The sequence below is a fragment of the Melanerpes formicivorus genome, unplaced genomic scaffold (genome assembly GCF_026170545.1).
Source record: "Melanerpes formicivorus ecotype bairdi unplaced genomic scaffold, bMelFor1.0.p_v2 SCAF_21, whole genome shotgun sequence".
NCBI classification, from domain to species: Eukaryota; Metazoa; Chordata; class Aves; order Piciformes; family Picidae; genus Melanerpes; species Melanerpes formicivorus.
This window is the reverse complement of record NW_027142373.1, coordinates 7,133,328-7,666,663: the sequence shown is the minus strand read 5'-3', so window position 1 is coordinate 7,666,663 and position 533,336 is coordinate 7,133,328. Positions and strand designations below refer to the sequence as shown.

The 533,336-nt window shown below is 56.2% G+C and overlaps 37 protein-coding genes across 70 annotated transcripts; 19 read left to right on the top strand and 18 right to left on the bottom strand.

Moving 5' to 3' along the window:
• Window positions 1-6,167: 6,167 nt before the first annotated feature.
• On the top strand, window positions 6,168-14,241 carry NOTUM (notum, palmitoleoyl-protein carboxylesterase). The gene is made up of 11 exons (XM_068151355.1): window positions 6,168-6,489; window positions 6,888-6,940; window positions 7,086-7,181; window positions 8,223-8,283; window positions 9,181-9,239; window positions 10,615-10,717; window positions 11,512-11,703; window positions 12,048-12,148; window positions 12,247-12,394; window positions 12,994-13,041; window positions 13,152-14,241. The coding sequence occupies exons 1-11, from the start codon at window positions 6,185-6,187 to the stop codon at window positions 13,456-13,458; spliced, it is 1,473 nt and encodes a 490-aa protein (XP_068007456.1). The 5' UTR covers window positions 6,168-6,184; the 3' UTR covers window positions 13,459-14,241.
• A 4,911-nt stretch (window positions 14,242-19,152) lies between these two features.
• On the top strand, window positions 19,153-22,807 carry MYADML2 (myeloid associated differentiation marker like 2). The gene is made up of 2 exons (XM_068151354.1): window positions 19,153-19,229; window positions 20,041-22,807. The coding sequence occupies exon 2, from the start codon at window positions 20,459-20,461 to the stop codon at window positions 21,365-21,367; it is 909 nt and encodes a 302-aa protein (XP_068007455.1). The 5' UTR covers window positions 19,153-19,229; window positions 20,041-20,458; the 3' UTR covers window positions 21,368-22,807.
• Window positions 22,808-25,797: 2,990 nt separating this feature from the next.
• PYCR1 (pyrroline-5-carboxylate reductase 1) lies at window positions 25,798-30,819 on the top strand. Its single transcript, XM_068151343.1, has 7 exons — window positions 25,798-25,930; window positions 26,021-26,091; window positions 26,188-26,367; window positions 26,994-27,215; window positions 27,669-27,761; window positions 28,141-28,304; window positions 28,400-30,819. The coding sequence occupies exons 1-7, from the start codon at window positions 25,864-25,866 to the stop codon at window positions 28,545-28,547; spliced, it is 945 nt and encodes a 314-aa protein (XP_068007444.1). The 5' UTR covers window positions 25,798-25,863; the 3' UTR covers window positions 28,548-30,819.
• A 932-nt stretch (window positions 30,820-31,751) lies between these two features.
• Window positions 31,752-40,674, top strand: MAFG (MAF bZIP transcription factor G). 9 transcript variants are annotated; one of them, XM_068151348.1, is made up of 4 exons: window positions 33,359-33,867; window positions 34,348-34,504; window positions 36,116-36,177; window positions 36,271-40,674. In XM_068151348.1, the coding sequence occupies exons 3-4, from the start codon at window positions 36,142-36,144 to the stop codon at window positions 36,721-36,723; spliced, it is 489 nt and encodes a 162-aa protein (XP_068007449.1). In that variant the 5' UTR covers window positions 33,359-33,867; window positions 34,348-34,504; window positions 36,116-36,141; the 3' UTR covers window positions 36,724-40,674. The 9 variants fall into 9 exon arrangements, with proteins under 9 accessions (XP_068007445.1, XP_068007451.1, XP_068007453.1 ...); XM_068151345.1 differs by having other exon boundaries at window positions 33,359-34,267; XM_068151344.1 differs by lacking the exons at window positions 33,359-33,867; window positions 34,348-34,504 and adding an exon at window positions 31,752-31,855.
• Window positions 40,675-40,839: 165 nt separating this feature from the next.
• Window positions 40,840-44,791, top strand: SIRT7 (sirtuin 7). Its single transcript, XM_068151741.1, has 9 exons — window positions 40,840-40,935; window positions 41,015-41,278; window positions 41,735-41,839; window positions 42,734-42,804; window positions 42,901-42,973; window positions 43,414-43,512; window positions 43,975-44,211; window positions 44,455-44,535; window positions 44,681-44,791. Exons 1-9 carry the CDS (start codon window positions 40,840-40,842, stop codon window positions 44,789-44,791), a joined length of 1,137 nt encoding a protein of 378 aa, XP_068007842.1.
• Window positions 44,792-44,917: 126 nt separating this feature from the next.
• On the top strand, window positions 44,918-56,565 carry PCYT2 (phosphate cytidylyltransferase 2, ethanolamine). Of its 3 annotated transcripts, XM_068151340.1 has the most exons (14): window positions 44,918-45,285; window positions 45,923-46,011; window positions 46,797-46,958; window positions 48,750-48,816; window positions 49,273-49,357; window positions 50,413-50,457; window positions 51,788-51,926; window positions 52,578-52,660; window positions 52,847-52,924; window positions 53,488-53,553; window positions 53,798-53,863; window positions 54,348-54,436; window positions 55,291-55,400; window positions 56,437-56,565. In XM_068151340.1, exons 1-13 carry the CDS (start codon window positions 45,002-45,004, stop codon window positions 55,379-55,381), a joined length of 1,344 nt encoding a protein of 447 aa, XP_068007441.1. In that variant the 5' UTR covers window positions 44,918-45,001; the 3' UTR covers window positions 55,382-55,400; window positions 56,437-56,565. The 3 variants fall into 3 exon arrangements, with proteins under 3 accessions (XP_068007441.1, XP_068007440.1, XP_068007443.1); XM_068151339.1 differs by having other exon boundaries at window positions 55,291-56,565; XM_068151342.1 differs by lacking the exon at window positions 50,413-50,457 and having other exon boundaries at window positions 55,291-56,565.
• Window positions 56,566-60,972: 4,407 nt separating this feature from the next.
• Window positions 60,973-61,554, bottom strand: NPB (neuropeptide B). The gene is made up of 2 exons (XM_068151709.1): window positions 61,324-61,554; window positions 60,973-61,147 (listed from the first exon to the last, which is right to left on the bottom strand). Exons 1-2 carry the CDS (start codon window positions 61,552-61,554, stop codon window positions 61,019-61,021), a joined length of 360 nt encoding a protein of 119 aa, XP_068007810.1. The 3' UTR covers window positions 60,973-61,018.
• Window positions 61,555-61,935: 381 nt separating this feature from the next.
• ANAPC11 (anaphase promoting complex subunit 11) lies at window positions 61,936-62,300 on the bottom strand. The gene is made up of 2 exons (XM_068151708.1): window positions 62,176-62,300; window positions 61,936-62,084 (listed from the first exon to the last, which is right to left on the bottom strand). The coding sequence occupies exons 1-2, from the start codon at window positions 62,282-62,284 to the stop codon at window positions 61,939-61,941; spliced, it is 255 nt and encodes an 84-aa protein (XP_068007809.1). The 5' UTR covers window positions 62,285-62,300; the 3' UTR covers window positions 61,936-61,938.
• A 90-nt stretch (window positions 62,301-62,390) lies between these two features.
• Window positions 62,391-67,133, top strand: ALYREF (Aly/REF export factor). The gene is made up of 6 exons (XM_068151338.1): window positions 62,391-62,667; window positions 62,937-63,068; window positions 65,174-65,321; window positions 65,422-65,485; window positions 65,622-65,799; window positions 66,855-67,133. The coding sequence occupies exons 1-6, from the start codon at window positions 62,437-62,439 to the stop codon at window positions 66,867-66,869; spliced, it is 768 nt and encodes a 255-aa protein (XP_068007439.1). The 5' UTR covers window positions 62,391-62,436; the 3' UTR covers window positions 66,870-67,133.
• Window positions 67,134-67,358: 225 nt separating this feature from the next.
• Window positions 67,359-75,574, top strand: ARHGDIA (Rho GDP dissociation inhibitor alpha). Its single transcript, XM_068151337.1, has 6 exons — window positions 67,359-67,447; window positions 71,964-72,173; window positions 72,526-72,609; window positions 73,163-73,239; window positions 73,413-73,476; window positions 73,903-75,574. The coding sequence occupies exons 2-6, from the start codon at window positions 71,984-71,986 to the stop codon at window positions 74,100-74,102; spliced, it is 615 nt and encodes a 204-aa protein (XP_068007438.1). The 5' UTR covers window positions 67,359-67,447; window positions 71,964-71,983; the 3' UTR covers window positions 74,103-75,574.
• Window positions 75,575-79,189: 3,615 nt separating this feature from the next.
• P4HB (prolyl 4-hydroxylase subunit beta) lies at window positions 79,190-88,323 on the top strand. The gene is made up of 11 exons (XM_068151335.1): window positions 79,190-79,390; window positions 79,757-79,963; window positions 80,714-80,847; window positions 81,056-81,193; window positions 83,991-84,095; window positions 84,363-84,488; window positions 84,873-85,073; window positions 85,704-85,824; window positions 86,046-86,227; window positions 86,663-86,749; window positions 87,290-88,323. The coding sequence occupies exons 1-11, from the start codon at window positions 79,237-79,239 to the stop codon at window positions 87,374-87,376; spliced, it is 1,542 nt and encodes a 513-aa protein (XP_068007436.1). The 5' UTR covers window positions 79,190-79,236; the 3' UTR covers window positions 87,377-88,323.
• Window positions 88,324-90,917: 2,594 nt separating this feature from the next.
• Window positions 90,918-93,130, top strand: PPP1R27 (protein phosphatase 1 regulatory subunit 27). Its single transcript, XM_068151705.1, has 3 exons — window positions 90,918-91,452; window positions 92,520-92,670; window positions 92,844-93,130. The coding sequence occupies exons 1-3, from the start codon at window positions 91,266-91,268 to the stop codon at window positions 92,965-92,967; spliced, it is 462 nt and encodes a 153-aa protein (XP_068007806.1). The 5' UTR covers window positions 90,918-91,265; the 3' UTR covers window positions 92,968-93,130.
• A 130-nt stretch (window positions 93,131-93,260) lies between these two features.
• On the top strand, window positions 93,261-95,449 carry MCRIP1 (MAPK regulated corepressor interacting protein 1). The gene is made up of 5 exons (XM_068151334.1): window positions 93,261-93,341; window positions 93,428-93,482; window positions 93,552-93,670; window positions 93,768-93,866; window positions 93,976-95,449. The coding sequence occupies exons 2-5, from the start codon at window positions 93,475-93,477 to the stop codon at window positions 94,038-94,040; spliced, it is 291 nt and encodes a 96-aa protein (XP_068007435.1). The 5' UTR covers window positions 93,261-93,341; window positions 93,428-93,474; the 3' UTR covers window positions 94,041-95,449.
• Window positions 95,450-100,272: 4,823 nt separating this feature from the next.
• GCGR (glucagon receptor) lies at window positions 100,273-110,709 on the bottom strand. The gene is made up of 15 exons (XM_068151333.1): window positions 110,634-110,709; window positions 104,540-104,742; window positions 103,945-104,109; window positions 103,602-103,698; window positions 103,393-103,500; window positions 103,111-103,232; window positions 102,914-103,020; window positions 102,622-102,775; window positions 102,397-102,556; window positions 102,253-102,313; window positions 101,932-102,001; window positions 101,676-101,764; window positions 101,448-101,586; window positions 101,282-101,323; window positions 100,273-101,194 (listed from the first exon to the last, which is right to left on the bottom strand). The coding sequence occupies exons 3-15, from the start codon at window positions 103,996-103,998 to the stop codon at window positions 100,898-100,900; spliced, it is 1,500 nt and encodes a 499-aa protein (XP_068007434.1). The 5' UTR covers window positions 103,999-104,109; window positions 104,540-104,742; window positions 110,634-110,709; the 3' UTR covers window positions 100,273-100,897.
• Window positions 110,710-112,793: 2,084 nt separating this feature from the next.
• SLC25A10 (solute carrier family 25 member 10) lies at window positions 112,794-120,145 on the bottom strand. The gene is made up of 11 exons (XM_068151328.1): window positions 120,025-120,145; window positions 116,719-116,838; window positions 116,457-116,571; window positions 116,323-116,371; window positions 115,892-115,933; window positions 115,523-115,566; window positions 114,983-115,053; window positions 114,787-114,879; window positions 114,451-114,528; window positions 114,315-114,371; window positions 112,794-113,872 (listed from the first exon to the last, which is right to left on the bottom strand). Exons 1-11 carry the CDS (start codon window positions 120,112-120,114, stop codon window positions 113,771-113,773), a joined length of 861 nt encoding a protein of 286 aa, XP_068007429.1. The 5' UTR covers window positions 120,115-120,145; the 3' UTR covers window positions 112,794-113,770.
• A 365-nt stretch (window positions 120,146-120,510) lies between these two features.
• On the bottom strand, window positions 120,511-124,243 carry MRPL12 (mitochondrial ribosomal protein L12). Its single transcript, XM_068151332.1, has 4 exons — window positions 123,961-124,243; window positions 123,746-123,823; window positions 123,486-123,617; window positions 120,511-120,872 (listed from the first exon to the last, which is right to left on the bottom strand). Exons 1-4 carry the CDS (start codon window positions 124,213-124,215, stop codon window positions 120,756-120,758), a joined length of 582 nt encoding a protein of 193 aa, XP_068007433.1. The 5' UTR covers window positions 124,216-124,243; the 3' UTR covers window positions 120,511-120,755.
• Window positions 124,244-124,495: 252 nt separating this feature from the next.
• On the bottom strand, window positions 124,496-135,001 carry HGS (hepatocyte growth factor-regulated tyrosine kinase substrate). Its single transcript, XM_068151327.1, is given in 22 exon segments — window positions 124,496-125,125; window positions 125,202-125,297; window positions 125,477-125,593; window positions 125,881-126,014; window positions 126,094-126,271; window positions 126,350-126,490; window positions 126,597-126,769; window positions 126,966-127,071; window positions 127,073-127,180; window positions 127,331-127,474; window positions 127,556-127,594; window positions 127,965-128,060; window positions 128,411-128,509; window positions 128,589-128,667; window positions 128,904-129,028; window positions 129,226-129,294; window positions 130,316-130,368; window positions 131,283-131,406; window positions 133,319-133,411; window positions 133,902-133,977; window positions 134,370-134,454; window positions 134,895-135,001. Coding segments are annotated over 22 exon segments (2,280 nt in total). The 5' UTR covers window positions 134,932-135,001; the 3' UTR covers window positions 124,496-125,017.
• A 37-nt stretch (window positions 135,002-135,038) lies between these two features.
• On the top strand, window positions 135,039-136,306 carry ARL16 (ADP ribosylation factor like GTPase 16). The gene is given in 5 exon segments (XM_068151331.1): window positions 135,039-135,233; window positions 135,236-135,297; window positions 135,404-135,517; window positions 135,645-135,760; window positions 135,981-136,306. Coding segments are annotated over 5 exon segments (651 nt in total). The 5' UTR covers window positions 135,039-135,046; the 3' UTR covers window positions 136,153-136,306.
• Window positions 136,307-137,061: 755 nt separating this feature from the next.
• On the bottom strand, window positions 137,062-145,263 carry TMC6 (transmembrane channel like 6). 4 transcript variants are annotated; one of them, XM_068151323.1, is made up of 21 exons: window positions 144,502-145,263; window positions 144,119-144,278; window positions 143,789-143,907; window positions 143,333-143,455; window positions 143,082-143,240; window positions 142,890-142,995; window positions 142,699-142,795; window positions 142,353-142,607; window positions 141,893-142,083; window positions 141,677-141,821; window positions 141,247-141,402; window positions 140,877-141,052; window positions 140,632-140,713; window positions 140,212-140,309; window positions 139,956-140,051; window positions 139,655-139,730; window positions 139,240-139,373; window positions 138,704-138,880; window positions 138,456-138,534; window positions 138,214-138,292; window positions 137,062-137,784 (listed from the first exon to the last, which is right to left on the bottom strand). In XM_068151323.1, the coding sequence occupies exons 2-20, from the start codon at window positions 144,172-144,174 to the stop codon at window positions 138,221-138,223; spliced, it is 2,397 nt and encodes a 798-aa protein (XP_068007424.1). In that variant the 5' UTR covers window positions 144,175-144,278; window positions 144,502-145,263; the 3' UTR covers window positions 137,062-137,784; window positions 138,214-138,220. The 4 variants fall into 4 exon arrangements, with proteins under 4 accessions (XP_068007424.1, XP_068007427.1, XP_068007425.1 ...); XM_068151326.1 differs by having other exon boundaries at window positions 144,636-145,263; XM_068151324.1 differs by having other exon boundaries at window positions 144,933-145,263.
• Window positions 145,264-145,360: 97 nt separating this feature from the next.
• On the top strand, window positions 145,361-147,942 carry SYNGR2 (synaptogyrin 2). The gene is made up of 4 exons (XM_068151329.1): window positions 145,361-145,520; window positions 145,885-146,122; window positions 146,540-146,679; window positions 146,784-147,942. Exons 1-4 carry the CDS (start codon window positions 145,413-145,415, stop codon window positions 146,979-146,981), a joined length of 684 nt encoding a protein of 227 aa, XP_068007430.1. The 5' UTR covers window positions 145,361-145,412; the 3' UTR covers window positions 146,982-147,942.
• TK1 (thymidine kinase 1) lies at window positions 147,915-151,457 on the bottom strand. The gene is made up of 7 exons (XM_068151330.1): window positions 151,341-151,457; window positions 150,830-150,861; window positions 150,642-150,755; window positions 150,465-150,558; window positions 150,108-150,197; window positions 149,902-150,021; window positions 147,915-149,790 (listed from the first exon to the last, which is right to left on the bottom strand). Exons 1-7 carry the CDS (start codon window positions 151,404-151,406, stop codon window positions 149,635-149,637), a joined length of 672 nt encoding a protein of 223 aa, XP_068007431.1. The 5' UTR covers window positions 151,407-151,457; the 3' UTR covers window positions 147,915-149,634.
• A 334-nt stretch (window positions 151,458-151,791) lies between these two features.
• Window positions 151,792-154,828, top strand: AFMID (arylformamidase). Of its 4 annotated transcripts, XM_068151318.1 has the most exons (11): window positions 151,792-151,933; window positions 152,048-152,138; window positions 152,222-152,326; window positions 152,395-152,443; window positions 152,610-152,695; window positions 152,769-152,841; window positions 153,194-153,291; window positions 153,503-153,581; window positions 153,787-153,922; window positions 154,159-154,263; window positions 154,461-154,828. In XM_068151318.1, exons 1-11 carry the CDS (start codon window positions 151,904-151,906, stop codon window positions 154,488-154,490), a joined length of 882 nt encoding a protein of 293 aa, XP_068007419.1. In that variant the 5' UTR covers window positions 151,792-151,903; the 3' UTR covers window positions 154,491-154,828. The 4 variants fall into 4 exon arrangements, with proteins under 4 accessions (XP_068007419.1, XP_068007420.1, XP_068007421.1 ...); XM_068151319.1 differs by lacking the exons at window positions 154,159-154,263; window positions 154,461-154,828 and adding an exon at window positions 154,053-154,150; XM_068151320.1 differs by lacking the exons at window positions 154,159-154,263; window positions 154,461-154,828 and adding an exon at window positions 154,056-154,147.
• A 457-nt stretch (window positions 154,829-155,285) lies between these two features.
• LOC137447614 (uncharacterized) lies at window positions 155,286-158,863 on the bottom strand. The gene is made up of 7 exons (XM_068151317.1): window positions 158,620-158,863; window positions 158,267-158,350; window positions 157,604-157,692; window positions 157,163-157,348; window positions 156,866-157,003; window positions 156,492-156,684; window positions 155,286-156,125 (listed from the first exon to the last, which is right to left on the bottom strand). Exons 1-7 carry the CDS (start codon window positions 158,858-158,860, stop codon window positions 155,791-155,793), a joined length of 1,266 nt encoding a protein of 421 aa, XP_068007418.1. The 5' UTR covers window positions 158,861-158,863; the 3' UTR covers window positions 155,286-155,790.
• Window positions 158,864-174,791: 15,928 nt separating this feature from the next.
• On the bottom strand, window positions 174,792-177,284 carry SOCS3 (suppressor of cytokine signaling 3). The gene is made up of 2 exons (XM_068151315.1): window positions 177,187-177,284; window positions 174,792-176,724 (listed from the first exon to the last, which is right to left on the bottom strand). Exon 2 carries the CDS (start codon window positions 176,656-176,658, stop codon window positions 176,035-176,037), a length of 624 nt encoding a protein of 207 aa, XP_068007416.1. The 5' UTR covers window positions 176,659-176,724; window positions 177,187-177,284; the 3' UTR covers window positions 174,792-176,034.
• A 1,731-nt stretch (window positions 177,285-179,015) lies between these two features.
• On the top strand, window positions 179,016-200,045 carry PGS1 (phosphatidylglycerophosphate synthase 1). The gene is made up of 10 exons (XM_068151314.1): window positions 179,016-179,376; window positions 184,650-184,839; window positions 185,887-185,964; window positions 187,069-187,168; window positions 187,754-187,943; window positions 188,258-188,436; window positions 189,323-189,856; window positions 193,802-193,950; window positions 196,234-196,376; window positions 198,460-200,045. The coding sequence occupies exons 1-9, from the start codon at window positions 179,243-179,245 to the stop codon at window positions 196,351-196,353; spliced, it is 1,674 nt and encodes a 557-aa protein (XP_068007415.1). The 5' UTR covers window positions 179,016-179,242; the 3' UTR covers window positions 196,354-196,376; window positions 198,460-200,045.
• Window positions 198,267-236,970, bottom strand: DNAH17 (dynein axonemal heavy chain 17). The gene is made up of 80 exons (XM_068151313.1): window positions 236,625-236,970; window positions 235,737-235,915; window positions 235,293-235,485; window positions 235,106-235,205; window positions 234,931-235,016; window positions 234,650-234,775; window positions 234,230-234,385; window positions 234,066-234,149; window positions 233,480-233,668; window positions 233,153-233,269; window positions 232,722-232,975; window positions 232,422-232,617; window positions 232,155-232,301; window positions 231,716-231,824; window positions 231,407-231,510; window positions 231,167-231,307; window positions 230,654-230,797; window positions 230,243-230,425; window positions 229,913-230,161; window positions 229,627-229,796; window positions 229,145-229,367; window positions 228,949-229,065; window positions 228,741-228,827; window positions 228,260-228,412; window positions 227,473-227,721; window positions 226,813-226,935; window positions 226,239-226,586; window positions 226,067-226,158; window positions 225,764-225,890; window positions 225,394-225,546; window positions 224,657-224,782; window positions 224,429-224,536; window positions 224,174-224,305; window positions 223,586-223,746; window positions 223,326-223,482; window positions 222,827-222,931; window positions 221,927-222,084; window positions 221,213-221,351; window positions 220,530-220,757; window positions 220,239-220,376; window positions 219,868-220,000; window positions 219,496-219,623; window positions 219,231-219,379; window positions 218,843-219,125; window positions 218,556-218,729; window positions 217,650-217,857; window positions 217,386-217,551; window positions 216,737-216,839; window positions 216,467-216,614; window positions 216,024-216,115; window positions 215,682-215,843; window positions 215,377-215,541; window positions 215,034-215,225; window positions 214,311-214,577; window positions 213,634-213,795; window positions 212,870-213,103; window positions 212,025-212,189; window positions 211,817-211,912; window positions 211,507-211,724; window positions 211,066-211,273; window positions 210,692-210,807; window positions 210,189-210,381; window positions 209,837-210,072; window positions 209,489-209,611; window positions 208,566-208,770; window positions 208,044-208,208; window positions 207,771-207,911; window positions 207,483-207,653; window positions 207,179-207,301; window positions 206,374-206,567; window positions 206,119-206,267; window positions 205,848-205,975; window positions 204,799-205,026; window positions 204,042-204,233; window positions 203,215-203,394; window positions 201,922-202,104; window positions 200,484-200,666; window positions 200,122-200,265; window positions 199,366-199,591; window positions 198,267-198,641 (listed from the first exon to the last, which is right to left on the bottom strand). Exons 1-80 carry the CDS (start codon window positions 236,967-236,969, stop codon window positions 198,394-198,396), a joined length of 13,377 nt encoding a protein of 4,458 aa, XP_068007414.1. The 5' UTR covers window position 236,970; the 3' UTR covers window positions 198,267-198,393.
• A 1,444-nt stretch (window positions 236,971-238,414) lies between these two features.
• Window positions 238,415-256,520, bottom strand: CYTH1 (cytohesin 1). Of its 4 annotated transcripts, none has more exons than XM_068151310.1 (13): window positions 256,450-256,520; window positions 246,951-247,033; window positions 245,882-245,946; window positions 245,082-245,148; window positions 244,771-244,889; window positions 244,347-244,427; window positions 244,124-244,236; window positions 243,904-244,052; window positions 243,707-243,818; window positions 240,861-240,937; window positions 240,559-240,630; window positions 240,039-240,193; window positions 238,415-239,779 (listed from the first exon to the last, which is right to left on the bottom strand). In XM_068151310.1, the coding sequence occupies exons 1-13, from the start codon at window positions 256,475-256,477 to the stop codon at window positions 239,701-239,703; spliced, it is 1,200 nt and encodes a 399-aa protein (XP_068007411.1). In that variant the 5' UTR covers window positions 256,478-256,520; the 3' UTR covers window positions 238,415-239,700. The 4 variants fall into 4 exon arrangements, with proteins under 4 accessions (XP_068007411.1, XP_068007410.1, XP_068007412.1 ...); XM_068151309.1 differs by lacking the exon at window positions 256,450-256,520 and adding an exon at window positions 251,724-251,920; XM_068151311.1 differs by lacking the exon at window positions 256,450-256,520 and adding an exon at window positions 249,673-249,849.
• A 133-nt stretch (window positions 256,521-256,653) lies between these two features.
• USP36 (ubiquitin specific peptidase 36) lies at window positions 256,654-268,069 on the bottom strand. Of its 2 annotated transcripts, none has more exons than XM_068151306.1 (20): window positions 267,990-268,069; window positions 267,314-267,578; window positions 267,013-267,234; window positions 266,171-266,281; window positions 265,791-265,893; window positions 265,112-265,179; window positions 264,643-264,713; window positions 264,198-264,280; window positions 263,025-263,136; window positions 262,488-262,628; window positions 262,080-262,180; window positions 261,637-261,769; window positions 260,757-261,425; window positions 260,003-260,115; window positions 258,951-259,445; window positions 258,543-258,709; window positions 258,005-258,160; window positions 257,623-257,738; window positions 257,396-257,525; window positions 256,654-257,322 (listed from the first exon to the last, which is right to left on the bottom strand). In XM_068151306.1, exons 1-19 carry the CDS (start codon window positions 267,990-267,992, stop codon window positions 257,397-257,399), a joined length of 3,258 nt encoding a protein of 1,085 aa, XP_068007407.1. In that variant the 5' UTR covers window positions 267,993-268,069; the 3' UTR covers window positions 256,654-257,322; window position 257,396. The 2 variants fall into 2 exon arrangements, with proteins under 2 accessions (XP_068007407.1, XP_068007409.1); XM_068151308.1 differs by lacking the exon at window positions 267,990-268,069 and adding an exon at window positions 267,847-267,884.
• A 1,267-nt stretch (window positions 268,070-269,336) lies between these two features.
• On the bottom strand, window positions 269,337-279,848 carry TIMP2 (TIMP metallopeptidase inhibitor 2). Its single transcript, XM_068151305.1, is given in 6 exon segments — window positions 269,337-270,961; window positions 270,963-271,124; window positions 271,507-271,631; window positions 271,900-272,008; window positions 272,092-272,192; window positions 279,518-279,848. Coding segments are annotated over 6 exon segments (663 nt in total). The 5' UTR covers window positions 279,645-279,848; the 3' UTR covers window positions 269,337-270,922.
• Window positions 279,849-283,142: 3,294 nt separating this feature from the next.
• CANT1 (calcium activated nucleotidase 1) lies at window positions 283,143-287,212 on the bottom strand. Of its 3 annotated transcripts, none has more exons than XM_068151292.1 (4): window positions 287,124-287,212; window positions 284,818-285,457; window positions 284,355-284,558; window positions 283,143-283,886 (listed from the first exon to the last, which is right to left on the bottom strand). In XM_068151292.1, exons 2-4 carry the CDS (start codon window positions 285,434-285,436, stop codon window positions 283,516-283,518), a joined length of 1,194 nt encoding a protein of 397 aa, XP_068007393.1. In that variant the 5' UTR covers window positions 285,437-285,457; window positions 287,124-287,212; the 3' UTR covers window positions 283,143-283,515. The 3 variants fall into 3 exon arrangements, with proteins under 3 accessions (XP_068007393.1, XP_068007392.1, XP_068007394.1); XM_068151291.1 differs by lacking the exon at window positions 287,124-287,212 and adding an exon at window positions 286,998-287,094; XM_068151293.1 differs by lacking the exons at window positions 284,355-284,558; window positions 287,124-287,212 and adding an exon at window positions 286,998-287,104.
• A 749-nt stretch (window positions 287,213-287,961) lies between these two features.
• C1QTNF1 (C1q and TNF related 1) lies at window positions 287,962-293,126 on the top strand. Of its 2 annotated transcripts, XM_068151303.1 has the most exons (4): window positions 287,962-288,132; window positions 290,943-291,099; window positions 291,220-291,362; window positions 291,717-293,126. In XM_068151303.1, exons 2-4 carry the CDS (start codon window positions 290,957-290,959, stop codon window positions 292,265-292,267), a joined length of 837 nt encoding a protein of 278 aa, XP_068007404.1. In that variant the 5' UTR covers window positions 287,962-288,132; window positions 290,943-290,956; the 3' UTR covers window positions 292,268-293,126. The 2 variants fall into 2 exon arrangements, with proteins under 2 accessions (XP_068007404.1, XP_068007405.1); XM_068151304.1 differs by lacking the exon at window positions 287,962-288,132 and having other exon boundaries at window positions 291,038-291,099; window positions 291,186-291,362.
• Window positions 293,127-294,447: 1,321 nt separating this feature from the next.
• Window positions 294,448-299,762, top strand: ENGASE (endo-beta-N-acetylglucosaminidase). 2 transcript variants are annotated; one of them, XM_068151290.1, is made up of 14 exons: window positions 294,448-294,625; window positions 294,796-294,872; window positions 295,013-295,214; window positions 295,498-295,646; window positions 295,763-295,920; window positions 296,010-296,158; window positions 296,327-296,492; window positions 296,836-296,939; window positions 297,142-297,250; window positions 297,357-297,529; window positions 297,718-297,872; window positions 297,975-298,077; window positions 298,172-298,286; window positions 298,415-299,762. In XM_068151290.1, exons 1-14 carry the CDS (start codon window positions 294,522-294,524, stop codon window positions 298,805-298,807), a joined length of 2,157 nt encoding a protein of 718 aa, XP_068007391.1. In that variant the 5' UTR covers window positions 294,448-294,521; the 3' UTR covers window positions 298,808-299,762. The 2 variants fall into 2 exon arrangements, with proteins under 2 accessions (XP_068007391.1, XP_068007390.1); XM_068151289.1 differs by having other exon boundaries at window positions 297,972-298,077.
• On the bottom strand, window positions 299,707-491,558 carry RBFOX3 (RNA binding fox-1 homolog 3). Of its 8 annotated transcripts, none has more exons than XM_068151296.1 (15): window positions 491,365-491,558; window positions 401,467-401,582; window positions 337,465-337,509; window positions 325,088-325,412; window positions 308,571-308,822; window positions 307,602-307,739; window positions 307,074-307,127; window positions 306,456-306,548; window positions 305,248-305,308; window positions 304,940-304,993; window positions 304,531-304,663; window positions 303,925-303,964; window positions 303,253-303,314; window positions 302,867-302,945; window positions 299,707-301,876 (listed from the first exon to the last, which is right to left on the bottom strand). In XM_068151296.1, the coding sequence occupies exons 4-15, from the start codon at window positions 325,187-325,189 to the stop codon at window positions 301,832-301,834; spliced, it is 1,113 nt and encodes a 370-aa protein (XP_068007397.1). In that variant the 5' UTR covers window positions 325,190-325,412; window positions 337,465-337,509; window positions 401,467-401,582; window positions 491,365-491,558; the 3' UTR covers window positions 299,707-301,831. The 8 variants fall into 8 exon arrangements, with proteins under 8 accessions (XP_068007397.1, XP_068007399.1, XP_068007395.1 ...); XM_068151298.1 differs by lacking the exon at window positions 491,365-491,558 and adding an exon at window positions 447,576-447,680 and having other exon boundaries at window positions 325,088-325,562; XM_068151294.1 differs by lacking the exon at window positions 491,365-491,558 and adding an exon at window positions 447,576-447,680.
• ENPP7 (ectonucleotide pyrophosphatase/phosphodiesterase 7) lies at window positions 477,249-484,667 on the top strand. Of its 2 annotated transcripts, none has more exons than XM_068151704.1 (5): window positions 477,249-477,495; window positions 480,370-480,515; window positions 481,408-482,028; window positions 482,589-482,802; window positions 483,658-484,667. In XM_068151704.1, exons 1-5 carry the CDS (start codon window positions 477,249-477,251, stop codon window positions 483,744-483,746), a joined length of 1,317 nt encoding a protein of 438 aa, XP_068007805.1. In that variant the 3' UTR covers window positions 483,747-484,667. The 2 variants fall into 2 exon arrangements, with proteins under 2 accessions (XP_068007805.1, XP_068007804.1); XM_068151703.1 differs by having other exon boundaries at window positions 483,538-484,667.
• Window positions 491,559-492,569: 1,011 nt separating the features above from the next.
• Window positions 492,570-497,795, top strand: CBX2 (chromobox 2). The gene is made up of 5 exons (XM_068151702.1): window positions 492,570-492,675; window positions 492,775-492,818; window positions 493,465-493,530; window positions 495,551-495,620; window positions 496,101-497,795. Exons 1-5 carry the CDS (start codon window positions 492,604-492,606, stop codon window positions 497,454-497,456), a joined length of 1,608 nt encoding a protein of 535 aa, XP_068007803.1. The 5' UTR covers window positions 492,570-492,603; the 3' UTR covers window positions 497,457-497,795.
• A 5,374-nt stretch (window positions 497,796-503,169) lies between these two features.
• On the bottom strand, window positions 503,170-507,763 carry CBX8 (chromobox 8). 2 transcript variants are annotated; one of them, XM_068151287.1, is made up of 5 exons: window positions 507,642-507,763; window positions 507,185-507,228; window positions 506,914-506,979; window positions 506,749-506,839; window positions 503,170-506,576 (listed from the first exon to the last, which is right to left on the bottom strand). In XM_068151287.1, the coding sequence occupies exons 1-5, from the start codon at window positions 507,708-507,710 to the stop codon at window positions 505,737-505,739; spliced, it is 1,110 nt and encodes a 369-aa protein (XP_068007388.1). In that variant the 5' UTR covers window positions 507,711-507,763; the 3' UTR covers window positions 503,170-505,736. The 2 variants fall into 2 exon arrangements, with proteins under 2 accessions (XP_068007388.1, XP_068007389.1); XM_068151288.1 differs by having other exon boundaries at window positions 506,749-506,815.
• A 19,403-nt stretch (window positions 507,764-527,166) lies between these two features.
• CBX4 (chromobox 4) lies at window positions 527,167-531,576 on the bottom strand. The gene is made up of 5 exons (XM_068151286.1): window positions 531,379-531,576; window positions 531,234-531,277; window positions 530,376-530,441; window positions 529,494-529,560; window positions 527,167-529,004 (listed from the first exon to the last, which is right to left on the bottom strand). Exons 1-5 carry the CDS (start codon window positions 531,445-531,447, stop codon window positions 527,670-527,672), a joined length of 1,581 nt encoding a protein of 526 aa, XP_068007387.1. The 5' UTR covers window positions 531,448-531,576; the 3' UTR covers window positions 527,167-527,669.
• Window positions 531,577-533,336: the final 1,760 nt, after the last annotated feature.

Below are 533,336 nucleotides of genomic sequence, written 5' to 3'. Positions count from 1 at the left end.
GGAAATAAACCCCGAAACACAGCGGTTCTGCGACCCTGCCGAGTCCCGCGGCCAGCCGCGCTGCGCCCCGAGTCCCAAGAGTCTGCTGGGGGCCAGCCCAGACGCTAGATTCAGGGCAAGAAACCTCTCGCGGATTTAAGCTCTTGCTTCGTTAACAAGCAGTAATGACGGTGGCAAAAAAAATCCACAAACATCTACGTGCACAAGAAAGGAACTATTTGGGAAAATATAAAAGGTGTTGCAACAGCCAGTTTCCCAGAGTAGCATCTTACTACGCTCCCACTGTCAGATGAGCGTCTAGACTCTGTCACAATCGGAACACTGGCAGTAAGACAAACTACAGCATCCCACTACTTTCAAAAGCCATTTCTGGTCAGAAAAGAAAAGGGGAAAATGCTGATTGGACATCTCATGATTAGTGTTGTGAACTCAGCCATTCAGATAAGATGACTGCAGTTAGGGATCCAAAGATTATCTTATGTTTTACAAAAGAAAACTTCTCAGAGGCTTTATTTCATTTATGAGCTCCCCCTTCAATCTCAGCACTGCCTTTTCTGCATCGAAGGCGCTCTCAAAGACTCATCTGCAGTCTGAATTTTTTGCTATCATAAACAAACAACAACAGCAAAAAACCTTTTAGTTTGGGTAACCACTGGAATTTATTTAGCCTAAGTTGTTACCACATGCCAAATACTTTCTCTACTTCTATATTTATCATATATGTTAAGTCCCCACTGCCACCCTCAGTGCCCACAAAAATGTCTGCTTTGCTTGGCTTATAAAGGGAAAAGATCCTTTTAAGGAAAGACACTTTTTTAAAAGATAACACTTGCTCATTTTTACCATATTAGCAGTGTGAGAGAAGGGAGAAAAAGAAAGGATGAGAATTGAAATTACGGTGAGATAGCCCCTTGCTTATGCATGTTGATTCCTAAGTCCACCCAGAACCATAACTGCTCATGAAAATGTAGTGAAAGTAATAGAGGAGATCTTGGCATAAAAAGAATGCTTTAAAATTTGCCCCATTCTGTTAGGAAGTATCATTGTCATATCAGTTGTACAGCTACAGCATTCAGGATGTTAGCATCCCAGTCCATATCTAATTCCTAAACACATTACAATGGTTTAAGTCAATGCGTTTTACTTTCAGAGCCAGGATATCAGTTCTCAGGTTGTATTATGATGAACTTTGTTCATACTCTGGAATTCAGCACTGTAAATCACCATACTCTCAAGGTTGCTCTTTTCTAGAAGAGAGGCCCACATCTTAGAAAAGCTAAACTGGCTTTCCCCAAGATAATCACCACAGTGCCTCTGATGGGAACAGCAGCAGAGCAGATTATGTTTTCCCCAATACCAGCTTCCAGTTTTCATCAATCTGCATCTTCTGGACTTCCCAAGTCAGAGGTTGTATCTTTACATCTAATCATACCTGATTGTTCTTACACTAATTTGCCCAGCCATGTTTTGAGCTCACCTGAGCTTTTGTCATCCACAGGATCACAGGGCAATAGGACAGATATATTTAATTTTCTGTGGTTTAGAACTTCTTCCTTGGTGTTCCCCATCTCTTATTAAGAAACAATCACTAATAATTCTCTTTTACCATCTCCAACATTCACAAGTCTGGAGACATCTTTTTTTAAGTTTCTCTACCATTTTCATTGTCTTTTGCTGTAAAATACATTAAGAGACATGAGGACTTAAGTGCAAGATTGTCCTGAAAGTTTTCATGTTTGCCTATAAAGGGTGCAAAAAATACCTGTGGAGTGTTGAGTTCTTTTTGGTCTGTACAACAGGGTAGAGATCCAGAGCCCTGTGAGTATCTGACATATCTGATATCCTGTCTTTCCACTATTAATACCTTCACAGAAGGTATGATGAAGAAAAAGAAACAATTAAAATAGCTATGTCAACACCAGTGAATATTCAGCTGCTGAGGTGGAGCAGCCACTCAATTTTCGAAGATACACTTTGGGTTTCATGGAGACCAAAATATTGATCTTTCTGGACAGGGAGGGGTAGCTCCTATTTGATGTCTGAAGCAGGCAGCTGTTTCCTATTTTGCATTTGGAAGTGACACATCCTGTAAAGAAATGTTGCTCCTGTTAAAAAGACACCGATGTAATTTGAGCTGACCATTTCCAAGTTGCAGGATTAGAGAGATGAATCTAGTTTTTAATGGCATGTCATAATCAGAAAGTTGCAGGGAGGTTAAGGGTCACATTTCATATCCAGAGCCACTTCTAATCTCAGATATTTATCTGAAATTAGAAGCATCAGGAGAGAAAGAAGCAGGAGGTAACTATAGCCTGGAGTTCATTAAAATGCTACAAAGAAGGAGGAACTCATTAGCTGAAAACACAATTTGGCATTTGTGCCACTTATCAGGATCATGAGGTGCCACTATCAGAATCTACCAGGTGAGTCTCAACAGAGCAATGCCCACCATGCTAAAAACTTTGCAGAAATTGCATTCCATTAGTGATTACAGTGCACAAACTGTGGAATGACCTTTCCCTAAAATCCCCTTTTATGCAGCTAGTGCTTTGCATTAGACACATTTCCCTGGCATTATGCATGTTTGCACTGTCACACACCCACACAGAGCAAGGCACAAATTTGTTTCTCATGAAGCATGGAACCCTCCCTTTTTTATTTTTCTCCTTTCTTTCAAATGGATTAGAAATTAACTGTGGACATCTAGAAATGTGTTGTAACCAGTTCCAACACATGATGCAGAAGAAGAGTTACTTATCACAGTAACTGTTTCTGAGAAGTGTTCCTCCTGTCTGTACCAACAGGACGTGCTACTGGTAATGCAGAGTCCTGGGATGTTATGTTTGTGTAAATGAGCTCTCTTCCCCTACCACAGTTCTTTATCCCCACCCACTAGTGACATTAGAAGAGATAGTGGTAGCATGACTATGTAAAAGAGGGATTTTATCTGTCAGTGAGTGGTCTTCTATGGGTGGTCTTCTTGCACCACACACACACTTTTGATTGACACAAACCCCAAGATGCAAGCCAGGGAACTTCATTAGAGCCAAGGCTGTAGAGCTGCTTACATGAGGTATAAGAGCTGGCTGCAAAGGGGAAACACAACTGTGGCACAAGTCCTTGCACAGGACTTTAGGTGTAATCTCTAGGTTTCTGACAAACATCAAAAGGACAAGTCCTGAAGCTGCCTTGGTCCTGGCAGAGTACGAGGGAACCCCAGAACTGCTGTGGTATAGTGCAGTCCACTGTATTTCAACACAGAGAACTATATTAGGACATACTGGAACATATGCAGGGTATTTAACTTTGAAAGGTATTAAATAAAAGAAGCATCTCCTTTTACATTATTCACAATAATTGCAAATTTATTGCTGGCCTCCTGCCAATAAATATGCCAAATAAATAGTCTTCAGTGCCTAGAGCTATCACAGCTTCTCTGAGCTTCCCCCTGCACTGAGCTCAAGCTATTCAATGTAGGGTTGCTAAAAGATTAAAACTTTGTGAACCTTTTGAACTGAAGGACAGTATTATACAATTCTCTGAAATCTGTGTGCACTTTGATGTTCTCTCAAGCATCTCAAAGGGTTAAACTGTAACAGGTTTAAACGTCTAGATGAAAGCAGCCTGTCATACCATAAGCTCACACAGCCTTACACCTTTCTAGCAGCCTTTCTGCTCCTTCCTGACAGAGGGAATAGGAATATTTTACTGGGTTTTGGAAGGATGACAAGTAAGAGTGCCCACCAAGAAACCCTCCTGAGTTACCTGATGCAGAAGTAAGAAAGCTGAAGGGGGATCAGTAAAGCCCAGACAGAAAAAAATTAAATGCCTTTCTTCACCTCTCAGGACAAAGGCCCAAAGATCTACAACCTGCTTTGCCCTAGGGTTCTTCACTGCTATATCACATCCAGTCTCCCCTTAATACACCAGCTGGTACATGTTACGGAGTCCAGTAACTGCTGACCTGCCTGAAGAGAAGTAGCATGGAAAACAGGAGAAAGCACAGGCCTATCAGTGAGATGAATGACAGCCTTTTCTCTGAAGAAGTAGAATGGAGTTTAGCAATCTTATCTGTCCTGCTTTCTTGCTGTAGCTAGTGGAACACGAGGTCTTAGAGTTGTTTATTCCAACTGTCCCACTGATCCTGGAGCACTTCAGACTTTCTCTTCAGACTTCATCTCTTAAGACTTTGTACAACCTACCCAGTTTCCAGCTGCTCCTCTGCTATAACTAGTCCTAGTGATCAATTGCTCAGACCTCTCCTGGCCAGTCAGAAAGAGATGTTAAGGGCAGCGTAAAAAAAAAAAAGATATACAGAATTATGCTGGGACCAAAAATGTACCAGGGCTGAATATAGTGTGTGTGTGTCTGTGTGTAGCAGTATGTTCAATTTCTTGACTTTTCCTGCCTGAAAGATACTGTGGGTACTATCAGAACTCACACAAAAGTAAACATTTGGAGGTAAAAGTCTAACTGAGGACAGAAGTAAGACCAAAAGTATATAGGAGTGGCTGAACAAGCAAACAAACAAACAAGACCCAAACAACACAGCAAGCAAACTGAAAACCCATGCAACATAGATAGGTAATTCAGAGTTGAGGAGACACTCATAAAGGCCAAACACGCTAAAATATAGCTGCAGCAGCTGGACAGCCTTTGGAGAGCCTCTTGCTCCCCCAAAACCCCTCCACAGATTACACTGTTCTCACTTTTTTTGATCCCAGGTAGATTACCGTTGCATGTACAGTTTCCCTGCTCCTCTCTGGAGAGCTGTCGAGGGGTGTGAGCTGTCTGTTTTGGAATCTAAATAAAGACAGAATTATTCAAAGAGCAGCATTTTGACTGTATTTCCTCGACTTTTAATACTGAGGTCTGCGACAAGGGCAGCCTTCTTGCGACAGTCTTGACTCTCACAGAGAGGACAGACGCTCATCTAACAGGGACCTAACGTTTCTTCTCCGGGCTTCTTGGGAGTCACTGGAAGTGTCCTCCCCCCAGCGAACAACTACGGAGAGCTGGCGGGGGTAAACGCACTGAGCCACCGGGAGTGAACCTCCTAAACCGCCAAGCGCAGCGTGCACAGTCCCCCCGCGGTGCGGAGGCTCCATCTGCCCCGTCCGCTACAGAGAACCGCTCCCGCCGAGCCGGGGCTGTGTAAGGGCAAGGGGCTACTGCACTTGCAAGGACGGAGCTAGGGTCCAGCCGTCCCTTAATGCACGGCAGCAACACAGCAACATCCCCGGACCGGGAGAGATTTGCTGCCCTCCCCGGTCACTCGCGGGCGCCTAGGCGGACCGGACACCGATGTCTTCGTGACAAATGACTCTGTCTCGGCTTCCCGCCGCTCCTTGAGAGCCAGAGCCACACTGGAGAACAGTACCACGGGACAATGCCCATAGCCACCACCGGACCGGCGCGGGGGGCCCGGCAGCAAAGGAGGCCGGGGGCTGCCCGGGGAAGAGGAGGCGACAATCCCGCGGGTGGGGCGGGCTGCACCGCCCACACGGAGCCGGGGCGGAGCCGCCGTCGGGGCCGCGGGGCGGGGGAGGGGATGTGATGGTGGGGGGGAAAATTGGGGGGGGCGGCACGGGCCGAGGGGCGCCGCCGTGGGGGCTGCCACGTGCGGGTTTTCACGGCCCGACCCCTGCCACCGGCCCCGGTCCCGCAGAGAGGCCACCCCGAGTCCCCACCGCCGCCGCCCCTGCGGGCGAGCCTGGCGGGCGCCGCCAGCCGCGGCCCCGGCGCCGGCAGGGGCGGCGATGGCGGCGCCGGCGGCGGGGGGCGCGGGGCGCGCCCCGACGGAGCGTCCCGCCGTGCCGGTGCGGCGAGGCGCAGACCCCCCGCTCCCTCCGCCTCGCTCCGAGGGGGCGGAGGGCAGGGCAGGGCGGGGGCTGGCCGGCTGCTGCCCCACGCGGCGCCCGGGCTGGCGGCGCCCCCGGAGCGCTCCCCGCGCACTCCGTGCCCCTCTGTCATGCTCGCCGGCTGGGAGCGGGCGGCGGGCTCCTGCGCCGGCAGCCGCGCCGCCGAGCCCGCGCCGCCGGCGCTGTCCTCGCCGCCCTCGCCGCCCGCTGCCGACCCCCGTCCTCGCGGGCGGCGCGGCGGGGCGCGGCGGAGCGCGGGCGGTGCTGCCCGCCGCCTGGGGCTGGCTGCCGCCACGGCGAGCGGCGGGTGGCGGCGGGCGGCGATGGGCACGGCAGCCGTGCACCTCCTGCTGCTGCTGGGACTGCTGCACGCCGGGCCCGGCGGCGAGGGCAGGAAAGGCTGGCGGCGGCGGGGCCCGGCGGCCCGCGATCGCGGAGAGGCGGCGGCGGCGGAGAGCTTCCCGCTGGACTTCACCGCCGTGGAGGGCAACATGGACAGCTTCATGGCGCAGGTCAAGAGCCTGGCGCAGTCTCTGTACCCCTGCTCGGCCCAGGCGCTGCCGCACGACCTGCGACTGCACCTCCTGCACAACGCCTCGGTCACCTGCAACGACGGCAGCCCGGCCGGGTGAGTCCCCGCGCCGCGTCCCGTCCGTTACGGCGCCCCTAGGCTGGCCTGTGCCGCTCGCTGCCGGGTCTCCACGGCCCCGAGCTCTCGGCTGCGGCTCCTGCTCGTCGCGCGCGCCCCCCGAGCCCCGGTTCGGGTTCGCCGCGCGCGCCCCCGGTGTTGGCCCCCCGAGGGCTGTGGCGCCACCTCGCGGCGGCGGCGGGCGACGCGGCGGCGACAGGTGCAGCGAGCGCCTCCCGGGCGGCAGCGGCGCGAGGCGTGTGGCTTGGCGGCCGCTACCCTGCTGCCGCCACCACCCCCGCGCTCGGCCCCGTCGCTCCTGCTCGAGCAGCATCAAAGCGCTGCGGCTATGCCCGGCTCCTGCTCAGGCTGCGCCGCTTCTCTCTGTTTGTCCGCAGCTACTACCTCAAGGAGTCCAAGGGCAGCCGGCGGTGGCTGCTGTTCCTGGAAGGTGAGCGCCGGTCCCTGCATCCCCGCACCAGGCGGAGACGGGAGCGGAGAAGCAGCTATAGGCTGCCCCAGCGGGCTGCTCCCGAGGGGCTGCCCGCCGCGGGCCGGCGCCGTGCGGGGCGGCTGACCCTCTCTCCCCTCACCAGGAGGGTGGTACTGCTTCAACAGGGAGAACTGCGACACCCGGTACGACACCATGCGGAGGCTCATGAGCTCCCGGGAGTGGCCCGCGACTCGTGTGGGTGAGTGTCCCCCACCAGACCCGGTGCGACTGCCCCGGGGAGCGGGACCTGGACGGTGCAGCTGCCTGCAGTATCAGTGTCCTTGCAGGCACATGCTCACTGCCGGGTGCCCATTCCCACCCCGGTGGCATCGCAGCCACCCAGGGGCCAGGGGACACCTGAGCACACACCTGTGTTTCCACTATGAACCGGTTCAGGACACACAGATGCAAGCCTGTGTTTGGATATATGCTGGTTACTGGTGGGCAGTTCTGGTTATTTTAAATGCACACAGGTATTCACACCTGCTGTGGTCTGCAGAGCTGTGCTTCAGTGTTTTGGTTGATAAAGAGACTCTGTGTTTCTCCTACTCCTGTAAGAAGAGCTGTCCTGAGGCCTCTCTCCCTGTCAGGTGCATGTTCTCACACTCTGCTGGTTGCATGTGCCTGTAGGACTGGCCCTGGGCATAGGGAGAAACCAGATCTGAGCTTTCACCTGGAGCTGCATGGTTCCACCTTCTCCCTGTGTGCAAGGGATGATTCCCTATGTGGAAGTAGATGTTTGCTGCATATGTAAAGTGTTTGTAGCTCATGTATCAGGTGAGATTAGCACCTTGGATACCCACACTTGGGACCACCAGGCTCCTTGGTCAGCACAGAAGTGTTGAGCATATTCTCTTCACTCTTGCTGCCTACACTCCAGCTTTCTCAGCACCCAAACCTCTGTCATTCACACAGCCTTTATAATCCTGGTACAGAGGAATTCACCAGTTAGGATTTGGGGTTTGGGGAAGTGCTTAATTTTAAATGTGTGTCACAGGTTCTTCTCAGTACTAGAAGAGGTTTCTGAGCAGGCTTCATCTCTAGCATGAATCAAATCTGGAAAGTTACATCTGCCTAAAGGCAAATTTAGAAATGTTCCCTCTACTTCCCTTACCAATGTTTTCCCCTCGTGGATGTTTGTTTTCTGTGTGGTCAGAGATCCTGCTTGAGGCTCATACGGTTTCTCTGAAGTCACAGGCTGTTCTCTGTACATTTCTTGTTTCTTTGTGCCCATCTGCAGGAACTGGGATCCTGTCATCACAGCCAGAAGAAAATCCCCACTGGTGGAACGCAAACATGGTGTAAGGAGGGACAACGGAGGGAAATTAATTTACATTTCAACAGCATCTCCTGCCTTTTAGGCTGGCAGAAATGCTTCAGAGACAGATGAGGCGAACACTTGCAAGAGGAAATTGTCTGTTTCCACATTTGTTCTAGTTCAGTTCTGAGAAGTAGCTCTGGCAAGGTCTGGAGAAAGTCTGAGGTCTGATCTCCTTGGCCTCGTGGGGTGATCTGATGAATTAAAACTGAGGATAGCTTAGAGAGCCCTCTCAAAGAGCTGAAGTGGCAAATCCTGCTGTGAGTGGTACACTGATAGTGTGTTAGGCATTGTCAGTTTGAGGGGCGGAACGAGGAGCAGCTCTTCTGGTTCAGAGAAGAGAAATGAGAAAGTCACCAGTTTGTATATGCATCTGTATGGGAGGGGAAAGCAGAAGAGCAGGATGTTAATGTGCATTCTGCAAGCCAGAACCAAAACTGGGAAGATAACTTAATTCCTACAAAAACCTCCAGTGGTTGAGGTCAGCATTTACACTGCCTTGCTGAGGTCCTCTCATTTTTCATGTGAAAAACAAGCACAGAGATTTTCCTGGGGCAGGCCATCCACCACATCAGTGGGACAGCTAAGAGCAAAATTCTTGGCCTATCGTTGTGTCCACTGAGTTCCATGCTTCAATTAGATTGATTAAAAGACAAATCATTTATTGGTTTACCTCAGTAAAACTGTCAGTGTTCAGGAGAAAATTCCAGGCAGTTGTAATTGTCACTTGGTGTGCAATAAGGTAAGTTGTCTAACTTGACAAGAAACTCTTCCCTCTTCCCCTCCCCAAGGTTTAATCTTCTTCCAGTTACTTGACCCTGTTCTCACCCCTCCTTGCATGTCAAAGGAACGTCAGTACTCACACAACTCTCTCTTACAGATTCATCCCTTATTGCTCAAGTGATGTTTGGAGTGGTGCCTCTTCCAAGTCTGAGAAAAGTGAGTGTTGCTGATGGGCTGTTGCTGCCCCAGACATCACACATGAAAGGATATGGCCAGACTTCTGTGAAATTACGTGAATAAAGAACAGGCTTTTTCTTGCTGAACGGCAGGAAAGAATATCGAGCTACGTCCAGATAAAACATCCTGATCTCTTTAGCTCAGGCTGTTTTGACATAGTTCAGAGCCCCTGCTTGCAGAGATGTTACACTGATGCAGTATGCAAGGATTAGATATAAAAAAATTTCCTTTTAGATGATTCTTCAGGTTCCAGCACACAGCAAATTAAATGCTGGAGCTGAGGAACCATGGTCTGTTGTATGTGACTTTGGCTTTGCTGATCTCGGGGGCAAGTGCGGTGAATTTAGTTCAAACTTCTGTCAGGAGGATATTTGGCCTTTGAAAGGAGCTGCCTGTAGGTTTCTTATGGGAATAAAGAATAATTTGTTTTATTATAGGCATTGCCATCAGCTGTCATTTGGTAATGACAGAGTTTAGGGAGTCTGCTTAAAGGAATCCTCTTCCAGATTAAGCTGGAGTTCATGCAGATGGAACTGTTCCACCTCTTGTGCTCCTCTGGGTTTACCAGCTTACACAGGATTGGTGCCTGGGGGCTTAGTTCTGCTCTTGTTTGTTCATTAAGAGTTTCTTTGGCCAGAGTGGTAATACTGTTGATACTTCCTGCTGGGGACAAAGGAATTTGGCCTGAGATGCTCCACAATGTGGCACTGCAAAGGCAGAAGGTTAATGCTTTGCTTTGAGTTGATCTACAAGTTCTGGCCTTAAACATTAGCACTGAGAAACTGACCACTCATGGTTAGCACAGATAAACCTTTTGTCACAGCGAGGGGCTGTTTACTTCCTCACAGCTTCACACAGTTGTTCCTGTGAAGCAGTTACACCTCAGCACAGGGCTGCCTTTCAGTGGTGCTGGGGAAGCAGTGGTCTGAGTGGGTAAAACCTTGCTTATCTAAACTGGCTTTATGAATTGGGAAGAAAAGGTATGCAGTAAGTTGGAACTGAGATTCCAGGTGGTAGGAAGGTGTACTCATTCCTCATGTATGGACAAAGGGTCCCATCACCTTCCTTCCCATTTTCCATGTTTGAAGTTTGCTAGTTCCCAAGCAGTGTTGTAGGAAGATGTGTTTACATTGCTGTGTATTCTGTTGACAATCTAAGTCGCTTTCAGGGAAGCAAGTTTTGTATGGTGACAGGGGTGTACCTCTTCTTAGATCTACTTGATACAGGTGGAGAAAACATGCTCAGTTTTAGGTTCATAATGCCTTTGTAAGGTTCCTAAGTATTTGTTGAGAGGAAGCAAAAGTCTTAGCCTGGACAGGAAACAGTTTTGTTGACACTGAGCTCTCTCTTCCAGATGAATATGCCTTCATGGGAGCACTGATCATTCAGGAGGTCATAAAGGAGCTGGTAGGAAAAGGTCTTGGCACTGCAAAAGTGTTGCTGCTAGCAGGGAGCAGGTAGGTATCTACATGATTTCCTGTGGTGGAGACAGGAGACTTCCATAGTAGAAAGCTGTTAGGGAAGAGGTCTCAGCAGGTCCTGAAAAATTTCTTCTAGGGATGCAGTAACACACAGAAACCCTGTATCTTCTCGCTGTTCCCCTTTAAGTGGTGCAACAGGGGATGATACAATATCATTTCCTTGGCTTTTGGTCCAGGTACACTTAGGAGAAAATAACAAGAAGGTAAAAGCTTTGTATGAGGGAGGGAAGAGAGGCAATGTGTTCTTTCTTCCCTGCATCAAGAGTGCTTGCTGCTGTTGGCCCACACCAGTGTGCCTCCTGTGAAGAGACTCAGGACATCTGATGTAAAATGCCAGAGTTGCCCTGACGCAGGTGCTCTGAATCATGCTGTGTTGCGTAAAGCCTTGGACACTCAGTGTGTGTTACACTGGGGTGTAACAGAGAAGTTGCAAAGACTGAATTTGCTGACTTCAGATTCTTCCAGTTTTGGGGCAGCCAAACCCCTTGCAAGTGATATAAAGCAGATGTATCTCCCAAAAAGAAAGAATCAGAGCACGATTTGGTTTCTGGCATATCAGGTTCTTACAGGTTGTTACTCGGCTCTGTTTTTATTTGAGTGTTTGGCAAAGGGAGGGAATAAGGTAGTGACTGCCAGGTTAGCAGTGGATTGTCCTGTGCATAGGTGAAGTTGTTCATAGGGTGTCACTGCTGTGAGAGGATCTGTGCGCTAGCTAACCATGGAGTAGCTGTGTGCGTTTCATGACTGCAGCGTTAATGTTGCTGTTGCAGTGCTGGAGGGACTGGAGTGCTCCTAAACGTGGATCGAGTGGCAGAGCAGCTGGAGGAGATGGGTTATCAAGGCATCCAGGTTCGAGGCTTGGCTGACTCCGGATGGTTCTTGGATAATAAACAGTATCGCAGAACTGACTGTATTGATACCATAACCTGTGCTCCAACAGAAGCCATCAGAAGAGGAATAAGGTACAATCAGATGCTCTAAAGTACACTTCTGTAAGAAGTTGGAGTGTGGAGAAAATCTCCTCCTCTATCTTCATTTAGATATTTAAAGAGTATTTATCATCTACATCAGTGGGGTTTTAAAAATTACTTTATTGGAAAAGAGAATAATTTGAAATACAGACATGCAAAAGAATGTGTGCAACTGGAAATGCTCTAAAATGTGTTGATGGGACTCTGTAGCCAAGAATGAATTCTGGTGACAATAAGCTGGAACTGTAATTAGAAGAGAAATGGACTGGGATGTGGAAAGGCCATTGTTACAACTTGAGTTGTGCCTTTCCTTCTCTAATTACTCTGTCTTCTAGGTATTGGAATGGTATTGTTCCTGAACGCTGTAAGCTGCAGTTTAAAGAGGGAGAGGAATGGAATTGCTTTTTTGGATATAAGATTTATCCTACTCTTCGATGTAAGTATCAGGAGAGATACAGAATGGGTTCTAGGGTTTCCTCTGTATCCACACCTAACTTAGAGCAAGCCCTTTTTCATTTTCTTTTGTCTTTCCAGGTCCAGTGTTTGTTGTCCAGTGGCTCTTTGATGAGGCCCAGCTTACTGTAGACAATGTACACCTCACTGGCCAGCCTGTTCAGGAAGGGCAGTGGCTCTACATCCAGAATCTGGGTAGGGAGCTGAGAAACACCTTGAAGGATGTGACGTAAGTGTTTCCCTGAGGGAAAACCTCACTTGTGTATTGCTAAGAGACATTCTTGTCCAGCATCCTAGCAGAATTTTCAGATCTCTGCAGGAATGAGTGTTGTGAATTTGGTAACTATCAGTTTGCATCGAGAATCTTTCCTTTCTCATTTCTGGATAAGTGCAAAGTGATCTCTAGCTTCACAGTTATCATCTACCCTTTGTTATCAATAGGAATGTGTTGTGTTTTTTTTCCTTTCCTACCTCCAAGGTGAGGTCTGTGACTCCCTTCCATTGCACAGCCATTGAGCTCAGAGGGATGTTTTGAAAAGTACTGGTCATAAACCACCTAGACGAGGAACCATTAGTGTGCCTTACCTGCTTCATATAAGAGCAGGTACTCAGGTGTCTGGTTGCAAATGCACACTGCTAGGCAGCATGGAGCCTCTTCTGAATGCATTCCACTCCACCGGGGTTTCATATCACGATAGTCATTGCTGGCTTTAAAACTCTTGCCAAGGGCATCAAAAATTCTGCCCTTTACCTAGTCCAGAGGGTTCTGTTTTTCAGGAGTTGTTTTGTCCTTCCAAGATCTAATTTGTCTTTCTTTTTCTCCTTTAGTGCTAGCTTTGCTCCTGCCTGTTTGTCTCATGAGATCATCACACGCAAGTGAGTACTTTTGCAGATTCTATGAAAGGTCAACAGGGAAGTGGTAGGGGAATTACCCACTGCTGATGGCCTGCCCCTCATGATGCAATCTGTATGGTTTGTCTTTTCAGTCACTGGACAGACATCCAGGTGAAGGGGACGTCACTACCCCGTGCCCTGCACTGCTGGGATCGGAGCCTACACGAGAGCAACAAAAACGGGAAGGCCCCTCTGAAAGGCTGCCCAATTCATCTGATTGACAGCTGTCCATGGCCTCACTGCAACCCCTCGTGCCCCACTATCAGGGACCAGTTCACAGGGCAGGAGATGAATGTCATCCAGTTCCTCATGCACATGGGTTTTGATGTTCAGAAGATGGCACAGCAACAGGGCCTGGAGCCCAGTAAACTTTTAGGGATGCTCAGCAGTGGTAACTAGGAAGGGGTCTTCAGAGGGGCGGAAAGATTAGATCAGGAGGAGACTAAGCCCTTCTTCCACACTTTCTAATCTTCTTCCTTACGCTCATGCAGGCAGACGCACGCTCACACCCATGCATGCTCAAACCTGTACACGCCCACGTGCTCCCACACTCTTGCACACTTAGGATGTGTCACCAAACAAACAAACAAACAAACAAAAGACCATTTCTTGCTTACACTATTTGACTGGAACTCGTTACCTCCAAACTCCAGGGCTCAGTTTTGGCCATTCACATCCTCTTCCTGTGTTACAAAGGCAATCTGATACAGGGAGTAGCAAAGCCATAAATAGCATCAATGAGAACCTTCCCCAGATCTAGGACTTCTTCTCTTGCCATGAGTTTTACATCATAGACTTGATTCAAGTGGTGGGAAAAAAAAACCAAACAGAACAAAACGAGGCAAGCACTGGATTTCTGTTGTCCAACTAGAAGTGAAGGAATGATTACATGACTTCCTGGAGGTCAGCATCTCATGATGAGTCACAATGTACAAACCCAGGACACGTGCTAGGGATGGACTCTCTTGTACTCAATTTACTTTTCGTATTATTTTATTAAATGACTTTTTTATTACTTTTTTTTTTTTTTAATTTTTAACTAAGCAAGAAATATAAATGATATTGTTTTGTAACATATTTTCTTTTTTTTAAATAAGGAAGAAACCTCTTGCTACTTTGGCAATGTGGACATATTTATTTTAATATGTAAAATGCTATTTATAAGGGCTGACTGGAGAACCATACCGATGTCTTTGTAAAGTTGTATATGCTGCTCATTCAGATGGGTTATCCTTATGATCACTTGTGCCTGGGAGAGGGCTGAGGGTGGTGTTGACGTTTTTGTATTAATTAGACTTCTGTCTTCCCCTTGCAACGTGCTTTGTCGTCGTTTCTCTGATGAGGAGGTTGTCCTGTGAGGTCTTAAGTACAGAGACTTTCACCCAGCAGCTGATGTTTGCATACTTGCACAGCATTTTCAGCATGACTGATTTGCCAGGTGGTCCAGGGCATTGCATTGTAAGATGCAAGGAGATCTGGTTTTGCAGCAAAGCCTCTATTCTAGTGAGAGAAATGTTTGATCAGACCATCTGTCCTGCCTTAAAATGGGGAGCATTTGGAACATAAAAGCAGAGAACGAGACAAGCACCAACATATTTCTATTCTTCTAGTCATTTGCAAACACACCCACCTCAGAACATAGAGAATCCCCTTTGATGGTAATGGGAGGAGAAGGAGGGAGGGATGAGGAATGTGTGACTGAAACTGGAACTAGGGAGAGGCTGTTCCTTAGAGGGGAAAGCAGAGAGGCAGCCCCAGAAAAGCTTTAATCTGTAGTGTACTGCAGCTGGTGTGGACAGCCTTGCACAAACAGCATCGTTCACGTCCGTTCCACACAAGTTGTCAATACCAACGTTGCACTTGCTTGCACTTGTGTAACAAGTTAGACTAAGTGTAGGCCACAGAAAATTGGGGCCTCATTTTAGAAAAATTCTATGCACATTCAAGATAGGTCTTGCCAGCTTGAAGTGGTAGTGCTGTTTGTAAGATCCATTGTCTTGAGTGAGTAAACACAAAAGTGAACAAAATTGCAGCCATTTGGTTATCTTTCATGGGCTTCATCAAACAGTTGGGCAGTAGCACGCAGGAGGTTAGCTGTCCTGCTGTGCAAGATGGGTTTTATAGATGTTTGAAAAGTATCTAAAGAAAAGGGAATGTTTAAAAAGTATCTAAAGGAAAAAAAAAGTGAACTGCAGAAAACCTCTCAGTGGAGTTTTTCTGTATCGGTCTAGGGATTACTGATACCCTTTATGTGTTACAGACTTGGGTATTGAAGTGTACTGGTTACATTTTTTTGTTGCCATTAAATTGAGAGGCTTCTCTCAGTGCAGACAGCATTTGGAAAAGCATTCAGGAAGATGGAATTCCTTTGAGGGCTGGAGTCACATCCAAAGTGCTGATACTTGGAAGAGTAGCCAGAACTTCTGCTTCATCAGTTGGAAGCACCAAGAGAAGTTGCTGTGTGTATCAGTTGTTTGCAGGAAGACTATACACAAGATGTTGCTCTTGTAGATAGGACAAGTGCCATAGGCTGTATCCAGACATGGATTTCCACTAGGAAACAGCAAAGTAGAAATACCACTGTTGAAGTTTGGAATACTTTTTTTTCCCTGAAAACATTAATTGAAAGGTTAATTTCTAAGAGGCAAAGAACGATCAGATGGGATGTTTTCCTTGCAAGTACAGGAAAAATCCCTGGGAGTCAGGGATCACTCTTTTGGCTTAGTGTGCCTCTGCGACAAGGAGAAGTCTCGGAAATATTTTTAAAGGGGAACTTGGCTAATTTATTACAAAAATTATACAATGTGGTTTCAAGTCATAGCTGGAAACTGGCATCTCTAGGATGTCATTTCCAGCTCTATGCTTCCTGTACTTGTGCAATAAATGTAATTTTCCTAAGCCTTTGTCAAGCTGGCACTTCTAAGTCCATCTCCAGTGACATCTGCTCTCTGGGAGCCAGTGGCAAAAAGGGGCAAGGCTGGAAGAATTTGGTACCATGTGTTTGTACTCTCGGATCTTATGACTGGATGAGATGCTTTCCCTCTGAGAGGGAAAAATTGTCTCCAAAAGCATCACATGATTGAGTCAGAATTAAAATGCAACCAAGAAGTCAATGATAGCAAAGTATATGGATTTACACTGCATAACTTACAGGTCCAGACGTGGGCATCAGGCACATAAGGTGGACCTGTGCCTCTCTGCACTACAGGAATCACAGCTAATGAGCAGGGCCTGAGAGACTACCTTACCCAGATCACTTGTTAGCCCTCATGGAGGAGCACTGCAGATCTGGTGAAGTAATTCACACCAAACCCAGTTACGGCAACAATGAAGACCACGGATGATGCTGTTCTGCCGGTCTTGCCAACTGGAGCTCCATGCTGGAATGAGGGCAGCTGCGAAGAGGAAGTGCCACACTGAAGAGAGGACAGGAACAGAAAGGCTGCTCTGGGGAAAGGTGCCCCTTTCCTTGGGCAAACAACGTGGAGACAGCATCAGTATTATGAGAACACTGCAAGAGGATGGTAGCAGTAGTGGGATAGCATTGCTGCTGCTTCCTCCTCAGTTCTACAGCATCTGTTGCAGCTATGGAGCTGCTGATCAAGCTTTTGCCCCACACTAGCCCTTTCTACTCTGTCCTGGCAGCACACTGCCTATGTGGAAACCAGGCTAAAAATCTGGGTGGTTTGGTAGCCATGGTCTCTTCTGTACTGATTAATGTCTTGCTCTGTAAGAAGCTGTGACTTGTCATTTAGGAGCTACTGGTCAGATGTGTGGGTATGTGGGCTCCTCAACATTCCTTGTAATTGCAGAGCTGCTGTGGCATTCACCAGCAAATGTCTGTGGCTCTGGGTCTCCCTTCAGAACAAACCTTCAACTGTTTAGGCAGAGCCTGCTCAGCAGAACAGGGTCTCAGAGGAGCAGTGCAACAAGCTGAGCTGATGGGGTGCAAGAAGTGGTGGGGTTTTAGTTCTTTAGTCTTTAGTTCTTTAGTGCTTACACATTTTTAAAGTGAAAATGAAATTTAAGTGCTTTAGCAGTGCATTTGTATGATGCTGGGAAATGAGACAGCTGGCAGCACCCAGAGGCCCTGGGGACCCACAGAAGCCAGAGACCTGCACATTCCAACCCAACACCCCAGCAGAAGGCAGTGTCCATCTGGTGTCCTGCTCCTGGCAGCTGTTCATTCTGGGGACCATGGCCCTCAGCTGACACTGCCTCCCAAGACACCATTTCTGATGGGAACCAGAAGCCTGGCAACCAGCACCAGCTCTGCTCTGAGCCCAGACATCATTGATGCATCACAGTGTGCAGGGCAGCTGTAGGGAATTGTGATGATCAGCCTGTGGCACCAAGGCCTTGATATGTCCTCATGCTCTCTGCCTGTGAGTGCAGACAGGAGGTGATGCAGAAGTGACAGCATAAGCAATCACGCTGCCATGGGCTAAGCGTTGAATCTACTTTTCCCCACTGACCCCACGAGCCAGTGTGGTACAGTCATAGCCAAATGCTGCAATGGGGAAGTATTGGAGGTAGTGGAAGATCTAGAGAGGCTCCTGCTAGAGCTTAAGAAGATTATGAGAGTGGTTTCAGCTGTGTTTAGGTGCAACAGAGCATCACTGATGGAGCTGAGGCTGCACAGGGTCAGCAAAGCAGTGTCTCCAGGCAGGATGGGGGAGAATCCAACAGCAGCGATAGCTTCGCCTTGTAACACAGCCCTTCTGCTCTACAGGATCTGGCACAATGTGGGCAGTGATACAACACCACTAAAGTCTGGGAAACTGCTGGAGGTGAAGGATTAACATCACAGACAAGTAGGGCAAGACCTCAGGGTGAGAGCAGTTCACCTGGAGATCCTTGGCTCTCTTGCTGCATTTCCTGGTTATTGTGATGTTAATTGTTCAGCTTCCACTCCAAAGGAATGCAGGTTTTCTGCATTTAGCACCAGGGGTCTTTTCAAGGAAAATCGGAGGGATTTTCCTACAAGAGGCACCGGGGTAACAAGAGGGTGGCACAGCTGAAGGTAGGCATGTTTTATCTTAACCTCCTCAAAATTTGTCTGTTCTCAAGCAAATAATTTCACAAAACTATCCATGGCCTACAAAATGCTGACTGTGAGCTGCTGAAGTGCTGCAGCCACTGCTTTTCACTATAAGCAATCCTGCTATAACCTGTCTGTCTCCATTTGTCTCTTGCCTTAAGCCACAGCTGGAGCACAACTGACTTGAGACAGCAATATTAGCTTAAACAGTTCCTGTCCAGCCCTCTGGTCCTGGCTGCTCCGTCTGTCGATGCCACTGCTGTGTGGATACACCCATGCACATCTGCAGTCTAAATCAGACCAGTGATGACTCCAGGTTAAAAATAATCCCTGCCCGGTGCAAGCTTTCTGAGTTAAATCCTGACCCAGCTCACAGAGCAGTTGTGTAGGGAAAATGGGTAGGGGGGAGGGGTAGGAACAAGCAGCCAAAAACTGGATGTGTTGCATTTCCTCCAAAGCCCATTTTATCCCAGCAGAGACTCACTTGAAGGAGTGTTTCCTGGCAGTGTGAGCTGCTGCAGTCACACATCTCAGGTGGTGGTCCTGCTTGCCAGCATTATTGGTGCCAGCAGATCTCGCAGGCAGCAAATGGCTGAGAATGGGGGTTCTTCCAGGGGGGTTGGTGGGCTTCCAGCTGACTGAGCTCCCTGAACCAGCCCATTTGAGTCCCCAGTCACAGCACAAGGAAGGGTTGTGGGAAAGGAAGCAGCAGTGTCCTTCACCTGGACAAACCCAGGCTGCCCCAGAACTTCAGGCTGAGATCACAACTTCGGGCAGATATTCACCTTTCTCAGCTCCTTACAGTATCTAGCCCTGTGCATTGTAGTTCCTTGGTGAGTGTCACATTCTTATGTGAGCATACAAATAAGAAACAATTATACTGGGCAATTGTTACTGATACCAAGCACGGGGGCTGACTATAATTCCCAGTTAGGAAGTTACAGACTTTATCAGCACAGCTGATGACTACCTTGAACCATTCAGAAGGGTTTTAAGGCTCTGAGCTGGGCTGGCCCTTGGTCATGCTCACTCTGTGCACCTGTGGAGCTCCTGGGATGGTTCTGCTTTCATACTGGGACCAGCAGAGCAAGAGCTGGTCTGTGGGTGAAGTCAGCAATACTGCCATGAGGTAAGTGAAGACTTTTTCTACTACATTGTGTTTTTAATTTTTCCCATTATGAAACTACATCAGAAAATGCCTTTGGAGTTTTTAGAGTTGATTTAAGAGACTTTCGGGTGGAGACCAAGTCTGGGGAAATGTATCAAAACCAGTTACCTGAGAAAGCTTTGATCCAACAAGAGGGAGGGTTTGATGCTGTAGATTGAAATCTGTGTTCCAAAGCAGAACTAAGAGTATCAAAGTAATTTTTTTTTCCACAATTGTGTTTGGTTTTGGCATTCAGAGATACAGAGATACAAGAATAACTGGTTCACATATAAGTAAAACAGAGACAGGGAAGAGTTTAAGCAGACAGTGAGGACTGGTGCTCAAAATCCCCACAGCAACATGCTCTCAGTAACACTCAAAAGCACAGCAGGGCCTTTCACAGCAGGTAAATATATTACTGCTCCAGATTAAATGGAGCAAAATGAGTCAGCTTTTATCATAGCCTCTGGCCTAAATCCTTTTACAGGGCTTGTGATGCCTTTGGGTTTGTGCCCCTGCCCAGGGGCCTTAGGTCCGCAGGTCTGAGCTCTCGTTTCTGCAGTGTGGCTGGATCACAGCCTGCTTCCACCGACAGCCCCCACAGCGTGGGGTGGCTGCTGCAGAAATGCAGTGCTCGGTGACCCTACAATGCTTCTAGAGAGACAGCAGAGAGACAATCAAGAGCCTCTGATGGGGCTCGCAGCCTCAGTGTTAAATAACACCGGCTCACGGCAGTTGAGGGGGGCAGGACTCATTCCAGAACTATTAATATAGCCCCTATTTATACCCCTAGGTTCCTGCACACAGCGCAGAGAGAGCTACAGCTGCAGAGCTAAATTGGAGTAAATGTCAGCCTCCGGGGAGAAGGCGATCCCTGCAGCCATCATGCGGGGAAGGAGACGGTGAAAGGACACACAGGGCAGGTTTCGGACCTGAGGAAGCACAGCGAGCTGATCACGGCACCCTGAGATCGCAGCCAGTGGGCAGAGCCAGGCAGCAGCCTCCCTGCAGCCAGCAAGTCTGCACCGAAAGACTGCAGAAACGCAAAGTCAGCGTCACACACAGCACCTACGGATACTGGCACGGACCAGGTGGGGATTCGAGCTGCTGCTCTACTGATCCAGGACCAGGTGTGACTCAGTACAAAGGAGCAAAAGCCTGCAAGAACATTGTGGAGGGGCTTTAAGTGAGTTGTCTGCTGGACTGGAAAGATGATGGAGAGCACAGGAGGGCCGTATCTGAACACTGCTGCTGTGACGTCCCCTGTGGGAATAGCTCGTTTGCTGCAGATAACGTTTGGCTGCACCACGTTCAGCCTGGTAGCCCACAAGGGAGGGTTCAGTGCAGCATATGGCACTTTCTGCATGTTTGTCTGGACCTTCTGTTTCGCTATCACTGTCTTCATCATCACCTGCGAGTTCACGCATCTGCACAGCTGCCTGAGCATTTCCTGGGGAAACTTCACAGCTGCGTTTGCCATGCTCGCCACACTCATGTCTGTCACGGCTGCGGTGATCTACCCTCTCTACTTCGTCCAGCTCGACTGCTACCCCATCAGCTGTGAGGTGAGAGACTTCCGCATTGCAGCCAGCATCTTCGCCGGCCTCCTGTTCATCGCCTACGCCGCTGAGGTCTTCTTAACCAGGGCCAAACCAGGGCAAGTCACCAGTTACATGGCCACCGTCTCTGGGCTCTTGAAAATCGTGCAGGCCTTTGTGGCCTGCATCATCTTTGGAGCACTGGTGAACGACAGCCAGTACAGCAAGTACGTGGCCACGCAGTGGTGCGTGGCTGTCTACAGCTTTTGCTTTGTGGCCACAGTGGTGGTAGTGGCCTTCAGCGTCACAGGTAAGACTGCCCTGCCATGGTTCCCCTTCGAGCGCTCGGTGGTCATCTACACCTTTGGGGCCGTGCTGCTGTATGTGAGTGCGGCGGTCATCTGGCCGGTGTTCTGCTTTGACAGCAAGTATGGGTCCCCGAGGCGCCCTGGCCCCTGTGCCAAGGGCAAGTGCCCCTGGGACAGCCAGCTGGTGATTGCCATCTTCACCTATGTGAACCTGCTGCTCTACATTGTGGACCTGGCCTACTCCCAGCGCATCCGCTTTGTCTCACACATCTGAAACGTGGCACCACTGCTGCAAAGCTGTCCCGGCGCCGGCAGCAACGGCAGCCGGGATGCAGCAGGAGAGAGGATGCGAGGAAGGGAGGTGCTCATCAGGCATGTGCGCAAGAACCATCAACCAAACCTCGAGGTCAAGGCTGACTGGAGTAGCAAATTAAGGACTTCTAGCAGGTGGGCTGCAGCTAATGCTGGGCAAAGCTCACCTCCCCCATTGTTCCACATCTGCCTCAGCTGCCTGGTGCCAGAGCAAAGACACGATGCAGCCCAAAGTATGCAGAATGGCCTTTCATCTCCAGGCATCAGAAATGCTGGCTGCTGCAAGAGTGGGTCTGCTGGCTACCGGATCACCGAGCCAAATATTAGGAAAGACACCAAGGATTTTGAAATTGTTACCAAAGTTTAACTGTAATCAAGTGACTACCCAGGAAGTGGGAAAGTTAAAAGTTGCATCCAGGAACACCAGTGCTGGAGATGAAAAACAATCCTTCAGAGTTTGGGTTAGTTTGGGCTAGTCTGGGCTGTGTGGTGAGACAAGAAATGCTTGCAAGTGTGGGAAATTCCAGTCAGAATGTTTCTGAGAAGAACATCATAGCTGCAATAGTATTTTGAAGATTACCAGCCCTTTCCCTCCCTCTCCTTCACTGTTTAGCACAGAAAAAGAATACCCTCAAGCAGGCGCCTTGGGGGGCAGCATGGGATATTCCTATTTAGCAAACACCAAGTCATATAGAAATGAAAATCTGTGAAATTTGATCTCTCCTGCCAAGAAATACGGTGTAGAACAAGGATAAACTGCAAAATCACTGGGTGTACCTTGACATCCTCGCTCAAACATGGTCAGGAGGTACCTTGGCACATGCTTTGTGTCAGCCCATGTACCATCGGAGTTTTTTTACTGATGTCAGGATTTATTTTAATTTTTTTTTTTTTTTTTCTGGAAGCTTAAAGATCAGTCCTGGGAGGAGGGGGGATGGTGATGCAGAATTGAATTGATCTCTCAATGCTGCATAAAAGACCAAACGAGGGCGGGGGGCACAGACAGGATGGGACATGACAAAACTTGCCTACCACGGTAACAGAGTGGGAGCGCTGCCTCAGCCCGGATCAGGCACTGGGATTCCCGAGCACTTTGCGTCACCAACAAGCTGCATTTCTCCGACCCATCCCTGACAAAACACCCACTTTGAAGTCCCACACTGCATAGCTCAGATTTCAAGCTTAATGGGAAGAAATGTTCTTAATTTCTGATCCAGTGAGAAACCAAAGCAGCCTGAATATGTGTGCAGAAGCATGCAGGCTAGATAGATTTGATTACAATCTGAAGTAGCTGACTGTCAGAAGCAAAATTTATTTATTAAGCAAATTAAAATAAAGCTGAATGGCAGACTGACTACATCTCCAGAGATTTGTGTGCCTTCATCTTGCTCTCCACACAGCTTTTATTTCACCAGATATAGCCCTTCTGCTTTCTGCCAGAAAACATAGCTCAATTTATTTTGACATGTGAGGCCAGAACACAGCCCCAAAAGAAGTATATACAGAAGGCAGCCGAGACCTCAGACTGACATTCCTTGTAGAAGAGTCACTCAGGAAAAAGGAAGGAAACTTTCTGTTCATTGGTGCTTTGTATGGGGGTTGAAAATCAAAGGAAAAATAGTTGGGACAAATTGTGATGTATAATTCTGCTACTGAGTAAGCACTTTAGCAGGGGGAATTATTAGCCTATAAAACAGGTCAAGAATCAGCGTCCAGCATAAAGGGAATGTGCTGAGCAGCCTTCCAAGAGGTTCTTCTCTTTCACCAGTCCCCATTAAGGACAGGAAGTCTGGAAGATAATGGTCCAACAAGAGGCTGGCAACTTGTTCTAGAGCAAGACCAAAGACTATCTGCTATAGATATCAGCCAGGGTGCTTGAGAGCTTTATTTCTTACCACTCAGACAAATGAAGAGGCTGTTCAAATAAGAAATGCTAACTTGGGAAATCCATTTGAGTTGGAGGAGGTAGGGTGCAAAGAGCCCCTGCACACAAACAGAACCCTGAACATTTTTAATGTATTATTTTAAAACTGGTCAGCCTGGACTGCTCACACTTAAAAATTACTATAGAGCACCAAAAACCAAGAAGGTGATTGTGAGCCACAATGGCTTCTGCTACAAAACTGAGACCTGCAAAACCAGGAACATTTCTTTATGCAGGTACCTTCCTGTCAACCCTGGAGGGGCTCCACAGGGCCTGATAGAGGCCAGGGAGAGGGATGTTGGGGCAGGTGCTTGCAGGCAGGGGTTGCTTGTCTCCAGAAATGATGCTGGGAGTCTTTTGAGCAGTATAGTCTGTTGGAAAGCCCCCCTCAGCTGGTTAACACTTTTCTCAGCCATGCTTTTTGCTGGGAAGACTTTGCACCAAGCAGGAGCAACAAGCAGGAACATTCTAAAATCTGCTAATGACACAAGTTGATGTGACTTATACAGTGCCAGGGACGTAAAGAAAGGCCCAAGAGAGAAACAGGTAACTGGGAAACAATGGGGGGGGGGGGGTAACGTTCAGTGACTCCACAATAAGGAGGAAATAGAATTTAACAGGGAAATCATGATACCACTGACTGGACGAGTGGAAAGACAAGTCATTGCCAAGAACAGTGTGTTCAGATTTAGCTTTCTCATCTGCCAGCCAAAGACAGAGCAAAAAATGTTAGCATGGTCAAAATGGCAAAAAAAAAAAAAGATTGTGTGGACAACAATCAACTCTTTTAGGAGGAAAAAAAAATCAAAACCTCATGCCTCAGTGGTTAAACACTCACTAACCATTGGAAACTATGAGATTACCCAATCTAGGACAGAGAACATCCAATATCTGCTTAATATGCTTTTAACGACCAACTTTGTCAGGATTCAGTTAATTAAAAACCTATTTCTTTCCAGAGCTCCTCTTTCCCAATTAACAAATCACAATCAAATAGATTGCTGTAGAACAGGCTTCCTAAGGCACCAATCATGCCCAGCTTTAATGCACGTGCTGATTTAGAGTGATGGATTTGTGTTTGCAGCCAAACTAGACAGCTCCTAGAGAACTCCAAACTGAAATGTATATAGATTTACAAAGAAAAAAACTCTATATATTTTATATTATATATATAAACACACACACACATATAAAATCGTTATAGTGTATAATACCAATTTAATGGGCTTGGGTTGGGTTTCCCTTTTCCCTCCTCTTACTGAAAGCTGGGATTCAGCATCCTCAAAAGACAAGGTTTAGAACATTCACCCACAGAAGATATACTAAGATTTATTTGTGTCGATAAAGGAGAAAGGAAAAAGCCGGCAGGGGGTGGGGGGAGACAGAAACCCATGTGCTAAGTTTACATTTAGGGGGGGAAAAAAAGCACTGCCTGGTGCCTGGTTTTTATAGTGACATATTTCAAGGCGTCTGGAGCTCCCTACAGCCCATTGCTGAAGCCATGCGATGGGGCATCAGTGCTGGCGCCACCAGCGGGACCAACCTCCATCACCGCAGGACATTCAGCCCCAGGGCAGCGGCGCTGCCTGCTGGTCCGGCTGTCCGTGAGTTAGGCTGACAGCCTGTCACACCGTTACTGGGTTACTAAGTTTCCACCCCGATCGGAGAGTAGGAAGATCCCTTCGCTGAGGCCAGGATGAGATGCGCCCGCGCCGGGATCAGCGCCCGCTCCAGCATCCTCCATCGGAGCCAGGACCTGCACGGGCAAGGCTGCGGGGTCCTTCTCGGGGAGACGGAACCCGCTCCCCGGCGCCGCCCGGGCCCCTGCCTGCGGTCCGGCAAGAGCAGGCAGGCTGCCGGGAATAGCGGGGAAGCAGGGAGCGCGCGCAGGGAGGACCGAGAACTTCTTCCCGCAGCTGCCGCTCCCGAGGCGTTCCGGTATGGGCCGCTCTCGGCCCCGCGGAGTCCGGCAAGGGCAGGAGCATCCCAGGAATGTCCCGGGACAGCAGCTGGGAACGGCCCCGGCCCGCTCAGACCTGCGGGAACGGTCGCCCCGGGGCTGTGTCGGTGCTCACGCCAGATCGAAGGAGGGGACACTGCTAGCGGGGTACCCCCGAGGGTGCCTGCTCGGCCGCTTTCGTCCAAGGTCCCGCAGTCCTCACGGCGACGGCGACGGCGACAGCCACCCCGCGGGGCACGCGGCGGAGCCCGAAGTTTCCAGAAGGGCGCGCGCCGCCGAGACTCTGCTTGCGGTGGTAGGACAGCGCCGCCTGGCGGCGCGACGCGACAGCTGACTCCCAGCGGCCTCCGTAGCCGGTGAATGATGCAACACCCAACACCGGTTGCTCCAATAGCTGGTTCCTGAGTGGCGGAGGCTTGGTGTGGCCCCGCCCTACAGCTCGCCGATTTGCTGCTCGCCAACACCCCGCCCTGCTGCCACGCGTCACCGCCTCCCTGCGCCGCGCGCGGCCACGTGGACGGTGGCGCGGGTGCAGGTGTGCTCTGGGGGGTACCGAACCGAACCGAGCCGAGCCATGAGCGTGGGATTCATCGGCGCCGGGCAGCTCGCCTTTGCCCTGGCTAGGGGCTTCACGGCGGCAGGTGGGCACGGGGCACAGTGCGTGGGGGTAAGCTAATGATTCCGAGCCGGACCGAGCTGACCGGCCGGCTGATGCACGCTGCCGTTTGCAGGGATCCTGGCCGCGCACAAGATCACGGCGAGCTCCCCGGACACCGACCTGCCCACCGTGAGTGGCCTGCGGGTGAGTGAATGATCGAAGGCAAGCGGAGGGGCGCAGCGTTGTCCCTATCGGACTGCCCCAGGTGACAGCGGTCCCGTTTTTCCCCACCCGGTGCAGAAAATGGGCGTGAACTTCACGGTGAGCAACAAGGACACGGTGAAGAGCAGCGATGTCCTCTTCCTGGCCGTGAAGCCCCCCATCATCCCCTTCATTCTGGAGGAGGTGGGCCCCGACATCGAGCCGCGCCACATCGTGGTGTCCTGCGCAGCCGGCGTTACCATCAGCTCCATCGAGAAGGTGAGATGGCCAGGGGCCAGGCGCTGGGGTGGGGCCCGGAGCCTCGCTGGGTCCTCCTCCCAGAGCGGCCCCTCGGTATCTGAGGCTATTCTGACACAGGACAGGGCCGTCCTGGAGCTGGCCTGGGGCTGGTACTGTTCCTCTGGTCCCTCAGGACTTGATGCGAGATATCACATCCCCGGGACTAAATTCCTGCCGTGGCCTAATGGTTGCTTTGGGTCACCTTAACTGTCCTCATTGTCAAAAGCCGTAAGTCCATATGCCAGCCCTGTTCTCTCAACAGAGGTGGGTGATTGCCCCAGAATTTCTGCAGTCTTTGTGCTAAGTGTTTTGGAGACTCGTGAGGCCATGCGTGAATTAGCCCTAAGGGTCTTGTTCTTAACAGCAGCTCTGCCTGTTTGCTGGTACTGCTAAAGACCTGACATTTAAATTTTGGGTCCTTTGTCTCGGAGCAGGGAGTCTGGAACAGAGTCTCTCTTTTCTCTCTGTTCACATTGTCCTTCCCACCCCGGGAATCCTTTCCTAGACAGCCTATTTGATATGTTAAATATGCACTAAAATTCATTTTGGTATCTTCCTTCTTTCTTTCTTTGTTTCTTCTATCTCAAATAATTTTCTGCCCTAAGAAACTGTCTACCTTCTGCCCCACACCAAAAGTGATCAGGTGCATGACCAACACCCCTGTGATTGTCCGGGAAGGTGCCACTGTCTATGCCACTGGGACTCACGCGGATGTGGAGGATGGGAAGCTATTGGAACAACTGATGGCCAGTGTAGGCTTCTGCACTGAGGTGGAAGAGGACCTGATAGATGCTGTAACGGGGCTCAGTGGCAGTGGCCCTGCGTATGTATGTGCTGCTTCCTCAACTTGTGGCACTCCTGGGGAGAGCAGTAGGCTTTGCATGTGGTGACAGTCTGTGCAACTTCAGTTTGTCGTTTATTGTTTTCCTCATGGCTCACATGTGATACTACCTGTAATCCAGGTATCCAGTTTATAACCAGTTTGGGTCAACAACTTAAGTTTGTTGCCAGTGGATAAGTCTGAAGTCCATAGCCATGTCCACATGTTCATGTTGCAGAACATGGGTTTATAGTTTATATGACCCAGAAGCTGCATTTCTCCCATTTCCTCCACTTCTGAGCTGGAACTAGTGGGAGGGAAGGCTGTCATGGCACCCATGCAGTGAAAGGGGAGGCTCTTGAAAGGTCCATAAGAGATAGGGGTCATGGTGTGATCCTGGAGCCCTGGATTCTCTCCTCGGAGAGAATTTCAGTCATCATCTCCTTTTGTTTGGTCTCAGGCATTCACTGCACTGGATGCTCTGGCAGATGGGGGAGTGAAAATGGGACTTCCCCGACGGCTGGCAGTTCGACTTGGAGCACAGGCTTTGCTGGTCAGTATTTCCTCCTCCAGAACAAGTTTGAATCTGTTCCTTCTGCACATCACAGTTTGAAATGATCTCAATCCTCTTACTGAATCTACTTCAAAGAACGTTCGGTTTGACTGCACACAGGTTCCTGGTGAGGGGATATAGGAAGTGTCTGCAGCAATCTGCTGGTGCTGATGGTGGTGTGGGAGATGGGGCCTGGGAAGACACGATTTCTCTGCAGGCTTTTTCAGATCTGGAAATGTTTTGGCAGCTTGCCAATTGCTCTGGGGTAGGACTCCACTGTGAGTCTCAAGTGCTGCTTTGTGCAGTGGAGTACAGGGTTGTTTGACAGTTGGTTCCTCAGTCAGAATTCTGGCAGCCCATTTACTCTTCCTTGCTACAGGGTGCTGCCAAAATGCTGTTAGAGTCTGAGCAGCATCCTGGTCAGCTGAAGGACAATGTCTGCTCACCTGGAGGAGCCACCATCCATGCCTTGCACTTCCTGGAGAGTGGTGGTTTTCGCTCACTCCTAATCAATGCTGTGGAGGCTTCCTGCATCCGGACAAGGTGGGCACCTAGAAAGTCCTAAAGAACCTGCAAAACTTGTCTTCTCACTCCTTGCCTATTCTGCTATGTCTTTCTGTTCCACCACCCCATTGCAGGGAGCTGCAGCATGTGGCAGACCAAGAGAAGATCTCCCCAGCAGCCATCAAGAAGACTTTGTTGGATAAAGTGAAGATGGAGTCTCCTTCTCTGTCCAGCAAAGTCAGCCTGTTCACCAATAAGAGCCCAAGCAGCAAGAAGAACTGATCAGACTGCTGTAGTCTGCTTCTGGTGAACACCAGCCTCTTCTGTGCCCTTTCCCTTCTGTTTAAGGAAAAACACTCACTCTGAATGTTGGTGTTCCCCATGCCTGGCTCCTAGCTTGCAGCAGCTATGGGACAGTGCAGTGCTGTAGAAAAGGGTCTTTAACCTGTAGAAGGCTTGGTGCAAACTGTCCCTGGCATTGCTGTTCTCTCTTGGGCAGGACTGATGCCACCATCAGAGCTTGCTCAAGGGCACTGTTTGTACAGAAGCCTTGGTTACTTCTAGGACTCAGGCAGTGTTTGTGATGTCCAATGCAGAAATGGTTTCTAATAGGATTTTACAAAGAGTTTTCAGAATGCCTTTTAGCTTCAAAGGTTGAAACCAGACTTAGATCTCTCTTGCCTCATCTTGCATCTGCTGTCAGAGCTTGGGTCTTGTCATTGCTGGCTAGAGCAGGTACTGCAGCACAAATGCAGTGCTGCACATTCCATGAGAGACTGGGCCTAAAGCCTCTCAGAAGGGACCAAAGTGCCTCTGCCCCATCTCTCATCTGCCTGGACTGGGAGACACATGGTGTGAATCTCTGGACCACATTCCATTTCTCTTTGGTGGCTGCCTCTCTGCTTTGTCTGGTTTGGGGAACCCTGGACTGGTCTTGCTGTCCCATTTTTTGCTGCTAGCCTGGCTTACGTGGTTGGACCAAGTGGGGATGTAGTGACTGTTCTCTGTTTAAGTTCCACCTCCTCTTCATGCCCTCCATGAGCAGAATCTGCTTCCACACCCCTCTTCCCTGGGCCCATTGGGGAAAGGACAAATGAGGGTTGAAGGTACTAATGCTTTGATTACAGCCCACCTAGAAGGATGGTTAATCTTTCCTTTCTGACCTTCCTTCTAACGCCAGAACAGCAGCAAAGAGAAGACTCTGCTGCTTTCTGTGATTTCTTTATAGGCAATGTTCCTGCGTGGCTTCCTTGCCTCTCTGCTTTCCTCCCAGAGCCCAGGTAAGGCATGTCCCAAGCCAGAGAGCTGCACAAAGAATGCAGCCTGTCCCTGCTACTTTTATGGGGCTGTAGTGGGAGCAACTGGCTGGAGGAGATGGAACAGATTTGGGTGGATAACTCACACTATTCTACCTTGGGGTATACAGGGAGAATGCTGGTAAAAAAAGGATCTGTAGGTTGGGCTTACAGCCTCCTGAGGAATCCTGGACATGCAGGTGATGCAGGAAGAGTATTTTGCTATTAATGCAGAGGCTGACAAAGGTGCTAGTAATGTTAAAGCATTTTGAGTGTTGGGCTTTCAGCTGGTAGCAGGGTATGACCCTATAAGTATAGTAGAATGTTACTCCTTAGGAGTGTGCTTCACTCTCTAAAATAAACTGCTGCACTGACAGAGTTGTGGCTAATCCCAGCTGTTTGGACTGGATAATGTCTTGCCTCTGGCAGGGGTTATTGGTCCTTGGTACCTGTGGTAAATGTGCTTGAAGTGTGCTGCAAACCTGTCTGTGAGGCTGGTTTGTCTGGGTGTGGGACTGGGAAGCATATTGGCCTGTTTCTCCTTGTCACTCATGGCCTCTGAGCAACAGCATAAAAGTTAGTCTGGGACCCTGTGCTATCAGTTTTCAGAAACTCAAAGAGAAAGGCCAGGAGAAAAGCCACCTGGCTGAAATCTGACATGAGGGAGTGTTAATCCATCTCTGTATCCTGACCCTTTAGGCTTTCTAGTGGTTCTGCCGCTGCATACAAACTTCCATGGGAGATGAACAGGTGCAGTGTGTTCCTCAGTTTCCCCACGCAGAAGCTATGAATAGTCCATGCAGAAAGGCCAGTCTGGAATTCAGGTGGCTTAAGTACTGACTGATGCAAGGGAATGTTGTGGTTTATCACCCATTTGGCTGAGTCTAATCCCCTCTGCAGAGAATTTGTGAACTGCCCCAGCATACCCCCAGAGAAGCAGAGCTATAGGTGAACTTCCTAGAGCTTCCTATATTCTGTAATTGAGCTGACTGCCACAGTAGATGAAAACCCAGCTTATTGAGGCCTACCAAAGAACCCTGATGGACTCAAGCTCATGTCCTCTGTGTGCACAGCAAAGCTGCTGCTCGATGCCCAGGGTACACTTCTTCCTTAGGAGAGTGCTTTCTGCATGATGCTGCTCCAGCTCCTGTGTACCTAGTTTCATTGCTGCACCTTCTGCTTCTCCTCAGCCCTGTTCTGCTTGCAGCACAGCAGTAAATGCATTAAAATTACAGAAAAGAATCATGGTTGGAAAAGACCTTTAAGATCAACACCACCATGCTTGCTAAACCATGTCCTGCACCATGTCTATAATGATTTTTTTAACACCTCCAGGGATGGTAACACCACCACTTTCCCTGAGCACTGTGTTTCAGCCTGGAGGCACCAGTATTCCTGTCCTGGACCCACTGTTACAGCAGAACAAGTGGAAACACCTGGAGTAAGCCAAGCATGATCTGGCAGAGGCATTTCACAAGCAAAGAGCCAGTCCCAGCCCTAGCGCGTCTCAGCCAGGGCTTGGTTCAGCAGTGTCACCCGTGCCTAGGAGGGCTGCTGCTGACCCCATCTTTAAGTCAGCATTTTCGGTGGAGATCTCATTGCTCCTCCGTGCAGTCTCAGCAGTTCTAAATTGTGGATGCAGCAAAGAGCGGCAGCTGGGAGGGAGCCTGGGGCCTCCTGGGCGAGAGGTGCCTGGAGCTGGCAGCGGGAGCAACCGTGCTCTGCTTGCGCTAGAACCACGTTAAAACGTGGGACAGGGGAGCCCCTCCGCGGGGAGCAGCCGCCTTACTCCCCTTCCTTGTTGGCCACTGCTAACACGCGTGCAAGCTTGAAACCCCGCTGCCCCAACAGCCGCTGGGTCAGCGGTGTCGCGAGACATCCTTCTGACCCACTACCGATCCACCGGACGGCGGGCGAGCCCGTGGCGGCGACAGGGCTCGCCCCGGGCTGGGACCTGCCCAGTGCTGGTGAGGGTAGGCGGTACCGGCCGCGGCCAGGGAGCCCCCAGTGGTCTCGGGTGACGTTTGTGTTCGCGGACGGGCAAAGTCTCACGCCTGCGGCGCGCCGATGCTTGCTGGGGGCGCGCCCGGCGCCGGCACCGCCCCCGCCCGGCGAGCGCGGCCCCCTTAAGGCCCGGGGCGGTTGCGCCGGGCGCTTCATGAATGGAGCCACGTGACCCAAACATCACGTGACGCGTCCGTGAGCGGCGGCGGCGGCGGCGGCGGCTCGCGGCGTCCCGGTCCCTCCCAGCGCGGCCTCCCCCGCCCGGCCCGGCACCGGCGGCTCCGTGAGGGGGTGAGTGGCGACGTCGACGGCGCCGCTTTCTACAGCGGGCGCGGCTCCGGTGGCGGGCGCGGCCCTAGCACCGGGCGGGGCGGAGCGGCGGGCCGGTCCCCGGGGGCGGGCCGGGGCGGGGCGGGCTCGGCGGGCCCGGGATGGCGGTCGGGGCTGCCGCCTCGGCTCGGCGGGTCTTGCGTGGGGCCGCGACCGCTGACTCACGGCGGGAGCTCCGGGGCCGAGACCGCCCCGGCGCCGCCCGTCGCGCCTCCCGCCCCTGTTCCCCGCCCCGCCCGGTCTCCCGCCCCACGGCTGAGCAACAGGTGCGCGGGGCCGCCGGCCCGGGGCCTGGCCCCGCCCGCCGCCTCCCGGCGCTGTCGGCAGGCACCGCAGGCGCGTCCCGCTCCTCCCTCCCGCCGCTACCGCCAGCTTTGGTCTTTCTGCAGACTGAATGCCCCTGGGTCTGGCCTGCCCGTCCCGCCCCCTCTGCGCTCCCGAAGCCCGCCGCGCCCTGGCCCGCCGCCGGGCCCCGGGCACCAGTCCCCAGTCCCTCGAGGGGCGGAGTCGCTGGCACGGGCCGGTGTGAAGGCCCCGCCGGGCGGCCGTCTCCGGGAGACTTCCTCAGCCACCAGCCGCCTTGCCCGGCTCACGCCGCGGGCCTTTTTCTTGACGTGTGGTTCCTCCTGGTGAGAGGAGGACGAGTTGGTCTGGTAGGGTTAGGAGCCGTGAAGGGACCTCGCAGAGGCTTGGCAGCAGATGGGACGACCACTCTTCCCCACCGCTCGGTGTGGCTCGTGGTGACTGGGAGAGAGCTGGTGGCCGAGGGGACACGACTGTGCGCCTGTGGCCCCTGTTTTGGAGGAACCCTGTCAGAGCCCCCGGTGGTGGGTGGGTGCAAGGGGCAGGCAGGGTCTGGGGGTCTGCTCAGTGCTGAGCTGATTCCCTTGGCAGTGGGCACTGAAGCATCTGCAGTGGGACTGTGGGGCACCAACGCTGAGCGTCTGGGGGGTTGTTTGTGTGCACGCAGGGGTCTTGCTGCCCAAAGATTGGGGGTCTCCCAGAGCCTGCTCTTCTCTTTATCTGAGATTGGTGGAGTCACACTGGGTGGGTGGGAGATCCCTTGGAGGAAGAATTGCTGTCCAAGTGCCCTGGGTTGGACCAAGCTCTCCAGGACTCCCGAAGGGAGGGAGGGACACTGCCCTGACCTCATAGGTAATTGGGGCAGTCATCTGCGTTGTTTGGGCTCCTGGGGGAGGCTGTGTGAGCTAATTCACAACGAAGTGAATAAACAGAGTGTGGAATCCACACTGGGAGGGAGAGTTCTGTGGTGCGCCAAACCGCTGCCAGCAAACCACGTTCATCCGCCTGCCCGGTGCTGTGGAGCACGTTGGGGTGCGCAACCCTTTCCTCTGCCTCCCGGTCCCTACAGATGGGCCTCCCTCCTGCCCTCCCGGCTCGGTGCCAGCCTGCGCTGGAACGGGTGACGTCACCGTGTTTACACGGGGCTCGTGGCACGGTCCTGCCATCAGGAATGTGGAGAATGGGGCCCGCGTTGAATCATGCGCGGTGCTGTCAGCTCCCTTGTGCCGCCTTTGAGCTGGAGAGAATTGGCTGCGCTTGTGCTGAGTTCAGGCCTTTTGAGCTCTGGGGAAATGTGTTGAGGCTGCATTTTCTTCATTGCAGTCATCGCATTTGGCACTTTTCAGTGTGATCTTTCTTCAGGAAGCTATCAAAAGCTGAGCAATAAGCAGTCTAGAGAGTTAGGGCCAAGTCTGGTTTCTGTCGTGGTGCCAGTTCCCTGGGTGTCCTCTCTGTGTGCTGACAAGTAGCCCTGTCTCTGATCCTTCATCACCTGGTCTCTGAATTGTTTGTCTCATTTTACTGACTGAGTATTGCTGCATCTGATTTTGATCTCCTTGGGCAGAGGGATGAGGAGAGGTGGGGTCACCAGGTGCTTTTGGGGATGGTCCTGTTACAGCTTTGATGACTGTTGTGGGAGGCTGCTGCCTGAGGAGGTTGGATTCCTCTGGGTAAAAATCCTTGGCTCTTATAAGTTCAAAGAAAGTTAAATTGCTGCTACTGTGGACTAGGACGAGCCTCTTCTCTGGTCTGCTGACAGCTCACTCATCCCATCTCTGCTTTAGCAGAAGTCCTGGTGCAAAGGCTGGAATGACTCACTGCCCCTGCAGGGCTGGGACTGCAGGAACAGCCCTGCTGATTGCCCATCCTGCCCCCAGGAAATTTCTCCCAGTACCCTGCCTGGCCCAGCACATTTGTTGCCTTGCTTGTTTTATTTCAGCCATCCTTTAGTGAAGAGAGCTTGAGTGCTTGCTGGGCAGCTGGAAATTCTTTAGTGCTACAAGGCAAACAAATTTCTGAGGTCCCGTTGACTATACCTCCCCGTGGCACCAGGGGACAGTGCAGAGTGAGGTACTGTGGGGTGACATCATTGGTCTCCCCAGATATTCCCTTTCTTCTCCCCATTTCCCAGCTGCTGTGTTGTTTGCCAGGTGGGAGAAGAGGAAGGAAATACCACAGTATGGGAAGAAGTGAAGAACTGATTTTATGAAGCAGTTGCTTGTGTGCTGTCTGTTCTGTGTTAGGCTGCTTCATTGCAGCTACCCTCTTTGGATGGCAAAGTGACCCTCTCTACGCCAGCGCTGTCAGGTTTGTAGAGATGTCTCCTTGGAAGGAGCATTGTTCTCTGGGTATAAATAGCCTGGCTCCTGGCAGGCTGCGGGCTTTGGGAACGTCTCTGCCGGTGTCCTGGGGAACGCTGACCCTGTTCACCTCTGATAGGTGGTAGATGCATTGCGGGGAGCCTGCGCCACAGCTGCTTGGAGAGCATAAATTCGTATTTGCTGACTTGTGCATCTGGTTCTTGGCTGTAACTGTACATCAGAGCCTCTTGCATTTAGCAAAGCAGCAGCAAACAAAATTGCTGTTGACAGGTACTGAAGAGACAAAAGGTACAGAGGTGGTCATAGGCTGTGCTTATGCAGGAGCACTTGCCTAGTGTAAGGAGCTGTGCTGTTCCTAGCTGTTTGAGGCGCAGCTATGTCTGTCAAGCGGTATCTGAGTGGATTAATTCTCTGAGCAGTGTGGTAGCACTCTGAACTTAAAGCCTCGGGGGAGGAGGTATGCAGGGACAGAAGCAGAAGCTTGGATACGAGTTACTGTAAAACCAGGCCTGGGTATTGTGCTTACCAGTTCTGAAGTCCTGTTGTCCGTGGCACTGAAGGAGCCCCTGGTTTTGTCTGCTCCAAGTAATTGTTTTCATATGAGTGTACCTTGGCTCTGAAGATAAGGGAGGGGAAAGATGGCTGTGTGCTCTGGCATTGCCAGGGACCCATAGGGACTTATTCACAGTAAGAACCTACAGCTGGGATCAGCTTTCTGTGACCAGGAGAGGTGGAGGCTGCTGAGACATCATCCCAAATTTGTGTTGGAATTCCTGGTGTGCCAAAATACTTCCTTGTACTGCAGTATCAAATTGTCCTTCTGTTCCTTGAGAAAGGTTGGGTGCTGAACTTTGGCTTGAACCTGGATGGGCTGACTTTCCTGGGAAGCAGAAAAAGTTTGGAGAGTCATGCATGCAGCAGTGGTGTTCTGTCCTGCAGGATGCCCAGCAAGACCTGTTGCAGAGGCAGAGGCTTCCCTGCACTCCTTGCCCAGGGTTGTGTGTTGTTGTTGGGGACCTAGAATTTGATAGAATGCTTGTCCTGGGGAGTTTTTGGGCTGTGCTTGGGCACCTGTTGTAAGGGTGTGTTGGAGTGACTGGCTGCCTTGCTCTGCTTGGGAGCAACAAGGATGAGTACAGGAGCAAGAGGTGCAGAGCGCTGTCCTGCTGAGTCAGCATGACTGGCCTGGAGCAGCCATGCTCTGGACCCAGCCTGCTGCCTGCCAGGCTATTTTTAAAAATGTGTCTTCTGTGTATTCAGACTCCTCCTAGTTTTCTAATTTCCCTCACTCCAAGCAGAAAAAGAAACAAAACCAAAACAAAAAAAAAAAAAAAAAAAAAAAACCAAAACCCAACAACATAGCCAAAACCCTCTCAGTGTCACAAAGTCTCTGTAGGAGAGCATGTGTGGAGGGGCAGCGTTTTCTGCCTGGGGACAGCTTTTGAGTCCAGCTCAGTCATAGGTGCACACTGAGTATCATCTGGGGAAGGGGCAGTGAGATGTGCTCCAGCACAGGGTATTGCTGCTGGACCCTGCCACAGGAATGTCACAGGCTCTGCTGCATTCTGAGGCTAATCTGACTTTTCTTCCCTTCCAGAACCTGATTGACAAGGCTGTCGTGTTATGACGACCCCCAACAAAGGAAACAAGGCCTTGAAGGTAAAGCAGCAGGTGGAGGAAAGGGGCACAGGTGGTGAGTGAGTGCAGGCATTCACTGCAGGTTTCACAAGTGTGTGTTGCCTTCTCTTCCAGGTGAAGCGGGAGCCAGGTGAGAATGGGACCAGCTTGACAGATGAGGAGCTGGTGACCATGTCTGTGCGGGAGCTGAACCAGCATCTACGAGGCCTGTCAAAGGAAGAGATCATCCAGCTGAAGCAGCGCCGGCGCACGCTGAAGAACCGGGGCTACGCGGCCAGCTGCAGAGTCAAGCGCGTTACCCAGAAGGAGGAACTGGAGAAGCAGAAGGCAGAGCTGCAGCAAGAAGTGGAGAAGCTGGCCTCTGAGAACGCCAGCATGAAAATGGAACTCGATGCTCTCCGCTCCAAATACGAGGCTCTTCAGAACTTCGCCAGAACCGTGGCCCGGAGCCCTGTGACCCCTGCACGGGGGCCTCTCACCTCCAGTATGGGGCCCCTGGTCCCTGGCAAGGTTGCTACTACTAGTGTCATCACAATAGTGAAATCCAAAACGGACGCCCGGTCTTAGTGAAGCGAGTGTTGCCTGAGCTTGTCTGTGCAGGGCAATTAGATACAAAACCAGCCTGGAATCCCCAAAGCACAAACCCTCCCCACATGGGTCTGGGTTCCATCTACTTGGCCCAGGACTGGCCTGCTGATCACTCCAGTTTTGTTTTGTTGTGTCCAGATTGGTATGAGCAGTGGTGATGCATCCCTTGTCCTGTGCAGACAGAGCCTCCCACCCATTAGTCTGTAGCCCTCGGTTGCCCTTGGGACAGACTGCAAGATCTTGGTTTTCTAGCCAAAGAAAGTCTGTGCAGTGTGGCAGGGTGTCAGAAGGGCTTGGGGAAGGTCTGGAGGGAGGCTTTCTTCCTTGGGGGCCGGGAACCCTAGTCTTCGGTCACTCCCAAAGGCTTTATTTCATTGCTCTTCCAGGTGGTGCATCTCGGTGCCTGACTGCCAGGCACCCGAACCTGCTGCTTTTGTCTCCTTTGGTACCTGTAGTTGCAGTTGGGGTGTTCTGTGTCATAGGTTTTTATTCCTTTCTAGGTGTGCCTCAGTGCCCTAACAGTGGGTTTCCCCTCAGACGTCCGTTGCGTTAGCTGTGTACACTAGCAGTGGTGGAAGGGAAGATGCTGTCGTGTCTAGCTGCTTCTGCCCCAGCACCAGGGGAGGAGCTGTGACAGGGCCCTCAATGGGGGCCCAGCACCCTGGGGGAGGGAGGGAGGAAGGGAGGGAGGGCAGGTACCGTGTTGACTACAGGCCGGTTTTGTGCCTAATGCGTTGCACTGAACAGCACCAAAACCGCTAGTTGTTCCCGTGCTTTGAGGGTATCAAGTGTCTCTAGTGTGACGGTTTACACGACCAGTTTATGTGGTTAAATAGCCCTTTATTTAAAGAGAGAGAAAAACATCCTTTTAAGAGTTATTAAATTATCTAAGTTTAAAATGAAAATCAGACAGAAGAGAGAGAGAGCGTATTTATAGTCAGCTTTTTTTTTCTTTTTCTTTTTTTTTTCTTATCTGAGAGGGTGAGAATATTTGACCATGGGAATGGGGAAATATTCTCAGAGACTTTGCTAGTTTAAAAAAAAAAAAGGAAAAAAAAAAAAGAGGGGAAAAAAAAAAGTTAATAAAGAAATAATTTTAAAGTTTCTCACGAACCTCCCGCAAGCTGTTTGTGGCTCTGAGGTTAGTTTTTATAAAGAGTTATCAGACTTTATTTATAAAACTTAGGAAAAAAAGGACAAAAAAAAAAACCAAAACAAAAAAAAAAGGACAAAAAAAAAAAAAAAGAGGCAAGTCCTGTTTGATATCTTTTTGCAATTGTACCAAAAGTGACTTAATTCTCCACCTTGCTGGCTTCCGTTGTGTCCCCCTGGTGTTGCGCTCTCTGAGCTCTCGCGTGGCGCTGTGGTGTGGTGGTGCCGGTGGCTGCCTTTGCCGTGTGCTTGTCGTTTCATCCTGCTGGCGTTTCCCCGAAGCTTGACTGAGAGATTGAGTTGGAATCTCTCTGAATTCTCCAGAAGGATCCTGGCACAGGGGCAAAGGCACTGCAGCTCTGGAAGGTGAAAATGAATGGCTGGTGCAAGCAAGCAGTGGTGCCTGTGCAGAACCTGCTTCCCAGCAGAGGTCTGCTGCAGGAGCACAGGCAGCTTGGGCCTCTTGCTGACAGTTACCTGAATGGGGCAAATGTTGTGCTTTGCCTTCTCCAGCAAAGCAGCTGGTGGAGAAGTAATGCAAGAGAGAACTGTCCAAGTTTTGGAGAATACTGGTGTGATTTAACTCCAGGTCCCATAGTTGGAACTTGTTGCTCTTGAGGCTTTTCTAACAAGAGGGTTGAGTCTGCCTGACTGCTGGACCAGTGCTAGTCCCGAGTGTCTGCACATTGCTGAAAGTTCATCTGTGGCATGGTACTGTCTTTCCTGGTACAGCTTCTGTCTGTGGGTGTTGGAAGAGTGCTTAGACTTACAGTTGTGTGACACAGCTGAGAAGCTATTTGTGTCCAGGCTCCATTTCCACACATACTTTGATTCCCCCTCTCCCCTTCCCAAAGATCTGAGCTGATTGCTGAGTTGCAGGCTGTGGGGATGAAGTCCATGTGATCTCCCAGCAGCTGAAAGTCTCCTGAACAGAGTGGACAGACCAGGATGGCACAGGTGAACCTGCACCTTGCAGAGAAGTGCAGTTTGTCGTACTGGGTGGATTTTGGTGTTTTATTTCTCATGTAGCTGAACAGATACTGCTGTCCTCTGGGCTGAGAAGCAGGGAAACCTGATGAATGCTGTGTCATGGCAGGAGAGTGGATAGTTGGGGATTTCATGGTGGATGGGGAGGTCAGGTTTGCTCTGATTGCTTGGGAGTTTAGGGAGGTGCTGTCTGGGATGCTTTTCCCAGTTAACTTCTGAATGAAGAGCACTTTCAAATGTTTTCTTCAGGCTTCCCCCTCCTAGCCCTGGGCTTTCTCCTCTTTGAGATGAAATGTCTGACATACCACTTCCCAGCCACTTACCAGATGGGCTGTGCACTGAGCAGCACTCGGCACACAGCCCTGGGATCTAACCCATGTCTTCCAGCTGGTGATGGGGTGCCTGGAAGAGGCAAGATGTTTCAAAACATGGAGACCTCCAGTTGGGCTGGAGTGTCAGTCCCAACCCTGTACCTCCTGGTGCCAACCTGAAGTCAGAACTGTCTAGAGTGCATTCTAAACACAGATGGAGGCCTGGCCTCCAGTGGGCAGCCAAGGCTTTATGGGGCTGGTTTAGAACTGAGCCCCAGGGGCTGGAGCAGGAGATGGCAGGCAATCCTGCAGCTGTGGTGAACTTGTTTCTGTTGTAGTCGACAGCAAGGGACGTCCAGGTCTCTTCCTGCCTGCTGGGTGGCAGCCATGCTGTAGCTGATAGGAGACCGTGCTGCTTTAGAGTGAGACCATGAGTCAGGAGAATAGAGCATGCGGCAGTACTGACTTCACCAGATGTTAATGCCATTTCTCCTCCCCTCTGCTGTGCTTGCAAGCTTGTGGCCCCACCTGCTGCGAACGGCTGAGGGTGTTGTTTGATGAGGACACATCATGTAGGGCAAACAGGTGCAAAGCCATGGCTGAAGGGCGTAAACAAGCTCTGCAGGTTCTGGGCTGGCTGTCAGATGGGACGTGGTCCCCTCGTGAGTGCTGCTTCCCTGTGCTAGGGCGTTGGTTTTGGTTTTGTTCTCAGTGAGGTGTTGGACCCTGAGTGATGTCTTTCTGCAGTGTCCAAGGAGTCTCCCGTCCTGCTCCTGGGACCCAGTTCCCTGCCAGCTGGCCTCCTGTGCCCGTGCGAGGCGACCCCTGCCCTGAGCCGTCACGCTGACCTCTCTCGTATATAGCGTTCTGGAGTGTGACAGTTCTTGTTCCTGAGGTGCTCGTCCGTTTGGTTTCCTGCTGTGAAGGGTGTCGTGTTTCGGTTTGTTTTTTTTTCTCCTTTTCCCGGTGCCGTCACTGCGGTGGCTGGGGACGAGGGGGCTGTGTCACGACCTGTCCCCAAGGCAAACCCATGGAGTGTCCCCCTGCACCGCTGCCGGGGATTTGTGTATCTTGTGGTGAATTGTGTACAGTTCCTCCCGCCTTGCGCAGCCTCGGCGGGCATTGCGCTCGGGCCGGGGCTGGGGAGGGCCAGGTTGCCATGGGGAGTTCGGCGGCTGGATACTTCTCCAGTCCCCGGCCGGCCCTCTGCTGAAGGCTTCCCTACCCGCCCGGGCTGCTGGTGGCTGTCCTGGGGGAGGTTTCCCCCTGGGCTCAGCCTGTGGCCTGACCAGGCAGCCCGAGGCTCCAGCGAGGGCGCTGCAGGGTCGGGGCGCCGGGGCTGGGCAGGGCGGGCGGCGGTATTTATTGCTAAGTTATTGCCCGGGCGGGCCGGGTGTGCGTTATTTATTGCTGTACAGAGTGTCCGTCCGCGGCCGCGGCCGCCGCTGTTTTGTACGTGACAATAAACCGCTTTCAAACAGCCGCCGCCTGGCGCTTCCTTGGGGCGCGGTGCACCGGGGCGCGGGGGGACGCTGTCGCGGGCGGGTCGGCGCCGCCGGAAGTGGCTCCTGGCCGCTCTCGCCGGTTAACGGAAGCGGCTCTGGGGTGGGGCGGCCGGCAGCGGAAGCGCGGCGCTTCCGGGGTGATGGCGGCCGGCGGCAGCCTCAGCCGCTCGGAGCGGAAAGCGGCGGCGCGGGCCGAGATCCTTCTGCAGGAGGAGCAGCGGGACCGGCGGAGGCAGGTACGGCGCGGCCCGGCCCGGCCCTCTCGCTGCTGCGGGCTGCCGAGGGCTGCCATGACCACCCGTGTGCACCGGGCAGGTGTCCCGCATCTGGAGGAAGCCGCCGGCGGAGCGGAGCCCCGAGGAGTGCCAGGTGCTGAGCGAGAGCGAGGACATCGTCCGGGAGCTGGAGAGGCGCCGCAAGCGGCGGGAGCGGCTGCGCCGGCGGCAAGAGGAGGTGGGCGGCGGGGGAGCGGCAGGCTCAGTCGTCGCCCGCGGGCTGGCGGCGCCTCCCCGGAGCCGCTGCTCGGTTGTTGTGGGGAGCAGGCCGCGGCCGGGAAGAGGAGCTCTGCGCTCCGGCGGGGTGAGGTTGCCACGCTGGCTACTGCAGGATAGCTCTGGAGCTGACGCAGGTCTCGGTGAAAAGCTGCCGTGCTGCCTTACGGGGAACACCTCCGCCCCCGATGTTGTGGGCTCCCGCGTCCACCCTCGGTTTGGCTCCACATCAGCCTTAATCTAGGGGCTGCCAGATTCGTGTCTTTTCCGAATGTATGTGGGTTTATGCACGTGTCCTCTGTGGGCACGTCTTGGGAGGGTGGATCTGCACATGTTGCTAACCAGGAAGCATTTCCCCTTGATCCTCCCTGGACAACACCCATGTTCTCTTATTTGAAAGCCACTTTTAATAACGTTTGCATTGCTTTCTTGGTTAGACCCAGCCTGTGCTAAAACTTCCAGGCAAATTCTCAGTCCTTCTAATTTAGTGATGTACTCAGATGTATCTCAGAAACATGTGAACTTGCTCAGGTGTGTTTTCTAGGTATGTGATGAACCAGAAGAGTTAAAGAGAAAGGTCACTGAGCTGGCCACTGCTGTCCAGAATGCCAAGCACCTTGTCATCTATACAGGAGCTGGGATCAGTACGGTAGGAGTCTTTGGGGGTGAGTGGCTGGAGCTTTGGGAGCTCCTTCAGGAATGCTGCAATGCCATTAGGACTTTTTTGTGGTTTCCAAATGACTCTGGTGCGTGCTAAATCTGGGGTGCTATGCTGCAAACTGTGACTGAGACATTTGCTAGCTTCCACCGTGGGCTTTGCACCTGCTGCCCAGTTGATTCTGAGGTTGCATTGCCTCTGTCATCCTCTGAAGATAGTGCTTCTCAAATGAGAGGATCGCTAGTTTTACTTCATTCAAGTCTCTCCAACTACTTTTGGTGTCAAACCAAGTTAGCTACTTCATTTTGGCTGCAGCAGTGGACAGGACCTAGGAATAGCTGGTGATTATTAGAACCTACATATGGCAGTTTAAGAAGCAGTTGGCTTTGGGGGCCTCTGGGAGTGGAAATCTGGTTTTGCTTCTAATAACATGTTGTGTGTCACCTTTTCTACCGTCTCTGCTGATGCACAGCATGATTATGGGCAGAGGCTGTGAGTGCTGATGTGAGAAGTATTTTTCCTAAAGGTATCAGGAATCAGTATGGTGAAAATAGGAAAGGTTCCAAAATTGAGCTGTGCATAGGGAAATGGTGAAGTACTAAGGGTCAAAAAAAAAAAGTTGTGGAGGGATTCCATAATAGTAGAATGAAGAAAATAAATGCCAGAGGTGAAAATGAGCTGTAAGGTAGGAAAAGTGGTACTGAGGAAAACATACGAAAACACGTTCCTGCTATTAGGCAATTGCTGTGCTGGAAAACCTGGAATGGATGAAAAGGCACCTGTGAATAAGGTGTATCTGGTTGTTCTGGGTGATGTGTTTGTGGACAAGAGGTTTGAATCTTCCAGTCAGGCCTCGGGTTTTTTTTTTCTCTCATGGTAACGCAGGCAGCTTCAATCCCCGACTACAGAGGCCCTAATGGCATATGGACGTTGCTGCAGAAGGGCAGGAGCATCAGGTAAGGAGACACACTCTGAGCTGTGCAACAGAAAGCTGGTGCTAGCAGAGATTAAGGCCAATTCCAACTTACTTTTTTTTTGTGACTTCTTGTCAGGGCTACAGATCTGAGTGAGGCAGAGCCCACACTCACCCACATGAGCATCGCCTGCCTGCACAAGCACAACCTGGTAAGGTATTTTTCTGCACCTCACTTGTGTTCCTTCATCTAAGTAAGATAAATAAAGCCCAACACAAGGAAAGAATCTTTCTGGCTTCCTAAATACTGGTGGCTACACATCCATGTGGGAAGAAGCCTCCTGTGCTCTTGCAGAACCGAGTCTCCCTTAGGCTAGCTCCAGATGAGCTCTGGCAATTTTTCTGTGGTGCCTTTTAACACCATGTATTTGCCTTCCAGTGAGGCTGGTCTGGGGAACTGGCTACAAAGTCAGCCAGACCTGTACAGCTGTTTAGCAGAAGTCTTTTCATTTAGCTTCTAGAAAGGTTTGTTCTCCACACTTTTCTTCTGCTGGTTCTGCTTTGATGTGTGGGGCTGTTGGAGACATAGGCATTGCCTGCATTTGAGCATCCCTTTCAGAGCCTGTTAGCTCAGTGTTTTATTATCTTCAAGGTGCAGCATGTGGTGTCTCAAAACTGTGATGGGCTGCACCTGCGGAGTGGGTTACCCCGAGCAGCAATATCTGAGCTTCATGGAAACATGTACATAGAGGTGAGTGCCCAGAACAGGACAGCATTACTCTGTGGTGGCCTCACAAGAGGATAAGGTAATCGTCCACTGCTAGCTCAAGAAGAATTAGTACAAAGGTTAGCCTCTACTTAGATTCTATCTTTAGGCCATTAGGTTTGGGGTGAACTAGTTACCAGGCACTAAACTAAAATGTTCTGTACAGCTCTGTAGCTTTTTCTCTCTACTTGGTAGAGCCTTCTGTTTCTGAGTACTCTTGCTCAGACCTGCTCTGAATTCCCTCTTACTGCATAGCCAGCAAGGTCCTGTAATTCTGTTTGCTACTCCAGGTCTTCCAAATGAGCATCTGATCCCTGATGATCCCTTCTACTGCTTCCAGTTTATTGTCCCCAAAAAGTGCGTTTCTTCTGAGCAGTGCTTGGCTCTTGGCTGTTCTTAGACTAGATGCTAACGATGTAACAGGCTTTTTGCTTTTGTCCTGACCAGGTCTGCACTTCCTGCACACCAAACAGAGAGTATGTGCGAGTATTCGACGTGACGGAGCGCACAGCCCTGCACCGGCATCACACGGGCAGGATGTGCCACAAGTGTGGGGCACAATTGAGAGATACAATCGTCCACTTTGGGGAGAAGGGGACATTGAGACAGCCCCTGAACTGGGAAGCAGCAACAGAAGCTGCAAGCAAAGCAGATGTGATTCTTTGTCTGGGTTCCAGCTTAAAGGTAACTTTAGAGACTCGGTGAAGATTGTTAGCTGCATTCCCTCTTGGTGATACACCTTGGTGCTGAGCAGTCTCCTCCCAAACAGACAACTGTAAACTCTGGTGTCAGGATTCGCCCACCATCTGTGATAGTCTCTCTTCCTCCCTCTTTCCCCTCCTGGTAATACATTCCTTTTCCTCTCGCTGATACAGTTTGCAGTTCCACGTGCCTTTGGCTGTGCTGATAACCTCTATTTTGTGGCAGGTTTTGAAAAAATACCCTCGCCTCTGGTGCATGAGCAAGCCACCCACACGCCGTCCAAAGCTCTATATTGTGAACCTGCAGGTGAGCGCCTTTTAAAAGCAAGGGATTTGGCTAGTTTGGGCCAAACAACACGGGTCTGTGGTGCATCCATCCACTCTGCAGCATGCAGGGCTCCTCCCCACCCTCGGGAGCTGCCTGCAGCCGTGGGTCTGGTGTTCTCCTGCAGTGGACCCCAAAGGATGACCTGGCAGCCCTGAAGCTGCACGGCCGGTGCGACGATGTCATGCAGCTTCTGATGGCAGAGCTGGGACTGGAGATCCCGCGCTACGACCGGTGAGTGGCCCGGGAAGCCCTGCCTGCCCGGCAGCTGACAGCGCTGGGGCCGCCGGTATCCCCCGCCAATGCTCACGCTGTCTCCGTAGGGCCCGGGACCCCATCTTCACGCTGTCCGAGCCGCTGCGCCCCGAGGAGGAAGGCACGCACTCGCGAAAGCCGGTGGCCCCGCCGCCGGGTGCCGAGCCGCCGCCAGAGGAGCAGCCGTCGCGGGATGATCCGCCACCCGCCCGGGCCGGCGGCTGGCTGGGCCGCGGCTGCGCCAAGGGCACACGGCGCAGGAAGAGCCACTGAGGCGGGCGGGGCCGCGCCCCAAGATGGCGGCGGGGGCGGGCAGGGGGCGGGGCGAGGGCGCCCCCGCCGGTGCTGGCGGGCGGCCGGTGCTGCCGGTGACAGCGCGGCCATGCTGCGCAACGGGGCGGTAGCGGGCGCCGGTGGCGGCCCCGTAGCGGGCGCCGGTGCTGTGCACCGGCCCGTACGCGTCTGGTGCGACGGATGGTGAGTGGGGCGGGCGGCGGGGGCGGCGCGGTGTGTCGTCCGGAGAAATAAAACCGTGTTGGCCGCGACGGTGCCTCCGGCTCTTCTCTGACCGGGGTGGCGATGGGCCCCGGGGCGGGGCCTTCCCCGTCGAGCTGCTGCGGAGCCCTGGTGCAAGCCGCCGCAGGATATGACCGCCACGGAACCGGCGGCTCCCACGGGTTTCGCTACCCCACGGGCCTCGGAGAGCCGGAGGGCTGGGCCGGGCTGCCGGCGGGGCCGTGCCGAGTGCCTGGCGTTGCAGCCGATACCTGCCGCCTGGCCCCGGAGGGCTGGGGACGCTGTTTTCCAGCCAGCTCCCCGGCCAGTTTCCTGCTCCGCGACAGGGACCCCGTAATCCGGCCGGTCCTCCACTGGCACCCAGCTCCCCGGGCGCGGCAGGTTTTATTGCACCGTGAGGGAGCGCTGCCGCCTGCCCCTGGTGAGCGGGCTGTAACCGCATCAGTCCTGCATCGTAACAGCAGAGAGACTTTAAACTCTGCAGCCCGAGGGGAAGGACTCCCGCTGACGCTGCGAAGGTGGAAGGTCACCTCCTGCAGCTTCCCAGCAAAACTCATCCTAGCGTCCCCAGTCTGAACCGGGGCTGTTCTCTTTCTAGTTATGACATGGTGCACTATGGGCACTCGAACCAGCTGCGCCAAGCTCGGGCCATGGGAGATTATCTGATTGTTGGAGTCCACACAGATGGTAAGAGGTTTTTGCAGCTTTTCACCTCGAGCTGCCTCTAGAATCACCCAGCAGCATTAACCACAAGAGTGGAGATATCCTGATGAAAAGCAGTTCTTCCTACATCTCCTCAAGGAGCAGCAGCCTTCAGAAGTGTCTTCCCTGAGTAAGGGAGTGGAGTTGCCCCTGTTAGACTTTCTAGAGTGAGGGTTAGGTAGTATAGAGCTTGTAGGCTTTGTTTGAGGGGTGATCTGGATTCTCTGCTGTAAAGATGGTTGAACCAGTTTAAAATCAGTCAGATTTTGCTGGTGCAAACTGCAGAACTAATATTCCACAGCAAATTAACTGTGTTGAGTTACCTTCCAGATGGGCTTGCAGTGAACTAAGTGCTAGGAATTAGTTCTCACCTGTGCAGATGCATTTTTAATTAGTTTAGGGACGCTTATTTTCTAGCATAAACCAAGCACAGCGTGAAGATGTTGCTTGAAAGGGGAGTTCCCCCTCGAGGGCTGCTGGGAGACCCAGGTAGCCCCACCAGGAGGAGGTGTCTTGGGTACAGGGAGGCACTGAGACCTTTCACCTTCAGAGTGAATTTCAGGGCCCTTGTTACACATTAAGGAAATGCATATGAATTAAAACCTTTTCTGATCTAGCTGTGGCTTCTTTCTCTACCACAAGAGATTTCAGACTGAGTTTAGGCACCCAGGGAAGTTCATCTGCCCATGAAACGAGTGAGGCTCCTGTAGGTGAGACGCTTCATAGCTGCAGTACCTGCTTCTAACTGGGTTTTTCTGTTTCTCGCCCAGAGGAGATTGCCAAGCACAAGGGCCCCCCTGTCTTTACACAGGAGGAGAGGTACAAAATGGTGCAAGCCATCAAATGGGTGGATGAGATTGCTCCAGGAGCTCCCTATGTCACCACACTGGAAACCCTGGACAAATATAACTGTGACTTCTGTGTGCATGGTGGTGAGTGGAATTCTGAGGCGATAGTTATGTTAACGCAGGCCCTCTGGGGCTTTTGTGCTCTTGCTTTCCCTTGCTGCATGTGGAGGAATGATCAGGCTAGTGCCGGCCCCCAGGATACCTCGTGTACAGAGATCTGCTTTTACCAGCACCTGAGTGGGCAGAAGGGCTACTCCTGCTCTGGTGTTCTGGAGAAGTACACCTGTGTGTAGGCACCCTGTGAGTGGCGAGGTCTCTTGGAGATTCCTTGGCTTTAAGCATCCCTTTCACATACAGAGGTGAAGCATGTTGCCTGACACTTATTCTGGGGTTGCCCTTAGCATCAGCAGAAATCTGTGCATAGGGAGAAAGTAATTTGCAAAACTTAAATGTGAAAAACGCTGTTTAAAAGGTAAGTGTGAAGAAATGCAATCCTGTTTATATCTGCTTACCCTGGGATGAGATCAGATCTGAAAAGCTTCTCTCTCTTTATCCGGCTGATAAGCTGTTGAAGGGCTTAACTGACCGTGTGGTCAGAGACCTACTTCTTACTGAGCACTTTTCTGTTTACAGTCACTGAAGAGAACCAGTGTTCATGCATTTGTATTCTGTCCCTTCCTGGGACTGTTCATCCCACCTCAGTCCCTCCTCCCTGGTATTTTGCTAGTTTAATCAGGAGTGGTCTTTGCACTCATTTCATCTATCCTTCCTCATCTGACCTCAGCCACCTGCTGCTGATAAGCCAAGTGTGTCATTAAATGTCAGTCAGTCATAAATGTTGTCCAAGATACACTTTTTCACTTGGACAGAGTGACTATCAAATTGCTTGCTAGCTTAATTGCCTTTCCTGAATGTGATTGGGGTACACAACCTCTAACTAGACTCGGTGAGAGATCATGGCCACAGGGAAGCACCTGTGGCCTTTGCTCCAGTTTCCCTGTGTTTATCCCTCCTGCACTTCTACCCGAGTACCACCCTCGCACCCTGCAGTTTTGCCATGCTCTGTTTATGCAAAAGATTAGTTTTGAAATAACTTGAGCTTAACTAAGAAGGTGACAGGCAGCAAAGCTGCTGTTTCTGCCTCTTCTGGCATGTCGAGATGTTCTGTCCCTGTGCCCTGAGGTGAGGGTGTGGAGTTGGAGAACTCCTCTGCTGCCCTGAGCTGCCACCTAAGGTGTGAGAGCACTCCTGAGCTGCCAGTGCTGCAGGGCAGGCTGCTTGCTCTGCCAGATGAGAACCAGATGAGGTTTTCCTTGTGAAGATTTTTCACTATCACTAAAAGTAGGTGAGAGGTGGTTTTGTAGGGTGAGTTGGGAACCATGCCAAGGCTGAACTGAAATTAACTCTGTGGAAGTGCCATCACTGAGCATAGAACTGGCTCTCAGAGGACTGTTTGAAACAGGTATAACATGAACCAACAGCTAAAACCAGTCCTGGAGAAGTTAAGGTGTTTTTCAGTACTGAGGCTGATGAAAGCTGTTCATTGTTATTCAGACAGTTCACTTGTGCCTGCTGCCGGAGTCATTATGAGGGCAAACAGCTCAGATTTTTCTGGGCTACCTAAGAAGCAGTGAGCTGGATGGCTAATGGTGTTTAGCATCCCAGAATATGCTTGTCTCCACAGGTAGGATTGTCTTGCAAGCCCCTAGCGTTTCCATGGGATGCAGGATGTATTGTCATGTGTGCGAAGGGATTTGGTTTGCAAGAGCTGTAGTCTGGAGCACCTGCTGGATCTTGTCAGCTGCTATTGCTCTGAAACAGCTTTAGTGCAAGAAGGCCTGGGGCACAGTTCTGAGGCTTTTTTTGTCTCTGCAGATGACATCACCTTAACAGTAGATGGCAAGGATACCTACGAGGAAGTGAAGACAGCAGGGAGATACAGGTAAGCCCTTGCTGCTTACCTTCTTTTGGGCGTAGTTTCCGGGTGTTTGTGCCCTGAAAGGAAGTCAGATGAAGCAGAGCTATCTTCAGGTCACGCTTTCATTCTGCTGTAGCATGTGTCAGAGCTCCCACCATTTTGGCTTCTGGGAAGCTGACTGGCCAAGCCTTCTTGTTCCTGTCAGGTGCTAGTTATGGTCTTTAAGCCTCACTGGGAGTTACCTCTGTTGGGAAGTCTCTGCAAGGTAAGTTTTCCTCATAAGAGCAGTTGCTGTGGTGTGAAGATGCAGAGGCTCAGCAGATGAATGCTGTACTTGATATTGGGAGTAGGTAGAAGGAAGGCTTCTTGAGATGGCCCCTGCTTTGTATTTCCCAGGTGTCACAGATGTTCTGTGGTAACTGTGGGAAGAGGTATGTGCTCCCGTGGCTTCTGCTTTATCCTTTGCTTGTCTCCCTGCAGGGAATGCAAACGCACCCAAGGTGTGTCCACTACCGACCTCGTCGGCCGCATGCTGCTCATGACTAAGGCTCACCACAGCAACATAGTGAGTCAGAAGGCTTTGGGTGGGAGTTTGGAATCCAGGGCTTTGCCAGCTCTTTCCTTTTGCTGTCCCAAACAGCAGTTAGAGCTCCTAGGTCTGGCTCCTAGGTGCACGAAGAACTGGCAAGCTGATTATGGGCAGTGGCAGCCAAACAACCTGCTTATGTTTGCTTAAGCCTGTCTGAGATCACACCATGATCTCAGCCCATGCTGCTTTGGAAAGATGTGAGGGATAAAAGCTTCAATCCCTCATGATTGGTGTGAGCTTCAGGAACATCATGGGAACGTTCTAGCTGGCCTGTGGCCTCCCTGAGGGTGAAACTACACAGTGCAATCGCATTGGTCTAGCAGCCCAGTGGTGCCAGACTTGGAAAGTCCTCTTCCTTCCCACTGAGCTGTATGCTTCTGTCTTCTGCTGTATCTAATCTTACCAAATCTCTCTTGATTTTCCTCAGCTTCCTAACCTAATCAAAGGAGAATAAAGGAAGTAGTTTTATGTTTGTTAATGAGTTGAGTGACTTAGTAAGCAAGCAGTCCAGTGAATGGAATCACCTAGATACCAGCAGGGACAAGACAAGGGACCCACAAGGAATTCGAGAGATGGTAAAGGGAAATCTTTAAGTGTGCTGAGCCATTAGACTGGCTTAGCTGTAATCTACAAATTCACATCAAGATCTAGCACAGGGCTGCTAGCTGTCTGCAGAGATCTGAGCTCATCTCTAGAGGAGTGTCTTTGAAGGGAGGAGGAATGCTGTCCTCTAAGGGGCTTGCATAGTAGAGGAAGGACATCAGTGTGCGATACTATCAGATCTGTAGATTGGGCAAGAACCACTGTCACTGTGGTGCCAGCTGGGATCAGATAAGGACATGTTTCATCTGACTCATTCTGGGGCATGACTCTGAATTTAGATACCAACTAGTTTGTCAGCATTCAGTGCCAGAGATCAATGGTGGGCAGGCTGAGCCAGCTTTCCAGCACTTCTGCCACACACAAGCATGTTCTTGGCTGGACAGAGCTATGTGAGTGCTTAAACATTTTGACTCTTTATCTCCCTTCAGGATGAGGACCTAGACTATCGGAAGCACACTGACAACTTTGGGAAGGTAATGTGAGTTCTGGTCATGGACATCTGGTTGTTGTCATGTCTGAGCAGGATTCCAAATGTGCTTTCTGGCCTATGTTGCAGGGCTGTTTTTATCCTCACCTTCAGTTGTAATCTGAGTAAATGTCTGCTGCCCCGTAAAGCAGCTGCTTTAGCCAGTGAGAGAGGCAGGTGTGGCCGCAGGGAGTGAACTCTCCTTAGCAGCGCTGTGGAGCTGCTGCACCTGTTGAGCCTTGGCTGGTTTTCTGGCTTGATCGTAGATTCTTTGTCACTGCTTCCTTTGGCACCCCAGTGCTACAGTTGCATCCTAGGGACAGCCTCTGTGCAAGCTTGTTTCAGTGCTCGTGGTTTTCAAGGTGTTGCATTTGGTCTGGGAAGCATTTGGCACAGGCACGTAGCTGGCATGCGGTGCTGCAGAGCTGGAGCTCGCATGCCTGGTCTCAAGTAGCAGAGCGGCTTCCTGGAGCTCTCCTTCCATGCCCAGCACACATCCTGGGCTGCCTCTAAAGAGCTTTCCCTGCCTTTTTTATTCCCCTGGTTGTTGGATTGTCCCTGATGAACAAGCACCTGGACCTACAGCTTGAGTTAAGTCTTTTTTCACTCACAAAAGGGTTTGCTGACCAGGTTGAATCATCCTCTTTGTCCCCCACCACGTTGGTTTTTTGTGACCAGGATTTGGGCGGGGTGAGGGGGGAAGTCTGTTGCTCCAGCATGGCTGTTTCTTGGTGCTTGAATCTGGGGAAAACATCTGGGCACCAGGTACCCTGCATGACCCCTGCATGCTGCCCTTCGTATGGCCTGGTTAGGTCTGGCTGAGTTGTGTTTGTTCAAGTCTTGCAGAGCAGCTTTAAGGGCACAGAGCTGGTGGCTCAGTGACTGTTTCCAGAGCTGCCACGTGGCGGGGATAAAGTTCTATCTTTGCCATCCCAGTGCTGGCACCTGGCCTTGGCTGGAGCTGTAGGTGCTTCTTTCCCAGCCTGGCATGGGTGGCTGGGTGGGAAGAGTGTAGGTTGTTTGGGTGTCAACTCCCTTTGCACTCCTCATCTCTCCTGGAAATCAAAGACTGCCCTGTTACTTTTCCTTCTTTCTGAGCTTTCTTCTCAGCATCTTTTAGCTGGCTCTTGAGGGGACAATTTAGACTGTGTTTGACAGAGCAAAAAGGGCTTTTGTGAGATTGTGTAAATATTTGGTGCCAGGCATGTTGAAAGTCCAGGCTGCTCTGAGCTGTGATACTTGCTAGTGAATTAAGGCTCACAGCTGCCCTCTGTGTGTGTCCAAACCCTCTCCCAGAGCCTGAAGAGGAAATGTCTGTGGTGTGTGTTTTTCCCCAGGGGCCGAAAGGTCACAGTCCCTGGACTGGCGTCTCGCAGTTCCTACAGACATCTCAGAAGATCATCCAGTTTGCATCAGGGAAGGAGCCGCAGCCAGGAGACACTATCATCTACGTGGCTGGAGCCTTCGACCTCTTCCGTATCCTTGACTCTGTTTGGTCAAGAAAGTTGTGCTGGTCTCTGAGGTTTTCAGTTTTGAGGCACCAGACTAAGATACTTGCCTCTTCTGTTTGTGTTGGCTGCTTGGTTTTGGTTGTTTTTTCCCTTTCCTTCGTGTGTGTGTGTGAGGGAAGAGTCAGGAGTTCTTCATGGCTGCTGCTTAGTCACAGGCCACTGAGAAAGGAGCTGTAGCTCTTCTCTGGAGAGATTTGTAGCTGCTGGAGGATTTCAGGGAGGCGGTTGGTACTCTCCATGCTCTGGTGATCACACTCTAGCCCCTCTGGAGGACTTGAGGCTGTCATAGACTGACTGCGCAGGGCACCTGGAGCAGACATTTCATCCCTAGCATGGCCTTTGAGACATGGTGCCAGAACACTCAGAACAGGTAGAAATTCTGGACAGAAGCAAAGCTGAGGCCATGTAGGGTGGAGCTGAAAAGATGCCTGGCTTTTTCCCAGAACCTGTGGAACCTGGGCAGGAAGGAGGCATCTGTTCTTGGAACATAGGCAACGAGTAATGCAAAAATAAAATCCTTTGGATTCCTGTCTCCTGCTGTGTTATTTTAGTGCATGTTTCTGTCCTCCTTTCCCTGGTTTCCATGTTAGCTTCAGTTCCTTAAACAGGTCTACAGATATTGGGCATGTGGATTTCCTGGAGAAGGTTCACCAGCTGGCAGAGAAACCCTACATCATTGCTGGGCTGCACTTCGATCAGGTCTGTAGTAGAGCACTGTCCAGAGACAGCATCTCTGCCCCTGTTTCTTCTGAAACAAGCAGGCTGAGCTCTGGAAGGCAGGGGTGGGATGTATTGGCCCATCCAGGAGTTTCTTACTGGGAGGCAGTGAGGGGTTAAGGGGGTTGCTCTGTCCCACTTCCAACTGTGCCTGTTGCTTTTTTGTAGGAAGTAAATCGCTACAAAGGGAAGAACTATCCCATCATGAACATCCATGAGAGAACACTCAGTGTCTTGGCCTGCAGGGTAAGTGCCTGTTGGCTAGGTGCCTCTGTGCTGTTCCAGGAACTGCCTGGAGCTGAGTGGTGTCCACCTGTAGACAACAATCTTCCACAAGTTCTTTGGTGTGCACCAAGAAAACAAAGATAAGACTGATTGCTTTAGGCTGCCCAGCACTGTTACAGCAGGTGGGACAAGGCAAGGTGCCCTGCAGGGTGCTGTGCTGCTCTATGCAATGACAGCCCTGTTCCTGTAGAAAGCTCCCTGCTGTAGCAGGGGAGACAATTCCTGGGAAAGAAATGGGGGGAGGCCCAGAAATGTATGCCCTAAGCAATTAACTTTTGATTTGATATGGATGTACCACTAGGAAGCAGGTTCTCTAGGGCAACAAAAAGCTGCTGTGTGACAAGCAGTGGCTGCTAGACCCACTCTCCTGTTCCCCTGGTCTTGCTCCTAACTCTATAACCAGATGATCTGCTTAAGTCTGTTTAGGAAGAAGGCTTGTCTCTGGGGTTGATTATTTTTGGTTGGTTGGGTTTTTTTTAGTGTCTTGTTTAATGTTTGGACTGTTTACCTGATTTCTTTTCTAGTATGTCTCAGAAGTGGTGATTGGAGCCCCCTATGCTGTCACTGCTGATCTACTGGATCACTTCAGGGTAGGAGTCATTGTATGTAGGTGGACATGAAGGTGTGATGTGCTTAGGGAGCTAAAGTTGTGTAGGGAAACACAAGGGTATGGAAGAGATAGTCCTGCTCAGAAGCATCACAGGGAGCTCCAGGTGCACTGCCAAGCCTGGTACAGGCCTTGCTGACCAGCAGGCTATGCTGCAGCAAGTGTAGTGGTAGGGAAAGTCCCTGTCACCTTTTGGAGCTTGCCAGTGACTTTGTGTCCTTCTCCAGGTAACACTTGTGTGTCATGGGATGACTGAGGTGGTGCCAGACAAGGATGGTTCTGATCCATACGAGGTAAGCTGTCAGCTGCTGCTGTCCATGCTGCTTTGTCAGTGTTTGACAGATACTTTATGGCTTTGTTCATGTTCCTGAGCTGGGAAGTTGTGCTGCAGAGGATGCTACCCAAGCAGGTCCTTGGCAGGTGATGCTGTTTGTCATCCACCCCTGAGGGTAGCTGCTTGGAGCAAAGCCTGCAAATTGTTCACAGCAGCTCCCAATTTTTTTTAGTCACTGTTTTGTTTTGCCTTTTTCCTGATGCTTTTATGGCAGACTGAGAAATCCTGTAATCTTTGCTCTATGCCAGTCCTTGCTCAGTTCTCAGATTAGTGAAGCTTTGCTTCCAGCAGTTATTTATTCTGCTCCCCAGGACATCATTTTGTGTTGTGCCTGGCTGGGTGCCCATAGGACCCGCCATGACTTCTGCTCAGCTTTCACTGCTGAGCTGTAAACCCAGAGGTGCTGTGTGTTTTTCACAGCTGAGTGCTGTGTTTGTTCACAGGAACCAAAGAGACGTGGCATTTTCCAGCTGGTGGACAGTGGCAGCAACCTCACCACAGACTTAATTGTGCAGAGAATCATCAAAAACAGGTTGGCTTTCTTCACCTCCTGGTTGTGTTGTGTATTGTGCCATCCACCTTGTCTGAGGACTAATTAGTGGCATCAAACAGGAAGAGAAGGGTTTGTCTAAACCCACAGAGTCAGTGAACTGGGCCTTCATCTTCTGTAGCTTGGGCAGGCTGCTTACATGTGGATGTAGTGGGCTGTACAGGAAGAGGAACAGCTCGACTTGACTATGTCAGAATGTGCTTCACAGCACATTCTGTCATTTTTCCCTCTTCCCCTATTAAAGATAACATTTCCTTGCTGGATTCTTGGGGAATGAGGCATGTTGCTCTTAACAGGGCTTTGCTCTTTTAGGCACAAGCTCTTCACCCTCAGTGACCTTGGCTCAGGTCAGCGTTGAATTTGAGTTTTTGGTATTCCAGCACTAAATGCTCTATCCCAGGACAGATCAAGCATGGAATAGCAGCATGTTCCACACAGGGAGAAACAGAATCCATTTTTGCAGTTAGAAAAGACCTTTAAGAACAAGTCCAACTATTCTCTAACTCTGCCTGGTCTGATGCTAAACCATGTCCCTCAGTACCACACCTCTGCACCTTTTAAACACATCTGGGGATGGGGATTCAACCATATCCCTGGAGAAAATAAACAGTGTTTAACCATTGTGGGATCCTAGGACTGCAGAGCAGTGGTAACAGTTATGGGAAGCTCTGTGTGGTAGGTCTTGAAGAGGGATCTGGGGGAACTGGTGAGGTTTCTTAAGTACTCTCAGAACAAAGCAGCATTAGGAGAAGGCGATGTTCCCCTGCTCTGGGTGATTTTAGCCTCTTAGAGAGATGGATGGATGAGAATCTTGTGGCATTTTGTGATTACTGCAGGCTGGAGTTTGAAGCTAGGAACCAGAAGAAGGAAGCAAAAGAGCTGGCAGTGTTGGAAGCCATGAAGAGACTGGAGGAGGAGAAGCAGTAGGCCAGCAGAGAGGCAATGTGTGAGTCACAGAGCACCACAGCCTCACCCTCTTGAGGAGCAGGAGAGCTCTTTGAGAGGGGACCCCTGACCAGGGACATTGCTGCTGGCATGCAGGATGTGCTGTCCTATCCTCTTCTGTCCTAGCTCCTCCTGCACTAATTATGCAGACATAACGAGTCAGGATCCTGCTGCCTAGTTTTTCCTCCATTAATCAGCCCCCATCCCCTTTCCCAGGAGGAGGTTTTATGGGAAAAACACCCTGGTTTTAATTATAACTAATATTTTAACATGTTGATGTGCTTTTACCTTCTGCCATTTCTGGCTTTTAGTAGGAGGGAAATGGAGCAGCCACTCAGGCCCCCTGTACCCCTCCAGATGTGGCTGTCCTGAGCATTCCAGGCAGCCCTTTGGGCAGTGGTGGAGGTGGCTGGACAGACTGGTGAGAGAGGCTTCTCTGGGAGAAGGACACAGCACCCACAGTTCCTCCTGTGAGCTTGTGTCTGGGGATGCTGAGCCATAGGTGTGCAGCTGCCAGAGGTGCTGACAGGCCCTGGGGTTTGCTGTGCTACAACTCTCAGCTGCTGCCTCTGCACAAACACCAGACCCAAAGCTACCCTGGGTGTAGCTGGGTAAAAGCTGCCTCTGCTGTGTCTGGGTCAGAGAATCGTCTGCTGCCCCGGCAGCAGTGTGGCAGCTGCTGAGGGAGTGTGCAGCTGGTGGCACAGGGACCCTCAGTTCTGCAGTGTCCCTGCAGGGCTGAGGCATTTCCTGATGTGAGGTGAGGGAACCCTGGGGGCTTCTGCCAAAGGCTTGCCCTGCTGTGAGGCAGCAGAACCCAGTGCTGCATGTGGAGCGTGCTCAGAGCCCTCCTTGCTGCTGCTGCCAGAGTTCACCTTGTGCCTGACAGGTTCCCTAAGGGAGAGACCTTTCAGCTGACATTTCATGGCTGGTTTTGAGGGCTGGCATGCAGCACACATGCCCCTGCAGGGAGGTACATGGCCTGAGGAGAACGGGTGCTGGGCTGAGCCCCCCCCTTTCTGCCTCTTACATTCCAGGGTGCTGTGGTGGGTGTCCTGGGCTGCTCCCTGCACTGTGCTGGATGTCTTTCCACAACAGTTCTGTTGTTCTCTGTTGTAAACTTTTGTTGCTGATCATTAATAAAATGATGAAGAATTGTGTTTTGCTTTCTTTGTGGCTTGAGTCTAGTAGCAGAAAGGGGCCAAGCCTGCAGCTGGATAGTCTTTTACAGCAGCTTTTCCGTGAAGCTCTGATAGGAGCTGGGGAATGGCTGCAGTGTCTCAAGAAGGATCTTGTTGCCTTTGGGCAGCCTGGCCTGTGCTCTGGGGTATGTTGGGTTTGTTCTGGCACAGAGGTTGGGGATCACTCTGCCTGGAAGCCATCTGTTGTACTGAGGGAGAAGGTTTGTGTTGAATTTACTAGAAATTTGAACCAGACCACGTGAGAGAGGTCTTCCCTGTGTTCTGGGGGGGTTATGTTTCCTGGGTTCTCAAACTGCAGAAAAATCTGTGCTGAAAAGGTGTCTCAGCAGTTTGTCACATAACCAGGGTGGGCATGGAGGGAAGAGGTGACCTGGATTCTTCTGCTGTGTTTTGGTGTATCATGGTGCCAAAGCAGCAACTGTGAGCAGTCACAGTGGGGCTGTCCCGGAGGGGCTGTGGTGGGGCCAGCTCAGCCATGGGGCTCTGGGTCTCATAGCTTTCCCAGAACCTGTGTTTGCATTTTGGTAGTGAATGTCCCATCTGTGGTGAGCTGAGCCATGAGCCTGTGTGAGAACTCTTCCTGCTGAGCACGGGGAGGGACTGGAGAACTGTGAGCCTCCTATTCTCTCCTGGGGTGGCTGGAGTCCCTCAGGTGCCCCAGCAGCCCTGTGTGCTGAGCATGGGGACTGCTGGGGGCATGTGCCCTCATCCTGGGTTTCTCCGGGCTGTCCCCGGCATCCCCCAAGGCTACTGCTGAGACCTGGCATTCCCACTGGGGAGGGCAAAGGCATCTGGCTGGTCCTCACTGCTCTGCAAAAGGGCTCTTCAGCAGCAAGGCTGAGCTCTGCAGGGAATTCTGGAGCTGAGGAAGAGGAAAGGGCAACCCTGGGGGCTGTAGGAGTGATCTCATACTTCTGCTGCCCTTTGTTGTGAGAAGATGCTTCCTGTATAGGAAGGTAGCACCTGTCTTGCCTCAGTGTCAGGCTGATGGCTATGATGAAAAGCCACAGTGAGCCTTGTCTGGCTGGAGACAGTCTCCAGAGTCTGGAGAATGGACAGGTCCCTCCTGGGGAGCCCAGGCACCCTGTGCTGCTGCTGCTCGTGTTGCGGTGCAGAGCCCAGGGGTTTTCCCTTCTTGACCTCCTCTACAACTACCTGCAAGGTGGTTGTAGCCAGGAGGGGGGTGGTCTCTCCTCCCAGGCAACCAGCACCAGAACAAGAGGACACAATCTCAAGCTGTGCCAGGGGAAGTTTAGGCTCGAGGTGAGGAGGAAGTTCTTCACCAAGAGAGTCATTAGTCATGGAATGTGCTGCCCAGGGAGGTGGTGGAGTCACCGTCCCTGGAGGTGTTCAAGAGGGGATTGGATGTGGCACTTGGTGCCATGGTCTAGTCATGAGGTCTGTGGTGACAGGTTGGACTTGATGATCTTTGAGGTCTCTTCCAACCTTAGTGATACTGTGATACCAGAGGCAACAGCTGCTGCTGCTGTGACACAGGTTGGGGTTTGCCCCCAGCTGAAATGGCCATTCTGCGAGCTGTGCCAGCCAGCACGGGCGGCAGGCTCTGCCCCGGTTCTGCTACAGCCTAGTGAAAAACAGGCACAGGAGCCACACGTGCTGTGCCCCCATCGTGCCAGGGCAGAGCTGAAGCTCTGCTCTAGTCTGCGTTGCAGCCCCCAAGCGCCCTGTGCCCCCTCCTGCTGAGTCCCTGCTGCTTTGGCTCGTAGCAGAAATGCTGCCTGGAGCTGGCAGAGTCGCTCCTCGCCCCCAAAGCAGCCGTGACTGCGAGCTGTCAGCCCCTTCCCGGGAGCTGCCGGCTGTTGAGCGCACAAATAAGCCTCTGCGGCGCGCAGCCCCCTCCCACGGAGCCTGCAGCAGAGTTTGTCATTAAAAACAAACAACTCAGCCGGGGTGACACATCTACCCGCGCCTGAGCATTTGCATGCAAACGAGCTGCCGCGGGGACCCAGGCAGGTACTGCTGTTATTAGAAAATGACAGAGGCACTTCAGCTCCGCGCTCGCCCTGCGCGGCGGCTGCCTGCCCGCGGAAACTTCTTTGTGTGCAAACGTCAGCTCGGCTCACACAACCGGAGCTGCTTGTTCCCTGGGGCCTCTCAGAGTCGTTTCTGAAGTTTAACGCTGGAAACTTTTGCACCTGATGTTCCTTTCTCCAAGTGCCTCTGGGCCTCTCTTCTACGCTGTTGTTTACTGACACCCTGCGAGTCCTGGGGGCAAAAATGAGCACGACATTAAAATAGGGAGAGAAAAAAAATGACATGAATGTCAGGTTTGTGACTTGCTTTGTTTTCTGTGATATGTTTGTCTTTTTCATTATTGTTATTTTAAATTTATTTTAAGTTTTTCTTTGAAGCACAGAAGATCAGGGCTCTGTTTCCTGCACCCATCCCAAGGAGCCCTACCTGTGCAGTGCCAACTTCAGTGAGTGCCTGATCCTTCTCTATTGGGAATTGACTCACTGGAATGATTGTAGCAGGTGCCTTAACTTTTGTAAGAGCAGCTGTAACCCTGTTGAGGGGAGCTGGCAACTTTGACCTAGAATCTGCAGTTCGGGGCTGGGGTTGGGACTCAATTCCTGGGCCCCATTCACCCTTCATGGAAGGAGTGATGGGGTGAACAGACCCCAATGCCCCAGCAGGTCACCATAGGCTGCTGCTGCCCTGGGCAAAGTCCCAGCTAAGCTCCTCACAGCACGTTGGTCCCTCAGTGCAGGGAAGGCTGGGCATCTATAGCTGCTTCCTACACAAGGCAGCTCTGGGCAGGAGCTCAGCACCAGGACCACAGCTGGTGCTGAACCAGTGTGTTACAGAATACAGAATTAACCAGGTTGGAAAAGACCTTTTGAGATGGAGTCCAACCTATCACCCAACACCATCTAATCAACTAAACCATGGCACTAAGTGCCTCATCCAGTCTCCTCTTTAGCATTTCCAGTGATGGTGACTCCACCACCTCCCTGGGCAGCACATTCCACTGGCCAATCACTCTTTCTGGGAAGAACTTCCTCCTAACATCCAGCCTAAACTTCCCCTGGCACAGCTTGTCCTCTTGTTCTGTCACAGGTTGTCTGGGAGAAGAGACCAACCCCCGCCTGGCTACAACCTCCCTTCAGGTAGTTGTACTGCTGTGGATGGCAGAAGGGCTGCACCCAGGACACCTGTGTGGCAGCAGCATGGCTGTCCTGAGCTGCTTGAGCACTTCCCGTGTCTGCAGGATTTCAGAGATGGGGCCAAACACAGCAGCAGGTGCTGGCACCCTGCTGCCCATCTAGGTTCCTGAGAAGACCCTGGCACCAGTGACTGAGCCATGCTGGTGCCCTGGGGCAGGTGCAGACCTTGCTGAGACTTGCATGGTGTAGTGTCTTGCAAAGCTGGGACTATGCTGCAGCTAGGAGTGGGTGGCAGGGCAAAGGAGGCTTCTCTCATGCAGAGCCCACTGCTGTGGCCATGCACCCCTTGCTGGGTGAGGCAGGCTCCTGGGAACCCTCATGGGGTCAGGGACTTCAGCCAAGCTGGGTGCTGTCCTCCCAGTCTTGCCTCTGGGGAGGAGGTGACCCTCTCAGCTGTCCAGCACTGCAGGGAGCAGCTGATGGAGGGGGGCTGCCACCACACTACTCTTGTCCCTGGGCCACAGTCTGCTGGCAGAACATGATCTTGGTGTTTCAGTGCCAGGTGGAGGTGCCCAGGTCTCCTGCAGCACAGAGGGTCAGCAAACTGGGAAAGGGAGCACCCTGCCTGTGTCATTCACCCCCAGGCAAAACCCCACTGGCTCCAGCTACTCCCCACCGATCAGCCCAGGTCCCCTGCAGCCCCCATGGGGCAACAGTGTGATAGTTGTGACCAGGGAGTGATTTTTTTTCTACTGTTTGAGCTGCTTTGGTTCCCAGGGGAAAAGGCCACTCAGAGAGGCCATGGGGCTAGCCAGTGCTCTCATGGCTCCTGGAGGCATGGTGGAAGACAGAGGGTGAATCAAACCACGCATCAGGTGCTGGATGCTTGGCTGGATGATCAAGCCCTTGCTGTGACACCCATGACAAAGCCAGGAATGGGGCTGTTCATATTCCCAGGGCTCTCACACAGCCCTGGTCCTGCTGTCATCTATGTGTTCCTAGACATATTGTCACTGTTCCCTCACCCAGGGCATCTCCCAAGACCAAGCTCCTAATATCCTGCCTCTTGACCAGGACAAAGCCTGGCTTTATCCAGCCTGACCTGGGGCAGCCCCCAGCCCCAGATGAGGCCCTGCAGCTCTCAGGGAGATGGGGTGGGGGCTCAGAAACCCCAGCCCCTTAGACCCAGCAGGTTCTCTCTACCCCACAGCATCACTCTCCCCTGCAAAGACAGACAACGGAGTCAGCCTAAGCATGTTTATTGTCACCAGAGAGAGGCTGGTGCTGGTTCAGGTATCTGCACACTCCAGGGGGTCCAGAGACACAGTTATGTCTGCCTTGCACCGTAGACTGCCAGGGGCTCCAGGCAGCGACCAGCAGCTCCACGGCTCAGGGGCCACATCCGTCACACACAGCACCTGAAGAGGAGACAGTCAGCAGGGACCGAAGTCCCCAGGTACCGAGACACCGAAGTGAAAAGCACAGTGCCCTCATTGTGCCGCAGTGCCTAGCAGGCAAAAGACCCTGGTGCTCAGGCATGCTACCCATGCCTGTGAGCCCAGTGCCCACTCTGCCCCGAGCTCCTGGTACTCACCGCAGACTGGAGCCAAGCTGGCGGGCGGGCAGAGCCGGGCAGCACACCAGGACCGGGCTCCTCGACGTTGGATCGGCGAGCAGGGGACGGGCGGCGGAGACCAGAGAGCAGTCCTGAGGCTCTGCCGACCGAGTAGTACCGGGGCCCAGCTGCTGGCCGGTACCAGGGCTCGGCAGGGTGGCAGAGACAGAGCAGTGCCAGTCCTAGTCCCAGCCACTGGGCAGCGCGCATCGTGCCGGCGAGACGCAACGCTGCTGGGCCACCGCTGCCTTTATATTCAGGCGAAGGGGGCCCGCCTCCGCGGCCCGCCTTCCGGGGGCGGCAGAGCCGCAGGGGAGTTACTCGCTGGCAGCTTCGCAGCCATCCCCGTTACCATAGGGCTGCGTAAGTCTCGGTGCACGTCCGACACCGGTCCTCCCGCACCCGCCGAAGCCGCTCTCCACTGCACCCCTCTCCGTCGAGCGCCGATCCCAAAAGCAGGATACTGAACACGGGAGTGGAAAGGAGCAAGTAGTGGTCGCACCTTTATTGAAGGCGGCCCGGCCGGGAGCGCGGCCTGGGGCAACAGGAAACGGTCCCGGTCCCGCCCCCCGGTGCCCCGGCAGATCCCGGCGGTCACTCCTTGAACTTCCACTCCTGGCGGCACATGGGGCAGTGCTGCTGGACTTGCTGCGAGTTCAGCCACTTGAGGATGCAGTGCATGTGGAAGCAGTGCGAGCACTGCCCCCATACCAGCGGACAGTCGTCGCCGGGCACCTTGCCTGTAGAATGGGCAGTCGGTCAGCCCCGGACCGGCCTGGGGGAGGCCGCAGCCCTAGGGCCTCTATCCCGCCCACCCGTCCCCTCACTTACAATCGGGGCAGCAGCCGTTGAAAGCCATCCGGCAGATCCCGCAGTTCTCGTCGTTGGCCACCCACAGCCAGGAGGCGACGCCGTGCCAGCTCCGCACCCGCACCCGCATCTCCCGCCCCGCCGGAAGTCCCGCCCCGCCCCATAAGGCCCCGCGCACAAGGGCGCGCGGCCGCCGCGCCTTCGCCGCTGTCCCTGCCTCTTCCGCTTCCGGCGTCGGCACAGCGCGGCCGGAAGTGCAGGCCCCGGAGCGGAGCCGCCATCATGGCCGACAAGATGGACATGTCCCTGGACGATATCATTAAGCTCAACCGGAGCCAGCGGGGTGCCGGCCGAGGCGGCGGCCGGGGCGGCCGGGGCCGGGGCGGCGCCATCCGCGGCGGCGGGCCCGGCCGGGGCGGCGTGGGAGCCGGGCGAGCGGGCGGCGGCCCCTTGCGGAACAGGCCAGTGATGGCCCGGGGCGGCGGCAGGAACCGGCCCGCGCCCTATAGCCGGGTATGGAGCACGGCGGGAGTGGGCGAGGAACGCGCCCGCTCACGGGGCTCGACGGTGCCGTGGGGAGCTGGGCCCGGGTCGGGCCTTTGATACAGCGGGGCGAGCGGCGGTGGGATAGAGCTGTGCGGCCGTGAGGAGGCGGCGGGGCGGAGGGCGGGCCCGGCGGGCGGCCCTTTGTCCGCTTCTGGTGGGGCGGGAAGCGTGGCCGGCGGCAGGCTGTGGCCGGCGATGCCACGGCACCGCTTAACGAGGTCCCGGTCTTGTTGCAGCCGAAGCAGCTCCCCGAGAAGTGGCAACATGACCTTTTCGACAGTGGCTTCGGAGCTGGCGCCGGCGTGGAGACCGGCGGGAAACTGCTTGTCTCGAACCTGGACTTCGGTGTTTCGGATGCGGACATTCAGGTAGAGGCTTGGGAGCAGCCCCATCGGTTGCGCGGGTCATGTTCGCGGGGGGTTTCATTCATCGCATCGGGATCGGGTGCGTCAGACGCCCGCGGCAGCTCCTTTTACACTCCCACGCCTGTGAACTAGCTCTGCTGGGTCGGGGTTTGTGCCACAAGTGCCTGTCCTGCAATGGTTTTGGGGATTCCAAGAGGCTGCAGTTAGGAAAAGCCACTGTCTGCTGGAGGATGGTAGCTGATCCCATTGTTGAGTGAGTGCTACAGTACCTGTGGGAAGATGCTGCTCCTGGGCTGGGTTTAGTTATGGCTGGAGGATTTAATGTAAGCCATGTAAACTCTCAAGGTCTGTGTAACCACAGAAATTCCATATCTGTGCTGCATGTCTATCTGGGTGCTCTGCTTTTGTGGGATCTGCTTCACAACTGTTGAAGGCCTGTTTTGAGCATTGGGGTGTAACTAGGAGGACATATCTGTGAGGGGGCACAGACTCTTCTGCACTACAGCACCCGTGGTACCTGGTGTGTTCAAACCTGGGGCACAGCCCTTGTTTCAGACGTGCTGTGGGTAAGAACTGCAGGGTTCTCTCGGTGGGACATGCGCTGCAGTCTGCCTGTCGGTTGGTAGCCTTGGGGTGTGCTGCTCCCACTGGGCTGTGAGGTTACAACCACAGCAAGGTGAGAGTTGTACAGAAAGAAGGGTTGGTGAAGACCAGGCAGGTCCCCACCCGGGGCTCTGGGGCTCACTATGCTGCAAAGGCTTCCTGTGTCCTTGCTAGGGAAGAACAAACAACTCATTTTCTGCCTCCTTCATTGGTTAATTCATTCCTGTTGCTTCATGTGCTGATCAGGCTGTGCCTGGTGAATTGGTTTTTTTAGGTCACCTAGTTACTGGCTAGTGCACTTAAACCCAGCTCTTTTTCTCATGCAAGTTCAGATTTGGGTTAAATGAGTTTCTTGCTTCTTGTGTAGACAGGCACTGATAGGAGTCTCTGAAGTCACCTCAATTTACCCAGCTTCTGCTCTTTCTGTGGCAGCTGAAATTTTCTCTTTCTGCCACTGGTTTGGGCAATCTTCCACCTATGGCTTATTTGGGAGGAAAGCTGAATCAGTGGCTTTACACCTATTTGTCACTACCCAGCCTGTAATTTAGTGCTGCCTCAGATGTGGTGATGGATCTTTGTTTATATGCTCATTGCATCGTTAACAGGGTACAGCTTCTGCTCTCTGCTGCCAGAGCAGCTGCTCTGGAGAGGGGCCTGAGCACCTCCTCACTTCTGTCCAGGGAGCTTCTTGAGTTCTGTGAAACATTCATCTCCAGTGAGAGAGTGCTGGGAGGAGCTGACTTGCAGCCCTGCCTGGAGTGCTGCATGCCTGGGAGGTGGAAGAACACATGTGGTGCTCTGAAAAACACTTGGGCAGTGACTCGGAGGGACAGCTGCAGGGTGTCTGGGATTTGCAACAGATGCTATGGGAGGTGGCCTGTTCCTCAGACACCCAGCAGCTCTGGTGTCAGTGAAGCTTTTGAGATGCAGGGTAAGCATAAACTTGTGGAGGCGAGCCGCTGCAATTGGCTTCCTAAATGAAACAAAAGGAGTGGCTCCATTGCTGCCTCTTTATTTCCAGCCTTTGTGCCAGGAGGAAGGATGAGGAGAGGGCTTTCCTCATTGCAAGGTTTGGGGTCTGTTCCTGATGGACTGTTTTTAAATTGCACTGGTCTGATAAAGATTTAAAGAGGAAAAGAAGTCCAGTGATCAGCCTGTGGGTCCCTGCATTTGTCAGGGGGAGGATCATTCCTCCTCTGGAACACCCCTTTGAGCCTCCAGAAAAAGATGTGAGGTTTGCCCTGAGTCTGCTTCATGGGCTGCAAACATGCACGCTGTGCTCACTGAAGATGAAGTCTTGCCTCTTTTTGTGTCACCTGTGGCAACTTTCTTAAATCCTTCTGAGGAGCTCGCGCTCCCTCTTTGATCAGTGCTTTTTCTGAGTTACCCATGATGGTTTGGAAAGCAGCTGGAGCTGCTGAGAGTGGTTGCATGGGGCAAGCTGCTGGCTGTGTAGTGTCTGCAAGGCTGATGGACACCTGTGCTCTTCTCCCTCTCGTTCTCAGGAGCTCTTTGCGGAGTTTGGGACCTTGAAGAAGGCAGCTGTGCACTACGACAGGTCCGGCCGCAGCCTAGGGACAGCGGACGTGCACTTCGAGAGGAAGGCAGACGCCCTGAAGGCCATGAAGCAGTACAATGGGGTCCCCTTGGACGGTGAGTTGGTGCCACTGTCTCCACAGCGCGTTCCTGTGGCTGGAGCAGCCCACGTGCCACGTCCCGCCGCACGCCGGCTCATGGGCTGCTCTTCCCCCAGGGCGCCCCATGAACATCCAGCTGGTCACGTCACAGATTGACACACAGAGGAGACCAGCACAGAGGTGAGATGCTGTGTGGGAGTCCCTGAGCCTGGGGAGTGCAGGGTGGGGATGCGCCCAGCCCCTCCTGTTGTGGGAAGCGTGGATCTGTCTGGGTTAACCAGAGTGCACTAGAGCAGTTGCTTTTTGACAATCCCAGTGTAAACAGAGGGGGCATGACCAGAAGCCGTGGCGGTTCAGGATTCGGCGGAGGAGGAGGCAACAGGCGAGGCACTCGTGGTGGGAACAGAGGGAGAGGCAGAGGAGCTGGGAGAACTTCCAAACAGCAGCTCTCTGCAGAAGAACTAGATGCACAGCTGGATGCTTACAATGCCAGGGTAAGTGCTGCCCGGATGGTGGTCACAGCTTCCCCATGACATTTCCTGGGAAATTCCTGCTGCCTCTTAGCTGCCTGTTAGAGGGAGTGTTTGCCAGGTAGCTGGACTAAAGCAGTGTCCTGAAACTGGGCAATTCCCTGCTCCAGCAGTGGGCTTTCATGCTCCAGAACACTGTCAACTGCTGACACCAAAAGCCAAGAAATGGCCTTGTTTCCTGCACCTCACTAGGGCTGGTGTAGGGCCAGTGCTGCCAGGGCTGGAGCAGCTGTGGGGAACAGTGGCTGTGTCACAAGCCCCACACAGATACTGGGCTGGTGAAATAGAGGGAAGAATTCATATGAGAACTATCTGGGGTGCTGCTGGAGGAGGGGTCAATGGTGGATACAGATCCCGAAGAGGGGTGCTAATTTTGGATACAAGTCCATAAAGCATGGAGCCACACACATTGGTAGCTGCCCTCAAAGCCAGCTCATGTCTCAGCTGCAGCCATGTGAAAACATTGATAGGGAGCTGAGGTCACACATGTACATGGTGACAGCAGAGTCAGTGTTGTAGGAATAGGGTAAATGTGAGGCAGGAGTGTGGGAGGAGTAGAATGAGCAGTATTACAGAAAAAATTAGTATGAGTCTGTCTGGTGTTTTGAACATTCTCTGGCTGTGAGGATTTGTAGATTGTTTTACTTCGCACAGACTTGACTGGGGGACGGTGAGCACAGTGAGGCACCTCCCAGTTATGCCCCAGAGTGCTGAGAGAGTCAGCTGTGTCCTGCCACCATTGACACTCCCAGGCCAGTGCCTGTATTTGCCTTGAACTTGCATGGTCCTGGCCAGCAGCACAGGGGAGTAGCGGCGGTTCACCCGGGGCAGGCAGCCTGTGGAGGGCAAAGGGAGGGCCTGGATGATGTGGTGGTGCCATGCTGTGCTGGGGGTTGCCAGAGGGGTGTGGTGGGGTACCATGAGGTGTGGAGGCACCATGGGGTGTTGTATGGAGGTGCCATGGAGTATTTCAGGAGCGTTGCAGGGTCTGTGATGACAACTCCTCTCCTCTCTTCCAGATGGACACCAGCTAAATCGGCGAGCAGCGGGCGCAGAGAAGGACTCCAATCTGGCTCCACGCTCCTGGGGGGGGCTCCGGCGGTGGCCACTCATACCGTGGATGGGAATTGTTTTACTTTTCGTTCTGGGATAGGTTTTAAACTCCTGTAAAGGTTTTTTTTAATTCTGAGCAGACCCGTTTTGTACCGAGTTATTTTTGGGATAAATTTTACTGGTTGCCTGTTGGGCCGAGGTGGCTTTTTCACCTTTGCCGTAATAAAATAGAACCGTGTCTAGAAGTGTTGACGTCTGCGCCGCCCCGAGTGCCGCCCCCGGCCGCGCCACACCCGGCCCGCTCCCCGCGCGCCTTCCCGCGCCCCGCCCCTCCTCGGGGTGCTCTGCCTCTCCGCCGCCACTCTCTGGTCGGGCCCGCCAGCGCGCGCAGCCTCTCAGCCAATCAGCGTTCTAGGCCGCGGCCGGAAGTGAGGTGCGAGGCCGGGCCCTGTATAACGGGAAGTGACGGGCGTGTCCCGGAAGTGCGGGGGTGCGCGGGCGGCTGGGCGGATCCCGGCGGCGTTGTCACCGCAGCGCAGAGGGAGAGCGAACAGGGCCGGTAGGGCGGGGCGGGGGAGCGGCGGGGATCGGGACGCGGCGACGGGCGGCTCCTGGGGGCAGTGGGGTCGGGAGCGGGGGAGGCCGTCCCGCTGGGGCCTCGCGGGGCCGGCCATGCCGCGCCCCGCTGGCCATGGGCCGCGGGAAGGGCTGGGGCGCGGTCGCGGTGCGGGAGTGGGGAGCCGAGTGCCCTTGCACGACCTTCTAATCGCTGGGGACAGCCGCTGTCGCTGGTGAGGGCCGTTCTGGAGAGGGACTTCCGAAACACGAGGCCCATGTCAGGGTGAAACGCAGACGGGTCGGGTCGGCTCCTGCTCCACGAGGAGCTGGGGCTGTCCTGAGCCCTCCCCTCGGGCTTCTCCCGTTGCCCGGGTTGCGGGAGGTGGTGGAAGGACCGGCGGTCGCGTTTCGGTCTCCGGGGTGTGTGGAGATGCGAGCGCTCTCACTTGTCTCAGATTTTCCATAAATGGTTTCTGGTTACGAAATGAGGAACTTGGAAGCAGCTTCCTCAGGGTCAATGTTCTTTCATGTTAGGGTCATGAAGGAGCCCGATTTGTCGCCCGTGGAGCTTTTGGCAGGGGTTGTGTTAAAGCAGCCGGGGCAGCGTGCATAGAGACCACAGCGTGGCTGCTGCAGGAGGTCTCGGCTCGTTTCCTTCTTTCACCACCTTGCGGAAGGATGGCAATGGCTTCCGTGGCTCCCTAGGCTTTTTGCAACAAGTCTGAAAGTCGGAACTTCCTTTTCTTAAGACAAGAAGAGTTCCCAGTCACTCTAAAAGGCTGAGTTGGTAGCTTGAGGGTTTCAGGTCTGGTCCAGAGAGCAGTGGTGCTGCTTGTCCAAGAGTTTTTCCAATGCAGGTGTTCTTGTCCACTACAGGGACAAGTGGCAATGCAGGCAGACAAGCGATGTCTGTGTCTGCAGCGCTGTGGTCACCACACAGACAGTGTCAGAGCTGGGCTGCAGCCTGTTAGCCATGTAGCTTGCTTGAGTTGTGGACGTAGGACTGTGGGAGGCTTATAACTGCTGAAGCTGTGAAGGTGTGGATTGTCTGCCCATGCTTTTGGGGCTGCTCGTGACAGTTAATGCCTTGCAGGTAAACTGCAGTCCAGGGTTATGTCATGAGAAAAAAAGATAAAAAATAACAACCCCCCCCCCCCTCCATCTTCAAAATGCCAAGTCTCTGAAAGCATCCAGCTGCTCTGAGTCCTTCATCCCGGAGCTGTGAGCCAGTAGCAGGGATCTGGCAAGATGATGAGCATCTGTGATGCCCTTACAAAGTGATGAGTGCAGTGGCATTGTCTGGAGGTCCCCTTCCCTGTGGATTTCTGGTAGCGTCCAAGGGCAGCACTCAGCCTCAGGAGATGGCAGCTAGTCACCAATACCCCCTGTTCCCTGCCGTTGCCCTGGACCTGTCCCAGCCTGGCTCATTTCCGAGCGGCAGCGCAGCTTGGGCCGGCTTTCGCAGCTCTGGCTCCCTGTCCTTGCAGCACACAAGCGCTGGGAGCTGCATGTGAAGTGGATCTGTGAACTGCCCTGTCTGGAAAGCAGCCCTGCAGGAGCGGTTATTAACGGGATCGCATTCCAGCCGAGTTTGCTGAGCTGCTGCACCACGGGGGAAGGAGGAAGGGTGGGGACTGCTGGAATTGGCACTGCTGCCTCTCCACGGCTGCGCTGTGGCCTGATGGACGTCTGAAGCTGATTAGCTCATCCAAAGAGACTCTGACTAATCCTGGTCTCACTTGTGCTGTGGCATCCTCGTCCCGGGGCACGAAGCAGTGGCTGTGTAGCCCTGTTCTCCTGCAAACAAGTGGGGTTGTGTACTGGGCAGTTTTTCTGTCCGGCAGAAGGTGGGGCTCTTGCATTCACTGCTGCTCACTCCTTGTCCTGCGTGAAAAATGCTGAGAATCCAGGAGAAACTGCTGACTGAGGAGGCACTGAAGGCAGTGAATTCCCAGGTGGGGAGCGGTTCAGCCTCTGTCCTCTGCAGCCCTTCAGGCTTCTGTGACCTGCAGGAATCTGGGAAGAACCCAAGGCTGTTCCCCAGACATCTCTTCACCACAAGGAGCCCATCTCCTGTAACAGGGCTTTCAGGCCAAGCACGGGCTGGAGCCCCCTTCCCTGCAGCCATGGCAATGTTCCAGCAGGTCTGTGCCATCCCACAGAGCAGCTGGGCCAAGCACCGCGGAGGCTGCGACTCACTGAGCCTCAAGAGCCAGGAAGCTGCTGTGCAGGGTTGCTGAGCAGGGCACCTGGGCACCTCCTGAGCTCCATTCAGAAGGAGCTGAAGAGGAACCTCCTCTAAATGCCTCGGAGCAATGCCTGGGGTCTGAGGCATGGAGCTCCTGTGAGGCCCAGCAGCAGGTCAGCAGTGTAGCAGGACATTTGGTTATGGTGCTGAGCCCCTTGCCAGTGTCACAGCTCCCCTCTCCTTTCTGCCAGTGTGGTGTCAGCAAGGCACAGGTGGGACACATGAGCATGGCTCTCTCCTCTCTCTCCTCTCTTGGCTCTTCAGGTCCAGTCATGTCCCTTGGCTTCCCTGTGTCTGACAGTGTCATGGATGCTCTTTCACATACCTTGGAAAGCTTTGCTTTGCTAATCCTGAGCTGTGATAAAGGCTTTGTTGCAGGAGCCTGATGAGCAAGACTGAGGCCTCATAAGAGTTTTGATGCTATGAGGAGTCTCCTTCCCCTCTGGCTGTGTGTTTGGAGGAGCAGCTGAGGCACCATGGCCTGTAGTGATGGAGTGCAGTGTTTGGTGCCGGGGGGGGGTGTGGCTGTCACAGGGTGAATTGACCCTCACGTTGCCAGCTGAGGCCAGGAGCCTGCTCTCTCTTCTCACTGCTGTGCAGGCTTCAGCATAGCCTGATCAGAGGTGTTGTTCTGTCTGCAACCCCTGGAGGCCTGTTTTGAGAGGTGAGGTGGTGTTTCTCCAGGGTTTCTGCAGAGATCTGAACCCCAGCCTGGCTTGAAACACTGGTGGAACAGTGCTTGGTATTGGTCTGAAGAGCTGTTCTCAGGCTCTGCTGGGTTTCCATCAGTTAAGAGACCTGATGAGGATCAGCGTGCCTCTTGATTAATCCGTGTAGTGGTGAACTGTTTCTTTAGCTCTGTGCCACAGGATTGAGGCCAGAGGCACAGGAACATTACTAAAGAGCTGAGGATTTGGGGTTTCAGTTGTGTCTCTTTATTTTTCTGTGCCCCCTACGCATGGTTGTTGCTAAATATCTGTTTGTGGGAGGGGTTACCCTAAGGGAGAGGTGAAAACTGAGTGCTGGTGATGTGTGGGAGGAAAGAGTCTCTCTCTGCTAGGTCTGGAGGTTGGTTGAAACCAAACTTATGCATTTCTTAACCAGTCAGGGTAGGACATCTGATCCTGGACATCAGCTGCTGTTCCAGCTGCTGGGGATTGTCAGTGTTTAACACTGGGGCTGTTCCTGTGCACAGTGATCAGCCAGGCCAGACCCCTCTGTTAGGTCTATGCTGTGCTCAGTACTGCTCTGCAGACCTTTTACTGTGTCCACAGAGCTGACTTTGGTGAGCGGTGAGTCTTTGAGAGGTGGCTGGTGGCTTCTGTGGCCTGTCATTCATAGGTGCTCTTCAGAGCTGCCTCTGCTTGGTCTGCAAATTGGAAGATGGTAGCAGACTAATTGACATGGGTGCCATGGGAAGGGCTCCAGCACTGTGGGGGATATGCATGTGGATAGTGAGGAACTGTCTGCCATGTGGATGTCTGTTTATTGCAGTCACACTGTCAAAAAGGGCTCACAGGGAGTTTGGGAGTCAGCAGAAGGTAGTGACTTCCCTTCTTTAAAGCTCTCCCTTCAATTCCATCCCTTCCACCCTACACTGGTTGTGCAGATGGCTGTTTTCTAGTTGGTCTTGCCCAGCTGAGCCAAACTCTGCACGTTTACCGTCGGTGGCCCTGCCCGTGTGTGACACAGACCTTTCAAAAGGGCCAAGCGTGAGGTCAGCCGAGCTGGGTGTCCTGTTCCACTCCTCCCAGGCAGCCAGCACAGAGCAATGGATCTGATTGAGTTACAGATATGAGCTCCAGATTGCTGCAGAGCTTCCTGGCACTTGTGCCAGGGTGGAACAGTGCAGAGCAGGGTGGGGTAGAGGCCTATTCTTAGCTGGAATTGTTGTGTTGTGGAGAGCAGAACTGAACTGGCTCAGGTTTGTTATGACTGAAACCACACCTGACTGGTCTTGTGGGGGAGAGCATTTTCTCCCCAGCTGGAGGTATTTACTTACCTGTTCCAGCTTACCAGGAAAGGGCCAAGGCTGAATTTTTCTTCCCTCTTGCGTGGGCCTCAGTGAGCTGCAAATGATACCTGGCCTAGGGGAGGGGTCTGTGGGGCCTTGGCAGGGTTGTGTCCCTGAGGGTCCTTGGGGACAACCCCTGAAATCATGGCAGAGCAGTTCTGGGGGAGCCTGGCTGGTGCTGCTGGGCTGTGCTGGTGGGAAGGAGCTGCACAGGGGGGCAGGTGGCTGCAGTTTCATTTCTCCTTCCCACTGCAGTGTAAGTCGTGTGCGTGAAGATGGCAGAGCAGGAGCCGACAGCAGAGCAGCTGGCCCAGATCGCAGCTGAAAATGAGGAGGACGAACACTCTGTCAACTACAAGCCACCTGCCCAGAAGAGCATCCAGGAGATCCAGGAGCTGGACAAGGATGATGAGAGCCTGCGCAAGTACAAGGAAGCACTGCTGGGTGCTGTCACCGTGACTGCAGGTGAGCCCCAGGACGTGGCTCAGGGCAGAGCTCTGCTGGTCACCTCCTGCATCACGTCTGCTCTTGCCATTCCTCTCCCAGCTCTGTGTTTTGGCAGGAGCAGGAAGGCATGTGTCTGTGCTCTGTGTGCCAATCTCTGGCCCCAGCAATGAGGCCCAAGGATGGAGGGTTGGCATGCTGTGCTTTGGAGGGGGTGCTCTTGGGCAGTCCCTGAGCTAGGCCTGATGTGCTGTGGAGGTGATACAGCCACTGGTTTTCCTGCTCCTCTTTCAAGAAGTGCCCTGGAAGGCAACAGAGTTGTGTTGGCTGGCGTTAGGATGGGTATTTAACAGCCTTTCTACATGTCTTGTAGATCCCAATGCTCCGAACGTGGTTGTGACCAAACTGACTTTGGTCTGCACTACTGCTCCTGGCCCTCTGGAGCTGGACCTGACAGGTGAGTTAGGACAGAAATCCAGCCCTTCTCCCAGGTGCAGTGGCCCCCAGGCGCATGGCTGGCTTGTGGGCCAGGCATCCTATGTCAGAAATGCCCCTGGATGGGATGCAGAGTCGGGCACTGGGGTTCTGGAGTGCTCTGGGCGGTGTCCTAAGCACAGCAAAAGGCCTCTCTGCTCCTGCTCAGTGTCAGCCCTCCCTCATGTGAGTTGCTGGGCAGGGAAGCAACTGTCCCCCAACCTTTGCAGCCATGCTCAGGGCGGCCTTGAGGTGGTGGTGGCCTTGGTGCAAATGTCCACAAAAGATCATTCTTGCATTACCTGCACTTCTGCTCTGCAGTGCCCTTCACAGGGCATCGCTTGTCCTCCTTGGGCAGCCTGGGCAGCGCAGCAAGAGGGTCCTGTTGTGCAGAAACAGAAGGGTGATCTGCGTGCTGCCAGGCAGTCAGGGTAGTCCCCTGGCCCTGCAGGCACTCCTGATCACCTCTTGCATCTTAAATTGGCCCCAGAGCACAATACAGAGGGATTCTGAGCGACCCTCTGCCTTCTTTGCAGGTGACCTGGAGAGCTATAAGAAGCAAGCATTTGTGCTGAAGGAGGGTGTGGAATACCGGATAAAAATCTCCTTTAGGGTAAGAGTTCAGATCTGAAACTGAAGGAGGAGTCAAGAGGGGACTGCTGCAATCCCAGCACTGGCAATGTCCAAGCCCTGGGAAGTGCTGTGATGGAGGAACTTGCTTCCCATGGAAGGGGTGGGTGATGTGTCCAGGAGTGTCTGCTGCAGTGCTGCCTTGTCTCTCTGCAGGTTAACAGGGAGATTGTGTCAGGGTTGAAGTACATCCAGCACACGTTCCGGAAAGGTGTGAAAAGTAAGTGCTGACTGGGGTGGGTGCTGCTTTGTGTGAGGGAGTCCTGCTCCCTCCACTGGTGATGGGCACTCCCCCACTGGAGCCTCCACTGCTCATACTGGGAGGAGAGTGAATGTCTTCAGTCACTTCTGTGCTGCTGAGCCTGTGGTGATGTGTGAAGGCTTCCGGGTCTGTTGCTGTGGCCACCTGTGCTCCTGCCTGTACCAGCACCTCTGGGCTTGGTGCCTGACAGTGAGCAGATCACTGCTGACAGTGATGATAGCATGTGGGAAGCTGTTCCCAGAGTGAGCAGAGCTCACACATCATGTGATGTTCCTGTTCTCACAGCTCCCCTGTGGCTTGTTGTAGCAGTAACAGACTTTTAGTTTGCTTTAGCCTTGCCCCAAACCCAGGGGAGGCTCCATGTGCCTCTTTCTCTCCTTCTAGTTGACAAGACTGAATACATGGTTGGGAGCTACGGCCCCCGAGCAGAGGAGTATGAGTTTCTGACCCCCATGGAAGAAGCCCCTAAGGGCATGCTGGCCCGGGGCAGCTACAACATCAAATCCAAGTTCACAGATGATGATAAGACTGACCACCTGTCCTGGGAGTGGAACCTGACCATCAAGAAGGATTGGAAGGACTAGCCCTTCCCAAGGCCAAACCCCAGAGAGCGTGAATCAGACAGTGGCTACCGTAGAAATTCCCCCCTGTACCAAAGTGCTGACATTGGAACCCTCTTACCTTTCACCCCCCATTATAATTTGACCAGAGAGCTCAGTTTTGTACCGTGCCCCCTCCCCAGAGCATCACTGAGTGCATTGACCAAACCGTGCTGTCTGCATCTGGTCTCCAGCTGCCCGTCCCGGGGCTGGGCATCCCAGCACAGAGCTGGGAGTGCTCAGTCCCTTGCCAAGCCCTTTGCTGCTTCTCACCTTCCTCTGTTCAGGTGGGTGCTGAAGGGGAGGGACTCCCATGTTCTGTGTAGGATTTGTGCTTGGCTTTCCTGTGCACAGCTCAGGGTAGCTACTGCCTCAAGTAGCCGAAGAACTTCAATGCCAGGCAGCTCTTGAATCCGTTTGTTGGTTAAAATCATGTCCAGCCTGTCCCTTCCACCCGTCAGTGTCCCGGGAACACTGGCAGCGTCATTTGTGGATGTTCCCTGTAACCATGATGCCTTAATGTGTAACATGTATCCTCTAGGGAGGGGGCCCTGCCCCTGTTACACTTTTTAAATGCCCCCACCCACCCTCCCCCCAGTCCGTTGGCATGGCACTCCTCTTGGTCACGCCCCTCGTGGGTTATTAGGAAAGATTCACAACTTCCCGCTTTGCTGCTGGTCCGTTCTTCACCCGAGACAGGGCATCTCTAGAGGGGAGGGTGGTGACATCCTGGGTGACGCCTGGCTGCCCCCTCACATTGTCTGGAGAGCTGGCAGGTGCCCTGGCCCTGCTGGCATAGACCTCCGACCTCTGGCAGCCTCTGCACCTCCAAGGAAGGGGGGAAGCTACAGGGTGGGTGGGTGCGGGAGTCACCAGAGCTGCCATCACCTCACACTTCTCACTGCAGCCAAGGTCGCTGCAAAGCACTGAAATTCCAGGCCAGCACCTGCCCTCGTGGCGGTTTTGGGCTGAGGATGGACTAGGCTGTTTCTGCAGCTGCTCTCCTGATACGATCAACACAGAGCTCGCCATGGACAAGTACTCCGAAGCGGTTAATGCCTTATGTATCTGTTCTGCCTTTACAATCTGTGCCTGGCCTGTCAGTATTTATTGCCTTGACACTCGGCTCCCGCTGTGCCCGCGGCAGAACCCCCGCGGCGGCCCGGGCACGGCGCTCGGGGCGAAGGAGCCCCGAGGGCTGGGCAGGCACGGTCCGGCTCCGCAGCCCTCATTTGGATCCTGCCACGTTGAGGTTGTATTAGAACTGGGACCAAGTACATGTGGCTTTCTCGTAGCTACGTCTCTGCCTCTAACTCTTCCCCTGCCCTGCCCCTAGAGTGGTTTTTGTTAATTTGATTTGGTGCATATTGTCTGTAAATCCTAGAACCGGGTTAACAGGATTGGAATCATCGTCTGCTTCTCCTTTTATGACAGTTAAATAAAATCTTTGAACTGACTGTCCACGGCCATTCTCATTCTGTTCTGAAGCTTCTGGCTCTGGGACTTTGGCAGGAGGTGGCAGAACCTCTGTTCAACGGGGGACTGCTGCAGACACCGGGGCTGGGAGAAGGCTTGAGTCCCTGGGCTGGCTGAGTGGTGAAGCAGGAAGCTGGGACAGACCTTGCCAGAGCGGTGAGGCCCCTGCTGCAGGGTTTGACCTCAGGATGTGTCCCTCACTGTTCACTCTGCGTGGCCAGCACTGAAGGGTGAGAAGGGTGTGGGGGAGTAGAGATGAAGGGTCTGTGAGGTGGTAAAGTTGGGGAGGTAGTCTTCTGTAGGTAGCACATTGGGTTCTGGGCCTTGGTTTGCCTGTCGTTTGTCCCCTTCAGCTGCCGGCACCAAGTGAAATTACTGTGTGGTCAGAGGAATGAGGGAGGTAAAGAAGGAGTGTGATAAGAGCCTGTGGTAAGAGGATGTTTGCAGAGCATGTGGCATGTTTGTGTTAAGGATAAGAAAAGTGTATCAAGAAAAGCTCTTTACAGGCTCCACAGCACTGGAGAAGCTGCAGAGGAGATGGCTTAGCCCTGCTCCCAGTCTAAAGGATTTGTGACAATGATGAAAAACTCTGAGGACAGGAGGGAATCTGCTGAGCTCACAGCACAGGCCCTTTTCCCTGGTCCTTGGAAAGCTGATGCCCATCCCAGGTGCTGCAGCTGAAGGAAATGACGTGGCTTGGAATCTGTGAGGAAGTACAAGGGCCAAAACAGAGCAGCCTCGGCCAGGCCTGAGCTGCCTGCCTGTGACGGTGGGGAGCAGATGCCAGCAGTTTCCCAGTGCTGCTCCATGCTGTGAGCTGCACCTACTGTGTGCCCCTGTGGCCTCCCCATGAGAGCAGGAGCTCAGGGCAGGCGTCACCTCCCTCGTGTCAGTTAGAGTGAGCCCAGATGTGCTTGATAAAGTGAACAAAGGGCCTCCTTGTGCCGGCCCCCAGCAGCCGCTGTGGGCAGCTGGTGTCAGGGTGAGATCCTGCCTGATGCAATCCCCAGCTCTTTGGCAATTCTTGCCAAACTCGGGACGTTGGTGTTTCTGTTGGTCCATTTGCCCAACGGTGGACCTGCTGTAACTCTGGGGGCTGGGGCTCCAGTGGTGACTCACTGCCCATGTTTTCTCCAGAGCGTGGCCCCTACTGCAAGGTGCCAGGCTGAGTGCTCCTGCCTGGCAGCCAAGTCCATGAGCAGCATGAGAGATGCAACTCTGGCCAGGGGCTGGGCAGGATATGGTGGCTGGTGGGCTAGATGATTCTCACCACTTGTGGCTTCCAAGCAAAAGCCTCAGCTTCTTCCAGGAGATTCACCCAACAACCCTTGGGTTGGAGCCACCTGGGCTGCTTTTATGGTCCAGCAGCTGGTTGTGTGGCAGCAACTCCAAACTGCAGCTCCACAGGCATGGCTGCTCTCATCTGTGTCTGCCAAGAGGCAGCTGGGGAGAAATGAGGGCAAGGGAAGAACTTCTGACTGTTTTCCAGTGCCAGAGAGACCCATCTGTGGCCTGGGTCTGCTGTGCCCACAGTGGGTAGGCACAGAAGTGACACACTGCTGCACCTGGCAGTCCCAGCAGGAAGCAAGACAGCAGAGATGTGCTGCTGCTATGGTGTGCTGCTTTCCTCTGGGAGACACTGCAGGGTGGTGATGTTTAAAGAAAAGAGCACTGTGCTCTGTTTGTGAGGTGCTGGAAGGCAGGGTCAAGGATGTTGCCAGCACCAAAATGAAGACAGTTGTGCCACCTGCAAGACATCAGAAAGTGTTGCTGGCCTTGACAGACCTGCCAAGCACACGTACTGGGGGACCAGCATTGCAGCTGGGCTCGCTGCCTCTGCTGATCTGGTAACACAACTCACTGCACTGAGCTCCACAGACCTGCTGACAGTGGGATGTGCCACATCCTCTTGGCTGCTGGCAACGCCTGCCTCTGCCAGTGCATCCAGCAAGGGTTCAGTGGCAGGAACAACCCCCTTTCAGCAGAGCACTTCACTGCAGAGTCCCTCTGGCAGTGCAAGGAGTCAGGCTGCTCAGGGCAGTGGCTCCCAAGAGCTTCCTTGCTCATGGACCCAGATAGGCTTCAAAGTGGCCAGGTGTTAGCACTGGACCTCATGCTGGCAGCAGCTAATTCCCCACCCTGGCAGCTCAACGTGTCTGTGCCTGCACAGCCCCAGGAAACAGCCAGTGCACAGTCACTGCTTTCCTCAGTTCAGCTCTGCCATATGAAACCACATTGGACTCTGTGCCTGAAAAAGGCATCCAGTTCTGCACCCAGCCAAAGCTCCTGACCAGACAACTGCTTGTCCCAGCACTTGGGACAACCAGGTGATCTGCCAAGAATTGCTGGGCACCTTGTTCTGAATGATGCTTGCCTGGGGCACAAGGCCTAGCCCCTGCCAGGGGAAGTGAAAGGAGAGCAAAGAGCTGCAAAGAACATTGCAGGCAGGCACTGGCCTGGCAAATCATTAGGGTGTGGCCAGGGCCCCAGTCCCTGCTCAAGCGCTTATCAGTCAGGCATCTAACGAGGGCCCACAGCTGCTGGCAGTACCAACACAGAAGTCTTTGCCTGGGGGCTCTCCTTCCCCAGCTGAGCTCCAAAAGCAACCAGGATGTGATGGCTGGTTCTTGTGGTGTGTCATTAGATGCCTACATTGCCTACATGTTTTTTTCCCCTGCTGCACTGTCAAGGCTCATTTCTTGCCGCCGCTGCACGGAACATGTGCTGAACTAGAGCTTGCCACAAATAGCTTCTGCTCAGTACTGTAGGATCGGCGAGGTGCTCCCTGTGCCCAGCCTCCAACACACTGCACAGCTGCTTTCTCTATGAGGGAAGGCATGGCGTGAGGCTGAGAGCCACCAAGAGCCTCCAATGGGACCTCGACACTGCACTGGACCCCTCTGTCCCCACGGCCTATTTTCAGTTGTGACAGGGCTGCAGCCTCACACAAAGAGGCTTCTCTGAGCGGCAGCAGTGCGAGGCTTTACGCCAGACAACAGCCCGTGCAGGGGGAGCTCAGGGCAATGGGGCAGGGCGGCTGCGGTAACACCGAGTAGCCACGGGGTAGGCTGAGCCTGGCCCCAGCATCAGCCCTGAGCTCTACCCGCTACCCATTGGGCCGGGTCCGCCTCTCCCAGGCTTCGACCCAGCATCGAGCGCCGTAACGTGTCACCCTTCCCCGCGCGGCCGCCGGAAGCGGCTCATTCGCTTCCGGGGTGAGTCAAAAGGCGGCGGCCGCGGCCCAGTCAGAATCCACCACGCTCTCCTGGCCGCGCGCACGCGCAATGCCCGCCCGCTGGGACCGCCCGAGTGCCACGTTCGAGGGCAGGTGGCCGGGTGAGACAGCAGTCCTGACCAATCGCAGGAGACGCAGAGGAGAAAGGGGCCAATGGCGGCTCGCGGGAGGTGAGAGAGGTCTGCGGCCAACCCGCGGCGGAGGGCGAGGGGCGTGCCCAGGCTACTGACCAATAGAAGCTTGGCAGCGGTCCGTGTGGAGGGGCCGAGCCAATGGTGGACGGTGGCTGTGTGACGTGTCGCGGCCAATGGGGTGCGGCAGCGGCCGGGGAGGGCGGGTTTATAAGTGGAGGCGGTGTCGCGGTCGCACGCCCGGCCTGGCTAGTCCCGACCTGCCGCCATCAGCGCCATGGTGGGGCTCCGCTCTATTACCGCGCTGCTCTGCCTGCTCCTGCCGCCTTCTATGTTTGCTGCCCTAGAAGAGGAGGATGGCGTCCTGGTGCTGCGGGCCGCCTCCTTCGAGCAGGCCCTGGCTGACCACCGATACCTGCTTGTGGAGTTCTGTAAGTCCGACGGGGATGGGGCGGGGGGGAGGGGGGAGGGAGGATGCGGGACCGGGACCAGGAGGACCCGGCAATGCGTGCTTTGGGGAGTGAGAGCGGCGCTGGGAGGACGGAAGAGCATGGGGCGGGAGGTGCTGAGGGACTGGATATTCCTGGCCTGGGGGCGGGGGCCGTGCGGGGCCTTGTGGACTACCGGAGTGCTCCGTTGGGCTGGGAGGGGCGTCCAGACTCGGGGTGCGGCGTCTGTGCTGCTCTTGTCCCTGCAGACTGTCAGTTCTTGGGCTCTGCGAGCGCAGGAGGGTGGTGGGGCTGGGAAGGAGAGAGCGCGGGGGGGGGTTCGGCCGGTGTTGACTCCCTGTCCCGCAGATGCCCCGTGGTGCGGGCACTGCAAAGCGCTGGCGCCGGAGTACGCGAAGGCGGCGGCGAAGCTGAAGGCAGAGGGCTCAGAGATCCGGCTGGCCAAGGTGGACGCCACAGAGGAGTCGGAGCTGGCGCAGCAGTTCGGTGTGCGCGGCTACCCTACCATCAAGTTCTTCAAGAACGGTGATAAGGCCGCTCCTAAGGAGTACACAGGTGAGCCGGGTGGCTGGCCCTGTGCCTGGCCCTGGGTGCAGAGGGCAACGACGTGGCTGCGGGTCTGTACACCTGGCCCCATGCTCCCGTGTGTGCTGACACGGCTGGACAAGGTTCATAGTGACAGTGATCTGGGGAGTGGCCTCGGGGTGGTGAGGAGCGTGTCTGCCTTCAGCAGACTTTTCTCACCTAAAGCTGGGGAAAGCCCTAATATGAGTTAAAGTAGTTGGAATTATTTCTCTTTGGAAAAGATCAGTCCAAGCTTGGCTTGACTTCACTCAAATAGTGTAGCACCCTGAACTGAAAAAAATGCCTGAGTGGTTGGGTGAAGAGTCAAACACAAGAGGGAGGTGCAAGGAAGACCAAGACAAGTTGAGTTCAGCTGAACCAGGCCATGTTATGCTGGATGCTGAGGCCAATGTCCAGAAAGCTGAGTGTGAAAGGAAAAGCGTGACACATTGCTTGAGCAATACTGGCATTTTGAAGTACTGTATCACTGGTCAAAGTTTAAGGATGTGCTTGGGTTAAGTGCAAGCAGAGTGGACTCCTGGAAGCCCCTTGTACCTTGACTTCACAATTAGGGATTAGCTTAATGACACCAGGAGTGAAAGGGAAAGAGTTGTGTAAATAGTATCTCAATCCTTCCTGACCTCTTGGCCAGCTGCTGAGCACCTTGCCTGTAGATGTAGGGGGGTTGTGTCCTTGCACTTGAAAGGAGGAAGAAGTCAATTGATGTTCTTTCTTGTGTAGCTGGCAGAGAAGCTGATGATATTGTCAACTGGCTGAAGAAGCGCACTGGCCCAGCTGCAGCTACGCTGGCAGATGCTGCAGCAGCAGAGACGTTAGTGGATTCCAGTGAAGTGGTTGTGATTGGTTTCTTTAAGGTAGAGTTTGTGCTTCCACTTGAGAAGCTCTTGTCTATGTCTGGGGCTCTCCCTGCTTTCTGTCACATCTGGGGAAGGTTCTCCCTGAGTTGTGAAACACTTTTTGTCCTGCCTTACTTGATCTTCCAGTTCTTTAGCCGGTAAGCCCTGGGATATTTATACTGCAGTTTGATATGTCCTGTGTGAGACACCTTTCTTTACTCTCCAGGATCTGACATCAGAGGCTGCAAAGGAGTTCCTGTTGGCAGCAGAAGCTGTGGATGACATTCCCTTTGGGATTTCCTCTAATGCTGATGTCTTCACAAAGTACCAGCTTAGCAAGGATGGTGTGGTCCTCTTCAAGAAGGTACTGGTTGGTGCAGAGTGTGAGCACCATGCCCAAATCTTCTGCTTTTTCTCTAATTAGATTCAAATAAGGGCAAAACAAAACAATGAAGGATTCTGCACTGTTTGTCTGTTCCCAAGCCTCTGAGCCTGGGAGAACCAAAGCAGAGCCTGTAGCCCCTTTGTGGGCTGGGGAGCTCCAGGCTGGAGGTGGAGGGGCCTGCAGTTGGCAGCTTTGTTGGTCTCCTGGCCTGACACTGTCCTTCTGGAGCTGCTTGGCTTTGAGTCCAAGCTGCTGCTTCCTTCACTTCCCTGGTTGCTCAGGTGTCTGACTGCAGTGCAGTAATGATCAGTACAGTCTTTAAAATATTGAGGGTTTTAACTAGTGAGGGCTTCTGTCCCTTGCCCTGAGCTTCAAAGGCCTCAAACAGAAGGATAATCAAGTTCTGCTGGCTTGTCATGGTGCTCTCTAATTGTGGCTTAAAGTTGCCTTTAAGCATACTCAGTTTGGCCTCAGTCAGTTGTCGCTGTGTCCAAGAGCTGTTTTGCTTCATACCCAGAGCGTTCCACAGCTCAGTGATTTCAGCAAAGTTCCTGAGGGGATTTGTGGTTCCAGCTGCTGAGGCTGGGGCACTTGGGTTATGTGCAGAGGGGTGCCAGCCATCACAGAGTCAGAAATAAACTTACTGATCCCTTTTACTGTTAAAATCCAGGTCACTGGAATCAAATTCTAGGCCTGAGAATACAAGCAGAGGTTTCTTAGACTTGATACTACACATACAGGTGCAGTGAGCCAGGACAAAGCTGCTTGGGGTTCAGACTTACTAAACCTGTAATCTAATCAGTCATTAGTCTGACCTAAGACAGGTTGAAGAGTTGAATGAATTATTTCAGTCTGTCTTTCTTTTAGCTAAAACAAGCTTGTTTTATTCCACTGCACCTCTGAAATTGCAGTTACAGAGCTAGGAGCTTGTAGGCTAAAATTCTCAGTGAGGAAATCCTCGGAATATGACTGAGGATGCAAGTAAATGAGCTGGTTAATGAGTTGAAAATGCCATGGTTTTGCAAGTAGAGAAGCTGGGATGGGAGAAGTATTGGGATGGTAGTATTTTTGTTTTCACTGACTGATTCCCTGTCTCCCTCATCACACACATAGCATTCTGCAATCTGTGCTCTATTCATGACTAATGCTCAGCTGAAGTTGCTGTTTGCAGCACTTTTTTCAACTTCTGTTCCTGTCCTTTGGCAAATGCTGAAGTGCAAACAGAAATGCTTCTCTAGAAGCCACCATCTCTTTGAGACACTGGGAGCACCAGCACTGGACCCTGAGCAGGGCCTGGGTTACAGCCAGGGCTTTTGTCACCAACTCAAGTTTTTTAGTTTGTTTGTTTTTATCTTGAGTGCTCTACAGGATGGACTCATGTTGATTTGATGTACTGTCCTCTAACCATCAAGTCTGTGCACTGTTCAGTTTCCTCTGCTTCTCCAGAACTGGGCTTTGAACAGTAAAGGAATTTGGAAGCTGTTTGCCATAAGTGTAGTCTGCTGGGGTATCTCTGGAATGAAAAGCATTTCTGTACCAGGCAACTTCTCTGTCAGGTGTTGGGAGTTGGAAGAACCTTGTTCCAAAAGGCTTCTCGCAAGCCCCCAGGGTGCTGCAGAAGTGCTTTGCTCTGTGTGGAAGAGAGGGAAGATACCTTCCAGCTGGCCAATGTTGCCTTCTTATTCCCCTTCTGGTGTGGTTCCATAATAGTGCCACAAGAGCTTGCAAACGCCCATCCCAAACCAAGGTGAAAGTGAGCACCAGCAGTAAGCAAATTCCAGAGCATGAGAGTCAGATTTTTTGTTAACTGACAGTTATGTTTTGGGGCTTTAGCTCAGCTTCCTGTAATTAGTTTGATTTAAACTGTGAGGGTTTGTTGGCTCATTCTCATCTTACTGTATGAGCTGTCCAGAGTTGCAGAGATCCTCAAACTGTTCTGTGGGTGCTAAGGCAACATTCAATGCTCTTTAAAGTGTTTACAACATTAATTTCTAGTGTTAAGTGTTTTGCTGAGCTGTTAGCTGAGACTGGTATGCTTCCTCTAACAGTAGGTTATCTGAGTCCACCCTTTTGCTTCTGCCAGTAACTTAAGTGGTGCCTTGCCATGGGCCTGTGGTGTTGTCCTGCACATCCTCTCTTTAACCTTCATGGTCTTCTACAGCTGTTCCCTTTTCAGGCTGTCAGGCAAGGTTCCAAGAATCCTGGTAAAGGGATACAGGTGAAGTCCCAATATAAAAATGGATCTGGCACCTCTAGTGCAACGTGCTTGTAAAACATGTGCTGTTGTCCTTGACAATAGAGACTGCAAGAGCCCCACAGCAGAGTAGAACACCACTTAATTGCGGTGCATGGTGGGCTGTGCTGTCAGACTGATTAATGTGTCTGCTCTGACCTGGCTCATTCCTGTGGAGCACAAAACTGCCCATGCTCTGGTAGCTTCTCCTGCTCTGCCTAGCACCAAGCTGCAAGGCAGCTGCTGAAGCTCCTCCTTGGTGACCTGTTTCACACATCATTTCATGATTGTGCAGAGCAGTGCTGAGATCTAAGCTGTCTGTCTTGTTACTGCTTGACTTCTGCTGCTTGAAGGCTGTGCTTGCCAGGAAGAGGAACAGCTGGATCCAGGTTTGATGTGAACATGTGGTGACCTACTTGAGAGACAGAAGTCCTAGTACAGCTGGGATTCCACTGGGGCCATGGCTGGTGTAAATCCATTCTTATGTCTTGGAAGTTGTGTGGGATCTGGAAGTGTTCTAACAATGGCTTTGTTTTTGTGCAGTTTGATGAAGGTCGTAATAACTTTGAAGGGGATATCAAAAAAGATGATTTACTGAACTTCATCAAGGCTAATTCACTGCCTCTGGTCATAGAGTTCACTGAGCAGGTGGGTATCCCTTTAGATACCAGGTAAGGCCTCTGTGTACTTGCTGTATGAATATAACAAAGCTGAAACTGTAGGCTGTGGCTGTGTTTATTTTGGAACTGACACTAGTTTGTTAGGAAGATGTGTGAGGAACTCAAGGGAAGGGAGGCACAAGCTTCCTGTTCAGAGTCATCCTGGAATACTGGAGGCTTTGTGGTCCAGCCAAAATAGCAGAGCCAAGTTGGTCTTGACACTGATTTAATTCTTAATGTGTTTTCTGCTTTTCAGACTGCTCCTAAAATCTTTGGAGGAGAGATCAAGACTCACATTCTGCTGTTCCTACCAAAAAGTGTGTCTGGCTATCAGGAGAAACTGGACAACTTCAAGAGTGCAGCTGGAAACTTCAAAGGGAAGGTGAGAGGGATTTCTTGGATTGAGTTGTGCCCACCTCATGCAAAGAAGTGCAGCACTGTCTGTATCCACTGAGCAGCTGTGGAGGAGTTGCAGCTAGTGCTGTCTGTACTGGTCTCTGCTTGCACAGCTGCTGAAGGAGTAGCAGTTAACTCCTGACTTTCCTCCTTGTGCATGCAGATGTGACTCTGAAGACAATCAGTGCCAGGTCTGTGCATGTGCTGCTTGTACTGCTGCAGCTCTAGTGCTTGTGCCCTGACAAGATGCCTTCTTAATGGGCTCAGAGGGAAGAGCAGCCAGTTCAGCTGCTTCTTGTGCAGGGGTGTGTAAAATATCAAGGTACTTGTCCTCACCATATTGTCCTTGAATTTTTTTTTTCCTCCAAAGATCCTGTTCATCTTCATAGACAGTGACCATACTGACAACCAGAGGATTCTGGAGTTCTTTGGCCTCAAGAAGGAGGAATGTCCAGCTGTACGTCTGATCACACTGGAGGAAGAAATGACCAAATACAAACCTGAATCAGATGACCTCACAGCAGACAAGATCAAAGAGTTCTGTAACAAGTTCCTGGAGGGCAAGATCAAGGTAATTAAGATCAATGGTGCCAGTGGTAACCTGTTGGCTGAGCAAGCATAGAAATCCTCCATGTAAGGAGCTGTGTGAGTCATCAGGAGAAAATGCCTCAACCAACATACAGGATATCTAGTGGGCTTTATGCTGAGGAATGAAAGGCAAAGATACTGGAGTGTGAAGACTGTAGGGAAGGAAGCTATGTGCTGGCATTCAAGTAAAGTATGAGCCTGATCTTTCTGCTGCTTATGGTAACTGTGCTGTTTATCCAGCAGATGGTGGAAGGTGTGAACTTGGGTGGCACAGCTTAAAGAGCTTTCAGCTCTGATCTGCTGGGGGTAGCCATATGAAGCTTGGCTGAACTCAGTCCTGTGGTAATGGCACTGTCAGCAGTACTAGTTCCTTCCTGCAGAGCTCAGTTGCTGTACTCTGAACAAGAGCACCTGGTATTCCTGCTTGCTTGGGGTGGGAAAGACTTTCTATAAGGAGATGAGGAAGTGACTGATTCATCTGATTGCTCACACCTCTGAGCCATTTCAGGCACTGAGATGATGTAAACTTGGGCTTTCCAGGATACGTGATGGCATGTACACTCCTAGCAGCTGTGTGGCAAACTGTTTATCTGAATTTCACTTCTTATTCCAGCCCCACCTGATGAGTCAAGATCTTCCTGAAGACTGGGACAGGCAGCCTGTCAAAGTTCTAGTTGGGAAGAACTTTGAAGAAGTTGCTTTTGATGAGAATAAGAATGTCTTTGTAGAGTTCTGTAAGTGTCTTTCAACAGCTGATTCCAAGTAACTACCATGAGGCAAGTGCCAAAACACTGTGTGACTGGGATTAGTCAGGGAGAAAGCATCTTGCAGAATCTAAGCTACAAAGGGAGTGCCTGGGTTGAAAAGATGTGTGAACTGTCTGCTATGGGGGCAGAGGGGGAGCAGTGGTAACTCATTAGGCTGTTGGTACTAATGATATTTTTGTAATTAACAGATGCCCCCTGGTGTGGTCACTGTAAGCAGCTGGCTCCTATCTGGGACAAGCTGGGAGAGACCTACAGGGACCATGAGAACATTGTCATTGCCAAGATGGATTCGACAGCCAACGAAGTGGAGGCAGTGAAAATCCACAGCTTCCCCACGCTCAAGTTCTTCCCTGCAGGCTCTGGCAGAAATGTAAGAAGGCAGCTGACCTTTAATAGATCATCACTTAACAAGGGAGCTCTAGCAGTGCTGGAGTTTGTTCTGGACGAGGCCTTTGGGAGGGTTGCCCATTCTGTAGGGATGGAATACATTGAGTCTACAGGACATCGAGACCCTCTGGGGGGCTGGGCTGTAGGAAGGAGTTTGGTGGGGGTGGGAAGTGGGTTTGGGGAAAAGAGGGAGCATAGCAGAGGACAGTGTGCTCATCTGCAGGCTATTCTTTCCTCGCAGTGATCTCTGAAGTCTAGTGGCTGAGCTGTTTTCCTTCGTCTCGTATGGGTGAAGGTGAATTTTTAAATTCCCTTTTGCTTGGCATGTGAACTGTTGCTCAGAAAGAGAATTCTCCTCCTCAGGGGTGTGGTTCTGTAGGTCCCCATAACCATTCTCTTTGTTTTTTTTCCTGTGTAGGTAATTGATTATAATGGGGAGAGGACACTAGAAGGCTTCAAAAAGTTCTTGGAGAGTGGTGGTCAGGATGGTGCAGCAGCTGATGATGTGAGTACCATCAGAGTGTGGGGCATGGGTTGGGTCTAGTGCTGAGTCTGAAGTCCTAAATGGGTTTGTGACAGGAGAGAGAATACTGCTGATCAAAAGTACCCACAAAATAGGACCTGGTTGGCTACTGGCCTGTGATGGATTTCTTTTGAGTGTGAAGTAAATGTTCTTTGGAGGCTTAAACACAAATGTATAGAAACTGCTTATACTATAACCTCTAAATTATCACAAGCTGTCTCTGGTGGTTGTGCAAAGTGAATACTTAGAGGGCTTGTTCCTCACTGAGAATGCTGCTCTGCCCACAGCCTGGGCAATATGATGATAGTGTACAAAGCTGGAAGCTCCTCACCTGCTGGGTGCTGCAGGTACCCAGCTGTTGGGGTTCTTAATCCATAATGTCTCAAATCCAGAGCTTCTGGTAGAAGTCTCTGGGTGTTCTGTTAATGTGGCAGCAGTGACCAGGTCAGAGATGTTGTTCTGTGCTTGCATTTGGATCTGCCTAGCGTGCCAGAAACCTGTAGCTGTCTGTAACCTCTACAGGATCTGGAGGATGTGGAGACAGATGAAGAAACAGACCTTGAGGAAGGTGATGATGATGATCAGAAACTCCAAAAAGATGAATTGTAAAGAGAAGACTGATCTACAGCACCCAAAAAATCAAGACACTAAATTGGCTGCTGTTAGGCAGCCCAGCGAGGCAGAAACCCATTAAGATTTAAAGCAGAAGGTGAATGACTGAAAATCCAGGGATTGGCTTCTAGAGTAACACTTTACCCTCACTTGTCCATACACTCTTTTTTTTCTTTTCACTTTTGAGAAGGGATCTGTCACTAGGTAGCCAGCCCAGCCAGCTGGGCTCTTTTTTTATTGTGATGTACTTTTTTTGTACACAGCTTTTGTTTGAAGTATTCTGTCCTTCTGGGTAGAAGCAGATTGTGAAGTGGTAGTACAAGTTTAATGGCCCAATATTCTGGAGCCTTGCCACTAACATCTTCCAAGAAAGCTTTTATTTCTTTTCAAACTGAAGCCTGTAGTTGATTTCTGCACTCAGCAGGGTCCTTAATGGCCTCAGCTGTTCTTCCCTGGAATCAGCCTTCAGTGTCTGTAGGGAACAGGTAGAAGGCTGCTGACATCATCCTGGTGAAAGGTGTAACTAAGGTGCTTCTCTTCACACTGGCCAGATGTTTTCTTTCCCCTCTGCTCTAAAACACTTGGAGATGACTACTCCAAACATCTGGAAGGGTGGAATACTGTATGCACTGGCTGTGGCAGGCTCTGAGGGTGGAGGTGGTCTAAAGACCTAGCTGTGTTGCCATCCTTTCGATCAAATGCAAGACTTTTGCAATCCCTTTCCATGCATCATTTTGAGTGGGTTGACCAAGGCAGGTGGGTGGTGTGGGAGGGCCTGATAAAATAGAACAAACAAGGACATTTGCAATTACTGGGTTTGGGGAGGAACTTGAACAGGGGAGTGCCTCAAAGGCCTGAGCTGCATCAGGCTGGTTCTTAGCATTCCGCTGAAGTAACATTGGAAGCGAATTTGTTGGCCAAATAAAGTTGAGATTTTAATACTACTCTGTCTGTCTTCATCAGAATATACAGGAAATACAACTGAGCCTGCCCTGAGAGAGGATCATAATTCTAGGGTGGTTCTCAAGGGCCTCTGCCAGAATCACTTGTCAGCTCTCTCAAGCTTTAGCAGTTGCTTTTCTCAAACATGCTCTCTTCTGAACAATAGTGGTTCTGCAGCTGGCTTCTGGTGCTCTACCTGAAGAAATTTGTGCTGTGACCTAAACAAATGATGGGCAGAATGACCACTCATGTCCAGATTCAGTCAGCTTGGGCAGACAGTAGCTCTGTTAGCAGTGAAGGGGACATATTCTTGGGCTCTAAAGCCAAGTACTCTGCTTGCCAGCTGGCCAGAGGCAAGTGGAAAACCTTGGTGCCCTCAAGCAGTTCAACAAGGAATTTGCCTCCAAGGAAAGATGGAGCTGCCTGTAGCTTGGCTAGTCAAGCACATGTGATCCAGTGAGCAACACTGCTATTTTCAAGCCAGACATTGCTGGAAATACTTTTGTTGGGAAATTTGCTATAAATGTCACACAGGAGGGCATAGCAAAGCTAGAGGGCAGCTCAGGACGTTCCTGGTGTGGTAGAATGATGTGCAACACTCCCACCTGCCTTCAGCTCTAGCCTCCTGCGGCTCCTCTGGGAGCAGAACTCTGGCTGAGTCCTGTGTGTGCACAAACCTTTGCAGCAGGGCTGGGGCTGAACCAGGGATTGCTCACTGTGGGGTCAGAAAATGGTGTTTGGTAACAGAACAGGCATAACCCATGGATATGTGGAAAAGGACCTTTGAGGGTGCTTTCCTCTGGGTCTTGTTCTTGTCATAGCCTGGCTGTCACAGCTGTAACCCACAGAGCTGGCAGTACTAGCATGTTGGGGTTGGTTAGTGGTAGTTGCCCTGTGTTTTGGTGGGGAGGAAGAGAGCACTCTGAGTAACAAGTTCTATCGGAAGGTGCTGGTTAGGACTAGGCTGAAAAAGGTCTATTTTGGGGAGCCAGAGTCTAAACAAGGCTGAGCTCTTTGGTGGTTCTGTTTATGGGCTGAGACCTGCCTTGCCCAGCTCAGGGAAGGGGGCTTGCTTGTACATCAGAGGACTCCTCTACCAGCTAGAGTCATGTCATGTACACAGCTAATTGCTTTTCCAAGAAAGCAGGCTCAAAGTGTTCAGTCTTCACAGCAGACAACTTGGCCTCCCTCTCAAGCCACGTTCTGCCTGATGTAACCATCTGCAAGGTGCTTGGAAAATAGATCAATGTGTTTGCCAGAAGATAAACAAGTGCAGGCAGCTCTCAGGTGTGGCTGGCTGCGTCCTCACTGCTGGAGGTGTTCAGGAGCAGGGTCTGTTGCACAAGGGGCAGACTGAAGTCTCTGAGTCCTAGTGTGGGACAAGGATGTCTCCTGACACATGTGCCTGGAGGGTCCTTGCTAGTATGAATCAGTACAAGTGGAGAAGAGGAGGCTCAGGGGAGACCTTATTGCTGTCTACAACTACCTGAAGGGTGGTTGTAGCCAGGAGGGGGTTGGTCTCTTCTCCCAAGCAACCAGAACAAGAGGACACAGTCTCAAGCTGTGCCAGGGGAAATTTAGGCTCAAGGTGAGGAGAAAGTTCTTCACTGAGAGAGTCATTAGCCATTGGAATGTGCTGCCCAGGGAGGTGGTGGAGTCCCCATCCCTGGAGGGGTTCAAGAGGGGATTGGACGTGGCACTTGGTGCCATGGTTTAGTCATGAGGTCGGTGGTGACAGGTTGGACTTGATGATCTTTGAGGTATCTTCCAACCTTTGTGATTCTGTGAAGTGGCCAAGCTTTGATGGGAAAAAGCATGGAGGAGCAGATATTGTGTGAACCTTTGATGGATCTGACAGACTCCTCCGTGGTAGATGATGTTTTGGGCCCTTGAAACGCAAGTAATGAGTGCAGGGGCTGCCTGCTGGTAGTGCTATTCTTCAGCTCCTCATCGGCAGTGGTTTTGTAGAAGCTTGTCTTGGTTCCAGGTTTGAAGTAGGACACTGAACACCAGACACTGCCATAGGCTTCTGGTTCTGCACCTACACTGGGAGCACCAGCAGCATCTCTGTCCTCACAAAGGCACTGATGACATCCCACACATGGTGGTATTCTCCACACTTAACTTTGCACTGTCACACAGGCATGCTGGGAAGCACAGCTCATGCTGCTTTCTGGTTGTCTGATGCAACCAGAGGAGAGTGACTTAACTCTGAATGTATTTGGCACCAGAGCTCTGAGATGTCTGCATTGCATTGTGCTGGCAGGTACAGGGGGCAGCTGGTTCCCCTCCTTTGGTGATGCTTTATCTTTCCTGGGGACATGCCTAAGTGGGCTTGGTGCTGGGAAGTTCTGTTTCCAGGCCCTTGTGCTCCTCTGAGGGGCTGTCTCCCAACAACAGCAAGAGTAGGTTTGACCCCTTGGATGGAGACATCAACAGGTGGATGGTAAAATGAGACATCAACTTCTGTCCAGAAGTGGGAGGCTATGAGCCCAGGCGGCTCAGTTACAAAGTGTCATCAAAGTGTCATGGCAAATATTGAGCCACACATCCCCAAAATAGCCTGTGGGAGCCTATATAATGCAGGGCTGCCTGAGAGCCCTCAGTCTTGGGCCCAGGGCCTACAGGTGAGCTGCTTGTACCCAGCACCACCTCCTGCATGCAGCATAGGAGCACAGCCAAAGCCCTGCAGCTGAGGCCGACACTCACCCACCGGGGGACGTGCACACGGACGTTTGGACCCACCAGGAACACGGAGGGGCTGCAGGGCTGCAGGTGCTCTCACACTTCTGCAGCAAAGAGAAGCCTGCTGGGCAGAAGAGGAGAAAACAGCACTGCAAAGCCAACGAGCAGTAGGGCCAAACACTGAGCAACTCCAGCTGCTTCTGCAGCCCCACAGGCCTCTGGTCTTCCTCCTCTGCAGTGTCTGAAGGCTGTGATCAGCATGAGGGACTGTTGCCCATCCTCAGTGTCCCAGTACAGTCGGTATGTCCCCAGCCTGAGAGCCTCACGCACTGTGCACTTCCCCAATGACATCGTCTTTCAGGACCACATCAAGCAAGGAGACCTGGAGCAGGTGGGCAAATTCATACGTGCCAGGAAAGTGACACTGGACACCATCTACCCTTCTGGTGAGTGCTGCTGGGGCTGGCAGAACTGAAATCTGCACAATGGGACAGCTCAGCTGGACTGTGAGGGAGATGAGAATGAGCTGTGAGGCCAAAGCTTGGACATAGGTCACCTTTAGCAGAATCATAGGTTGGAATCAAGTCATTCTTCTCCGTGGGAGGAGTAGTGGCCCGAATTTCATCAAGCAGGGTCTCAAAGGGCCATATGGCAGGGCATCAACATCTCCCTTCAACAGCATGGCCAGCATATGCTGAAGGAAAGGGGTGGGTCCTTCAAAGAATGATGGTACACCTGCAGTGTGGCAGGATCTAGAGAAGCAGCAGCAAGGGCAAGCTGGGATGTAAAGCTCCTGATGGGACAGTGGAGCTCCTGCCTCCCACCACGGTTTGAGGGAAAAGCTGAAAGAAGCATTTTGTTCCTGTCTCTTTCCATTTCCCACAAAAGAGAATGTGATGTGTGTTCTCTTTCACACATCTGGAGTTGTGGACTTGCAGTACTTCTGTTTATGAGGAAGGCATGGTCTTAATGTTTGCACCCAGCCTCACTAGCAACTGTTTATGGAATGCCTTGATCTGTACTGGCTGGGACAGTACAGTGCAGAGCTCAGATTTGTCTTTTTCTTGCATTTGGCTTCAGCTTCTCCCGTCACACGACCACAGAAAGGTCTCAAATGGCCCCAGGCTTCCTCTTCTCCATGCTGGTTGCTTCATTACTTTTTCCATAAGGTGTTTTTGAAACTCATACAGAGTAGGACCCCAGAGAACCTTCTCATGTTCCCTAGCTGGACTCAGAGCAGGCCCCTTGGCTGGGAGCTCTACAAGAGGGCAGCTCCTCCCCCTTTAAACTGTCCTGCCTGGCCTAGTGGGCAAATGGGTGCTATGCCATGTTAGATAGCTGTAGATGTGCCGTAGAAGGGGAACAGAAACTTGTGGCAGCTCCTCTTGCTTCCTCAGTCTGTGGGGAAAGAAACAATCCTGAGTGTTTGCTGCCCTCTGCTATATCCTGCATTTATAAGCTCAGCATGAACACTGCTCCCTCAGTCCAGGTCTAATCAATCCTTTCCTTCCAGGAATGGCAGCTCTCCACGAAGCTGTGCTGACTGGAAACCTGGACTGTGTCAAGCTGCTGGTTAGATACGGTGCTGACATCCACCAGAAAGATGAGGAAGGATGGACGCCCCTGCACATGGCCTGCAGTGACGGCTATGCTGACATAGCCAGGTGAGGAGCACCTCGCCTGGGCTGGGACCGGGTGTCTCCAGTCCTATGATGATGCCCGGTACCTGCGATGCATGTGCGGCTGCCCCAGCCGTACAGCTCCCCATGGTTTTCCTTCGGGGCCATGGCAGAGGGGAGGGTGCCTGCCGCCCTCCTCAGCTCCTTCTCTCCTGCAGGTACCTCATCTCCCTCGGGGCCAGCCTAGAGGCCACCACTGACGACGGGGAGACGCCTTCAGACCTCATCGACCCCGAATACAAGGACCTGGTGGAGCTCTTCGAGGCCACCACGATGGGCTGAGACAGGGCGTGAAGAGGAGCAGGCCTCCGGGGGCCGGGGCGGCAGGGCTGCGTCGGCCCGAGGAGCGGGCCTGGGCTGGGCCTGGGCCGGCGGCCGGGCGGGGCTCGCTCGGTACCGCGTCTCGGAAACACTTTGTACTTTTCCAATAAAGCATCTTTGACATCGCCGCCACCTGCAGCCCTCGCGCCGGGACCCGCGGCCAGGGGCGGGGCGGGGCGGGGGAGAGGCTGGCCCCGCGTGACGTCACACGGGAAAGGGCGGGGCCGTTGCTGGGCGGGGTTGAGCCTGTTGGAGGGGGGCGGAGGGGTTGCGCCTGCGCGCTGCGGCGCTTCCGTCGCGGCCCGAGGGCGAACGGAGGCGGGAGCCGGGCCCAGGTGAGGGGCGCGCGTTGCCATGGCGACGGGCGGGGGCCGGCCCGCGGCCTAGCCCGGCCTGGCCGCCCTCTCCTTTCTCCCCGCAGCCGCGCCGAGCCGAGCCGCGCCGAGCCACCGCCGCACCGACAACGCCATGGCCAGGTGAGCCCCGCCCGGCCCCAGGCCCAGCCGCGGCCACGGGCCCGGCTCAGCCCCGCGCTTTGCTTTCAGCTCCCCCGTGTCCCGCGTGGTCTACAACGGGAAGCGGAGCGGCGGCCCACGCTCCCCCGGCGCCGGCAGCGAGATCTTCACGCCGGCCCACGAGGAGAACGTGCGCTTCATCTACGAGGGTAAGCGGGGGTGGAGGCCGCGGGGCTCGGGGACCCCGGCTGCGGCGGGGCCCGCGCCCAGGTTGAGGCGAGCGGTCCCTGATGCCCGTCCCCGCAGCCTGGCAGTGCGTGGAGCGCGACTTGCGCAGCCAGATGGGCTCCGAGCGCGGCCTGGTGGAGGAGTATGTGGAGAAGATGCCGAACCCTAGCCTCAAAGGTGAGGGGTGGGGAGGAAACCTCCCTCGGCTCCTGCCGGAGGGGACGGCCAGCCGCGGGGAGCTGTGGTGCGGCCTCTGCCGCCAAAGTGTCTCCTGTCTTCCCTGCAGCGTTTAAACCTGTTGACCTGGGTGATCTGAAGAGGAGGAACACACAGGATGCAAAGAAGTCTTAAGGCGAGTCCTCCCTGTGGATCGGCAGCTCTCCTAAGGTCCTCAAGCAGATTTAATTTGAGATTTTGTGTTGATTTCCTCCTCTGGTCTGTACTCCCAAAAGCCCGCGGGAGAGCCAGTCAGCTTTGGGGCTGGCTCTGAAGCTACCTGGAATCAAAAGATGCTCAGGGGCTTGCTGAGGATGCCCAGAGCCTGTTGCAAAGGATTCCAGTCCCCCACTCATAGCTTTCTCTGGCCTCAGGCTGCCCTTCCCCACTTCATCCTGGGCTCCTACATCTCCTGTTCTTCTTCCATCTCTGCCTCTGGCACGCTGAGCTCATGGGCTCCTTGGGTTCTGCTGCGTGGCCGGGCAGAGCCAAGTGGCTCTGTTGTTGGTAAGGGCAGTGCTAGTTCTCTGCTCCTTTCTGTGCACCAGGGTACATAGCTGCTGGGTCAGGCTAGGGGAAGGAGGGAGACTTGGATCTGTCTTTGTGCCTGGGAACAGATGAGCAGCCCCAGTTCAACACTCCTTGTGCAGCTGACTTCTGGGCAGGGCACACTCCAGCTGTTCCTTGCTCCCTTGTGGGAGTGTTTAATTTGTACCTGGGCTGCTGGTGCTTGGGACCCATCGGTGCTGCCAGAGCTCCTGGCTCTGTATTTGAGGCTGGATTTTCATTGTGCTTAGGTTAGGCCAGGTCCCTGTGGTGCTTGAAGTGGAGCTGCTCCGCTCCCAGTAGAGGGAGAGGGACGGGGTGTCAGCTTTGGCTGCAGCCCCAAGCACCTGAGAGGTGCTTGGATGGGGGTGCTGGGCTGTGTTCAGCCCCTCCTGGCTCAGTGCTCTCGCAGCTTCAGGAGAGGTGGCAGCAGCGGGCTTGGGGAGTCAGCTGGTGCTGACTGTGTGGAAAGAAGCTTGTTGGCATCCTCGCTGGAGCAGCGCTGTGCTCTTTTATACTAACACCGCTTTCCAGGCGCGTGCCCTCGGAAGAGACCTGGCCTCTGCAGCTGGCACAAATGCCACCGCGGGGGCAGGCCACAGCCAGTATAACTTGCCCTGGTAGGAGGCAGTCTGGGCACCCTCCCTTCTGGCAAGGCTCAGATGGTTTCTGCATCATCACCGCTGAGCGAGGGAGAGCAGCAGTGCCATCCTGACCTGTCTGAGCAGACCAGCCATGCCCACCGTGCCTCTGTGCCCGCAGCAACCTGTGGGGAGCAGCCCCCTGCCCGCCTATGCTCTGAGCTGGCAGGGAGGGGGCTGCCAGGGCCTGCCCAGCACCAGTGGCTTCAGGAGGGGGCTGGGGGAGAGCTAGGTCTGCCATTACCTTTCCTTTGTTGAGTCATTGAGCTGTACTGTTCCCTTTCCTTTTTTTTTTGGTTTTTTTTTCTGTTGTCTGTCACTTGAGGAGTGTTGTAAATAAAAGCTGGTGTCCTTTTGGGTCTGCCTCAGTGTGATGCTGCCCTTAGCACCTGCTCCTGGCATGGGGCAAGGCCCATCCCTTAGTTCTTGGCCACCCAGGTTGTGTCTGGTGCTGGAGCAGCATGTGGGCTCTACCCAGCCCCTCCAGTGGTGCTGGTGGTGTGCTTGGTGCAGTGCTGTGAAGGCCTGGGAGAAGGTGGTCTTGGTCCTGGCCAGCTGTTGCCTGCCCAATCCTTCCTTGGTTGCCTGCTGTTCTGCCCGTGCACCCGCAGCCTGTCTGGGGCAGAGCCCTGGTTCTTCCTTACTTTAGAGTCCCAAAACATTCCTATTTTATCTTTAAATCCTGTCTTTTCTATTTTGGACTTCAGCACAGACAGTGAAGACCAGGGCTGTCTGTGCCTTGTCAAGCCTGACCTAGCCCTAAGGAGAGGTAATGCAGAGAGGGAAGCTGCCTCTTATTTATTTATTTTTCTTTCCAGAAGGGATCTTGCCCTTGTTTTGGGCTCTTAGTTGCCCTGCAAGGTGTGCAGCTGGGCACTACGTGCTGGTAGCACAATGCCCTTGGGTGCTGGCAGCCCTCCTACGCACCAGCATCCCTGGAGCTGTCGCTGGACCAAAGATTTAAATGTTGAGACTATTAATACACTCATATCCTCTTCCCTTCCCTGCTTTAATGGCATTAAACTATACTTAGCATTGCTAGAATTTCTCCTCAAGTGCATCTCTACCCTTAGCCATGACCCTGTTTATCTCCCATCACCAAAACATTCCTGGGGTGCTTGCATGCTGGGGCGTGCTGCCCGATTCCAGCACAGCAAGACGCAGCCTCAGCCTCCTGTTGTTGCTGACTGCTGGAGCTGCCTCAGGCTGCTCTCTTACCCTGGCACTGCCAGGCACTGGGGGCAGCAGGGGCAAGGTGACAGTGCTTTCTACCATGGCCCCTTTCCCTTGATGTGTCTTTCAGGACAGGCCCTGTGGGTTGCCTTCTGTCTGGAAAGCGTGGCAGGTGAGTGAAGCTGCCCTGCCGGAAGTCTTGATTGCATCCAGGGCCATGTGTCTGTGTCCCATGGGCATGGGAAGAGGCTCTGCTGGGCCAGTGGTGCTTCCCAGCCAGCCCCAGGGGAGCCTCCACACCTTGGGCTGTGTGGTGCTAGGGGAGCAAGATGGGGCTGTGGGCACAGGCAAGAGCTGCACCAACATGCCAGGAGCTGGCCCCATGCTGCTCGCACAGCTGGCCTGCAGCTGCCCCAACGCAGCTCCTTTGTGGGTCATGCTTGAACAGGGCAGCCAGCTGGCTCACTGGTCTGACAGCTGGGCTGCCGTGGAGCCCAGCACTGTTCCCCACAGCTGGGCACACACCACAGTCCTCATCTGGGGCTGTCCGAGGGGCTGCAGCAATGTCCCCAGGCCCAAGGGCATGCACGGGGGGGTCCTGCAGCTGTCCCTTTCTTAAAGGCACAGCCTAAACCTGTCACACCAGCCCTGCTGGCCTTGGTTTTGTCTTGACTCGGGCACTGTAAAGCCAGAGGCAAAGCAACCCCTCAAACTCTAATGAAATGTACAAAAACCATTCCATAAACAGACAGTTTTTATAAAGACTAATAAGAAAGCAGGGGGCGAGGGCGGGGAGGCAGCGCAGGAGAAGTGAGGCGGGCAGGTGGCGGGGGGGTGCCCCTGCAAGAGCCCGAGGCCGCAGGCTGTTTACCTCTCGAAATCGAACTCGGCAAAGGTTTCTTTTCGCTGTGACTCGGATGCGGTGTTCATCATTAGATTAAACAGTGGGAGGAGGAGAGGTATGTGTTGTATCATTGAATTAAGCAGTAGGAAGAGGGGACGGCAGTGGGCAGAATCTACTTAGAAGACCAATTTGCGGTGCTCAATTCTCTTGATAAAGTGGGAATATCAGTGCGAGGCGCTGCTGCGGCCCCGGGCTGTGGGGCTCTGCTGCGGCCCCGGGCTGTGGGGCTGTGCTGCAGCCCAGCCTCGCCTCTGACTCCCCTGCTAAAGAAGACGTTTGTTATGCTGAGGATGGTCGAACACTGGTACAGGTAGCTCAGGGAGGTGGTAGAAGCTGCATCCCTGGAACCATTCCAGGTCAGGTTGTTTGGGGCTCTGAGCAACCTGATCTGGTTGAAGATGTCCCTGCTCGCTGCAAGTGGGTTGGGCTAGGTGACCTTTAAAGGTCCCTTCAGCTGAAAGCAGTCTGTGATTCTGTGATTCTCTGCTCGCTGTGTGTGGGCTGGAGGGCTGGTGGCAGCACCTTTGTTTCACCAGGCACTGGGAACGGATGGCTCCCACTCAGACAGCAGAGGTCTGTCCCCATGTGTCTACCTGTGAGTGTGTCTGTGTGTGGACATGCATGTGTTGTGCAGGCTGTGCTGCCTGAGCTGTACCCCAGGGATGTGGGGGTACAGGCTGTACTGCCAAGGCATGCACTGCAGGGTGCACACAGGGGAGATACTTGCTGCAGGTGGTTCCAGGCTGCAGCAGGGAGGGGTCCTCCAGTCACAAGCTTCGCTGCAGCCCCATCACTGTGCCCCAGGCAAGGCACACAGGCAGCTTGCTCCAAGCCATCTACATCTTGCCTGCCTTGTTCCGTAGCCTGGTGCAGGGTGGGTGCCAGAAGCCAGCAGCAGATGGGCAGCAGGCTCTCCCCATCCAGCAACTCCACGGTGATGGGAAAGGATGCTGATGGCGGTCCCATGGGAGCTGGCTCCTTGGGCCAGGGCTGGCCTCACTCCCAGGAGATGCAGGCGCCCTGCTCCTACCCTGGCATCCTGGGAGCAGTGCCATCCCTTGAGAAGGGGCTGTGTCCAGCAGTCCTGGGGGTCATGTGTGCTGAGGAGCCACTGGCTGTGGCATGTAGCTTTATGGGAGCAGAGGATGACCAGGGCACAGGGGCTGCAGGCACAGTGCTATGGCACAGGTAGTTCCCCAGCTTTGGGGTGCAGCCAGATTGGCAGTGGGTGCTACAGGGACATGCTATAGTGTGGGCACGTACTGGGCACGAGGCTCCTGGCCACCAGTTGACACTGTTCCTTCTTGGGGTTGTGCCTGCTGACCCATGGCCAGTCTCTGCCATATGTCCCAAGGCTCTGCAGCGGGGACAGGGCAGGGGATGGGGATCTGCCCCTCCCAACATGGACCCAGTGGGATGCTGGACTCAGACACACTGTGGGCAGGGTGGCAGGACACAAGAGGCTGTGAAAGAAACAGGGACTGTGGGGACATGGGTCAGAGCCAGGGGATAACCCATAACCCCAGGGGGTACAGGCACTTGCCTGAGGGACACCCCATGGGCTGGGGCTGCCCTGATGGTCCCTAAAGGGTCATCATCACGGTGGGGCAGACACAGGACTCCAGCACTGCACATCACCCTTCCTGGGCAGGGGTTGAGGGGTGTCCCTGTGTGCTTAGTGCTGTGGGTCCAGCCTGGCCGTGACAGGGCATCATGTGTCCCGGGGACAGTGGGATGTTGCCATGGCAACGCTGGAGCAACACGCGCGGGGCCCGGCGCCGAGCGATGACCATATTTACCTTCCCAGAAACCGCTTGGTTGGTGCTCCAGCAATTTGCTTCAATTAGGTTCATTACCGCCTCAGGAGGCCGCGGTGACGGCAGCGCCCGTGGGGACAGCGCCTCTGGGGGGGCTGCCCCGGCCAGCTTCAGCACCAAGGCCTCGCCCAGGGTCTGCCTCCGTCCCCCTCCCCATTCCCTTCCCCATCCCCATCTCTGTGCCCGGGCAGAGCCTGACTCGGGAGCTCCTCTCCCCTTGCCCACTCAGCCCCACAGCACTGCTTCCCCTCGGGTTGTGCATCCCCACACTACGGCCACACTGCCCTATGGCAGCGCAGCCCCCAGACCCCTCCAGCCCATGTCAGCACTGCACCGGCCCCTGGGCACAGGATCCCAGTGCTGCGGGGGCCGGCAGCAATTTATCAAGTAAACAGGAAAATTACTGCGTGCTTGGCCTGGCGCTGCCGCCTGGAGCCAAGCGCCGCGTTGCTGGGGCCGGCGCTGTGGATGTGCCCTCCCCGTGCCATGGTCAGCCCTGCCGACTCCCTCGCAGTGGTCCGCGACCCGCCACCACCCCCCCCCGGCAGACAGCGCGGCTCCCGCCGTCCCTTCTGCTGGACGGCGTGGGCGGGCAGGGCCGTGGCCATGGTGGTGTGGATGATGCTAGGATCGGGTGGGATTTTGGGGGTTGGGGGAGGGCGGCTGCCCGGCTGGCGCTGCTGTTTACTGCACAGAGTTGCCGATGGCTGCTGGGGCACGGCTCCAAGCACTCACCCAACTCGTCACATCCCCTCTGTCAGACTGTGCGTGGGGTCTGAACAGCCGGGAACTGTCATCTGCTTAAGGCCAGGAGGGCTGGGTGACAGGCAGTGCCCCAGAGCCAAGGCATATGGGCAACCGGGGGTCATGGCAAGGGTGATTGTCCCTCCTGCCACCATCCGTGGGGCAGGGTGCCCCGACTGGGGGTGTGCCTGCCTAATCCCCACACACCAGGCAATTGTGGTGCCCAAAGCTGCAGCATCCGGGCTTAGCGCTCATGTGCACGGCACAAGCCTCTTAGGATGCCGGCTGCTGTGCTCCCTCTCTGCCATGACAGCCAGCCCGGCTGGCCAGCACAGGGGCACCCACAGCCCTACACCCTGAGGGCTGCTCACCATGATCGGTGCTGCTGGCAGTCACTGCCTGGCCTGTGGCCTGAGCCAGCTCCCAGGAGAGCGGGGGTGCCGGCAGGCAGAGCCAAATGATTTAATTAAGGGCTCCTGGCAGCGAAAGGACAGAGCCGATTAGCGGCCAGAGAAGAACGTGTGCTGGCGGGAGCTAGAGCCCCGGCTGGCAGCACTGCTGCAGCTACGGTCTCATGTCTGCCTCACTCACCTGTGTCAGGCCATGGGGCAGGCAGTAGGGCTGTGGGGTGGGCAGAGGGGCAGGAAGCTGGGGTGTGGGGCAGGCAATGGGCAGGCTGCAGGGATACCTTCTGGTGCAGCTCCCCATCAGTGGCTGTGGTCGTCACCTGGAGATGCTCAGAGATATGTCGTGGGGCTACAGTGTCCCCAGTGCCCGCATCCTGGACAGAGAGGCGCACGCAGAGCTGGCCCTGCAGCCCGGCATGGGCCCACACCTATTTACAGTTACAACAGATAAATTACAGCACTGCGCGAAGGGTCTTGAAGGCGCACAAGGGCAGCACCACAGAATGAACCCCCCATACACACACAGATCCCCCCTGCCCCACAGGTCCCCTCCATACAGAGGTCCAAGTCCCACTCGCCATGCCTCAGCCCTGGCTGGCCCAGCTGTGGCTGTTGTCCTGTGCATGTCTGGCACAGCATGGCAGGCATGGTCCCACAGAGTTCAGAGTAGGATGAATCTCTGGATGGAGGCAGCAGCTGCCCCAGCCAGCTCGGCCTGCAGCAGTGCGGCCAGCACAGGCCTCCTGCTCTGGCCATGAGCTCAGAAGTGGCTCTCAGCTGTGGTCTCAGGGAACTCGTAGCAGTGGTGCTGGTCCCCCAGGGTGAGGTGGTCAGCGGTGCTGTGGCCGGTCCTCTCGAGGTAGTGGGTGCCAGGGTGTGCAGTGGTTGGGCTGCGCCCCAGCCCATTGGCACAGCCACTCACCAGCTGGTGCTTCTCACAGGTGCTGCCAGCACCATTACGGGCGCTGGGTGCGTGGCTGTAGGTGTGCTTGTACTCTTCCGCCAAGTCCTTCCCTAGCTTCCAGCGCTGCCATCTCTTCAGCAGCTCTGCCTGCACCTGTGGGCAGTCGTCATCATTGTGGCCCCGCATTGTTGGTTGCCCAAGTCCCACCCAGCTCCCCAATTCCCGCACTGTCCCACTCACCTCCTTGTTGACGAAGCAGTAGAGAATGGCTACCAGCATCCCCTGAGTGGAGGTAGGAGAGATGTCAAGAGGTACATGGCCAGATCCCTAACCCCAACCCTGATCTGGGCCAACCCAGGACTGAGGGTCTTCACAGAGGGTCAGTTCTGCATGGAGCTGGGCTCACCTGAAAAGAGCTCAGGAAAAGGTCAAAGAAGAGCTTGACATAGCGCAGGGTACCCTGGGCATGTTCATCAGTGATGAAGGCAAAGACTACCTCGTGGATGCCCAGCAGCGGGATCAGTGTCAGTGTGGACTTGGCCAGCCTGCGTGGAGGGTCATGGATAGGACACACACCCACACCCCAGTACTTGCTCTGTGGGCATATGGGGCCAAGGCTGTGCTCACCACCCACCTGAACTTGTAGTCGGTGTAGCGCATCTGATGAGCCCGAAGCTTGGAGATGAGGATCTGGATGATACGGATGAAGATGAAGAAGTTGATCTGCAAAGGAGTGCAATGAGCCATGAGGGGCAGGGGCACACAGGGCTAGGCAGTGCAGGCAGGGTAGCTTGGTCCCAGCCCAGGGCAGTCACTCTCATTGCAGGCTTGGGGCCTCACAGATGCTGGATAAGGAGCTGTAGAGGGCAGAGCCACAGCCCCAGACTCACCAGGATGGCCAGGAACACTGGGAAGCGAAGGATCCACCAGAAGCCCATGTTGTTGTTGGTGGTCCAGCACCTGCACAGGGGAGGGATGGGAGATGTGGGGCAGCTGCTCAGCTGGGTGACTGCTGGAGCCTGGCATGGCATCATCAGCCCCAGCTGAGAGCGCACCATGGCCCAGCACTGTCCTCATTGCGTGGAGTGATTGCATGGGGCCTCTTCGGGGCCATCACATCATCCCCACCCTTCTCTCAGCATGCCCCCCACACACTTGCCCATGTCTTGCACATCCATGGGTGCTGACTCACAGTAGGGGCTGGTACTCACTGGATGTTTTCATAGAGGAATTTTACAACGACCCAGGGGATGAGGAAGAGCACGGGAGCTCCTGGAGGGGAGGCAGGTGGGGGGGCAGGTGAGGCACAGTTGGGAATGGGGTCAGGGATGGGGACCCACCCCACCTGCACTCACCCCAGCCGATGCACAGGTACAGGGTGAAGTAGCTCCTCTCAGAGAAGACAGCCACCACCAGGAGGTTGTGCAGGTAGATGCCCTCCACCAGCAGCCAGCAGTAGTTAGCCACAATGCCATACTGCATGAAGACTGTGGCCGCCCGGCAGCCCGCGGCTGCCTGTGGGCAGGGGTCAGGGCTGCTGTGGCACCCATGCCCCCAAGCCCCACCAGCCCACTACTCACCTCATCGCTCAGCCAGATGTGCACATTGTAGTCGTCAATCTTGTCACTGTAGTGGGTCTTGAGCAGGGCGTCGATGACCAGCACAGAGACGCCCTTCAGGATGAAGGAGGCGAAGAGGTTCATGTGGATGTAGTTCCTCATGCAGTGCAGCTTGCTGCAGAGGAAGGGAGCTGCTGTCAGTGGAAACTCCCAGACCCCTCTTATGGCCCCTGCCTGCTCCCGTCTTCTGCCTCGGATCCCCCAGCATGGCCCCCACCTGCCCCCCACTGGGCAATCATTCTCACAGCCCTACCTGAAGCCCAGCAGCAGAGCCAGGGCGAGGAGCAGGGCACAGAGTGACATGGAGTAGCCCACGGTGTACATCACCTTGAAGCTGCCATAGGTCCTGGCAAATTTTTCCTAGAAAATGAGGGAGCAAGTGAGGGCAGGGTAGGGCAGAACAGTCAGGGTAGGGACCACCACACCAGCTGCCCCCTCAGCTCTACCCACCTGTGCCTCCAGGTCCTCAGCGTCAAGTTTGCACTGTGTGGCGTCACGCAGGGACTGTCCCTGGGGGCCTGTCACCCATTGCCCATCTGGCCCACAGGTTTTGAAGACAAATCTGTGCTTCACTGTAATGGGAGGAGGGCAATGGATGGAGTGGACCAAGCCCCAGCTCCACACAGTGTGGGCACTGTGTGCCAGCCCTGACATGACCATCTGGAGCAACACATGTACACACTCATGTGCACACACAAGACATGCGCAACCATGCCCCCCTCTTGCCATTACCTTTCTGGTACCAGGGCAGGTACCAGGGGCAGGGGACGCTGGTGGTGCTATTGGGCAGTGTGTCAGGCCAGCAGGAGAACTTGTCAAAGGTGCGGTTACAGACCAGCTCTGAGGAGGGATGGGACATGGCAGCATTTGTGGCATCTCCTGTGCAGGAAGCCAGGTGCCAGGCCCCATGATGGTCCCTCTACCCCTTATCCCTGTCTCACCTGTGGGCATGGGCAGGCGGCTCATGTTGCGGTTGCACTCCTCACTGTATGCCTTCCAGCTCTCGTAGAGGGAATCCGTGATCTGGGCAGAGGAACCCTGGAGCCACCAGGGAGGGTCACCATGGGTGAGTGCAGGCCAACATGCCATGCACCATGCCATGCAGTACATGTTCTGTGCCAGGCCATATGGGCAGCAGAACAGACAGGAAAGGGCAGCAGCCGCTGCACAGTGTGCCAAGGCAAGGGGCTGCTGCCGGGAGGTGTGGCTCGGTGGCAGCTTAGGGGCAAGCAAGGGGCAGGGTGTGGGGGCAGAGCACCTCTGCGCAGCATGTCCCATCCTTACCTGGCAGCAGAGCAGCAGCAGCAGCAAGATGCTGAAGAGACGCAGCTGGGACATCCCTGCACCGGGCCACGAGCCGCATGGGGAGCACTGTGGGGTGCCTGGCTTCTTAGCAGCCCTCGGCAGCTCCTCTGCTCTGGCGGGAAGGGCCCTGGCGCGTGGGTGACCCTGTGCACGAGATGCCAGGTCACGGGGATGCAGGCACTGGGACCCGTCCCGGGGAAAAGCTGGAGACTCGCAGCTGAGGGGCAGGCGGGCTGGGCAGGAGAGGCTGCCCTGCTGCAGAGCCAGCCGTGGTCATGGTGCCATGCTCCTGTGCCCGTCCTCACCCGACCCTGCCTGGCTCGAGCATTCAGTCTGTTGTTTGTGTGTTTGCCAGTGTGCTGCTGTGTACCTGCTGGTTCTCCCCAGGACTCATCCCACTGTAGTCATCCCACCCCTCTGCCAGCCAAGCCAATCCCCAGCCCCTGTGTGGCCAGAGCACCCCTCTGTAGGGTACCATTGCAATTCCTCGAGGTGATACTGCCTCTGGACCTCCCCATACTCAGACCCCATACTTGTGCTGGTGCCTGGCTATATGTTAGTGCAGAGCCCATACCCTGGTGGTAGCTGGGACTCCTCACACCTGAGTGTCTTCTCAGGGTTGGGGCTGGTACCCAAGCTGCCTCCCCTCCTTATTGACTCCCCACCGTTTGTGGCAGCACCAGTTTTGGATCTGCTTCCAGCAACAGAGGTGGCCAAGCCCCTGGGATGTCTCTCTCCACAGTGTCCCTCGAGGCACCCCATGCCTGGGGCAGGAACCTGATGGCAGAACCAGCCAGGCAGGGATGAGGATGGGGATGGGGAATGGGGGATGGGGAATGGGGGATAGTGAATGGGGATGGCTGGTGGCCCTGGTCTGGTTAACCATTAACCTGCAGGGATTCCCGGCTTGCAGGGCTGCCATGGCCTGGCCGTGCTGCTGTGGCTCCATCACCCCCAGTTCAGGAGCGACGCAGTGCTTTGTCCTGCACAGCACCCGGGAGTTCCCTGCACAAAGCCCGGCTCACGAGGCGCGGTAATTCCCTCCATCCCCCTAAGCGGGTTATGGAGCTCCTGAGCAGGATTTCAGCTCTTCCCACAAGAGGCCATTCTGACAGCAGCCCCATGGCATGGCATTGCTGTGTTGGGTGAGGGCAGCCAGGCTGGGAGGGATTGCCCCCAAGGATCACCCCCAAGCCAGCCTCCCATGCGGGCACGGGCTGGAGCATCGCACTCTCTGACCAGCCAGCACTCCCAGGGCTTGCCGTTCTGCCCAGGCCTATTTTTATCCCTGGGAAAGTCGTTTTTCCTCCATACAGACCCACTCACCATGTCGCAAGCAGCTGCCTGAGGAGCTCATTAATCAGTGCGTGGGGCTCCAGATGCAGCTCAAGGAGCTGGACCTGCCGGCGCGCCTTATTTAGACACTCCCAGGACAGAAGGAGCTGCTTCCTGGGACAGTCCTCACTGGGTGGGCTCTGGGAACAGGGATCTTTGGTGGGCACCCATCTGCCCACGTCAGTATTCCAGTCCTTGCCCCACACCATCTCCAAGCCAGCAATCCTGTCCTCTTACCCCCATCAGACCAACTTCTATTCTATCTCTGCCAGCCACGCACAGGCATCTCTGTCCTTGTCCCCTTGCCAACCCCACACCAGCATCCTTCTTCCCCTTGCCACCCTCATACCAACATCCCTGTCCTCATTCCCCTGCCAGCCCCATGTCAACATCCCCACCTGCCCCATCCTGCTGCTGCCCATGTCCCAGCCCTGTGGGAACCTCCCCATGCCCAGCCCCTGCCTGAGCATCCCTGTCCCGGGAGGAAATGCTCCTCCTGGGCACGATCAGCAAACTGGCTGCCAGCCCCTCTCCAGCCAGGGACGCAGCTTTGGGGCAGAGGTGTCTCTATTTTTAGCTGCCTGCAATGGGATTTAGCAGCGGGGAGGCCTCTGCCCTAGACTCCCCCCGGGCTGTCAGCCGCTCCCCAGCCCTGATCCTGCTGCAGGGCCAAGCTGGGCAGACTGCACTGGGTGAGGGGTCCTGGCGCAGGGGCCAGTCACGTTCCTCGCCTCCAGCACGGGGCTCCCCCTCGCAGTGGGGCCCTGTCCAGGCCCTTTACCCCAGCTGTCCGTGGTGCCACACAGCAGCAGCACCATACAAGCCCTCCATGCCTCAGAGTGCAAGAGACCCCTGGCAACTCAGCCACCCCAGGCTGCCCTCAGCCCCAGGCTATTTCTGGCAGACACGTGGATGTGCAGGAGTAGCTGTGGACCACACATCCCTGGCTTAGTGCAAACAGGCAGTGGCAGGGAAGGAGCAGTGGTCCAGCACAGCTGTGATGGTGGGCTCTGGGGTGTCTCTGACCACTGGCAGTGCTGAGCACCTCCCCAGCAGCTGGCACTGCCCAGAATCAGTATCTTGGAGTAGTAGTTGCTAATGGCTGGATGTGCCACAGCCACTGGTACAAAGAGGCCCTCCCAGCCATGCCCACTGCTACCAGAGGCAGTGTTACAGGAGGGACCTGACTCCATGTCACCACATCCCCTCACAATGCTGTGCCAAACAAACTCCAGGTGCCTCCTAGCTGGGCCCAGGCTTTGGGGACACCTCCCCACCTCCTGAATTGTGGGCACCAGGTGGAGGGTGCCCAGCACGAGAGCAGGTGTGTCTGCTGGGGCCACAGGGGGTGCACAAGGGACTTTTGCCCCACGCTGGTATTGGGCAATGAGGCATGTTCCTGTGTCACGGCTCTGCGGCTGCTGACCCCTGCAGAGGCTGGGCTGTCACAGCCATGAAGGGGAAACCTTGTATCCATGGTGGGACAGGAGGAAAGAGGAGCACCAGGATGCTGCACTCACACAGGGAAGGGGGTCAGTGCTGACAGCCCCACCGCTGGGAGGCTGGAGGTGTCAGACACAGGCACCGTCAGCCACCCTTGGGGTGGGGGCCGGTGGGGTGGTAGCTGGCACCAGAGTTTGTGCACTAAGCCCTTCCTGAGCAAGCAGTGCCAAACCTGTCAGTGGCAGGGACAAAGCAAGGACTCCCTCTCCCCCCTCATCGTGGCCCATGATCTGCTTTCAGGAAGGGGACCAGGGCACACAGCCTGGGCAGAGGGCATGCTCAGCATCAGGGCACACTGCTGCTACCACTGCAGCATTGCTCCAAGACACAGAGAATGGGCAGGAAAAGGCTTGTGTTAGGATTTTGCCCCTTACCCGTGGGTGTGCAGCCCCTGCACTGCCCTGCAGCAGATCTGTGCTGATGTGGATTCCCATGACCAACTGAGCATCCAGCCCTGCCCGAGGGCAAGATACTCTCCTCCTCCCACCTAGATTGGCTTCCCTGGGGATATTGCTACCCTGACTCTGGTGCCATCACACGTGCAAGGGAATGAGCTCCACATCTGGGATCACTGTGTCCAATTGCCACATGGATCAGCAGCTCCGTGAAGCCTCCACAGGGACACTCATGGGCATCTGCAACGTGACCCAGGGACGCCCTGGCACATCCAGTCCCACATAAGCACTGAGACACTGACACAGCCCTGCCCACAGCCCAGTCCCTCTCTGGGGCTCTCATACCCCCAGCTGGGGTGGGAGCATGGTCTCCCGACAGTGCAGGTCTGTGCCCAGCACAGCCCCATGCTCGGGAGGTGAGGGGCAGGGGGAGGGGTGGGGGTGGGGGGCTGCATACCCTCTGGACACAGGAATTAGCCCCCAGCGTGTTAATGCAGCATTTTCCACGGCTGGCTTGGCTTTGAGCTCAGAGCTACAAGCCAGCACGGCAGGGGCTTCAGCACTTGGCAGGGGAGGGAACGGTGCTGGGCCAGAGCTGATGCGATGCCAGTGCGAGCCTGGCCCTGCCGATACTGCTCCACTTCTCACCAGAACAAGAGGCTGGGGGAAACGGCCACAGTGGGGAGACCCAGGAGGTCTGGCCCACACCACATGCCATCCCTGCTTGTGTCCCTGCCCAGAGCTCAGGGATGCCTTCTTGCTCCCCACTACTGCTTCAATCCTCCCACGGGAAGTGAGTATCAGGAACTTTGTCAGCGGAGGAGCAGCTGAACTGCCTGGAGCAGCTCTCATGCTGTAAGTCCACAGCTCTTTTGCACAGAGCTACCTGATGGTGGAAACGCCGGGCAGCAGCACACAGAGAAAGCCGACGTCACCAGGCACCGATGAGGCCGGATTCTGTGTCACTTTGGACCAAGAAAACCTAAACCAACCCTGACAGCATTTTCGTCAACAGCAGCAGAGGATGCAAACAAACAGTACTCACCTCTGTGCCATCAGGACAAATGCTCTGCATCACCTCCATGCCTGCTGCCGAAAGGGGTGGGTAAGGGCATCCACTACAGCTACCCCAGTACCAAGGAGGGAGTGTGTGGTTGGCAAGCATGGCTGGGCAGCTGGACAGTGGTCAGATAACCTCGCTGCTTGGCAGGCTCTGCCAAGGGGATGCTGAGCCATGCAGCACCTCAGTCCTTGCTCGGGGAAACAAGTTTTTCTTGTTCATCTCTTCATTGCACAAAACCCCTGTCACACACAGGAGGATGGCATGAGAGATGCACCGTGACACGTGTGGTTAGCGTGTCACAGGGGAAGCACAGGGCTGGGAAAAGCCGAGGAAAAGGTCAGTGCAGGCAGGAGTGTGCACAAGCACACCCGCACCGGGAGCTCAGCACCTGCCCCCCCGAGCAGGCATGAACGCTGTGGTCAGCACGGAGCTGGGGACAACCTCCAGCACCTCACCGAGGACTGAGCTCAAGCCCTGATCTGCTGAGGGGCAGACGTGCAAGTAGCATTGTACACAGCAGCCTACCCCGGCATGGGTCCTAGAAGGGACCCTCCTTGTCTCAGGGAAAGTGGAGCACATGAGCATGGCCAAGCCACCAGCTGTGCCAGAGGCAGAGGTGCTGCAGTGTGAAACTCGTGCTTGGCTGTCCACTGATGCCTGTTTCTTGAAGCCAAGTTGCCCAGACACGCCCTGGGCTGAGACAGAAAGACAGGGACAAGGGCTCTGGCCGTGGGGGAGGCAGAACAGGACAGGATGCAATGGAGAAGCACAGAGGGGACAGCAAAGTGGCCACTTCGTCTTCCTGGCATTTGGCGTGATGAGACCCTGCCACTGCCCCTGCCTCTGCCTCTGCCCCTGCCTCTGCCTCTGCCTCTGCCCCTGCCTCTGCCTCTGCCTCTGCCTCTGCCCCTGCCTCTGCCTCTGCTGCTGCCTTGGCCTCTGCCTCTCTCTGCCTCTGCCTCTGCCTCTGCCTCTGCCTCTGCCTCTGCTGCTGCCTCCGCCTCTGCCTCTCTCTGCCTCTGCCGCTGCCTCTGCTTCTGCCTCTGCCACTGCCTCTGCCTCTGCCTCTGCCTCTGCCACTGCCACTGCCTCTGCCTCTGCCTCTGCCTCTGCCTCTGCCTCTGCCACTGCCTCTGCCTGGCACAGCGAGGGGCACGGCGCTCTGCTCAGCAGCTGGTCTCAGCCCTGTGCTGCTGCTCAGGGCTTGTGGTCACATTTTTTCATTAACTATTTTTAATCCACATTTTGCCTCTTCTCCATTAAACCTTTTCTCTTTTCCCCTCTCCAGGCAACAGAACATACTAAAAAAAACCATAAAATCTGCACCACAGTGTGCAGAAAGGAGCAGGGATTGGTGGGAAGGACAGGGGCTGCCAGCTGGGGCGACACTAACATGCCGAGAAGGGGTCCTGCAGGCCCTGTATTTTCCTAGTGATGCACAGATAAAGCTGAGGAACATTCAGGGGCACCCACTGGATTTGGCAGGGGTCAGGACACACACAGCACAAGCTGTCAAGTGCTGTGCAGGGCACCGTGGCTGCGTTAGGTGTGCAGGGTGAGGTGCTGGGCAAACGCAGGTCGATAGCGCTGGCTGGGCAGCAGCAGATGCCCCTTCCCCTGGCTCAAGGGGAGCTGGCCTGACACTGGCGTGTCCAGCTCTCCCTGGCCACCCCGGAGCAGCAGCCGGGCTGGGAAGGCATAACAAGGCAGAGGTGATCTCACAGCTGCTTTGGAGATGCGCTTCCAGCCAGGAGGGTGGCAAGGTCACCTACCCACCATGTCCTGGTTAAACAAAGCCGTTTACCAACACCGTGTTGACACAGCAGAGCTTGGGACAGAGTCACAAAGGGCACTTGCAATGGGCCCCTGCAGCACCTGGAGAGCTTGGGGTGTCTGGGGGTGGTGGGAAAGTGTCCCCTGCTTCAGACCTTCAGCAAGAAAGCCACAGCACCGTGTGCCCACCCAGTGGGCACTACTTCAGAGAAGGGATTCTGCAGGAGATGCTCCCGGCACAACAGAGTTCGGCTGGTATCACACGCCCGGAGCTCACAGCAGCACCTAAGGGTGCCGAGCTGCCCAAGGACAGAGCCCCTTCCCGAGGTGACAGGGGCAGCGACTTAGGCGGGGAACAGGCACAGCCCGGACACGAATTGCCTAGCCCAGGACCACCCGACTCCACCGGGGCCAGCACCAGGACGGCTCTGGAAGCTGCTGCTCCGTATTCCCGGGGCTCAAGTTGCGGCCCCGGGGATGTGCAGTCGTGACACGAAATATGTATCCCCTCGACGGGGCATGCTGCATCCCACCGAACAGGGAGCCCCGAGGTCGCGGGGGTGGGCGCTTCCCTCCCTCCTCCCCGCCTTCCCCCGTACCTGTCGGGGCTGGGCTTGCGGCGGCTCCAGGGCGCATCTCGGTGCTGGCAGTAACCGGGACTGGCACCGGCACTCTCGGCCGGTCCGGAGCAAACTTTTGCTGGAGCCGCGGCGGCGACGGCTGTGGAGGCTCGGGGGGAGGGACCGGCGCGGGGGGAGGGACTGCAGGGGAAGAGCAGCGTCCCGCCGCCCCGCTCCTCCCGCCAGCACGGGGGTGTGTGTGTGCGCAGCCCGATGCCCCCTGCTCCGCCCGCTGCTGCCACCCTTGGGACCACGGCTGTGGCTACGGCACGGCACGGTCCCGAATCACCTACGACCGCGCCCGAGAGCTGCGGAGTCACTGGCTCTTGTCTCCGTCGCCTGTCCTCGCCGCCGGCCCCTTCGCCCCGCCCCGCCCCGCTGCCGGGCACCGGCTGGGCTCGCCGGCCGGGACGGGGCGGCCGGAGCTGCGGGGGCAGCTGGACCGTAAGAGGCCCCCGAGGGACAGGGTCAGGGATACCCGCGGCTCCGGGATACCCGCGGTTCCGGGACCCGGTGCAGCCCCGCGCTTGAAGCAGCGGGCAGGCGGCGGGTCCTTGGGGCTCTGCTGTGGTCCCTGCGGGTTTCCCGTCGCTGTCACAAGCCCCCTCCCCCTTCCAAGTCCTTCTCCGCGGTCTACAGGGTTGGGCCCCCTCGGGAGGACCCGGACAAACCTCGGCCGTGCAGCCGAGAGCCGCCTCGACCCCGCGGCTCCGGCCGCCGCCGGCAGGGACGGGTCCGTGTCCGCCTGCGCTGTCCCGCTACAGCGCAGCCGGGTAAACAGCCCCGCGCAGCAGCGAACGTTCGGGGATCCCACACCGAACCCGCAGGGCTGCCGCTGGAGCGTGGCCTGGGCAGAGGTGCCAGCAGCTGCCTGGCGCCAACAGCTACCCCTGCCCCGGCCCTTGGGCACAAACGGGTCTAACTCGGTCTGTGGCGTCCGTGCAGCAGGGACAGCTCGGGGACAGCTGTCCTCCAACTCGGAGCCCACCAGCCGTTACCCCCCGGGGCCAGGATCCGGCTCGGCTCAGCTGCCAGCTGTCTGGAAGCCTCCACCGGGCACTCCCTGGGGCTTGCAGGTGCCAGTGCTGAGGGGGGTCAGCCCAGGGCCAGCCCACACTCTGCTCTGGATCAGGAGGGGCCTGGGGGTCAGCCCCAGGCCTGCCCAGGGCGGGCAAAGGGGTGACAGGTGGAAACCTCTCCAGGCAGCAGGGCCTGAGGGTTGGGCAGGGAGGGCTGGGCAGAAGCCGAGTGAGACCAGGAGGGAGCCCGGCAGCTACAGTGAGCGCACAACCCGCCGGCAGTGGTTGTTGACAGTCCCGAGGCCTCCCCGATGCTCAGAGATAAGAAGCTCCATCACCAAGCAGCTGCCGGACGCGTTGTGCTCCAGGCTGTGTCTGGCACATGCTGTCCTGCCTGCGTGGCTGTGGCGTGGCTGCCACCACAGGGTATGTGGGAAGAAGGGATGTGAGCATCAGGAGTACAGGGCTGGCACAGCCAAGGGGACCATGGCTGAGCTGGAGCATCCCTGCCACTGGCCCCCACAGGACCAAACAACTTAATTTCATGAGGGTGACGACAGCCAGGGCAAGGCTCTGCAGCTCCATCATTCTCCTGCTCTGTGTTGGCCTTTTCATGGGTGCAGAGCAGCCCCCATCAGCTCTGGCAGTGGTGCTGGGGTGGCAATCCCAGCCCCTCATGAGAAGAGGGTTCATCTCACCTGCCCACAGCCCTCTCACAGGGCCAGGCAGAGGAACAAAGCAGTGATGCCAGCCAGCATCATTAGACTTCGTTATGGTGATGAGCTTTCACTTCCCTGCTGTCCCAGGCTGGCTCTGTTCCGCCGGCTGGAGCCCAATTAGTGCCACTTCCTGGAGGCAGCTCCAGCAACAAGGCTGAGGCAGGCGGGAGCCCTCGACACAGCTCTGCTGAGACTGGGCACAGCTGGGAGATCCCAGCGTTGTGGGGGTACACACACACATGGGGCTGAGCTAGGGGCACAGGCTGGAGTGAAGAGCCCCCTGCTCAGTGTGGGGAGAAGCCTTGAACCCCTCCCTGCACTCCTGGAGAGCTCAGTGCCCAGGCCCAGCTGCAGGAGGGGACACAGAACTCCCCTGGCTCCCCCATAAGCAGCACACAGGGTCCTGTGCTTGTTTCACCCTTTAATAAAGTCACAAATATTCCAGTTCTTTGATCCCTCAGGGCCCCCATGCACAGGGGTGCACAGGCCAGAGGGACTGGTGCCCACAGCACCCACATGCAGCTCCCTGCAGGGTGAGGAGGAACATGGGGCACTGAGTGCTACAGAGGGCTGGGGAGAGGCATGAGGCCACAGGGCTGCATGGACATCCCCACCCCAGGCTGGGTCAGTGAGTGATGGATCCTTGAGCAGGTACTGCCTGGCCCTGGCTGAAGCCAGGGGACAGCTGGGCAGCTGCTAACCTTGCCCCAGGCAAGGGCAGGGGAATGAAGCAGCTGGCCCTCACCCCTAGGCTCTGTTCACCATCTTCATTGGTATGAGGCAGAATCCCTGAAGAGCCCAGCAACCGGTGGGTGCTGGCGAGTTTTGGCCAAGCAGAGTCAGAGCGTGGCTGGGAATGCTGCTGGGTTTGGGGTGGCCAGGCTGTGCTGGGGGCAGCAAGAGACTGCAGTGAGTCAGAGGCACTAGTGGAGGACAGGGCCCTGCTGCTGGCAGCAGAGGCTGGACGCACACCAGCCCCACTGAGCTCATTGACCATTGGCCTCCCCAGTCCTGTGACCAGGCTGGACTCTCTGTTCCCCCAGGACAGTGCAGTCTGGAGGCACATAAGGGACAGGGCTGAGAGGGGTAAGGACAGAACTTGTGGCCTGTGAGAAGAGCAAAATAAACCAAAACCCAAACCAACAGTGCAGAGGGGAGAAGAGGCCAAAGAACATCCCAGAGATAAAGGAGATGCTGAGAACTGGGATGAGAGAGTGGAGTCTGGACTGGCTGGCCACAGGCACTGGCAAGGCACAGGAGTGGGGATGAGGGGCAGGGGAGTGGCACCGGCCCCACACAGTGGAGAGGGATTCTGGGATCTCAGTGGTGACCTGCAGGCTCACACCCCTGGGGCAAGGCAGAATCCCATCTCTCCTGTTCAGGTGGCCACTTTGATCCCAAAATATTTGCGTAGTTGTTCCAGGAAGAGAAAGGTGAGCACGGTCTGAGGAACGAGACGGATGGCAGCAGGAACAAAGCCCTGCAAGGAGACAGCAAGAACAGGGAGAGTCAGTGTGAGCTTGTCCGAGGGTGGCCAGCAGCCCACCCCATGGAGCAGCACCGTGTGGGCATGTGGCAGAGCTCTGGGGAGCTGGGGCCTTGGTGGCAGCAGAGCCTGCCATGGCAGTGAGGGAGGCACCACAGCCATAGGTGTGAATGCAGATTTCAGCACCGTGCGTCAGCCCCTCTGGCCCAAACGTATCAGTGCTGGCACCACTGCTATGTAGGCAAAGTCTCAGCCAGAGCCTGTTCAGATCCCACAGACCTGGCCTGGGATGGTGGCCTGGCAGGTGGAGGCTGCCACAGGCAGCAGAGACAGGAAGGCTCCTGCCCCAGAACTGTTCTAGGTCTTAATGACTGCTCCCAGCCCAGACTCCCCAACTGAACCCCACCAGCCCACCCCAGCATCCCCAGCCAGGCACCTTGTAGAAGGCGAGAGGACCAAGCTTGGCAGTTTCCATGGCACAGTGGGCAATACCCTGAAGCAAGAGGGAGAGAGGTGAGGAGGAGCCAGGAAGTGGAAGGCATCAGGCCAAGGGGACAGCACAGGCTACTCACCCGGTACTCGCCCTGGGAGTTCATGAGCCGGGTCTTGAGCACATCAAGGGGCTGGCACAGGAAAGTGGCACATCCGCCCTGGGGACAGTCAGCAGGGGTCAGCACAGGGCAGGGGCTCATGGAAGAAATCCAGGTAGGTGCCAGTGATCAAGTGATCACAATGGTCACTGCAGAGAGCCAGAACTCAGATTGGGACCACCCCCTCCCAAGAGGCCTACAGGAGCCTCTTTGTCTGGTCCTGCTCTGTCAACATCCCGAGAAGCAGCTCTGGCAGCCCCAGCCCACCTGCGGGGAACCCAGCTCCAGTGCTACCTCCCCACACCCAGCCCTGCTCACAGCAATGAAGCTGGCCAGGAAGTGAGTGAAGATGTTGTCTGACAGCACTCCGGTCGCAAGAACCAGCTGCTTGGCCTGGTCATAACAGGAGAGCTGTGGAGACACAGCATGTTAGTGATGCATTCCCCCTTCTCACCATGCCAGGAACTACCCTTGTACCTTCCCTGGCACCTATTACCCAGCAGAGTTATCCTACCTGCCCAACAGTGACCAGGGCCCCCCGGCTGGATGCTGCACTAGCTCCCGAGAAGAGTTTCTTCAATCCCTCTGTGGACAGACAGGTTAGGATCAGCACATGTCCTGAGACATTCCTCACACTCCCTTCCCATGGGAGCCTCCTTCCCTGCCCTGTGTCCCAGCCTCCTCACACAAGTGTGCTTAAAGCACAACTGCAGAGAAGGACAATCCTTCAGAGCAGTTCTGCCTCATCCCTGCTGCCCTTCATTCCCCTTCCCACCCACTCCACCCTCTCATGATTTTCCACACCAGCTCCTGGCAGGTCCCTCTTCCCCACTGGAGTACAGGCAGGCTGCCAAGCCCTGCCCCAGACAGACACTGCAGAGGTGCTGGGCTTTGCCAGACTCTTGGCTCCCCTGCCTCATGGGCCCCACTGCCACCCTCTGTCCCTTCTCCCTGCTCCCAGATGGAGTGCTCTGGGACGCTCCTGCCACGGTTTCCCAGTGCCAGCAAGGACACCCCAGACACGCTCACCCTATCCCGGCTGGCACAGCCTCACCTTCCCGGAGGACACGGTACATGCCATCCAGGGCATGGGAATAGCTGGAGGGAGCGAGAGGGGAAGGTGTCAGGGCCAGAGGCTCCCCAGCACCCGGGCAGCCCAGCACGGGCAGCTGCAACTCCCAGGTCCACGGTCACGGCCCCGGTCCTGCTGCCCACGGGGAACGCTGCCGTGACACCGGTTCGGTGCTGCCCCCCCGCGGCCACAACAGACGGCCGCATCCGGTAATCCCGGCTCCCCCGGCTCGCCTTCCCACTGCCTCGGTGCCCACGGGAGCTCAGGCTGCCCCTCGACCCCCCCGCCCAGCTGCCCCAGCCCCTGAGAAGCCCCAGCCCCGGCAACTGCAACTCCTGGACCCCCACTCACTTGCGCCGTAGGGCAGGTGGCTGCTTCATGTCATTCTGCATCCTGGAAGGCAAGAGGAGCACGGTGTAAGTGGAGGCTGATGCCCACTGTCCCCCCCAAGCTGGGGCTCTTGGAGCAGGCTTGCCCCTGGCCAGGGTAGTGGGCAGAGGCCCAGGAGACAGGCTGGGCCTTTACAAAGGGACAAGCAAGCTGTCTTCAACCCCACATCCCACTGAAGACCACGCTGGAGCCCAGGGCTGTTACACCGGATGGCAGAACAACCCTCAGCCTTTGGGGTACAGGCCACCTCTGCCTTGGGACTTGGCCACCAACTACAGAGCAGCCTCGTCATGCTGTGAGGAGCACAGGGAACACCACACCATCCCAACTGCTGCCCCATACTAGTCATGAGCCTCCCTCACCAGCAGCACCAGGGGGTGGGCAGGACTGACCTGACGTTCACCATGTCTGCTGGGGTCCCCACGAACCCACCGGTGAAGCCTGCAGCCAAAGAAGGAAGGGCTGGGGTCAGGGGGCTCCTCCAACCTGGGGGAGACCGGGGGGAGAGACCCTCTTCCTTGCTCACCTCCCACTGCACCCAGCAGCACTTTCTGATAGAAGGGGGGAGGGCCCTGCGTGCCATGGCCCAGGCGGTCCCTCGCAGTCTCATAGATGCCAAAGCGAGTCAAGGAGTAGGTCATCTGGGGATGGAGAATGAGCTGCTGTGTCCTGCTGGCTGCCTGCAGCCTGTCCAGTGCAGCTGCCACTTGTGGTGGGCAGTGCCACACCACAGGGGCTCTCTGCTGGCCTCAGGAGACCAAGGGCTGTGGGGACATGGCAGCACTCACCTGCCGGCACAGTGAGGCACTGAGGCCGTTGTAGAGAGCCAGGAAGCCGTCGGTGCGAATCACGTGCATGGCCATCCCCATCATCCTCATCTTCACCTCCTGCTGCGTCTGCAGGTGGACCTGAGGCAGAGTCCGGCAATGTCAGCTCACAGCCCAGTGTCAGGGGGCTGGGGAGCTCAGGGGTGGCTGCTCCAACTGCTCACTGGTGTAACTGGGTAGCACTTGTGCGGGAGCTTCCTTGCCAACAACAACAGCTCCAGGCTCCCTGTGCTCAAGCAGCACTGGGAAACCAGCCCAGGCCAGTACCAGGGTGGTGAAGGCCAGCAGGAGAAGGGGCAGTGCTGAGGTTTCTGCCTGCGGTCCCTCCAGGCGCCTGCTTGGCTTAGTGCCCTCAGCAGTAGCCCTAAGATGAAGCAGTAGCACCTGCTTCTGCAGAGAAAGGCCACAGGCCATGTCAGGGCAGGGAGAATCCAAAAGCACATGAGTGAGTGACCAGTGTGGGTTTGTTCAGTCATCACAACCAGGCTGGAGGATCTATAACCTCCTGCTGTTCCACATCTCCCCACAGGCACTGCCAGGCCTCCAGAATACCCCCTCCACCCTAGCCACAGGAATCAGACAAGCCAGCAGCACAGCTCATCAGCTCTGACCTGCTCCCAGGCACAGGCATGGGGGATGGGTGCTCCCCTTCCTACTTGCAGCAGCCCAATGTTTCCTGCCACCACCAGAGGAAGTGTCAGGGGCCTGCAGGGACTGGCCAGGGTGGAGGAGCCATATCAGCCAGTGCTGGAGCATGTTCTGAGTGCACCCACCCAGCCCCACACTGTGCAGACCACAGGCAGGTCAAAGGCCCAGGAGGTAAAATTGAAGAGAGCAAAGTGCTGCTGGCAGGGAATTAGGGAGTCAGACCCGGCTCCTGTTACAGAAGCCCCAGCACGGCTGGGGCGTGGGATACGCCGCAGGACGCTGGGAACATTGCAGGGAGGCAGGGACAGGGCTGCCTTTCACCCCAGCAGGGGGGGTCTGAGCAGGGACCAGAGCTCATAGCATGCTGGGAAGCTGGGTGAGGGTTGTAGGACAGCCTGGGGCAGAGGGACTGGACAGGCAGGTAGGGCAGAGCCACGCCTGGCAGCACTCAGCTGCCTGCCACGGAGAAGGAAGGCAGGCAGGGGAGAAGGTGGCCAGTGCTGTGGTCACCACCACAGGGCAGGCAGCCTGTGTGTGGCTTGTGCTGGCTCAGGGGCTCTAGAGCAGCCTCTGTCTGGGGCCAAGGTCCAGAGGTACAGCAAAGTACACTTTGACCCCTGCCAGAGCCTGTGGCCCCTTGTGCCTGGCACCAGTCACCGCTGCAGGAGAGCTCCGGGCCAAAGGCAGGCCCTGCATTCAATACTGGGGCATCAATCCTCTTGCAAATCCAGCTGGCTGGCCCAGGCTGTTTACTGCCACAGGGCTACACATTTTCAGGGACAGTGCATGGGGACACAGCCCAAAAGTCACACCCGTCATGCTGGCTCAGAGACAGACCTTGAGGCATGTGCCAGCCTAATTCCCCTTCTGAGCACCTTGCCAGGGCATCCTACATGAACCTCCACAGGCTTCCAACCACCTATGCTGGACAGATGAGTCCAGCCAGGCACAGCATCTGGCCCTACGAGCTCTGGCTTTACTCCTGGGCCTGTGCCTGGCACACCTTCTCCTGTCCCCATGTGTGGGCTGGGAAGGGGCTGCCCGTCCTGAACCTCACCCACGGACACAGCCCCAGGCACGACAGGCTCTGGTCTGAGCTTGCTCTCCTGCCCCCCCCTCCACTGGCTGCCTCCACTGGCTGCCAAGCCTGTCACTGCTTGGCTGGCGCACAAGGCTCCGGGCAGCGCTGGCATTTGCCCTGTCCGTGGGTGCTGGCAGCGCAGGGCTGCGCGCGGCGCTCTTTGTGTGGAAGCAGGGATGCCAGGCTGTCTGTGGCGCCTAGGTGACATCTTGGCCTGAGGACACGGAGCCCAGTGGGCCTGCGTCCAACACAGTGGGCACTGGAGCCACAGCCCTGCCTCACGCAGGAGCCTGGGCAGGGCGTCCTGCACAGCTTCCACGGCTAGCACGCTGAGCTCCCCAGAGTCCTCAGCCCGAGCTGTGTCTCCTCAGCCCCACGCGGGTTCCCTCACATGCCTGCACCTGCTCTTAGGCCTCTCCTAGGCCAGGCCCAGTGTCCCTTTAACCCTGCCCCTGTGACCCACCCCTGCTCCTGTCCCCTCGCTGCCATGACCCCCGGGCCCCACAGCTGCTTGTGTCCTCCCCGTGGCCAGGGCTATGTCCCTGCTCGCTCAGTCCCCTCACAGCCGCGAACCAGCTCCTCAGAACTGGCTCCCCCAGGCATCTGTTTCCCCCTGTCCTCTGCAGCCGTTCCCCAGCCCCACAGCGCCAGCCCCGCAGAGCCAGCCCCGCAGAGCCAGCCCCGCAGAGCCAGCCCCACAGCCGTCCCCCGGAGCACCAGAGTCGGCCCCTTTAGAACTGGCCTCTCACAGCCGTCCCCACACCGAGTCCTTCGAACCCGGCCCCAGAGTCGCTCCTAGCCCTTCACAGGCGCCCCTGTATCCTTACAGATGCTCCCCGGACCCTCAGGACCTCTGCCCAGCTTCCCACAGCCGGCAACCCCCCAGAGGCGTTCCCCATCCTCAGTCCCGTCCCTGTAGCTGCTGCCGTCGCCCCGCAGCCTGCCTGTCCCCACAGCAGCTGTTTGCTCGCTCTGCCGCAGCCGTAACCGGCTCACAACCGTCGCCCCCTTCCCGCAGCACCGTTCCCCCAGACCCTCAGTCCTTGCTCTACAGCCTCTCCTGTCCCCTCAGGGACGTTCCTGTCCTCTCAGTCTCTCACCAACCCCTCACGGTCTGCCCCCCCGCCCCAGCAGCCGTTCCCCCCGGCAAACCGCAGCCGTTCCTCGGTCCCTCAAAACCATCGCCCCCCTCACACCCCCCCCCCCCCAGTGCCGTTCCCCTATAGCCGCTCACAGCCCCCCACGTCCCCTAAAACCCGGCCCTTTAAAGCCATTCCCTCACAACCACTTCCCCATCCTTCAGAACCATGCCCACAGCCTCTCCCAGCCGCTCAGAACCATTCCCTAGCCCCCCGGATCGCGCCCCACGACCCCCCAGGCCCATCTCGATGTCCTCCTGTCCGATTCCCACCCCCCCCACCCGCCCTCCCTGCCCGTCCCTCCCAGCCGGTCCCTCCCTGCCATCCCCCTACTTCTCCTTCCTCTTAGCCCTTCCCCACCCTCCTTCTTCCCTATTCCCTCCTTTCCTCTCCCCTCACCTTCAGCAGGTCCAACGGGTGGGTGCAGCAGGCGGCCCCGCTAGACGCGAGGCCGCCGAAGTACCAGCGCGACACACGCCGCTCCGCCATCGGTGCCGCTCTGCGTTAAGCCACACCCCTCCTCCCGGTCACTAACACGCCCCCTGCATCAGACCACTCCCCTTCTTCACGGTACCGGGAGGTGTGGCGGGATCCGGGGGCAACCGCTAGCCTGGGGTCGCCGCGGCGACCTCAGGCTTCAGATGTACAATTCCCACCCACGGAGCCAGCTCCACGGACTGAAGAAAGCAGCACTTCAGTAATTGTTGACCACTAATTAATGGTGACTAGTTAACAGGGAGGTCAAACCATCCCACCCACAGCCTGTGCCACAGCCACGCTGGCATCTTGAACCGAAAAACAGCTGGAGGGGGCGACTGCTGAGTGCCGCAGGGCTATGCAGTGCTAGTACCAGAAGACTTAAGGGTTTTTTTGAGAGATGAACCGTTGTACAGGTTTTTTAGGATGTTTATGAAGGTAGAGTTCGTGATGATGGTGGGGCCAGACGGCAGCCCCGCCAAAACATACAGCATTCTTGCATCGGATGGCTTCGAGCGAGCCTTCCCACCGCACGACAAAGAGGATGTTTCGCTCTCAGAAACACCCAGACCCAGGCTCTGGTGCTGGTGGGGAAGGTTGCCATCACACCAGTCCCTCTGTGGTGCAAATGCGTGCTGCAGAACCGTGGCCACCTACTCCAGAACCACAGTCCCTCCGGCTGCTTCCAGTGCTGCTTTGATCTTCTCTGCTTCCTCCTTGGAGGCGTTCGCCTTGATCTCCTGCGGAAGGGACTCCACCAGTTTCTTGGCCTGCAGGAGGGACAAAGTACAAGGTTCACAACTGGCATTTCTCTAACCAGAGTAACAGGTTTCCTCCCACAAAGAGATCCAGGGAACTCAAAAAACATTCCAAAACCCACTACTTTTACTGGAACATCCTGATGGAAGACATCTAAGCCTGACAGGAACTGACAGCGCATCCACCCTAGCCCTAGAAGAACCCTTTCCAGCAAGAAATTGCCCTTTAAATTTCTCCCACCATGTGGAGGGTGCTTTGAGGTATCGCCCTGCTCTGGGACGTGCAGCCACCATGCAGTGGCATGCCCCAGCGGTGACGAGCCTGCAATGGGTCTGCTGTCTGCAGTGTCAATGTTTTGGTTTACATATTTCTGCAGCAGGGAGCAGAGGCTGCCATGGGGCTTGTGCACAGCTGCTCAGGAACCCACTGCGCCGGGTCAGAGAGCTCCAGCACAGGCTGTGCTTAGCAGCACAATCCTGGTATTTCCAGGACTTCTTATGCACAACTCTTGGTACCACAACACCAGGGTATTGAAGGCAAGTGGAAAAACTGCCTATTCACAGGGATTCCTGCAGCACTGGGTACAAAGAGGAAAGGCACCTGGGAGGGTGAGCCCCAGCTACAGCCAGATGTTCCCACTTCTAGACCAAACAGCAGCAGCAAAGAATTTCTGCTCCTTAGAAACAGTGCCCAGGAAGGTTTCTGCAGTGAAGAGCCACAGCCAGCTCCCTGCCATGCAGCACTGCAGGTGTTTTGGCATCCAACAGACTGACCAGTGCCGACAGGAAGGTCTGATCACTTTGATGCATGTTGGGCACAGCGATGATGCACCCCATGGTGGCAGAAAGTGTTTTTTTTCATGAGGGGCATGCAAGTGTAGGCATGCAGGCAGGACAGACACAGCTTCACCCACCAGAGCCCCAGACAGGATCCTGCTCTGGCTGGCTGGGAGGAAGACAGGCAGCACAATCACAGTTATTCATTTAAGACTCCTGCTCACTAATGCCTAACGTCTGCTCAAAGTCTGCTCTGAAGCAGCCCCAGCTAAAGGAAGCAGCTGCTCAGAGCTCCCAGCAGGAGGGAGAGCCAGGTCTGAGCCAAACTGGGCCGGCACAGCAATGCATGTCCGCTCCAGGGAGAGCACACGAGGACACTGTCCCAGGACACGAGGTCGGTGTCTGCTGGGCTGGCTCAGAACACATCAGAGGCACAAACATCTCGAGTCCAGCTCATGCTGTGTTATCAGGCACTTATTTCTGTAGGACTGTCCTGTTTGGGTCACATCGAGCACCCAGCATCCGAAGATTTCACCAGCAGCAACACTTTGTTCCAAATCACACCCAGCTCCACAGGACAGGAACCCACTCCCTGCGAACCTCATCAAAACCACCTTGATTAGGTGGCCATAAAATTTGTAACAGCAACTGCTCAGCTGTGCTCTGACTACAGCTGCTGCAGCCAGAGCCAACCCCACAGCAGCAGCTTGTTGTGTGTGTGTTTTAACAGAAACACCAGGTTGGGTAAGTCACACTTGACCAAGTTTCCCTGCGATAACCTGCCTGCCAGCCCTGCCACTGCACTGCACTGTAACCAGCAGCTTGTCAGGCAGGTTCCACGTGCTAGGCCAGGCTGATTTAGCATGAGCTCTCCAGACAGCTTCCAATCATCTGCTGAGCAGGTCCGTTACAGGATTTGGGACCGCTAATAGATAACTGCCAAACTAAACAATTAACTGATATTAATTATCCCTGTGGGCTGATGGAACTCATGTCTGTGCCACCAGTTTCTCTGTTATTGAACTGTTTGCTTTGTCATACATTGATACAAAGGGGTCAGAGACTTTCTGCACATCCTTCTGAAATCCTGGGCTACAAGTAAGAGCAGATTTCACAACGCCCAACATCTCTTCCTTGCAAACAGATGAGCAGAAAGTGCTGCCTTCTCCCCAAGACATAAAAAGTGTCACCCAGTGAAGAACTGAAGCACATTAAATGCTTCTGCAGCAGCTGCTGTATCACGCATTCTGTGTTCTGAGCCTACACCACGGTTCAGGGCCATGAGCTCAGATGCTGCACAAGACTGTGAAAAGCACATCTCCTCCAAGGAAAAAGGAGGAGGCATCATCTAGGAAAAGAAGAGCTTTGAAAAGCACTATGAGCATGGATTACAAGATGTAAGAATTTGAAAAAATTAATCTAAATTCAGAAATATGTTGGCCCTGAAAAACGAAAGGGAAGGCAAGGTGAAGGACAGCTGTGACAAGGAAACCCCCTGAGGTCTGCAGCCAAGCTTGCAGCAGCTCTACCATTTGGAGAAAGTGAAGCTGGCTCCAAGGACATTGGGGGTCTTTCCCCTGATCCTCCTTCTGCATCCCACTGCTTTAGCAGAGCTGGAGGGCACAGCCTTCTCTAAAAATTGCCTAACGGATGCAACGACTTCTGCCCTACACCTCGTCCACCTCTTTGTACTGAGGCATGTGCACAGGCAGGCTGTTCTAAACGCAGAAATCCCAGTTCCCCTTGGAGCAGAGAACCAAGGCTGCTGCTTGCACCCTACTTCAAGGTCTGTCCAGGCCCGGGGATGGCACAATAGGTAGCTGGAACCTGGCGCAGCCCCTTCCTCACCTGCACCAGGTTCACTCCCGGCACAAAGTTCTTCACCTCCTTGATCAACTTCACTTTGTCAGCAGGTTTCAGATCTGTCAGCCGGACGGTGAAATGTGTTTTCTCTTTCTTGAGTGGGAGATCCTCCTCGTCCTGGAAGCAGCCATAGCTCAGTAAAGACACCCGGCCCAGCTCAACGAGCCTCCACCACCCCACGAATGGGGACCCGCCGGGCCGACACGGAATCCCGGGGCCCCAGCTCCCGCCCGACACCCTGGTACCTGCGGAGCCGGCTGGGAGGGCATCAGAGAGGCAGCCGCCGCCGGCATCACCCCTACGTCCGGGATCTTCAGAGTCTCCTGCGGGAAGAGTAGCGGCACCAGCGGCCGGTGAGGCGGCGCACGCGGGTCGGGATAAATCGGACTAGGCCAGGCAGGGTCGAGCCGAGCCGGGCCAGTCCGAGATGAGATGAGTCAGGCCGGGCCGCGCCACCCACCTTGAGAAGCGCGTTGAGGTCGGCCACTTCGAGCAGCGTCAGCCCCGCGATGTCCTGCACCAGCTGCCGCACCTTGGGCGAGTACTCCTTGGCGGCCGTGTCCAGCGGGGCCCCGGCCAGCGCCTCCGAGCGCCGCGGCCGGCCCGTGCCCAGCGCCCGCATACCGGCGGCGGGGGACCCGGCCGCGGCCCAGCGCCAGGCGGGCGGCGAGCGGCGGAGCAGGCGCGGCGGCAACGCGCGGGCGGCGGGCAGCATGGCGGCCGCAGAGGACACGGCGGCGCTCTGCCCCGCGCTCTATGGTCCCGGCGGCCACCGCGGCTATAGGCCGCTCTAGGCCGCGGCTCTTCCTCTCGATGGTGGAACTGGGTAGCAGCGACGCTCTAGCCTCCGGGTCCGCCAGGACTCGCTCGCCCCTGGCGGCCCTGCCGGTGCCCGCCCCGAGCCGGTGCCGCCGCACCACAGCACATCGCACCACAGCACATCGCACCACAGCACATCGCACCACAGCACATCGCACCACAGCACATCACACCACTGCTCGTTCCGAACACTTTATTATCACCGTTGGCGCTCGGTGTCCCCCGTGAGGAGAGAGTGGCCGCGCCGCGGAGACGGGGGATAAGCCGAACCCGGCAAGGGGCACCGGGACTAAGGAGAGGAGGACGCTGGAGGGGAACGGGGCTGGGAAGAGTGGGACAAGGAGAAGCTGGCACCGCACAGCACGGTGCCCGCGGCGTGAACGGGACGAGGGCTGCGGGCGCTGTGCCCTCGAGACTGTGACAGACCGAGCCGAAGGACCATGGGCCGAGCGCCCGGCTCAGGCCCGGCCCATCGGGCCGCAGGGTCCCGGGGCAGGGCGACAAGAGCTAAGGCAGGAAGGCAGCCCCGGTGGAGGGTCGGGGGCTGCGTGCCTGCTGTCGAGTCCCCAGGGCCAGTGGTGGGAGCCCGAGGGACCACAGCTCCTCGGCCGAGGGGAAGGAGGAGCAGCTGAAGTGCAGAAGTGATTCCAATGACAAGTAGTGTTACACGGGACCCCTGCACCCTGTGGTGGGGGAAATCAGTCAAAAGAGATGAGCTGGGCCTCACTGCTGCCCTGGGGCTGCTGCACCGGGGCAGGTGCCGGTGGGGGCTGCTGCTGCTGGGGGGCCGCTCCAGCTGGTGCCATCTGGAAGACAGGAGGTGGCTTTGTCACCCAACTCATCCCTCTGGGACCCCAACCCTACCAGGGCTGCAGCACTCACCTGCTGGTAGAGAGGCTGCTGGCCAGGCAAATAGGTCTGCTGGGCTGGCAGGCTGCTCATCGTGGCTTCCTGGCCTGGCAGGGCTGACATGAGGCCCTGGGAGAGGCAAAAGGGTGGCTGTCAGAGGGGCTGGGGGATGCACAGCCCATGCAGGGCAGAGGTGAAGGCCCACAGCTTCTGCCAGGCCTCTCCCTTTCCTGCCACCAGTTCCCCAGGCTAGAGCCAACCTGCGGCTTTTACCCCGCCATGCCCGAGAAGGGGCAGGGTGTGCTCACCTGCATGCCATAGGGCTGGTAGCCCATGGAAACTGACTGGCCACCCATGTAGCCCATGGCGCCCGACTGGGGGGCCTGGGAGATGGCTGGGATGCTCTGTGACTGCGAACCTGCGCTCTGGGGAGGAGATAACAGTAAGAGAGGGTGTAGACAGTGATAGCTCATCTTAAACTAATGCCCCAGGACCAGCACCACTCTCTCAGCTCTACTGGAACTAGGTTGTCTTCCCTCTGTGCCATTAGGAGCCCAGGACTGGCTCCAACCACAGCCCACTTCCACAGCCAAAGCAGCAGCAGATCCAACCAGCCCTTTCTGCCTCCTGCTCAGAGATCCTGATGCTGAGATGAGGCAAGGTACCGCAGCCCTCACCCTAGCTGTCCACAAGCCGCTCTGCCCTCACTTGCCTGGTAGCCCTGTGTTGGGGTGGGCTGGTAGGATGAGTACGCTGGAGTGGTGGTGGGCACTGCCTGCCCCTGCTGAGCTGCCTGCCCGCTGCCTGCACCCGGCTGGTACATGTAGGCATTCACCATGCTGGGATCTGTGGTGGAGAGGGCAGAGGTTGAGGCAAGCAGCTTGCTTTCAGCTTCCACCTGCAAGGCATCAGCTCACTGACGTACCTGTCCCTGTGACGGGCATGGCAGTGTACGGCCCTGTGCCCCCTTGTGCTGCCTGGTTCATGTACACGCTGTGCATGGGAGAACCCTCCACGGAACTGGCTGGGCTGAAGGTGCCAGGGAAACTCGTGGGCCCGGAGGGCTGGTAGATCACCCCGCTGGCTGCAGGCATGGCCTGGAGCTGTTGAGGGAAGAACAGCAAGCTTTAGGCCATGTCTTCAGGGACCTGGTGAGAGTGTCTTTGGCCCAGCAGCCATACTTGGGCATAGGGCAGTGAGAAGGCTGGCATCTGGGCTCTCATCTGTATGGTCTGCTTCTGCTGCTCTAGGCGCATCTGCCTCTCTTTCTCCTGCTCCTGCAGTCGCTGGATGGCCAACTGCCGCTGCATCTCCAGGTACTCCTGCAGGAACAGGGCTGTGATGTCTGGAAGCTGGGACCCCAGCATCCCCTGTTGCCAGGGCAGGCTGGCTGGCTGACACAGCCCTGGCAATTCTTCCATGCCTCACCTGCTTCTTCTGCCTCATGATCTCCAGCTTCTGGGCCAGCTGGATCTGGCGCTGGCGCTCGGCCTCCTCTGCCGCACGGCGCAGCTTCTCGCGGTGCTCCTCTCGTAGTGCATTCAGAGCCCCACGTGCGTCCCGGATCTGGGCCAGTTTGTCCTGCAGCCCTTCATAATACACTGGGGAAGGGAGAGACAGCCTCAGGGACCCCCTTGAGTGCTCAGACCACCCCTGCCAAAACCAGCAGACCACCACCTTGGCTTCTCTGCAGAGAGGCTCTGCCACCAGAGCCCCGGTGCTGGGGGAAGCCCTGGCAGGTGCCCGCTTCTCCCCAGACCGCCTGCCCATGCCTGCAGCTGGGCAGTGCCCACATACGCCTCCGCTCATCCAGCTGGTTGAGCAGCTCCAGCAGCTGGGGGTGCATGTTGTTGATGGACTGGAAGAGGGACAACACAGCGGAGTCATTGGTGATGCTGCGGCCCCCGCATGTGGTTGCTCTTCATGCGGTTGACAAACGTGGTGACTGCGTTCTGCAGCGCCTTCAGGAACTGCTCGTGGTTCTCCTCGGACTCGCCGTTCTGGTACTGCTGCTGGAAGGAGAGGGCAGCCCATCAGCCCCTGCTCTCCCATGTGGAGAGCCTGCAGCCAGCCTGCAGAGCTGCGTGGCGAGGCTGAAGAGAGGACTTGGGCACTCCTGACCCCTCAGAAGCTGCCAGACACAGGTCCAGGCTCCCTCCTACCTCAACCACGCTGAGTGGAGCAGGGTGGGCTTCCCCGGGCTGAGCAGCTGGCTCTGTGAGGGACAGAGGTGCTGACGGTGTGGGGCTCTTGCGAGCTTCCTCCTGCTTCTTCTCCCAGTAGTTGCGGTTCAGGTACCGAGCCAGCTGAAGAAAGAGAACGAAGATGAGCACCACAGCCCCATGGCAGAGTAAGTCTGGGCTGTGGACTAAGACCTGAATCCTTACCTCTGGGTCGATGTCCTCAGCCAAGGGAGCAGAGGAATTCTGGAAAGAGACAGACAGGAAAATCCACTTCAGAGACACCAGAGGCTCACAGCTCCCACTCTAATGTCCTGCTTGGGCTTGGCCATGCACAACCACCAGTGCTCAGCACTAGCAGGAGACTGAGCAGAGGCAGCCACATCCTTAAGCCAGATACATACTGCAGCTGCAGGAAGCAGCAGAGGTACCTAAATGCTGGGTGAGCACAGACCTTTGTGCTGAAAACACAGTGGTGCTGTGAGAGTGAGGAACTGAATGGGGCAAATCTTTTCCCTTGGCACGGGGATTAAATCTGATGCCAGCAGGGCAGACTCAGGCTAGGGCAGCAGCCTCTGCCTGGCCACCTCATGTGCAAGGGCTGCTGTGAACGTACCACGGGTGGGGAGTAGAGTGTGCTGACTGGGGGAGCCGAGGACGTGACAGGGGTGGGTTCAGCCTTCGGGTACATGGAGTAGGAGGTTTTCTGCCTCTGCAAAACACAAAATCAGACAACTCCAGGACTGTCCAGACTCCTTCAAATCACCCAGGCAGAAACAGTTTGGGTACATTGGGTGGGTGAGGCTCCCTCTGATGGTCAGGCAGGGCCAGCAGACTCAGCCTCACACTTTGAGCAATTCCCAGCATGGCTAGAGCTCACAGCTTGGGCACAGCTGGTTCTGAGGTTCAGAACTGCAACACGGCAGTGGATGGATCTGCTTTTGCCCTCTCACTCCATAGGTCCTGCAACTTGCTAATTCCAGGACAAGCCCAGCTAGGAGATGCCCAGCACATCTGGGCTGTATGGCAACGACAACCCCAGAGGCCAAGCAGGGCACAAACCATCCTCTCCTTCTCTTCAGCCTCTGACTGAGACAAGGCAATAGCGAGCTGAAGCTCTTCCTCCTCTTGCAGAGCTGTCTCATCACGCTTTGGAGGCAGCTACAAGTGGAAAGATGAGAAAGAGGTCAGTAAAGGAATCAACAAGCAGGTCAGGATCACCAAAGGGGAAGCTGCTCACCTGGGACTGCTGAGACAGAGGGCTGGTCAGGTACTCAGGGGGCAGTTCAGAAGTGGCAGCAGCTTTACCCTCAGCTTTCCTGTAGTCAGAAAGAGATGACAGTGCAGGCTGAATGCTCTTTCCTCTGCCCTGGAGCCCTAGGTCTTCATAACACCACTGCTATAAACCCCATTCCCAGGAGGGAAGGGAGCCCAGCCCAGCCTGCACAGCCAGGGAAGCCCTTGCTCTGCTCTGCAGGAAGGTGGCTCCACACCAGGCTTCCCCACTCACAGTCCCAGTGGCTGCAGGCAAAGAAACACCACCGAGGGTACTGACTTGTTCAGATGCTCGTAACATGGCTCGCAGACTCTCACTTCTTTCTCAATCCCAAACTTGGGGATGGTGGAATACTTGGAGGAGCATTTGCCACAGAAGATCTGCCCACAGGCCCTGCAGTGATGCTGCAGAGGATAGGAGACATCAGTGCAGGACCAAGACACCCCTAGACTGTTAGACATCAGACACTCCTGGCACTTCCCTGCTGGTGGCCAGAGAATGTGGAGCAGTCCTGGCACTTCCACACAGGTTCAGAGAGTGCTGCCAGCCTGAGGGGGCTGAGCAGGACCAGTGGACCCAGAGGGGCTGGAGCAGCACTCACCTTCCGTGTGACAACCCCGAACTGCACTCGGCACCGGTGACACTCCTCAGCATCCACCCAGTCTGGAGCCTGGTGTGGTGAAAGAAAATTGCATCAGGAGGGGAGGGAGGCCTCACAAAGGGTCTCCACTGAGCCTTTTGAGCTCCCACAGCTGACCACAGCACTCTCATGAATGGGAGAGGCTGGAAGCATTTGCAGCTCAAAGGAAATATTAATCCCCACAGGTTTTCTCCTCTCATGGAGACTGTGATGCTTTCCCAGGCAGCCAGAGACTTTCTAGGAACGTGTCTGCACAGCAATCACAGCCCTGCTGCTGTGTTCAGACTGCTGTGCTGCTGGAAGGCCACCAGGTAGAGAATCATAGAGTCAAAGACTGGTTTGAGTTGGAAAGGGCCTTTAAAGGTCATCTAGCCCAAGACCCTGCAGTGAGCAGGGATATCTTCAACTAGATCAGGTTGCTCAGAGCCCCATTCAACCTGATCTGGAATGTTTCCAGGAATGGGGCAACTACAACCTCTCTGGGCATTTTGTGCCATGGTTTCATCACCTTCATTGTAAAAAAAATTTCTTCCTTGTATCTGGTCCAAATCTTCCTCTTTAAATTTAAAATCACCCCCACACACCTTGTTTTGTTGCAATGGGCCCTGCTAAAAAGCCTGCCCCCATCTTTCCTATAGGCCCCTTTTAAGTACTGAAAATTTTCAACCAGCTCTCCTTGCAGCCTTCTCTTCTCCAGGCTGAAGCACCCAAACTTTCCCAGCCTCTCCTCACAGAAGAGTTGTTCCCTTTCTCTGACAATTTTCGTGGCCTTCTCTAGACCTGCTCCAATTGGTCCATGTCTTTCTTGTGCTGTAAGATAAAGACTATCTCCTGTCCTGGTCAGTTCTCCACTCAGTCTGGTAGGTTTAGGCTAAATTGCTTTACACCACCCCAGAGCTGCCTGTGTGACAGTGGGGAGCAGCACATACCCAGCAAGGTCTCCAATCTGCATGAAATGGAGGAAAACAAGAACTGAAAGTTTATCAGGAAAGGCAGAGGAGAGAAAGATCTGTCCTAAGGCATCAGCTCTCTCCCTGCCAGCAGCACTCACCCTTTCTGCAGCAAACATGGCATCGCTCTCCTTGAACTCTGGGAACACATGACCTGTAGAAGTGACAGTATCCTGCTGTGAAAGGGCTCCTCTGGCATGGGGAGGCCATGGTGCTTCAGCCTCACCCCACAGGTCCCAGCCATAGGTACCGGATTCAGCTCTGCATGTTGTTCCTGGCCACTGTCTTCCTCTGTCACAATCAACAGTGATCTCACTGCCACAAGGAGGCTGGGGGTGAAGCCCACACAGCACTGGGCTCTTGGCCAGGCTCTTGAGTGCACAGGACAATTCCACATTGGTTTCCCTTACACTCCAGTAAGGGACAGTGGGGCCCTTTGGAGGAGGCTCATTTCCCAACACTTGAACTAAGCACAGAGGGTAGAAAGCCTCTGCATGGGCTGATAGGGCTTTAGATCTCACCCCTTGGGTGGCAGGAGTGGGGCAACACTGGCCTGGCACAGGACCAGGACCTCCAGGATATGCTGCAGCTGGTGGAGGTTCTGGTGCACAAAAAGGTACACAGCAGCACATCCCTTCCCTCCCCAGAACACTGCTATCCCAGGGCCACACTGACACAGAAAGCAGGAGCATGGACCTATCTGGAAGTGCTTATGAAAGCCTGGGAGGGAGGAACCACCCCAGTGTAAATCCATCCTCAAGAGGACACTGGGATTTGCTGCCAGTTTCCTGGAGAACATTTGCATCTCCTGCTTTTTAGTCTCACTGCCAGCCCATGGCTGGGCCTCCATGCCCAGAGTGAGGCAGCTCTGGACCCTGGGACAAGAGGTGAAGTCTCTGCAATGGGACTCACTCCAAGGTCCACTGGGTACTGGGCACCAATACTGCTAGTCCAGACTTTGCAAATGCTAGGCAGGATCCTGACACTAATTCCTTCTTGGGCAAGGCCACTTCCAAAGCAGAGCTGCTTGGCCAAGTGTCCACCCACCTTCACCCAGAGAGTCCTCACCTTCAACCTTCATTATCTGGTACGTGTCCTGCACCACCTTGTACTTGGGCTCATTGCGGAAGGCGTGAGCCCAGGCCTGGATGAGGTACAGGATCTTGCTGCGGACACTGCTCTCCACTTGCCTCTGCAAAGACAGGGAGGAGAAAACCAAAAAGGTGAGAAAAATGAAACCCAGAGGGTGCTGTGAATCCCCCAGAAGAGAAGCCAGGAATATTATTGAGGGAAATAGAGACTTTATAGAGTATTTCTGGGAAGAGCTGTCGGGAAGCTTCGATAAGGACAATCCGCACCAAGGACTACATGCTGCCTCAGCTTCCCCACTTCCCCCTCCAGCACAAACAACAACAGGTCCTTCAGAGCAGCAAGGACCAACTGGAAGAGGGGTGTGGTTACAATGCTCTGAAGAAAACACACACAGAGACTCACACAGATGCCCCTGGGCAGCACAAGCACTTGCCCCACATCTCTGTTCATCTTCTTACAAGAGCTGCTCATCTCATACTCACAGGACCTACAGCTCCTGAGCTGGGCAGAACAGCTCAGCCCACCTCACCTGAACCCAAGCACAAGTTCACAGGCAGAGGGATGTCTGCAGGGTGCTGGTGCCAGGCTGTCAGAACCCCGAACACTGAGACTCCTGCCCAAACTGGAACACCCAAAGCCACCTCAGGGTGTGACATGGTCAGGACGGCTGGGAAGTTTGCCCTCTGAAGGCAGAGGTGCTTGTTCTGCAGCTCAAGGAGTTGGAGGAAACTTGGCAAGCCTGTTCCTATCCTGGCCAGCCTCCAGAGCAGCCCTGTCATCAGCTGACCAAGTCATCCTGCACTCACATGACCAGCTGCCCCAGGTCCCCTGGGAAGCAAAGGAGCATTGTTAAGCCCTGGTTTCAGCTGAGAGCTCAGCCCACACAGCATGACTTACTGACAATTGCTGGAGCTCTGAAGTTCTACAAGATTTGGCAAAATCCTGCATTCCACACGTGCCACAGCCTTGAACCTGCTCAGAACTAAGACCATTTTACCAGCACTGGGCATCCATGAGCAGCAAAGTAGCAAGTGTAGGAGGAAAAGGGGTCTGCAGCAGTTATGAAAATATGGAAGCAGATCAGGACTGGAGAGAATCAGAGGATCTCCTGATCTGATCTCCTCAGCACTGGAGTGGCTGCACTACTACACTTGGCTGTCAAGCTACAGCAGCGTTCCTGTCTCAGCAGGAGATCCTGCACTGAGACTGGGTCAGCCCTAGCAAGAAGGTGACACAAGGGAGATGCCCTGTTGCGGTGTGTGAGGTGATGGGACTCACACAGCTCATTCCCCAAGCATCTGGGTCATCTGGAGGCTGTAAAGGAGGAACAGCACTACTTCAGCAAGCTCTTGTCTGGGCATCACTGTTCTGGAGCTGGGAGTTGGAGACAGGAGGTCCTATTTCCACTTTCCTCATGGAAGTCTCCAGACCAAGGACACACAGAGCTCCTGCAGGCATCATGTTATGTCAAACTGGCAAGCTTGACTACAGTTTGGTCTGCACCCTGCAAAGGCCTCCAACAGTCCCACAGGCCAACAAAACAGCCATGATGAAGAGGAAGCTTCTAACAGTTCTTGCATTGCAGCATTACCTTCCTGCATGTCTCACACTGTACCAGGGGAGGGGAGGGAATTCTACTCACTGCTGCTTGAGTCCTGACTGCACCTTCCCGAGCATGACCTCTGTTCTGCTTTGCTGTCTTAAGCCAAGCCAACCATTGCCTTCAGGACTATTTACTACGAAACACCCCAGACCTTTGCAGCATCATCTGACCTCACTTCATGGTACAGCCAAACATTCCCTTTCATTCAGGGCACCTTCTGTCCCCAGCAGGTGCTCCTCAGCTCCCTGCACATCACCCCTTACAGTTTGCTCTTTCCTGAAGCACGTTTCCAAACGGTTCCCCTTCCGTTCCTTATACAAATGAGAGAGGGGACACACAGAGACTTTCTCCTTCTGCCGCTTCTCTTACAAGCTCATCCAAAACCAGCACTAAAATAAGGTACCTTTACCTTGAGTATTTCCTTCAGTTCCTCCATAGTCTGCTTATTGGCCACCTCATCATGAACTGTCTGGCCACAGTTTTTCACCACTGACTCCATGACCTGCAGGGGCAAAGGACAGTATTAACCCACCAGTTTTGTGCCTCTGTGCCCCACCATGAGTCCCAGCACAAGTTACAGGTTTCTGCCACAGCACACCACGATGGGGGCATCATTTCAGCAATAAGTAGCTGAATCAGAGTAGCGTCAGGCAGAGAAATTCACACCACCACGCTGGAAAGTAAGCCACACTTTGGCTGCGTGGTGGCCTTTGCAGCTCTTGTGTGTAGAGACAGAACCCATGGACAGTGTCTTATGTTCCAGCTTTGCCTGTTCCTAACTCCATGATGGAGCTAAAGAACAAAACCCACAGCCTGCTATCAGTCATGAAACCTCTGAGCTGGAGCCAGGAGTGGGCCAACTCTGAGCTACAACTCCAGTGCTCCCCATGCAGGGAATGCTGAGCAGACTGGGCAGCCCAGAAGGAAAAGTCAGGACGTTCCCTGACCCATGGGCTGGGCCCTGCAGTACTCATGGTTTGGGCTGACATTACCTCCAGTGCATAGAGTGCCACATGGGGATTCTTGTCATTGACTTTCTTCTTGATAGCACTGACAGCATATTTTGCTCTGGGTAAGGAAAAAAGAGAAGGTGTCCTCAGGTCAACAAGAATCTGACAAGGAGATTCCACCTGCTGCTGCTAACCCACTAACCCCACCCTAACAAAATAAAGTACAGTCAGCTCTGACCTACATGACTGCCCTAAAACAAACTGGGAAGAGAAGGAATAAACACATTTAAGTCTGAGTTTCTCTGAGGATGTCAGGGCAAAGATAACCTGCAGCTCCAGAGATCAGGAAAGTACCTCAACACACACCAGGGTGAAGGGAATAACTGAAAGGCTTTTCCAAAAGGGAGTAATGGGACATGTGTTATCGCAGGCTGACAGGTCTGGGACCGTCAGGCTTTGCCTGCAAGAAGAACTGTGCTGACAGCACATCCACCAGTCAACAGCACTTACTGGGTATCTCCCTGACGGATCATGTCGCAGATCTGCAGGATGGATTCCCAGTCTGTCTCCAGAAGGAGCTGGCTCGTAGCCTTATCTGCAAGGAACAAACCCATAAGGCTGCTTTAAGCAGTTCTACCGATCTCGCCGCTGCTCCGTGATCGCTGGTTCATGTGCAAGAAATTTCTCCCGGAGCCGGCTCTACCCCGGACCCGAGCACACGGCATAAAGCCCCAGTTTTTCTCGGAACGCGCCAGCTCTTCCCCTTCAGAGGCCCCGCGGAGCTTGGTAACCCCAGACCTGCCGGACCAGCTCCTGAAGGCCCGGACCCAGACCCGCCCCGGGCCACACCGAGTGCCGATCCGGGCTCGGTCGGCGCCGTGCCCGGCGGCAGCAGCCCCACCGTCCCCACCAGCCCCGCGGCCGGCCCGCCTGCCAAGGCCGAGCGCCGCAGATGTCGGCCCGGCCGGGAGGCACATCACCCGCCCCGGCCCGGCTCCGGCCCCCGCCCCACCCCGCAGAGGCCGCGGCCGATACCGAGGAGCCGCTCGAAGGTGCCGCCGCCGCGCCCCATGGTGTCCCCCAGCCGCCGGCCTGGCTCTGCCCCGCCGCCCCCTCCACGGCCGCTTCCGCTTCCGGCTTCCTGCTTCCGGCAGGGGCTGGGCAGCTTCCGGCGGCGGCGGGGCGGGATGGCGGCGGCGGGGCGGCCCGGGCCCACGTGCCTGCTGCTGGGAGCCGCGGGTGGTGGCAAGACCCTGCTGGCCAGGCGGCTGCGTCATATCCGGCGGGGTCGGGGGGTCCCGGGGTGGGCCCGGCGGGGCGGGGGGCCCGGGCGGGTCGTGTCCCCATCCCAGCATCGTCGTGTCCTTAACGCGCCGCACAGCTGAGCGCCGAGGCGGGGCCTGCCGAGCTGGGCGAGACCCCGGCCACGCTGCCCACGGTAGGCAGCGTTCGGTGGGGGCCGTGAGCCCTTCGGCAGCTTCAATGCGGCCGAGGGTCTCCGGTAAGCGGGCACGGCCGCACCCAGCTGGTGGCTGTCTCGACAGGTGGGCACCAATCTGACCGACCTGCGGCTGCCGCGCAAGGTGACGGTGCGGGAGCTGGGCGGCTGCATGGGCCCCATCTGGCCCAGCTACTACGATGAATGCAGCGCTCTGATGGTGAGCGGCCACGGCAACGGAGCCGTGCACAGGGGACCACCATCCGGTGCGGTGGCAGCTAAGCAGGACACCGCCGCCTTCCACCTCGGGCACACCTGCGCTGCCACCGCTTTCCCTCCTCCCGCAGTTCGTGATCGACGCAGCCAACCCCACCCAGGTCTCCTCATCCTGTGTCCAGCTGCTGTCCGTGCTCTCAGCAGTGCCGCTCGCCTCTGTGCCAGTGCTGGTCCTCTTCAACAAGATGTGAGGAGGGTGGTCAGCACCGAGGGTAGGGGCATGGGGGGACACCTTGAAGGCCTGTGGCAGCTCCCTCAAGAGCTGTCATGTCCCTTCCATCGGGTGATGTGAGAGGAAGCCCAGCGTGCTACATTTTGCTGTGCTCCCCAGACGTTGTGGGCAGGGGTTTGGCTGGGCAGGAGAGCCACCTTGGTGGGCTAATGCAACCCCCTCCTCCTGACTGCAGTGACCTGCCCTGCTACATGTCTCTGGCAGAGATGAAGTCGCTGTTCCGCATGCAGGACGTCATCTCCTGTGCCACACAGCCCATCACGCTGCTGGAGACCAGCGCCCGCACCGGCACCGGCCTGGCCGACGTCCTGCAGTGGCTGCAGGCTGTCCTCGGAGACCAGCGCTGACCCTGGCCCAGCTCCTGTCACCAAAGAAGGCAGCTGGCAAGCAGCTGCCCTGAGCAGGGCCCAGGACATCAACATGGCTGGTGGAGGGTAGGAGCCCTGTGGGACTTTACAGTAAAATTTCCACCATGCTGCCCAGGCTGGTGGCTGACCTGTGCTTGGATGGAATCCCTGGACTTTGGGGAAGGGATAAGCAAGAGCCTGAAAGACCAGACTTGTGCTGGTACCTCTGCTGACAGAGAAGGGTGGTCACGGGAGGTCAAGGGCATTTGGTGCTGCTAGCAGCTTGAGCCCTGGGAGCCAGCCAGGGCACAATGGGGAGGCCTAGAGGAACATGGACTTTGAGGGGGTGCTGTGAGCCACGTCAGGCTAAACTGTAGAGATGCCTCAGCTGTGGATAGCTCAGGAACAGCAGCAAATGCCAGGCTGTCACTGCTCTCCAGCACTCACCTGGGCTTGGAGAATGGCTGGATGTGTGGAGAACGCAGCCCCTGCCTGCACAGATAACCCAGCCCATGCCCACAGTGACAGGCCCCAGCTGGATGGGCAGCTTCCTGCCCCAGCAGTGCCAGGGCCAAGTCACATGGGTATTTGTGACTGTCTGGGCCTGGCACACACCATTACACAACCCTCACTGGGTCTGTCAGTGCCATGCTGCAGGGGGGCCAGCTGTGCAGGGCTGGAGGCTGCTGTGTGCTGTGGTGAAAGGGGGCTCCCTTGGCTGGGAACTGTGCACCACAATAGAAAGTGGCTCCTGGGGCTATATGCAATGAGGTAGAAGTGGTCCTCACTCCTGCAGTGTGGGCTGAGCTGGGCTCTTACCCAGGGCAGCCTGGTGGGCAGACAGGCTGTGGCAAGGAGCCCGAGCACACCCTGCACACCCTTAAGTGACGCTGACACACCAAACCTGCTTGCCAGCTTGCAGCCCAACCAGTCTGGACATAGCAACACTTTAATGGGCTGGGTGAGCCTGCAGCCAGAGCCAGGGAGCTCCTCTGCCTAGCACCTGGCATCACAGTGGTTTTTCCAGGCCCATCTTGCTGGTAGGTGCAGTGTGTTGCAGGGTGCCTGGCCTGGGGGCATCTGCTTGCCGCCTTTGTGGGGATGGTGTCAGCCACCTGCCTTTCTGGTGAGCCAGATGTGGGACTGGAGATGGGTCAGTGCCTGGTAGCTCCTGGCTCTGGCCTCACTGCTCCTGGGCAATGCAGAGGAAGCTGCAGGTTGTCTCTCCTTCAGTGTCCTTCTGGAAATAGCCAAAGCTGGTTGTCTGTGCAGGCTGGAACACATACAGGACGGGGAGAGCTGTCCTCTGCTAACAGTAACTACCCTTGGGCAGGGACTCTGACACTGAGCAGCCTGGAACAGAGCTGTGTCCTGGGACAGTCGTGGTCCTGCTGTGTCTCCAGGGGCTCTGGCACTAGGAGCACCCATGTTCCTGTGGCACAGCATCCCCATGGAGCTACCATGTGATGGGTGCCAAATAAGTCCTTCATCACTGCATGCTGGAGGCTGCTGCAAGTCCCATGGTCCTGGTGCTTCCCTCACCACATCATGATGGCTTAGAAAGAGATGGATCCAGTCCCTGGCCGCAAGTACAGTCCTGTCCTGTCCCACTCCTTCCTGGGGGTTCTGTCACTAAAAGGAGAGAGAGACACAGTACCTGAGACCTTGTGTGTCTGCTGGTGGGGCCAGACAGCACTGCCCCACCCTGAAAGCAAAGAGTATCTCTGAATGTCCCTGTTCCCTTCCTGACCCTTCCCTGTCCCTGCGCTGGTTCTGCTGGCAGTGATGCCGACCCCAGGCTACAGCAGCACCAGAGATCCAGTGGCCCTGGGTACTGGGGCAGTCCAGCCACTCCCTGGCATGCTCAGCCCTACATCCCCAGCTGCAAGGTGTGCCAGCAGAGTGAGGGGAAATGAAAGGCTGCCCATCACTTCATGGTCCCTAGCAGTACTTTGCCACAACTGGGCTGACCCTGCTCTGGCACAGAGCAGAGCAATTTCCACGTGTCCAGCCAAGCTCCCAACATGCTGGGATTTCCCTTTCCCCTTCATGAGGCCTCACCTGGAACTCAGGCACGTCTCTCTCTCTGCTCATAAACGGAGTGAAGCGTCTGAATGAGAAATCTTTTATCTTCCCCCTCCTGCAACAGCAAGAACATCGCAGTGAGCAGCCATGGAATGTGCTCTTCCATGGCCAAGGTGGCAGCAGTGCCAGGGTTAGAGCCTGAATCTGACAATCCCAGGGCTGAACCAGGGTGTGGAGCAGCTGGGACCAGCCAGGGGCTGGGGGCAGAGCTCACACACATTGTCAATCTGCTCCTTCAGCAGGTGGATGATCTTCCTCTGGCCTCTCACCACTTGGATGTTGAAGTAGATTGCAGCTCTGCAATGACAGAAGGGGAGGATGGCAGCCAGGGTGGGAAGCTGGGGGATGCTACACTCCAGGCACTGGGGTGCAGAGCTCTGGAATGATGCCTCAGCTCCCAGCTGTGACAGTGAGACCCTTGAAACATGGGTTCAGGGTTCAGCCTCGGGCTTGAATCTGCACTCACAGCAGGACCCCAGACACGAAGAACAGGGGGAAGGTGTTCTCCACCAGGTGCTGGTGGACCCAGGTGAACCAGGTGATGTTTGGGTTAGACTTCTCCAGCACTTGCACCCAGGTCTTTCCTGACTCATACATGGTTTCCATCCCCTGGAAGGGACCACAGGTCTCTGATGGCCGCACCCTGAGCAGAGAGAGCAATGTCAGAGCAATGTGCAGCACAGCCAGCTGCTATACCTAGCCCAGGGCACTTGGATGTCGAGCCCTCCAGGGACTAAGCCTGGCCTGTTCCAGCCATTCCCAGGTGATGAGGACATCCTTATTCCCTTGTTCAGCATCAGGAACAGCTGGGAGAAGTGGGTACAGGTCAGCTGCTGCTGTGCAGTGACAAGCCTCTGGGCTGACCAGCACCTCCCCGCCTAGGGCAGCGTCACGCAGCCCTGTGCTGGGTACAATGCTCCATGTGCCACCATGGCTGGGGAAGCATGACCTGCCCATATCCCTCTATTTCACCAGGCAGCTGGTGGTTCAGCAAGTACTCACGACCAGATGGTGTAGGAGATGAAGATGGCTGCACCCAGGAAGAACGGGAAGCACAGCAGGGTGATGAAGACGGTGCTCATGTGAGATGCTTGCCAGGGCTTTCTTGGGGACTGGCAGTTCTGCATCAGGCTAGTCTGCAGACAGGGAGCAGAGTCCCACATGCTGCCATCTCTGGGGAATCAGCCCAGGAGTGCAAGCAGGATGAACTGCCCCCTTCCCACCATCACATCCCACCCACCCTCTGAGAGCTGAGTGAGCCTGGGGTCACCCAGTCCTCAGCAACACTTCTCTCCCAGGAGGATACAGCTGCTAAGGCAGAGGCAGCCTGTGGCTGGGTGCAGTGTCACTACCACTTCAGGGCTGCCTGTTACAGGGACACCTGGAGAGCTGAGGAAGGTGGGGGGGGAGCTCACACCTTTTTGATGTAGAATAGCAGCAGCAGCTTCAGCATCTGCATGGCTGGCAGGAGTGGTGCAAAGACAATGCCCAGCCTGGGAGAGAGGGAGGAAGATGAGCTTGTCCTGAACCTGGGCCCCATGAGCCAACACAGGCAGAGCCAGGGGCAGCACAGGGCACTGACACCAGCTATCGTCAGGCTTTCATGAAGCAAAGAGCAGCTACACTGTGCAGGGTTTACTGTGCAGCCTGTTTGGGCTGGGCAATAGCTGAACTTCTGCCATCAATGAATGAGCCATGTCAGGCAGGGGCTGGCTCACCAGGTCAGAGTCTGCCCATAAATCAGCTCCAGCACATTTCGGGCGATGTCAAACTCAGGCTTCTGCTTCCTTTTCAGCTTCTTCTCCAAGATCAGCCTGGGAAGGAGAGGAGCTTTGCTCCCACACTGCTGCTGCTGGGGGTTATGCTTGGCACCCAGAGTCTGAGTGCACCAGGGCAGTGCTGCCTGAGCAGCAGAGAACTGGGGCTGTGCCAGGGATGCCATACTGGTAGGGGACCCCTCTTGGGGCATGTTACCTCCAGACCAGCTCTCCAAAGAGTGTGTCCAGCAGGGTGAATATGAAGTCCATCACCACAAAGCGATACAGCTCCTGCCCCACACAAGTCTCCCAGCACTGGAGAGACAAGCAGAGGTGGCATTAAGCAGGAAACAAGGCCTCTCCTCCTCTGCTTTTCTGTAGCCCCCATGGAGTGTGAGGGGCTGTGGGACCTTTTCCTCCCCTGCACCCCTTTCCCAGCCACCCCAAGTTTGGGGTTCCCCTGTCTAGCTGTGACTCCTCTCTCCCTGGTAAAGGAACAGACAATGCCTGCAGTGCTGCCTGGTAAAGCCCTGTCCCTGCTGCCTGCCCATTCGAGGACAGGAGCCTTGTCTTTGTCCCATACTCTCTGGACAAGGGACAGTCTGCATGGCACAGCTTCCACAGTGGCAGCACCAACCTCCTCTGTTGAGCAGACAACTCTCCGCCTGAGCCACTGGTAGCAGAGCAGGCCAAGGACCACCATCTTCAGAATGAGGTTCCTGGGGAGCAGAAGCAGTTCTGGGAGCCCCCCAGCCCTGGGGATGGAGGGGCTGAGCCCCACAGAGAGATTGTCCAGCCCCAAAGCCTCCTCCCACCTCACAAGTGAGGGTGCAGGAGTATCCTGCAGGACACTCCTTTCACCCCAGCCCCAGCCAGCCCAACCTGCAGATTGCCACGTAGACTCGTGCCACAGGGGAGTCCTGCTTCTCCCACAGTGCCAGCAAGTTGTAGATGTGGGGCATCACAGCGTTGAGGAGAGACACCACAAAGGGCAGGACCAGCAGGATGGCTTCCTGCTGCCACTTGCCACCATCCTGCGCTCGGTGGTCCTGCTGAACCTGGTGAGCAGGTACCAGGGTGAATGTACAGCTGCCAGCAGCCTGGTGCCATCAGGGAGGGTAACAAATGCCTGTGCCAGGAGGGGAGCTGCAATGGGGCTGCTTCTGTCCCCAGGGCTGCTCTGGCTTCCTGCCCCAGTACCACAGCCCCCTGCACCAGAGCAGGAGATCCTGTGGTGAGGGGCAGCACTCACCATGTGCATGTGCTCTGACAAGTAGTGCACAGCTACCACACAGCCCAGCACTGTGCCCAGTGAGAGGGTCCAGGCCAGGAGAAGCACAGTGCAGTGCCCCAGCTGCCGGCAGAGGCTCCGGGATCGGGAGCGTGACCTCTGCTCTGCCAGCAGCTCCTGCAAGAGAGCAGTGCCAGTGGTGCTGAACATGCTCTGGGACCAGGTTTGGAGCCAGGGCTTGTCCTGCTGCACTGAGGTGGGACCCAGAGGGATGGTGGAGAATGCACTGGTGGAAGGTAGGGGTTGGGATGTATTTACAGCTGCAGGGCTCCCTGGTGCAGCAAGGAGGAGAGAGGTGCTGAGCCGTGGGGTCTAGAGGTGCTCCTATGAACACCTTCACCTGCTGTTCAGTGCAGGGTGTGTCAGGGTCAACTCCAGCCCAGCTCCTCACCTTCAGCTGGGTGCAGATGTTCTCACACTGCAGCTTCACAGAGCGCCTCTGGATCACCTTGAAGTCCCAGGCACAGAAGACTTTGACAGCCAGGTCCCCTGCGGAGCTGCCCACACGGTAGCTCTCAAAAAACGAGCAGTGCATGCTGCAGCAAGGAGAAGGCTGTCAGGACATCAGGGCTGAGTGAAGGGGGCAAGGCTGTCAGTGCTGACCCACCTGTACACCAGCAGGATGCAGGTGAGGAGGAAGGAGACACCGACACTGAACACGTAGGCCAGCGGCATGTTGTATGGGAGCGAGGGGGCCGTGAGGGGACTGGTGCTGCCATTGGGGCTGGAGCCACAGGGCTCATTGAGGGTGGCATTCCTGTAGTAGCCATAGTACAGCAGCGAGTGAGTGAAGTAGCCCTGTGGGAAAGCACATAACAAGGTTCACAGTGATCTTACCGGTGCCCAACTCCCTGGCCAGCCTGGCACACCTGTGCCAGCTCACATGGACAGAGCTGTGGGCTGGGGCAACACATGGTATCCCTTTCCACACCCACAGCCTGGCAGTCCTAGAGGCCCAGGTGCACAAGGACAGGGTCTGGGATATGGCCTTGGCAGAGATGCAGGGATGAAGGGCTGGTCCCCAGGCTTGGAGCAACCACTGGCCCTGGGGTGCTGGCAGTGCTTACCGCTCCTGTGAGCAGCTCGAGGCCTGTGAAGGGCTGGGGACTGGCGGAGGCAGGCGGATACGCAGCCTGCATGGCCACCACAAAGACCGTGAGGATGAGGAATGAGATGATGTTGAACATAAGGAGATTCTTGAGGAAGAGGAAGTAGGAGAGGACACTGGAGCCGAAGCGGCCTCCTATCTGCTTCAGAGTGTAGTGCCAAGGCTGTGCAGCGGCGAGCAGGGAGAGGATCCTGTACCAGAGGCCCCGGCAGCCCTACGGAGAGGGAGCCCGTGGGGAGCACTGGAGCCAAAGCTTGCACTAGTGCTCCCAGCAGCTCCTGTGCCAACCTGCGCCCCAGACTTACGAGGACAGGGAAGTGCTTGAACCCTCTGGAGGCTGAGAAGGAGGCACGGCGCTGGACATACAGCCTTTTGAGATTCCACTGCACACTCAGCTCCTGCCTGTCCAGCAGAGATGGGTGGCAGAGGGTAGGACAAGCCTTGGGATGGCTCCAGCTGTGAGAGCCCTGCCTGGGGGTGGCAGGACAGGACCTACCGGAGGGTACACTTCTCTGCCAGGCTGAGGGGAACCGTGAGTAGCATGTGGCTGCGCTGGCTGGGGGAGAGGCTCAGCAGCTCCTTTGCCAGTAGGGTCCGCTTGTCTGGGGACACAAGGGGCTCAGTGGGACGCTGCCAGCCAGGACAGGGCATGCCTGTCCCAAAGCAGTACTTTCTGGGAGACTCTCACCTTCCAACTTGGCCGTAGCAGGGTCAGTCTCCAGGTCATGCTGCCGCAGGCTGGGCCGTGCTGTGTGTCTGAGCTGCTGCAGGGGGGGGCGGCTGCTCCGGCAACGCAGCCGCACGGTGCGGGTGTAGTACTGGGAGATGATGGCCCCACGGCTACGTCCTGTGAGTAAGAGGTGGCCACAGGAGAGCAAGGCAGCTGAGCAAGCTCTTCCCAAGGGCCTGGGGAAGGGCCAGAGGATGTGCGACACCTACCAATTGTGCGACTGGGCATGCTAGCCAGGATCTGCAGGCAGGTGGAGGGGTAGCTGGGGTGCTGCCTGCCCTGCCTGGGCTCCAGCCAGGTCACAGCACAGGCATCTGGGACAGCCACACGCTCTGGGAGATGGGCAGCAAGATGCAAACTGGTGAGAGCCGCAGTACCCATGGCTCCTATCCCTGTGGCCCTGCTGCTCTGCTCTGGCACAGAAACCAAATGCCTGCCCTGCTGGGTGCTTCCCCTGGAGCAACCCCTTCTCTGGGGACCCTCTGGGTGTCCTGATGGGCAAGTGTGTCCTGCTGTCTGCACCAGCAAAGGTGTCAGCAGGCTCCTGTAAGTGCTTTGGCCACAATCTTGGCACAAGCTCTGGCTAGCCCAGGCAAAGTAAAGGATGGTAGATAGCCCTAGGCACACATGCTGTCCCTTGTCCCACCCCAGTCGCAGCTCTTTACCTCCGTTCCTTGCCTGCATCTCCAGCTCCAAACTCGCCTCTACCAAGCTGCTCTGCTCCTGGATGAGCTGGTGGAAGGAAGTGTGCAGAGCTCCTTCACTGTCTGGGCTTGGCTCCTGGCTGTAGAAACATAGATCCGCTCACCTAGGGCTGTGCTGTGCACTGGGGCCTGCAGGATGGAGCCCTGGCAAAGCCTAACCACGCCTGTTGGAACGGACACCTAGTGCCTGCTGAGCATAAGGGCTGCCATCCCCTGGGAGTGCTGGCTGGGGGTTGGGGGATGCCAGAGGCCAAGCATGCAAGGGCTTAGGCTGGGCAGGGCCACACTCACCCATCGTTGTTGGTGTCCTCAGGGACGCGGAGGCTGACGGATGGCAGCTGGGACATCCTGGATAAGAACCACGCTCTCACCAGTACGCCGCCTCAGCCGACCCCGCCACGCGCACCCACCGGCACTCAGCTCCCACAGGGTGCTGCCTGCCCTCGGGATCCTGCAGGCGGGAGCACGAGAATTCACGGAATTAAACCTGTGTCTAAACTGGAAGCTAGTATCAGGGCCAGCACGGCTTCCAGCAGGCAGGGAGCAGCGCCGGGGCAGGAAGGAAGGGCGGGCGGGCGGATGCGGGAGGTGGCTGCGCTGGTGGAGCCCGCCCCGGGGCCGGGAGCCGCCGGGGCCGGGCTCGGGACACAGACTGTCCGCCCCGCGGCACTGACCCCGACTGTCGGCTCGGGAACGACAGGACCTGCAGCCCCGCGGCCGACACCTCTGCGCTCCCCCGCCAGCGCCCTCTCGAGGCCGGAGAGCGGCTCTGCCGGGGCCGCACCACCCGCGCCCAGCTCCCACCGACCGTCGGCGCTCCCCGCCTTCATCTTTCTCCCGTCCTTCTTCCTCCTCCACTGCCCCTGGGCCCCCCAATCCTCTTGGGGCAGATTTGATGAAGCTTCCCTGGGGGTGGGACTCCCGGTCCGCCCCGGTAACAGGAACCGACGTAGACGCGTCCCGAGGCTCCCGTCGCCTCCGCCCCCGCCGCGGCCGGGGATGGGTGCGAAGCCTGCCCCATTCACAGGCGGGGACAACCGACTCGCCGAGCCACATCCCTGTGCCAATCCTGCAGAGTACCCCTTTCCCCTCCGAACACGCTCACCGGGGCCGGTCGGGCTCCGGGGCTGACCCGCAGCACGAAATACGTCGGAGGGCGCCGGACGTTCGTCGTGGGGCTAGCGTACGGCCGGCTGGCGCTCCCCTGCCCTACGGCACTGCCCCAGACACTGCCCTGGGGCGGCGCCGGCAGGGACAGGAGCTGCTGTCGGCCTTCCCACTGCGCGGAACCGAGTGGCTGCGGGTCTCGTGGACACCGGAGAGACGCGGAGCAGGCCCAACGCTGCGCAGAGCAGCCAGACGAGGGAGATCTGCTCCCGCCTGCCCGAGCACAGCACTACCCGCTCCGCTCCGCTCCACTCCACTCTACCCTACCCTACCCCACCCCGTCGGGTCCCACCGGTCCCGCCCCGCCCCGCCCCGCTCAGCTCCGTCTCGTTCCGCCTCGCTCCGCTGTCCCTCTCCGGCCCTCCCCGGGGCGGTGCCGCGCAGAAGCAGCAGGGCGCAAGGCGGCCGGTCCGGCGCGATGGAGGGTGTCGCTGGCGGCGCGTATGGGGCGGCCAAGGCCGGCGGTAGCTTCGACCTGGGCCGCTTCGTGCAGCAGCCGCAGGTCCTGACACGGATTGCCAGCGCGGTGAGTCGGGCGGGACGGGGCGGAAGGGGACGGCACATCACGGAACGGGGCCCGCGCCTGGGCCGCACCACAACAGCCCCGCCAGGCCTTGTGGCTGGCCGGCCCCGCACCTCGGAACTTGCACGGCTTGGTCCAGCCATTCCCTCCCTCACAACCCAGCCTTCTTTTCTTTCCTGTCCGCTTCAGGCCCCCATGGCCTGGCCCGACCATTCCGTGTCCTGCCCCGGCGCAGCCGCGGCGCTGGACGCTGAGCCGAGCCCTGCCTGTACTGGTGTCTCCAGCCTGGCAGGGCACGGGCAGTGCTGGAAGGTCCCCAACGCCCCAGTACTGCCCCGGTACCAGACTCTTCCTCTCATCTCTGCAGATCTTCGCCCTGATCGTGTTCTGTTGCGTGATCGGGGAGGGCTACACCAACGTGCCCACCTCCTCCCAGCTCTTCTGCATCTTCAACCGCAACGAGGATGCTTGTCGCTACGGCATTGGCATCGGCGTCCTTGCCTTCCTCGCCTGCATCTTCTTCTTTATGGTGGACATCTACTTCCCCCAGATCAGCAACACCACCGACCGCAAGTACCTGGTCCTGGCAGACCTCGGCTTCTCAGGTACCAGCAGCCGTGGGGCAGGGCTGTGCCTTCCGTGTCTGCCACAATGGCTGCCCTTGTCCCGTGACGTGGCTGCCGGTGCCTGGCGAAGGGAGTCGCTCCCGCCTGGCATGCTGCCCGTGGGCCACGAGCTGCCTGCTCAAAGCACTCCAAGGAACCACGGGGAGCAGCACGTGGGCAGCTGGACTGGGCTGAGTGGCTGCACTAGGCTGGGCAGCTGGGCTTGGTGGCTGCACTGGGCTGAGCAGCTGGGCTGGGCTGAGTGACTTCACTGAGTGGCTGCACTGGGCTGGGCAGCTGGGCTGGTTTCTGCACCTCTCTGGTGGCAGCAGCAGCCTAATGGCAGCAGAGTCTGGCCTGAGGACCTGCCTGGAAGCAGCAAGATGCAGCCTCAGCCCTTCACACCACCTTCCACAGGTCTCTGGACATTCCTGTGGTTCGTTGGCTTTTGTTTCTTGACCAACCAGTGGTCCTCGACGCCGGCTGAGGATGTGCACATTGGGGCTGACTCAGCTCGAGCTGCCATCACCTTTAGCTTCTTCTCCATCTTCTCCTGGGTGAGTAAAGCTGCAGTGGAGCCTGGCCTGGCCCTGCCCTGCTTGGGAGGGAACATGAAGGGGCTCCCAGGGCTCTGCACCCCTGACACCTTTTGTCTTTCTAGGGCCTCCTGCTTGCCTTTGCTTACAAGAGATACAAAATGGGGGTGGAGGACTTTGTTCAAAGCTACATTGACCCCACCCCAGAGGTTTCAACCCCGTACTCCAGCTACCCCAACATCAGCCATGACAGCTACCAGCAGCCACCCTTCACCCAGACAGCAGAAGGCCCAGAGGGTTACCAGCCCCCACCGGTGTACTGAGCCCTGGTGGGGACTGCTGTACCAGTGCAATTCTCTTCTGCGTGGTGGGAGGGGAGGGACCTGTGACTTGAATGGGGCATGTGGGGTGGGAGGGTGACAGCTGCTTTGTGTGATGACCACTGGGCCTTGGTGCTGGGGTGCAGGGTGGGCATGGTCCAAGTGATGGAGCTGAGCTCTCCACCTCCAGAATCCAGAGCTTGTTGCACAGAGGATGATTCACCACATGTTGGGTGATTTGTAACTACTGATCTCAGCCCTGCAGCTCCAGGGAGGGGGTGTGTGGAGTGGCCCCAGCCAAGTTGCTGCTCTGGATGTTGTGCCTTGGGGGAAGCAGTGGGGTGTGGTTTGTCCCCCCAGCTTTGCCCTTGTCACTGCTGCCCTGGCTTGTCCTGGCACTGGTGCCTTTCAAGCCCTGCTGGCTGCAACTCTTCAAGTGCCGGCCTGGCTGCTGCAGCACAGCCAGGTGTCCAACTCCTGCCTTCCGCCAGCTTCCCATGCCTTCCCCCGTGGCTGCTGCTGGGTGAGCTTGATGCCAAAGCCCTCTCTTCTGACTGCAATATCCCCTGCTGTGCCTTCCACAGTCTGTGATAGAGCTGCTGGTGCTCAGATGATGTGGTTTGGGACCTGTGGGAGCAGTGAGCACTGGGATCTCAGCAGGGCTGTGTCTGAGGAAACTCCTGGAGGGCTTTCCTGTTGACAGTACTTGGCACCCCTTGATGGCTTCCCACCAGGCACTGCATATGCAGTGGTGAGGCTGCCATCCCAGGGCCCTGCTCACAGCCTGTGCTTTGGCTGCCCCCAGGGTGCCCAGGCAGGCTGGTCAGCTCAGGTTGTTTTCTGCTGTTGCAAAGCTGTTCCCAGCAGTAGTGTGCGGTGTGTGAGCTGTCGCTGCTGGGGCTGGCCTTCAAATAGCTCTTTGTTTGTCACTGTAGAGATGGAATAAACTTTTTCACCTCGCCAACATGTGCCTTTCTTCTCTTGGGAAACCAAACTGGATTTCTCCCCTCTCCCTGAGGGTTGCAGCAAGGGATTCCAGGCCAGGAAGCAGCAGAGCAGCCCCAGCCAACTGTGCTGCAAATAGCAGACTCATGCTGTATCTATTTTTAGGCAAGCCCTCCTCCTGCTCCGTATAAGTTTGTTGATAGAAAGTTTCGGCAGAGAGCTCCAACACCAACCCCTGCTACCAGCCAGCCAGCACAAGCCACTGCTGTGAGGAAGCAGCCTGTGCTGTTCAGTGCAGGGAGCCTTTTCAGAGCAGAAGATATAAAACACACAGAATTTTATTATTGACCTAAAGCAGGAGCAGTGCTGCTGTTCCTGTCCCTAAGGGAAAAGCCCAACCCTGGCAGTAAAGCACTTGTGTGTACTACAACTGTTGTCACTCCCAGCAACGTCATGGGAGTAGAGATTTCAGGCAGCTGTTGTGACCTTGTAGGGAGGTGCATGCTCTGAGCTAGGTCTAGGCAAACAGTAAGCACTGCATTTGCACCTCGATACTTGACCTCGCCAGAACCAAGAGCTACTGCTCTGAGCTTGTGAGCACTGCCTTACAGTGAAAAGCATTTTTGCAATGAGCAAATTAAAAACCCAACAACTTCCCAGAAGCCAAGTCAAGCAAAGGGGGAAGAGGATCCTTCAGTCAACTTGCAATAGAGGAAGAGTCAACCTTGAGAATTTTTGGAAGGCTAGGGCATGAGCAAGACACAAAGTTGAGAACCACTCACTCAAAGCAGAGACCCTTTTCCAGGTAGCTGGATCTTCACAGAAACAGTAGCCCAAACTTTTACATATTAAGTTTTGAGCCTCCAAACCTTTCCCACATAACTCAGGCACTGAAGTGGTAGCACCAAGCTTGGACTTGGGCAAAATCCTTCTAATTTTGGAGAAGAGGGTCTTCCCAAAGTGAAGTTTAGTTCTCCCAAAGAGACTCTGCCTTAATACACAGACTGCTACTGGACTGCTGCTGCTGGCCCTCATTAGAGTTCAAAAGCTAGGAGGAGCCTATGGTTGGGCTGTCAACTGAAGCCTCCCTTTCCCCCCTCTGTTTCAACAAGACCAGACCCAAGTGAATGTAATAGCAAGAGGATAGGCCAGGGACAGCCAAGAGCCAAGCTGCCTCTATGGGTGTCAGTTAAAAGTTGTGCCACAGCTCTGACAAGGGACAAGTTATCTCCTCTACGTTAAAAAGAGGAAGTTGGTTTAAAATACTCTACGCTGTCTTAAGAAACTTCCAATTTAGCAACAGCTCACAAGAGGGATAGAAACAGTAGCTGAACCAGTCATTAGTGCTGCTCTGAACCAGAAGCAAAAGACCAGAGCAGGCCAAAACTGTGGTGAGAGATGAAAGCCTGGCAGCCTGGCTTGCTGTGACAGTTCTCAGGACTTGAATGCCAGCATCAGCAACTACACCTGTCTCTTTCCTGCGATCTGAGAAAGAAAGTCACTTTTAGTCAGGGTCCAGCTCTCCCACAGTACCAGATCCAGTTGATCCTTCTTTTTCCTTTGTGCTCGGTGCAGAGGAACAGTGGCTTCGCTTGGCAGGTAGTGCTAAAACAACAGTTTTGCTAAGAGCAGAGGAAGCCAGATATGTCATCTGGAAATCACAACATTCAGCTTCCTTCCTCTCCATTTTCCCCACGTGGGAGCCCAGCAGTCAAGATAAGATCTTCCGGGAGGCAGTCAAGTCCATCTGCTTCACCCCCAGGGGCACATTTTCCTTGTTTTCCAACCCAGGCTGCTGAGACCTCTTGTGGAAGTAGCAGGCTCGGCACACAGAGTGGTACTTGTCTGCTCCTCCAATCACTTCAACCTGCAAGGAAATTGGGAGGGTCACTCTGCAGAGCTCAGTTTCCCTGGGGAGATCCCTCTAGGAGCGGCAAGGTGGAGCTACTGAAGCACTTTCTATTCCAATGCAACTTACCTCCCTCTCTGCTCCCAGCCTCTTTGTGTAGGAGGCTTCTCGGTAGCACTCCATGCACACAGCATTCAGCTTCACCACACTCTCAGCCAGTGGCACCAGATTCAGGATGTTTCCAAAAGCCTGTGCCAAGACAGCAGGGACAGGGCTGTCAGATGGGTTTTGTGAAGATCCCAAAGCAGCTGCTGCACTAAAAATAAGGATTTTACCTTTCTCTGGAAAGTCCCATCAAGAGCAGCAACAATGACAGTTTTCCCAGTATTGGCCATCATCTCACAGAACTCCACAATGTCTGGGAACTAGAGAAGGTACAGAAACAGTGTCAGGAGGAAGAAGGGGTAGCACTTTTCTCAGTATCCAGCAGCACAGGGCACAAAGAAAACCAGAGCAATGTCACCTATCTATGAAATGGACTCCAGCCTCAAGGAAGGGCTTGATGATACAAGCCTAATCCAGCAGGATCACAATCCCTTGGGTAATTTCTTCCCAGCCCCTCCTGCAGAGGATTTGGTCCTTTGTCTGCATCTTGCAGAGCTCCCCTGATCCCACCCTGGCCATGCACTTACAAACTGGCCCTCATCGATGCCAATGACAGCAGAGCCCAGCGCCTCCTGGTACACATCCTTGAGGAGACAAGCAGGCAGGGCCTCCATGGTGTTCCTGTAGGGAAAAGAGGAGAGGATGAGCCTGGCTGCCCAGCTGCCAGGACTGCTGGGCTGGCTCCTCCTGCCCTGGCGACTCACCTGTCATGTGTGCAGACCCCAGCAGTACCGTATCGTATGTCCTTGGCATACTTCACCAGCAAGCACTGGTACTGAGCGAGCTGGAAGCGCCGCACCCGCCGCATGAGCTCCGTGCTGCAAGAGAAGGATGTCAGCTAGCCCCAGGCATCTTGCCACTCTCGACCCCCCTACTCTGGCCCCGGACCTACCTCTTCCCGGAGAACATGGGGCCGAAGATCACCTGGGGGAGAACCACAGAGTCAACGAGCAGAGCACGGCTTCTAGAGGCACAGCACCGGCAGCTCCCTGGGCGCTGGCCTGGCCACCACCCTGCCCGGTAGTGGCCCAGCTCTAGTGGAACACTGAAAGCCCCGTAACAGTGCCAGGAGCCGGTGTGGCCCCCAGACCCTGCATCCTGGCCATGCCACCGTGCCTCACCCAGATACCGGCTCAGCCGCTCCATCCCCGCTGCTCCTCGCCTGCCTTGATATATCCCAGCCTCTCCTTCCTCATTGCATCTCCGGCCCAGCCCCTCCGAACCCCGATACCGTCCCAGAACTTCCTTTTCGCTGTCTCCCTAGGTACCCGTCCGGGCGCTTCACCCCCACGTCCCCTTATGACACCTACCCAACCCCTTCCATCCCTACTGCCACCCTGACCCCCGTACCAGCCCGCCACCTACAACCCCACTACCACCTCCGGTATCCGCCGTTCCAGTACCTGTATCTGCCCACGGGGGCGGCTGGGAGAGCCGGGATGGACACCGGGCACCGTCAGACAGTTCATGGTTCACGAACGGATGGATGAATGGATGGGCGGGCGGGCGGACTGACTGCCCGCGCTCGCCTCGCTCCGCCACGCCGACCAATCCAGGGAGGCCTCACACTCACGTGCCGCCACGCCAGCCAGTCGGAGGATGGTTGGCACCCCCGCTCTGCCTCACCGGCCAATGGAGGCACAGGCGCCAAAATTCTTATTGCTCTCCGCCCGCTCGCGCCGCTTTCCCGGCGTGCACCCGGTCAGCGCGCCCGATGTCCCGGCTTGGCCCCGCTCCGCTGGCAGCCAATGGCAGGGGGACGACCCCGCCCCGCCGATTCTGTCCCCGCCCCTGAGGGAGCAGTCCCGCCCCCGGCTAGTGTCCCGGCCCCACCTCTCGGGCTGCCAATGGGAACAGGACGGCCCCGCCCCGCTACCTCTGGCCGCGCCCCCGGGCGGGCAGGGGTCGCGGGGCTGGGAGGCGGCTTGGTACTGGGTTTGGGATCCGGACCGGCACCAGCCGCAGCATGGGGGGGTGGCAGGACATGACCGCAGAGGTAATGCCCGCGGGGCAGGCAGTTGTTATCCGGGCCGGGGGGCAGGAGATCTCTCCTGGTGCCCTCCTCTCCTGCGGAGCTGCCCCGCGCCGCATCGCCTTGCCTTCCCCGCAGGTGCTGGAGGATCAATACTCCCCCAGCCGCTGGTCCTCCCGCCTGGACAGGGACACCATCATCCAAGCCCACATCACGACGATGGCGGCAGGTGAGGGGTTGGTGGTCCCGAGGCGAGAGGCACCGGGAGCGGGGCTGCATCTCGATGTTCTGTCCGTGTCCATCCTCCTGCAGCAACTCAGCGGGCCCGGGCCAGCGTGCAGACCGCACTGCATGTCCCCTACGGCGACGGAGACAGGGAGAAGCTGGACATCTACCTTCCCCCGGACCCTTCTGAAAGTAGGTGACAAGCGGGCAAGGGCGATCGGGGGGCCATGCCCCCTGATCACTCAGCCTGTTCCACGCAGCATTCCCGGTCCTGGTCTACATCCATGGCGGATACTGGCAGTGCCTGAGGTGAGGCAGACTGTGGTCAGTGCGTTTCCCTGGAATGGGACCCCCCAGCCTGCTCTTACCATCCCCACCTCTGGACACCCCAACTTGTTCTGGGCACCCTGGGTTTGCCCTGACTGGCCCCAGGAGATCTTGACCCTGCAGCCCAGACGGCTTCTGTTTCCTCCAGTAAAGAGGAGTCAGGATTCGCAGCCCTCCCACTGGTGTCGCAGGGTGTGGGAGTGGTAGCAGTGGGCTATGACATAGCCCCCAAAGGTAAGTGCTGCCGAGTGGAGGCCATGGTTGCCTGCACCAGCCTAGCACCCTCCTGACTTTGCCCTCTGCCCAGGCCACATGGATGCTATGGTGCTGCAGGTTCGACGCAGCATCGCCTTCCTGGTGGAGCAGTACTCCCGGATCAGGTGGGCTCTGCACCACTTACAGGTCACCCCACCCCACCATACCATCATGGCCACTGCCAGGCCTTCATGGCAGACTGTGCCCCTGTCACTCTCTGGGTGGTTTGGTGCCCAGAGGTGGCTCTGGCAGCAACAGGAAGGGGTAGATGAGCCCTGCACTGTGGCAAGGGCTTTGCTGGTGAGTGCTGGTCAGTGCTGCCATGTCACTGCATGAGGCATCAGCGCACTGAGAAATGTGCCCAAGCTGCTGCATGTGGGTTGTGGTACTTGTGGTTGTGCCACCTCCTCCATGCAGAGCAGGGTGTCCTCAGGCTCTGGGTGCTCCTGGCACTGGCTCATGGCTCCCTCTCTCCAGAGGTGTTTACCTATGTGGACATTCAGCAGGAGCCCACTTGGCAGCCATGGTGTTGTCCACAGACTGGACAGAATATGGAGTGGTGCCAGATATCAAAGGTAATGTTGATGTGTCCAGAAGTGGTGTGTGTCTCTGGAATGAGGGAAATAAGTTGCCCCAACCAACTGCAGCCCACAGGCACTGGGGGTGCGGCGCTCTGGGCTCCTGCACAAGCTGCCTCCAGAGCTGTCCTCACAAGGCCTGGGGATGTTGGTGCAAGGAGGGTTCCAAGCCACAGGGCCCTTCACATGCCTGTACCTCTGCCTGTAGGAGCTGTGCTGGTGAGTGGTGTGTATGACCTGGAGCCTATCCTGCATACCTACGTGAACGATGAGCTGAACATGAGCAGGTGAGGCCACACGCTGCAGGGATGACAACTGGGGAAAGGCACAGGCAGGCTGTGAATGTCAGTGCCCACTCTGCCCCTGCCTGCACCGCAGGGCACCATCTGTCCCTGTGCCCTCTGCTTGGCTGGTGCACATCACTGAGGATGTGAGCAGACACCGTCTCTGAACAAGAGGCTGTGTCATCTTCCACTGTGGTATCTGCTGCAGGGAGGTTGCCCAGAGGAACAGCCCCATGCAGTGCATTGCTCCAGCAGCATCTGTGGCTGTGGCCTGTGAGGTACTGGTGGCTGTGGCCCAGCAAGACTCCCCAGAGTTCCGCAGACAGTCGCAGGAGTATGGCCAGGTGAGCTCTGGGCAGCACCTGTCCAGCTCCACAGGAATGCTGCTGCAGAGGGCCTGCTCACACCTGATCAGCTGTGATGAAGAGCTTATGTGCCATATCAGAGCAGTATTTCTGGCGCTGTTGTCTTCAGCAGCAGCTCAGGAGAGGACAATAATCCTTGTCACGCTGTCATTCCTGCCACCCTGTCTGGGACAGATTGGTGTTGGGGTCCCTTCTGCCAGCACTGCTCTCCACAGGCCCTGCGTGCAGCTGGCTGGTCTGTCTCCATACTGGATCTGGCTGGTGTAGATCACTTTGACATCATTGAGAGGCTATCAGAGGAGAGCTATATCCTCACACAGGTAGAGGAAGAGCTCCCATCCTCCCTTTGCTCTGAGCACAGCAGAGACTGGCAAGCAGCCTAGAAAGGCTGTGCTGAGGCTTCCCCTGCACACCAGGATGGGTGCAGGGCTGAAGCAGTGGGACTGGTTGTCTTCTCTAGGGGTGGAGGAGTGGGGCCAGGCAATCCTGGCTCACAGGGCTTGTGTCCTGCTGCCAGGTGATTCTGAACATGATTTCAAGAGCTTGATGGCACATCAGGAACAAACTAAGGAGTGAACCACAACTGCATGATAGCAGCAAGCAGCCTGTGTGGACCCTGCCCTGGATGCTGCAAGGGTCAGTCTCCAGACACCCTCTGTGCTTCCTCCCCATGCTCCATCCAGCCTGCAGCCAGGTGGGGAGTTCAGACCAGCAGAACACCAGTTACCACCAATTCTCACCTGGGCTGGCATCCTTTTGCTGGGTGTTTCTTGCCCATCTGGAGTGCACAGGGCTGGCAGGCCTGCCAGGCTCTCTCTGGGTGACAAATTTGATGCCTTGGCTTCCTTTTAAAGTGCCTATTGCCAATACAAAATGAAATGGGAATTACTGCTGCCTGGGTGTCAATGGAGTTGGGGTTGTGCTAATCTGGTGAGCACACACCACACATGGCTGCTGCAAAATCCCCTCTCCCAGTATGGAACTCCTGTTCGTGGCTGGGCTTTTCCAAAGAAACAGACCAGAGCCTGGCCTGGCTCTTGGCACAGGCAAAGCTCGGGCCTTCCAGACCCAGAATGTGATAGGCTCAGCAGACAGGGGACACTAGAAGGAGAGCCTGGCTACTGAGAGGCTGTGGGATGAGTGGGATAGAGGAGCAAACAGGGGAGCTGTCTGGGCCAGGCTGGACTTGGGCCCCAGGAACAGTCCCTACCATATATGAACTTAAGAGATAGATCCATATCCTCAGGAGCACTTGTGCCTTAATGAGGACCTCTGGGCTGTTACATTGTTCCTGGTGGAATCAGGAGCACATTTTGGAGAAAACACCCAGCACAGGCACAGCACTGCCAGAATGTGTTTATTTGGTGTCCTGACATGACCATCTCTTGGGATCTGTCTCCCTGCTGCAGCATCCTTGCACATGTGTGGTGCACATGGGCCAGACACAGTGTGTGGCCTTTGGGGAGAGGGGTGTCTGGCTCTGCTTTTGGATGCTGTCTGCAGACACAAGTTAGAGAAGCAGAGCTTCTGTGGAGGACTAGAGGGTGTTCTGAGGATGTGTTTGTTGGGTGAATAGTGAGGCAAGGATGCCACATCTGAGGGGTCTGGGATGTGTGGAGATGTGGACTCTCCTCTGTCCCTCTGGGCATGCCTGCAAAGGTGCTCCTGCTGCAGGCGTGGGATGTGATCTCCTTGGGGCTGGGCTTACACTGGTTTTGCAGGGCTGACAGTTGGAAACATGCCTGGTTGCCCTTTGCTGCTGGCTGCCATGACAGGACTGGGACAGCTGCCTTAGACTGCAGCAGCACGTGGAGGCATCTGCCTCAGGGCTGGGGTTGGGAGGATGCTCAGGCTCCCCCTCCTCTTGGAGAGGGGTGCAGGCCCATGGCCAGCTTCTCCTGGCACTTCCTGGCAACAAATTCCAGCTTGTTCCTTGCAAGCTCTGTGTCGTGGGCCGAGATGTCACGGTGCCAGACAGCACGCAGAGTGTGCACTGACCAGGGGAACATCAGGACACTGACAGCCTGGCTGGTCTCAGCCAACTCCTCCTCACTCACTGCCTGCAGGTGCTGGCAGAACTCTGCAGGGGACGGCCAACCCCCTGTGATGCTGACCATCACGATGTTTGTCTCCACTGCTGCGAGGCTGACTGACAAGAGGGGCAAGTTCAGCTCCTGGATGCCTGGGGGGAAACAGGAGCTGTAGGTTGAGAGAAGGCACTGCCCAAGCTTTACCCTGGGTCCCAGCTGGAGGTGGATGGGCCTTTTCCCTTCAGGGTCACTGTAGGCACTGTGATGACAGGCATGGCACCATCCCAGCACCCCAGCAGCCTCTTCACCTGGCTGGAGATCCAGCATGGCTGCCTGGTGCTCATACTGCTGCTACCAATGAACTGGTTAAGGGTGAACCCAGCCAGTGGGTGGTGGGTGTAAGGCTGGACCCACCCCAGCTCTGGGCAAGGCAGGACCCCGCTGTGCAGCAGTACATGGAAGTGGCATTAGACTGCAGGTGTGGGTAGCTCCTGACGTGCTTAGGGACCCCAAGATACCTTCGGCAAAGCGCCGGGCGTTGTCGTGGTCTCTGCGCAGTGTCGCCTCCGCCCGCTCCAGCCCGAGGCGGGCAGCAGCTGCCAGCATGCCAGCCTGCCGCATGCCCCCGCCCAGCAGCTTCCGCACACGCCAGGCCTCAGCGATGAACGCTTTGCCTCCAGCCAGCACCGCCCCAGCTGGGGCACCCAGGCCCTGCAGAGCCAACACATCAGTGACCCAAGCTACTCCTGGGGGCTGCTCTGCCCTTGCCCCTCTCAGAGACATGCCCAGGGATGCCCCAGCCTGTAAGGTGGGTACTCAACCTGATGGCCCCAAACACGGGTGAGGCCCCAGCTTGTGCTGTCCCAGGGACCCTGTCCCCAAGTGAGCACACCTTGGAGAAGCACAGGGACACGGAGTCACAGTGCTGGGCAATTCGAGCTGGCTCCACACCCTGAGCCACCGCTGCATTCATCAGCCGTGCTCCGTCCATGTGCACCCGCAGCCCGTAGCGGTCAGCAAGGCCCCGTACCTGGGAGGAGGCAGAGGAACAGAGGCTGGGAGAGACCCTGGGGTGGCCAGCACCAATGCAAACTATGCGCAGAGCTCCTCAGCACAGACCCAGTGTCCCCGTGGTGCCATCCTGCCTGGTCTGGCTGCCTGAGCCTGGCCACTGTCTGTGGGCTCCTACCTGCTGGAGGTAGGCAAGGGGCAGCGCCCGGCCCCCGGCCGAGCTGTGTGTGTTCTCCAGGCAGACAAGTTCGGGGCGTGGGTGGTACCGGCTGCCCTGGGCCTCGCAGATGGCCAGCTCCAGAGAGTCCAGATCAAAGGTGCCGTCAGGCAGGTCTGGCAGCGCCTGGGAGTGGACCCCAGCGACCTGCTTCCCAGGCAAGGCAGAGAGCAGAGCTGAAGGGGATAGGGACAGTGCACAGGGGATGGTGGCAGTGTGCGGGGGTCCCACCCCTCTGGCCCAGGAGGGGTGATCCGAGGAATGCTGTGGCAGCAGCCCAGCAAAGGATACCCAGCAGCCAGCGGAGGGCAGCAGCAAGCCACCCGCCTACTCCTGACTGTGCTGCTGGAGCCACAGGGCACAGCCAGCCCTGGCCACAGCCGGCCCACCGGTAGCACCCACCTGTGCAGCCCCACCATGCTCATAGAGGTGCAGGTGGCTGTCCTGGCCCAGGAACATCTGAGATCCCCTGCGCTGACAATGGCACATCACTGTGAGGGACATGGTCAGTGAGGGAGGGAACACTGCAGATAGCACCCAGCAGGCAGTGCCTATGAGGGGGCAAGCAGGTTCAGCTGGGCAGGAGTCTGGCACACAAAGGCTGGGCAGGGGGTGCCTGTTCTGTCCCTGGGGTGCTGGGGCTATCAGACTGGGGCTGCATGCAGTGGCTGAAGGCTATGGGGAGCATGGCCTCCTCTTCATGGTGCATGCATATGGCCAAGGACTGAAGCAGAACCCCAGGAAGGCAGCAGAGCAAAGCAGGTAAAGGCTGTTGTAACAGAGCAGAGACCCAAGTGCAGCATGGGGACAACGAGACCCCAGGGGCATTTGCTCAGCAGCATGAAATGGGGAGCAGCTCCAGGGTTCATGCTCGATAGAGATTTGAGGTCGAGGGGGCTGAGGAGATGCACAGCCCTCCCCTATGGCAGCAGAAACAGGGCTCTACTTGGCACCCCAGGGAGGAGTAGGACTGCTCTTGTCTGCTGCACCTTCCATGGGGTGAGGGCACAAATCTGCCCCTGGGTTGTGACCAGAGGAGAGCTGGGCACAGCCCCAGGCACTCACCAGCAATGAGATTGGCCATCGTGGCAGTGGGCACAAAAAGAGCCTCTTCCATCCCCAGGATCCCTGCGGCCAGGTGCTGCAGCTCTGCAGGGGGAGAAGCACAGGACGCTTGGGGGAGCTATACCTGCTGGGCGAGCCCGGGAAGGAGGGGGGTCTGGACACCCACAGGTCCAGGCTGCCGCCTCCAGCTCCTCCCAGCCCTCCCCAGCCCCGGGGAAACCCCACTCTGGGCTCCGCATCCCGGCTGACGCCCGGGCTTCGGGAACTGCAGGCAGGGACTCCGCCGCGGGGGCCAGGCGGCCTTCGGTCTCTGCTGGTCCCTGTGCCACGGGGCCCTCGTCCCCGCCGCCCACCGTTGACCGTCGGGTCCTCCCCGTAGTCGTCGTCGCCCACGGCCGCGCGGGCCATGGCGCGGCGCATCCCCGCGCAGGGCCGGGTGACCGTGTCGCTCCGCAGGTCCACGGTGTGCCGGGGGGGCCCGGCGGGGCGGAGAGAGCCCCCTAGCTGCACTGCCCTGGCTTCGGCCCCGGCCCCGGCCCCGGCCCCGGCCAGCGCTCGCCGCAGCGCAATGGCTAACCCCCGCGCCGCCCGCATCGCCGGTCCAGTCCCGCCCCGCCGCGGTGGCTCCCGGGCGGAGGGCCGGGCGGGGGCGGGATCTCCTGGACCCGGCTCGGCCCCCGTGGCAGGCGGGGACGGTGCTGGACTTGTGGGGCCGGCCAGGAACGGGGCGACGGTTCCTGCGTGGGAACCGAGAACGTCCCCATGTTCCCCACAGCGTGTTCCCCGCAGACCCTCCTTGTCCCTCCAGCCCTCCCCTCTGCCTGGCGTCTGCTGCACCCCCTGAACTCTCCACCCCCAGACAGGGTGCAGGGGAACGCGAGTGGGTGCTGCTTCAGGCTCCACGCTTCACCCATTGCCCCTTACTTTGCCAGGAGTGTCTATCCCTGGTGTCATGCCAGAAGGCTTCCCAGGATGATGTTGCCTGTGCCCACACAGTCCTGGCTCCGTGAAAATCCCGGGACCTTTCTGCAAGCCCACAACACCACGTGCTGACCAGCAGTGGCTCCCACCACGCTGCTCCTCCTGCAGGCAGGGACAGCGCAGGGTGACCTTGCTGCTGGGCATTGACTCTGGCTTCTGGCTGCATCGGCTCTGGAAGGACCTGTCCCACCATCCTGTGGCACTGTGAGCAGGCATGTATATCAGGTATGGGCAGCACCACAGAACTCAGCACTCTCTGCCAGCACTGAGGAGGGGCCCCACTAGCATCTGGCAGAAATCCCTACAGCTACCAGAGACGGGGGAACATGCCCAGTGCAGCAGCAAGACTGACCCCCAACACACACACACCTTCTCCTCCCTGGGCTGGACCAGCTTGAGGCTGATGATGCTCCGTGGGGCAGATCCAGCCCATGGCCACAGGGCTTTGGTCCAAGAGCCTGGGCCATGACCCTCTGTGCTGCAGGCAGGGCGAGGGGCACAGCTCTGCAGCACTGAGAGCCTGTTCTGGCAGTTGCAGGAGAGACAGAGGGGCAAGTGTGTACAGATGCCCCCTTTACCTCGGGGCCAGCTAGTGCCCAGCCCCAGCCTGCCTGGTGCACCACCTGGTGCCACAGCCTCCCAGAGCATCCCAGTCCAGCTGCCCTCACATAGCCCCTGCTGTGCTGCTGCCCTCTTCCTCCATGTGCCACATGACATCACACACCGTCTCCACCACATGAGAGCCCCCTGCACCTACCCCAGCTGGCTGCCCACACTCTGCCTGTGCCCCTGTCTGAGGGGCCTCCTCACCACCTCCCATCACAGCCTGTGCTGTCAGCCCCGCAGATGAGTGAGCCATAAAGTCCTTCATGGAGACGTTTTTCACACACAGGGCCACATGTTAACAGTTTTTCTTTATTTACTGCCTCCATTTCCTCTTTGTTCCAGGAACTTGTCCTCCAACTTCAAGCTGCTCATGATTAGGCAAAAAGGCCTCTAATCTCCCCGATCTGATTTACCGTCACTGAGAGCAGACGCTTCCCGTTACTGGCCCTGGACCTGGGAGCATGGACAGCAGAGCTCTGCCGGCTGCCGAGCCCAGCAGAGCCTCTCCAAAGCTGCCCCGCTGCACGCTCTGCCTTCCCAGCAGCTTCCTCTTCCAGTAAACACTAGGCAGCCCAGCCCTTAACACCACAGGTGAAGGGCTGGAGGGGAAATGCAGTCATGGGGCCCTGGGATGGAGACCCCACCGTGCCCACGGCAGCTGCCCCAGGGCAGGGCAGGCTCTGGAGTAATTTTCTCCTTTCTTGGGAAGGGCCAGCTGGCTGGAGCATTCCTTGGCTGTGGCCTCCCCAGCCACTCACCGATCTGTGCCCACTGCTCCTGGCAGGGGTGGATGGTGGGGTTTGGGTGCCCTGCGGGACACCAGGCTGACTGCAGCATGGGGAGAGCACCTGTCCTGGCCATGGCTGTCATCTGAGACTCTGCAAACACTGGTTTTGGAGAGCTGGGGGTGCTGGCTGAGAGCTCTGCCCTGTGCAACCTGCTTCACCAGCCTGGGCAGAGCCTGGGGTCTGTAGTCATGCAGGGAGGGGGGCCTTCACTGACAGCTGGCCACATCCTTCACTGGAACTTGCAGTGTGGCCAGGCTTCTCTAAGGAGCCTCACGTCTTGCCAGCACCATGCCTTCCTCCAGGGCTGTGTGGGACCTGCCTCGGAGATCTCCACTGTTCCCCAGTGAGGGCTCTGAGTGCACAGGGCGCAGTAGGGGACAGCACCGGACCCTGCAGAAGAGCTTGTGGCCATGTCTTGGGCTGTCTGAGCCAAAGCCACAGGTGTGTGGGCAGCGGGAGGGCAGTGCCAGAATCTGGCTGGCAGCTCAAAGGGGGCTCGGACAGCGGCTGGAGGCTTGCCTGGGGGCTTGTCCGGGGCCACGCTGTGCTGTGGCTCCTACCGCCACCACCTGCCAGCTCCGGCTCCCGGCCCCCGGCCCCGGTGAACGTGCAGTCGTGGTGAGCTGAGCTCATGCTCCTGCGGTGCCTCCCCAGGGCTAAAATTAGCAGCCGAGGCACAGCCGGGGAGTGGAGTCTAGGTCCCGCCGGGGAGGATCGTGTTACCCCCTCCCCGCCCTCCCTGCCACAGCCCTGGCAGCCGCTGGGGCGATTCCCGGAGCAGGTTGGGCTCCCCCTGCCCCCGGCCCCTCCGGCAGCTCTGCGAGCTGCCGCTGTCAGGTCCTGCCTGTTCGCATGCGTCCCCTCTGCGGGTACCGCAGGACAGCCTGAGGGCTGGGGGCAGGCACAATACCCGGTGCCAGTGTGGCTGTGCCTCCTCGGCCATCAGCGGGCGGGGGCTGAGTTGCCTGCCCAAGGCATACATCGGCAGAGAGCTGGTGACAGACATCCTGCTCCCGGACTCCCTGGCATAACTAGTGGGCTGTGGGTGCAGGACTGCTAGTGGTACAGGCAGTGTCCTGAATGTCTAGTGCTGGGTGCGGGGCCTGGCGATGACCCCAAAGTGCTTGCCATGAGGTGGGGAGTCTTTTCATGCCAGGCTGCCTTGGTCCTGTAGTCATGCTGCCTGTGCTGCCCATGCTGCCTGTGCTGCTGGCTGCCATAGTTCATCCTTGTGGGCTGAGGCTGGCTGGCCTGTAGTGCCCTGCTCCTGTCTGGGCGGGGGGAACCACCTTCTGTCATCCTTGGAGGGGCAGAAACCACACAGCCAAGTGATTTCCTACTGTTGGGAACCATGGAGCGATGCCTGGAAGCTCTGGGACATGCTGAGCTCCTGGCTCAGCCTCGCAGGGGCACAGCCAGGCCTCCAGCATGCCATGCCATGTCCTGGGCAGTGCCAGGACATGATGATGGTGGGCACAGTGCTGAGGGAAGAGCACTGCCCTCTCTACTGGGCATAGCCCGCCTCTGTCCTGGTGTAATGGTGCTGTTGGCTTGTTTGGCTCCATGGGGCATCTGCCAGTGGAAGCTTGTATGCACAGCCTCCAAACAAGCCTCAGTCTCGAATAATCTGTGATGGCTCCATTGAGATGCACCCAGTGGGCACCATGACCCTGATCCGGCGGGGTTGCACTGCCGGTCAGTGATGGCCATCACAGTGAGAGGTTTGACTACAATCCCATCACTGCGGTCCAAGCACAGTTGATACCTGTGAGACACAGTGGCAGAGCCCCTGAATGGGCAGCTGCTGATAGACCCAGTCCCCGGGATGCCCAGAAGTGTCTTTGCCCCGGTCGCAGGAGCAGTGTGCAAGGGCTGCTCCGGGGTGCCGATGTGGCCTTGTGCTGTATCCAGTCGTGCCGGCAGAGAAGCCCGCTCCCGCTCCCGGTGGACGCTGCCGGCCCCTGAGGCTGCAGGAGCAGAGCGGAGCTGTCGGAAGGCGAGGGGCCGGCCGGTCCCCCCGTCCCCAACCTGCTGGGGCTGCTCGGGTGACCCCTCCCTCCGTCGGCAACAACTTTTCCAGTAAAACCACCGCAGAAATCCCGGCTTCCCGACAGGCCCGCCCCTCGGCCGCCGGGGGGGCGCGGGCCGCCCTTAACCCTTCCCGGCCCGGCCCCCGGCTCTGCCCAGGCCGGGGGCTCTGGGACCCGGTACCGATCCTGGGACCTGGCATCCCGCAGAGCCTCCGCAGCGGCCGCACGCCCTGGGTCAGCGATGCCCCCGTTTCCCGGGGCCCTGGGGGGGACCCGGGGATGGTACTGGGAAGTGTCGGAAGCGGCAGAGTGGCAGCGCTGGAGCAGCCTGACCCGCCGGGCACGGGGGAGGTGGGTAGGAGAGAGCTGAGTGGACCTCGGCCCCGGGGCACCTCTGTGCCCATATGCCGCCCTGGTGTGGTCTGGCCGTGCCAAAGGAAGGGACCCAGTAAGCTGGCAGTGCCAGCAGCGTGGTGGGCTTTCCTTCTCAAGGTGCAGCTGAAGCAGAGCAGAAGGAGCATCGCAAGGACCAAGGAGCCAGGGATCCAATTGGGAACAAAGCCCCTCTCCAAGGGGGACCCCAGCACGACCTGTTCGGGCAGTGGAGGTTTGGGTCCCCAGGCAGGACAGAGTCCTGCTTATCTCGGCTCGACCAGGAGCCATGTGCTGCCTGAAGCTGGGTGGTGGCCAGAACTGATGTGTGGGGCAGGTAGCCTGAGCCCTTGGTTGCAGAGGGCACCCACAGCTGGGCCCAGCCATGGCACCAAGGTGTGTGTCCCTGCGTGGAGGTGTGGAGAACTGCTTGATAAGAATGGGGAGAGAAAGCCACTGCAGGCAGGTGCCAAGGAGGGAACAAACCACCACCACGTTCTCAGGAAACAGAACACAGTGGCTTTGGCTGCATTTGTGCAGATTTGGCTTAGACCCATGGGACACTGCTGTGAAGGGTGGTGCAGGAGGCCACACAGGTCCCCTTAGCCCTGAGCCCTGGAGTTGGGAGCAGCTCTTGGGGACACCCTGGGAGATCATTGCTGCCACTGTCGGCTCTGGGCTGGGGGGCTGTGCAGGCTCAGCAGCCTTTCCCTGGAGCTCTGCAGGACTGATTCTGCCAGGTGGGCAGAACTGGGGCTGGCTAGGCAGTGGGAGCTGGGGCACCATTCCAGGAGCTGTGGTGAACCATTCCCAGCCATGCTGTGCCTGCTGCCAGCCTTGGCCCTGTGCTGGCTGCTGCACTGGCCAAGCCAAGGCTGAGGTAAGTGCTGTAATTGTTTTCTCTGTGGTCCAAGATGAATAATTGAGAGGTCTTTGAGGAGAATTAATTAGCCCGTTTATTGGCAGTAAATGCTTTTCTCCAGATGATGAAATAGATCCTGAGCTGCACGTGGGGCAGGCGGATGCAGGTTGCTAAGGCTGCTCTGGAGCTCACTGGTGCCAGGTCTGCAGGCTAGCCATGCTGGTGCCCCATGCCTGCTGTGGGGCAGGTATACCAGTGCCATATTCCACAGACTCCTGGCAGCCCCATGTGCCTAGAGCTCACTGTGTTCACTGCCAGCGTTCTGTGCAGGGAAGCTGGTGTGGTTGGGAGCAGGGGGCACTGAGGGGCAGGCAGGATCCTCCCCAAGCCTCATGCAGAGCTTTTTCCAGGCTGTGGGGGGACTGGTGAATTCTTCTGGTATAGCCCCAGACAGCCCTGGCCAAGCTCTCTACCCCACAGCACAGCATATGATGTACAGTCCGACATCACATGGCACAGGGAGCATGCTGGTGGACCTGAGCAGAAGGGCAGGAGTAAGCCATGAAGCCCCTCAACTGCCTGAAGCTGTCAGCTGAGCAGTGCTGCCCTACTGAGCCTCGCCTGGGTCACCCATTGCTGGCAACTCAGTGTTTCCATGTGCCCACATCCCCATTGGTTACCAGTGCAGACCCTTGTGCTGCAGCATGGAACCCTCTGTCCCACACTGTACTCCTGTGGCTTCCTACTCCCTCACAGCTCATAGCCCATCCTGGGCACTCCTTCCCTGTGCAGATCCTACTGTATTCCCTTGCATCTCCCTTCTCATGGCTGCCAAGCTGCTGCCAGCTTGGGGCTTGTGTCCTGCACCTCCTCCGCTCCCCTAAGTATGAGGGGAAGGGCCCTGCATGGCCAGAAATGCTTAAACAAGGATTTCCTTGTTGCTGCCTGAGCTGTTTGCCTTGCTCCCAGGCCAGCCGTTAATGAGGTTTGGCAGGAGGCACTGGCTGCCCCAGCCATTGGATTTCTATAAATCAGCCTGGTGGTAATGTGTGGGGCTCACTGGGATGGAGCTGCTCAGCCCTGGTGTGCAGGGCCGCAGTCCACGAGTGTCCCAGAGCTGGGATGGAGCTGCTCAGCCCCAGTGTGCAGGACTGCAGCACATTGGCTTGCAGCAAAATGGGGCCGATCGAAGGCATCACGGCCCGTGGGTCTAGGATTGTTCTGTGACACTGGGGTGTGACCACTCCCCTGGTTTCAGGACGGTTGGATGAGCCGCTCCCAGGTTCAGGGCGGGCTGGACTCGGCAGCTGCAGCCCCGAGGGGACCGTGGGAGCCCTTCTGGGCGAGGGAGTTGCAGGCAGCCCCTGGGCATGAAACATCCTGGAAGAGCTGAGAGGGGCGGGGGCTAAGGAGGCCGAGTGGGCAGTGGCTGCTTCCCAGCAGGCAGGTCAGAGTGGGCCCTCCAGTTGTTTGTTTCCAGGAATGGCAGAAAGTCTAAAGCAGCTTCCCACAGCCGAGGTCCTGCTGTTCCCTGGTCCTTCCCCACATCCTCCACCTCCCTTTCTTGAGGCCCGGAGAGGCTGTTGGGTGCTCAGCATACTAGGGTGGGAGTGGTTTTGCCCTCCTGCCTGCCCTGCCTTGAGGTGGGGGCTGTAGCTCTGCCACCCGCACCAGACATGCCACACACCCCACTCTCCCTGTTCTTAGGGCAGCCTCAGGCATGCAAAGCAGGGCAGGCAAATTACCCAGCCCTCCGGGAAGCCTTGCCACAGCTGTGACTGCTGGCTACCACAGGGCAACTGGCCCCTGATGGGAAGCGGTGCTGTGGTGGCAGGGCCCGTGTGTGGGTACATTGCACCAAAGCTGCCCGCAGCAGATGTGCCCAGCTGCCTCTGGCATGTGGAAGCTGCACAGGCTGCAAGTCCTGCGACCCCCATGTGCTTCTGGGCTGCTCCTGTCCTTTCTGGGGACACCAGTCATGCCCAGCCAGGAGCCTCACTGGGGTGCCCATAGTGGGGCATGGAGGAGATTTGCATCGAGAAAGGCCTCCTGGGAATGGGCTTTTGTGCATTTCACTCCCGGCAGCCCTGTGTCCAGGAAAGGAGGTGCTAGGAAGTGAGACCTCTTATCTCTGTATTCCCACAGTGATGCACTCCCTGCACCGGCATGGCCCCTGCGGTGCTGTGGGCACCCAGACTGCTTGCTTGTCTGACACACGGGACAGGACATTATGTCTGGGGAACTGACACAGCCCATCCCCACCATGCCACCATTGCCACGGGGCTGCTGCAGCAGCAGCCTGAGTTGGGGCTCACTTTCACTCACAGGGGCTCCTGCCAGTTTCCTCTACCTGGTGGGTTTGTCTGAGCTCCCTCACCTCTCCCATGTGCCAACCACCATGTGCCCCTGCTCCAACCCTCAGGGCTGGCCTCAGTGTGCTTCCAGAGCCTGAGGCATAGCCTTGAGTGGAGCAGACAGGTTGAGCAGCAGAGACTTTGATTGAAGGAGGGGATTGCAGGGCTGGGATCTGTGCAGGTCAGTGGGACCAAGGCTTTGGAGAGGGTATCTCAGAAGGACATGGGACAAGCTTATTCACACAAGAGCTGCAGTGGTCTGCTGGAGAGAGTGGGGTACAGTGTTCATGTGTCTGGAACACATGCTGGGTCCTGCATGCTGGGCTGAGTGTGGGACAGGGGCACCCTGGCTCTGGCAGCCCCTGTTACTGCAAAGCAGCTGCGAGAGTGGCAAGGCTGTGCCAGGCAGCTGGCTTGGGGAAGAGCCAGTCTCAAAGGTGATGTTTCAGTTCCTGCTCTGAGTGTGCTTCCCCCCTTATCAAGAAATCTCTTTGCTCTCGCTCTGAAAGAATTTCTGCAGCATGTGGAAACTGAGAGAAACCCCAGCCCCAGCATGGCCCCACTGACTGGCTGGGCTCCTGTGGGGTCACCACTGGCTGACAGGAAATGCTTGGCCTTCAGCCCCCACTTCCTCCACATCCCCTCCAGCCACAGCCTGGCAGCAGCCCATGCCAGGCAGGCCCCTGGGGCGGTGGTGTCCCTCGGGTAAGCAGTGTCCCCTCACGGTGACCTTGCAGATGGATGGCACCAGGATGGTGCAGAGGCTCTCTATCAGAGAGCTGCCCTTCCTTTCACAGCTGCCCACCTCTGCCCTGCCAGCATCCCCCCCTCTGCTCTTGTCAATCTGTGTTATCACCAGTGCTAATAGGGGTGTGGGATGTGCTCACATGGGGCAGAAGGAAGATGCTGCTGCTGGCATGGTGTGTCTGCTGCACTGGGACCTGGCACTTCTCCTCCGTTGGCAACTGCTTGTGGGTGTGAACCACAGACGGCTGTTGTGGTGACAGCCCACCAGCAGCCCCGGTTCTGCCGTGCTGAGCACAGGTGGCTCCGGTGAGCACATGGACCCACAAGGACCGGCTTGCGGCTGGAGCAGCCATGAAGGGCACTGGGATGCACAGTTCTGTGGGTGCGGGCACCCACACCATGCTGGGAACTTAGGGTCATCCTAGCCCCATCGCTGGCTCTGTTGGCACCCAGGGCTCCAGTCTTCACTGTAGGCAGGGACCTTCCCCACCAGGGTGCTGTGCCTGCCCCCCTCAGCTGAGCTTCTGCTGTGGCTGCAGCGCCGTGGCTGGGAACAGGAACCCCCCGGGAGGTTGTGCAAGGAGGGACCCGCACGGCCGGCCGGGAGGGCACTAAGCCGTGTCGAAATTCTACACTCTTACAAAAAAGCCCCCGGGCAGAATTCCTGACAAGGGTGATTCATCCCCTCTGGAAGTGATGACTTTGCCTATCCAGTAAACCCTTTTCAGATCAGTAGACTAAAGGTGCCACTGTGCCCTCACCTCCACCAGCACCTGCTGTGGAGTGCTGGGGCTGCCCTGCCCCATGGGCAGTGGCAGGGGTGCCAGGTGAGCCAAGAAGAGATGGGGATGGTGGTGGCCTGAGTGCTGCTTGGTAATGGAGAGGTGGGTGCCAAATGAAGAATTGACTCTCCAGCTCCCATTGCCATGGGCTCTCCCCTGCCCTAGATGCCACCCAAACCTGGATCGGGCCAGTGCCATGGCCAGGTGCTTTGGGGCACACTGTCCCCCATCAGTGAGGGCATGTGGGACAGCCCTTTCCAGGAAGCACTTGTGAGGGCAGCCAGGCTGCAGAGTTCCCGACAGCAGCTCTGGTTTTAATAACAGCAAATCAATGGATGCCCGATTCCGGCCAGAGCAAACTTCCTTCCCTGGCCTCCCTGGACGATGGCTTCTCTGTAGGGCAGAAACGACCGGGGTGGGAGCCCTGACCCTGGCAATGGCACATGTTTCCTAGTGCCAATGGTGCACACCTGCCTGCCCTGCCTGCTTCACCCCACCCCACCATGCTGCCACATGGCAAGGGCACGGCAGGAGAGGTCGAGGGTCCCAGTTGCCCCTGCCCAGCCCCATGCTGTGCCCATTCCATGCAGGTGCTGCCCATAGGGCTACACCATGGCTGGGCAGTCCCAGCTGCTGCCAGCTGCTCTCCTCCCCCAGCCCCGTGCTGTGATTCAGCCTCCCTTCCCCGCGGGTTTGCACAAACCTCCCTGCTCGCTTTGTGCTTGTTTTGAGAACAGATTAGTCATGGCTCTTAGCTGGCTTCCAGCAAACTGCACAACAGCACCATGGAAAAACGAGAACAGCAAAGTGATGACTCAGCAGGGCTCACACTCCCATTCCTTGGGTGCCAACTGTCCCCTACTCCTGCATGGCCCCAGGCACCGATGGGGACCACCCAGATGTGGGCCAGGGCATGCAGGGAAAGAGCACAGGGCAGTGCCTGCCTGGAAGCAGCAATGAGCGAGCAAAGGCTGAGGAGGTGCTGGCTGGGTGGAACACAGTATCTCCAGGAACCTGGGGGTGTCCAGCCCTCAAGCACAGCCTATGCCCTGTCTTTGAGCCCTCTCCTGCTCCTGGTGAACAGACTGCCAGGACCTTGCTGTCTTGAACATCTCCAGCATCCTGCTGCCAGCACAGCTGGCAGCTCAGCACTCCAGCATGGCTCTATGGGCAAAGGGGCTGCTGTGGTGCAGTGAGGTTGCTGGAACCCCCCCTGGAAAGCAAATGTGCTCCCTGGAGCCGGAGGGCTGGGTATTCCTGGTCTTGTGGTCTCAGTAGTCACCCCTGGCCACTGGGGCCCTCCTAACCAGCACCTGTGTGCTGGGGCCGTGCCAGTGCCAGGAACTCCTGGGGCGGGCACTTACCGTACCTCACACCTCGCTCTGCATCCCTTTATTGCCCTGCCTTGGCCGGCTGCCCAGCAGCACAGCTCACTGCCAAGTCTCCGTGCCAGGTGGCTTATCGTGATCCCATGGTGCTGGACACCAACCGGTGTCGTCTGCCAAGGATGAACAATGTAATTGCTGGAATTACAGTAAAGTGCTTGCTCCCATTCCCACTCGTTAAATGCTGAGACAGGGCCCTTGGGTCCTTCTAGGGAACATCTGCTCCAGCTGTGCCCTCTGCCAGCTGCACACCCTGTCCTTGCCTGTCTCCACCTGTTACCCCTAGCCCTGCTGGCACAGGCTGAAGCTGCTCCACTGGTGGGCTCAGGAGCCATGGGACAGGCACAGCTCACCAGCCGTATGGGTACCTTTGGGCCTCCCAAAGGTGGGGTGCAGCAGTGCATTGGTAGAGAGGGGGCAGAAGGAAATGACCACGCTGGGAGCAGTAGTGCCCACCCTATGGATGCAAAATCGCACCTCCAGGACCATTGTTCCCAGCAGTGTGTGTGGCATGGCCACTGTCTGCTCCTGTGCCAGGGATGAGGCCATGGATGATTTGTGGCCAAGGGATGCTCCAGGGCTGGGGCTTGGCACCTGCCCATGGCTGCTCTGCCAGGGTCATCTGAGGACTCTGCGCTGTGCTGGGCAAACACACCCAAGGCAGCTGGCAACCTGCAGACTGGAGCACCCACAGAGACCTCCTGTGGTGTGTTGTTCGTGTGACCATGCCCAGTTGTGGCAGGTGCCTTGTTGTTCCCTGCAAATGCAGGTGCAAGAGCAGCATGTGCCAGGGCAGGGTAATTGGATGAGTATCAGGAGAGGGCTGACCCCAAGGAGGGTGTGGGATGGCATCTGACTCTGATGGCACTCTCTGACCACGCTGGGCATGGTCATCACAGAGACCTTGCAGGTGACATTTGGCAGCAGGACCCTCCAGCTTTGGTACAGGGGCAGGGCTGGAGCTGCAGGGCACAGCCTACCACTGTCCATCCTCCAGCAGCTCCAGCACCACCAGCCCCAGGCTGCTACTCCCTCTGCCTTGGCTGTGTCCCCAGCCACAGGATAGGGCGGGGGGGGGGGGGGGCGGCTGTGGCTGCCATTGCCACAGCAACGTGGCTTTGTTTGAATCCTTCCTCTGAAATGTCAAGACTTTCTTTGGGCTCCAGCTGCTGCTGCCAGGATGAAAACTTCCTCCTGAGCTGTGGAAACGTGCCGGGGGGAGTTTTCTGCCCTGAACCTTTGCCTGGGCAGCAGAGTTCTGTCCTGTGCCATGGCTGGTGGTTGTGGGGTGCAGGACCAAGCCATGAGTGGGTGCTGGAGTAGGCAGGGGCAATGGGCAGTAGGGAGACTCTGCTCTCTCGCAGGGGTCTGTGGGGCAGGTGAAAGAGCTGTATCTCCCAAAGCTTGATGTGGTGCTGGTAGGGTAACAGGACCTCTGCTCCCAATGAACTAGTGGATGTGGCTACTGGATGGAGGGAGCCCTGTGAAGCTGCTGATGGAACAAGTGAGGAATCCACAGCTGCTGGCGTCCTCTGAGCTGGCTTCGGATCTGGCTGGAGAGGCATCAACAGAGAGAGGTTTCCATGGGGATGTACACAGGCCTCTGGGCTCATCCTGAAATACATCCTGACCTGGGCATGGGGGGCTTGCTGCTGCTCTGCACTCCCTTCCTGCTCATGGCCCTAGTCATGTCATCGAGGGCCAAGTCAGGCATGAAATGAAGAGGCTTGGGGCAGTGCCTGTGGCTCTGTCATCTGCCAAGGCTGTCTCCTTCACACCAGTGTTTGGTTGGGTCATCACTGGCCATTTCCAGTGCCCTCATGCCATACAGCAAGGCCATGCTTTGGGAACCTGCCGGGGGTAGAGGTACAAGATAAGGGGATGCCATGAGACCAAGTGTCTGCCACAGGCTTCAGGGACATTAAGCTTCAGGGCTGCACAGTCCCACTTCTCCTCCAGCGTCCAGCACAGGGAGTCACTGCCCATCCTGAATGTGCAGCTGCAGTTGGCAGTGCCAGCCGCAGGCTGTGCGGCAGAGCCTGAGCTGTGCTTCCCGGCAGCAGGCTGGAGAGCAGATGTCTCAGTGCCTGCTCCCAACTGTCCCTGTAGCCATGGCCCACAGAGGAATCGCCATGTAAGGAGCAGGTGGTGCCATTTACAGTAAGTCCCCGGCTGCTGCACAGCCCTTTCCTGCATCCTACTGGGAAACGCAGTGGGTGGATGTGGGAATGTCCTGGCGCTGTGGAGCAGAGGCAGGGGAAGTGCACGGGGAGTGTGCTGCAAGGTCGGGGTGTTCACAACCAGCTCCCTGCCTGCTGCCACTCACTGCCACCTTCCTCAGGGAGGTGTGTAGGAGAAGGCTATGTTTAGCCTCTGACTTAGAAAAGAATGTAAACATCTTGTAACTGAGGAGAAAGATTTGGCAGAATTTGGTTGGATGTGTTAAAATATTGTTCTGTTGTTCTAACCTATTGTATGCCTTAATTACACACATGCCAGTAGGCATGCATAACCAATTCAGATGTGACACTTGCGCCTTCTGATAGAGTATATAACTTTGCTGTATAATGTAATAAACGTCTTTGCCTGCTTACATCTTAGCCTGGAAGCTGCGTTTGAGGTGACTGAACACCAAACAACTATACTACAACAGAGGTCTTCAAGTCCCAGCCCAGGAGGATACCCCTAGGGTGCCCCATGCAGTGCCACCTCCCTCCCACTGCAGGCTGTGGATCCCAGCCCCACAACTGGCCTGTCCTGTGGGTAGTCTGGAGTTGGTGCCTGCATTGCAGCCTGCTCTGCCTGTGTGTGCCATTGGTGTTGCCCATATGGGACAAGAATACTCCAAGCAGGAAGGTCCCATCCCATCATGAGGGGCTTTTCTCTGTACACTGGCAGCTGGGACCAGGCTAATGGTCCTGGCGTGGGGCTGACCCTCATGGGTTTGTTCTGCTTCCCAGGGATGACCTCTGACTGTGCCCAGCTGGGATTTGCCATGTATCTGGGGTACCCACAGCAGAGCCCTGGTGCCCAGCTGAGTGCTCCCCAGATGCTGTGCTGGCTGTGTGGCTGGGGGCTGCAGCAATCACAGACTGCAGTTGTTTCCTGTTTTTGGATCTGCAGATGCTGGCATGAACCAGAGTAGGTTTCTTGCACCCTCTGACCCCGCAGGGGTTGGCTTCACCATCCCAGCAGACACTTTCTTCTCATGCCAGTAACAAGCTGGTAGTGTGGTGGGAAGTGGTGGTGGCTGTCCTGCACCCTTCTGGAGAGGATGGGCTGGGGCAAGGCTGGGGGATTCAGGGGCTGGTGCAGCACAGCAAGGAGACTAGGAGCCCTACTCAGCTGCAGGGCTGTCTGGTTTAGCTTGCTGTGGCTGCCTCTGTGCTTGCTGTTGGTCGGTCCTCAGGCTGCCCAGAGTCCCTCTCTGGGGATGCCAACAAATCACCCAAGTGCTCCTGGCCAGGAAGATGGGAACCAGGACCTCAGGGTGAATGAGACTGCAGCATCCTCAGCTCATCCCTGGCTCAGAAGACAGCCTCACCACACCTGCCTTGTGCCCAGCCCTGGGAAACAAGGAGTTGGGGGCAGCTGCAGGACCATGGTGTCCTAGCCCTGCTTCTGGCCTCCTGTACTCATGCCCCGTTTCCTATCCAGCTCCCGGCACTGCCATGCAGAGACAGCCTCTAATCACCACCAAGAACACCTTTCCCATCCAGGAAGCTTCTGTGAGGATGAGCTCAGTCAGCCACGGGACAGAGGGGAACTGGCTGCCAGTGACACACTCGCTTGGCTCCTTACGAAACACGGGGCCAAGTCCACTCAGCTTCTCTGAAGGCAAGAGGTTTGTGAAACCTTCGGCAGGGATTTACCCGCTGGCCGCTGCGTCAGTGCTGCCGTGAGCTTGGCTTTATTCCAAGAAAGCCATGGGGCTGGTGGAGCTCCCCGGGCTCTTGACTTAGCAGCGGGATACAACATCGCAGTGGCCTGAGAGAGAGGGAAGGACCCCTGACTGGCCCCCAGGGCCCTTCTGGGAAGCAGTGAAGCCAGGGCTGTTCCCACAGGGACAAGGGGGTTAGGGTCCAGCAGAGGTTGTTGGTCAGGGCTGATTCGGGCAGCTTCCCGGCTCTGCCCCATGGTGGGGTGCTGTGACCCCCTTCACTCTGCCAGTGCAGTGCAGAGGGTGTTCAGGTCTCCCAGATTCCCAGTTTCACATCCCCTGCTGTGCCTTGCTCTGCCTAAGCGCTGTGATGCTGCCGGTCCCTCCCCAGGTGCTCCCGCTGGCGGGGGCTGCTCATCCCCATGGTGCTGCTCCCACCCTGTTCCCTGGAGTGGGGCTGGGAGTCACTGGTGCTGCTGGGAACCCTGACGTCGGGGATGTGCCTCGGCAGGGCCTGGCGGGCAGCCACCCGTGCACATGGACATTCCTCACATAGCTCCGGCGAGTGCCCGGGCAGGCTGCACAGCGCTTCCTGGCAGCCTGCGAGCCACAGCCCCAGAGAGCAGCACCAAAATAGTCACTGGGACCATACCGTGCCTGCAGCCTGAGAGGGCACATTTGCCATCCCTCTGCTCTGGGGTGATTCCTAAGGGAAGCCTTTTCCCAGTGGCTGGGGTTCCCCAGGAGGGAGTATGGTGCAGGATGCCCAGAGCGGTGCCCATAGCACAGCAAGTGCTGCAGTGGCTGTGAAGCACAGGGTGCCTGGGCTTCCTTCTTGCTGCCTGGGACTCTGGGGATGTTGCAAGCGGATGGAACTCTCACAGGAGTTTCCCCCACACCCCTCCAGACACAGTTTCCCTCCAGCTAGCTGGAGCTGTGGGTTTATTCCCATGCCTGGTTCTCACGGATGGTACCTCCATAGAAGGCAAGAGTAGGGGGCCAGGTGCTGCCAGCCAGGGGCCAGGATGCCCCAGGCGGAAACCCTCTCCCTCCTCCTCCTCTGACATGTGCTCTATGCCAGGCTGGGTCTGGCATGAGGGTCTGCACAGGACAGTCCTCATGGTTCAGGATAAAACTTTCTAACTCTGTGCTGTGCAGTGAGCAGGACCTCAGCCTCCCTGCTTAACCCCCAATCCCTGCACTCACAACAAAAGCACCACAAACCTTTTTCTAACCCTGCATCCCTTGATGCCTTGTTCCTCTGCATTCCCCTCCCAAAACTGAGCTAGGGGGCAGGAGTATTGCAGAGGCAGGGCTGCACTTGGTGCCGTGCCACAGGCCAGCAACTCTCCCCCTCTGTGCCCAGGGCAATGGGCCATGTGCTGCAGTCCAGGGACAGCTGTGGCTGCAGCACGTGCCAGAAGCGGGTCCCGTCCCCACAGCGGTTTGTGGCTCGGCCAGTGGAGGGAGGTCGCGGGGCTCGGACGTACCTGAGCGCTGGAGCAGCGCTTACGCACGCCGGGCTGTGAGTCACCCCGGAGGGATCACCCCGGCCTGGAGAACAGGCTCCAGGAAACGGGCGCTTACGTGGTGTAAACACCATCCCAACTTCATAGTGAGGGCAGCGGCTGCAGAGGGACATGCGTCATGCCGGGGTTGGTGGGGGGGGGGGGGAGGGGGTCGGCCCAAGCAGCCTCAGAGATGCAAGGGAGAAAAACAAACCAGATTTTTTTTTTTTTTCATTAAAAAATAGTGCTCTTTATTATAAATTATGGAAACATTTCCTTTTCTGAATATAAATATAAATATGTGCAAAGTTTCATCTTGAGTTTTGGTTTGGTTGAATTTTCAAGCATGGTTTTTGCTCAGCCCTCAAGGCTGGAGGTGAAGATGGAATCTTTATAAAAGACAGTGATTCACGTTGGCCTGTAAACATCCCTTTGGTTAAAAAAAAAATGAAGTAAAACAAACAAACAAAAAAAAGCCAGAAAAACCCAACTGCTTCTCTGGGCACACGCAGAAAAGCACTTGTGAGACGACACGCTCCAAAGAATCCTCCCGCCACGCTCCTGGGGGAAATTGGTGTCCCCACAGAGCAGAGTGTTAAGGGTCTGCAGGGAGCAGCTGGGCAGATGTGGGCTGTGACGCTCGGGAGTAACGGTCTGGTGGCAGCAGCAAGTCCTGGAGCGCTCCTTGCAGATGAGGTCGTGCAGGATTCTCAGTGGTGTCAGGACACGTTCTTTCCCCTCCAGCTTCACGGCACGTCACCGGGACTGTTAGCGGTGCAGCGTCACCAAATGATGTGCAGCAACCCAAACCATGGGGCAGGGATAAGATTAAGGCTTAGTCCCCTGGAAAATGGCAGCTAGGGGAAAAAGGCAGCGACCTCCAAGTCTGGGGCCTGGTGTGAAAGGAGCTTCCACCCACAGGGAGGCAGCAAGAGGTAACATACAGTATGGGCAAAAAACACTTTCCCCTTAAAACGGAGGAAAAGTGATCAGGCACTCACTGGGCTCCAGTGCTTTCCATGCTTGGGTGGCAGGAGAGGGCTCTTGCCAAGACACCCCAGGTATGATCTCACCACAGCAGTCGGGATGTGGCTGCCAGGGTGCATGTTCCCCTGTGCTGTGGGTGCCATCCTGTCTGCCTGAGCTCATGGATGCTTTGCCAACAGCATCTCCCTGGCTGTGATGGGGAGGCCTTTGCACTGGGCACACTGTAACATCCACAGTCCAACCGGAGCAGCCTCCTCCTTCCCCATAGAGAGAGGCTGTCGCACTTCCTCGGGGTTCCCCCCCAGCACCAAAGGCACCAGGCTGTGCTGGCCACAGCACTGGGTCCACAGTGGCTCACCCCAGTCCCTCTCCTTTCCGTCTTGGAGGGAGAGGCTTGGCATGCCCTGTGAGTCCCCACACTGGTGAGGTATTGTGCCTGTCCCCTGCTCTTGTGCTTGTAGCGTGTAACTTTGCTCCACTGGCCCCTTAGAGAGGGGCATCATACTGGTCCAGGAACTCCTTGATGGGAGCTGGCAGCTGAGTCATCTTCTCATAGGAGTCCAGGTGCCCATTGACAGTCTTGCGGCAGAGGTGCTGCAGGCTGGAGACGCTGGAGGAGAGTGGGCGGCTCAGCACCAAGGGGATCTTCTCACCACCCGAGTAGATGTAGTAGGTGCGTTTGGGGTGCAGGGTCCCTCCTGGCTGCTCAGGGACAGGCGCGGGTGGCATGTAGTGATGTACCAGCTTGAGCACACAGTCGAAGCGGGGCACAGGCTGGCTGCTGCGAGGGTCGCTCTGCAGGGAGAAGCTGCCACCCTCGCACTGGATACGCAGGTTCTTGGTGCCTGACTCTGTCTTGACGCTGAGAGTGAAGAAATGCCGCTGGTCCGAGCTGTCCCTGATGAGGAAGGTGCCTGCGGGCTCGGTGCTCAGCAGCAGGTTGGCCTCACCGCCAGTCACCGTGCTCCAGTAGAATCCACTCTCCTGCAGCTTGCGCACGGTGTTCACCACCAGCTGGTACTCGCTCTTGGAGCTGAACGTCTTGAGGCGCAGGCTGGTGTCGAGGGGGCGGCTCATCCCGGCGGCGGGGAACTTGCTGTGGGTGACCATGGCGCAGGGAGCCAGCTTTGCGTGCCCGGGGTGCTGCTGCGGGACCAGCCGCTGCTACACCATCACCTGCGGCAGAGATGGCCGTTAGCACCGGCATCCCCGCGCCCCGCTCGCTGCTCCCTTCCCGGGAGCACCGGAATTCCCAGCCCTCGCCGAATGTCCTCCTGGAGCACCGGCAGCTGCTATCGCCCTCCCCCGCCAGGCGCCGGCATCCCCCCGCCTCGGCTACCTCGTTTCTCGGGGGGCATTGGGAACCCCGGCCATTGCCCTCCCGGGGCACCGACATCTCCGGCTATCAGCCTTTTCAGGGTACAAAGCACCCCCCCGGTACCTGGTTACTGTTCTCCCAGGGGCACCGAGATGCCCGTTTACCCCACTCCCTGGGGGACACCGGTATTACCAGTTCTCTACTATCGCTCCCCTCGGGGGCACCGGCATTCCCGGTGTGGGGCTATCCGTCCCCGTGGGAAACCGCGGTCCCCGCCTCCCTACTCCCGGATCCCGTCCCACCGCGGGCAGCCACTGTACCTGGAGCGCGGGTGCCGGGGCCGGTCTCGGCAGTGGCGGTGAAAGCCGGTGCCTGGCAGCGGGCGGCGGCAAAGCTACCGAGGCCGCCCGGGGAGGCCTCTTATAGCGGGCGCAGAGCCCGCCCTCGGGTTCCTGGAACTGCGCGGCTTCTTGTAACGCTGCCGGCGCCCTCCCGCCGCCCCGCCCGGCCCGGCCCGCCTCGGCGTGCCGCCAGCCGCCGCCGGCCCATTCCGGGCAGCGCAGCCGCCCTCCCCCCCATCCCCCTCGCTCCCCGGCACGATCTTTCCTTCTAAGAAGAGAGTCCCGGGTTCTGCCTCCCCCCGCGCCTTCTCCTCCCTTCCCGAGCCCGGCCGCGGGGACAACCCCCGGACCCCCCCGCCCCGGGACACCCTCGTCGGGGGGAAATCTTGCCCGTGGGCATGGCAGGGGGGGGGGGGTGCGGCATGCCCCGGGGAGGTAATAGCTGGGGATGCTTGTGCCCCAGGAGGGCACTGCGAAGTGCCCTCGCCTCCGCTGGGAAGGTTTTCTGGACCCCGACCTAACAGAAGTGTGGGTTTGGGTCTTGTTGGCAGGGTACACCGGAGGGTGTGTGTGGGGGGGGTGCCGCCATGCAGTGGGGCAGCGGAGCCAGCAGAACACGTTGCCAGCTTTTGTTTCAAGTACAATGTGCCCAGGCTGCCTCTGGCCCCGGATGCGCTTCCCGAGAGACCTGAGGTGATGAAACTCCCTCCCACCCCGCCCTCCACATATCGGGACAATAAGGGGCGAGTTATCTCCCAAGGCTATGCCTGGGGGGCTCCCAGAGATCAGCAGTGGCCGAACTACCCCCGCCTGCAGACCCACTTCAAGGGGGCTGTGACCCACGAGGGACAATGGCGGCGCCGGTAGCTCCGATGGTGCCTCTGGTCAGTAGCTGGGACCAGCGCTGGCTCCGGGAGCTTTGGGGTTGCCCTGTGCGGTTGGTGCTTTGGCACTCGGCGTGGCAGAGCAGGGGCCGAGATGTCCGTCTGTGGGCCGGTGGGGAAGCTTCTGCGAGGCCGTGAAGCCGAGGGCCCCCTTCCCCTGGCTGGGTCCTCCCGGGGCTGGAAGGCAGAGTCCACCCCGAGAGGGGTTCTTCGTCCCTTTGCTCTGGCTCATTCGGGTCTGGAAGCCCCCAGAAGGGGAGCATGTGGGCCAGCCTAGCAGAGTGGGCGGCGAGCAGAGCTCAGGGGGGACCGGAGTCCCCTTGCCCATCTCGTTTCTCTGCATTTTCCTTTGGCCATTGTCAGTTTCGACCTGGAAAACAAGCCAGACTTTGTCAGGGATTTTATTTTAAATAGTTTAATTTGCCCTGGAGGAGCTGCCGCGGCCGCCGCTGCCTCTGCCAGTCAGGAATAAACACCAGAGGAGCAGTTCTGGGAAGTGAGGCTGCGGTGAACCAGCTGGTCTGCAATGCAAACGAGCTCTGGAGCGCTGCCGGGGGCGGGAGTGGCGAAACGGGGGCCGGGCCGGGCTGGGCTGGGCTGGGCTTCCCGCAGCCGAGGCTGGGCGGCAGGGAGGTGGCTCTGGCGGGCACAGCGGAGGCACCCGCACACCGCCCCGTCAGGGCTCCGCTTCGCCCTGCCCGGTGTGGGAAGCTACGGGGACACGGCGTGGACCAGCAGTTCCCTCCATGACCATACACTAAGCTCATCCCGGGGCCGTGCCAGGGCGGGCGTAGAGGCGGCATGCGGCGGGCAGGAGCGTCCCCGGGGCCGGGCTCTCCAAGAAGGATTTTGGGGGACAATGGCTCTGGGAGACCTGGGAGGGCTGAAAGCCAGGACGGCGACCAAGTTCCTGGGGCTCGGGTGTAAAGCGGGGAGGGCGCGGGGAAGTCACCGGGCAGGCGCCGCCGGACAACGAGCCCGTACGGAGCCGCTCCCCGAGCTCCTGCGGGGCATTCCCGTTGGGAGCGGTCTCGCCACGCCGCCACGCCGCGGGGGACAGAGCGGCGGGAGCAGCCGCCCGGCCCGGAAGCGGAAGGACGGCCCTGCCGCGTCGCCATGGCAGCGGCCGGAAGCGGAAGGCGCGCGGGCTGATGGCGGCGGCGGGGGGCACGGCGCTGTGGCGGCGGCTCTCGGCCTGGCTGCCTCGGGGCCGCCTCGGGCTAGCCGCGCTGCTTGGCCGCCTTTCCGACCGCCTGTCCCGTGGCCGTGACCGCCGCGCCCGCAGGTAAGCAGCTGCGCCGAGCCGGCCCTGGTCCCTCCCGAGCTTCGCCCGGTGCGGCGGGCGAGCGGCTCCGCTCCTGTGGCTGGGCTGTGCGCTGTGGGCTGTGCGTTACCTGGGTGCGGAGCGCGCTGACTCCCGCTCGCCGCTTCCCCTCTCTGGCCGCGGCGCTGCCCTGGGATTCTGCCCCGGGATTCTGCCCCGTGCGTGCTCTGCTCGACCCTTTAAAAACGCTGCGGAGGTGCGGGGAGTGACGGCCCTGCCGGTACCGGACTCGGTCTCCCGCAGGCGGGGCGGCTCGGCTCTGATGTTTCCACAGTGAATCAGCTACCGAAGGGTTGGTTAGGGTTAAGTTTAGGCTTGGGACTAGTTCTGCTCTCTCAGCTTGCTGCAGGCTGTCGGTCTGTGCTCGCTGCCCCTAGGACGAGCTGCACTTGTTTTCCTCCATCATTTACTTTCCTTCTGCCGTCTTCAGGTGCTAAACGATGTTACTAATTAATTACTCATTGCGGCCTTTCAACACTTAAAGGGGTCTATAAGGAAGATGGAGACAGACTTTAGCGGGGTCTGTTGGGACAGAACAAGGGATGATGGTTTGAGACTAAGAGAGAGATTTAGACTAGATACAAGGAAGGAGTACTTCATGCTGAGGGTGGTGAGACACTGGCCCAGGTTGCTCAGAGAAGTGGTAGATTCCCCAACCCTGGAAACATTCAGGGTCAGGTTGTCTGGGGCTTTGAGCAACCTGATCTACTTGAAGACGTCTCTGCTCACTGGAAGGGGTTGGACTGCAGGGGGTTGACTTTTAAAGGTCCCTCCCAAACCATTCCATGACTACCTTAGCTGTCATCGGTACTGGTCAGCCTCCAGACTGATGCTGCCTGGAGTTCAGGTGTTCAGCACAACCCACCTGGGCTGGAGGTTGTTTGTGGAAGGTGAGATCCCCCTGCTCCCCACTGGAAAAGATGTGAGAACAGGCCTCAATCCTGTCTGTGCTGGGGCTGGATGTGATATGGGGGAGGTGAGGGGGGAAGAGGGCTGCTCTGCCCAGCTGCTGTCTCCATTGTGCTGGAGCAAATGAATTATCAAACTGTGCAGAGTGTGTTTTCGGTGTCATTTTAAATGTGTCTGAGTTGGCTGCTGTGGGAAGGAGTGAGCTTTCCTGATGTCCTGGCTGTGTGGTGAGCAGGATCTAGGAGTTGGCCTCTGAAAATGGCCCAGAGCCTCCCTCTCCTTTGTCCTTCCCCAGAGAAAACAGGCATGAAGAAGCTGTGGGCAGGCAGATCTGCCCTTCTTGCTGCTAGGCTCGCTGTGTACTGTGCTGAAGGGAACGTGAAGCTGAAGATTGGTTCTTCCTGTCAGTCCTTTAGCTCGGCTCCCCTGAACAGCTTCTCCTCTTCTTGCCTGTGCCACTGCCCCACAGCCTTAGTTTTGCTGCTGTTGCTTTTTTTGGGCTCTGTGACCTGGAGTGCAGGTCCTGCTGAAACCAAACCAGTAATGAAGCAGAGGTGATTGTTCTTCTGTGGAACTCATGTTCTCGGGTCAGAAGCAATCAAACAAAATGCTTCCAAGGAATCTTTAGAAATAGGTCCTAGGTCCTGTCTTCCAGCTTTTGGGCACCACTTTGCACTGTACTTGGTAAGAGAGGCCTGGGAGGATTCTGTTGTGGTTTGATTACTGTGATGCCTGATACAATCTTCTGTATGAGGCAAGCTTTTAAGGGTGGTGTGTCTCATGTCACGACACATCTCCGCTCGCCTTTCCCCTGGACAGCAGATGGGCTGCAGTCATTCTTGCTGACGTCTCAGAGCCCTGTGTTAGCCCTTGTTCTGCCCTTGTAGGCCAAGGAAATTCTTTTCTGACTTCTCTTTTGGTTTCAGCAGTGTTGTTTTTTTTTTTTAGCACAGATAAATTACTAGACTGAGCCCTGGAAAGAGACAGCCAGATTCAAAGGCAGCTGGTTTGTAGATCCCCTATGCGGTGACGTACGCGTGGGTGAAAGGACGGCGCCAGATCCTGCAGTTTCGTTTCACCTCTGGCTCTGCAGATGAGGTTTTACAGTGAATTAGAGTTGTTTCAGCTCCACCATGAGTTTGTGTACCCAAACCACAGTTTTTAAAAATAGAGCACACACACACACACACAAAAATCCCTCATTTATATTTAAGGTCAACTTCTAATGCAGAAAAGATTTGAAGTGGTTTCTTTTAGTTCTGTTTTCTCTTTCTGATTAACTTGATGATGTAGAGTACATGGGAAGGGCTCCCCCTTAGCCCTGCTTTCTGGTTCCCTGAAAGCTGATTTGTCAAAGTGTGGAGTTTTGATGATTTCTTCATAACGTTGTGTGGTTTCTGACTGCTGGGTGCTTACACTTGGAAGGGTTCTGTGGTCCTTGGGCAGCTGCTTGAGCTGTGGGTAGAAGTTGCTGCTTCAGTTGCTGAGCCATTGTTAGTGTTGGCTAGGGCAAAATACTGATTTGTTGGATCGTTGTAAAACCCTTAAGCTCTCTAAATAAATCCTAAAATTTCAGTGTGGGATTAAACTGTTAAGCAGTGTAGGTGTACTATGAATTGTGTAGGCAGTAAAAAATCCACAGTGTCAATACGTGTACAGAGTTTAAGGCGGTTCAAGGCAAATGGCTCTGGTGCCACAGATGGATTTTTCTCCCTCAAAAATGCTGAGAAAGGGTTGATTGAAGAAGCCTGGTCAGTCCATAAACCACATATTTGGCCACATGGAGTCAGGATGCAGTTTAACTGGCAGTTTTTGTGCTCTTTGCCAGAAAACGGCTTCTTGGAATCATATTTCTAGACGATGGTTTCTCAGCTGCTGTAGTGGCTTCTGGAAGTGTAACTGGCCAGGACTGACCAATAAAGGAAGCAGGAAAAGATTTATCTCCTCTCACTGATAAACTGTTATCATAAAATGAGTAAAATTTGCCACTGTTGCATCAGTGGGAATAATTCCAGACAGCATCATTTGTAATCCGCAGGGCTTGGTTGTAGCCCTGGGCTTTGTTACTGCTCTGCAAGTCGTGCGTTTTGTGGTGTTTAAAGAGTATTTTTGGACGCTGGTTTGAACTGATGCAGCCTGGTCTGGCTTGTTCTGCTTGCCATCCTCCTTGGCAGTAATTAGCAGTGACTCTCTGCTCCCCATTTATGGCCTGTGGCTTGAGACATGGGTTGAGCAAAGGTCCTGCAAAGGCTGACCAGAATGTTCTTGGAAACCAGTATTTCTGGTATTTCTTTTCTGCTTTGATTGACGTGTGTGTGTGTATATATCTTACTATGGAATGTTTCCATTGTGTTTAACAGTCTGTGCTGGTCATTGGTACAGCTTCTGGGTGTTGATTCTGAGCCTGGCCAGCATGATCTGTTGGAGCATCTCTCCTGTGAGGACAAACTGAGGGAGTTGGGGCTATTCAGTCTAGAGAAGAGAAGACTCTGAGGAGACCTTATTGTGGCCTTCCAGTATCTTAAGTGGGCCTACAAAAAAGCTGGGGAGGGACTTTTTGGGGTGTCAGGTAGTGATAGGACTGCAGGGGGGATGGAGCAAAAATAGAAATGGGTAGATTCAGATTGGATGTTAGGAAGAAAATCTTCACCATGAAGGTGGCAAGACACTGGAACAGGTTGCCCAGGGAGGTGTTGGAAGCCTCATCCCTGGAGGTTTTTAAGGCCAAGCTGGATATGGCTCTGAGCCTGATCTAGTGTGAGTTGTCCCTGCTGGCAGGGGGGTTGGAACTGGATGATCTTTGAGGTCCCTTCCAACCCTAACAATTCTATGATTCTAAATCCACCATCCTAGGAATTCTTTCACAGTTTGACTCAGGTTTCTGTTGCCATGAATAGTCTGTGACGAACTAGTGGATTTTCCAGGAAATGCAACTGCAAACTGTCTGGTTTCTGTGTAAGGGTGTTCAGAAAGCTTGTGAAGATCCAGTGTTTTATCATGAAGCAAAGGAGTGAAATCATCTTCCTGGAATCTGTGGTCATTTGGGCTTTGGATTGTGGTAAAACCTAAAAGTTCCCTGTAACAAATTCTGGTAAAGGACATAATCAGATTTTTCTTGGTATGTGGTGATGGCAAAATGCATCAGGATGGTCACAAGCTAGTGGTTGTCTGCTGGCCCCAGGGATCTGGTGTTCCTTCAGGCATTGGTTCTGCCCTGGTAGCAAATGACTTCTGTGAGTGGGATTTGAGACCAGAACATTTTCTGTCAGGTTTGGGGGTGTAGTTCAGTCCTTTGCTCATCAATTCCTGGATCTCATGGGAGTTGCTGCTGCTAATTGTGCTGAAATGTGGTTTTGTCATGTGGACAAACTCCTACCAGGGGTTCTGGTATGACTTGATGAATTTGCATGAAGCATTCAGAGAAGAAAAGGTCCATTTGTGTCTTGCCACTCCTCTAAGCATGACTGTTGGCAGTAAGTTGATTTCTTCCCGAAGGAATTAAATTTTATCTGAAATGGCTTTTTAAAGAATGAGTTCCCTGCTGTTTCCTTGAGATTTGTAGAAGTTCTGACCTTCTTGAAGGGCTTGTGCAGACTGTGAGTGCCACCTCTGTAGGGGGCCACTCGATGTTTCTCAGCTGCGGTGCTTGGCTCCTACCCCTTGAAACACTCCTGATCCTTTGCTATATTTTGTGGTGCTGTGACTTCATTGCTTTTTCTGGGATGTGCACTCAGGCACTTTGTGTGTTGTAGACCTTGTGTTGGATGCATTTGAGGGCCTGAGGCATTTTTTTCTGTTCTGTTAGGGAACTTCTAGAGCAGTGTGATTTGGAAAAGGTCTTTACCTGAAACAGGAACAGCTGATCTTTAGCCCTGCTGGGAACTAAGCTGGACATGAAAGTGGCAAAGCTCATGTGTGTGTGATAAAGCCAGTTCAGAAGTGACTGGTTACAGTTATAGCTGGTACCACAGTGGCACCACCAGACATCTGATCTGGGGGAGTTTGGAGGGTTCATGTTCTCAGTTCCTTCAGCTTCCAGCCTGTTTCCTCTCCTGTTCTGATGAAGGGTAGTTTCCCCTCTCCCCAGCCAGCTAGGAGAAGGAGCTGATGTGGTGGTCTGTTCTCCTACCTTTTGTCTGTGATTTTCTATTTCTAGATTTGGCTTTGGTGGTTTTTCTTGGATAACAGAAGACAAGGGAATTATGCCTTTGTGGATCCTTGCAACGTGTTGGCCCTGGTGGCAGCTCTTTCTTTACCTACTTGGAAGCTGTTTGTGGGAAGCAGAGACTCCACTATAAGGAATTTCTCCATCTTGCTTTTCACAGATCATCATGGCTGCTCCTAGCCCCATTGCTCACACCTCCTGTCCCTGTGATCACAGCCCCACCTTGTTCGCTCTGTCCAGAAGGAGCACACAGGTTCCAGTGGATCAGGAACCTGGTGCCAGAGTTTGGGATCTCCAGCTCACACGTCAAGGTGCTTTCATGCCCAGCTGAATTCTATGAACTCTTGAAGGTGAGTTGTGGGTTCCAGCTTGTGGGAGTGGTTTTGGGGGTCTGGCAGCTGCTGTGGTTATAGAGAATCACAGACAAATTGTTAGAAAGGAGCACCTGCAGGTTACCAGTCCAGCCTTCTACTTGAAGGAGGGTTGCCATCAAGACTAGATCAGATCACATCAATCTCAGAAAGTGGCTGGGGATGGAGGTTCTGCCTCTGGGTGAACAGTTCCAGTGCTGTGCCAGCTTTGTAGTTTGCATTTTTTTCTGGTGCCAGACCTGAACTTTCCAAAGCCTTTTGACTGCTGCTCAACTGTAACTATCAAGAAGAGTTTGGGTCCATCCCCTTTGTAACTGCTCTTGAAGCAGATGCAGTAGATCAGCCCTCTTGGCCACTCTCTTTGCAACATGAACCACACACAACGCCTGCAGTCCAAAGGCCCTTATAGTGTGACTCCTGTCCTATGGCATTTCTTGGGCAAGCAGGAGGGCAGAGGTGAGAATTTCTTTGTTTGGCTCTGTCCTTGAGTCCTTTTACAATGTGTGTTTAAAGCAAGTTCCAGTACTTCTGAAACATGATCTTAGATCACCATGGTAGCTGTTGGGGAGCAGGGTAGCAGCCTCCACCCTGCAGCATTGGTGAGGGGCACAGGGGAAGGGAACAGAGCTCTGATCTCCAGATTCTAGCTAGCTCACAGGATGGGATACAAAAAGATTAAAGCAGTTGCAGAATTAAAGCTGAGGTTGCCAGTACTGACACAATCCCCATGCTGCAGCTGCTGCGTGGGAACTGCTCTTGTATGTCATAGCTTTAGCTGCAGGGAATGTGTTCCTCAGTTTTCCAGAAAGCATTGGTTTCTTCCTTGATTTTTGGCTGCAGCAATGCTGCTGATGTGTTTTACATCTTTGCTGACAGTGTATCGTCCTTGAGCAGCACTGACAGTGCTATGGTTTAGCCAAAGTGATTGTCCTCAGGGGAAGCCAAGCTCTCCTGTGGTCTGTATCTTGCCTCCCAAGTGATCAGAGGCCAAAGGGTGACACTGAATTTATTTTCTGCTACCCCTAGGTGCAGATAAAGACAGCCAAGCAGCGAGTGGTGATGGCTTCACTGTACCTGGGAACAGGGCTCCTTGAACAGGAGCTGGTGAGTGTGAAAAAGGTTCGGGAAGGGGAGAAAGTGAATGCAGAAAGGCAATGCCTGCCTTTGCATAAAGCTTCCTGTTCCTGCAGGTGCAGGAGGGATCTGTGAGGTGCAGTTTGTGAGCTTGTAATGTCATGAAACCTTTCATACAGGGATTCACTTTACATGTGTTTTCCACTCTCCTTAAGAGCGTACTCCTGGTTCCTGGCTGCATTTGTGTACGTGCACGTGGGGTGGGGAGGAAATTGGAAGGGAGGTGCTTGGAGTTTCTGTTTCAAGCCTGGTGCAGAGCTGTGGAAATACTGAATCTTTTAATGGGATAATGAGCCTGGCTCTGTCAGGCTCCTAGAGGTTACTGGCATGATGTTCAAAGGGTTCTTGTAGAAGATCATGTGGGATCATGAGTAACTTGTATTTTGCTTGAACACAGTTGAAGTTGTACGTGGGTAGTGCTGGGTTTTGTCCTCCCAAGTACAGTAGGCAGAGGCAGTATTAGCTCTCTGCATTTAAGACAGAGGTCATGTTTGCTTCATGTTGTTAGTCTTTCCTGTCTCCTGTTCTTCCCTCTGGACATGCAAGCCTTACCCTAGATCTTCAGGGCAGAGCCTGAGTGTGGCCAGATTCTTAGGTTAAAATGCAAATTCCACAGCGGGGTGAAGGTGTACAGGGACCAGCACAGGGTTTTGTGCCTGGCTTTGTCTGGGCTTGCACACAAGATCTGAATTCTCCTGTGACAAACAGCCTTGTAGTTAAGGAATAAAACTGCCTCTGCATCATTTGTGAACTCCTACTGAGGTTTCCCTTTGGTAGTGCAAATCTGTGTTTTGGGAATGGTGTTGGGACTTTGCTAGAATGAATTGCTCTTCAGAGGCTTGAAGGAGGTGTGCATGGAAAATTGAAGTCCTTTCATGTATTGCTTTGAGCTGACAGAGTGGGATGCTGGGCTGACAGATGCAGAGTCTAAACCAGCAGCATTCTGCGTGAGTAGGAACGACTCTTAGAGGGGTGTGGAAGCTTTCATAGCCACTGTCCTCCTGGCTGCTGAACACTTTCCTTTATCAAGCTTCATTTACTCTCTGTAATGAGTAGAGAAATCTCTCTCTGCAGGTGGATTGCTTAGAAGAAACACTGGAGAAATCCCTGCAAGCCAAAGAATCCTCTAACCTCAGAGTTTCCATTCTCCTTGACTACACCAGGGGATCTCGGGGTAGGTGTTAAAACACTTTGCTTTCTTTTGAGGCTTATTTGACAGCTAGGCTGTGTAAACTGGTTTTGTCTTGACCAATTGGACTTCCTTGCTTAAACAATACCCCTTTCAAAACTGGACTTTTGTATACCACTACTTACTCCCAGTTCCTTAGGCTGAATACCTTTTCTTCTGCAAATAGATGGTAGGAGCAAGAAGGACCAAACCCTGCTCTGTGCAACTTGCATTTTCCTTTGAAAGGAAAATAGTGTTGGAAGTAGCAGCACTTGATCAGGAGCCTTTGTGATGCCTTTTTTTATATCTCTAGTGTGAGGTGTGGCATGATTAAGCAGCTTGCTTGAGTCGTGTCAGACTTGCTCAGTGACCATTCCCAGCGCCCATTCAGCTAACAGCTTACACTTCTGGGCGTCAGTTTCAATACTCAGGTAGTGCAAATGAAAGTGATTGAAAAAGAAAAGGAAGAGGGTAAGGTGTTAAGCGCCTGCAGATGAGCTGGGTGCTGTCTCTGTCACCACCCTCTAGCTGAGGAGCCCTGGTGTCCTGCTGTGTTTTATCCTGTGTGTGAACTCCCTGCTTGTCTCCCAGGCAGGAAGAATTCTCGGACGATGCTGATCCCTTTGCTGCAGCGATTTCCCGAGCAAGTCCGCGTGTCCCTCTTCCACACTCCAAACTTGCGTGGGCTTCTCAGGCTCCTCATTCCAGAGCGTTTTAATGAGACCATTGGGCTGCAGCACATCAAGGTCTATCTCTTTGATGATAATGTCATCCTCAGCGGGTGAGTCCTCCCTCTTCAGGTCCTTGCATGGTTCCTGTAGCTAGGGTGTGCTTGCTGCCCGTGTGTCTGAAGTTTGTTAGTCTTTCTGTAGTGATCCTCTGAGATGGAAGAGCAACCACAGCTTTTCCATGTGAGATTCTCATGTGAAATAGAGTCTTTCTTAAAAGGGTAAACCAAAAGATTTCTCAAGATTCCAAGGGAAATGGCCAGTTTGTATTTTATTCCAGTTACCTGCAGAGTGGGAGGTGTAGCCTAGGCCCGGACCGTCTGTCTGCACTCTGTTCTGGAACACAACTCTTCTTTTTCTCTCCTAGTGCAAACCTGAGTGATTTGTACTTCACCAATCGTCAGGATCGCTATGTTCTCCTGCAGGACTCTCCTGAGATTGCAGACTTCTTCACAGAGCTAGTGGATGCAATTGGAGATGTGTCTCTGCAATTACAGCGAGATGATACAGTCCAGATGATGGAGGGGATGGAACACCCATACCAAGGTAGGAGGGAGCTGTGTTATCTGGGTGATGATACAATCCAGAAGACTTGAACTCCATCCATTTGTGAATTGTCTGACCATTGTCTGTAGACCGTGGGGTGTCTTGTTTCTGTGCCATCCATTATTAAAATCAGGATTTCTTGAGTTTGGAGTCTGGATTTGTCAGTGGTCCTTGCACAGTGGCTGTCACCAGCTAACCTGCAGGGTGAGCAAAGGCTCCAGGTTCCTCTGTCGCAGTCTCATTGCTGCTTCATAGCGCAGCTGTGCGTGACCTTAAACAAGAGCGTAAATTCCTTGAGAGTTTCTTTCTGTTTCTGATATTAATCTCTTCAATTCTCTAGCTGTCTGTGTGTGCATATTCTGAAAGTTTCATGAATGTAGAGCTATTTTTGGTAATTAATAATTTGTAGTCTAGTCTGTTCTGGAAGCCAAATGAATATTGGATCAGGAAGACTGAAAACAAACATTCAAGTGAGCAGAGCAAGACATCTGTCAGGCTGATTGCATCATAAGTTTTTGTCCTGGCCTTGTTCACTGCTGTGTGATGTGAGCTTAGAGTGTGGGCAGTAGTTTATTTTGTGTGTCCAAATTCATTCTTGGTTACCAGTTCAGCTTTGCTATGGTCTTTTCCTTCCTCAACAGATTTTTCAAGTTACTGCTAGTTGTGTTTCTTACCCCTCTTAAAGCTGAATCTTTTTTCTTCTGTAATGGAGCTTTACTAACCTTAGAACATCCATTTTTGAGACTTAAAGGAGAGAGTTGTGTGGTCTTTGTGTTAGCCCCTTCTTACTGGTGTCCTGGCAGTAGTTTTTCCTGCATCCTAGTAGGTGATGTGTAGCTCTGTACCTTTTAGGTCTTGAGCATGATCTCTTGTGGTTTTCCTGCAGGAGACAAGACGACTTACTGTGAGATAGCAAATCGAAGGGTCATGGAGGTGATCAACTCTGCCAGGACACGACAAGAGCTCCTTCACACAAAGGCTTTCCACAGCAGCCAGCAAGGCAGCTCCTTGATATCCCAACAAGGCTCTCAAGCATCAGGGGGTCTGAAACCAGAACCTGACACCTGGATCTATCCCTTAATCCAGATGAAACCTTTTGGGATTCAAATAGATGAGATGGTCACAGAGACACTGCTGACAGAGGCTGAGCGGGACGCCAGGATATACCTCACCACCGGCTACTTCAACCTGACTCAAGCGTACATGGACCTCATTCTGGGCACCAGGGCTGAGTACCGCATCCTGCTGGCCTCCCCGGAGGTGAATGGCTTCTTTGGTGCCAAAGGGGTGGCAGGTGCCATCCCTGCTGCCTACGTTTACATCGAGCGCCAGTTTTACAGTGAGGTCTGCTACCTCCACCAGCAGGAGAGGGTCCAGCTGCAGGAGTACTCCAGGGCTGGGTGGACCTTCCATGCCAAAGGTAAGAGGGCTTGTTCAGAAGGTGCTGAGGACTTCTGCATGTTTGGATTGCACAACTAAGGAGCAGGCTGGGTGCTGAGCCTGAGCTTAACCTCCAAAACACTCATCCAAGGTTCCAGTATCTTGCTTGCATAAACCCCTGAGGTTTGGATCACTCAGAGAACAGCCACGCAAAGTCATGTCTTGCCTCTGGATTTCTGATTTGAATATAGCCCCAGAGATTACACAAGAATTGGCCCTGTGGTGACAGTAAGGCACTGCCCTGATGTGAAATGTGATGTGAAAGAAAAGGAAGCACCTGGGTGTGTTTATTATGATCACAGCAACAGTTGTGATGCAGTTTCTGGTATCCCTCCTGTCGGTTTCAGAAGCCATGGCTGTGTTGGGGGCCTCTGGGCAGGATCTGTGGTGGCAGCAGGGAGGGAGCTTGCTAGAGGTGGCTCCTTAGTGGTCCGGGACACAGCAGGGGATGACGTAGGGCTTGAGGAATTTGTACCATCTTCTGTTTGTGGCATACAGGAAAGCACAGGGTGGTGAATAACTGCACTCATGTGTCTTGTGGGAGCTGGAGGCAGCTGGAGGGGAAGTTGCTGAGAAATGAATATTGCTTAACAAATGTAGTTAATAACAAACCAAAATAATAAATACTGCCACCATGATCTTCTGTAGCCGACCCCCAGAGTCTTTCAGGCTTGATAGGTTGTGTGCAGCTTGCACAGCTCACTGGCACCTTGACCCAAGCATGAAAATTTTCCCCTGACTGCTTGTTGCTGGTTGTGTCTCTAATTTTTCCTTCCAGAAAATCCAGTCCTTGACTCATGTTCTCCTACTTCAAAGACAGGAGTAAGTATTTGATTGCTCAGTAGTGGGTTCTAGTAATGCAAATAGCTGAGGAGGTCCTACTTAATTGTTCTTAATTGAGGGTTACTATTATTATTTTTAAATTGATTTAGCAATCCACTGCATGGGACATTATTGAGGTTCTTGCAGTCTTCTCACATGGGAGTGACCAGTGAAACCCCTCACAGAATGACTTGGTCTCATGGTCAGGCCTTTGGCCAAGCTGTACCGTGTTTGCTGTGTTCCACAGCATCTTCTGTCCCTCTGATCCTCTGGGACCAGATCTGTGCAATGTGTCACTTCCTATGATGGCTCGTGGTCCCCCAGGACAGCTCTGTTACTGGAAACAGTGCCCCATCTGGCACTGATCAACACACAGGTTTCCCCAGTGCCCTGCAGCATCTGAGGGGCATTTCCTGCACGTAGCTCATCTGGATGCAGCCTCCTGGCTCTGGCCAGTTCCTGTTCCAGAGTTCACCTGTTGTTTTTGTAAGAAGACTGGCTGTTAATGATTGTGAGAGGGCCTCTATCTGCCCTGCTTCCCACTGGGCTGCCAGAAGAAGGGTCAGAGGTGACAGGGAGAGAAAGCTGCTGAGTAGGTGTTCTCTTGATGAAAGGAGCAACACGAGAGTTACTAGGCTGCCTCTCTGTTGAAACTGCGGTTGAGTGTTGTGCTGCTCCTGCAGTGAGTCCAGTAACTCCAGAGCAGTAAAACTCTTATCTCAGTCCAGGGCAACCTGAAGGAGGTGCTGCCTGGCTGGGAAGTCCTGTGTGGCCTGTCTTCCAGGAAGCACATGCTCAAGTGTTCCATGGTTTGCAGGTTCCCCCTCTTGCTAAGCAGTGCTGGTTCCAAGTGGGATTTGTGGTTTGGCATGGACTGAGCTTGGAAGGCATGGGCAGCCAGTCCCTTCCTGGGCCAGCTGTGCCTTCTCTTGGAAGTGCTGTATGATGTTAGCTCTCAGAGAGGGATACAGGACTCAAGTCTTGTTCAGCAGCTCCTGTGCTTGGCAGGAGGGACAGTTGGAGATGTTTGCTGCCTTGTTTCCGTTTCCTCTTCAGAGTGCTGGAAGGATCAGCCTCAGCTCCCTTCTCTGGCACATTCTGCCCTTTGGCACTAGCTTGATTCATCAGCTTCCTCCTGCAGGAGTCATGCAGTGTATGAAAGAGAGGACAGGGCAGAGGAGGGGAGAAGAGGAAACCCTGGAGACAGATGAAGGGCAGTTGTGGAGTCTGGCTCCTGGAAGAGGACGTGAGGTCCCTAGCAGCAAATAGTGCCCCTTAATGCTTCCTTCTTGGGCTAAGGCAAAGGACATCCTTTTAAGTTTCCTGTTGGATCAAGCTGTGGTTGCTATTCTGTAAACCCTTACAGCTCCACTTAAAACATGTTGCATCCTCATGCACAGCTTCCCATGCTGCATTCCCACCAGGGTTACCACCGCCCTTGGGTTCACAAATCCTTACACAGAGAGAGGCTCTCCTGGGTGTCACACCATGAAGCAGGCTTCACCTGCAGCCCTGCACATCTATCCCCTGCTGCCCTTCTGGGTGTGATGTTGTGAGTGACACAGGTATATCCTTTAAGACTGGGGTTCCTTCTCTGCCAGGGTGACAGTGCCAGGCAGGTGCCTGTTTGCTCCCAGATAAAGCTGCTGTTGAACGGTGGCTGGGAAATGGCGCTTCCCCTTTCTGGGAAGGTGAGTCACTGGTTGAAGCAGATCCTGCCAGGTGGCCATAAAGCCAGAGACACTGTAAAGGCTTTGGGGCTGCCATGTGACTGCTTTGAAAGAGTGAGGAACGTGACAAGCAGAGCTCTGGCCTGCTGTTGGGAGCCTTGTGCCACGGCACCACCCTGCCCCAGCAGCCATCCTCTTTGGTGGCAGAACTTGCCAAATCTCTGCACCGCTTGGGTGCTTTTTGTGGCTCACACAGGCCACTGTGTTGGCACTTCTGCCGTGCTGCGGGTGGGGTGAGCCTGTGGAGCCACTGAAGGATGGACAATACCCGCCCCCCCCCGAGCCAGGGGGTGACTGAAAGTGGCAGGAAAGCTGCTGAGTGTGTGTGATGTGGGGGCGGGGAGGAGGTTACAGGAACCAGCGGTGAATCGGCAGCTTCTTACTCAAGGCGTTCTTGGAACTGCTCTGGGGCTGAGTTAGGAAACCTGCTTCTATTTTAAGGACTAGGTGGTTTTTATGTGATGGTTTCTTTGTTGTAGTCTTGAGTGGCTTGCTGGAGGGATAATTCATCTCTCAGGGACCTACCAGGGCTGTTCTGAGTGCTTCTGATGGGCCAAGTGGAGAGGAAACACTTCTTGGGTCCATTTATACACAGAGAATGGCTGGATAGACTCCCCTTGGCAGTAGTCCTGGCTCTCTTCTACATCTCTAGTTCTTTCCTGCTGTACTGTGATGGTGTGCTGGACAATAGATGGTATCCTGGCTTCTGTCACACTTGCCCCAGTTGTTGCACTGGCAAAGTTGTCTGTGAACTGCAGTGGGGAGTGGACTTGGGAGTCTTGTTTCGTGGCAAAGCTTGATTTCATCCTGGGGTATCTCCCCAGGAAATGAGTGGGTGTAGCAACTTGCACTTCTCTTACCAGTCTGTTTCATGTGAATTCACCTGCCAGAGCAGGGAGGTGTCACTTCATGTCACCCTCCTGTGCAGTCTCAGGAAGGGGTTAGTCACTGGGCACTGTGCTGCTTCCAGCTCTGGAGCTGACTGTCTGGGCCTGGCTTGTTTGCCCTCTGCTCTGGTGCTTGGTGTAGGTTTTCCTTCATTGAAAATCTATTGGTCCATCCTCAGTGTTTCTCAGGTACACCATGGTGCAGAACAGCCACTAACTTAACCACTTTGAAGGCCCACCTGGACACATTCCTGTGTGATCTGCTTCAGGTGATCCTGCTCTGTCAAGGGGCTTGGACTTGATGATCTTCAGAGATCCCTTCCAACCCCTACAACTCTGTGATTGTGTGATCTGTGAGCAGCTCACTTTGTGTCCTGATCTTTTGTAGTCCCTGCAGTCTGACACATTCAGTTCATTCTGAGTGAAGCGTTTCGTTGGGCATTTCATTGCCTCCATGGTTTCCCTCCTCTCCTGTCTTTCCTGCAGGCCTCTGGCTGTACCTGGCAGGCAGTGACCTTCCCTGCCTCACCCTCATTGGCTCCCCAAATTTCGGCTATCGATCGGTTCATCGGGACTTGGAGGCCCAGGTTGCGATAGTGACTGAAAATAAAGCTCTGCAGCAGGAGCTCCACCGGGTAAGTGAACGGGGGGGGACAGGGCCGCTGTGCTCCCCGGCCACCCAGGGAATGCTGAGGACACAGCTGCAAAGAAAGCCTGCAGCTACGATAATTCAAGACCTTCTGGAGTGCAGGAAGGCTCAGGGAGCTGTCAGTTAAGTGACTATTGATGAGATGCCTGCTGCAAGTGCCTGGTTCTGGGAAGCGCAGGCCATGACGGGAAGGAACTTGTCCCCAGTGAACTCCAGCGTCGGGAGAGCTCAGGTGCTGCGTGTGGAGAGGCAGTGCTCACAGCTCCCTGCTCGCTCTCTGCTGCTCTCCCCTGCTCCCTGAGCACACAGCATGTCCTTGGCCCTATTCCCCAGCGTTTAGGCATGGCCAGGATCACACCATGCTCTGGGATAATGAGATCAGGCCTATGGAATTGCTGACCTTGGACTTCTGGAGGATTTTGCTTCTCAGGCGTTTGGGAAATCCTTTGTAGGAATCTAAACACCAATCAGTCAGCTTCTGGGTGGCTTCCCGTAGGCTGCAGGGGATCTTAGTGGAGCTTCTCCAAGAGGGGGATTCCTGGGCTGGTTGGATTGCCCATGAGGTTCTATGCCATGTTACTAGTCAAGATCCTGTGATGATATTGTATAATCTTGAGACAAACATTTTTCAGTGGTTTAATGTTCAGGGCTTCTTTTCAAAATTAGGCAGCTTGGACTGCTCAGCACTTTTCCTGCTTCTCTGAATCCTGTTTGGTTCTCCAGCTGTCTTGCTGCAGGAACTCACAGTGTCCCAAGTCATTTTTGATGTCTGCTCTGATACAAAGCAAGTTAATTTGTTGCCTCCGTGTGTGACTTAGGGATCTCAAAAATGTTCTGTTCAGCTGAGTCCTGGCATAAGCAGGCAGAGTTGTCTTGAAGATCAATGGGAATTGCCTTGTTGCATCAGGGCTCTTCCACAGGATGAGTCACAGTACATCTAATCAAAAACAATTCTATTACTGGAAGAGTTGCCTGAATATTTCAATTCATGTCTTGCCTCTACTTGTTTCTAATGGAAGGGGAGAATCAATGGAACTATGACAAAAGAATTTTCTCACACAGTGCTGCAGTGGTCACATTGAAAGGGCTTTAAGCCATCCCCATTTGCTGGAAGCTGATGGTGAGACTGGCTGTTTGTTTACTGTTCTGGGACCTTTGTTTAGCAGATTTAGTACATTACTGGTACGTTGCCATGAAATCACTTTGCTGAGGTACCATTCAGTGCCATTGTAGAAATGTGTGATGAGATTTGGGAAGAAATGTGAGTGCTCTGGGTGCCTCTGGGTGCTCCACAGAGGGAACTGAACTCCAATTCACAGAACCGGTCTTGTTTCCAGCAATCAGGTGACCTCTCTGTATCAGATGATCACCGTGCAGAATCTTCATAGCTCTCAGAGCATTTGGGCTTTCTAAAATTAGACTGATTGGGCACACAAATGTCTCCCTTCTGTTGTCAGTTCACCTTTTTGGTGTTACTTTCCAGTGCTTGGTTCCTCCTTCCCCGTGTTCCACCCTGTGTGTAAACAGCACAGACTATTTTCTGTTGTGTGTGATAGCTTAGCTAATGAGAAAAAGATGATGGACAGGCTCACAGTAGCTGATCTGCTCCTTGTTTGCCTGCAAATCTAGAGACCTGACTGGCCTTGATAAGAAAACCTCTTTTACCTTTGATCAAACAGCTGCTTTCATGTGTTATCATCATGTGTGTTATCATCACGATGGTTCATTTCCTCCAGCAGCAGTGTGCACTCACTGGAGAAGCCTAAGTGTTTCTGGTAATTTAGTTGAAATCATGACTGCATATTCATTTGAAAACGCTGTGTCTAGAAAGAGCTGCCCCAGTCAGCCTCTTGAGATTATGGTAAGGTTTCCTTTTCTGGCAATTACAGCAAGGAATTGAGGATTTTTCTGAAACTGAAGCTTAACTCTCTCTCAGCTGTGGGGCACAGAAGGCAAAAGACCTTCAACCTTTGCTCTTTGTAGAGTTTAAATTGCTAATTCTCAAGGCTGAGTTACTGAACATGCTGATGGCCATTAAAGGTGGAGTGCTGTGGCTGGGGGGTGTGAAGGACAGATCCTGTGCCACCTCGTTGCTGCTGTAGTTGGTCTGGAGTTGCACTGCATGAAATCAAAGTCTTAGGTCAAGGCTTGTGGCAGAAATGGTGCATTCTTTTAGCAGGTCCATGGCCAATTTTATCCAAGAGCTGAAAGGCCATTCTAGAATTTATCCCTTAGGATTTACTGGGGTGGTGTTTCTTTCCCTACACAGGAGCAGGAGCAGCTTTACCTCTGCTCAGGTGTGGTCTCGCCATCAACATTCGAGCAGCCAAACCGATACGTGAAGCTGTGGGTGAAGCTGGTAACACCTCTGATCAAGAACTTCTTTTGAAAGAAGAAAAGCTGCTGCTTTGGGTGAGCTCTCTGCCATTCTTCTGGACCATAGTTAATAAATAGAGAGTTCTTTGTTGTGTGGAAGAGATGGATGAGGGAAACATAGGTGATGTGAGTCAAAACCAGGCATCTCTCTCCTTCTGAAGTACTTGACACTGACTGGAATTCTTGCTCAGGGTCTGTATTTAGTTTCCTCTGCTAGGATTTCTGGCAGGTCAGTAGAGGAGACACATACAAGGGTATTTCCCATGAATAGAACTGCAACTTCCATACTGGAAATGTCCCTTGCAGGGCTTTGTGGAGAAGGGCTGTGCTTCCTTTTATCATGACCAGCTGATAGAAAATATTGGAGTATTTAAATTGCTTTTAATCTTTTTATCTGGCCAGTGCTTTGCTTTAACCTTGTAGATGTTGGTTACCAGGGACAGCTGGTTTTGCTGTTCTGCTTCCTCCAGTGTCCTGGATTTGCCTTGCAGTTTGACTGCCCAGTAACTGGAGCCCTTCTGAGCTTCATGGAATCTCTCTCAGGTTTTTCCTGTGCACACAGCCCATGCAGTTGGCACTCAGATGTGTGCCCTTGATGCTGGGTGTTCACACTTAGGTTTTATTTACAGAAACATGGCCTCCATCTCTGGGGCTGTGTACCTGGCTCCTTCATGCTGTGACGTGTTACAAGTGTCTTCCATGAATTGTGGAGTGGGCACGAGAGGACTTTAGGTGCTCAGGTGATTTTGGGATGTTAACTGCTGAAAGTGGGAGACTCAAACTGTAACGCAGGTCCTGCAGAGAAGCTGGTTGAGAAGCCAGATAAAGAGGTGTTGAGTGCAGGTTTGGGCTGCTTTGTGAGTGTCACTGGTGGAGTATATGCAGTGTGTTCTGCTCTCAGCTTGCCAACAAAAGAGTTTCAGCCTTCTCAGGCATCAGAAACCCAAGTGTGAAGCTTTATAGTCATTTATTCTAAATGCTTCTGCTTTATAAAGGAAGAAGCAGCTCTGCTTGCCTCCCTTCGTGCCTTCTTTTACCACTAGCTGTGAGGGAAGTTTTATGCAACTCTATTTTAGATTAATTCTTGCTAAAGGGACAGGCATCAATTTCTGCAAGGTGGCCACAGCAGTTCTAACCACCCTAATAGGTGTTACTGCTGGTGCAAATTGTGTGGTGTGAAAGAATCAGAATTGTGGAATGGTTTGGGTTGGAAGAGACCTTAAAGATCACTGACTTCCCACCCCACTGCCATGGGCAGGGACACCTTCCACTAGGCCAGGTTGCACAGTCTCAGGCTGCGCCAGGGGAGGTTTAGGCTGGATGTTAGGAAGAAGTTCTATACAGAGAGCGTGATTGCCCATTGGAATGGGCTGTCACCATCATTGGAGGTGTTCAGGAGGAGACTTGATGGGGTGCTTGGTGCCATGGGTTAGTTGATTAGGTGGGTTGGATTGTTTGATGGGTTGGACACGATGATCTTGAAGGTCTCTTCCAACCTGGTTTATTCTATTCTATTCTAAAAGAGTAGAGGATGTTCTGTGACCTAGAAATAGAAAGAAACATACTCAGAGGTTGGTCTCTTTGCAGCTGGACTTCCTTTGTGTTGGTGAGCTGGGCCAAACCTGTGCCTTCCTCCTCCTGGCTGGTCTGAGCAGATCCCTGCTTCCACTCAGGAATGTTGTGCACATGGCTGGATGAGTTTCTGCTCAGTTAGCTCTGAGCCATCAAACAAATATGTGTGGAAAGACAGAGAGCTGTGAGAAGGGAAGGAATCCGGATAGCTGCATGCAGTTGTTCTGTCTGGCTTCCTTTGGTGGTCTGGCTCTCAACCAGCACTTTATCAGAAACCACCAACTGAAACCAGCATTCATCATGAAAAATGCCATGTGGCCTAAGAGCAGTCTGCACACGACAGCAGTTCCAGCACTGTTTTTATTGATACTTTTGCTAAAGTAATTCTGGGACAATGAACCTTGGGTTAAGTGACACAACTGTGAGTGTTTTTTCTTTGCAAGTTAAAAGCATTTGCTGTTTTTCACGGGCACTGCAGGTTTTATATCTGCAAGAGCAGAGCGACGCCAGCCAGGACCCACTTAGCAGCTTTCTCTTTTGTCTTTAGGTTGAAGGTCCAGACATAGGTGGGCCCTCGCATCCGTGTCTTGTAGACAGGACATTCATAGACGTTCTTGGTGTCCAGCCTGTCAGCAGGGATGGCTCTGATGAAGATCACTGGCATCATGGGCGTCAGCTCCTTCAGCCGAGCGTCGGCGATCGCTCCGGAGGGGATGTCCCAGCGTGCACCTGCGGCGGTAGCAGATTGTCAGGGTACCAGCTACCAGCTTTGTCTCTTGGAGGGGGTGTTTCTGTTTTCACAACTACTGATGGGTGGGAAGGAGCTGCTGTAGCAGGACGGAGCGTGAACACTGGGTGGCTATGGCTTGGTGGTCATTGGGGCTGATATCTTCTCATCTCACTGTGATTCCTGAATGCGTTTTTGCCTTACCGTGTGTGGGATGTCTCAATAAACTCTGTCCCCACTCATCCCTTCAGCTTGGGTTTGCATGGAAGCTGCAGAGTTGGAGGTGGAACCTGGCTGTGGTGGGACTATGCTAAGCTGTCCTGTGTGGTCTGTGCACCCTGTGCTGCTCTGCCATCTCCTTCCCCCTCCTTGTTTAGCAGCAACTATTTTAGGTTCTGGGTTTCCTGGGTTGCCTTACTTGCACGTCACATAGGAGTGTAGTACATTTATTTCCTAGAACCCTGAACCTCAGACAGGCCAGTTCTCAGGTTGGGGATCTGCAATCTGACTTTCCAAACCCCAGGTCCCAGGGTGTGAAACTGCTGGAAAACGGCCGGGTGCTGCCCTCGGCTGGCGTGTCCCTGACACTGGCTGGAGCAGCGCCTCCGCTGCTCAGGGTCACAGGAGCCAGCGAGAGTCAGCACCTGCCCTCTTTATAGAGGTTTGCAAGGCTGAACTGGGCCTTCTCCTTGTCTAAAACATCTCATAGAAAATGCAGTCTTTTACCTTCCATGAATAATCCATGCACATAGGAGCCTTCTCGGGGTGGAGCCCTTACATCTTCATGGGTTTTCTTGGTCACTTCCACCGAGAGACACATCTTGTCGAGGGGCCACTCATTTTTCCTGGCCATGGACTGCATGATGGCAGTGAGGAAGGACTGGGGGTTGAAGAACCCTGCCAGCCACACTGTTGCAGGCAGTGAAAAGTCTGTTGTCCAGACTTCCAGTTCCTGGAAAAGAAAACCGTCAACGTACTTCAGAGCAAAGCATGGCCTTCAAGTAGTAGAATATTGCTTAGATGGTACAAAGAACTGATGTGAGCTCCAGATAATCCTCCAGATGGGGAGCCTGGGATGGAGGTGATCTCTGAGGAATAAACAGCAGATTCCACTGCAGCACTGACCTTTAAACCATGAATTTGGATTGCAGTGAACCCTGCTGCTATTTTTTTAAATAACAAAGCCACACTTTCAATAGATTATTTTATTAAATGTATTTTTTTTTTCCTTCTGGGACAGGGAAAGTTATGGTGGGGGGTAGCTAATGCTCTTCTGAACCAGTGATATTCTCTAATGGTGAACCCTTCTCAATCATCTGCTCTCCTCCTTGGGGGTAACCAGCCCTTTCAGGTACTTCAAATTGCTTACTTTAATATTGAAAAATAAACCAGTTAACCACTGTGCACTGCTGGAGGTGATTCCTGGTCTTTTGTGGTAGCCATCTTCCCCCGAGTGTTAACTTCCACCAGAGGTCTGCTCACCCTGATCCGAAGGAGCAGGTCTGCGTACCAGGCTCCCAAGCTGAGCAGGGAAGGGTAGGCGTAGCGCGTCCAGGACTCGGGGACGCTGTCATAGAAGAGGGCATTGGCCAGCTCCTCCATATCTGATGTGATGGTCAGCTCTCCCTGGAGAACAGAGAAAAGCTGAACCAAGTGATACTGATGGAAACTCCTCATGAAGCAGGAGGCTGGGTACCTCCTGGCTGGAGCCAGCACTGGGGGATGAGCGAGGGTCACCGAGGGCACTGTACGGGACAAGGGCTGCAGTGAGCAGCAGCCATTGGCACATCACAGGAAGGTATTTGGTAGGGAGAGAGGCTTTCCAGGCAGCCCCCTGACTGTACCTTCAGTCCCAAGTCCAGCTCTTTCAAGGAGCGTCTGATTTCATGGGTCAGGATGTTCATTCTCTCACATTCTTGGAAGGCAACTACAACGTAGGGGGTCTTTTCCATTGCTTTCTCCATGATCTCCATCATATTGAATGGCTCTGGCAGCTTATCCATAATCTCATCTAGGACTGACTTCACCTGGAAAGAAGAGCCCACAGGACTGCTCTTGCCTCAGGGAAAATGCAGTGGGTTAGCAGTTAATGGCCTAGTAAGAGATCTCCTTTTCTGGCCTCCTGTTTCCCTGTGCTTCCTCCTCTGTAACCAATGCTCTGTTCTTTCATTAGCTGCTCTTGGATCTTAAAAAGCTGCAGCTCTTTTTCTGTAGCCAAGAAGGTAAGAACTGAAGCCACAGAGGCAGTGAAAGGCAAGGGTAAAATCCAGGGAGTCAGGAGGAAGGCTACTTTCCAGTATTTTTGTGTTAAATGTGTATTTTTAGTAGCTGCCATGGGGAATGGGAATCGCTGGGCTTGCTCCATCTGTTGAGGATGCAGCCTGTGAGCCACATTGTGCCCCTGGCACATCTTGACCCCTTTCTCTGAGTGCTGCTGACTTGTGTAACTCAGCACATGCTCAGATGGAGGCTACACACAGACTGCCAGGGCAGTGCCTCAGCCCCAGCTCCTCACCCGGTGGCTTCCTCACAGCAGCTCATGGCTGTGACCTTCGTGACTTGTGTCTGCTTGCCTGGGGGCTGCAGTGATGCAGGAGGAGAGGGGAGGGCTCTGCCAGGGAGACAGGGACATGCAGGCAGCTGTGGCCACTGCTCCATCTGCCCTGGGGCTGTGACAGCTGTGCTGCTGCCTCAGCAGCTGCAAAGTGAAGTGTTTGCTTATGTTCAATTACATCACCAATGCCAAAGACTGGCAGTTACTGGAGTGGAAAGGAGAATCTGGTCATGGAGAAACCAATGCAAACAGACTTAAATAAAGACCTGAGCGCAGGCTGCAGCATTTCTCATGAGCTCTGTGCCATCAGCAACTGAATAATAGTATGCCAGGCTGGAAGGAACCCCAAGGATCATCTGGGCCAACCTTCCCTTGAAATGAGCTGGCCCAGAACCCTTAAAGCTGACCAATGCAGGGGAATCCACTGCTTCCCCTGGGAGATGATTCCAGTCTCCACTCTGAAAATTTTATTCTGGATTCCAATTGGAACCTCCCCAGCAGTACCTTGTACCCATTACCCCTTCTCTTTTCCTTGGGACTCCTCCAGGCTCACAGCCTTGACAGCCTGTGCCATGAGGTCTGGGTGAGAGTCACATCTCTATTATCTTGCACCGACAAGAGGCAGCATTGCAGGTCCCATCCTGTCCCTTGTGTGTGGGCCCAGAGCTGTCCTCACCACCTAGTCCTCTCCCAGCCTCTGAAGTGTTTCAGTGTAACACCTCACTTGCCTGTTCCTCTCTGGAGACACCCGAGCCTCCTCCAGCGTCTGACTCTTTGGGCTGCATTTCCAGCACCGTCCGGAAGAGCCTGTCGGAGGTGACGGTCAGGAAGCCGATCTCAGCGTTGGGGTGAAGGCCGTACAGGTAGGGGCTCTCTGGGGGCAGGTTTTCATCGATGTACTCGTGGTACCCCTAAGTGCAGGGCAGATGCTGCTGTTAGATTAGCAGATAGATACAAAGGAGCCTGAGTTCTCACAGGATCCCAGCATGGTGAGGTTGGAAGGGACCGCTGGAGATCATCTAGTCCTGGGCTAGAGCAGGATCAGCCACAGTAAATCACCCAGGAACACATCCAGGCAGGTTTTGAATGCCTCCAGAGAAGGAGGCTCCACAACCTCTCTGGGCAGCCTGTCCCAGTGCTCTGCCACCCTCAAAGTGAAGAATTTTTTCCTTTGTGTTTATGTGGAACCTCCTGTGCTCCAGTTTGTGTCTACTGCTCCTCGCCCTGGACACCAAGGAGAAGTTCTGTGCCAGCCTTGAAAATACCTCATTGCTTTTTGGTGGTGCCCCACGGCTGGCTGACGCTGCTTATACAAGATGGTTTTTCACTCACATCTTACCTAAGTTTTTCCCTCACCACCCCAGCCACAGGAATTATTTTCTCAGCTGTTTTGCGTATTTCCAGGGGATTTAAGCCTTTTTTTCCCCCCTACATTCCCTGTTGGTTAGCATGAGGAAACTCTGACCAGCGTGCGTTCATCCCAGCAGTGGTTTTCTACAGCAAATTGCAGTGTTCACAGGAGCACAGGATGCTAGGGGTTAGAAGGGATCCCCGAAGATTATCAAGTCCAACCCCCCTGTCACAGCAGGACCATAGAATCCAGCACAGGTTGCACAGTAACACATCCAGACAGGGCTGGAAAGTCTCCAGAGAAGGAGACTCCACAACCTCTCTGGGGCAGTCTGTTCCAGTGCTCTGTGACTCTCACAGTGAAGAAGTTCCTCCTCATGTTGAGGTGGAACCTCCTGTGCTGTAGTTTATATCCATTACCTCTTGTCCTACACAGACTGAGCAGAGCCTGTCCCCTCCCTCTTGACACCCAGCCCTCAGATATTTATAAATATTTATTAAATCCCCTCTCAGTCTTCTCTGAGAAGAAACAGTCCCCGGGCTCCCAGCCCCTCCTCACAGGGCAGTGCTCCCGTCCCTCAGTCATCCTGGTAGCTCTTTGTTGGACTCTCATGAGTATTTCTCTGTCCCTCTTCAGCTGGGGAGCCCAAAACTGGACTGATCTTTCTTACCTTGTAGTCCAAGCTGGGAGGGGTCAAAAACCCTGGAGCCAAGGGCACTTCCCCGTCCAGCATCTCCACGCGGATGTATTCGCTCAGGTAGGTCCTGCACAGCCGCCGGTCCCAGTCGTCGGTGATGTGCCCTCCGTACATGATTTCACCAAAGAGGTAGCGGAGGTCATCCCATGGCACCTGCAAGGAAAGGCTCAGCTCAAGGAGAGGTTCCTGCATGGCTCTCCACCCGCAGCCCAGGGAAGCGGCACACAACTACAGAACTGGGGATCCAGGGAGCAACAGTTCCCAAGTAAGCCCAGGAAGGTGCCAAACCCTGGGCCTGCAGATCCTTGGTGACAGATTGAGCTCATCTCAGGTGTCTCTTGTGGTCACCCAAGATTTCACCTTGTCCTAGGATGGGCTCTGAACCCCTGTCATCCCCTCTTTATTCAGATCAACACTGATCACACCTGTGAGGCCAGAGGAAAGCACGGCTCTCCAAAAGGTGAGGCCTCAGTCCTGCTCCTACACTTTCATTACTGGGACAGGCTTTGCCTTTTTAAGTGGAAAGTCATTAAACAAACCAACCCAGCAAAGCACTGAGGGGGGAGCCAGGCCAGGTTGAACACCCTCTGTGCACCCAGCTCAGCCACACTGAGGACTCTGCACCTTCACAGGCCAGAGCCTGCAGGCAGCTCCCTGGGAGGAGCTGAAGAAGGGCCAGCAGCAGGGTGCTGTTCCCTCAAGAGGAGGCATTTGTGCAACAAACTGCTGAGTGTTTATAACAAGAGTTGATGTCGTGGTGTGTCCTGTGCAGAGATTTGGTCACTTTCTGATTCCCTCACCTTGGGGTTAGCCTCCAGGTAGTTGTAAAGGACATTGATGGATATGGTCAGGTCACCGTTGTTGAAGGGGTAGGACTTGTTCCAGCCCTGAGCGCCAAACTTGCGCCGCTCGGCCACCACTGCGTGGAAGTAGCAGAGGGCAAACAAGATGCATTTGAACTCCATTTCTTTGCTGCACATCTCCAATGTGTCCTGCAGCGGAGTTAAAATGGGAATGTGTGAATGGGTTTGCCAGAGAATGAGCAAATGTGGCTGTCAGCCCTCCTTCTGTTGCAGAAAGTTAGCAGATGATGGCCAAGGACAGCTGGAGGTTGTTAAAAAATAAAGCATAAAATTATCTTTTAACCATTTGTGAATTGGTTAAGTTTTACACCCATTCATAAAAAAAATAGATAATCAGGAATCCACACACACTCCCCAGACAGTCAAGGTGGCTTCTTGGTGGCATCAAGCTGCAGCAGCTCGGCATTCAGCCTTGGCAAAGGCTCCAGTAGCTCAATCCCACACCTGGATTTGGGACCCTGAGGCAGCTCTGGCCACCCACAAATCACAGCCTGGCAAATAGGGAGCTCTGCCCCCCCCCACCTCAGGAGGACATGCTGGAGGTGTGCTGGCTCCTAGCACATCATCTGTGGTTGAGTGATGCCCCAGGGATACGGTGAGTAAGACACAACTGACTCAAAACGGTTGGAAGGAGCTGGTTGTGCACAGGGTGGGGGGTGGTGGTAGGGGAGGGCAGGCAGCAGGGTGGGGGTACCTGGGTGAAGAGGTCGAGGGCTTTGTGCAGGTTGGCATACATGCCCGTGGGAGGCTCGTTGGTGATTTTGATGGCATCTTCCAGCAGCCCCTGAGGGATGATGTGGCTCTCGGGGGTGGGGGCTGGCTCTGCGCTCATGAACACTCGGTAGTCATCGTGGCTGCCCTGACTCTTCTGCTCCACTATCTTCTCCAGTGTCCCCAGCCACCGTGCCACCAGGTGGATGTTCTGCAACAGAAGGCCCCCTGCACTCTTTGGACTGCTATACCACCTCAGGAATCACTTCTCCCCCCCTAAACTCCTGTTGTGGCTCCACAGAGAGCAGGTGCAGCATGACATGGCAGCTCTCAGCCTGAGGACACCCAACTCACCCAGGTAGTGTCACTGCCACGGTGTGTGTGTGCCCTGTTCCCTTGTTGCAGGGCTATTGTCCTCTTTGGGTGGCCTCCCACCCATTTGGTTTCCACTCTCAATTGCCTGTCTCCTGCTCTGTGGCCCTCTCCAGTTCCCTTGGTGCCAGCCAGTGGAGTTTGGTGCACACCAAAGGTCTGTCTGTCCCAGATGTCCCCTTGCCTTCTACCTTGCCCATGACGGTGCAGTGAGGGTAAGGAGCTATCATGTCTCAGCCCTCACCTGCTGGTGTTACTGCAGGGAGTGATGGACACTGTACTCCCCCTGCTTCTCCCCACCCCTCCATGAGCCCTCCATGTACCCTCTTTGCTCCTGCACAGCACCTTCCCACAGCTGGGTGGTGGGACTGCCCCCAGTCCCTTCCCTCCCTCTGGCTTTTCCCCCAGCAAGGACAAGCCTGGACCTGGCCCCCGTGTAGGCTGAGCACTGAGACTGTATGTGACAGCCAGTGCACAGGGATGGGGGAGCAGAGCAGCTGCAAACACCCCCCTGAGCTTCAGCCATTCAAAAAACCACCTGAGTGTCAATGGGGATGCCCAGGCTGGGGGAGCCTGGGGACACTGAGCCCTGCTGTGTCTGGTTGCCAGCAGGGCTGCAGCCTCACAATGTGCCTGGTGGCCAGCAGGACCACCACTCACCTGCAGGATGACCCAGTGGCCCTGTGCAGCTGCCACCTCCAGTGCCTCTTCTGCCACGACCTCCTGGCCCTGCCCCAGTGACACGTTGTGGATCCTCCCATTCTCAATGGTGAAGTTCAGCTTTTGGCCTGGAGAGAGGAGGAGAGCACCAGGGTGTGAGATGCTTTTTTGGTTAGAGTCAGTATGAAGATGAGGCTGTGTGCAGCTCCAACCAGCAGCCACACACAGCCATTGTGGGCTGATGCCAGCCAGGGAGTGGGCAGCAGCTCACCCAGGGCCTCCACATCTTTCAGTGGGTCAACACCAGGGGAGAGAATGAAGAAGAGGGGTGTGGAGGGGCTGCTCTCCTTGTACGCCTTGAAGAGCTCAACACTCCTTCCTTCCACATACTTGCTCCCCATCTTCTCTTCCACAAAGTTCCTGCAGAAAACAAAACCATCATGGGAGCTGGGAGCAGACATGGTTGCTGGCGTGGTGAGGCCACAGGGCTCTGCCAGGAGAGCTTGGTGCCAGCTGCCCAGCACACCTGATGGCGTAGGTCATCCTGTCTGGCCGCATGCACCGCAGCATGCACAGCTTTTGCAGGGCTGTTTTGTTCTTCCACTCCTTGGGGAACACTTCCTTCTCTGGCACCTCAGACTCCACAAACTTCTTCCACCGCTTTGCTGAGCCCTCGATGTCGCTGTCCAAGTTCCTGAACTCTTCCATTTCTGAGAGCACCTTCAGGTCCCACAGCAAAGGATCAAATCAATTCTGGGCTCTGTTTGCCCTCAGGGACCCCCCCAGTCTTGGGAGAGGTCCTGACAAAGCTGTGTGCTGTGCTGCAGCTGGGCCCTGAGGGGTCCCACAGCTCTGCTCCACCAGCCCAGACAGGCTGACAGAGCTGCCCTCTGAGACACCCCTGGGTTGCCAAGGATGCCTGGTGAATCTGGGATGCTGTGTGTTGGCTGGTGTGGCACAGCTTGGACACCCCTGAGCTGAGGAGCTGGGCACACAGGGAATGCTGACAGTCAAAAATACTGCTGGAATACAATTTTGCCAGCTGCCCACTCCCACCAGTGTGAGCAGCTACTTCCCCTCAGCCCCTGGGGTGAGCAGGACGTGCAGAGGAGTGGGAGCAGTTGAGCAGGCTTGGTCAGCTGATCCCAGCAGCGAGCATGGACCTCTGTGTTCAAAGTCCCTGTTAGGAGCCAGGACATGCTGGGTCTCACTGGCCACAGAGGATGAAGGGCTTTGTGCACCCTCCCAGGTACTGCAGGTGAACCTGAACTTACCACACCATGGGCTGTGTTGTCATCACCTTGGTACAGTGGGCAACCCTATCAACCAACCTTGATGCCACCCCAGCCCTGAGGCTGCAGGAAGTCCACGGGGGATGTGACGCCAGCCTTGGAAGGGAAGCGCAGAAGGAAGTCCAGCTCCGCTGGGATCAGTTCTTTCTTGAGTGCCAGGACCTGCCAAGTTGAGTGCACAGAGTCATAGTCCCCCTGGCACACACAGCCACAGTGTTGAGGGGCTGAGCACCAGGCAAGAAGCTGCTGAGCATCCAGCAGCACAGATGTAAGAGGCGGACCTCTCTAAACCAGCACAGACTCACATCCGGCCTTATACAAGCCCCAGACATGTGCACATTACCTGGAAGGTGACCTGGGCCAGGAAAATGAGTTTGTCTCTCTCAAAGAGTCCCCGAGCAGTGTACACATAGACAGAGTAGGTGATCTCATCTGTCAGGTTGATGACCCTCTGCTTGATGTCCTCACTGGGGACTGTGCGCTGAATGGCTTTCTCGAAAACCACATTGAAGGCCTGGGGGAGAGCCCAGCGGGCAGCTCAGTGGCTGGGCTGGGTGCTTGTTAGCAGCATCAATGCCAGAACACTGAATCTCTGAGATCCCCCAGCCTTCCCCTCCTGCTCCAGGTCTACCTTAAGAGAGAACTGGTAGATGGGGTTGATCTTGTTGAGGTCACTCAGGATGAAGTAGAGAAGGGACGCTCGCTCTGCTGCTGGTCTGTAGTTTTCTCTAGCGACATTGATTTGCTCTTCGGTGACTTTGGCTTCTTTCACCTGGATGCACATGAAGATGGATGCACCCAGCAGCCTGGCATCTAACCTCCTGCTGAGTGCCCACTGTGGCCCAGGAGAGCTCTCCTGCTGTCTGTGGCACTGCAGCACAGGTGCCGGGACAGCTTCCCTTACCTTCTCCTCGATTTCAATGGCTGTGCGCTTTGTTGTTTCCAGGTTCTCCACCAGCTCCGTGTCCTCCAGGAACCCTCCCGTGGCAGCAGACAGTCTGGCAAGCAGAGAGTCCTCCAGCTCCTTCAGCCTGATCTTGAACTCGTTCTGGCTCTTTGTGAGGTTTGCCTACAAGCCCAGCACCCAGAGACATCACTCAAGAGGTGAAACTGCCATCAGTCCCCATGTTTTTCATCATATCACCGAAGTGCCAAAGCAAGAGGAGGGTGGATGTGGCCCAGCCTGGGATATGCTGTCACCTGCAGGGTGAAGCAGCAAGCGTGCCTGTGGCAGTGCCAGGCTCCTCCGGGGAATGGTGGACAGGCAGCTGCCCATGCAGATAAAAGCTCTGTTTGGCAGTCACTGAGCTCTCGAAAAGCAACAGCAAGCTCGCAGAGGTGACGCCCTGCTGCTTCCTGCCAGCAGAGCGGCCGCAGCCTCTCCAGGCTGCTTTCTGCTGCTGCCTCACCAGCAGAGGGTTCTTACCTTCAGGGTCTCCAGGTCTGGACGTTCTTTGGCCACCACAGCAGCCAGGAGCTGGTCCTCCAGCCCCTCCCGTGTCACCAAGAAGTTGATCAGGGTGCACTGAGCCTGCACCTCTGGCTTGTAGTGAGGGTTGGAGTATTTGGTGTGCAGAATGAGGCGGAAGCGTGGGTGATATTCCACTTCTTTATCTCCTATCTTAATGTATCTGTTCAGTTAATTAAACTAATAAATTTATGCACACTCAGCAGTAACTCATCACAGACACAAGCCCTCAACCCACATGCTATTCCCAGCCACTCAAGATGTGTTTCTCTGGTCCATAGCAAGGACAGAACATCCCAAACAGCCCTAGCAGGGCAAAGGCAGGAGGAGCAGAAGGAGCTGGTGGCTGCCCTGCCTGCAGCCCCACCACAGCTTCTGAGCTCATGCCGTGATACGAGGCAAGGTGGTGCAGCTCCCTCCCTGGCAGCCCCAGAGCTCTGTCCCTGCAGCTCCAGGGAACCAGCCCTCACGAGAGACAGCAGCATGGCAGAGGAGGTTGGTGGTGTCTGGGGAAGGCAACACTGCCTGCAGCAGGGCTGGCAGCACCAAGTGGGGCATGGGATTCCCCCTAAAATCCCCATCATAGAACAGCTTCTGTGTCTGCCAAGAGAACCCTCCCAGCTGAGCACACCTTACTGCAGGTACACAAGGGGCCATGCTCTTAAACCACTAAACAAACTGGACTCTGCAGACCAGAAGATTCCAAAACATCACATCAGCCTCAATATCCTCAGTGGGAAACAGCAGGGCCAAGTGCAGGATGTGGGCAGGGCCAGGGGAAGAGTCAGCCCCCACAGCTGTCATGCAAGGGGCACAAATTGGCGTTTTAGGGCAGCAGTGTTTGCTCAGTGTAGGTGAAACTCCTTGGCACCAGAGCTGACCTGCCCTTCTTGATGGTGTTCCTGCCAAGCAGGTGGTCCAGCACCGGCTCCACTGTCTCACCAACATCCTCAATCAGCAGCGTCTGTCCCTCAGACACTGCCTGCTCGATGGTCTCCAGGTAGCTGCAGGCAAGTGAGGCCTGGGGTGAGCTCAGGCAAACACTGCCAGCTGCTGCACCTCAGCGGAACCCATCCTGGCCCCTGGAGAGCCCATCGAGGTGTTGGGCGCTCCATCAGTGCTGCTACCCTCAGATGCCCCGAGTCGGATGTGGGACATGAGTGCCCTGGCAGGGGAAGGTTGGGGTGGTCCAGCCCAAGTTTGCAGATGCCCCCCAGCCCCTGACTCACTTCTTCTGGCCCAGACGGATGGCTCGCAGCTCCTCCCCGTATTTGTTCTTGATCCACTTGATGCCCTGGAGCTGGGCATCCACCACCAGGGGCCACCTCTGGGTGTTGCAGAGGATGGTGGCATTCTCGATGGACGTTCGGTCACTGGGCAGCCCCTGATTGCTCCAGGCAGCCACATCAGCAGAGTCGGTGAGCAGGCTGAGGGGGTCCAGCTCTGGGGTGATGGGGATGGGCACCTGCCGGGGAGGGGCCGTTGGGGGCCTGGCCACAAAGGAGCAGCAGCCCCTTGGTGGCAGTGGGTATGGGAGGAAGCAGCCCCAGGCACCCCGGGACAGGACCTGTGGCCACTCACTTCCAGCCTGCTGAGGAAGGGGATCCAACACTTGTCCAGCAGCTCACTCCTGTACTTTTTGGTGAAGTAGCCAACGTAGGACACGAAGGCAGAGACCAGCAGCACATCTCCACACACTGTCTTCTCCTGCTCCCTGAGCATCTCCACTGACTCAGCCCAGCGGACGTTTTCAGATGCCAAGCCCCCGATGAGCCTGGGGAGGCAAAGGGGACGGTGCCTGCTGTGGTGCTGCCACTCTCATTGCTGGGTGAGGCAGATGGGGACTTAACCATGGTGCCCCACAGTGGATGGCCATCACCAAATGCCCTTGGAATTAACCCACCTCTGCCTGGATGGTGGGCTGCCCTCCCCTGTGCTTGGCTCCAAGGCTGCATTCCCCCCTGAATTTCTGGCCCAATTCATACTTGGGATTTTTTAATGTGGGGAGGGCATGGGGGGCTCTAATGGCAGTGCCAAGGAGCAGTAGAGTCCTGGTGCCTCTGGAGCCAGCATTTGCAGGGTACCTGTTTGCCAGTGTGATGACTCTGTTGGTTGCATCAGCCTCCTGCTGACATTTGATTTTTTCAGCTGTGGCTTTCTCAAATTCTGCAGTGAGAGCTGCCAAGTTGGCATTCAGGTCCTTCAAAAGACAACACATCCACAGTGACCTCCTGCCCAGAGCACAGTCACAGGGAGTTGCCAGGCCAGGAGAGCTTTGCAGCAGCCTCTGTTGTGACCACACAGCTCTTGGAGCACCTGGGCTCCGGGTGATACAAATGACACAAATCTTTCTTGCTCATGTTTGGCAGACAAATAGCTACTAGCTGGTGGGGTCATGGGTACCAGCCAAGGCAAACAGCTCCTAGCCTGGGGGTGTGTGTGGGGGGTAAGAACTCACAGCAATTTTGTCCTTGATGCGCCTGAGCTTTTCTTGTGCCTCTGCCAGCTCAGCGTTGGCCTCCTCCAGAGCCTTCCTCTTGGGCTCCACCTCACAGAACACCTCGTAGAAGCGGACGATGTTTAGGCACCAGGAGCACAGACCTGCAGCAGCTGTTGACTTTGACATGATGAACTCTGGATCAAAACTGGGGTCTGACCTGTAGGGCCTGGAACAGGAGAACACACAGTGCTGTGATGCTGTACTGTGGCTGCTGATGGCCCCACCTCACTCCTCCTGGAGCTCTTCCCAATGGGTGGCAGGGTGGGAGAGCAGAGCAGGAACCTGGATCCCACTTCCTGCCTGTGGAACCTCACTGGATGAGGGTCTCTGGGATGTCCTGTCCAGGACAGGCTGATGGCATGGGGCTAGGAAGGGGGCAGGAACCAGCCATGGACTCACTGAAATGCCTTGAGACAGGCCTCGGGGATGTGCTCCTTGTCAAACTTCTTTAAGGTGTCAATGAAAGTGTCTACTTTTCCCATCATGACTTTTGCTGCCTTCCAGCTCTTATCCTTTGGTATATTGCCCTTTGGGGCTGTCAGAATCATCACAGCTGCTGTCACGTTCACCACCGCGTCCGGTGGGGTCCCAAAGGACTTCAGCTCCGTCAGGTTGTTCTGAGAAGGGACCACAGGGCAGCTGAGCATCGCCTGGGCACAGGGGCGCTGGCACCAGTTGGGTACCCTCTTCCCATTGAGGCATCACCCACCTTGTTGAGTGTGTTGAGGGCCTCCTGGGCAGCTATCAGTGCTGGCTCTGCTTTTGCCAGGTCAGTCTCACAGGCTTGCTGCTTCTCAGCCACGTTCTGCGAGGGCACAGGACAGGGTGAATGGCAGTTACCCAGAGGCAACAGAGCTCATGCTGCCCTGTCTTGTGCTGGACCTTAGTGCAGCAGACATCGGTTCAGTACCACTCACCTTGTTAATGGCTTGAACCTTCAGCTCCTCCTCATCAGCGATGGCTTTCTCCTTGCTGACCTTCTCTGTCTCAATGCCTACCACATGGATCAGTTTATCTGCATCCTCATTCTTCTGCTTCAGCTCTGCCTCCTGAACAGCCAGCTTGGCTTTCAGTTCATCCACCTTGATGAGAGGAGAAACAGAGAAGATCAGAGCATTGCTCCTGCCAAGCCCTTCCCAGTGGTGCCTCAGTGTGGCTTGGGGATTTCACAGCCCTTAGCATGTAATCTTCTGGAGGTCTTATTACAGAAAGGACCTAGAGGTGCTGGAATGTGTCCAGAGAAGGGCTACAAGGATGATGAGAGGGATGGAGCTGCTCTGTTATGAGGACAGACTGAGACAGTTGGGGTTGTTCAGTCTGGAGAAGAGAAAGCTCTGAGGAGACCTTATTGTGGTCATCCAGTATCTGAAGTGGGCTATAAGAAAGCTGGGGAGGGACTTTTTAGGGTGTCAAGGAGTGATAGGACTGAGGTGAATGGCACAAAAATAGAAATGGGTAGATTCAGATTGGATGTTAGGAAAAAATCTTCACCATGAGGGTGGTGAGACACCGGTAAAGGTTGCCCAAGAAGGTGTTGGAAGCCTCATCCCTGGAGGTTTTTAAGGCCAAGCTGGATGTGGCTATGAGCAACCTGATCTAATGTGAGGTGTCCCTGCCCATGGCAGGGGGGTTGGAACTGGATGATCCTTGAGGTCCCTTCCAACCCTAACAATTCTATGATTCTCAGCCACCATTGCCCATCCCGTGGGGATGCTTCTCCTCCCGTCACCCTGTATCAGGTTGTGGTACTGTGGGCAGTCACCTGCGACGTTGTGCTCTGCAGCTTCATCAGCCCTTTCTCCAGCCTCTCGATCTTGCCTGTGAGCTCACTGCGCTGCTTCGACAGCAGGTTTTGGTAGAGCTTTATCTGCTCCAAGAAGGTCTTCGGTGTGGTGTAGTTATAGCGCCTCTCCACGGCCAGGTAGGTGTTGGACATCTCCTTAACGCTCATGTGGACGTAGGACATGAAGCGGCTGATGGAGACCTTGACCTCAGGCTGCACCAGGAGCACAGAGAATGAAGATGTTCGACCAGAACAGCTTCAACTGCTGCACCACACAGATGCAGTGAAATGATAGGGTGAGACCCAGCCTTCCACATCCAGCCCAGAGGCCAGAGGGAAAAGCTTCTCTTTTCATTAAATAGGGATCATGGCACTAAGGATGCTGGTTCTGGAGCCCAGCTCTGGTTTTTGCTAGTGCTAATCCCCCAGGGCTAACCTGGGCTGCTTGGGGAGAAGCTGCTGTTTCCAGGCTGTCGTTTGTGGTGGTGTTTAAGGACAAAGAGGGAACGAGGAAAGGTTCATCCTCACCTGCTCCAGCCCTGGAACCAGCTGTGAGCTTACCCCATCCTCCATCCCCAGTTCACTGTCCCAGCACCTCCAGGCCATACCAGACCCCATCCCTGGGCACATCTCAACAAGGAGAGCAGCAAAGTCACGGCCCAAAGCAGCCCCATGGGCCCATCCACCCAAGGCTGAGGACTGAGCACAGTTACAGCATACAGCAAGCCAAGGTCCCATCTCACCTCGATGTCTCCTGTTTCCTCCAGGAATCTGCTGCTGACAGACACGAGTGCATCCTCTGGCCACTCATGGAACCAGTTGATGGCTGTGCAGTTCACCACGGCAGGGAACCTCCTTGCTCGCACTCGCAGGGTTGAGCCCACAGGGGAGAAGCAGAGGATGACCTGGGGCAGAACATCACTGCTGAACAGTGTCCCTGCTGTCAGGGGTGAGCTCACACATGGGCCCCCAGGAGTATCCCTGTGGGCTTCACATTGCTGTGCACATTCTGCTGAGGATAAGGACTTTGTCTACCACCCATTAACTCCCCAGTGTGTGGGAGATGGTCTGATTGTGAACTCTGCACCTCTCAGCAGGGCCAGGGCTGCCTTTGGACCTGTTTGGGTGGCTGTGGCCAGTGGCCAAGCACAGTGCCCATATCAGCATCCCAGTGGCACAGCCTGGTGGCAGCTCATGGCCATGGAGGCTGCTCACCACCCCCTGCCCCTAGGGAGATAAATAAGTGTGGAAGAAGACCTGCACCCTTTGGGCTGGGGGTGCACCACTGGCTGGGAAACCTCTTGAAACCTCCTTCACTTAGGCCAACCACCATCTAATGAAGCCCCAGCGTTTCCTGCAGCCTGTCTGCAAATGGGTTTGGGATTAGGCAAGGCAAAGCTCCCCTCTGGTGAGCACCCACCTTCAGCTGCCGCCTGACTTTTTCTATGAATAATTTCCAGCAGTTTTCCCTTGTATCCTGCAACCCAAGCATCTTCACTTGGGGCCTCATGGCACTCATGATGTCTTCCAGCTCATCATCCTGAAAGAGCCCTGGCACCTCCCCAGATGCCAAGAAGTCATTGATTAGGACCAGGAATGATTCTTCAGCCACCTGGGAGTCTGTCATCAGGAACACTGTGGGCATGTTCTTCACAGCTGCCTTGATGTACTGGGAGGCGAGGTCCAGCTGCAGCAGGAGAGAGAAACCATCATCCTCCATCTTCAACCACCCCGAGCTGTTCCCCAAAGTAAAGCCTGGGGCTCAGGGGCCATTCTGGGATGCCAGAAGGGAGTCTTTGGAGAGGAGCCCTTGGGAAGGAGATTTTGGAAAGGATTCTTTGGGAAGGTGCCTTTGGGAGAGTGCTGGCTGCTTGTCTCCAGGGTGTCTGCCAGGGCTGCACAAATTGTGTCTTCCTTCACAAATGTCTCCTACCCATCCCTGATGGGGAAACACCACAGTCCCTCAGAGTAAGTGTTCAGAAACACTTTTGAGCAGGTCATGGTGCACAGGGACAAAAGGAGAGCAGAGGCTTGTGCTCCTGCCTTAGGCACCAGAACCACTGCAGTGCTTGGCACTGCTCCATGTTCACAGGATTGGTCTTGTAAGCAGGTGGTGCTGGGCTGGGGGGAAAGCTGCTGTCACCTTCAGGTCTGGGATGCTGTAGCCTTTCCTCAGCGTAATCTGAAACACCTCCAGGTTGCTGATGTATGCTGCCAGCCGTGCCAGGCTCTGCTTCCCGCTGCCCCCTACCCCCACCAGCAGCGCGTTGCCCCGGGGAGACTCCAAGATCCGACTAATTCTGCAAATATGGGAGAGAGCATCCTCAAAGAGCACCTGGAGGGGACAAGAGGGGAAGGATCGATTGTGAAGCACAGCAGGAAAGACAGCAAACGCCCTGTGATGCACAAACCTGAGCAGGAGTGATGCTGCAGCTCTGCGGCATAGTTGCTGCCTGGGCACAGAGCTGCCCGCACAGGGCACTCACCAGGCTCATTGCGGCGTTCACCTCGTTGTAGCTTTCCAAGGCTTCCACCAGCAGCTTGTTCAGAGCTGGCCAGCTGGGCACTGGCAGGTACTTGGGCTCTCCCATGCCCTGGGTGAAGTGGAAGTAGATGTTGGGCTTGGCAAACATCAGATCTTCACCGAGTTCCTGGGAGAGACAATGCAGCCATGGGGCTCAGCTGAGGAGCACCCAGAAGCTACTGCTGCCTGTGCCACTGCTGGGGAGCTCAGCCTGGCAGCACAGCCCCGCCAAGCTGAGGGGCTCCCTCAAATTTCAGCAGAGCTTACAGCAAAAGACTTTTTGCAGGTGTCCCCCAGAAGCTTCTCAAAACCTTTCTGGTCGCTCTCATTGACAAGCTTGTCCCCATACACCCTCTCAGCTTCGTGGAGCCAGAGGCGTACCAAGTCCACAGGAGACTTCAGGCATTCAGGGGTGGAGAACAACAGACCCTGAGGAGGACAAGGATCCCTCAGTCCCTGGGGGACTTTTGCTGCTGCTCAGAACTGAAGTAAAAGGTTGGATTTGGGAAAAGGTTGTGGTACTTTGTGGAGATGTACAGCTGCACTGCAGGGGTGCATGAAGGAAAGAAAGGAATAAAGATGTTTTAGAGGGAACAGCTCTCCTACTACCTGGAATATGTTGGAGAGGTCCCGGAGGTTGAAGATGTAATGGAACTTGATGGCTGTTGGCAGGAAGGTGGAGGTGACCTTCTGATGGAGAGCTGTTGGTAGGAAACAGGGACAAGTGGGAGGGTAGATCCCCAGAGACCACTGCAGCTTCTGGGGGGATCTCTGAGCTCTCTTGTTCTCCCCACTGGGACCTTCAGAAGGGAGGACAAGGCTGAGGTTTGGGTCTGACAGTCTCTAGTGACACAAGCTGCATGAGTAGGAGGAAGAGAGGAGCTGAGGTTTCACTTGCATGGCACCATGATGTGGAGATGCAGTGTGGGGCTCCCAGGGGAGGACTAGTGGTGAGGTTGGATTTCCTGGTGCCAGTGGGGGTGGGCACCTTGCCCAGGGGCTGATACTGCCATGTGCCACCCTCCCTACCCTATAGCATGACAGGGGCTCACCCAGTGCCGCTGCTACCAGCTGGGGCTGCAGCTTCTGGACAGCTGGTGGCACACGCTGCAGGGCCAGGTGCTGGGCCAGGATGGTGCCATAGATGGCCAGCAGAGCCTCCTGGCCAGGAAAGTTCATGGCAAAGACACAGAAGTGCCGCTGCAGTGAGGGACAAAAATTCAGCTGGAGCTTTGCCCTGCAAGGGCTGCTACTGCCAGCCCCATCCCACCAGCTCCAGGCTCTGGACTGCCTGGGGCACAGCGCCTGTGGGTCCTGCGTACCTGCAGCCTGGAGTCGATGGTGAAGGAGCCTGCAGTTGGGTTCATGCAGGCCACGTACTGACAGTTGTGAATGTCCTTCAGGGTCAGTTTGGTCCTGTCGTACCTGTGCAGGAACCAGCACTGTGACACTTTCCACAGGGGTAGATTCCTCTGGTCTGGTTATGCCCCATGGACACAGGAGCAGGGATCTCCATTTCCCCTGTGCTTGCCAAAGCCTGGCACTACTCTTAGCACTGCTGTGTGGGACCCTTCCCATACCCCATGGCCAGACCTCCAGTGCAGCTGGTACCTTGTCACCTTTTCCCCATTCCCACCACCTGGGCCCCATGCTGCACTGCCTGGCACTGGGATTCCCACTGGGGATTCCTTGCTGGCACTGGCAGTGTGGCTTCTTGCTTTGGATGGGGTTTGGAGTCACCAGCAGAGAGCTTTCCTATTCCTCTGCCAAAGCCTTCCCCATAGCTCTGGGGATGAGTGGGCTGGGGAGGAATGGGTGGCTCAGCTCCACTGGCAGCATGGCACAGGAGTCAGCATGGACATAGGATGGCTGGGGCCTCCAAGGTGATGGCAAAGGAGCCAATATAGCATGGGTTTGCTGGGCAAAGGGTCATTGAAACCCTACAATAGGGGCCTCTGGCTGGTCACCCACCAGTGCCCATGGTCCATGTGCTGCCGGATGAGCGTGTGTGGTGCCACAGTGCCATACTTGTCCACCTCTGGCATGTTCATGTCATCAATGAAGTAGATAAGCCTCTTGGTGCCAGGTGGACCATAATTCCTCCCTGACTTCTTCTCCAGGGGCTTCTCAAGGACAGCTGCAGCAAGAGGAGTGGTTGGTGGGCAGTGTAGCAATGCCCAGGGCTGTGTGGCAGAGGCCAGTGCAGGTCTAGCTGCCAGCTGGAGCCAGTCTTACCCTGCAGCATGGCCGAGGTGGTGTAGAAGTTGAAGGGCACAGACTGCACGAGGTACTCATCTGTGCTGAGTGCTTCCAGCTTGTTCCACATCAGGACTGACTTCCCTGTCCCTGCGTTCCCCACCAGCATCACTGGCCTCTGCTTCTCCATCAGCAGGTCCAGGAAGTAGCGAATGCGAATGGTCTCAGTTGTGTGCACCACGGAGGCCTGGGGAAATCACTCCTTCAGTCCCTGGACCTCAGCTCTTGCTGCTGGAGCTGATGCTTGCAGGCAGAGCTGGGATAGACCACTTGAGCAGCAGGCAGTGTGCCAGGAGCCATGCCTGGTTCTCCTGGCAGTGCCAGATGGTCTAATGAAAGATGCTCTGTACAAACCTGGTCCCTCTCTAAAGCAAATGGTGTTAAGCATCTGGTTATGCTAAAGACTTTCTGACCAAGGATAGGAGCTCTCAGAAAAACTAGTTAGGAAACCAGAATAGCACAGCACCTGAAACTGTCCCCAGTGACTTTGCTGAGCCAATGCAGAGGCCAGATTCAGCTGTGGCACCTCTCCCTTTCCCCAACATCTTTGACACCCTCCCCAGGACAGCATCTCCAAAGATGTGCAGATAAAGGGTTAAAGTGCAGGTCTGCATTCAGGTCATAGCTGTCATTATTTCAGGAGACTCTGTGGAGCCAGAGGTTAATCTGAAATGACAAGAGAAGAGCTGCAGCCTGCAGCTCTTGCTGGACTTTCATTGGGACAAAGCAGAACCCTGTTATGCTGTGGGGTCTGCCAGGTGCTGGCAGCCTGCATGGCAGAGCCAGCCCAAATCCCTGCACAGCTTCAGGTGTGGAGTCTTGCCCAGGGTTGCTCAAGAGAAGACCCTGGACTACTGACCAAATAAAAGGTGGAAACAGAAATACCTGCAGAGGGACTTCAGGATCGAGCTCAAAATTTGGCACTTTTTCAGTCCAGGGCATGAGTTTCTTTGTGTCTGGATGAATGTAATAGTCAAAAATTGTCCCCTGAGAAGGAAACTTGATGGTTTTGAACTCTTCCACCCACCACTTGCTGAACTCCAGGCGATAATCCACGAGCTGGGAGGAGCCAAAGAGAAAAACTCAGGAACTGGCCAATGCCATGGCTTTAGTGTTTTCCAAAGGAATGCAGCCAAGGGATGGAGATGGACAGGCTGCTCCCACAGCCATACCTGGTCCTGGAACATGGCCCCACCAAAGGCCCAGGCACAGGCAAAGACAAAGTAGAGCTCATAGAGCTCCCGGGGTGAGTCTGCTGGGACAGACTGTGGTGTCAGGAGGCACTCCAGCAGGTACAACACCATCTGTATCACTGTGACCTCGGGGACAGGGGTGATCTTCTTGAATCCAAACTTGAGCTTCTCTAGGCACACTGGCAGGTATTTGTCAAAGAGGACTGTTAAATGGGCCCTCTCGGACTGCACTGTCCTTGTCTCTATCCAGCTGGTCACAATGCTGTGGGAGGCATGGGTGAGGCTGCAGGTGAGTGCACAGGGGACCCACACCCATCCCATCCCACCCCACCCTGCCCCACCCCACCCCATCCCTCCCTGTGCTCACGGGTTCCAGCCCAGGTCTGCAGGGTTGATGTAGAGGATCCCTGCCCGGGACACGGTTGCCGGTGTGGCTGTCCGCAGGTGGCTGATCTCGAAGAGGAGCCTCATGGTGGGGTTCAGGGGGATGCGCTCATTGCTGGCCAAGGTGAGAACCTGGCAGAAGGTTCTCACATGGAGGGATGTCCTGATCTTGGGGCCCAGGCATGAACACAAGCTGACCAGCTTGAGCTAAGGAGCGAGCAAAACTCCTGGGGTGTGATGGCACCAACCTTATTGTCATCCATGACCGTGTTCAGAGATTCGATCCACATGGGGTCAATATCCCCATCGAGGATTATCCACTTGGGGCCCTTGTGTGTAATGTTGGCCAGGTCACGCATGGCTGAAGAAAACAGACCTGCCCCACAGAGAGAGGTGTGAGTTTGGTCAAACATGAATGGGATATTTGCTGGGTGGGGCACATGGGACTGGCTGCTTCCCTGAAACCCTCTTCCTCCCTCACCCTCCAGCAAAAAGCCTCAAGGAAAGATCTCCCCATTCCATCAGCACATGGCAGAGTGTTACACAGACACAGCCTGGGCACCAGCTGTGGCCAGCTCCCACCCGGGGTAAGCAGCTGCTCACAAGTGTTGGCGTCTCACCGTCCTTCCACTCTCGTGTGGATGGATGAATAATCCCAAACAGCTCATCACAGGTCACAGCCTTTGGGTCAAGGTCCACAGTGACAGGCCTCTTCTTCATGTTCTTGTATGTCTTGTTGAGTGACCTCAGCACCTGTGGAGAGGGGAACCAACCAAGCTCCTGTGAGGTCTTCTGCAGCCTTCAGCAGCCTTTGCCCATGGTCAGGGGCACAAAGCCTTGATCCCACCCACTGTGGAGCACCCTGGCCTGGACACGCATGTTGGGAAAGTTCTGGATAAAGCCAGGTGTCTGCATACACAGGGGACACCATGGGATCTGCTCAGCCAGGGCAGGAGAGGATCTGTGTCCTCAGGAATGCTTTAGCTGCTACCTGGGACTTTCCGCAGCCAGCGTTGCCGACAACGAAGACAGAGTGTCTCACTTGCAGCAGCTCCTCCAGCTGCACCACCTTCAGCACAAAGCTCTCCTCTGCCTGCAGCTTCAGCTCCAGAATGGACTGCTTAATGATCTGGGAAGGAAAGCAGGCACTGACCACCAGTGGCTGTCACAGGCTCAATAAGACCCCAGAGATGAGCCAGCCACCCCCAGAATGGACTTTCAGCCTCTGGACCCTGCTGGCGCTGGGATGTCTCTGGCACTGGTGCTGTGCCTAAGCTTGTACCTTCTCAAAGTCAAGATCTCTCTTCCTGGGGACATCCAGGGCTGGGAACAGGTCTCCAATTAGCCCCATGAAGATGGGCAAGTCATCTGTCACAATCTTGGGGATGTTGAAGTCCCGTAAAGCTCTCATCAGAACTTGGTCCTCGGCGCGGCCAGGGTCTCCTCGCTTCAAGGAGCCTGCAACCACTAGTACAGACTTGATAGCCCTCAGTCCCCAGTCATAGTGGTCCTGCCAACAGGCAGCAAAGTGTTACAACCCCACTTTGTTGAGAGAGAACTGCTTTAAACAACACTGCAGAGGAACGCCTACATCCATCACCCCACTCCCAGGTTAGCCCAGCAGTGTCCAGCAGAACAGACTTAAAGTGAGCTTAGGTATAAGACCAGCCCTGGTCAGCCACCAGGTTGAGTCCTTGGAAATCACTTCTGCTGAGATGAGTCATAACTGGATGCTCTCATCTTCACTGGCTATATTCTGTTCTATTTTTAGATGGCTTGATTTCTTCCAGAAGGCAGAAATATGCCATATGATGCACCAGCATGAAAGTGGAATTTGTCCAGCTGAGCTACATGGAACTGAAGTCAGTGTGTTACTGCCAGCTGAGGGATTTTAAACTGTCCATCAGGTCTGGAATGCAAATTAACTGTTTCATCTTCAAGAACCATGTGATGGGGTTAAGTTACCTGTTTAGACAAGAGCTCCTTGCAGAGTGTATACAGAGTAATGAACTTCCTTGCTAGAAGCTTGGCATCAATAAAGCCTTCTGCCACAAGCATGATTTCACAGATCAGTTCAAAGTCAGGGACCACCATGGCACAGGGTCTGGAGAAAAGCAGCAGCAGGTCAGCAGGGCTGTGTAGGGGTGACCATATGTCCCTCACCTTTCCACAGCCAGCAGAAACCTGCCCCCAGGTTTCAAATATGGATCACTCCCTGCTGCTTTGATCAGCAGTGAAGCAGGCAACAATTTACACCAGTTGGGGTCTTTGGAGGACTCTTGTCCAGCCTCCTGCTCCAAGCAGGGCTCATCTTGGATCAGATCACTCTGTGCCTTCTGCAGTCACAGTCTGAGTTCCTCCAAAAACGGAGATCACATAGCACCCCTGGGCCTCTCATTCCAGTGCTTGAATGACTTTTTCCCTTTTTCTCAATGGGAGGTTTAGCTGAAGGTGGCAATGGGACACCTTGAGCATTCTCTTCCCCTGGCTGAGCTGCCCAGCCCTCCCAGCCTCCAACCATTTCAGAGCTTTGAGTAGGGCTGTCCTGGGGTGCCAGGCTCTCCCTGACACTAGGGTCACCAGAACACACCACTAACAAAGGCTGTAGCATATGTGGTTTCCTGCAGAGGGAAACATGTAACGACCCCAGTGACACACTGACCGGCTGCCCGCAGGTACCTGAACAGAGCTTTTAAGTTTTCAGGCAGTTCTGTCCTTCCTGCGTAGCCTGGGTTCATGGTGATGAACAGCCCAACTGATGGGATCAGAGAGATTGTCTCTCCAAGGAAATTAAATGTTTTCTTCTTGGCACGAATTGCATCGAGGACACATTTCACCTGGCAGGCCAGCAGACATCGGTGTCAGTGCCAGCAGCTCTGTGGTCCCAGTTCACCCTCACCACCCACCCACAGAAAGTGAGCCTTGGATATTCAGCTGTGTCTTCAGCAATGACACCAGGAACTTGCTGAGGCCATGGCAGCAGAGCAATCTCCAGGCTCAGAGGAGCTGACCTCACACCAGTGTCTCACTAGGCACCATGATGCCCTGTCCCCAGAGATGTCAGAGCCAGCAAGAATGTGACAGCTCACCAGGATAGGACACAGGTGGGGTGTGGGATCTTAAATGTGCCCCAAGGCCCTGTACCACTCTGCTTCCCCTCCATTTGTGTCCCAGTAGAATAGAATAGAATTAACCAGGCTGGAAAAGACCTTCAAGATCATCAAGTCCAACCTATCACCCAACACCATCTTATCAACTAAACCATGGCACCGAGTGCCTCATCCAGTCTCCAAACATATAGAGTCTCCAACATATCAAAGACTCACAGAATGGCCCAGATTGGAGACAACCTTTAAGATCATCAAGACCAATCATTAGCCCAGCACTGACAACTCAAAGCCATTTCCTCTTGCTTTCTCACTTGTTACTTGGTTGAATATCACACAGTGGAAACAGCAACAGCAAATCCTCCCTCGCAAAGATGGCTTTAACTGTGACAATGCCCAGTAAGAGAACTGGGAAGTCTCTTACAGCCCTTACAGCACTCTGCTGCCACCAGTTTGTATGGGGAGCACAGACCTGCACAGCGATCACGGACAGAACCTCCACCAGGATGCGGTTGAACTCATCGAAACATCCCCAGGCACCAGTCTGAGCGAGGCCCTTGTAGATGTTGCCACAGGACTGGAGAGAAAGCAGCAGAGGTGGGCTTCAGACCCTGAGCTCTTACAGAGAGGCTGCAGTGTGGGATTTGCTATGAAAACTCAAGTGCTGAGAGCTGCTCATGCTTTTGTGGCTTGTGCTGTTCCCTAGGGAAGTGCCAGCAGCCCCCTGGGCTTCCAGGGACAAGAGCTGGCCCCTCGGGCTGAGCAGCACAGAATGGCACCGCGGGCTGCTGTTGGACCAACGTGTTTTTTGCCAACTGCCACACCAGGAAGAGAAGAACAGCTTCAGGGTATGGGTGATGGACACTGCAACCAAACTGGGGGAGCTGCAGGCTGCAGTGGTGCCCACCTTGTCTGGGTGGACACCCCATGGCTCTCACCTCGGTGCCACGGTCCCACTTCCCATGCTCTACCTTGTAGTCCATCTGCTCGGAGCAGTTGAAGACATAAACCATTATGCCCACTGCCCGGCCCAGGTCCTTGGTGGTCTCTGTCTTTCCAGTGCCTGCGGGGCCAGCAGGGGCTCCCCCCATGTAGAGGTGGAGAGATTGTGTCAGGGTGATGTAGCACCTGTGGAAGGGACGGTGGCATCAGGGCTGAGCGGTGCCAGCAGCGTGTCGGAGCCGATGAGGTCGGCGTGGGCAGGAGGAGGAGCAGGGGGCAGGGCCTCTACCGATCCGTCAGGGGGGTGATGACCAGGCGGGGGGTGTTGCCCAGGTACTCGTAGGAGTAGCGGAGCTGCGCGTCGCAGATGTTGGCGTAGCAGTGCTTGCTGCCATCGTCCCAGCGGTGCCGCAGCTGCGACTGCCAGGTGAACTCCTGCGCATTTTCCACCTGTGGAGCGGCCAGGTGTAGAGGGCAGGCAGGCACCGGTGCTGCCCATCCTGGACCCGCCAGCACAGGGAGCTCACACACGTGTCAGGACCTCCATGCATAAAGAGAGCATGGAAACAGGTCCCTGTGTGAGGCTGGGGTGTGTGGGAACTGTCCCTTCACCTGGCCCAGCCAACCTTGTGCCCACTGACCAAGTTGCACAGCCCTGCACAGAGGCTCCCAGCTCCCCCAAGCTCCTGAATCTATCTTTCCTTGAACCCCAGCCTCATTTCACCCCAGCTGTGCTCTCCTAAACATCATCCTATGTGTGGTTTCCTCATGCACTTGGGATACTTTGAAAAGATTGGAATGCAATAAACCCACAGGAAATCTGGGCTCAGAATGGCCAAGACATGAAGCAGCAGAAATATCCTCTTGTAAGGAATACCTTCACTTGGATCATTTTGGCCACAACATCCCTGGCATGGACATCGATGGTACAGATTGTCATGATCTTCATCCTGTCTCCAGGAGTCAGGTTTCCAATGAGCAGTGAAATCAGTGCATTTAGCTGAGCAATCTGTGCAAAGACAGAAATGATGAACAGAAAAACATCACCATTTGCCCATCTCCTGAACCTCAGCTCTTTGAAGCACAGCAGGGTTGCAGGAGCAACTCTGGGTCAGGGCTGAGGGAGACCAACCTGTTTTTTGTTGTACTCCTTCATTGCATTCTCATATCCTTCCTCCAGCCTTGAAAAGGCCATGTCAACTTCTGTGGTCCACCAGATCTGGGTGCATGTCAGAGCAACCTGCAGGGCAAAATTTGGCCCCAAAGTCGGGGCAGGTGCTTGCACAGGAAGCTTGCTCTTTCTCTTGAACCTCAACTAACAGAGCCCTCAGGCAGCCCAGCCCCACGCAGCAGCTCGCACCTGTGCTGGGTAGTCAAACACCCACTGCTCCCGTGGCTTCTCCTCGTAGGTGAGCAGCGCTTCGGGGATCAGGTGGCGCAGAGTGGAGTGCATTGTCTGCAGCACCCGGTTCAGCCAGACCTCCACCTGGAGGGTCACATCCAGCACACTCTGAGCAAGCAGTCCCCAGATCAGTCCAGTCTGGCTTCATGACCCTGACACGGTCAAGTCCAACACTAAACCTTGTTTCTCAGATCCACATCTATGTGTCTTTTAAATCCCTCCAAGGATGGGGATGCCACAAGTTCCCTGGGCAGCCTGTTCCAGGCCTTCAAACACTTTTCAGGGAGGAATTTTTCCTAATGTCTAACCTAAACTTCCTTTGCTGCAACCTGAGGCTGTTTCCTCTTGTCCTATTTGTTTGTTCCTTAGGAGAAGAGAGGGGCTCCCACCTTGCTCCAACCTCCTCTCAAGCAGTTATAGAGCATGAGAAGGTCTTCCTTGAACTTCCTTTTCTCCAGACTAGACAATCCCAGTTCCCTCAGCCAATTCCCAGAAGACTGTGCTCTAGGCTGCTGCTTGTGCCCCAGTGCTGTTCTACACCCACAAAGCAGATCCCATCTCTGAAGTGGTTTTTGGCTAAAAAGCTTCACAATTGCCTTTTACAACTGCTCCAGGCTGTTAATGCACAACAAGCAAAAGGCTCATCCTTGTCCCCATACTGCCCACCCTGACCAGCACCATGGAGCTCAGCTGACCTGTCCAGACAAGTCACAGTCTTTGTGGAGGGGGACGTACTCTTCCTCCCCACTGAACATCCCCAAGGCAATCTTCAGTGGCTTCTTGTCTGGACGCATCTTGAACTTCAGCTTAGCCAGGCTGTCAAACAGCTTTGCCAGGTGACGGGACACCTGGGAACAGTGGCACACAGAGCTCAGTGACCCCACCCAGATGTAATCACCACCTGGGTTACTTCCCACATGGTTCTCAGGGCACTAAGTCCCCGAGAAGGGGGGCACCAGTGGTGGTGTCCTGACTGTTAGGATGAAAAATGTTTTAAACCTTCTCCAACAGTTTAGCGTGCAAGAGACACAGGACTTGCCTCCATGCTTCACACACAAGCCCTACCTCAGCTGGCTCATTGCCATTGGATAAAATATCAAGCAGGTCTGCTGAAGATACAAAGTAGAACCTGGGAAAAGCCAGTCGTTTGGTCTCAAGGTACTCAGCCAAAGCCTTCTCGCAGCGTGCCAATCTGACAGAGAGCAGGGAAGAAGCTGCACTGAACCCCGCTGCTGTTAGTCTTTATTCTTTGCTAAGTCCTTGTCATGCTGAGACAGACCCACTTGGCAGAAACCAAACCCTTCCTTTGGCCCTTGACCAGCTGGTGGAGTCTCTCCACATGCTTTACCAGAATGACTCAAACCTCACCTCTTCTGCAACTCTTCCAGCTTGTCATAGAGCCCAGGCTTGTTTGTGGCTTCAACCACGTTGGGAGTTTTCACTGCGTCAGCCATTAGCTCCTGCAAGAGAGAAAATGCTTCAGCTCAATCCAAAGTGGCAGAGAGACCTCAGAGGCCAGGGGTTGGGTGAGGCCTCGCACTCTGAAATCCGCATCAATAGCATCAAAATGCTTGGAGTCCTCTGGAAGCTGCTTGCGGATGTCCTCGGAGCCAATGAAGATGCTCTCCAGGTGACTCCATGTCCTCTGCACCTCAAACCAGATGCTGATAACAGAGTCAGTGGTTGACAGCTTCTGCTGCCAGCTTGACACCTCTTGCAGGAAGAAGGCTAAGTATTTGGAGGTCATCAGGTTCTGCAGCTGCACTTGGTTGTCCTCCAGTGTCTCAATGAGGACTTCATCTGATTTGAGCAGCATGATGCCAGTCCTGGCATGCGGCTCATGCTCAAACTCCATCGTGCTCCAGGTGGTGTCCAGGGCACTCAGCACCTGCAGAGGCATGAGAAATGAGCTGGACTCTGCAGAAGCAAGTTCCAGACCCTGTGGAAAAGCAACCAGCAATAGACATTCCTGCTCTGGGGCTGCAAGCTCCACTGGTGCCATGCTGAAGGTGGACTCCAGCCCCCAAGAGCAAGAACGTGAGTGCTAAGAGCCACAGAGCTGCATCAGAGCTGAGCTCTCAGCAAAGCAAGGTCAGGAGCCAAGTGCTTTTTACCTTCTCCATCCCTGACTCTTTCATGGCTTTGTCCACGATGCCACGAACCTCATCCTCAAACTTGTGCAGGTTCAGCTGCAGCAGATCCCCAAGGGTTGTGTCCTTGGACATAGTGAATTTCACCTGGAGCAGAACTGGCACCATCAGGGCATGGACTCCCCTCCATGGAGAGATAGCCCAGCAGATTGCCCAGCTGAGCACCCATGTTTAACACCCATGTTTAACACCCTGCACAAATATAGAATCATAGAATTGTCAGGGTTGGCAGGGACCTGAAGGATCATCCAGTTCCAACCCCCCTGCCATGGGCAGGGACTCCTCACACTAGATCAGGTTGCTCAGAGCCACATCCAGCTTGGCCTTAAAAACCTCCAGGGAAGAGGCTTCTACTACCTCCCTGGGCAACCTGTTCCACTGTCTCACCACCCTTATGCTGAAGAATTTCTTCCTAATATCCAGTCTGAATCTACCCATTTCTACTTCTGTTCCATTCCCCCTAGTCCTATCATTACCGGACACCCTAAAAAGTCCCTCCCCGGATATGTTGTTCTGTTGTAGCTTTTCAAACAGATTGCATGCTTCCCCCCTGATGGAGGCCAATCTCAGGAGCCTCCTAGGCCAGGGGTTTGAGTCAGGGCAGGGTGGGAGGGCTGGGGGCACCTGAGTTGCCTGCATGAGCTCCCTCCAGTGCCGGTCCCTGATGGCTGGGTTCTGCAGCTCGTTGACAGCGCGCAGGGAGGTCATCAAGTTCTTCACGCTGCTTTCCAGCCCTGTGAACGCATCCCAGCTTCTCATCTCCTTATCCAAGCTCCGAATTTCTTTAGCAAATTTCTTACAATCCATATCCATCTGCTCAGCATTGATCTCCTTCCACCTCGTGGTCTTCCAGTCTTCCATGCTCGTGTTAACCTGAGTTAGGAAGTGTGTGCTCATAGGATGTGTGCTTAGCAGAAGCATTCCAGCCCAGGATGAAGAGCACCATACCCAGCACCTGGACACCTTGTGCATACCCCACGCCCATTGCCTGCACACAGTGCCCACATGCTGGGGTGCACAGCCCCTGCACCAGCAGACCTGGTCCATGTTTTATCCCACCTTTCATCCCACCTCTCCTGGTGATGAGAGTCTCAGAGGACATACAACAGCTTTGCACTTATGTCTGGCAATGCCCAGATAGCACAGGGTGCCTGTACTGGGTGCCCACACTTGCCAACAGCTGTCTGCTGTTGAGTCCTTGCTTGGAAGCAGTGTTGGGCATCACACCCTGGGGCAAAGGGGCCAGTACTGAAAACCAGTGTTCCCAGTCACTGAGTTTGTCCACAGATGGCTACTGGCAGCTACTGTTTGTTGATGCTGGGTTTCAGGAACTCAAACCTGACCAGCCCAGCACATTCCCATGCTCCTGCCTCCTCCTTCCCTCCCCATCATGCTGGACTGTGGCACGTACCAGGACAATCATGTCCCAGAGCTCCTTCAGCAAGCACACTTCCTTGGCACATGCTTTGAGCTGCTTGTACTCTGGGACCAACACCTCGAAGAGCCCAGCAGACTTGGACAGGTCTGCCATGTCACTCTGCATGGCAGCGATGCCCTTCTGTTGCTGGCCAGAGGAAAAGAAAAGGTCTCAGCCGGAGATCGTGCACCGGGGACACGTCCCCTGCCTCGGCCAGAGATCGTGCACCGGGGACACGTTCCCTGCCTCGGCCGGAGATCGTGCACCGGGGACATGTCCCCTGCCTCAGCCGTGGCTCTGTCCCCACTGCAGCACCAAGGGGATGGGAAGGTCGCTGCTGCAGGGCCAGATCCTCCCCATCTGGCTGAGAGCTGGAGATGCTGCCCCTCCCCAGTTCCTCCAGTGCACGGGGCTGGGGGTAACCCAGCAGTGCCAAGGGGACAACAGTGACCCTGGATCCCTCCCCCTTCTTTACCTTCTTCAAAGACTTGTAGGGCTCTGGGTCAGCGTAGGAGAATGGAGCCTTTTGCCGGAACTGATCGCGGAAGGCGTGCTGCCGAACCTGCTCGGGGATCACAGGGCTCAGGGTGAGCACCGGGAGATGGCAATTCAGGGAGAGCAGTGGAGTCTCCCCAAAGCTCCCAAGAAGCTGTTTTCTTGCCCTCAGGCCCCAGGGCAGGCACCTCAAACTGCTGGCACCTCCTGTAGATATTCTTGACCTCATTGGCTTGCAAGGGTGCAACGTTTTGCTTGACTCGCAGGCAAAGCTTCTTGGTGCTGTCCCAGTGCTCAGGGAGGTCCTGCAGCCAACACCACACAGTGTCAGCAGCCTGGCTCCAGGGAGCCTGTCCCTGTCCCCCCACACCACAAAGATCTCACTTGGAGCTTCATATGGATCTCCTCTGGCATCTCATCTCCATAAGTTCTGAGCAGAGCAATTGTCTCCTTCAGGGGCTCAAACATGTGGTCAGTCACCACCTGCCTCTCCTTGACCCTCATCAGGTGCCCCATCACCTCCACCAATCCATCATAGTCTCCCTCCTCCAGAGGTTTATTCAAGCCGGTGTTTGCTTCCTGGATGAAATTCTCCAGGTCCTGGAGACTGGGAAGAAGGTGGTGGCTCACTGGGCACCCCTGGGCTACAGCTGTCCCCATGTTTGCTTGGGGCTGGCTCTGTGGGGCACAGCCCCTGAGGGACTTGCCCTCACAGAGGTGCCCAGCACCTTCCCCTGCACCTCCATGGCTCCATCCCTCAGAGACCAGCCCTGCCTTGGCACACAGGGACGCATTGGCACATCCCTAGCTGGGCTCCAGTCCCTGGGAGCGCCCCATTCTCACTCCGGGGCTCACCAAGGCCCTACCTGCTGGTGACGTAGTTGGTGAGGTGCTGGCGGAGGGCCAGGGCCCGGCGCTGGATGGTAGCCAGCAGTGCCTGCTTGAAGGGGCGGCAGTCGCTCTGCAGCCACCCCCCGAAGACCTTGGTGTTTGCAAACCCTGACACCTCCTTGCGCAGCTCCTCGCACGCATCAATCTGGGGAGGAGAGCTGGTCACAGCCTGTGGCTGGCACCTCCCCAGCCACCTGATGCTCTCCTGGGCACCTGGTACATCCCAAGCACCCCACACCTGCTGAAGCACTGGTGCCATACCTCCTGCTGGAAGAGCTGGAGCGATGGGGTCCCATGAGCTGAGGGCTCCTGTGGCTTCTGCCCCTCTGGGCCAGGGGTGCTGCCCAAGGTGAGAATGTGCTGCAGGAACTCCTCAGGCTCCACCAGCCACAGGTGGGGTTGCTCCTCAAAGCCAGCACTGTACTCCTCGCCTTCCATCATGGCATGGACCACCAGTGACACCACCTCCTGATGCATGCTGCTGATAGCTCCCTGCTCCTCTAGGGTGATCTGAAGGGACAGGCAGAGCTCTCAGGAACCAGCTGAGGGGACTGGGCATCTTTGCCCACATCCAGACCACCAGAGACCAACCTTGTAGCTCAGCTTGCCCTGCAGCAGCCGAGGAATGCATGCCGTGGCCGTGTAGATATCGTTGAGCAGGCTCTCCACCAGCTTCAGGAAACTGTTGTCATCCATCCCCTCCAGCGAGGGGCAGTACCGCACTCCATCATCGGTCAGCTCCATCCGCACTTCGAACAGCGGAGCCACGTTCACCTGCAACAGGTCAGCATCCCCTGAGGTGTTCCCCCCAGCCCCACGGTCCCATCGCGGTGAGTACAAGGTGGGGACACCAGCACATCTGGTGCTCACTGCCCACGGGCACCAGGGAGCACTGGCACAGCACATCTGGCCACTAAACGAATGCCTGATGAAACCGAGAGCGAGTGAGCAAGAAGGATGGGCAAGACATGGGCACCATGCTGCAGGGAGCCCTGGACTTACGTGAGAGGCCATGTTGTTGAGCAGCAGCTGCAGGGATTTGTGGACAAATTCAAAGAGTCCATCCAGCACAATCCTATCTACGTACTCCACATAGTTCAACCATATCTGGGACGACTTGTCAGCCACAAGCAGGCCTGCATTCTCCTGTGAGTAGGAAAAAAACACCAGTATGTGCCAAAAACTACCCAGCAAACCTATCAGCTCCTCACAGTGAGTCCTCCCTCTCTCATCCTCCTGTGGGTTTGCCCTGTCCAGCTGTCACACGGATCCCACACCCTGCCCTTTCTCCCAGCTGTATGACACACAGACCTGCAGCCAAGAGGGTAGCAGGCTTCTGGAGCCCATGTTTGGTGCTCAGTGATCTTTCACCGGAGCCTTGTCTCAGCAGAGACCACAGGATTGCACCCCAGGTTTTAGGGAGGACACCACCAGGTTTGGAGCACTGCAGCATGTGGGCACTGGACATACTGTCTTAAACCAACTCCAGCTGAAGCATCCCAGGACAAGTCTCACCTCCAGCAGCTCCTGGATCTTCCTGCCTGCATCCTTCATGGCAGCACAGCGCTTGTTGAAGGTGTTTTCTCGTCCTTCCAGGTCCAAGAGCAGCGTCTCCTTGTTGTCCTTCCTTTCATACAAGGGAGTAGCTGAGCACTCCTGCAGGAAGAGGACAGAGCTGGTCTGCTGCTCTGGGGAAGGTGAATCCCTGCAGGAGCCTTCCTGGGAAGGCACCTGTAAAACACCAACCAGAGCTACCTCAATCAGCTGGGTGATACTTTCCACGTTTAACTTTGCTTTCTGGACCCTGGTCTGCAAGTCACACAAGACCTCTCTCATCATTTGGATGTACTCCATGACACCTGGGAGGAAAACCCATGTCCAGCTGGAGATGTTACACAGACACCTCCAAGGCAGTGAGCACATTGGGGCAGAGAGGGTGGAGGCACACGGGGGGACCTCACAGGCACCTGAGGGCAGATGCTGGGCAGGGGTTGGGATGGTGCTGGGGAATGGGGACACCCTGAAATGCACAAAGATCATCTCTGGTCATGGGTGAGTTCCTACCTTCATGGTGCCAAAACAGGGTTTGCTCAGCACTGGCCAGCTGCCTATCCACATCCTCCAGCTCTGTTGCCAAGAGGGGCAGCTCCACTGGCAGCAGTATCTGCTTCACCTGGGGAACCAATGTGTCCACCAGTGACCAACCAACTCCCCTCCAGCTGAGACACACTTGCTGCAGCACTGCTTTTAGAGGGAAATGGGATCCCCACCCCACCAACACAGAGCTTGGGAGGGGCCAGTGAGACAGTGACAGCAGTAGCTTGGCTCAGTCATGGGCTGGACCTAGGGTGCCATTGATGTGCCTGTTCTACCCACACCCCACCCCCAGGCTTTAGAACTCGTTTCACAAGAGCCTCTCTCTGGAGGTTCCTCAGCCAGCTTCAGCCCGGCCAGCGCTCAGGGCATGGAGATGCTGCTCTGTGGTCACCCCTTTGCAACCTGCCTCATTGTACCAGCCAACGATAAGGTTCAGGTTGTCCACAAGCTTTTGGAAAGTCTCATTTTGAGCAAAGAGGCTCTCAGCACTCTCTGGGATGTCCTTCTGCTGCTGCAAGTTCAAGTACTTCACCTCCCGCAGAACGGCGACGAGCTGCGGGACAGGAGGCCAGAGGAAAGGATCCTTACTAGGACCCACAACATCTCACCACAGCCTCTGAGGAGCTCTATGTGCAGGTGAGGGACCAGTGGTGCTCCCCACACCAGCACCCACCTCTTTGCTGAAGTTCACGCTGAGGAGCAGAGAGTTGGGGTCCCTGAGGATCAGGGGCTGCTCCAGGTTGAAGTGGCAATTCTGGCCAGCTCCCTGCACCCACTCCTCGTAGACCTTCTTGCGGTACTCTTTCAGCAGGCCCATGATTTCTTCATACTTCTCAGACACCAGATCAGCTTCAGCACTGGCTGTCACACTGTCAAGGGCACAGTGAAGAAGCAGCTGCTGCAGTGGGGCACAGGAGAAGGCCCAGGCTGGGCCAGATCCTGCTCCACATGCCCGCAGGTGACCCCCACGTACAGGTGGTCGATGGCAAACAAGTCCTTGTGGAGCCCCTCCAGCCGCTGCTGCAACTCCAGAGCCCACTCCAGCTGCCCAGCCACCAGTGGCATGTTCTTGTTGATGGCTGGCAACGAGGAAGTGGTTTGAGTGTCATAAAGCAGCTTCACCTTCTCCAGCTCAGTGTTAAACATCGCCAGCAGGGCTGAGTAACAGGAAGAAACCTCAGCCTTTATCAGAGGTCGCTCCAGGAGGGAGGCAAACATGTGCACCATCTGTAGAACAAACAGGCATTGGCTCTTGTGCTCCAGAGCATCGTTGGGATGGCCTAGTGCCACCCCCTGGTCACTCCCATGTGTGGGTGCACCGTGGCTGCTGCCAGCCTCCAGTGCTCAGGCAAGGCTGCCCTGTGCCCAAGGACAGGACCTGCTGAGCCAGAGGAAAACCTGTACCTTCAGAGCAGATGCCAGGCAGTTGCAGTCTTCAAAGCCTTGGTGGATGATGGTGGCCAGCCGCCTGTCCACGACCTGGATCTTCTTCTGGAACAGTGCAAAGTCTTGATCCAGTTGCTGCCAGAGGGAGCAAAATGATTTAAGCAGGTGCAGCCTCTGCGCTTCCTTCCCAGCTCACTGACCCCACCCAGCCCAGGGCCCTGGGACCTGCCCCAAATCCTGCGTGTTGCCTTGGCACAGTTTTCCATGCAGCTCCTCCAGCACGCTCTGGCCAGACACTTTTTTCATCTGGCAAATGTTTGCCCGTCCACACCAGCACCCACTCACCTCTTCTGCAGGATCTAAGGGATCATATTGGCAGTCAGCAAACGTCTTGATGAGTTCAGAGACTTCCTCATAGATCTGAAAAACTTGGGTCCCCAGGATGTTTCCTCGCAGTCCACCCAGTTCTACCTTCTCCAGCTTCAGCAGCTCAATGGCTGTCTTGTACAGATCCTGATGAGCACAAATCACCATCTCATCCAGCTTCTCAGTAGCAAACCCTGGCTGCCCAAGCCCTTGCACTGTGGGTGCAGGAGCTGCAGCAGCAGCACAGGGATGCAGGGGTCCTGCAGTGTTCCTGCAGTGTTCCTGCAAGTCCACTGCTCCCAAGGAACATCCTTTCCTTCCTGGGGGAGCCTTTGTGGTCTGACTTGGGGAGGCCCCACCCAGCCCCATCCAAGGGCTAGGGGACACTGGTGTCCTGCTAGGGGCAATGCTGCTATGCTCTCAGTAATGCACCACTGCTGGGATTCCACCTCCCCTTTGCTCCTCACCTGTGCTGGTAGCCCCAGCATACCCTGTACCACCCTCAGGGGACCCTCAGCATCCCCAGGGCAGGGGCAGCTGGCTCCATGCCCTGCAGTGCTGTCACCTCAATGGTCTTGAGCCTGTGCAAGAAGGTTTCAGTTCTTTTGAAGATGAGGGAAGGGGAGAACTCCCAGAGCTGTGGCTCCTCCTGGCAGTGGAGAGGAGCTGTCAGAGAGCAGAGCTGGTGTGGAAGAGGCCAGGCAGACACACACCATTCCCTGCACCTACTGGAAACAGTGTGGCTGTTGAGTCACAGCAGAGAGTGCTGTAGGACTGGAAGAGGTTCTCGATGGTGGAAATGCTCAGCTTGATTCCCTCTAAGGTCTCCTCAGTTTCTCCTTGCAGCCCCTTCATCACATCCTCAGGGCCCAGGAAGTTTCGAGTCTAGGACATCCAGATACAGGCAGAGGCTGTCAGCATAGAGGCTCCTCCTGCCCCCATCCACCTCTTGGACCCAAGAGCTGTCTGGTGATTTCCTGCAACCCACACCCTGGCCCAAACCCCCTCCAGCTTTGCATGGGGGCTTTGCTGGTCTCTTGGCCGGGGTGTCTCCATATCACCCCGTGCCCATTCCCTGCCACCCCTCCCTAACAGTCCCAGAGCAGGGTGGCAGGAGGAGGCAGTGTTGGCTCGGTGCTGGGGCTGTACCATCTCCACCAGGAGGTTGCAGATCTCCTGCAGGATGAGGATGCCACAGGAGGGCGAGCGGTAGTGCTGGCAGTGAGCACGGAGCAGGCGCACGGTGCACAGCACCCTGTCCACATAGGGCTGCAGCTGTGGGAGCAGAGCTTCCTTAGTGTGGCATGCTGATGAGGGTCAGGCAGAGCCCAGGTAGCTCCACACCCACATGCAGCTTTGGGCTCAGCCTGACAAGGAAGCCAGGTGGTGCCAGGTTATTTTGCCACCAAAAATAAACCCAGCAAACTTACCTGGAAGTAATCTGCTTGCTCCATATCTTCCAGCAGGACTCGAAGTGGTTGCAGGTGGAGGCTGATATCTTTGGCTTCCTCCAGACCTGGGCAAGGGGAGAAATTCCACATTGCAGAATGGGGAAGCCTGACTGGCCTGAGAGGCAGCTGCCCTCTGTGTCACCCAAAAGCTTACCAGCACTAGCATCCCTGAACAGGCTCTGGAATGCTAGCCAGTAGAAGCTGTTGGCCCTTTCCAGTATGGTAGCCAGTGCTGTCACTTGGGGTGAGAGGAGCTGACAGGGCAGAGGTGGCAGGCTCAGCACTGGGTGCTTGGCACCAGGGGGGTCACAACCATGGGTTGTCCACAGGTGAAGGGGTACCTGGTCATTGATGCACTGCAGGTCAGCTGTCCTGGTGTCCCAGAACTCAAACTCAGTCTTGGGCAGGGGGTGCAGCCCTGCCAGCAGCGGCTGCGCTGAGTCCTTGCTCAGGATGTCTTTGATCTGCTGGGACCACTCAATGACTGCAGTCTCGATGGTGTGCAGCACTGAAGCATCCACAGGCCCATCCAGCCTGAAAGGCAACAAAGTGATGCTCCAGCACTAGGACTGGCCCCAGGCTGTCCCCGTGGGACTGTTTGTGGCCACCTCTGCCAATGCAGCAGCCCAGCGTGATTCTCTTGAAGGCACTTTGCTTCTAAGGTGTGCCTCAGGATGCTGAGGGACCAAGCCCATGTGCCAGCTCCTGTCCCTCCCAGAGGGACCGATGCTGCCCTAGGGCCCTGCCAGACTTTGCTGGCACTAAGCAGTGCCAGCAGCACCCACCAGTCTTGGATAGTGCTGGAGCCATCCTCTGGCAGTGGGAGCAGAGGCTTCCCCTGGATCTTTCCATCCATCACCAGCATCTCATTCTTCAGCTGCTGAGCTTGTTGCAGGACATCCTCTACCACTACCCTGGGCCAGCCCTTTGCGTTCCCCTCGACCAGGAGCAGGGGGTATATGACCTGCAGGAGAGGACTCAGCTGGGCACTCTGCCAGGCTCTCCCATCGTACAGGGCAGCACTTCCCACTGTCTGCCCGAGCACAGCGTCAGCCCAGCCACAGCTCCAGCAGCCACTCATGGTTTTTTTCTGGTGTTTATCTCATCAGCTAGGATTCCCATCACCCTGTGGTGGGTTTCCAAATCTCATGGGTTGGGAAGTGCTAGCAGTGGCACAGCGAGTGCACCTAGTGGGGTCAGGGGCTAGTGCGTGAGCCAAAGCTGCTGACATTAAGGAGAATTTGCAGGGGCTCCTGGGGCTGAGCCAGCCGTGGGGTGCTTTGGGCTGGCAGTGCTCTGGGTGGGAATGTTCAGGGGAAATCTGAGAGAAATCCACTCAGACATTTCCCAGCTGCAGGCCACTGGGAAGGGGGAATTTCGCTGAGTTTTTCAAATCCCAGGGAGGAAGTGATACAGCTGAGACCCACAAGAAAACTGAGCTTGTGACCTTCACCCAGCCCTGTGTCCGGGTGGCGTTCAGTCAGCGGTGGCTGGGAGTCACCACGAGGTCAAGGCCAGTGCCAGGGACAGTTCTATTGATATTGTTTCTTTTTGAGCCCATCCGAACCTTTGGCTGCAGCAGCCTGCAGCGAGTGTCCTGGCGATAGCGACTTGCACAGGGAACGCAGCTCATCCCACTGGCCCCAAGCCTGCGCCCAGCAGGGGCAACCTACCTCCTGCACCACGGTGCTGAGATGCTGCACGGGTGAGGGGCCGATGTCTCCCACCAGCAGCCCACTCCGGTAGTTCTCCCGGGTGATGGTCTCCTCCTGCTGCTTCACAAAGTAGATGCCTTTGCCCCTGAGGGCAGGCGGGAAGCCGATGGCTGGCAGGAGCTGCCCGGAGGGGCTCAGCCCCAGCACCAGCTCCAGCACATCCCGCTGCTTGAAGAACTCGTCCAGCGCAGTCATGGCCTCGATGCTGCCCACAAACTTGTTCCACTTGTCCGGCTGGACCCGCAGCAGCAGCGTGGTGAAGCTCTCCAGGAAGCCGAGCAGCTCCTCCGGTACGGATGACATCCTGCTGGCACCGGCACCGGGCTCCGGTGCGGCTCCTCAGCACCTGAGGCACGGGGAGCGGGAGGCAGGCAGACAAAGCCCCACTCAGCCAGGGGCTGTGCACACCCCGCACCCCAACCGCTCCACCCACCCCTTGCTGCCCCCCCAGTCACTGCCCTCAGCTTCCCTCTGCATGCTGCAGTCTCCTGGGAGCTGCGGGGCCCATTCTTGCCCAGCTCCATCGGCTCAATCACCTCCCAGCCTACTCCATCCTTAACCCGACCAGCCCCCTACCCTTAGCTGCATCCCCCCACCCCGGTCCTATGCCCTCTCCCCACAGTCCCAAGCTCCATTGCCCCCCTGCCTGCCTGTACTGCTCCCCTGCGCTGTCGCACCGCTCAGTCCTCCAGTAGTCTCCAGCCACTCTCCACAGTCTGGCTGGCTCCTGCCCCAACGGCCACTGCACCAGCCCCAACGGCACAGGCACCAGCCCTAACGAACACTGCACCTGCCCCAACGGACACAGGCACCTGCCCAACTGCCCTGGCACTGCAGGCCCCCATCCCACCACCCTCCTGGCATCCCTGCCCCTCATCTCTTGTTCAGGGCTGTTTGCCCACACCATCACCATCCTGGCTGGACTTACCGCATGGTGCCAAGGTGCAGTGCAGGCAAGAACTGCATCAGAAGTTGCTCCTGGTTCTGCCAGGCTCCTCATCATGGCTCAGGTGCAAGTGACCAGCCTCCCCTGGCCCTGATGGCTGAGGCATGGCCAAGACCGGCTCTGCAGTTCCCAGCTTGCTCCTGGCCCTGACTTTACTTTTGATCCCATTCCCAGTTACAGCTAGTGCCACCCGGGTATGATGGCCCCTAGCCCCCCCTCACAGGTGCCCTCCCCTCCCAGGTGGCCAGGCAGCTGGCAGCTGCCAGACAAGAGCTGGGCTGTGAGCTTGGGGTACCCAAGGTGGTCCCCCTCTGTTGCTTGAGCCCCCTTGCACCATCGCAGTGTGTGCCATTCTGCAGTCAGGGGCTTCAGCACTTCATGGCCCAGCCCGCAGGTCCCTGTGGCCCTATGCTCAGCTGAGTTCCATGCCAGCCCCACTACACAGTGGGTGGGTGGCACACAGGATGCAAGATGAGGAGCCATGCTGCATCCTGCAGCAAGGCTCCAAAGGCTACTTCCTGGTGGCTAGGAGCAAGTTGAGGGGAGCTGGCAAGGGCACCAAGATAGGAGAGGCTTTGGATGGGAACAGGTGAAAGCTCAACACAGGACCATGCTGGCCACAGCACTGCCAGCTTCATCCAACATGGCAACACTATGGCACTGGGCACTGAAATTTTGGGGGCTGTGAGAAACATGACCCTGTTCACAAAGCCTGGGCAGAGGGCAGGGGGTGGCAGCACAGGGCTGGGGGCTGCTGCTTCTGCCTGTCCCAAGTGGCACACAGAGCACAGGAGGCTGAGGCTGAGCGTGGTTCAGTCTTTATTTGCTGCAGATCCTCAGCTCTACTTTACAAGGCTGTGGCAAAAAAACCCAAACAAACCCAAAACAACAAAACCAAAAAAGTTAGAATAAAAAAATCCTGCCACCCCTCCCCCCCCCAGCCCTCCAGAGAGACCTCTGCACAGAACAACCCCACATACAAAATAATCTAAAAGGAGAAAACTATACAGGAGTATTTACACCTCTGATAAATAGACTAATACTGATCCAGGTGCCTCTCTCCAGACCGTGCATGGTGGCCAGGGAACAGGACAAGACACAGGTGTTTGCAAGGCAGAGGCAGGGGGCCTGCAGCCCCCAGCCCAGCTGGACCCCTTCCTCCCCCACAAGCAGCCATCCCTGGCACAGGCTCCGAGCACATCCTACCATCTGCTCCAGAGGCAGGGCTCATGCTCAAGGGGACAATGGCCACCCTGGCAAGACCTACCCTGCTCCTCATCCAAGGATCCTGCTGCAAGGACTCACAGGGGCAATGCCACCTGCTGCTGCCACACCAGGGTCCTCATTTGAGCTCTGTCACCCCAGATAGGTAAGGACATTTTTGTGCCCCGTGTGGCACCTGTATGCTGTGACAGCAACAACTCCCTGCCCCTCAGCCCTCCCTGCACTGGTGCAGGGGACAGCTGGGAGGGTCCAAGGCAGCAGCATGGGTCAGTCCAGGACAGACATAGGCCCGCTACAACGAGAGCCAGGAGTCATGTCTCTGCAGGTCCCCTCAGTCACCCCAGGGGTGCCAACCTTCAGCCTGGCACCTTCAGCAGCCCCAAACCACCAACTGCTAACCACCAGCCATCACATCCCTGATGGAACACTCCAAGTGCTTCAAGACAAGGGTGCTGGGGGCAGGATCCAGCAGCATGAGCAGACACATGCACGCTGGGGAGGCTCAGAAGCAGGGAGGATGCCTGTGGTGCCCAGCTAGCAGAGGTGGGAGGGAGGATAGTACAGACACATGGTGCTCCACATCCGGCAGCTGAGCCTGGGGCAGGAGGGGGCTCTGTGTGCACAGGGCTGTCCATGTCCCAGCTCCAGCCTGTGAAGACTCTCCTGGAGATGAGGCAGCGATGGTGGGGCCAGAGTCACCAAGACACCTGTGCTTGCTCCTTCTGCCCATGGTAAAGAAACTGCGAAGCTGAAGCTGGGTCCTGGGCCCTGGCTGCAGTGAGGCCCCTGCCCCGCAGCACTCCAGGAAGGGGAGAGGCTCAGGCTGCCAGGGGCATGCCAGCCTTGCAGGGCCAGCAAAGGCTGCTAGTGTCTTTTGGTGGAGGAGACCTTCTTCTTCCTGGCAGCCAGCATCTCGTAGAAAGGGTCTCGGCTGATGGCTGCCCTGGCAGGGAGAACAAGGTTCTGGTTATACACACAGCCTGTTGAGAACTGCTGCAGGGTTGGGTTTGTCCTGCCTGGCAGAGCATTGGCCAGGTCCCTTTGTGCCTCTGGGAAAGCCTCTTCCCCTCTATCCTTGCCGGGTGCAACAGGAAGAACTGCCTCCCACTCCCCTCAGGTCCTTGCTGTGTCCCTGCCCAGCACCATACCCCTGCCCAGCACCTTGCCATCCACTCCCTGTGCCATCCACCCCAGGCACTCACTTGATGCATTTGATCCACTCTTCCTTCTCCTCGGGCGTGGGGGCGGAGATGCGGTACACTGTGTGGTTGCCCTCCACCACACGCCCATCGGCCTCTGTCTTGCAGGCCTTGATCACCTGGTCCTTGTTGTCAGGGATGTAAAGCTCAAAGCAGTTCTGGGAGAGAGAAGATGTTTCAGAGGCAGCCCCCACTCCCAAAGGGGAACCTGGGTTGGGAGGGATGGGGCAGAGCACTGGGTCTGCAGGTGCTTCCCTGGCACAGCCACCCCCAGTGCAGCAGGGAGGGATGGACACAGTGGAACCATCAACCCACAACTCCAGATGTGTTCTGCCACCAGCCATGGACATAGTGTCCAGGCCTGGCTGTGCACCCATCTGCTGTACTGGGTGGAGGCAGTGACCGTAGCAGGGTCCTCCAAGGGATGTCCTTTGGGGGCTGCAGCACCTCCTGGGTTTCCCTGCCCCAACCAGAGCACCAGAGCTGCTCCTCCGGGCCCAGGGGACCCTGCCATGGCACTCACAGGCTTCTTTGAGTCCTCCACCTCACGGATGCTCAGGTTCTCCAGGGGGATGATGCCACGGGGCTCTTTATCCTGGTGGGACCAAGCAGAGACTTCAGCCACAGGCCAGATCCTACCAAACCTCACCTCTATGCCCCAGGCAAGGCTGGATGCTGCCAACGTGCCCCCTTCCCAACACCCTGCTGCACTCTGAACTCTGGCAGTCACCAACACCCCAGGAGGCAGTGGGGCTGGTGCCACGAGGCTGGATCTGGTGCCCTTCCCCAACCCAGCTCAACACATCCCGAGCGAAGGCCACTGACCGTCGTGTACTCGAAGTAGTAAAGGCAGTTGTCCGTCAGGATGAACCAGCGCCGCTTCCACGTCTTCACCCTGCCTCCTGAGAGCAGAGAGGGGCAGGTTGGGGGCAGCCCTGGCATGGTGTGGGCCGGGGCACATGGCGAGGGCAGAGCTGGAGCCCAGGCAGACACACAGCCAAGCACCAGGCGCCGGGGCGCAAGCAGAGCCAGGCAGCACACACCAGGCCGGGCAGGGCACGAGCAGGAGCGGAAAGCAGATGGATGAGGATGGAGATGGAGGGTGATGAAGGTGCTGGGCACACCCAAAACTGACTCAGCACGGCCAGAGGGTGCTGCAGGCAGGCAGCCCTCAGGAGGTCCCAAGGCATCCCAGCCAGGACAGCCCAGGGCCACAGCAGGACATCAGCCTAGGGCCATGGCTCATGGAGGTTTGGTCAGAAGGAGCTTCACAACAGTCACCACAGAGGGAGATGCTGCTCCTGAGGCTCAGGGTACACTCAGCCCTGTGCCAGACACCCCCTCACCATGCCAGTGTGCCCTGGCCATGCAACAGTGCCAGACAGGTACCCACCAGGCCATGCTGCCTAAGTCTAGCATGGACCTTATGGGCTGGGTGCTGTGCTCATGTCCCTCAGCTTGTCAGGAAGGCTCCATGCCTGCTCCCCCATGCCAGCTGGCCACCCACCCCAGTCCCCTGCACTAGAGCCAGGCTGTGGCCAGCACTTCCTAGAAACCACCTCTCAGCCTCCCTCCTGCCAAGCCCAACCTAAAACTTGTGGCTTGACTCCCTCCAGCCACTGCACCTCCCTAGCACCACCTCCTCTCCCAGGGCTTGTGGATGGGAAGAGGCCATATGCTGAGGTGCCAAGGGAGGAGCCAGGGTTTGGGCCTGCAGGGTTCTGTGGGGTCAGGCAGGGCCTGTGGAGCCATACAGGACTGAGGGCCAGTGCAGACCTGGAGGGAGCACCAACACCCCTGGCACCCAGCAGCTGCAGGCATTGGAGTCAGGGCAGTGACAGCACTCAGAATGGAAACTGCTGCAAGCCTGTAGCATGACACACAGCAACAGCACAGTGTAAATGGCTCCACACTCTTTGTGCCCCCCAGACTCCCCAGGCATGGGCTGGGGCCCTTCCTGAGGACACCCCAAAGCCATCCCCATCCCGTGTGGCACGAGAGACAGAGACCCATCGTGGCCAGGCCGAGCTGCCTGCAGACACAGCAAAGCACAGACTGGGCAAGGAGTGGCCATGGCTGCAGCCCCATCTGTCCCCGGGCTGTTGGGTGCACCGCGGCAACGGAGGGGGCCAGTAGACCTCGGGGAGTATTTGGCATTGCAGGGCAGGTCCCCTGCTTCCCTGCCTCGGTGGTGGCAGAGGTGGGGCTGTCCCCTCAGCAGGCGAGGTCCCCGCGGCGGTGGGGGTGGTTAGCAGCAGCAGCAGATGAGACTAATCACCAGCAATTAAAAACGAAAAGGAAACAAAGCCCCAGCGGCAGTGAGCAGAGCAGGGAGAGGGGGTACGTACCTCCTGGAGTTGGGGGGCAAGGAAAGGAAGAGCCAAAATCATGGAAACATACAAATGAGGGAGAAAAGAAAATTAAAAAAAAATAAATAAAAAAAGGGGAACAAACCAGGGAAAATAAAAGAAAAAAGCAAAAAAGAGGAAACCCCAAAGAACCTCCCTCGCCCCGCCTGGGTCAGGGCGCTGCAGCGGGGGAGCCCTTGGGCGCCGTGCCTCTGGCGCTGCCATGGGGGCCAACCTGCCCTGGCTCGCTGTGGCTCTGTGGGACAGATCTCCTGGACTTGTAGGGGTGCCCACCCTGGCTTCCCCTGCCCCATGGCCTCTCTAGGGGGTCCCTCCCTGCCACACAAACGGGCCCCATGGCTGCTCTGCTGCCTCTCTGCCTCCTTCAGTGGTTAGCAGCCCCAACCGTGGTGGATGCCAACCTGCTGTGCACAAGGCTCTTCGCCAGCAAGGCACTGGGCTTGCTGAGGGACAGGAGAGGCTGTTAGTTATGGGCCTCTCCCTGGATATCCCCAGCCCAGAGCTGGGAAGCAGATGGTCCATGCTCAGCCCCAGGGCTGGACTCTGCACTGGTCAGCTCACAGTGTTGGGATAAGACTCCTCTCCCATACTCAGGGGGTGGCAACAGGGCAGAAATCTGTGTCCCTGGTGAGAGCTCCAAGGAAAGGCCCCCAACAGACCCCACTCCTGCTGACACCTAGGCCTTGCTTAACCCAGGCAGAGGGTTCCCTTGAGCTGCCAAGAAGAAAAGCCACAGGAGCCAGGGCGTGGAGCGGGCTGGCCTTGCCAGCAGGGCTGTGGAGCAGGGCCGCGGGGATGCCATGCACGCTGCCTGCATGTGGAGCTGGGATGCAGAGGTGATAATGCTGTGGGAAGGTGAGGCAGGGACTGGTCTGTGGCATGGAGAGGGGGGACACACACAGCTCGCCACTCGCTCCCAGGGGCCTGCTCTGACAGGACCCTGCTGTGACTTGGTCATGAGAAGGGCCTCGTGGTCTCTGTGCTCCAACACCAGACCCTGGTACCAGCTCTGCACTCCAGGGCTCGCCCAGCCTAGAGGCAGAATCTCCCGGGATGCTCACCCAGCTGCCCCGTAGGGCCTCGTCTGCTGCGAGTTCACTCCTGCTGAGCAGCCCAGGAAACACAGAGGGCTGCTGGATCTACTTCCCCACAGGGCTGTGCCCTCAGTTCCAGCTTCTCACCCCTCCACAGGGCCAGGCTGTGGGGAGGCAGGCCAGCTGGCAAGGTGCATGCAGCCCAAGGGCATCGCACCCATGGCCCAGCTCCTTCCCAGGCCACATCTGCCCAGCTGCCAGCACTCACCGAGCTTCAGGAGCCAGCCCTCACGGTCAGGGTTGAAGAAGGTGTGGGTGAGGTCATTGCCATCATCCTCAGGGATTTTGAAAGGTTCATTCTTAATGCTCTCGTAGAGATTCTGGTACAAAATACACAGTGTCAGGAGCCCTGTGATGGGCCAGCTCTGCAGCCCAGCCTCGGCCCATCCACATCCTGTCCCTCACCCGGAGCAGCTCCTCAGGCAGGTCCCCCCCGTCGTTGATGCCGCGGTTCATGGCGATGAAGCGCTCCGCCGTGGGTTTGTCCTTGACGTTGGGGTTGTGCAGGCTGGTGTTCAGCATGATGATAGCGAAGGAGAGCACATAGCAGGTGTCTGCAGGGGCAGAGGGGACAGTCAGCTGCGAGGTAGAACAGTCAGGGAGAGGGCCTGGGGCAGGTGCTCACCTGTGGACTGGAAGACGCCAGGGTTGCACTGGCAGTACCGCTGGGCGAAGGCCTCCATCATCCGGTCGATCTTTTGTGCTTCCCCAGGCAACCGGAAGCTCCACAGGAACTGTCTGCAAAAGAGTGAGATGTTTGTGCTGGTCTGGGGGCTCCATACGCCCTCCAGCCCCCTGCCTGTCCCCCATGATGAGACACAGCTCAGCTCCTGGCCCCATCTGCTCACCGCAGGGCCTGCACAAGGTTGAGGTCGGTGAACTCGTGCAGCTCCACGAAGGCATGCAGGACTTGAATGTTGAACTCGTCTCTGTGGGAACAAAGCCAGAGCACGAGGGATGCATGATCAGCAAGTCCTGTGACTGCCAAATGGCTCCACCTCTCCCTGTCCCACTCCAGACTCAGCTCATTTGTGGGGTGACCCTGCATCTACTCCCAGAGGTTGAGACTTGGGCTGGTATGCACATATCAGCCTCTCCAAAGTGCCAGCCATGGATCAAACAGCTGCAATCTGGCCCTGGCACTTGGTGCCCAGCCCCTGGATACCCCCATTCAGCTACCCTGCAAGCTCCAAGAGCTGCAGCATCCCATCTCTCAGGTGGTGAAACCCTAGGCCACGTTGGGAGCCCCAGGTCGCCCCCAGGCCATCATACCTCTCGCCCAGGTAGTCACCGATGGCTGTCTTGTTGAGGCCCTCTCCCTTGTAAAGGAACTGGGCAATGTCCTCACACGTGTTCTTCAGCAGGTCGTTTTCAATCAGGAACTGGATGCCCTGGAGTGGTGTAAGAGGTGCTGCTCTGGGGCTTGCTGCTGACTCCACCACCCTGCCCGATTCCTCCCCAGCTCCTGCCCCGGGAGCTGACTCTGCCCCAGCAGGCACTTGGACCACGAGGTGGCATAGCCCAACATGGCCCCAGACAGGCTGGTGAACACTCTGCTCCCCACCCAGCCCACTCCACTGTACCTTCTTTGGATCCATGTTGAACTTCTTCCTTCCCATGGCCACCTGCTTGTTCCTCTGCATGTTTTTCCTGCAAGGCACAAAGTAGCTGTGAGCACCCAGGAGGGACCCCGCTGTCTCCTGCCCACCCCCTTGGTCAGGGCACTGCAGGGAGGGGTTGGCCTGGACTGAACAGGAGTTGAGCAACTCAGCCTGAGCCAGCCCCCCTCCATCAAACCTGTACAGGGCAAAGCTGGCACACTGCTCCATGGCTCTGCCCCACTTTGTGGCAGAGCAGCATGGCACTGCTCTCAGTCTGCCAGGTTCCAGAGCAAAGAGGAACTGCCTTACACAGAAGGTCACCACACTGTGCTGGGTACAGTATCCCAGCAGGTGAACTCCGCATGGGGGGAGGCTGGAGGTAGATGGGTTTAACAGGGCCTCGGGGAGAGCAGCCCCCTGACCCCCGTGGGGCCAGCCTCAGGTGACAGCCTTCACGCCCCAGTGGGTAATTGAAAATGATGCTGGGATTCAGTTCCTGTTGACTGCTGGGACCCCCTAATCCCAGGCTGGCACTGCCTGCAGCAGCTGAGAATAACAAAGTCTGACAGTTGCAGTGGCCAGACAGAGGGACTGACGCTTGGGAAAACAGACCTCTGGAGCAGCACTTCAGACTGGGATGTTGCTACTGCTCCAGAGAATTCAGTGTGTCTGGGAAAGCCACCAGCCCCAGCACCCACGGGATGGACCTGCCCTGCTCAGCACCCACGGCTGCCACAGGGAGAGTGTGAGCCAGCACCCAGCCATGCCAGCAGAGCACTCACCTCTCCTCCGTGGACCCCAGGTTCTCAATCTCATTTGTCACTTCTGCTATCTCATCTTTGAGCCGCTGAGGGAAGAGAGAGCAGTGAGACAGGAGGTGCCTCCACCCCTTCCCCCAAACGCTCCAGACCCCCAGCCCTGACCTTCCCTCCCACTTCCAAGAGCAGGCAGGGCATTCCTATGGACTGGGGCTGGATAAGGCAGGAGCCAGCCCTGGGACAATTCCCCTCACTTCCCTCTTTCCCATCCCAAGCACTGCCAGGGAATGAACCAACTCGAGGGGCACTCACAGGAGGTGCTGGCTGTACCCTGCTACTAATCCCCCTGAGCATCACCATGCTCCGAGCATGCAGGAAGGAAGAGATTCAGAGAGTAACAGAATTACCTCCTAATCCCTTTAGATCATGCTCAGCATATGGCAGTGATTAGCCTCTGCTGCCTTAATCAGGGACATGACTGACGAGTGTCCCAGATGAGCACTGACCTCGCAGTTGCTTGCCGAGGCAGTGGCCCAGAGACACAGACTCTGCCTGTGCCAGTGAGGGGCTGGCACAGAGATGCTGGTACCCCAGGCCACTGGGAATGGCACAAGCACAGAGGACAGAGCTCTGCAGGGGACTGGCTGCTAGCCCAGGTCCATGTTCCCTGCTGGGACCCTCTCCCTGGTCCAGTGCTGTCAGACAGCAGGGCAGCAAATCATGGATTCAGCTCACCCTACCCTCTGGTTCCCACAGCCCCAGAAGCTCCACTAGAGTCCCACAGAGAGCCAGAGGCTGGCAATTAAAGGGCATAGGAGAATAAACCTAACCCACAGGTCTGCTCCTGCCTGGGCTCTGCGGTCTAGAACAATGCACCCCAATCCCACAGCCTCTATAGACAGCCTGGGCTAGGGCAGCCTCTCCTCCTGCATCATCTGGGCCGTGCTCCCCTTTCCCAGCAGCAGGGTGAGAGACCCTGGATGGGGCTACAGGGTGACACGGGCAGAGAGATTGTCCCCTGCCACCCAGGAGACAGCCCTGAGTGCCTGGGACAGGGGGATTGTGCCCCAGGGAGGGGCCCTCAGCATCACACCTGTATGTCAGCCAGCAGCTCCTGCTTGCGGCGGCGGATGTTCTCCAGCTCCTGGCACTCCTCCGGGGTCAGGTCACTGGGCACTGAGCAGAGACACAGCCAGGTCAGCACATGTGGCCGTGCCAATTATCCCTGCCAGGCTTTGGGCACAGGCTCAGCTCCCAGCCGGCAGCCTGGGCCCGTCAGGAGCTAGGACACCGAGCTGCTGGGTGCCTGGAGGAGCCGGAACGGTGAGCAGTGCCCTCGTCCCCGTGCAGCAGCCAAGTGCCACTCGTGGCACGCCAGGAATGCGAGGGCTTGGGCATCGCCCCGCTGGGCAGGGGTTGCAGCGGGGGAGCTGGGCACTGCTGACTCCTGCTGATTCAGCCCATGGCGGCTGGGAAGTGAGGGCAATGAGGGCAGTGAGGGCTAGCACAGCCCAGGACTGGTTCAGTGCTCCCCTAGCTGTGGCACCAAGGCCTGTTTAACTCTGCTGTACCCCAGCTGTCTATGCCTGTCTCAGTCTGGGTTGCTCTGTTGTGCCCCACAGCATCAGGCTCCACTTGGACCTGGAGTCCTGTGGGTTGCTCTGTCACACCAGGACAGCCTCAGAGAAAACCAGCTCCTGGCTGCCCTAGCAACCCCTTCCACACTGGATCTGACCTTCCAAGCCAAAGCCTGGAAGAAGTACACCCTCTGGACAAACCTTGCCTGCATGCCATGACATCTCCACCCTGCTGTCACCCTATGGGAGCCAGGCACCCCCTCCCCAACACCATCCTTGATGCTCAGACCCCAAGTCACTGCACGCTCCTGCTTGCTCCTGAGCTCCACAGATCCCAGAACATTCCTGGTGCTCCCCAGTGCGTGACCTCCTACTCTGCAGTAACAGGGCAGCCCATTCCTGTTCCTTCCTGTCCCCAAGGTTACCTGCTCCTTCAGCAACACTCCCAACAGTGCCTCCCTCTCTGTCAGTGGGTTCCAGCAGCTCCCTTGCACACTGCACCAAGGTCACCAGAAAGAACACCTATGTCCTGTTCCTCCAGAGCATTGTCCCCAAGGGAGGTGGCAGCAGCACCCATCAGCTTGGTGCTGCTTGGGATGCTGGGGACAGGCCCCTGCTTCCCTCCCCAGATGGTGCTGTTAAATGCTGCCCAAGCCCCGTGTGCTGCCTCCACCATGGTCTCCAGGCCACCACCCCGGCTGCCAGCCCAGACTCACCCAGAATGTCCCCAGCACGGCCACCTGCCTTGTACCAGTGCCCAGAAACATCACATACCTTCAGACCAGCACCGTCCTCAACCCTGCATGATCTCTCCCCAAGCCTCCCCCTCCTCCGTGGGAGCCACACGCACCCTCGAGGTGATGGCGACCGCACAAAGAGAATCTCTGGACTCAGCACTTCCCAGGCTGTGCTCAGGCTTTCTGACCAGCTTCTTCCTTCACAAAAATCCCCTGCTGCCGAGGTTGGAGGCAGCCTCAGCTTGCGACACCCTCCCTCCAGACGTGTCCCTCCAGACGCTGCCCAATGTTTTCAGTCTCTGACACCAGGAAGTAGGAACCAGACAGCCCAGCTCGGAGCACCAGCTTGAAAGTCATTTCAAGTCGAAACACTGCAGGCCTTGCCTTATCGATACACTCCAGTGCCTTTCAGCCATCCAGCGCCGCTCCCGCAGGGGCTCAGCCCCTCCTGCCCAGCGCCCAGGGCACCCAGCAAGCCCAGGCTCGCTGCAGGAGGGCCGAGCTGTGCCCTGCGCCTGGTGTCAGACACAAACCCCTCTAAATCCCTCTGCTGGGACGTGTGCAATAGAACCCTACTGCCCAGCTGCGGCTGCAGGGGAGGGAAATTCAATGCCAGAGCTGGACCTGCCCTGAAGCAAGCTGGCTGCTGCCCCAAGGCTAGCTGGCCAAGGCCTGGAGCGCTGGTGCCAGCCGAGTGAGGCCCTGATGCCAGCCAAGCAAGCCCTGGCAGCCTGCCCTAACGACCTGGGAGCAAGCAGGGGTCTGGACAGGCCCAGGGGCAAGATACTGCAGGGCAGAGGGGGACAGCAGGGCTGTACCAAAGCCCAGGAATGTCCCTCCCTGCCTGCGCAGAGGCTGAGCACTTGTGACACCGGCCCAGCCGTGTCAGCAGCAGCCAGAGGAAGAGAAACCCCAGCCGCAGGAGCTTTGCTGGGGAAGGAAGAGGGCGTTAACCCTTCCTCAGCGTTCTGCTCAGCACCCGCCCCGCGCTGCCGGGCCGAATGGCTCCTGAGAGGCTGACCGTGGGCACAGCAGGGCTGCAGAGAACAGGGGGCTGAAGCTGCCCTGGCTTCAGCCCAGCACAGGAATCAGGGCACAGAGATCCATGAGACTAGGTCATCCCAGTGCCAGCATCGGCTCCCCCCCAGCACATACCCCAGTGCAGGGGGCCCAGGGCCTCCCACAGCTCCTGCTGCCCCAGCACCCCGCAGGCAGGTAGCAGGAGTGCAACACAGGGCACCAGAAGGATCGTCTCTGTCCTGGGCCCCAGGATCCCTAGAGGGCACAGCAGCAGCACGTTCCCCTCTCCCACCATGCCCAAGCAAAGCCTCTTCTGACACTCGGAGACCCAGCTCAGTCCCCGTGCTCCTTCCCACCCTACCGCCCTGAGACAAGTGGGCACAGATGGGAGGCACAGGACTGTGGCAAACACAGAGCTGCCCACCAGCTTCCCCCCTGCCTTGGCCCCATCAGCTTTCCTGCATCCCTGGGCCAAGCTCACCGCTTTCCTCTGCCCTCAGCACCATCCTGGCAGGCCGTCTCCCCCGGCTCCTTCGGCTGTGCCTGCGCTGCCAGGAGCTCTGGAGAAGCGCTGCTGTTCCGAGGTGCGGATACCTGCCTGCCCCGGTGCTTCCTGGGCTGAGTCAGGGCCTGTGTAGGGCCAATGAGCTTCGGGGCTGCCCGGGCGTCATCCCGGCCTTGCCGGGAGCCAGCACCAGCAACACCCTGTTCCTGCCGCAACCAGCCCGGGGCCGCCACCGCCTTAACCCCTCTGCTCCCGGCGGAGCGGAGAAACAGGGCAGCCAGGGCCCTGCTCCTCGGCCCTGGGCTTGGGGTATGTGGTGTGTTGGGCTCCCAGCCCTCCATTCCTCAGGGGTCACCAGGACACTTGACCCAGCTTGTCTTGAGCTCCCTGCAGAAGTGCTGGGATCGCCTCCTCTCCTCAACCCAGAGCACACACCCTGGCTGACCTCTGGCCCTGACCTGTAGCTCCAGCTCTGACAGACCTCCCATTGCAGGTGAAGGACAAAGCAGGATCAGCTCCCCAGGCAGGACCAGGAAAGCTGTGCCTGCTGCAGACTTCACAACAGCTCACACAGTCAGACAGGATCAGAGCTGGGAGCAGGAGCAGGGTCAGGAATGATGCTGGTCCCCACGGGAGGTTGCTCTCCATTGTCTTGGCCTCTTGCCCTGAGGCGCCTGTACGGATCCCACCACTCCAGATGGACTCACTGTGCAGCAGGCTCTGAAGGCTGTAGGGCCATGACTGGCCCCACCACGTTCTCATCCCACTGTCAGCTGCCTGGAGACACTGTGTGAGCCTTGGCTGCCTTGACTCAGCTAAATCCTGCTTGGCAGCACAGATGGAGAAATAGCACCCAGAATGCCAGCTATGGAGCAAGGGGAGGAAGGGCTTCAGAAGCCTCATGGTGGTCCTTGGGGCCACAGCTGCTCCACAGTGCTAGCCAGGCTTCCCACAGCCCACACTGGGCTGCGTCAGAGAAGTAAAAGCACCAGATTTAGGCAGACCGTGGGGACAAGCTCAGGGTGCTGCCAGCTGTAACCCATAGCTGGGGGGGCCATGGGGCCACCTGACACTTCCTACCTATCTCAGCACACCACATCCTGTTTTCACTGTGACATGTGTGCATCCTGGGTTGCATCAGCCCCATTCTTCCCTGCTGAGAGCCAAGGCCTGTCAGAAGAAGGGTTTGGGGACAGTTGACTCCAGGAAAGACCCTCCAGGTGGCTAGACCCCGTGCCCAGAGCTGACCAAAGTCCACATCCTGCTTTGGCATAGCCCTGCCTGTCACCTCCACTGCCCATGGCCAGAGCCCATTGGGGAACCCACGTCTGCAGCTTCTGCCACCTTGCTCCCTACTGGCTCCAGGTTCCCATCCTCCCCACACCAGATCCCCAGCCCACGGTGCAGCCAGAGGGGCACTAGCTCAGATGTGTCCACATGCACTCCTGTGCAAGTGCCAGGAGGGCAGCCCAGCAGAAACCTCACTGGCACCATTCACCGTGCTGGGCCTCAAGAGAAGCACTGTCTGCTGATGCCTGGCATCAGCTGCTAGTGGGGCCAGCCAGAGGAGGTCTGGCATACCTGTGCCCCACTGCACAGTCACCCTTGGTCCCATGCTTGGGCAGGAATCCACAGACAGCAGCAGCAATGACAGACAGACACACATTGCCCAGGGCAGAGCAGAGCAGGAGGGTGAGGGGCTGGGGCAGGATCTGTCAGAGTCGCATCAGGGCTGTGAGCATCCTCCTGGCTGCTGCCAGTGGTTCCCAAGCATTCCCATGCCAGCATGGCACCCAGCATAGTTGCAGGGCAATGCCACACAAGCCAGCCCAGTGCCCAGCTGTTTTGCTGAGGCTCAGTGCTTACAGAGGCTAAGTGGCATGCAGGGGAAGAGGCAGCAAGATGGTGAGGACTCTCCGTGCCGCTGTCAGCGCGAGCCATACAGAGCCAGGGCTGTGGGCACTGCCACATCTGCCCGGAGGACAGGGACCCTGCAGCAAGCAGAGAGGAGGGCACAAAGAGCCTACCTGCCTTGGCAGCCACCGAAGGGCAGAGGAAGGCCTGGAAACTGGAGGCACAGAGCTCGCTGACTGTCCCCATGCTGTTGAGGTTCTGCACAGGACACTGCCAGCTCCGAAGGGGCAGGCAGAGGCCTGGCAAGGTGCTGTGTGGCGGAGCAGCAAGCTCCCTGGTGCTGGGGCCTGCAGGTAAGGTGCAGGCAGGGCAGCTGGAGGACTCCCTGCTCCGGCTGGAGCCGGGGAAGGCAGCTCCAGCAGGGTTGTTGCAGCTGCAGGAGCCCACGCGCTGGCTGCAGCCAATCCCTGCCGCTCACTGCCTGCTCGCTGCCGACGCTCCGCTCCTGGAGATGCTCTGGACGATGGCTCAAAGCCACTTAGAGGACAAGGAGCTGGGGAAATCCCCAGCAGCCCCCCCCAACCCTCCATCCCAGGCTGCCTGTCCCCCAGCAGCCCCTTGCCCCCGTGGGGGGCCAGCAGCAGGGTATTTTTAGAGTGGTTTTATCCCTCCGTATTAGAGCATTAAGCATCAGGAGCTGGCGGTCGCATAGCAACCAGCTCTGCATAAAGGAAAGTGCACCAAGAAACAAGGCGGCTCTGGTGAGGCATGGGGAGCTGGGGGGTGGTGCTGCATGGCCCCCCACTTGTGGGGTGCAGGGCCTGGTCACCAATCCTGGCACAGCCCCGACAGGCCAGCCTGCCCCATGCGCTGTGCACAGGCAAGCTGGCTGTACCGTGTGCCAGGCCCCTGGCGATGCCAGCTGGACAGCTGAGCTCCAGCAGCAACAGAGGTGCCTCTGGATCTGCTGCAGTCGTGGGGTGCAGGGGAATCTTGTGGCAAGAACCGAGGGGGCCCTGCCCCAGGATCCCGACCTCGGGGCCAGCCATGGAGGCAGGGAGAAAGCACAGCCCGCCCTCCCTCCAGCCCTGCTGCACCTGCATTCCCCAGCCCCACAGGCGCCGGATGAACCCAAACCGGACCAGCAGCTCCCTCCCTCAGAGCAGGGCACGGCAGTGAGTAACAAACCCCAGAGCCTGTTGGGGCAGGAGGCAGCGTCCTGCAGACAGCCTGGCTGCTGCCTCTTGGCTGCCAGGAGCTAGTAGCTCCCCTCACCTGCACCAAGCAAGAGCTGGGACACGCTGGACTAGAAGAAACCTGAGCCAGGCAGGAGGGTGCAGAGCAGGAGGGGACCCTGACTCCCTGGAGCTACGTGGCTGCAGATGGAAGGAAAGGCAGAGAAAAAAAGGCAGCCAGGCACTCACTGCTGACATGACTGACCTCCTGGTGACTGACTTTCTGGTTTTGGCATCATTTCCCTGTTCCTAGGCACTGAAGTGGTGGTTAACACATCACCAGGAGACAAAAGGGCAGGTGAGAGCAGCCAGGGGCACAGAGGGCCTGAGCTGGACACATTGTGTGGCAAGTGCCTGCTCCGGGCCTGGACTGGCATCTGGACAAATCCCTGTGTGGCAAGGGCACCCATGGGTGCTCCAGTCAACCTGAAGCAGGGCCAGGCAGCATCTCCCATGCTGAGCACCCGGATGCCCAGCTCGATCCTCACACCCTGCCTAGGCAAGGTGGGTGTTTACAAACACATTGGGTTTGCTAACCACAGCTCTAGGCTCTGAAAGCAGAGCCCTGGGGAGCAGCCTCCCCCACCAGCCTCTCTCTTCCCCAGGCCCAGAGCAGAACTGTCTGACCCAAGACCTTGCTGCAATGGACCTGCTGCACAGACAGGCTGAACAGCCACTTGGGGACACGAGTGCACTGTATTCCTGGTGTGTAACTGCCAACTATCAGCACTGTGGCTTATTGCTCTCTGAACATCTCAGGAAAGGAACCAGCTAGCTGCCTCTGTCTAGTGCTGCACTGCTGGAACCCCAGCCCCTGGGTCTGCTCTCTGATCCTGGTGCCATCCCTGCACTATCCCCATATTTTTAATGTGTGAGCCTCAGAGCTCTACAGAAGAGCTGCTCCCTGAACTGGGCCCAGCCACTTACCCTAGCTTGCCTCAGTGACATGCCAGGGAAACAGCTGGTGCATCACTAGCAGCTCCTTGGCATTGTTACCCCCAGCACCAGTCCTCTCAGTGCAGAGATGCACACCATTGTCCTGAGCTATCTCTGAATGAGCTGAGCCCACACCAAGGGCCAGAGCCTGTTGGAGACTACCCAACCTGGGACCTGACAGCCCACCCTCCTTCAAGGGTCCCACTCACAGAGCCTACCCCACCTCTTGGTACCAGTCATCCTGTCCTAGACAGTGTGGCCCCCCAGGCAGAAGCTGCTTTGTAGAGGCTGCATCAACCCTGCTTAAAGAAATCCCTTAATCCCTCAGGCCAGAGTGAGCAGTAATCCCTTGGGTGCTGCAGGATTACCAGCGCTGCCCAATCCCCCTCACCACAGGCCTGCGCCTGAGCTAAGACAGGGCACAGCTCAGGACACGGTGCCAGGATGGGATCATGCTCCTGTGGCTGCTCACCAGTGCTGCAGCATGGAGGGACAGAACAGCTGGGTCAGGTTTGCACCACCATCACTCTGCCATCCAGAGGTGTCGGGAGCCCACTGCCACGCTTGGCCTAGGGAGAGGTTTGGTACCCCCATGGGGAGATGCTGGGAGAAGGGTGGGAGTGCAGCCCTGTGCCCTGGCAGGAGTCGGGTGGGGGGAGCTGCATCTGTGCTACCAGCTGCTTACCCCAGGATTTGCTCTGTGCTGAGGCAGACGGGCTGGAGAGGGGCTGTGGATCACGGGGCAGACACTGGTGTCAGCACAATCCCCCCAGCCAGAGCCTCCCCATTGCTCTGGGAACCAGCATGGGTTCCCACCATGCTGAGGCCTCACAAATCATCCTCTGCAAAACCAACAGAGCTTGAGGGTTTCAGGGCAGCTGCAGATTGTGAAGTCCCTACAACAGAGGCAACAATTTGGAGGTGACTGTGCCACCCATCCTTGCATCTTGCTCTCATGGTGTGGTGAGCAGGTGATTTCTAATGCTAACAGACAACGTGGGACAACTTCCAGCCGATTCCGGGAAGCAGCAAGAGGCTGCTCACAGAATCGCTCCCTGCAGCACTCTCCTGCTAATGGGCTGCATCTGACAACGCCCTTGCCAAGCCACACATCAGCAGGGCTGGGCGCTGGCACCTTATCTCACATGGTCCACTCCCCACCACCAAGCACAGTCACTTCTGGGGTGGAACAGCAGCCTGCTGATCAGCTGCACTGCACAACTGCAGCAGGCAGGAAGCCGGCTCCTGAACCAGCACTGCCGGCAGCAGCTTCTTTGCTGGCACTGGCAGCATCCAGATGACCTCAGCTCCTGGGAAGTCACCAGCTCCTCCATCAGGACCTTGGGTTCAGATCTCATCTAGGCAGACTCCAGCCTTCTTATAAGCAAAGTCCTCCCTTGCTCATGGAAAACCCACCTGCCAACCCACAGGAACCTGCCTCAGAGGGTCAGGGCACAGGCAGCGCCTTCCTGCCTGGTCCTGCTCCTGGGCACTGGGAGGCAATGCTCTGTAGACAGGGAGGACGGAAAAAAGCAGGGAAGTAATACGCACATGTATGAGAGAGGACACACCACTTCTCCCCACTCAGCCTACCCTGGAAACAGACCCTAGGGGCACACCAAGTGCTCCAGTGCCAGGCAGACATTCTCAAGCAAGAACAGTCTGGGAGACATCCAGTGGTTGCCATCAACACCAATCTGCTCTGCAGACCTGCAAAGCCTGAGCTCAGACAGTGCTGAGAGGCATCAGCTAAATACAAAGATTGTGTGGTAGAGGGAAGGCATACAGGCAGCAGGTCCCAGAGCCTGGCAGCATAGACACTGCAGGCAGCAGGTCTGTGGCCTTGCAGCACTGATGCTGAAGGCAGCAGGTCCCAGGACCTAGCAGCATTGACACCAAGGTCCCTGAGCCTGGCAGTAGGTCCCAATGTACAAACACAGCAGGCAGGAGGTCTCAAAGCATCACAGCATTGACACTGCAGGTAGCAGGTCTGTGGTCTGGCAGCACGGACACTGCAGGCAGCAGGTCCCAGAGCCCCGCAGCACGGACACCGCAGGCGGCAGGTCCCAGAGCCTCACTACATGGATACCACAGGCAGCAGGTCCCAGAGCCCCGCAGCACGGACACCGCAGGCGGCAGGTCCCAGAGCCCCGCAGCACGGACACCGCAGGCGGCACGGACACCGCAGGCAGCGCGGACACCGTGGAGGGCGGCTGAACCCCGGGAAGGATGAGGACGCGCCGCCAGTGACATGGGAGCGCTGAGGCTCAGGGATTGCAGAGGGGACCGGCCCCCAGCAGCTCTCCCCGCGCTGGGCACCGGGTGTCGGCTTCCTCCTGGCGCTTCCTCCACCCTGCTTCTCCGCCAAGGCCGCGGCCCCGCCCGGCCGAGCCGCCGCCGCTCTGTCACCTGCGGCCGCAGGTCCCACCGCCGCAGAGCCCGAGCCCGAACCCCAGCCCTCCCCGGAGCCGCCAACCTGTGTCTTGCCCCTGGGAGCGGCTCACCTCAAACACTCCCGCCCGCCCGGGAGAGCCGCCTCCGCCCAACCGGGGAGCGCCCGCCCAGGCCCCCGCCGGCAGCGTGCCCGTGAGGTGTGGGACCCGCCCCGGCACCTTCACTCTGCGGCTGCCCGGCCCAGGCAGGGAGTCTCAAAGCCCACCCCGGGGAGCCGGACGCTCTCTCCGACCCATCACCATCCCCACCGGGCCCCTCCCGGCCCCGCACTGACCGTAGCTGCCCTCCTCCTCCATCATCATCCCGCTCCGGCTCCGGCCCCGCCCGCGTGACGAGGGCAGCGAAGCCGCCACGGGCGGCGGCACGTGACGCAGATGGCCGGGCTCCGCCGAGGCCCCGCCCACCACCCATGCCCCGCCCACAGTGCCCAGCCCTCCCTCCTGCCGCGCTGCCCCGATCGGAAACGCGCCGAGCCATCTCAAACACCACGAGTTTATTGCTCGCAGTGCCGGCGACATCGCCCCGTCCCTGCGGGACTCGCCACCACCTCCCGCGACCAGCGCGGGGCCGGGCGGGAGCGGGGCCCTACCCGGAGGGGGGGCAATGGAGTCACTGCGACTTGCAGTTCGTGGGGGTGGGAGGGCAGCTGGACAGGGTGCAGGTGGGGTCCAAGATAAGGAGATCCCTGAGCTGTATCCAGGAGAAGGGGACACCAGCCCTGGTGATCCCAGCACTGCAGCAGGGGCTGGTATCCCCCTCCCAACGTGGAGCCAGGGATTGGCACATAGGCCCAGAGTAGAAGGGATGATCTGCAGGCACTTTCCAGGAGTCCCTCCCACCAAGCCTTAAATTCAAGGCTGGGTGGAAGAAGGGGCTACTGCAGCCCAGGCAGAGGTACAAGGGAGCTGGAAGGGGAGCCTGGACCAGGCAGGTCGGCTGGGGAGCACAGGAATGTAACCCCAGGCCATCAGGACCCCAGGGCCCTCAGGGACAGCATCTCTGTGAAAGGAAGGCAAAGTGCCCTGGACAGACGTGGGAGTGGTGTCCCCTACACGGCAAAGTCCACGACTATCTCCCAGTCATTGCTCCCCTGTCTGTCCTTCACCTGGGACTCCTCCAGACGCTGACTGGGGATGCAGATCTTGACCTGAGAGGCAAAGAGCAGTGTTAGAATCCCGCCAGGCAGCTGCTCCACTCCCTGACCCTCCAGGCTCACTCACCTCAGAGCCGGTGGCTCAGGCCAGCCACCTTGGCAGGATGTGTCATGGACCAGAAGTTGCGCTTGCTCTGCAACTGCTGGAAAGGATTGAAATGTCTCCTCCGCTCCCGCTTCAGTTTCACCTTCTTTACCTGTGCAGAGGCAGGAAGGCTCAATAAGGTCAGTGTGCAGAGGTCTCTGCTTCCTCTCACCCACCCTGCCCCAGCCCAGGATACGGCCAGCACTCACCTTGCCTCTGTCAAACTCCTTGTCCCACTCGTCGATGATGGTCTCGCTGCGGGCCCAGGTTGCATCCTGAATGGCATCCTGGCTGACAGCTGAGATCTCACCTTCCCAGGTCAGAACTGTGGAAAAGTGAAGTCAGCAGGGAGCACCACACTGTGCTCTGCCACACCCACCTGTGCAGAGCCCCACTGTGGGCCCAGACACTGGAGTACCTCATTCCAATACCCTATTCCATGAACCCCCAAGAGACCCTTAGCTGGGTGGCTTGCCCACAGTAGTGCTGGGGGTGCTTAGGCCCTGCGAGAGTGGAGGGGTCTGCCCACATCCAGGGCTCAAAGCAGGGCAGCTGTGTGGCTGTTTGCCCATGCAGGTGCACAGGGGTTACCTTGTTTGCCGTAAGCCTTGTCCAAGGAGTTCCTCAGCAGCTCCTCCACCACACTCCCAGGTGCTGTGCCAGCCCCACGGCGAGGCTCAGGGCTCTGGGTATCTGGCCAGTGCCTGTGGCCATCTCCATCCTGGCTATCCCAGGTGTGTGCTGCCACTGTGGAAATAGGCAGGTGAGGACAAGCTGGAGGGAGCTCCTGTGTTGCTCCATCTCCAAGACAGATCTTGTCCCAGGAGACACTGCCAGGACTAACAAGATCTTCATGGTACAGAGTGTTTGGGCACATGGGACTTGTCCTGAGCAGGGAGGAGCTGTGGGTAAATCTGCACCCCTCAAGGGGCCTGTCCCCAGGAATGTAGAGAGGAGCACACCACAGCCAGGGTACACTGGGCAGCTCTCTAGGAGCAACATACAGGTCACCACCAGACAGTTGTGGAAACCACCAAGCACCAGGGACTGCAGACCAGTGCTCTGAGGGGCTGCATGGACAGAGGAGCGTCTGGCTCTCCCCTGCCAGGCTGCAGGCACACAGTCATACCTGGGGTGCTGTCTGAGGCACAGGTGCCGTTGGCAGCCGGGCACTCCATGGCTGCACTGCCAAGGCTTTCCCTCCGCTTGCGCTTGCGGTGCTCGCTCTCCCCGCTCCCAGACTCCACACTTGGCTGCTGCTTTGTCTTCCAGAGCTCAGTCTCAACTCCCCTAGAGCTGGGAAAGGCAGCAGAGTCAGCCCACTCCAGCCATGCCAGAGCAGGAAGCTTGAACTTTAGGCATTGGATATCCACAGCCCAGCACTCAGGCAGGGGTGGCACCACCCCAGTGTGCCAGCTGGCTCCCTGGCAAGGCTCACACCACCCACAGAAAACCAAGAGGCACCTGCCCACAGCCCAGGGAGCCCAACTTGGGGCAGTGAGGTGCACATGACTCTCACATGACCATGGTCCCTCACCTGCCCGAGGACAGTGTCTCAAAGCAGCACTCTTCGGTCTCCTTCACTCTCCTCTTTTTCTTCTTCTTCTTGAGATGGGAAATGGGCTTCATGGGGTCTGACACGTACTGCTTAGGCCTGCTATCCATGTCCTCACAGCTTGGCCCCTCCTGGCCACTCTGGCCTTCCACCTCCTTCCCCATGAGGGACACTGAGCCCTCCTGAGAGAGTTTCTTCTTTTTCTTGGGGGGTTTAGAGATTTCATCCTTGCCCTTCACAGGTGAAGCACAAGAGCTGCCCTCTGCTCCATGCTGCTGCTTTCGCCGCTTCTTTTTGGAGGAACCAGGGGTGACGAGGCTGGACCCCTTCTCCCTGCTGCAGGAAGGAAGGTGGTGTGAAGGGTGGGCAGTGGAACCATTGGCCAGGGAAGAGGCTGGAAGCTGAAGGGCTGAGTTGAGGATGGAGCTGAAGGCAGGCTTATCAGGATTCGGGAGTTTGAGAGCAGACGAGGACAGCCTGAAGGACAGGAAAAGAAGTTGACTTGATCTGAAACCCAAGTCAGGAGCATGAGCCCCTCTGTTCCTCCCCACCCTGAGGTGCACAAGCACAGCACCCAGCTGCCACCATCTCAGCCACAAAACCTGAATCAGACCCTGCTCCCAGAGTAGCAGCTTCAAGGGCACACAGTGACCCTGCACCTGCCCAGTGCCAGCCGTGTGCAGGGCACAAACTGTCCCAGGGAGGATTAGGAAAGAGTGAGTGTTGCTGCAGCACATGTCTATGGTGAAGGTTACAAGGGAGACCTGGAGCAAGATCTAGACCAAACTGGTGCTTTCTGATCCCACAGGAACACTACCATGTACTCACAGCCTACAAAACTTCCTCACACTCTGTGCCAACAGTCAGGGAAGATGCCCTGTGGCTATGATCCAGAGCAAGCCCTGCCGACCCAGAAGAGGAGAGCAGGCTGCCATGCCCAGATGAGGTGCCAGATGGTTGCCTTGTGGACTATCCCAAGACTGCTACAGGCATTGCTGCTTTGCAGGAGGCTGGCAGTAGCTGGCAGTGCTTACCTCACTCTGCTGAAAGGCTGGGGAGCAGAGTCAGGGTGGGTGGTGTGCTCAGCAATTTGTGGGTGAGGTTGTGCCTGGCGGTCACTTCCGCTCGCCTTCCCCAGGCTGCTGCCCTGCAGTTATTGACATAAATAAAAACTTGGTGGTCTAAAGAAAAGAGGTTTCCATGAGCCAAGAGGAGAAAATAAAAAGGGGAGCCCAGAGAAAGGGAAGGGGAACAGATACAGACGGGGGGAGGGAAGTGGGGGTGGTAGAAGAAGAATCAGAAGTGTTTTCAGTTAGAAGCACAAAGGAAAAAAGGAAGGAAGGAAATTTAAAGAACAGAAACCCCAGCGCAGCATCCTGAGCCCTGGCTGCACGGCGGCGCCCAGAGGGCTGCTCCCACACCGCCCTCCGGGGGAGGGACAGCGCCACAGCCTTCCAGCTGCGATGGCATCCACTCCCACTCGCCCCAGGGGACATGGTACCCAGAGAAGGGACCGGCACAGCCACCCCTCAATCCTGCACAAGGAGGCAGGAGACATTTCTCCTGCATCACTCAGGGATGTGAACAACAGTGGGGGCCTGGCCCCACAACCTGACCCAGTGTGAGGGCAGAGCAAGTGCTACAGCCCTGGAGCCGAAGGGCTCTCCCCACCCACCTATGGCTTAGGAAGAAACCCAGCATTAGCTCTACGCTTGCCCACTGCATAAGCCACAGTTCAGAAGGCAAAAAGGTGTCTTCTGAAGACTCCAGGCAAAAGCTCAGACTCACCTTTTTGGCAGAGAGCACCAGTTTCTTGGCTGGTGGGGGTGACATGGTGTTGCTCATCTCCAGAGCAGCGCTGCCCAACAGGGAGGTTTTCAATTTCACCAGCTTGGAGTCTTTGGGGGCAGCCAGCTCGTCACTGGGGCCAGTAGGGAGGTCTGTGCCACAGTCTGTTTCCTGAGAGGTGGAGAAGCTGCTGGTTCCATTCTTGGCCTTTTGGGAGGCTTTGGACAGCTTCCCCCCGACACTGTGTGCTGGGCTGGCAGTGCTGCTGCCGCTGGAGTCCCTCTCCAGGATCCCAGTGCTCTCCCCATTGCTCAGCAGCAGCTTGGAGGAGGTAGGTGACTGCTTGCTCTCCCAGGAGCTCTGCCGGGGCAGCTCTGCTTTAACCCCAGTTGTATTGTTGGTGTCACAGAAACCCTGAGCTGCTCTGGGAGTGGGAGGCCGCTGCAGGAAGGAGAACGACTTCTTGAGCCTCTGGGCTGTGTCATCAGGCAACAGTGTGGCTGTGCAGGTGGCTTTGAGGGGCACTTTGGGTGACAGGGAGCCAGCTGACAGCTTCGGTGGAGCAGTTCCATTGAGAAGCTTCAGCCCTATCCCAGACGTGCTACGGGCCACAGGGACTCCGACCTCCTCTGGCCCTGGGAGCTTCTTCCCTGGCAATGTGTCTGATCTCTAGGCAAGAAAGAGAGAACCTCAGCAAGGAGAGAATCCAAGGACTCGAGGACACAAAATGGTAACACCCTCCTTGTCCCTCTCCAGATGCATGAAGGAACCCTTTCCTCAGCAGGGCGTCTCCTGCAAACCATCCTCCCCTGAGAAGCTGCAGCCCATGGGTCCTCACAGAACAGTGGAGCACTGGCCAAGAGCAGCCTTCAGGACTCACCCGGTCCACCAGTGGTGAAGACCCATTGGTCACAGTTTTCTTGACCTCATCGGAGAAGCTGCCAGTGCGAGCAGGCAGGCTGGAGGCAGCCTTGGCAATGACCCCCTCCGAGCTCTTCCTGGGGCTGGGGATTCTGGAGAAAGCAGAGAAGGACACCCATTTACTGTGAGGGTTTGAGCAATTGGAATGGTCTCACTGGAGATGAGCACAAGAAAGAGGAGACAGAAGCTCTGAGGAGATGAGATGCTCCCAATCTACAGAAAAGCCACAACAGCGGTTGGTGCTGGGCCCCTCTCTGTATCCTTTACCAAGCCAGCACACAGAAACAGGCACTGGGGCTACTTGGGCCAAGCTCCTTCCCACACCCAGGGATGTGCTAGCAGCCCTATCCCAGATGTTGAGAGCAGGGGGAAGAGGGCCTGGGAGACACAGGGTGCTCTCACCTCAGGTAGAATAGCACATAGGCCTGCTGGTTGAGGACCACTTTGATGTTGCTGGAACGGACCAGGTCATCATTCATTTGATACCACTGCCCATTGCTGGCCTGTGGAAGGAGAAGAGAAGGGTTGGGTTGTGTCTGAGGACCCTCCTGGAGTCAAGTGCAACAGAAACAGCATCTGTCAGCACAGCTCCTCTCCCCAAAACCTAGCAAAGGCCCAGGGCAGGCAAGGGGACTCTGCAAGACCAGGCCTCCACACTTCCTATGGTAGAGCACAGCCTGTGCTCCCCACCCAGTGCTCTGCACCATGCACGCCTGCTGCAGCACCCTCCCTTCTGTGCACTTCAGGGACCCATGAGGACCCACCAACCCCTAGCCCCAAGGGGGTGCCAAGACATAGCCCTGGGCTCACCTTCACGTAGCAGTAGTAGTGCCCTGCGTGGCAGCTGAACCCCGAGTGCACCAGCACCGCATAGAGCCCATACATGATGGGATCTCCGTTCTTCTGAGACATGTAAGGGCGGATATTCAGTAACTCAGGGTACCCCACGTCCTGTGGAGAGAGGATGTCTCAGGAGCTTGCACAGCAGAGGCTTTTCATAGATAGAATCACAGAATAGTCCAGGCTGGAAGGGACCTCCAAAGGTCATCTAGTCTGACTTCTAATCAGCAGGGATATCCCCAACTAGATCAGGCTGACTTGTATGCTAGAGCAAGACCAGCCCAGCTGTCCTATAAGTTCCATCTCTTGAAAGAGTGGGACCTGCAATCCCCAAGCAGAGGTCACGGTGAGAAAGATGCCAGGATGAGCCAAACTCCCACTGCACAGCTAGGGACGGGATGCAGGACTGTGGCAGAGCTCGCACCGGGCACAGAATCACCTCCCACCCAGCTCTGGGCACGTGGCCTCAGGCCAGGCTAGCCCAGCTCTGGGCTGCCCAGCACTCACCTTTGTTATTTTGCGCCTCCCAAAGTCAGCAAAGCGCTTCAGCGAGAGCGTGAGGACGTTGGAGGCTCGGTGGATGGTGAAGCGTTTACTGGCTGGCACCTTCTTCTTGCATCTGCACAGGAAGAGCTGGAGCTGTTCAAGCTGTCCCACCACCCAGATGGTTGCAAGCCCTGGCTGAGTGGCAAACCCCATGGAAATGACCCTGCTGACAGCAGGCAGCGCTCCAGGGCACCTGCTCACAGCCACGGCTGCTGGCCCAGGTCCTTCTCGTGAGAGGAGGGAGCGGAGTGGCAAGCTTCATTGCAGGCTTCCATCACAGTATCACAGTATAACTAAGGTTGGAAATGACCTCGAGGATCATCGAGTCCAACCTATCAACACAGACCCCATGACTAGACCATGGCACTAAGTGCCACATCCAATCCCCTCTTGAATACCTCCAGGGACGGTGACTCCATCACCTCCCTGAGCAGCCTGTTCCAATGACGAATGACTCGCTCAGTGAAGAACTTCCTCCTCACCTCGAGTCTAAACCTCCCCTGGTGCAGCTTGAGACTGTGTCCCCTTGTTCTAGTGCTGGTTGCCTGGGAGAAGAGACCAACCCCTTCCCAGCTACAACCACCTTTCAGGTAGTTGTAGAGGGCAATGAGGTCACCCCTGAGCCTCCTCTTCTCCAGGCTAAACAATCCCAGCTCCCTCAGCCTCTCCTCATAGGGCTTGTGTTCAAGGCCTCTCCCCAGCCTTGTTGCCCTTCTCTGGACACATTCAAGTGTTTCAATGTCCTTCTTAAACTGAGGGGCCCAGAACTGGACACAGGACTCAAGGTGCGGCCTAACCAAAGCAGAGTACAGGGGCACTATGACCTCCCTGCTCCTGCTGGCCACACTATTCCTAATGCAGGCCAGGATGCCATTGGCCCTCTTGGCCACCTGGGCACACTGCTGGCTCATATTCAGGTGGCTGTCAATCAGCACCCCCAGGTCCCTCTCTGTTTGGGAGCTCTCCAGCCACTCCGACCCCAGCCTGTAGCTCTGCATGGGCTTCCACGGCCATTGTCTCATGGTTCAGCCATGGAGCAGGTAGAGAATGCCTCCTATACCGTGAGAAGCTTCTCACCTGTTTCCCACCAGCACACCCACAGGCCCCTTGCCACCTGCAGCCCCATGAACTCACTTGGCACACATGTAGGCATTCTCCCCACCCAGCAGGTCTGGCCTCACGAACAGCTCCAGCGCCCGCACTATGTTTGCAGCTTGCTGCAAGGACAGAGGAGAGGTCAGTCAGGCCTGTCCACACCATAGCACAACTCTCTGCCAAGACACTGGCCCCAAGAGACAACATAGTGCATAAGCACGGGGCTCCAGACTGTACTGTGGGGCTCCACCAGCTGGGCACTGGCTACCATGCCACGAGGGACAGCTGCAGTGTCCCCAACACCAGAGAGGAGCTGTGGCTCACACTCTGAAAAGGCAGTGTAACAGTGGCAGTTGCTTCCCTCTTGTCTGCACCATGACTCAACACTGGACAGTGAAGGAGCGTAGAAAGCCGTGAGTGCAGTTGTGAGGAGCATCCCCCATGAAAGCAGAGCTTCTCCCCACCCCTGACCCTGCTGCTGTACCCCAATCTCCAGTGCCAGGTCCAGGTAAGGGTCGTAGGTGTCTGAGACGTTCTTGCACACTGAGCACTTCACTGCAAAGGAAAGAGCAATGAGCACACCCTGGCACAACACCTGCACCAACCACCACCCCAACACAACACAGGCAGCTCTAATATTCCCCCCCATTCTGGGTTTGGGCTCTGGGGTGTGAGCTGGGACTCACAGCCTGGCAAGGAGGAAGGCTGGCAGTTCCACTGTATGCTGGGACAGCAAGTGCTGGTAGATAGCTGGCAACACATTGCTGGTGGTAATGAGCTGAGGACCCACGGCCAACAGCTTTATCCATCACCATAACAGGAGTCATGATCCACAGGGACTATAAGACTGACCAACTGCAGCTCAGGATCATTCACAAATGCTTAGCCAACTCCCAAAAATGATTTTTTCTGCAAGGGAAACAGCAGCCCAGGGCCTGGCAGCTGGCACTCACCACGGGACCGCAGGTAACCTCCAAAGATCTGGTGAACCAGCGTTGTGGCCTGGGTCTGGCGATCCAACCTAGAGACAGCAGCAGATCTCACACTCTCCCTTCTGCACCAGCCACCCCCACAGACACACCTACATCCTCTGGACAGCTCCCCTATGTGCTCTGGGCAGTGGACAGGCTGCAGAGTTCTGAGGGCAGAGGGAAGTCACAGCCTCTGCCAATTTACTGTCCAGTGCACCAGGCTCTGATGGGCACCTTCTTCTGTAAGGAGCAGAAACTCCTGGCCAGAGCTCAGAGCCGGACACTGCAGACTTCCCAGGATGGAAAGCCCACAGGAAAGCTGCCTAGCCACAGAGACGAGGCTGAGCTACAAAGCATGCCTAGATTCCTCAGCAGCTGGGACAGGATCCAAACCCAGAGTGGCCTCAGGATCTGGGGACAGGACCACAGCTATGCTGGGGCAGAGGAATCAGGAGAAGGGAGAAGGCAGAAAACAGCCCAGAGCTGTATCAGAAAAGGGGAAAGAGAGCTGGGCCATCCACTTGAAGCCCCTGGAGTCAGTACCACCCTCTGAGTCTGATCTGGGGGACACATTCACCACACAGCCCTGCTCTGTGGGCACAGGGTACCAGTGGGGGACAGTGGAGAAGAACAGCAATGAGTTATCAGAGGTCCCACACACCTGGTACAGCCATTCAAGCAGGCCTTCTGCATGGCATCGATGGTGTAACGCAGAAACTCATGAGCATCCTCCTGCCTCCCAAAGTGGATGTTGTGGGCAATCTCTGCAATAGAGGGAGAATTCAGCCCCAGCACGTGCTGCAACAGATGCAGGCCCTACTCTCCCTTGGGGTAGGGACTTCAGAGTTTGAACCCCCTCAACCCAAACCAGGTATCAGACTCATGTTGGCTGCAGCCCATAAAGTCACCAGACCCCAACAGCTCAGTGAGTCATCTCACAAAAGCCATCTGCCAAGACCTGCCCAGATATCAAAGGTTCTGCTGCTGCATTAGTCACCACTCTCCTGCATGGCTACTGGAGGGCAGGGCTGCCATCCTTACTCTTGAGGTCTCGGATGAAGGACAAAGGCTTTATCGCATTTCCGCTGTTGGCAAAAGCCTGGATCGTGTGGTTCTGCATAATACACATCATGCAAAAGCCTCCATGGTGACCTGCAGCAGAAGACAGCATGTCAGGGACAAACCAAGGAGAGATGAAGGCAGCAGAGAGGACAGAAGAGCTCTGGCCCCACACAGCTCATCCATGCTCAGTTTTACCTACAAGCTCTGTGCTCCAGTACAGCTCTAGGACACCCCAGGTATACAGGGACCAGCACACAACACCACAGTTGTGACAGCCCCTGCAATGCCCCCAAAAGAGACAGCATCCATGGGGATGGAAAACAGGTCACAGGTACCCCTTGGGACTTCTGTCCATGGGCTGGCCCTGAAGGGCAGATCCTATTAGAGCCCTAAAGACAGGGCTGCAAGCCCTAAGCGCTTCCCTTGGTCTTAGATCGGGGAAGTGCCCACCAGACTCCCTTTCAAAGCCACTTGCTGACTGTACACAGCCTCCTACCTTACACTCATGTAGTCCACACAGGCAGGGGCTCAGCCACTAGACCCTGCTGGCCCCACCTTAGTCCAGACTCTGCCCATCAGCAATAAAGCCTCCCCAGATTCAGCAGAGCTCAGGAACACTGCTACATCCAGAAAAAAGTGATCTGGATGCAGGAACAACCTCTTGACGGAGAAATGGGCAGGAGGGAGCAGAGAAGATACATCCTGACACCCATGTGTCCCTTGCCAGAGCCTTATGTAGTAGGACAGGCAGGAGCTTCTCTTCCCCACCAGCACAGCCCCCCCCAGCCCTTCTACTTGCTGAACTGGGGCTCCCCACTCACAGCTGCGGCTGTGCTCCTTGGACAGCAGGTAGTTGGCAAGCGGTGGTGTGTAGGTGAGGCACTGCACCGTGGAGTTGAGGAAGCAGGTGTTCCCCAGGTTGTGCAAGCCAGCACCGACCCGGTAGATCCGCTCCCACTTCATTGAGAGACGCTCCATGGGGAAAAGCACCTTCTGGGGAGCAGGGACTCCATCCCCCCGTCCTTTTGCAGCATGGTCACTACCTATGGGAAGAGACGTGGTGAGCCGAGGGGTGCGGAGCACGAGCGGGCCCCGCTCTGCCTCGCTGCATACCCTGCTTACCAGGTGGCTCCTCCACGGGGACACGATGGTGGCCGGCAGCCTCGGACCGGGGGTTGAGCAGCACATACTTGCCACGGAGATGTTGGAGCTCACAGAAGAAGCCGTGGCTGGCGGGCTCGAACTCGATCTTCTGCAGCAGCACCTTCTTGGCGGAGGCAGCCAGCAACCGGCCCAGATCCCCAGCCTCTCCCGTCTCCGGCCGGCCCGGCTTCAGCGCCTCCCTCAGCTTCTCTACGATCGGCATGGCGGCGGTCGGCGGCCCCGGCTGCGGGGAGGGAAAGGCCGGTTAAGTGGGGGCGCCGTTCCGCCCTACCGCGGGGCCGCGTTACCAGGGCAACAGACCGGGGCCTAGACCAGCCGCAGGCCCGGCCCCGCCGCCGCGCGCGCCGGAGAGGCCTCAGCCGACCCCCGCCTGCCACCGTTACGGGCACCGCGACACACAATGCACCGCGCCCTCCTGCCCGCGACCTTGAACGGCGCCACCGCGCTCCCTCAGCCCGCCCGCCCGCTGCCACGTGGGGCTCTCCCGGTACCGGCGCTTCGCCACAGCCGATCCTGAGGAGAGGGCAGCGGCAAGCGGTGCGGAGCGCAAACCCCGAGGCTCGGCCCGGCGCGGCCTAGCCTAGCCTAGCTTAGTCTGGCATGTCCTGGCCTAGCCGATCCCGTCCGCACTCACCATCCGGGCCTCCTCCGCCGCCGCGCACACGTGCAACCGCCGTGCAGAGGCGCCGCCCGCCACCGGTACCAGTCGCTTCCGGCCCGAGCTCCGGGGCGGGGCAGGAAATCGCCCCGCCCCACGAGGGGTCGCCCCGCCCCCTACGCGCCTCAAGGGCGGAGCCGCGCCTCAAGGGCGGAGCCACGCCCGCAGATTGGCTGCGCGGGAGGGTCGGGGCAAGCCCGAGCTGTGACGTGCCCTGTGTGCTGGCGTGCGGCCCCGCGGCTCGGCCCTGCCCCTGCCCCTGCCCCTGCCCCTGCCCCTGCCCCGTTAGACACGGAGCAGGCGCGGGGGTGGTTGGCAATAATCCTCTATCGACCTTCTGCCGCTGCTGTGCACGTTCCCCTCTGTCCCTGGGGGCTCAGTTAATAGCCAGAGGGGAGCCCTCCTGTCCTCCTAAGGGCAGTGGCAACTGGGGTGGGGGAACACGAGAGGTACTGGCCTGAACTAGTGAGGACTGAGGGTGGATTGGGAGGGACCGGTAGAGACCGGGGATCGTCTGGGAGGAACCAGCCTGCAGGGAAGGACTTGGGGATTCTGGTTGATGAGGCACTTGGCACAAGCCAGTAATATGCTGTCAGCCCAAAACCCAAACCATGTCCTGGGATGCATCAAAAGAAATGTGCCCAGCAGATCAAGGGAGGTGACTCTGCCCCTCTACTTTACTCTTACAAGACCCCTGCCTTGAGTAATGTGTCCAGCTCTGGAGCCCCCAGCACAAGAAGGACATGGATCTGTTGGGAGAGGGCCACGAACATGATCAGAGGGCTAAAGCACCTCCCCTAGAAGGACAGATCGAGGGAATTTGGTCTGTTTCAGCTTGGACAAAGCTTTAGGGAGACCTTAGAGCAGTACCTGAAGGGGAACTACAGGGAAGATGGACAGGGACTGTTTATAAGTGTCCATTGATAAACTAGAACAGGTAGATTTATATTGGACATTAGGAAGAAGTCTTTTACTATGAGGCTGGTGAGACACTGGAACAGATTGCCCACAGAAGCTGTGGATGCCTCATCCCTGAAAGTGATTAAGACCAGCCTGGATAAGACTTTGAACAACCTGGCCTAGTGGAAGGTATCCCTGCCATTGGCAGGGGGGTTGGAACTAGAATTGAAAGGGACCTTAGAGATCCTCAAGCCATTCTATGAACCGGGGAAGCACCACCCACGCTGGATCAGCATCCCCTGCTGCTGCTCTTCCCCTGCCCTGGAGCCCCCAGTGCAAACCCACCCTCCCACACCCACCCCGAACCGGTGCAACTCCAGCACCTGACGAGGAGAGACAGAAATTAGAGCACAGGGACATAGAGCCGGTGGCAAAACAAGTGGCAATATTGAACTCAGAGACAGACTACCAGCAGAGACAGGAGCAAACGGCACATATGATATAACCATACAGTAAGCGAACGGGAGCCGTATATGGCATTGATTAGAGGTTGGGTTTCTTTCCTTTTTTTTGTTGTTGTTTGTTTTGTTGTTGTTTTTTTCTTTTTCTTTTTCTTTTTTTTTTTTCCCTTTCTTCTGAATTTTTCTCTTTAATATGTTGAAATTGCCCAGACCGGTCCAGTAGGACTCCTTGAACCTTCCAGGAACACACAGCATGAAAACGCCCCCGGAGCAGGGCTGTGGGGGGATGATTTCCTGGCACACTCCCAAAGCTGCGGGAAGGCGGGGGGGGGGGGGGGGGCGCGATGGGCACGTGTGCCAGGGCCTGCATCGTGGATGGGCAGCTCCATGGCACGCACCAGTGCCGCTGCGATGTGGGAATGGCTCAGAGAAAGTGGGGCCTGAGGTGTGTGGAGGGTTCACTGAAGGGAATGAGTGCTCTTGTGGCTATTCTGCCACCTGTGCCCAGCCAGATGCCAGGCTCTATCCCTGCTGCCACAGAGGAGAGAGTGCACCTGGCCAAAACACTGCAGCAGTGCCAAAGGCCATGGCACAGCTCATCCAACACATGCACAAGGCAATGAAGAACATCCTTTGCCTGAACTGCCAGAGCTCATAGTGCTTGTGCCCAGCTGAGGGGGAGCTTCCTGCCTAACCCTGCTGCCCGCCTGCAAGGGTGGGGGGATCGATTTGGGCCTGTCCATTGGCAACGGCTGCAGCAGGGTCTGGCAGCAGCTCCCCACCTATGCAGGAGAGTGAAGCTAAAATAGACCTCACTGTGATGCTGGGAATAGTGGTGAACCCTGCACTCACCTCTGTGTCCCCACGGGAAGAGGAGTGTGTGGCAAGAGGGGTAGCAGTGCCCAGGAGCATGCATGCTAATGTACCCCCTTCTGGCTTTTCAGATGCAGAAGCGGCCCAGCCCTGTAAAAGTTCCATAGCCCCTCACACATGGCCAGAGGCTCTGCCACATAGTAAAGCCCCCTAGAGCCCCTGCCTGTAGAGTGTACCCTTCCTGCACCCCCAAAGGGAGGGACAGGCAGTGGAGTGGGGGGGGGGGGGGGGGCAAGGACACTGCAGGGGGGAGAACTGCATGGCAAGAACTGCTGGGGTAGGTCCCCCATGGTGAGGGCACTGGTAGACCTGCTATGTAGATGGGGCAGCTCCCACCACTCCCAAGGGTTCTACCCTTTCACAGCTGCCAGGGCTGAATGCAGCTGGGAGGGGCTGCAGCTCCCACAGCGGCACCTCCCCATGCCCCGCTCAGCCCTGCCACAGAGCCACAGCTTGCCACGCACAGCAGCCACCACAGCCCAGGGGACCCTCCCCCCGCCACAGCTGAGCGGATTTTCATGCTGTCTCTAGGAACTGATACCAGTGTGGACCCAGTCTAACATCTCCCAGGTTTGGGCTTTTTTTTTTTTTTTCCTTTTTCCCCTCTTTTTTTTTTCCTTTTTTTTTTCTTTTTTGTCTTTTTTTCTACTGGCTACTGGAATGCGCTCGTTTGGCTTAGGGGTCCTCGATGTCGAGAAACTCTTGCTTGGGGGGGGGCCATGCCACGGTACCAGGCGCACGAGCCATCGCTCCTCTTGATGCAGGCATAGTGCTTCGCCTGCCGCCCATCCACGTTGTTCTTCTCCATGGCCCAGTCTGTCCAGAGACACTCGTCCGAGGAGGAGACGAAGCAGGGGATGGAGAGGCAGCGCGAGATCTGCACATAAGAGACCACCCTTGAGCACCCCCGAGATGGGCACACTGCAGTGGAAGTGGGGCAGGAGGAAGCAGCACAGAGCAGGGCTGCCTTCTCCTGCCTTTGTGGCTCTGCTTCACCCATCCCTTCAGCTCTGGAGTGAGGGGGTGCCAGGCTGCCCCTCCATGCAGTATATGGTAGGGATGTGACCCTGATGAGAGGGGAGCGATGGAACCCCTGGGTATGGGTCCCAGGGCTCAGATACCCATCCCACATCCCTAGCTGCATGGTGTGCACCCTGCACAGCATCAGCCTCAAAGGACAAGTAAGAGCATCTCACTGTGGAGCCCATGCCTGCCTTGGAGCTGCAGACCCCACCGACATGGGCAGCCTATCCACTCACCTTGCACTCGCAGCCCATCTGGTACCGCTGGTTTAGGCTCTTCTTCTGGGTTGGGCTCAGTGAGTCCCAGGTGGAGACCAAGTCACAGAGTGTGATATGCATCTTCCCATTGCCCTCAGACTTGCCTGGGAAGAGGCAAGAGAGACCACTCAGAGTCCACTCCAGTGCCCCAGGACCCAACACTGACTTGAGGTGCCTGGGGATCAGTCCAGCTCCACCATCCATGTACTGTCCTCAGGGAGCAGAGGCTTGTCCCCAGCTGCCCCTGCCACAGCCCTGGGCTGCCACAAGACACAGACAGAGGAGCAAGCACACATCACAGGCAATTTGGGAGACAGGTGAGGCAGCAGAGCCAGCATCCCCTGCCAAGAGCCCTCCCTCACAGCCACCCACCTGCAATGAGATACTCCTTCTTCCCGCCGGTGTCCAGCAGCCGGCCGCACACGGCGGTGGATGGAGCCGTGTAGATGAATTCTATGTCCTGGTCAGGGCCTTTAAACATCTGGGGAGAAGGAGCAGGAGTGAGCAGCTGGCATGGAGGCTGCCCCGTTCCTGCCAGCCTCCTGCCCTGCTGTGCCCCATTACCTTGATCTGCTTGATTTCATACTGGATTCGTTTGATGGGGTTCCCGTATATGTCATTCCCTGAATCCACCTCTTTCGCCGAGACAGCTTTTGCTCGGATCACTGCAACAAGAAGTGGTAAATCACCAGGGGTGCTCAGGAGCTAGAGGGATGGGTTGGTCCCACTCAGCTCCCTCACAGGGGCTGGCTGCCCGCAGGGAACCTCACTGTCCTCCCCACAGGCACCCAGCTGCCAGCAGAGCTGGCTGTCACACGCTGTGCCCAAAAGGACAGGAACCTGCCTCCTGCAGCACGGTGACAAGCAGTGTTGCAGCAGCACCCTCGTGGGGGATAAGGAAAGGTCACCCCAGGATCGCCTGGTCCCACCACTGCCAGCCATGCAGGACCAGTTACCCTTGGCCAGTGCTGGATTTGTGGGTGCAGGCTGACCCTGTCCAGGCTGGTGCCTGTCACCCAGATGGCACAGGTACAGCTAAAACCTGCCAGCAGCATCTTGAGAGCACTGGAGTATTTGTCCCACTGTCACTAATTAATCCAGTGTCTGGCAAGAGTCCCAGCCAAATGCCTGTGTGGCCTGGCCAGGCTGGAGGAGAAAAGGGCAGAGGGAGCTATTTGGAGGTCACCTTTGGGTGCAGAGGGAGGTGGCTAGAATCCATCCTGTCCACTTGCCACAGACAGCACAGGTCCTAGTGCTGCCCACCAAGTGCAAGCACAGGCAGCTTGTGCCAGCATCCTCAGTCCCACGAGGCCCCTGTCAGCCCCTCTGCACCTCCACTCTGGTGGAGCAGTCCCAAGACCAGGCTGCCTTTGTAACCCATAGCTGGAGCACAGGGTCCCCATCCCATGATGGAGGGGGTCCTAGCTGCCATGGGGTGATGCTCTGGCTGCTGACTCCTTGCCAGAGCTCAGCTACTGCCATGCAGGTGCAGAAATGACATCTGCTCGGAGCAGGGGGCTGTGGAATGTCACTTCCTGCCCTTACTACCTGCAAAAATAACCCAGGGATGCTGAGGACTGGGGCAGTGAGAAAACATGGCCAGGTGAGGGGAGGCAGCGAGCTCCCAGCAGCAGCCCTGAGCAGCCTGGCTGAAGGCAAAGGCCCTTTGGGCTCTGCACAGCCCCAGGGTGGTCCCAATGGTCAGTGCTAAGGCACAAGGTCAGGTGCCCCAGGGATGTTGAGGCTGTGGCACTCTGGAGCTCAGGGACAGTGACATGAGGCCAGCTTTGCTGTAGGAGGGTCCCTGTGGTCATGCTGCCAGCATAGCCTAGGGACACACAAACTGGCATGTGAGTGTTCGGCACGTGGCAGTGACCCAGCAGGCACCCGGGGCAGGCAGGCAGCAGGCAGCCAGCTCGCAGCCAGCTCACCCTTACTCACCAGCTCGGGACATGATGGCTGGTTTGGTGCTGTGCTGTGCAAGGCCTGGGTCCCTGCACCAAGACCTGCAACTTGCAAACTCCCAGTCAGCCCTAGGGACGCTGGCAGCACAGTGGTAGCCCCAAAGCTGCAGTTCCTGCTCAGCACCCTCACAGTTGAGGAGGAATTCTGACTGCAGACCAAGAGCTTGCAGGGCTCCTTGCTCTGCTGCTAGGGGTGTAGTCGTATCTCGTCCCTCAGGGGCATCCCAGTGCTCTGCCAACCCTTTGTTTTTTGGGCATGTTGTGGGGGTAGGGAACAGGGAGCCACACTTTGGCTGGGGCAGCAGGAGCACAAGTGCCAGCCAAGCTGGGGATCCAGCTCAAGTCACCCATCAAGAGGTGCTGGGGTGGGAGCAGACAGGGACATACAGGGACACCAGCCTGGCACAGCTGAACTTGACTGGCACAGCAAGGAGAGGGAATCTGACCATGCTCTATAAATACCATGGGGCATGCAGGCACACAGATGGGCTATTTAAGCTGAAGGTCAGAGTGGCACAGCCTCATGTGAGTAACTGGGAAGTGTCAATTGAGTTTACTCCAGGAAGGAGATGGTGGCCACCAGCATGAGTAGGGCCCTGGGAAAAGACTCCCCAAAACAGCTGCTCCTGGTCAATGTACACAAACTCAGTGCAGGGTATGTGGATGCAATACTCACCTGTACCAGGGCTGCACCAAGGGCTTTCCAAGCCATGCCACCCTGCCTTGGAGCTGGGCCAGGCTGCCCCAGCACACTGGCAGCACAGGCAGCACCTCAGCCATGTAGGAATTCCCAGCCTCATCACTGGGCACTGGGTGCAGACCCCTGTCCCTGACCCAAGCTGGAGGACTCTGCTTGGCACGAGCAGCCTTGACCCCTGCCTGCTGCCAGCACCTGTGCCCACTCCTCTGACAGCAACATGCCTGGGTCACCGCTGCCCAGCCCAGTGGCTGCTGCATCCTCCCACGTGCCAGGCCCTTCGCTTTGGCGTAACTTGGGTGCAGCCAGGCTGGAAAGCCATGCGCCGGCTCCAGCCCTGTGGCTGCAGGCGTGGGGGAATGGTTACTGGTTCAGTGGGCTCCAGCCTTTTCCATTCACGTGCTGATGAATCACTTGACAAAAATGCAGCCCAATTCTAGGCGGATTTGTTCTGAACAGTGCGGCTTTGTGGAGGGGATGGCTGCGCTGCGCTTTCCCCGCCAAGACCCCAGCAGCACAGCCAAGCTGCTCCACGCCAGCCAGCAACCAGAGCCCCGGGGAGGGCGAGCCCCAGAGAAGAGCCCAGCTGAGACCTCGGGGATGAAGAGACAGGAACAAGGGATGGAAGAACACCTTGCACACTCAGAGACTGACAGTTGGATCCCCTGACACATGCCAATGCCCAAGGGTGGCTGTGTCACCCACCACTCCTGCCATTGACCTGGATGGCCACAAGACATAACATGAAGCTGAGCTGAGCTCCCCTAGCTCCCAGTGTGCATGGCACCAGCAGGATGACAGAACTTGATTACCAAATCTAATCAGGGCAATGCTGGAAAGGATCCTTCCCCAGGCAAGACAAGCCATGGCAAGAGGATGCACCATGGGGCAACTGCTGGGAGCCCCACTGGTGACAACCCCTGGGCTGCAAGCTGTGGCTACCCTACAGTGAGGACCTTGGATCCCTCTGGAGCAGAGCCCTGTGAGACAGTGGGTCTCCTCACTGCCCTCTGCACTAGGGTTGGTGCACCAGGTGCCCATCTGGGTTGTTGAATTCTCCCCCATGCCAAAGCTGCCAGCTGGCTTCTTCCTGCCCCAGCACTGGGAGAAACACCTGCGCTGGCCTGTACCTCCAAAGCTGCTGCATGAGCAGGGCTGTGCTGGCAGCCAAGGCCTGTGCAGCTCTATAAACTCTGCCCACTGAGGGGGCTGCCCCCCAAACCTGCTGCCTTGGGGGGCCTCAGAGCTGAGGCCAGTTCCAAGCATTTCCAATAACCTGCCCCATACCTTGCTGTAGCTGCCTTGGCATGGACCATGACTGCCAGCTGCCTCCAAACACCACTCCTTGCTGCCCATGGTGGGATACAGGAATGAGCACAAGGGTAGGCAGGGAGAGGAACATCTCCTCTCCAGCTGCAGATGAGTGAGGGTCCATGAGGAGCTGGTAGGAAGTGGTGACTTCCCATACTAAGCACATGGAGATGCCCAGAACATCCTGCAATAGAGCAATCCCCCCAACACGTCAGGCAGCAGTGCTATAAAGAAGGGTTCCACGCTGGGGCACTGCCCTGCTCTGCCTAGCTAGGCAATGAGCATCCAACTGGGACAGACTGGGGCTGTGGTGCAGCTCCAGGAGCAAACATGGAGGCAGAGTCACCCAATGCCATAAACCCATCGTGACATCCCTCTGGGCTTGCCATCCAGTGGGACGCTCTCCTTCCTGCAGCTGCCCCAGTTCAGGGGCAGCACCCAGTATTTCTGCCTGCTGAGCAGGGTGTTCCAGTTGCCATTGCAGCAGGAACCTCCATGAGCAGCCACTGGGGAGATGCTGTGAGACCCTGCAGGGAGATGTGGGAGCTCCAAATTCTGGGGAAGGAGAAAAGGGAGATTGGAAGGGCTGAACTGCCCTGGTGAGACCTGCCAAGACAGGAAGCTGCAGCGAGGGTGGATCCTGCAATCGCCCATCCCAGCTTGGGGGAGGTGCTGGAATGCGCTCTGCCTGCCTGTGTGCACCCCAAGGATGGGGGGCAGCACAAGGAGTCTCAGCCTGGGACTGGCCAGGGATGTGCCAAATCGCTGTCCCTTCCTCCACCATCCCACCTCAGATACCACAGCACAGCCCCACCAGCACCTGCCTGCAGCTGCCTGGGAAGTGCTGGTGCCCACAGACCATGGGAGGCACTTCCAGGCTGAGTGGCCAGGGCACAAAGGTCTCTTCTCTGGGGCTGCTGGCAGCCGGCTGAGCAAAGGGGATGGCTGCCAGTGACAGTACTGCCCACCCAGCTCTGCCAGCCCGGATGCCCATCCCTATGGTATGGGGATGTGGAGGCTGGAGGGAGGCAGAGCTGAGCACAGCGGCCCCACAGCGCAGCGGGGCTCACCTCGCTCTGGGGGCCCGCCCAGCGGTGCCCATGGGGACTCAGACCCTGCTGGGCTGCCGGCCTGCGCGGGTTCCCCGCTGCCATGTCCGTGTGCGTCATCCCGGCCGGCTGACGGGCGCGGCACGGAGCCCAATCAGCAGCGGCCCCAGCAGTCAGCCCACAGCCCCTCTGCTCGGGAGGGATTCCGGCCGCCGGCACCAGGCATCGGCAGCTCTGTGCCCCACCTGGGCTTGGCAGAGCCCACTGGGCAGCCGTGCTCCCCCTGGCAGCTCTCAGCAGGGCTCCCTCCAAATCAGCTCTGCCTAGTTCCTGCCAGATGCCAGCAGCCCCTACTTTTCCCTCCCCTGCCTCCATGCTGCCTACACCCCATCCCAAGGAACCAAGCACTGGAACAACTCAGATTGGCACAATGCTGCCAAGGGACACACCTGACTTGCTCCCTGTCCCAGGTGGCACACCAAGCCCCCACTGTCCACTGACCCATTTACCCCTCCTGGAGCTGGTGCTGCCACTCAAAGCCAAACTCACAGCTATGCCCAGAAGGGATGAGCACCACCTCCCTCACCTCCCACACCTCCACACTGCTCCAGAGGGGACCAGGCACAAGCCAGGTCTTCTGCTGCAGCCCCCAGCCTGGCCGTGGCCCCACCTGGCAGCAGAGCAACCCTGGCAGAGCAACACAGAGCAGCTGCCAGCCTCTGTTGCCTGGGCACAAGGACAGTGAGGAATGGCAGATGGGCAACCTTGAGCCCTTGGGCCCTGCCGAAGACTGCTGCCCAGGAAGCATAAGAACAGGCAAGCCAGGTCACTTGTTCCAAGTCACCAGCTTCAGTGACACAACTCCCAGCTCCTCTGGCACCTCACATCCAAGGCTGAGTCGCATCCACCTCCCCCTGTGCCATCTGGAAATGCAACCCTGGGCTTTGGTTGCTCTGTCCCTGCTGCAGGGGAGAGCTGGCTGCAAGGGCACAAGAAAAGGCAGAGGGGCTGTGGGGAGGCACAGATGGATATGGGAGGCACTCCTCATGCTACAGAGTGAAGATCTCAGTCCCAGGGCCAGGACCCTGCACTGTACTCACCCAGCTCCCCTTTACTGAGGGCTGAGCCTGAGAGAATAATTATCAGCAGTCCTGGATGCACCAGGCTCTGCAAGGAATCAGCCACTACCACATCTCACCAAGGACCCAGTCTGGACATGAGCTGCTCCATCTGCAGCTGCTGAGGAAGGTCCTGGCAGCACTCCATGCCTCCAGCTCTCTCTGGGATCTCCATGCCTGTGGCAAGGAGCTCACTGAGAAGCCTCCCAGCTCCAGAGAGTATCTGGGGGAAGACAAGAAGCAGCAAAAGGGCCAGGGACCATGTGCTGCAGGAGATGGATCCATGTTGCATGGGAAGAGAAAGCTGAGGACCATATCTGGGATGAACCTCACTCCCCCAAGCCCAGCACAGTCTCCACCTGAGCTCACACAAGGCAAGACTGGTCCAGATGAGTGGCACAGGGTACTCTAGCTGGGAGCCAGAAGGTGCCAGCACTGTGGGCAGCACAGGCCAGGAGGAGGTTGCCTTGGCAGGATGAGCTCTGGGTGCCTGCAAGACAGGCACCTGCTGAGGGCAGTGGGACAGCCTGACCTGCAGACTGCTGGCCAGCCATGCTGCACCTACCCAGGGGCCAGCTGAACCAGCCAGAGATGCCGAGACAGATGGTGACTCAGCAGCTGAGTCATGGCTGAACCAGCACACCAGGACAGCCACTGAGTCATGAGTAGTCTGGAAAGCTGATTCCATCAGGAGTGTGATGGGAAGCACAGACCCACTCCTGGAGCAAGCACAGGGCATCCTGCAGCCCAGTGACACCAGCTCAGGCAGCAGCCCCAAAAATTCAGTGCTCCATTTTGTCTAGGAACCTCCCTGTCCTCAAAATGATTTGCAGCATGCCGTGCCAAGCAGCAAGGCTGGGCAGAGCTGGGCACATGGGGCAGCAGCCAGACATGGTGGGAGTTGGCCTTACAACAGAGAAACACTGGGAGCAAGGTCTGGAAGGGGTGAAGGGAGTCTGGAAATCCATCAGCAGCATCCTGGCTCACGAGTGAGCCACAGGGCAGGGCCATCCAGAGGTTGGGGCTGCCTAAGTGTTTGGGAATGTTACCTCTCCAGCTGAGCCTGGGAACAGCCCCGGGAAAGGGGAGCGTCGGGAACCGGGGCTGGCCTGTTTGTTTAATATGTTAAAATTTAATAAGGGCATTATTCATAGAAAGAGGAATCTAGATCCCGGCTCTGCCAAGCCCTCCCTTTCAGCAGCATCCAAGCCGAACAAAGTGGGACGGGGGAGAGGAAATGCCTGGAAATAAGGAGCAGACGGGAGGTGACCGAGCCCGATGCGGCCGCTCTTCGGGACTGGGGCTGCCTCCGTGCTCAGGCCGGTACCGTGCGAGAGACGGCAGCGCTGAGAGGGCCCTGAGCCCTCCCCAAGGCCGGCAGCTCCCCCCGCTGCCACGTACCACCGCGGTCTAATCAAAGTTGGAAGAGGCCGGTCTCACCCGTGTCACCGGGGCCGCGCAGCGGGAGCCCGGGCCGGCCCCGTGGGCTCTGAGCATCGGCCGGAGCGATGCTGAGCATGGCCCCGAGGGTTCCTCTGCCCCGAGACGGCGAGGAGAGACAGACACACCCCGTACGGACGGACCGCGCCCGGCTGCGCATCTACTCCCGCCGTCACACCCCCGGGCCGACCGGGACATCCGCACGGGTGTGCGGGCAGGTGCCGGGGCCCCGGGCGGGCTCTGCCCCGCTCCCTGCCCGCCCGTCGAGCCCGCCCGCTCCGCGCCAACTTTCCGCCCCTTCCCCCGCCGGGAAGTTCTCGCGGGCCGGGCCGGGGCTGCGGCCGGGGCTGCTGCCGGGGCTGCGGGGCCCCGCGGCGGGGACAAAGCGCGAGGGCGGCGGGCGGCGCTCACCTACGTCCGCGTTGCAGAAGGCCTGTTGCGGGTGGATGGGCGAGCAGCTGCAGGCGTCGGCCGGGCGGGCCCTGCCGAGCAGCAGCACGGCCAGCCAGGCCAGCAGGCTGGGCAGCGCGGCGAGCATCTTGCTGCGGGGGGCTGCAGCTTTAGCGACCCGGCCCAAAAAGCCGCATCCACCGCCGGGCGCGGCCGAGCCGCCGGCGGAAAGTTTGGGGCCGGCAGCCGCGGCCCCTGCGAGCTGCTGCGGCCGTTCCTCCGCTGCCTTCTATGGAGGTGTTTTCTTCCTTCCCCGGCTGCCGCTCAGCCTCGCTTTTTAACGTGCTCCGGGGATTTGCTGCTCCTCCTCTGCATGGCGCGGGGCCAGCCCGGCTGCTCCCGCCCCTCCGCAGGATGCGGCTCCGCGCCGCGATCGCCTCCCCCGGCCCGGCCCGGCCCCCGCCGCGGGCACCGGCCGCCCCCGCCCCGGGCCCTGCCCCGCGCAGCCTGACTGTCCGCTGGCCTCGCCATCCCCGGCCCCAGGTCCTGCCGCCCCTTCTCCCCACTGGGGCCGGGCAGGGGAAGGTGGCGAGAGCGCGCAGGACTCGGCCCCAGCCCGCAGCCCCGGCGGCTGGCCCTCGCCACGGGGAGCAGGGAAGGGCGGGAGGAGGGGAGGAGGGGAGGGCTGCGATTATGTTTATGCCCAGGCATTTCCTCCCTGTCCAGCTTCTCCAGTTCATCTCATCCCTTCTGCACTCACCCGGGAGTTCTGCACCGCTGTGACATGCCCACAGATCCTTGGCTTCTTCCCCTTGGTCAGTGGCTGTCAGCCCTGGAGTGCATCACCAAAAATCCCACCTTGGCCTTGTTATAAAGAGTGTCAGGGTGCTGCCAGTCCCACCACATCAGTACTACAATGCCCAGCTGGCTGCATGAGCACACTCCATCCCTCCAGCGGTGCCTTCATCCTGGCAAAGCAGGCAAGGAGCCCAGTTCTGCCTCTGGGCAGGGATAGAGCTTCTGAGCACAGCTGAGCTGGGCACTGCAGGCACACATTGGCAGGGACAGCCAACACTGTGGCCACAAAACCCGCTCCTGAGCCAGCCTTCTGCCACAGAGATGCCCTGCTGTGGCTACTCACGTTTGAGGGAGGCATCAAGAACTGCTTGTCCTCCTGGATGAGAAGAAACAGCAGAAATGTGGGCAGCCAAACCCTGGCTAATCCCTGCTTGAGCCTGCAGGGAACCCGTGGGAGGTGACTGCATCAATGCTGGGATGTTGGATAAAATCTGGGGATGGGGCTCCAGGTTCCTACAGGGTACAGGCTTTGCAGATGCTTTGGGAACAGTCACCAGGAGTCCTGCTGGCTCTGGCTACTACTGGGTGCTTGTGCTGCTCTGAGGGCACCACAGGTCTAGGGATGCTGTAGCCTAGTCCTGTTTGTGACAGGACAGTGGCCAATGGTCTTGCTGGCCACACCACAGTGCTGCCTTGGGTCCTTGCAGCCTCCCAGGCCCCCAGTGTTTTCCTGCACAAGGAGAAGTAAGATGGGGTCCAGTCAGATTGCTATGAAAAGGACCAGTGTGGGCTGGCTGGGCAGCTGGTGGGGTGATCTTGGGCTGCAGGGGGACAAGGTATGGGAGGCCCCACTTCCCAGTGGGGTGCAGAGCTCCCTGTCAGCCTGAGCCCAGGGTCAAGAATGGGCCCCACAGCAGGGACAGCCACCAAGACAGCCCTGGGGCCAAGACAGGTGCTGTGGAGCTGCCAGCCCCAATCCAGGAGGGCAAGCAAGGCCAGGAGAGGCTGTGCCAAGCGAAGCACAAGTGAAGGCAGAGTGACTGATGTGGCCCGTGGCCAGCTGGCACCCTGTGTGGACTAGGGACACAGCCTGGGTGCCCTGGGCTGGGTGCTGCATGGTCCTGGAGGCCACGTGCAGGGACCAAGGCCAGCTCTGCCCACAGCAGTGGGGACAGGTTGGTGCCCGGGGCAGAGCTGCCCGCAGAGGAGATGAGTGTGGCCACTTGCAGCCAGCACGAGTCACTGTCTGGGCTAAACAAAAACACGTGTCCAGCCCTGTAGGCACTGCTCTCGCAGCTCAAGGGGATGCTGAACAGTGTAAACAGAGATTGGGGGGGGGGGGGGGATGAGGGGGCAGCCTGGCTGGGCCCTTGTGCTACCAGCTCCCAGCACTGTGAATCCTCCCACCCCACTGCAACCCAGCAGCTGCATTAACAGGCTCCTTCCATACCCTGAGCATGGCCAGCCCCCATGGTGAGCTTGCCCCACACTGGACCCATCCCTGGAGGTCCCTGGACTGCAGCCTGGCTCTGGGATGTTGCAGAGAATCCTGGGACCACAATCAGCTCATTCCCCACCAGCTGCCCTGCACCTGCAGCTCTCCCCTGCCAAACCAGGGACACCCTACAGAGCCAAACACCAGCCCCAGCCCCTCACTGTGCTGAAGGGGAGGAGGCTGTTGTGCTACCCTGTGAACTGGAGCAGGGGCTCAGCCGAACCAGGAGAGTGTGGGCCAGGCCAGGAGCTGCAGACCTTGTGGTTACTGGGGTGGGAAGGAGGCCCTGGGGCCTGCAGATGCCCATGTTTTGCACTTCTAGCTCCTGAGACATGTGCAAGTTCCTCCTGGGGGGCCACAGGCTGCTGCCACGATTTCACAACACTGCTGGCAAGCTTGGAGAGGGCTCCCTGCCCAGGGCTGCTGTGAATGCTTCCCAGCTGTTGCTGGCCCCAGGAACCTCTGCTGGTTCTTCTGGCTCTCCCTCTTGTGCTGAGCACAGCAGCCCTCGGTGCAGGCATGGCTGTGCTACCTGCCAGCTCCTGTCCAGGTCCTGGCTCCTCTGAGACCTGGGTCTAGGGGCGCCTCCTGGGCCTGAGCTGTGCACAGCCAAGGCTGGGAGAAGACACATGGCCAGCAAACAAGGTACCTGCCTGGGGTGTGAGCTAGGAATCGTGTGGGGCCAGGTGCAGGGCTGTGTCCACACTGTACACATCCATGGCTGTTGGCCCCTTCAGTCACAGCGCTACCACTTGTGTGGTGACAGCTCTGTTCCCCTTGGTGACAGGGGCAGAGGGACACTGACTCAGTTCCCTTCCAGTGAGACTTTCCCCAGAAAGCAATGCCCAGGGCCACCTGTCACTTTGGCTGCCACCTCACTCAGCTTACAGGAAAAGGGAAGAAAAAGTGGCTTCTGGGGAAAAAGCCTGATGAAATGCCCTGCAGCTACAACAGCTTGTCTGCCCTGGCTGTGACAGCCTGATGTGACCTCAAGAGGGTCAAGAGAATGGGGCAGGATCTGGCCAACCATGCTCTCAAGGATGTTCCTTCCCATAGGGATGCTTGTCTCCATGTCTCCAGTACATTCCCAGTGAGGTGCTGGGGATAGAGATTGGAAGTTGTCATGAGGGGTGGCCTGAGGACAGGCTGACAGTGTGGTTGGGCTCCAGAGTCCAGATCTGACCTGCTTCCTCAGGTACTGGGATGGGCCCAGTGCTTCAGCCAGAGACCCTTCTGCACCCAGGGAGCAATGGCATGGAAGGACACAAGGCAGACCAACAGAGTTTGGGCTTAGACTTCTCCTCAGCTGCAAACCCAGAGCCTAGATGTCCCCAGAGCCACGGACTCACTGCAGAGGGTTTCTGTCACAATTAGGAACGACTACAGCACAATTAGGTGACGACTACAGCACAAGGCCTGCCTGGGGAGCCGCACATGGGGACTTTGCCGTCCATCTCCTGGCCCGGGGCTCGCAGCACCCTGTGGTGGCAGTCCCTTGCCACCAGGTGCCACTGCCGAAACGCGTGCACCACGCCTGCCGCAGCAGAGCCAAGGCATTCTCGAAGATGACAAGGCCAACACTTTACTGAAGACGCTAAGGCTGGCTAGAGAGCTGGGAGCGCCGCTCAGCATCCCTCGACCGAGCCCGGGGGCATGTGCCCGGCCGGGAGCCTGCCGGCAGGGCCTGCCCAGAACCTGCAGCCTCCCCTGCGCCTGCAGCGCTCGGTTAAATGAACTCAATGCCCTCATATTTCACGCTGCCAATTCTGGTCTCGGGCAGGAGGAAGCGTCCATCCAGTGTGAAGGCCATGATGTAGGTGGCGACCCTGCCACCGTCCTCTTCCGACTTCAGCGCCACGATGATCTGGTCGTCCGTGTTGGGGATGAACTTGAAGGAGGAGAAGCCGTGGGTGGGCACCACCTCGCCCACCCGCCCCACCGTCACGTCCCCGAAGTCCTGCGTGGAGCTGAGCAGCAGGTTGGTGCCTCGCCGCTCGTCCGCCTGCTCGTCGTAGCGCTGGTGGCTGGCACGGCGCGGCAGGAAGAACCAGCGCTGCAGCGTGTCGCTCCAGGAAGCCGACTCGTGGATCAGGTAACCTGCAGCAGGGAGCAGAGGCTGCTGGCACCTGGCAAATGGGGCACCTGCCAGCCTGGGGTGGGACCCTCACCCACTGCAAAAGACATCACAGCTGGGGAGGTTGTAGGCTGCCCAGACAGGCAACTGCTGCCAATGTTTATTCCTCCTCCTGCCTCACTGCCCCCATGCAGCAGGCCCCCCAATCCCAGGGCTGGGCAAGGGCACCCTGCACAGTCTTCCTCTGCCCGGGGACCTGGCTGCCAGGCACAGCACCAGCTGAGCCACCCACCAGCTGTCTATAGCACAGACAGAGGAGAAAAGTGGCCAGGGCAGGCTCTGGCCTCTCTGCCAGGACAGCAGGAGGTCTATGGCTTACAGCAGCCTTTAAATCTCACCCAGCCCCACTACCTATGGGGAGGGAGACCTCAGCCACAGAGCCTGCAGTGAGTGTGGAGCACAGGGTGGCAGGAGGGAGCCTCACTCAGTACCTGGGGGTCGAATCCCTGCTGCAGCCCTCAGCGCATTGTAGTTGGCTACCCAGTTCTCGTGGTCCACATTGCCCTTGTAGCCAATGACCTTCACCCACTCAGGATTCTCATTCACCACCTCCCCTGTCGTCGTGGTCCACTCCTTGCCCAGTCCCCCCACATAGAGGTGCTCGTCCTTCACTGCCAGCCACTCTGCCTTAAAGCCTGCAGTGGAGAGAACAGCACAAGCCAGTGCTCACCCAGCACATGGACATCAGACCAGTCCCCACTCCCCTGCATGCCATATCAGACTGTCCAGTGCTGGGATCAGCCTTCCTGCACATGGCCAGCTGGACCCCAGCAGGAATTGCTCACATCTCGGCTGGGGTTATAGTTACAGAAAAGGCACATCCCATCCCTGCAAGTCACAGAAAGCCAAAGGCTTTCCTGCTCTGCACCTGCAGAGAAGGATGGAGGAGCTCACCTTTCCCCACTGTGCCATCCCCATCTGGGAGGATCACCCATGGCACCACCTTGTTGCCCTCAATCTGGTAGACCACTCCTGTCCGGTCATCCACTGCATACAGCTTCCCATTGAAGACAACCAGCTCGGAGAGCTCCATGCCCCTGCCCTTCTCAGCCAGATGGGACTGCAGCACACTCTCCTCCTTGTCCCACTCCACTGTCACGCTGTCCCCACTGTCTGACAGCACCAGGTAGCCTTTCTTCAGGTAACTGAACCAGGTGTGCTCCTCAGAGCTGCGGGACTGCGTGTCCAGGTCCGCGATGACTCCGATGCGGTAGCGCAAGCCCTCGGGGTTTCTCTGGGGTGGGGACAGTGGGTAGGTGTCATTGTAGTGGTCCCCTGCCGGCAGGCTGAGCTGCCAGTGGCGAGGATTGGGCAGGCTGGGCCGGGCAGGAGAGGAGCGGTGCAGGCAGAAGAGCAGCAGCACAAAGCCCACAACGGCTGACGAGAGCACGATGGCCTTCCAGCGCAGTCGGAAGCGGGGGTCAGCCCCCTTGGTCATGGACGCAAGCACAGGCAAACCACCCACGCTGATCCGCAGGGGGCTCATAGACTCATGGCAGGGTGGGACGGGCATCAGACTACAGGCGAGGAGAACCTGGTGGAAAAGAGCGGAGGAAACAGGTCAGACAGCTAGAGCCTGATGTTGCCCTACGCACAGGGGCCTGCAGGGCATGGTCATGAGGGAGAGGCAAGGGGTCCCATCCCCTCTCCTGCAGAAGAAGAAGGTGCTATCACCTTGCACGGGGAAGAACCAGCATGTCATGGGGGCTGCTCTGCTGCTAGAGCCACCTGTAGCCCCTTCTCAACCCCTCCCTGCACTCCCAGTCCAGAATGAACCCTGCTCAGCACCTTTACCTGCCCAGGCAGGGAGCTGAGACCAGGGACCTGCCTTGGGGTGTCCCCACACAGCCCCAGGAAGAAGATGGGTCCCCTTCAATGGTGAGGACGACTTTTGCTGCCTCTGAAGCCACCAGCTGGCCTGGCCCAGCTCCCTCAGCCCACAGAGAACTGGCCTTGCTGGTGAGTTTGTTCTCAGGCCCCACAGGGACACCAGCAGATACGTGGCAGCTCCGCCCGACCAGGATGCCAACGCCTGAGCAGGAAGCGCAGTGCCGGGTCCAAGGGACAAACACCCCCAGTCTGCCCAGCCTTAAACTCATTGCAGCCCCCCAACCCTGCCGGGCCTGCTCACAGACAAACCATCTTCCCAGGCAGGATTCATCTGGGTACTTTAAGCCTACTTGGGGCTGTGCCCACCTGCAGGGCCAGGGCACCGGCAGTGCCTCCCCTCCCTGCCACTTCCGTCTGTGCCACAGAGGGGACGTGGCACCTCCTTGGGCTCCTGCAGACAGGCACTCCAGCTTGTGCAGGGTCCAAGCAGCCCCTGGGGAGTGGAAGCTGCCCCAGCAGCACCTGCTCTCACCTGGTGCAATGCAGCACGGGGTAAGGACCCCCAGTCCAAGCCAGTGCAGGGGGATCCTCAGTGTTGTCCCCAGAGGGCCTGTTGCCAGCTGTTGTGGGGCCCTGGGCCTGGCTCTGGGTACAGGCTGTGCTCCCCGCAGGCAGCCGAGTCACTGGGCTCTCAATATGCCTTTCAGCAGCCCGAGGTGCAAACAGAGGCTGCATTGAGCATGGGGGGCCTAGCCCCGGGCAGGCCGTCATGCTCCTGGCCACAGCCAGGGCACAGAAGAGTCCATGAGGGGTGGCTGCTCACTCTGAAACCCTGCTGCAGTGGAGGGCTGAGCACCCCTCCACCCTGCCAGGGCCCTCGAGCATCACCCTCGGCAGGGGCGCCGAGACCCTACTCAGTACACCGGCCCCGACTGCAGCTGTGGGGCTCCAGCACCTGCCTCAAGCACGGCCCCCTCGGGCATAGACGTGGGATCCCCTGGTCCCCGGGGTATGCTCATGGGGCCCCCCCGGTCATGGATACAGAGCCCCGCAGCTCTTCCAGGCACGCCCTTAGGGACAACTGAGCCCCTTCCCCGACCCAGCTGCCGGGAAGGCAGCACCACCCGGCCTATACAGGGCCCAGAGAGCCTCCGTGTCCCCGGGACCTCCCGCCCCAGGGCACAGCCTCGGGGCCCCCGACGCTCCCGCCCGAGCACGGTGCTTGGGGCCCACAGTGCTCCTACCCTAGGCCGGCGGAGACCCCCATGCTGCAGACCCGGCTCGGTTCGGCTCGGCCTTAGGCCGCAGGACTCCGCCCCAGCTCCGCGCCGCGCCGCCCCGGTGACCCCCGCCCCGGTGTCCCCGCTCACCGCGGCGCCGCCCGAGTGCAGCTGCCCGCCTCCCCGGCCACCGAGCGCAGCAGCCGCCGCCTACAGCTCCCGGCGGCCTCCGCGCCCTGCCACGGCGGCCGGCAGCGGCCAAACCATGGCGGCCGCTGCAGGAACTACAGCTCCCTGCAGCCTTCGCGCCCCAGCGCCCGCTGCCGGCCCGGCCGCAGCACCGCGAGGGGGGGTGCTGCTGGGCGCTGCAGTCACACTCCGCCTCCCGCCCCGCGTCCGGACTGGGCCGAGCCCACCACTCCCGACCGGGGGGGAAGTCCGCGCACACGGGAGGTTGGAGCCCAGCGATGGTCGTTCCCGGTTGGGACTGCGCAGGCTCCGGTACATCCAAGGCTGGGGAACGGCCGGTGGCGCCCCTAGTATGAGGCAGGGTCCTTCCTGTCTCCGCAGCCAGCGTTGGCCTGGACGTACCCCGGGTCCCCTCGCCACTTGGGGTGCGGGGACAGGTCACGTCCGGCAGGTGTGGCGGTCAGCAGCCACCTGCGTAAAACCCGTGGCCAGTCATTGCTAGTTGGGGCTTTTGGGTCCTTGCAACTGGGAAACAGCTGCCAGCTTTCCCAGGCGGGGGCAGGGTCCCGCTCTGATGCATAGCTGCAACTGCTGGAGTCCCAGCCCCCCAACATCGACTCCGATGAAGCTCTCATCATGTGCTGCCCTCGTTCTGTGACCTCGAGCTAGCGACAGCCGTGGCCACGGGCCCGGTGCTGGCAGGCACTGGGAGCTCACATGGTTAACAGCAGCCGCCCGCACCCCTGGGCTCACATCTGGCAGTGGGAGGGCTGCGCCTCGTCCCGCTCCGCTGCTGCCTCCTTCGCTTTCGAGAATGCATTTCCGCCCGGGCGAAGAAGGGGCCGCGGAAGCAGCCGATCACGGCGGGCAGGCTCCCCCCTGCACCCGGGGCTGGTAGAGCTGCACAGCACGGGGGGGATGCTCTAGGGAAGGAACGGCAGCACCAGGAGGGAGCAGCCCTGCCCCAGAGGTAGGTGAGGGGCAGGTTTGGGGGAATCCTGTAGACCTGGGCACCAGAACCCCGAAGCTGCACCTTGTTGTGTACCCATTTATGGGTGCCATTTGGCAATGGGCTCTGGGGTATCGGTGATGGACTCGGCCAGGAATAAGCTCTGCCTTACCTGGTTACCCGGGGCACAGCATGTCCAGTAAAGGGACCAGATGTCCCGGCTCCAGTCGAGTGAGGATCCTGTCCTGCATGCAAGGGGAGTGGTGGGACCACAGAGCTGAGTTTGCCAGTCCTACAAGGATACAGACAGATCCACAACAGCTGCAAGAGGACAGCACTGGGGAGGGTTACACCTGGTACTCTGCACTGTGGCTTTCCCAGCCTTGCCCTAACTGTGTGCCCAAAATGCCAGGACCCATGAGCACATGAGACCCAGAGCTGGACTTCCTCGGGGACATGGTGGCTGCTGGGGTCCCTAGCACAAAATCTTCTTGGTGCTGTGGGAGCCAGAGGGCTGTGACCACTTTACCACAGCAGCCTTGTGCAGCTCCCACCCAGTTAACATCTGGAGCTGCACTGCTCTGGGAGTACAAATGGCTCAGAACCATTCCAGCAGCCATCCCGCCAGCACAACCCCAGAGGCACCTTTGCCTTGGCTGCTTTGGCTCAGGGAGGGTTGTATTGACCACCCTGAGTGGGGGAGGACAAGGTGAGTACACGGGTCCTGCCACCCTGAACTCCCTAATCCTTCCCCAGGATTTACTCTTGTTTCATCCTGATCTTTGTCACCTTCTGGAATGTATTTCAGGATGTTTTGACTTGCAGTACCAAGGCTTTAGCAGCCACTGAGTTTAAATCTCCAAACTGCTCTTGGAGAACATCCAACACTGACAGGAAAAACAACATCCCCTCAGCAGGACTGTGTATGCCCATGCGTACCAGGCACCTCCCACTCAACATGCCCACAGGGTGCTGGGGGAGACACATGCTGGGGGCCCAACAAGCTGCTGGTGAGTGCCCCATGCACAGCACACTTGCCTTCATTTCCAGCCCTACAACAGCTTGGGAAATGTGCTGCCTTTCTCGGTGGGAATTTCCTGCTGAAGGATTTCTTCCTGTGGAGCAGTTCCCTGCCAAGCTGAGTTTTCTCCAGGGTTGAGCCTGCTGTAACTCCCAGGGGAATGTCTGGTTTGATGATACCAAAGCTGAACGAAAGTCATGGGCTTCCCAAAATCCCAGTAGGCTGCTGCCATACTCACTAGCATGTGGCTGGCACAGCTGCAGGCCAAGCAGGGTGAAGAGATGCATGGCCAAGGCTCCCATGGGTGATATCTCTTCACAAGACCCTGACTGGCCTCCTCCATGCTCCTGTCTATGGATTCACTTCTCCCCTGCCTGCCAGGCAGGCCAGAGTTCAGGCAGGGAGGATGCAGCACCAGGCTGCCTGCATGCAGTATCTACACCCTGCCCCTCCCTACACCTGGCAGCACCAGCATGACACAGGGAGAGATAGCAAAGTGTGAGCCACTCGGGAAGTGCATGAGGGGACAGGCCCTTTGCAGCGGGTGGGAGCAGGAAAGCCCTTTGGAGCCTTTCCCCATCCCTCCGCCCCTTCCTGGCCCCAGCGAAGGTGACTCATGAGCCAGGCATCCACCCTGGCCTCGAACACCCTCCGCACCCACTGCCGGAGCATGTTTGCCTGGGCCCTGGATCCCACCAGCCCCTGTGCTTGGGGGAAAAGGGTAACAGCCTGGCAGCCACAGAATGGGGACACCAGTGCCCCTTTGGCCAGGCACCCAACAGGGACAAAAGCCTAGTGAGCAGCCTTGGACTCTGCTGCTGTGGGATGCTAAGCAGCCGGGCAGTGCCACATGCATGTTTTGCCATGGCTGTCTTGGCACCTTTGGGGTCACAGGGCAAAGTGCTTTGTGGCCAGCCCCACACCTCGAGCAGATAAGGCTGTGATAAGGCAGGGAAGGGCAGCAGAACTGCCTGGGTTGGGCCATGGTGCCACCAGCTACTGCAAATGTTAGCTTTGGCCCCACACAGGATGTGGACTCCCAGGAAGGTTTCTCCCTGTGGCAACCAGCTGCCAGCCTGTATCCACATCGCTGGAGCAGTTGGTCTTGTCTCCTTGCAAGCCCTCAGAACAAGGGCTGGCAGGTTCTGGGGCACAGGAGCCCCTTCCATGGGTCCTGTGCAGCCTGTGCTGTGGATGTCCTTCCACACACTGGGTCTGGGATGCAGACACCCTCCCTGGGTGGGTTTGGGGTCCCCCACAACAGACAGGGCTGTACCCCAACATTTGCCTCATGGCATCTGGAGCTGATACCCTGAGCTGTCTCTCTTGGGCATCCACGGGAGGCAAGTGGAGCCAGGCTGAGTAGAAGCAGCAGTGCGTTGTCTCAGGCAGGGGCTGCTGCTCTGCTCCAACCTTGGCTCCTCAGGTAATTCCCTTTTCCATGCTTACCAGGGCTCTGGGAGCTCCTAGAGCGTCAGTGAGCCCTGTGGGCCCTGTGCCGTTCCAAATGTCTGTCTGCCCAGGCACTCACTGGAACATCTCTGAGGCACAGAGCCCAGCTAAAAGCACCTATTTAGGTCCAGATGGTTCCTGCAGCTGCAAGAAATGGATGTGCCCACACTGCAGGTTCTGTTGGGGAAAGGATACTCTAAGAGCAGGTTTTGGGGCTGCAAATGCAGCTGCCTGGTTCACCAGGTCCTGTCAAGTGGACAGTGCAGGGCATAGTCAGGGTGACACAGCAGGACATCTCTGCAGCCTCTGGCACAGTCAGGTCTTGCTGTCCCACTCAGCTATCCCTGTCATCTTACAGGGCACTGCCACAGCATGGAGGGGCCCTGGGCAGTCAGTGTGGTGCTGCTTTACTGCCTGCTTCTGCCCACCCCTGCTGGGAGCCAGAGCAGTCCTAGCCCTGACCAGCATTTGCAGATGGAACCTGAGGAGGAACTGTCCCAGCAACATGCTGCCAGGTGAGGGGACCCTGGGGCCAAGGCATTTCACAGTGGGGGCCGGGGCAGCCCTGGCACTGCAAAAGGGCCCCAGCCCCCACCTGTAGCTCCCTGTTGCGCTTTGCTTTCTGCCCTCCCCAGGGCCATGTGGGAGCAGAAGGCTGGCAGTGCCCGGGAGCTGCCCCCACTGCCCCGCTGCGTCCGCTGCTGTGAGCCATCCGACCAGCGCTTCTCCTACCCCCAGTACCAGCTTGTGCCTCAGATCAACATGACCATCCTGAAAGGTGAGGGCTGGTGGCACCCCACACTGTGGCAGTGCCTGTGGCTGCACCTGCAGTCCAGTCATCCTGTGCTGCCAGGCACCATCAGGCTGCCTGTTCTGCCAGCATCACCCCTGGGCCAGCACAAAGCTGGGCTTCTAATCCTGTCTCTCTGAGGTGCCAGCCTTGCACAAACTGGGAGTGAGGAGCTGGTGCCTGTTGTCCAGCACCTGGCACAGGCAGAAGGGAGGTGGGCAGAGGCTGGTGGGGTCCCTGCTGTCTCCATCCCTTTCTCCCAGGCAAAGAGGCTTCCAGGGTGCTGGGTTTAGAAATGGCATCCACCTCTGACACCACAACTGCCCCTCCTGCTTTGCCCAGGTGAGAAGGGGGACCGTGGTGAGCGAGGCCTGCAGGGCAAGTTTGGCAAGACCGGGATGGCTGGCAGCAGGGGCCATGCAGGGCCCAAGGGGCAGAAGGGCAGCGTGGGAGCCCCAGGGGAGCGCTGCAAGAACCACTATGCTGCCTTCTCCGTGGGCCGCAAGAAACCTCTGCACAGCAACGACTACTACCAGACCCTCATCTTTGACACGGAGTTTGTCAACCTCTACGACCACTTCAACATGTTCACGGGCAAGTTCTACTGCTACGTCCCTGGCATCTACTACTTCAGCCTCAACGTGCACACCTGGAACCAGAAGGAGACATACCTGCACATCATGCACAACGGGGTGGAGGTTGTGATCCTCTATGCCCAGGTGAGCGACCGCAGCATCATGCAGAGCCAGAGCATCATGCTGGAGCTGCGGGAGCAGGACGAGGTCTGGGTGAGGCTCTACAAGGGCGAGCGCGAGAACGCTGTCTTCAGCGATGAGTACGACACTTACATCACCTTCAGCGGTCACCTCATCAAGTACAGTGGGGACCCCTGAGCACCTGCTGTTCCACCCTGCTTCTCCGGCCTTGGGATGGGTGTCCAAGGAGCCCCTGCTGCCTTCTCACCCCAGGCATGCCACCTGCCATTGAGCTGTTAGCCCTGCGATGTGCCGCTACCCCAAGCAGCTGCATGCATGTGTGAATCCCACCCCTCAGCTCCTCAAAGCTGATCAGATGCACCTGGAGGAGCTGAAACCATTTCCAGCCTCTGTGGCATTTGTGAGCCAGGCAGCAGCCCCTCTCTGGGCTGGGCAGTGAGCTCATCCCCACCAGAACCTGCTTCAGGAAGAAGTTTGCTGGAGCCCAGGTGTTCGAGGCACTGGCTGTGAGCTGTCACCACAGACAGTAGAATGGGTTTGACTGATGGTGTGAGGCAGCACAGACACATGAGCTGTGTTCCTCCCTGGACTTGCTTGCACTGTGCTGTGCTCCACAGGCTCCTTCTGGAAAAGTGCAGAGGGTGCTCAGCTTCTAGTAGGAAAGGCAATAAAACCTCTAAGCCCCTCTGTGCTTCCGCAGGGCTGGGTCCTAACGGCATAGATGTTGCAGCATGGTGCTGGGTACTTGCTGGGTTGACACAGGGGAGCAGATTGCATCAGTTCCCATCTGCAAGACCCTGTCACAAGTCCCCCACACTGCAGCCTCTGCTCTGCACTGGTGCTGCTGAGGAGGGGCTGGCTTCCCACTGGCAGCCCTGGGTGCAGGACCTCAGCTGCTTCCTCTCCATTAGGTTATCTGCTGGCCAGCCTTTGTATTTTTGTAGATGCAACAGCAGAGCAGGGCCAGGGCAGCACCCCACTCTCTTCACACCTTGTGACCACATTAAACACTCCACGATTCTGAGTCCTCCTCATACTTTCAGTGTGTCCTCTCTTGTTTTGTGTGCATAGAGGCTCCAAGCAGCTCAGGGCAGGTTTCTGCTCCTGGAGCGCAGCATCTCCCTGAGAGCCATGGGCTGGCATGGTGCTGCCTGGCAGGTGGTGGGAAGGAAAGGACAGAATGTCCCTGGAGATCCAAGGATACTCAAGTCAGGCCCTGCAAGGGCCAGCTGCTCCCCTAGGGCCAGAGAACCAGGTGCAGCAACAGACCCATTAGCCTGTGGCACAGGCTAGGGGTGGTGCCCAAGTTTACCGAAGATCTGGATCATTGGGCAAGCCCATGGTGATGAATTAGGTCTGAGGTCAGACTGGGAGGCCAGTGGTCAGGACTGGTGGGTCACTGGCTGGGCGCAGCAGGGCTGCAGCTAGAGACCAACATCCCCCCAGCACAGCAAGGAAGGAAGGGATAAGGGCTGAGCTTAGAGCCCTGGCCCCATGGGTGGGGTGTGGTGGCAGACAGGTGAGGCTGATCAGGCCATCTAGGGCTGGTGGTGCCTCCATGGCTCTGGCACTGCTGTCCCCATGGGGTTGCCCTCAAGGACCCTGCATTCCCTGCTCACATCTGGCCCAGTCTCCCATCACAGCCCCATGGTGTGGCAAAGCCCATGGCAGTACCTGGCCCCTTGGGTGGCAGGCACAGTTGGCTCTGCTGGCATGAGGAGAGGGCAGCCTGCTGGGGGGTGCCCACCAGCCTGAAGACCATCTCTCTCCCATTTTGCCCAGCAGGGCCTGTTTGGAGACACACATCACATCCTGGGACACATTCCATCCAGGGACACGCAGCCCTGGCTCAGGACACACAGCCTGTCTCGATGTATGTGTGGTCCTGAGACACGCACTCCATCCCAGAACACGTGGCCCTGTCCCAGCACTTACATCCCATCCTGGGACATGCAGTTTGTCCCAAAACAAGTGGCACTATCTCAGGGCACATATCCCACCTCGGGACATGTGTCTCATCCTGGGAGGCATGTCCCCATTGTGAGACATGCCTATATCCTGGGAGACACAGCCCCATCCTGGGACACAGATCTCATCGAGCGACATGCAGTCCATCCTGGGAGACACGTCCCCATCCCGGGACACATGGCCCTATCCCAGCACACATGTTGCACTCCAGCACGAGTCCATTCGAGGACACGAGTCCCCATCCGGTGACACAGGCTCCAGGCGGCGCCGAGAGAGGCGGGGGCGGGCCGGGCCGGGCGCTGGGGGCGGTGCGCGGCAGCGGCCAGAGCTGGGGCCGGGGCCGGGGCCGGGGCCGGAGCCGCTGCGGGCGGGGCTTCGCGGGCTGCGCCTCCGGGCGAGCCGGGCCAGGCCGGGGCCATTGCCGCGCTGCTGTCAGTGTGAGAGCGGCAGCGGCGGCAGCGCCATGGCGGCGGCGCAGGAGGGACCTGGGCGGCGCGGGAAGAGGGCCGGGGCCGCGGCAGAGGAGGCCGAAGTGGAGGCGGAGCGGGCCGGGAGGCGGCGGAGGAGGTGGGCGGTGGAGCGAGCCCCGCCGGGCCGGGAGCGGGGCCACCATAGGGGCCCATGCCGGGGCTCAGCGAGACTCGGCGGGCGCTGGCCGCGGTGCTGGGCCGGTCCCGGTGGCGAAAGCCCGGGCAGCACCGGGGCCGGTGCTGGCCCTCAACTCTCTTCCCGGCCAGCTTCCAGCCGGCGGCGGAACACCGGGGAACCACCATCCTGCACGACACCATCAGCACCAAGCCGCAGCCCCTGCCAGGTGAGGCTGGTGCTGGTGCCTGTACCCGTACTGGTGCCAATGCTGGTGCCTGGTGCCAATGCTAGTGCCAGGTGCTGATGCCAAGACTCATGAGCATTGCTTCCTGCTGACCCTGTGCCCTCTCTCCCCACCTACTCCAGCGAGGTATTTTGACATCAACACAACTGAGCCAGTCAGTTTCTTCTTGTCTGGTCTGGAGGAGCTGCTGGCCTGGAAGCCTGATGGCAACGATGACTTCAACATCTCCATGGTGCCACTGGCAAAGCGCCAGCCCCCTCTCCACAGCAAGAGACCCCGGACTCTGGTGTGCCATGACATGCGTGGCGGGTACATTGATGACAGGTATGTGCTGGGCAGTAGTGAGGCTCAACATCTCACCCCCCAAACCTCTTCTATTTCTGTGTGATTTATTTCCTGCCAGCCCGTCTGCAGGCAGGCAAAGATAGAGGAGTCTTATTCATGGTGACTTTGCTTGGGCAGGCCTTAGCAGGGGTCCACAAAGGTGGCTCAGCACTACAGCTCTGCCTGTCTCCTGGGGCATGAGTCAGGTTCCTACCCAGCCCCACAGCCGTCTGCCGGCGTCCTTCCCGCATTGCTCAACCCTGTTCCCTCTCTGGCACTGCAGGTTCATCCAGGGCACGGCCACACGCAACCCTTATGTCTTCTACCACTGGCGGTACATTGACATCTTCGTCTACTTCAGCCACCACACCGTCACCATCCCCCCTGTGTGCTGGACCAATGCGGCACACAAGAATGGTGTCCCTGTTCTGGGTGAGGGCAGGGCTGGCTGCAGAGCTGGGGGTTGCAGGACCAGGCCTGGGGGAGCCCCAGGTGCATGGTGGGTTTGCCAGAATGTGTGGCCAAGGCTTCTCCTGCCACCTCCCCAGGAACATTCATCACGGAGTGGACGGATGGGGTGAAGCTGTGTGAGGCATTCCTGGCCGGTGGGGAGGAGGCATTCCGTGCTGTGAGTGAGCAGCTGGCCCGCATTGCCCAGCACTACCGCTTTGATGGCTGGCTGATCAACCTGGAGAACACCCTGAGCGTGAGCCTGCTCCCCTTCCCTGCCTCCTCTTTGCCCTCACCCTCCTCTTGCCTGTCCTGTGCTCACTTATCCCTGCTCTCTCCTGCCAGCCAGCAGCTGTGAGGAACCTGCCCCACTTCCTGCGGCACTTGACGGCAGAGGTGCATGGTGCCGTGCCAGGAGGGCTGGTGATCTGGTATGACAGCATCCTGAGAAATGGCACCCTGAAGTGGCAGAATGAGCTGAACGAGGAGAATAGGTGAGGCCAGGCTCTGCCCTACCATCTTGCCCGGGCAAAACTGGCCCTGGTTGGAGGCATGAGCCCAGCCCTGGGGGGTGGTCAAGGCATGGCTTGCACAACCCTCAGTGGGGTGGTCTGTGGGTACAGCTGCAGTGGCTGCCCTGTCACCCTGACCCTTGTTTCCAGAGTGTTCTTTGATGCCTGTGATGGGCTGTTCACTAACTACAACTGGAAGGAGGCGCACCTGGAGCGCACACGGGAGCTGGCTGGGCCACGCCACACTGATGTCTATGTTGGTGTTGATGTCTTTGCCCGTGGGGAGGTGATTGGTGGTGGCTTTGACACTGACAAGGTGGGTGTGCTGGGGCTGGGATAGCGTGGAAGCTCGGACCTCCCTCCACTGCAGCCCTCTGAGCTCCCACTGATGGCTGTGCCTGTGCCATCCTGGGCTGCTAACCAGGGCATGCAGTGGTGAGGAGTGGGGGAACTGGCGCTGCTGGGTTGCCAGCCATGCATGGAGAGGGAGCTAAGGGATCCTGGTGCTGCTGTCCCTGGAAAGCGAGATGCCACTGTGCATCCCCATGGAGTTGCCCTGCCCTACCACGGGGCCAGTGGGACCTGGGGGAGTGGGGACAGGGTGGGTGACAAGATGACTGCCTGGCCCAGCCCATGCTGCTCACCTCTTGTTTCTACAGTCCCTGCGCCTGATCCGCCAGCATGGCCTCTCTGCAGCCATCTTCGCTCCTGGCTGGGTCTACGAGCACCTGGGCGAGGAAAACTTCCTGCAGAATGAGAACAAGTGAGGGTGGCTCAGCAGGGCAGGCCCCATGGTGGGAGATGGGGCTGGGAACACCTCAGGCCAGGAGGGCTGCTGGGAGAGCATGGCTGCTGGCCAGGACTAGTCTGGCCCCACTCTGCCCCAGCTGAGGCAATGCCCAAGGCTGTGCCAGGGCAGCAGCTATAGCAGCAGTCTCTGCTCTGAAACTTACCTTTTCCTCTAGGTTCTGGGGCTTGCTGGCTGAGTACCTGCCCACACACAGCATCTGCACGCTGCCCCTTGCCACTTCCTTCAGCCTGGGCATGGGCACCAGCAGGTTCCTGGATGGGAAGGTGTGTGTGCAGGGCAATGGCTCTACTACAGCCTGGCAGTGGTGGGCTGGGCAGGGGCGTCCCTACTTCTTGTTCTGTGTCTGATCCAGTTCCACCTGTCCTGCAGGAGGAAGAGGCTGGGCCCTGGTATGACCTAAGCGCACAAGAGATCCAGCCCCTCTACCCGGAGCGCAAGGGCAGGCTGAGCACCAGCTGCTGCCTGCAGGATGCCTGGTGTGGGGGCAGCTCCCTGAGGGTGCAGGGGACCATTCCCCCTGGCGAGGAGCTAGTGGCTGTCCGGTGAGTTGGGAAGAAGCCCTCTTGTCAGCCCTTCAGCACTGGGCTGGTGCTGTGCTGGCATGGGCCACATGGCCTGGGCAGAGCTGTGCAGCTCTCTGCCTCCACTGCCCAGCAGACCTAACCCGATGTATCTTCTCTTTCTCTCTCCTCTTTCTCTTTCTCTTTCTGGGTGGATTTGGGGTCATCAGCCTTTTCTCTTTGCAGATGCCAGCACCCCCCAAGCTCTTCCTGACCCTGCTCTACAAGCTAGAGGGGCCACATCCTGATGAGTTCACAGTGTCACTGGAGGTCACCACCTGGGACTCGGGTATCTGCCACGAGGGCAACATCACCTCCTTGCCTGGTGAGGACCCTGCCTCCCCCTGTGCAGTCTGCAGTAAGCACTCACTGCCAGGCTTAGAACCAACTCAGCCCCTCACCCCCTGGACCCTACTCCCTCCAGCAGAGCCCAATAGCCGGCACCACCCTCGGTTCCTCCCTGCACCGCCACCCAACCTTGCCAAGCTGCTTGATGCCTGTCACCGTGGCTCCAATGGCTGGACCAGCCGGTGAGTGCCCTGACAGCACCCTGTGCCCATGGGCATATATGGCCTCCCTCTAGGGCCCCCCAGCAGTGCATCAGCTCTGCTCCTTCATTCTCAGGTGCTATGAGCTGGACCTGCAGGACTGCAGCCTGCGAGACCTCTCCCTGCTCGTGTCCCGCCACCAGCCTAGCCCGCAGGAGACATCCTTCACTTGCCTCCTTGGGGAGGTTCGGGTGAGTGCCTGCTGGGAGACATCTGCCCCAGTGCTGCACCATGCTGTGCCAGGAGGGTGGGTAGGTAGGATTGTGGGTGGGTGCTTCCTTGAGCCCTGGCCCCAACAGTGCTGTGGTTCCCTCTGCAGGTGCTGGATGCAGCCAGCGTGGCAGCCTCCCCACCGCAGGTGCAGAGCCTGGCAGCCTCACAGCTGTGGTGGCAGGATGGCCCTGAGGCTGGGCAGCTCTCACTCAGCCTCACCCTCCGCTGGGTTTTCCCTCCTGGCCAGGCTGGCAGCTTCCGTGTCTTCAGCCAGGGTGCTCGCTGCCGCCGGGGCCAGACACAGCCAGAGCTGCTGGGGCTGGCCCATGCCTGCCTGTACCGTGCCGTGGGCCTGCTGGTGCCCCGGCCAGCAGCTGGGCAGTCCTGCCAGCTGGAGCTACTGGTGGAGCCAGTGCTGAGGGACCAAATGCCTGTGGACCCCCACCGCTGGGGACGGCTGGTGCTGGTCTACTCCGAGCCAGCCAGTGGCACCAGCTGAGACAGGGATTAAAGGTGAACATGGTGCAGCCTTGCATCTGTGTCTCCTCTGCTTATGGGTGGGCTGTGGTCAAGGAGCTTAGAAGATGAAGGCTGCATTTCATTACCCTGAATCAGTGGGCCACACTTCTCTCACCTCTGGCCTACTGGGTGCTGACCAGGGTTCTGTGAGGGACTGCCCAGGGACCGCCCCACCTTCTGCAGCTCTTGCTGTCTGCCAGCTGAGCACACCCAGGCTGTGGCACCTGCCCTGACACCCCCAAGCCCTTCACCCAGTCATGCTAGGGACCCACCTGGTGTGCTGCAATTCTCAGTGCTGAGGAGCAGCCTGGTGCAGGCAGTCACTGTGCCCATCCACTGTGAACCTACCCCAGCACCACCCAGCCCACAATGCCCTCTCCCCAGGGTCGGCTGGCAACGGCTGCACCCGCACTGCCTCTCCCCTGGGCAGCTTCTGTGGAGAAGGAGAGAAAATTTATAGCAGCAATTATTTTCTCACAGTCTGGTGAGCAAGCAATTAGCAGGCAGGGAGGCAGGCAGGCGCGAGGCGCAGCAGGGTCGCCCAGCCCCAGCTCCCCCCCCCCTCCAAGCGCCGGCCTCAGCCCCACAAACAATGCTGGCTCCTGGTCAGGAAAATTAATATGTCAGCAGTTAAGCTGCTGCTCCTCTGGTGAGGGACTTGCTCTGAGATGAATTATCTGACGGTTTGAAAAATGATGGGCTCAGCACAGCCAGGGGAGGGCTGGCACCTTGCTTCCTTGCAATGGCAAGTCTAGAGTGGGGGCCCTGGTGCATTCTCCCCCTTTGCCTGGCACAGGATGTAGCCCTGCTGCCCAGAGGTGTGCCAGGACAGCCAGCCACAGCCCCATGCCTGTGCCCCAGTCAAATCCTGAGTCGCGCTGGTTGAAGAAAGAAATCTTTATTAATAATTTCAATAATAATAATCCTTGTAATAATAATAATAATAATAATAATAATAATAATAATAATAATAATAATAATAATAATACTGTTTATTAGAATGGTCACACCTTTGAAGCATACAGGATGGGCCAGCGCCAGCCTGCGCGCCGGCAGCCGGCGCAGGGGTTTTTGCTGTAAGGAAGAAGCCAATACAGCGATGGAAGGAGCTTTGTACAGGGCGGGGGCGCGGGGCCAGGGCGGCCGGGGCTATGTACACTGGGAATAGAAAAGGGGGAGCTCGTCGCTGGAGCATTGGGGCGTCTGCAGACTATAAAGTGAGGTTGAGGAGTGGCAGAGCCACGTGGGGCAGGAGGTGTGGGGGGTGGGGAGCTGAGCGTGACGCCAGGCCTGCAACCCGGGGTGGGCTCTGCCGCGCTTCGTGACACCGACACCGGACCTGGCCTGCTGGCTGCTGCGGAGCAACCTGGAGGGAATGGGGGTTGGGCTGGGCCCCGCAGGCTATGCAATGGCCGAGACCCTGAGCTGAGGACTGGCAGGGTCCCGCTGTCTCAGACAGGGACAGGTGGCTGTGAGCATGTCCCATGCCACGGAGCAGGTGGGAGTGGGAGCAGGATCCTGGTCCCAGCTCAGCGCAGGAGACCATGAGTGGCATCGGTCAGGGCTGCTCCCTGCAGGGTGCGAGCCCTGGGTGCGTCAGGGGACGGAGGGGAAGGAGGGAAAGGGATGGCAAGCGAGTTGCAAGCTCCTCTTAACAAAAATTCCCTTTAAAAGGCTGAGGCTCATCTCCCTGCAACGCCCCGCGCCTCAGCAAAGTGGCTGCGCCGCCACCCCAGCTCCATGCAGGAGCCGAGGCCTCGCACGCTTGACACCCTGATGGACCGGCAAGCACCGGCGCTCGGGAAGGGAAACACGGAGCCGGGTTCCCAACCTGGTGCCCAGTCCCCAGAGCCAGGGCAGGGGTGACGTGCTGCGGCACTCCGCCGGCACCCCCAGTGCTGCCGCCGCGCCGGGGCTGAAAGGAAGACGTGGTGCCCAGGCCCTGCACCTGGGTGGGGGCCCCTCTGGACGCCCTGCGCTCGCCATGTGCCGGCTCTCCCTCCCTGCCAGGGGCTGGGGGGCCGGGGTGGAGAGGGGCCCCTCTGGCGCGTCCGGCCGGTTCCGTGCCCGCTGCGGCTCTCCTCTGGGCCTCGCTCGCTCGGTGTGTGTGTGGACGGTGTTATGGGACTCTCACTTGGCTGTTACCGCTTTGCTTTTTTTTCCTCTTTTTTTGTGGTTGGTGTTTTGTTTGGGTTGGGATTTTTCTTGCTTTGCTTTAAATTGCTTTAATCTTTTTTTATTTTTTATTTTTGTGTGTGTGTGTCTGTGTGGAGTTTTTTGCCCTTCCTGGTCCCAGAAGGAAAACGGCCGTGGTTTCACTACAACAGAAACAGAGAGGCAGGTCTTTCGCTGTAGCAGTGTGTGGGGCAGCCTGGCTGAGCTGCTGACCGCAGGGGGGATCCCCTCAAGCCCGGCACCATGCCGTGCCCCACACTTCAGCCAGCCCCACACTACACCACAGAGCAGCACAGTCGGCCCTAAGAAGTGCTACTGCCCAGGGGTCTGTCCCTGTGGAGGAATGTCCCTGGGGTCCCACCCCAGCCCAGTTCTGTGCCCAAAGCCTGCAGCAGCCCCCATCAGTTCCTGTCTACTATGGAGGGCCAGAGAGGCTGCCATCAGCACCATGCCCCCCATGCCTACAGACAGAGAATCCTTCCTGGTTCGCTCTCTGCACTCCCAGGAAGGACAGCACCTCCTCAGGCTGGGATGGAGCTGCCCGGGGACCCTGCAACTTGACTGTGGGAACGGGGTGTCGTTGGGACCCAGGGCTGGCGCTGCTCCCCACAGTGCCCAGGGACACTGGGGGCAGGCAGATGGTGCAGGAGACATGGGCGAACGGCGGCTGGAGTGGTGTGGGGTGACCCTATGGGTGTGGGCTCAGCGGAGCCCAGCCCAGGCAGGGCCATGGTTCCTCCAGAAGCCTGGGCCCGGCTCTGTCTGCCTGGCTGGGTTTGGTGCTAGTGAGCGCTCAGTGCTAGTGGTGGGAGGGGCTGGGTCTGTCTTGCTAGTAGGGAGTGAAGCGGCTGTACCCTCCTCGGTATAGACTAGCCTGCAACATCAAAGATGAAAAAAAAGCCAATCAGTATTCGAGAGAGAGGCAAAGCCCAGTTCTTCCCTTTTTTTTCCTTCTCCTTTTTTTTCCTTTTTTTTTTCTCTTTAATCCTTTGTTCTGGTTTAGGCTGTGGGCTTTGGTTTTGGTTTAATTCTTTTTTCCTTCTAAATTTGAAATCACACCGAATTGCTTCTCTCCTTGGGACATAAGGGTGGGCAGGGCTGAGGGTGCCCAGTGCTGCCTGGGCTTTAGGATGTCCACAGGTGCTGCACTTGGGGCCATGGAGCTGCAGGGTGCCCTGAGCCCCAGTGCCCCCAGTGTGGCACCACAGTGACCATGGAATAGCCACTCCCCAACTCCTGTGTTGGGCTGGCACCCGCCTTGCCCATCCCCATGGTATGGAGGGGGTCTCAGCTCCACAGTGGCAGATGCCCAGGGCTGGCTGTGTCAGGGGGGTGCTGACCCCAACTGGGGATAGGGGGAGTTAAAAAAAGGAAAAAAAGACAGGTTGGCTTTGAGATCCCACCCATGAGTGGAATTTTTCATCTTTGATGCTGGTTGTGAAGCTAGCTAAGAGCCATGGCATGTGCATGGGCTGTGGGTGCTGGCATGCATGTGTGTGCTCCCTGTGCATGGCTGCATGCCAGGGCCTGGGGACATGGCACTGCACTGGGGATGAGAAAGGGGGTCCCAGTCCCTGGATAGGGCCCTGGGCATAGGGGCTACCCATAAAGTGGTGTACATGGTCAGGAATGTTGCATGCTGCCATTAGCCAGGGCACATGGGTTGGAGACACAGGGGTGGGGATCTTCCTCTTTTGCCTGCCTGCAGACACACCGCTACCACCAGCTCTCAGCTCCCCCTCCCACAGGACCTTGCCTGCCCCTGTACCCTGCAGGCTTCCCGGGATGCTGGGCTGGGCCCCCTCCCCAGGCTGGCTGCTGCTCGCGCTGTGAAGCAAAGAAAGGCCCTGGGGGCCGCTCTTACCATGGTGCCGATGCTGTACGTGGCGGCGGGGCCGATGGTGTGGTGGTAGGGGTCTGCTGCTGCATACACTCTGCCGTAGCTAGGAGCAAGCACAGTACTGGGTGTTAGTGCCTGGGGTCAGGGTCCCCTCTTCCCTCAGCAGCTCCCCTGCCTGGCCACGGTTTCCTTCCACGGTGCCTGGGACCCACAGGTCCTTTCCACTTTTCCCCATCAGTCCTTTTCAGAACAAGCCCAAGGGCTCCACTCTGAAGGACATCCTCACTGTGTCCAGCTCCATCCTCCCTTTGTGGGGCACAAAAGCTGGGGTATGCTGGACTGGGCAATGCAGGTGGTGAAATGGGGCTCTGCCCTGCCAAAGCGATGCCCATGGTGCAGGGGTTGCTTACCTGTCACTGTACGCTGCCGCTGCTGCTGCAGGCTGGGCGTATCTGTATGCAGCATAACCCCCCTGCAGTGGAGAAAGACTGTGTCAGGGTGAGGGGCAGCACCTGCTGAGGAGGCTCAAGGAGCACCCCCTGGCCAGTGCAGTGCTTTGGAGCAGCAGTGGGACCCTGCCAGGAGGCAGCGCCTGTGCCGGCAGGCACACACCAGCCTCATTACCATTCCCCAGAGGCTTTTGCAAACATTAACCTTAAAAAATTAAATTTCCAGAGGAGAGAATGTCACCTCCCTGATCACTTTAATGAGGTGTCACGTTAGATAAATCCTTCAGCCGCCTGCCTGAAATATTGCCCAGGGTTTCTCCAACATGGAGGTTAAATGCCGGTGGAAGGCAGAGCGCTGGCACTCGCCCAGGCTGTGAATCCTGCATGATCCTGGGCCTGGCTGAGAGTACAGGACCCTGTGCCACATGGTGCTGAGCCTGGCTGAAGGTACAGGACCCTGTGCAGTGCCACCCTGCTAACTCCCGTCCATGCTTGGCCTGGGCTCCAGCTGCCTTCCCCAGGAGAAACAGCTGCCAGGTGCATAGCCCAACGTGGAGCCACCAAGCGCTGCTTGCCCCCCAGCCTGGCACAGGCTCCCTGGTGCGCGCTAGACCTGGACACAGCAGCACTTACATAGATCTCAGCTCCGTAGAACCCGTCCTGGTAGACGACCCTGCAAACGAGGTGGAGGCATCAGAGCTGTGTCACCAACTGAGAAGCATTGGGGTGAGGCCAGCAAACTGGGGGAGCTGCTTCCAGCAGTGCAGCCAATGGGCGAGGAATGTCTATTCTGGCAACCTGGGGGCATGTCCCCTCCTGGCAGGGAGGGCAGGGACATGGCAACAGGCAGAGGGCAAGGGCAAGAGGTGCCACAGTCATGGAAGAGTCCAGGGAATAATCACTAGTAGAAGCAATTGAGTGGCCACAGATTCCAATGGCTGTGCTGGCACTGGAGTGGCCATGAGTGCCAGGAATGCTTTGCTATTAAAACAGCTGGCACAGCTGGAGGTACAGCTCATGCTCTGAGATGCAGGGGGCTGCTGATCACCCTATGGGGCAGCAGCCTGGGGGGACTAACAAAGCCCAAGGCCAGGCAAGTGCTGGAGGAGCTAGGGCCCATTCCTGAAGCACAAAATCCCAGCAGTGCCAATGCTAATGGCAGCATAGTTGAAGCAACAGAGTGGCTGAGGGGCCCCTGCGCCAAGGCAGGCAGTGCCCACCCGCAGCCCCGGTACTCACGCGCCGTAGGTGGGGATGGGTGGTGGCGGCGGTGCAGCCCGGAAGGTGTTGTAGACAGCACGGCCTCGGCCCCGTAAGTGTGCCCCTCGGTAGGCCACAGCTGTCCCCGTGGCAGGGTAGGGGAACCCCGTTACTGCAGGAGAGGGGACAAATGTTGGGACGTGGCTTGGACCCCCACAGCCACTGTGGGGCACCTCGTGTCTGAGCCTGCCTCTGTCCTTTGGGCTTTGGGGACAGTGGGGGATGCTGGGGCATGGGGATGGGGTCGGGGGGGTTGTGCAGGCAAGGATGCAGGATGGGGAAAGGGGCTGGGGGATGCTTGCTACTCAGAGCAGTGGCAGGGTCAGACATGGCATGGATCTGACATTTAGGGGCATCCATGGTGGGGTCAGCCCTGACCCAACAATACCTGCGTAGAACTCAGGGCCGTAGACTGCTCCCACCACTGGGTTCAGCTTCCAGCCTGTGGGCAGGTAGAGTTGGTTAGGCTGGGGGCACTCTCTCCATGGCACTCCCCACACCCCCTGGATGAGCCTGAGAAGCTGCAGGGTGTGGGGTGCCTGGGGGGCTTCCAACCCCACACTGGGCAGGGAGTGGCTGCTCTCCCATCTGCCCAAGGGTGTGGAGGGCACTGGCTGCAGAAGCTCAGTTGCAGTGAGTCTGCCCAGCGATGCCCCTGCCCACTGCAACTCTGGCTCTTCTTGTGCTGGCCCTTACCATTGGTGTAGGGGTTGGCAGCCTTCTTGTTCGTCATGACCCGGGCTGTGGCATTGTTCACCTGTGGATAGAGGGCACAGGAGCTCAGTGCCTGCAGGCAGCAGAGCTGGTGAGGCTGCAGCCAAGGGCTGCTTGGCTGCACTTGGCATGTGTCACTGCTGCTTCAGATGCTGGAGCAAGGGATGCCAGATGCGTGGGGAGATGTGGGATGAGTCTCTGCCCACAGCTGCCCCACTGTGATGCCATCCTGCCTGTACCCCCATCAGCCCATGCTTCCTAGCCCCAGTGACAAGCATTGCTCAGGCTGGTGGCTGATGCCCTGACCACTGTGGTGCCATGATCAGATTGATCTCTGATGTCCTGCTGCAGCAGGCCTCACATCCCCACCCCATGCCTGATCCAGCTTGCAGGAAGGACACTCTTGCAGCAAGAGCTTGGGTCTGTACTGCAAGTGCCCACAAGCTCCTGCCCAGCTGTGTCAGACTCTGTTCTCTGACAGGCAGTGCCTGTCCATGGGGCATCACTGTGCCCTACCAGGCTGCCCTTCCCTGCACTCAGCGGGCTGGGGACCTTTGTGTCCTGCTTCCTCAGCCACATGCTTCCCTCCTTCCCACCACTTGCCAGCAATCAGCAAGGTGCTGCCAACAAATGGGCAGAGCCTGATCCCTCTGCCTGGCTTGAGGCAATAAAAGCCTCAGGGTCTGGGCAGCACAGCAGCTGCCTGCACAGCGGGCACGGGAGCCTTTTGTGGTATCCTTCCCTCCTGGGCACAGAGGAGATGGGGACAGCATGGGGAGCGGCAAGCCCCTCTCCTCACTGCAGAGCTTGGGCACAGGGGCTGCAGGCAGTGGGGGCCTGCCAGAAACCCCCTGTAAGTTGTAAAATGCAGTCAGAGCCCGAGCCGGTGCCCAGCTCTCCCTGCACACAGGAGGCTGATTTGAGCCGGATGCTCCCTGTGCCAAGCGGTGACCTTCCCGGCAGCGGGCACACATGCTCCTGTGCCACGCTCACAGATGCATGCACACGCCGGGCAGCCTCCCCTGGGGCATGCGGGACTGGGGCTGGACCCGGGGCTGCTCCAAAGAGCTCACAGCTCCTGGGCAGCTCTGCTCAGCCCTGCCTGCAGCCCCTGTCAGGGGAGGGTCCCCGGGCAGGGTGGAGGGCACGCACGCACACGCAGCATGGCACTAGCACACTTATCTGAGCACCTCAATCTTCCGGCCCTCTACGATGGTGCCATTCAGCTTCTCCCGTGCCCGGTCGGCATCTGTGCTAGTTTCAAAAGTTACAAACCCAAAACCCTGTGAGCAGAGGAGAAAAGGAGAAAGAAAGAGACAGAGAGAGACAGAGAGAGGGTGCGGGGACAGAGAGAGAGAGGGGGTGAATCAGGAGAGCTGGCGCAGGAGATGAGGCTGCCGCAGTGCAGAGATGGAGAGGCCAGGCTGGGGCCCCCGCTGGGTCTGGGGGCCCTGGCTGAGGCCCCAGCATCGCCCATGAGCTGGGAGAAGAGTCTGGGAAAGGGCACAGAAAGCAGGGAAGATACAACAGAGACATCCACACACAAAGGGACACAAGCTGCCTGTGCAGAGTGGGCAGAGGAAGCCTGCCCCCTGCTCCAGTGTTTGGGGTGCAAGGACCCTGCATGGCCTCCCCAAACTGGTGCAGGGCAGTGGGATGGGGCTGCTCCAGATGGACTCCCCCCATGCCTTGGTCCCGTGGGGCAGGAGAAGAGGGGAAAGTGAGCAGAGGAGCTGTTGGATACTGAAGCTCTGCTTAGCCCCCTCTCCAGGGCTCACTGTACCACACGGGTCATAGGTAGCACCCACCTTGGAGCCCCGCTCGTTGAAAATGATCTCCACATCCAGGATCTTCCCGAATTGCTGCAAGCAGAGAGAGCAGAAGGTGAGTGCCCATAGCCCACAGCCAGGGCTGCTGGCACAGGGATCTGTGTCTGGGATGGGCAAGGGGCTGCCTTGGAAGGTAGACCGGGGGACCCTCAGTGCCATGCTGGGGAGAGGCCTTGTCCCTCCTGTGTCTTGAAGACTTCAGGAGTATCACCCAAAATCTCATTAGCCTGCACTGCTTTGAATCCTAGTAAGTGCTGTGAAGAGGACAAGGGGTATGAGAACAAGGACTCTCTATCACTCCCAGCCTTGGTCTGACAGCCTGGCTGTTAACCAGGGCATAAATCCTGCAAACCATTGCTTCTGGCCAGCAGCAACATGGAGATGCCTGGCCACACCATGGGCTAGTCAGAATGGGCACTGAGCATGGGACAGTGCTGTGCAGTGCCACAGGGGTAGCACTCAAGTGCAGAGCAGAGGATGTTGGTGGTCAGATGGGGCCAGACTCACCCCAAACATTTGCCGCAGGTCGGGGTCCCGGAATCGGAAGGGGATGTTGGAGACATGTAACCTCTTGGGCTGCTGCTTGTCTGTGTTGTCTGAGGAGTGTAGCTGCTGGCTGTCTGTCTGTGCCGCCTCGTCTGTCTGCTGTGGGAAGCAACGCTGGCCATCAGGCCCCTGTCTTGCCAGCCCTGTGTCCCCCACCAAGGGTCAAGGCATGGGGACTATCCTCCTCCCCTGTGCTTGGCCCTGCCCACCCCCCAAGGACATCCTGGACCCTGCAGTCCCCAAGCTCCAGGTAGCACCCCATGGGTGTCCCAAAAGCCCAGTGAGTTGGGGAGATGCTGGAGGAGATGACTGCCTGTGGGGAGTTGGGGACCACACAGCCACCAGCCCTGGCTGCACCTCCCTGCCTCAGCCAGTGCACAGAGCAGGATCAGGGCATCACTCACCCCATCAGTAGTGCCAGGGACTGGAGGGGTTGAGAATTGTGGGGGCACAAAGAGCACACCTCATAGAGGGGGAGGCCTAGGAGAGGGCAGGGCACGACCCATTGCAGAGAGCCAGCCAGCATCTCATGGCCTCACACTAGCCTCTGTCCCTCCTGCCAGCCCAGTGGCACGGTGCCCATGGGCCACGACCTGGCACACAGGTGTGCTCAGGGTGGGGGGTGGCAGACCTCGCACGTGGGGCTGCTGCAGCCTGGCTGGGAAGTGCTGGGCTCAGCGTTTTCCCAGCGCTGCATTACAAGCCTGTAATTGAAGCTATCTGGTGGGAAGGCAGCCAAGCAGGTAGATTACAAGTGATTAGAAATGAACGAGGGGTGGGGGCTACAAGGGGGGGCTGCTGCGGAGGGGGTACCCAGTCTGACACCCCAAGGGGCGGTGTCCAGGCAAGCGCTGCTGCCCTGGTACCGTCCTGGCAGCTCCAGCACTGCCCTCGGACGCCAACATCCCCTCCCAGCGCTCACTTCCTTACCGGTACCGTCTGTGTTCCTGCTATGGACTGTGTGCTGGCGTCGGTGCCCGGCTGCTCGGCGTGGCTCTGTGCTGGTGTGTAGAGGGTCATGGCGTGCTCTGGTACTGTGCTTTGCCCCGAGTAGTCCTGCGTGGGGTGCGGGTGTGGCGGTGCGTACTCTGCGGGGATCCCGTTCTGGGGGGGTGGGGGGTACTGGGCCGGGGGGTAGGGCTGAGCCATCGCGTCCGGCGGAGCCGTAGCGTCCTGGTTACCCTGCCGAAACAGTGGCACCATCCCCCTTACCCATGAATGTCCTTGGGGTGCTAGGCTGCGACCCGACCCAGGGAAGGGTCCTGGTCCTCACAGCCAGCCCCAGGGCCCCCACCCTCACCATGTCCCAGCCTTTGGTGTGTCACTGCCCCCAAACACTAGGCTGTCTCTGTGCTGCGGCAGCTCTCAGGCCACGGCGCCTGCATCCAAGTCCTCATCCTGGACCCTGGCTGCCCAGTGCACTGGAGATTGGACAGCAGGATGGAGACTCCCCTTACTAGCAGAGCTGCACATTGCCCTCTCCTCAGGTAAGGAAACCAGGGTAGCCCTCAGATTGGAGCCCAAAGTGGAGCAAAGTAAAGCCAGACCAGCATCATTGCTCTGGGAGGGGCTGCAGAGCATCGGTGCCTGCTGGCAGCAAACCCATGTCCCAGTGACAGTGGTGGAAGTGAAGGGGAGCAGGGTAGGGAGGGACAGCCAGCAAGGGATATCGATGGCCCCTTGGCAAACATCAGAGATCAATTAACTGCTAAATATTTGATTAGGCCCTTTGCTCTAACGCAGCCAGCCTGGCCGCCTTGGTCAAATGGGGTGAGCTACACCCATGCCATAGGGCTAAGGGCTGCCCACTGCCTGCCAAAGGGGTGGCATGCATCTGGTGGGGGGGCACTGTGGGGCTGCAGGAGCATGGGGCTGCCAGCCTGTGTCTCTCTTGCACACCCACCCTCCATCCTCCTGCGTGCACCCTGGGCTCTCCCACCTGGCACAGGTGTGTGCCCACTCTCTGCCACACACAGATGCCCACTGTGGCACACAGCAGCAGCCCCCGCTGGCAACGAGTGCCTGAGCCAGTGCGTGGGGCAGCACTGGCAGCCCTCTCAGATGCTTTACAACCTGCAGCAGCTGCCTCTTGCCCATGAGGCTCAGCCCCTGGAGACAAGCTCCTTAATAGTGTGTGCAGCCGATTTACAGTGCGGAGGGACGGCAGGGTGCAGCCACGGGGTGGTGGTGGGGACCACACTGCCAGAACTATCGGGCCTGCGAGGGAGGCAGCAGAGCCAGCGCCAGGGGCACGGTGGGGACCACATGCAAGCCCAGCGTGAGAAATCCTGCTTCAGATCTGCAAGTCATCGGCAGCCTCGCCAGCGCCTCTGCCTGCTGACTCAGCTGCTCGGGGACGCGCCAGCCAGATGCACCTGCCAGGGCTGCCGGTGCTGCAGGATGGCGGAGCCCCATCCCTGGGGCAGCCCCTGCGCTGGGCAGCTGGGCCAAACCCTACTTCACAGACCGGAGGGGTTCCATTTCCACGCTCACCCTGGTCCCAGAGCCTGTGATGGGGAGAGGGCAGGAGCTAAATCACATAGGTCATGCTCTCAGTGCCCAACCCTCTCAGCATTCCTGGTGCTCACATCCTGACCCTGCCTGCCTGCATCTCTGATGCCCAGTGCCCAACCCTCCTGGCCTGCGTGCAGAAGCCAGCAGCAGGAGCAGCCTGCAGCATTCCCACATGCTCCACACTGGACACTTGTCCTTGCTGTCACCGCAGCCAGGATCAGCCTCCACAGCAAGGAAGGACACTGCTGCCCACACAGGAAAAATCGGCAGGCAGGGGGACACAGGTAGGTGCTGGAGCAGGCACTGCCCCACCTGCACAGGCCTTAGGACCTACTGGCTCCTTGCCAGCCCATCCTGACAGCCAGGTCCATATCTGTTATTAACTAGGGCTGTCGCAGTGCTTGTCAGCCCAGGCATTATTTCATTCAGGGACCATTAGGTTCCCCCATTTTGCCACTCGCCATCGCTGGGGCTGCTGATCGACAGCTCCCAGCACCTCCTGCAAGTGCTGCCCATCCATCTCTGGGTGGGACAGGGCCACTCAGCTGGGTAGTGGGGGTCTGCTGGGAGCAAGAACCCTGTGGGGAGTGGGATGGCAGCAGGTTTGGTTGTGTGATGCCTGTTGATGTCACGGGGAAATGGTGCTCCCTACATCCTCCCCTGCCAGTTGCTCCAGGCTGCCTGCCATGCAGGAAAAGCCTTGTCCCTGGGCACCCTGGGCAGTGATGGGACCCTCTGCTTCACCCAGGAGGGTTAGTGGGGTCCTGGACCCATGGCAGCTCTTAAGCCTGCACCTTGAGTAGGTCTTTCCTTGGGTCCTTCCCTGTGCCAGTGCCTGGGAAGTCCTAGGGACCCACCTCTGTACCCTAGAGGAGGCAGCCAGATGGTACCAACCTGCACCTGTATGCTCCCAGCTCAGGGTGTCCAGTCCAGCAGGGAGCTCACAGATGCAAGGCCAGGGGGCTCTGAGAGGGGTCCCGTGCTCCTGCATTGCACATACGCCCCAGGGGCGTTGGGGATGCCCCCACATGGCAGTCTGTGGGGCAGCTTTCTGTGTTTACATTGAAACTGACAGCAGATGAGTGCGGTACACGAGCCTGAGTGCAGAGCAAAGCCAGTGGTATCTAACACAGCATGAGGGACAAAAACAGCACCCCACCACCTGTGCTGCACATCTGCCTGAACAGGATGTCAGCAGGGCTGTGGCACAACCCTGTGACAAAACACCATGGCCCCAGGGATGGCAGCAAAAGGACTGGGCCGGGGCCGGGGAGCTGAGGCCTTCACCACCAAGAGGGGAAGCAGCTCCAGGAAGCAGAGCAGATGCTGCTGCATCCTGTGTGCTGGTGGGCATCCCACTGCTGCTGGCCTCCTTGGCACAGCACCATGCCAACAAGCCTCGGAACATGGCACCCCCAGGGCCAAGGAAGCCCCCCGAGAATGGCTTCATCCAGCCAGATGTAGGACACTGCACCTGACAGGACCCTGAAGTCCCCTGCCCTGCCCACGGCACAACCTCACATCACCAGCCCAGTGCAGCAGTAGCTGCCGCAGCAGGCAGGAGTAGATACCATCTTTTGCTGATTAAATGTCCCTCATTAACGAGTTTCTTTAATTAATGAAGGGTTTTTTTTTTGTTTGCTCCACTTGCTTTCTCCCCACCGCACTCTGCCTCCTCAGCACAATCCAGGCCATTTCCTTTCAAGTCATTTAGCGCGTGGGGCCGGTTCCTGCCGACACCGCACTTTGGTGATTGTGCCTGTCAGCTCGGGGCTGACGACGCCATTTTTAACATTTGCTCCTGTTTTTTAAGGCGCCAACCCACCAGGAGTCCCCCTGAGCGCAGAGGACGTGGTCGGTCGGAGCAATGAGCTGAGCTCAGAGCGCCTGCGCTAACCACAGGCACCGCTGGCCCCAGCGATGATGTCGCTGCACCTCGCCCATAACGGGCAGCCAGCCAGCACGGTGCAAAGGCTGCTTCTGAACAACTGTCACCTGCTACCCCCTGCCTCCAGCCGTGGATGGGCAGTGTGAAGGCCCCATGGTGGCCCTGCAAGGCCAGTTCAGCCAGGGAGCCATGACATGCTCAGCTAGAGCCTTGGTTTGCACATGTGGCCATGAGTTCCAACCATGCAGTAGCCTATCCTGGGGCTGCTCCCCTCACCCGTGGCCACTACAAACATGCCCAGAGTCTCCTCCATTCCACCACCTCAGCCTGGCTGTCCCATCTAATCTCATAGGCTCACAGAATGGTTTAGTTTGAAGATCTTTCAGATCACCAAGTTCAACTAGCACTACCAGGTCCCTATCAAAACACGTCCATCAGCTCCACATCTACATGGCTTTTCAATCCCTCCAGGAATGGGGACTCTACCACTCCCGTGGGCATCCTAGTTTGGGGCTTTGCAAGAAGAAATATTTCCTAATGTCCAACCTAAACCTCCACTGGCACAACTTGAGGCCAATTCCTCTTGTCCCATTGTTTGTATCTTGGAAGAAGAGACCAACACCTACTTCACTATAACCTCCTTTCAGGTAGTTTGGTACAGAGTGAGGAGGTCTTCCTTAAGCCTCATTTTCTCCAGCTGGAGACACCCCCAACTCAGCTAGCTCTGCCTGTGGATGTCCTCTTCCTGTGTGCTGTGCTCAGGCCAGCACTAACACACATGTGCAGCCTGGCTAGAAGCCAGCATGTTGAGCCCTGGAGCAGCTTGGGAAGGGGCACAGTGCCATCCACATGCACCTCCCCACTGCCAGTGAGAAGAGCAGCATGCACTGAGGAACTTGCAGCCATGGGTGCCCAGGAACCAAAGACAGCAGGGATCTGCAGGCAGATTTAGCTCCAGTCTCTCATGGCTGTGGCTGTCTCACTTCTTCCACTGTGAACCAGTCACCCACTGAGGAGTGCAGTGAGGGCCTAGGGTCCCAACTCTACCACAGCATTCAAGGAGAGCACCGAGATGTTTCTTCAAACCGCAAAGCCTCAGTGGGCAGCGCAGCCTGCAGGCAGTGCAGGCAGGCAGCAAGTGCCTTACTCTGACCCAGGCTGACTCCTGCTTGCTAGACAGCCTGAGGTCAGGACTGGGCACGGAGGAGGGTGTTGAGCAGCTCCCCTGGGCACCCAAACCCATCTGTGCCAAGGGCAGTTGCTCACTACTGTGACAGGTCTGCAGTGCACTGCTGCAGCAGGACCCACCATGCCCACCAGCATGACCTAGCGCTGGGGACCGATGGGGAGCCCACAGGGAAGCTGATGGGAGCGTCTGCCCTCTTGCCCACTGATCAGAGCAGGGTGGTGCAGCAGTGCCCTGCTGTGCCAGGTGGCAGCACTGGCCTCAGCAGATGCCCCACCAGAGGCATCAGGGTTCTCACACGGCCCCACGTGCCCCCCAGGCTCCCAGGGGCCACGCAGCCCTGTGGCCATGCCCAATGCAGCTCATCTGTGTGACAGCCACAACGTCCCCGCTTCGATCCAGCCGCTCGCTCATGCTAATGACTGTCAACATGAAACAGAGGCCGTGAAGGGGAAGAAAATTACTCCCTGAAAAGGAATTGACTGATCCCCGTCATTTCTCAAGGAATCACTGACCTGTGAATATTTCATTACCCAAAATGCGGCGCCATCCATACAAAGCAGCGTGCCCAGCCCCGAGCAGGCACCAGCCACAGAGCCCCAGGCTGCAGAAGGGCAGCAGGCTTGGGATGCTCACCATGGGGACATCCCTGACCCCAGGAGAGACAAGCCCAGGGAGGTGATGGCAGGTGGCTTCTCTTCTCTTCCCCAGAACAGGATCATCATGGCCCCACGGAGAGCTGGGGGGGATGGCAACCACAGAATGAGCCCCGGGGAAGGAGCTGCAAAAGGAGGTGAGGAGCTGCGGAGGCCGGAGGTAGCAGCCTCAGTGTTTAATGTCTTCATTAACAGGGAGGCAGAGAGGGGGGAAGAGCCCACTAATGGCATCTGCTAAGTAAGGGTGCTCGGGTGGGAAGCTCTGCAAGAGCAGCAGGACTGGGAAAACAGGCAGGACCTGAGGGGGCGAGAGGAGGTGGAGGAGGAGGGGGAAGGGGGGGGAAAGGCAGGGCAGCCTGCTGGCATGGGAAAAAGACCATTTTTCTGGGCTGCCACCCACTGTCCCACCACCTCTATAAGACCCTTGCAAGAAGAGAACTACCCTTTGCTGGCACAGGGAAGTGTGGCCAGATCCTGGCCCAGCTGCCAGAGCCCAGCTGCCTGAGGCTGCCAGGGCATGACTGTGGCCAGAGCACAACCAGGGCCAGACTCTGTTTCCCCACTGCCCAGAGAAACCCAGAGAGGAAGGATGCAGCAGCCATGCAATACCCAGCAGGATGGGGGATGAGATGGCAGCCCAGGAGTCAGGCACAGCCCTGCCCTGCATCTCTGCCACCACCTGTGCAGGTCAGAGGGGAGCAGGGTCCAGACCTGGCTCTTGGCTTTGCTAGCCGGAAACTTCGGAGCTGAGGCTGCATGAAATATTCATGAAGTAAATGGTGCAATTTCATCTGCATTCAGCCAACTTCATGTATATTTCAGGGTATTATGAAATGATAATGTTGTGTAACCGAGGCGAGGCGGGGGTGCTTGGGGGGGGGCTCCTGGCCGCCCCCTGCGTGTGTGTGGCTGATATCTCCCAGCCTCACAGGTACCTGTGCTGCCGCGCCGGGCAGGAACTCCTCTATAGCACCGCCAGAGATGCGCCAGGATCAGGCCTGCAGCAAGCAGCAGAACTGCAACTCCAGGGACACACAGCACTCTCATCCCTCCCGAGCAGAGCCTGGCATCACCGGGGCTCACCCACAGCAGCTCCCAGCTCCCAGCAGATGCTGCTGGAGGGCAGCAGCCAGGCTGACCCCTTGGCATAGCTCTTCTGACCGGCACATCAGCACGGACCTGGTGTATGCAGTGCTGGCCAGGACTCCCAGCGCACTTGGTCCCCAGTGGCCACCAAAGGGTATGGGACATGCAAACATGCAAAGCAGAAGTTTGCCTACAGAGCCCAGGGATGGGCTGGAGAGGACCTAAGCCCTCAGCAGCATCTGCCTAAGCTACCTGCTCCTGAATCCTGCACACCAGAGCATTGGATACCAGTGCCCAGGCACTGCACAAGTCAGCACCACAGTGACCAAGCCACACCAGAGTCTGTCCCATCTGCTGCTGCCAGCTGTTGTGGGGGCAGTTGCTGTCCCTATCACTTGCAGGGGCTGGGGTATCTGGAGAGAAATTGTAGGGTGCTTGGTCTCCACTGTGCCCAAAGGAATAGGGAGAAAGGAGCTCTGGAGGGGTCAAGACACCCTAAGGTGTTCCTGAACACAAGAGTAGCCACCACAGCCCAGGCAGACATGGGTAGGATCTGGAGAGAAGAAGGCATCTTCCCTGGTGGAACCACATGCCCCAAGGGCAATGGGCCCTCCCAGGCACTTGAGAGTGTCCCACTGTGGGTGTGGGGAGGCTAGCAGAGGCCAGGGTGCCTGGCCCATTTTGAGTGCCCAAAAGTAGAGCTGTTGGGGCTGCCAGCTCCTAGCCCTGCCCTGGGTTTGGCAAAACAAGCTCAGGCACAATGGTGCACCTGCTTCCCTGGCTGCTCCTGGCTCCTACCAAGACATTGCTCCTGCCCAGGACTAGCAATCCTCCTATTGGTTCCCCATCAGCCAGAGTACTTCCTAATCTACTGACACCCGAGTCCAGCCCAGCTGAATTCAGACACCTGAAGACAAAACAAGCAGCAGGATGAATGGCCACAACCATCAGCATCCTGTGCCACCAGGAGAACCGCAACAGCTCCAGCCACCATCCCACAGCTTGGAGGTCCCTGCGGAGCTCAGCCAGCACAGGCTGGACCCTGGCCCCACTCCTGCAAAGTCCTTTGCGTGCAGGAGCCCACTCATGGCTCCCATCCCTGTCACACTGTTACTGCACTGGGGGGCCTGTGGCACTGCCACACGTGGCACTCACTCATGCGCAGCCTCACCCTGACCAGCGCAGGGCACCCGGAGAACTGCCAGCTCGCCTGTGTGCCCGGACAGGCTCCCTCACACAGCCCTCTCTCATAGGCAGTCAGGAGCATAATTTTTTCCTCTAATTACATATTCAGCACTTCTGAGAAAATGAGATTTTGGTAATTCAATTGGACTGAGAAGCAGGGCTATAATAAAATGAAATTTGTAACAATCGTGCAGTTAAATTAGTTAAATGGAGAGGAAGGAGCTGTGGAAAATTGACCCCTCGATCTCCTAAAGACTAATCAGACATTTGAACTGAGTTGTGCTAACAAAGCCCCCAGGGTGTTGCGGTGGCAGAGCGAAGGGGAAACCAGAGATGCCACAAGGGAAGAGCTGGAAAACAGCCGGGACCACGTGGTGCCGTGGAGGGGACCCTCACACTTTGGTTCTAAGGTGGGATGAGTTTGCTGGGCAGGGTGTTGGGCAGGATGATGCTGGTGCCATGGAGGAGACCCTCACACTTTGGTTCTAAGGTGGGATGAGTTTGCTGGGCAGGGTGTTGGGCAGGATGATGCTGGTGCCATGGAAGAGACCCTCACACTTTGGTTCTAAGGTGGGATGAGTTTGCTGGGCAGGGTGTTGGGCAGGATGATGCTGGTGCCATGGAGGAGACCCTCACACTTTGGTTCTAAGGTGGGATGAGTTTGCTGGGCAGGGTGTTGGGCAGGATGATGCTGGTGCCATGGAAGAGACCCTCACACTTTGGTTCTAAGGTGGGATGAGTTTCCTGGGCAGGGTGTTGGGCAGGATGACGCTGGTGCCATGCCCTCTATGGCACTGACCATCACCAGGACTTGGTGGCTAAGGCCCAGTGCTGGCTGCCAAATCCTGCCACTGGTCCTGTCAGCTCCTGGACATCTTTGACTGGCACCAGGACACAAGGGTGCATAGAGGATGGTGAGTGGTCCCTTCTCCATCACTAGGAAATGCTAAGACATCAGCAGCTGTGCCCTATGGTGGGGCCAGCCCTGAGTAAGGAGAGTCACTGCAAGGACACCAGGATGGGGATAGGCCTGGCACACCATAGCACACCGCCTCAGCCAGGCACGCTGGGTGGGGGGGAGGGGGGAAAGAGCTCTGCAGCAGGTACAAAGTAATTAGCCTCAATATTTATCTTGTTGTTTGTCTTTTTTTTTCTCTTGTGAAAGAAAAAGAGAAAAAGACGAGTTTCTCATTTGCAAGTTAATTAGTCTAATTAGCTCTAATTAAGAGCTCCCCACACAATGCAGATCACAAATAAGCTGCCACTGTCGCCTGCTCTTGCTCTGCTCTCCCCATTTTTGATTTTAGACAAGAGCTGTTTGAAGGCCGTGGCCGGCACCATGTGGGGAGATGCTCAGTGGGCGCAGGCAAGGTGGGGGAATGGGGGATCCCCCCCAGGCTGGGGACTGCTCCCCTCTGCAGCTAGTGCCAGGGCTCCTCTGAGCCCTGCTGCTGCTACCCTGGGGGATCCCCTCATGGAGCTAGAGCTCACCTCAGACTTTCTGACTCCAGCGCTGGAGCAGAACCTTCGCTGTCCTCCCCCTGCTTCCCATCCTGAGCAGCTCTTGCCCAAACACCCCAACTGGCCCAGCTGCTGGTGACCGAGCTGGCTGCACACCCTGTACCCCCATGTCTTGCTGGGCAGCAGGAGCAGGGAAGCAGCTAGCACGGACCCCAAGACAAGCTCTGGCACCACCAGTGCAACACTTCCCCAGCCGTGTCCCAGGCCACCTTGGGCAGCAGCACAGAGATCTGCAGGTAAACACCAGTCTTACGCGAGCTTCAAAGCCACTGAACGGGAGCTACCGGAGAGCAGGGTGGCCAGGCACTGCTGGGAGTCTCCAAGCCTGCAGAGAGCCGCAGGAGGCTGTGGGGCTGTAGCATGGTCCCTGGCACGGTGTTGGGCACAGAGCGAGACAAGCAACCAGGGCAGTACGGGGCACAACACTGATACTGTTTCATCGACGTGCTGCCTCGGCACCCCCAGTCCCCTCCTCTCCCTGGCTCCGTTGCAGTTCGGCTGGAGTGGGACATGACGGCAGAGGGGTGCCCAGGGTGAGGAGCAGGGTCCAGGCAGTGTGGCACCAGCCCTGCCAGCCTCCTCCGCGCCGCCGGTGAGGAGCTGCGGCGGGGCGCTGGGAGCCGCGCAATCATGTCAGCTTATGTGTCATTTTCTACTCGGGTAATGCGAGCCGGGAGGGATCGCTGCTCGGAGACGAGGGGAAAATCATGACAAAGTGTTGTGAGCCCGGCGCTCCGGCGAGGGGGAGCGGGAGCAGCCAGACCTGCCGCGTCCTCCCCACCGCAGGATCGCTGCGAGGCTGTCACCACCGCTACGCCCTGCAGCGAGCCCCAGCACAGTTCTGCGGGCATGCACCAACCACCGCGCCCGGGTGCTGGCCACCCGGACCCAGCCAGCACAGGACCACGCGGGCTCTGCAGACGTAGTCCAGCCCCCAGCCCCCATTTCACGTTGGCAGAAGCCCTCCTAAGACTGGGGTGCAGCAACCCTTTGGCTCTGTGATGGAGGGGGAATGGCTGAGATCCTGGAGAGTGGGGGACAAATGACTCTTTGACAGGGCCCCCAAGAGTTCTGCCTTCTCCAGCAGCAATGGCTGGTCCCACACAGCCAAACCCTGGCAGCACCAGCATGGAGCTGAGGATTGCCCAAGCATTACTCCTGTCCCCACAAACTGCCCCCTCTGCTTGGATCTGCTTCCAGTGCTCATCTCACTCTGGTTAAGAGGTTATGCTGCCAGGGCTCCCGCCTCAGTAGTGCTGCTAACACAGATCCTGCTGATGTTCAGCAACCCCCATGTGTGAAATCCATGCAGCACAGCTGGGATGCAAAGGCTGCTGGGGAGGGGGTCCTGCCCCAGGGGAGCACTGGAGCAGCCCACTGCTGGAGCTGGCTGGACTGGTGTCAGGAAGGCAAAGCAAGAACCCAACAGGAGATAGCAGCTGGGGAGAGGAGGGCTTGTAGGGATTTGAGAACCACACCTGATCCTCTGCAGCACCAGGGGATGCCCATCCTGCAGCAGCCACCACAAACCCTGTCACCTGCTGGGACCCTTTTGTCCCACCCTAGCCAGGCTGGTGCCTGGCCCTGCAGCCCATTGAGTTCATGTTGGAGGGGGCTGCTCCTCAACTGCCAGCCCAGTGCAATACCAGCAGTGTCACTGTGGCCCTCACTGCAAGGATGAATGCTAAGGAAGATAGCACAGATTAAAGCTCTGAGAGCTGTCTGCAGTACGGCCACTCTTGCCTGCAGGCAGCAGAGGTGCAAAACCCTGTGGGCGTCTTGGAGTTCCAACCTTGCTCAACAGCAGTAGCATTCCACCTGGCATGGAGAGGACTGTAGGGGCCTCTGTCAACTGCTGGGCTGACACCAGGGTTCATACTGAGACTCACACGGGCAAAATGGGGCTCACCAGCCAATTGCTGCTGCTGCAGGGAGCAGCCTCAGCATGCTGTGTGTGCTGACACAAACAGGGATGTGCAGGAACTGCCTTGAAACCCTGCCTTGAAACCACCAGGGTGCCTGTATGTGCCCTGAACCAGGGGAGCATATGCCCAGTGTAGGCTCTGCACCCACAGGTTCTTGCTGGGCTACCTGCTGGGCTCTGCTCAGGCTGAATCCTGACCCCTCCACCCCACTGCCCATCTGGATGAGGCTGGGCTGCCAAGAATGTTGAAGTCACAGCTTTCCCAGGCTTGGAGCTTCTTTTGCGCCACTGACCCAGCCTGGATGTGCCATCATTGAGAAGATTCATATCCTTCCTTAGATGTACAGTTCCTCCCTGTGCCAAGGCAACCTTCTCAGCATTCCCTGATGTCAGTGTTTTTCCCAGCTTCATGCCTGTCTGCTGTGCCTGGCTTGCCAGTATTAGCACCAAAGCACCAATGCCCTTTCTGGAGGAGCTGCTCTAACTCCACCACTAAACCTCATCATTTCACAAAGACAAGTCCTGGGAATGGTGCAGCATTGCTCCTGCTGCCCACAGAGCCACACCAGATGGGAGCTGGCACAGCCCTGCAGCCAAAGTCCCTCCATGGTGACAGATGCAATGCACCCAGCATGCAGAGTCCTGTCCAGGGCCAGCAGCAGGACCTGAGCTGGTGGCAGCACTCGTTCCATGGGGAGAACAGCCAGGGAGCCAAGTCCCCAGCATGACTCTGCAAATCCCTGGTGAAACTTAGCCCTGACACCCAGCACTCTGCTCAGTCCTAGCTGCCAGCCCCAGAACAGTCCCAGCCTTGGGCCAGTGCTGGAAAATCTGGTTTCAGATGCACTTTCTGATTTCGTTCTGGGCCTTGAGCAAGGGCTGGGGGAATGCAGGGGCAGAGGCAGTGGGAGCGGCGTGGGCAGCCTGCGCCTGCTCTCCTCATTAGCCTCTCTTTGTTAAGCCACAGCCCTCCACCGCCTGCCTGTAAGCCTTTAAAAATGATAGATACTAAATCTAATTTCATCTACTCATTCACCCATCACTACATTACTAAAATAGGAATATACCTATAAAAAGAGCATCGCCAGGCAGTGTAGGCCTAAATTACAGCTATTGTGGGAAAACCAGCTTTGCAAAGCTAAAATTAATGTCAGTGTTTTCAATATATTAAAAGAAAGGAAAATATGTGGGTTTTGGTGGCTTTAAAGCCTGTCCTCACCGCTGCAGTGCGGGAGCCAGGAGCTGCCAGGTCTGTGCTGGGGTCCACGCCGGGGTCCACGCCGGGTCTCGCATCCATGCGATGAGCAAGCATGGCGAGCAAGCAGGTTTGAAAGGAACCCGCTGCTGCAACACGCTACAATATTGCTCAGAATAGACTTGCTCCCTAAAAATATAATCTGCTAAACTTGGCAGCAGCCCTTTTGGAAAGGAATTTTCCAAGCAGCCTTTGCAGAGGATGTTTCCCAGCAGGCCGGGCGCTGCTTACCCGAGTCTCCTGTGCCGTAGGCTGGGCAGCGTGGTGCAACGTGGGTACTGGGGATATCCCTGGTGGATGGCCCTGGGAGAAGTTCTGTAGCGGGTTTCAGTCACCTGTACATCAACCTGAACTTGTGTTCAGCCCCACACAAACATCACCACGTGTGCCAGGGTCTGTGCAATGCTCCAGCACCAACACTAAGCCTCAGAGCTGGGGTCTGTTCTGGGTCAACACCACACTTTGTCCTGGAGCAATTATCTACTCATTCATAATTACAGCGGAGACACTTCAGCAGCAACTGATTCCACTGGTAATGAAATGAAGTTACCAAAGTTTCCTTCTGTGCACAGGTCACAGAATCATTGAATGTTTTGAGTTAGAAAGGAGCTTTAAAGGTCATCTATCCCAACCCCTCTGAAGGGACATCATCAACTACAGCAGATTGCTAAGAGCCCTGTCCAACCTGACCTGGAATGATTCCAGGGATAGGGCATCTGCCACCTCTCTGGCCAGCCTGGGCCAGGGTCTCACCACTCTCAGTGTAAGAAATTTCCTCCTTCTGTCTAACCTACATCTCCCTTCTTCTAGTTTCAAACCACCATCCCTTGTCCTGGCACAACAGACCCTGCTAAAACGCCTGTCACCATCTTTCTTATTGGCCCCTTTAAGAACTGAAAGGTCACAATAACTTCTCCCTGAAGCCTTCTCTTCTCTGAGCTGAACAGCCCCAACACTCTTGGTCTGGTCTCTCAGCCAGGTTTCCAACCCTCTAATAATTTTTTGCTGTCCTCAGTAAGGAAGAGCTAAGCATCACTGCCGAGCCCCACCGAAGGATGTGGTGTTCCCACCTGCTCCACCAGCGTGGGCTGCTCGGCCATGGGCACACACCCTGGTGTGGGACACAGCAGGGCTAGGGGTGGATTCCTGCATGCAGCATGGCTGCAACACGCTGGGACCAAGGGAGTTGAACTGAGCGAGCTGCAAGGTGCCCGCTGCCGCTTCAATGAACCATCTGCACTGCCAGAGCCGCTGGCAGCTGGATTGTCCCTGGCGCTGAAGTTTGCAGACAACTTCATCTCTTGGTCATTCCTTCAAACTCTGGCAGTGTTGAAAATGCTGGGGAGCTACAAAACACAAACGGCCTCCTCAGGAACAAGCACAGCGAATGCCAACAACCTTCTCTGCTGAGAGAGCATGTGCCTGAAGGGATAGGGCCAGTTACTGCACACAGACCCTGCAGTCTTCCAGCTCTTGGACCCCCTGGCCATCCCAGCTCAATGTGGATCCCAGCAAGGGAGAAGCTGGTGGCTAGCACAAATCCCTACAGCAACCCAGCACAGCCACCATCCATCTGTATTTGCCCACCCCAGGCCTGATGCAGAACCGTCTGCCTCCCTGTGTACACACACACTCCACACAGGGAACTACAACCCAGGATGTCTAAACCAAGCCCCTCAAAGCCTCTACATCATAAAACCTTTTGAAAAAGCTGGTTAATCCCTTCAGGTGTCTCTGCCCATGTACTGGTGAGTCGAGCCAAACAGCCCAGGTTGAGCTCCATGTTGGACATGTAGAATAGAATAGAATAAACCAGGTTGGAAGACACCTTCAAGATCATCGTGTCCAACCTATCATCCAATCCACCTAATCAACTAAACCATGCAACCAAACACCCTATCAAATCTCCTCCTGAACACTTCCAATGATGGTGACTCCACCACCTCCCTGGGCAGCCCATTCCATTCTGCCTGTACCCACAGGCAGAAGCAGCACTGCTCCCTGTGAGCACTCCTCTAGCACCGGCATGCTGGCAGTGTGCACATATGAAATCCAGAGCGAATTTGGAGCTAAACCACCAGGAACCAGACAGACCCATTGCTCAGCTGGGCAGTATGAGGAGCCTGATGGCAGCAAATGCTCTGTGTCCCTTTCCCACGTGATGGCTGCCTGCAGTGTCCCTCTGTATGACACCTCATCGTGACACCCACCATGGACACCCCATCCCCATGCACTGGGTGCAGTGCCTCAGCAAGTGACAAGCCCAAGGAAGAGGACAGAGATTTTGGCCTCCAATGTGCTCATTAGCTGGGTGAAAATCCAAGTCCAAATCTCCTAATAAAACCCTCTTTCCTGGCTCACGAGCCCAGATCTGCTGCCAAGGAGCAGGAGGCTTCTGGGAGAGTGGGGAGGAAGAGATGCTAAACATGACGGTCAAATTAAAACAAACAGGGCGACGGGGGAACCAAGAGCTGCTGGGCGCAGAGAGCTGCACATCAGGGAAAAGCTGCTGCTTCTTCTGAGAGATCCCAAACTCCACTTGTGCATGGCCCAGCTGGGCACCAGCAGCAGCCCACGCCTGCCTGCAGTGCTGCCAGCGCTGCTGCCTCCAGCTGCAGCCCCAGGAGCCGGCCGGCAGTGCAGCCAGTCTGTGCTGGAGGGCACTGCAGGGCCAGCGGCATGGCCAAGCCCCCTGCGTGTGGCCAGGGGATGCAGGGATCACAGGGAATGAGGGGACCCTGGGGGATGACAGCATACCAGGAGAGGAGGGGTGCTGAGGGCAAGGAGATGCTGGGAGATGAGGGGATGCCAGAGAATGTGAGGATCCCAGCTGGAGAAGGCATCTCCCACACTGCCACTGCTCCCAACAGAGGCTCTGGGCCCCACACTAGCTGCTGGTTCAAAGCATCCATGCGCTCCCTTCAGAGGGACAGAAAACCTCACTGGGGATGGGTGGGGGCTTAGGGGCAGTTTCCGCTCAGCACCAGACATGCCTGGGCAGCCAAACAGTGGCTGCAGGGACAGAGACCAAAGCCCAGCCCTGACTCTCCCCAGGCTCTGCCTGCAGAAGGGTGCAATAAATCATGCACCCTCTTGGCTGGCCTCTGCAGCAGTCCCTGCATGAACCCCAGCCCCATGCACACCCCACAGCTACCGCTGCTTTTGTATACCCAGTGTCAGCACCAGCTTTGCCAGCCCCATCTCCAGTGCTAGTGCTGGTGCTGGCTGGAGTGACACCAGGCCCCACCACCAGTGAAGCCATGCTCTGGCCACAAGCCTACTTGGACCTAGGCTACAGACATCCCAAGGGATCAAAATGCTTCACGGCCCTTCTCCAACGAGGTGGGAAGGTTTGCACCCGCGCCGCCTGTCCTCAGCTGCCGGGAGAGCCGCACAGGCCACGCCGAGCGTGGTGAGGATGCTATGAATTTTTAAACTCCTGAAAGCACAAATGGAGCAGTTTGCCTGGCTGGGAGATGGGATTTCCGACGCAGCAAAGAGCCTTTTGAAGAAAACGTTGCCTCTCCTGAGCTGTGCTTCCCCTGGGACAGCGAGCTTAGAAACTCAATGCGCTGGGTCCAGCATGGGATCCAAGGGCCAGCATGCTCTGGCCAGACCTTAAGGACCAAACCAACAGCCCAGGCACCCTCTCGATGGGCTGCCCAGTCCCGGGGCTCACCTGAACCCATGCTGCCCCTGGGTCTCTCTGCAGCGCCTTCCTGTCAATAACATCTGACCCCACGGCCTGGCTGCAGACACCCACAGCGTGACGGCACACACATACACGCACACGCGTGTGCATGCACAAGCTCATCACCTGCCCTTTTCCCCACAGATGAGCCCTTCTCCCCTGCTCAGGCCATGCAGGAGCCTCGTTCCTTTCTCCGAGCATTCACCATCGCCCCTCGCCCGCGCTGAACGCCAGCAGCACCGAGGCACGGAGAGCGCTGGACCCGCGCCGCCGGCTCTGCCGGTGGCTCTGCCTGCCGCACTGCCCGCGCCTCCGCCACTCTCCAGCCGCCAAGGCAGAGAAACCCCAACGGAACCGCGGCCAAGGACCACGAGCCGCCACTGCAACGCAACTCGCCGGTGCCGCGGGGCTGGTGCCGGAGAGGCCCCGTGGCCAGGGAGGAAGCAGTTAAGCTCTGACCCTCCGCAGAGAGGGAACCGGCCAGAAACACGTGCGAACCGGAAAGCAAAAAAAAAAATATCCCCCGGAGAGGGTGACTTACCTGTTGGAGGTAGAGGAAGGCTGGAGGACAGGGGAGAGAGTGAGGAAGCATGCCTGAGTTGGAGACAAGGAGGCAGCCCGAGTTAGCCATGGAGCACAGCATGTGTCGACAGGTAGCCTTGAAGCTGCTGGCGGGTCCGTCCTCTTCCGTACACCGCTATCCTCGTCTTCCCGGCTCGCCCCTCGGGCTCTCCCCTCCTCGGCCGTCCCTCCCGACCCCTCGGCGCTAGTTAGGAGGGGTCATCTGCGGCAGGCCGGCTGCGCCCCAGGAGCAGCGCTCGCCCCTTCACTTCGGTGCCATTAGACACTGGCACTGAGCGCACGGTCTGCAAAGGGTGTGTGTGAGCCAGAGCGGGAGCGGGGAGAGAGAAAGGAAGGGGAGGAGGAAAGGAGAGAGGGCGAGGGAGCGAAATAAAAGGGGTGGGAGTTGGAGGAGGAGGGGGAGTCCCCTGTGCATTCAGACATCAAACAGAGCTCTGTATAAAATGAAGAGAATCCGTAATGACATGAGAACAGCTGATCCCGCACTTAACCCCTCCGCCGCCGCTCGCAGATGGCTTCCCCCCCGCCCGGCCAGCCCCTCGCAGCCCCCGGCCACACGCTGCCGCGCGGGAGAAGCAAGAAGGCAGGATGAGCCCGAGCGGGCAGAACCGTCTCCCTTCCCAGCGCTGCCTCCCAAGGGATGAAGGGTCTTACCGGGAGTTTTGGTGATGCAACACGGATGCCCCGGGAAGCCGAGCCCAGCAGCCGGCACTTGCAGCCGCGTAGCCCCCGCGATGGCAGCGCCTCTCCACCACCGCTGCCGCCACGCCGGGACTCCCCACGCACACACAGCTGGACACGTGCACACGCACCACGCTCTCGGTGGGAGACACACAGGCAGACAGGCAGAGCTGGGCAGGGAGCCATGCAGCAGACCCAGCCCCGCCTCCCCGGAGAGGCACGGACCTCCTCAACCTGCAGCCCCACGACACGCGTGGGCCCGGCTGCCACACGCTGCGACGCCGCGGGCTCGCACCACAACCGGCAGCCCACTAGCGTTCCCTGTGAGAAGAGCTGTGGCTACAGCCTCAGCACCACCTGCACACCCAGGCACCAGCGCTTGGCCGCACCATGAGCCAAGGCATAAGCCCCAGGCAGGGCCTCCTCCTGGCACTCTGTAAACTCTCCACCTGCCTGCCAGCACCCATTGGCAAAAGGGAGCCTGGCACCCAAGGGGCCCTGCCCACAGGTGCTGGCTTCCCTGTGCTCGCTGGAGTGATGGCGACACTCTGCCCTAAGCATCTCCCATCAGTGGTGGACAGAGGGCCACCCTCAGTAAGGCTCAAGAGGATTTTTGGCATTTTGGACTGGCCTGCCAGTGCTACCAGCAGCCCTGATGGATCAACACTGCACACCTCTGGCACAGCTGCCATGGCAATAGTCTATGCACCGGCGCCCACAAGTGATAGCCGGTGTGGGCACACATATGTGCTCATTCAGGTTCCTTCTTCCACCTCACGTCTCTTTCCATCATGACTCTCAGCACCCTCTGGTGCCACAGAGCTCAGTGCTGGCACAGGGGTCCCTGCCCCAGCACCCTGCACCATCGGTGCTGCATTGTGCCCAACTTCAGAGCCATGGGCGGCAAGGAGACAGCGGGTCCGGCATTGTGCTTGGGTATGAGGGAAATGAAACCTGGGCTCGGTTCAGTTTCCATCTTGGCCAAATATGATGCACAAAGGCAGGTCTGTGCCAGCAGCTGCTGCTGCTCCGTCTCTGCCGGAGCCTCCAGCACACGACCAGCCCTCTTTGGAGGCTGGGATTTTCCACAGTATCCCCAGACATAGCGACATGCTGCAGTGTCCTGGTACACTCACAGCAGTTCCTGTTTCTGCTGCAGATACTCAACAGCAGCGGCATGTGGCACGGCCGGCCCAGAGCCATCGGGCATTTGAACCTGGTGGAAACAGCCAGTTCTGAGAAAAGCCATCCTGAGGAAGTGGCATCTGTGGCCAAAGGGGTGCCAGCCTTCCCGTGGGACCCTGCTGCTGGAATAACCACGCTCCAAAGGGACCTCAAGGTGCCAAGCTGGGGAGAGGATGTCAGGGGACGGTTTCTTGTTGCCACCACCGCTGAAAGGGGTTTGGCAGCTGCATCCACTAGCAACAGCATCCTTCAGCCACTATGGGCTGCAATGAGCTTCTATGGCCCACCACACTGCTCATCCTCCAGCTCCCAAGGGACCATGACAGCTCCTGATGGGGCAGCCCAACTGGCAAAGCTTGGTGCTCAGACCCCGTGCTCCCTGCTCACACCTGGCTCCCCTCCCACAGAGACTCCTGTGGCCCCAGTGCTGCATTCCCTTACATGTTCCAGCACCCTGGGCAAGACAAGGAGTAACTTTGTGAGGGCTGAAGGATAACATGTCCTGCCATTTGGGCACCTGCGGGTAGAGGGACCCCATCAGGCACCCATATGCACAGCACCCTGCCACAGGATACCCTGGTGAAGGCGATGGGCACCTCCAAAGGCCCTGCCTCCACCGTGGCTCCAGAACTGCTCACAGGAAGAGGTGACAAGGGAAGGGCATGGCCTGACACTCTGGGATTGCAGTGCCCAACCAAGCAAACCACGTGAGGCAGGAGCCAGCTCCAGGATGAGGTAATCTGCCTGTACTCCCCCGCGCCAGAGCCTGGCTCCGGGCAGGGTGACTCAAAGGTGTTCCTGGCTGGTGGCAGTGCCAGGAGTCCTGGCACTGCCCTTAGCCAGCAGCCCACGTCGCAGGAAGGTCCGAGCTGGCAGCTCTGCCAGGAAGGATGTGCTGGGCACATCCCCCATCCCTGGCCCTGCTGGTGCAGACCCTCAGCACTGCTGGTAGCAGCAGGAACTGGCCATGTTTCCCCAGGATAAATACTCAGCAGAGGGTAAAATGGGTATGGCTCTGGGAGTGTTTGAGTCTCTTCTCTCCCTCCCCAGCCATCACCAACATCTGCCTGGCTGCAGAGACATCCCCACAGCAGCAGGAAGTCCACACAGGACAGCATCACAGCAGGGCTGTACCAGTCCCTGGCCACCACCAGCTGATTTCTCTCACCCTGCTGCTTCTAGCCACCCGGGCAGTAACACCACACCGCAACCCCCAGCTGGTGGCATTGGTAGTAGCACCAGGGCTGCGTTGGGGCAACCTCAGGATGCCCAGGCTTGAGGAGCCCCAGCCAGGGCTGCCTAGCCCCATGGAGCTGCAGCCCCAGAGGAACCCCTCCAAAACCGAAGTCTCCTGGAATGAAAGTTTATTTATCTGTTTAATTAAGATGTGTTCACCAGGCGCACAGACCCTGTTCCATCTGTCTCACTTACAGCCGTGTCCCAGTAAAATTAAACCTAATAAATATCAGACGAGGGAAAGCAAAGGGCACATGTAAGATATATGATCAAAGGCAGAAGTTGCACAGGGCTGCAGTTCTAAGCACATCTTTCTCTCTGCCCTTCGGGGATGGGTTGGCGATGCGCTCCCATGCACAGGATGGGGCTGGCTTTCCCTCAAATCAGCACTATTTTCATTTTTTATTTATTTTAAATGAACCCTTCAGGGCTCCTTGGTTTTGTTTTCTGGAAGAGGGAGAACAACATGGCACCAGGACAGGAGTCACCTCGGCCACGGGTCCAAAGACCAGCAATGCGCCGGAGCTGCAGGGCAGAGCCTGTGCTAGGAGGGCTGATGGGCACAGACCCCCGAAGGCTGAGGGAATGTGCTGAGGAAAGTGTGACACTTTGGCTGCTCCCACGGGATGAGATGTTATCAGCTATGTGTAGTGGGGAGCTGGTCTGGTGGAAGAGACCCACTGGGAGGTGCCCCCAGTGCAGTGCTGCTGCCGCCTCCCATTGCCAGGGAGGTGCCAGAACCACTGGGCGCTCAGCTCCACTTTGAGGCACGCTCCCTTCTGCCATTTGGAAACTTCACCTGACAGAAACAAGGGCTCTGAGCTCTGCCTGGCACCCTGGCCAGGTCTCTGCCTCAAATCCTGTCTCAGCATGCAGTGTTGTAGAGACTGGTGATGCAGCACAGCTGAAGCACATCCCAGGCACCCAGGTGCCAAGGGATACCAAGCGCATGCACATTGCACCAAGACCTGAGCACACATCAAACCTGCTGCCCACCAAGGGCTGCTCCAATGCCATGTCCAGAGCCCTGCCCTGCCCCCCTGCCCCCGGATGCAATGGCAGTTTGCAGCACTGCAGCCCTCACTGTGACACCGTCCCACAGCCTCTCCTGGCAGAGACAGACAAGACAGTGGCTCCTGGACCTGCTGTAGGGACACAGTGCACAGTCATGGGTGAGCTGGGTGCCCCAGTGGCTGCAAGTGTCTGGTGTTTAACAGGATGCCCAAGGCACCCTCCAGCACACTCCTGCAAGTGCAAAGTAGGTGCAGGAGCCAGCACACAGCTGCTAAGGAGAGCTGCCAAGGAAGGACGTGGGTCAGGCTCAAGCACGGTACCCACAGTGAGGACTGGGGAGGTCAGGTGCTCCCAGCTTCCACAGGGTCAGCCCAGGAGTGCAGCACCAGCAGCCTGGCAGCACCCAGAGAAAGGGGCACCCATCTAGTTCTTTCCTCCCACCCACTCCAGAATGCCCCCAAGCCATAGTATTCATTAATTAAAACCTCATTAGTAGTTAATCATAGACATAAAGCAATTAGACAAAGGCGCTGTTGGATCTGAGCTGCTGAGAAGCCAAGGGAAGGTCCCACCCCCAGCACTGGCTCAGCTGCAGGGACTGCCTCAGCACTGGGCACAGATCAGGAACATCAACAAGGGACTGACAGTGGTGACAGGTGAGAGGAGCAAGTGCCAGTGGGCTCTGCCCCACTGCAGAAGTCCCTGCCCCTCACCACACCGTTGCTGTGTCACTGTTCCCTCTACCCGAGCTCCCTCCAGGGTTCTTGTGGCCATTCTGTGCAGGAGCACCATAAGGATTTACTGGGACGCGGATGCCTCACCCAGAGAGTCAGAGGTGCCAAGGAGCAAGGGGCCATGCGGCCTGTGCAGGCTGAGTGGTGCCAGGCAGAAGTCCCCCAGCTGTAAGACCTGTCCTGGAGCACCCAGTGCCAGCGACAGCACAGAGTGCTTCCTCCTGCAGCCAGGATCACCAGCCCTGGTTGTGGTGCAGCTTCCAGCCCAGCTGGCTCAGCTCACACCATTCCAGTGCCACATGCTGCCCTGATTCCCCTTGAGCTCCCTCATCTCTGGAGATAGCTCCACAGCCACCTATAGATTCCTGGTTTCTTGCTCCACCTCCAAAAGTCAGATGTGGTTTAAACTACCTGCACTGGAATACGACTTGGTCAATATGGAGCAGCCCTGCCAGGGCACAGGGACCCTGGGGGACACAAGTAGGATGTTGGAGAGGATACCCATCTGCCTTGGATGAGCTTCCTCTGCACTCTGTTAACTTCATTTTCCCCTGTTCCTTCCTCCTCCAGCAGCTCTCAGGGGGTTCCTGGGGCCCCTGCCTGCTCTAACACTCCAAAAAAAGGTAAGAGTTTGTACTGAAACCCTCTACTTTGTGCCTTCCCAGCAGCCTTGCTGCTGCTCTGCCTCTGTCCCTGGCCACAGTGACCATGAGGTCACAGATCCCAGACAGGGGTGATGATCTCAGCACCCAGGGGTGACCTCACCATACAAGGAGGAGAATGTGACCGCCACACTGTGAATACCTGAGACAGCAGCTGTGGCATCCAGGAGGGGAGCACATGAAAGTTTAATGGGATCTAGGGAAAAACATAATTTCACTGTTGATTTCCTTGCCTGCAGTGGTGGGAGATAGGACAGGGGCCTGGAGATGCTTCAAACTCTGGCCAGAGCTACCAGCACCACACAGAGCAGGAAAGCAGCTGGGCCAGCACCTGGGCACCTCCCACTGCCCCTTGAACCATCCCTCCTCTGCCCTTTAGCCAACACAGGAAGCACAGTGGGACCATGGAACAGAGGCTGGCCTGCAGCTGTCCTGAGACGGCCAGGCAGGGCAGGTGGTAACCCCCTGTCACCCACCATGAACAGACAGCGTACAGGTAGCTCTCAACAGTCACATCTGAGCCCTGGGACTGCTGTGGGATGTGTGGCAGCCCCAGTGGGATGCAGCTTCCACCTGTGGTTGGGCAGGACAAGGAGAAGCTTCTCACCATAGCAGCAAGAGAGCCTGGCTTTGCACCTGCAGTCGGCGTGGCCCTTCCTAAAGCCCTTTCCCTTGACAAAATATTTACATGAAATGCCAATTAGGCTCCCCAGATTTAATGAGAATTAACGTGCAGGCAGCAGAACCATGGCAGAACAGATGCTGCTGAGCACCTTGAGCTCATGGGCTGGGTGGGCTGCGCCAGCACCACACCGCACTCGTCAGGGTGTACCATTCCGGTGCGGCCAGCGCCAGAGCCATGGCAGGGCCCAGCGCAGGACAGAGGCTGACGCAGGAATCATGGAGGCTGATGCAAGGGATGAGCAATTGCAGACCTGGGGACCCAACGTGCTGCATTCCCAGAGCTCCCTTTTCCCCAGGATCAGCTCTGCTGCCTAGTGAAGAGCCCCAGGAAAACGTCCCCCTCGAGCTGGTGCAACACTGCATCCCAGCCTTTGGCACCAGTGAGCGGCTGTGGCAGCAGCCCACAGGGTGCCAGTGCACGAGGCAGGATGGGATGCTTGAGGCTGTCTGGAGGGAGTCAGTACATCCCTGAGCAGGGACGAGGGCAGGGGAGTGCATGGCACTGCTGGTGTCATCACAGGGCAGTTTGGGCTGGGACACACTGGGAGCAGCAGAGAGGTGACATGGGCAGAGGGGCAGCACCGGGCAGGAAGGCTCTGGAAGCAGACACTCAATCCTCATTATAAGGCTTTTCAAACGCACAGACAGGATATTAGCGTTTAAACAGGCTCCAGGACTCCAGGGCAAACTTTAAAAATCATAATATTTATAGAGCCCTCCTTCCCCTCGCCCCACATGCTCTTTATTTCGCCTGCAATTACTGCTAATTTGAAGACGTTTTGCTCTGGCATCTCAGCGCCTGTTGTGGTGTCGATTACCGAGCCGCCCGCTGCCGCCTGCCACTGCGGCTCTCCCCGCAGTGCTCCCAACCGTGGCCACGCTCCTGCCACTCATGGAAACAGAACCCCTCCGCTTTCTCCCACGCTCCCGCCGGAGAGACGCCCACAACGCCGCCCTGCCGGCAGCACAGCCCTCGCCTGGCCTCTCTCCAAGCGGGGCTGGGGGTGCTGCTGCCCCTTGTGCCGTGCTGAGACCTGGCCGTCCCACGCTTCCTGGCTATGTGGCAGCGAGATCTTTGGGTATCCAGCACCCCGGGCAGCAAGTGCATTGCAGGGAGCAGTGCTTGGGGCTCCCATGGGGACAGGCATCCTGGCGGTGCTGCCCCATGCCCTGAACCTAGCTGGAACTCCACGAATCCATGTGACGCCTATACAGCCACAAGCGGAAACTCCAGAGCAGTTTCTGTGCTTTCACAAACTCATTAAGACTCTGGGCAGAATTAACACCCTGGCAGGAGAAGTCTTTGTGAGCTCTGATGGGCTCCTGACCGGCGGGGATCAGCAGCTGCACAGAGATCTCTCATGACAAAGCACCTTATGCCTGAAAGCTGCTTCCCTGGGAAACAATGAATTCGCATTATCCTCCTCCTCTTCCCTGTAAGCTCCTTTCTCCACATCCCCTTCACCCAGCTCTGCCCACTCTGCTGCTCGCTCTAAAATCCCAGCGAGTGCAGCTTCCTGGAGCATGGAATCCTCCACAGGCTGCTGCAGCCCCCTGCACATCACCAGCTCAGCCAGCTCTGGGGCAGGAGGGGATGGAAGGAGTTTAAGCCCCGTTTCGTGGGCTGTGATACCACAGGAACTCCTCCCCAGGATGGTGCAATGCCTGACGTTTAACTCAGTCCCTGCACCATTGGGGAGAATGTGTAGTTGCTTGGTCCTCATTAGTGTCCTCTCCACTTGCTGTCCCAGGAGAGGAGCTTGAACCCACACTCAGCATCCTAGACACAATCTAAGTGCCTGGATAGACCTCAAGACATCCCCCTTTTCCCCATCCCTGCTTAAAACCCTTACAATGGTTGAGGGAGATTTCAGCCAGTCCCTCACCAGCTACTCCCCTGATGACAGCTCTGCCAGCACAGGGAGACCCTGAGCCCCCCCGTCTGGCTGTGCTCCCCCAGCTCCAAGCTCACCAGAATCACCAATTCCCATGGGTTCCAACCTGCCTGAATGAAAACTGCAGTGCCACAGAGGGGCCTTGAGGTCCCCATGGGGATCCCAGGGGTCTCAAACACCAACTTTAAGCTTGAGATACAAGTATGGGGGCCACTCTGTCAGTGGCTCCAGATCCTAGGTTGGCACCAATGGTGGACAGACTGACCCCCAGGCAAGAGAGGCTGGCTGCTGCCCCCCACACACCTGAGTGTCCCACTGCCACCAAAGACCTGAGTTCCCTACCTGGCACAGCCTCCAGGGCAGGCTCTAGAGCCCACCACTCACCAACCTGGCACAGACAAGACAGGGTGAGGTGGGGAGGTTGCTTCCAGCCATCCTGGGCAGGTAAGGGGGCTGCTGCCTGCAGCCAGCACTGAGCTAGCAGGGACCCCTGTCTGCCTCCACAGCTGCCCCATCCCTTCCCAGTGCCAGGCCTGCTTCCAGAAACACAGCCTGTCTCCTGCCCACTGCCTATGAGTTCCTCAGTAGAGAAGGAAAAGCTTTCTGGGGGTGGTAGCTCAGCTGGGAAACGACGACAGCAAGAAATGGTCCCAACCCCAAGCAAAATCCTGGCAGAGAGGGAAAGGAAATGCCCACCCTTGCTGGTGGTACCTACCCAAAAATACATCATCATGTCGGCAGCGAGGCGCTGAGGAGCTCTGCGGGAACGACAGGAGGGTGGTGAGCTGCTCCCCGAGGCCGGCTGCGCTGGGTGCTGCTCCTCCTCGGTGGGCTCTCTCCCCTTGGGCACTTGCTGTCCAGCTCCAGCACCCAGAGCCGGAGTGGCCGTGGCCAGACGCCCTGCTCGCCTCCCTCCCTGGCGTGGTGTGGTCGCTTGCCGCGGGCCAGCGCACGCTTCAGAGCTGGCTGCCGGTGCCTGACATGCTGCTGGGGGGAGTGGGGGGGGGGAGCGGAGGGCTGACGTGGGGGCAGCCCTGGTCGGGCAGCGGTGCAGGGGCTTATTCACCCCAGGGGAAAAAGAACGACAGAGGGAGGGATAAGAATGAGATCCTCTCTGGCGTCTTTAAGAGCCAAGGGAAGGGCGAGCGTGCGATGGGGAACCAGACCCTCTCCCCAGCTGGGGTGACTGGGTGGGGGGCCAGGGCCAGGCTGGGCTGGGTGTTGGGGGGCAGCGGCAGCGGGTGTGTGCTCGGCGCAGCGTGGGCTCCCGCGCTGACACTCGGAGGAGCTGATGTCCTGCCTCAGCATTTTTCAAGCTACCCTGTCAATAAGGGAATCGGCGGCTCTCGCGGTTAACCTGCGAGGTGCCAGCCGGCTCCCGGCACCCCCCGGCTCCCTACCCCTGCTCCCACCAGGTGGGTAGGATCAGACGGGGTCCAGCAGCTCTTGGCGGGCTCAGCATCACACGCTTTGCTGGATGTGGCCAAGCTGTCGCCCAAGGTGAGTAAGAGCCAAGCTGTTGCCCGAGGTGGGGCAGAGCCAGCAGCCCCCAGTCTCTGGGTGCAGGAGTGATGAGAAGAGTCCCTGCACCAGCCCTACCACCTGGGACATAGCCACCATAATCTGCACAACATGGGCACCCAGAAGTCCCCACCAACGCCAAGGCAGCCTCTGTCTCTCAAGCACCAGCATCACACAGCAGCAGACCCATGGCACTGAGGCTGGATGGAGACCCCCTCCCATAGGGAAGAGCCATGGGATCAGCTAAGATCCCATAGAGGAGTTGGGGGGAGAGCTGGCTGCAGGGTGGGCATGGGGAGAAGCTTTGCTCTAGTGCTATCTACAGCACTCTGTGAGAAGGATCTTGTCCATGGGGCGTGAGATGGTCCTTGCCCAGGCAGTGAGCTCCCAGCCCCTCTGGCACAAGCTGCGGTGCGGGCACAGAGGCTCGGCAGCAGGGTGACTTGTCAGGCACTAAATCTCCCACCCTCCTGGGGCACTGCTCAGCAGAGGAGAGCAAGGGGACCGTGTGTGCTGAACCAGAGGCGGAAGCAAGGGAATAAATAAGAATAAGGGAAGGCACAGGAGCGAGAGGGGTGGCAGATCGGTCTCTGGGGCCCAGCTGGCTCTGACATCTCCAGCCCCGTAATCATATTCAAAGCAGAGCCAGGCTGAGGCATTTCTCCTCCAGCACAGCAATAAAAGAAAGCAACACTCTCAATAATTCAGCACCAGAAGAGAGTGATAAAGCAAAGGAGCCACCACTGCAGGCAGCTGGGGTGGGGGGCTTCCCACTCCCCCTTATGTCTTGGTGATCAAACCCCTCTCCTCTCTCTGTGCCCTGCACACACAAACCCAGCCATAGCCTGGTGCCTCACAGACTGTGGGACATCCCCCATTACTGCATGGGACATGCTCTGGGCATACGCCAGCTGCATGGAGACCTGGCACAGAGGGGCCCAACACAGCAGAATCAAATCCCTCCATCACCATGCAAGCCAAAACCTGGGGGAGGGAAGTGTCATTGGGCAGGGGGGCAGCATCCTTCCAAAGACAGAGCACTTCCCACCCCAGCTCCCTGGCCCAGTACTGTTTCACCTTCTCTAGCTCCATCATCCCCAGCCCCACATCCACACAGGCCTCTTGCCTCAAGGCACCTTTAAAAACAGCATCCTGTGACCCACAGCCACATCCCAACTCTCCCGTGCAAACCAGGCACAAGGATAGCTCAGACCCTGCTGTCATCTTCCCTTTGCTGTTGGGCACATCTCCCATGCAGACACAACCGTGTGGCCATGGCCTGAGACACTCTGAGCACCGGCAACCCACCACAGTGCCAGGGACTGGCCCAAGTGCCACCCCACATGCAGTCAGACACTAGGAGGGAGCAAAGCTCTCACTTCAGCACAGGGAACAAGTTGCAAAGATATCAGTTGAGACAAGAATACCAGCAGTGAGGGTGAGCCCTGGGTCCACCCATCCTGGTGCCCAGCCCCAGCAATCCCTCATTTCCTGCCAGCACTGCACCAGGGCTGCCATATTTTGCCAAACATTCCATCATGGATCCAGCTGAAGCTCAGACTCTTGGTCCTGCACAGAAGCAAACCACTATTGCCACAGCAGCCCTAGCACCCTGTACTCATCCTGTTAGTCCTGGCTCATTCTGCCTCTTCCACATTTCTCATGGCATCTCAGGACCTGTTTGGACCATGAACCCCTCTTAAGGGGTCACCTTAGCCCTTATCCTGCCCATGACAGAGATGAGAACAGTCCTCCCCTGAAATGCACAGTTTCAGCTCCCTGGTGCTCAGAGCCACCACCTCAGCCACCACCACCCCTGCTTCCCAACTGCTGCATGGGCACCTCTGCACCAGTGCCAGGGCATGGAAGAATAGATGCATCAGCATCCTTATCCTTAGGCCCTTGTCTGATCTTTGCTCCTCTGCTTTAATGGCTTAGACCAAGGGGGAGCACAAGCTCGTGCTTTACTCAGCAGGATGGATGTTTACTGGGACTTAGTTTCCCCAGGCTGTGATGGAACAAGAGTCTACTGCCATGACACCCAGCAACATGAGGTTACAATGGGAAGCAGCCATCCCATCTGCCCAACAAGCATGGGGCTGGCAGGGGGCACACAGTCTGGCCCGCTCTTTCCACACACGAGTCACTGGCTGCTTGAGCTGGGTCTCAACCCAGGGCACACCATGAGCTGGTGTGACAGCTCATGGCATAGGCTGCAGGACCCTGGGGGCAAACACCTCCTGCAGTGGGCAACTTCCAGGTCAGGGCCAGGACCTGGGGATGGTGCCATCCTGGCATGGGCTGGGTCCCCCCTCAAGGCTTCCTCAGGGAGGCCTTGGGAGCCACACAGAGCACAGACAGCAATGCCAGCACACACAGACAGCTCACAGACACCGTGGCCCTCAGCCCTCCTCAATCCAGACTCACATCACACACTACGCCTGTGCGGGGGCTCAGCACCCAGCAGGTGCCAGGGGCTGCTGGCACAGAGGAGTGGCAGCCTTCCTCTTGACCCTCCCCAGTGCACAGCTCTTCCAGACCCTGGAGCTGTGGGCAGAGGGTGCTGCCCTGTCCCACCCAGCCCCGCACAGCTCAGGCAGCACCCACGGCCTGCCCCTGGACATGCAGGATTGGGCATGCAGCCGGTGGGGCCCAGAAGCCGCTTGCCTGAGCCCCAGAGCAGCCCTTACCCCTCTGGCCCATCAGAACCCAACGCCTCCATACCTTTTATTCAGGCCAGTTCCTCCTAGGGTGCTCGTGCTGGGCTCTCTAAGGAAAGACAAGAAAGAGGAGGAAGAATTAAAATCAATGCTCATCATCACTAACCTGCTTACAGTCAATGCCATTTGCTCATTGACTGCCAAAACGTTTGAATCCCAGTGTGGATGTGATCTGGGAAACCCACCCTGGTTAAAAGGTGGTGGCTGAGCCCCAGTGCTGAGCAGCAGCAGCAGCACCTGCCCATCACTGTGCAGGGGGGAACAGGAGCAGGACTTCCACCTCCAGCTCTGCCAGAGCACCCCAAACCTGACCCAGCTCAAACAGACCATGAGTCCATTCCTCAGCTTCTCTGCAAGTGCAGCTCTGGCCCCACACAGCCCACAGCTCAGAGGGGTTGGGTAAGACACAGCCATCACCAAAGTGCTGGACACACAGCACCAAGCCCTCTGCCTGCCCCAGCTCACTGCACACACCCAGGGACACTCCTGCATTTCTGTGCCCTTGGCAGTGCCCATCCCTGCCCCACGCTCCTGCAAGGAGTGAGCCCTGCAGCTCACCATCCCAGCTGCCATCCCAGCTCAGGGCACTTCTTGGAGAAGATCACCAAATTTCAAAGAAAACTTCTTGAAAGCTGCACTTCAACTAATTGGCTTTTTCAATGTTGCCAACACAAACGTTCATAAATCATGTCAGACCCTCAAAAATAATGAGAGCAACTTCTACATCACGAGAGCATTCTTAAAAGAGTGAGGGCTGCTGGTGTTTGCTAACTGCTTCTTTGGGGACCTGGGGGAGTCGAGTGCCAGTGACTCAGGTAGGCAGCAACAGCTCTGCTCCTAATTGCAGAAGCTGCAATGCTCCCCTGATCCCTTGCCCCAGAAGGCAGCACCTTAAAGCATGGCAGCCCTGAGTGCACAAGTACAGCTGAAGGGACCCTGTGCCTGGGGCCAGGTGAGCAGATGCTGCTCCAAACCCACCGCCAGCTCCCTGTGAGAGCAGGGCTGATGGCTGGATCCCTGCCAGAGTGTGGTTCATAGCTGGGTCCCTGTGAGAGGGTGGCCCATGGCTAGCCCAGTGGCCAAGCCACACACAGTGGCAGCTCAGGAAGGTCGGAGCAGGTTCCCAGGCACTGCTGTTAGCAAACACAGCTCTCAGCCACGCAGCAGGATAATCAATTATGGTAATTCCTGCCTCAATGAATCAGATTCATGGAGGAGCACAGCTCATTAGGCTGGTGCTGACTTCCATTAGTGCTCTTATGATAAAAACCCTCCAGAAAGCTCTCACCCAGCCAGACGTGTTTCCAGGCTTGGGGTCTCCCCACCCTGGCCCCCCTGCACCAGGACAAAGTGAGCTGCGGGACACAGGTGCCCTAAAAAAGTTGTTTGGACACCCTGGAGTTTCCAACAGCAAGGTAACCCCCAGCACTGCCACGGGGATGGCACAGCCTCCAGCCTTGCTCCCGAGGTCTTCCTCGGCCTCAGCAAGAAGTGCTCACAGGATCCCTGGCTGGGGCAGGCAGGAGACAGTGGAGCAGGAGGGGAGAACTCCAGCCTGTGCTACACAGGGTTTGGGTGTGCTGGGAGCCCAGACAGCCTGTTTGGCAATGAATAATTGAAGGATGCTTGCTGTCCTCAGGGAGGTACAGCGATGGCTAAAATCTCATTTCCCAAACACATTTCCCAAGGAAGGCTCCTTCTGAGCAGCTCCCCACAGCACCTTGGGGCCCCAGCAGCCAGGATGTGCTGTGCTCACCCGGGGAGCTTGCTGAGCCTGGCAACAGCCCAGGCAAAAATCTCAGGTGGTCCCAATCACTGCAGGGACTGAGCTGCTCAGATGAAACCTCCCTGTCCTGTGCACACTGCAAAGCAGGAGAGGAAAAATCCTGACGGAGCATTGACTGGAGGTGTGCTAGGACCAGCTCAGGGCTCTGGGCAACTGGGATCAGCATTACTGGGGAGATCTTGGTTTTGTTGCATTTGTTCTTTCACAATGGCACAGTCAACATAGTTAGCAAAAGTAAAAGCTCTTCTGGGCCCCTCAGTTTAAGGACATTGAGACACTTGAATGTGTCCAGAGAAGGGCAATGAGGCTGGGGAGAGGCCTTGAGCACAAGCTCTATGAGGAGAGGCTGAGGGAGCTGGGGTTGTTTAGCCTGGAGAAGAGGAGGCTCAGGGGAGACCTTATTGCTCTCTACAACTACCTGAAGGGTGGCTGTAGCCAGGAGGGGGTTGGTCTCTTCTCCCAGGCAGTCAGCACCAGAACAAATATTTCTGGCCAGCTTGATCTAGTGTGGGGTGTCCCTGCCCATGGCAGGGGGGTTGGAACTAGATGATCCTTGTGGTCCCTTCCAACCCTGACTGATACTATGATCTTGCCCCTGTCCCTGCTTCTTTGGCAAAGCTCCAGGCTGGTTGGTTCTGCCTGGAGCCCCACGCTGCAGGGACCTGCAGCCAGAACAGGTGAGCCCAGCACAGGCCAGCTCACAAGTGAAACCAAAACCAGCTAAACCCCACCAGAGATCCAAAGCAGGGCATCTGCAGGGCATCTTCTGGAAGCACAACTCGTGTCACCCAACCCACCAGCTGCACAAGCCCCACAGGTAGCTGCATCCCAACAACCTCCATCCCTACTTTGCAGCCCTGGTTCAAACCCTGCAGCAGGCCCGGGCCGGCCGCTCCGCTTTGCTGGGAGACTTCTCGGTAGCTTCTCAAAGTAGAGTTTGCCACACCCCCTCCCCTTTCCTTCACCAAAAAAAACCCCACAATCCTGAATTAATTTTGCTTTTAATTAAATTCATTAGCAAAGATTATCTGGCTGAGGGGAAAAAAAAAATAAATATATAACATCCTGCCCCTCCCCCCAGCAGCCCTCTCTATTTATATCCCCTATATACATAAGCAGCAAGCGAATATTTCTTTATGGGCCATTAAAGGTTTAATGTTTAATTTATAACCACGTTCTCTGGCGGGAGGGATGGCCAGGCACAATGTCAACACTTTTAATTAAATGAGAAGGGTTTTTTTTTTTATCCTTCTTCTTCTTTCTTTCTTTCTTTCTTTCTTTCTTTCTTGTTTTTTAACCTAAGAAAGATGAAATGCCCTGTTCCTTCCCAGCAGCTCCTGGAGGCGGGTGGCAGGGGCCAGGGCACGGGGCAGGCCTGTGGGGTCGGATCCCGCGGTGCAGCTCACGGGATGTGTTTCATCGCCGTTTGCTGAGCTGGGACTGGCACGCCCCTGTCGGCCAAGAGCTGGCATCTTCTGGTGCTTGGGCAGCACTGGGAGGAGCCCTGGCTCTCACAGCAGGGCTGGGCAAGGAATCATCACCAGGACAGCTTTGGGGCTGAGTAACTGTTCAGGACAGTCCTCAAAGCAGTGGCTCCAGTCCAGAACATTCAGTCACTTCGTGGGGACAGTGATAACACATGGAGCTGCCCCTTTGGTAACCCCCTTCCAAACACCATGGCTGGCTGGCTCCTGCCTGCCCAGGTGACCCCACAGTGCCCAGCTGCAGGAAGGGTTGTGCAGGTGGAGCACACACTGCTCACCCCTTCCTGGTGATGGGCAGTGTCCTTGGCACAGTGCTGGCATGGCATGAGCCATGCTGGGCAACCTGCACCTTCTACCCACCCAGGGAGAACTGTCTCCTTTGGCAAGGGACAACTGAAGCTGCAGGGAGGGGATGACATGACCCAGGGAGCATGCTCACTCAGCACAGCCCCTACCAGTATTGCCAGACCTGACTACAGATACCAAAACATCAGCTTCAGTCGTTGCTGTGAGCCTTTCAACCCAAATTCCTGCTCCAACTTTTGCTCATGCCCTGGCACTTCCTCCTGCAGCACTTACAGCATCACAGAAGCATGGAATCATCTTGGTTGGAAAAGACCTTCAAGATCATTGAATCTAACCATTAACCCAACGCTTCCAAATCATCACCAAACCATGCCCCTCAGCACCACATCCACACATCTTTCACATCCCTCCAGGGATGGAGACTCCACCACTTCCTGGGCATCCTGTTCCAGGGTTTGACAACCCTTTGGGGGAAGAAATTCTTCCCAATATCCAATATCCTAGTGTTCATTGCCATCTCCTCCCTCCTAGCACACCACATTCTCGAGGAGCACAAAGTGCTTCTGACACATCACCCATGGCCATGTGGCACCCACTGACACAGCAGGCACTGCCAGAAAAGTCTGGCATTCCCAGCTTATCCTGCTGGCATCTCTCCCACAGCCCACATGCACAGGGGGCACAGGAGGGAAGGGGATGTATGTCCAGCTGCAGAGCTGGCTGTGCAGGGCCAGGCACCTCCTAGGCACACAGGGCCATTCTCAAGACACTCCCCAGAGCAGCAGCCTCAGCTGTTGGCAGTAGAAGAGCACAGCCCTTCCTGCCTGGAACTCAAAGAGGGGCGGCTCTGAGTAGGCAGGTTCCCATTAATGGAGTATTTTATCTTACAGGAGAGATTAAATCTCTGTACAGAGAAGCGCAAAAGAGCTGAATCAGCAGCTGGCTGGGGGGCAGCAGGTTCAGCCATAAGCATTTGGCTCCAGCACAGCACTTCAGAGCTTCACCCTCCTGTGGCCACACTCTGCCGGGCAGCATCCAGCTTTGAGTGCTGGCATGCACCCCACACACCCTGCCCACTGGACTGGCTGGAGGAGCCACAGTCAGCATGGGCAGTGCACGGAACCAGCCCCAGCCCTCTCACACTGCCTGGCAGCCTCACACCAGTCCTCCGCTGTGCTGCCATAAGCCAGGCACCTCATGGCACTGGTGGCCTGCTTGCCTCCCTCCCTTTAGCACAGTATGGATGGGCTGGCAGGAGATGTCCCAGCATGGCTGCTGTGCCCACAGGAATGTGCCAAGACGAGTGTCTGGACCTCACCCTGGGTACATCCCTTGGCTGGCAGGGCAGGTCCCAGAGGACCCTACTCCCTGACACCTGCCCTCACCAGGATGGGATTCTCGTGTCCAGTATGGGTCTGCTTTGGCTGTGAAGCCAAAGGGGTAGAGAGGCTACCTGCTGCTCCCACACACACGTGCACACAAGGAGCCGGCGTGCAGGGGCTGGCCACCACTGTTGTGAGCCAGGGAACAGAGTGGTGATGGCACTGTGCCTCTCACTAAAAGCATGAGTGTCACTAAATCAATAATTCATTTACTTTAATGAGATAAGTACTTTGAAAACTAATTGCAAACCTGCTCCATTTACTCCAACCCGTTATAGCCTTTAATGTAAATGGCAGAAGCGCTGCTGAAGGAAGGGGAAGGGCTCTTGGTGGGAGATAGCATGTCGTCCTTCTGCCTTCTTCTAAGAAAGAGAAATATCAGTCATGAAGAGGGATGGTGGAGACCAAAGTAACCAGCCTGATCACCACAAGGAAGTGCTAATTACAGAGTGAGAGAAACACCCAGCCTGCCCTCTGGGGGCCACCGCTGACCCCTCTGCACATGCTGCCACCATGGAGGGGTCTGCCACTTCCAAAGGGCTATCCCCAGCACTGGGGAGGTGCTGGAGGGGCAGAAAACACACCCAGTGCATGGGAAGCGTGAGCTCCAGTGGCTGGCAGCTGCTCCGCCCAGGGCTGTGATCAGCCAGCGTGTAATTAGCAGAGCTGATGGGCCACCAGACCATGAGAGAAACTACACATGGAGCCCTGACTGGGTGCGGTGGGTAGCACTTCCCCAGCCTGCTGCCACTGCTCCCGCCCCAGCAGTGCCAGGGCTCACAGCTCTGCCTTAGGCAAGATCTGTTGCTGCCCTCCTCATGCAATGGGGCAGTGGAGGAGACAGGGCAGTGAAGAGGATGGGCATCACTCTTCCCCATGAAGTAGACCCCCTGGCTGGACCCAAGCTGGCTGGACCCACACTGCAGGTGGTCGCTGTAACGATCCACAGCTCATTATAAACCGCACCGTATCGCTGGCACAGCATCCTCCTGTGCCAGCCGGCAGCTGCCAGCTCCTCCTGCCTCAGCAGGAGCTGCCCCTTCCCACCTCTTCAGCACCTGTCAGCCAGGGCAGGCAACACGGGCAGAGAGCTGGGCGGGCGGGCAGCAGCACAGCATGCCCAGGGATCAGGGGCGGGCAGGGGTGCCCTGCCAGGGCTCGGCACCGTTCCTGAAAAGGAGCGGGCGGCTCCCGGCAGCGCCGCCACCGCGTTCCTGACCGGCAGCCGGAGCAGGAGCTGGACGCCAAGGGCTCACTTCTCGCTTGCTGGAGCAAATGGCAGGTCATAAAAAGGAACCGTGACAGAAGAGAAAATGTTCCAGAGTCCACAAGGACCAGTCCAGGGTAAATCCATCTGCTCAGCAATTTAGCTAGAAAATCCTTTCCAATCACCCATGCTGGAGGTCCTTCACCCCCAACACGCAGCTCTGGGCAGAGCCTTTCCCACTCTGGCAGCTGCTAGCAGTTCACATAGGGCCCCAGTGCTTGGGGATCCCACGGCATCTCCAGTGGGGACACGCAGGGAGGGGATCATGCCACCCCTTGCAGTGTGCCCAGGCCAAGCTCATGCTCTAGGGACTCTCTTGCTGGCACTGCTGTAGTTGGTGGCAAAGGAGGACCCGAACTGTGCACCCATGGGCAGGAGGGATGGTGTCCAGACAAGCAGCAGGCAGGGACCCTGGGCAGCATACAGGCAGCATACAGGCTGCCCCATCCCTCCCAGGGGCCCAGATCTGCTGCACTGTTTGCGGGGTGCAGGAGGGCTCCTGGAAAGCTTTAATCCCACCTGAAACTCTGTGCCCAGCTCTAAATTGCCCAGCCCTTTGACAGAGGCAGGGAGTCAGTCCCACAGCAGCCTCCAGGAGCCAGCCCCAGGAGCTGCAGCCGAGGATAATCCCAGCCTGGCAGAGGACTCGGCACGGCTCAGCCTCTCGCTGCTGCTGCGGCGAACAGTCAGAGACGTCCCCGCAGGCATCCCTGCGAATCCCACCTCAGCCGCTCCTGTCTCACGGAAAATCAATGGCAAGCATCTCAATTAATCACACTGGGGGCAAATTGATTAGGAGCCTAAATAAGGTCAACATGGTTGTCTGCTTATAGGGTAGGACCCCTTAATCATCATTTTATCTGCCACGGGCTGCAGAACCTGCAATCACACCGACTTTGGGAGCGTGGGGTGGGGGGGACTTTTCATTTATCTCCTGCAGTTGCTGGGGGCAGCAGAATGGGAGCCTTGGCTCTACCATAAAGGAGTAAAATTCCAGCATGCAGCAGCCACCCAGCCACAGGCAGCTGCGAGACCTGCGCTGAGACCCCGTGGCCCACCAAGCCCAGCTGCCTCCTCCAATTCACAGGCAGACAAAAGCAATTAAGCACTGCTGCTCTAGGTGCAGTACATTCCCTCCTGACCCCAAACCCAACAGCTTAGGCTGGGGATTTGATTAGCCCTGTCATTATCTTAGATTGCATACCTGAAAATACTGTTAGTGGTCACAACAGCACTGAACCTTTGCAGAGACCCTGCCACAGGTCTCCTCTCAGCTGCCCTCAGCATCTGAGAGTCTCCTGGGGCTGCTTCTCTGCTCCTATAAGTGCTTTGCTCTTGCCTCTGCCAGACCTGCTGCTCTCGGTGTGGAACACAGCCCAGGGGTGTCACAGCCTGATTCTGTCCCCTTCACCATGAGGCAGGGGATTTTATACAGACCCAAGACCCTGACAGATGCTTGGCCCAGCAAGCAGTGCTGTATCTAGGGTTGGGACCCCTGGTTACCCTAAGAACCCGCTCAGGGCAGCAGAGTAGGCACAGTGGGTTGTCAGACATCCCCACTACCTGCAGCTAAGGGGCACCTGCTGCCTCAACATTGCCTGCCACAGATCATGTCCTGCCCAGACCCAGCCCAAGGGTTGGAGAAGGACCTATGAGGAATTATAGGGCTCTTGGGTCCTCACTATCAGGACTGCTGATGTAGTTTGATGGCAGAGCATAGGACAGAAAGAAGCAAAGATCTGGCAAAGCTCATCATCCCTGCAGGTCAGCTGGACACTGCAACTCCAAACACAGCAGATGATTCCTTCCCCCTCTGATTTGGAGAACAAAAGCCCCCCAGGGCAGTGTGGGCAGGGCCCCTGTGGCAAAGAAGCCCCCAGCAAGCTCTTTGGAGGAATGCATGCCCAGCTTGTTGTGGGCTGACAACACAGTTTGCTTAGAATCACAGCATCACAGAATCGTTTTGGCTGGAAAATACCTTCAAGATCATGAAGTCCATTCATTAACCCAACACTGCCAAGGCACCACTAAACCTCGTCCCCCAGCACCACATCTAGGCAGCTTTTAAAACCCCTTCAGTCATGGGGACTCCACCAGTGCCCTGAGCAGCCTCTTCCAGGCTTGACAACTCATTCAGGGAAGAAATTTTACTTAACATCCAACCTAAGCCTCCCCTGGCACACTTGAGGCTGTTTCCTCTTGTCCTATCACTTGTTACTTGGGAGAAGAGACCAACCACCACATTGTTATACCTTCCTTTCAGGGAGTTGTGAAAGGTCTCCCTTGAGCCTCCTTTACTCCAGGCTGAACAACTTCAGCTACATGACTTCCTTCAGCCATAAGATTTGTGCTCTAGGCCTGTCAGCAGCTTCATTGCCACCCTTTGGATTTGGTCCAGCACCTCAATGTCCTTCTTGTAGTGAGGGAGCTACAAAAGAAGGACTATCAGCTGGTTCACCAACAGACTTCCCAATTCCCAGTTCAGCTGGGTGCTTGCCTCAGCTGGGACTCTGCTAACAGCACCCTGCCTGTATCCCTGCTGGGTCTTGTCCTGCCAGGTTCTTTTGGTGGTGCTTTTCCCTCTTCCCTCATGGGATATGCATGGGGTTGTGTTTTCACAGAGGCCTTTGCCTGAATGCTAGGGCTGAGGACAGGGAAGCCCAGCAGAAGGCCAATGGCTTGTGCCTCACTACTAGATGAGAGCCCAGTAGGGGATGGCTGGCACAGCTTGGCTCCACAGCACCCAGAGGGGGAGGGATGAGCAGAGGTGGTGCCCAGCTGTATCCCCCCGTGCCAGCTGCCAGCAGGGACCCTTGTCCCTCCTGCTGAGGCAGGACAGGCTCCCTTGCTCCATGAGGATGCTCTGGATAAGCCATCTGCAAGGCACAGGTGTGGGGGACAGAGACAAGATGTTTTTTCTGGTCCTCTCAAGCCACTGTACACTACCCGCAGCCCCTCCAGCCCTAGCACACCCCTCACACTAAACCCCTACACCATAGCCCCAGCAACACACCACTCCCTTTTCTTGTAAATACAGTTATAAATATTATAATTTGGTTTAATATTTAATATAGGCAGGTTAAATAAGCATTCCCAGCCCCATAAATACTCATTAACAGAAGATTCTAATTGTGCTGTTGGGATCCTGCTTCATGACTTATTTAGAGGGCAGACGTTACTCCCACCCCCAGCTCCCCCATACACCATAAATTAACTTGTGGCTCAACCTCTTTAGTGAGAACCCGATGGGATGTGACAAAAGGAGACAGCTCCACTCCAGGGGTGACCACCACCGAGATCGCTTGGTGCGGAGCAAGGGAGGGATGCGGCGGCCAGCAGGATGGCTGGGACCAGAGCTGCTGGAGGAGCCCATGGAAACACTGAGCAGCCAGCCAGCAGGCTTAGAGCACCGAAGAAGCGCTCATCATGATGTCCTCAGCTGTCGACACCCAGAGTTGGTCCCAGAGCAGAGGTAAGTGACCCACAGGCAAGGGACAGCTTGGCCCCCACTGCTCCTGGGCTGCATCGGCAGAGACGCAGGGGTACAAAACACAGCAGAGCGAGCGGAGGACGGGGAAGGCTTTTATCCTAAATACAAACCTAGTGTAAAATTGATTGGAAACAATAGCAAGAAAACCCAACCACCACCACCAAACAAACAAACAACAAAAAAAGCCTCAGAAACAAAACCCTGAACCACCAAAAACCCAGAGCGTAGGAATTGGCCAGGGGCGAGCATTCTGAAAGCGCAGGGGAGCTGAGACACAGAGGACAACTAAAGTGCAGGAAAACCTCCATGTAAGAGTGTTTTCCCCTCAAGGGATGTGTTGATGCATTGCTTTAAAAAAAGGTTTGGTGTTTTGTTGTTTTGTATTTTTTTTCCCTCTCTCTGTAGCTTAATTTCCTCTCGAAATGAAAAACTACAAAAGTAAATGAAAAGAGACCTCTCCGCTGCGGCTGGGCAGCCGCAGCACCACTGCTGGGCTGCTTTCACTGGAAACCAGCTCCATGCCTGAGCTGAGATGTCCCTCTGAGCCAGGGCAACAGCTCTGCATGCCCGACTCCAGAGGGACATGCTGCTGCAGCCCGGGAGGAGCAAGGACCCACGGGAAAGCTGGAGATTTTCCTGCTCCCTACATGCCTCAGGCTCCTCCTGCTCACCTGTCCAGGGCTGCCCATTGCTGTGGTCAGGAGGGCCACGGCCAGGGGTCTGTCCCCAAAGGGCATCTCATGCCCTCCAGCCACACAGGTGATGGTCTAGGGCAATCCCCCAGGGTGAGCAGGCTGGCAGCAGTCCTCCCCTCCCCCCCAGACAGAGATGCCTGTGCAGGCCTAGCGTGGACAGTGAGAGGGTTAGCATCGATCCCTCCAGCTGGGATTGAGTTTCTATCGAGGGAGCAGGCTGGGGCAGAGACTGTGCTGGGAGAAAGCCTGGGGTTTCCATTTCATCTCTGCACTAGTTTCTGCTGCTCAAGTCGGTGCATTAATCAAAGAGCTTGGCCAAGTCTTAGCACTAATGAAGCAGCAGCAGCGTGACTCTCCCAGCACTGGGCACCAGTGCCAAGGGGAGAGGTGAGGGAGAGCCCAGCCCCTCTGAGCAGTTTCCACCTGCCCAGGGAGGGGGCACAGAGCTGGGGACAGTGTCTCAGTGCTGCATTCCAGCTGGCTGTGCATGAAAGCCCAAGTCCCTCCAGCCTGCATTGAGCATCAGGACCCCCTAGCAGCATCTCCAGTGGGTCCCACAGACCATGAGTTCCATGGATGTCAGACACAGGATGCTGGCAGGTGTTGGACTGATGCACAGAGCAGTTTTTCCAGCCCCACCTCCTGTTATTATCAGAAGCTCAGACCCTCACACAGCTGGCTGTCAGGAGAGGAGTGTCGAGGGCCAGGAAGCATGGAGAGATCCCCAGGAGTATCCCAGCCCCAGGGAGGAACACGGCAGCGGCTGGACCCTGAGGGGACAGCTCCTCCAGCGCAGTTTTTAGCATCTCTGGCTCAGCCCAGCCTATTCCTCCCAGCAGAGCGAGGGACTCCCCAGCACAAGTGTGCACAGGGTGGCCCCAGCCAGTGCCAGCCCTGACTCCAGCCTCCAGCTCTATAGAGAATGCTGTATTTTATCTTTATGTGTCAAGATTTATATAAAAAGGGGATAGTTCAGCTCTAAATGTAATGAGATGGAAGAACAGCCCTCCAGTGGCTTCCTCCAGCTAGCACGGCATCAATAACATCGATTGCTAAAAATAAAAGATGACCCTGGCCCAGCACAGCTCCTCCCCACACGGGGTCCCAAAACCAGCCCCCTGCATGGTGAGCCCAGGTCAGGCTGGTGGCAGCCCTGGCAGGGTGAGGATGGGCACAGCCCCCTCTGCGCAGGAGGGTGATGGGTCCTAGCACCACTGGAGGGACAGGATCAGCAGAGGGGATCGTGCTGCACAAGCCCTTCAGGACTGGCAAGAGGGACAAGCCAGGAGACAAGTCAGAAGAAACATCTCTGGGAAAGGGCCGAGGCAGATGGGTGGGGAGGGAGACAGAAACTTCCCTTTCAGAGTCAGATAACCCCTCCTGCATCTGCAGCCATCAGGTCTGGGCATCACTAGGGCTGGTCAAGTCCCAGCACTGCCAGGTTAACCCCACCTTGCCCAGACTACCCACAGCAAAGCCACAGGCAGTTGCTCTGCAGATGGCAACCGATGGGAGTAGAGAACCAGCACATTTCTGACTATTGTCCCTCTGCACACACAGATCTGCCAGGCCAGAGACGGTCTCCCATGCGGAACCATCACGTGGGACTTTTAAATCCTGGGAAGCCACCACAACACACAGTCCCTCCAGGCTCTGGAAACGAATGAAAGGGGAGTGGTAAAGTGCTTCTGTCCAATTTCTCCAGTCTTTGACTCTTTCATCATCACACATTCCTCTACCCCCCACCCACCCCCCCCAAAAAAGAAAGGAAAAAAAGCTCAGGGACACATTCTTGTCTCCTCTAGCAAGGAGGCTACAGCTGCCCATCTGCTGGGGCACACCAGGATCAGAGATTCATAGAATGGTTTGGGTTGGAAAAGACCTTAAAGATAATCTAGTTCCAATCCCCCTGCCATGGGCAGGGACACCTTCCAGGTAGCTCAAGGCCTTGAACACCTCCAGGGAGGGAAACACCACAGGGCACAGCATTCTCCCATCTCCTTCTATCTTGCTGAGCTTCTCAGAAAGGGAACAAAAACCGCAGGGGGAAGGAAACAATAAAACACCAGCCCACAGTTAAGGAGAGAGAGTTATTTAGCCTGTTGGAAATGAGTCTAACTTAATAGAGAAGAAATAAAGTGTTTTAAAATTAACGACATAAATGTCAGCCCTGATGGTGGGGATATTAAACTCTAGAGTTCTTTGACTGCAAAGTTACCTCTCTGTACATGTCTGGAGTCAGAGCAAGCACAGGTCTTGAGGCGGCTCCAAAAAATGCTGTCCTTACCCAAAGGCATCACCGGCACAGTTGCTTGCCTGCCTGGCAGGAGCCTCCCCACCCCACTGCTACATGAACTGCCTAACCCATAGGTGTACAGTGCCACCCAGCCACCCATCGTCACCAGCTGGTGCTTCTCAGGGAAGCTGCATGCTGCTGAGAACATGAACCATAGAATTGTTAGGGTTGGAAGGGACCTCAAGGATCATCCAGTTCCAACCCCCCTGCCATGGGCAGGGACACCTCACACTAGAGCAGGTTGCTCACAGCCACATCCAGCCTGGCCTTAGAAACTTCCAGGGATGAGGCTTCTACCACCTTCCTGGGCAACCTGTTCCAGTGTCTCACCACCCTCATGGGGAAGAACTTCTTCCTGACATCCAATTTAAATCCACCCATTTCTATTTTTGATCCATTTCACCATGTCCTATCACTACCTGACACCCTAAAACATCCCTCTCCAGCTTTCTTGTAGCTCCCTTCAGGCACTGGCCACAAGAAGGTCTCCTCAAAGCCTTCTCTTTCCTAGACTGAACAGCCCCAACTCCCTCAGTCTGTCCTCACAGGAGAGGAGCTCCAGCTCTCTGATCATCCTTGTGGCCCTTCTCTGGACATGCTCCAAAATGCTCCAGCCTGTCCAGATCCTTCTTGTAATAAGAGTTCCAGAACTGGATGCAGTACTCCAGGTGGGGTCTCACCAGAGCAAAACCCTCTTGTGAAACCTGCTGGGTGTAGGCATGGTGTGCATGGTTCTGGGTCCTCCCATGGCACACGTGCCCCTTGGCTGGGTGAACAAAGGGCACTGGGTACAAGCCTGGTTGGTTCTGGTACCTGAGCAGCAGCACCCAGCCCCTGCTCCAGCAACGAGGAAAAAAAAAAAGAATTAAAAAAAAAAGGCCCTTCGAAGCATCCAGGAATGGAGAACCACACACTGTTCCTGTAAAAGTAATTTTAAACCCCCAAAGACTCCTGTCCTGATGTTGGCAGGGACTCTGCCAGAACCTGCCATCGAAAACAAATTAGCCCTGGGAGCAGAGTCCTCTGCAAGCGAGGTCGCTACGGCGGGCGAGCAGGTCGCTCTGCTGCCACGGTGAGCCCCGCACCAGCACCACGGGGAGCAGCGCAGCTCCTGCCGCCCCCTGCCCCAGCAACACCAGCTCCTGGAGCTCCCGGGGAGCCACGGCAACATGTGGGTGCCCAGGGGCCGATGGGCCTGGGAAGCAGCTGTGTGACAAGGAGGAGAGTAGCCAGGTGTGGATGGGGCAAGGTATGCAGCACAGTGAGAGCAGAGGTATTTGTAAATAATCCTTAATTAATGAGGCTCCCAGCAGTAGATGGCTCAGTGCTATTCCAGGCAGGGATGATGGCAATCTCCATTCTTCCACTTTTCAATTACATCTTCAGGAAGGGAAGCAAGAAACTGGCCAGGGTGAATTAGAGAGACTTTTGTCACGTTTAATATCAATTCATTTTGCAGACTGCTGACGCAGCAGGATTTCACAGCTCGGAATTTATGGTTCTTTTGAGAGACATGCGCAAAACCCGGGCGGGGGGAAATACCCTGCCATCCACACAGAAACATCAACTCCCCTGGGAAGGAGCAGGAGCCCAAGGCGACCTCTCAGGGACCCCCTTGGGCAGCAAAGCCTGATACAGCTGGATCACAGCACCCAGTTCCTCGCCTACAGGAAGAGCACACCAAAGGCTCCCGGGAGACCCACAACTGTCCCTTGGCCAGGGTGCTGATGTCCCGCAGCCGCCAGCTCCCGGCCCGCAGCGCTCCTGCCCTCGAGCAGAGGTACTGGCAATAACGGAGCCCTTATTACGCAGCGTTCCTCGGCCCCAAGGGGGTTTTATGCAAAATGACACACAATATAAATGACTGTTGTAAACAGAGAGTTTAATAAAGGGCTGTGTGCGAATTTACAGCCTCCCCAAGGATAATTAAAATTATTTATCTACTTACCTAGCTAGCCGCCGGAGCAGTCTATTAATTATTATCTATTATACACGGCCTGCTTTGCATGCTGCCAGTGCCTGCCACCACCACCCCACATGGATGCACTGCAGCACGGGGAAAGCTGCGGGCAGTTTGCAGCCAGGGAGACCCTGCCCAGTTTTATAAAGCACCAGTTTGGTGCTGCCAGGGCAGCTCAACCCCAACGCTGGGACCAGAGGTGGAGTCGCTGAAACACTGAGATTGAAAAGACCTTCACAATAATCAAATCCAACTGAAAACCTCACGCTGCCAAGTCACCACTAAACCGTGTCCCTCAGTACCACATCTATAGTTCTGAGACCTGGTGCAGGGCGAGAGAACACTCTCCCAGCTGGGCTCTGGCACTGTACAGCCACTTGCACCAGAGGACAGGCAGATGGAGATGCCACCAGCATCCCTTGAGGGGCCAGCAGCTTCCACTGCTCCGCTCACGTTTGCCAAAAGCCCAGAGGGGACAGCAAGGGCAGCAGGTGCTTCACAGGGTACCCAAGCTCTGGCTGCAGTGGGCACATTGGGAGAGGCAAAGGCGTGTCCTGCTGTGCCGGCTGCAGCTGCCCCGCAGCCTGGCGCAGTGCTACCTGCTCCTTTCTATTTATTAGCGTGACAGAGCAATCATCAGTGCGGAGGCTCTGGGATCCCCCGGCTCCTCTCTGCACATAAAACGACCTCAGGGGGCTCCAGAGCGTGGATACTTAACATTGTTTTATTAGCTTAATAAAGCCAGACGACGCTGCCAGAATCTCCAAACCGACCGCGAGCCCTCCTCGCCGCAGGAGCAGGGAGAGCTGCCGTGGTGCAGGCTGTCGGCACAGCTCCTGTGGCCTGGCTGGCAGCGGGGCACGGCCCCGGCAGCCCGGGGGGGCTTGGAACAGCTTGTCAAGAGCAGAAGATCCAGCTGCTCATTGGCACCACGGGCACAGCGAGCTGTCAGCTCCCACCAGTGTGCCATTCATCACCACGGCAATTGCTCGTCCTGCCTGGCTCCCAGCGCTGCCCTCAGCAGCCCCAACACCAGGCAGTGTAAGGGCTGGTACCCAGTGCTGCTGACAGCACCAGCACTGCCAGGGTCCCCCAGTCTCTGGGACATGCTGGGACACGATGTGACCTTTCCTCCTCAGCTGACCAATCTCTAGGGGGTCTGACTCCAGAGAGAGAGGTACCAGCTGGTGGTACAGGGCAGGATGACCTGGGGGTTTGGTGGCAGCTCAGCAGAGGACCATGTTATCCTCCAGCAGCCATGGAAGTTGCACATGCCCCGCTGAAGCACGAGAGCAGCTCCGTCACTAGGAGCTGGAAGCAGTTAGCAGGCTGCTGGGTTGTTCTAACCTGCCAGGGTGGTTGGCAGCGAGGGGCTCCTCTCCCTCAGCCCTGTGGTTCCCAGCTCACAATGGTGCCTGCTTTGCTTTGATCCTGTACAGTTCCACTGCCAGTCTCACAATCTTATAAAAGCCTCGTGATCAAATTCCAGGTCATTACTCAAGGAAAGAGACCCCTCCACAGCCAGCAGCAAGAGCTTCAAACCAATTAAAGCGAGCCTGGTGCTCAGCCTGGTGCTGCTGCCTGCCGCCTGCCACGCAGGGGTCTCGGCGGGCCCCAGCTTGCAATAAGCGAGATGCAAAAATGTTAATGGAAGTGCTTAAAGGCCATGCCAAGGGGATTCTTGTAAATAAGGGCACTTGGCGAGGCAGGGGCAGCTCCTCTGTCTCGGCTACAAGGCAGCACCGATAAAAGGCAGCTCTGAATCAGTCTAGGACAAGCTTCTGGGAGAAAAGCTCAAGTGCTGCCTCCTAAAATCCTTGGTGAGCAACCCTGCCAAGGTGTAGGAAGAGGAGAGCAAGAAGCTAGACTGCTGGGGTCTGTAGTCCTCTGTCTCCTCTGGGACCCACAGTGTGAGGCCAGATCTCCCCATAAGAGAGGGCTTGGTGACTGTCACCATGCAAAGGGCAAGGTCCTTAGCACTGGGAATCCCAACCCGGCTCCATGCCAGCACACCACAACCCACCTGCTGCCCACAGCAGACAGCCACGTTTCAGATGTTAAGTACCAAATAAAACTGCTGTAACCAAGCTGGAATCTACTCTGGTGGGAGGGTCGATACAGACATTTAGCACCACGGCTGGGTGCCGCCGGCTCCCAGTGTGGTGGCCCTCAGCATCAATACATTGATGCAGGTCTCCCAAAGGGAGAGGGCAGAGCCTGAGTGGCCAGAGGGGATGGCAACAACATCAATGGGCGGGGGGCTGGAGCCAGCAAAGAGCCCCAGAATCTAGTGACAGAGAGCTTAGAGACCAGCCCACGCTTGTAGGCAACAACATGGTGAAGGGAGGACAAATATCCTCAGCACCTCCCTGAGTACATGATTCAATGTGTCCAGTGCAAGCAAGCCACTGAGGATCCCACCAGTACAGTGGGCACCTGCCAGGGCTGCCAAAGCAACAAAATTCCACCAGCATCCTGCCTGGGTGGCACCCTGGTCTAAGAAGCACAGACAGCAAACACCCAGCAGCAAAGGCAGGGGCACCAGGGTGGGATTGGGCCAAGCCTCAAGCACAGCATCACCAGAACAAGTTTTGTAAGTGTAAGCTAACAAGGCTCTGCCAGTAGGGGCTGACTCCTGCACCCCCATGGTCACAGGGTGGAGACTGGCTGGGCAGGAGCTGCAGCCATGTGCTGCTCAGCACCAGCACACCACTGCTCACCAGCACAGCGTGGGGGAGGGCTCAGACAAGGTAGCATCAACAGACCAAAGGCTATCACCAGAGATACCTGTAACGTGCCACAGACCCTGTCACATGCAGAGGACAGAGGGCTCTGCCCACCCTGCCTGGCCAATGCCCAGCCTCTCAGTTGCCTGTTTGGAAACAGCAGCAGCTCTTTGCTCAGTCCCAGGCAGGGAGGGAATACCAGCACCCCACAGCTGGTACTGCTGCTGTGAGATGCAGTGCAGGGCTGTGCAATAGCAGTAACCTCATGAAGTTCAATAAGGGCAAGGGTAGGGTCACAGAGGAAAGCAGCTCCACAGAGAAGGACTTGGGAGTGCTGGTGGACAACAAGTTGCCTATGAACCAGCAATGTGTTCTTGTGGCCAAGAAGGCCAAAGGTCTCCTGGGGCACAACAAGAAGAGTACAGCCGACAGGTCAAGGGAGGTTCTCCTGCCCTATGTGCTCTGCCCTAGTGAAGCTACATCTGAAGTCCTGGATCCAGATGGCTATGGGGCTGTTTAGCCTGGAGAAGAGAAGACCACTGCTGGGACACAGGAACTGGTGTCACAAAGCACCCAGGGCCACAGGCACCATGCAGCTGGGATTGCTCCTGATACTCCTACTCCACACATGCAGGATGCAGAGAGCAGAGCAGGGCAGCAGCCTTTGGAAAGGTTCCCCTGACCCCCCTCCACTCCACTGGGGCCAGGCCACGTTTGCCAGACCCCAGAACAAACAAGGCTGCTCACAAACACCCTCCCTGCCCCTGCTGCCTTCCCCTCGCGCTGGCAGCCACCACCTGGGCAATATTTATTGCTCCTTGTCCCCTAAATGAGGGCTGGCGGTGGGGCCGCTCGCGTTCCATTAGGGAGAGAGGCCGAGCCGTGCCGCAGTTCCGTCGAGCTTGCAGAAAAGAGCAGCCTCAGAGGAGAAACCCACCCCTGGCGCGGCCCGGCGCGGGGCTGGGGATGATGGACGATTATGGACCATCTGCACTTTCAGGAGGGGATAGATTTACGAGCGGCACAGACAGCTCGGAGAGTGTCCATTACTATAACTCACCGACCTCTTCAGAGAGATTGGAATCAGGCCCTCTGCCGCCGCAGCGGGGAAGTCCAGGTTAAGCGCTGGCAGGAAGGAAAATCAATTATGTTTTTTTAATACAGTGCTGACCGTGGGCGGAGGGAGGGCAGTCCTGGGACCCCTGTGCAGCGCTGGGCTCCGCCAACAAACAGCTGCAGCTCCCCTCTGCTGTGAGCCCAGCTGGCACAGCGTTCTGATCTCTGCAGTGGGGCAGGGTGGCAATTCCCACCTCCTGGTCCCGCAGAGCGTTAGCCCACCAAAGCTGGAATTGGCACAAGGAGCGTGACCAGGACCAGGCTTCATCAGCTGAGCGGAGACGTGGGTACAATGTGACATCCCCAGCAGCCCTCTGATCTCAAGGAGTCTTGGTAGTGACTTACAGGGGGCCTGGAGGCACCAGTCCCCACCCATGGGTGTCCATCACCACCTCCTGTTTTAACTGAGGACAGCACAAGGAAAGAGGCTGGGGAACCAGCCCCCGGCCTGTAATGAAGAGAAACAAACTACTTTTGGATAACCACTGCCACACAGCCTACCGAGGCCTTGCAGCTGATTCTCATAAGCCTGCTTCCCTCCATGATGGGTCTGCTGGGGGACTCCTGTCATGGCTGGGGGCACAGGAGCTGTGCTTCCCCCCCATCCCCTTGGCAGCCAAGAGCTCCCCGATCAATGCCTCCAGCCGCGGCAAGCAGCACCATTATTTTTTACACAGCAGAAATAAAGAGAAGACAAATCATTACCCAGGAGAGCATGAGCAGGAACCACTCAGAGAGGCAGCAGAGCCCATTGCTCCCAACCAGCCCCCACACCACTGGTGGGGAGCAGCTGGGAAGGCAGTGGAGTCCCTACAGAGGGAAGGAGGCTCCTCTTCTCCCAGTGACCAGCATGGTCAGGCCCTGCATCCTTTCCAAGGATGCAGCTCCAGCCAGGAGGATGCAGGCTGGATAGGTGAGCACAGTAGCACGCGCCTCCTCTGCACCCTGGTGCCCACCTGGGCACGGCGCCCAGCACACAGAGCTGCAGCTCAGGAAGGGGTGTGTGTGTGTGTGTGTGTGTGAAGCTTTGCAGAATCTGTACCCAACATGAAAGCAATTCCCCAAACGGGTTTGCATCTGCACAGCAGCTTCCCACCAGGAGCTGTGAGCAGCTGAGGATGGGGCAGGGGGGTGGCTCACCCTTGTTGGGGCTGCTTTCAGCTCCTGTTCTGTGACCCAGTGAGAAAGGCCAGGCTTCTCATCCTGGAGGAGCTGGTGAGCACCAAGTCACAGCCATCCCTATGACCCCCAAGGAGAGCTGCCCACAGCCCCACTTGGCAGAAAACCAAGATCTGGTTTCAGGGGGTGCCCATGGCAGGGGGAGGCAGGCACACTCTGCCTGGAGGCAGGACAGCAGCTCACGTTTGTGCAGCCGTCCCCAGCGTCACAGATGGGTCCTGACTCGACAGGGGAAACCCTCCTGCTCTCCACAGCCAGATCCAGCTGGGACCTACATGGTCCCCTGCCACCTTCACAGCTTCTTTGACAGCCCCAGCCCACTCTCTCTGCCCAGGGGTGCACTACGAGCAGAGCATGGCACTGTAGCCCCCTCCAATCCTCCTTTCCTGGCATCCATTGCTTCCAGCAAGGTCTCCATCAGCCAGAGCAAGCACGCAGCCAGCACCAGCCATCTCACCGTCCCGGAGCGAGCAGGGTGAAAGGAGGGAGCAGATGGGATCTCTGAGCAGCGAGTCGAGGAGGAGAGAGACACACGTTGAATAACAATGGTGAATTCCCCTGAGCTTTGATGTTTTTAATGGTGGATTACACTGTCAGGCAGCAACTAAATGGTGTAATAAAAAGCTAAGTGCTCGTATTTCAAGGTTCCTGCCTCCCGCTCTGCGGGGAGGTGCCGGGCAGGGGGCTGCTCCCTCTCCCCAAGGGGTCCAAGCCTGGGGTTTCCGAGGAGGAACTTTTCAAAGGAGGTTTACACACAGTTTACACAGAATCTGCCAACCGTGGGATCACGGCGCATAAATCTGGGCAAACTCCCTTCTGCAGCCTTTGAATGTGCAGCTTTTGAACCAGCCACCTCTGGTGCTGTCTGTGGCCTGCTGTTCAGAGACACAGAGGGACCTCTGCAGAGCTGCAGCCCTGCAGCCACTTCCTCAGAGCCTGGCTTTTGTGTTGCTCAAACTGGCTGGAGAGAAGGGAAGGCAAACATTCACAAAAGTTACAGGCAGGTGAAGCCAGTGGGAGCCTGGCAGTGCACAGCAAGCTCTGCCCGAGCCTCACCACCACCACATACCCTACAGTTAAGTATCCAGGGCAACCAGCAGCCCCAGCTGCCCCCAGCTCCAACTGGCCACTGACATGGAAGGGCCCAGTACTGTCCTTCACTATGAGGTAGCAGGAGACCAAGCAGAAGAACACACAATGGCCAGAGCACACCTCCCTATCCCAGGGCAGCCAGTGCTGCCTGCTGATGCTCACTGCTCCAAGGACCATTGCCACCACTGCTGCTTTACCCAGAGCTCACCTCCTCTTAGCCTTGCACCCACAGTGGAAGCACGATTTTCCCCAGTGGAACACTATCTTTCCCCACCAGCTCCTCGCAGAGGCTGGGTAGTACACCCCTTCCTGATCTGGTGGAAGACACCCTAAAATACTGTCCTCAAACACAGACATTTCATCTTTAAAGACACTCCAATCAGAGGCTTCATAATCCTCTGCTTGTTCTCAAACCCAATACATTTGAAAAACGTTTGGGCTGAGAAATGCAATAGCAGGGGACAGCCCTCCAGTGGCACCCCAAGGTCCCTTCTTCACTCCTGCACCCCACCTTCTGCAAGGCCAGAGCTGTGGGGCTGAGCCCACCTCTGCTGTCCAGACCCTGGGCAGGTCAGTGCCATAGGGACAGTCTGGCAACCCTGCCACTGGCAGTAAAATCTTGGCAAGCTCATAGCTAGAGAAATGACGGTGAGGAAACAGAGCACAAGAGGCACTTGCACAAGAGGGACTTGCCCACAGCCACACCTAGCTCAGCCCTGAACCTCAGCATCCTGCCACAGCTCTGTGAGATCTACAGATACAGAGCCTTTAAGGACAGAGACTCTTGGAAACCTTACAGAAGCGATCCCCCTAAACCCACAGATATTTCACAGCCAGGAGACAGGCTCCAGGTAAAGACCATGGTGATCAGGATCCTGCTTCAAAGATGCCCCAGGTAGGGCTGGCAGCATTGCTGCAGCCTCTCAAGCCCTTCCTCTGCCCCAGACCAAGGCTGCCTCTCCTCATGGCTCTGTGGCCAGGAGTAGGGACAGCTCAGCCCATCTTTCTTCCAGGGGGACCAGAAGCATCCCCAGAGGTGGCTTCCCCTTCCCACCCCACCCCTCACCCCCCCTGCTCATCACACAGGATGAGGTGTAACGAAACTCATGTGCTTTTCTAACCTCAGCGTGCATCCCCTGTTTAGGGCCCTTGCTTTATCAGTTTTTATCCTGTGTAATATTCATCACACTGGTTTATTTATGGGCCCCCTCTTTGGGAAGGTATTTTTCAGGCCTGGTGAATAAAACATAAGCCTTTGCTGCTTGTCAGAGCGAATGCAGCTCCTCTGATGTCAGCCTGACTAACGGCCTTTAGTTTTCTCCACTGACTGCACTTTGAGAGAAATTTATTTGTATTTGGGTTCGCGTTGGTCGGGGAGATGTGAATTCTTTTCCCTTCAGAATAAATGAAGCTTCAGCTCCAGGGCAAGGGGTGGGAATGGGCTCTTGGCCCTGAGGGACAGCGTGGGAGCGGGACCCCAGGGCACATAGCCCCTCTGGGACACCCCCCCCAGGCAGATGTCCCACAGGTGGGAGTGATGCAGAAGAGGGTGAACAGCGCTGGAAAAAGCTTTTGCTCAGACTCCTGATTATGCTGGGCTGCTTCCCAGATCTTCCCCACGGCACCTCCACATGCAAAGCATCCCTTGTTTGGGAGCCCTCTTCCTTGGAAGCTCTGCATCCAGCACGGGGTGCTCCACAAGCTCAAAACAAACTACAAAGGGTACAAGGAGCAACTTTCCTGTAACAACATCTCTGCCCTGGAGCTAGGAAGCACATCGCCTCGGCCATGGTCTCAGAAACACGTGTTTGGCACTAGGAAAGATGATTTATTTCCTGGATGGCAGCTGTCCTGCCTGCTCCTAGCTGCAGGCAGGGATGATGGGCACGCACTCATGAACGGAGCAATTAAACCCATCCCAGCTGGCTGTTGCAATTTCCTCCTGCTTGGGCAATGCCTCTGGTTCACAACCTCCCATTTACCGGCAGGTAGGCAACAGGGTTTGGTCCTCCCATTGCCACATGCCAGGGAATGGTGAATGCCACCACACACACTCCATGCCAGCAGCATTTTATACCTGTGCTGCAGATGATGAGACAAATCATGCCCAAGAAGCCATCACCTCACACCAGCAGCACGAGCTGCTGCAGGTAGTTCTGCAGCGTTAAGCAACAGGAGGCAGAATCCTCCTTTGCAGCAGAGATCATCACAAACACCAGCAACAGGCTGCAGCCTCTGTGACCTGCTGCGCATCCCTGTTGTGGCAGGATCTCCTTCTTATGATACAGCTGAGCCCTGTACTGCTCCTCTGCCCATTCACTCCCATCAGAAAAAGTGCATTCCAAGCTTCCCACTGAGACTGTCTTGCTGCAGAGAAGTGATCACCAGCGCACCCTTGAAGCCAAGAGGTCTTTAAACCCTCCTACGTGCTCAGTACCACACAACCACAGACCCCTCTCAGGGATGTGCTGGTGGGGCTGCACGCTGCCAGCACTGACATGCATCATCTCCAGCCCAGTGCCAACCTGTGCTTACACACAGCCCCACACAGCACAGCCAGGTAGTCACTGCTGCACCATGGGGCAAGCCCTTCCCCTTTGCTGGTTAAGGAATTCCTGGCTGCGACCCAAAACTCCTATTAACAAATCAAACTATAAAAACCAACAGAAGCAGCCAGGAGATTTCCCTCCATCATCTGCTAATTTATAGGGTTACTGGTGTCAGCAGTTTAAAAGAAGCAAAATTCTATCAAAGAGCCACTAAAACCCAGCACTGCCAGCTTTAAAACAATCACAACTGTTCATCTGAAAAGACTGCTTGGGACATAATTCCTTGATGTTTAATTATTAATATCCCAGGCAAACTAGTTAAATTCTACTGAAGAGAAGGAGAAGCCATCAGAGTTAAAAATTAGCTGAAGGAGTATCATAAATCATTCTGGGGAGTATTTTTTTGCAGGAGTCCCACTGGAACTGCTTAGAATGAGAGGGTCTGCCATGCCCCGGAGACTTGGAAGGGAGGAGAGGGAACCAGCGGCTGCACACAATGCCCCCAACACACAGAAAGGCTGTAGAGAATTTGCCAGAGCCCCACAGATCTCTGCTACCCAGAGAGACAGGGAGTGGGCACAGGAATTAGTGCAGCAAGTCCCACTTGTCACAGGAGGTGGCTTCAGCTCTGACCTCCCAGCTGGTCTCCAGCACCACCACTCTTCCCCCCGGCAGCCCGGTGCCCACCGTGGCCCTGCCTGCTCTATATGCTGACTGCTTTGTCAATACATCTCTCTGGCACTGATTGATGTGCCTCATTGCCCTCGGGACCAGACAAGCTCCTCTTAACACAGGCATTTCTGCAGCCTGTAACATTTGGAGACACCTTGCTGGCCTTCCAGATCCTCCCTGCCCTCTTCTGCCTCCCTGCTCAGCAGTCCCAGACCCCACGTTTGGGATCCCAGGACTCATTGTGACAGAAAACCAAAGCCAGCATTAGGTGTCTAAATGCAGACCTTGGGGTGGTGCTAAACCTCTTGCTCTTACTCCAAACAAAGCCCTCCCTTACCTCTCCTCAGCAATATCAGGCCCAGCCCTGACCCCACCACAACTCATATCCTTGCCCTGGTGTGGCACCAGCCCACTGCCCCACTCCACTCTCACCATCCCCAACCACTGGCTCCTCAGATGGGGCCCTGTACCATCTGCATTACTGATGGGGGGTCCAGCAGCCTCCTCACCCACAGCCAAGCTGCCTACTGTCTTCTAACCAGCTGCCCCAGCTCACCCACAGCCTCTGCTGGGGCACCCTGCTCCTTGCCCCTGAGCAGACTCAGCTCCCAGCCCTGCAGCAAGGCAGCACCCCGACAATCTGGGGCCAAATCCATGCTTTTCTACTTTCTTTCAGCTTCCAATTTCTTTTCCAATATGCTTTCAGAAATCCCTCCAAATCCCCTCGGCAGAGCTCAGAGGGGAGGGTGCCAGACAGCTCTGCTGATCCAACCTCCTGCATCTCACTGAGTTCACAGGAACCACAGACTGGGGCCGCCCAGCTCCTGCACTTGAGTTTTCTTTCCCCTCTCCTCTCCCTTCTTTGCTCTTTTTACTTATCTAGCAGAAAACAAGAGTAGCCAAAGCTTCTTGCTGCTTCATCTTGATTCAGTCAGTTTTATATCCCACAAATGCATATGCAGATTGCTCTGCTTCTTTATTTGTTCATTAAGACTTCAATAAAAGTGTTATAAAAATGCCCCTTTTTGTTAATTGCAGTTTCTGTTTCAATATGCAAGTTGTGCTGGCTCTCCTCAGAGACTCCCCAGGCCTCTCTGTAAATAATACAGCCACCCCAGCACAACACACACTGCCTGCAGGCACAGCCACCAGAGCCCAGCCAGGGCCACAGCAGTGACACCTCCTCCAGTACAGCTTCTCTTCCACCATTCCCAGTACAGGGCTAAAGCACAAGTCCTTTGAGGAGAAGCTGAGGGAAGTGGAGTTGTTCAGCCTGGAGAAAAGGAGGCTGAGGGGTGACCTTGCCCTCTATAACTCCCTGAAAGAAGGTTGGAATGAGGTAGCAGTTGGTCTCTTCTACCAAGGAAGAAGTAGTAGCACAGGAGAAAATGGCCTCAAGTTGCACCAGAGCAGGTTTAGGTTGGACATTAAAAACAGTTTCTTCCCCAAAATGGTTGTCAAGGTCTGTAACAGGCTGCCCAGGGCAGTGGTGGAGTCCCCATCCCTAGGAGGGTGTAAAAGACTTGTAGAGGTGGTGCTAAAGGACATAGTTTAGTGGTGACTTGGCAGTGCTGAGTTAATGGTTAGATTTGATGATCTTAAAGGTCTCTTCGACAACCCTGTGATTCTATAAAGAGCTCCTGCTGCCATGTTCACCAGGGGCATCACCACCCTCACCACATAGCCCCTGTGGGGGACCTTGAGCAGCACAGCAGCATCTGCAGACATCCCTTGGGCCCACAGCATCCCTAGCCAGCCCCGCAGGATCCCCAGCCTCAGCCAGGAGAGCAAGGAAAGCACTGCTGGCAGGCATCAGGGGCACCACAATAGGCCAGGACAAGCTCTGCTGAGGCTGCAAGCAGGGTCACCCAGCCAGGGGCAAGGAAGGTTTCCATCCTGCACGCATGTGACCCGGGAGGTCGGTGCTGTGCTTCCACCCTCAGAGACTCCGCCAGAGCCTGGGAAGGTGCCAGGGATGCGGGCAGCCTGCTCAGCTCCGGGTTGCTACGAGGCTTTATAGATTGCAGTGCCACCGCTCAGCAGTTCCCCAACGCTTTAAAGGACCTTATTATCACTTGCCTGTGTCTTTGTGCAACGCAAGTCATTTCGCTCTGATGTTTCCCAGATCGAGCGTCTGCCTCAGGCTGAAATTTTGAGGGAAGTTTTAGCGAGAACGGTTCAAACATTTCCGAGAACAAGGCTGCAGGAAAATGCTGTTTTGACACATCCAAACTAAAATAACCCCACAAACCCAGACCAGAACCCAGAGTTCTCCAGCTTATATATGCTCAAAAATCTCCACACCTTCCTGCAGTCCAGTGAGCAGCCCAGAGGGAGGTAGGAGGCCCTGGTCCCCACTCTCCCCTACCCAAGCTGAAGCTCTAAGGTTCTCCAGCCACCTGCACACAGCAGCCATCACTTCTCTTGCACTTCTCCCCCTCCTCAGAGTCAGGGAAAAAGACAAGAAAAAAAAGTATGAGAGCCTTGGGATGAGGCACAGCACAGTCCCTGTGCTCCCCCAGCCCCTCTGCACCAGAGGAGCTCATCCTGCAGCACAGCAACCCATTGTCCATCCTACCCCTTGCAGTATATCTAAAGTATGCAGCATATCCCCCATCATTTTTACCAACAACAGGGCTGCATGGCACATGGCCATCTTGCCCTGAGCCAGACCTGCCACAGGGCTGGCAGAGCCCAAGCTGGGCCATCCCTAGGGAGCAGAGATCATAGAATGGTCTGGGTTGGAAGGGATCTCCGAAGGTCATCCAAACCAACCCCCAAATCAGCTCCCCAGATCAGCTCTCCAGCAAGGCAGATGCCCAATTGCCTGACTCTTGGAAGTCATTTACACCTGATGCACGGTGGCAGAGCCTGGCACTGGGAACATGCTGCTTGTGCTCAAGTAACACAAGTGCCTGTCAATAGGAACCTACGAGAATTAGAATAAGAAGGGCATTGCCATCAAGCACAGGAAAATGAAGCTGTTAGAGTCTCTACTCATTTAATGAGTGTGATAACACTTTATTTTAATGGTACATTTAATTCATACTTAATGTCCAGGGGAGCTCCAACAGAAGCCCCTATGGCATCCAGACCAAGAGCAGATAAATGGGTTGTACTTAGTGCTCAGACAACGAGCACCCGACAGCTCCAGCAAGGGCTCAGATGAGAAATGTGTTAACAGAAAATACCTCCTGTGACGTGGAGCACTGGCATATCAGATAACAGCCTCCAGAACCAGATCCAGAGGGACAGAGCGCTCTTTGGAGCCCCAAGAAGAGGGATTAGCAGAGGGTCCACACCTGCAGTTCATACCCTCTCTCCTGCCTGCACAATTCACAAGTGTGAGGGGGAGCAGGAACGCAGAGGCATGGAGAGCCCACAGGCTGGAAGAGAGCAGCAGTGTGGCAGTGGGGAGAGGGCTTGCTTGCAAAGGAAGAATTTGGTAACTGGCAGCCAGAAACTCAAACTTCTGGAGTGAAAACAGCTCTTGCCAGCACTGCTGCTGCAGCAGCAAAATGAACCCAGGAATTAGCTTGGCGTAACTACTTCTCTAACAGCCTACCAGTCAGCAGTAAAATCAACTTTCTGGTTGCTAATTCTGAACGACTGAACTGTGCAAAGCTTAAGATTTCTTTATGCCATCACTTTTCCCCCCTCTTAAAAAAAAAAAAGGCAAGGAAACGTTGGGCTCTGGTGGCAAATGCCCCTTTTGGAAGCAAGCTGCTCTTGTGCATCATATTGTTCTGGTACCGCATCACAATCTATCAAAGTCAGAGTCCCCAGAGCAAGAGAAATCAAAACATCATGAATAAAGTGCAACTTTAAAACTCCAGTAGTCTGACAGCGTTAGACTAAGCCTCCTAACACGCAGCGCTGTATTGATGCTCTCCCCTAATAAAGTCAATGCTGGCCTAGCTTCACTGCCTACAGCGCATTTGCTCAATTAGAGGAGAACAAATAAGGCAAGGAGCCAAGATGGAAGCGGTAAACACTGCACCGAGCTCACAGGGGCTGCTGCACCCACACTGTGGGCAGCCGGAGGTGCCCGCTTTGAACCCGCTCTGCCCACATGCTGCTGCCCTGGGGCTGGGATGAGGAACATCTGGCTCCTCTCCCCTTGATCCTCCTGCCCCAGCGCTGCTGGAGCTCAGCGCCCAACCAAGCAGACACAGCACCTGCTGTGGGACCCCAGAGCACAGGGCAAAGATGATGCCATGGGAGGGTCTTCATAGCAGTTGTCTCAGGATCAGGACAGCTCTTCGGGACAGGGACCGACACCCACGCAAACACAGCACAGCTCTGCACTCCTGTCCCTCCCAGCCTTGCAGGAACACTCAACTCCTGTTTGTGCACAAGGTGCCAGCTCTGCTTTTATGTGTGCTGTGCCCAGCACCCAGCTCCTCTGTGCCACTGGATCCCCACTGGCATCCCCAGCACCCCACACAGCAGCACACTCTGGGTCTCCTCAGGGCTGTCAAGAATCACTCTGATCCTTCTCAACATCTCCAGTAGGCAGAAGCTCCTGGCTGCTTCAGGCAGCCCTGTTTTCTTGCCCTCACAAGCTGCCTCTGGCTCTCAGCTGGCATTTTAGAGGCAATTAGAACAGTCCAAACCACAAGATTTGTCAGCTGTGGAGGCAGGAGGATCACATTCTCACACCTCTGCTGCTGCTCAATCACCCACCTCAGTGCAAGAGCTAGAGGAGAGCCCCACGAAGAGGAAAGTCCATGCCCAATTCACATGAGCAGGGCACCTGTTTCACATGTGGAAATGTGTCCTGCAGCATCACGAGCAGCTGAAGATGCCCAGGCTGCAGCAACACAAGCTGGCCAAGTACCTGGCCCCACTGGGAAGGCACTGAGGGGCCCTATGAGACCCACCTGTCTCCTGCACTACCTAGTACACACTGGAGCTGCTAGAGCAGGACTCAGCACTGCCACCTCCCACAGCCTACACCAAGCATCCCTCAGCTGGTCCCCATCTGAACGCTGCCATCTGCGCTGGCACTGAATGCTGCCATTTGGAGCACAGGACAGAGGCACCCAAAGGAGAACTCCCTCTGCCAAGAAGGGTGAGCAGGAAAGCCAGGAGAACTGGGCAGGCATGAGGCAGGAGAGCTCAGGGCACAGTTAACTGGATGGAGTCAAGCTGGTCAACATGGAAACCAGCAGGAAGTATGTGTATGTGTAGTGGGTCTGAGGGGAGCCAAGCAGATGGCAATGCAGGAAGGGGAACAGAGACCAAAAAAAGGAACACCAAAGGGCAAAGGGAAACAAGACCATGTGCAAAGCTGGCCACCTTGCACTCTGGAGCAGGAAATCTGGATTTACATCAGCTGTTGCTCACTTTCCCACCTCACCTCCACAAGGGAAAGGCAAGGACTGCAAAGGCTGCCAGTCTGCTCAGCAATGAGCCTGCTGCCACCCTGCCATCCCAGGGCACCAGCTCAGAGCTCGTACCAGGCACCACGAATGGCCCATCAGCACAGGAATTAAAAAGCCTCCTGCATGGCCAAGTCCATCACCTCTCAGAGATGTGCTCCTCTGGGCTGGCAAGTGAAAGAGTGAGGCTGTAATAGAAAAATCTCACTGTGGCTCCATCCAGTCTAAGAAGAATTAGATCAGAGCAGCTGAAATCCCTCAGTGCCAAGAGTTCCCAGCCTCACTGCTGGTGTTGAGCCCAGGCAGAGGTATGGGCAGGGCACAATACCATGGACAGCTCATGGCACTGCCAACACCAAGACCTAAAGCTCTCTCCCTGTGCCAAGAGTAGCATGAAGCACCTGGTGTGCCCCCACAGAGATGAACCCAAGGAAGGGAAGGACAGGGCTCAGCTCAGAAGGTGCTTCACATTGAACTGGCCTCAGGCTCCAAGCTGAGCCAGGACCCAGCCAGGCTGGCAGCACCACAAAGGGCCCAGCCAGAGTCCAGCCCCCAGTGAGCTGCAGCACTGACCGAGTTCCACACTCCCCACCCACACCACACCTCGACAGGGCTCCTGATGCCAGGGCTGCACTACATGCTGTGGCTGCAGTACACAGACCTCCCACCAGTCCCCCTAAAGCTCTTCCTCACCAAGAGGGCTTTTCTCTGCTCCCTTCGAGAAGACTTTTCTTTTTTTGCACATTTTAAAGCTCTGTCACATCCCACTGAGCTCCTTCTCTCGCCAGCAGCTCCAAATCCACAACCCTGACTGTGGGATTTCCACTCAGCCATCGCCCCCGCCAGCACAGTGGGGAAGGATTATGGCACCTCAGCTCAGCAGCAGTGATAATTCTCTGCCTTATCTGTGTGGGGAGCAGCCAGTGAGGAGGATGGCTGGAGACCCCCATGCCAGTGCTGCCCACCCCAGCTCCCAGCAGCAGGATGCAGCTCCTGCCCAGCCAGAGGGTGCTGATCCTGCGGCAAACCTGCTCCAGCTGCTGTGCAGAACCCAGCTGCCAGCAAAGACACAACCACAGCCCTGCAGGTTGGGGCTTTACTTTCAGATCTGGGCAGATGAGAAGAGGGTACAGCCACAGAGCACGGGGATCAGAGCTGCCTCCTGCATGCACAACTCAAAGTCTGCATTAAATCAGTGATGTTTGCCACAACGGACTCTCCTCACCTCTGCACTCCCATCATACCTGTCACACATTGCACTCCCCTTACTCCTCCTCCCTTCTGCCCCCCAGCCAGCACATTTCATCTCTGCTGTCCTGTAAACCACCCCCTCAGGCTGCCCTATTGCTGGGAACACACAGGGCACCAGCACAGCAGAAGGATTTAATTGCATGTCAAAATTAAATCTCTTTTGATGAAGAACAATTCAACTACGGCTCTGCCTAATCAAATTAACAAAGTCTTTTTTGATTTTCAATTATCTTCTTCACTGGAACACTTTATCCAGCGCTCCTGTGATAGAGCTGACAAGCCCCGACTAACAATTGAGGTGTTTTGCTGCACTTCCGCAAGACAGGGCAACCACAGGAGCCTCTCGCTGCCTGCCCCTCCTCAACGAGCCAGGAAACAAGCAGAGCAAAGGCACAGGATTAAGTAACACCAGCAGCCTCTCACTGCGGCACGGCTGGACCTCTGTCTCCATGGCTAGGCACAAACCACGCCAGGATGATGCCACAGCAGGCCCAGTTGAAGGGCTGTGCTGGGACCATGCTACCCACACCAGCACTGCTGTAGCACCCTGACAGAAGCTGAAAAGGCTGACAGCTTGTAACACCCTCACTGTCACCCAAACCAAGGGGACAATCAGCAGCAAGGCCACACTGTGCTCTGCCCATGGCAGGGAGAGGGGACTGCAAGCATAACCACTCAAGAGCAAGAGCAACTGCAGCACCCTTTTCAGGATAAAACCATGCAGACAGTAGCACCCATCACTGCTCACCTCCTTAGGGCACCCAGACCTGCTGCACCCATGGGCTCCTCAGTCTGACAAAGCATGCCAGGGATGGAGTCAACCCAAGAGGAGCCCAGCAGGATAGAGACTCATCCTGCCAGCGCCTTGAATTCACTGCTGGCCAATTATCACTCAGGCATCACACTTAAAGGTCACTTAAGGAAGAGAACTGACTTGTGTGAAAATGTTAATAGACAGGCTGGTGCATCCATTACAGCATGCAGAGCACCTGCCTGACCCTGGCAGAGGAGGCACCAGCGACCGCAGTGCGGACCACTGGGGCTGGCAGCAGGAAGGTGCCTGGACCCCACCTCTGAGGTGAGCAAACAGGAAGAGGGGGTCAAGGAGGAGGCAGGAGATGTGCTAGCCTCTCCAACCACAGCAGTAGCAGCATGCCTGGCAGAAGGACAGTTCCTGACAATTTGCAGGCAATAGCCAAGCACTCAGGCTGCTCTAAGCTGACCAGCCTTGGAATGTGTGGCCCTGGCGCCTCAAGGATGGCTGCATTCCCTTCCCTCTCCCACCAAGGACATCACCTGGTGAGGATGGAGCTCTCTGTGGTCTCCCTCCAGGGACCTGCAGGATATAACAGATGGGACCCAGCCCCACCACTCCACTTTGCACCCTGGCTGGTGCCAGTCCACCTGAGCATTCTCATGCACACCACAGGCCTGGAAGGAGCTCTGGGCTCCCTGCAGCTGAAGAGACATTAAGCTGTGATGGCAGGACAAAAATGTATTAAAAGATGCTAATTTAATTAAAAGAACACAACAATGGCTAAATTAGCAACTGAAGGAGAACACCTATCTGTGATGAGGGCAAAATACAAGAGCAGAGGGATGCAGCAAGGCCCCGTGGCAGAGGCTGAGTTTCCGCACTGCCTGGGGGTCGGAGGACCCTCTCACCTCCCCGTCCGGCTGCAGATGCTCAGTGCATGCAGGCAAGCGCACAACACTCTTCCCCCGGATTATCCTCCAACTTGCAGCCTTCTCCCCGCCACCGCAGGCATGCTGGGTAGCCTCCAGCAGTTCCTCCTCCTCTCTAGCACGGTTTCTGCTCTCAAACACAGGCTACAGCATCCAATCCTGCTGCAAGGTCTCTGGGGCAGGGAAGGGAGTTTTATTGGTACCTTCCCCCGCGCTCAAACAGCAGCTGAGAGGAGCTCTGCCTTCTCCCTGCAGTGCCGGGGGAGCGCTGCTGCGAGCGGGGGGACAGCGGCAGCCCCTACGGCACCTCCTGCCGCCGGTCCCCAGCGAGCTTCCCTGGCAGCTGCCCAGAGCCAGCTCCATCCTGCAGCGCTTGCAGAGGCTTTGAGCGCAGCTTTATCGCCTTTTTCGCTTTATTAAGCTGTTTTCAAGGGAAACCATCTTAATTTGTATCGATCTCCGCTTGAGCAGTGCCCCTGCCTGCGCGCTGGCAGCCGCCCCAGCGCATCCCCCTCCGCCCTTCCAGACTCCATAGCGGGGACGGCTCTGCCCACGGGGCTGCGGGGACAGCTCCAGCCCATGACGGGGCTCACCCACACGTGGGTTCCCCGCGGAGGGCAGGCCGGTCCGCAGCACGTTCAAACGGCAGCAGGAACCAAATGCCCCGGGCCGAGAGGAAGCCAACACCGGGCAGCGGAGAGCTCCCCGGCGGCTCCTGGCAGATGCGCCGACTGCTCTGCCCCTCCGCGGGTCGAGCCCGGCCCAGCACCTCCCGCTCGCTTTCCGCCGGCCTAGCCCAGCCCGGGGCCGCCCTCCCGCCTTCTCCCCGCAGCGGCCCCGGCCCGTCGCGGGCAGCCGCTGCCACCTGCCGGCAGCCCGGCCCCGCCGGCGGGAGCGACCGCCGCCGCCGCCTGCCCCCGGCTCCTTCCACTCCCGGCTCCTTCCATCCCCCCTCCAGGCTGGAGCACGAGCGGCTGCCGCTAACACCTACACGGAGGACGTGTCGCAACCTGCCTCCTTCTGTCACACACAGCGGACGCTCCGCTGGTCCCGGCGCCACTCGCTGCCTATCAACAGCAGATCCCAGCACGGCAGCCTGTGACAGCACATTCTGCTGTGCCAGCAGCCCCATGAGTGCAGCATTTGGAGATGGGACACCCCCATACACCTGCAATGCTCCATGCCTTGGGCCCTTTGTAGCATGGAAGGACATGCACACAGCTGCATGTCAGGCAATCATAGAATGGTTTTGGTTAGAAGAGGCCTTTAAGATCGAGTCCAAGCATTAACCCAACACTGCTAAGTCAGCAATAAACCACATCCCTCAGCACCACACCTACACAACTCTTAAATACCTCTAGGGGTGAGAACTCCACCACTTTCCTGGGCAATCTGTTCCAGGCCTTTATAAACCTTTTGGGGAAGAAATTGTTCCTGATGTCCAACTAAAATCTCCCCTGGCACAACTTGAGGCCATTTCCTCCTATCCTATCACTTGTGACCTGGGGAAAGGCACTGATCCTTGCCTTGCTCCAGCCTCCTTCCAGGGAGTTGTAGAGAGTGAGAAGGTTCAGCCTGGAAAAAATGAGGCTCAGGGGAGACAACAACAGCTCCCTCAACTGCTTGTGCCAGACACCTTCTGCAGCACAGACTGGAGCAAGAAGACAGGAGGGCTGGCAGGACTCACAGCAGGCTGTGTGCATGCCCTGGGGCTGGACTGGTGCAGTACAAACACCTGCAGGACCTCCAAGCCCAGCCAACACCGGCAGCAATCCCCCAGCTGTCTCAGCATCGGAGAGCTGCTCCGGCTGTCCAGGATGAGCATCCAGTTCTGCAGTGTCAGCCTGGTGGCACCAGGGCACAGCACAGCTTTGGATGTGACTACACACCTCATTTTCAGGAATCTGCTTACCCTTGGGGTGACCTGGACTGGTGGGCCAGGTGCAGCAGCCCCATCCCTCTTCCCGCCACTGCTGGGCACAGCAGTGTGTGCACAGAGTGGCTGGAAGGACACGTGGATGCTGCTCCTGCAGAACATCGGTTGCTTCCAAAGAGAGCATGGATGGAAGGGATAGGTTCCCATTCCCAGGTCTCTCCACTTCCACTCCCTTTTGTGCATTTTCCAAAGAGGGGTTGATCACATCCTGGCAGATGCTGGGAGCAGACGCCTAATGGAGGCCATCTGCCACATTTCACAGGGAAAATTATTCAAACTCACTAGGACTTTAATTTAATCAGCTGGCACTGAAGTGGGCACTGGGCTTTCATGTGAGCAGGTGTGAGCACAAATCAGCACAGGCAAAGGCAAGCATTTCATCTCCACTCACTGAGCCCACAGAGCAGGAGCTGATGGCACTGCGTGGCCAGCGTGGCCACCAGCTCCTTGCACCAGCATAAAGGCACAACTCACACCATGCCTCAGGCACTCTGCTACTGCAAAGCATTTCCCTTTGGAAGGCTCCTCAAGTAACCCCAGAACCCTGGGAAGATTCATTGCAGATGACAAGACCAGATGGGGCACCAGTTACAAGTGGAAGGAGTCTGCTGGCCTCGCTCACAGGCACTTTCACCCCCACCAGCACGTCCCTACAGACCCCAAATGCTGCAAACCCAAGCTCAAGCTGCTCACAGGGATCGGTCCTCCCCAGGGACCCAGCAGCTTTGTTCAGACTGGCTGGGGGTGCTGCATGGAGCTCATCCACCTTCCCAGCCCCTTCTTATCCTGGATGCAAGCTCACTCCCCCAAATGCTTCCCATATGCAAAGTGACAGAGCAATTTACTGCAAAGAGGAGGAAGCGCCAGCCTGGCACTTGGGAAAGAGGACAGGAGGAGAGGTGCTGTCTGTGCTGCATCCTCCAAAATCTCTGCCTTACTTAAGCATGAGGCAACTTCCCTGAGCCTAGCAGCTCTCAGTTCAGGCACTCCTGGTGCACACAGTTACCCTCACGAAACGATAAAAGCATCTCTGTAAGGGAGAATAATGCAGCACAGCCTTTGCTCAGGGCACCTGCACAGAGAGCTGGGATCTCTCCAAGCACGTGGAGTCTCCTCACTGCCTCCACCACAGGCCACAGAGGATGTAGAGGAGCATCCCACCACAGCTGCCACTCCACAAGCATGGGATGAGCTTCTCCTGTGGAGTAAAAGGTTAAAAGTCCCAAATGCAACATGGCACAAGAAGAGAGATGGGGACAGAGGTCATGGAAATGGTTCATTAAAGTCCTCATTTGACCACCATCAGCAAAATCCACCTGCATAGGACAAAGTCTCCACCAACCCCCTACCTATCTGATCTGGAAGAAAATTCTTCCTGGCCCAAGTCAGTAACTGTCATATTATGCAAATAAAATACTTACCATCTTCTCCATCAGTGGGAGCACTTTCTCCCCAGCATTGTACCGTGTCCAGACTCAAAAACTAAACCACATTTTATCACACAGAGACCTGCAGGCTGGGAGTGCCTGTGCCCATGCCATGCTGTGGGTTACACACAGCTAAACCCCCACAGGTCCTACTACATCACCCTCCTCCCTTTCTACCAACCCCCACAGCCACTGCAAACACAATGTTCCTATTGACACAGGACACAAACAGCATTTTCTGCCTGATCTGGTGTAAGGCATACTTCAGCTACTGCAGGTAGGTCCACTGTTCTCCCACAGTGTGACGCTGCATGACCCTTGTCCCTTACCAGGGACAAGGCTGGCACCACAAGATTGCTGGTCTGCCCAGTGCCAGTCTCAAGCTTGGGGTGAGCTCCCCTCCCCAACAAGATGCTGCCACAGGTGGGAGGTGGTGTGAGCAGACAAGAGTCAAACTTTCTTGTACAGAAGGAGCAAAAATCCAGGTTCTCATCCCTGGGGCTGCTGGGAAACTTCACACACCCACCTGCTTAGAACCTTTCCAAAAGGCCATGGTCCAGCTCAGCTGGAAAATCCATGGAGTTAGAATGAAATTGGGCAGAGCAGGAATGGGGATAACTTGGCAGCTGCTCACATTTAGTTTGCACCTTCTTTGCCAGTGTGGAAGGAAACAAACGACCTGTGAAGGGAATGGAGCGCGGTGATTCATTACCCCTGATGTGTGATGATGGCTTAATTATTTTTCTAACTGGGGAGAGACACTTTCTGACAGCAGGTGCAAATTAATTCTCCACTGTTTTAAGGAGTGATCGGCCCAGGACAAGCAGAAAACTGGAAAACCTAATTAAATCGGGAGCTGGGTGGAATAAATGGAGCGGGGAGTTTGTTTGCATGGTGCTGATGGATATTAACGATTGCTGGGGAAGGCACCAGAGCTCCCAGCAGGGAAAGTGGAGCTGTCTCAATGGCTTCATGTGCCCGGCTGGGCAGTGACAGTTGTAGGCAGGAGGTGTCATGTTAGTCACAGCACGTGCCACTGCTGTGCACAGACAGGGAAGAACAGGCAAATCCCTGGGGAGAGGAGGCTGCTGCTCTGCACATGTGCAATGGAGGAGGATGGTTAGCAGCCAGATGTGCGGCACCAGGGATGCCCCAGTCCCTCCAGGCCTCACAGCCCTGGGAGGTGACGGGGCTCAGCGCACAGTTCCTGAGCCACCAGCACCCACCTGAGCAGGAAGCAAGAAGTTTGTCCCATTTCCATGCAACCAGAGCAGGAGCAGGTTAAACACCTTTAGAGGAGCCTGTTCTAGCTCCAAACCTCCAGCCCAGCCTTTGAGAAGCAAGAACAGAGCTGACAGGGCTCTTCCTTCTCCAAAGTGTGGGGGAGCCAGGGCCACCAGCAGGATAAGGTACCAACTCCCCATTCTTGTGAAGGAGCATGAAAAATAACCAACACCTGAAGGGTTTTGCCACGGGGGGGAGCAGCCCGGGACTGATCAGAACATCATTAATTCCATAATCAGGGAGGAAAGAGTTTATGTTGAACAGTTGCCATGGAGACACTATTTATACTTTCCTGCAGCTCCAGATTCCATCTCTCCCATCCCAGCTCTGTTTGGCCCTGCTGCCCCGGTCCTCACAGAGACCAGGGTCTCCATCACCCCCTCAGGGCTTAAGCTCCTCTGCAATTCCCATTAGGATCCCCACAGCCTCAGGGTGCTCAGCCAGCAGCTGCCCCACGGAGCTGTTCCCCAGCAGCATCACACAGCATCTCCAGGGATTTTAAAGATAAGCAGTACCTGCCCTGTCCCACATTCACACTGCAACCTAAGGCCACTCACCACTGGCCATCAGGCTACCTTGTGCCCAGCAGACCTGCAGCCAGGAGAGCACTCAAAGTTCAGTGTTTACAGAGCTGCTCAATAAGAGCCAGGCAACCCCCAGCAGATATCACTGCTCCCCAGCACACACACCTGCCTCTGCAGCATCCATGTCCCAGCCCCGTGATGCAAAGATGAAAAGATGAAGGGGGTGGGGGGGGAAAGATCAGGGCATCAGGAGGTTGAATGCATGTCCTGGTCTGCCTCCTTATCCTCCCACCTGGGGATGCTGCTGCTGGAGGAATTTGCACCTGCCTGTAGCTCTCAGCCCTATTCATCCCACCCCACAACTCCGGTGGGGCCCTCCCACCTCCTCCCCCAGACTCCTGAGCCTGCCTGCTGGGCTGCTGTGCCAGTCCTATCCCGTTCCCCCTCCTCCCCCCCCAGCTCTCAACACACCAGCAATGATGGGAAAAAAGGAGCCTTAATTGCTTTTTGTTTTTCCTGCTTCTCCCATCATTAAATCCCTTCTTCATCCCTAATAGTTTGGGATTATATGAAGGTTAATATGTTTCAGGTTCCACACAAGTACAGCTAATTAACACACAGTCCCCTCAATTCCCTTTAATGCCTACACATGTAATGCGATCGCTGCAATTACCTGCTTCCCAAAGCCATTACAAACCACAGAAAATTAGCTTGAACAGGTGATAAAAACCTTCTTTTATTGGTTCATAAAAGGAGCTGATCTCCAGGCAGAAGCTCCCCATCATGCAGCTGGAAGGGGCCAACACCCCTTCCCCAGGCAGCCCCCAGCTGGGATCAGCCATGGTCCCAAAGAACCCTCAAGCACCATTTACTCCAGCTTCAAGCTTCTATTTCCCTTGAGTGGTTAAGTCCAGACTCACAGCTTCAGACCACAGCACTAAGAGTCAGCCTTGCACTCTACTGATGGAAATTAGTCTGTAATTAAAGTACCAGATGCTGGAGGTACCCTAGGTATGGGAGCAGAGCTCTGCTCCTGAGGGACATCCTCACGTACTTGGTTGCACAGGATGAGAGCAGAACCAAAGGCAGTCCTGGGTCCTCAGGGCTGGCACATTTGTCACTACCCTGAAGCAGAGCTGAGGTACCATCCCTAGGGAGAAATGACTAAAGCACCCAGAAAAGAGAGGGAGAGAGCTGTTCACCATCCACTCCCAAAGGAAGAAAACCTGAAAAAGCAGGAGAGCACTTATCCACCTCCTCATCTTCCTAGAGAACAGCATCCTTGGCAGACTTCAGGAGGGACCACAGACTAACCCCTTTCACCCTCCCCTTGCTTTCTGCCCAGGGAGCTGCACAATCCCTCTGGCAATCAAAACGCTCACAGCTAAACTACTTCATATCTGCTCTCAGAAGCCACAGAGGGAGAGACCCAGTGCCAAGGAATGCAATGAGCTCCCAGCAAATTGCTCCATTGCTCTATTAGCCCTCGTTAAAAACCTGTACCTATCAGGAGAGCTTCAATTTCCAGCTACTGGATCTTGTTGTGCCTGTGCCTGCCAGATGAAAGAGCTCTCTAATAATCAGCAGCTCCTCCGCTCCATTATTGACACTGCAGCAGGGGCACACAGGTCCTCTTCAGAGCCTGTGGCCCTGGGATGCACCCACTGCAGACCCCAGTTGAGCCCAGCAGCTGCACCCAGGGCAAGCTGCAGCCAAACCAGGTAGGCAGGGCAGGAAGCACCATCTTCCTCTTCCAGCTATGGGAACAGAACCTGGATTCCTATACAGGAGGGAAACCACCACTCCAAGGGTCACTCAGAGTGAACAAATGGGCTAAGGAAACATAAGATCCCCTGGCCCAGGCCAGCAGAATGGCAGGACACAGTCCCCCATGCACAGCCTGAGCTTGCCCCTTGCCACAGCACCCAGCTCCTCCAGTTCTGGCATGGCCACAGCCTTCCCAAGGGAACCATGCTGCAGCTCATGTCCTGTGGACACAGGCAGGGTCTCCGTGCTAGTGGGTCTGTGCACCAGCTGGCAAGGTCACCGTTCAGCTCCTGGAGGCAGCCTGTAAATCTGAAAGTCTCAGTCTGGCCTTTAGCAGACATTTATCTGTGCCACACGGCCTCCAGTGCCACTCACAGCCTAGCCTGGGGATAACAGGGATGCCACGGGTCAGGGCACAATGCCCAGGCAGCCGCCTTGCTCTAGGAGTCCTGCTCATCACATCCCATCCCACAAACACCAGCCAGCCTCTCCACAATGGTATCTTAGTCTCAGCATCCTCCCCGAGTGCCCAGAGCACCCTCCAGTGACAGACCCCCTGTGCAAGGCCTTCTTACAAATGTAAATTGGGAACAGCCTCACAGCACAGGAGGAAAATCACTGTAAACAAAACCTCTGTTGCTGTGGAAACCATTAAAAATAGATTCCCCACGCTCCCCCTTTTGTGCTGGGTATGATACAGCTGGGTTCCTTCATTCCACATTATTATTACTTTTTAATTATGAATAATTTCCTCCCCTCTATAGGAAGATGGAGTAAAAACCCAGAACTTTCCAAACGAGGGGCCTTTAGGATATGTTTCAATATGCAAATGAAGGCAAACATGCATTCGGTGGTGTTTACGCCACGGGGTAAAAATCTTTTTACATTAACCCTCCCCATGCCACATTCCCTATTTTCTCCCCTTCAGCCAGGAGGGCTGGAGTGCCCTCAGTGCTTCAGGGATGGCTCCAGAATGAAGGCAAAGAGCAGCAGATGCATGGGGTGAAGATGCCTTGTCCTCAACAAGAGTTGCAGTAAATCTGTGTGGTGCTCCCCTGCCAGCTCTCCTGTGCTGAGGGTGGACTGGCACTGCCCTGCTCACCTGCCCACAGCCCTTGGGCATCATGTGATAGAAATGCTCATGTGGCAGGGACCAGGAGCAGTCCCTGATGCTTAGAAATTTAAAGATCAGCACAACTACTCCTCCTGCCTCAGCCCCTGGTACAGAGCAACCTGCAAGCATCACAAGCAGGGAGAGTGACCCACAAGAATGGTGCACAACAAGTCCCTGTCTCACTGAGAAGCGACAGAAATTCCTCTAGCCACCACTGTCCTGTGGCACAACCCTCTGTTGGTACAGGGTTCAGTCTTTGAGCAGAGGAAAGACTTAACACTGTTTGGAAAAATATGGTACCTGGGAAGCTGCTCCCATCCCAGAGTGACTCAGTTGCTATTTGTGGCCCCAGTCAGCAGGAGAGGATGCTCCTCCATCGGGAACGCGGTCAGCCACCAGCGCCACGCTGGGTCCCTGGCAGCACCACACCACAGGCAAGCTCCTGCCCAGGCCTGCCAGCAAGTGGAGGCCTCCATCCCCCAGCACGCTGGGGCTGGGCAGAAGGTTCCCGAGCAGGCTGGCCCCGACCCGCGGCCATCGCTTCGCTGGCTCTGCACAAATTCCACACTGCCATGGAGGAGCAGATGGATGGCCCTGGGAACCTTCCCAGCACATGCTGAGCCAACGTCCTGCCTGCTCTGACAATGTGCTGCCCAGCTCCACACGGGAGCATGGCAGAGGTCAGGCCCCCGTGCCCGCCCCAGCGATGCTGCTGAGCACAAGGCACACAGCGCTGCTGGACAGACAGCTGTCCATTTGTCCATGGTGACCCACCTCAGGAGATGGAGCTGCACAAGCAACAGCCAAGAGTGATGTGTTAAGGACAACCCCAATATGATTTCATTTCCCCAGCAAGTAGCTGGGTCCGTCAGTACAGGAGGGAACACAACTGACTTGGACTTATAAATATTTAAACACCTGATGGGTGAGTGGCAGAAGGACAGAGCCAGACTCTCCTCAGTGTCTCCAGTGACAGGACAAGGCACAGTGGACACAAACTGCAACTTAGGAGGTTCCACATAAACATATAAGCGGTGTGGGGGGGAAATTATTCACTTTGAGGGCAACAAAGCACTGGAACAGGCTGCCCAGAAAGGTTATGGAGTCTCTGTCTCTGAAGGCTTTCAAAACTCACCTGGATTCTTTCCTGTGTGATTTACTCTGAGTGATCCTACTTTAGCAAGAGGGCTGGACAAGATGATCTTCAGAGGTCCCTTCCAACCCCCACAAGCCTGGAGTTCTGTGACTTCAGGAGAGTTTCCAGTATCCCATTACACAGGTCTTGCAAATAAAGCAAAGCAGCACAGTCTACCCAGAAACACTACCAAAAATGGGCTAGAAAAACACAAACAGGCCTGGCTTTGGAGTGTCTGATTTTCATAATTAAGGACAAAAAAAAAAAGTGTTCTTCACTTACCTGCAGATAGATACCAGACAGGGACAGTGCCAGAACTAGACTGAGGGCTGGAAGGGAGAGGGCAGAGGCTGCCTTGCAGGATGAAGGAGCTGCAACTGGCACATGCTGAGGATGGGGCACCCATGTAAGTGGCCCCAGGGAGAGAAGAAGGATTTATTGTGGACCTCAAGACAAAAATGAGCAAGCCCTGATGCACTACATGAAAAAACAACCAACCAACCAACCCAATAACATGCTGGGGTGCATAGAGAATCACCTGCAAGACACACAGAGCAGCTCTGCCCATTACCAGTTGCACACTGATGCAGAACAGAGCCCAGCTGCAGCTCTATGCCCTCTGCAGCAGCACTAACCCACAGTCACACACCACATGGAGGTTTTAGAAACAGAGACCAACCCATCTCAGATAAAAGGGACAGGGCTGGCAAGTCCCCACTATCTCCTGAGGGTATTTGAAGGCATACCCAGATTGTGAGCAGGCAGCTAGAGGTGCCCAAGCCCTGAATCCCCCACTAAAACCATCCTCTGCTTGGGCTTCTTCCCAGCAGAGACTCCCAGTGTACAAAGCCCTCATGCATGCCCCTAGCCCATATCATCATTTGCTTTCTTCTTACCCAGCATTGAGGGTAACTTCAGCACATTGCCACCTCCTAGAAATCCCCAGAGAAAACAAGATTCCTTCTCTACAGCCAGACACACTCTCAATTCCAATTTCCAAGTGCTTTAGTGCTCCATCTCTTTTGCCATAACCTACATTTTAACCTACCCCCAAGTATCAACACTGAATGTTGTGGCTTATTACAGCCTGAGGCTACAAGGGCCATTAGACCCATGGAGTACAGTGCCCAAGAAGAGGAGCTGAAGACAGTCAAGCTCTAATCCCATGTTCATTCAAGCTACCACATCCTTGCCAGACAGATATCTGGGTTTGATCCAGAGATGTCAAGCAATGGAGAATCCCCCACAGGCTTAAGCTGCTCCAGTGGTTAATTACCTTCCCTGATAAAAATATGAACTTCTTTTCTAGTAAAAAAAAATGTCTAGCTGGAGCTTTCAGTGCCTGGATCTTGTTATGTCTTTGCCCTGCTAAATTAGAGCACTCTGTACCTGCAGAAATCTCTTGATCACAGCCTAAAACGACCTACGTTGCAAAGCCACCCTCTTAAACTTCCCTTGGATGAAGAGTTCAACCTACTTAGCCTGCATTTCCCACAGCAGAGCAGATCTGCCAGCCTGTGAGCCATTTCTGTAGCTCTTCTCTGCACATTTCCCATGTCACCAGTGTTTTTCCAGCACCAAGAGTGGTCCCAGCATCCTGAGGATGCTGCCAGCACTCCCACCCATCCCCACCCAGGAGCTGACTGTGTGGCTACAAGAAGCATTTCAACTGAGCTGTCCACAAACACCCTAATGAAGGGAAGGGACATTCTGTATCCTGCCCTGGTTCTAGGGGGGGGAGTTGGAAGATGGCCACAGAGAATGACTGCCTACCACTACTCCCCTCCTGCCAGCTTGGTTTCCGAGCAGGACAGTCCCCAAGGCCCTTTGCCCAGCCTGCGACCTGTGCCCAGGCCAAGGGGACAGATGAAGCCATTGCCACCCCAGTGCCGTTTCCTCCAGGCTCAGCAGGTCCAAGTCACAGGTTTGTTACTGTCACTCCAGGCAGAGGAAACAGCCTGTCAGGAGCAAAGATGCAAGTGTCTTAAAAACACCTTGGGAAACCGGTCTTGGAAGGACTCAGCAACCAGAACCGGTGAGTTCCAGGGCAGGTTTCCTACACAGCATCCAGAGTTGTGGGGACCTGGCCTTCTGCCATCACTCCTGTTGCCACCCTTGGTGGTGTCCACCTAAAAGACCACTAAGCACCACTTAGCCGCTGCTCTCCATCTTTCTGGAGAGTCCCACAGCACTCAAACTCCAGGCCAACCAGGATATGCCCCACACCATGAGGCTGCAGGGAGGGCAGGAGCAGTCTGAGCAGAGGGAAAGGCAGGCTACTGAGGGGAAAAACTCCCAGCACACTGACATACCCCTGTGGAAGAGTCCAGCAAACCAGGGGGACCAGCTTCACAAATGCACTCACTGAGTAAAACAAACCCAGAGCAGTCCCTGGCCCCAGGGCCAAAGCTGAGAGATATAAAGCAGCAGATCACAGGGAACACTCACAGGTTGCCTGGCTGCCATCAGCACATCTACTCAAGTCAGACCAGCAGCAAGAGTGGGGGGAAAGGTCTGTGCTGAAGTTGCAGCAATACACAGAACACCCCCAAATCCTCCCCAACAGCCTCCCTCCCTATCAGCACAGGGTGCTAGGGAGGAGCCCAGGGAGACACAACTTTCTGTGCTCCCCATCAGGCAAGGTCCTGCTCCAGCCACAACTGCATCCTTATTTAACTCACAGCAATTATACTCACATTCTGCTAGACAAATAGATTTTACAAGCCCTGAGTTAAATGTGGATAATTACGGCTGCCTGCACCAGGGGACAGCCCTGCCCGGGCTCAGGAGGAAGAATCACATCCCCGATTCCACTAACGCTGTAAATTAGCGAGGAGCATCCCAGTGGCAGCAGAGTAATTACCAGCTCCTGCATCCCCCCACCCCGCCCCTTCCTGTGGGCTGCTGCTCCACACTCCCCCTACCCCACATCTTCCTCCCTCACAGTACGTGTGTGTTTTCAGGCATATGCTACTGTTAATGGGGCTTCTGTCACTTCAGCTGCTGGCAGAGATCATTTCATCTTGGGAACCCTCTCCCAGTGCCAGAGCACAGCCTTTCAGCTCTCAACTTGCAGGTGTGGGGGAATGGAAGACAAGAGCATCAACTTTTGGTGATGTCAGTTGTGCTGAATGGCACCTGCCACAAACGGTCCAATAGCAGTAAAGGAGTGGGGCAAGCTGGCAGGACAAGCCCCCACAGCACCCCAGGGAAGTGCCCAAGCCCAGCAGGGACAGAGCAGGTACTGGAGAGCAAGGAAGGAAGGGGGCACAGCCACTTAGACAAGAGCAGCAAGGAACATCTGGTGCCAAACTGGCACCAGGGGCTGCTGGAGGAGGCTTGGGGCACAGGGGAAGCAGGGGACAGGCTCCTGATTTGCCAGGACACCAAAAAGCAAGCACACAATCTGCAGAAGGATGTTAAATTGGACTTCTGTTTAACAGGCAGGCAAACCAAGGCACAAGGCAGGAAAGGGAAATTAAAGATAAAAAAGCCACTGAGAGACTAAAATAAGCACAAACCCCCCCCTCCCCCCATGACCACCCCAAACAGCTCCAGCTCCTTACCACACTGCTGCACTTGCAGACTGGAAACAGAACTCCCAACACCACCACATTGCTGCCCCTCCCTGGGGGGCTTTTATAGGGCAGCAGCCTTGCTCCCCAGCCCTCATTGCTCCAACGACCTGCAGATGTGTCCAATGAAGGAGAAAATCTCCTGCAGAAACCCGCTACAGGCAGCTGAAGGTTTCCCCTGCCAGCTGGTGCTGCCAGGGACTCTCCTGTAGTCCCAAGCCCCTCTGAAGCTGGCAGAACAGAGTGCAGCAGGCAATGCCCTGGGGAGCTGAGAGCATGCAAGCCTGTCCTGGGGCAGGGGCATGTTGAGGACAATCCCACCAGCCAATATGACTCTGTCCCTGCTTCTTTGTCCTCACCTGCAGCTGCTGCAGCCAAATAAAGATATATAAGAACACCAGAATGAAATTGCCACATTTTTCAAGTGGATCTGTCAAAGCAAACCTGTGTGATCCAGCTTTGTGCAGCCCCATGGCTCCAACACCAGGCAGAGCCATCTCTTGCCAGCTCCCTCCCGTGTGCCCAGCTCAGCTGCACCCTTCAGTCAGCGCCAGAGTGGTGCACAGGGCCATAAGCCATTTGTGATGATTTATTGTGGTATCAGGCAGTTGAAGGGAGGAGGACATGGATCAGTGTTACTCTCCACCTGGCACGAGCAGCCTGCAGAAGGACAGGGTATGTCCTACCATGGGGATGCTGAGGAAAGCGGGGCCACCTCCACACCCCTCATCTGACTGCAGGGAACCAGGTCAACACCCCCCTCCTCCCCCAACCTCATACTGTCCCAGCTCAAGCTCTTCTAGTGCCTGAAGACAGACCAGGTGGCAGCTCTCTGGCCCCTCAGAGAGGTCCAAACCAAGACTCAGGGGGACAGATCCAGTGTTTCCCCACTGCTCCTCACCCTGTCAGACCTCCTCAGTACTTGGGCACGTGCTAAGATACTTCAGAGCACGTGTGTGAGCCAGGCTTAGGCTGGGGGTGCCTGGGGGAACACAGTGTGCTTCATTAAAACAATTAAACATTTGATGTTTAGAGGAGAGCAGAGAGGGAGAGGTGAGCAGCATTCCCCATGTTTCAGTGCTGGCTCACATGCAGGAGATGGGATCTGGCTGCCACAGCAATGGACAAGTGTGCAAATGTGGATTTACCCAGAACACTAAATGTCTGTCCCCCACTCACACCACATTCCTCTTCACAGCCTGCTCACAGCCTCTGCTCTGCATCCCTGTGAGGGAGCTGCTCTGAGCAAGATGGGCAAGCACCAGGCAGGCAGCACTGACAGCAGCTGCAGAGCACAGGGCGTCACGAGCGGCTCATGGTCACGCTCCAGCTCCCAGTCCCAGGAGCACCACGGCTCTGCCAGGGCATGGCTGACACTCCTGTGCCCGGGCACTGTGATTGCACCCCTGAGGAGAGGGGGGCACAGCTCCATGGCTGGCACGGTGGTCGTTAGCATACGGAGGCTCTGCAAGGCTCCTGCCAGGGAAAGCTCATGCACTTTACCACTGCTGAGAAGCTTCTGTGTTCCTGAAATATCATCTTCCCCTGGGCAACTTCATATGAGAATCTTGGGACTTGCTGGAGCATTAAACTGACATCTAGGTCAGAGTAAGGAATAGCTCAGCGCCTTCAGGAAAAAGGGTTTTCCTTTCTCATCCTGGTGCCTCCTCCACCAGCTCCATGGCCAGACCAGAAGGGAGCACCTAACATGGGTGACCACTTCAAGCCTAGCGTGAAGCAGGCTGTGGGGGTGGAAAAAGGATTAAAAACATTTCTGAGACCTGGTCTACAGATAAGCTGCCATTTCTGGAGTCCTCTCAGCTCTTTACTGTCCCCAGAGCAGCTCCTCTGCAGGAAAAGGCATTTGCAGAATGTAAAACCCCAGGGGGACCTAGCTGGACACAGACAAACCACTGGCACCTGGGCCAGGGCCAGCAAATTGATTCTCACCGAATTTTGGGTGGCAGATGCCATGTCTAAGAACCAAGACTGTGCACAGAAGATATGTCCTGGCTGTGACCTTGATGGTAGAAAGCCTCTCCTGCCTCACTGTGTCAGCTTCAGCCCTTCCTGCAGCCCCCCGGAAGCTGGGTTTATTTCTGGGGGTCCCAGGAGAGGGGTATGGAGGAGGGGTGTAGCACACTCCAGCAGCACAGGTCACAGAGCTCACATGCAGCAGCCCTGCTCCTCCCAGAATACAAAAAGCCAATGACATCAATAACTCTTGCTAGGAAGGATGGCAGAGGGCTTGGAGAGCCTTGGGCTTCTGTGGGCAGCAGACTTCTGTGGGTCACTGCCACCTTAAACCCCTGTGGAGCTGGGGAAGGCTCAGGCTGGTGGGTGGGGAATGAGACCCTGCCCTGGTACTTTAACACCACGGCACACCTCCTGCAGGAGTCGGGGGGGATGGGGCGGGAGGTCAGCTGACGCTGTCCCGGTGGCTGTGCAGCAGGGCACAATCGATCATGGGAATAAAAAGAGGAGAAGGATGAGACAAGCAACAGGCAGAGACCAGCTGTAAATCTTGGTGCTGATGGGGCTGGAGATGAGCTGGTTGGCTTTCAGGGGAGGTGAGCAGCAGAGAGGAGAGGGTGATAACAAGAGCCGTGAGTGGTGCTGGATCCTGTGTCCCGGCTGATGCAGAGGCCTCGCTGTCAGGGAGACAAAGTGGAAGCACTCAAGTGCATCATTGATTTTTAATAAAAGCGTGTAACACTCTGGAATTCCAGCACTGGGCCCTGTTTTCTCCTTCCTGGTTGCCTCAGCTCCAGCCAACTCCAGCCCACAGCACAGCCCTGGGGCAAGAACTCAGCACAGACTCTGCTCCCGCAGGACTGCCCAAGCCTGCCCAGTTCTCTGCCCATCTCTGATGGATGGCTCCAGCGATTCACACTGGCCCTGCAGGACCCAGAGCAGGCACTGCCACAGCGGTGTCAGCTGCCAGATGTTGTCCCCATGCTGTCACTGTGCCAGAGATGGGTGCCTTGCTACACCATGGCAGCTGAACCTGCTGCCAGGACCCTCGTTAAACACCAGTGAAGAGAAATGGGAGAGGTGGAGAAGCCCTGGCTGCAGAATGGGCAGAGGGGAGAGTTCAGGGGCATGTGTGCCCACGCAGGGGCAGAAGCCATGGGAAGGCTGGGCTGGCCCCACTCTGCTGCAGGAAAGCTCCGGCGTGCGGCAGCGCCGTGCGCCTCTTCCCTGGCATGTCACCATGATTGAGTGCAGCTTGCAGGCACCGTAATGGTTTCATCAACTTAGCTACTTTTTATGAGAAATTTGTTCCAATACCTTTCCTTTCCCTGGCTGCTGTCACCTTAACAGATGCCAGACCAGAAAGAATAATAATCCTGGCAGGTAACTTTGAACCAGAGCAAGCAGCTTCCCAGGGAGGGGGGCAGGAGGTGGGAGAAAAGTCATTCCTGCAGGAGTTAAGGACCACTTGGAGCTGCCCCAGCCTGACACTGCCAGTGTTGGAAGATTCGCTTGTGCCCTCCTCTTCCTCCCCAGGGGGAAATTATCTCATGCAGTTTTGCTGTAGTGTGGGTGAAAGCCAGCTTTGGACAGGAGCCCTTCAACCCTAGCCCCATTCATCCTCCCTCCCTGTCTGCTGGAACACCAGTTCTCTACTCCAGCAAGCATCTAAAAAATGCCTTCTGCCTCCATGACACAATTCCCATACCTGTTTTTGTCCCTGACACCTCTTGCCCAGCCACTCCACCTGCTGCCCCAGTCCTAAGCACTGACATATGGCTCGGTGCCAGCTGGCAAAGTGCCTGACCTCCTGCTCCCCTTGCTCACACTCTGCCCAGGTGCTGAGTTGTGCCCTTGAGCACCCTGCCACCCACTCCTTCCACCCACAACCTTCCCAATTAACTGCAGCACCAGCCTGCCATCTCCTGCCTACTCCAGCCAGGCAGCAGCCCAGTGCTGTTCCTTCCCTTTGGGAGATGAAGCTTCATCAGCCTAACCAAGAGGGCAAAGATCCTTTCCCCAGCCAAATGTTTGGCACTCAATGACAAACTGCAGCAACATGCAAACCATGTCCCTATCTCATGCAGAAGAGCCTGGCCCAAGACCCTGCCTGCCCAGGCAGCTGACCAGAAGCTTCCCACAGCACTGGCAAGCTGCAGATAGGCACAAGTTGGCTCAACAACTACTGTCCCTTTCAGTGCAGTTCTGCAGCCCATTCCCACACCTCCTGGACAGACAGGAGCCACATCAACCCACAAAACATCCACACAGGCAACACAACCGTGAGGATCCACACAGGCAAAGAGCCAGCAGCAGCAGAACTGACACAGAGCTGGTGGAAGGGAAAAAGCCACATTTTAGCCTGCCCCATGTCCTGCTGCCACATCTCCCCAGCCACCACTTGAGGCTGGACATAGCCAGCCTGGTGATCTATCGCTTCCTCACTTCACTCCAGCTTCACTCCAACACCCCACTCCAGGAGCACACCTCATCAGCAGGGACCGGGAGGCCTACAGGGAGTGTGCTGGAGACTCCAATCCCTGAACCAAGCCTCTGGGCATCACTGACAGCTGGCGCAGGGAGAGGAAGTGGGACGGGCAGGAGAGGCAACAAGGGCAGCTTCCCCCCGAGCGCGGCAAAGCACCGGGAGCTAATCTGGGGATTCCCGAGGCTTGCGAGTGCCAGACCTGCCCTGGTGCCTGCCTTCTCCTGCGAGGAGCTGCTGCTTTGATATGAGTCATCGCTGGAAGACGAATTCTATTTAAAGGACATTATTCGTAGAAAATTGAGTTTTAATAACAGGGCATCAAACGGGGAGAAAATACCAAACTTCCAAGCGGAGCTAAGTTTCCATATGTTAATTTCTACAGCACATCCACGGCTCCGAGGGATGAAAAGCAGACGGAAGGCTCCTCTCTGAGAAAGCAGCAAAGGGAGCCCTCTCCTGCTCCCTGCTGCTGTCACGCCAGACCATCTCCCGGCCGCAGAGCGCCTGGGTCAGGCCCGGGCAGCCCCCGGCCGCGGGCACGGCCAGCGGCGCAGCGCAGCGCAGGGACCGAAAGGCTTGGGGCTTCCGAGCTGCCCCACGCCCCTGCCGCGCTCCCAAGAGCCTTGGGGCTGGGCTGAGCTGAGCCTGCTGGTGGGAGGGCGGGAGGAAAGAGCGCTGAGCTCGCTTTAAAAATAGATCAAACCCTCTGCTACGAAGCCATTTTATTAGAGCAGCACAAGCTGTCGGGCTGGTGACACCGATGTGAACACCCGGGGAAGTTCTCCCAGGTGAATCTGGAAAACAAGTGAAGGGGGAATGACAGACAGCGAAGCCAACTTGTTTTCCAATTCAAAATAATAATAATAAAAGAAGGCAGCAGGGGAGGAGCCTGCCCGCACTCATAGCTCCTTGCCCCAATCCCAGGCCACGTTCCCTGTGCAGCACCGGATGCCCTGGGACCAGCTCTGCAGAGAGGGCTGAGCTTGCTCATGCCAGGGTGAGACTTTAGCTTGTCCTAAAGCTGCCTGCTGCTTGCCAGCTCCTCTGCCCAAAGCAGTGGCTGCTGTGCCCCCCAGTCTTCCACACACCATGCCTCTCTCTGGCCAGAGCTAACATCTCATTCAAAGGGAAGAGAAGTGCCTGCAGATTTCCCAGTGCTGCACCAGAGCAGCAATGAGCCTCACCCTGCCTGGTCCAGCTGCCCTAGAGCCTTTCACCAGCTGATCCCAAACCCTGGCAGTGCCACATGGCAGCTCAGGGATGATGCCAGGTCCCATACCTAATGATAACAGAGGAAAAGAAAGCAAACCAAACCCCACAGCTCTGGACTTGCACCAGAGCTCCAAACTTTGTCAAGCTGCCAGGTGCAACCACAGGAACCACGGGGTCCTAGGGTGCAGCCCCACTCCCAGGGGTGTGCTGGAGCAGCCCTCACCATCCCCAGCCTCCTGCCAGGCTGCTGCAGCCAGAGAAGCACCTGGAGATGGCAGCTGATAAACCTTCTCCAACCTGGCCCTGAGTCAATCCATCACCTGATAAATTATTTGACTGCTTTCAGCCTCTCCTTCCCTGCCAGCACACAGTTCTGCTCTGAGGGGGAAACAGCTGGGCCAGGGTCCAGCTCTGGCAGAGTTTAAAAAGTAATCAGTACCGGGGGTCACCTTTCCCTGGGTGCAGCTCACTTTGCTCCTGCCGCCATGAGCACTGGGGATGGGTGTGGAAAAAAAGCCACAAAGAGAGTGTGCCAATCATCAGCTGTATGGCTAGGGGAGCATGCCGGCTAACAAGACTTGTCTCTGCCAGGGGGGGTGCCCACGACGGGGGTGGTGGGGCTCAGCAGGGCTGAGAGATTCCGTTTGTGCTGCAGAGGCTCTTCCCAGCTGGGCACAGCAGTCAGAAACCCCAGACACGAACTGGAGAAGCTGGTTTGCCTGCAGTCCCAGCAAAGCCTCCCTGAGATGGAGCAGCTGAGTACCAAGAATGGGATTTACTCCAGCAGGGCTCCACAGCAGCCAGCCCCAGCTCCCAGTATTCCCCTTGCTGCACACTACAACTGACTCATGTTTTTAAAAGGAAAATTGGGAAGGGGAGGAGGGAAAGAAAGGGGGAAAAAAAAGAAAAGGGGAAAAAAAAATCCAGAAATGCCTCAGAATCAAACCTCAGAGAAAGCGTGGGAGCTCTCCAGAGAGGAGGAAAACACTCTCTGTATAATTCACCTTTTGTCATTTAATCACCACCCCTCTTGCTGCTGGCGGCCGAGTGGCACAGCCGGGTGATGGGAAACCCAGGGCAGGGCCTGGGGAACGCTGGCTCCTGCTGCTGAGCAGGTTCCTGCCCTGGATGCCAAGCTGTGTCGGAAAACTTCCATCCCCTGGCCCAGTTTGCCAAGGAGACAGAGCTGATTTCCTCCCCTCCGAACAGCTTACAAAGCAGCTGGCAGAACGCCAGGCTCTTTTTAGAGAAATGTTAATGATGCCCAGGGAAGAGCTAATCATGTGTCATGGAAACAACTTTGTGCCAGTCACAGTGCTACACGGCCCCAGCCCTGCATGGGGCAGCCAGGGGACGCGGGTGAGGGCGGGACTGGGGCTCCTCTCCGTGGTGGCACCATGGGGACGCTGTGGGTCAGCTGCTGGTCTCCAGGTGTGGTCACAGAATCACAGAATGTTAGGGGCTGGAAGGGACCTCGAGAGATCATCCAGTCCAACCCCCCTGCCAGAGCAGGATCACCTGCACCAGCTCACACAAGAACTCATCCAGGCAGGTCTCGAATATCTCCAGAGAGGGAGACTCCACAATGCCCCTGGGCAGCCTGTTCCACTGTTCTGTCACCCTCACAGTGAAATAATTCTTCCTCCTGTTTCCATGGCACTTCCTATGCCTCAACTTCCACCCAGTGCCCTTGGGCATCACCGAGCAGAGCCTGGCTCCATCCTCTTGGCACTCACCCTTTACATATTTATAACCATGAATGAGGGCACCCCTTAGTCTCCTCTTCTCCAAGCTAAAGAGCCTTCAGCTCCCTCAGGCTGTCTTCATAAGGAAGATGTTCCACTCCCTTCATCATTTTTGTGGCTCTGCACTGGACTCTCTCAAGCAGTTCCCTGTCCTTCCTGAACTAAGGGCCCCAGAACTGGACACAACATTCCAGATGTGGCCTCACCAGGGCAGAGTAGAGAGGGAGGAGAACCTCTCTCAAGGTCCTGTGCACAAGTTTAGCACTCACAGCTCCTTTGGTTACAGTGGCAGATCCCTTCTGGCCCCACTAGACCAAAGTGAAAGCATCACCCACCACTGGTCTGCCTTGGCTGCTGGGACATTGCGGAGTCTTCTCTGGAGAGATTCCAAACTCGCCTGGATGTGATCCTGGGCAGCCTGCTCTAGCAGGGGAGTTGGACTAGATGGTCCCTTCCAGTCCCCACCAGTCTGTGACCGGATGGGTGTCAGGGAATGGAGCAGCCAGTCCAGCCCAGCGTGGTCAGAGACACAAGTGAGCACTCTCAAGGGCCCCCCAGCTCCTTCCTGCAGCCAGGGGCAGGCAGCAGCTGGCTCCTCTCCCAGGGAATATTGTCCAAATTACAGCATCACAGCAAACAGCCAGAGCAGGGGAGCAGGATGGTGGCCAGGGGAACAGGAATTGCTGGGACATGCTACAGACAGAGGAGCTCTCCCTGGAAAGACAAACCCCAAAGGAATGGGTGGGGAAGGTCACATGCTGGTGAGCAGGGAAGGAATAAGAGCCAGGGCAGGGTGGGGTGATGCTGTGCCCCACATGCACCAGTGACCAGCACCTCTGCCTGACTATGGCATCCAGCACCTCTAGTCTTGCCAGCTCCCCAGAGCCCACCATCACCTTCTGGATGCCCCCACGCTGCCTTGGCACACCCAGACAGCAGAGCACCTGCCTGTCAGATCCCCTGGGGGTGGCATGGTCATTGGGCACAATTCAAGGAAAAAAAGCTCAGATTTTGCAAATCCCATCTCAGAGTCTCTCAGCATTCTGCACCCATTTGTCTTTTAGCTTCTCCCCTGAAGGGTGCACAACTTGCAGCAGGAATCTTTTCATGCCTTTGTGGCAGTTTGTGGCTCACAATAAAGAGCAGTGTCAGCACCACTCAGGCAGCCCCAGGCAAGGTGTGAGGCATTCACAAACCCTCCTGCCGTGCAAAGGGCCTGGCACAGCCACGGATCAGGAGGAATGGCAGCAGAAAACAACCTCGGCTCAGGTGGCCACATGTTGAGTCAGTCTAAAGAACACAACAGCAAACAAAAATATATCTCAGTGCTAGGGCTGGCTCCAAGAGTATAGACAAGAAGAGCTCAGAGGCCACAGCCTTCAGCTGTAAGGCCAGCAGAGCTTTATTTAATGCAGGAGGAGTAAATAAAGTTCCCTGCAAAAGGAAGAAAGCTCCCAGAGAGCCGACCCAGAACTGAGCAGATAAATAACACAGCCAGCAGGACCTGAGCAGAGAGCAAAGGCAGCCTGCGAGCAGCTGGGGGGAGGCAGCAGCAGCACGGGGCAGAGCTGGGACTGCCAGGGGCTGAATGAGAAGCTGTGGCATAGCAGTGAAAGGTTCATTAGTTATGTAAATAAAACGATAATACAGGAAAAAAGCAAGGCTGCTACACAGCATGGATGAGCAGAGATAAAACTAACCTAGGTGTTGCCTGAAAACTGCTTGAGCAATTAGCTTTGGCTTTCAGGAGGAGTGTGATGAACACACTCTCATCTGCAGGCTGCCTTAGCAGAGCAGAGGAACAGAGGAGCAAAACCCAAAACATAGAATAGAATCATTAAGGTTGGAAAAGACCTCAAAGATCATCAAGTCCAACAGTCAAATGAGTTCAACGTCCGAGTTCAAATGAGAGGAAGGAGGCAATATCCATCCCAGAAACCCACCAGAACTGGCCCAACCCAGAACCCAACCACAGACATGTCAAGTTGCAATGGGCCACAGCACAGATCTGGGGCAGAGAGAGACCCCTCAGACCCCCCCAAACTTCCCTGACATGCAGAACAGAAGCCAAATGAAAAACAATGTGGAAATACATCACAGACAGGTAAGATGGAACATTGCCTTACCAAAGGCAGCTACGCCAGAACAGCTTGGTATTGTCCTTCAGACAAGAGGACCAGGAGTGGGTGGGCCAGCAGCACCCTGGCAAGACAGGCTGGTAGGGGTCAGGGGAGGCATGTGCTGGGCAGGAGGTGAAGGTTCAGCCCAGGGAGGGGCTGGCAGCCCTTGAGACCAGAGCGACTGCACAGCACAAAGTTCAAACTGCTGAGGATAGGGACTGCACGAGAACCTCTGCTCTAACCTGGAGAAACACACAGAGAAACATCTAGGTATATTACTCAGTTACAAGCTGACTATGAGTCACCAGCTCCAGCATCTGTGAAAAAAAGCAAGTGTGTTTCTAGGCTGCCTGGCAAAGAGATTTCCAGGAGAAAGCCAGCAGCAGCCACGCCGCCACACAAGGCTCTGCCAGGGCTGGATCCGTGCTGCTGGATGACCCTGCGTGAGAGGAGCTGGGATGGAGGGGCAGGGAAAAGGGGATGGAGAGCTACTCCAGGGAGCGGACAGAAAGACAGCAGGATGGAGGAGCTCATCCAAGCCCAGCCAAGGCTTCTTCTCTATAAATAAGCAGGAGTAGGCACTGGGGAAGGAAATTTGCTGCTTGAGCACAAGGACAGTGTTGGCACAAGAATAAATGGGTGTAAAAGGGCTGCAAATAAAGGCAGGTGGGAAGGAAACTGGGAGGTTTCTGTGCACAGGGAGGGACAGGCAGCATCTGGATGCTTGATCAGGTGAGGGAAGGGGCTGTACCTGGGACTGCCTGGAGAGTGGGGACTGGGCCTTCTCCTAAACCACGCCTTTAAACTGGGATGTTTCACCGTTTCCATTTGCAGAGCTGCCAAGCAATAGCCACAGCTGAGCAGCCCTTTCCCCTGCAGAGTGGTGACTGCTTGCTGTGGGGAGCAGGTGGAGGGTGGTGGGCTCACTCACAGCCACTCCCCTGACATCAGTGCCATTACCCCTTCCCACCACAGCCATGACAAACCACGGGCCAGGCACCCCAGCTCCATGCGCTCTCCAGATCGCTTCCCTCGCACCGCGGCTGCTGATCAGATGGAAAAGTCTCCAGCCCATAATAAAGAGAGAGCACTATTTATAAACCTGAAAACATCTTTATTGTTATTATTTTGCCCCAGAAAATCAAACCAAAGAAACAAAAAGAAAAAAAGCGCCCACCCAAACCAACAACAACCCCCCCCCCCCCCCCCCCCCTTAAGCCCAGCCCCTTGCACAATACCATTAAATACACCCCACAAGGACTCACAGGTCTGCGGCGCTGGTACCGCTTCCCCAGGCAGTGCCCAGTGGAACAGATGGCAGCGTGGGCGTTAGGTACCAGCCTCCTGGCAATCTGAACATCTGTTACCGTTAGAAAATGCTAATTGCCATCAATCAGGACAGCACCTACCCACATTTACATGCAAGCACACACACACCAAAAAAATTACGTCTAAATTTCTCCGAGCGCAACACTTGCTGCATGTTAAGTAACCAGAGCTGCTCAGATGCTGCAAGGAAGCCTGGCACTGGTGGCTGCGGGCGATGTACCACAGCAGAGCACCAGCATTGCCCAGGCCTTCCCTGGCAGCACCCCGGGCAAGGGACTCGCCTCGGCCTGTCCCTTCCTCCCACCCTACCCCAGCGCCAGGCCGAGTCATAGAATCGCAGAATGGTTTGGGTTGAAAGGGACCTTAAAGATCATCGAGTTCCAAACCCCCTGCCAGGGGCAGGGGCATCTCCCCCTAGACCAGATTGCTTGAGGCCCCATCCAGCCTGCCTTTGCGGATGCCCTGTGGAGGGCACATCCACAGCTTCCCTGGGCAGCCTGTTCCACTGTCTCACCACCCTCACTGTTATGAATTTCTTCCTGGTATCCAGTCTAAGAGTCCTCTGACAGCATCCACCACCACTGTCACCCACACAGGGCATCCCAGAAGGACAGCACCAATCCCTTCTGCAGACGCTGCAGGGTATGGGCACTCCTCTGCACAATACTCCCACCCTACCCAGGCACATCAGACCTACAGCAGGAATACTTTGCCCCCAGAAAAGTGCTCCCTCTGGTGACTCCAGAGCAGCTTTGGGCCCCACACCCCAAGCTGTGAGACCCTCGCACATCCACTGCTCCACAACATGTCCGTATCCCAGCTCAGAGAGGCTGCTTGGTAGGAGCTGCCTACTCCCACACAGCCCCTGGGCAGAGCACAGCAGTGTTTCACTCTACAGGACACCAGAGCAGACCACTTGAGTCCAACTGGGAATTGCTCAGCCCTGGATGGTCCTTGTGATCCAGTTCTAGAAGAACATGAGACATTCTCCATCCCCAGAGAGCACAAAAATAGAAACAGCCCCACTATGGTTTATCAGATGATGCTCCAGGGAAAGGTCTGGAAGCCCACACCAGTGTCACCACAGACAGCCTCCTTCTGATGGCTTCTGTCCACCCAAAGGGACCTCAGCCCAGGGCCCTTGCCCAAAGCCCTGGCAGCCTCCAGGCTCTGTGAGAGTGATCAAGATGGGACAGCACTTGGAGCATCATCCCTGGGAGGCAAGGGGGCACCAGGCGCTATTGGGAAATGGTTTTGAAAATGCAGAGGCACAAATCTGGGATGGCAGCCTCGGACACAAGAGCTCCCTCCACAGTGGTCCCAGAGATGCTCTGACAGCAGGATGTAGCTGCAGTCCTCACCCTGCAGCACTGCTGGGGCCCCCACCCCACCTCCCTCACAGCACAGAGCTGTGCCTGGATGCAAATGATGCTCCGGGCTGGTGCCAAGATCTCCTTGTTCCTTCCTCAATTTAGGACACTTCTTAGTGCTGCAAACTTCATGTAGGTAGCTGCAAGAGTGTTGAAGGAGTATGCTGAGGCACACCCAGGAGCAGCTCTCAGAATCAGCATCGTTTGGACTGGGAGAGGTCTTTAAGATCATCAAGTCCAACTCTTAACCCAGCACTGCCAGGTCACCATGCTCCTCAGCACCGCATCTACAGAGCTTGTCATTCCCTCCAGAGATGGGAACTTTACCTCTGCCCTGGGCAGTCTCTTCCAGGCCTTGAAAACCCTTTGGGGGAAGATTTTGTTCCTACTGTCCACCCTAAACCTCCCACAGCACAACCTTAGGCCATTTTCTCTTGTCTTATTGCTTGCTACTGGGGAGAAGAAACCAACCCCCACCTGTCTCCAACCTCCTTTCAAGAAGCTGTAGAGAGTGAAAAGGCCTCCCCTGAGCTCCCTTTCTCCAGGATAAACAATCCCAGTTCCCTCACTTACTCCTCACAAGACTTGTGCTTCATTGCCCTTCTTTGGACACCAGCACCTCAATGTCCCCTTAGTGAGTGGCCTAAAAGTGAACCCAGTACTGGGGGGGATGGCCACTCTTGTTGCCAGTACAAAGGGATGATCCCTTCCCTTTTCCTTTTGCCCACACTATTTCTGATGCAAGCCAGGGTGCTGTTGGCTTTCATGGCAAGTCAACCCTTCACGTACTGTTTTACCCACACTTAGGACTTTTCCCTCAGGACTGAGGTCCCACATCATAGCTGTGAGACAAACTGCCTATAGTAAAAGCTTTTCTACCTGCTGCACCCTCAGCCCATGCAGGACACAGGGTCCTTTGGACATTGGTCCTGCCAGCTTTGGGGGTCAGGTTGGAGCCTGACTTTCAGCAAGAGGGACCAGGATGAGCAAATAAATATCCCCAGCAATGGGGGCAGGTGAGCTGAGCCCACTACTGTGTCTTGCACCCAGTCAGCTGCTCATCACACCAGAGACAGGAGGACAGTGAACCCTGCACTGTGCTCCTGGGGGACAGAAAGCTCCGTTTCTCACAGGGGGACATCCCACCTCATGCTCCACCCTGGTCTGCTGGTTTGAGACAGAGAAGAGTGGAGCAGAGCAGAACAGAGTGGGGGGCTCACCTTGCTGCTGCAGACCTTCCTCAGTGCTGGGGGTGCACAGCACTGTGCATCCCTGTCCTTTGGTCTCAGCACCCAATCAACACTTGCTAAGCAGCTCAGCCCTTGTGGGCATGACCCCAACCTCCCTCTCCCTGTGCCACCACAAATCCTGTTCCCAGGAGGCTCAACACAGGCAGCAGCACCTTCCCACAGCACCCACCACAGGGGCTTCCCCACCACGCCTGGCCCAGCCACGCTGCCTTGGCTCTTGGAGAAAGCTCAGCTCCTCTCAATGACAAGCAAGAGGAGCAAGGAGGAGCGATCTCGTTGCCTAGGTGAAGGAGAGAGGGGCACTGGATGGAGGAGCTGTCAGAGGGTGTCAGAAGAACCTCCACCAGAAATGTTGTGCTCTTCCCACGGCCGAGGGGAGCGGGGGATCGTGGTGCACATTTAATTTCCTTGCAGCCATTGGCGTCATGGTTGCCAGGCTTTGGCTCCATCCCCCTGGATCACCCCACATCCCTCCCCAGCCCTGGATCCCTGACAAACTCCCACCGGTGCAAGCAGGTTGCAGCACCGCTGCTTGCTTCCCGCAGCTCCCACCATTACTCAGCATCCAAGGGAATCGCTCAGAGCTACAAGGTCACTCAAAAACACCATCTGTCCAAGAACCTCTCCTCGCCCTGGAGAGAGCAGGAGAGAAATTATTCCAACACACCCAAGGCCACTGTCTTTCCCATCAGCATCCCGCAGTGCCCACTTGGCCTCAGCTGTGGCGGTGGGGGCACTGCAACATCCCTGTCCAGGGAGACCCCTTGCACCAGCAGAGCACCCCCAGCCAAACAGCACCCAGCTGGGGCTGGAGCAAGGCCCTTCCACATCACAAGAGGACCCAAAACTTCCAGGAGCAGATAGGAAAAATATCCCAAGGTACCTGGCTGTAGGGCAAGGGATTTGGTGCTGAGGAGCATGCAGCTATAAATACACCCATCCTGGGCAGGCAAACATGCCAGCACTGCCAAGATAAAACACACCCAAGCCAAAGAGCTGGCTGTGGGTGGCTGCCCGGGCAGCGGGCAAATGAAGACGACTGTGCCCAGCAAGCAGCATGGGCACAGTGCCCAGCCAGCCCTGCTCAACCACATGTCCCATCAACTGTGCCAGGCAGAGGCCGCTGCTGCCTCCTCAGACCTCAGCTGGTGCCCCTCTACAATGCAATGGGATGGGATACAATGACACGTGGCAGTGGCAAGAGTGTGATCTACCTCACCCGGGACAACCAGCTGCAGGAGCACCATGACAAGCCCCTAGGAACTACCTGCTCCAGACCCCCCTCCTTCCAGCACCATCCAGGGGCTATTTATGGGGAGCTGAATTCACTTGGTGCTCTGAAATCACATTCGTCTGTGCTTGTGCTACTTCTCCTGCACTTCACAGTGTCACAGCACGGGTGCTATCTTTATCGAGGCGGTTGTCCCCCACACGCTGTGTCCCAGATGCACTTTGGGAGCTGCTCGCAGCCAGGCGCTTCCCCAGCCCCATTCTCTCGCCAGGAAAGGCGGCGCAGGGCTGCCAGCCACGGCTGGGCGCCGAGCAGAGGGACTCTGACTCACACCCAGCCCAGCCAATAAATAAATATTTGATTGGAGCTCATTTGCAAACTCAGTAAGGGAAGAGTATGGCCAAGGTGTTCAAGTGGCGCTCAGAGGCGTACCAGGCTGCACCCCCCCAGCAGTGAGCATCCCAGTGGCTATTTCCCCCATCCCAGCAACCATTTCCTATATCCCAGTGGCTACTTCCTGCATCTCAGCAGCTATTTCCCAGCAGCTATTTCCCATATGCTAGTGGCTATTTCCCACACCCCACTGCTACTTCCTACGTCCCGGCAGTTATTTCCCATATGCTAGTGGCTATTTCCTGCATCCCAGTGACTATTTCTCACATTCACCCCCATGGGTGAATCCCCATGGCTCTACTCCACCTCAGCAAGGCCCCTGGCTTTGGCACCAACGGCACAAGTGGGCATTGCCCCCAGGGCTGTCCCACAGCAAGATCACCCAGCAGCTGTCCACACTTGGGTGGCCCCGGGGACCTTACATGGGTCCCAGCATCTGCAGGCTGGCCCCTATCGTCCCACAGTGAGCCCTGCCATGTGCAAGATCCTTTCCATATGGGAGCAGCCAACAGAGCTGCCAGTTCCCAGCTCCAGTACTTGCTGCTACATCTGGAAACTCTTCTCACCCTTAATTGTTCTTAATGCTTTAACATGCGGAGTGACTAATAAGACACTAATTGGGCGGCGTTAGCAGCGAGAGACGGAGCGGGGAGCACGGCTGGCAGTGCCCTCTGTGCCGAGCCGGAGCTCAGCTGTTGGTGTGCTGCAAGTCTCACAAATCACTCCAGACCCAAGCGCTTTTCCCTTCTTGGCCTTTCCCAGACTAGTGGGAAATCCACCTCCAGCAGCAGGGAGAGCAAAGAGCTGCAGGTTCCAGCTCTGTCTCCTGGCCAGCTGCACCCTGAGAAGAGGGCAGGGAGGATACAAGGTTCTCCCCAGTAGGGACGTCCCTGCACGCTTTTCCCTTTCAAGTAGAAAGGCACCCAGTGGCCTCCCAAACCCTTCATCACTCCTCTCCAGCACCAAGTCCACAGGTGCCCAGCTCTCACACTGCCACCAGCACTGCCAGCTCACCACTGAGTGCCTCTGGGATGGGCTCCCACTTGATACTGCTCAGGTTGAGCTGATGTGAGGAGACAAGTGACGAAAGGCCACGGGGCAGGCACCCACTTCTCAGTGATTTACAGCAGCAGCTGCTGCCAGGGAGCTGGTGAAGAGGACGGCCGTGTTCAGGATGCTCCTGCACCCCAGAGAGGTGTGGGGTGACAGCTTTCAACTGCCAGGGCTGCCCGGTGCTGGTTGCCAGCCCTGCATGTGCCTGCCAGCAGCACCGCACTCGCTGGAGCTGCTCGACAGCGGGAAATAGGCACAAATCTTGTTACACACTGGCTAAGCCTCCCTGGGCATGTTTTCTATAAATCTCCTGGAATTTATTATATGATAACTAGCCTGGAAAAGCTAAATTAAATCCACAGCCAAGAAACTGACTTTCAAGTGTGACCTAATTTACTTGCTCAGAGGGGAGGGAGGGAGAGGGGATCCCGGTGCCAGTCGTTCCCAGGATGACCTCCCCATGCAGCTGCACACCCCCTGTCCTCCTCCTCCTCCTCCTCACCGTGACTTTGGGGACAGAGCCACACAGCCTTTCATGTCTGAGCGGATCTCACACTCCCACTCGCTGGAACAAAAGCGCCTCGAGGGCTCCCCTGTCAGATGTTTCTCCATTGCTCATCTTCAAGCTTTCCTTTACCAAGTGCTCTCTTCCCAGGGGTGGGGGTCTAGCAGGTTTGGGGATGATGGGGACAGCCATTGCAGGGGCTCCACATCACTGCATTCCTCCATGCTCAAGGCCGCTCCCAGCGAGTCTCATGCATGCCACCAGAACCTGTGTTGGCAGTTCATGGCCAGCAGTCTTCATGTAAGGCCCCAGTGAGGGAGATGCCTCTCAGGGAGGAAGGTTTAAAGGTAGAGGAGAAAGCAGCAGGGAGATAGTCTGGCTGGGGATGAACCTTGGTGACATCATCACAAAGGAGCCTACCCCCTGCCCAAGTGCCCAGAGCAGGTCCTGGCAGCAATGACTGTACTGGCCTGGCCAGACCAAGCACATTCCCCCAAAACAGACACTTCACTGAGTCACCTCTGGGATGACAACCTGACTTCAAACCCTCATGAAGGGCAACAGCTCTGGCCCCAGAGCTCATACATGTCCCAGGAGACACTCCCAGCGCTCCTGTGTTGGACAGACTGCTCATAACAGGCTGGCTCCAGCACCCCACAGTGTTGTGGGGCAGCCCTGCACAACTCCTCTCCCCACAATCAGCTCAGGGCACAGCCCCACACAGCTCCCTTTGCCCAGCCATCCCTGCCCACCCGCTGGGCCCATGTCTGGTGATGGAAGTGGGTTACAGGAGGGGCAGGAGTGGGGCGCGGGCAGCGCAGGCTGGGTTTGTGGTGTGGGCAGTGTGGGCAGTGCAGGACCACGGTGCTCTGGCAGACCTGGGGGTGGGCTCGGGGCTGGCATGCGGGCGCGTGCTGTTGTTCTGGAACGGAGTGCACTGGCAGAGCGGCATGTGGGAAGCTTGCATAATAGTGCCAGCCCACACTACGCCTGCTCCTTCCCAGCATGATCAGCCCCTTGCTTTCATGAGCAATAACATCCACCCAAAGTTTTCTAAAAGACCAAAAAAAAAAAAAAAAAAAAGGAGAGAGAGAAGGAAAAAAAAAGCTTCAAGGTGATACACAGAGCTCAGCTGCCTTTGCTGCCTTCAGGCTGATGAATGCCGCTGGGGAAATCCATCTGCAGAGCCTCTTCACAGAGGAGAAGCTTTGCTAATCTCCCACTCGGGATGACCTCTGCCCCAGCCCAGGGATGAGGGTGCTCAAAACCTCGCTCCCTCTTTGATCATTTCCCAGCACACACTTGGGACCGGGGCAGAGCCGAGGAGCTGACCAGCAGCAGGGACTTAAGAGTTCCCCAGTGCTGGACCCTCTGTGCGGGCTAAGCCAGCTGGTGATGCACCCACTCCTGCCTAGGTGCTCTTCTCTGCTCATGTCAGCCGGGAGAAGAGCAGTCCAGGTTCTCAGGTCCCCACATCCAGAAGCCACAGCTGGCAGGACATAGGGGAACAGTGCCATGTGGTCTGTCCCAAAGCCATGCCCGGTCCCCAGCCATGGCAAGGAAAAACAAAGCTGTGCCAACACCACCACAGGCCCTCTGAGAGCAGGCTGCACCCTCGGGTCCTGCTGATGCCGAGAAGAAACTGGGACAATGGCTTGTTGGGAGGAGAAAGTCAGGCTGCCTTTGCCAGGTTTAAATTCTAACCACTCATTAAGCTGGTGCAAGCTCCCAGTGCAGGCCAGGTTTTTGTCTGTGTAACCAACAGAGACAGGTTCACAGCAGGCCGAAAGGGAGCGGCTCCGGGGCTGTGCAGCACAGCCTGTGCCAAGAGCGGGGTCCTGGAGGAGGCTGTGCAAGGCTGTGTGTGCTTCATGCTCCTCCACTCACTGCCTGTGCAGGGGACCACCTTGCACTCGAGGACCTTTGTGCTCCTGCAGCAGGCAGTGGGGGAGCTGGCTAGTTCTGAGTCCCTCAGAGCAGTGGGGCAGAATCAGACCCCATTCCCACGAGGACTGAAGCAGCTGTGGTGTCTCCCCACAGTGCTTCCCTTTGCCAGGTCATCTCATAGGAGTCTGGACCTTGGGATATTTCTGCTACTGTGGGTGGGCATGGGGTCTGTACCCAGCGCTGGTGCCAAGCACCTGAAGAGCTGAACTTCAGACTCCTGCCTCAGGCATGGCCTGGGGGAAGCAGCTGCTTCACCCTCAACTCCATGCTCCCCCTATCTTGTGCTGCTTGGTGGGGGCCACGTACCTGGAGTCCACAAGCAGGAACCTCGTGCTGCAGTGCAGGCAGGAGCTCACACTCGCGTTGGCCCCTCAGAGCCGTCAGGAAGAGCCGTCAGGGTCTCACAGCCGCAGTGTCTCAGCCTGAAAGAGAAAGGGAGAGGCTCCAGTCCCGTCCCTGTGTAGGCACCGCTGCTAATAACGGAGGAGGACAGCGCAGAGCTCAGTGCCTCTGAATACCACGGCTTCCAGGGGCTCGCACAGCGATGTCCTGCTCTTTTAACAGCACGGTAATCTCACGGCTGGGGAGAAGCTCTGGAGGGTGGCCTGGCTGCCCAACACAGAGGCAGCCCAGCAGGCAGGACCCTGCCCACCAGCAAAGCCCCTAGGGAAGGGGAAGTGTGTGCAGGTCTGGGGAATGGGGCTTGGCTGCGAAGGGTGCAGAGCGGGTCCCCAGCAAGATCACACCCCAGTCTCTGCAGTGACACAGGATGCTGAGGCTGGTCCTGCCTCCCCAGCACAAGCCCTGGCCTCAGCTGAGGACAGAGGAGGGAGACAAGGACAGACAAAAGCTTCCTAAATGAAAACAATCCCCCTGATCCATTCCTCCTCAAAAGCTCCTCAGAGGCACTCCGTAGTCCCATGTCACTCTCAGCAGGTCTGGTTTCGTTTTCCCAGACCCAGGCTGAACAGGAGATAATTTAACAGCTTGTACCCCATTGTAATGGGACTTTTTTCCCTGCTCCTGTTCAGGGCAGCCCATCCATCACGGCACCGAGCGGTGACGTCCACCCTGCGACCTCGGCCCGGCAGCACACCCCCACACCCCCCCCGCCCTCCGTGAGTTACGACTCCTGCACCGTGCGGCGGGACGGGCTCGGCGCGCCGGCTCCGCGCTGGGAGCCGAGATTTATCCCCTCGGCAGAATAGGGGGCAGAGGCCGGGAGATAAGTCACAGCAAAGCTGCAGGAGCGTCTCTCAAGGTCCTCCAAGGTTGGCTCATTAAAAAGCAAGGAGAAGAGGAAAGGGAGGCGGGGGGTAGGAAATGCCCGCAGTGGTGTGGCTTACAAACCACTCTCCTGCCTTCAAATCAGCCAAACCCAAGAAAGAAGTGGAAAGGGAACTGGGAGCCCCTAGGCTGGTTCTGCAACAGGGGAGGCTGATGGCCAGGGCTATGTGAAGCCACCAGCATCCCCTAAACACATGTCCCAGCAGCATCCTAATAAAGCAAGCATCACAGTGTCCAGACCAGTATGCCACCTCCCAGCAGTGGGCCAGCATGGAAGCCCTGGGGAAGGTACAGGAGAGCCAGCAAGAAGCCAAACAGCAACCCACGGAGTCTATCAGATGCTGACCAGGGAAAGATATGGAGGAAGATGAACAGAAGAATCCCAAATAGGGCATTCTGCTGCTCCCCATCCTCCTGGGGCTGGAGACAGCCCAGGCTGCCAGGTGGGCATGCTCCAGTGCCCTTCTCCATGAGACACCTGCAGTCATTCAGCTCTGGGGTGCAGATTTTGGACTATGCTGTGAAACCCGGGCACACCAAGCGTGCTGCTAGGAGTAGGTACCATGTCTGTGATGGGAACCCATCACTGCTTTTGAGAAGAGACCACAGAAAACCACCAGGGAAATGGTGAATGGCACAGGAACTCCCCAGCCTCCCCAAACTTCTTGGAATTCCCCTCCTGCTTCATTAGTCCAGCTCATTAGGCTCTTCTCCTGATGAGCACACAGAGCTGGAGCAGAGCTCAGCACATCTTCATGCTCCCCAGCCCCAGTCTGTCACAGCTGGATCCCCTTACCCCACCTTTGCTCTCCTCTCTGGTCACATCACCACAGCCCTGCCTCCCTCTGCCTTGGAGGTGGGAAGGAAGGTTAGGAGGAGGAGGTGAGGAAGGAGTGGAAGTTATTGGGTGTTAGCAGGAACCATACCAGAGTTGGGAGTTCAGAGACGATTCAGCTGTCCCAGTTCCTGAGGGGATTTTAGTCACGCATACATCTCCCCTCCACTCACTGCTGACACAGCCCCACCCCTGCTCACCTCCTGCTCCTGACATGCTCTGCCAAGCAGCCAGAAAATCATAGAATCATAGAATCATTTTGCTTGGAAAAATGGCCAACCATTAAATTGGCACTACGGGGCCACCACTAAACCATGTCCCTCAGCACCACACCTATATGACTTTTCAATCCTTCCAGGGATAGGGACTCCACCACTGCCCTGGGCAGCCTGTTTCAATCTTTGACAACCCTTTTGGGGAAGGAATCGTGCCTCCTGTCCAATGTAAACCTCTCCTGGCACAATTTGAGGCCATTTATTTCTTGTCCTTTTGCTCTCTGCTTGCAAGAAGAGCAAGAGCCACACATTGCTGCAACCTCCTTTCTGAGAGTTGTAGAAAGCAAGAAAGTCTCCCCTCAGCCTCCTGCTCTCCAGTTTAAACCCCAGTTCCCTCAGCCACTTATTAGAAGACTTGTGCTCTAGACCCTTCACCAGCTTTGGAGCAGACAGAAAGAAACTCCCCAGAACAGAAGGGGCAGCTAGTATGGGCGCCCTGTATCCCCCGGGATAGGCAGCTGGAGTGCCTGGTTTCTCTTGACAACTTGGGCCAAAGCAGATCTTTGAGGCACAAGTTGGTTTTAAGCCTAAAAGAAAGAAAAGAAGGATCATGCCCTCCGAGTTCCTGCACCACACCAGACAAAACTTCCTCCCACAGTCCCTAAGGTGGCAGCCCAGCTTTGCTCCCAGGTCACTTCCCCCAGGTTTCAGCAACAAAGAACCCTCTTACCTAAGTTCCAGCCTGGCACTGGGCAGCCCTGGTGGCAGCACTCCCGGGTTTCCTCCCTGCCACATTATTTCTAACACAAATTCATTTAGCTCCAGCTCTGTGGGGTTTACCCTAGACCAAACCATCCCTGTGCACATACGGCGAGTGAAGGACACGACAAACACAGGGAAGAGCCAACAGCAGCCCTAAACCAAGCTGAACACGGGCAGAAATTTTTTTTCAGCATCTTCTATTTGGCAAGAGCAAACCCACATGCGTGCAGGGGGACAGGGCTGCCACGTTCCCCACCAGCAGTGTGGGGCAGAGAGGGGTCTGGCAGCATCCCTACTCCTAGCACATCCCCCCCAAGGAAAGCAGTGCAGCCCCAGGAGGGGTGTGGAAACAGATTGCCATCCCCACGGGGCATCTCCCCAGGAGCCAGCGGGCTTTTACTACACAATAAAACACAGCGATTAGATCTACAAGCCAGCCCTGGGAAGGCTGAGAGGTTTTATCAAAGCCAGCAGCACCCCAGGGAGGAGACAGAAAAAGAAGGGCAGCTGCCCGCAGCATCTGCAATCCCAGAGCCAGTGGCTGCGGCTGCTGGCGGTGGGCAGCACCGGGGCTGTGCCTGATCATTTTGGGCTGAGTCCCAGCCACTACCCCACGCTGGGGATGCTCCCTAGTGGATGCTTGGCCGTTGGGTGTGTGGTGGCAATAGGGTGGTGGAGAAATGCCCCTCACTGGAGCAGTGCTGAAGGGGAGAGCCCAGGGAGGGAGGAAGGTGAATGCCCAAAGCGATTTGTCCCTTGGCTACAGAGGCAGTGGGAAGTGGGGTCTCTTCCAGCAGAAAACGCAGTGAAGCAGCACTGGGAGTCTGTGCAGCCTGAGATACAGCTCCAGCTGCAGCCCGGATCAGGAGCTATTTCCCACTTATCAGTGCCGAGCCTGATATCTGTGCAGCAGAACACGGCGCTGGGTAATAGGATTTTGATGCTGAACAGAAGATGTTTTTTTCCCCGGGTCTCACTTACGTCACACCTGGAGGTATCCATGGCCATAGAGGTGACACAGAGGAAGGCTAAAGAGTTTCAACTCTTGCACTGAGGGAGCAGCTTCTTCTTTAGCTGCAAAACAGCAGAATTTAAGCAATCTAATATTAGCTGCCTGCTCTATGCCCCTGCTCCAGCACAGAGAGAGGTGGGAGGAGAACACATTCCTGCTGCAGCATCCCCTTAGCACCAAACCCCACCACAGGATCCTGATTGCAAACCTCACAGGAGCAGACAGAGCCCTCCAGGGAGGTGCTGGGGGATGGGGGGACCCAGCACCCTGCGGGCATCACCAGCTCCTAGCATTCCCACTGTCAGCTGCATCCCAAGCCACAGGGACCACCCACACACCACAGCAGCACAGAGCCAGGCTTGGGTGGCAGAGCTGTGCTCACAGCTGCCTCAGGGAAAGGGGAGGAAGGTTTGTCACCTCCCTGCTACCCTCCTCCTCGTCTGAGTGAGAGGAAGGTCCCACACACCCCCACTGCTGGAGCTGGGAAAGTCTCTGCCTGCCACAGACAGAACCAAAGGGATGGGAACCACCTCCACCCGGCGCGGGTGACATCTCCCCCGTGGGAACGCTGCCGGCGCGGCGCCTGGGCTGTCACCGCCGCCCATGGCATGGAATGGACGGACAAAGGGTACCTGCAGAAAAGCACTAGGCTGGGAACTCCCAGGCAATGGCAGGGAGAGGAAAGTCCAGCCAAGACCAGGCCATCAGGCAGTGCACCACAGCTGGGCTGTAGCCAGCTCCACTGGCGTCCATCCACTGATGGGGTCTGTCCTGCTTGTGCAGTGCACCCTCACCACGGGGTGCACCACGGCACTCAAGCAGCTCTAACCAGTCTGAGAGAGGGCATGGCCTGAGCGAGCCAGAAGGAAAACTCATTAGGAGCAAAGTGAGGAGGCAACTCGAGAGCAGGACGTGTCCCTGCTCAAAGTATTTGCATTTTCCTTGTCCAGCTCCAGAGAAGAGGGAGTTATTGCAGCCTTGTTGGACAGCCTCACCGTGCCAAAGGTGCATTGCTGTTAGATAAAAGAGCCAGGGAAGAAGGGAAAGGCAGGCAATGAATGGAAGGAGAAACCATCTTGAACAAAAGGATAAGAAAGTATTCCCAGAAAGTGCCACAGGAGGGGACAGAAGGGATCCATCAGCCACCCCTGGCCCACTCCTTGCCGGCCTGTCGGGCATGACCTCCCCAGGCTTCACAGCTCTACAGTCCTCCTGCTATTTTAAAGTTTTATGTTTTATAGTTGAGGACTTCATCCTTTACCTTTTCACTTGTCCCCTGTTGTTCTAAGGCAGCACAGTGGCTATGAGCATCTAGAATTGAGGCAGGGCTGTGGGTGCTGGTTCCACCGTGGTGGCCGTGGCAAGTCTGGAGGCTGGGGCATGGCACCCATCAAGCCCAAGAACTGCTCTGCAGATGCACTCTGCCACTCTGGCATGGGCAAGTGGTGAGAGTCCCCAGAGTCAGGGGTCCCAGATCACCAAAACAAGTGGCCCCAGCACTGATAGCGATGACCAGCAGCTTGCCCACACCAGGGGAAGCGGGTGCCCATGCCAGCCCTGCTCCAGTTCACCCAAGTAGCATCCTGGCACCATGGAGAGGGAATGCAGCACTGGGCAGGTGAGGCAAAATACTGGTAGAGCCAAGCCACTGTGGATCCTGTTCTACATGACCATGCTTGGGCATCACATGCTTGCGAGCGAGGGCAACGCCAGCACAGGCAGCACTGTGTGGGGGACAGGGATGCCAGGACAGGGTGCAGCAGGGAATGGGGATGCCAGGATGAGGTGCTGTGAGGGACAGGAATGCCAGGATGAGGTGATGCGGGGGACAGGGTTGCCAGGACGAGGTGCTGTGGGGGGTAGGAATGCCGGGACGAGGTGCTACAAGGAACAGAAATGCCAGGCTGAGGTGCTGTGTGGGCCGGGGATGCCAGAATGAGGTGCTGCGGGGGCTGGGGATGCCAGGACGAGGTGCTGCGGGGGCCGGGGATGCCAGGACGGTGGCTGCAGCCTGTTTTTCTGCACAAGTGCATTAAGCATTCTGCACAGCACTTTTGCTGTAAATCACTTCCTATTCAGGCTCACTGCTGAGGGTCTCTGAAGGTCGATTTTCCATGGTTATGACAACAAAAACTAAAATTGGGTCAAACCTGAAAGGTATTATCTTCCTCCAAGCTGCTAAATGCACAATAGTAATGAGGTTGGTTAAGCAATTCACCCACAGACTGCATTATTTGCTCTGAAGATGTATTAACCAGTTAAATGAGCGTGATAAGGCAGCTCTGCTTATTTCTCCCACCAGCTGCACAGAAGATCTGAGGTTCTGGGTCTCCGTATCCTGGTTAATAACCAAGACCGCAGGCACACCAACAAAGGCGGCCAGCACCGCGCTGCTCCGGGCCAGGCTCTGCCCAGCTTGACCTCTGCGAACACAAAAGGAACTTTAAAGGCATCCAGCAGCGCAGAGACATTTGGAAAAATAATTATACTTCCTCCCTCCCCTTTCTCTTTCTTCAATGCTCTCCCTCATCCAACCTCCTGATGAAGGAGCATGACCCTGCTGGCTGCCCCGGCAGCAGCCCCATTCCAGGACGGGGCTTATCCTGCTCATTGGCCACTCCTGCTGCTGCTGGGGTGTGGGACTGGGGGGGGGGGGTGTCAAAAATCCACACAAACCATCTGTCCACCCACCTCAGGATGCTGCTCCTCACCTATGTCAGAGGACACCTCATGGATGGTACCTGATGGATGCTGGAAGCTGCCTGTGTCCAGGCCAGAGTTCTCCATAGCCACTGTGGTCTAAGGGATGTAAGGGGATAAGGAGCAGCCAGGCAGGGACTGGCCAGGAAACCCACTTCATAGCCTCCACCCTAATGGGGCAGTGGTAGCTGTTGTGGGACACAAAGAACGTTTGTTTTTGTGGGACTTCTGCTGTTTTTCCTAAAACAAACCCCCATTAATGTAAATATAACTGATGTAAACAAGCACGACCCTAAAACCCATGTGCAGCTGTATGGAACAGAGGAAAAGGAGGGAGGGAGGAGAGAGGGAAACACTTTAATTAATCCTTAAAACAAATGAGATGGAAAAACTCAAACTGCACAGAAAGCATCTGGTGCTGCTGCATAAAGGGACTGCCCAGGGCACAGGGGCACACTCTGTAATGTAACATTGCTGGTGCCACCAGATCCCACCCTGGTCAACTCACAGCACCAGCTGTGCCACATCCATGCCACCAAGGGAAGGAAGACTGCGGTAGTGCCAGTCCCAAAACCCAAAACCTCGATCTGGGCCATCACAGTCCTGCCTGCCCAGCCAGCAGCTCTCTGGCTCAGCTCTGCTCCAGTGGAAAGCTGACAGGACAACATCTCATTCTCCTGTTCATCCCCAGCTCCCCTGGAGCAGGGTACTCACAGCCCATGGCCCCATGGTGACTGCCCAGTGCAATTCTGAGGAGTTTGCACAAGGTGCTTAGCAGAGCTCAGGCTCTCCTAGGCTGTAGGAACCACACCCTTCATGACCTGCCCATGGTTGCTTGGCTCCATCCCCAGCACAGGGAGGGTTTTCGGGGCACTGAGGAGGCATGTCCTCAAGACTTCTGGAGATGGCCTGCCCCATCAGAGGATGGGAGACCAAGGAAGGTGGCAGGAGGGGTCCATCACCCACAAGAGAGACCCCAGTCCCCAGCCAGGAAGCAGGCAGGGGAAGCGGGGAGAAAGCCTCGGTGTGTCTCTCCCGGTGATCCAGCTGGTGCTGTGCCAGGAGGAAGTAGCTGCATGGAGAAGTGCCAGCGCTTTCTAGCACAGAAGGATAGAGGTACCCTGAAGTGGGATCCTCGTCAACAGAAGCTCTATAACCAACACTACAACCCCGCAGCCACCTCTCCTGTGACTGAAAAATGGCTGTGAAATGGTACCTGAGGAGCAAGGTGGAGAACAGACCATGGAGCAGATCCAAGGAGCTCCAAGAAGGGAGGAAAAGAGCTGTGCCATGAGGCTGGCAGGGGTCAATCAGAGAGGGATGAGCATATTTCCACAGCATAACAGGACAGCTGTGGTAATGAGTTCTTCCCAATACGCAGCTCATTGGAGCGGCTACTGGAAGCCAAAGTTGGACTAAACCGGAAAGTCAGCTCTGGTGCTCCTGCCCTTATAAGGTCTGCAGCTCCAAACTGCACATGGGATCTGCTGAGAGCAGAGAGCAGTGAGATGGAGCCAAGGGCTGGGACCATACCATGACCATTCCCAGTTCCAGCAGCCCATCCATCCACAGAGCTGTGCCTGCATCCCAGCCTTCCCTGCACCTACACTTCGGACTCGCAGGATGACGCTCAGCTACCTAAGGGTGTGTTCATCAGTTCTGTCCCACTGCCCCTGTCATCCCTGGATCTTAACCCTCCTCCCTTGCCATTGCTGTATTTTAAAGAACCTGCCCCATGATCGGCTTCTGGAAAGTCCCTGAGGAAAGGTGTCAGAGAATTGGGAAACCCCTCATTCTAACTCAAGGTTATCTCCTGGCCCACAGGATGGTCACCCCGCTCAGCCCTGGTGTTGTTGGCTGCTCCAGCCATGCTTGTGCTCCATCCGAGGCCTGCAGTGGCCCAGGACAGGGCTGCAGTCCAGCTGCTCCAAGCCAGAAAGATCCTGAGGGATCATCCCTGATCCTGAACCTGGAGAACAAATACACTGTCCAAGTCCTACTGGAGCAATGATGAACACCAGCAGTGCTGCTCCAAGAGCTACAGCAGCTTCCTAGGTTCACCTGCCAGCTATGACCCCAAAGCAGCACTGATCAGCTGCACCAGTGAAATGTTAAAGTGCCCCTGGCCCCAGTGCCCAACTCTGCCATAGCAATGGAAGGTTGGCCTGCCTGGCACAGGGCTTTGCTCTGCTCTGGAAGCACCATCCCCTTTTCCTTACCTTGGCATGGTGTTCATGCTGCCAAGGCTCCATGGTGGCAAAGCATCCAGGACTGGGGATGTCCCAGTACCCCCTATTATCCACCTAAGTGCCAGTGCCATGCAGAGCTCCTCACCTCAGCATCCCCCAGCACCCTCCCAAGCAGCAGTGTCTTGCAGAACTTCACAGCTCACCAGCCCTCCCAGCCACCACGTGGGTGTGCAGCTCCCAGAGCTGCCTTTGGAGCCAGCTGCTGCAGCACACCAGCCCTCCCTGCTGCCCTTTCCAACGCCGCCAGCAATGGGAGGGAGTTAGAAATGCCAGGAGAAGCATTCCTCATTCGAGGAGCTGGATCATCTGAAGACTGGCAATAGCCCAGAGCCCGGCAAGACAAGCCCCTGATTTATGAGCAGCATGGATGAAGAGACAGAAGAGCTTTAGTGAACCTGGTTAAGACCCAATGGAAAAGAAACAGTGCAAGATCTGAGTGATCTGCAACTTCACCTCTCCATGAGGAAAATAAAAACTATGCCAAAAAAAGGAGCTTAACAGCCCCAGGGACCAAGAGGAGGGGGTTGCAATGGGACTGGGCACCCAGGGGCACCAGAACATGGCAGCCTATTCAAGGAGTGGAGACCAAGCAAATGCTGGGCCAGCAAAGCATCACTGCTGGAGCACCCCACACTGCCTGCAGCACTGATCCAGCCTTCTCCCCTCCTCCTCCTCCTTCTCCTCCTCCTCCTCCTCATCCTCCAGGGCTTCTTCCTCTCCTTCCCCTCTTTGTCATTCCTCTCAGCTCACGCCTCTTCTCTGCTCTCCTTCAGCTGCTCGCAGCAATAATCCAGGGCACTGCCGCCCCGGCAGATTGCTCAGTGCTGCTCCCCGGCTGCTGCTGACCGGGGTTTTAATGACTCCCCTGGCTGCAGCAGAGGCTGAGCCCCACCTCCGCTGCTGCCAGCAAGGCTCTCCCCAGCATCCTTCCTCCGCAAAACCCTTGCGCCTAACGAGGCCTTGGCATGCTGCAGGGATGAGCAAGGAGCATCCTGCAGCTCCAGGCCCGTCGAGGATCTGCCCTCACCTCACACCCAGGCTCCTGGCTGCCCCAGGACCTACGTCATCCTCTCCAAAGCCCTGGCATCACTGGCTACCCAGGGCAAGTAGCACAGCCAAGGGCAAAAATGCAGCAGAGCCAGAGGGCCACTGGCTGACAACACATCACACATCCCTCAGGGATAGGGAAGGGACAACTGCGGCTCAGCATCGGTCAGAAGGACACTTCTCAAGGCATCACAGCACAGGGCTCTGCAGAGGGATGTGAGGGGAGCAGGGCTCTGCCTGCCCAGAGGATGGGCAGCACCCTGGGCTGTGGCTGCCTGCATGCTGGCATCTGTCAGCTCTCAGCACAGGTGTGAGCACCCTGCTGAGGGCTGAGGCTACCAGCAAGTGCAGCACAAGGCTGTAGTGTGGGATGCAAAGCAAGGATCTCAGATCTCCTCTCCAACAGCAAGCCTGGGTATCACTCAGGAGGATCTCAGGAAGCCAAATGCCAAACTCTGTCCCAGAGCTGCCTGTGGTCAGCCAGGCAGAAAAACACTGCTGTCCAGCTTTGGACTCTCCAATGCAGGGGAACTGATGTCCTGAAGCAAGTCTAGCAGCAGGCCATGGAGATGGTCAGAGTCTGGAGCACAGGATAGATGCAGAGACACATGGAGAGCTCAGCCTGGGGAAAGGGCGGGTCAGGGACACTGCAGGACATTACAGGGAGGCCAGAGCCAGGGCAGCAGCAGAGAGGACAGTGGATCTCTATTTGCTATATCTTATTTCCTCCCCAAATCTTGCCACACACACCAGGAAAGAGATTGCAGAGGCAAGCAGCAGTCCCAGCAGCCACAGTCACACAGAACTGCTGGCCAGTGCAGGCAGCTGGCCCCATGAATGGCACCACCACAGCATGATGCCTGCCTTGGCTGCAGAGAAGAGAAGCAGATGAGGCAGGGTACAGAGGTTACCCCCAGTAGCTGCCGGCCCAGCCTGACCCCTCGCTGCCAGGCACATCACTTGCTGCCAGGCTGCAGGTCCCTGCGTCCCGTCCTTTAATTAACATTCCACATGTAAAGTTGGGATTGTAATTACTGCAACTGATTAACAGGCCGAAGGTAGCCTGTCTCGGAGGGAGCAGATTAACAGAGGCTCTCTCGAGCTCCTGCTCTCACCTCGGCACTGTCAGTGCATTTTAAGCAGGGGCCCAATGCCCCCACAGTCAGTGATTAATGGCAAGCTGGGTAAGGAGGACATGCGGTGGCTCTGTCCCCGTTGCTCTTCTCACACTCCCACTGGGAGATCCCAGTAGCCCAACTGTCTCACCAGGGTCCAGCAGCCAATGGCTGTTGGAGGGGAGGATGCTAGATGCTGGGCTGTGGTTCCCAGAGCTTCCCCTCCCTGCTGCCAGCACAACCCCTGCACCAGCACTGGGCAGGGGAAGTAGGACATATTTCCCAGGAAGCCAAGGACCCTGCACACAGGGAGGAGAGCACCAGCTCAGACCAGAGCAGAGAGGAGACCCCTGGAGAGCAGCTCCCCAGCACGAAAGGCAGCAGCACATGGGCAGGCCACGATGCTACCAGATCCTGCCTGCTCTCATATGCAGTGGTCACGGGGCCATTCCTCAGGGATCTGGCTCTAATCTGGCCGAGGCAGGATGCTCGAGGCTCAGCCATGCCAGGAGAGCCCTTGGTGCAGGCAGCTCACACCTTCCCCACAAAACCCTCCCCTTACCAAGCTACTCTACAAAATTAAGCAGCCAGGATAAATTCCCCTCACCATTTCTGCCCAACCTCTGTTACATAAGGCATGTACTGAAGAAAAAAAAAAAGCAGCTTTAAGGAAGTAAAATTGTCCCCAAATTAGGGATGAACTGGCAAAGATGTTTTGTCTGAAAACGTGGGGCTTGCTACCTGTCACCCCAGAATGCAAGTTGCCAGCCTGCTGCCACCCAGGAGTCTGCAGAGACATGAGGCCAGAGTGTCCCTTGGGAGCATACTTCTCCCATCCCATCCCATCCCATCCCATCCCATCCCATCCCATCCCATCCCATCCCATCCCATCCCCTCTCAGCCTGAGGCAGTGGGAAGGGAGCCCAGCCCTGCCCCACAGCAGCTCTGCACTGCACAGTATAACTCCTCACCTCCCTTCTGGTTCCTCCTCCAGCTCTGCCCATGCTGGTTACAACCAAATCCTGCCCTAGGTCTGCCCCAGCCACCTCCACTGCCAGGCAGAGCCCGGCCAGCATAGGGAACATGCACCCTTCCCCTGCAGGACCTGCTGCTGACCCCCAATCCCAAGCCAAGCAGCTCCTTGGCCAGGAATCCACACTTTTGGGATGTGAAAACTCCTGAGATGCCACATCCCCAGCTCACCTCTTCCCATCTCTCCCACAGCCTCGGACCCTGCGCTGCTCACCCCCGACCAGCCCGGGGCGCACAAAAGGGAGCCAGCAGCAGGAGTGTGCCCGACACGACTCCATTAATTACAAGCAGATAAGGCTATCAGCTGTAATTAAGCACTATCCACGGGCAGACCACTTGGCTGCAGAGACTTTCTTCCCTTCTTTTCCCCAAGACTGCAAAATAAATTATCCTGCAAAGTTAGCAGAGGCTGAGCTATGGAAACAATTAAACAAAAATTAAATCTAATTCATTTATACTCTGAGCACAAAGTGGATAATGTGGGGGTTTTCTGCTCTCTCCTCTCTTTGCCTTGGTGTTACAGAGGACTATTATGGGAAATTAATCACGGGGAAAAGCAATGAACGTGATCTATCGCTCTTTAAAAGTGCACTGTAGTGATTATATAAAAATCTATTAGAGAGGCCAGGAAATAGAAGAGTGACACCATTTAAAAGGGGGGGGAAGGAGACAGAGTCGGTGGCAAAGGGATCAATTCCTTAACAGATGGATCTGTGGCAGAGGGAGCGGGAAGGAGGAGGTCAGGCCCATGCCACCACAGACTCCAGGAGCAGCTGGGCCAACTGTGGCCAGCCCCTGCATCAGGCCAGCTTCAGGGCACACAGCTGGACCCAAGCACTGCAGTGGGCTTTGCACATCAAAAATGCAGCTGAACAACCCAGAGCAGAGCTGGGGCTGGGGCTGCCACTGCAGGAAGAGCCGGTCAGAGCTCGGGGTTCCTGCTGAGCACAGTGCTGTGGCACCTGTTGCCAGCATGGGCACACCATAGCAGCATACACCTCCAAGGTTTCCTGTATTTGCAGGCCCTGCACAAGCTCTTCACCCCAGCAAATTCTCTCCCTCCAGTGCTTACTGGAGGCTGTGGGGGAGAGCACAGAGCCCAGGTGATGGCCAGAGCAGCATCAGGGAGCTAGCTCTGGGGTGCAAGGATGCCCGTGGCAGCAATCAACATGGCACCAGCCAAGAGCGGTCACCAGCAGAAGATGCTGAGGAGAGTGCAGTGCCAGGAGCACCAGCACCAAGTAACCAGCCTGCCCAGCACAGACCCAGTGCCTATCCCAGCTAGAGGGTTCCAGCCAAGGCAGCATCGGCACAGCCGGAGCCATTCAGCCAGCTCCAGTTGCTCCTCTGCTGACACAGCCCCAGGTTTCACTGCCCAGTCCATCATCCATCATCCTTTTGGCCCCTCCTGCCGGTGCATGCACAGCTGCAGCATCCCATTGCATCTCCTCCTAGCTTGGGAGCATCCTGCCACTGCACCTCATCCCGAGGGTCCCCAGGCGAGTGGCCCCCATCACTAAAGATGATTGCAGGAGCAGCTCCTAACTGCACTGGCAGTAAACAACCCAGACCCTGCCCGGCCGCCCCCAGCACTGCCAACCCCAGCACACGCTCAGCTGTTTAACAGCTGCAATAAAACCTTCACCAAGGCAGATTCCAACATAAATCCCAGCCCCAGGCCAGTCTGAAGTTTTAATGACACCATCAATCCCCAAGGAGCCCAAGGTGGAGCAGCGGGACGCATAGACTCCAGGCTGGCATGCAGCCAGGCAGGGGCTGAACCTCCTTGACCTCACGGTGAGGGAGTCCAGGGCTGGCTCTGTGCCACAGAGGTCACCATCCTGGGGTCAGATGAGGAGGAGATGGGGCATCACTCTAAGAGGCCCCAGCACAATGCCAGCAGATGCCACATCTGAGGGTTAAGGCTGTGGTGAAACAAGCAGCTTCATTTCTGGGGGCACGACGGGCAATGCCACACCAGCAGGCAATCCCACACCAACAGATTTTCCCACAGCCACTGAGGCCACCCAGGGCCATCACCCCAGCATGAACAATTACACACTCTCCCCACCAGTTCTACATGAATTCAGCCAAACACCTTTATGTGAATGCAATGGAAGCTTCTCCTCCCCACCAGGCGAGCAGAAGCCAAGAACACCACTCTGCCTCCAATGCATCTTTCCAATGATTTGCACCAAAAGGGAAAAAAAGAAAAAAAGAAAGAAAGGAAGGGGAAAAAAAAAAAAGAAAAAGGAGTGGGGAAAAAAAACCTCCCTTTGATCTCAGCAGCCCATTTGTTTAGCCCATGCCGGGATTTAATTGAGAAGGGATGTCCTTGAATAAATGCAGAGATGTCCTCGCTCCCTGGGAAGTCTGCTGCGAGTTGTGCAATCCACTGTATGAGGGTTTGTGCTCATCCAGGGATATTCTGGGACAGCACAGCCCCAGGGCGGCTGCTGCTGCACATCACCCATCCAGCCCCTGCACTGCTCCTCACTGGGCATGCCAGCAGTGAGCAGGCTGCTGTGCCGTGGCACCAGGAGAGGGTGGCATGAAGGGCCAGGGGAATTCACTCTGCCCTCAAGCCCAGAATGAGTAGGAATTGGAGCACCAGCTCCCCACAGACACCAGCGTGGAGGCTGGAGAAGCCGTGCTTCAGGGATGAGGACCAGGGATGGGATGATTGGCACTGGCAGAGGGGCTGCAGGTGGGATGCAGCGCCCCAGAGAAGCCAAGATACAGGATGACAGAAGGCGAGGGGCAGCCTGTCCCCGAGAGCTGATGCTCATGCCTGGGGTGCCGGCACCAGCCCCTGGCAAATGTCTTCCACGCTGCCAGGATTGGCAAGAGAGGAGAGGCTGCAGCAGAGAGCCCCAGTGGGGATGCCAGCATACCAGCCACAGCAGGCACTTCCCTGCTCATTTCCTCCAGCCTGCCTCTGCCAATGCTGAGCACCCTGGTCCCCCCATCCCTGTTCTGCCAGGGACCTCTCAGAAAGGAACAAATCACAGAATAATGAATCATTTTGGTTGGAAGAGACCTTTAAGATCATCAAGTCCAACCATTAAGGCAGCACTGCCAGGTCACCACTAAACCATGCCCAGAGACAGGGATTTCACTCCTGCCCTGGGCAGCCTGTTCCAGGGCTTGACAACCCTTTTGGGAAAGAAATTGTTCCTCCTATTCAACCTAAACTTCCCCTGACACGACTTGAGGCCATTTACCCTTGTCCTATTGCTTGTTACTTGGGAGAAGACAAACCCCCATCTGGCTCCAACCTCCTTTCAGGGAGCTGTAAAGAGCCAGAAGGTCTCCCCTGAGCCTCCTTTTCTCCAGGCTGAGCAACCCCAGTTCTCTCAGTTGCTCCTCACTAGACCTGTTCTCCAGACCCTTCACCAGTTTCATTGTCCTTCTCTGGACACATTCCAGCACCTCAGTGTCCTTCTTGGAGTGAGGGGCCCAAAACTGAACCCAGTAATCAAGGTGCCAACTAGAGGGAGCAATCACTACTCCCATCCCTCTGGCCACACTGTTCCTAATACAAGCAAGGAACATAATCCCTCCTGCCTAGCCCAGCTTTTAGAAGCTACACAGCCCTAGCCCAAGGAAGGGAGCTGCCCTGGGCATCAACCCACACCTGCACACCTCCATGGACAATCAGCACAGGGCAACAAAGGCTGAGAGGGTTCCCTCAGCAGTGGCAGTGTGCCCGCTGATTTGGGTTTTTTTCCATCTCCTGCCCCTCCACCCCAGCCCATCCCACCCCAGCCCAGCCAGTGTCAGGCGCTGATCAGCCCACAGCATCCTCCTCCTCCTCGGCAGAGCCATGTGGGTGTCTTCCCACCACAGGCTCCTGCCACAAGGCTCCCTTAGCTGGGGAAGTGTTGTGCTATTTTAATCCAAACTCCCACCCATCCTGGTGAGCCTGGCTGTCAGCATAGCCCTGGGCCAGATCTGTCCCTGGGCCACTCAACCCCGCAGCTGGCTGGGACAGAGAAATGCCCTGAGGAGCCAAGCCAGTTGTAGGACAGAGCTGGAGGCCACCAAATCCCAGGACAGGGCCTGCTGCAGCCCACCCACTGCCACCTCAGACCCCACATCCCCACCATAGAAGAAGTGGCAAGTTCAGAGCTGCAACCAGGGGCTGGGATGTGTCCCCCTTTTCCTAGGGGCTGGCTGCATGCTACATGGGAATGGGGAGCAGGAACAGGGGATGTCCTTGGTCTCACTGGACAGAAGAAGTGATTCTGACTGTGGAAGGGAATTAATGGTGATAAAGGTGAGCACAGGGAGCTGTGAGAGAGGACACAAGGGATTCCCAGCTCATTAGAGTTGACATCTTTCAACCCCTGGTAACAGCATCTCCTTTTCTCCTCATCTGTTAAAGTCCTTGTTCTCCTCCTCCTCAGGAGACCCACACTCAGCTCTGCAATCATCCCACAGCCCTCCTAAAGCCATCCCACTGCCATCCCGCTAGCCCTCCCAAAGCCATTCCACGGCCTTCCCACCACCATCCGACTAGCCCTCCCAAAATCATCACACTGCCATCCACCAGCCACCCCATAGTCATCCCACTGCTATCCTTCCCCCTGCCATCCATCAGCCACATCACAGCCATCTCAGCAGCCCCCCCATCGCCCCCATGGCCAAGCCCTGCTGCTGGCACATGCTGGCACAGAGCCACAGGGTGCTGGGTCCCTAGGCTGTGCCCAGGCTGCAGCTGCACTGCAGGGCGCGGGGGCTGTGGGCGGAAGGGGAGCAGGAGAGCTCTCAGCCCCTGGCCTCGGCGGGCTGAGCTGCGGCTAAAGGCGAACTGATTAAAGCAATTAGGATTTTAAATAGTAACAGCAGAGTGGCTCATCAGCACTGGAGAGGCAGTCAACTGACGAGTCTGAGGAGCCTATTTAGGGATCTCAGTTGGCTGAGGATCCTAAACGAGGCCTCAAGGCTCCCTTGCAGTGAGAGGGGTCCAGCCAGCTGCCTGGCACAGGGGGTTCCCAGGGACCCCACAGACCCCTCAGAGCATCCCCAGCGCCCCTCCAGGGTGCCAATGCAGACAGCCCTGTGCATGCAGCCAGCTCTGCCCCCTGCCATGCCCCCTGCCCTGTGACCTCAGCCAGGAAGGGGACTGCAGCTGGGGCATCCAGTGGCACCAGCACCCCCAGCACTCAGCGCTTCCTACAGTGGCTGTGCCAGGCTGCGCCGCACACCGAGGAGCACCCGCTGCCCACTCCTCTCTCTCCTTAAGCTTGTTGTTTATTCTCTCTAATAAAGGCTCTGGGAAGGGAACGTGGCAGGAATTCAGCAGTGCTTCTCAGGAGGCCGCTCCACACACCAGCAACCGAAAAAGTACCTTTGCAACAGACACAGCAGAGCACACACATTCTGTCTGCTCGGGCTCAGGTTGATCTGCCAGAGATTTAAGGCAGTCTGGTGGGAAATCCAGCTATTTTGGTGTATCCCAATCCCTAGTCACAAAGGAATCTGGACACAAATACAGATGCAGGAACAGCATAAACAGAGATGGAATGTTCCGTACCCTTCCCTCTACTCTCTGATCTTCTACCCTTGCATTTGCTCCTTGCTCTTTCCCTCTACTCTCTGATCTTCTACCCTTGCATCTGCTCCTTTCTCTTGCTGGCTGACTCTGTGGTACAGATGGGTGCAGTATCCAGCCCAGGTGCCCAGCACCAGAGAACGAGGCATCAGGATACAAGGGGAGCAGTGAGGATGCCTGCAAGGACTTCCCAGTCCCAACAGGCCCTGCAACAAAGACTGAGCTGATGATCCAGACCCCCCCCTCCCATCCCCACTCCCATGGGGCTCCATCCAAGTGGGATGGCATCACTGCAGAGGGGGCTTAACACTCCCAGGATCCCTGCGGGGCAGTCAGGGGAGAGACAGGGAAGCACCAATGCAGGGCTGGACCCACTTGCTCTTGGGGAGAAGAAAAGTCAGAAAAGGGCAAAACAAAAAGGGCAGGAGCAGGGAGGTGAGGGCAGAAGCTGTAGCCTGAGCACAAGCCACTTGTCGACTTTCTTGCAGGCTCCAAGATGCTGTAGGAGGGTACTGGCACAGGCATATTACATTTATTTATAGGCATTTCTGTGGCACTCAATTAAACGCTGTGGTGGAGATATTGCAGCGTGAAGAGTATTTAGAGCTGTTTAACACCTCTTAGTCGGCAAAAGCCCATCTGATTCCTGCAGCGAGTTGGGAAAGTGCACATAGCAAGGGCAAAAGCAAGATTGCCCTTTCCCAACCCCATCTCCACTTGTAAAGAGAGATGGGATCACTGTGCTCATGGCAGGTCATCCATGCACCCCAAGCAATGCTCCATTGCCTCTAGGTCAGCAGGCAAGGGATGGGTGTCCTGCAAACAGGACCCCCTGGAGGATCTGCATCCCCACCCTGCCCAGCTCTGGGCAGGCAGGGTGCTCAGCACCCGTGGCAAGAGATGGCCAGGACTCCTGCCCCTCACACCTCCTGGCATCCCTGGGTGCTACCCACACCCTGCTAAAGGATGGGGCCTGCCCCATGGAAGGTCTTGGCAATTCCTGGTGCTCAGGAAAGGCTCTTTCACAGCCTTCGCTGGGTGCCCATTAACTGCTCTGCAAAACCTGACTGCAACTTATGAGGACAGCGAAGGGCTGAGCCAGTAAATCTCCAGATCTTAGGAAAGCCGTTGGGGAAGAGAGTTCAAAGGAAAGGCTGACAAGTGCACGCCAAGGTTAGCTCTAATTGCACTGCTGCAAATTCACCGGTGGCACTTTTGCCCTCTGATCAGCTTGCTCCCCTCTCCCGCCCTGCCTGCGATGTTCCACTTGCCTGTTCCCTGGCCATGCAGGTCCTGAGCACAGCAGGGTTAAAGACCTGTGACCATCCAGCTTTATGGCCCCACTGCTGCTCAACAGTGGCAAACTCTGGTCACACAATAGAAGCAAGCAAGGCTGAAATGCAGCAGTGAGATCGTCCAGCCTCCACTGATGCCAGAAGAGCACCACCGGCCCTGTCTCCAAGGAGAATCCCATTCCTGCAGGATATCCCACACCATCCCTACAGCACCAGGAACCCCAAGCCCACCAGCACTCTGGTAACAGTGGTTTCACTCCAGCTGAGCATGGACAAGAGCCCACTGTGGCTGCCCAGCAGTGGACAGCAGGACAGCAACACCACTGGCCTGCATGGGAGATGCCCTTGGTTCTGCTCCAGGATGGGCAGCAAAGCTGGTGAAAGGTCTAGAGAACAAGTGTTATGAGGAGCAGCTGAGAGACCTGGGGTTGTTCAGCCTGGAGAAAAGGAGGCTCAGGAGAGACTTTATCACTTTCTACAAATACCTGAAAGGAGGTTGTAGAAGGGTGGGGATCAGTCTGTTCAGCCAAATAACAAGTGATAGAACAAGAGGAAATAGCCTCAAGTTGCACCAGGGGAAGATTAGGCTTGATATTAGGAAGAATGTCTTCACTGAAAGGGCTATCAGGCATTGGAAGAGGCTGCCCAGGGAAGTGGTAGAGCTCCCATCCACAGAGGTATTTAAGAGGTGCAGAGATAGAGTGCTTAGGAATATTTTTTAGCCAAGGACTTGTCAGTGCTGGGCTTTCCCAACCTAGGCAATTCTGTGACTCTACAGAGCAGCAGGCAGCCGGCACCATCCCTGGTCAGGGAACAGGATGGGGGTCAGTGGGTACAGGGAGTTGGGAGGGGGGGGGGGAGGGGCAGAGGAGCTGGGGTTCACCCACCAGCTGCTCTCCCACACCCGGGCTCGTGTCGCTCACAAATGGCTGCAATTAAGTTGATACTGCAGCAGGACTGTAATTGCTGTTTCCTTAGCTTGGCAACACGACCCCGGAACACCCCCATTAGACTAATCACTGTCAAACGAACACAATCGCACAACGCACAGAAACCTGCTGTACTTCATGGTGAAATATAACACTGCAGAAGGCTGAACCCTGCCATAAATCTGCTCAGCACTTAACACTGCCTGCTAAATGGCCCCGCTTAATTATAGCTCTATAAACACAGCTTTATAGCAATAGCAATACAGTCACCGAAAAAATCAATCCTGCTGACGGACAAATGGACAGACATACGGCCTGCTGACCCCGGGGCCAGGCCACCCCTGCTCCCTGAGGCATGAGGTGAGTCAGGCTCTGAGCTCCCACATCTCACCAGGGATGCTGGTGGATGTGGTGCTGTGCCATGCTCCTCATGTCCATCCTGACTACTCACCACTGGACACCATTTCCAACTTACTGCTCCCTGTGGCATGAGGTGAGTCAGGCTCTGAGCTCCCACATCTCACCAGGGATGCTGGTGGATGTGGTGCTGTGCCATGCTCCTCATGTCCATCCTGACCACTCACCACTGGACACCATTTCCAACCTACTGCTCCCTGTGGCATGAGGTGAGTCAGGCTCTGAGCTCCCACATCTCACCAGGGATGCTGGTGGATGTGGTGCTGTGCCATGCTCCTCATGTCCATCCTGACTACTCACCACTGGACACCATTTCCAGCCTGCTCCCAAGCCACCCCTGCTCCCTGTGGCATGAGGTAAAGAGAAAGTCCTTCACAGAGAGTAATTGGCCAGTGGGATGTGCTGTCCAGGGAGGCGGTGGAGTCACTGTCCCTGGAGGTGTTTGAAAAAGGACTGGATGTGGCACTTGGAGCCATGGTTTTGTTGTCATGAGGTGTTAGATATTAAGTAATAGGTTGGACTTGATGATCTCTGAGGTCTTTTCCAAGCTGGTTCATTCTGTGATTCTGTGAGGTCAGGCTCTGCTCTCCCACATATCACCAGGGATGCTGATGGGTGTGGTGCTGTGCCATGCTCCCCATGCCCATCCTGACCACTCACCCCTGGACACCATTTCCAACCTTCTGCTCCCTGGGGCATGAGGTGAGTCAGGCTCTGTGCTCCCACAGCTCACCAGGGATGCTGATGGATGTGGTGCTGTGCCATGTTCCTGAGGCCCATCCTGACTACTCACCCCTGGACACCATTTCCAACCTGCTGCTCCCTGTGGCATGAGGTGAGGAGAAAGTTCTTCACAGCAAGAGTAATTGGCAAGTGAAATGTGCTGCCCAGGGAAGTGGTGGAGTCACTGTCCCTGGAGATGATCAAAAAAGGATTGGATGTGGCACTTGGAGCCATGGTTTTGTTGCCATGAGGTGTTAGGTATTAAGTAATAGGTTGGACTCGATGATCTCTGAGGTCTTTTCCAAACTGGTTGATTCTGTGAGGTGAGTCAGGCTCTGCGCTCCCACAGCTCACCAGGGATGCTGATGGATGTGGTGCTGTGCCATGTTCCTCATGCCCATCCTGTCCACTCAGGCCTGGACACCATTTCCAACCTGCTGCTCCCTGTGGCATGAGGTGAGGAGAAAGTTCTTCACAGCAAGAGTAATTGGTGAGTGAAATGTGCTGCCCAGGGAAGTGGTGGAGTCACTGTCCCTGGAGATGTTCAAAAAATGATTGGATGTGGCACTTGGAGCCATGGTTTTGTTGTCATGAGGTGTTAGGCATTAAGTAATAGGTTGGACTTGATGATCTCTGAGGTCTTTTCCAAGCTGGTTCATTCTGTGATTCTGTGAGATGAGTCAGACTCTGTGCTCCCATAGCTCACCAGGGATGCTGATGGATGTGGTGCTGTGCCATGCTCCTCATGCCCATCCTGACCACTCACCCCTGGACACCATTTCCAACCTTCTGCTCCCTGGGGCATGAGGTGAGTCAGGCTCTGTGCTCCCACAGCTCACCAGGGATGCTGATGGATGTGGTGCTGTGCCATGTTCCTGAGGCCCATCCTGACCACTCAGCCCTGGACACCATTTCCAACCTGCTCCTCCCTGTGGCATGAGGTGAGTCAGGCTCTGTGCTCCCACAGCTCACCAGGATGTTCGGTGGATGTGCTGCTGGGCCATGCTCCTCATGCCCATCCTGACTACTCACCCCTGGACACCATTTCCAACCTGCTGCTCCCTGTGGCATGAGGTGAGGAGAAAGTTCTTCACAGCAAGAGTAATTGGCAAGTGAAATGTGCTGCCCAGGGAAGTGGTGGAGTCACTGTCCCTGGAGATGTTCAAAAAATGATTGGATGTGGCACTTGGAGCCATGGTTTTGTTGCCATGAGGTGTTAGGTATTAAGTAATAGGTTGGACTCGATGATCTCTGAGGTCTTTTCCAAACTGGTTGATTCTGTGAGGTGAGTCAGGCTCTGCTCTCCCACAGCTCACCAGGGATGCTGATGGATGTGGTGCTGTGCCATGTTCCTGAGGCCTATCCTGACCACTCACCACTGGACTCCATTTCCAACCTGCTGCTCCCTGTGGCGCGAGATGAGTCGGGCTCTGCGCTCCCACAGCTCACCAGGGATGCTGATGGATGTGGTGCTGTGCCATGCTCCTCATGCCCATCCTGACCACTCAGCCCTGGACACCATTTCCACCCTGCCTTGGCCCCGGCGCTGCTGCCGGAGCCGCAGACAAGACATTAGCATTACAACCCACACCAATCTTTGTCAATTATGCTACAGTATTTGAGCTCTAACCAGCTTTAAATTGAATCAGGACGAAATCATCAGTATAAAAAGAGCCTGCACCAGCCTTTCAATTCCAGCACTGGGGGAGAAGAAAAAATAAAGAAGAAAAAAAAAAGGGGGGGGGGGGGGGGGGGGGGGAAGTTCTACATCTCATAATGGCCTTCTACCCCATAATGAACAGGAAAAATAAATTAGATTCCCAGCTAAGGGTATATTTATACAATTTCATTATGTGCCCATGAGCAAGTCTGGTTTTCAGCGAGATAAAAATGAGCTCTCAGCAATGCTCGTGCTAAATAAATGGAGTGATTTAACAGCTTAGCGAGGAGTGCCAGAGAAGGGGTTGAGGAACAATGTCAAAAAGGGAAAACAAAAATAAAAATTAAAAAAATGAAATACTGAAATGCTCGTGTTTCCCGAGCGGTGCCATGGACTCCACCTGCTGCCTGCGCCCGGCAGCGCCGCCAGCGCTCCACCGGCTTGGAGAAGGGAGACGGCGGCGCTGGGACCGCGGGTGCGTTCCCCCCCCCCCCAGGTGTATAGCACACGGCGTCCAGAGCAGCCCTGGGGAGATGCCTTCCTGCTGCTTCAGCTTCTGGTTGCTCAGTGTGAAAGCAATCCTCAGGAGCCAAAAATGAAAAAAAAAAAGAATCAGGTCCCTCTCCTTGCTGGCTCTTGGCAGAGCAGGAGCAGGTCCAGCTCCAGCTTGCTCCCTACCATCTCCACAGATGCCAAGGCCATGTGTGCTGGCTGCCAGCGGGAGCTGCGAGGATGTTCACGGCAGCTTTAGGGTTGGAAAGGGAAATTTGCATCCTGCAAGTTGCTCCCAGACTCTTCAAGCCAAGCAATGCTCCTCTCCCAGTTCTGCCCAATGCGAGAGGATGGTGGAGGCACTGGCTGGCCACCCTGACAAGCTGCTCCTGCACCTGGCAACCAGTATGGGCAGAAAGTGTGCAATACATTCATCATGGAGAAAAGGCACTGAGGAAGCTGGGAGCTCTCCAGGAGCTCACCAGGACCTTGCCTGCTCAGTGGGTTTGTAGGAGATGCTGCACAGCCATAGCACCATGGCACAGTTGGGGTTGAAGCAGCCCCAGCCTCCCTTGCATCTAAGCTTCTCTCCTCCAGCACTGCTGAGCACATACCCTGTGATCACTTCCAGCCCATTTCACCAAACCCAGAAGGAAACTCCCAATCCCCTTCCTGCCAGTGGAGCCAGTTTGACCAACCTCCTCTTATCCAATTCGTCCATGAGCTGAAACCTGGACTTGCTTTTCCTGCTCAGCTTTCAGCCTCTCCACTTGTGGAGGTTGCAGCATGTGTGTGTCCCTCCCTATGCACCTCCTCAGAAAGGACCTGGCCACGTCGCTTTGTGTGCCGGAGGAGGAGTCCGGAGGAGCTTCTCTTCCTTTGCAAGGTTATCTGCTCCTGGTGAAGGTTCCTCCATCCATCCCACCTTCTGCTGCTATTGAAAAGAGTGTGTCAGCTCCCCCCAGGCCCCCATCTTGGACCACACATCCATCTGGGCTCAGCATCGTGTGTCTTCTCCAGCACAGTCAGGCTGATCCTAAATCCATAACCCACACTTGAATAGCTCATCCATTTAATGGCAGAGAGCTGCCAGCAGGCAAATCTGTCCTCTCAGCAGCAGCAAAACCAGAGCTAAGCAGTTGCCTCCTTTTTTTTTTTTCCTTCTTTTTTTTTTTTTTTTTCCTTTTCTTTTTGCTTTTTTTTTTCCTCCCTTCCCCTTTTTAAATCAATTGTGAGGCCACATGGTCCATCAGAGTGATCTGGAGACCAGGAGCCATCTCCAAGACAGTGCTGCCTGCCTTGGCTGCCGATCACAGCTCTCCTGCCGCAAGGTGACATTTCCCCCTCCATCCTCCCTACCCCAGGGAGCCAGGAGGATTAATAGTTCAACAGGGCTTTGGAAATATGTGTGCAGAGAGTTATGAGCCTGATTCATAACAGGAGTTCCCTCCCCTGCTACAGAGATTAATCGCTGGTGCAAATGCAAACACCGTTTGGGCTCAACCGTCCCAAAACGGGGGGAAGAGGGGGGAAGAGGGGGGAAGAGGGGGGAAGAGGGGGGGAAGAGGGGGGAAGAGGGGGGAAGAGGGGGGAAGAGGGGGGAAGAGGGGGGAAGAGGGGGGAAGAGGGGGGAAGAGGGGGGAAGAGGGGGGAAGAGGGGGGAAGAGGGGGGAAGAGGGGGGAAGAGGGGGGAAGAGGGGGGAAGAGGGGGGAAGAGGGGGGAAGAGGGGGGAAGAGGGGGGAAGAGGGGGGAAGAGGGGGGAAGAGGGGGGAAGAGGGGCTGCCTGCTGATGGGCTTTGCAACATGTGACACCGGAGTCTTTTATCTGCATCTTTACCTCGAGTATTACAGACAAATATCTTTAAACACCTTCGTAAATTCAGTGAGAGCCCAAAAATCACCTCCCGAGGAGCCGTCCCTCTGCCACCCTCTTGGTTGCAGGAGCAGTGGGGCAGCTCCTGGGGAGATGCTGCTCTGGGGGCTCACTTGGCTGCTCTCCTGGCCAAAACCCACAGAAACCCAGCCCTGTTAACCCTGCCCATCCACTCAGGTGGCCCAGCGGTTACTGTCAGAGCTCTCACCAGCTAAACCAGCCCGCCCAAGGTAGGATGGAGATCCCTTTCCCCACAGCTTCAGGGACTGTCCTCACAAGGCACTGCTGTGGCTGCTCTGCATTAGCCCCTGGTGTCCCGCTAACATAAATAATGGCAGGATCATTTTGAACACACTGTTTTACACAGCACCAACCAGCACAGTTTTCCAGCTTGCTGGAATCCTTTACAATCCCCTGAAGGATCAGACAATGATTTTTTCACTCTTTCCATTTGACTGGAGAGAAGAAGAAGGATCTTGGCTCAATAGCAATTAGAGTGAACTGCAGCTTTTACACAGTGGAAGCTCATGTTACTACTGAGGTGCAAGAACGATCTAATCAGACACCAGCATCAGATAACCAAAAAAAAGAGAAATCCTTGAGGAGATGATAACAGTTCCTCTCTGCCCTGAGCTGAGCTGCTTGCCCTGCCTGCTGCCACTAGGCCTGGGGGAGATGCAGGGAGGAGGGTGATGGAGATTGCAGGCAGCACAGGGACAGAGACGTGGCAGCTAGAAACCTGCCCTCACCTCTGCACAGTGCTCAGCCTTCCTCCCCAGGAGGAGGAGAAAGATGTGCTTCCCTGCTGATGTTGGCCAAGGGCAGTGCCAGGCCTGCCACCTTCCTGCCCAGCAGTGCAGGTCTGATGCCTGCTCTCTGAGATGGAGGAATACAGGAAGCTCTGGGGGACATTCTGTCCCTCCTTCCAATTGTTCCTCCCTGGTGTCACCTCCACAGCCCCACACAACCTGGAGTTCCCCAGGCAGAGCCAGGGGTCACGGTGCCAACAAAGGGGCCCTGCCACAGCACTGGCACCAGGAAGGAAAACAAATTTGCTTTTCCTGGCTGCCCTTGCTCTGCCCCCGAGCCCTCCTGCTTCTCCCCTGCCCACCTTTGCCTTCCTGCACACTTCATCTGCTTCTCACCCCCAAACCAAGAAGGATGCAAGTTTGGTGGGGCTGGATGCTACAGATTAGATTGCATCTGTCTGGGTATAAATAATTTACTGCTTGATGGTCAGAGTGAATTTAATTAGTTCTTGTTCTCCTGATAGAATCAGCCCACCGCTGCTAAAGCATTTCACTCCGAATTAGCCTGAAAAGGACTAACAAGGCAGTGCTAATTTTACACACACGACATCCCCCGCAGTCTCTGAAAATACAGCTCCATGGAGCACTGGGCACAGCCATCCCCGCGCCAGGCTGGGGAGAGGGACGGCGAGAGGGGGCAAGCTGGGGGAGAAAGGAGAACGCAGGGTGGGCAGAGATGGGCACTGGCTCATGGACAGCCATCTCTTCTCCATTTGCTCTGTCTTTGCTTCCACTTCCCTGGGAATCTGTGGAGGTGGCAAGAGGACAGGGCTGATGCTGCCCGCCAGGTCCCCTCCTGCCTGGGAAGATGCTCCCTGCCAGCCCAGCACCCACCTCACCCCCCTCTCCAGCACCAGGGGTCAAGTCAGGTTGCTCGCTGCTAGAGGAGCACAGGCTGTCACTGCCTTGGAGAAACACCAACACACATCAGTGTTCCTTGGAGACATGTGCCTGGTCACCTGGAAGGGACAGGAGACAAGGGAACGGCAGGGGCAGATGGGGCCACCGCCCTCAGGCATGGGAGATAGGCACAGAGTCCTCCAACAGCATCAGGTCCCAGCAGCACCCCCGACCCATGGCTGCACCCCCAGCCCTGACAGATGGCTCTGGTTCCCCCTGTACACCTAAAGCCTGCTCTGTGCTCCGTGTCCCATCCAGGCACACCAATTCAGCCAAGACACAGCTGGGCTGTTCCAGTGGGTTTGGGGGCAACCCAAGGAAGAGAAGGCAGCAGAAACATCCTGCTCTGCTGGCTGTCATCGCTGCAGATCCCTCCAGGTTGTGTGCAAACACACCAGAAAGCGGTCTCAGTCCCCCAGATCCTCTGTGGCAGGTAGAGGAGCACAAATGTGGCCAGTGCAGCAGGCAAGGAGGCTGAAGCCTACAGTACCCACGTCCCAGTGGGCAGAGGGGCATGGCCAGGGTGGCTCCAGCAGCAGCTTGGCTGTGCAGGGCAGTGCCCCCCCAGCCACCCATCCCTGTAGAGCATCGCTTTGTGTTTTCCCTTCACTCTGAAATGAGACCCTGGCTTCTTCTCTAAGGACAGAGCCTCATTGACCGTGATGCTTTACTGGTCCTGCCTCCCTCCTCTGACCTCCCCTGTCTCCACCACGATTTATGCTCCACATTAGCAGTCTGCCAGAGCTGCTTCCCATGGCACTGCAGCCAGCTGAGCCGCGCTGAGCCTGCCAGTAACCCCAAACCTCACTGCACAGCATGGAGTGATGCCTGCCCAGGGCACAAGCCCCTCTGCAGGTAGAAACTTGGGGCATTTCCACCCAAAAGTGAAATTTTGGAGAGATGAAACCAGTTGGGAAAGGCTGAGAGAGCACTTCCAGTAGTAGGGATGGTCTGGGAACCTGTGTGCTCCTGCTGATTTCTGCCTGGAGCAGAGTGAGTACAGGGGCACCTCCACCACAAAATGAACCCACCCACCCCCCCAGCAGCTTGACTGCCACCTTCCCCACCAGGATGGCCACATTCCTGCACACCAAACTAACTGGCTCATTTTCTCCACTCCGCTCCTAATCGCATGGCTCTGGCTCTAAGCCTCTGATCCGACCTGCAGCATCTCGCTCAATAAATCAGCCCTGAAGGCAAAGTGGCCAATAGCTATCAGCAGCTGGCAGAAGCCTGTGGGCAGAGCCCACCCACTGGAGCTCCCCACCTCTCCCTTCCCCCAGAAAAACGGCTGCTGGGCCCCCAGCACTGCAGACAGGGATGGCAGCAGGCAGGGCTGGGATCATGGACATCCCCAGAGCAGAGCAGCTTGGGGTGTGAGCAGCACCTAACCCTCCACAAGCTCACTTTCTGGGGCTAGTACAGCCCCACAATTGCTCTCCCCTGCCAGGACCACACATGTGTGGTCTTGCCCTCTCCCCTATTTACATGTAAGCTGGGCTGACAACAGCTCTTCATCACAGTGCCAGAGTCTTCCTCGGAGGCCATGCATCTCAAGCAGGACAGCACCATAAATATTGCATAGGAGGTGTTTCTAATCTAGTTATGGGTTCAGCCTCTCACGCTCTTCCATCAGGGAGCCTTGGATTGAAATTGAAGTGTATTAGTATAATTTTATCAGGTTTTATTAAGCCTAGGGTCTTACAGTTTTGATATATAGTTTTAATTAAGTTTTAAGTCAAAGAATGCAGTCGCTCATATTTTATCTTGCCATGTCACATCAGAGGGAGGCAGTTAATCAGCACCTACAAAAACTTCCCATCACCAGTGATGAACGTTCATGAACTTTGCCTGCAGAGACCATCTTCCCCCCCATCGCTTACAGCAGCAGCCCATGGCCCACCCAACCCCTCTGCTCAGCTCAAGCTGCCCCCTCCCCACACCTGCACACTCCTGCTCTCCAACACCAGCACTCTTGCAGGAACAGGGAGGCAGGGAAGAGCCTCTGGACAAAGTGGGGAAGAGGGAAGGTAGCCTGGAGGTAGCTGGCACCAGGGGCTGCACCCAGCCAGGCTCAGAGGCAGCAGCTGCCACTGCCAGTGGGCAAGGGAGTAGAGAACCAAGGGCAGGTACTGGCAATGCCAGGAGAGGCACTGCCTGCCCCTGACAGGTCCTGTGAAGTGGCCAAGCCAAAGGTGATGCTCCAGTTGAGCCAAAGCACACCACGCTCCCACCTCCCCACCAGCAGCAGATGGGCAAACCCAGCATGGCCAGCCACCCACCACAGCATTCAGCATGGAGAGGGGATGGGGTTTGGGGGCACAATGGTCCAAAGCTGGGGCTGGGTGTTCATCTCCCAGCCAAGCCCCGCTGGATTCAGAGCACTCCTGGGGCTCTGATGGCCAAAGGGAGCCTGCCCCACAGCATAGCCATGGACCAAAGGGTACCATCTCATTCTGTGCAGTGGTTTGTGCTCCATTTGCTCCTGTTCCTACCAGCAGCAGCCCCTTCTCTGGTTTTACAGCTGCACCCGCCACACACATCAGTACACGGGCCTGGAGAGAGCTCAGGCACACACCTATCCCAGCTCCAGGATGGCTCCCCGTGCCAGGATGGATGGTCACCTCTCTGGTAGGGCAAACATGGGGCTCCAGGCCAAGGTACACACTGGAGCCATGGGCCAGGCCTGGATGGGAAAAGGAAATCCCGGTCCTCAGCCATGGGGACTGCCCTGAGCCCACAGTGGGCACCCGGTGGCCGCAAGAGCCCCACAGGCACAGTACAACCCCCAGCAGCTGGCAGCCCAAGCATGTCGGCACTGCCTAGGCCCCCAGCAGTGCTGCCAGGCAGGTGCACTTCTCTCCTCTAAAAACAGCCATTTGGGGACATGAGGTCTGTGCCTATCTAGCAGCGAGGGCAGCAGATGGCATCGCAGCTTGCACTGCTGCTGCCCTCACCCTCCGTGGCTCCTCAGCCCAGGGAGGGCTGCTTCTCCCCAAGGACTCGAGGCCACAGTGGTGGCAGATTGCTCACAGGTCCTTGAGAAAGGCTGATTCATCCTGGCTGGAAGGAGACACAGAGCAGAGGCTGCTCACCCACTGCTGTGCCCAGACACCTTCCCCATCCAGATAGGGCAATGCAGTCACAGTCATGCACTCTTAATCTACCCCCATGAACCTTGTGCCCTGAGCAGGAGCCAATGCAAACCCTCTGAGGGCCACCTTGACCAAGCTGGATGTCCAGATACCTGACTCAGAGCACATCCACGTTGCCCAGCATCACCATCCTGGGTAGCAGAGCTGGGAGAACAGGAGTTTGGGGGTGGCCATATCCTTCATGCATGTGCCAATCTTCCCCTTAGCTGGAGGGCAGCAAGCTGAGAGGATGGACACCGCAACAGTTCAGAAGCATTTCAAGTCCTGGAGCTTGTCTCACAGGAGAGGCAGAAGAGCTGAGCTCAGATCTGTCTCTCCCCACGTCGAGGTGCTTAAAAATTTATCATCGAACTTGCAGAAATGAACTCAATTAAAAACCATTTTAAGGGCACTACATTAAAAAAATAACTCTCATATTTTTCCCACGTCAAAGTTCCTGTCTGCAAGCACAGCAGAAGCCACCAAGCAAGTGATGAGGTACCCACTATGCCAGTCAGAGCTCACAGCCCTGGCCAGCACACACTGGTAAGGGAACAACTGATGGAGCAACGGAGCCACATAATGCAGCAAGCAGAGCCCACAGACCCCAGTGAACCCCACATTCCTCTAAGTTCTGCTCCCAGTTTGCTCCCCCAGCAAGGCTGGAAGAAGGACCAAGCCACCAACAGCATGAGGGAGCTCACCCTGATAAAGCAAAGCCCATTAATGTGGTAAGGAAAAGGAAGGGGGAGGGTGTGCAAAGAGTGCCCCAGGAGCAGCAGCACCAACCCATCATGGGCTGCCCCAACAGGTCACATGAGGAGGGATGGATCCAGCACTGATCCTGCCTTGCACACCAATCCTCGCAGCAGCATGTCCCCCGCTGCAGGCACAGCCAGTTTCTGTCTATTTTAGGCTGCTTGTGGAGAGCTCTGGGGAACAGAAGGAGAGAACCAAGAGAACCTGACTGCTGCTGTCACTCCTACAATTTCAGTCACTGCTTCCCTAACCACACAGTCCCATTCTCCCAGTGCTCCCGTGCCCAGAACTGGGATTACTGCTGCTGCCCTTCCCTGGCTCAGGCTGGTACTGCCCCATGGCCTCAAGTCCAAACCAGTGACAAGCCCCCTGTGGCATCTGTCAGTGCCAAAGGAATGAGGTGGCCCCAGGGAAGGAATAAAGGAACCGCAGGAGTTCTGGACACATCAGCAGAGCCCACCCCGCTGTGACCTGCTCCAGCATCTCATTGCCTCTCTAGGTGACCATATCTCATTCTGGGGGAGAGCAGAGTGGTGCTCATGGCCAGCCTGGCAGCTCACAGTGACACCACCATCAGCAATGACAACAACTTCTTCCTGAAAAGGAATGAGGGAATCCCAGGACAAGCAAGAATGGTTCTGCCCATCAGCTGCAAGCCTGCTAGACTTGCGGGGTGGGGAGTGTGTTTTGCATTTCCTTCCTTCTCCATTGCAAAGGAAGAAAGATTTAGGCTTGCATTTGAATTTCATCCAGAAGAAAATAATTCTCTTAGAAAAGAAAGCAGGCAGATAGCTTCACTCCCTCTGTCCCCACATTCCCATTAAGATGGGATTTGAGGAAAAGACAGTTTCAAGCCAAAGAGAATCACCAGGGCTGTGAGGTATCTTTGGGGCTGCATCATTCTGGGATTGCTGGCCCCACCATCATGAGGACCCTAGCCACAGAGGTGCCACTGTTTGCTGAGCAAAGGGGGCTCAGGGAGAAGCAAGCAGCAGCCATGGTGGAGGTGAGGGATGAACTACATCCCAGAGCAACCATATTCTTAAACCCAGACTGTGGCATGACAAGTTTGAGTGCTTTGCTAGGATGGAGAAGCCCTTCCCAGTCCAGCAAGCATCACTGCTTGGAAGTCACAGAATAGGCTGATTTGGGTTCAAAAGGACCTTAAAGACATTGGAACAGGTTGCCCAGGGAGGTGGTAGAAGCCCCATCCCTGGAGGTTTTTAAGGCCAGGCTGGATGTATCTCTGAGCAACCTGATCTAGTGCGAGGTGTCCCTGCCCATGACAGGGGGGTTGGAACTAAATGATCATTGAGGTCCCTTCCAACCCTAACAATTCTATGATTCTATGACTAACACCCCCTAATCCTTCTCCCTCTGCACCCCCAGGACCTGCCTGCACCTACCCCCCACAGCACATGCAACACCCCAGCCCTGCACCCACAGCAACCATGCCGTACCACACACCCTGCAGCCCCTCTGCCCACCCCAGCGGGGTGCTGCGGGGAGGGCCGTGGGGACCGGCCCTGAGGTTGCAGCTAAATTTTAAACTGGGCAGCAAACAAGCAGGGGAGAGAGAGCAGGCTGGAGAGCGAGCTTGCTGTGTGTCATTTCAATGCATGTATTTATATCCTTCACCGACGCAGCATCCCCTTTGTAACGCCACGGAGCGCCGAGAGTCAGGGCTGTCAGTTCGGCGGCGTGTTACAAGTGTTTGATATGGAGATTTTGGCAGTGGGAATGGATGTACCTCGCTGAGAGGTTTATGTAAAATGACAGCTTCAGGAAAATGAAGCACGCAGATATATATATATATATATATATATATATATATATAAAGTACAAACAAAAAGGGAAGAAGAGGGAAGAGAACGCCTTCTGCTCGGCGAGCCCCAAAACAGATCTCTTCTCCTCGCCGCCGGCCCGCGAGCATCTCCCCAGCGCGGCCAGAGGCAGCGCTCCAGCTGCACCAGCCCCACCAGCTCTGCTTGGCTGGTTCGGGATTTACAGCCACGCTCCCCCGCCTCAGACCGCTGCCCCATTTCCATTTCATCACTCCTCCTCTCCCCCCTTGTTTACGGGGCTGAGCCTTTTATCGCTGGCTGCGCGTGGGCGAGCACAGGCAGGAGGAGGAGGAGGAGGGTGCCTGGAGAGCGCTGTTGTCAGCGGGCCCGGGGAGAGGCTCTGCAGCTCCTGCCAGCCATCGCAGGGCTCGGAGCTGGAAGATGTTGCAGAAACAGATCGAGGCAGTGGTTGGTCCCCATCCCTGACCACAGCACCTGCTGTGATGCTGTGCTGAGGGATGGGTACCGAGCTCTGGGCAAAGAGCACCTCCAACACCCATCTGGGAGTCTGGGTTGATGTGCACAGCTGGAGGAAGTCCAGTCAAGGCCAAAAGGCACTAGCAGGAGGAGCAGATGGGATCCCACCTCTGGACAGGTCAGGGGAATTGGGGAGTTTGTTTCCACAACAACTCCTACCATTCACCTCACCGAGCTCCAGCACCCTGAGGGAAGGACCCAGCCCTCAGGCAGGGTCATCTCCACCAACAAGAAAGGCAGTGAGGTCAGAACCAAATTCACAGCTCCAGAACCATATCTGGCCCTGTGTGCCCTGCCCCAGGCAGCTTACTTCTTCAGCTTTATGCCCTCCTGCATCCCCTCCAGCCATCAGGGATGCTTGCCCATGGCTGGGATGGAAGCAATTCCTGCTGCAGCTATAATGATCCATAAAGAAGCTGACTTGTTTCTTACCTTTCTGAAATGAAGGATGGTGATTACTCTACATCCCAGTTCACAAAGCTTAATCCAAATTGATGGCCTCCCAGAGATTGTTTCTCTTGCCTATCACCCAATCCAACACCTGACTCTCCCCTACTCATGTCTACTCACTAGCAGAGTAACTCACTAGCAGAGTAACTCACATAGGCTCAGGACAGAAAGGCCATTTATCCTGGAGTGAAAGGTTCCTAGAGGAGATGTTCAGTTAAAGGTATGTTAGAGGGAGGTGGCAGCCTTGCCTTCCTAACAGGACCCTGGCAATGGAGTAGTGGTCTGCTCAAAGCCCTTTGGGAAAGAACCCTTCTGCACCTCCCAAGATGCCCCTCCAGGGTCTTTGCAGCAGATCCAGAGGACAGGAGGTAACCAAGGTGCCCCCAAAGCCCATCTGGCCAAATCCCGCCATACCCCCCATATTCTAAGTCACATCTCAGGATAAATCCAACTCCAGGCACACATGAGATCATCACCACTTTGCTAAGTGCTACAGAAAAAGGAGACAGCAGTCTGCAAGTTCTGACCTGGGTCATGGTCTGAAGCATCCCTGAATCCTGCAGCTCCCCCAGCATGGAGCAAGCTCAGGGGCAAAAGAGCATCTACAGGCTTCAAAGGCTGCAGCAAGAGTTTCCTCACTAACCACTGTCAGAGGGATGGCTGCAGGGAAGAGCAAAGCCCTTGCACACAGTCTGCAGACATCCCAATTCTGCAGACATCCCAATTATGGCCACAACTGCGCACCTAGGCACCCAGCTGAGCAGTGTCCATAAGGAGCTTTCAAACAGCCCTGCAAGAGACCTCAGAACTCAGTGCCCAGCCACCTTGCTCCTTCTGGAGCAGCATAAACCAGCCAGTGGCACCAGCCACACAGCAGGAGATGGCCAGTGTGGTTCTGGAGAGCAGAACCACTGTGTCCGTGCACACCGTGGCCTCCAAACCCTGTTTGTCTTCTCAGGTGGCAGCAGAGCGCAGCACCTTCCCCCTACCCCTCCACATGGCACCGATACAGCCCAGCTCCACGGGCACCCAGCTCCCATCCTGACCAAGAACATCTCCCCAGTGCCAAACACCCCAAGCAGGAACCTGGAGCCCCTCTGCTCCCCCAGCCAATGTGGAGGCTCCGACACTCAGCCAGAGCAGCACTGCAGGGCTGGGCACAGCTCTGCCTGGCTATAAATATCCAGGAGCAGAAGGGACAGCAGAGGCTACAGCTGAACTGTGCACCATGTGTCACAGGAACACAGCACAGCCCTGAACTCAACTGCCCTGTGTTTCCCCCTGCACTTGAGTGAGACCTGGAAGAAAATACTCCCTGACACGCAATCCCTTGGCAGCATCTGCTGGCACAGGTGTGTCAGTCCCTCTGGCTACTGGAGCAGCAGGTCTCACCTGGCAGGAGAGGCAGAGGGTGGGCCTTGGTCACAGGCATCAGGACACAAAGCTACAGGAGATGGTGGCTTCTTCCCTGCAACATCAGGCTCAGGGCACCAGAATCCACCAGATCAGAGCACCCAAGAGTCCCTTGCTGACCTGAGTCATGGCTGAACAGGAGCCCTGATGTCCCCCAGCTGCCAGCAGCCCCTTCCCCTCGGCCAGCCGGCAGTGGGCAGCACAGGCTCCCGCAGCCCTGACCTCAGGCAGGCGAGCTGATGAACACATCAGCCCTCCCTTTTGCTGTTTAAGACATCCTCATTTCTGCTGCACCACAGGTGTGCCCGGCACTCAGAGCCGGAGCAGCCGCCGCGCTCCTGCCAGGAGAGCTGACTCCTAATTAGACAGATAACAGCAAATCATGACAACAGACCACCGAGGGGAATGGCAGGGACTGCTGCTCTGTGGACAGCAGGAGCTCTGGGGCCCCTCTGACAGCTCCTCCGCTTGTTCCGCACTCACTCCCCACAGCCGGCACTGGGAACAGAGCAGCAGCTCCGGAGATAAAAACAGCAGGAAGAGGAGAGAAAAAAAAAACACACCAAACTGCAGGAATCTCAGAATCATGGTTGGAAAAGAATTTTAAAAGCATCGAGTCTAACCATTAACCCAACACTGCCAAATCACCACTAAACCATGCCCCTCAGCACCACATCTACACAGCTCTTCAGTCCCTCCAGGGATGAGGACTCCACCACTGCACTGGACAGCCTCTTCCAGGCCTTGACAATCCTTTTGGAGAAGGAACTGTTCCTTATGTCCAACCTAAACCTCTGCTGGCACAACTTGAGGCTGTTTCCTCTCATCCTATTGCTTATTCTTTGGGAGAAGAGACTGACCCCTACCTCACCATAACCTCCTTTGAGGGAGCTGTAGAGAGTAAGAAGGTCTCCCCTGAGCCTCCTTTTTCTCCAGGATGAACAACCCCAGTTCCTTCAGCCACTCATCATTAGGACTTGTGCTCTAGACCCATAACCAGCTTCGCTGCTCTCCTTTGGACATATTCCAGCACCTCAATGTCTTTCTTATAGTGAGGCTCAAAATTGAATACAGGTTTCAAGGTGCAGCCAAGGAGAAAGTCCAGGAAGAAGGAGAAAGGGGAGCTGCTGGAGGGCAGTGGGGTCACTTCATCTGCTCCTCACGCGTCACAATGTGCTCACTAGCTCCCTGGTCATGGACAAAAAGCTGCCCTTGTCCCATCTAGACTCCCAAAGAAGCAGGTGGGAGGGAAGCACATTCCAGGAAGGATGAGGACAAAACCACAGCCACACCATGCCTTGCAGAGCACCATGACCCACTGCAAGTCCAGCTTGCATGTGTGAGGAGCACCCAGCACCAGGGCAAAGGGTCTGCAGAAGTGGCACACCTCACCCTCAGGAGGGACATCCCAGCTCAGATCTCCCCATTGGCTCTAGCATCAACCCAGCACCATCACATCCCAAGGGAAACTCTGTGGGGAGCAGCTGCAGGAGCCCCACACCCCAAGGAGCTCAAACAGAGCCAGAGCAGCCTGACTCACCGGCTGCATGCTCAGCACTGGCTGCCATCGTTCCCACCGCCACGATAGGTGGGCGGCCACGCCGGGAGGGGATGCACAGGAACAGGGAGGGGGGTGGGGAATGTCCCCAGAGGAACAAGCAAAACAAACCCAAACCCAAGGGATGTTCACGGAGCCACCCCAGTCAAGGAGCGAGCGCAGCTACAAACACATCTGCCCAACAGAAGGACCTCAGGCAATTCAAAGAGGACCTGAGTGCTGCTCCACTCCCTCGTCCCCCCCAAATTCTCCTCCTAACCAGCCATCCCCTCACGGCGCCAGGCTTCGGTGCGTGCGTGCGCATGTGTTTTCATCCTGGTCTTTAAATGAGGTCTTTGCTGAGAATTTACAATTCCCTCATGGCCTCAATCTTGCAAAGATTGCTTTTTTAACACTGTTGGGCTTTAATTCTAATAAGCCTCCTCTTTATTACGGAACCAGGTCACATTGCCTTGACACTGCAAGAAAATCTTTCATCAGGAAGGAAAACGGAGAAGGGAAAAGAGAAATAAAGACAGGGAGGGAGAGAGGAGGAAGAAAGGGGAGACAAACAAATAAAAGCTGCTCACTTCATCCGGGGGACTTTGTGAAGCAGGCAAACAGCCGGCGGGCAGCAGCGGGGCTGCCGGGGAGAGGTGGCTTCCCGCAGCGCCGCTCGCACCCCCGAACGCGCAGGATTATTTCTGGTGCGGCTTCACCTCCCACGCACCCTCCCACCCTCCGCTGCTTAAAAACGCCGAGAGGAGCAGGAGGGGAAGCTTGACAAAACTTTGACAGACATAATGAGGACAGAGTTCAGCGCGGCCCTGGACAGATGGCCGGTATCGCCGGCCCTGCACAGGGCTCCTCATTACCTGGCCGGCGCCGCGGGGTCAGGAAGCGGATCGGAGCGGCAGCGCCAAGCACCCGCGAGACCCAAATGCCCCTGCCAGAAGAAATGAAAGCCCTTCACTGGCAGGAGAAGGCGGTACAGCTTCTCCTCATCATCAAACAACTGCTCGAATATTGATTTTCCTTTCTGGAGGCTCCCCCAGCTCTAGCATCGTTCCCAATGCCCAGCTCCCGGGCCGGTCGAGGCTGGCTCCTGGTCTCTTCAGCTCCCCAACTTCTTGGGTTTGCCTAGCTCAAGACGTGTTATCACTAAACATCTCCTGTCGGTGTCTTATGTCATGGCCGTTGCCATGGAAATGGGCTGATCTCATACCCCACTTTGGCTCCTCACGCCTGCACCGGCAGCCTCCCGGCACAGGATCCGGAGAGGGCTCATTTGGGCTCACGAAACCCCCCGCCGCCGTCTGTTCCCACACAACGAGGCCCTGTTAGCCAAAACGCAGAGGAAATCAGGACTCTGGGATGCTGGTCATTGCTCCCAGTGCCCACCACCACTCTCTCCATCCAGCTTTGAGCCCCAGATCCCCACCACCACCCCGTGGCAGCCTCATGTGCTGCAGCAGAGAGCATCCCAGGCTGTGCCAATGCCCAGCGGTGCACATCCTGGCACATCACCGGAATCCCACACACTGACGAGCCACTTAATCTCTGTCACTGACAGCGTGCTGGTGGAGCAGCACACTTCCCCTGCCTGCACTGGAGGAAAACTGCCCAGGATGTTAGGGGCTGTGCAGTGATGGGGGGAAACCCATGGTGGCATTCCCCCTGCAAGAGAAATGCCCGACCAGCATGTCCCTTGTCCCCAGTCAGCTTCGGGGTATAGCTGCAGAGCTACTCTTGCACATGATAGGTGCTGCAGCATTCCTCAGTACCTGCTGCTGAGGCTGGCAGGACCATGAAGGACATGGAGGAAGCAAAGAAGCCAGAGACTACCTGCACCTGCCAAGCCACCTTGGCACAACTGCTCTGGGCCACCCCAGCAACTCTGATCTGGGGTGCTCACAGCCGCACCTGCACAAACCCACCAGTGTTCTCCACACCATATCTGAACAGCTATCAACTGATCCCACCACAGGAGGAGACTCTAAACCCAGGCTTCCAGTACTTGTATGAGGGCAGTGGTCCAGAGTTCTGCTCAGCAGACTCCAGGACCATCCACACTCCTCCACTGGTCCAGATACAGACCATTCCACCAGTCAACTTCTTCATTAAGATAAAAAGAGATCCTCTCACCCCTGGGCAGCCCCAGCCCCACAGAGGCACTGTGGCAGGCAGAACCAGCTCCACCAGCAGCAAGATTTCCTCTGTCCTAGACAAGGAACCAGAGCCCCAGCCTTGGTTCTGGAGGTTGGAGACGTGGATGAGGCCATCAACACCGTTTAGCAACGGCGTACACAGAGCAACAGCCACCCAAGGTGCATCACTGCAGAGGCGATGGAAGCACAAATGCCTCTTCACCGTGCTGAGGGAGACCCAAGCCACCCTCCAAATCCTTCCTGCTGGGTTGTTTATTTAGCTGGGGAAGGGCAGGGCTTTACCAAGCCAAGCAGCTCACACACAGGAACTGAAAATGCCTTTGCCAGGGTCGGGAGGGACGAGGCTCCTGAGCCGCAGCCTCTCCTGCCGCGGAAGCACAGCCGCGATTGCAGCGGGGGGGAGGGGGGGGGGGGGAGGCCGGGGCTGCTCCAAATGTAGATGTTTTAATTCTCAGCGCTAGCAGCTGCACTTAAGGCAAGAGAGGCAGGGAAGCCATGCACAGGAGTAACCATGGCAACTTCACGGAAGTTAAATAAAAACTTCTTTAAAAAAAGATAACGAGGTCCCTGAATCATGCTTTATCAGCTATGTTGCTATAAAGATCGAGATACAGCCAGCTCAGGATTCCTAATTACTTCTCCAATATACTGTAGATAGCTTTATTTAAAAAAAAAAAAAAAAAAAGAAAAAGAAAAAAAAAAAAGAAAAGCAAGAAAGAATCCAGCTAAACGGATAATTATTTAGGCCTCTCTTCATACCGGGATTTGCATATCCCATGAAGCACCTTCCTGCCCGGATCTGCCTGCAAGAGCCTTCCGTGCAGCCCCGCTTTGCTCGCGGCTCTGGGGGGTTTTGTGGCTTACGCTCCGAGCAAGGGGAGGGCCCCGCTGGTGGTGGGATGCTGCTCGATGATGCTGGCGTGTCCCGGTGCTGCCAGAGCCCCCCAGGCGCAGCAGGAGCATCCCACGTAAGGCAGCTCTGGGCAGCTGCAGCAGCGCTGCGGTGCCCTGCAGATTACCTGGGCTGCCTGCAGAGCCCCTCGGCGCAGAGCGATGCTCTCCAGCAGCAGCCACCATTTCTACGTGTTCAACAGCCTCAGCCACAGGCAGAGCCCAGTACAGGCAGCACCCCAGTCCCTATCCCACACTCACCAGTTACCAAGTCCGTGACACCCCTTGCCAGGGCCCAGCAAGCAGCCAAAAGCAGGGTTGGTCCCCAGTTCAGCCAGCAGCTCGCACCAGCCCAATGCCTGCTGCAGCGTTACAGCAGAAATTCCTTCACTGCTCAGAAACCAAGCCCACAAGTTGTGTGAGAGCCCTAATCCCTTTTTCCCATGAAACAGGCTCTCAGACAACCCCAGTAACTCCTGGGGAGCAAGCAGAACTTCCCAGCCTGCAAACAGGCAACACTCAATTGTACCCATGGCCTGGCAGCACTGTTCTCATCAGGCATCAAAGTCCTGAGTGCCGTTTGGGGAAGCTTAATTGAAACCCACAGTTTCCATCAGTCACAGCAGCAGCAAAGGCAGGTGATAGAGGACCTACCAGGGACCAGAGGTCTGTCACTGCTCCCAGTGACCTCCTAAACCCATAGACGTGGGACACTAGTGCCATCATCACCTGCCTCATTTACTTCCACTGCACATTTTGAGCCCCAAAGAAAATGAGATGAAAAACCGTCCAAGCCCAACCGGGCACCCAAACACAGCGCCACTGCCCACCCCAGCTCCTGCCCCACAAACAGACAGCACCCAGTTGCACCTTCACACAAGGGCCAAACCCAGCCAGTGCTGTCAGGATGAGGACAACCTCCAGTTAAATCACCACAGAGCATTTCCTTCTGCCTTAAAATGAATTTTTTTTCTTTCTTACTGGCCGATCCACAAAGATGTCACAGGGAGCAAACAGAATGCCAGATCCTAACGAGAAGGATGCACCATGTGAAAGCTTAGAGAGTTCTTTGGATTCCTTATTTTCACAGCTGTTGTTAAGACTAAGTGAACTGTATGTGTTATTTACTGCATTTTAAAAGTCATTTAATTTAAGCTGATTCTGAATGGAAATTAGTATCCAATTAAAATGTGAGGGGGGGGGGGGGGAAGTCAGCATTTGGAAGCAGATTATTAAGTAAAGCTACACTAAATATGTTGGAGGCATAAATATCTAGGAATAAGTTCAATGTTTAAAAGTGGATTTATTCAGCAAAGGAAGTATCATCTGCGGTCCAGGAACTGAGCAACCAGTTATCAAGGTCAAGATTTTTATCAGCAGGTCTCAGATTCTCACATCTGTGTTTTACCCAGAGCTTGATTAAGAGTTTAGAAATCTGGAAAACTCTCCCTCTTTCTCTGGCTCCCTGCTTTAGAATTAATTGTTTATCGATCCAACAAGAGGAAGATATTCCCCTCCCAGCTGTGGAGGAGGTGAGCCTGTTGTCAAAAGTTGTTTTATCACTTCCATAAATTCCAGTTGCAATGACTTCTCCTTTTTCTCCAAGCACTGGCTCTGCTCCTTCATCCCTTGAGATGGTTTTAGCCCATTACAAAGCTCAGGCCATCGCCCACTTCGCAGTTTCAAGAAATTCAGATTGCCCAAAGGGAGCATCAAAGATCCTACTCACATCCCAGTGAGCCCAGAGCCTCTTAGATATTTAAACCCTGTTTTCACCCACCTCCTGCCTGGGCAGAGCCATGCAGCTGGGAGGGCATTTTGGGTATATGCATGCCAGGCACTGCAGCACAGCCAGGAGAGGAAGAAACCAGCTGGGGTTCAGTAGCCATCATCCTCGCTTAGCTCTATATTTATTTTCCCAGGTAGAAGCATCCCCACAGCAGGGACACAGGCAGCCAGGCAGGGCCCACACAAGTACATGGTTCCTGTGCTACTTGGGGGAAAAAATAACAGCAAAATACAAGGAGAAACCACTTTTGCCAGCAACAAAACCCTGTGGATCTTCTCCCTGCTGCTGTGGGATCCATGCTTGCAGCCCTCTGCCTGCCACAAGCAATGAGGGACTGAGCACCAGAGCTGCTCTCTGCCTTGCAAACTCACAGAAACAGCTTAAATTTCTGAGTAGTAAAGCCAAAAAATTACTAAGGGGGGGTGAGGGGAAACGAACAACCGCTCAATGGGGTTGCAGGCCTGGCTGTTCCTCCCTGTGCCAGGGTCTCATGGTACCAGCTATCACGCTGCACAGCCATGTGCCATAGCTGGAATAAAATACCAGCTGGAATAAAATATCAGCTCTCCTGCCACAATGACCAGAGGAACATGACAAGAGCCATGGAGGGAAAACGCAGCCCAAAAGGGAGCTCTGGCCAGTGGAACTGGGGTGCAGCAACTTGCTGCAGGTAACACACAGAGGGGTTTATGACTGCACAGATCCCACTCTGTTGCCAAGGCATGCCCACAGTCCGGGTCCAAGATGGGAGGTCTGGAGATGCCAACGAGGGAATGGGATCAAGGCTGCTCAGCAAAGCCTAGGATGGGCATGAGCTGCTGGCAGGATGACCCACATCAGGCAGTGATGGGCAAGAAGGGTGGGGGGACATGCACACACTGGATAAGGAAAGATGAAAAAGGATCCCACACTTGTACGCTCATTTCTACCCATCAGAAATTCAATCTTGCCTTGTCTGGAAGACACAATGATGCCTGGAGCATCTGAGATCGAGCTGAGCAAAAGAAGGAGCTAGCTTTAGATTGGTTTATTACAAATAAAGGGTTTAAAAAAAAAAAAAACAAACACAAAACCTTAATCTCAGTAACTGATGAAATACCAGAGAGGAAAATTTTGCCTCCTTGTTGAGCGTCTCAGCCTGTCAATTAATTTGCGAGAAGGCACATCCCAAAATACCTCAAACAATTCCCACAGAAAGCCCTGGAACAGCCCCTGCCTGCACTGCCAGGGATTGGGGAGGAAGAAAGCAGCTGCTGCCAGCAGCCCCCCAGCAGAGCCCAGCAACAGAAGGACCATCCCAGTGGGAGAAGACACCAGGGCTCTGGACTCAGGTTCCCGGCTGGCTCACTGGCACGGAAAGGGTCCCCTGAGGGCTCTGGGGGCACCGAAGCCCTCAGGGTGGCTAGAGCTGACTGCCAGCAACAGCTGGGGTTGGGGAGGGCAGAGGAGGGTCACCACGGGCTCTGAGCCAATATGTGGGAGGCCTGTCAGCTCACAGGCTTGAAAATGTCTCCTTTCCACTTCATTGTATTCATCACGACAAGCAAAAGGCGTTCAGACCCATTTGAAAGCCAGCTGCTCTGCAGGTCACCTTTCAAAGCCAGCTGAGACACTGACTCACTCCACACCCTCAAGAAAGGCACCTCAGCCTCCTGAGCCTCCTCATTCCAGATGTGCAAAAAACAGAGATGTTGCCATCCAAACCTCCCCCAGCACCTCCAAAGCCTGCTCTGAGGTGATGCTCGAGGAGCTCCAGGATACCAGCACCACGCAATGTTAGCTGTGTAGGTCCACAGCTGCACCACCTCCAGTTCAAACCTGCTCCACTAAGCTCAGCCTCAAACCTCTTCACCAGCTTCATTTCCCCCTCCATGGCTGTCTGAAAAGAGCAAGTCAGTCATTATTCAGCATGCTCTCCCCTCCCCCCCATCAGACCATAAATTAAAAGGGAACACAAATAAATTAAGGAACTTCCCTCATGCCTTTTGTTATCTCAGTAACCTTCAGAGGCATTTATCTATTGTCAGCTGATCCATCTGAAAAATGGTGACAACAAACTAATTTAGTAAATGCACTTACTTGAAACCCTTTATTTCTACATCGAATGAGCAAATACGGTCTGTGCCGGGCATGCTGCTCGAGACATCAGACTGATGGGGGGACACAGTCAACCCCTTCCCCAAGCACCCAACCCCAGCAGCCACATGTTCCAACCCCCCTCCTGCACTCCTCCCTGGCCAGGGAAGCACAGGGTCCCTCTCAGCCAGCATAATGAACTAAACCATCCAACCCAGGGTGGGAAAGAAGAAACCTTCTGCACAGGATGAGGAGGCAAACAGAAGCCCAGAGCAGCTCAGAGCAATGGGCTCCAGCAGCAGCAAACACAATGTGCAGACTGCCCAGCCATGCCACCACCCAGGACCTGAACATGGGAATTAACAACATGTTCTAGTGATAGGAGGTGGAGCAATAAGTGCAACTGGGACAGAGAACCTTCATTTTGTAAAGGAAGGAGAGAAAAATCCTAACCCCTGTCATACAAGGACTGTATAAGTGGGAAACACATGGAATTTGCATGGCTGGCCAGGTCTGGAAAAGTAAAGCTGGAAGAGCCAGTTTTCCAAAGGCAGCACCACATGGAGCAAGGGTCAGCATCCTAAAACCTCCCAGCCTGCCCAGGCCCCTCTCTTTGAAGAGCAGCAGGAAGGGAAGGGAAGGGACTGGCACCACAGCAGCCCTACAGCCAAGTGCAAGGTACCCATGGAGGACCCCAGCATGGTACCAAGCAGGCTCCTGAAGAAGTCTGTTACTGATGGCTCCTCCAGTGCTTCCAGTTTTGCAACATCTGTCCCCATGAAGTTCCTAAACTGAAGGAAGGAGCAAGAACTGTCACCGTGGGGCTGGAAGGTTTCCCAATCCCATCCCAGTACCTTCTGTGCTCCTTCAGGTATCTGGGGCTGGGCTCACAGCCACCAGGCCTATGGGGTCCAGACTTCTCATCTCCAGTGCTCCAAAGCCACCCTCTCCACTCACTATAGGACATTTATGTCCCTGTGAGAGGATCCCACAGCCATGCCCCAAAACCAACTGCCTTAACTCCGGAAAAGGTTTACCTAACGCTGCAGCAAAGCATTTCTGTGCCCTTGTGCCAAGGCTTTCTGTGATGCTGAACAATCCCACAGCTCACTTCAAAGGAGAAGGGGGAGAAAAAAACCCTCCCGGATTTTCTGTGAAACAACAAGCAGAGCCTCACCACAGCTCCCCAGAGCCAAGAACAAGTTCCCAATGACTGGCCAGATCTGGGCAGCCCTGCCAGCCCCCACCCGCTGCAATCATCCCTCTACAAGAATTATCAACTCCGGGCTCTTTCTCCATCTATTATCCAGAAAAAATAGCCTTAATTTCTTGCTTTGTGAGGCTTTATCACGCCTCAACCATTTCAGCCTGAAAGCAGGAAGCTCTTTGGGGAGGAGAGTGCCTTCATCCATGTTTGCAGAGAACCCAGCAAGGCCTCCAGCCCGGCCATAGCTGCTGGGCACCATCGGAATGCAAGTAACCCGGGGGCAGAGGAATACACCCTGGAAGTGCTGCCAGATGAACCATGAACCTGAGATAAACCATGAGCCTGAGATCAGCCATGAGCCTGAGATCAACCATGAGCCTGAGACATCCCAGAAAATGCTGGGCAGAATTAGCAGGGGAAAAAAGAACAAGGTATTCTCTGACCTCACAGCCTCACACAGCAACCTGCAGCCAGCCCAGGCTGTCCCCCCCAGGGACAGAAACCAGGTGGCAGGAGCCACCCTGCCTGAGGAGGCTTCTGCGGAGGCAGACAGCGAGTTCCAAACCTTCACGAAAGGCAGCCAAAAATAGTCACTGTTGTTAATGTCATGCTTACTGGAGTGAGAAGCCGAGAAATCCCTGTTCTCCACCACCACCCCTCCGCCTGCACACACACAGGAGATAACGAAGCCTCCCCAGTGCTCCCCAGGCTGTTCCAGCCAGAGGGATGGGTCCTTACCCTCGCTTCTGGGCAGTGCCTGGGCAGCACAGCTGCTCCTGGACCCCTGCACCACGTTTGTTTACTTCAGACATCATCTGCCTGGATGCCTTTGGGTGCGATGCTGGGCACGGTGCAGGCTCCTGGCATGCACACAGCCGGGGCACCGGTGGCAAACAGGCAGCTAGAGAACAGCATGGGCACTTCCACACACACCATCAACAAACCAGGGGACTTGAAAGGGCCTTCTCCATTCCTCCCTCCCCACACTGCAAGCCCTCAATGCACCAGCACAGCATGCAATGAAATTCCAGGAGAGGCAAACCCCAGGGAAAGCTGCTCGCTTGCTGTGCTCTGTCCATTCACGGTAGGTCCAAGCTCTGCCCCACAACTTCACCTGCTCCCCCAGCCCGAATGGGACCCTCTTCTCCTCCATCTCATTAACCCAGACTCCACCTCATCCAACTTTTCCTTACAATTCCCCTTCACCTGGAGGCAGTGCTTTTAATTAGCACAATATTCCTGTTAACAACAGCACCTAATTAAGACATCCGCTAAGCACCTATAGTGCAAACTTAATGAGAAGTTGGCCCCGCATTCTCGCACAGACAAACCAAGCGCTGTCAAAGCCGCTAGGAACAGGCAGCTTCGGTTACTGGACCCAGCTCGGTGTCCGGAGCTGGCACCGCCCGCCGCAGCCAAACTTCGTCCCGGAGCGCACCGGGGCAACTACTGTGCCACCAAAGCCCCCTCCCGGCACCCCGCTCCACCTCACCTGGAGCACTGACCCTTCCCCTGGGATGCGCTTCGAGGCTCCCGGTGTAGTTCCCGGTGGAACCCACCCCCACCCCAGGGCCGCCCTAGCCGCCGTCTTGCCGTTCCACGATCGGTGTGAGCTGCCCCCGCCCGTCCGCAGCCTCCCCGCACTGCTCCCCTTCCCGGTGCCGTAGGGCAGACTGGAGGGGGAAAGGGAGCGTGGGGGGGAAAGGGGAGGGGGGTGTTGATGCAGGTACCTCCGCTTCCCCCTCCTGCCGGTAACTCACGCTCTCAGAAGTCCCCGCCGCGGCGGCGGAGGCGGAGGGCAGCCGCGGGTCCCCACCCGCCGAACGGCATCTCCCGAGCAGCGGAGACCGGGGCGGCAGCGGGCCGGGCTCGCCGGGCTGGGGCTCGCCTCACCGGGCAGCCTCGCACGCGGCTGCGCCCGCGCCACCGCCGCCGCCCCCGGAGCCGGCGAACGAACGAGCGAGCGAGCGCGCTCCCGCCCCCGGCCGCCGCCGCCGCACCCCCGCCCCGCCCCACTGCTGCCGCCCCCTGCCCAGCATCCCCACCCCCTCGACATCACCGTGGGGTCGGAGGAGAGACCCCAGCTAGGAGGCGGGGGGGGGGGGGGAAGGTCGAGTCCCGGATTGCACCCCCGGGAGCTCACGACCCGCTCCCACCCCCATGGTCCCACCTCAGCAAGGGGGTCCCGGTAAGGCCCCACCCCGGGCATTGTGCTCGGCGGGCGCTCAGCACATGCTCCCACCCCTGAGCCAGAAAAAGGCTTTTTCCTCCATGTTTTCCCCAAAATAACCGTGGCACAGCCGCGGTGCCCAGCCAGCATGCCTACAGCTGAGCTGTGCTTGGTGCTGCCTGGGAGCGGCCAGCAGCTGCTCCAAGAGCCTTCTCCCCATTTTCCAGGTGTTCCACAGCACTGACCCGTGCAGATCCACAGGCAGGTGAGGAGCACATCCCTGAGCTGCTCTGCACCCAAGCACCATACTGGTTCCATCACTGGGCAGGGCGCTCAGAGTCAGTAGAATGCCTCAAGGGATTGGTGGGATGCCCAAGAGTTGGGTGGGATTCCTGAGTGGGATGACATGATGGATCATTGCAATGCCTCTCCTGCTGTTTCCCTCCTCCCCAGGGAAGCCAGCTGAGTATGGCACTGAGGGTCCCTGCTACCAGGTATGGCCAGGCAGCCTGAAACTCCCCAGACAGGGGATGTTCCGTGGTGCAGCAGCAGCACACTGTCCTTGCAGACCTTCCAGCATTACCAGATGGGGCTTAGCACCTTTTTCTGGCTCCAATTATCTCCTTGTGGTTCCAAACAGTTAAATCTGTAGTGAACCTCCAGAAATCATATTTCCTGTGGACTATCCAAATACCTGCGGTCTAAGCCATCATTTACTCATTTACTCCCTATGAATTTGGCCCAGGGTCCACCCATGAGACGTTAACAATGTCCTGCAGGGTCCACACACCCCCTGAAAACAGGCACTGCTCCCCTCTTCCCCTCCCAACACAGCTTTGCTCCCACCTAAGAGCTTTGAGGAATGCTCTGAAGAAAAATCACAAGGGTTATACAGAGCCAGAACGCGAATGAGCACTGTGAAATGCACCAAATGCACCTCATCCATCTCAACATCCATTTTGCATGACAAATGTGAGTATTTTTAGCCCTCCGGGATGCGTAAGCCCCCGCAGCCGAGCCGTGCGACCCCAGCACAGCAACAGCAGCAAGCCGCAGCCCTTGTTCTCACGACCTGCCAGACAAAGGCAGCACCCGGCCAGGACAGCTCCTTTCTATGCCCTGCTGTGCCGTTTCCTCACGGTTCATTGGGGCTGAAGATGCTTTAGGCAGCAGATTTGGAGAACCAGGCACCAGCAAGGCAGGAGAGCGCTGCTCTGCAAAACGTTCCCTGCATTTTGAGCCTGGGAACCGGGTCCCTGTTGACATCTGTTCCTAGAAATGCAGGCTGGTACCCGCTCTGGAGGGGCAGCCATGCAGGCCGGGTGCTGTGCAGGCGCAGGAGGAGAGGATGCTGGGCATTGCTAGGCAACCCACACTTCCCAGTGTGAAATGGCCTGAGCAGAGCAGCACATCCAGCCGGGCTCCATCTGCACCAGGGCTCCCGGGAAACACCAGAACAACCCACTGGGGGAATCTGGCCCTGGGTGTCCAGGAGGGTGAGCATCCAAACCCGGCTGTGGGAGTGGAGGAGGTGGAGCAGACAAGGATAATGGCAGCGAGTGAGCAAGAGTGACAGGGGAGGAAGAGCAGCAGTTAGGAAACACAGAAGTCAGCACCCCCCTGCCTTTCCCCTGTTACCTGAACCAGGGGAAACAAGTACCAATCTGCAAAAAACACTTGTTTTTCTTTCCTTTTTCCCCCTCCCTTAGCTTATTTCACAGTCTATTTGCCACTCAAGGCCTTTGCTGGGAGGCAGAGCAAGCTGCTAAATTACTGCTGCTTTTTGGGTTTTATCCTTAACTATGCTGAGGTTTTTCCTTTTCATAACTGTGGCTGGGGTCAAGAGCTGACATGACCTCTTGGGGCTCTGTTCACACTTTTTCCTGAGGGGGAAAGCAGAAGGTACAGGAAAACCCCAGCACATGGGGATCCCCTCAGTCCCCAGGGCTGAGCATCATTTCCCCATTAGTTCCTCCATGGAGCCTCAGCAAGGAGAGTGCCCTGCAGCCAGTCCTGAATGTGCAGAAATCACCTCTGTGAGACCACAGATGCTGCTTGGTATTGGGAAGAGATGTGGGACAAGGCAGCAGCAGGTCCTCCAAGTCTTCCCTGACAGCTCAAGCTCCTGGGGACCCTCAGATCTGAGGTGCCCAAACAAAGTCCAGCCCCTCCTCATGACACTGCCTGAAAAGGGGACACTTGCAGGGTGTTCAGCTCTGACACAGCACCAGCGGCTCATGCCTGGCCCTGCCGGGAAGCTCACCACCATCCACTAGCCCCCATCCTACCTGTGCAGGTGCCACAGAGCCCTCTGCCCACCAGGAACACAGTGCCAGCTGGAGCTTTACCCAGAGAGCTGCCAGAACAGCAGGTACCCGCAGCCCCCTCAGCTGGAATGACATGGCAGGACCCAGATCTCTTATTTTTTGGCAAGTGTCAGCTGCCTTGACCCAAAAAAGCCGAAGCGGAACGCGCAATGCCCGGCGAGGAGCTGAACGCACCTCTGGTCCTGAACACACTCAGCCTGCAAAGCACTCCCCAGCACGGGTGAGAGGCGAGGGGAGAGCCATGCTAATGTGCTCTGGAATAATGCTTTTTAAAATATAATTTACAAGGGATTTCAGAGCCAAGTTACGCAACATAATGAGCAAATCTAAAATGTAATTGTCACTGCACATTAACAGCAAACCCCTGAACCTCTATTATCCTAACAAACTTATTAAATCAGCCAACATTGCATTGCATCAGTCAATTACTAAAAGAATGCCAAGATCAGTTGAACAATCTGATATCCATTACAGAGGGGAAGGAAAGAGGGGCTGCAACCAGAGCTGCCTGCAGCCTGGCCTCTTTTAAAGCATTAAATGCGTTTACGCTTCATTTCTGGGGTGTTTTGCACCCACCTCTCCTCTTCCAGGGAAAGGAGAGAAAAGACCTGAAGCCATCTCTCTTCTCAGCCCCAAGTCCCTGCCCAGGAGCAGGAGGCTGAAGAAGGAATTGCCATCAGCATCACTGCTGAGATTCCCCCCAAGCAAGGCATCAGCTCTGCAGCATTAGCAGTGCTCAGTGCCAGAAAACACCACTCAAAAAAGGCAAGTTTCATACATCAAGGGACACACCACAGCAGGTGCTGCTAAACCACTTGCATGCTCATTTCCCCACTCTTGGACATTAAGTGTCAAGCCCCATCACTGCCTCTGCCCCCCACTCTAATCCCCACTGCCCACCCTGAGCACCTTTCCATAGCATCCCTGCAGCAGAGTCATGGGTACAGAACATGTAAGTACACGTACAGTACATGCAAGTGGGTACAGAACGGCTGGGCTCTGGCCATCACATCACTGCCCCTCTCCAAGCAGTCACCATTGGCCAGAATTTGCAGGTCAGCAGCAGAGCTGGGTCTGAGCTCATTCCTGGTTCCACAAGCTCAGCCACCCCCTGCCACATGCTTTCAGGACAGAGCACTTTTTCTAGCAGAACAGGGCAGAGCAGCAGGGGTTTCACTCTGCAGCCTCCTGGGTTCTTCCTTCCCCTTTCAACTCCATGAAATGCCATCCCCACTGAAGATATGACCTTACAAGACTGTTAAACATGAAAGAACGTGAGCTCAAGTAACCCTGGAAAGCTGTCCATGCAAACATCTACTCAGAAGTGTGCCTTGCACCTCAGCGAAGTGATTTGACACAGCACTAATTATGCAAATTAATCACTGGTAGATCAGGTACTTGCTTATTTATTTATTTTGCCTTCCACACAGCAACCTGGGAACGCTGGGAGAGCAGAGCTGCTCTGCCTCAAGCTGAGAAGTGGTGTTTGGTAACATGTTGCACAGATCTGACCTCCCCACATTCTTCTTCAGATTAAATTCTGGATTGATTTGCTGGTATCATACCGCTCGTAGCTCTCAATATGTCACAGCAGCTAATGAACCATGCCAGGGACACATTTATAACCCACTATTAGCTGCTTCCATCAGAAAGAAATTGGTTGGGTTGGTTTTTTCTTCCCCCACCCCCCCCCCCCCCTTTACTTTGAAGGTCTAAAAGTTGTTGTTTTTTTTTTTTAATCAAGCACCCCAAAAACCCCCAAACCACCCCAAAATCCCCCTCAGCAAACACTGCTACCAAAAGTGGTGAGTCATGGAGGTGTTGGGTAGAAGGCTGGACTTCATGATCTTAGAGGTCTTTTCCAACCTTAATGGTTCTATGAAAGTTAAGCACATGTGTGATTTCCATCCCTTCCCCTTTGGAACTGCTCTCTCGAGTGGCCAGAGGAAAAAGCCCTGGATAAGTCACCTGAACCCTGTGGATTTTCTCCAGCAGGTTCCTCCACAGACCTTCACCCTCCAGGCAGAGTGGCTCACACCATCTTCAGAGCAAATGTAGCTCCAAAACCTGCCTCAAACAGCACTCCAGAGCCAAGGCACCAGGAACTAGACCACAGAGTTAGGAGCATCTGTACCTCTCCATGCTCCATGCTGGGGCTCCTCTAGAGCAAGATCCCAGCCCCAGATGCAGCAGTGACCCAGGACTGCTGTCCTTGGGGGTGCTTGGCCAAGGAGCTGAGCTCCCGTTTGCTCTACACACAGCACTTCAGGATTGCAGAGACAACTCTATTGGGGGAACAAGAGCTAATTAAATTTACTGGGATCATTGAAGAGGAAATTATTTAATATTCTGCATGGAATTTAATATCTGAAAGCATGAATGGCCTTGTTTCATCAGAGATCTGTTCCTTCCTAACATCTGAGTTTACTTTTCGCAGCCAGCCCTGCCACCGAGGGACGGGCAGGGACGGGGGAGGAAGCTGCCTGCGAGGAACGGCGCTGCCGGAGCCGGGGAGAAACAAACAGCAGGAGAGCAGAGCACTGCTGGAGCCGCGGCCGCATCCCCGGGTGCTCCCGATGGAGCAGCAGCTCCGCAATCCGACGTGGAGCAGCTTCCCAAGGGGCTCTGCTATGGGAGGATCCTCCCATTCCCATTCACAGCCGCTGCCACTCCTCTGGTGAGCACCCATTCACGTGGGGTCTTCAGCTCCTGACCTTACATACCGTCATCTACTCCCATTTTAACAACCAAAACGTTGCTGCTACTTTGATCCTGAGTTTCCTCTTCCATCCAAGGAGGAATATGTGCTGGGCACACCAGGAGCCCAGGGAGGATTTTGCTACAGGGAACTTTCACCTCGGCTGCACATCCCTCTGAGTCAGCTTCCCCAAAACAAGTCCCTTCCATATGGCAGGAGGATCCCACTGTTTCCCTTTCACACACCCAGTGTTTGCAACTCTTCAGCTTCTCCTGGTTGCAAAGACTCTCCTGGTCCCAAGGGCTGGCAGCCACCTCCACAGCCTCTCTGGGCCATGTCCTTACAGCAGCAGAGTGCCAGCCAGGATGCAGGATGTGGAATGCTGAGATGAAGGATGCCATCCCACCCGTGCAGGGTGGTAGCTGGAACACCACAGAGCAATGCCCTCAGCACAGTGAGTTTCCCTGCCACACTTCAGCCACACTGCCCACAGCTGCTTGCCCAGACCCACTCTGTTCCTGTCCCCTCAGCCCAGCTCCTTCCTCAGCTGGCTAATGATTTTCTAGAAGCAAAATGTCAGACTCTACTTGCTGCTGTTCAGAACAAATCCCATGTTACCTGCCTGGCCAGCTCCCCCACCAATGGCTACCTGTCCCCTCAGCCAGGTCTCTGCCGGGATGGGTACAGCCCATTTCACCTCCCCCACAGCCATCACAGGGGAGGAGACTTCCAGCCCCACATCTCACTTTGGAGTGAGGGACCCATTCTGTCCCAATTTATTTACAGCCAACCTGCTGCCCCTAATTCACCTTCCCTTGGAGCCAAAAGCAGCTCTAGAAGAAGTACCATCCAGCAGCCCTGGTGCCATGGGTCCTCTTCACTCTTTCCCAGAGGCAGGACCAGGCCCTCAGAAGAGCTAGCATTTTTAGAGCAACAGCAGTGGAGCTGGACCACCAAATCCCTAGCCCCATAGCCACAGGTTTTGTGGCCTCTAGAGCAAAGCCCAAGGATGTGTCATCTTTGTCCTGGAGATCCCAGAGTTCCTGCCCCTCTGATTCCCAGTTCCCTTCTCGTCTCTCTGCCCTGATAACATCTCTTTCTCTCTCACACACAAAAGTGATTATAAGTAGCAATAATTTTGCTTCTGAATTTATGTCAGCTAATTCCTGTAACTGCCAGCATGGAAGCACTAATACCTCTGCAAAAGACAAAGCAATTATTTCTAAACATAGCTGCCTCACATTGACACCATCAAAACCACCAATACCCAGGTCCATTGTCAGCATCTTTCTCTAAGTATCAGGGGGAAAACATACTTCCCCCCAGCCCAAAGTTCCATATTCAGTGGCACTGAGCAAACAAAGAGCACACCCAGAGCCACCTTCCCCAGCCCTGCAGCACCCAGTCCATGCTCAGGCAGAATGAGTCAAAGTGAGGAGTGACACAAGGCCAGGCTTGCAGCTGGAGGAGACACAGGCGTTACCCAAGGACAGCCTAGGGATGGGGACATTGATCCACCAGTGGCTGAGACTCTCCAGTGCCTTGGTCAGGTAAGCTCTGGAGCCACCCCTTGCCTCGCAGCACCCACATCTGCAGCAAACACCACTGGGGTGCCAGGGATCCAGCAGGGTTCAGCAGCCCCTGGGAATGGTGCCTGTTTTCAGAGCACAGACACCAAGCACAGCGGCCAAGAGCTGGTTCTCCTGGCAGGCGCCAGCACATCAGCTCCTGTCCAGCCACCCAACTTCTCAGCCCCCTGCTCATCCCCAGGTGACAGAACACGCCACCACTTGACCCAGACACAGGCGCATTAGCTGCTCTCCCAGCGTCGCTGTCTGGATGGAGACGCAGTGTCTGCCTTGGGACCCTCTGCAGCACCAGACCTTATTATCCTATGGGTCTGCTCACAAGAAATTAAAATGAGCCATAAAATGACAAGTAAAGTGGAATAAGGAATGTAAAGAGCAAGGAGAATGTAAATGGTGTCATTAGCATATGTCCAGCACTCACGAAGCTCCTGTTCCCCATCAGGTCAGCACAGCCCCCAAGGAGGGAGGGCTCTTCTATGGCGAGGGAGAGGTCCCAGTGGTCCCCTGACCTGTCTCAGGTGCTCCCCTGGTCCCCCTCACCCAGGTGTTCACCCTATGGAGCCATAAGGGGTTCAGGGTCCTTGAGCAAGACATGGTGCCCCCAGCCCTGGAAATCCCTCCAAATCTGCACAAAGCCCCCAGAGCCATGCCCCTGCTGCTGGCCAGGCATGCCAGTCCCCATTCCTGGCTGAGCACATCAGCCCCCATTCCAGAAGGGCACAGAGAGGGAGAAGCAGCCACAGAATTAATGAGCAGACTCAGGCTCCCCACCAAGGGCTGAAATGAGTTGGTACCTGGAGGCAGCAGCACACCTGGGTGACCTACATAGCCCTGGCTGATAGAATATTTAATGGACTCTTTTCAATGGATTGAATGAAAAACCTCCAGGCTCTTGCACGCAGTGAAAGGTGCATAAGAAAGCCCCTGCCCCTGGAGACAGGCCAGGCCCTGCTGCCTTGCACGGATTTCAGAGAGGCAGAAGGAAACAGAGGCTGAGCAGGGAAGTACAGGAACAGGAGCTACACCACTGCACTTGGGTGCTCGTCAGCATCCTGAATCATAGAACAGTTTGAGATGGAAAGGACCTTTAAAGGTCATCTAAGTTCAACTCTCCTGCAGTCAACAGGGACATCCTCAAGTGGAGCAGGTTGCTAAGAGCCTCAAACAACCTGACCTGGAATGGTTTTAGGGCTGAGGCTTCTACCACCTCTCTGGCAACCTGGGCCAGTGTCTCACCATGCTCAGTATAAAACCTTTCTGCCCTGATTGCTCCATGGGAAAGAGTCAGGGATGCTCCTGAGCCATCCACACCATGGTCTGGTCCTGGTCCCAGGCTGTGGTGACAGCAGGCACTGCCATATGGGTGCATTAGACCTGCAGCCTCCATCCCAAGTCCTCCCCAAGAACAGTGGCTCTGACCAAGACACACACCAGGAGACAAAGGACAGAGGCCAAATTCCTAGACACTGCCCTAAAAAAAATGTTATCATAACATTTCATATCCAACCCAGGGTAGCACCTCCAGTAATTAACAGCTAAGTTTTAATTAAACATTGATTAGCAACTAATTAGTCTAATGATTAGTCACCTGAAGGAGACAAAGCAAAATACTGGGGCTGCCAAGATAGGAGTGGGAGAAGGCAAATGATGAAAGATGAGAAGCAGCTTAAATTCCTTCTCTGCTTCCCTGTGGGCCATACGCTTTCTCCTATTTCAGTTCTTTACAAATGAAGCCTTCGATGTGAATTTTCCTAATTGCAGCAAGTCTGATGGAGTCTCAGGTGAGTGATGTGGAGGAGACCAATTTCATCTTTCCCATCAGATCTCAGCCTGTTAATGCAGCTAAAGAACCTCTCCCTGCTAGAGGAGACTCGGTCTCTGTCACCATAACGAAGTCAGGAGGGACTTTTGTGCCTTTGGTCCTGCAGCATCCTGACAAGAACACTGCAGAGCACAGGCAGCACGTGGGCAGAGCTTCCCCTGCCTGTGATAGCCTCACCCTTCTTGGACACAGCTTCACTCTGTTTCCCTCAGCCAGAGATGCAGTTCATTATCTCCTGCCCAGTGGAGAGGTCTCCCATCAGCCTGCTCCCTGTTCTCAACACAGCCAAGCCTGGAACAGTACTGCCATGAGCAGGGCTCTGTCAGACCCAGCTGACAGAGGACCAGGATGGACCCTAAGCTCTGGAATGCAGGAAGAAAACACCCTGACAGGCAAAGGCCAGTGCAGCTGGCAGGGCATGGCACACCAAGAATGGTTCCCAACCTCCTCTTGAGAGATCTGGCTTGGAGACCTGCTCCTTCCACCTGCACAGGATAACATCTTGGTGCAAGACCCTTGCAGGTCTGGACGTGCACTGCTTTGTGGCCAAGTTCCAGGACTTTAACACCTGAACTCATTACCTCCCCAGCAGCCCCAGTACCTTTGCACCAGTCATCTGTGCCTTCAAGCTTTCTGAGCACCCACACCACCAAGCACTGCAGGCAGGACATCAGTTTCACATCACAGCAAGAACAGACCCACGATACCCAGCCCTGCACAGCCATGGGTTTGCACTTACAAGGAGCTGTGGAGTTGGACCGGGTCCTGAGAAGCAGCTTCCTGGGTGCCTTCCCACACAGACGCGGTGCCGGCTACAGGGACGACTGCCGGCCCCGGCCCCGCCTCAGTCCCTCTCATCCACCAGGGCGTTGCTGTTACAAGCATGTTGATTATTTTGCCATTCTCTTTTATGAGATAATCCTATTTACCTCCAGTACTTATGAGTCAGGAAAATCACTTCTGTCTGAGGCTTATGGAAGCAGTTACAGCTGAGCATCCCCGGGCACAGCCGCTCCCAAGCTCTTGCCCCAGCTCAGCCCCTCCTGGATCATTTGGCCAAGCATTCCCAGGTGTGCTCGGCAGCCCTTTCCTCTCCCTTCATCTGCCCCAAGTTCCTCTACCCTTCTGCAAGTTTGAGGCTTTTTGGATCTTTCTTTCCCCCCTGCCTCTTCCCACCCTACTCTCTGGAGTTTCACAGGGAGGTGAAACACCAATGCAGGTGTGAATGGGGAGGTTGAGAATGGCACAAGAGGCAGAGCAGAGCCTGTGCTGGACCAGCTTCATCTCAGGAAAGGCTGGAGAAGGGTGGGGAGACCACTGCACTGTGGTGCTGCCTGAACAACCTGATAACATAGGTCTTGCTGCCTGAGCACGATGAAATCCCTGAGAAAAGTACCTCTGAGGCAGAGGTTGGTGGTGTTGAGACAGACTCAGCAGGGACATCCTGGGATATGTAGTTGGAGGAAGAAGTGTGATCCAGGAGCCACCCGTCTGACTTTGGGGCACACAGCCCAGGCTGGCCAGCAGGACATGAGCAGAGCCCCTGAGCCCCAGGGGATACAGGGCAACCTGCAGCAGGGAACAGGAGGGGTTAAACACCATACCCTCATCCCCTGCTTCCCTTCATCCACTGGCAGAGCTGCAGGTACATCGATCGCTTCACGCATCTCATCAGGCTGAGATCGGTACAAATCAATGGGGTTAGGTCAGGGAGAGAGGCAGCCAAGTGGATACCGATACCCTCCTCCTCTCACCAGGAGTGACACCCGCTGGGAAGCCCCCACAACTTCCCCAGCTCTTGCACACACATGTCCTGAGCCTCCTTTGGTCTCTCTGCAAAAGGGCTTCTCCACTGCCTGCAAGAGGTGGAGAAGAGGCAGAGACCAGCCGCAGCAGGCAAGGGCCTGGCAGCTGCCTTCTCCTGGAGGAAGACAGGGCTGGGCTGCCTGTGGGGACAGTTTCTGCAGGGACTGCTCAGCCTGAAAACAGGGACACCTGGACACACCAGCTGTACTGGGAAGAGCTCCCCTGGTCTCCCCCTCCTGCCCACGCTCTCCCAGACTATCCCCAGTACGCCCAGATCACAGGGCTGAGCTTCATCCAGCTGAACGTGTGAGATCTGTTAGCAGCAGGGAGACAGCAGCTCTGTCTGCGGCTGTTTCATGCTGCTCTACAAAGCAATCTGCCACTTGGGCTCCTCTGTTCTTTCCTCTTATGCAACTGCACAAAATGTAGAGGGGAAAAAAAATCCCCTAGATGCTAATTTATGTGAGGAGCTCGAGCAGGTTTGCACAAGGCAGCAGTTTCAGCAGGAAAACAAAACAAAAAAAAAAGGGAACAGCCATGTCTGAAATTCTGCTTCAGAAACCTTCCTGCCCCCTCCACCCCGGGATTCCCAACCTCCCCAGCTCCCTGCAGGGATGCCTGACTCCATCCTGCCCTGTCCCATGAGCTTCCTATCCCCTAGTTCACACTCTGCAGGAAGGGGTCTGGCTCTGCTCACCCCCTCAGAGAAGCAAGCTGGGGGCGGAGGATGCAGTGGAATCATAGATCAGGCTACACCAGGGGAGGTTTAGGATGGACATTAGGAATTATTTATTTCACTGAAATGGTTGTCAGGCCTTGGAACAGGCTGCCAGGGGAGGTGGTTAATCACACACACACCCCCTCTCAGATGTGTTTAAAAATAATATAGATGTGGTGCTTGGGAATATGACTTGGTAGTGGACTTGGCAGAGTAGGGTTAATGGTGGGACTCAATGATCTTGATCTTTTCCAACCTAAATAATTCTATGATTCTAAACTGGCCACCTGCCTCCAGACTTTGGGTGCTTCTGAGGTGCAATCCCCAAGGACACACAGGTGAGGTTCCAGCAGTTGGCTCTGACCTTGGCACCTCTCCCAGGCTGAGATCAGGCTGCCCACAGCAGCCCTGGCATTCAAGGAAGCTTGCCCTGAATTATCTCAGGCTCTGCTGCTGTGGCAGGGGCAGAAAGCTCAGGGCAGGCAAGTGAGCAGTGCCATCCCTGCCAGCCACTACCCCTTGTGCCTTCTTTTCTGGGGAGCAGTACCTGAGCCCACCCACAGCACCTGCCAGCTCTCCTTTTAAAGGGGACCCTAGGTAATTCTAGGTTTAGTGGTGCAAAACACAGTTTAATAGCAGCCAGGGCTGGTGGGATTGATTTCTTGTTTTGTTTTAAGTGCAGCTAATCTAATAGATAATTTATTTAAATTGATAGTGCAGAGAGAAATTACATTTCTATCTCCTCCAAATAGATTTTACTGTGTCTGGTGACCCAGGTGAGCTGAAGAGCTGGGCTAAGGGCCCTGACATGCCTTGGAATAGCTGCCTTGATCAGCTTGTAATATTTTTCAATTCATTACTGCCATTTGAGCAAACAGCTAGTATAGATTTTTGTTACAACAGCTCTTAACATGTTAGTTGCTACCTGCCCTAACCACTGACAGTAAAGCTTTCCCTCCAGCAATCTGGCCCGCCAGGAAGGAGTTTGAGGGTCCCCAGCCCACTTCCCACAGACCCACAGCTGGCCAGGAAAAGGGGCTGAGGAGTCTCTTGGTGTGGGCAGCCCAGCCGGGGGCTCGTCGTGCCTCAGGAGCTCGATCCTGGCCGGAGGTTCCAATTACAGCACTGCTGGGGCCGCGCTCTGCTCTGAGCCCGCTGGCCGAGGCAGCTGAGCGGTGGGAGGAGGGAGCACGCTTGGGCTGCAAAGATTGCTCGTGTGCCTTTGGGAATCGTCTTTAGTGCTCTCTACAAGATCTCTAGCTGTGCTGAAGCACACAGGGCTCCCCCACAACAGGCGCTAGTAAAATCCTCTGAGGGTTTTCCCGAGGGGAAAACCTAGGGGAAAAAAATGTTTTTCCAGGGAGAGAAACATTCAGGACAAACAGAAAAGGGGTGGCTCATTTTCCAGGCTGCAGCCCACTCTCAGGAGGGAAATATGGAGATGACAGCTGGCACCAGTGCAGGTTCCTGCCGTGCCAGGGCTGCTTGTCATCAGGGCATTAACAGCATTGGGAGGTTTCTCTGCCAGTGCCACGGTGGGAACACAGGTGGCCAATGGGCAAAAAAGACTGTGGCTCACCAGAGCACTTCATGGTTGTCAAGTAGGTGATTAAAAAAGCGTCATCTGAGCCCAGAGAGAAGGGCAGGAGCAGCAGCAGACAGGGGGAACCAGCAAGGAGGACACCATGCAAGCCCCACGCCCCACTGGGGACAACGGCACCAGACTAGGCATGGGGACGCAGCCAGCACTTAGCCGTGCAGTAACACCCACTCTCCTGGCAGATAGGCAATGCCTCACCTGCCCACCTCCCGTACCATGCCTCCACAGCGCCCCCGCCAGGCAGAGCAGAGCCCCCTAGGTAGTGCAACTGCACCACACTCGCACCCTTGCCGCGCTCCCGCGGCGCAGCCGCTGCCGCAGCCGCTGCCGTAGCCTTTGGCTCTCACGTCCCAGCTCTCCCTCCCCGCAGTAACTCCAATAACGAGTAAATCGCTATTATTCTGTACCCAGCTCTTCTGATCCATCCTGATGAGGACCTTCCTTTCGCCTCCTCAAAGTCACCAGGCAAAGGAACGCATCCTGCAGAGCCCGGAGAAAAGGCACTGGGCTCTGAGGGGACTGTGGGAGAGACCTGTCCTCCTGGATCCCCCAGGAAGCCCTGCAAGGTGTACCTCTGACCCAAATAACAGGCAACAAATAAGAGGGAGGCTGGTGGCAGGCGCAGGAGGGTGGTGAAACCTCCAGTGGAGGCTGCTTAGTGGCTGTGCTTGGTGGAATGAGCAGAGGGGCTTGCAGCAGCCACCCTGCCCAGGCTGCTTCGCCACCAGCATTCCCACAGAGAGTCCCCAGCCATGGGCTTCCTGGAAGAGCCAGCACGGAGGCAGATTTATAGTGGAGGCTGCTCAGTATTTCATGCCTGCTGCAGGCAATCCCAGCACTGCCACTGCGGCTGCACGGAAAGCACTTTGTAGATTTGATTATACGATAAGGGACATCAGAAATGCAACTTGTTGCCTATTTCCCAGAGTAATTAATTTCATCTGTATTGAACAAATGACATAATTTGAGGATTTCTGGGTTATGGATTAAGTAAAGACCAGATGAGAGCATCCTCATTGGCTTGGAGATTAATTACCAGCACGAGGTGAAGTGAGCTCTCTCCTCTGCAGGCTTGCTTTTCTGGTGTGATTTTAATCCACTGCCCAGCACTGTGACTGCCTTCAAGGGCACTGTGCCACCCTGCCACGGGGCAGCAGTGCTGCCTGTTGATCAGGATGTCAGGACTCATTCCCACACCAAGCCATCAAGGGATGCAAATGAATAAAGCTAAACTTTAAGCCTTCCTTGGATCTCCCTATTGCCAGGTCTGATGATCTGTTCTGGCCAAGAGATAAGCAGGGCAAAGAGAGGTGCCAGGCAAAGCACAATGAGCACGTGAAGGGCTTGATGACAACTCAGCCAAAGGCTTGGAGCACAGCCTGCACCCTGATGCCCCTTTGCTTGGTGCACCCCAAGTCCATGAGGATCCAGAAGTCCTCACAAACTGCACATATACAAACTCACAGGAGCCTCAAGCTCACTGACAGATGGACTGCAGCAGTGGACACAGAAGAACCTAAATGTGCGGTACAGGAGAAGGAAGATGTGGAGCAATGTAGGAGCCCTGACATATTGCACTGTCTCAAGACAGCTGCAGGCACAGTTCCTCACACCAGGGAAAGACCTTGGATTTGCCAGGCAGGGTCCCTGGGAGCAATGGGGTACACCTTCATCCCATCCTCATCACCATCACCCTGCCAGGGCACTGCAGCCACACTTGGCTTTTTGTGACCATGCCAGTGGGGTCATCGCTGCAGCCTAACGCTCCTGCTCTGGGAATACCTCTTGTCCTGCCCCATTCCCTCCTCTCTGCCCTGCTCCTGGGGCACAGACTCAGGCCAGGAACCTTCTCACACACCACCTCAGCCTCACTGAAAGTGTTCTGAGTGGGGTCAGAAAACCAGAGCTTGGAGCAGCGTTTATTCATGAGCCAGGCGTTTTATTTAACGTGCCTTGCGATGCAGGATCAAAGATCCAGAGCAGCACCTAATTAATTATTTTTCCCTCTTCTTCTGTACCATCCTCTAGACGAGTACTGAGTCCCAGGATGTAAAAGCCTCCCTTTCAATGACTCTGCATAATGAGATGGATTTGGACTCCAGCAAATTTGTTCAGTTTTATGGAGTATTATATGAAAATGCTGTGAAATTAAGTTCTGTCTTTGCTATCACGCCATGGCCATCAGAGCGCTTTTATGTATGGCACTGAGACTAAAAGATGGGAAAGCGAAGTCCTTGCTGCAGTAATGTGGTGAACGGGGAGAGGGAGGAGCCGTGCAATGAGGATGACATGGTGCAGGGTTAGACCAGGGGAGATAATGATGGAAACAAGAAAGCGATGCAGATGAAGAGAGTTGTGAGCTAACAGCGTGGAAGTGGAGCGGTGGCAGCCATGAGGCTCCAGTGATGGGGAAGATAGACAGGCAAGGATGGAAAGCATGGGGAAGCATGGACAGGAAGGGCTTCCTTGGCCCAGTTTTTCCCTCTGCAAAGGGCTCCTGCAGCCCTACTCATGGCGCCAGGAGAGTGAACAGCACCGTTGTGAGGGCTGTGGACAAAGCCCCCAAGGGAAGGTGGGTGGATCAACCCATGTCCTGGCACGGCTCATTTCCCTGCATGGCCTCACTCCTGTCACCTCACTTGCGCACTCAGCAGGGTCAGGACATGTCTGGACACACTACAGTAGTAGAATTGTGATGTTTAAGGCAGAAGAGAACCAATGTGGTGAAGCTGCACCAACCCCAGGCTGTTCCCAGCACAGACCCTTCCCTTCTGGGAATCATTTCACCCCTCAATGCCAGGAAAGGTGCCCAGCACAGAAGGTGACATTTTGGCTCAGAGGCCAGGAAAGTCCCCACCTCCCTGTCTGAGCCAGCTCCCTTCACTGCCTGCCCCTTGCTTTCATTCTTTTCCTCCCTCCTCTTTCCAGCAGCACTGCTCCCCTGCATTTACCCCTGAGTGATCTATTTTTTTCCCTTGGCAACTTTATAACCCGTTTCCTTGCCTGACAGCAATTAAGTAGATGCTTCACTTCCAATCCCATGGCCCATAAACATTGGAAAAAGAAAATGTTATAAAGAAGAAAACAATCAAATCTGCACGCAGAGGCATGCACGTGAGCACAGGCAGAGGCACAAATGTAGAGGACAGGGTGAAGCTGAGGAAGATGTCTGACTGACATCTGTCTGAAGACTCCTGACACACATGCTGCAGCTGCCCCACATGCTGCAGCTGCCCCACCTCCACATCTGCAGGTGGGAGAGGAGAGATTCCTGTAGTGCATGGAAAGGTGAGTTGCATCCATCTGGCCCTGCAGCTTAGGAGCCCAAGCCCTACTCCTTCCCCCATGCCTACAGCTGCTGCTCTCTTCCTGTCCCACCATTGCATTCCATCACTCACAAAACTCCCAAATAACCAAAACCTGAAGTAATAATACTAAATAACAAAAAGAGGCAGCAGCAACAGCCACCCCCCCACCCCCCCCCCCCCATGATGCATGGGATTTTGTGGTGCCTGACATGCCCCAAGCCTCTGGGGGCCAGCTCTGATAAATGGCATCATAAACATCCACACTTCCCTGCCACATCAAATCCCAGCCCCAGTACCAGTGTGGTGGGAGAAGCAGGGGCTGCCCACAGAGCTTGGCCTCCTCGTGAGAGCTGCTCCTGCATCAGCACAGAGCTCTCTGATGTATGAACCGCTGGGAACAGAGCCCTGTGCTGAGGAAACTCAGGCAGACACTTCCTAATTTCCATGACAACTGTAATGGGGTGTTTGCTCTTTTGGGATCACTGGGGTGTGCAAGAACGCACTCAGCAGGCATGGAGCAGGATCAGCCACTGCTGTGAAGCTGCCCTGAGAAGGTGATGATGCCTCATGCCCAGATCTCTGCCCACTCATTCTGAGCCAGCAGGCAGGAGCCCTGCTGCCCACACAGCCCAGGGTAGGGCTGCCCAGACAGGGTGGCACAGTGGGACCAATCCCAGGGAGTGCAAATCAAGCTGCTGCCCTCACTGTGGTAGCCTGAGGAGCTCCTGCTCCTCAGGACATGCCCTGTGTGCCCAGGGACAGGTCCAGGGAAGCCTGGGGGCAGGAACACTGCCCACGTTAGGATGGGAAATGGACCTGAGCAACAACTCTGGGGACATATGGCTGCACAGGAACTGCCCCAGAAGAGGGTCTGGAGAACACTGGTTCAAAGGTGAGGGCAGAGTGGCCAAAATGAGCTCCTTCTCCATCCCAGGAGAAGCTTAATCAAAAACTAAGAAACCACCAGCAACCAGTTAGAAACAGAGCCCAAAATTCCAGTGATTACTGCAAAGCTTTGGCCATGGCTGTGAATCTCATGGCTGCCAAGAGCATCCCCAAGCTATTAAGAGAAAAATCAAGATGTGGACAGAATTAGATTGGCCATAGGTGAAAAATGGCTCAATTATCTCTAGTGCCAGAACCACAGAAGGACATTTCCCTCTGTTCCTGATCCACAACCTCCCACTAATTAGCAGACCTAGCAGAGAGAAAAATGCTCCAAGCTCCAGAAGGAGCAACAGTCAGAGCCACAGCACACATGTTCATAAGCTGGGCACAGGGCACTGCACAGCCCAGATTAAACTGGTCTGACAGACCAGCTGTGGGAAGCCAGAGAAGCCCTTATGACAGTCCAGCTCCTCAAGGATCAGAACTATCCTGTCCTGGAAAAGGGATTGCCCTGCTCCAGCTGCAGTGCCCATGATGGCATCTTGCCCTGCTCAGACCATGGTTCAGCATCCCTGCCTGTCAGCATGCCATGATGTGGGGTGACATCCTCCAGGAGCAGACCTGCCTAAAAGGAGGTTGTAGAGAGGTAGGGGTTGGTCTATTCTCCCTAGTATCAGGTGACAGAATGAGAGGAAACAGCCTGCAGTTGTGCCAAGGGAGGTTTAATTTGGATATTAGGAAAGATTTCTTTAGTGGTCAGGCTCTGGAACAGGCTGCCATGGATGATGGTGGAGTCACCATCCCCAGAGGTATTCAAGAAGTGCGTGGACATAGTTTCATGGCCATGGTGGTCTTAGGTTGAAGATTGGATTTGATGACCTTAAAGGTCTCTTCCAACCAAACCAATTCTATGGCTGTGTGAAGGAACAGTGAGCCAGCACATCAGGACTGAGAAACCCTGGAACAACACCAAGAGGGACAGCAAAGCAGGATGAGGGGGAACACAGGCCTGGGCACAGCTCAAAGCAGAATCCAGCCCAGCACTCTTTGGGGACAGGCTGGAGGGCAGAGATAACCGCAGGCACCAGCTCCTGAGCCTCCCCCTTTCTGCAGGGATCTTTTAAACCAACTGAAGCGTAAAAACAAACCAACAACAAAAAAAAAAAGTTACCAGGAGGCCCTGTCCCCTCCCTGACAAACTTTGGAACATGCTGTCAGCAAGAAAAATGATGCTGGCAAGAGAGAAATCCGCTGGGGTTGCTGGCAATTTCCCAGGCTCCAGCCCCAATGAGTGTTTATCAATAATTTCAGGATCTGGCTGTGGCAGGCTCTGGCTGGGAGTGCAGGCAGGAGAGGGCGGGCAGGAGGGTGTCAGCCCGGCCGGGAGCAGGAGCCGATGGAAAGGGAAATCAATTAACAGCTCGTCAGGAGCAGGGATTTGCCGGCATTAACGGGGAAAGGGCTGCTCGCTCGGCTGTGACGGGAACACTGAAGCAGCCCTCAGTGGTGCAAAGGCACGGCCCAAGTCAGGGCCAGCTGAGCACCAGGCAGGGCCAGGGACGGTCACAGGAGCTCCATCAACAGACACCACTGAAGATGAAGCACCCTGGAAAGCATCCAGAGAAGGGCCATGAGAATGATCAGAGAAATGGAGAAGAGGAGGCTCAGGGGAGACCTTATTGCTCTCTACAGCTTCCTGAAAGGAGGTTGTAGCCAGGTGGGGGGTGGTCTCTTCTCCCAGGAAACCAGCACCAGAACAAGAGGACACAGTCTCAAGCTGCACCAGGGGAAGTTTAGGCTCGAGGGGAAGAGAAAGTCCTTCACAGAAAGAGTAATTGGCCATTGGGATGTGCTGCCCAGGGAGGTGGTGGAGTCACCATCCCTGGAGGTGTTCAAAAAAGGACTGGATGTGGCACTTGGAGCTATGGTTTAGTTGTCATGAGGTGTTAGGTAATAGGTTGGACTTGATGATCTCTGAGGTCTTTTCCAACCTGGTTGATTCTATGCTTCTATGACTGGAAGCCCTGCCATATGAGGAAAGGCTGAGAGAACTGGGTTTGTTCAGCCTTGACAGGAGAAGGCTTAGGGGAGATCTTATTGCCACATACCAGTACATAAAGGGTGATAGGGACTCCCTTTTCACAAGGAGTCACACTGAAAAGACAAGGGGTGGTGGGTACAAGTTACTGCTGGGGAGATGCTGATTGGAACCCAGAAGAAACCTTTTCACCATGAGAACAGTTAGAGATTGGAATCATCTCCAAAAGAGAAATTGTGTATTCCCCTGCATTGGACAGTTTTAAGACTCAGCTTGACAGGGTGCTGGGCCAGCTTGTTTCAACTAGACTGTTACCTAGAAAAGGTGGCCCAGATGAGGTCCCTTTCATCCTGGCATTCTGTGATTCTGAGTGACAGAACAGCAATGGCATCATGCGCTGAGCTCTTGATAGCCTGGCCCTAGCCTCACACTGCAGGCTCCATCTCTGCTCCCAGCACCTTCCCACTGAACATCTCCAGACCCTTCCAAGCCAGGCAAGAAAAGGGAGGAGAGGCTGGCTGCACTGATGGGGATCCCAGGTGGGTGGGGAGCAGCACAGAGCTCACCCCCAGGCTCACGGGACCTGCCCACAGGCTCCTTCACACCCCAAGCTCAGCCCCTGACAGCAGCCTCCTCTCACCACCCCTAGTGCTGGGCCTTGCCTCTGCATCACCACACTTAATCACTCCTAATGCATCCATCTTCCCTGCACTTCTCTAATTGCTTTCTGCACCCGGGGCTGCAGGTCCCTCAGCCACCCTGCAGAGCCAAGTTCCACAGCATAATTAAGCACTGCATGGGAAAAAAAAAAAAAAAAAGAAAATCCTTTCCTTCATTTATGCTTTAAACCTGTTGCCCAATTGTTTCATCTGACTCCACCCATTTGTGAGAAACAGGGACTGTCCTTTGCCTCTTGCTCACCCTTACACCACTCCTGAATCCGTAGAACTCCATCCTGCGTTGCTTCCATTGCCTCTCCTCTAACCAAGAGAGTCCCAATTTATTAGTCTCTTCTCACACAGTGGCTTTGATCAGCCTTGTCATCCTTTCCTTTACCTTTTCTAGTTCATCTGCCTCCTTTGTAGTGATTGGGCAACCCAGCCCGCACCCAGCACTGCTGCTGCGACACGACGCGATAGACCTGGGTGTGATGCTGCTGCCTGCTTTGTTTGCAGCCTCTTCCCTGATAACTACTAACAAGCAATTTGCCTTATTTGACTGACACTGGGCTCTGAGGTGACATTTTCATAGCACTGCCCTCAGTGACTGTGAGGGCTCCTTTCTTGAGTAGGAAATATTAATTTAAAGGCCAACTTTGTGAGGTTGGAGTTAAGGATCTCTTCTCATCTCTATTGCCTGGACCCAGCAACATTCATCTGCCATTTTTCCACCTAGACACACTGTTGGCCTCTCCCACAGCCCTGTCCCACCAACTTTTAACTGTCCCAACCACTAACTGATAAGGGCCAGCAGATGAGACGGGTGCAAGCAGGGAGGGTGTTAAATTCACAGCTCCCTGACCCAGCTCTCTGGGGTAGGAGACAACTCCAGGTACATACCTATGTCCTCCTCTCAATGCATTTGATTTAGCTGCTTGTCTCTCCTCAGGGCAGTGAGATCCTCTTCCTTTTTACAAGGCCTTGTAGAGATAGGATGAGGGGGAATGGCTTGAAGCTGGATGAGTGTAGATTTCAACTGAGTGTTAGTAAGAAATTCTTTACAGTGAGGGTGGGGAGATACTGCAACAGCTGCCCGGGGAAGCTGTGGATGCCCCCTCCCCGCAAGTGTTCAAGGCCAAGTCAGATGGGGCCTTGAGCAACCTGGTCTAATGGAATCTGTCCCTGCCCATGGCAGGGGGTTGGAACTTAGATAACCTTTAAGGTCCCTTCCAACCTAAACTGTTCTATGCTCCTTCAGGCTCAGCTTACACAAGCACAGCAATGACACACCAATAAAGAAACAGGGTTCTTTGATATTTTTTTCTTACTGCTGTGGAGTTGTCTCCGTGGCTTTTTCCTGCCATTTCCAGTTTTTCCTTCCTGCAAGATGACTTCACCTCTCAATAGAGAGACGTTAAATCCCAGGAATTCCATGAACACTTGGCCAGAGCTGTTGGGATCTGTCAAGCTTTACTGGCTGTGATGGCCGGGGGAGCCCACTCAGACTGTCCCCTGCCACCTCCTACCCTTTGAGAGGGGAACCAGGGCAGGATGAGCCTCTGGACAAACCCACAGACAATAACGGCAGGAGCACTCCACGGCAACGGCCCCGCTGCTGTCAGCACCGCGGACAGCGTCCACTGCGCCCACCACGCAACCGGGACCCAACCCCCCCGGTCTGAGCGCAGCACCCCCACAGCCGGGAGCCAGAGTCCCCCATGACCAGGCACAGTGCACTCTGTGCCCGAGGAGCTCCGCACTGGGCATGACACATTCCACTTCTAGGAGTTGGACCCCAAACAGGACACAGCACAGTCCACAGCCAGGCCCCCCATTGGCACCCTCCGGTGGGAGAGCCCCCAGGAGCCAAGCACCAATCCATGTAGAGAAAACTGTGGCTGTGCAGCCAGATGCCTTCACACACGAGGAGAATGTGCTCACCATCCAACAGATCTGCTTCTGAAAAGCATCCATCCTTTCTGGCATTCTCAAGCTCCTAAATTTTTTATCCTGCTCTTTTGGAGCTGTTGAGGCCCTGCCCAGCTGCCTGCAGTGGGATCATCCCTCACGTGCCTACGCCTCTGGCTGGTCTCCTGGGACCTGCCATTCACCTGCTGGAGGCAATCTGGTTGCGAGCAGTTGTCCCAGCATCCTAGCTGGGACCAGACTAGTACTGCTCAGCCCTGCACTCTCTCTGCTGAGCTTCAGATGTCCCTTCTGGGAGGAACATTTCTTAATATTCTGCACCATGTCAGATCTCCTCATGTTTCTGCTCCCTCTTGAAGCAACTTCCCCAGCTGTTCCTCCTCCAGCAGCAAGGTGACTGAGCTGGGCTGGTGCTACTGGGCGTTCCCAAGCCGTGGGTCAGGTGTAACTATAATGAACAGGTGACACCATTATTTTTATGAGTATTTCAAAAGAGAAAGAAAAAGGCCACTGGGTGTTCATATGTTCTTGTTGTATTATTTAAGAGAAGCCATTTGAGAGCACAGGTGAAGCAGTGTCTGCTCCCAAAAGGAGGAAAAATAATGGAGGGGAATATTTGCAAAAAGCTCAGTTAAGTAAATATTTTATGCCCAATAATGTTATGGCTTTTGAATGATGCATGCAGGAGAGTTGAAAGGAGGTGAGGCACAGCGCGAAGCGGCACACAGTGCGTGCGGAGTGTGAAGGTGTTGGCGAAGGGAGGCAGAGCAGAACAGAGTGCTCTGGACAGAGCCCCTCATGCTGCCAGGCTGGCTGTGGGTAGGGACAACCCAGCTGCTGGACTGACTATGCTGTTTTGCTGCAGAGAAGTCACAATGAACCTCAAAGGGAGCTGGCTCTGCCCTAGGTAGGTGATACCAGCCAACATGCTGACCATTCCCTTGGGTGAGCCCCAGGGAACGAATCACAAGAGGAACCTGCATCCCTCTGACCGAGCCTGCACCAGAACTCTTGTTCTCAAGAGGCTCTGTGCAGTCAGTGAGGCACATCCAGAACACTCCTAGACCACCAAGATGTTCCAGCAAGGCAGGGCAGCCCTGACTGTGGTGGGCTCTGGCATGCTGGGGCAATGCTGCAGCGAGCAGGAGGGAAGGAGACACAGCAAGACTGGAAAGGAGTTTGCTGTGAGGTCCTTGGCCGCTCAGGGAAGCGTTTGTAAGATGCAGCAAGAGCCTTGCAAGGATAGATTGTCCCAGGGGGCTGTCACTGCCCTCCGGAAGCATTGAGAAATGTGGCTGCCTTGTGGCTTTGTTTGGGAGAGAATCAGCCCTGCAAGGAGGGCATGGGAGCTGGGACCAAGAAGCAAAGAGCTGGAAGGCAGAGGGATTTCCCTGGCCTGTGAGGAAGAGGTGGGCAGGGAAAGCAGGAGGAAGGCCAGGCAGGCTGAGGTGGTGACTGAGGGGAGGAGAGCAGAGCCAACACAGAGGAGGGATGTTTCTCTGAGCAGAGGAATTCTCCTCCTGGCAGCCAGAAGCACAGGGTGAGCATCTGGCACAAGGTAAGCACAGAAAGAAGTAAAATACCATTAAGTGTAGTAAGAAATGTAGTTAATCAATGAGCTCTGCAGCTGGGGATCAATGGGAGGCAGACACAGCCATTAGCTGAGAAAGCTGAGAAAGAGCCCCACGTTTTGATGGAGTGGTCGATGCTGGCTTTAACCAAGCAGGGTCTCAGGTGGAGAGCAGAGCCAGGCTGAGCTGTGAGACAGGGCTGACCCCAATCCTCAGGGCACAGACCCCCACTGGGGAGCAGGAAGAGAAGCCCAGGTCATGGCCTGATGAAAAGCCTTGTGATGAACCCTGAGGAGCACCCTGGATCAAATACAGCAGCAATGTGAGAGGGAATGGGAGAGCTGCTGCCAGAGAAGGAGTTTGAGTCCCTTGTTATCGCCCAGGGGCCCCACTTGAGGATCAAGAGCCAAGTTGTAGCCATAGGCCATTTTTCTTGTGGACCAAAGGCTGTTGTGAGCTCCACATGTTGGTCCTTGCTGTGAGCCTCAACCCAGGAGGGCGCAGGGGACTATGGGCATTGTGGGGACATCAGCTGGAGCAGAAGAGCCACACAAAGTCTTACTCCCACCCATGCTGCTGGGCTGACAAAGCCCAGCACCACCCCACCAGTGAATAGTCTGGGCATGCACAAGAAGTTTGGAGAGGACACAGGTGGGACAGCTGATCCCAACTGACCAAAGGCTTATTCCAGACCCTACAATACCACACTCAGTATACAAAGCTCTCCTTGAGCACTGGGCTGGGTCACTCCCCAAGGGTCAGGACGCGGAGCACAAACCAGACAGCGAGGAAGTCACTCTCCAGAAGGTGTTGCACCACACCAGGTAAACAGAGCTGCTGCTGAGTCAGGGCTTGCACAGGCCCCAACCTTGAGAGATGCCCCAGTCCCCCCCTCCCCCAACCCAGTACTCCTGGAGCCCGTCCGGGTGGTGCCGGCGCTTGGCTGAGTCACTGCACAAGGGGTTCCATCAGGAGAGTCTTGGTTTTCAACCCAGGAGCACATTCAGCACTTGGGAAGGCAGACAGCCCCAGAGAATGAGTGGGCACAACCTCCAGGCTGACTCAGCCCTGGCGCCAAGATCCTGCCATGCCCCTGTCCCCCAGATTTCATCAAACACCTGGGTCCCTGAGCCAGCCTGACCCCAGCTCCATGCTCCCTTCACATTTCTGACGCAGTCCCCCTCAGTGCTGACCCCTGCTACTCCCCTTCCCACCCTTGCTGGAACTTGATGGCCAGAGCCTGATCTGACCTAAGCCAGTGGAGAGAAGCAGCATTGATCTCCATGCAGGGAGTCTCTGGGGACCAAGCACATGGCTAGTGACTTCTCAAGAGCATCACAGCCTGGGGTTGTGCTCAAGGCAGAGTTTGAGTGTGCCTGTGGAGCAAAGCAGCTGTCCCCTGAGGTCACTCTGTTCTCCCACTGGGGATGAAAACATAGCCCTGATCCCCCAAGGCTTCTTGTGGAGCACAGAACTCGTGCTCCATCCCTAGGCATCACCAGATTCTGTCACCATGGGCTGCACAACACACACTCATGTCACTGTCCCCATTCCCAGATCCTGCAGCCCAACAGCAACAGCTGCCCTGTGATCCAGACATGGGCTGGGCTGTTCCCAGTGTTGTGTCACCTGCTTTCTTCTCAGACTCCATACTGACCATGGGTAGATATGACCAGCTCAGCCCCCTCCTCACATCTGCCCCCCTCCCTCCCACACATTCCTCTGGACCCACCATGGGTGCACCATCTCCTAGAAGGGAGCAGACAGCACATTGTCCATCCCAGCTGGTTACAGAAAGCCAGACAAACACCCAGGAGGGACCACAACAACATTATCAAGAGGGACCCCACCTTCTCTCCTACCACCTGCCCTTCACAGACAACCCAACTGGGGGACCCTTGTGCCCCCCACATGCCCCCAGCAGCAGCTTCAGCGGCAGGCTGGGAGCACAGGAGTCCCAGTAACAGTTCCCACATCAGCTTCCCACAGTTCTGGGACTCTCAGGAACAGAGGTAGGACCCAAACTCCTGCCTCCCAGTATAGGCAGCCAGGCCCAGGATCTCCCCAGCAGCAACCAAAGCCTCTTTTCCAGCCTCCTCACCTCTTTTCCAGGCTTTATGAGCTGCTTGGCTGGAGCATCTTCCTCCCTCCATCTGCCTCAGGGCTCAGGCCAAGTCCAGGGTTGCTCCTGCAGCACACTGTCACTCCTGCTCTTCTCCTGGCTTTGGAGCCATTATCAGTACTTTCTCCACCTGCACTCCAGTTCCTTGGCCATGCCTGGCATAAAACAGCTTGAACACCCGTGGAGGGCATGGGCTCACCCTGGATGGCAGTGAATGTGAGCAGTCAGATGTGTGCTCTGCCTTGGAACAACCTCCTCTCCAAGAGCTGCCCTCAGCTACACTCTGCAGGGAGTAGAACAGAGTCTGCTCTACCCACCAACCCCACCTAACTGTCCCAGGTGCCCCCAGTCTCCATCAGCCCTCACAGACTGTCCCAGCTGCCCCCAATCTCCATCAGCCCTCACAGACTGTCCCAGGTGCACCCAATCTCCATCAGCCCTCACAGACTGTCCCAGGTGCACCCAATCTCCATCAGCCCTCACAGACTGTCCCAGGTGCACCCAATCTCCATCAGCCCTCACAGACTGTCCCAGGTGCACCCAATCTCCATCAGCCCTCACAGACTGTCCCAGGTGCACCCAATCGCCATCAGCCCTCTCAGACTGTCCCAGGTGTGCCCAATCGCCATCAGCCCCCACAGCCTGTTCCAGGTTTACCCAGTCTCCAGCAGCCCCCACAGCCTGTTGCGGGTTTGCCCAGTCTCCAGCAGCTCCCAGACTGTCCCAGGTGTGCCCAATCTCCATCAGCTCCCACAGACTGTCCCAGGTGCACCCAGACTCCATCAGCCCCCACAGACTCCACAGCTCCATTCAACACTCCCTAACTCCCCCTGGTTTTCCTGGCAGTCACTCCAGGCACCCTCAGCTGCAGAGCTCCTCCTGGTTCTGCTCACTGGAGCAGAATCACATCTTCAGCCACAAGGTCTTGGCACTAGATCCTTCACTGCTGATAAGAAGCTTATCTGGGTCCTGGGCAATCATGTGCTGGGAGCCAAGAGGAGCCCTGCAGACATTTACCCTGTGTCTGAGCTGCACCAAGCTGATGCTTAGTGTAAAGAGCAAACCAGGACATCTCCAGCTGCTCTATTTAATGCTCTGCTCCCTCTTCTGCCCACTTCCTCTCTCCCCTTTTTTCCTCCTTCGCCCTCTTTCCAACAGGCTGCACATGAAAAACTTAACCACTGGGACAATGCAACTGCTCTACAGAGCAGAGCTGCTCCAGACAGGCCAGCAGTGTGAGCAGAAGAAAACCATCTACCTGCTTTCTATCAACTCATCCTCTCTGTTAGGTTCAAGTGCACCATCCCAGCCCGTGACAATCCCACCCTCCAAAATCTGGGAGGGATCTCTCCCTGGGCAGCCTTCTGTAGCTCAGCCCTTCTCTTGTAGGTGTAGCCACCCTCCCACCCCCCAAGAGACCACATCAATAACCAATCCATGTGGACACATGAGACAAAGTGTGCCAGCCCTGACTGAAATGTGTGGCACCCCTTAGAAGTGTGAGGTTTTCTTTTTCCCTTTAAAAATAAGAAATAAAACAGAGAGACCCACCTGGTCCCTACCTGCCTGACCAAACTGTTTCCCCCAGCACAGACCTTGGCAGCTACCCACAGACATTCCCTGTGCAGGGAAGCTGCAGCTCTGCCCAAGGGATGGTGGCACCTCCCTTCTTCCAAAGGCTGGAAACAGGCTGTGCCCCTGCACAGCACACTTCAGACAGGGCTGTTCCAGTGGCAGATGACATCTCTGTGCTCAGGATTTCGATTTTCTAGCCCCTTCCTCTGTCTTTGGTACACAAGCATGAGGACAGCCTCAGCCCCAACATGCCTTTGCAGGAACCATCTTCTCCAATTAGGTGCTGGGCTGACTATGTGTGCCCTCAGGGTGTAGCTCATTGCACATGATTGCTTCCAAGGATGCAGGACAAGTGCTGTCAGCAAGAGGCCTGTGATCCGGAGGGTGCTGAGCAGGGACACAGTGGCCCCGGAGCAGCCCTGGCCCCTCAGGCACATCTGCTGGCGGGAAAGGTGCCTTGGGTGTTGTTAGTGCAATATCAATTGCATCACCCTTTTTATGGGGAGATGGCCAGTGGCCCCAGGCAGGGTGGCCAAAGGTGATGTTCTTTACCTGTGCCTCCTGCACCTCAGACACCAAATATCAAGAGAAGACACTCCTGCCATAAAATACTCCCCTGAGATGAGAGCAATGCCTCCAGCCTCTTCACTCCCAGCAGAGTTGATGAACACAATAACTTATCAGGATCTTTCCCTGCCCTGTTAGCCACGGCCAGGAACTCACTGACACACCTCACAACTTGCTGAACATTTAGGATTTTCCAGGAGCTTGGTAATCAATAACATCTTTATCATACAAGCACTTTAAACTCTCAGTATCTGGACAAACCCTCTGTCCTTGCTGAAAGGACAGTATCACACCCAGGGCAGCAAATGCTGATAATAAAATAGTTCCTTCAGTGAACTGCAGTGCTGCAGCTGGCAGAGAGGATTCCCAGCCAGCAGCTCCTCTCCTGGGGCTCTCCAGATCCATGGCAGTGACTGGAATGGGCAGACATGACCCCGGCATTGTGACCACTCTGCTCCAGCCTGGCCAAACCCAGAGTGCACAGACACACCAGCAGCCTCCAGCTTCACAGCACCCATCAGAGCCCAGCACAGCGACCTGCACAGCCCAGCACAGCCTCACAGAGCCCAGTACAGCCCAGCACCCAGCTCAGTCCCACAGAGCCCAGCACACCAAACTGCACAGCCCAGCACAGCCTCCACAGCCCAGCACAGCAGTGAAAGGTTTCCCCCTGAGCTGCTGTCAGACCCTCCATAAGCCAGAGGAGGGCTCAGAGCAGGCTCTGTCCCACCACGACCTGGCCTCCTTTTCTCTGCTTGCAAAGTGCTCATAGCCACTCTCCCGGCTTGTGTCAGCCATGAGTTCTCTGGTGAGATCATTCCAACCTCTCACAGTGTCCTTGCACGATTATCCCATTTCCAACCTGGGAAACACAAGCAAAGGACAAGAGGCAATTGAGACGTTTGATGCACCCTGAGGACTTGACTCAGACAGGAGTACTTACGGATGCTCAGGCCTACAAAGAGACTGTCACAGGCCAGGAAGGATGAAACCTGGCATGTGCATGAGGCTCATCTGCCCAGCTCACCCCTGGGGGAGAAATACCAAGAAATAGCCCCAGGCAGGGACAGGGAAACCGGTGGAGAAGGTTCTGCTCAGCAAAGGAGGGGACGGCTGAGCAATTAGGAAGCAAAGCACGGAGGAATAAATCTGGAACCTGAGCAGAGGGAGAACAGGAAAGACACAAAGGTTGAGAGTTCAGACCCTGGGGAAGCAAGTCAACCGCTGTTACATAAGTCTACAAAAACCTTAAACTCAGTTTTGCTGAGAAATGAGTCATCAGCAATGATTAAACCTCAGAGAAGTCATAAAAACCTGCAGATATTGATAAAAAGGGATGCTGAGATGGCGAAGCTCAGCAGTGCACTAGTGGCTGAGGGTCACCCACAGTGAGCAGCAGAGACCAAGCAGTGGAAGCTGTGCTGATGGGACATGGAAGCTTCAGAGTTAGGCCCACCCTCTGAAACAGCTCTGGGGGTTGCTGGCACAGACTGGATCCAGCAAAGAGTCTGCTTCCCAAGCAAGTTAGCTCCACAAAGTCACACTCAAGGACCTCTGATAAACCCAAGCTCCTCCTGAGCCTCTGAGCACCTCTCTGGAGGTAGATGAGTGGTTCTGGAAGCAGGGCAAGTTGTCCCTTGAAGCTGAACTACAGGCACCATAAGTCAGGAGTATGGGAAGGACACACAGCCACAGGTGCAGGGAGCCAGCCCAGGGTGGGTTATGCCAGCTGCTGGGGAGGCTGGTTTCATACAGATTCCCTAGAGAAGCCTCCTGCCTCGTGAGCAATTCCTCCCATTCCTGAGTGCTGAAATAGCACCTGCTGCCACTGATCTAGCAGGCAGATTTGGTGTTTTCACCCCGAAGGAAATCTAAGATAATCTACTTCAGCTAGGCAAGAAAATAGAAGAGCTCATTCTGATACAGAGTGCTGGCTGAAGCCATGCACCTGATCAGCAACTGCCTGATTAGATAAGAACTGAACTTAGTCCCATCCCACATCTATTAATGTGAGCTCTCTGGGTGACTGGGCTGTTCCCCTTCAAGGGCATGAAGATGTTCACTGTGCTGGGGCTCCTCTTGGCTGCCCTCTCCCTAGCAAGCTGTGTCCCCCTGCAGCAGACGCCCAGCCGCAGCAAAGTCCTCCTGGTCTCCTTTGATGGCTTTCGGTGGAACTACGACCAGGATGTGGACACCCCCAACCTGGACGCTATGGCAGCAGAGGGAGTGAAGGCAAAGTACATGACTCCTGCCTTCATCACCATCACCAGCCCATGCCACTTCACGCTGCTGACCGGTGAGTCCCTGCCAGCCCCAAGCCAGACGGAGCGGCGGCTCAGGGCCAGGCGGGTTTGAGCCTTCTGCATCGGTGTGGTGGGTTGAAAATTCCTCCTCCCAACCATCAAATTGCCAGACTAGCTCAGGTAGAAAGCAAATGGAAGCTGTATTTACAAGCAAAACTCCAATCTAAATAGGAAATGCAATGAGTATGTATCAAAATACACACGCATTTATAAGCAACACAAGAACTACCCTCTGGACAAAGCAGAGGGCTACCAACAGCTTCCCCCTCCCTGCTCCCTTCCCTTCCCCTGTACATGGGAAAAGAGAAGAAAGGAGAAAAGCAGAGAGAGAGCTGTTTGTTAATACTTAGCCACAACAAAGCAATGCAGCCAAGGTCAGCAAAGCCAGCAGAAGCCAGAGCTATGAAGGAGTTAAAAAGAGAGAGAGGTAGTGTACAAAACTAACTTTTATGTTAGGTATCTGTCCACTGGGATTATTTAGAACTTATCCTTGTTTTCCTTTTCACATCCAATAGTGATTCATTTACATGCTACTACTTTCTGTTCAAGATCTGTGGAAATTTTTCTAGGCACAGCCTAAAACTACCACGATCAGGGAAGAACTCTTAGCCAAGCTGCCATCCAGCCTTGGCCACTCTAGTCTAGAGAGAAGGTAATAGCTGCTGAAAGAGACAGAACTGACCCCCTGGTTATCAAAGGTAAACAGCACCAGATGTCACAGGAATTATACAGCCACCACCTAGACTATGGTGGGAATTGTGTGGAGGCCACCCCAACAGGGTCCATCCCTAAATTCCACTTTAATATAGACCAGATCATCTCTTTTATGTACATTTATTCCTACTGCAGGTGGGCTGCAGCTCCAGCTGGGGGCCTGTCCATTGTTCCTGGATGTACAGTGTCTGTAGGTCACCTCATTTCCCAATGGCAATTCTGCTCATCCCTGTCCTGTTTGGGAGCCTGGAGCCTTCTCTTCTGGTTCACTCTCACAGTGCCCAGGCACCCTTTTTGGCTGTGTCTTGAGGCATTTCCTTCTCTATTGTTAGAGGACAGCCTGCAGTTCAAGTTGACTTACACTTCCCTATCTACTGGAGTCACAAAACAAATATTAAAGCACAGTTCATGCAGCCTAAGGCTTCATTTACTTTAGTCACTCATGCTAATCTCTGGCACAAATTAGTCTCTCCCTGTGATGTCCTCCCGTCGTTTTTATCAGCAAATCTGCACTATTTATGTTACATGGGTGCCAAATATCAATAGCCTCTAATGTGTGTCTGTATTGCAGTGCATACTACAGCACCACACAAATCTACCTACAAAGGCACAAACCCAATACATGATTCCATACAATATGCTCCTAATCCAGATTCCCCAGTAAACCAGAGATCAGGCAAGAGCTGCAGAAAGGGACAGAACTGAAGCTGTGTTTATCAAAGGTAACTAGCACCAAACCAACTCGATGGGCTCCTTTGATAAGATAAATGATTCTCATCTTTTTTTTGTTAGACAAGGGAGATGCACTAAATTTAATCTTTCTGGACCTCAGTAATGTATTTGATACAGTGCCACACGGGAAATCATTAGTTAAGATGGAGAAGATGAAGATTAGTACCAAACCTCTGACGTGGGGAAGAGGACAGCAGGTGATGTGAGAGGATATTGTCAGGCTGGCGGGAAGGGAACAAGGGAATTCCTGAAGAATCGATTTTGGAGCCAATCTTATTTAAGATTTTAATTAATAACCTTGGCATAAAAGAGTGGAACATGCTAATGAAATCTGCTGATGGGAAAAGGCAGGGAGGCATCGTCAATAGAGGGAGGATGGGGATATTGCACAGGAGTAACTGAGCCTTCTTCAGGACCAGAATAATCAAAATAGCATGAGAGGTAACAGTGCAAGGTGCAAGCCTTTCATTTCTAACAGGAATTTCTGCTGCACACTCACCTCACAGGGTGTGAGAAACAGGGAAAGTGAAACACCAAAGCAATTACATAACTGCAGGCTAACAGAGAACCCTGTGTGTGCTGAGCAAGGCAGGAGCACCCCCAGGCAGCACCAGCACTGGCATGAGGGTGCCTCTGCTTCAGGTCTGGCTGAGGCATCAACCCTCCCTTGAGAAGAGCAGGTATGTCCCCCAGCATCCCTACACCTGGGATGCCCCACTTTGTGCAAGGTAAGGGGAGAAGGAGTCAAAGTATAAGCACTGGTGAGGATGCATCGCAAAAAGTGGGTTCAGTTTTGAGCCCCTCACTCCAAGAAGGGCATTAAGTGTTGGAGCATGTCCAGAGAATAGCAATGAAGCTGGTGAAGGGTCTGGAGCACAGGTCTTGTGAGGAGTGGCTGAGAGAGCTGGGGTTATTTAGCCTGAAGACAGGAAGACTCAGGGGACACCTTATTGCTCTCTGCAACTCCCTGAGAGGAGGTTGTAGAGCGGTGGGGGTCAATCCATTCAACAAAGTAACAAGTGATAGAACAAGAGGCCTCGAGTTGTGCCAAAGGAAGATTAGGTTGGATATTAGGAAGAATGTCTTCACTGAAAGGGTTATCAGGCATTGGAACAGGCTGCCCAGGGAGGTGGTGCAGTCCCCATCCCTAGAGGTCCATAGATGCAGTGCTTAGGGATATGGTTTAGCCAAGGACTTGTCAGTGTTGAGCTTATGATTGGACTCAATGTTCTTTAAGGTCTTTTCCAATCTAGGCAATTCTGTGATTCTGTGAAAAGGGCTGGGATGGGACACAAGGAGGGGACAGCAGACAGAAGCTCGCTGCTGACCCAAAGCTGGCCCACTGCCCGCTGCAGGGGCAAGGCCCACCCCACTTCATCCACAGCCTGGCTCGCTCCTACTTCCTGCATCTTTCCTGACAGGCAGATACCTGGAGAGCCACGGGGTGATTCACAACATGTGGTTCAACACCAGCACAGGACTGAAGCTGCCCTACTACAGCACGCAAGGCGTGGACAGCTGGTGGGACAACGGGAGCCTGCCCATCTGGATCACTGCCCAGAGACAGGCAAGTGGCACCTCCTCACATGCAAAGACCCTGTGCAGACCCTGCTCAGATGGATCCTGCCTGCAATGTAGGAAAAGTTACAGGCAAGCCACGATCTCTAGTGGCCATGAGCTAACATCCTCGCTGCAAACGACAGGCTAATTAGACCAGCAGGAAAAAAAATGAAATCCCCAGACACTGGCAGGAATAATTATGATCATTCTATTAAAAATAGGGAGGGAAGGGGAGAAAAAAAAAAAGAGAGAGATGCATTCCAGCTTTATTAAGACATTACTAAAACAGGCTATCCTTTTCCTGTTTGAAGAAACTTCAGCTGGTTCCTTCAGGAGCATAGTGAGCTTGGGGGTTTTGAACACTCCAAGGCACAACCCTCATTTCCACAGCCTCACCCAGGACCTTTTGGGTGGCAGAAGCAGAGGCTGGTCCCCTCTACACTAGGGACTGCAGCAAGGCTTTCCTAGATCCCAGCAGGCAGCAAGTTTGAATTTGACTTTGAGCCAAGACCCAGGACCTGGCCCAAGATGACTATCTTTGCCAGTCTTTAACCTGCCAGGTTGGCCCCACTGAGGGTTTCTATGTTTGGAGTGAAACACACCTCAATGTCTTGATGGTCAAAACTGGAGAGCCCATGCAAGGTACAAATGAGTCACTGTTCACAAAGTTCTAGCTAGTGTTAGTAACACAGTGAGAAAGCCAGCATGCAGTTCTGGGAAGGGCAGTGATTTCAATTAATCACTTTTAATTGGCAACGAGTAAGAAAAACCTCATTAGAGGCAGAGGTAGACATTAGGGGACTGAATGAACTAACCACATTAGTAGGTGGCTGCATTGACAGATGGAGAGATGCTGCAGAGCAAGTTCAGGTGACTTTATGCAATGTCTCCACTAACAGGGTTTAAAGACAGGCTCAATCTATTTCCCTGGAGGAAAGGCAAAATATCAAGGGGAAGAAGTGAACATGAGGCTGGTGGAGCCCATCATCTTCAACTACAGCAATGAAACCAACTGGCAAGAGAACATTAACATCACCATGAAGTGGTTCACAGAGCACGACCTCGACTTCATCGCCCTCTACTTCGGTGAGCCGGACTCAACAGGGCACAAGTTTGGCCCCGAGTCCACCCAGAGGAAAACAGTGATCGAGAAGGTGGACAGAACCATTGGTTTCTTGAGGCAGCGTATCAGGGAAAGTGGCCTGGAATCAAAACTCAACCTCATCATCACATCTGACCACGGCATGGAGACCGTCATAAAGACCAATGAGATTCTTATCAGGGAAGTAGCAAACTTCTCATTCCAAGACATCCAGTTTGAACTCTTAGATTATGGACCAAGTGGGCTGCTGCTGCCAAAAGAAGGAAAACTAGAGCATGTGTATTCAGTCCTGAAGAATGCTCACCCAAACTTACATGTGTACAAGAAAGAAGACTTCCCAGAGAGATTCCACTTCGCCAACCACCCCCGGATAACCCCGCTGGTGTTGTACGGCGATCCAGGATACGTGATCCATGGGGTAAGATGTGTGTGCAGGCATATCTGCCTCTCTCCTCCTGTCCTTATGGCATCCCAGTACCTACCCGGCTTTATGCCTTCATGTTGGTTGCTCTCCCTACAAACAGATGGAAATTCCAGCTCTTTGGGTAAAGATATTTTCTGCTGTTCAGATAAAAAAAAAGGCTCCAAAAGTTTTGGTGCAGGGCTTACATAAAACACAGAGTATTAGCTGCAGGATCATCTCCTGGCCTGGCATTAGGGGAAGACCCAAAGTCAAGGCCAATAGGCAGCTCCCCACTACAAAGCTCCTCAGTACAACAGAATTTGGACCTGCTGACATTTAGGAAGGAAACTTACAAGGTGTCATCGCTTGAGAGCTGTGTCTAGGCAGCACCTTCCAGCTTCTGCAAAGTTTACCATTACTAGATCAACCTCAAAAAACTCAGGGAAATTACACAGAATGCAGGGCTGCAGAGCACAGCACAAGAGCCACATGCAGGAGAGCTGGAGGCACTGGTGCTGCTGCTAAGGGCTGGGGCTGGAGGATTTGGGCACCCACATCTTCTCTCTCTCTTTCAGAGAATCAAAGTCCAGTTCAACATAGGTGAACACGGCTTTGACAACGAGGCCATGAACATGAAAACCATCTTCCGTGCTGTGGGGCCGGCCTTCAAGCAGGGGCTGGTGGTTGAGCCCTTTGAAAGCGTCAATGTCTACCCCCTCCTCTGCCATCTGCTGGGCATCACCCCTGAGCCCCACAACGGCTCCCTGGCGATCATGGAGCCCATGCTGAGTGAGTCTGTGGGCGCTGGGCATGGTCCACTATACCGAGCACTAGCACCGGGCACCACCACCTGGCACTGAGCACTGGCCATGGGCACCGGGCAACAGCCCTGGTGCTGTCTGTGGGCATCTGGCACCAGCCATGCTCTGCCGCACTGGGCACCAACATCAGGCACCGGCCACGCTCCGCCCCACCAGGCAGTGGCCGTGCTCTGCCACAGTGGGCGATGCTCTCTCCCACCGGGAACCGCCACAGGGCACTGGCGGCGCTCTGTCACGCCGGGTACCGGCACCGTGCTCCGGTCATGCTCCGCCGCACCGGTCACGGGCATGGGATTCCCGCGGGAACAGCGACACCTGGCGGCCGCCACCCGCCTCTCCTCCCGCTCATGCCACCTCCTGGTGGCGTCGGGAGCACCGGCGGGCGTCGTCCGCGGCCCCATCGCCACATCGAAGCTGATTGCTGCTGTGCCGCCCGCCCTGCAGCACACAGCATCCCCAGTCCGGCTCCGGGTTCCGGTAACCTTAAAGGCATCAGAAATGTCCTTGCCACAGAAGCCCGGCGCCTGACACCCCCAGGTGGGCAGCAGGAGGTGCTCAGGGTGGTGATGTGCCAGCCCGGGGCAGGCAGAGGGAGTGTCTGAGGGTGACAAAGCCCCTATGGACGAGAGTCCATAGTGTGGCTGCTTGAGGGGATGACGATAGGCACTGAGCAGACACTGAATTCCTGCTCTTGGCATTCCAGGTACCAGTGATCCTGGCATTCCAGGTACCAGTGCTCCTGGCATTCCAGGTACCAGTGCTCCTGGCAATCCAGGTACCAGTGCTCCTGGCTTTCCAGGTACCAGTGATCCTGGCCCTGGAGATTCTGCTGCTCCTGACCCTGCTGCCACGAAGCTGTCGGTGATGCTGGCAATTGCTCTCGTTCTAGGACACCGGGGAGGAATTTATTAAACTCCCCCTATCAGAGGTAACTGCTCTAAGGATATCCAGAAAAACCACTGGAAGTCAAGAATCATGGAGTCATTTTGGTTGAAAAAGACCTTTAAGATCATCACGTCCATTAACCCAGCACTGCCAGGCCACTACTAAACCATGTCCCTCAGCACCACATCCACATGGCTTTGAGGCCAAGGATGGGGACTCTTCCATTGCCCTGGGCAGCCTGATCCAAGGCTTGACAGCACTTTTGGGGAAGAAATTGCTCTTACTGTCCAACCTAAACCTCTCTTGACACCTAAACCTCTCATCCTATTGGTTGTTCCCTGGGGGAAAAGCCTGACCCCCACCTCACCATACCCTCCTTTCAGGGAGTTGTAGAGAATGAGGTCTCCCCTGAGCTTCCTTTTCTCTAGGCTGAACAGCCCCAGTTCCCTCAGCTGCTCCTCACAAGACTTGTGCTCTAGACCCTTCACCAGCTTCATTGCCCTTCTCTAGACACACTCCAATACCTCAACAAAACTGAAAATGCTCTTCTCCAGGCAAGCACATGTCCCAAATTCTCGGACTCTTCTAAGTTCCTGAGCTTATTTTAGTCTCTATGGGTTCCCTCCATGCTCTCCACAGGACACAGCAGACATTTTGCACTTTGAGCAGAGGGACTCCAGACTTGTACTGCCTGGGTCAGTGCTGCCACCACCCAGGCAGGGTACATGCTGGGCTAGAAGGAAGGGCTGGCCATCCCTCCAGCCTCCCTCCTGCCATTCCTAACCATCTCTCTGCTCACCAGCCCTGTGTACAGCCTGGGCAAGGCAGGAGAGAAGCTGTGTGAGCATCATGAAGGAGAGGTGAATGCTTCATTTCTTGTGGCTCTGCGTGTAGCTGCAAGAGAAATAAAGATGTGAGGCTGCTGCTTGCCTTCACCATGTGTAAGTGCCTGGAGAGTCATCAGGACAAGTCTTTTTCAGTGGAGTTTCCTGGTACTCCCAATACAGCACACCCTGAGCCCATACCCATAGGCTCCACACGCAAGAAGCAACAGCAGTGCTGTGCTTTCCTGGCTGGGCAGCCTTGGAGTTCCAGGCAGCTCTAGCAGAAATGTGTGGTGAGATGAGGAAGGACATAACTCATAAAGGCAACCAGTCCCTCTTTCAGAGAACTGTGCAGAGATGTCAAAACTCCGATCCACAATCCTCAGTCCCAGTGGGGATATGCTTCTCCCAAGCTCCAGGATGCACCACTGTGGAAGCTGGCACTGATGTCCAGTGTGACCTTGACAAGGTCATCTTATGTCTACATTACCCCAACTTCCCCATCTGCTCAAACCAGAGCAACTTAGTTTGGACCAGGGACAGTTAATGCAAGTTGAGGATCTAAAGCAAATAAAACTATTTGCTCTGAGTACACCAAGAGCCTCCAGTGAACATTGCTGGGCTCTGGGACCAAGTGGACAGCCCTGACACACGGAGACAGATGCTGAGGCCCAGCTTGATTCTGTTGGTCTCAAGACCAGACTGGTTCTACCAACAGCGCTGGGACAGCCAGCTCTATTCCAACCGCCTAGCCTAGAATCCTGGTTGGAGTCCAGGACTGATCCCAAAGACAGTCAGTGGTTCCAGCCACTTCCCTGGGTGCCCTCAGCACCACTCTGCTGGCCTTTCTGTCCCTTGTGGCTGCAGACAAAAATGGGAAATTGCACCTACACCCCCTGAGCTCAAAACCTGCAAAGAGGACTGGCCCTGGCTGCACTACTCATGAGCCTCAACACATCTGCAGCCCCGATTCAGCTCCTGGGAGCTCTGGGAGGGGGTAATCACCCCGGATGTATTTTTGGAGACAGAGGATGTCGCAGCAGCACAGCCAGGATCCTCAGCTCAAAGAAAACCCCCAGCCCCACAGTCCCCAAGCCCAGGGCTGTGCACAGCCTGTACCAACTTGTGTCACCCGTCTGCTGCCCCCTCTGCAGTGGGGCTGATGCACCCTGAGTGCAAAGGGCCTCATGTGAAGCCAAACTTCTCTCTGCAGAAAGCAGTTCAGGACCCCTCAGCCAGGCTACTACACAAGGATGGGGAGCAGGACATCCCTCACTATCCCACACCCTTGCTCCCAGTCCTCCCAGTGTGGTATTAGCATGGCAGCCGCCCCAGACCCCATCCTAGATGCTGAAGTGTCTCTCCCCAACCCTGTGCCTCCACTCAGGGGCTCGATAAACATCTGTTGCCATAGAGACTCACTCGCTGCCTTCCCGGCGTCGGCTTCACCCAACGAGATGAAACAGGAGACGCACGCTCCGCCCGGGAAAACAGGAAGAAAATGTTTGGCTGGAGACCGTGCTGAGGGGTGGGGGTCAGGCCGGCAGCACACAGTGAGCAACAGGGAGGCTCCGAAAGGGGAGCCACACACAAACAGGCTTTAAAATAATAATCACAGTAAGAGTGCACAGGAACTTTCCCAGAGATCCCGTTGGCGACCTTGGGACTTTCTGCACAGGTCAGCACAACCCTGCCCATGTTTGTAGACAGCAGCAGCCCGCTGGGCTGTGAAGGTAGTGCCGCAGAGATCCCAGCAGCCAGGGCCTGCAGAGCTCATCGCCCAACAGTGCCAGGATCTGCACAGCTATGCCAGGGCCCTCGGGGTGCCCAGCAGTCGGCTGCAGCTGGAGCAAAGCAGGATAATGGCAGGGCTGGTCCTGATCTAGTTCACAACTCATGGAGGCATCATGGAGTTTATGGTGACCAACCTCCTGAAGGGAATCCTCACCCAGCAGTGGTTCTTTGCCTCAGCTCCTGATTCACAAGGCAGCATTTCAGCAAGACAAAGCCCTGTCGGAAAACTCTCCTATGAGGTAGGTACTGCTCTGGCTGGAGAGTGAGCTCTGCTACATCCCTGCAAGGAAGATTTCTAGCCCCTTGAAGCCTCAGTTTGCTTTTCTCTGTACCCTGCAGCAGCTGCTTTCACTTGGAGCAGGGCAAAGAAAATAAAAAAGAAAATATTGAAAAGCAACATTTTTAGTGCAACTGTATCTAAAGCACAGAGCATCCTCTGAATTTGGTGTCTCTGAGAAGAGGAGGATCCCCCTTCGTGGCCAGAGACTCAGCTCTGCCTCTCCATCCTCCCCACAGAACCTCTCCCTGGGACCCCTCTCCCCTTCCCTCTCCTCAGGCCAGCTGCTGCTCCCCTGGGTGTCCATCCACCTCCAGGATCTGAGGAGGGCTACAGGAGAGCTGGAGAGTGGCTTTTCACAAAGGCAGGTACTGACAGGATTGTGGGATAAGGCCTTCAAACTAGAAGAAGCTCGATTTAGATTAGACATTAGGAAGAAATTCTTCACCACCACCAGAATGTTGAGGCGCTGGAACAGGTTGCCCAGAGAAGCTGTGGAGGCTCTAGGCTTGGAAGTATTCAAACTCAGGCTGGATGGGTCCATGAGCAACCTGGTCTAGTGGGAGGGAGGTGTCCCTGCCCATGGCAGGGGGCTGGAACTAGATGATCTTTAAGGTCTCTCCCAACTCAAACCGTTCGAGGATTCTATTAAAATCTACTGGGACTGGCCCTGGCTCTGGCTCATGCTCCAGCTTTCGTCGTCTGGCTCCGCCCCGCCGGTCCCGCTGCAGTACCGGCGGGTGGTCCGGCCGGGTGGTCCGGTTCCCTGGTGCAGTACCGGCAGCTGGCGGGCGGTGGCTCCCGAGCCGCACTCACTGCCCGGTGCACCACCGGGAGAGATGGTTACCGGCGGAGGGGGGGCACCACTGGTGATAAAACCCCCTCCGGGAGAATCTCGCTGCCCGCAGTTAGTGGCCGCTCGCCCGGCGCAATGAACTGCTGCCCGCTCCCGGTGTGAAAGGTCTCGGCGTCTCCCACGGAGCAGAATTCGCTTCTCGGTGCTGCCCCGTAATAACACAAAGTTGAAGCTCCATCGGGACCTTCCTCTGGCAGCAGCCGAGCCCGGGGTGCACCCCCCCACGCAGCACCCATTGCAGCTCTAGCTGCACCAGGCTGGATACACAGAGGAAATTTTTCACACTGAGGGTGGTGAGACACTGGCCCAGCTTGACCAGAGAAGTGAGAGATGCCCCATCCCCAGAAACACTCCAAGTAAAGGTTCCTTCCAACCCAAACTAGTCCATGGTTCTACTCTATGATTCTATGAACATGCAGGTTTCCCTAAGTGATGCCCTGGTGATTCACATCACACACTTCAGTTTTCCAGTCCTTTCCTCCCCTTGGACAGCACAGCCCCGGAATGCAGAGTGCTTCCCAGCTCCAGGTTATGGCTGTGAGGAGGTTTAACGCCACAGACATGCAGAGCTGTGACAGCCTAAAGCCCTCTCTGGCCTTGCTGGCAAATTCAGCACTAGTTTGTGCTGGTGGACATAGCCGCTGGGCTCCACCAAGCACTGCACCTCCCTCCACTCACCCTCCTGTCCCCGAGTAATTCATTCCCCACCACCCCCCTCCCCGGGGCTGGGGGTCACACAGCAGGGAGAGCCCCGCTCTGTATTGCATCCCAATTTGCTATGCATTTCCACACCATTTGCTTCCCTTTCTTTTTCCTGCCCTAGAAAGACGCTTGCTGCCCGGGGGTCCCAACTGCTCCGAGATGGTAACATAACAACAAACATCTCCACACACACCTATTTATTTATGGCAGACACACAGCCTGCAGGAAAATTGCTGCTTCTTGAAAAGCCCAGTCCAGGGGTGGCACGTGTCTCTACAGTTCCTGCACATGGCCATGGCATCCAGATACAACATTCTCTGCGGTCGCCCCATCCTGCTCTGGTGACCCCACCCTGCAAGCTGCAGAGTTCCACACCCAGCTGCATAAATGATATGCAGAGCTCTGTGCTTCAATTGGCTGATACCTTGGGAAAACAATCACCGTTTGCCCACACCAAACATGGCTACCATGGCCCAGCTGCTTCCTGGGCTTTCCACAGCTTCATTCCTTTAATGTTACTACACTTGGCACCCCCTCCAGAAAACCCTCTCACTATTAACTCTGACCCAGAAAAGCCCAAGGAGGGAAGCATGGAGGGGGCATCCCTGCCAACACTCCTTCATCTGGTGGATCTGGGCACGAAGGTGGGAACCAAACATCCTGTGGGAATAGTCATGGTCCTGCTCCTCAGCCAGGGGTCTTTTATCTGTCAGCCCCCAGGAAGTGGTCATGTCCCTCACTGCTGGGACAAAGCTTGACCCAACAGGCTGTTGCTCCTGGTGATGCCTGGTCTTACCACACTTAGTCCTGCAGCCCTGCTCACGTGCCTGCTCTAAGCCCTCTGACCCACCAGAAGCACCATGGATTTCATCAGGAAAGTCTGATCCTTCAGTGAACACCTTCTGACAGCAAACCTCCACCCCATCATGACAGCCCCAACTGATATAACTAGGGATACACAGCATTCCTGGGATGTCTGGCATACTTGGGAAGAGCTACGAAATTATGTTCCACCAGATTAGTTCAGGACTCTGAGTCTCGTTTTTAAGATGCCAAAGGTTTTCTCAGCAACTGCTGAGTTTATTGGCTCCACTGTCACTTGGCTCGGCTGGAGCTGGGGAATGTGGCAGCCAAGCTATTTGCTGCCTGTTCCCAAGTTTCTCTGGCAAGGTGAAGTCTCTGTGAGAGACTAAGAACACTGAATTCAGCCTAAAGGCATTTGCAGGGGGAGATGCAATTTCGGCAGCAGTGGGCTGGTATCTCCTCCTGCACCTCCTGGGGAGCTCTGACCCAGCCAGCAGCCTCTGCAGCCCCTCCAGCCAGCCAAGCTCAGGGAAGTGACCATCTGGCCAACTCAGCAGAAAGGGGACATCCCAGGATCTATAAGCCCCCCACCATGTTTCCCCTTGCAGCCCCAGCCCTCCTTGCCCTTAGTCCTGCTATGCAGCTGCTGGTCCAGGGGCGCTGGAGTCAGCAGCAGAAGGCAGGAGGTCAGTGGAGCAAGGCTCTCACAGACAATTATTTCATTCTTTTTTAATCACTGAAACATCCCAAAATGCCAAAGAGGAAGCTGGGCAATGCTGGGCTGGCACCCCTGGCACTAGGAAGGGGCAGGTAGCTACAGTTTCAGCAAGATCATTTTGCTATTGCCAACCCCAAGTACTGCAACATAAAAGCTCACACGACTTTAACATACAAACAGATGCAGGGGTTTTAATTCACTTCCTGTTTTTGCAAATCTTCAAAGCCATAAGTTCAGGCTTTTTTTTAGGCTTAGAGTGATTTGTTCTCTTCCTTTATCTTTACTGAGAAAAAGTGGTATTTTTCATTTAACCACACAGCTCCATTGAAGACATTGAATGTGAAAACTGTGACCAGCCTGAGGAAGGTGCCACCCTGGAACCAGAGGACAGCCAGGGCTCGGTGTGCTTTGTGCTCCAAAGAGACACGTGCTCTGCCCCCAGCATTGCACACAGCTTCTAAACTACCCAAACTAACCTGCAGCTGCAAGCTGGGGAGAACTGCCAGAAAGCACAAAGCCCACTGCAGTCCAGGGGCTGACCAGGACTAGTTCCCAGCAAACCTCCAGGGATGTAAAGGAGATTTCCAGTCTGCAGAGCCATACAGCCCTTCTCGCCATGAGAGATGAAGGGATTTGGCTCCCCATTGACATGGAGTTGTGAGCAGGGACACAGACAGTGCTGTGGTTGCACAGCTGGAAACGAACTGGTCAAGACTGACCACGGAGGATTGGGGACAATGCTGCTGGCACAGCCCCACACCAGGCACCAGCCTCCCAAATACTGCCCACAGTCCCCAAAGAGAGCCCAACACCACAGGCTGCTCCCATGTCTGACCCCCATCTTCTCTCAGGCACAGCAAGCAGAGCATCTCCACACCACCAGCTTCCTCTTCTCCATGCCAAGAAGCACCAGAGCAGCTCTTTCCATCCCTGTGACCTCACAGGGAGTTCCGGACACCAGCACCAAAGGGCAGCTGGGGAGAAGAGCCCACCTGGTATCACCTGACTCAGGGCCCTTTTCCCAGCAGGGTTTGTCTCTCGAGCTCACCCAGCATCGCCTGACTCAGGACCCATTTCCCAGTGGGGTTGGTTGGTGTCTTGCAGATCCTGGTGGCTGGGTGAGCCCCACAGGCTGCTTCGCCCCAGCAGGCTGGTCACTGGGGCTGGGGATGCCGACTGCGCGCACACACAGCTCATGCGCACCGGGACAGAAAGTCACACACATCTGCTTTTTCTCCCCCCCCCCCCCCCCCCCCAAAATTTAAGACATGCTGCACACAAAGGGCAGAGCTGAGGAAAGGTAAATGAACTCTAAAAGAAAGCAGAAGTGCCACGCTGGGCGGCGTTTCTGTGTCACCTTCAGTTAGAAAATGCTTCCAGCAGTTCTGCTCAACGAACAATCACAGCGATTGTAAAAAGGAGACAATAAAACGTGACAGCGCTCGACCCAGGACAATTACTCGGTATTGACCCAGCACCCCAGGCACATCCACCGTCCTACAGCCCCCGAGCCAGCGCCGCTCCGTTAATGAAGCCACTATTTTCTCCCTTCATCATGCCGGGTCTCCCCAGCAGCACCATTATTCCCCGCAGCAGGGCCAGCCCAACGCACCAGCCTGCAGCTCAGAAAAAAACAAAAAAGGCTTTTTTCCAAACCCAGCATCGCTTACCGGAGATGGCACTGCCGGGGGTCTGCGTGAGGCCCCAATGCCCAGGACACCCCATTGCCCGTCCAGGTCCCACTCAGCCCCTGCACGTTGCGGACACCCGAGTGCCGGGGCTACCGAAATTCATTCCCCGCTGGCTCCTGCACGGTTAATCGCAGGCTGCGGGCCGGCGGTTGTGAACTCCCTGAGGTGCTGACTCATCTTCTTCCATGCCTGTAGAGCACCATATTTCAGTGCTCCACGCCCACCGCGCCGTGCAGCAGCTCCGCACGCCGCCTTGCACGCCCTGCTGGCGTGCGGTGCCGCGGTGTGGCCCTTTACCCCCGCACACGTTCATTAGAGCCGGGAGAGGATTCTGGGCCAGGCCATACCTGACTGTGACAGCGAGGTGGTTATTGACGCAACCGCCACCCTCTTGAGGACATTTTCCAATTTATTCCATTACAGCCAACTATCTCAAGCAAAAATAACGTGCCGCCAGCATCTTCTCCCAGCCCAGTAAGGGCTGGCAGGGGTGCATGGGCGACCTCCCCATTCCCATCCCATGCTTTGTCCCCAGGGGAGACCTGGGCTGTCCAGGCAGAGGACCACGAGGCCCAAGTCGTTGGAAGCAGGACCAAGCAGGGGACCCTTCCCTATGCCGCCAAGCCCACTCCAGCCCCCACCCCCAAACCCCGGTGCTGTCGACCCCCTCCGCTGCCCGCTCTTCCCGCACGCCCGCGCTGCCCAGCATCCCTCCCCACAGTACCTAGCACCACTGCCCAATAACACCTTCCCCGAGCTATGGAGCCCCTTCCCACGCCACCGAGCTCCCCCTTCCCCACCGAAACCCTCCCGCACTGCCCACACCTCCTCCTCCGAGCTCGCTCGCGTACACACACACAGACAGGGGGACAAAGCCCCGGGCCGGGCCCGTCCCCATTGTCCCCGCTCCGGCCGGGCAGCGGCCACTCCCCCCTCCCGCGGGCAGGAAGAGGAGGGGTCGTGCACAGACAATGCCTCCCCCCACTCCCCGCCCTCCGCTCCCCATTGGCCAGTGGGGAATTTGGGGAGCCCTCCCCACACCCCCTCCACCCTCACCCACCCCCCTCCCCACCGGGAGCGCGCACGCTGTATTGTGCCGGGGAGGAGGGGGACGCGCGCGGAGGATGGGGGGGGGGGGGGGGCGGCGGGTGCGCGGCCGGCATCGGGAGCGCGCCCGGGGGGCTCCGCTTGTGTGTGCGTGTGCGCGGGGCCGGGGCCATGGAGGAGCTGAGCAGCGTGGGAGAGCAGGTCTTCGCCGCAGAGTGCATCCTCAGCAAGCGGCTGCGCAAGGTGGGACCCCACACACCCCTTTTTCCCCGGCAGCCCCCACACACCCTCCGGCAACTCCCCGGACACCGTTAACCCGCCTCTCTCCGTCTCTCTCTGTAGGGCAAGCTGGAGTACCTGGTCAAGTGGCGAGGCTGGTCCTCCAAGTGAGTGGAGCTGCGCGGTGCGGAGCGGAGCGGTGCGGGGGTGCACGGTGTGGGGGTGCCGCCCGGCCAGCCCCTTTTGTTCGAGTCGCGCTGCTCCTTTTGTTTACAAATAAGCGCGGCCGCGGCCCGGCCCTTCACCGCCACCGCGTGGGGCTTCGTTCCCCCCCACCGCCACCCCCCTTGTCCCCTCCCGCCACCGGGCCGGGTAACCCCACTCTGGAGCCTCTCGAACACCCCCTACCAGGCGCCCAGGCACCGGTGTCCTGCGCGACTGCCCGTTGAAACTGGAGCTCTCCCGGGATGCGCGGCGCTCGGCTCGGTTCGCCCCGCGGCGGCGTGGTCGCTCCCTCCCCGATCTACTTCCCCGGGCTCCTTTCCTGGCCACCCTGCGGGGACCGGAGTCCACCGATCCCTGTTGCGCAGCTGCCCCAAGTTCCCCACTGCAGGGTTGTCCCCATTTCCCCGTTGCGAAGCTGCCCCCCGTTTCCCCGTTGCAGGGATGCCCCCGTGCCCGCTGGGCTCGGTCCCGGGCAGCACGAAGGGCCCATTTGTCCTCGGATGAACTCCCCCCGGTGCTCGGCTGTTAGGGGGAGCGGTGGGGAGCGCCAGCCCCCCACTCTCGCTCAGCCCGTATCTTCTGTTGCAGGCACAACAGCTGGGAGCCCGAGGAGAACATCCTTGATCCGAGACTCCTCCTGGCTTTCCAAAAGAAGTGAGCAAACGATAAATATTTCTAAGCAAACGATAAAGTCAATTAAGTTCTAATTGGCTGCGCGTGCGGTGGGAGTTGTGGCAACAACAGGCTGAAGCTCGCGGTGCCTTTTGTGGCACAGCCCTTTTGTTCACCTCCTGGAATCGCCGTTCAGGTCCACCTCGGACGGCTCTCCTGGGCTGGGGAAACACAAAGAATTTATGGCCCCGCTCACAATCTGGTTTTGTACCGGTTGTACAATGGGACCAGCAAAGACCTGAGGCTCCCCAGTCACAGCCTTGCTGTACTTGTGGGGCGACTGCAGCCCCTGGGAAGGCAGATGGCACCTGGGTACTGTGGAAACAGTGAGCTTGGAGGGCACCGAAGTGTGCTTCTGGATAGCCTAGCTATGAGAGAGTGAGGAAGTAATGGGTGGGAGAAAATGGTGTCCTAGGTCAGGGGCAGGGCTACTGCCCAGAGCTGAGCTGGAACCAGCTTTTCTGCAGCTATTGCACACCAGGAACCACACATGGAACAGACTGCCCTGGAGGTGTCAAAAAAACCACATAGATGTGGCTCTTCAGGCCGTGGCTTAATAGGCAGCAATTGTGCTGGGTTGACACTTGGGCTTGATGATCTTAAAGATCTTTTCCAACCCTAATTATTCTGTGATTCTATGGAGGTTAAAAACAGTAGCCAGCTGGCTACAGTAAGCACAGCACTGCCAAATATTTTGTTTCTATATTAATACAAATCATTCAAGTTTATGATAGGATTTAATTATAACTTGCTTCTGGATCCATTTTCTCAATGAAGCCTTGTGCTCAGTGCAGGCAGCAGCACGGCATTTAATCCACCTTATTTACCACAGCTCAACACTGTCCTTTCCAATCAGAGAGCTGCAAAATAGTGTTGTGACCTGAAATATTTCCAGTATCTCCACCTTGGGCTATGCATGGCTGTCATCCTGTGCCACCATGTCCGGTCCAAGCAGTTCAGCAGAAGAGAAACAAACCCAGCAAAGGGGAAACCTGTGGAGTTTCCAGGGAATGTGTTGGGGTTTGCACCACACAGCGGTTTGGCACTGTGAGTGGAGGGGAAGCTCAGCTCTTTGAGTGTCTAAGCAAGGGCAGAATTGGGGTGGATGCTTCTGCTTGCTGTTGTACCAGAAAAACTGCAAATCTTGCCATGAATGGTAAGAGTTACTGATCCAGAATGGGTAACACCATGCGGTTCCAACTGCTGGAAGCTTCTTGTGGTGGGGATGCTGTTGTAGCAAGCAGTGGTGCTGGCAAAGATAGCAGAGCAGGGTTGGGAGCCCAGCCTCAGTTTACTCAGTGCAAGACAAGCAAGGAGTCACTCTCAGGCGACACATTACCGAACTCAGTGCCTGTCTGAAAGGCTTGTGACAGGCACCAGTGGGACAAAGGGACTAGGAAGGTCCTGCATGGCAGAGGATTTTAATTCTGTGAGCAGTCTGGTAAAGATGTTTCAACCATGCATGCAGGTCAATCCCATGCTGTGTGCAAGAGAATTTCTCTTTCACCTCTCCTTCAGTAAATGAGGGCAGGTACCTGCTGCTGAGCCACCTGGGCACCCTGATGTCCAGATACCTGTCCTTGATCTGCAACCACATTTATCACTCTTTCCCCACTTTGGAGTTCTTTTTCTTGCATTGCATCACATTTACAACCCAAGTGTTCCAGTGACATATGCTCATCTCATAGGGTAAATGGTCCAGGTACCACATGGGGGAGGTTGTACTCTACAGATCCCAAATTTCCACACAATTCTTGGGGCTTTTTAATTGCCCTGGAGTGTGATGTACCCATAGCAGTGTGGGTTCAAGTGATGTGCTTGGAGTCTGTTAAGTTCACACATTGGTAAGGGTTGAGGACATCTCCCAGCCACTGCTCAGAGGAGCTGAGCCTTCAGCATACCAAGCAAGAGGGGTTTTAATGACAGAAAAAAGGGAGAATCAGAGTAATTCTGGATGTTTTTTCTTCCCTGCAAACAGTGTCTTTAAACGTTGCTTTTTCAGGGAGCACGAAAAAGAAGTACAGAATCGGAAGAGGGGCAAGAGGCCCAGGGGCAGGCCCAGGAAACATGTGGTGAGTCCCAGTGGTGGTGGAACTCCAAGGTTACAATGGCACTGGAGGGATTGTGGCCTTGGAAGGCACCAGCATGTCTGTCCACAGTGCAGGGTGTGGTGAACACTTGACCTCGGGAGGGTGGTGAGGACACAACAATGTCTGCTGACCCGGTGTCAGGGGCTTTGAAGATTGCAGTGATGGATGGGTGGATGAGGATGCTTGTGAGGAGGACACTTCTTCATTGCTCCTGTGGCAATGGCATAGAAGGAGACAGTTCCATTGCACCAGGGCCCTACTGGATATTGAAGCCTGCTCAGTTTTGTGCTGCACGCTCCCTAATTCACTTTATGACAAAGGATGAGCAGATCAGATAATGTGGAGAAGGAGCCCATGTCTGAGGCACCTGGCCAGGCAATGCTGCAGGATTTGCAATGCCCACAGTGGTTCTTTGGTAATTTGTATTAATTCTTTTCACTGTTCCTCTCAATTGCTTCCCAGGAACCAGAGATGCCTACAAAAACAGCTAAGTCAAGTAGCTCCTCTTCCTCCACATCCTCCTCATCCTCCTCCTCAGATGAAGAGGATGAAAGTGACCTGGAAGCAAAGAGAGGTCCCCGCAGCAGAGAGACTCACCCGGTACCACAGAAGAAAGCTCAGATCCTGGTGGCAAAGCCTGAAATGAAAGACACTTCCAGGAAGAAGCGTGGGAGGAAACCTCTTCCCCCGGAACAGAAAGCAGCTCGAAGGACGGTGAACCTGACAAAGGTACTGAAAACATCCCGGAAGGAGGTGGGTGGCAGCACCAAGATGGGGAAGCTGCAGCCCCAGCACAGCTCACAGGGCTCAGGCATGGCCATGCTGAAGGACTCGCCAGGCACCTTGTCTGGGCTCAGCTCAGGGGGTTCATCTGCAGAGAACCTGTCCAACATGATGAAGAGTGGCTCCACAAGCCCAAACCGGGCCCAGATCAGTTGGCAGAGCTCCATTGTGCACTACATGAACAGGATGTCCCAAAGCCAGAACTCAGCAGAGACCTCTCCCCTGGGCAGGCTGGCACTGAAGTCTCAGGCATCCAGCAAGAGTGGCTTAGGCCTGGACTTAAAAATGAGGAACCAGAAAGGATCTGGGGAGCTTGGGCTGAGCACACAGGGACCCAAGGCCACGAAGGCTCCTAACAGTGGTGCTGGAGGGGAGCAAAAATCAGGGTTTGCTGCAGGTGGCCAAATGCTGCACAATGGCAACAAGACACCAGCAAGCTCATCTGGGGCTGGCAACCAGCAGGCCTCCAGCCAGGAGCTGAACCTCCAAGCTCTAAACTTGCAGAGTGTCAAAAATGGTGTGAGCACAGCCAGCGGGAACAGCCTTCCTCGGCACCATTGCAGTGCCCTGTCCAAAGGCTCTGGCGGTGGCACAGCAGCAAGCACAGGGGCTGGGGGCACAAAGGGCAGTGGCACAGCGGCTGCCGGGTTGAATGCTACCAGCGCCGGTACGCGCTCAGGGGGGGACGGTGGCAAGAACGAGAAGCAAGCACACCGAGCAGGTGACAGGGACTTGGCCAAAAGTGGCACAGCCAGCACACAGGAGGGGCACACAGCCACGGAGAACCGCAAGCCAGCTGCCCTCTCTGAAGTGAGCACAGGCGATGAGACCAGCTCCGATTCAGACCGGGATTCGGCGTCGTTCCCAGGCGTGGGTCAGAACATGTCTGTCTCTATCCAGACCAGCCAGGACTGGAAACCCACCCGCAGCCTGATCGAGCACGTCTTTGTCACCGATGTCACCGCCAACCTGATCACAGTGACGGTCAAGGAGTCTCCCACCAGCGTTGGGTTTTTCAACCTACGGCAATACTGAGCCCAGGAGCATAAGGGCAGGGAGAGAGGGTCCTTCAGCCTCACCCTCAGCTTTGCCCAGCTCTTCCACCAGGTTTTTCTTTCTTCAAGTGAATGCATGAGACCTGCTGGGACTCGTGTCCAGAGCAGCTTGGGAAAAACACGGTGAAACCTGCTCAGAACTGCCAGTGGGTCGATGGATCCCTCCCAGCTTCTACCTGTCCTCTCCAGGTCCACTGCCCCAAACTGGTATCATTCTCCAGAGGCAGGGGCACCAGTGCTGCTGGGGGTGACAGGCTGGCAAGTTTTGAGCCAGGCTTCACTGTATGCAGGTGTCTTTGCTTTACAGCTTGAAACAACAGGTGACAAGTTCTGTGACCCTCTGGCAACAGGCAGAGGGTGTGGAGCCGCCGTGGGCCAAGCTCCTATTTGGGAGAGGAGAAGTCGATCCTTTCCTTGGGGTCCCCAGAATCTGTTTGTAAGATGTGGGGAGTTGCAAGTCAATCCAAATGAGGCAGCCACTGCTCCCAGCCCTGGAGGGGCTGTTGGGGAATGGTTGCTGATTGGGGGTTTTTCAGGGTATGCTCAGCCCAGCCACCCCCCTGGGCAAGGTCACTTCCAATGATGGTGAAGCCCACGTTTCTGTTGTGCTTTCCAGCTGATAGGGAAATGTTGTTTACATTTTTTATTAAGGAAAATCCTCTTTTTTTTTTCTTTTTTTTTTTTTTTTTTGAAGGGAGGGGAATAAACCCAGTCTAGGGAAGACTCAATCCTGGATGCCACTGATGAGATGGCCATCAAAGGTGCCTCTTTAAGAGCCAGGGGCTGCTGGCAGTGGGTACCTCCTTGTTGCCCTGGGAGGGTCCTGCCCTGGGAGTCACTGGCTTCTTTGCAGAAGACATGACTATGAGAGGAAAGTAAAGCCCAAATTGCTGTGCAAGCCCAGGAGCCCCAACACTGCTCCTCTGCCTTGTCCCAGCATCAGAAGCATCTACCCAACCTGCTCAGCAGTTTCCAGGCACTTGCAGGGACCGAGCTGGTCAATATTGTTTTGAGTCTTGAAGAGCACATGAACCCTTCCAGCAGCAGGTAGGTTGGTACTTGGGCTGCCTGGTCATTGCTGTGTTCAGCTACAACACAGTACCCAGGCAGAGCCAGGGTGGATCGAGCCCTCTGTGCTGGGAACCCAGCTAGAGCCATCCCTGGATGCTCACTGGGTTTGACTCCCGCTGACCATCCATGTTTCTCTCCAGCCAAAGGGCTCTGAAGCTGCTTGAGAACACCTGTATGGGTGGTCTGGAGCAGTGGGAAGGGGCCGGAGAGGAGAGGGAGATGGGACACAGCTAGACAGTGGCAACAGTACCTTGGGAGGAGCTGGAGGGCCTGTGGGAGACCCTTTGCCTTTAACCAGCCAGCCTGTACCCTTTATCAGGGGGTTCACTTTGGCTTGTAATTGCAACCCATAATGGCTTTTTCGAGGAGGTCTCTTTCCCTGCTGTAGAACTCTCTTACAAGCCAAAATTAGCAGCAGTAGTTCAGGCAGAGTTTAGTAGCATTTGAGGTCATTTTAAGTCTGTTAATGCTGAACTCCTCGGGGGAGCTATGAAGCCTGCAGTCTGCCTGGCCTCAGTGCGTGGTTTGGGCTGTCCCATCAGTGTGGCTGCTCAGCGTGTGTGTGTGAACAGGCTTCACTTCTGGGGTAGCTCCCTGCCAGGTGACAGACCTGGCACCTAGAGAAGCATCTCACTGCCACAGGCAGGGGCACTCACAGTGTCATCACACACGGGGGTGTGGAGACAAATGGACCAAAATGGGCATGCAGGTACTTCTGCCCCCTCCAATTATCAGCCTACTGCAGTCATGTTTGCTGTTGCTGGCTGGGAAACTTCCTGGGGAGGAGGAAAAGCCCATAATGGCTGCACATGTTCCTGGTTATTCAATGGATGTATGGTCACTCCCTGAGCTTCAGCTGCAGCAGGTTCATGTGCTCCAGGGATGCTCTCACTTATCTTTGTATTTAATGCCCAGCCATGACTTTGTTGTGTTGCAGAGCTGAGTGTGGCATCCTGCATGGGCTAACAATGTGCCAGTGAGCTGGGGCAGGTGAAGATGTATAGCTTGCCTTGCAGCAGGACCTGTGCAGGCTTCTCAGCCAGCTCCAATTCTGCCCCAGTGTGGCCAGACAGCCTTGAATGTCACCTTGTCATGGTGTCAGGTGGCCTGGGGCAGAGGCTTTGCAGAGGGCTGGGGCAGCCCCGATCTACTGCTGGTCACTGGTCCCAGCAGCACACTGTGCATTGTTCTGCCAGGCAAACAGCTGAGAGGAGAGGAGGGAATACCCACGGAGAAGGTTCCCAAGGATGGAGTTTCTGTTACGCTCCATGATGCCAAAATGTCACAGTCTGTGCTGTTTACCTTCCAGTTTTTAACTTTGCCAAATGAGCTACTGTTGCTTTGAACAGTCCAAGGAAACATTGGCCTATGTTAGCAGAAACAGATGTTCCAGGCATGGTCTCTGCTGGATCTGCTTTTGTGCTGGGGATGCAAGCATTTTTGGGGGAGAATCAAGGAATTTGGGAGCACCAGGGTAATGCTCTTCCTCACACACACACACCAAATGTTTGCTACTTGGCCTTTACAAATCCAAACTGAAAGACAATGTGCCTTTCGGACCGTCCTTATCTCAGCCTCGTCTGTGACACCGGTCCCACCACAGGTTTGTGCCTATGCAAAGCAGGATGGTCACAGGGTCCTGAGGACAGCTGTCATGCTGATGGGGTGAGGTGCCCTGGTCCCCAGAAGGACACTGAGCTGTCATGCAGAACCCTGCTGCAGGTGAGGGATGTCCACAGAGGGGATGCCAACCAGGCAGGGATGCTCTTACCTCAATTGGACACGTCTCTAAGAGGGAAAAAAAGCATCTTAGGATGCTCCAAGAAGGGGCTGGGCACCAAGTGTCCACAGAGGGTGCAGGAGACTAGTTGTGTCAATGGGTGCTTGCTGGCTGCACGTCAGCTCCAAGACAGCTGCTCTTTCCAGAGCCCCTGTCAAATCTCACACTTGTTTCTCCAGGCAGGAGCTTGCTTCTGCCTCCTGACCTGGGCTTGTACCCAGGAGAACTCAATGGTGAGCACTCTCCTGCATCACCCATTCTTCTCAAACATATCCCCTCATGCTAGCAGCAGGACTCTGCTGTCACCACTTTCTATTGTGCCTTTTGCTCACCAGCTGGTTCAATTCCAAAGGTCTAAGGATGGTGAAAATGATAATCTAGAATTTTTTTTTTGACCTCTGTCTCCTCCTTGCGTCCTTCCCCAGCCCCTTCCTGACCTTGTGGTTCAGGATCTGGGCTCTCCCAGCAGCACTAAGGTGTCTGTGAGCAGTTCCTGTTGGGAGTTTGCCTCTCAAAGACACATTATGTGAGTGATTTACTGTAATCTTTTGTGGACAGGGGTTGAAAGCCAGGGCAGACCCTGTTTACCGGTCACAACCATTAGCATTCAAGGGCTACCTTTTTCTTTTTCTTCTTCTTTTGTTTTATTTTTTTGATGGGGGGTGTTGGTTTTTTGTTACTGTTGGATGTTTGATTTTTGTTGTTGTTGTTGTTGTTGGGTTTGGGGTTTTTTTTGAGTTTGCTGCTATAGGTTGGAGTGTTCAGCCATGTGCCCAACAGCCAATTAAAGGTTTGTCACTTGCCATTTTCTAAGGGGTTTCCGATGTGGAAAGTCCTGCAGTATTTGTATATTGAATGGATATTTTCTCCAGGCATAATCTGGTTAAGCATACTTGTTGTTTTCCATTGGACTGGAAGAGGTGGCCCATTCAGCCATCTTCCCTAGAAACTTAGTCTATTTTTATATATATATTTTGTACCAAAAAAAAATAAAACAAAAAAAAAAAAAGAAAAGAAAAAAAAAGAAAGGGAAACAAACAAACAAACAAAAAAGGCAAACCACCAACTGGAATTCCTGAAGGGATGGGGATAGTTTAGGGGGGCTTGGTTTGGGTTGAGTTTCCAAGCTGGGTGTGAAGGGCTTCAGAGCCGGTGAGAAGGTTTTGTGTTCTTGAGATGGGTGAAAACAACCAATTGTTCATGTAACTTGTGCCAGTCACTGGGCTGATTTGTATGTTTTAATTAAAGAGAGAGCCAAATCGTTCCTGTATGACACTTATAATTGCTTTAAACTACAGCTGTTTGTTTGCTTTTATTTTCAGAGAACAAAAGTTGGGAGATGTTATTACCCTGGGAAAGCGTCAAGGGCTTTGTGGAGCTGGATGGGCAGCCAGCCTGCCAAGCAATGGGGCTGGGGGCCCACACTCCCCACCCCCGCGGGGCCCTAGACACCCTTCAGGCACCTCACTCGCATTCTGTGCGGTGGGTTCTAGTGTGGACCAACCGCCTTTGGGCTGCTTTTAATTTATTTGCAGGAAAACATTAGGAGACTGTCACCTCGGGTGGGTTTGGGGTTTTTTTTGGTATGACTTTTCCACTGCTCCTTTTTAGCATATCAATAAATATTTTTTTAAACTTTTCAGCCTGGTGTGGTCACTGCTGTAGGAGCGACCCCATCTCCCATCCAAACCCTCCCGGCTCCTGCCTGGTTCCCCCACTCCCCGGGGCTGCCGCGCCCTTGTGAATCACGTCCCCAGCCACCGCACCCCGAAAGGATGTTCTGTCCCTACCCGGGGGGGTACAGCAGGACCCTCGCGATGGATGGAGAAGGCTGAGGGGAACCGGAGACAGGTAACCCCCTGGATACAGGCAAAATACAGCCCACTCCGGGCCCTGGGCCCCGGCACGTACCGGGATACAGTCAGGCTCCGCGGCGGGAGAGGGTTTCAAACGTTCTCAGCCCAAAAGCCCGCCCGGCCGCCGTGCGCGGGGCTTCGCCGTCGGGAAGTAGCTGAGCTCCCCGCCCCGGCACTTGGAATGGAGTTGGCGGGGGAGTGGGGGGGTGATGTGTGTGTATCTGCCAGCCGTTCGCCCTCCTGTGTCCCTCTGTCCCTCCACCTCCCTCCATCCCACCAGTCCCGGCGGGGCCCCGCCGTGGCCCGTGTGAAAGGTTCCCCCCTCCCCGCGGAGCCAGGGGTGAAAGCCGCCATTGTGCGGCCCTTTCTCCCGCTCCTCCTTGACACTCATTTTCCGCGCCCAGGCGCTGACAGCTCCCATAATGCGGGGTCCGCGCCTTTCACCCGGCCGAGCAGAAAAAGGAGGTTAATGAGGACATGGCTTAAAAAAAAAAAAAATACACCAAACCCAGCGCCACAACCACCACCACCACCCCTAATCCCCGCTCTCCTCCCCCTGCATGCCCCGGGGGGAGATTTGAATCCAAAAGGCGCCGCGCCCCGGCCCGCACCCCCGCCGCGCTGCCCGCCCCCCGCCGCGCTGCCCGCCCCGTCGGAAACATGGAACGGCGGCCCCAGGACTGAGACATGTTCGGACCTCAAAGCGTCAGCCCCAGGCCTGCTACGGGAGCACAACTGCACCCGTCGCCCATTATGGGCGCAGCAGGACCCCTGGAAGGTAACGTCAGAACTCTCCCCGTGGGCAGCCCAGACTCCTCCCGCCCCGTCAGGTGTTGGTCCCAGCACAGCCGCGGCTCCTGGAGGCGATGTGAATGTGAAGGGAGGGATGCGATGCCGCCCACCCTTTCGGGGCCCCACTGCTCACCCTACGATGCTCCAGCTCCCCCTTCCCCCAAGGTCACAAAGGGAAGACAGAGACGTTTCTATTTACAAAGTATATATTTAAACTCACATAAAAAGCAGGTCTCATGGACATTCACGGCTGGCAGAAGACACGTAGTTAAGCTTCACTTCTGAGACTGAGATTTAGCCAAATCTTGGTTTTGTACAAGTCTTAGATTTAAATAATTCACACACACACACCCCCTCCACACATACACACTCAGTATATACGTTGCTATATACATACACACATATACACCCACATGTATGTCTTGCTCCATAGAAGTGTGTGGCAGGACACACACAGATACACAGGGCCAGAGAAGAGCACACCAAATCCCAACTGTGTCCTGGCAGGAGCACGACTCCAAAGGGAGTCTTCTGCAAAAGGGAGGTGTCCACCAGCCTCGGGAAGATTGGGAAACTCCATCCCATCATCACCATCCCTCTGACAACAGACGTACCTTGTTGGCTGCCCCTGGCACCAGCACTGAAACCAGCACATTGGTTCTTTGTACAAACCAAGTTAAAAATCTCAATTTTACAAAATATGCCTTTAAAAAAAAAAAAAAAAAGGAAAGAAAAGAAAACCAACAAAAGTAACAACAGACCTCACAGACATGGCTCCCTTTGTACAGTCAACAGAGCACCATCCTGACAGGCCATCTGACAAAGGTCCCAAAACAAGCATGGGGAGTGGGACCAAGTAAGGTGGAGCTGCAGATGGGCCCAACAGTGGAGGGCTGCTCTTTGCCCCATCTCTTTTTCCAGCCCAGCAAGCCCCCAGTGCTGTCACCCACTATAACCTCCCACCCTCCAAAACCAGGAGCCATTGGGAGCTCAGCTCAGAAAGATGAGGATGACCTGGCCCAGCCCTAGCCAGATTTGTGCTTTCCAACTCAGAGAGATGCTCAGCCCAACACATCAGGACAGGGACACCTGCTCCACCTCAACCAAAAATCACAACACAGGGGAAGGTCCTGTTCCCTACCCAGCTCAGGCTTCAACCAAACTGGGGGAGAAGGAGTGACCAGAGCAAACCACCATGTTCACCCCACAGCTCACTCCTGATGCACTTTGTCCAGAGCCACAAAACCCCACAACCATGCCCTGCCCAAGCCCAGGGAGGAAACCATCAGGGACCTCCAGAGCCAGGAGAAAGAACACCATGAGATCAACCAGAAAAAGCCACCCGAGTCAGCAAGGCTGCTGCACACAGGAATATTTCGCCTTTTGGCTATTGTTTAACTAGCCTAAGAAAAGGGAAATATTTATTGTCCCTGAATGCATAAAGGTGGCTCTGGGATTTGTCAGAGATGTAGATATCACAAAACACTTAATCTGGAGTCTTCCAACAGCATGAAACAAAATGTATTGGGGGGGGGGGGGGAGGGATTAAAATAATAATCATCCATTTTCTATAGCAGTATAAAGCATCTAAATATGGGCAGTGACATGCTACCCTCCCAAACCTCTCTGGCATTTCAGGAATGTAAACAGAGGAGGGGGGGGGGTGTTGTTAAGATGATGATTTTTTTTTCCTAGTGGGTGGGGGAACAGAATCAAGCGACCAGACAAAATGAAAACAGATTCTCAGCTCAGTCCCATCTCCCACAACTGCTACGACAACTCTATTAAAGTGCATTTCAGTATCACCCCTCTTCAGGAACCTTACACACACAAACCTCCTCTTCCTTCGCAAGAGAAGGTTAATTCAAGTTAATACTCCCCTAGAACACTTTCAGCCTTTTGATGGGATTTCTGCTTTTTCCCCCCCGCCCCCCTCAACTCTTGTAGCAACATTATTTTTTATTCCTTTTTCCTGTGAAGACTGGAAACGCCCCCCCCCCTCCCCAACAACACTGTAAATTCAAGTGCTTAGTTCAGCTGTCAAGGGCAACAGTTCTGGATACAGCACACTTGATTGTACAAGCAACACCTTATAATCACAATCAAGAAATCAGGGCGCTTCGCCCTCTGAGGACGGGGAAGAGGGGGGTGGGGGTGTAACACTTTTCCCCCTCCACCATCCATAGCATCATATGAAAAACAACAGTAAAAAAAAAAAACAAACAAACAAAACCAAACCAAAACAAACCCAGAAGGTAATTAGCTATGAACATCGTTATGTACACCGGCTCCTGCAACAGATGCATGAACTCTGTTAGTTCTCAGTTTTATTGTCCTTTCTAAGAGCAACTGAGCAGTCACTGCTGTCTCCATTTAAATAAAACAACTCAGAGTTGAAATATATATATATATATAAGCTTTTTTTTTTTTGTCTCCTTAAATAACATATTTACATCTAATAGAAAATATAACTCTAGAGATAATCTTTCCAACAAAATGTAAGACGTGGGGGAAAAAAAAAAACCAAAACCCAAAACAACAAACAACCAAAAACAACAAATCAAATTCAAATGAATGAATGAATGAATGAATTCAGGACAGTTTCTAAATCCTCTCCAGGACAAAAATAAAATAAAATATAAAACAGAAAAAAAAGAAACAAAAAGAAAGGAAAAAAAAAATAATAAAAGGCCCACCAAGCTCTAACCAAGCTTTTGTCTGGATCTGAGTGAAGAAAACCCCAGCACCATCTCCAACAAACTCATCGCTTCTCTTTAAAGAATCCTTGGTCCGTGCTGCTCTCCTTGATGGTGACGGTCAAAAAGTTAGAGGTCACGTCAGTTACCACCACCTTCTCCAGGTTGTTGAGAGAGGGGCTCCAGGATTCCTCCTCGGGGTCCCCCAGGATCCTAGAGACAGGGATCCTGGCAATGAGGGAGGGTCGTCCCGCCTGGCCCCCCACACCATCACGGTACAGGCTGCCCACGCTGCCTGGGTTCACCGTGCTGTGCAGCAGCTTGGGCCCACCAGGGTCTAGCCCCCCTTGTCCCTTGGGGTCCAGAAAGTCTGCCCGGTGCTTGGCCAGCCGCGGAGGGTAGGTCTCGGCAGCTCCCAGTTTGGCACCCACCTCAGCTCGGTTGGGGCCAGGCAGGGTGCTGGGGAGGTCAGGGTCCTGTCGCCGGGCCAGCTGGATGACACTGTGTCCCGAACCAAACTTGGCCGCCCCTGCTGCTGCCTCCTCCATCTTCCTGGCCTTCAGGTAGTCTCCCATCTTGTCCCCTGGGTCCCCCAGTTTCCTCTTGGAGGCATCCAGAGTCTCCGCCAGGTCCTTGTAAAGCTCCTTCCTGGGCTTCGGGCCTCTCTTTTTGGGGGTCTCCCCAGGTTTCTCTTCCACACGAATCACCCGGTCCCGGATGCCATCTGCTTTTGGGGTGCTGGTGCTGGAGCTGCTCTGGGGGGGCAGGGCTATGTTTCTCAGTCCTTCCCTAGCCCTGGACGTGGAGCCCAGCTCCTGGGGGGACCTGCCAGGATACGGCACCCGGATCCCCCGGGAAGAGTCACTGCGGAATTCATAGGTTTTGGCTTTTGCTTTTGCCTGGGCCTGCAAAGAAGATAAATCACTCAGTGACTTTATTATCCTGCCATCCAGCTGCGTAATTACAAGTCACAAGACAAGGGAGTCTCGTGAGTTTCAAGGAGCACCCTTGCAGGATGGGGAGGGACCCCCAGTCCTCACTATGGCACTGGCACATGCAGGGCTCCAGCCACCTTACCTTTAGCAGGAAGGTTTTGGGCTTGGGACCTCGCTTTTTGGGCCCATATAGCTCCATTTCTCGCTCCCTAGAGGTGTTAAAAGAACCAAAGCTTCAATTCAGCATAGCTACAAGACAGCCACATATTTACAAGCACAAAAGCTAGAGCTAGCAAAGGCCTTGTACCTCTCCTCAAAGGCTGCAAGCAGCCGGGCATCTAGGATGTTCTCCTCGGGTTCCCAAGTGCTGTACCTGAAGCGGGGGAGGCACAGAGAGGGGGAAGAGTGTGAGAAGCCAGAGTGGGAAAATATTAAATAAAAATTAAAAACACGGGGCATAAAGGAAGGGCCCCGTGTTTCCTTTCTGCTACAATGGGAGTACAGGTTTGCAGACAGCCAGCTCGCCCCAGCTCCCCTCCAGTTCCCCCCAGCAGACTATGGCCCAAAGGCCGACTTACTTCTGAGACCAGCCCTTCCATTTGACCAGATATTCCATCCGCCCCTGCAGATGCAAAGAGGTGGGAGGGGGAGAAGAAATAAAATATAAATATGCATGGAGAGAAAACCGCGATAAACGCCCGCAACAAAAGGTATGACCCGCAATTCCACGCGTGCAAGAAAACACAGGGGGTGCAAACACGCGAGGAGAGGGGGACGCGTGAAAAATACTGTAATAATGATTGCAAAAAAAAATAAATTAAAGAGACCGGGGTGCAGAAGGGTGAGCGGGCAGCAGCAGAGCACGCCCGAGCGCCCGGGCATGCGGCGGGGAGAAAGAGCCGCCCAGCCGCAACCGGGCCGGGGCTGGCGGCGGCAGGGCCCGGTGTAAAGGGTTGTAGGGGGAGGAAGAGTCGCGGTGGTGGGGGGGCGATGGAGCTCCGTGGAGATGGTGATAAGGGCGGAGGGGGCACTTACTTTGCGGATGCGGCGCTTCAGCAGGGCCTCGGCCGCGAAGACTCGCTCCCCGACGGCCGAGAGCTCCATGTTTACGCAGCACAGAGGCAGCCGCCAGCGCAGCCCAGACCATAATACTCCGCCCGCTGACGTCAGCGCCGCGGCACCCCCCCTCTCCGTTCCTCCTCCTTTTTTTTTTTTTTTTTTAACACACACACCCCCCCGTTGTTGGAATATTCCGCCCGAGCCGCATTGGCTCACGCCACCGGCCCGCCCAGCCCCGACGTGCGTCGCGTCCTCAATGAGCGACGGGGCGGGACACGGTGGGAGGAGGACACACGCCCCTTAGACACGCCCAGACACGCCCCTCCAAGCCACACACCCCCTTTCCCAGGGGTACCAACTTGGGGGGAACACAAAGAAGCTCCCAGGAGGCATCACCCTTTGCCCCGTCCCCAGGTCTGAGGACGGGGATGGCGGCAGTGGGGGTCCTTCCCCAGGTTCTGCCTCGAATCCCCCTACTCGCTCTGCTGCTACTGAGGAGCGTGTCTCGATGACCATCGTGATCACCCGTGGGAGAGCCCACGGTGGGTCTAACCTCGAAGATATGACTGTGGCTGTTCTCTGGTAAAGGAGATCGTGTGACTGCTTTGACTCGGGGTTCAGGACCCCTACCGTCGTCGCGATCACTCGTGGGAGAGCCCACGGTGGATCTAATACCGAAGATGTGTGTGTGGCTTCTCTTCGATAAATGAAACTGTAACTACTGTGCCCCGGAACTCCGGTCTGGCACCGGTTTGCTGACATAGGGGTGCTGGGTCACCCGAGATGGGGACAGCTGCAAGACTATCTCCTCCGTGGAGGTTCTTTCCTTCCTCCCAGGCCGGGATGCTGCCTGGGACGAGCCACGGACCCCGGGACCTGGAGCGGGGACCGGATGGCACCAGCATTGTCCCCGTCCTGGGGATCGTTTTCTCCCGTGGGCTCCTGCCTGCCTCCACGAAGCCCTCTTCCAGTGGCTGTCACCAAATCACCAATTGTCCTGTAGTGGGTTGGGGACACCGGTGGAGGTCCTGGCCCCCCGTGGGTCAGGTCTCCCTGGACCTCCTCCCGCCGCCGCTGACCGGGGTGAAACTGAGCCCATGGGAGGAGATGGTACATTTCCACGTCGCGACTCCCGTGGGCTCTCAGCCTCATGACTACAACTCTGCACTCCGCGGGTTTTGCATGGCACAGGGCAGGTGCGGAGGGGCCGGCGGAGGGAGCGCATCCCTCGCGCCCTCCCGGTCCCCGGCCAGCGGCGTCCTGGGGAGATTTTCGTTAATAACGAATTAATCATTGTTAATTAAAGCGGCTCGCGGGCACAGATCGTGAATTGCCGTGAAGCCCGCTCCCGGGAAGATGCATTATAGCAGACCCGGGCGCATCGGGTGAAAATCCTAGCCCGAAGGTGGTCGAGGAATGGGGATTCGAGGATGCGGATCGTCCTGCCGGGCCCGACGATACCGGAACCGCCGCCTCGTCCTCTGTTTAGGACTCCCAAGTGAGCCCCACGCCCGTGGCCATGGCGCCGTTGCATCCCGCGGTAACGGGCGTTTGCCCTGCGCCTTCGCTGTCGGTATCCCGGTGCATGTGGGATGTGCCCTCTGGAGCCGAACCTCCCCACACCGGGGAGCCCTGAAAGACCGCGTAGGTCCCGGCTGAGCAGCCTCCTCTACCTTGTCGCCTGCGCGGAGCTCCGTGGAACCCCACGGCCGCGCGTGGGGAAGGAAAGGAGAGACCCCGTCTCTGCTGGCTCCTGCGCGTATATCACCGGAGGGAAGCGCCCCACCCGCCTCCTGGACCTACGCGGGACCCGCGCAGTGCCGGTCTGTCCGCAGGGGGAGGGAGGGGGCGGGCAAGGAGAAAGCGAAACGTAAACGAGAACGGCGTGGGGAAAGCAGCGGGAAGCGACCGCTGCTGCGTAGGGATCCAGACGGAGTCCCCCGGCCGTGAGCGAACCAGAACCGGGGCTACGGCCACTCGCGGGGGGCTTGGCCCGGAAGGAGAAAAAGGACAGAGCCTAGCAGGCGCCGCGGGACGAGGCAGCGGCGTGTGGGACCGGCTCCTGCTCTCCCAGGGCAGTTCCTCCCGTTGCCGGCGGGGGACCGGGGGACACTGGGCCGGGGGCTAAGGACACTGCGGGGAGGTCCCACTCGACCGCCCGGGCTACCGGGAGGAGGAGCAGACCCCGAGCACAGGTTGCCCTCCACGGTTCCGAGGTCAACGGCAGAAACTGCTGGGGCTCCCCACGGACACTCAGCTGGGGGGGTGCCGCTCGCCCCCGCGCGCCCTCCGCCTCCGCCGGCCCCGTCCGTGCCCAGCCCTGCCCCGGGGGTCCCGGGACTCGGCAAGTACTTGGGGACGGTTCCGGCTCGGCGAGGGCATGTGACGCCATGGCAAATCTCGTTTCCACTCCATTCGACACCGAATCTTCTACCTCAGCCGCCGGATCTCCGCTCTCCGGGTCCTCACTCGTGCGATGAGCTTGTCGGGGCTCAGCTGGCCCCCGTGGGGCAGACTGCCCGCCTCCCTCCTCGTTTCTCTCGGTGCGGGGCGTTTCCACAGCTGCGAGCTTTTCAACGAAACCGGGGGGCTACTGCCCCTCCCGGGGCCGCGCGTGGGGGCTGTGGGGCGAGCACGCGTGTCCCAGGTCAGCTGAGCCGGGGACGGCGGCGGGACGAGGGGGTAGCTGGCTGCAACCCAACCGCCGCCACGATTGATCCCAGCGCCGCGACCGGGCTCCTCCCCGGATTTTCCCATGCGCTCCATTGACCGTGTTTTAGAAGCTGCTCTGCCCCGCGGACACCAGCATCCGAGACCATTAGGATCTGGTCCACCTCTTGGTCCTGTCCGGTACCCCGGGCCGTTGAGGATGCCGGTGTCGGCGGGATACCCACTTACACCACGGTCGAGTTCCCACGTGTCCCCTTCTCCTGTGCGACCTGACAGTGGCCCCAACGCTGCGACGGCGGAGGCAAGTGTGGGCAGAGCGAGTCGCCAGCTCTGCAGAATCTCAGAGCCTGCTGGTCCCCGAACTGATCCGACGGCCGGGTCGGACCTCGTGTCCCGGGAGTGGCATCCCGCAGCCCGGATGGCCGTGGCTACCTCTGGGCAGGGCAGAGCACAACCTGCAGTCCCATTCCACATGATCTCCCTGCGTGCGTGGACGCACACCCCGCACCTTCGTGACTGTCTCCAGATTCCCGATTATTCCCCCCACCTGGTTCGGCTCCCGCCTTCCTCTGGCCCACTCCGATTCACGAGCTGCGGTAGAAAACGATTCCCTCCACCCGTGGCTGAATGAAGCCGGTATGAGTCTCGGGGCAAATTCACGGCACCTCGCATCGGTGCCGGGCCGTACCCGTGGGGCGGGTATGGATTCGAGGACCCTTCGGCCCCCCTACCCCTTGCCCTGCCTAGGGCGGGGAGCAGCCCCCACACCGGCAACTCTGCCTTTTCGTTTTCGAGCACCTGGGGGCGAAGTGAGGAGGCAACGACTGGTCTAGGACTGAAGTATATGCACCCCACGCGGGACGGGGAGGACCGGAGCCCCCGGAATCAAGGGCAGTCCCAGAGACGGAGCCATACCCAGATCTGCAGTCACACATGGACCTGTTTCCACCGAGACCAGCGCGCCTGCTGTCCCCATTTCTTTCCCTTGGGGCACCACGGCGCCTTTGGCCAGGACCCCCGACATTCCCCGCTGCCGCCGTGGGGGGCAGCTGTCCGGGACGCGAGGGTGGCCGGTCCGCGGACGGGAGATCTCGGGGGTGCCCGAGAAATGGCGTCACACCAGGGCTGCTTCTTCCCACTCCCAGGGATTCCCGTGTGAGGACTTTTTCATGTCAACGTGTTTGACAGAATTCAGCCCCGAGCAGGGCTTCCCCGGCATCCAGATCCCGGATGAGCGGGGAGAGGGCAGACGGACGAGGACAGTGCGGGAAAGGTGCGGTCAGGGTGTGCCGGGCTGGCAGCTGGGACAGGCAGGACCGGGAGGGCTTCCGCGGGGCAGGCAGCTCCCCTCGGGACCGCCGCTGCACACACCTCTGCACTGGTGCGGGACGACCCGCGCTTCCCCCTGTCAGCAGTGTGGACCCTCTGCCTGTACCGGAGCCTTCCCTTCGTCTTCCTGCGGCCGAGATCCCCCCGTCCGCCCGACGCTGCTTTCACTCTTCCGGGCCTCGGGATGGAGACGCCACGGCAGCGCTCTGTCCCCTCCGGGACACCCTCCGCGGGGCCTCCACAGAAGTGGGATCCCCGCTCCGGGCTGCGCTGGGCAGACCCGGCTAGGGCCAGGGAAGCGGGTCATGGGCAGAACCTCTCTTCTCCTGACCCGTTGGTCCTTATTCCTTAGTTACTGAAGATCTGGCCCAGATGGCAAGGGAACCGCCCCAGCGGAATGCAGCCCCGGGACCGAGCCGAGCATCCTCCCCGGGGCAGCTTGGGCCCGGGGCGGCGGTGCTGAAGGACAGCATCTGCCCTGCTGACCACAGCGGCCGAGCCCTATCTGTCACTCTCCATCCCGGCCCGGCCCGGGAACCGGGGGCGGCCGTGGGGAACAGTGAGAGCAGTGGCGGGCACTGCCTGGGTTCGTCCCCAGGGTGCCGCATGGAAAGGCGACCGCTGCCTGGCGCGGCCCCGCTGCCCGATGAATTCCAGGTGCTTTCCATAGGTGGCACCGTCCTACTGGAAATGGCGGCAGCTGCCGCCACGGAGCCAGCGGGGCTCCATCCACCCCCGGGGGGCGCCGTCGCCCCCAGCCCCGAGGAGTCCCCTCAACACCCCAGACTTCAGCATCCCTTAGGAGGCCTCGGAGTAATGTGGGACTGTCTGCGGTTCCCACGGTCCTCTCCTAGATCATATACCCGCGAACCGTCGGAGAGTCTCCTGCGTCGGCTTTGCACGTGGGAACCGCCCCACGGGTGTCCCCGCAGCCACTACTGCACCTGCCCCATCAAGGCCCCGAATGGGGGTGGCGTGACCCGAGCACCCGCCCTACTCCAGCGAGGCTGAGCGGTGGAATCTCCACCCTGGGAAGAGCCCATGGGGAGCCCGGAGTCCCCCATTCTCGTTTCCAGTTTTGCCAATATGCACAAAGAACCGCTCATAACTTCTACCCCCGGGGCCGACCTCCAGCAGCCGCGCAGCTCCGCGGGTCGCACCGAAACCCCCGCGCGAGGAAAGTGCCGCTCCCTGGGGCGAGGCGGGGGAGGAGGGGTGTCGGGGGGGGGGGGAGGGGGGAGAACCGCTTTATCGCCCCGCTCCAGGCTGCGAGCACTCTGCACAAAAGACCTTTTGTTTCCGGGCTTTCTGAATTTGCTGATTATTTGTAGAAACATAAATACGAGTTGTTTGCAGAGGGGGGAGAAGGAGTAACCGACCCGAACGCTGCGTCGGACAAGGAAACCTGAATATGCCGGGATATTCCTCTCCCCACGCCTCTCGTCTAACCGGCCCTTGCTGCTGCCCAACCGGTGCCATGCTGCTAGGCCCGCAAGGACGGCAGAAGGACGAATCTGATCCCTCGCTTCAACGTCCACGGAAGCGTCACGAGTGGGCAGAGACCACCCGACTGCCCCGCCGGCGATGAATGGACCATGGTATCCGGTCCGGAGTAGGGTGGGGGTGATGTCATCTGTTATGTGACAGATGACATTGGGTGCACTTGGAGCCATCCAGCCTTACCCTGCTACCGGCCCTGCCCAACCCCACCCGGCCCCACCCACCGTCGCAGGGCCCCGCGACTCCGCTTTTAACAAAAGCAATTAGATATGAAGCGCTGTCCGTTGACATTCCATCTCATGACCGGCGGCGGATTCCCCCGGGCAGGAAGGGGGCAATATCTGCGGGATCCTCCCCGCTTTTCCCCATCCCCCCCCCCATCTCCCCGAGTCCCGTCCCCGTTCCCCTCCCGCCCCGCCCGGCCCCGCCCCGGCGTGGGCCCCGCCCGCACACGGTAACCGCTGTATTTAGGTTCATGCCCGTATATGGCGATGCGCGCGGCACCGCGCAGACGGCGCTCACCATATAAGGAAGAAGCGCCGGAGCCGGGGGTGAGCTGGTGAACGCTGATTGGCCCCTCGGTATCTCGGCAACCAGCTCTTACCAGCGGAACGGCCCCGCCCCCCCTCTGACCCCCCCCCTCGGGACTGGCACCCCACGGCCACCCTCACGGGTGATACCCGAAGGGACTTACACACACAGAAGGTGGATCCCCCAACATCAGGGCCCTCCCTCCCCCCGCCCTGTCAGTCCTCCCCGTGGCCTTTCCCGCAGCACAGGGTTTTCGGGGGGGGCCGCCTCCTTGCATACAGCGGGGAGGAGGGGACGTAGCGGTGTTTTCTGTGGGCACCGACGGCACCGCGGGAGCTTACGGAGCTCCCAAAACGAGGCGGGATCGCCGGTTCTTGCCCTGTCCTGCAATGTGGGTCACGAGGCAGAAGAGAGGGTCCGTCCCACCCGCGGCAGGGAAAGGGCGGACGTGTGCCATCGGGACTGCAGAAACGGCATGAACCCCCTCCCCGCTCCGCTGTGCTGACATGGAAACATCCGTGGGGAGCGGATAGGGGGAGCCGCAGCGATGCACGGACACGGGTGACCTCGATACGAGGCACACAGACCGAGGGGGCTCCGCAGTGCGTTGCCGCATCCCGGTGGTGCCAGGCCGCCTCCTCCTGCCGCGGAGGTCGGCGGAAGCAGGTCGAGCAGGACCTTGACGAGAGGCACCGGTGTCCTTCGTACCATGCGGGGCGGGGACGGTGGTTTCCGCTCAGACCACGCTTGCAACCCACACCCCTGCGTGGCAAAGTGTCTTCCCATCCCCAGCCGCCACAGTGAGGGTTTACCCGCGGCCGTTCTCCCAAGGCGGGGAAGATCCACTATCCGGGCTCCCACGTTTTGAGGGCGTCCCTTCACCTCGTGAACACAAGCGAGAAGCGAACCGGCGGGGAGCACGAAAGCCAGCTCCGGCCGTGCACCCACGCGTGCCCTCCTAAGCACCGGGGGCAGGCACGGTGAGCCGCCGCCGCCGTGGGCGAGGGACGACGGCTCATCCCGGGTCTGCCGGGTCGAGTTTTCGTTGCGGCTTCGCCGCGGAGCCGGTGGCGTGGCCCCCGCTGGCGCTCCCGCCCCTGTTTTATTTATTTTATTTTCATTCTCATTCTCTATTATTTCAAGCCGGGCACTGCGGGAGCGGCTGCGGGACAGGGGGCACCTCTGGCGAGGACGGCTCTGGGGGGATGCACCGTCCCGTCCCTCCGCCCCCGGTCTCGGAGCAGCCCCTGCCCTCTGCCTCGCGGGGCACCGGGCGGGGGCTTTCAGCACGTGCAGTCCCGGCACCGCAGGGGATATGAGTACGATCGGGGCGGGGAGACCCGCACACCCCCTCGCCGGGCCGCAGGTGAGGCCCCACCGGGGAGACTCCGCGCCGGTCACCGTGATGCGGGCTCCGCTCAGGTGCTGCCGTCCCTGTGAGAGTCCGGCCGCCCCCCGTGTCGCCTGGCTCGGGACTCCCCAGGGGGTGCCGCGGCTGGCGGAGAGGGCTGTGCCTCTTCTTTGCCGTGTCCCCCCGCCGCCCATGGCAGGATTCAGCGGGCTCCGCCGAGCAGCCATTTTCTGCAGCTGCGTCTCCACCGGAGCTCTGCCGGGCGGTGGGGCCGAGCGATGGCACAGCCCGGGGGGGCCTCCCGCCCCTCTGCCAGCCGCCGGCATGGACGCCCTGAGTCCGGCAGGATGCTGCCGGGAGCCAACCGAGCTTCACTGCAGGGCTCACCGTGACAATCCCACCCTTTCCCCGCCATTTTGTTACCGTGCTGGCGTTTTCCCAAAGCAGAGACAGAACGAGAGCCTTGGGAACGGGCCCCCATTGTGCCGGGGCGGGCAGCACCCAGCCGGCCCGGAGTCCCGCTCCCCTCTGCCCTCTCGGCGCCGCACCTGGCAGCAGGGCCGGTCCACGGATGCCCAGCTGCAGCCGGCTCCTTCCCACCGAGATCACCCCACTCCCCTTCAAGCCCCGCGCTCAGCAGCAGCGAGTCGGGGCTGGCAGGGTCCACGTAGGATGCAGTCACGCAGTGCTGGCACCAGTCTCGGGGCTGCTCCCCCCCTCGGCAAGGGACCCCGGAGCGTGGTCTCCATCCTCTCTTCCTGATGGGCCTGTGACGATGGGCTAGTAGCCTCCCTTCGCTTCTCCCACGGGCAGTGTAGATGCCCCGACGGCCACAGGGGCCGTCCCGTTGCTGAGGATCCGTCCCGGTGCTAGGGTTGCCAAGTACATCTGCCCTGTCCAGTGTCGGTGGTGGTCCCGGCTCCCCTTGGGACCAGCCCAAAGGCCGTCGCGGCAAGCCTGTAGAGACCGCGCCAGGCAGTTCGTGGTCCACGCGTGGCCAAGCAGACTGACGGGGCGGACAACACGGACAGCCCGGTGGGGTGGGCTGCGGGAAAAGGGAGAAAGGCTGCCGGGAGAAGCTGCCGATGGCTCGGGGACGGGCAGGGAGGACGGCGGATGCCCCGATGGGGCGGGCTAGGGGTTGACTAACACTGCTGACGGATACCAACCAGGGGACATAGCGGGTGGGTGAATAGCTCTCGCCCCACGGCTACACCCTGGGCCGGGACGGGGGGGCTCAATTGTGGCACGATGTGGAAGACCCAAGTGTGGGGGAGGCAGATGCACCCCGTGAGAGTGGAAGAGGGGCCGGTCCTCGCCCCGGGGTCGGGCATCAGCGGCGACGGAGGGAGAAGGGAGAGGGGGAGGAGGGGGCTCCTGCAGTACTGCAATGCAGAGCCGTGTCGAGAGCCGAGCTCGCCGGCCCGGCAGCACTCGCCGCCCCGCCACTGCTGCAATGTAGGTGTGAGCACCGGGCTCAACCGGGCCGAACCAGGCCAGGCATCCCAGGCCGAACCAGGCCGCCTTCTGTTCGAACCGCCCCGGCCTTCGGTTCTCCTCCGTTTTCTCGCCTTTGTTTCGTTTTCCTCCCGTTCTTGCCGGGACCGCGGGATGTTTCCTCCCTCACGGTATCCCCGGGTCTCTCGCTCGCCCTGTGTTTGCCGAGGCGGGGCCTCATCCTGCCCTCGACACTGGACGCCTGCAGGCCACCGCAGCAATGACTGTGGCCCTCCCCGGCTTCTCGCTACGGTTCCCCCCGATCCCGGGACGCTGAGTCCCCCAGTCCTGCACTGGGGCGGATCGCTCTTCTCTGCCCTGCTCCGCTCCATCCAGCTTCCCCTGGGGGAAGATCTCCCTTCCTCATATTACCTTCCGAGACTATGTCTCAAAGCCCCCCACCCGCGCTGTCGTCTGAGACACAGCTTCGCCCCGTTTTCGCCCTGCCCTCCCCGTGGTCCCTCTGCAAACAGTGGTCCCACGCGGGACCGCAGCCTGGGGGTAGAGGTTCCACCTCCCCTTCCCCGTTGCTGCCATCAGACATTTGGACACACACCACGGGAACAGGCAGCACCCAGAAAGGAAGGGAGACCCCAGAAAGTGGGGGTGATTCCCCACGCCGCAGCTGCCTACCCCGCATCCCGCTCCCCTCGGGCTGTCCGAGGTGTCGAGGTGCAGCAGGGTGTGGGCACGGCTGACAGTGAAGCACCCGAGTGGCCTGGAGAGAAGGAATTAATTTGATAAAATTCACAGCGGATAAAGCCACAAACGCAGCAGGCGAAGGTGGATCACATAGAATAGCGAGGTGCGGGGGGTGGGTGTGGCGTTTTAAAACTGGAGTAGGGGTGAGCAATAGAAGGACCCACTGCCCGTGCGTGTGTCACGGACTGCGGATTACACCTCCTGCATTTTTGAATTTTGGAGTGAAGGGCAGCGAAGCTCAGCGCGGTGCCAAGCAGTCCCGATTTTTACCCTCCCACCTGGATTTTTTCTCTGACGCGGTGAAAATGGCACCGCATTCCAGCTCCAGCTACTGCTGGCGCGGACTTGAGCCGCTGGATCCTGGTGTGTCTTCATTTACTAGATGAAAGAAAGCCCAGCTGAGACCCTGAATTTCTTCCCTCCGTAGTGGTTTAGGGGCTGATCAAAATGTCCCTCACCTTCCCCTCGAGATGTTCAGCCGCCCCTCCACCGCCCCCACGGGCTTTCCGGCTCCCCACACCCTCATGGCATCCCTCTGCCTCCTCTCCCGCTCCTCGCCGATATTTCAGTATCTCTTTTGAGCTGTTACACGGGCTCACCAGTGCCACACACCGAGGCAGTACCGCCAGCCCGCTCTGCCCTGAATTTCCCCTGCAAAACCAGGGATCCTCCTTGGCGGCGGAGCTGTACCTATCTCTGTCCCTCTCCTCGACACCCCGCCCCACCCTCCCACAGCGTGGGTCATATTTCCGTGCCGGTCCCGGTGCCCGGTGTCATTACGGGGCAGAGACAGCGGCCGTAAGAGCTGGCTCCTGTCCCTGAGGCTGGTGTTTGAGCTCCTCCAGACAGCTCCCCCGGGAGGGATGGGTGCGGGTACGGAGCAATCCCCGACCGCAAACTCTTGCTTGCGGCTGGGACCTCCTGTCACACGAGTGGCTCCTCCTGACTGTGGTCCCTCTCACGGGGAGGGCACAGGGAGAGCACAGTGGAATACCCAACCCCCTCCCGCCTCACCGACGGGGGAACGTCCTGTGTCCCCCTCCCGAGGACGGCTGCGTCCCGCAGTTCTGCATCGAAAGACTGTCGGGCGGGTCCTCTCCGTCACCCCTCCGGTTACCGCAGCTCCTTTGGTTACAGCATCCCGTAGAACTCAGCCCCAGACCTTCCCGAACACATCCCCCGTCCCTTGGGAAGCCAGCTAGCACCGAGCCCTGCTGACCACCTCGGCTGGGTGCTAGAATTCGCGCCCCCCCGGGCCACCCCCCAACCCCGGCGCTGTACTCTCTAAGCACAGGGACGTTGCACGATGCAGCGAGTTCTCAGTGACGGGGAGGGGAAGCATGAATGGGGCGAAGCTAAAATTGCCTGTGCAAGGTTACAAAAAATAAAAGAAAAAAAAAGGGGGGGGGGGGGGGGAGGGGGGAACAAAAAACAAGGAAAAAAAAAAAAAGGAAAAAAAAAATAGAAGCTGTTAGTCCGAATCCACCACAGACAATGCCACGGCCAGCACTTATTTGTCACACGCTCAGGCGGGAGATGGAAGGAATTTCTGCGATAATGCTCGTCTCTGCTCAGCCGTTGCTGCTGAACCACAAATTGCTGCTTGCAGCACAAGCTATGGAAATAGGATACGTTAGATTAGATGTCTTCTTGTCGGCTCTCTCTGCACGGTGTTTGCGAGGAGTTATTTCTGAGTCCTGAGTTAAAGCATCTTCAAGAAGCAGAGCATCAAACACTGGGAAAGTGGGTCTGCTTAAAGTGTCAGAGGTAGAGAAATGAAAAACATCAGGGAAGAGGATACCGCGGAGTGAGGGAAGGATTTTTTTCAAAGCGGAGAGGGACACCCAGGGAGGGCTCTTCCCACCTCGGGTTAAAAATGGCTCAGGGTCAGGTTGAGCCCTTAAACTCAAGATAAGATATCATTCCACCCGCAGCCGGGAAAGTCAAGGCACTTCTGGTGTCTGACCGTCACACCATCTTCTCTGCACAACTCACAATGAATCTCCCTGGATTATCTGTTGCTGGTGACTTCGTGTGCCAGGACACAGGATAATGTCACGGTTGGACCCAGCGCAGGCAGAGGGCAGTGGCTCTAAAATACATCCCTGAGGTTGAAATGACAGCCTGGCAAATGGAGGGGAACAGCCAGGGACAGCTCTCGTCCTACTTTTTCCAAGGCATGTGGAATTACTAACATATGTGAAAATTAACATTTACCAATAGATGTGAAAATTACTGTTTATTTGGTGCTTTGAGATGCTTCGGTGGCTCCCTGATGCAGATTAAATCTTCCCCCTCCAAAGCTTAGTGCTGGTATTTAAAACAGCATGACGCCTTCACTTTTTTTCCCCCCCTTTTCCTTCCCCCCCCCCCCCCCCTTTCCCTCTAGCCAAAACATAAATTATTTCTTGTCTCATGTCGCTGTAACTGTCAGCTCTGAGAAGTTCCACAGACAGTGACTTGTGGAGCACATTCACCTCCGCGGTACCACCGGGGGAAGGGGGCGTGTTCCCCCGCCTTGGGGAACGGGAGATGGGGAGATACCGGAGATACACCCCGGAATCCGGTGGCAAGAGAAAGGGATAAAACAACCCCAGCTCCCTACCTGCTGAAGCCAACACGTCCGGGCATACACGAGGAGCATTTTCAAGGTTTCCTCACTGCCCTCCCCCAGCATCGTTGTCTGCTGCTGTCACCCTGCTGCCCAAGCTCTCCTCGTGCCATTCTGCCGTCCCTTTGCCCAGTACAACATTTTTTGGGGGAGCGAGGGGTTACCCTTGCCATAGGGCAGAGCCCACGCTCGCAGCCTGCAGACTCACCCCTACCTCACCCCGCTCGCCTCACAGCCTCAGGGCTAGTTTCTTACTCCCTAAAGCAGCTGGGGGCAGATTCTGCCTCTGCAAGGGTGACATGGCACCGCGGAGTATCACCCCGGGTGGGGCTGGACCTGCCCACTCGCTGCTGCCAGCACCAGACTGGCATCTCCCCTCCCCAACTCTGTGTTCATCAAACCACCACTGGGACCGGGCAGGAGAGAAATCATCAAATCATCAAATGTTTGGGGTAGGAAGGAACCTTTAAAGGTCATCTAGTCCGTCCACACAATGAGCAGGGATGTCTTCAACTAGATCAGGGTGTTGAGTCCAAATTTCTACCTCTCTGATCACAAGCTCTCAGAGCAGCTTGTGGGCTCCAATTCTCCATCTTTTGAGAGGCAGCTTCTGAAGTCTGAGTCCTGGTTTTCACAGAATGGCAAGGATGGGAAGAGACCCCTGGAGATCATCCCCTTTTCTTGAGCTTTGTCAATGAAAGTAACAGAGTCCCCATGTGAGAGGGGAAAGAGGCAAAGCTGAGTGACCCAAGGCCCTTCTCCAGGCAAACTCCCATCTCTCAAACTGCATCAGGGGAGGTTTAGGCTCAAGGTGAGGAGGAAGTTCTTCACAGAGAGAGTTGTTAGGCATTGGAATGTGCTGCCCAGGGAGGTGGTGGAGTCACCATCCCTGGAGGTGTTCAAGAGGGGATTGGACATGGCACTTGGCACCATGGTTTAGTACTCATGAGGTCTTGGGTGACAGGTTGGACTTGATGATCTTTGAGGTCTTCTCCAACCTTATTGATTCTGTGGTTCTGTGGAGCAGGTTGCTCCCTCTGGAAGATCGGGGCTGCAGCTCATTTCATGCCCATTACCAAACCTCACTGTTCCTTGTGTCACACATCCCAGGTTTATCCCTGCTGCAGATGAAGATGGGGTGTCCAGTGACCCAGGAGATGTGGCTTTACATTGGCACATCTGTTTTTTTGCTCAGCACAATCTTTATATCCAACGCCAAACATGTTTGTTAAAGCTTCCATCAGCTCAGTCCCTCCGTGCAGGCTGCCTGTTAATGTATTTCAAAATACTGTTTAAGTCTGTTTAATTTATTTTCTCTCTCTGTAGGATTTCCCTGCCCTGGCTGCTACAGCACAACAGCAACACCTGCTTAAGGTTTTGTTTTTTCCTCTTTTTCATCTCCACTTCCTACTGAAGCACATTTGTATCACAGACACTGTATCCACTCAAGCAGTGAAGAAACTCCCTGGAAAATGGAGGTGTGGCCATACCCCCTTCCCAGGAACAGAGCCTATAACACTGGCAGGGCTCTACCTCAACCCCACTGGTACCAGTGATGCCCCTTCCATAAGGGTCCTGCTGTTTAATAGGGATCCTAGCGGGTTTGGCAGTTGGTGATTGAGTTTCCCTCTCTCCCCACCCTTAAACCCCAGGGACCTGCTATCAGGAGGGTCAGCCAGGGACAGCACATGGCCCAGAATGTTGAAGCCACAACTGCTGAGATCCAGAGTGCTTCCTACCAGGCTGTGCCGCGCTGCACATCATGTTTTATATGCCTGCTCGTCCGATAAAAATAAATCTTCATGTTTGCAGTTCACTTTAAACTACATCAAGGTGTCAGCAGAACTGACGGCTCCTGCTGAGAAATTACTTCAGTAGGTGCTCGCAAATTGCTCCTGGGCGAGCCTGGGATCTCACCCTGTGACAGAAGACACTGGCAGGTCCCAAGAGATCTCACCCACCATCACCCCCTGGCTCAAACTTTCATTTTTAGAGATTTGTTTCTCTCCTATTTTGCACGCAAAGGTCCACCATTGTCATTGCCTGTGAGACCTCACACACCAGCATAGACCCAGGGTGGGCTCCTATAAGCAGCTACACCATCAGGACCCTGGTTTCTTCCAGTCCTGCCCCAGCTGGCTACACAATACCCATATGAAGCCGCTATAGCCCTCTCTCCCACTTCTTCCAGTCCTGTCATCCTCTTGTCACTCCCAGCAGCACTCAGGGGGTCCATCCTCTGGAGGACCATCCAACATCTCACTCGTGCAACCATCCTTCCTTGCCGCATCGATGCTGTTCAAGACTGTGCTGTGTTGCAGAGTTGTGTTTAGATCAGATATTGCTGGTGGCAGCTGCCTCATGAGTGCTTTGAGCTGCTTGATTTTTCCTTTAATGGGAGTCTCCCCAGCTGAGGGTGCAGGCAGGAGCTTTCCCACACACAGGGGATCCTCCAGAGCTACTCGCAGAGGCTCTGGGAGTGCTTTGGAGCTGCTTTGGGCTGTGCCCAGCACTGTGCAGCCTTTTTCCTCCTCTGGTGCAAACATAAACAGAGCAGTGTCCTTGCGGTCATCTCCTCCCGACACAGATCTCGCATGAATCTGGGCTGAATCCAAATGATCTTATCTGTGGAGGAGACAGAGGATTTCCTACCGGCAGGCATTTTCAGCTGCTCAAACCATGGGATGGGGGAGGCGAGCAGGCCAGGGCAGGACTGGGGGAAACTGTTTGTGTCCCCCTCTCCCAGCTATCCCAATTTCGGTGGCAGGGGCTGCATCACAGCCTTGCACTCCTGACGTTGCTCTCCCAGGCAGAGGGACACCAGCCCGACCAAAAATCCATCAACAAACCTTGGTGGCAGGCCTCTGCTGCTGGACCAGTCCCACTGGGGGCAGTTTTAGTTGAAATGGTTTATAGCAGCCAGCACGTGTGCGGCCGAGCTGTGCAGCCCCTGCCGTGCTCAAGGGGATGGGCCTGGAAAAATACAGCCTCAACAGCGGCTGTTTTTTCCCCTCTCCCCCCCGCAACCATGTAACTATGAATGTTTACCTTGTTGATGGTTTCTCCAGCGGGGAAAGAGATGCTGAGGCCACTGCGTTCAGTAAAGTCAAGCAGTTGGCTCTCAACATCCTATGGCAAAATGCTAAATGAGAAAAATAAAGGAATTCCTTCACCCCACACCCAGAAAACTCATGCAATGACTGCCTGGAGGAGCTGCCCACACCCACGTATGAGCAAAAGCACTGAGTGCCCTGACTGTCTGGGAAACTCTCTGCTTCCCACTGCATATGATCACACACACCTTCTGCCCTACTCCATAGAGTAGCTCCGTTCCCATTCCCAGTCTGGACCTCTAAGTCTCCCAGCTCCCACGAGGCTGTTTCTTGTTCTTATTAAAAGATGTCAGCTGTGTGTTGTGTGTGTTTATTTAACGTCCTTCCCCTTAACAGCATCCTCACCCCAGAGGTGTCACCTTTTCTACCAAGCCTCAGGACATACCCTGTGGGTGCAGCGTTTCTGTCACCTCCCATGGAACAGGGACCACACCAATGCCTGCTGAAACTGCACTGGACCACAGCAATTGCTGATAATAGAGTTCAGCGAGGGAGGGCTGGCAGCTGGATTTCAGCCTGGTGCTGGTGCAGACACTGGTGCCACCATGGCTGGGGTGGGGAGAACCTGAAAGCAGTTTTACCACTCAGATTTGCAGCCCCTCCTCCTGGGATGGCTGTGGATAGGTGGATGCATCAGACCCTTTCAGAAGAGCTAAAATCTGAACACAAATTCTCCTTTTAAATCAGCAAATGTTTGTCTGGAATAAATCCAAGCCAAGCAGGGGTTAAGGCATTCCTGGGAAATACATTAAATGTAGCTGGTGTGCTCACCAGCCTCCCTAATGGAGCGTGGTGACACTCCATCTCGTCCTGGACCACTTTGATAACCATTGGAAGTCATAGTGGACTTCACATTAATTTGCTCAGTAACAGGCATTTAGGTTTGATGCACTTAATATGGAAAGAGAGAGGCATGAATAAGTAATTCACACCCTGAATGCTTAATCTTTCCCAGCCAACAGGCACAACCCAAGGGAAGGGGATGTCTTTTAAGCCAGGAACTACTTATCACACCTTTCAGCATCCAGCAAGCTGCTGGAGTTGTGATAAACGCGATCAAACTCTTAAACTAAGAAATACCTGGCTCTGTGGTTTCCAGGCAATGGTGCCTCAAACCAACCACAGCTACCACCAGCAGAGACAGTATTCCAGGTGCTTCTCCTGCTTGATGGAGCAGTGGTGGGCATAGGGAAAAGGAAGCTTGGAAAGCACATACTTGAAGGAACAGCTTCCTTAAAACAGGCAACACAATGCAGTCCATGTTTTGAGATATTAATGAGCTGAACCGACTGTAAACCTGCAAACAGCTACTGATTGTCAGGAGCCTCACACCTACAGACCAGAGAAGGAAGCTGGAGACCCAGCTCACGACAAGCAGCAGTGATGCTCATGCTTTAGCCAGCAGTCTGTGAACCCTCCTTTCAAAGACACAGCCTGTTTGTGAGAAAACCTTTTGGTTTCCTCTGCCTTTGTCCAGCTAAAGAAGAAATTCTCCCTTTGCAGACCCTCTGCGCCCCCCCCCCCCCCCCCCCCTCAAGCCCACCCGCCCAGCCCACCCCTGGACTGGCTCCTGCTGCTGTCTGTCGAGCTGCACTTCTCCTTTCATAAATCACATTTTGCATTCTGAGCATGCGTCTCCTCTTCCATGCCATTTTTGTTTTCAGATAACCATTAGCTTAATTAATCAAGGGAAATGCATCATTTCTGATTGCCTGCTCTGCCAGCTAAGCCTGGGATGGCAGGGAAACGTCTCCCCCAAAACATTCCTGGGCATTCCCTTGGTGTGGAGTGGGCTCCACCTGCCCAGTCTGCAGGTTTCTGCCCCTGAACCCAGCACCTTTGGCCACCACTGCCTCTGCCTGTCACACACAGCCCCAATGACATTCAAGGTTGATTAAAACCCTTTTAAGGTTCAGAACAGCTAACAGGCAAAATGTCAATTTTAATCAGAGTTCACCTTTTCCCACTTGCTCTCTGTGCCCACACAAACAGATTTTGGGGTCTCCTTGCAGGTAGGTGAACATCACAGGCACTGAACACACTGCCCAAGTTTCTGTTGGCTTTAGAGTACCAGCTCAAACAAGAGATGAACCAAGCTGTCAGTGCTGACCTTGCCCACACAAACAAGTCTAACCAAATAGCTGGGATGGAGCCAGCTTTCTGGTGTAAGCTCCCAGGAGCCATTTCCACCACTACATGAGCACACCAAGCAGCAGACCTGAGCTGCACCAGACCAAAACCAACATCTCCCAACAGCAGTGTCCACAGTTAAGGTTGTCCCACTTGGATACATGGCTGAGAAAATGGCATCCACACACTCAGTGCTTGCATTTTCTCCAGTGTAACTCAAGCTGCCTTGGAAAAGCACTCTGCCTCTGGCACGAGAACATCTGTAAGCAAGACTCGGTCTGACACAGCTCACGCAGAGGTTCCCACTGTGAACAAGTCCCAGCAGATGACACCTGGCTGGATGCTGTCTCATCTTTCTGCAGATACCACACAGCCCTCAGGATTTACAAAGGGACAGTTGCCAAGCTGACATTTGAATTTATTTCAATAAAATGAAGCCTAGAAAGCCTAGATTGCCCAAAGATGGGCAACAGGAGATGAAGGAGTTGCGTTTTCCTTTGGGTACAGCACTGCCACATGCCTGGGCAGGTACAAGCTGTTCCACGGCAGGACCAAGGGGCTGAGCCTGCAGGGTCCTATCCACCTCTTGGGCTCTCATGCATAGCTGGGGGCAACTCACCCATGTCTTTAAGTAGCTTCTGTAAAACCACAGGGTCCACCTTACCCAAACCAATTAATTCTGCCTCTCACAAGCTCCAGGCTCTTGTCCATATTCATTAATATGCCATCACTGACAACATTTCAACTAAGATCTTGGGAAGAGAAATCAACTCCAAGGAGAAGCTTAAGACAAGGACAGCAGGTCACTGAACCAGTCTGACAAGCACAGATTCAGAGGACAGTTACTGTATGAGTGCTCACCTCTGCTTGGGGATGTTGTTGGGGACCTTGGGGGAGGGGGGACTGAGCACCATGTCTCAGCCACATGCAAATAGGCTCCACGGGCACACTGCTAGGTTGCCACCTTCATGTGAGACATTTTGTAAAGCATTAGCCCTGTATGGTATTTTCAGTAGACTCCAGTAATTATTAATCTAGTTCAGAGACATCCGCAGGCTTTTTAATGGAATTTGGACCTCCTCACCTAATCCTGATCCCCCCTAACACTGGCAATGATGCCACTGGGCAGGACAGCACTGGGAGAACTTGCACTCACCCATCCACTGCGGCCACCTCGCTGGCCTGTGTGCCCAGCAGCCCTCCAGTTTCCCATTGCAGACCATGCACAGCTTGTTTTTCTTGGGAAAAGCCCAGCCCTGCCTCAGCACTGCAGGGAGACACCAAACCGTTGGCTCCTGCGACCCTGCCGCCTGCCCAGGCAGCACCGGGAGGAAATGGAGTGCCCTCACATGCCACAGGCAGCACCGGGAGGAACCAGGGTTCCCTCACACTCTGAGGGTAGCATGCTCTCGTCCATGCTCTTGGAGAAAAGCCAGAATTACATTCCACATGCTGCACTTCGGAGCCAATTTTAACCTGCAGGTACCTGCTCCGGGGCACCCCAGCCGCTGCCTGCCCACATAGGAACGGGGTCAGTGCCATCCAGATGCAGTTAACAAACGCACTCCAAATCCTGGCAGTTTTTGTAAAGGTTTATAGTCCTTTGCACTGATTGCATGATACATTTCTTCTCCCCCCCTTTTCCCCCCCCCCCACCCCGCCTCCCCTCCGTGACACAGCCCTCGGACCAGGAAGCGCTGCTGGCAGCTTGTGCTACACCTCCCAGCAGCTGGGCTTTGCAATCCGATCTACGCTAGCTGCAGAACATCAAATGCACTTTCAACATCTCCATTTAATATTTACATTCAAGCAATTAATAATTGGAAGCTTATAGTTTAGACATTTTCTAATAGCAGCAGTTTCTATAATAGCTTGTTTCGCTTTAGATAACCTTTCCCCCCCGCCTCCCCCCCCCCCCGCCTCCTCTTTTGCTTTTGTTTTGCACATAGAAACAACCACGTGTACAGTATCAAAAAATATATACCAGGGATGGTCCTGCAGGTGGGGAGGAGGGCAAAGGGACGAGACTAACAAATGCTGAATGGTTAAAAAGGAGAACAGAAAATAGTCGTTTGATATAGTTTATAAGGTGGTCTAGGGGACTCCATAAATCTAGGCTTTTATATTTCATTATATAAATACCTACAAATAAATATATTAGCGTGGCCAGAGAGCGACCAGCTTTCAGCTCAAACAATACATTTCAAGAACACCACGTACAAACGGGAGCAAGAATCACTCGACAAGTTAGCACTGTTAAAATATAATACTATAACTCTGAGTAACTGGCGGGCCCCCTCCTCGTGTGTCCTGGCACCTGCAGGTCCCAGGGCAGCCCCTGGCTGCGGGGCAGGAGCAGTGGCGAGGACACCCCGCGTGGCAGGGATGACCATAGTGCCCGGCCCTGCCCCCGTGTCCCCTTGGCGGAGAGGGCAGGCTTGGCCACCACGGTGTGAGCAGGGGACACACAGGTGCCAGGAAAGGGGCACCAGTACCTTAGAGGGAGGCCGCGGGGCTGGTGGCCCCGGGACAAGCAGGCAGCTCCCATGGGGAGCAGCCGCAGTCCCATCTCACACCGTCACGTACTCCTTGAAGGTCACGGTCAGGCAGTTTGCGGTCACATCTGTGATAATTATATTCCCAAAGAAGGGTTTGAATTCCTGCAGGGACTCGGCCTCCTCCTCCTCCTCCACAACCTCCTGGGGCTGCAGAGGCTGCTCCGTGGCCGGTTTCTCAGCTGGTGCTGGTGGCACCTCTGGCTTCACCTGTGCCAGGGCCAGCTCGCTCTCCTCCCGTGGTTTCACACAGCGCAAGTCTATCGGCTCATCCAGGTCCGAATCCAGCAGGATGACCTCCGGCTGGTTGGGCGTGGGCGGCTCTGGCCGCTCCGGGGCTGGGGGGCTGAGGCAGGTGGGCGCACTGATGCTGCGGGAGGTCAGGCGCTTCTTGCCTGGCTCCCGCTCCGCATGAGGCTCCGACAAGCAGCGCTTCCGTGATCCGGGGCTGGAGAGGTTCAGTCCCATGGAAGAAGGGCTGTGCTCGCAGATGGGACTCAGGGACCAGGGCACGAGGTCTGGCTTGGTGGTGAGCTGCAGGGGCTGCTCTGTCGGAGGAAGGGGCAGCTCCTTGGCCAGGGGAGTCTTTCTGGGACTTTCCTCAAGCTCTGCATCAGGCTGTTGGCCCTCACCCTCCACTTTGCTCAGGGTGTTGCTGACCACCACCCTTTCCTCTCCTGGCTTCCTCCAAGACTCCAACTTCTCCTCCCCACCCTTCTTAGGAGTCCTCTCCTCTGTAGCCCGCTTCCGGGGAGGCTCCCCAGACTTGATCTTCACCGCCTGCATCCCATTCTCCATGTACTTGCTCATGACGATCACGATACGCCCGTTCTTGTTTTTGTTCTTGACAATCTTCATCTTGCCTCCAAGGCCATTACTGGTCACTCTGTCCCTGGGAGGAGGCCCGGTACCACTGGACAGGTTTTTCTCAGCCCCATTCTTGCTCTCTGCAGTTAGGTTCTTAACTGGGCCCAGCAGGTTTTTGGCAGGGCCATGAGCCCACTTGTCTGGGTGGGTGACCAGAGAGCTCTTATTACTGTCCAAGCAGGCCTGGCTCTGTGCCTCCTTGCTGCTGGGCTGGTAATGGGGCTCATACATCTTGGGGTCTGGCTGGTAGTGGTGGTGCTTCTTGCTGTTCAGCTGGTAGTAATACTTCCCTTTACTATGGGACTGGTGCTTCATGCTGCTTTCCTTGCCATTGGGCTGGTACTGGTGGTGCTTCTTGCTGTTCAGTTCATACTGGTGCTGCTGGCTCTTGCCGGAGGAGCCAAGATCCAGCTTGGGCCTGTTGTCCACAGCTGGGTCCTGCAACCCGGTGAGGATGTTCGAGCGGCGGGCAAAGGAAGGAAGCTGCAACACAAACCCGGGAGCCACATTGAGCCAGTGCCCCATTAGGTGCCAAAGGCTCCAGTGAAACCCCCACCCCTCCAGCAGCTCTCGTTACCGGACGCTGCATCGTGGGGCGCCGTGGCCTCGAGCAGGCGGCCCCAGCCTACTCCAACTTACAGGCTGTGCATTGCTCCGGATTAATGAAGCAATGAAAAGAAGAAAAGCACCCTTCAATCAGCTGTCTGTAACGGGGGCCAAGCGGGACTGCCGCTGCCGAGCTTGCGAGCAGCCTGCTAATGCCACCCGGCCACGGGTGCGGTGGATCTGCCCTGCAGCCCGCAGGGAAAGGGGGGCTGGGACCGCCTGATGAGCTCAGTGCTGGGTCCCTGGGACATTGGGAAGCACCCGGGCTGTGCATACGGCTCCGCAGCATGATGAAACTGGCTGAAAGGGGCTCCCTTGGGACAGGGCCATGCTGCAAACAGACTGTGGGCTCCACAACGCATTTACCTGCACAACCAGAGGCTTGGGTTTGGGCCCCCGTTTGCGATATCCCATCAGCTGCTCCTGCCGCTCCCTGTGGGAACACAGAATTACAGTGAGGCCTGGCATACAGACCCCCAGGGCGCACTCATCCCCACACTCTATAGCATGATAGTTCCTGTGGTGCCAGTGACCCTGCATGAGTGCAGCAAGGGGGTGGTGGTAGGGGAGCTGGGACCCTGCAGATATGAAGCTGCAGGCTGGGGGTCTTTCAGGTGCAAAGCCACATGCTTGGGGGTCCCAAAGGTGGAAAGCCACATGTCTAGGGGTGCTGTAGGAGAAGGTGGTGAAACAGGGGCACAGCCAAGCTGCTGAGGTAGGCAGCAAGCTAGGCGACTTCCCTGCTCCCTCCTCCTCTTGCTGAAGTGAGGGGTAGAAGTTTAGTTTGCGCCAAAATACTACAGGAAATAAATGCACGGAAAGACGAGAGAGGAAAAAAAAAAGCCTGAAAAAGAAAGAAAGAAAAAAAAGGGGAAAAAAAAAAAAAAAAAAGCAAAAGGCAGCCAAAGCCCGGCCAAGCGCAGCAGCAGCAGCAGCGCCGCCTCCTCCTCCCCTCGCAGGCATCGAATCCCCGGGCAGGCAGGAGCGCAAGGCGCGGCGTGGGGGGGAGCGGAGCAGAGCGCAGCTTGGAGGGGGGAGCGGACCGTGGGGGGACCTTGACCCGCTGGCACCGCCCGCCCCACCGCGGCCGCACCCCCGAGGAGCCCCGGCCCCGGCCCGTCCCGTGCCGTGCCCGCCCCCGCCGCGGCCCCCGGCTCCGTGACGCATCTGCAATTGCCGAAGCGGGAGCCCGCGGCCCCTCCCGCTGTGTCGTGGGTCCCCCCCACCACCACCCTTGCTATTGCTCACCTGTTCTGGAAGGCGATGAGCAGCCGGGGGTCCAGGATGTTCTCCTCCGGCTCCCACGTGTTATACCTTGGAGAGAAGGAGAGCGGCCGTCAGCGGCGGGGCCCCGCCGGGAGGGAACCGGGGTCCCAGGCAGGGGCACCCTGTCATCGCGACTCAGAGCAATGGACCCGGCTGGGAGCGGGGGTCCGGGGGCTGGGGTCCCGGGGGAGGGGGATGGGCGCAGGGAGGGAAAGGGGGAGACACAGGGACGGAACTGTTTATTTAGCGCAGTTATTATTCCGGAGGAATTCTAGGCATGTCATGATGAAATTTTCCAAATCCCCTTTCCCGGACCCAGGAAAGCGGCCGCGGCGCGGAGGGCAGACCCTGCCGCCGGGTCCGGAGCAGCGGCGTGGACTCCCTCTTCCACCACTCCACGCCACCCCCCCACGACACTGTCATGCGAACCCCAAAGACTCCGCAGCTCCGCGGCCGGTGCCTCCGCCTCGGCGGGCGGCTCTCGGGGGCTGCGGGGCGGCGCGGGTTATTTTTGCGGTTATTCCCCCTCTTCCCTCCCCCACCCTGCTCCCCACGCCCCCCCCCCCTCGCCCCCCCTCCACCTCTCCCCGCTCGGTTCTGCAATATGGAGCCCGGCTCCCGAGGAGGGAAAGGGGGAAGGAGCCATTTTCTGGTGCACATCAGCCGCCGCCTGCCCGCCTCGCTCTGCTCCCACCGCCACCACCGGGCTCCGCGGCCGCTTCTCGTCGCCTGCACCGGGGCCCTTCCCGGGGCACCGAGAGCGGCGAAGCTCCTGCCGCCGGGACGGGCCGCCCCTACCCCCATCCCCATCCCCGTGCCCCATGCCCGCTCGGTACTCACTTGGGCGACCATCCCCTCCATTTCACCAGGTACTCGACTCTGCCCTGCGGAGCACGGGAGGCAAAGGCACGGCGTCAGCTGGACCCACCGCCGGCTCGGCCGCCTCCCACCCCCACACCCCCGAGCCCCCCCCCCATCTCCTCACCTTTCGGATCCGCTTCTTCTCGATGCTCTCCACCGCGAAGACGTGCTCCCCCACCGCCGGCAGCTCCATGCTGCAGCCGGGAGGGGCCGGGCCGGGCGTCCGCGGCCGCCGCCGCTGCAGCCGAGCTGGGCTCCGGCTTCGGCAGCTCCCGCCGCCGACCCGACAGACACTGAGCCCCGACCGCCGCGGCACCGCAACCCGTGCAAATCCCGGAGCGAAACGTCAGGGAGGCGGTGCCTCCCGGGCCCGGCTGCCCGTCAACGGCGGGGCCGGGGGATTGGCGCAGACCTGCCGGGGAGCAAGGCGGGGAGGGGGCGGGCGGGGGCCGGCCAGCAGCGGCGGGGGTGTGTGTGTGTGTAGGGGGGAGACGCGGGCAGCCCGGCTCCCGCCCCACGCGTGACTCAGCACAGCCCCCCACGGGCCCAGCGACCGGCGGGGGGCGGCAGAGCCCACGGGGCAGGTGCGCGATCCACGCCGCACCGGTGTGGAGGGGGTGTTGTCACGTGTGGGGGGGGTCCTGGGAAGGATGCGCGGCTGGGTCGGGGGTAAGCCCTCGCAGAAGTCCACGCCGTGAACTGCGGCGGGGCTGAAGAGGGCTGCTGTGCCCACCCTCTGCACTGCCCGGGGTCGCCGCTCATCCCTTGGCTCCCGGCCCACAGAAGGAGGCGGGTGCCAGGGAGCAGCCCCGGGCCCGGCCCTCAGAAGCCTTCGCCCTGTTCCCGGGCCTGGTGCTGCTGCCGTGAGAAGCCCGGCCCGGGGGCAGCTAACGGCAGAAATCCCCCAGTGCAAGATGGCCGGAGCACTCCGGGGGCAATGGGCCCGGGGCAGGTGCCCGGGGAGAGTTTCCCTCTCCCGGTGCCGGAAGCCGAAAACGGCGGCGACAGCGTGCGAGGAGCTCAGGGCGGGCGGTTCCGCGAACTCGCTTCTCGTTTGAACGGATTAAGGGGAGGAGGAGGCTGAGGCCCACGCGTGCCCGCGCCGATCCTCCGATTGCCGGGGATCCGCCGGGAACCACCCGCCGTTCCCTGCTCTGCTCCGGGAAATGTGGCGGTGCTGGAACAGAAGGCGACCTTCCCCCCTCCGGGCAGGTGGAGCGGGGCCGGCCGTGCCCGCGGCCGCAGCGAGCAGGGCACCCTCCCGGTGCCGAGACCCGGTGGTTCCCCGCAGCCTCCTTTCGTGGGGATCGAGCTGCTCCGAGCTTTCCCTGCTGCTGCGGGAGCTGCGACCCTGGCCCCCTTGGGGCAGGACAATAGGGACACAGCCCTGCCCCCAGATCGTTCTGGGGTTCTCAGTTCCTGGGACTAGCCATCCTCTGTCCTGGCATGTACCAGGCTGTGGCTCTGAGCCGCGGCCGGAGGCCCCGGCCGGGACAGGACCGGAGCCACCGGGACGCAGCGCGGCCGCTCCCGTGGCGTAGTCCCAGCACCGCAGTTCGCGTCCGTGCTTTGCCGGGCCATGGCGTCCGCGCCCCGCGGGCTCCGGGCAACTTTCACCAGGGTGCGGGAGAGGCGGAGCTGAGCCCGAGCGGCATTGGGACCTGGAGCCGCTCTTCTGCCGGGAGTCGTGCAGCAGTGTCCGGTTCCCTGAGGATGCTCCTGGGCCCTCCAGGGGCCGTTCCCGCGTTATCCCCACGGGTGCACCCGGTCGCCGTTCCCCTCAAACCGCACAGCCCCGGCCGGCAGCAGCCCCGCGCCTTCGGGGAGCAGCTCCCGGATCCGGAGGTGCGGGGACATCGGGGTGGTACCGGGGGTGGGGGGGACGCAACGACACTTCTGAATGTCACCGCACCAGAGACCATAACAAAGACGCAGCCGCCGTGATCGCAGAGCCGAGCCAATAAAAAGCAAACTGATATTACAATTTTGATTTCCCTGGAGGGCCAAAGGGGCTTAATGTAAGAATTATTATCCATTGTGAACAGCAGCCGAAAGCCAGCACGGGCAGGAAGATTTAAATTT

Coding starts and splice junctions, on each gene's coding strand:
- ARHGDIA (XM_068151337.1), top strand. CDS start 71,984: ATGGCAGAGCAGGAGCCGACAGCAGAGCAGCTGGCCCAGATCGCAGCT. Junction 72,610..73,162: donor TCTGGAGCTGGACCTGACAG/GTGAGTTAGGAC, acceptor CCTTCTTTGCAG/GTGACCTGGAGAGCTATAAG. Junction 73,477..73,902: donor GTTCCGGAAAGGTGTGAAAA/GTAAGTGCTGAC, acceptor CTCTCCTTCTAG/TTGACAAGACTGAATACATG.
- GCGR (XM_068151333.1), bottom strand. CDS start 103,998: ATGTCCCAGCTGCGTCTCTTCAGCATCTTGCTGCTGCTGCTGCTCTGC. Junction 102,776..102,913: donor GCTCTGCTGCTGGGCTTCAG/GTAGGGCTGTGA, acceptor CTTCCTCTGCAG/CAAGCTGCACTGCATGAGGA. Junction 102,557..102,621: donor ACATCTGGCTGAGCGATGAG/GTGAGTAGTGGG, acceptor CCCTGCCCACAG/GCAGCCGCGGGCTGCCGGGC.
- NOTUM (XM_068151355.1), top strand. CDS start 6,185: ATGGGCACGGCAGCCGTGCACCTCCTGCTGCTGCTGGGACTGCTGCAC. Junction 10,718..11,511: donor TTGCTGCTAGCAGGGAGCAG/GTAGGTATCTAC, acceptor TTGCTGTTGCAG/TGCTGGAGGGACTGGAGTGC. Junction 13,042..13,151: donor CATGAGATCATCACACGCAA/GTGAGTACTTTT, acceptor TTGTCTTTTCAG/TCACTGGACAGACATCCAGG.
- ENPP7 (XM_068151703.1), top strand. CDS start 477,249: ATGAAGATGTTCACTGTGCTGGGGCTCCTCTTGGCTGCCCTCTCCCTA. Junction 482,029..482,588: donor CAGGATACGTGATCCATGGG/GTAAGATGTGTG, acceptor TCTCTCTTTCAG/AGAATCAAAGTCCAGTTCAA. Junction 482,803..483,537: donor GATCATGGAGCCCATGCTGA/GTGAGTCTGTGG, acceptor TTGGCATTCCAG/GTACCAGTGATCCTGGCATT.
- RBFOX3 (XM_068151296.1), bottom strand. CDS start 325,189: ATGCTGTGCTCCATGGCTAACTCGGGCTGCCTCCTTGTCTCCAACTCA. Junction 308,823..325,087: donor CCTTCCTCTACCTCCAACAG/GTAAGTCACCCT, acceptor CTGTTTCGGCAG/GGTAACCAGGACGCTACGGC. Junction 304,664..304,939: donor CGGCCCTGAGTTCTACGCAG/GTATTGTTGGGT, acceptor CCTCTCCTGCAG/TAACGGGGTTCCCCTACCCT.
- ENGASE (XM_068151289.1), top strand. CDS start 294,522: ATGGCGGCGGCGCAGGAGGGACCTGGGCGGCGCGGGAAGAGGGCCGGG. Junction 296,493..296,835: donor GTGGCTTTGACACTGACAAG/GTGGGTGTGCTG, acceptor TTGTTTCTACAG/TCCCTGCGCCTGATCCGCCA. Junction 297,251..297,356: donor GCAGGTTCCTGGATGGGAAG/GTGTGTGTGCAG, acceptor CCTGTCCTGCAG/GAGGAAGAGGCTGGGCCCTG.
- PCYT2 (XM_068151340.1), top strand. CDS start 45,002: ATGATCCGCCACCCGCCCGGGCCGGCGGCTGGCTGGGCCGCGGCTGCG. Junction 48,817..49,272: donor AAGACAGCAGGGAGATACAG/GTAAGCCCTTGC, acceptor GTCTCCCTGCAG/GGAATGCAAACGCACCCAAG. Junction 51,927..52,577: donor TGGAGCCTTCGACCTCTTCC/GTATCCTTGACT, acceptor ACAGGTCTACAG/ATATTGGGCATGTGGATTTC.
- C1QTNF1 (XM_068151303.1), top strand. CDS start 290,957: ATGGAGGGGCCCTGGGCAGTCAGTGTGGTGCTGCTTTACTGCCTGCTT. Junction 291,100..291,219: donor TCCCAGCAACATGCTGCCAG/GTGAGGGGACCC, acceptor TGCCCTCCCCAG/GGCCATGTGGGAGCAGAAGG. Junction 291,363..291,716: donor CAACATGACCATCCTGAAAG/GTGAGGGCTGGT, acceptor TGCTTTGCCCAG/GTGAGAAGGGGGACCGTGGT.
- TK1 (XM_068151330.1), bottom strand. CDS start 151,406: ATGAACTGTCTGACGGTGCCCGGTGTCCATCCCGGCTCTCCCAGCCGC. Junction 150,022..150,107: donor ATGGGACTTTCCAGAGAAAG/GTAAAATCCTTA, acceptor GTCTTGGCACAG/GCTTTTGGAAACATCCTGAA. Junction 149,791..149,901: donor GGCTGGGAGCAGAGAGGGAG/GTAAGTTGCATT, acceptor ATTTCCTTGCAG/GTTGAAGTGATTGGAGGAGC.
- MCRIP1 (XM_068151334.1), top strand. Junction 93,671..93,767: donor CGTGCGCTTCATCTACGAGG/GTAAGCGGGGGT, acceptor CCGTCCCCGCAG/CCTGGCAGTGCGTGGAGCGC. Junction 93,867..93,975: donor GCCGAACCCTAGCCTCAAAG/GTGAGGGGTGGG, acceptor TCTTCCCTGCAG/CGTTTAAACCTGTTGACCTG.
- DNAH17 (XM_068151313.1), bottom strand. CDS start 236,969: ATGTCATCCGTACCGGAGGAGCTGCTCGGCTTCCTGGAGAGCTTCACC. Junction 235,206..235,292: donor TGCAGTGCATCAATGACCAG/GTACCCCTTCAC, acceptor CTGCCCTGTCAG/CTCCTCTCACCCCAAGTGAC. Junction 232,618..232,721: donor TTGTTTGCCATCGACCACCT/GTACGTGGGGGT, acceptor TGCCCTTGACAG/TGTGACAGCCAGTGCTGAAG.
- USP36 (XM_068151306.1), bottom strand. Junction 266,282..267,012: donor CAAGGAGCACAGCCGCAGCT/GTGAGTGGGGAG, acceptor CTTCTGCTGCAG/GTCACCATGGAGGCTTTTGC. Junction 257,739..258,004: donor CAAGGCTTACGGCAAACAAG/GTAACCCCTGTG, acceptor ACTTTTCCACAG/TTCTGACCTGGGAAGGTGAG.
- ALYREF (XM_068151338.1), top strand. CDS start 62,437: ATGGCCGACAAGATGGACATGTCCCTGGACGATATCATTAAGCTCAAC. Junction 62,668..62,936: donor GGCCCGCGCCCTATAGCCGG/GTATGGAGCACG, acceptor GTCTTGTTGCAG/CCGAAGCAGCTCCCCGAGAA. Junction 65,322..65,421: donor CAATGGGGTCCCCTTGGACG/GTGAGTTGGTGC, acceptor CTCTTCCCCCAG/GGCGCCCCATGAACATCCAG.
- CBX8 (XM_068151287.1), bottom strand. CDS start 507,710: ATGGAGCTCTCGGCCGTCGGGGAGCGAGTCTTCGCGGCCGAGGCCCTG. Junction 506,980..507,184: donor TGGAAGGGCTGGTCTCAGAA/GTAAGTCGGCCT, acceptor CCCCCGCTTCAG/GTACAGCACTTGGGAACCCG. Junction 506,840..506,913: donor CTTGCAGCCTTTGAGGAGAG/GTACAAGGCCTT, acceptor GCTGAATTGAAG/CTTTGGTTCTTTTAACACCT.
- MRPL12 (XM_068151332.1), bottom strand. CDS start 124,215: ATGCTGCCCGCCGCCCGCGCGTTGCCGCCGCGCCTGCTCCGCCGCTCG. Junction 123,824..123,960: donor ACCTCAACGCGCTTCTCAAG/GTGGGTGGCGCG, acceptor CTCTTCCCGCAG/GAGACTCTGAAGATCCCGGA. Junction 123,618..123,745: donor CCTCCCAGCCGGCTCCGCAG/GTACCAGGGTGT, acceptor GGCTGCTTCCAG/GACGAGGAGGATCTCCCACT.
- AFMID (XM_068151318.1), top strand. CDS start 151,904: ATGGGGGGGTGGCAGGACATGACCGCAGAG. Junction 152,139..152,221: donor CATCACGACGATGGCGGCAG/GTGAGGGGTTGG, acceptor ATCCTCCTGCAG/CAACTCAGCGGGCCCGGGCC. Junction 152,842..153,193: donor GAGCAGTACTCCCGGATCAG/GTGGGCTCTGCA, acceptor CCCTCTCTCCAG/AGGTGTTTACCTATGTGGAC.
- CBX2 (XM_068151702.1), top strand. CDS start 492,604: ATGGAGGAGCTGAGCAGCGTGGGAGAGCAGGTCTTCGCCGCAGAGTGC. Junction 492,819..493,464: donor TGGCGAGGCTGGTCCTCCAA/GTGAGTGGAGCT, acceptor CTTCTGTTGCAG/GCACAACAGCTGGGAGCCCG. Junction 493,531..495,550: donor CTCCTGGCTTTCCAAAAGAA/GTGAGCAAACGA, acceptor TTGCTTTTTCAG/GGAGCACGAAAAAGAAGTAC.
- SIRT7 (XM_068151741.1), top strand. CDS start 40,840: ATGGCGGCCGGCGGCAGCCTCAGCCGCTCGGAGCGGAAAGCGGCGGCG. Junction 40,936..41,014: donor AGCGGGACCGGCGGAGGCAG/GTACGGCGCGGC, acceptor TGCACCGGGCAG/GTGTCCCGCATCTGGAGGAA. Junction 42,805..42,900: donor CAGAAGGGCAGGAGCATCAG/GTAAGGAGACAC, acceptor ACTTCTTGTCAG/GGCTACAGATCTGAGTGAGG.
- TMC6 (XM_068151322.1), bottom strand. CDS start 144,174: ATGTCCCAGCTGCCATCCGTCAGCCTCCGCGTCCCTGAGGACACCAAC. Junction 143,241..143,332: donor CATGCCCAGTCGCACAATTG/GTAGGTGTCGCA, acceptor TCTTACTCACAG/GACGTAGCCGTGGGGCCATC. Junction 138,535..138,703: donor TTCGTGTCTGGGGTCCTGCT/GTGAGTGCAGAT, acceptor CTGTCATTGCAG/AGCTGCAATCTACTTCAACA.
- PPP1R27 (XM_068151705.1), top strand. CDS start 91,266: ATGAGGGACTGTTGCCCATCCTCAGTGTCCCAGTACAGTCGGTATGTC. Junction 91,453..92,519: donor GGACACCATCTACCCTTCTG/GTGAGTGCTGCT, acceptor CTTTCCTTCCAG/GAATGGCAGCTCTCCACGAA. Junction 92,671..92,843: donor GGCTATGCTGACATAGCCAG/GTGAGGAGCACC, acceptor TCTCTCCTGCAG/GTACCTCATCTCCCTCGGGG.
- P4HB (XM_068151335.1), top strand. CDS start 79,237: ATGGTGGGGCTCCGCTCTATTACCGCGCTGCTCTGCCTGCTCCTGCCG. Junction 84,096..84,362: donor TCATAGAGTTCACTGAGCAG/GTGGGTATCCCT, acceptor TCTGCTTTTCAG/ACTGCTCCTAAAATCTTTGG. Junction 85,825..86,045: donor GAATGTCTTTGTAGAGTTCT/GTAAGTGTCTTT, acceptor TGTAATTAACAG/ATGCCCCCTGGTGTGGTCAC.
- ANAPC11 (XM_068151708.1), bottom strand. CDS start 62,284: ATGCGGGTGCGGGTGCGGAGCTGGCACGGCGTCGCCTCCTGGCTGTGG. Junction 62,085..62,175: donor CAACGGCTGCTGCCCCGATT/GTAAGTGAGGGG, acceptor CCCATTCTACAG/GCAAGGTGCCCGGCGACGAC.
- LOC137447614 (XM_068151317.1), bottom strand. CDS start 158,860: ATGCGGGCGGCGCGGGGGTTAGCCATTGCGCTGCGGCGAGCGCTGGCC. Junction 157,349..157,603: donor AGCATGGTGGGGCTGCACAG/GTGGGTGCTACC, acceptor CCTGGGAAGCAG/GTCGCTGGGGTCCACTCCCA. Junction 156,126..156,491: donor CGCCCGGCGCTTTGCCGAAG/GTATCTTGGGGT, acceptor GTTTCCCCCCAG/GCATCCAGGAGCTGAACTTG.
- PGS1 (XM_068151314.1), top strand. CDS start 179,243: ATGGCGGCGGCGGGGGGCACGGCGCTGTGGCGGCGGCTCTCGGCCTGG. Junction 187,169..187,753: donor CTACACCAGGGGATCTCGGG/GTAGGTGTTAAA, acceptor CTTGTCTCCCAG/GCAGGAAGAATTCTCGGACG. Junction 187,944..188,257: donor GATAATGTCATCCTCAGCGG/GTGAGTCCTCCC, acceptor TTTCTCTCCTAG/TGCAAACCTGAGTGATTTGT.
- SOCS3 (XM_068151315.1), bottom strand. CDS start 176,658: ATGGTCACCCACAGCAAGTTCCCCGCCGCCGGGATGAGCCGCCCCCTC.
- CANT1 (XM_068151292.1), bottom strand. CDS start 285,436: ATGCCCGTCCCACCCTGCCATGAGTCTATGAGCCCCCTGCGGATCAGC. Junction 284,559..284,817: donor GGATGGCACAGTGGGGAAAG/GTGAGCTCCTCC, acceptor TCTCCACTGCAG/GCTTTAAGGCAGAGTGGCTG. Junction 283,887..284,354: donor AGCAGGGATTCGACCCCCAG/GTACTGAGTGAG, acceptor TCCCTGCTGCAG/GTTACCTGATCCACGAGTCG.
- SLC25A10 (XM_068151328.1), bottom strand. CDS start 120,114: ATGGCGGAGCGGCGTGTGTCGCGCTGGTACTTCGGCGGCCTCGCGTCT. Junction 116,572..116,718: donor GTGCCTCACTGTGCCGGCAG/GTGAGTGCTGCC, acceptor CTCCATCCCCAG/ATGACCTACTCCTTGACTCG. Junction 114,529..114,786: donor TCCTGGCCAGCTTCATTGCT/GTGAGCAGGGCT, acceptor GACTGTCCCCAG/GGCGGATGTGCCACTTTCCT.
- NPB (XM_068151709.1), bottom strand. CDS start 61,554: ATGCGCGCTGCCCAGTGGCTGGGACTAGGACTGGCACTGCTCTGTCTC. Junction 61,148..61,323: donor CAGCTTGGCTCCAGTCTGCG/GTGAGTACCAGG, acceptor TCTCCTCTTCAG/GTGCTGTGTGTGACGGATGT.
- PYCR1 (XM_068151343.1), top strand. CDS start 25,864: ATGAGCGTGGGATTCATCGGCGCCGGGCAGCTCGCCTTTGCCCTGGCT. Junction 26,092..26,187: donor CCACCGTGAGTGGCCTGCGG/GTGAGTGAATGA, acceptor CACCCGGTGCAG/AAAATGGGCGTGAACTTCAC. Junction 28,305..28,399: donor GCTTCCTGCATCCGGACAAG/GTGGGCACCTAG, acceptor ACCCCATTGCAG/GGAGCTGCAGCATGTGGCAG.
- CBX4 (XM_068151286.1), bottom strand. CDS start 531,447: ATGGAGCTGCCGGCGGTGGGGGAGCACGTCTTCGCGGTGGAGAGCATC. Junction 529,561..530,375: donor CTCATCGCCTTCCAGAACAG/GTGAGCAATAGC, acceptor GTGTTCCCACAG/GGAGCGGCAGGAGCAGCTGA. Junction 529,005..529,493: donor CCAAGCCTCTGGTTGTGCAG/GTAAATGCGTTG, acceptor TTTGTGTTGCAG/CTTCCTTCCTTTGCCCGCCG.
- CYTH1 (XM_068151309.1), bottom strand. CDS start 251,796: ATGGGGACAGTCAGCGAGCTCTGTGCCTCCAGTTTCCAGGCCTTCCTC. Junction 245,947..246,950: donor AGCTGCTGGCTGACATACAG/GTGTGATGCTGA, acceptor CTCTTCCCTCAG/CGGCTCAAAGATGAGATAGC. Junction 243,819..243,903: donor TGCCTGAGGAGCTGCTCCGG/GTGAGGGACAGG, acceptor ATTTTGTACCAG/AATCTCTACGAGAGCATTAA.
- SYNGR2 (XM_068151329.1), top strand. CDS start 145,413: ATGGAGGGTGTCGCTGGCGGCGCGTATGGGGCGGCCAAGGCCGGCGGT. Junction 146,123..146,539: donor GGCAGACCTCGGCTTCTCAG/GTACCAGCAGCC, acceptor CACCTTCCACAG/GTCTCTGGACATTCCTGTGG. Junction 146,680..146,783: donor TCTTCTCCATCTTCTCCTGG/GTGAGTAAAGCT, acceptor TTGTCTTTCTAG/GGCCTCCTGCTTGCCTTTGC.
- MYADML2 (XM_068151354.1), top strand. CDS start 20,459: ATGATGGAGAGCACAGGAGGGCCGTATCTGAACACTGCTGCTGTGACG.
- MAFG (XM_068151344.1), top strand. CDS start 36,142: ATGACGACCCCCAACAAAGGAAACAAGGCCTTGAAG. Junction 36,178..36,270: donor AAGGAAACAAGGCCTTGAAG/GTAAAGCAGCAG, acceptor CTTCTCTTCCAG/GTGAAGCGGGAGCCAGGTGA.